General features: G+C 38.1%; 1 protein-coding gene, 1 non-coding gene and 1 pseudogene across 8 annotated transcripts; 2 read left to right on the forward strand and 1 right to left on the reverse strand.

Moving 5' to 3' along the window:
- Positions 1–81,216: 81,216 nt before the first annotated feature.
- Pclo (piccolo presynaptic cytomatrix protein) lies at positions 81,217–418,415 on the forward strand. Of its 7 annotated transcripts, none has more exons than XM_037203548.1 (26): positions 81,217–81,739; positions 87,451–88,954; positions 103,050–104,519; positions 228,667–229,398; positions 237,067–242,092; positions 242,450–244,467; positions 274,944–277,131; positions 281,610–281,785; positions 285,929–286,019; positions 316,363–316,488; positions 327,426–327,534; positions 328,049–328,116; positions 328,961–329,175; positions 336,669–336,719; positions 340,240–340,364; positions 342,588–342,614; positions 352,759–352,852; positions 354,093–354,164; positions 355,715–355,895; positions 357,349–357,543; positions 358,765–358,947; positions 373,687–373,828; positions 379,752–379,819; positions 411,546–411,680; positions 412,082–412,227; positions 413,865–418,415. In XM_037203548.1, the coding sequence occupies exons 1-26, from the start codon at positions 81,501–81,503 to the stop codon at positions 414,003–414,005; spliced, it is 15,522 nt and encodes a 5,173-aa protein (XP_037059443.1). In that variant the 5' UTR covers positions 81,217–81,500; the 3' UTR covers positions 414,006–418,415. The 7 variants fall into 7 exon arrangements, with proteins under 7 accessions (XP_037059443.1, XP_037059446.1, XP_037059445.1 ...); XM_037203551.1 differs by having other exon boundaries at positions 358,873–358,947; XM_037203550.1 differs by having other exon boundaries at positions 281,649–281,785.
- Positions 112,778–112,896, reverse strand: LOC114688363. Its single transcript, XR_003733777.1, has one exon. It is a non-coding gene; the product is annotated as a 5S ribosomal RNA (ribosomal RNA).
- LOC114687367 lies at positions 346,669–350,964 on the forward strand (annotated as a pseudogene).
- Positions 418,416–576,716: the final 158,301 nt, after the last annotated feature.

Consider the following 576,716-nt stretch of genomic DNA (forward strand, 5'->3'; position numbering starts at 1 on the left):
CCATTCCTTATCTCTCCAGGGTATGTTCATGGTCAATTGTTGTAGTTTCTCCACCCTGCTATAGTAAGAGACTAGAAACTTACTCTCACCACACTCCTTACAGATGGAGCGCTTAGAAGGTGAATAGGGGAACACAGTCATCAGGATGTATGCTCGTGATAGAATACTATTGAGTGCATAAGAGAAAGAGAGTATCAAAGTGCACAGACACACACGAATGATCTGCTTATTATCATGAGATGTCTTGTGCAGCCTGGGACTCTTGCAGCAGGAAGGACATCACCAAATGCACCCTCAACCTCCTGAACTGGGAGTGAAATTGATTTCTTTTCTTCATGAAGTTAACCTGCCTCAGTAACACATTTCACTGTATGTGTTAGGCAATTTTGTGTCACTTTAATAATACTTGCCATAAACAAGTTAAAAGAAGAAAGGTTCTATTTACCTCGGGTTTTGGTGCATAGCCAGTAGGCTTTACTGCTTTGGTCCTCAAGCAGAGGAGAATATTCGGATTATAAATTAACAGATTATACATTTGCTTTAAAGTCAACACATTTTCTTCTCTCCTCTATTGCTATAAATCCTTCTGAATGCACAGTATTTATATTAAATAAAATTTATCTTAAATGATAATAATATTGTTTAAATGCTGCATCACAACAGATTTAAGTTCAGCTCATGCTTAAATTCATGCCAGATCCCTTAATGACTCACCAGAGAGGTTAGGCAAAGAACAGGAAAGTACATTTGAGCACTTAAATAAGATCCTCTTTTCTCCTGGAGCACCAGCAACCCCGCCCTGCTCCAGAGACTCTCCCCACTAAGCTTGTACTCTGCCCTTTGCTCAATGAAAGTTAGTGGTGCCTGAGCAAGGGATGTTTGTTATGCAGAACACGACTTCCATCGTGTTTTCAGTTTAACAAAAATGTTTCATTTTTATACCAGGGTTTTTATTTCAGGATTTTTTTTTCCAGGGTAATATGCTTCAAAGACATTATTTCTTTAGAAATTAATTCTTGGGAGATTAAGTCAAACTTAGAAAATTGGTGTTCCAGCCTAGTACTTAGAAGACTTAAAAAAAAATCTCAATACTTATTTGAAAATGTTCCTGCTGCAAATGTCTCACTGCCCACTCCTACATTCTCTCTACTACTATCTCACTGTTTGCAGAGCTGTGGAAAGGATGCGTTTTTCTCCCCAGAATCTTCTCCTTTACTTTTCATGATAACGAAATGTGTCTTTGGAAATGGCATATTATCCTCTCCCACAGCCTGAGTGCGGCAGTCACAGGGCACTCACAGAGGAAGCTGGCCAGTCAGACTGGCCTTGATTACCATTATCCGCTACACGGTGATACAGACAGAAAAACCCACAGAGGAACTGAAATGAGCTATTCAAATACTGAAGGCAAGACTATGGTGACTGCTTGATTCACTCAGATTTTTAAATGTTCTAATATTCATAAGAATGTACACATCTAACAGGGCATGCTTCAGAAGCACGGTTGCCATTTACTGGATATCAGAAGTGATTATACTGCTTTTTTCATTTTATATGCATTTCATTGCATATAAAACATGCAAACACACAGAAAATGTTGTAAGAAATACCTATATGCCCACTACTAGATTTCACAATGAGCATTATGACAAAGTTATTTATCTATCCAGATGAATATAAGTATATGTGTACATCTATAACATGTGATATTATATATGCTAAACCACTTTAAAATAAGTAACAACCTTTTAAAAACTTTAGTATGCATTTCATAATAATAGACATAATTCCTAAGTAGGACATTAACAATAATTCCCTAGTATGCAATAATTTGGGTAGACTGTATTCTAAATTAAGAGAAAACAGGGGCTAATTGAGGGATCTAATTAGTTAGTTGTCAAACTCCACTTTCCAATAAACCATGCTCATCCTGTTTCTTCCATGTAGAAGGAGCTAGAATTCTTTTTTCCCCCTTTTATTGAAAATAGTTTTTTTTCCCTCACTCTATATCTTGATTATAGTTTCTTCTTCCTAATTTACTAACTCAACAGCTCCCCTCCCGCCTGGATCCACCCCTTTCTGTTTCTCATTAGGAAACAGACAGGCTTCTAAGGACAATAATAAAAAGTAAAATAAATTAAGATGAAACAAAGACTAACAGTTTGGAATAGGATGAAACAAAGAAAAAGAAGCAAAAGTCCAAGAAACAGATACAGAGACCCCTCGTTTACACACTCAGGATCCCATAGAAATACTAAATGGGAGACCATAATATACGTGCAGATGACCTGTAGGGTCAAAAGAGAGAAAAGGAAATAAAAGAAAATATATAAATGAAATAAAATAAAAAATAAAAAATAAGATTGGGAAAAAATAAAGCATGACAGGACATTATAAGAGAAGGATCCTCCAAAGATGCTATTGAGTTTGTTTTCTATCAACAATCTACTACTGGGCATGAGACGTACCCCTAAGACTGGTTTGTTTCTCAAGGGACACTTCACTGTAGGAAGCTAATATTCATTTGCAGGTGCAGATAGCTTCAGGGTTAGGGATGGGGACATGTGTCCACTTTTCCTTTCAGTTTTAGGTCCCTATGAGTTGCAGGACCACGCAGGCCCAGTGAATGCTGCCTCAGTCCCTGTGAGTTTATACACACATCAATCCTGTTGATTTAGAGGTCTTTGGTTTCTTGGTGTCCTCCATCACCTCTGGCTCTTACACTTTCTGCCTCCTCTTCTGCATGGTTCCCTGAACCCTGAGGGAAGGGATTTGATGGAGACATCTCTTTTTGCATTGTGTGTCCCAAGGTTTCTCAGTCTCTCCATATTGTCAGGTATCTGTATTTTTTTTCCAATTCCTGAAGGATGAAGCTTCTCTGGTGATGACCGACAAAGGTACTTATCTAAGAGAACAGCAAAATGTCATTAGGAGTTTTTTTTTCTAGGATTTTTGTTGATTTGCCTTTAGAATAGTGGTATTTGACTTCCCCTTAGGTCTCTGGGCTTTCTAGTCTCAGGTTCTTGACCACCCACCCAGTGTTGGGTATGAGTTCCATCTCTGAGTGGTCCATAAGTCAAATTGGATGTTGGTTGGCTCCTCCCACAAACCTTGTGGAACCATTGCACTAGCATATCTTGCAAGTACCATTCCATTGTAGATCAGAGGGTTGTGGCTATATTGATGTTTGTTTCTCTTTTTGTAGCATGCAGAGTGCCTTCCTGTTCCAAAGATGCTAGTACATAGGGGTTAAGGCTCTAGGCAGGTACTGGCTCAACTTCTTTATGTTCAATGAGATGTATAGGTGCTGTCTTCAGCAATGAAGCCTGGCCATCAGTTTGTGAAGAGCAACCTATAGTCTTGGCAGCAGTTCGAGTTGTTTGGGGGTTCCCATGGACTCCCCTTGGCCAACCACTCAATGAGAAGTAACCTAATCCTGGCACCAGAATCTTTATTTAGTGACAAGAGATGTCCAGTTGGGGCTTTGTTTCCCCATTATTTTGTGATTTTATTTACAGAGTCTTCATATATATATAAATTTTAGGAAGCTTCTTCTGTGCTAGGTTCGCATGTTGCCCCTCAAATGACCCTTAGGTGTTTCTACCAGTATTCTCTGGCTCTTCCCCCTCTTTCCTTCCAGAACCTATTGATCTTTCCATTCTATTAGCTCCCCAATCCATCCATAACTATCTATTCGATTTCCATTTCCTAGAAAGATCTATCTGTCCCCAAGTCCCAAGTCTCTTACTCTAAACTAACCTCCGTGGTTATAGCTTGGTTATCATTGACTGAACAGCTAATATACAAAACTAAGCAATATATATGTGTATCACATTTGTATTGCTGAATCTGGGTTAACTCACACTGGATGATTTTTTTTCTAGTTTCATCCATTTGCTTGCAAATTTCATGATGTCATTTTTTCAAAGAGCTGATTGTGCAAATGTACCACTGATAGGTGTGGCCCCTGGGGGTTCCAGGTAAAATGTGTTTCTAGGCATTGGGAGATGACCCTTAAGAAAGGTGATGGGCTTGGACAGGGCCTGAGAGTCCAAAGCAGGGAAGAAAGCAGGGTGTTCCACCAAGATCTATTTGTCTCCTGGGAATGAGACCAAGGAGTGAGCAGAGGCCAAAACATTTAGTCTGCTACAGAGCTGGAGATGAGACTCAAGGATCGGACATGGAGGAGACAAGGGAGGATGAAGATCTGAAGACTTCCTGCCTGTGTTGATGGCCTACTTGCTTCTTTGGCAGGCTTGGCTGTCAGGTTCTCAGAGCAAGCCTCCTGGAGTTGGAGGCAAGGATAACAGGAATAATGGGAAGAAGGTTGGAGGAGAAGATGTGTGTGATCAGCTGGGAATGGGGACATGAAGGAGGAGGAAGCCACAGCAAGTGGTCTGCTACAGAGACAGGGTGAGAATGGGGACTGATTTAGAGCAGAGGGAAAAGAGGTGGAGATCTGCAGTTTGTCTATCAGTTTCCCTGGCCTTGGTGGCCTGTGAGTTCCCAGGAGATGCCTGGTGGAGTTGAGGACAGGAGTAAAGCCATGAGTGAGGTGAAAGAAAGAACTGTGTAATCCACTGGAGATGGGGGCATGGAATAACGTAAGCCCACAGCAGGTGGTCGGCTACGAAGCTTCGGTTGAGGCGGAAAGGATTGGATTTGGAGGAGAGGAGATAGAAGTTCATGAAGATATGCTTTTAGTCTGGCTGGCTGGAGTCAGGACCTGGTATTCTTAATTCTTGTTTATTTTATTTTATTTTTTAAAGAAAGAAATTAAACAGGATGGGAGACATGCTGAGGTCTAAATATTTTTATAAAAATGTTTTAAAGTATTTTGTATGTACCATTAAGAATTTTAAAGCAATTATTCCAGGAAGAGTAGTTGAGAATAGAAATTAAATGCTAAACAGTTGTATATCCTTGAAAATGCAGCTCTCGGCGTGTCTCATCCAACCATTTAAAAACAGAAAGTGTTATGCTCTATGGAGGAGGGCCATTTTCTTACCACTATCCATAATGAAATGATGAACACTCACACAAAAGAAAATGGGCAGTCTATGGAGAAGAGATATATAAAATTTTATATTCATTTTCAATGCCTAAGTGATTGTCATTAAATTTAGTTTGCATCAATCAAATTGCTTATTATAGTTGTTATGACAGTAAAGTTGTTCAGGTACATTAATATATTAGAGTTCATGGTCATTACAGATACATTAGAAGACATTAGTGTAACAGCTGGATTGTAACAATAATTCTAGCAAGGCTGAGTTTTTCCTGAAAACATTTTACTTAAATAAGGAATTGCCAGGTACTGCTCTTTGGTCAAAACATTATATGAATTATTTTTTTTATAATTACAGGTCTATGAAATTTATAGGGACTTTATATCAGCTTTTCAGTGTTGCTTAAGAATAATAGAATTGATAAATTTCAGTTGATCTCAGTAAGACATCTTAAGGACTCTGAAATTAGGGATCTGTTTTCAAGTATTTACTTTCATTATTTTTAATTGTGTGTATTTGTCTTTGTGGGGTATGTACACATGAATGCAGTGCATTCAGATTCCAGAGGTAATGGATCCTCCAGGAGTTGAGGTTGAAGGTAGTTGTGAACTACCTGATGTGGATTCTAGAAACCAAACACAGGCTGAGTGCAAGACTAGTGTGTGCATTACAATGAGTTATTGTTCTACCCTCCACTGGGTCTTCTTATATAAAACAAAAGAAACTAAATGTACAAAAGGATATATGCAACCTCCCTGAAGCTTCGTTTGCATTCCATGGTTCTGAGGTTGTCTTGAAGATCCAAATAGTTCCTGCAATTTGGCCTAGAACATGGCCCACAGATAAATGTACAATAATAATAATAATAATAATAACAACAACAACAACAAAGTGACTCCCATATATGATATTGCTTCCAGAAACTTGAAGTTTAATTGAACTGGAAATGTTTAAGTTCTTAAAGTACTCTGGCAAAATCTGGTATTTGAATCAATATAACCATTGCTTCAGTTATTTCTTTGAAAGTGGTAGGTTAAATCTACAAAATAAGTGAACATGATGGAAAATGCATTCAGAGATGAGAAAATAAGTGATATGTATGATTGATTATTGACTCACACATTATTAATGAAAATTGGCCCAATTGCCAAGAAGAAAGGCAGTAATTTGTTCTTCGCAATGGGACATGTCATCTACGGCAGTCTAGCACATAGCTTGAAAGCAGATTGCATTTTCTGTTTGTGTCTCTGGTGGATATGAGGATAGTGACAAGATTTAATGATATATTCCAGAGTTGATGCTGCAATACTTCTGACTGAAATCAATCCTGATAATACTATCAATGAAACACCTAAACAATTGTGAATTATTTGACTATCCTATCATATTTAATCAAGTCACGGCTCTCATTTCACTTGCCACATGATGCAGTAATGAAGCATGATCTAATTAGTCTTATCAATAAAAACCAGGACTTACATATCGGGATAAAAGCTGAAAGATTAGAGAAGCAGAGCAGCAGCCACCCAAGACTTCATACCTCTCTGAATCCTCAGAATGAAAAGGGATGAGATCCTATCACCACCCTGCTTTATCACTTCCTGTCTGTACCTCACCTCATCACTTCCTGTCTCCTGTCTGTACCTTGTTGATCTGTATTCATTGGTCCAGTGTCAGCCTTTGCCACACGTTTTGCATACTCCAGGAGGCAGGGGTCTTCTGTTTGGATTATTCCTAGAAAAAAAAACATTGTTTCTAGGAATGCCCTGTCTATAGTCCCTTTTTAGGTGATCTTGTTTGCCACAATTAAAACACCTGACATTTTGGTTTTTCTTCAAGCCCCTGGAAATCACCTCTTCTATCCAATAATCATCATGGTTATGAGATTCAATATTTATTGTATCTTGGATCTATTCCTCTATATGTGCTGATCTTGCCCTTAAAGACCTAATTGCCCCTTTGCATTGTGAATTAGCATTTTCAAAAGCCAAAGATTCAACTATTATTTGTCTAGCTTCTGAATTTGGTATCATTCTATTTACAGCTAAAGTCAATCTTTGTAAAAAAAAAAAAAAATCAGTGAAGGTTTCTTTTGGGTCCTGTACTTCAGTAAATGACTCAGTTCTTTTTCTGACTTCTTCAGTTCTGTCCCAAGAATTCAAAGCTGCTGCATGGCATAGAGCCAGGGTATGGTCATCATATAGAGACTGTATTCGTACATTAGCATAATTTCCCTTCTCCATGAAGTTGGTCTTGGGAGATTTCCATACCTCTAGACCTACTTTGTTGTTCAATGGCTCTAGACTCATCTTTCCACCAGTTCCTCCACTATAATTGAGGACCAGGTTCCAATACTGCTGTAAACAAGTCCCTCCAGTCTTTTGGGACAATTCTGTTACTAGTTGACCATGAATTTAACATCTGCTTCACAAAAGGTGAATACATACTATATGAGACTATCACTTCCTTAAATCTCCTCAAATCTAGCATTTCTACAGGAGTCCAGTCAGCTCTTACATAGCCTTGGGGATACTTGTCATTTGGCAGTTGCTCCCACAAGATGACTGGATAAATTAAGGTTGGTTATTTGATAACCTTGGGCTGTCCCTTTCTAATTTTATAATGTAATGTATTTGGTTCGCCTTTAAATTCCTCTGTCTGTGTCTGAATATCTCACTAATCTGTTTTAATAAGTTTTTCCAAGACTTGCGTCTTGGCACTCATATCAACCAACATTATTAGGGATAAAACAAGAATTATCAAAATGGTAATTAACATTATGTCAATCCCAGTTAAGTTGTTGTTTATCCCTTCATTTAATTGTTCCATTTTTAAACCATCCATTGTGTAATAATACAGAAACCTAACTCCCTCCATTGAAATAGTGTTTCCCATTTTTTTAATGTGTTGGGGGGAGCTCTTTGGGGGGGGGCAGAGTTTCTCTGTGTAGCTTTGGAGCCTGTCCTGGAACTTATTCTGTAGTCCAGGTTGGCCTTGAACTCACAGAAATCTACCTGCCTTCTGAGTGCTGGGATTAAAGGCGTGCACCACTATCACCTGGCAAAGCTCTTTTTATAAAACAAAACAAAACAAAACAAAACAAACCTAATTCCCCCCTTTAAGAATTCCCAATTGTTTCACCAAATCTGCTGCTGATGACAGTGAAGATGAAGGTGCAGTGTGAGGATGACTGCTGCTGTGTAGAACAGCAGAAGCCCATGCTGTGTCAAGGCAGCTAACTAGTGTGGCAGTAGCTTGAGGAGGGGGTCCAGGGAAAGCCTACAACCCACCAGGAGAGGGAGCCCGCTGTCTGAAAAATGCACAAAAGGGTCCTAGGGAAGAAGCATGTGCAGTGGTCAGAGGCTACATCTGGCGACATCTGGCATGCCGGTGGCTGCAAAGCCACGGGCAAGTGCTTTTTCATGAATCATGCCCCAAAAGTTGGATGCCAGATGAAGCATGATCCTAATTCATCTCATCAATAAAAACCAGGACTTAGATATCGGGGTAAAAGCTGAAAGATCAGAGAAGCAGAATAGTAGCCACAGAGACTTCTTACCTCTTAAAATCCTCAGACCAAAAAGGGCTAAGATCCTGTCTTCGACCTACTTTATCATTTCCTTTCTCCACCCTGCCTCATCATAGTAACACATGAAGAAAGAATACATTCCACAGAATTATATCCCTTAGAGATTCTCAAAATAATGGAATAATAGGAAATTAGATGAGGGTTTGTAAATAATGGAAAAGCTATATTTGTTCTGATTACAACTTCAGTTGAAGAGACAAAATACATGTCTTGAAGCTGAAGGGATGTCTCAGAAGTTTAGAGCACTGGCTGCTCTTGCAGAAGACCCATCTTCAGTTCCCAGCACTCACATGGTGGCTCATAACTACATTCCCTGTTCCAGGAATTCAAAACCCTTCTTTGGCATATATGGGCACCAGACATGCAAATGGTACACAGACATGCATACTCATAAAATAACGTTAAAATAATACACGTCTCTATTAGATAAGTTACTATACTTTTGTGGTAGAATTATGCGACTGATTTTGGGAATAATGTGTAGAACTTCATACTCAACTTCCCTATTTCACCAGTTTACTTTGTTAATGACGTAGCCAATAAACCTTGGACTGAAGGTAACACTAGGAACACTAGGTAACACTAGGCTGGCATTAGTCAACAATAAAATTCAGTGTCTATAAAGTTGAACGTAAGAGCCAGAATTCCAGCAGAATTTGTGATATCACTCTCCCTTATCCATACATCGCCAAGTTGAGAGTGACTAAACCATTTGTCATGCACATATCTTTTTGACTCCCTGCAGTTGGAAATAGATCATGATGGCAGCAGTAGTACAGTGTATCTTTGTACTGGCAATACGAATAAACCAGATGGTTAGCCCAAAGGCACCTACTTCGAGTAAAATTTTTGAGTGAAATGATAAACTGAAGAATGTTATGACAGTTTCTGAAGGAGAAACAACCAACAATCAATAAATTATCTTTAAAGAGATTCTAATGCAAGCTCAGTAGGGGCTTAGAACAAGAAAATAAGCAGCTTATATGCTTAGCTTCAAAGTGCCTTGGGGTGAAGGATTTGCTTGCCAAAACCCATTCATTTAAAAACACAAGAAACTATGTGGATAAGAGGCAAACTAATAAGTAGTCACCAGGGTGATAGATGGCCTTTTAATGAGTGAACATAAAACATATGCTTATGAGTAAGGAAGTAGTATTATAATGCAACCATGCTTCTAATTAATCAAATCATAATCACTTTCAAAGAGTTGTCATGAACCAGCCAGTTAGGACATATATTCAGGTGAATTTGGATAATATTGATTAATAATAATGATATGAACATCATATCACTATGAATGGCAATCATGACTTCCTTATCATCAAACTGAGAAACTAATAAACTGCTAGTATGTGAATAGAGACACATAAGTGGAGAAAAATGGATCTTAAGGCATTCAAGAAGGAAAGTAATAAAATATATATAGTTATATTTCTGAAATAAGAAACCATGATATTTATTTATCATGAATTATTATGAGAAGTCCAGTTAGTACCCATAATACATCTACCTTGCTTCAATATATTTGGTCTTCATTTTCTCATTATTGTACAGAGATTAATGCCTAATGCAATACCACTTTTGGTGGAACAAACAACAACTAGCTATTTCAAAAGTAAGAACTTTAAAAGGATATAAGGAGCTGCCTTGTACTGTCTGTTTTTAATTATACTAAAGGGAAAAAAAACCATGCTTCCTGCATCAAATAAGGCACTGTGGTTTTATTTTATTTGTGCTGAAATGTGATATTTTATTTGAATGTTAATAAATAAACTTTGCCTGGAGATCAGAGGTCATAGTCAGCCAAAAACAGAAGTCAGGTGGTGGTAGCACATGCCCTTAATCTGATCACGAGGCAGGCAGAGTCTCTGTGTGTTCAAGGACACAGCCAAGCCTGATGACCCATGACTTTAATCCCAGTACCAACCATAGAAACCTGGAGGTCTGTGTAGACAGGCAGTGATGAGGAAGTGATGTGGCTGGGCTTAGAGCCAATGAGAAGGCAGAACAGGAAGGCAATAAAGGCTCAGGTTAGACAGGAAGAGGCTCTCTTGGGAAGCTGCAGTGAAGTGGTGAGCTAAATTTAGTTGGAGGCTATTACTCTGATCTCTATGGCTTGCACCTCTGTATTTGGCTCTGTGTTTCTTATTTAGTAAGACTGTTTAGAAATTTGTCTACAAGGCACCTTGACATAACCTTGATCTCAGAGGGTATTTTAAGATAGAAAGCCAACTAGAGTTGTATCACGATATTGACACATGAACCTCCAGTTAAAGCAAACACTAAAGTGATATGTCCTAGCCATCAAATAGAAACAGGGCTGTTAGATATATGAATCCAAGTGGTGCCTTGGAGGTACCATGAATAACCCATGGAATTTTCAGCAGAGATGTTCACGGTATATATCTATAAGAGATGAATGAATAGGGTAATTCTTAACTGGAAAACCCAGCCTGCTAGGGATCTCTTTAATAACTTTAGGATCATGACTATGTATTAACCTCTATTTCCACATAGTTCACCTTATGGCTATCACACAAATTTTAAGTGAGCCACTCCACTTTCTATAGCAGGTAATCAGCCTTGATGCCGGCCCATCTTCCCTGGGAATTAATATTTATTCAATGATGTAACTTGAAAAAAAGAATGTGGCTGTGTCATGAAGATCTTGAAATCTCAAAATAAAACAGACATTAGATACAGCTTTTCTAGTGATCCCATAACAAGATACTAGAGATCTGGTAGTTGAGCTAAAGAAGCTTATTTTCTCAATGTTTTGGAAGATATGACCCAAAGATTGAGGTGTATGGGGTTTGCTTTCTACTGAGATCTCTGTCCTTGGCCTGCAGATGTCATCTTCTTCCTGATTCTTCACAGGAACATTTCTTTTGCTTGTAAATCATATTGCTCTTATATGTTCAGTGTTGCAGTTCTTTTTTCCTTCCTTCCTTTCTTCCTTCCTTCCTTCCTTCCTTCCTTCCTTCCTTCCTTCCTTCCTTCCTGCTTTCCTTCCTTTTTCCTCACCCTCCTTTTTCTTTCTTTCTTTCTTTCTTTCTTTCTTTCTTTCTTTCTTTCTTTCTTTCTTTCTTTCTTCCTTCCTTCCTTCCTTCCTTCCTTCCTTCCTTCCTTCCTTCCTTTCTTTCTTTCTTTCTTTCTTTCTTTCTTTCTTTCTTTCTTTCTTTCTTTCTTTTCTCTCTCTCTTCCTCCCTCCCTCCCCGCTCTCTTTCTTTCTTTCTTTCTTTCTTTCTTTCTTTCTTTCTTTCTTTCTTTCTTTCTTTCTTTCTTTCTTTTTCTCTTTCTTTCTTCTCTTAAATAAAAATGGCTTGCCACAGGCAAGGATTTTATTTTTTATTTAAAAAATTAACTTAAAATATTTTTACAAACAATATACTTCAATCATATTCTTTCCCCTCCCTCAGCTTCTCACAGATCCTTCCCAAACTCATACCAAACTAACTTCATATTCTTTCTCTTGCTCTCTCAAAAAATAATAGAAGAAAAATGTCACAACAAGCAAACAAAAGCAATTGACAAAAAAAATTCACCCCTCCAAAAAAAATTGAGTGGTTTTTGTGTTAGATACTGCTCTTGAATATGGGGTATGTCCTAGAGCTTTGTTGATATATCCAGTGACATTCTTTTAGAGGAAATTGATATTCCTTTTTCCAGAATTATCAATCTCAGACAGCTTCTTGTTTAGGGGTGGGACTTTGTTTTGACTCCCTCTTCTCAGTGCTGGAGTTTTTTGTCCTGTTTGAACTTGTGCAGATTTTATGCATGCTGCCACAGATTATGTGAGTTCATGCTGTATTAATTCTGTTGTGTCTGGATGGTTCTGTGTCCTTAGAATTATCCGACACCTCTGGCTCTTAAAGTTTTTTGCCTTCTTTTCCAAATAGATGCCTGAGCCTTAAGGGGAGGATTTTAAGAATCAGCACTCCAAATTCTCTCACTCTTTGAATATTGCCCAGTTGTGGGTTTTTTAATTGTCATCTACTACATGAAGAAGCTTTTTGATTAGGATTGTGTGATGCATTGATCTATGGGTATAGCAATATGCAGTTGGAGTCATGTTATTGCTATGTTCCTTTAGCAGAATAATAGCAGTAACTTTTCCCCTAGGTCCATGCCTTATCTTACTTAGGATCTTTGCTACTTTAACAATGTCATGTATGGGCTCCATTTCATTGAATCAGCCTTCAATCCAATCAAGAAGTGGTTGGTTACACCCATAACATTTGTTCCACTCTGGCACCAGTATGTTGTGCAGTCAGGGAGCTGTTGTAGGTAACAGGATTTGTATCTGGGTGATAATAATGATTGCTTTTTTCCCTCAGTACTGTGTAAAATTCTTACCAGCACCATGAACTTGTCAGTAGAGTGGAGCTCCTAGTTGGGCACCAACTCTATTTCTCCATATTCAATAACACAGTGAGGTTAAGCTGATAGTCTTGGCAATAGCCTGTGATGTTTGGGGGGATTTAGGGATTCCTTTGGCCAATGACTCAACAAGATGTAATTCATTCCTGAAACTGGAGACTGTACTTGGCTGCATAAGATATGTACTTGAGGCACTGACTTCCTCGTTATGTAATAACTCCATTTTTGATTCCTTTCATACACACATATATTTTAGAAAATTTCAAAAGAAGTAGTTTCCGTATGACTTTTCAGAAAGCCTTTATTTAGTGTTAGTTGTTTTTGTTGTATTACCCCATTTACCCTGTCCGCCCATCTTCCTCACTCTTTAATTCTCCTAATTTTGTTTCCTTGTTGTCTCTATATAACACTATGTTTCATTTTCCCTTCTTAGATGATCATCACCTTTGCCTTGCTCCAGAACTAGCTAACCTCTGTGGCTATTCAGATTGTAGCACACATCCCATAAACTTAGAAGCTTAGATGCACATATAAAAGAAAACATTCAATACTTGTCTTTTGGGATCTGAGTTACCTGATTCGGGATAATTGTTTCCAGCTCCATTCATTTGTCTGTAAATTTCATTTTTTTAACAGCTGAACCATATTACATTATGTAAATGTACCACATTTTCACTATTCATTCACCAATTGATGAACATCTAGGGCATTTCCCATTTCTGGCTGTTATGAATAGAACACTAATAAACATGTATGAACAAGTATCTCTATAGTAAGGTGCAGTCTTCTGGGTATGTGACCAAGAGTGGTATAGTTAGATCTTGTGACAAATTGACTTTCAGCTTTTTGACGAACCTCTACACTAATTTCCAAAGTGGCCATACTGGTTTGCTCTCCTATCAGCAATGAATGTGTCCACTTTCTCCATATCCTCACTAGCATGTGCTGTTATTTGTTTTAATGATCTTAGCCATTCTGAATGGGGTAAGAAGAAATCTCAGTCATTTAATCCACATTTCCATGGTGGTAAGGATATAGGACATTTTAAGAATGTTTCTCAGTCATTTATGTTTCATGTTTCAAGAACTCTGTTTAATTCTATATCCCATTTTAATTATTTTTTCCTATGTTAATTTTTTTTACATTTTTTTGTATTCTAGATGTTAAGTTTCTATCAGAAATATAACTGTTAGACTTTTTCCTTATTCTATAGGCTGCTGCACTGCTCAAATGACGGTGTGTCCTTTGCTGACAAAAGTTTATATATTTATTAATTATTATTCTGAATGTCTGTGATATATGTGTCCTGTTCAGAAAGTCCTTTTCTGTGCCAATGAATTCAAACCTATTTTCTACTTTCTCTTCTATCAGGTTCAGAGTATCTTGTCCTCTGTCAAGGTCCTTGATCCATTTGGGTTGAGTTTCCTGGTTAAACCCACACAGAGGTCTTAAAATGCATCAGATACATTTTTCATGTTTTCAGGGAAGCATAAATATACATACAGGAAATGAGGCTCAGTCAACAAAAGACAAATGGGAGGTGCCAGAGAGATGGGACACATCAGAAAATATTTTAAGTTTGTTGAACATTTATTTAGAGAATTAAAAGAGAATACCTTCTCTCAGTGTTCAGATGTTTCATAGCCAGGTTTCATTATTTACATTAAATTCTCTGAGATATTAAACTCATCTCAATATGAGTTGAATTTCAAAGTCTGTTGTTTTCCTTAAAGTTATCTTACCACTGCAACATTGCTTAATAAACAGTTAAGCTTTCTCAGGAAAGCAGGAAATATTATTTATTTGTGGAACAAAGATGACAAATTATGGTATTTAATCATATTGAGGGACAATGAGGACTGTGAAAGAGAAGTGGTACAAGAATACGTGTATTTGTATACCAAATATGTCTTTATGTAATACTATGCATTTTTACACACAGACATTCTATGAAAAGAAGTAAACACTACTGCTTAAAGATTGTTCAACATGCTGTTTGTTTAATTAATATATTCATTTGAACAGAAAGGATGAACGTGTGTCAGAGGACAGGTGTTTGCAGATTGCCTTAGGAATGCCGCACTGCTGACTCCATGGTATTCATGTGAACAGCAGTGTTTGCTTCCAATGAAGGGCCTTAGAAACACTGAAAGCCTCTATTAGAAGGTAACGCATGGGTTTTATGTTTTATAATCTTTAGGATACAAGCAAATACTTTTGAGAAATACTCCAGTCCTATTGGCTACTATTGCAAAAGCGCTAAATTAGGTAATTTATATGTGACAGAAAAAGATTTCTTACAGTTTTGAAGGCTGAAAAATCCTTTAAAGATAAAGGTTCCCGCATATTTGATGCATGGTGTGGGCTGGATCTTTCTTTGTAGATGATGTATTCCTATGGTCTCCTGGCTTGGTAGGAAGCACAGACACCCACCCCTGCCTGTTTTAAAAGAGCTCTAATGGCATCCATGAGCACTCTACACTCACAAATTACCTCCTAATCACCCTACTTTTTACTTCTAATGGAGGATTATTTTTCAATATATAATTTGGGTGAAATAATCTTCATAATGTAGCAATATATACCTTTAAATATTTCAGGTATAATTTATTATCCTTGTTTTTTAAATTAAAGTTTGTTACTCTAATTTATTAAACAAGCTTGTTTTGTTCACTAAGTCTTTAAGGTATTACATATAAAGTTAGCCATAGGGTATCATTTTTAAAAAGTTTTTTTTTTTTTTTTTTTTTTTTTTTTTTTTTTTTTTTTTTTTTTTTTTTTTTGGTTTTTTCGAGACAGGGTTTCTCTGTGTAGCTTTGCGCCTTTCCTGGGACTCACTTGGTAGCCCAGGCTGGCCTCAAACTCACAGAGATCCGCCTGCCTCTGCCTCCCGAGTGCTGGGATTAAAGGCGTGCGCCACCACCGCCCGGCTTAAAAAGTATTTTTAAAACTAAATTTATTGATTTAATTTACAGCCCAGTCACAGCTTCTCCTCCTTGTTCTTCTCCAGTGGAGACACTGAGATCAATACTTAATAAATGGGGCCTCATGAAACTGAAGTTTCTGTAAGGCAAAAGACACTGTCAATAGGACAAGATGGCAGCCTATAGAATTGGAAAAGATCTTCACCAGATCCACATCCAACAGAGGGCTCATTTCCAAAATATATAAAGAAGTCAAGAAAGTAGATATTAACAAACCAAATGATCTAATTTAAAGATGGGGTACAGATCTAAACAGAATTCTCAATAAAAGAATCTCAAAGTACAGAGGAAATTTTACTAGAAAGGTTCATATTTAATAAAGTGCAAGCACTTCTATAAAAAGTTGTCAACACACACAGCTAGGAACCTCAGTAAAAAGAACCTTCACAGGATTGGAATCTTTTTTTTTTAATGTTATATTTTCTTTATTTTCAGTAAAGAAAAGATCTGTTATGGGTGAAGTTATATACTTCCTTTTATTCAACATCAAGAGTTATTTAAATGTCTATGATATTTTATAGACATATTTGTTGATTTACGCTCTTCCACATTTTCCTCTTTACTTTACACACTTTAAAATTCATTCAAGATGGTTCATGAAATCAATTCCTGGCAAATGGTAATCTAACATCCATATCTAACTTTTAAGCACTACTAATGCTGTATCCTTATTTGTTCAAATGGTAATTATTTTTCCAGCATAATTTTCATGTCAGTGATAAATTCATTAGAAAGTTGGTTTTAAAGTAGATTGATTAACTTTTCTTACACTCATAAATGTTTTCTAAGTTAATCTCTATTATTTCTTATTCCTTAAACTGCTTTTCTTCTTCTATTTTATTTCTTTTTCCCCCTTTTATTTTATTTTATAATACAATTCAGTTGTACATATCAGCCACGGATTCCCTTGTTCTCCCCCCTCCTGCCCCCCTCCCCTTCCCCCCAGCCCACCCCCCATTCCCACCTACCACCATACTACTATGTACTTTGTCACTTGCTCTCATTTTATGTTTATTTATTCAGACGAGTCACATGTTGGGAAGACAACTTGAGGTTGCCCAATTCATCAATAAAGTGGGGTACAGTACAAAAAGAAAGAAAAAAAGAAAGAAAGAAAATGGCATGGCAACAAGTTTCAGACATGGCAGCTAAAGCAGGAAGCTAAGAATTCACTTCCTGAGCCTGCAATATGTAGCAGAGAGTAGGACCTGGAAGTGGTGTGTGGATGTAACTCTCAGGCCCACCCCAGTGGCATATTTTTTCCCAGCAGGGCAGCATTTTTTAAATCTTCCCAAATGATACTACCTACTGAGTAGGGTTGATTTCTCTGACTTCAAGCATACTTGCTTGCTCTCTGTTACATGAACAGAGATTTCCTGATGAAGAAAATCTCTGTAAGTAAGCCTTTAAATGCCTCAACACTTGTGTTACAGGAATGAATGCTTACATGAGACAAATATTCATGAGTGAAAATTAAATGACTTCTTTTAATTTATCATCTTGATGTTAGGAAGTGGGGAAGAACATATTCAAGAGGAAAACCCTATTTATGTAAACAATTTGATAAAGACTTTAAACCTCACGGTTGTCTACAGTTTCAAGAAAGTCTTTTTCATCAGAGCCTGAAAAAAGTAAATTATTTACCGTGTTCAATCAAGTGTAATAGTAAAGTTAACCATTGTGTTTGTGGATTGTATTTTGAAAATTTGGGAATAGGTATTGAAGGTTGCTCCATGTGTGGCTAATCCATTTACTGAATTTTATTGGGTGGTTTTTATATTATTTCTGTGGCTTCTATTCATCTTCTATTGTATTTTTACCTGGTTTATAGGTATTTTTCTGCTTCAATGTATAGAATGGGTTGAATCTAAGTGGTCCATTGTTTATTTAAACATCAGGCAGTATGTAATCATACTTTTCAACTAAGGGTGTCTGTGAAAGGGTGGTGAGTTTTTGTCCCAGTTTTTGTATTCATATTTTTACAAATTTCTTTGAGATATTGTTTGTTATCCAGCTGGCTTAAATGTCAGTAATTAGTCAGAGATATATTTCAACTCTTGATTCTCCTATGTCAGCCTCTTGAGTACAAGTCCAAGGATAGAAGATATACCTGCAATGTGCGCTGTTTTGTGTATACATTTTAACAATGTTAATGTTAAAATGCTTAATAGAAGAGAATATAAGAAACAATAAATACCTCATGTGTGTATCCAACGCTGCATTTTCATCTCTCTGATAGAGATGTAATAAAGTAGGATAAATAGTAATCTACTGTATATCTCACAGCATTGCTTGATGTGATATGGATATACATACATTATTTGATGTTCCATGGTTCTTCCTGTACACAGTAGTTATCTATTTGGCACTTTATCTTGAAATACTGCCTTCTAGGTGAATTATCTAGAGATGCCAAATAATGTAACAGCAATGAGATTTACTTTAAAAAAATTCTGGTGTATGTGATGTGATGTGATTATGGGTTTTTAGGCCATGACATATATGTGGAGACCAGAAGACAACTTTGTGGGGTCTAATTTGGGCCATCTTTATATGGATATCAAGGTCATGTTCTAGCGCTGCATACCACAGACATTTCCCACTTAGCTGTCTTAATGATGTTCAAATAAGATTAGTTGAAACATTACAACAATAAAATATCTTTTCAGTATGTAAATATATTGATATCTTAAGATGGAGGAAAGCGGGACAATTTGAATAAAAAATTCTATTTGTAAATGAAAAAAAAAAAAGAATCTCAAATGGCCAAGAGACACTTAAAGAAATGTTCCACATCCTTAGCCATCAGGGAAATGCAAATCAAAATAACTCCGAGATTCCATCTCACACCTGTCAGAATGGCTAAGATCAAAACTGCAAGTGACAACTCATGCAGGAGAGGATGTGGAGCAAGGGGAACACTCCTCCATTGCTGATGGGAGTGCAAACTTGTACAGCCACTTTGGAAATCATTATGGTAGTTCCTCAGGAAGATGAGAATCAATCTACCTCAAGACCCAGCTATACCACTCTTGGGCATCTACCTAAAGGATGCTTAATCTTACCACAAGGACACTTGCTCAACTGCGTTCATAGCAGCATTATTGTAATAGCCAGAACCTGGCAATAATTCCTTATATTTAATTGTTTAGGCATTTTTATCATTCAGTTATTATTTAATCTAGATTACCTGTACTTTACTCACAAAACCCAGACTATACAGCAATTTGAAAATATCCATAAAAGATTGTATTCCAAACATTAACTGTTTCTAAAGGAGTCTAATATTTGGAATCTAAGTAAGAATATGTTAGGCATTGTTGATACCAGAAAAAGGATCAAGTTTCAACTCATGTCATAAAAATAAAAAACACAAGAGGCAATCTAGAAGTGGTAGTCCATGTCTGCAATCCAGTGCCCTGAAGGCCAAAGAAAGAGGATTTAAAGAAACACTGGATCCTATTGCATAGAATCTGAAATGTGAGAAATAGTGGAAACGCTGTGTATAAGTGAGTAAAGGAATAAGAAAAGTAAAACAAATATCTTTTAACGAGATAGAGAGAATGATCAGAATAGTTATTGTCAGGATGGTAGAGGACCATACAATGGGAAGAAGACACTTTCCAGGGACATGATATACATACATCCCAGAAAATGAAAGATGATAAAGAAAAGCTGTTTAACCAAGCAGTAGGAATAAAACCTACCAGTGGCCACCAGGCAAGAATTTTTTTGTAGAGGTTAAGGGAGGAATCAGGTTCAGAAGGAAGAGCAGGTGGATGGAGAAGAAATAAAAATGAACATATATTACTCTGTTGCAGGGTGAGTGAGGTTAGTGTGAATAGGGTAAGTCTTGCTGTTGTGACAGCTTTGACTCTGCTTCTCTAGCTGTCCCTGCTGTCAGTGAATGGAGTCCCACATGCTGAGTGTCCTGCAATGCACACAAATTCAGGTGGGTGAGTGTCTGTACAGAGCTCATGCTTTAGCATTTTCTTTAAATAGAATAACTGTGTTTTTAGATGAGTACCTCTGGGATTGTGTCTGCTCTTGAGGACTTTTTCACTAATAGAATTGATTAAATCAGCAAAACACAGTTATGGAGGGTTACACTAGCACATTAAAATAGATGCATGAAACAAAAATATATTTAGAAGTATTAGGCTGAAACAGATTTTTCCATAAAACATATATATTCTAACTTTTTCTGTCATTACTGTATTGTAAAAAAATTACTGTATTAAAAATAATTTTAAGAGGCTCTTATCCTTTAGATTATAAATAGATTTGAATATTATATATAAGTGTAATTACATAAAAGAATCCCTTGTGTTGACACGAGGGATTAGGGCTCAGCTCCAAATTGAAAAATCTAAACAACTGACCAGCAATACCAGGTTAAAGCATTATATGACCATCTGGCTCTCTCCTGAAATGATGAGCAGGAAAGGCTGTCTTTTATGCCCTGTTCTAGAGTTTAGATTCACATATACACTGTCATGTTTTCCAGTGAATCTCATGGTAAATATTTTCTGTGTAAAGCATTCAACTTTATGTACTGATGGAGTTCATATTAAAGTGTAAGAAATTAATAATTTGCAATTCACTTAGATTCCCAGACAAGTTTATTACGTGGCTTTCCCTACCAACTAGTCCCTTCTGGTCAGCTGAGACTTTAGAATGAAGTTCACTTGATTTTAACAGAGCTGGTGAGATGACTCGGCTATTAATGGGGCCTGGGGATCCACCTGACGGAAGAGAATCACTTTCTGAAAGTTACTTCTGACCTCCACTTGTGCATCATTTCTTCACACATGCATCCATGCACATGCATACACTAAGTAGATAAATTGAAATATAAAAAGTATTCCAAGGTTTTGAGCTATGTAGAGGGTTCAACATTTGTCATGTGAGCCCAGTGATCTGGGTTTGGACCCAGAATCCAAACAACAGACTTGTGTAACCCAGGGTGACTTCAGTGGGAGATGGGATGCCGAGACAAGAGAATCTCCTGAGCCAGGACCATCAAGCCTGGCACATGTTGCCGTTGTTAACTTCTAGAACCAGTTTCATACAAGGTAGTGGGTAAGTGTCTATATTGGAGGTTGTCCTTTTACCTCCATATCCGCATCTGGCAGGAGCATTCCTGCACTCAACACAAAAACATACAATTAAAAAGGGGGGCAGGCTTCAGGGTTTCTAGACACACACACATCAAAATGGTAGTACAAAGCTGCTAAGTTATTTTCACAAAATTACACTTAGCTCTTTTGTCAACATAAAACAGCAGAAAAGGAACTGCCATTCATTGTCATTTCCTTTAAAATATACCCCCCTTGTAATAACAATTGTGCTCTCTTAAAAGTAATGAGGATGTGTTAGACTGTAAGAGGAAAAAAATCCAAAAATACTATTTTTGATGACATTCTAGAAAACATTTATACTGTGAATACCTAGAATATTGTTATATTACTTCTAAGAATTTTGGGGATTAATCATAATCTGATTTTGTACCAAACAAATTTAGCAAGTTACCATGAAATATCCTCAACGATTTGGAAATATTGCAGTCATGCAATTATCTCACCTAGTATCCATTATATAATCTCTAGAGTCTCATAGTGGACTCAGTTCTCTCAAAGTGCCTAGATAGCAATCTAGTGAGTCATAACCAATTCTGGTCTCTATTCACACACACCAATCTATTTTCTGTGAATTTCCTATTTGTTCATTCCTTTATTCTTAAGAAACTCTGTAAAGTATTTGCCATTATTTTCCCCATTCTTACAAAACAGATGCTGAAAAGACCTGAAGGTTTTGCAAGTGTTCTTACCAAGAAAAAACAAATCAGTCATGCTCCAACTCTACAGAAGACTGGAAACAGCCCAATTATAGTATGAATATTCAAAATACAGCCCCCCCCCATTTTAGTGCAATTGGCTCACACCCATCAGAATTTACTGCCTGTTGATTTAAAATAATACAGTTATCAGCTCTTTCTCTTCAACCCAGAACCCCTGGGCTCTCCCTGAGTTCCTTGCCCCTGTGTTAGGACCTTCACATTGTCCTAAGGCAGTAAACTGGGGCAGTAAAGGGAAGGGCTGTTCAGTTTTCTTTATGGCCCCTGTCCTTTGCTGAGTGATGTACAACACTAAAGCCCATTTGTTTCTACAGCTCGTCTGTTTCTTATTTGTTTTAGGCAACAGGATTGATTCAGAGCACATACTTCTTTCTTTCTCTGAAACATATATTCTCTTCAGGTTTTAAAATAAAGATTTCAGTCTATATCCAGGCAGACAACCTCACTTGTAAGGATCTAACAGGACACATTTTCTCAACCAGTAATTGAAAGATAACAGAGCTGCTATGCAATGTCTCAAAATTAAGTTTATTGTTTATTATTTTGAAGTCAGTATCTCTAAGCATGGCAGATCTTGTAAAAATCCCGGCTGAAGTATGGAATTTGGGTACTGAAATACTTTTTAAAATTGTATTTATTCTTTGCGTCTTTTATATTATGCATCTCCATACCATTCATTTCTTCTACCCTTCGTATCCACCCTCTGCCCTGGCAAGCTCCGCCCCCCCCAAAAAAAATTAAGAGAAAAAAAAAGAGAAAGAAAAATCAATTCGTCGTGGAAGCTGTAGTATGACAGAGTGAGTCACTCAATAAACCCTTTTATCCATATATCTTTACTTGCAAGTGTTCACTACAGAGAGCCATTGATGTTTTTCGACGCCTCTGGTTTCTGCTACATTATCGATGCTGGGCCCTCCCTGGGACTCCTCTTGGTTATCCTGCTGTTACCCCGTGTTGTGGAGATCCTACAGCTTTGGGTCTGCAGGACCAGTCCCTTCATATGCTCCAGCAGATCACATTAATGGGTCAACACATAATCTTGGTTTTGGGCCTGGTGTCAGCTCGCCAGCTCTCTCTTGTCCTCACCACCAGGGTGAGCTCTCCTGCATTGTCCTGGAGAGTTCACCCCTTAAAGCAATGAGCAAGGGACAGAGCCCGTTCTCCTGCTTTTATGTCCTTAGGATCAGATCCCCTACACCTTCAGGGTCACCTCTACTGTGTTGACCAGGCTTGGTTTGTAGGGGCCACTCTCCTGAATACTGCAGCTAATGATGGCAAGACCAGCTCTCTCACCTGTCTCAGGGGTTGATGGGAAGGCAGGTGGTGTGGCATCTCTCTCCTGCCCATGTAGTCACATGACAGATGAGTGAGTATATGGGGGCAGCTCTCAGTGTTCGCAACCTCAAGACTAGTTCACCCACGATCTCCGCCAATGGGGTTGGCTCTATTGTGCTGCCCACTCAGGTGCAGGGCCTGCTTGAAATATTTTTAAAAGTTACATTGCCCCATATTATCTATGACTTTCACCCAGGCAAGACTTGGTTGATGAGCCTTCCTCAGAACCTGTATTTCGTAAAGAAATTCCGTATTTAATTTTAAGTTTAATTTAATTTAATTTAATTTAATTTAAGTTTAATTCTGATAAACTGAACTGTCAGAAGGGGGCGCTGTCACTATTGCAGGGTACATTCACTGATACGAGTTTCAGTGAATTGAATAAGCTTAAAAAGTTGTGGTAGCTTCTTATCGTCACAGGAATAGGAGACCAAATCTGTCCAAATCAAAACTGATTTTTGTCTTTTCTCCTCTTAAGAGTGCTCACTATCCTGATTTCTAGCACATTAGGTGGGTTTTTCTCCCTTTTTTTACACTTTATATTAACTGTTATTGGAGACTATACATTCATTTTTATTCTAGATTCTTTTTCTCAACATCAAAACACTTCTTTTTTCATCTCAAATGTAATTTTATTAATATATGTATATACAACACATAATTTGTATTGGTATATGGATCTATAAGCAACGGAGTATGCTTATGTTCCTTACTACATATTAAAAAACCACTTTCTAACATGCTTATACCAGTTCCTGTACCCATTAGATCCTCCTCAGCATTCCAGTTGTACCTCATCCTCACCACCACACCCCATTTATTGACCGAATCATGTTGTCAGGTCACATTGTACTTATTTTGCTTTGCCCTGACGTTTACTGTGTTTAGAGACCATTTCCCTGACAATTGATTTGGCAGTTCTGCTAATCTCTTGCATTCTTTTGCTTTGGGAACTAGGTCTGCTCCTTGTGCACAAGAAAGGTAAAAGCTTTCTCTATAAAATCTATCAGAACATATTTAAATATATTAGTATTGGTGATATCCCAAGAAAAATTCTCTTACTTCATTTTACAACGAATGCATAATTATCGATTAACAATTATCCTGCCACATAAAGCTTATAATTAGGTTTCTAAAGCCTGACTCTTGATTATAAGTAGGAATGAAAAATTGAGTACATATTTTAGGAAGTTAACATAATATACGAGCTCAATCATAAAATAAAAATGATTTGAAAGAGTAACTACTATTTCAAAGAAGAAACATTTCTTTTCATAACAATATAAAGTCTAATTATTAATCTAAGCTGCCTATGCTATACATATTAAGAGATTGTATGCTGTGTATGCATTTGATGATGGCTATACATATTGAATGTCCTTTGTATATAGTGAGTGCACGGTGGGAATGATGTAGCAGAAGTTAGAAAAACTACTTGTTTTGTCATTCAGTATAGAAACTCAGCATATACTACTCGATGTTGAAAAAAGAAAGAGAAAGAACCTACATGTACGTATGAGTAAGCATGAGAAGATGAAAATGGACAATGGAGAATTACAAATGGCTGCCAGTGAGAAGATAAAACAGTGCCAGGCAGGAAGAATGTGCTTTATGTTGAGAGTATATACCTCTTAAATCTTCACATGGATGTGTTTGGAAAACAAAATAAAATTCCTTAACTAGATGTTTGGTGTCTCAAGATAAAACAAAAAACACATGAATGGAGAGATTTGGCCACTTCAGTCTGTAGTTACACATGCTTTTCCCACAAAGTCTACCAAAACACCCTGACAAGAAAGTAACTGAAGGAAACAAAGAGGCAAGGAAATAAATGAATTCAATATTCTTTTTCTAAAAGACATGATCCCTGGAGTGAAGATACACTGATTTATAAGTGAATAATAATAAAAAATATCTCCTAAATTGAATTATTTATTCTCTCAGTATTGTATACCACATGCAGTCTGATGCAGATAGTTTTAGTTTCTTAAGTTACTTTGCTAGCCAGAACCTGGAAACAACCTAGATGCCCGTCAACTGAAGAAGGGATAAATAAAATGTGGTACATATATATAATGGAGTACTACTCAGCAGAGAAAAACAATGACATCATGAGGTTTGTAAGGCAAATGGATGGATCTAGAAAAAAATCGTCCTAAGTGAGGTAACCCAGACTCAGAAAGACAAACATGGTATGTACTCACTCATAAGTGGATACTAGATGTAAGGCAAAGGATAACCAGACTGCAACTCACGACTCCAGGGAGGCTACCTAGTAAAGAGGACCCTAAGAAAGACACAGGGATCGCCCAATGACAGAGAAATAGATGAGATCTATATGAGCAAACTGGGGGTGGGGGAGGGGGTAATGGAGGGCAAGGATGGGGGAAAGAGAGCTTAGAGGAGAGGGAGGTCCCAGCTGGATCAGGAGCAGATTGGGAAAATGGGGAAGGAGATACCATGATGAATGAAGACCCCAGGGGAATAGGAAGAAGCAGAGTGTTAGAGTGGTCCCCAGAAATCCACAATGATACCTCCACAATAGACTACTGGCAATGGTCAAGAGAGTGCCTGAGCTGACCTACTTTGGTGATCAGATGGCTGAACAACCTAACTGTCATGATAGAACTCTCATCCAGTGTCTGATGGAAGCAGATGCAGAGATCCATGGCCAAGACCCAGGTGGAGCTCCAGGAGTCCAGTTGACAAGAAAGAGGAGGGATTGTATGAGCAAGAGATGTTGAGACCATGGTTGGAGGAAGCACAGGGACAAATAGCCAAACTAGTGAAAGCACATGAACTGTGAACCAATGGCGGAAGAACCCCCATGGAACTGGACCAGGCCCTCTGGAGAGTGAGACAGTTGATTAGCTTAAACTGTTTGGGAGGCCCCCAGGCAGTGGGACCAGGACCTGTCCTTGGTGCATGGGCTGGCTTTTTGGAGCCTGGGGCCTATCCTGGGACACTTTGCTCAGCCTTGGTGTAGGGAGGAGGAGACTGGACCTGCCTCAGCTGAGTCTGCTAGGCTGGGCTGACTCCCCAGGGGAGACCTTGCCTTGGAGGAGGTAGAAATGGGGGGTGGATTGGGGGGTAGGCCTAAGGGTTGGGAGGAGGGAGGATGGGGGAATCTGTGGCTGATATGTGAAATTAAGTTAATTATAAAATAAAAATAGTATAAAAAAGAAATCTAGACAATATGGCCAACTATATAAGACAAGCATGTTATGGATATCGCTCTGTATGCTGTGAATGTGTTGCTCTGATTGGTTGATAAATAAAATGCTGATTGGCCAGTAGCCAGGAAGGAAGTATAGACAGGATAAGCAGATAAGGAGGATTCTGAGAAGAGCAAGGCTGAGTCAGGTGATGCAAGCCTGCTGACCAGGGAACAGCATGTAATGGCATACAGGTAAAGCCACGGAACACGTGGCAACATACAGATTAACAAAAATGAGCTGAGTTTAAGAGTAAGAGCTAGTCAGTCGTAAGACTGAGGCAATGGCCAAGCAGTTATAATTTTTTTTTTTTAAAAAGTGACTTTGCTCTAATGGAGGAATGAGGACTATGCACAGGGAGCACTAGAAAAACAAGCACACGTGAGTGAGGAGCACACAAGCCAATCCCAAGTGTGGGCTCGGCAGTCCATACGTTAGAGCACCTCCTGAAGATTAAGATATTCATCTTAAGTTAAATCTAATATTCATTTACATCATAGTAACTTTCCCAAATAGTAGACACATGTTCTTGTTTATGTTTGACTCAGTTTTAAAATTTAGAATTATTACTATGAGAAGAAAAGAGAAACTTGGAGAAGTTGGGTTAGCCATATTCATATTCCTTGAAACAACAATTAAGTTAGCTCAGTTTGCTCATGAACCCAATTCCCAGGTCAGTCCTTTCAACTATACATGCACTGGATAAAGTTAATAAACTCTAACAACATTTGTACCTGGTTCACAATCACAGCCTCTGATTTAGATGATCTGGTGCATGGCTTGTGCCACAGCAGTTTAAAAAAAAAATCACACTGAAAATTCAGATATGCAGCCAAAGTTCCAGAACAAAGATGTCAGCTATCTGTAAAGATGAATTCTGGGGTAGGGGGAAATCTCAAAATATAGCCTTTCCACAAAACAGCTAATAGCAGAATTCCAGACCCTATGTATACATAAAATACATATAATGTTTATATTTTCTACAACACAGTCTGAAAGAGACCCCTTATAAATATAATGTAGGATTACTGGGGATTAGGAATTGTATGTGATCTTAAGAATATCTTTCATATCTTTGAACTTTACAATAACAAAATATCAAACTGACAGAATCAGAGTTTGGCTTAGTCCACATATGTCAGGAATAACATTAAGAACCTGGCCATTCTCTGTCATCCAGTCTGCTAATGTAACACTTGAAGTTTTGCCTTTTTGTGGTGGCTACTATTTGGTTCAGTATATTCAGTTCCCTTCCAACCAGCCTTCAATTCCCACTGAACACTGGCTCCCTAAAATGTCTATTTATTTTGGGTACCACAATTAACCATTTTTTTTTCAGTATAATTTACTTGAACAATTTCAGTAAAATCTTTTTTTCTCACAGCTAACTAAAAGGCAGATTTCAAATATTTCTTAGAATATCTTTCTGTTCTGCTACCTCTTGTCAACATGAGCTCTTTATTTAGCTTTTAAACATCATGAAAAAGTCTCATACAACATTGCTAAGACTAATGGGTACAATGACCTCTAAAATTTAGCATCATTAAAAGTGTTTTGTTTCAAGTTGTTTGATTTCTTTTATCCCTACATCTATAAGATATCATAAAAGTAATGTATGTCCTCGCGTCTATTTTTCTACCTTTAGCCCCCAAAGTGTAATTCAAATGCTCTTTTTAAAGTACACTATGTACAAAAAACGATAAAATAGGTGTCATATTTCACTGGGCGTGTGTGGTTGTTCTGTTCTTCATTGGACAGTACCTGTTTATATGGATTCGTGCAGAACAGTGTTGGCCATTTCAATTGCTTTGCGCCACTGTGTTTTCTGACTGAGGTGGCCTTCTAGCCTTCCGATGAAGAACAGTTGATTTAAAAGATGTTTATAAACATGTGAACAATGCACTCTTGAATACTTGCAGAACTACTTAGACATTTTACTCAATGCTTAGTGACATCCATGTGTAGTTTTAATTTTCAATTCTCTAATTACTTTCTGTACATATTTACCATTTAGTATCTTCTGTGAAACCACTGCCTATACATTTTGATTCTTTTAAAAAATTAAGTTGTTTCTCTTATTTTCTTTCATTTCTTTATGGTTCTTTAAATATTTAAGATGCAAGCCCTTGTTAGATATAACTATTTACAATATTTTGATTGTTTTGATGATTTATGGTAAAGAAAGTTCTTAGTGGCTATTACATCAAGCTTACCAAGCTTCTCTTCTTAATTTTTTTTTTATTTTTTAGACCATATTATAATTATGTCCCTTTTCCCTCCCTTTTCTTCCTCTAAATTCTCCCATATACCCCTCCTTGCTCTCAAATTCATGGTCTCCTTTTTCATTAATTGTTGATATATACACGTATTTATTTTATTTTATTTTATTTTTTGGTTTTTTTTGAGACAGGGTTTCTCTGTGTAGCTTTGCGCCTTTCCTGGAACTCACTTGGTAGCCCAGGCTGGCCTCGAACTCACAGAGATCCACCTGCCTCTGCCTCCCGAGTGAGCCACCACCGCCCGGCCTATATACATGTATTTATATGTGTATTTATGTGCATACATGTATAATCCTAAATACAACCTGCTCAGTCTGTACCATGTTAGTTGTTTGCACATTTTTTGGACTGGAATAGATCTACAAAACACTCCTGCACTTAAGTCTCAGGAATATTGTAGAAGAAGGGCAGAGCACTGTAAGGGCCAGAGGTGCAGAGATTTTGCTGTGAGATTGTGTCAGAAGCCACACCCAAAGTCTCACCAGAATGACTGTGAACCAAACATGAACCCACAGACACGCCAAAGTAGTGAGCCCTCAACCCTACACAAAGTATGTCAATGCAGGAATGTTGAAAGACACAGTCTTCTCCAGGGAAGAGAACAGCAGCCAGTTATCCAATACCAACTGCTCAGCCTGGAAGGCTTCTCTGTTATGCTGGGTACTTTCTGCCTCTTAAAATATCTTCCTCCTCGCCTGCTCTTCCTCGTCTTCTTTTTCTTATTTCTAAGTAATGCAGAGAGAATCACTACTTTTTATCTTTTCAATGTCCCTCATATGTAAATTCTAGGATCCATATTTTTGGTATAGCATAAGGCTGGAGCCATGATTCATATTATTTTTATACAGATATGCAATTGATATAGAGCTTTTTACTGAAAATAACTCATTTTCTCCACCTATTCTCCAGGGTGACACTGCATGGAATCAGGGATCATTGAGACCTGCTTATTCTTGGCAATACTGCTCAGGAATGAACCTCCATGCACCATCATCCTCTGTCTTGACATTTAAATATGAATGGGAATCTGATTCCCGGTATAATTTTCAAATTGTATTTATTATAGAAATTAACTAATGCTATTGGAAATGTTTATGAGGGTCATCTGGTGGGTTATGTTGAGAAAGAGAGAGAGGGGTAGATTGAGCATTCATCGGATACTTTGGAGAGTTGTGGCTTCATAATTGCAACTAATAAATGCCATTAATGAAGCAACCCTTTAAAATTTTTATATAAAACCATACACTAAGCAATCTGTTCTAGAGATATTAACTTGGTTCACATAAGAAAAATGTTTAAAAATTAAAACAATAGCCAGAACCTGGAAACAACCTAGATGCCCGTCAACTGAAGAATGAATAAATAAAATGTGGTACATATACACAATGGAATACTACTCAGAAGAGAAAAACAATGACATCATGAGGTTTACAGGCAAATGGATGGATCTAGAAAAAATCATCCTGAGTGAGGTAACCCAGACTCAGAAAGACAAACATGGTATGTACTCACTCATAAGTGGATACTAGATGTAAGGCAAAGGATAACCAGACTGCAACTCACAACTCCAGGGAGGCTACCTAGTAAAGAGGACCCTAAGAAAGACACAGGGATCACCCAATGACAGATCACAATTGCTTTTAGTTATAATCAATTTGCCAATGTCAAAGTTACATGTGACGACTTTAAATAAGTCACTTTAACGGGTCAAAGTAAGTTTCTCTGTGGTGTTTTGTCACTATTTTAATATATTTGTAAAACTAAGCTACAAAGCGAAGAAAGTAAAGAAAATTCTATCCACACCTGCATAAATGTATTTGAAAATATATAGTTGGAGTCATTCTGGTTCAGAAAATGTGGCAGTAATAATATTGGTGTCACTTAGTAAAATGAGCATGCATAATACTTAAAATTAGGTGAATAAAATTAATAGGCCAATCATTTAAAAATTATTCTTAACTTTAATTTCCAATTACATTTTCTCTTGATGTAGATATTACTACAATATTAATAAATTCATATATGCAATATCACTATAGTCATATTTCTAGAAGGAAAGAATGATCATATAGAAATGATAAATTATACTTTTTCTAAATGTGATCAATTTCCATTCCATTTCATATCTATTTAATAGAACTTAGTGCATCTGCTATTTTTATGTGTACAGTTCAAGCCATACAGAGACAACTATACGTCCATCTACATTCCTTCCAGAGTTTCCTCCTCGTTCCAAGCTGGAGCTCCACGTCCATTGAGCAGTAAGTCCCCATTTGTCCCACCCTCACACTTGATCAACTCTACAGTACATTTATTTGCCTTTGTGGATTTGCCTTGTCTAGGCTTCTCATGTACGTTAAATTATGTGTACTTTATCTTTGGCTTATTTCTAATAGCATAATTTCAAATACCATCCATGATACAGCATGTCAGATTTTAATTTTCTTTTATGAGTTAAACAATATATTATTGTATGTTTATTATTGTTTCCTTATCCATTTACCAACCCATAGGTTTCTTCTATGTCCCACATATTTCAAATATCGCTGTTGCTATGAATACTAGAAAACAGGTTCTTGATTTGTTATCAAAGACCAGTTTTCATTATAATTATTAATGGATATTAAATGCACAAATTTAATAGATTTTACTGTGGCATTTTCATGCATACATACATACATCATGCATTGGTACTATCCATTCCCTCTTCTATGTCATGTTATCTGCACCACACTGACCAGTTATGAATGTTCTCATAACTTAAGCTAATTGCTCAGTTCTTCAGTGCAAGAATTAAATTCTACAGTACAAACTGCTTAGTTGGTTTAAAGAGATTTTATTTACAAGTAATCATATTTTTAAGTTGAGGTGAAGGAACACAGTGTCTCATAACAATGGCATTCTCACAACTGAAGTGCTAAGATGGGTGAACCCCCAGCTTTCAGTACGTTGTTGATTCTTAGAAGTCAGAACATCTTCGTAGCTTTCAATAAAACACACGCTGAAGTTAAGGACATTTATTAATTTTCTAATATTAAATGAGATAAATAACTTCAAAATAAAAATTTAAACACAAACAATTAAATATAAAGAATACAAATGATTAACCATACATCTCTCACACAAAGTTTTACAATATAGACCACCAGTATAGAACAATTCTTGAAATGAAATTAGGAAGCACTTGGCTGGAAAATTTTTGGATTTCTTGTCAGATTAATTTTGATCCTCAACAACTATGTTTTAGGGCTTAGGGAATTACTTATTCATAAATTATTTGCCTTTCAAGCAGTAGGACCTGAGTTCCATCCCAGAATCCATGATTTTTAATATAATACTTTTATTAATTCTTTGAGAACTTAATACAATGTATTTTATCCCCTCCTCCTCCTCCCCCTAACTCCTCCCAGACACACACTCAGATGTCATGGGTTTTGTTCATTTGTCTGTTTCACTTTTTAAACCTCCCTAGCTCCAGTTTGGGCTGCCTGTCTATTCATGTGTCAGATATCCAATGAGGCATGGTTGGCCTATCAGGAGTCACATCTTTAAAGAAAACTGACTTTCCCTACTAGCATGACAAGATGATGCCCTCGCTGAAGGAAACCTGAGTGACCAGTGGCAACTAAAAAAGAAAATTCCTATCATAACAAACAAAACACTATGATTGCAACACCCTTGTCCTTATTGCTTAATGCATTTTATTAATACTGGTTACTTTACCTCAATAAAGGGCATATCTAAAGCTTAAACCTTGTAAACATATAGAATTCTTAGAAAAAAAAATGAAGCAATTACACATGATAGCAATTATGTGACTAAGAATTAATTATCTTAGTCTGACCTGAGGACTATCCTTCATTAAAAAAACCCTGGATAGAACTGTGCTGACCTGAGAAAAGCCCATTGCCATCTATTCCATGGCTGAAGGTTGCATTACTATGAAATAATGTTTTAATTGGGGAAATATCTCTTTTTAACATAAAAATACTTATTGCCAATGCAAGATTTTTGAGGGAGGTTTAAAAAGATCCTCTCTCCCCTCCATGCTAGAATGCTGAATGGTTTGCTGGACCTGGTGATGTGAATTTGTCAGCCCAATATGAGAAGTAGAGATAGGTCCTCGTGTCCCACTGGTCAGCCAGTTTGACATATTCAATGAGCCTTCCATCCCAGGGAGAGACCCTGTCTCAAAAAGGTAGAGAGTAAACTGAGAAAGGTACCAGACATAAACTTCCGGCTCCCACACACCTGTATGTGCATTCAAGTGAATCCTCTGAAACACATCATGCAGGTGTTCATGCACCCACGCATACACATACGTTTATGCACACACACACACACACACAGAACAAGATTTACAAGATTTAAATGTTTCTCTCTTTTGTCAGCGTGTGGATTGAGGTGCTTAGGGATATTTTGTAGGATATCAAGGGTTCTGCTAATCACTAGTTCTCCTGATCTTATCACATAGTATATGAGAAGAATCAGAAAACAACTATTACTTTCTCACCTGCTTCAGAATAAGGGCTTCTTAAAAGTATGTCTTCCTAAAAAAGTAGGAAAATAGTCCACAGAGCAGGCAAGAGTCAGAGACACACCCATTTGTACTGTTAGGAATCCCACAAGAACACCAAGCTACACAACCGTAACATGATGCAGAGGACCTGATGTAGTCCCAGGCAGGCCCATGCTTGTGCCCACTGGGTTGCCTTGTTCAGCCTCAATATGCAGGTTTCTCTGTGTCTTATTGTGTCTTGTTTTGTCATGTTTGGTTGTCGTCTCTTGGAGGCCTGCTCTTTTCTGAAGGGAAATGGGGGAGAGAGGAGATGTGGGGGAGCTTGGAGGAATGGAGGGAGCAGAAACTGTGGTTGGGATATATTGTATGAGAGAAAAATCTTCAATTAAAAAACATATGGCTTCCTGAGCTCCATTCCTGACCACAAACTAGGGAAAAATAAGTGCTTTAAAAAGTTACTAGATGTCCCCGTTTATCCTTAAAAATTCTGAGGTATGAAATTATTGATTCAAAGAGTGACACTCACCTAATTTATACAAAAATATTTGAAATTAATTGATGACGTATGAACAGAGTATTAAATGTGTCTTTAAATCTCAAGAATTCTATACATGTAGACTATTGCTTGCCTTCTTTAGGTCTGTGTTGTTTAAAAGTACATGTCGTGGTCTAGAGTTTCCTAAGATGATGGTGCAGAACCCTTGATATCTTTGTTATTAGTATCAACTCTTCTGCATGACTTCAAAATCCTAAATTCAAAAATCTTGCATTGGCAATAAGTATTTTTATGTTAAAAAGAGATATTTCCCCAATTAAAACATTATTTCATAGTAATGCAACCTTCAGCCATGGAATAGATGGCAATGGGCTTTTCTCAGGTCAGCACAGTTCTATCCAGGGTTTTTTTAATGAAGGATAGTCCTCAGGTCAGACTAAGATAATTAATTCTTAGTCACATAATTGCTATCATGTGTAATTGCTTCATTTTTTTTTTCTAAGAATTCTATATGTTTACAAGGTTTAAGCTTTAGATATGCCCTTTATTGAGGTAAAGTAACCAGTATTAATAAAATGCATTAAGCAATAAGGACAAGGGTGTTGCAATCATAGTGTTTTGTTTGTTATGATAGGAATTTTCTTTTTTAGTTGCCACTGGTCACTCAGGTTTCCTTCAGCGAGGGCATCATCTTGTCATGCTAACAGGGTGTGCTTGTGGGCACAGCTGTGCTGCCAACCCCTCTGGAACTATCTTAGCTGAAGCTTCTCACTCAAGGAGACATAGTCCATCTCTGAACTCAAGACAACTTTGGAGGGTTATTCCAAATGCCCCTTATCAATATCATCGTGTATGCTACATTTTCAGGATCTGCTTGAGAACTCAAACTACACACACACACACACACACACACACACACACACACACACACACACTACATTAAGTATATATTGCATACAGCAATGTGTTCTTTAAATGTGTAAATTACTTAGACAATAAGGTCATAACATCTGATGAGACATTGCTTTGGTGGTTGATTTTTGGATGCAAGAATGTCATAAGAGAAACAAATGTTTGGGTTTGTCAGTGACAAAGTTAATTATAGGTCAAATCTTAAATAGTACCGTTACTTTTTAACTAACTAAAATGAAATTTCCTTTAAGAAAACATTACTTCTAATCTAAGGCAAAATGTTTATCTAGTTTTCTCCTTATGGGGAATTCTGCAAAATATATTTCAATATGAGATGGAAGGAGTATTTTGCCATGTGTCCCAGAAAGACTTTTAATTTTTTTAGGAAAATGGAGTTAGCACCTCCATTCTAGCCATCCTTTCTGTCTTGACACAGATGTGTTGTCTGGAGCAGAAGCAGCCACCAACCCCTACTAGAGGGCAGGAGAAGAACAAGGCTGAAGGTCGGGGGCCCTGTCCTGATACTGCTGTTACTAAAAGTCTTCCAGCACCATTCGAATTCCAGAATTCCTTTCATGCATAGAAAAATAAGTGGTTTGGTCCAAAATATAGGGTGATTGAATTAACACCTAGCTAAAGAACTGGCTTTCATGATTTCATGGTTTCATAATTTCTTTTAGAAAATGTGAAAAGTGATATTTTGTCATGAAATTAAAAAAAATCTAAATCATTTTCATTTTATTTTGTTATATTAAAGACATTAGAATATCAATTTTAAAATAAAGTGAATGAAGAAGAGGAGAGAACTAATCATTTAGCTTATTATAGATTTGGAATAACAAAAACGAAGGGTGGAGAGCAGGGGATCAGGAACCAGGGTTCTCACTTCTGCTTATCCTGCTCAGGCCCTGTAAATGTCTCTGGATCCTCTTGGGAGAAAACAATATGAGAAAGCTCTCAGAGTCTTAGAAATACCTATCCTCCTGGTCTTGTAAAAATTCCTCATTTGTTGGAGCCTAAACTGGTTAGAGAATAATTGGGTAATTAGATATGCCTTGCAAACAAATTAAAAACTTGTCTCCCAGATAATAAGTAAATATTTATCAGGAGGAGAATTTCACCTATGGCATTTTCTTAGGATTCCCGTGGTTTAAGGTTCCTTTTGACCAACAAGTCTAGTATCTGTTGATATATGAAATTCTGCTTTTGGGGCAATGTCATATCAGCCATATAAATATATGGGTACAAAGTGGAGGTATTTAATAGCCCTTAGTGTCCCCTGTTGTGTGAATTAGCTTCTCATTCCTTACTAAGGACATCAAGCATTAATCTGGGACACAGATGTGTAAAGCAAAGCTCCTAGAACCTGGAATCAGCTGTATTGAACCTCTTCCTTTTTCACCTGCTCCCCGTGACTGATATTCTTGATATTGTTAATAAGGTTTGTCACTGGGAAAGGCAAGCAGCTTGGGTCTAATTTGGATTTGACAATTTGATTTTTCATTTCAGTTCATATGTAAAACACTCAAAATCATCTCTATTATTCACAAGAAAAACACAAATGTGCTAAGACAGCAAAATACTAACAAAGATCTTACTTTAAAAAAGCAAGTCACCATGTTCAAAAAACTATACTCAGATCTATATTTTGAATTCTGTGTGATTTAATAATTCCAATAGAATAAAACCTATAAAAGAAGGATAATTTTAAAATATGTTCAGTGTCTATCAAATATATTGTTGCTTACACTTGTAGAAAGTGTCAAGGTTTGAGTAATAGGAGCTATGTAACCAAGGAACAGGAAGATCATGAGAGATGGTATAGAATTATCAAAAGCTTCTGAGCCTCCTGAAGAAATTTGTGAATAAGAGATCTCAAATATCCGTGTATTGACACCCTCCCCTAGGAAGTCCAATCCTACCTACAAATTCCTCCCAAAAAGTCCTGGAATGAATTGCTCTCTTTAGGATCTAGGCAGGCTACCACTCTGTCACCTAACATAGGCATGTTAGACCTTCTATGTCTCCATCACAAGTACATGTGTCGTAAGGCCACTTCTCCCAGACACCGTTGCACATGGCACTAAATCTGGAAGTGCCTTGAAGTCAGTCTTCAGAGCCCTGGACTTTCCTGTCAAAAAATGGACTATCAATTAGATGTATCTAGATTTTCTCTTGGTAAAACTTTGATTACGTCTTGCAAATCCCAGTGTATAATTCTTCAATTCCTGGTTTTTCTTTTATCACTGTCTTTAGTCTAATAGTTGCTAATGAGGAAAACAGCTGGATAATATTTTATTTTCCCTGTGTGTAACATCCTGCTGCTCTCTGGAAGATAAGGAGTCTCTGGATGAGACAACCTGTTTTCAGTGATTTGGAATAAGCTTATGTTCTACATTTCCAAGGCTTAAAACTGATATTTTTCAAAAAGTTAATTTACATGTGAAAATATGTACTTTTGGTATTGATAACTATTTTCATGTCAAAACCATGAAGAAATACATCCTCAAAACTCCAACCTGATTAATTACCTCCTTCCTCTGAGATGTGCCTATCTAGACCTTACATGAGAATGAACTTTATGTTTGTGACTTGAATTTAAGGTGCTACAAGAGAAGATAATCGAAGGCAATTAACATAGATAGATTCTGGTAAATGGAACCTGTTATCAGTGATTTAATATTTTCATTTTTCTCTGTGAACTACAGTAAAAAAAAAAAAAAAACTACCTCTGCTACTTTCATTTATTTTCTACCTTTCCACATATTTCTACTGCCTACTTCAATACATCAGTAGGAAATGGTTGTGGACAGCCATGGTAGATTGACAAGCCAGAGATTTAAATAATGCAAGAAATGCTGACCATAAAACCCATAACATAGATGCATGGGGAAAAGGATACATGGATAGAGCAAGTTAATGATAATATGTTTGTCCTCTTTTTGTCACAGAAATATCACTGCAAGTCACTGTTCTGTGAGGCCCCAAGATAAGGCAACTGGGCTCTCCAGGTAACCAGTCATTCCACTATGCTGGACAGGAAAGGTCCGTTCTTACCTCTTTGCTACTGGTAGATATTTGAGGCATGCTTACAGTGAACAACAGAAGAAAAAGGAGCAGTTATAAAGATTGCAGTATGATCCCAACTGATTAAAAGTGCTAAATCAAGCGTAAAATTTTGAAGAAAGCAACAAGCTATTTAGTAAAAATCTAATAGAAGGGATAGATTCTGGTAAATGGAACCTGTTATCAAGACCTTAAGAAGAAATAAAAAAACTAAGAGGCTGGGGAACATAGGAAGGAAAGGAGGAAAGAGAAGAACATAATGGGAGTTCAACCGAATAATCAAGAGCGTGTGGTACTGAAAAGAAAATCATGTACATGGAGATGGGATCATGCAGGGATTAGTAAACTCATCCTGGCCTCTACGAAAAAACTGGTAGAACTGTGGTTGTGGTTTGGTTGATAAGACCACTTCCTGTGCAAGCATGAGCATCTGAATGGAAATCCCAGCACCAACACAAAAATCTGGGCATGGCTTCCTCACTTGTAACAAGGCACTGCGGGCTGAGACAGGTAAATATCGTGCTAGTTAGAGAGTCAAGACATGAGCTTCTGGTTCAGTAAGAGACCACATCTTAGGGCAATAAAGAGGGAAGCAGTACAGAGAGACACTCAAGGTTCCCAGACTCTTAACGTGATGTGGACACGCACTCACCTTCATAATCGCATGCATGCATTGCACACAAATAGAGCCCTCATACACTGAGGAGGATTTTTCACTCAGAAAACCATGGAAGTCTGGAATGTGCGATCTAGATATTTATCACTCCTCCCACTGAGAAGGATGTTTCCCTGAAAACTAGATAACACCAGTGCAGGGAGACCTTCGCTGGCTACCTCACAGTGTATCCAGGAAACGCAGGATCTGCACAATTTATGAAAATTAACAGCATGAAATAAAAAGCTCAATGCAAACAATGAGAGCAAATGACATGGAAGAGAACAGATAATTTAGGGAACAATGAATAAAAATTCTAATGAGTGTCCTCAGAAGGAATGTGGAGGGCACTGAATCTGAAAACAGATCGGGCTTTCGAAAGAAGGGAGGAGCACAGAGCAACAGAGAAAATGGACTGCACAAAGAACAAGGTATTTTAACATTGATGAGGGAGCTGGATATTAGAATTTAAACCATAATAGATCAAGTAAATAATTTCAAAGGTAAGTCAGAACAGTGGCCCAGGAATTTATACACTAAGGTGCCTTTTCATCTGTTTCTTGGGAGAGTTTTAGATGACAGCAGAGAAAAGACAAGAGAGAGGGGGATGGAAGGGAGAAGGGAAATCAGACTCATTCTAGTGGATGGAGTAAGACAGCTGAGAAAGGACACAGATGCCCAGTGTGGCATTCCAGAAGAGGAAGAAAATCTACAACTTACCTCTAAATAGCTAAAACAACATAGGTAGACTCAGACATCTCCTCTTCCACAATGGGCATATAAAAAGTGAAGTGGGTTTTTTGTTTTTGTTTTTATTTTTATTCTAAGTGAAAGTGGGTGGGGATAACTTAAAATTCATTATCTCAGCAACTTTTTATTTAAATATGAAGAAGCATATTTAAGCATATTCTTAGATACTTGAGGATGCTGACAATGGACCATGTCTTGGCTTCCTTTAAAGATCTGCTCAAGTTGGTAATACTGTATGTCAACAACTGGGAAAACATGATTGCTAAGAAGCAATCATTAGGGAAGAGATAGTGGTTATTAAGGCAAATTATAGTTATCAAAAGAAATTATAGTTTCAAATTTAGGAGGGCACAAACTTTCTAAATGGAACAGAGACTGTTATCTGGAAGGGAAGCACCATTTCCACTGGGGATCAAAAGGCAGATAGTTTTCTCTGGACATGAAAGGTAGGTGGATGTCAAAAGGCCTCTAGGGAGATGATGGTATAGAGACCAGAGACTGTAACTCAAGTGATGTCATGGAAGGACAAACATACCAGTCATCCTTGAATCTCTGTTGGAAAAGCCTGAGAGATCAGAAACATTTAAAGACGAAGTCATAGAAATCAGCACTGCCATTAGAGTTAAAAAGAGTGCTGCATATTCGTGTCCTACCACCTTTTGTTCTGCTGGGGTTTTCCTGAGAAGGTCGGTCCTGCTGTGCAGTCAGGTTAATCTCAAAGTGGCAGCTGTCCTCCTGCCTCAGCCCACCTCCCACCCTGGATCATGGGGACACATCCTAATACTAAGCAAAGCAAAACTGAATATAGTCCCAAAGTTTAGCTGGTACTCTCTTTTTTATTTCTGAACATAAACCAATCCTTTTTTTTTGTGAGAAGAGAATATAATTATGCCAGCAAGTGTTCTTCTTCTGTATCCAATATTTTGTTCTTTCAAATAATTTACTATTTTATCTTTGACTACATTGATAGTAGATACGGAGTTTTCTTTGCATCCACCTTGCAATTTATATATTGCTATAGTTTATGGCATATATCCTAGTAATTAATAGTATATATTTTCTCTAAATAGTCATTCAAAGATAAATGAGTAGATGTGAAAAATATAAGGAGTTTTAATAAGACCTTTAGCTCTTACATGATATGTCAAATCTGATCTCACAACTGTCTCAGAATTTAATGCCACAACAAACATATCAAGCATTGATTAAAAAAATGCTAGTTTTGAAATTTATTTGACTACTTAAGTGAAATAGTTTCAAATTACACATAGTCCTCATCTTTAGGCAACAAAAAACAAACAAAAAATGGATGGAAAAATACCTTTTCTTCAGAAAAAAGTAACTTCTCTTTTTCTTCTGAGTATTAACTTTCTACACCAGCTTGAGTCCTTTGAGAAGCAGATGCTGAATCGGTAGAATTAGACCTACAAATGGTGTGTATGTGTGTGCACACGCGTGCATGCCCGTGCATGTGGGGGGGGGGAGGTGCCAGTGAGGACAAAGATGAGTGTAGAAGATACAGCAAGCTGTTGGGTAGATTTGTCAAGGTGAGGCCTCGCAGTGGACACCCAGGGAAAGCGAGAGGAAGAAGGGGAACGCTTGTGTAGCAATGGCAACAAACTGAAACATGGTTCCCGCACAGGCTTCACCAATCCCTGGACAAAGACAGCTCTTGACAAGAGTCCTGGAAAGGCAGCAGCGCCACCAGGCATGCTGTGCAGTCAGTTCAGGAACTGCTCTCTGGGAGTGCATGGCCCTCAGCCTCTAACAAAGGGGAGCTGTTGGCCAGCCCTGCTCCCTGTGAGGGAGTGCTGGTTGGGGTACATGCCTTCTTTCCTCTTCTCACTCATTGTTCTTTCTGTCCTGTTATTTTTGAAAACAGTAGTAAACAAGATATACTTTCACTTTTAGTCACTTGAATATCTAGAGTGTGTTCCGTCCTTTTGGTACAGAGTCAATTTATTTTATAATATAATAATACACCTATCTCAATGGTGTACTTAATAGAAGCAATGTTAAGAACTTTTGGTTCATTTAATTCTAGTAATTTGGTAGTCATTTTTAGGTTGTTAGGAAAATATGACTATTTTTTGTTTAATGTTTTTCTAGATCTTGCTTCTAACACTAGGGAAAAATTTGAAGGTATGCATTTGTTATACTATGGTTATTGGAGCAAATGGGATGGAATAGAATCAAGTTCCCTTAGTCCATATCATTACAAAGGTGCTAGTTCACCTAAACCTATCCCATGAAGCTAAGATAATTGTTTTACCACCATTATGTCCAAACTCTCTAACTAAGGTATTGCATGGTCCAGTTTTACTGAAGGTTTTAACAAGCTATATAACTGACAGAGTCAAGTTTATGGGGCTATAAGGAAGGCATGGTGTATAGAATAGCTGCAGGTTGTAATGGAGGCTTTAGTTTTATGTAAAAGGAAGAATGCTTCATAAAAGGATTTATTACATGAGAGTTATTGATGAAGGGCAGTGAAAAATCTTGACAGACTTCAGCAGAGAAGTCTATGAAGGTTAAAATACCCATTTAAACAGTTCATGGTGGATTGATTTTAACCAAGGAAAAAGAATAAAGAATTATTTCTTCGATGTTTTAGAAGTTAGCTTTGAAATTTTAGAAAAACTGCATAAAAATTTTGAAGCACTAAAATTTAAACACACCCAGAATGCTATGATTATTAGACCTTATAGTAAGTTACAGTAGAGAGATGATCATTGCTGGGCAGATTAAGAATTATACTGTACATATATAAAAGGATAAACACAGAGGAATCTAACAGTTCCTTCTTAGCAGTCCTTTCTTAATGTTTCAAGAAAGCCATTTCCATACATTGGGAATATTAAGTTTTCGAAAATACATCCCACAAGAACCTCATCAAAGGTCACTTGCACTTGCACTTGCACATATCAGCGTAGCCTTGATGTAAAATGTTCTCATTAAGAATGTTACATGAATGTCAGGATCTACTGTAGGAGCAAAGGGATTCGGCACAAGAAATCTGTCAAATAACTGAATTGAGTTAGGTTAATTTTACATTGCATGCATATCTGGTTTCATACATCCATACACAGCTCTCTTGGTCTTATTCTTCGCCATTTTATTTGCTACCTATGAGAAACAAATTTCCCATTCTGATCATTGAAAGGGACCATAAAGTAGTCATCTGTATGGACTGTAAATAAACTTGCTTAATGAAAATAGTTTAGACATGGTGGTACTTGCTAATAATTTCAGCGTAGGGGTGGGGCTAAGGGAGGAGGAGCCCAAGTTTGAGGCCAGTCTGAACTAGGAAAGGAGGTAATCAGTACTTGCTTCCCCAAAACAAGCCAAAGAAACAAACAAAAGAAATTTCAGGGAGGACTCATGAGCAGGAAGCCAAGGATACAGTCAGGATTTCGGAGTTGAAATGAGGAATCCGAATTTCATCATGCCTCTCTCTTCTTCCCATGCTTCTCTCTGTGACATCTGTTGTCTTTTGTTCTTCTTAGTACACAATATAAAGTGTTTCAATCACGTAATCATGTTGGTCACCTTCCCTCACTGTGAGGAAATGCCTGAGGTAATCAACTTAAAAGGAACAATGATTTTATTCACAGTTTCTAAGGTTTCTGCCCTTTATACCTTTGTGTTCTTGTGTGTGTGTGTGTGTGTGTGTGTGTGTGTGTGTGTGTGTGTGTAGCTTGTGGCTGCAGCACAGCAGGGTGTCATGTTAGGGAGCATTTTGGAAGGCAAAACAAAGTTTGGCTGGAAGAACCGGGGTCTTCATATATCCTTCAACCACTTGCCACTTATGACCTAGAATTCTTCCATTAAGGCTCTGCTTCCTGAAGGTTCTCCCAATTCCCAATTCGACATCACAACCAGTCCTTCTAACATATGAGTCCCAGCGGGAAATTAGAGTTTGGAACCATCACAGCTATGCTACAGATTATCTGATTGACCTCATACAAACATCCTTGCTTTGTTTCTACATCTGTCCATCAGTTTAAGGTTCGTGTCTTCTCATATGTGTATCTTTTCAGTTTCTTGTCAAAGTTTAAAGAGGTGATTATTCACCAGAGTGTTCAAATGCCAACAGCTTTGCGAATGAAGTTTAATAGTCAGCATATATGGCCCATTTGTCATCCATTTATCTGAAGACTTCAAGTGCTCCAAGAATCTCATCTAAGATTTGTGATGAGGACCTCAGTGGCTGGCCTCTGCAGTGGCCTTCTGAAGGGAGCATTTGTCACAGCAATTATGTAATTGAGGTGATGTGCTGGCTTCTGGACTGTGCTGAAGGTTTGCCACAGTAGGAAGGCAATTGTAGTCACTTGATTTAATTATAAACGCTTGGCTTTTTATTCTGGCTTGTTTTGAGAATCTGTTTGTGCATCCATATGCAACTGGCATAAAAATCTAAATTTAAAGCATGTACTTTTCAACTGTACCTTTTGAGACTTGTAGTCTTAGAACAGAGCAGCCGTGTCAATGATGTAGCAGCTTTAACAATGACACCTGATGTTCTTACAATTCTAGAGGTAGGAGGTCCAAGATCAACATCTTGGCATGGTTGGACTTTCTAAGAGCTTCGCGCCCTGGCCATCTTCTCCAAGTTATCTTCATATGACCTTTCCTGTGTGTTACTGTGTTTGGAGAGGAATAATTACTCCTTATGAGGGCTCATATTTGAAAAGGCCTCCAAGGTTTGTAACAAATCATGTTTAATTATACAAAGAACTGTACAGCTGCTTCATTTTCATTTCATTTTGATGGCTCTTATAGTGTGTTCCTTTCTCTCCCCCCCTCCTTCTCTCTCTCTCTCTCTCTCTCTCTCTCTCTCTCTCTCTCTCTCTCTCTCTCTCTCTCTCTCTCTCTCTCTCTGTGTGTGTCTGTGTGTGTGTGTGTGTGTGTGTGTGTGTGTGTGTAAAATCTTTAGGGAACTAGCAATTTACTCAAGTTTAAAATTTGAGATGGGAAGTGAAAATAGTAGATTCTGGGATTCATTTTAATTTTATATATTTCTAAGTATTTGAAAACCTATAACATGGTTCTAATTTTGTGAGTAGTGACACTAGTAATATACTATTTGTACCTGGTGAGGTTTCCTAGATTATTCAATGTGAGAATCCTAATTTACATCCAGCTTTCTAGGTATACTGTTTAGAAAAGATTTGGACACTTGGCATAATTGTAAAAATTTCTTCTAGTAAAGCTGGACCTTCAGCAATTACCTGAAGGGTGTCAGTAAACAAAGCTGATTATGGAGCCACACATTACTAGAGTCTGCACATATTTAACTAGCACACGAATCAGAAGCATTTGCCCTAGCCTATAACTCTTGTACAGTTGAGGTGGAAAAGTGATAGTAAGGGTCATTGTCGATTATACAATGAGTGTTAGGGGAAGCACATTACAAAGAGAGGTGCTAATGATGATGTAACACTAAAAACTGACACCTGCCTATTTCAGAAAGAAACTGCTCCAAATGCTAACAGTATTACACCACGATGTACATGCTGATATGAGTAGTTTACTGTACCACTAACTATGGTTTTCAGGAATATATGATTTATTTTGTGCCATAAGATTATGTACTATAGTGCTATTCACTAAGTTGTCCTATTATATTTGTATTGACCCTTTTGAGATAACAAGCTAATGTCTCCGATTATATCCAAACACAATTCTTTTTCTTACTTCTTACCTAATAATTATTATAATATTGAGGAGAAGTCTCATTTACAATCAGAATTCCATCAAGACCAGGAATTAGCTTCAGATTTGTTTATTATAATATTACCCAAAGATCATTCATCTCATTTAAAATATGAATGAAAATACATACTGTTCTCATCACGGTCTGGCTCACTGAGCTGTGTGTGAGTTTTGAGGCCAGGTGTTGCCTTTCTATATTTAATCACTGAATGGCGTTACTATTTTTTCCTGGTCATGAGCTGTATGTGAACCATGAGAAATCTTAAGGGCCGTGGTTTTGAATTCTCAAAGGAAACACTTATATAAGTGATTGCAATAGTTCATTTTATATCTGACAGTACCACTTACAGTTTTAAACTTAAAACTTACAATATTTATTTAGTGAATGGCTATTTTAAAATGGATGTTATCTCTAAAAGTAAAAGTTCTATTAGACATTCCTTCTGTTATAAAAACCAATAATCTTAAAGTTTCCTCCAAACAAAGAAACATCATTTTACAAAAACTGTTTATTAAAAGCAAACCTTCATGCTGCAGAAATAGGAATTATTTTCTAGTCACTATTGTAAAATCCCCATAAATAAATGTACCTCCTATTTATAGACACTTCCTATAATGATGTCAGTTAACACTACATTTATGCATCTTTCCAAACTCTTTTCAAATTTAGAAGTATTTCTAAAAACAAAATAATGATGTGACACCATTTTTATATTCTCTGATAACTTACTAAACACACACACACACACACACACACACACACACACACACCTGGTGACACTGCTTTTCCCTAGCACATTCTTAGTTATCTCATTTCTCTAATATTGCATTATATTGCATTCACTAGAGTTTCCTTGCTAGGCTTAATCAAGCTCCTGTTTATGACATCAGCATCAGTTACATTTCATTTGTTTAATCTTCACTGAAATCTGCACAGGCTTGGTTAATTTAAAAGTCAGTCAATAGATGAAATAGGTCCTGGTATACTGGTACCATACGAAATTCCAGGAAGAGCTATGGCAGTGGAATTTGGAGAAGGTGGTAGGAGGGACCAGTCAGCCTTGTCAGGGTCTCCAAACTGTAATGTTGTTTGCCGAGCATAATTTTGAGTTGGCAGATGTCATGATGGGGGTGGGGGGTGGGGGGGTGGCCAACCTCAAGTCTCAAATGAAGTTCTTTTATTAAAACAGTGAGGTGGTAATCTGATATACTAAACATTTGGCTGCATGGCTAATAATTTACAAGGTCTAATGCACAATAAAGAATCAGGGTTCTGTTCATAAACTAACAATTTCCTGAAAGTAACAACAGAGGATGATATTGAGACTAGAATTCCTTCTAAAAGAAGAGTCCTCAAGAAGATATGGTTTTGTGACATGACACCAACCTTGAATCTGATTTTCTCCCAAAGTTGCATAGGATTTTTAAGGGTTTATTAAAACTAAATGTAGTGACATGACTGTAACCACAGAACTAGGAAGGCAAAGATCAAGAAGTTTGTCCCTCTCAAAACATAAAAGTAAAATCAAATAAGCAATTAAATACTTCCTAAAACTATGAAAGCAATAAATTTGAAATTTATATAAATGTATATACATTTTTTATTTGTTGTTAATCAAAAAAAATATTTTTTAATGAAAGTCTGAAACGCAGTTATGTGTGGAATACTTTACTGGCTAAACGAGTATACATAGGAAAGTGTACATGGCTGAAAATTTATTTTTCAGGGTTGGAGACGTGACTTTGGAATTAAAAGCATCCACTGCCTGCTTTTCCAGACCACCTGTGATTCAGTGCCCAGCATCCGCAAGGCAGCTCATTACAGCCTGCAACTCCCTCCCAGAAGATCTAATGCCCTCTTGTGACCTCCATGGGCACCAGCATACACATGATGCACAGCCGTATGTGAGGGCAAAACACACAAACCCGGGCTGGAGAGATGGCTCAGGGGTTAAGAGCACTGGCTGCTCTTCCAGAGGTCCTGAGTTCAATTCCCAGCAACCACATGGTGGCTCACAACCATCTGTAATGAGATCTGGTGCCCTCTTCTGGCCTGCAGGGACATATGCAGGCAGAACACTGCATACATAATAAATAAATAAATCTTTAAAAAAAAAACCAAAACACTCAAACCCATACAATAAAACAAATGAATCTAAGTGTTTTAAAGTTATTTCATGTTTTTTAACTTAAGGATTTAGCGTTTCTAAATGTTTTGAATTGAAACCCATATGCATCACTTCTCCCTTCCCTGGTTTTCCTTCTAGCCTCTCCGAGCTACCCTTCCTCAAGTCTCTCCCACAACATCTCATCCTTACCCTCAAGGTGATAGCCTATTTTTCCTTGATTATATTTGCTAACTCTCTCCTAGAGTGGCTGCATAACCAAGATAGGAACACTTGCAATACTAATGGACATTCTAATGTGGCAGGGATAAATTTCACGGGTTCTTCTAGACAAAGAACTGCAGGCAAGTTTTAATTTGGAGTATTATTTTGTGCATGTAGATCAAAGTATATTTATTCCTAGGAATATTCATCTATTTAGTTGAACTCATATGTCACTATTAATCAATTTTGTCATTTATTAGTTAGTAAAGGAGCAATTTTATGGTTGGTTGAACAGGTGAATGATTTAATAGTAGATTATTCAAGGCATATCAATGTTATATTATTAGTAGATAAGCACACCTGAGACACTACTTCAGTAATGTAGTATATTACAAAACATGTTGCTGAATTTTAGCTATTCTGATTATTAAATTTTAGCCTATCCTGTTTTTTAACCAATTCCAAATAATTGACTTGAAAATATTAAATATCCATAAATTAATGATTATTTTAATTCGGGATGAAAATTTCCATTAAGTACTACCGTAATGTTGTAAATCAAGTAATGTTTGCCTCCTCTCAATAGAACAATAGCAAAGACATGGCAGGGAGCTAAGGGGCAAAGTTGTTAAACAATAGTAACTTTTTTAAAAGGGCGAGAATTTCCGATAGACTAACAAGTTTCATTCGTTCGTTTGTTTTGTGTTTTGATGACCTACCTTTTGAGGTATAGATGTGATTTTGTTTGAGCCATGTTCACTTTCACTCTAAGCTGATCTCACACTCACCATGTAACCAAATATGAGCCAGAATTTCCAACACCTCTGCAGCCATCACCAGAGTACGGGAGTTCCAGGTGTGTGTGACCCCCCCCCCCCCATTCCTAGTTGGTGTGTTACTGAAGATCCAGTTCCACCACAATTCTTAGAATGCTGACCAGGCAAGTACTGTACCAACTGAACCGACATCCCCAGTCAATATGTTATTTTTTATTATGGATATCTTTTTCAAGTCCACATCTGTGTTAACTGGAAAATTATTTTAAATGAGTCGTCCTCACAAAGTTTTGCCCCTTAGCTTTACTTTCTAGAAATTACCTCCAAAACTCTTACATTAACAAGGTGGTAGAAAATAATGTATGAAATACTATTTACTTATATATCAATTTTAATGAAGTTCAAGGAACTTATATCACATCTGAATCTTATATTTCATATAGTTTTATAAAGATTATCCTGAAAGGCAAGCATTAAAATATAATTTGAAAGTTATAATTTTGTGTACTATAATTGGTTTTTGAAAGCAGTTTCAAGAAATAACTGCTCTCTATGGAGATTACACACACACAAAGTAAAACTATAAGTGATAGCATAAGTTTTAAAAATAAATAAAAATAATATTCCTGAAGGTCTTGACAAAGCAGAAGATGAATTCTCACATCTAGCAACACTAAAACACTGATGCATGTTTTAATAAGATGTGTAAGATATTGCTTAGTTCAGGTATACTGGATTTTAGACAGTCATGATTTATAGGCTTGAAAGCAAAAAAATAAATGACATACAATTATTGTGTTTACAACTGGCATCTAATTAATGATTGCACTGCCTTACCACAACTATGCATATTAAAAAATAAAGTATAATTTCTTCAGTATATGCATGTTTTTATTTATGGCATATGAAGATGTTTAAAACTTTTTTGTAGCTAAAACATTGTATTCTTAATGCAAAGGCTCAGCAATCTTAGTTATGTGTGCAAGTTATGTACACTGTCCAGATTCTTTTTTTTTTTTTTTTTTTTTTTTTTTGGTTTTTCGAGACAGGGTTTCTCTGTGTAGCTTTGCGCCTTTCCTGGAGCTCACTTGGTAGCCCAGGCTGGCCTCGAACTCACAGAGATCCGCCTGGCTCTGCCTCCCGCGTGCTGGGATTAAAGGCATGTGCCACCACCGCCCGGCGACTGTCCAGATTCTTAAGGATACATCTATGGTTTTCTTTTCTCTGAAGATTTCTGAAAATATGTTAATACCCAAGATTGTGATATCAAATTTATATGGCAGAGCAATGTTATAAATGAGTTGAGAAATTATATGTAAAACGCCCACTCAGGCATTAGCAGACTATCAGCTAAATATATTCTATGCTACACATTTGTGCTGTAATGTTTCTTTGTGCTGCAAAGTAATTCTGTGCTAAACACTATTGCTGTAATAAAATACCTGTAAAAAACCAACTTAAATAAGTAAAGATTTATTTCGGTCCGTGGTTTCAAAGGTTTCAGTTCACAGCCAGTTAAATCCATTGCTACTAGGAGCAGGGCAAGGCAGAAATATCAAGCAGAAGGTGACCGTGCAATGAATCTGCTCAATTCATGGCAGCCAGCAAACAGAAAGACAAGGAAGAGAGGTTACAGGGAAAAGACATATGTCTTTCAAGATCTTCCTTCAGTGACATTCTTAAAACCATGCCCAACTCTCAACAGTCCATTTGGTTATGAGTTCATCTATGGCCCCAACCACTTGTCCTGATCCTGACAGCCAAACCTTTAACACATGAGCCATCAGGGATGTGTTTGGACTCAGAACACTACACCATTTCATTATGTCAGTGTCAATCAAAAGCTGAAACTGATTCCTGGGTTTAGCAATTTTTGAAACTATTTTTCAAATCTTTGATACATTTCAAATATCCTTTAAACCTGCCTGAAAAGTAAAATGTTCTATGTAGTATCAGTCAGAGCTGATATTTCAAAATTAGTTTATTTGATTAACAAAGCTAATGGTTGTGGAAAATATGTTCTCTGTTAATATTAGGTCTCTTTTATCTGACTCAGAAATCTAAATTTAATGAAAACAAGATAGCCTGTAAAACTCCATTTTATGATTCCAGACACTGTGGTCACTGTTGGCAGCTTAGCAATTGCCTGCACTTACCTGAAGCATATTATAGGAAAGGTTTTCAACATCCATTTAGCCATCCTTAAATTTATTATGACAGTAGGCAGCATGCACAGCTATACCCAGCCATGCCCTCCTTTTGCACATAAACAGGAGCTTAAAGGAATATAGTCACTAAAGACATGAGTACTAGAGATACACTCTCTAAAATGATATCTCAACTCCACTACCAAATGGACATGAGGTGGTGATGTAACTTAATTCTGTAATGTTTACATCTGTTCAAAGCTTAATGACAATGATGTGGTGAACAGAACAGTGCCTCGCCCACTGGAAATGCAGTAAGTGGATTAGCCATTAGACTGCTCAGCAGACAGTGCAGAGCAGAACTGGGCTGGCTACTTTGCTCTAAAGCACTAGAGCATACCACATTTCTCTTGTTGCTTTTCCCCTTCTTACTCCATTCTATGCCAGAATTCCCACAAGGAAAGTGTATCCTGTATTTAAGGGATGGATAGCTGAATGCAGAATTGGTCTCATCTTCTTAATACAAAAGGGTGAAAGGTCTCATGGTCACAAAACTTTTTAAAAAATCTTTTCTAAAGGTATACTCTGTGCCTACTTAGTAGAAAATCAATTTTAATATTTTTGGCTTATCAGTTTTTAATCATTGCTTCTAATTATAAATAAACACGTTACATAAAACGTGCAAAGCTCACACGAACAGCTCACATGCACACAGGTGCATGCGCGTGCACACACACACACACACACACACACACACACACACACACAGATGTAACATTATTAAATGAAAAGAGGAGGCCAAGTGACATGAATTTGAAAGAGAGACTGGGGTCCAGGTAAGGTGCATGTGCACATGAGGGGATGGAGGGAGGAAAGGGGAAAACTTTGTAATTGTATTTTAGTTAAAAAATAGATTTTAAAAAAGAATTTAAAAAATAGAAAGCTCTCAAGCTCTAAGCAAAGACTATGGCATGCAAATTAAAAAGCAGGTACCAAAATTCATAACATAAAATATGGTCTCTTAATCTACAGCTGTACTCAAATCAGTCTGAAAAGGAACTACAGGCAACTAATAAATCAAACTTTTAAAATAAAATTTACTTATAATTTATGGTTTAAAACATATAGCTATATCTATCTATTTCCATCTATCTATCTATCTATCTGTCTGTCTATCTATCTATCTATCTGACATATCTATCTACATATATTTATATCTACTCATGTACCTCAATAAACATGCCTATAATCTGATATTGCCTTTGCTCATTATTTTAAGGTACCTATATTCTTATTATTTATTAAAAGAATAATCAATATTTCTGATATAGCAATGTTAGAAGTTATAATTTTGTAAAATATTTGGTCTACATGTAATATATGTATAACCAACCAATCTATAATAATATGTTCTAATTTCATTCTTCAATTATAAAGAAATTTTACTTAGTCATTTTCTATTAGAGCATAAAATGTACTTCATAATTCATATTTATTATTAAGAGCAGTGCATTTATTTCTTGAAATAAGAATATTAAAGAGATTAATGTCAGCACATCACACAGGCCACAGTCTGACATAATGAGCAGCTTACACTGAATGTATACAAAGAAAAACATGTTAAAAACCTCCTAAATAAACCAGCTCAGTAAGTAAAATAAAACAGGATTGACTATGTGGGACATGGGAATTAAAGACACGTTTACTCTAAATTCAAAGGCTTTTAAAAAGCAAGTTTACTAATCCACATGTCTTATATAAAGAGATTTACTTATTAACTCTAAATCTAGTAAAATAGTGTTAGCCTTAGGTGTAGCTCAGTTTTATATATGTAAGACTCTAGGTTCCAGGCCCTTAGCAGGGAGGGAGGAGGGAGGGAGGGAGAGAGGGAGAGAGGGAGGAAGGGAGGGAGGTGGTGACATTACAAAAGGCTCTGCTATACTTATAATTTTTCATACCTAACTTTAGGAAGAATTATTAGGAAATATTACTCAGAAAGATTTTCTTAAAATTTCTAGTAAAATCTATTGCATGTACTAGCCAAGATAAACAAATGTGAAATTTTCACTAATTGTTTAAAATAATCAGAGAGATTTTTGTTATAAAAGTAAAAAATGTTAACTAGAAAAATCATAGAATCTGTAAAAATGTGAAACACTAATTTAAATAATTAGACTTTCAGAAACAGTTTTTGTCATAGAAGTTATATAATTAGATGATTTAAGATTTATTTTCATTTTTAATTCCTATTCATGTGATTGTGTATTCCTTAAAGTGCAAGGGCAGAAGAAGATGTTGGACCCTGAAATTGGGAGTCACGGGTAGTTCTGAGTCATCTGACGTGGGTGCTTGGAAATGGACAAATGTTCTAACTGCTAGGCCATCTATCCAGATCTGTAATTTGATGGTTTTAAAACATGTTTGAGTTATTAATATTATCTTCCGACAAATAAGATTCATTTCATTCTTTACTTTTGCCATAATCCAGATGTGTGGATTCTACTTTTGACAGTGTATTCTAACATAAAGACTGGTGAGACATTCCTGTGCTATTTCCAGTATAAAGGAAAAATTCTCTCTGTCAAAGGTCTGTGATTGATTCTCTAAGCTTTAGGCCCAAGGGGAAAATCAGTGCCCCATACCCCTACCCATTGCAGCCCCAGTTGAAGGGCAGCAGGTAGGACCACTGCCTCCACCGGACCCTGTAACCTATAAGCCTCATTCCACCCCCCCAGACTCACCTATCCTATGAGACCACAGCTGCTCCCTGAGACATAGACTCCGCCAGCTCCGACTGGACCAACAGCACTGATTGGACCAATAATGGATCCCCTGAGACACAGACAACATTTGCACCGATTGGAGGAAAAGATGGGTAGATGTCAATGCAAGAATACATTCAACAACATAAAGAGCAATATGGCACCACCAGAATCTAGTGGTTCTACATCAGCAAGACCTGAACATTCCAACATAGAAAAAGCAAAAGAAAATGACCTTAAAAATGACTTTAAGAAGATGATAGAGACCTTTAAAGGGAAAACAAAAAATTCCCTTAAAGAAATCAAGGGAAGGGCAAACAAAAAATTGGAAGAAATCAATAAATCCCTTCAAGAAAGCCAACAAAACCAAGAGAAAGCAACCAAACAGGTGAAGTTCAAGACCTGAAAACTGAAATAGTCAATAAAGAAGACACAAAAAAGCTGGGCGGTGGTGGCCCATGCCTTTAATCCCAGCATTCGGGAGGTAGAGGCAGGTGGATCTCTGTGAGTTTGAGGCCAGCCTTGGCTACAGAGTGAGATCCAGGACAGGCATCAAAACTACCACAAACTCAACCCTACAGAAAGCACTAGAAGGAAAAATCCAACCCAGGGAAGTTAGATGCACCCATGAAAACACAGGCAATAGATAATCCCACACCAACAAATCCCAAAGAAGGAAATACACATCACTACCACCAAAAAATAACAGGGATTAACAATTACTGGTCATTAATATCCCTTAATATCAATGGACTCAATTTGCCTATAAAAAGACACAGGCTAACAGAATGGATAAGAAAACAGAATCCACCCTTCTGCTGCATACAAGAAATACACATCAACTTCAAAGATAGACACTACCTCAGAGTAAAGGGCAGGAAAAAGTCTTTCCAGTCAAATGGATTTAAGAAGCAAGCTGGTGTAACTATCCTATTATCTAACAAAATAGACTTCAAACTAAAATCAATGAAAAGAGGTCTAGAAGGACATTACATATTCATCACAGGAAAAATCCATCAAGATGAAGTCTCAGTTCTGAACATTAGTGCCCCAAATACAAGGGCACCAAAATATGTAAAAGAAACATTACTAAAGCTTAAATCACACATCACACCCCACACACTAATAGTGAGAGACTTCAACTCCCCACTCTCACCAATGGACAGGTCTGTCAGACAGAAACTTAATGAGAAATAAGGGAATGAACAGATGTTATGACTCAAATGGATTTAATAGACATCTACAGAACATCCCACCCAAACACAACAGAATATACCTTCTTCTCAGCACCCCATGGAACCTTCTCTAAAATTGACCACATACTTGGTCACAAAGCAAATCTTACCAGATACAAAAAAATTGGAATAACCTCCTGTATTTTATCAGACAATCATGCCTTAAAGTTAAAATTCAACAACAACACAAGTTACAGAAAGCCTACAAACTCATGGAAACTGAATAATGCTCAACTGAATCACTGCTGGGTAAAGAAATTAATTAATTAATTAAAGACTTCCTAGAATCCAATGAAAATGAATGCACAACATACCCAAACTTATGGGACACTATGAAAACAGTGCTAATAGCAAAGTTCAATAGTAATAATGCCCACATAAATAAGTTGGAGAAATCTCACACTAGTGATTTAACAACACACCTGAAAGCTCTGGAAGAAAAAGAAACCAATATGCCCAGGAAATATACAATATACAATATATAACAGGAAATAATCAAATTGAGGGCTGAAATCAATATTAAGAAACAAAGAGAATAGTGCAAAGAATCAGTGAAAGAAAGAGTTGGTTCTTTGAGAAAATCAACAAACCCTTATTCATAGACAAATCCTTATGCAACTAACTAAAAAGGCAGAGAGAGAATATCCAATTTAGCAAAATCAGAAACGAAAAGGGCGACATAAGAACAGGCAACAAGAAAATCCAGAGAATCACCAGGTCATACTTCAAAAAACTGTACTCCACAAAATTGGAAAATCTAAAAGAAATGGACAATTTTCTGGACAGGTACCATATACCCAAATTAAATCAGACCAGATAAACAATTTAGATGGATCTATAACTCTGATGAAAATAGAAGGAATCATTAAAAGTCTCCCAACCAAAAAAGCCTAGGGCCAGATGGCTTCAGTACAGAATTCTATCAGAATTTCAAAGAAGAGTAATACCAAGACTCCTCAAAATGTTCCACACTATAGAAACAGAAGGAACATTGCCAAACTCTTTCTATGAGGCTGCAGTTACTCTGATACCCAAACCACACAGAGATGCAACAAAGAGAATTACAGACCAATCTCCCTCATGGACATTGATGCAAAAATACTCATTAAAATACTGGCAAACCGAATCCAAGAACACATCAAAAAAATCATCCATCATGATCAAGTAGGCTTAATCTCAGAGATGCACGAATGGTTCAACATACAAAAATCTGTCAATGTAATCCATCACATAAAAAAACTGAAAGAAAAAAAACACCTGATTATCTCATTAGATGCTGAAAAAAGCCTTTAACAAAATCAAATACCCCTTCATGATGAAGGTCCTCGAGAGATCTGGAATACAAGGAGCATACCTAAACATAATAAAGGCAATTTACAGCAATCTGACAACCAACATCAAATTAAATGGTAAGAAAATCAAAGTGATTCCACCAAAATCAGGAACAAGACAAGGCTGTCCACTCTCCACATATCTATTCAATACAGTACTCAAAGTTCTCAAAAGGAGATCAAGGGGGATATAAATTGGAAAGGAAGAAATCAAACTTTCGCTTTTCGGATGATATGATAGTCTACATATGTGTCCCCAAAAATTCTACCAGGGATCTCCTACAATAGATAAACACCTTCAGTAATGTGACAGGATACAAGATTAACTCAAAAAAATCAGTAGCCCTCCTATACACAAATGATTAACAGGCCGAGAAACAAATCAGATAAACATCACCTTTCATAATAGCCATAAATAACATAAAATACTTTGGGGTATCTCTAACCAAACAAGTGAAAGAGCTGTATGATAAGAACTTTAAGTCTTTGAAGAAGGAAATTAAAGAAGATATCAGAAAATGGAAAGATCTCCCATGCTCATGGATAGGTAGAACCAACATAATAAAAATGACAATGTTACTAAAAGCAATCTCCAGATTCAATGCAATTCCCATCAATAACCTAACACAATTCTTCACAGACCTCAAAAGAGCAATACTCAACTTCATATGGAAAAACAGAAAATCTAGGATGTCTAAAACAGTCCTTTACAATAAAGCAACTTCTGAAGGCATCACCATCCCTGACTTCAAGCTCTACAAAAACAGCTTGGTATTGACATAAAAAACTGACAGGTAGACCAATGGAATAGAATTGAAGATCCTGACATTAATCTGCACACCTATGAACACCTGATTTTGAAAAAGAAGCTAAAACTGTGCAATAGAAAAAAGAAAGCATCTTCAACAAATAGTGCTGGCATAACCGGATGTCAACATGTAGAAGATTGCAAATAGATTCATATCTATGGCCATGCACAAACTCAAATCCAAGTGGATCAAAGACCTCCACATGAATTCAGCTACAATGAACCTGATAAAGGAGAAAGTAGGAGGTAACCTAGAGAGTATTGGCACAGGACCACTTCCTAAATATAACACCAGTAACACAGACACTGATAGCAACAATTAACAAATGGGACCTCCTGAAACTGAGAAGCTTCTGTAAGGCAAAGTACACAGTAAAAAAGACAAAATGACAGTATATAGAATGAGAAAATGTTTTTACCAACCCCACATCTCACAGAAGGCTGATCTCCAAAATATATAAAAAACTCAAGAAACTAGAGAGCACAATACCAAACAATCCAATTAAAAAATGGGCTACAGATCTAAACAAAGAATTCTCAACAGAAGAATCCCAAACAGCCAAACGGCATTTAAGGAATTGGTCAACATCCTTAGTCATCAAGGAAATGCAAATCAAAATGACTGTGAGACACCATCTTACACTCATCAGAATAGCCAAGATCAAAAACACTGAGGAGAGCTTATGTTGGAGAGGATGTGGAGCAAGGTGAACACTCCTCCACTGTGGGTGGGAGCGCAAACTTGTACAGCCACTTTGGAAATCAGTATGGCAGTTTCTCAGAAAATTGGAAACCAATCTACCTCAAGACCCAGTGATAACACTCTTGGGCATATACCCAAGGGATACTCAATCATACCACAAGGACACTTACTCAACTATGTTCATATCAGCATTATTTGCAATAGCCAGAACCTGGAAACAACCTAGATGCCCCTCAACTGAAGAATGGATAAAGAAAATGTGGTACATATACACAATGGAGTGTTACTCAGCTGTAAAAAACAATAACATCATGAAATTTGCAGGCAAATGGATGGAACGAGAAATTATCTTCCTAAGTGAGGTAACCCAGACTCAGAAAGACAAACACAGTATGTACTCACTCATAATTGGATACTAGAGGTAAAGCAAAGGATAATCAGACTACAACCCACAGCTCCAGAGAAGCTAGGAAACAAGGAGAACCCTAAGAGGGTTGTACAGATCACCTTGGGAATGGGAAACAGAGGCAATCCCCATGAGTAAACTAGGGATGAGTATGGTGATATTTTAATTGTATTGAAATGTGATTTTATTTGTATGTTAATAAATAAAGTTGCTTGGGGGGGTCAGAGCAAATAGCAATCCATAGCAGAAACTGGGCAGTGGTGGTGCATGCCTTTAATCCCACCTCTTGGGAGGCAGAGCTAGGCAGATTTCTGTGTGTTCAAGGATGCAGCCAGCATGGAGACACACGCCTTTAATCTCAATGTCAACCATAGAAGACCTGGAGGTCTGTACAGACAGGCAGTGATGAGGAGGTCATGTGGTTGGGTTTACAACCAATGAGAAGGCAGAATAGAAAGTCTATAAAAAAGACAAACAGACAGGAAGTAGCTCTCTTGCTGAGGAAGATAGCAGTGACAGTGAAGGGTTTTTAGCTCTTAGCTGTCGCTCTGATCTCTTGGGCTTTCATCTTTGCATTGGCTCTGTGTTTCTTATTTAATAAGACGGCTACATCTACAGATGAGGGAAGGCAATAGAGGGGAGGGGATGGTGGATGAGAACACAAGGGAACAGGATGGTTGGTTGAGCTGGGGGAAGGATGGAGTGGGAGAACAATGAAAGAGATATCTTGATAGAGGGAGACATTATGGGGTAAGGAGGAAACATGGATTTAGGAAAATTCCCAGGAACTCACAAGGATGACCCCAGACTAGATGACTAGCAATAGTGGTGAGGGTGCCTGAACTGGCCTTTCCTGGTAATCAGATTGGCGAATACCCTAACTGTTATTATAGAGCCTTTGTCCAATAACTGATGGAAGTAGATGCAAAGATCTACAGCCAAGTATCATGCTGAGTTCCAGGAATCTAGTCGAAGAGATGGAAGAGGGATTATATGAGCTAGCGAAGTCAAGATCATGATGGGGAAATCTACAGAGACAACTGAACCAAGCTAAAAGTAAGTCACAAACTTTAGACTGACATCTGTGGAACCTGCATGGGACAGGACTAGACCCTCTGCATACAGGAGACAGTTATGTAGCTGGGTCCGTTTGAGGGGGTCCCTGGCAGTGTGATCAGAAGCTATCCCTGGTGTATGAGCTGGCTTTCTGGATCCGATTACCTATGATCAGACACCTTGCTCACCCTTGATGCAGCGGGGAGAGCTTACCCTGTTGGAGGAGAGGATGAGGCGGCAGGGGGGCAGGGAAGTGTCAGGTGGTGGTGCTGAGCTGTAGGAGGAATGAGAGGAGAATCTGTGGTTGGTGTGTAAAATAAATAAAAAAAAATTTAAAAAGAAGAAAGATTCACACATACTTTCACATCAAAACAAAACAAAACAACAAAATGTCTATGGTCTTCTATGTGGGACATATTGTATGATAATTTTAATGTTGTATAGAACCCAAAAAAAGGCATCAAAAATTGAATATATATTGAAAGGTGGCACTCCCCAGGAAAGTGCAACCAATTGGTCATGCACTCTCAAATGGTCAGGCCTGAAAACATACATACAAGTAACATTATACAGACTCAACAGGTTTTATTTGGGAATATATATGCATATAGAAATATATATATTTATGAAATAACAATTGATAAAAAAGAGGTCATATGTTTGAAGGAAAACAAGAAAGGTTGTATGGGAAGGCTGAGGGTAGAAAAAAGAAGGGATAAATACTATAACTAAAATATACTTTTTTTAATCTCAAAAATAAATAAAAAATTGTTTAAAAATACACTGAGTTGCCGGGCGGTGGTGGAGCACGCCTTTAATCCCAGCACTCGGGAGGCAGAGGCAGGCGGATCTCTGTGAGTTCGAGGCCAGCCTGGTCTTCAAAGCGAGTTCCAGGAAAGGCGCAAAGTTACACAGAGAAACCCTGTCTCGAAAAACCAAAAAAAAAAAAAAAAAAAAAAAAAAAAATACACTGAGTAGCTATACAGAAGACATGAACAAGCATGTCAACTTTGTTCCCGTCTCCTAAGACTCATTTTCTAACAGTGTACATTGAGATGTACTGACAGTTTGTTTAAAAGGTGGAGTAGTAATACAGCAATGATTAAGATTTCAGTGATTTTCCTCTCCAGGACACCATTTCTCCTAAGACTGTGATCACTGAGGTTTTTGAAACATCCCACATGTTCCCATCTGTTCTACATAGTCAACTTGGCACAAACTAGAGTCACCTGGGAAAAGGGGATCTCAGTTGAGGAACTGTGTCTAATAGGTTGGCCTGTGGCCATCTGTGGGTATTTTCTTGATTACAGAGGAACAGTTGTGGGACAGCCCACTGTGTGGGCTGTGCTGTTCCTGGGAAGAGGTTCCTTGGTTGTATAAGAAAGCAGATTGAACCACCATGGGGAGCAAGCAGAAAGCAGTGTTCCCCTTGTCCTCTGCTTCAGGTCCTGCCTGCTGGTTGCTGAGTTGAATTCCTGCCTTGGATTTCCTTGATGATGGGCTGGAACTTCCAAGATGATGTAAAGCTTGTCCTCTCCAGGTTGGTTATGATTATTGTTTTATAGTAGCAAGAAAAACGCAAACCAGGATACCATCTCATTCTCCTGGATTCCTCATATTCCTTTAGACAAACCACATACTTATCTGAGGGCTCATAGGACCACTGAAAGTTTATACCATAAAATAATAATAAATTTGTGATAACAATTAATAATAATAATAATAATAATAATAATAATAATATCTTCCTATGGTAAAAGAAAATAAAACAAATTGAAATGAAAAAAATAAGTTGAATAGGGAAGAATTGGTTGTAACATTTCATCATCTTTTCTTCAACGTTTAATTTCTAAAGGAATTCTCTGCCTTAGAAACTTAAAGAAATTTTCAGTCTCTCAAAAGGTTATATTTCTCAGACAAGACACCTTCTAAAGTCTGCTAGAAAATTATTTTTGGTATCTTGACTATAAGTCTATTTCCAAAAGAAGCTGGCTCTCTATTTTTTTTTTTCAGGGTAAATTGTCTACTTCTTCAAACCATTGGTCTGAAACTAGGCTTTATAAACTGAGATGGAAATCTAGCAATTTTTCAGAGAGGTAACACACAGCCCAAATTTTGTGCTGGGTAAAACTGAGTGAAGCAGAATATGTAATATACAGTAACTTTCACATAGCCTTCCTGAAGGAAGGATTCCAATTCCCCATCAAAAGTAAAAACCACTGAATGATAGGCTGCTTTATAACAATAAGTGAGACCACTCGGTGGCTTCCCTGACACTACCCCATTACAAACTTCATTCTCTGACTTTAGACATGGATTTCTTATTCTGAGTTCTGAAATGTGGGACTTTCAGTTTTATTAGAGAGAGCAGAATGCAGAAAGAACAAGAGTGGCATGCTCCTATATAGTTGGTTGTAAATGATCCTTAGATAGATATGAGAGGCACACACAGAACCCAGAAACAATTATTTCACTGTCTGCACCTGTACACTCATATCTTTAGAATGCTCTAGGGTGGGGTATTCTATACAATTCATTCTTTACAACTGCATTTTCCCAGTTCTAATATTTTTCATTATTTTTTGTGTTCTAGACATACTTTTAATTGCTTTGAATGAGTTACTTTGTCTAATTTTCCTAATAACTAGACAAGAAACTAAAACAACTAAAGTTCTGTTTAACACACAAGAGAGCTGAGTGAAAGCAGATGTATTCTATTGCTTACATTAAAAGAAGACTTGACTATGAAGAGTTATTAAGTTGAGACTGTTCAAGCCAATACAGATGCAAGATGCCCAAGTGCAGAATTGCACTGCAATTCCACTTCCAACATTCAAGCATTGACCAAGTACTTAGCTGTTCAGTATGTTTCAGGTGCTGCTCTACTTGTAGGTACAGTGTAACTTCAACCCCACACAAAACCTCCTTGCTCCTCGGACTGTTTCCATTTCCTTTTTGGCCTGAAATCATTAGTTTGGAATAGCATACACTGGTGAGCTGCATTAGCTCCTTCAGCCAAGCCCCAGCTCTGGTGTTGCCATGGTTTAGTTCTGCCTCCCTTCAAAGCTTATCTAATCTTATCAAAGTACTTCAGACATATTACATCAGGCTGACAAAAGGCAGTCTTCCTAATTGATAATACATTTTGTTTCCATAATTTTAATTAAGTTTTTATTTTGAACAGATTTGTATTAACAGAAAAGTGGAAAATATAGTTCAAGGAATTCCTAAATGCCTCATACCCAATATACCTTACTTTAATGTAGATGAACAGTCTTATTAAATAAGAAACACAGAGCCAAATTCAGAGTTAAAAGCCCAAGAGGTCAGAGCAGCAGTTAAGAGCTGATACTAAAAAACCTTTCTTACCCTTCACTGCCACTGTTGTCCATCCCCCTCAGAAAAAGAACTACTTTCTGTGTATCTGTCTTTTTATTGACTTTCTGTTCTGCCTTCTCATTGGTTGTGAACCCAACCACATGACCTCCTCATCACTGCTTGTCTATACAGACCTCCAGGTCTTCTATGGTTGGTATTGAGATTAAAGGCGTGTGTCTCCATGCTGGCTGTATCCTTGAACACACAGAGATCTGCCTGTCATGTGATTTGGATTAAAGATGTGCACCACCACCACCTGGCTTCTGCTATGGCTTGCTATTAGCTCTGACCCCCAGGCAAATTTATTTATTAACATACAAATAAAATCACATTACAATACAAATAAAATATCACCATACTTTAACATATGATATTAGAGTAATATTTGGCATAATTATAGAATCAATATTGGCATTTTCTTTATCATATTGATACCTTAACATGAAATCAATTTTTCTTCAGATTTTCTTTGCTTTCACTTATTTTTCCTGTCTGTGCCTAGATTCCTTCTGGTATGTGTTCCTTAATCTCTCTCTTTCTCTCTCTCTCTTCCTCTCTCTCTCCTCCATCCCACCTCTCCCCTCTCACACTCCCCAAGTCCCGAGGGTCTGGTATCTTGTAGATGCTCAATTGGGATTTCTCTGCTATTTCTTTTCATGACTTCATTGAGGTTTCTGGTCTCTGGGAGTAAGACCACCAAGGTCAAGTGTGTTCTCTCACAGAGCACATCAGAGCTATCAACATGAGTTACCAGTGCGGATTCTAACCTAACTGTGATCATCTTGTGAGATATGATAATGTATTTTCATTTTCATCCTTTTACTGCCTTCTATACTGCATGCTTTGGAAGGAAGTCAGGTAAATAGTTTACACTCAACGGTGGTGTGGATACTTACACTTTACCAGGTAAGCCATGTTTTTGTAATAATAGTAAACTTGAATTCTGCCTGAGATGTCTTCATTCATTCATTCATTCATTCATTCATTCATATTTCACTGAACTATATCAGGATAAATTGATAATACTATAATTCAGATTGTAATACAAGACTACTTTATTTACTTCATATTGTTTACCCTATGGCCTTCGGCAGCTCCGTCAGATGTGTCCCTTTAACATGCACTATCATTGACATGTTTAATTAATAATTGATTAACTTCAGATATGAGAGCCTAAAAGACTCTTAAAGACTCATCTCCTATGATCTCCCACACATGGAGAATCAACATTCCCCCAAACAACTCCTTAATTGAAGAATGGTAGAAAACCCCAAAAACTGGGTGCTAAATATTTTTGGTGCTATTGAGATGTTGCTCATATGTTCTACCTTCAGTGAGAAAAATTAAGTATTGACATATATACTAAACCATACATGTACATATAATTAAACGACTCTAAATGTTCACATTTCTACTTATGTTCAGTTTAACATGAGTTTACACTGGTGTCTCTGATTCTAATTTAGATCTGAGCACACGGGTTATTACAATTTTCTCCATTTGCTTGCCTATATATTTCAGGGTGTATACTTTCTGTCACACAAACATCATTGTCACTCACTGTCTTGCCAGAATACTATATGGAAGTGGGAAAGAAAAGATGAATAACATACTTCCAATCTTGGTTTTTTTTTACATTGTTCTTTCCTCAGCCTCCAACCAAAAAGAATTGTTTCTAGGTTCTGTGTGTGCCTATCAGATCTCGCCAAGGATCACTTGGAGTTGACACTGCTCTTGAATAAAACCCTAATCTCTTGCCTTGCCCCAACAGCCCTGAATAACTTGGTGTTTGCTTGCTTCCCTCTACTTTATCTCAAACTCCTTTCTTCATGACCTCCTTTCCAATCATATCATAATTCCCTGCTTTCTATCCTTTGTGCTCACTAAGCTGTTTGCTGTTTTATATTCTTGCTGTCTCAGAGCTTCTATATACAATACTTCCCATTGGGTCTTCACATGGTCATTATTAGGTCTCTGCTAAAACTGCTGTGAAGCCAACTTACTCTCTACTCAATCTGCCATCACTTTCTTGAGTTGCAGATCCCTTTTTTTATTTGTTAATTCTGGAATTTTTAAGATCTACATATTTATGGTTATCTGTATTTAATTATAATTATTCTCATTTCCAAAAAAATCAAGATTCACTAGGAGAAAAGATTACCATATACTTTACTACTACTTCTGTATTTTAGTCATTAGTATGAGTAATTTGGTTTAAAAAATCAGAGCTCTCATCTATTAACTTTGATTGTATACTAAAATCTTGTTTCTTCAGTGGAATTCTATATTCTTGTGTTTTTCCCATCTGTATTGGATGTTTAGTATTGTATTACTTGATTTCCTTATATACTATCAATAATAGTCCATATATATATATATATGTATATAGTTAACAAGGACTATATCTTTATTGAATTTGCTTTGCTGTTTATTTCCTTTGCTATAAAAAAGTATTCTAGTCACATTTATTAATTTGGTATGGGACATTGTACAATACATAGCATGATTAATTGACAGGAGGCATAAATTGTTACAGTATGTATAAAATTTGCAAAGATTACTGAGGTGGTTTGAAAAAAATGGAGGAAGTGTGTGACTGTGGAGACAGGTTTTGAGGTCTTTTTTTTCTCAAGCTTCCCTCCATGTAAGAGTCATTCAAGATGTACTAAGATTTTACCGGCAAGATATAGCACTCTCATATCCAGCACTACATCTACCTGCATGTTGCCATGCTCCCCTTCATGATCATAATAAGTTGAACCTCTGAAACTGTAAACAAATCATCCTCAATTAAATGTTTTCTTTATAAGAGTTGCCATGGTCATGGTGTCTCTTCACAGCAATAGTAAACCCTAACTAAGACAATGCCATATTTTATTAGCACATATTGTTTAATTTTATATATATATATATATATATATATATATATATATTTAATTTTATAAATAAAATACATTTGGAATCCAGATTCTATACAGGAAGAAACTGAGGAGTTGTCTAACCAAAAAATTAAATCAAACAAGATCGTCTACTCACTGAACTAAAAGAACATTTGCTGACAATGTTCTATACAGTCTGGATCTCAGAAGAAAAGGGCACTGAGAAAAAGCATGTAATTTCTGTACTGTTCTTGCCAAAAACTGCATACTCCAAATCTAATCATGAGAACACATCAGACAAGCTCAAATTGAAGAGTAATCTAAAAAACAGCTGACCAGCGGCCTTCAAAAGACACGAATAGCACTCTTTACAACACTCCTCCATTCACTGTCTGTGTTTGTTCCTAATCTTGCAAACTCATCATAATTATGAAGCCTGCAAAAGACAGAGGTTTCTGCCTCTCAAAATTTCCAATAAGAAAGAAAACAAAACAGTATGAATAAAATACAATTTTGTATTCATTAAATTGTAAACTTATTCAAACTTAAATTATTGGATAATTTGTAAAGTTGATTATTCAATATAAAGAAAAGATTCTGCAGATAATAGAGATCTTGCTTTAAATGACTGGAAATCCTTTAGATATCAGTAATCATGGTCTAGCTGCCAGGAAGTCAACCAAATTTATCTCTTCTCAAAGAACTCAAATCTTGGTTAAATTATTATGTATCTGTCAGCACTTAAACCAAACCTATGTTTTCAAAAATTGGTTTCTGCCTTCCAATTCATCATTAGGTGTGGGAGGCAAGAGGCATGGTTCTGGGAAGATTAGAGATTTCTCTTTGTTTTATAAATCTGAACAAGAAGTGTGACTATAACATTCTGGTTACACACGCACCAATATTGTTCCTTATACAGCTAGATGCATTAAAATACTTGAGTCAAAACCTAGGTATTCAAGCTTACTATTTATTTTTCTATCATTTCCTCTGCAACTTCTGACAGCTTCTAGTCCCTCCATTTCATTATCTCTCCAAGATTTCGGGTTTGGGGTTAGATTTGTATCTTAAAAATTGATTCGATTTAAGTTATATCTCTGTTTTATGCCAGTGAACAATTCAAATTGTGGGAAACTAGTTGATAAAAAAGAAATGAAGAGTACAGTCTGCTCGGCTTACAAGACATTACAGTCCTCAGAGCTTCAAGTTTTCTTCTTCCTTTTCTAATGCTATGGATTGTTTCTTGTAGAATATTATTTTAAGATGTGATACATTTGTTTATGCTGTGCAACATTTGTTTTAATGACTCAAAGATGTGCTGCATTCTTTTATGTTGCATTTGTTTAACTCTGTGAAGCTGTGTTACTTTGCCTGTCTAAAACATCTGATGCTCTAATAAAGAGCTGAATGGCCAATAGCAAGGCAGGAGAAAGAATAGTTGGGGCTGGCGGGCAGGGAGAATAAATAGAAGGAGAAATCTGGGATGAAAAGAAGCAAGAGCAAGAGAAAAGAAGGTAGAGGACATCATGGGCCAGCCACCCAGCTACACAGCCAGCCACAGAGGAAGAGTGAAAGTAAGATACACAGAAGTAAGAAAAGAAAAAAGCCCAGAGGCAAAAGGTAGATGGGATAATTTAAAGTTAAGAAAAGCTGGCAAGAAACAATCCAAGCTAAGGCCTTTATAATTAAGAATAAGCCTCCATATGTGATTTATTTGGGAGCTGGGTGGCAGTCCCCCCAAAAGAACAAAAGAGTAAAATACAACTTACAACAATTGTTTGTAAATGAAACTGTTACCTGAAGTTTTAGTCATCCTAGTGTCTTTGTTTCTTTCTCTTTTTTTTAAGGGAAAGAGGAATCAAAGAAGGGAAGAAGGCAAAGTATGAAGGTATGAAGGGAGAGAGAAAAACTAATAACACAAATCTTACACTATACATGCTTAAATTCAGTGGACATTAATTTCTTATAGAACTTGAGGACCCCACAGCCACACATGCTACCTTGGAAAAACACCTACTCTTAATTGTATTGGAATCCCAAGCTCCATGTTTTTGCTGTCATTCAAGATCTTATGTAACAGTGAGGGAGGTGTTTTGAAACTGGCCTTCTTGGAGTCATTCAGAGCATCACTGTTCTAGAGTGCATATAGCCATTCCTTGATTCTAGACTTTCCAGATCATGTCATAAAATACAATGTTCTTTGGAACACTATTCATCTGTTTTAATAACCTTATCATTGATATTTCTCTCTTGCTGCTTAAGGCAGTATTGTATGTTCAGTGCAACAAACAAATAAACAAAAAACCTAAGCCCCCACAACTTTAAGTGGTTATAAAAAGTTTCCTGTATATTTATCTTCTTGCTTAGAGCATTAGAACAGAGGACAACACAGTAATATAATCCTGTACATTTCTCTTCCCAGCATTATCTTGCCACAGCTGCTTCAAAAGATAAAAAGAGGGTAGAGATAGGCTTGGCCTTATCTAAGAAGTGTTGATATGTTCCTGGACAGGATGAAGAAAATTCTAGAATAACTTCCCCATAACTGGGTCGGGCAAAAATTGCTGCCATCATTATGTAGTTAGTACAATAAAGCACGTCATTTTAAGGGGATGTGGTAACATTTATGCATATTGAATGTAGTGTCCAAGAAAATTACTGTAGAATGTCCAATAGAGATGTGGGTACACAAAGAAACAAAGGATGGTTAGAGTATATTAATAGTGATATATCTGGCACCTAAGTCTATACAAAAAGTACTTTTTACTTCCAAAGGTATCATGGGTAATTCCTTCTGAAATTATCACATTACACTATAATTCAATTTCATCTATAATCTTATTTTCAATAGGTACTTTGTTAATCTGTCATTTATTCAGGAAAATACTCTTAAAGTCAGAAACTATTAGCTGAATATCTATTATGTGCTAGCCAGCCACTATTTTTGGCATTGAAATTAAGTAGTAAACAAACATCCACACAAAAGAAACCTTGTTCAAATGAAGTATCCATACTGGTTGATAATATAAGAAATGAGTTATATAAATGGTATATCAAATGTAGACAAGTCATGTAGAGAATGTAAAGTTGTAAGGGCGTAGGAAAGGACTAGCACTTTAAGGACACTTCTTAAGTAAGGTCTAAAAACATGACACTGGAGCAAGCTACTGAAGTACATATCTATGTGGATTTCTGCAGACCGACTTTCCTAGGCAGAAAGAATGAAATCTAAAGGTCCTGAGTTATAAGTATGGTTGGCATGCTTGAAGAGGAAATGAGCCCATGTGGCTGGACTGGTGTGACTGGAGGTGAGAATACTGGATCTCACTATGTAGACAAGGCTACCCTCAGACTTAGAGAGATCCTCCTGTCTCTGTCTCCTAAGTGCTAGAACTAAAGCTGTTGACCACTGTGCCTTCATGTTAACAACTAGAGGAATATGATGCCATTACTGTTAAGAAATATGTAGAAATGGACTGTTAGGAGTGTGTTGCCAGTGGAGCTCAGTACTGCTGAGTGTATTTATTTTGATAGAGCTCTGGAAAATCATATGGGCTGAAAATGTAAGTCTTGGTGGAGCAATCAATTCTGCTACAAAGAATAGAAACGTGCTATAGCTGCAGGAGAAAGGAGGTCAAAGAGGGTACTTCAAAAGCACATGGGGAATAGACTCATGCTTATCTGATGACAGGCAAGACACTCCAGACAGAGAAAATTTGTAGATATTGGACCTTCGATTTAAGCTTCTAGAGCTCATAACTAGCTTATCTGTCAGCAATTACAGTCTTTCCTATAAGAGACAATTTAGTGGAGTAAGAAAACATAGAATAGAACTGATTCATTTAGTAAGCATATTATTAAAAATTATCTGTAAAATTATTAATTCAATATTTTTGATAAAAGAAATAACATTTCAAGATAACACATGACATTTGATCAGTGGCAGTAGTAAACTGGGATGGTGTCATGGAGGAAATATAATTGAGAAAGCCCAGGAAGCCTGGGCAGGATTCCCATCCACTGCAGTTGGGTTGCAGATACAGTGCTGGGGAATAGCTTAGCATGGGCAGAGTCAAAGGTGATATGTAATAAATCCTGGAAGACAGATAAAATTTCATGCAATGAAGAAGGGAAAATCAATCACATAGGGAATGTCTGTGTTAGAGATCATGGATTACAGATCTGTTCTTTCAGAAAAGGAAGGTACCTCAAGTGACATAAATTTGCCTGGCTTAGGCAAGATGTATTTTCTAAGACAAGTTAAAATTTATAAGCTCTGAAGTTAATTAAAAGTTTCTTTTAATATATAATTTATGATCACATGAATCACACGTTTTTCTTTCAGAATGTATATATAAGATTTTTAAAATATCATTAACTTCTTTCAGAAATTAGTGAAACATGGAGAATTTTCCAAATGCAGAGATAGTAGCTTATAAGACAACATAGAACAATGTTAATTTTTGATCTCAAACAGATTTTTAGTAATAAGAACAGTTACATGGGAAGTGGGTTCATATGAGACATAGTTTTGAAATTGTTGCATAAGGAGATATTCTCTGCAGCCAAAAGAGAATATTCACTACAACACTGTGAAGAATCTAAGGAGGAAGGCTATTTTCCCTTTTACATTGCCATCAACATAGTGCTGCCTACATGGTTGTTAACTGCAACTCTGACACACGCAGGCAGAGAGAAGTTCAATCTGTCACTAATTATCATTCAGGCGTACAAACCAATGTGCCTCAAAGGAAAAATCAATAATAAGACTAAGTAGAGGTAGAAAGAGGAAACCATGGTTGAAATCTGTAATTGTGTTGTGTCTCCTCAATTTTCCAAAAATGTAGAGCAGTTGATATTGAAATTTGCAAGTCCCAGGTAGTTATCTTTTATTTGTAGGAAGACTTGAATCCTTGCTTGGTGAGACATGAAGACTGGAGAAGAGTCAAATACAAAGCTCCACAGCAGGTAGGAAGTGCAGAAAACTTACAGCATGAGACTACTGCCAGATGATAATCTTTGTGGTTATCTTTTCAATTTTTCAAGAAAATGAGAAAGCAAACTTTTTAATGAGGACTTTCCAAAGTACAGCAATGTCACAAACAAAATTGTGCAGGTGTTCTGAAGCACACATGGCGGGCATGTTGGCTTGTCATCTGTAATTACTCTTTTATAATTACTTTTATTTTGTTTTGAGATTATAATATAATTGCAGCATTTCTCCCTTTCTTTTCCTCTCTCCACACTCTACCATTATACCCTTCCTTGTTCTTTTTCAAATCCATGACTTCTTTTTCATTAATTGTTGTTACATGCAAATATGCATGTGTACATACATAGCTTTCGAAAAAGGAAATGGACCCCTTATCACCATATTATCCAGATCTATACCATAAAAGGAGTACTAAGATTTTCTAAGTTACCTTACCCAGATTCACTGTTCAAGAGCAATCTGCCCCCTTTGTTTACCTCAAGAATTTATTCAACCTTATATTTTTGTTTATTTTTAAATTTCATTTTGTTCCTGTTTTAATGTTAGCTCTACATACAATAATGTGTTAGGAACAAATTAGAGAACAGTATTATTGGAAGGTAAAGAGAAGTTGTGAGTGACTTTAACAGCACTGTTTCACACATAAAGATACATCAGAGTTCATCTAAGTAGTATAAATATTTTGAAACTTTCAAAATAGAACTAACTTGCATTCTACAGGCAACCTTGCTCAATTCCAGAAGACTATGTCAAATGCATGCAATGGAAGGAGCACAAGTCTCAGGTTCAAAAACTGAATTCCAATTACACCTCTAGCACAACCAAATGCATACACAGTCTAAATACACACCTTCTCTAAGTCCATAGCAGTAAGTAACTGAAAAAGCTAGATGCTATTGTTTCATTTCTTTATTGGGTCTGTGTGCACCAACAAGACTTGAAAGCATCTCAGAGCACCATCTTTCCTAAGTTTATACAGAGAATGCATCTTGATATCAAGGCCATGGCTCTAAAATCAGGTTCTACAACATCTACTTTTCTAGTAGTTCTTCCTCTCTTCTTTTACTGATTTAGTTCAGACTTACTTATTCTTATTCTTTCAAATTTTGATGTGATTAGGATTTAAGTTCTCCGTGAAAATACAGAGATTCCACTGTTCTGGGGGCATGCTTGAGAATGTAAATTTTCATAAGCTCTGAGGTGGTACAGATGTCAAAGGTCTTGCTGCCAAACATTGTCCGGAAAATCCATAAACAATTGCTCTAGTCTCTGGCTCAAGGATCAGTCGGGTTCTTCCGCATACTCACTGTCTTCTTCATTCCCTTCAGGTTCTAGTCCCATTCTTCCCTGAGATACTCCAAACATGAGCTAGATTTCACCAGTTGTCCTCAAGCAATGAAAATCTACTCACCACATACCACTTCTTCCCCAGAAATGGCAGATTTAGAGGACTAGGATGGCAGCACTTGCCTGTGGCCAATGGTTTGCCTTGCTTTGGGCCCTTCATGTGGAGGCACCAACACTTCAGGCCAATGCAGATTGAATCCATAAAGTTTGACATGCATTTTTACAAAAATATAGGTGAAAAAAAATGAAGTGACCGCCTTCTCATTCCCCTTTACCATGTAGCCCTTTGGTATTAGATCATTCTTGGTACATACTCACATTCGATCATTCGTCCTTCACAGATTCCAGGCTTTTTGTCATTCCCACTTCACCCAAGAAGGATGTAGGAAGAAAAATTCATTACAATAAATCAGTAAAGGTTCTAGCACAAAATCAGTAGTTTCCTGTATCTTGAGATTTGACCCAGTCTTAGCTCACTGTTTTGTTAGCTCTTTGATGTACTTTCATATTCTTGGAAGAAAAAAAAATTCTGATTTGTTTTCTCTGCAAGGTGAACTGGTCAAATCACTCTGGTTTGTATTCTCAAAATGAGTTTTAAATACAGAGGAATAACCAGAGAATTTTGTCATGTCACAAAAGTGACAGGGGGTGGGGAGGAGCAGACCTTGCTAAGGAGGACCCTTCCTCTGCTTGCCTCCAGTGTTCACGCTGTACTGTCTGCTCATGGATCTCTCTGGAGAGGTTGAGAGGGTTGTCTCTGACAAGCATAATATAGTGGGGGATGTAGGAGGGGTCCCCTTCCTTTAATAAAGGGGTTCTCATCTTCCTATGCTGTGACACTGTACTACAGCTCCTCACGTTGTGCTGACCCCAACCATGAAATTATTTTCATTGCTACTCCATAGTTGTAATTTTGCTATTCTTATGAATCATAATGTAAATATCTGTGTTTTCCAGTGGTCTCAGGTGACCGCCGTGAAACGGTCAATTGCTGTGGGATGGTCTGTATGTCAAATTACTCTGATTGGTCAATAAATAAAACACTGATTGGTCAGTGGCTAGGCAGGAAGTATAGGCGGGACTAACAGAGAGGAGAAAAGAAAGAACAGGAAGGTGGAAAGAGTCACTGCCAGCCGCCACCATGACAAGCAGCATGTGAAGATGCCGGTAAGCCATGAGCCATGTGGCAAGGTATAGATTTATAGAAATGGATTAATTTAAGATTTAAGAACTGGATACATAGAAGCCTGAGCCATTAGGCCAAACAGTTTAAACAATATAAGTCTCTATGTGTTTACTCGGGTGGGTCAAAGTGGCTGTGGGACTGGCGGGTGAGAGAGATTTGTCCTGACTGTGGACCAGGCGGGACTGGCAAAAACTCCAGCTACAGTTAATTGATCCCAAAGTGGGTGGCAACCCTCAGGTTGAGAGCCACTCACAGAAAGCCCTGTATCTCTTCTTCTGTGGTGTTCTCCCTACTGTTTAACTGGATGAAGGCACAAATTCCCTATCCCTTCATCTTTCCTCACCACTGCCTGTCTTTTTCTACCTCATGGGGTATGTATGAAGGAAGTCCTTGAGCCTTGTGGGGTAGGTATTCTCACCACCAGGACAATCATGTCTTTGGAGAGGTTTATGACCTTCCAGAACCCCTGCTTGTCTATCAAGCCCACTTCTCCCATCAAATACCACTTGAACTACCAAACTGTATCAACAGTCTTTGGAGACTCACTCCATTAACTCTGCATAATACATACTTTTGTATGTAATCTCTCTCAGCATGCTCAACTTTCCCAACTGCCCTGTATCTACATTTAAAATCCAGGCCTTCCCCTGTGTTAGCCATAATTCTGCCTACACTTTTTGCCTTTGCTCCCTAGTGCCCAGAGAGAAGTTCATGAACACATGACTGTTCTCTGGAGTCTACAACCAACCACGAGCATCCTCATATTCACATTGCTGTTGATGCTTTGGATATGCTCTCGGGCTGTGAGGGACCCAGCAACCAAATCTCTATATGTGGACAGAAAGTACAGTTGAGAAGTGGGAAATGAAGTCTGACTGGTTCAGGACCTCCAGAAACATAATGTGGATGCTGTGTAGGACAGCTCCATTCTCTCTGCTGGTCACCTCCAGTGCTTTCTGACAATGAAGCTTGGGAAGAACAGGAAGAGTACGGCACTGCATTGCACATACCATTTTGTCCCTCAGAGCCCAGACACAGGTAGGAAACTGAAAAGCATCACATGCAACTCCTTCTCAGACATTTTCATGTACTAGCTTATAGGGCTGGAGTCCTTCACATCTTCAGAGTAGTGAGAGCAGAGTTCTCTTTGGGCTGCTCATCATCCCCAAGGTGAACCGGCTCTTAATAAATCCTGGCACAATATGGTCTGCTGAGCATATAAGAGCTGGGCTAGGATGCCTGACAAGAGAACATCCACTGAGATATCTGTGGTCAGATTGGAGGGCCTCTGAACCTTCAAATCTCCTTGCTGGGGCTTTTCCAGATATGGACACATTTCTTTCCAGATGTCCTATTGCTGAACCACTTGGTTAACGTTATGGACGGAGAAAGATGCCTTCTTCATATTCCTTCCAATGCCAACCACAGAAGTGGTCTTGGTTCCTATTTTCCTGAAGGGGAATACTTCACACCCAGGCACAGGCAGAGGGAGCAAGGCCAGGCTGATCTCAGCAGGCAATCAGCAAAGTCCACGCTCTAATACGCCGTGGTAGGTGCACCAGCTAAGATGCAGCAGCACAGGCTGCTTCTCGCTTCTGGACTTTCCAATCTGGACCTCCCAGATCGCCTCCCTGTACACCCCTAGGACTGTGTGGGTGTACTCCCGTCCTCAAATAGATGGAGGCTTTTGAGAGAGTGTCCCTACCTACAATTTAGTGTGCTACAATTAGGTGCATTAGATGTAAGAACATACACATGGCATAACTACAAGTGAAGTTGAGTTCATTAGGAGCAAGGGCAATTGTATCTTGCACTTCCTCCCTACGGAGGGTCTTCAATATAACCTATTGAAACTAACTTTGAATTTTTGCCAGAGCTTTGCCCTTTCTTTAATCTGCTCAGCTTAGAAATCCCACACCTAGCTTCTGCAGTGTTCTTGACTTTGCCGTTTAACAGGTACATTCATCTTAACAAGTGATTTGCACCCCAGCGTTCTGAGGACATATTCCATTTGCACTGCCAGGTGGGTTGGTTTCACAGACACCAGATTTATGGTTTCTTGGAAAATGGCCATCTGAATGAGGTCTCATACCCAGTAGTTGAGTTACTATATGTTCAGTGGGTCATCCATGGAAAGACAATGCTCAGGAGGCTAGAAACAGTGTTGCTCCCCCTTTGACATTTGCGAAGGTCAGAATTGTTTTCATGGAAAATGACCAAGACCATTGTTCAGGGAACCTTGGTATTATGGCAGCCAGGCACCCACACACAGTATTGCCAAGATGGAATTTGGTGTGTCCCCGAGAAACTGAAAAGCAGTGGGTGGTACATTCTGTCTCTTTGGAACTGAGTGTGTGGACTCTGAAACTTTGCTTCCTACTAACACACAGAGGGGACAGCCCAGGACTTTGCATCCCCAGGCTTGCAGTCTCTAGGGTATGGCATCCTGTTATAGAGAGTTATGGATTGCTTTTCCCTGGAGTCCTGGCTAATCTTCTAAAGTCTAAACCCCTTTGAAATGGGTTTCCCTAGACACAATATACATTCTACAAGAACAGGGATACAGTCTTATTTTTTTAACCTTGCTGTAAATCTAACACTCTTATATTATAGGTGCTTGGTAAATGATGGAAGCTTATCCTGTTGAGAAAAGCTAGAAAATCACAATCAGCTGATAGTGTGCACAGGCAAGTGAGGGGTCCCATGGAGGCTCTTCAGCCACTGAGAATCAATTGTTCAGCTGGGAAAGATCTGTCCATACTCCAGGTACCAAAGGGTTCATCTTCGGTCAGGGCACATTTGAAAAGGGAAAGAAATATAAAGAACAACTAAAAAGTAAGCATATTATTATCTTCAAAAGAGGTTTTCCTCTGGGTAAAAATGTTTTAAATACCTCCTTGAATTTTTTATACTATCTATAATCAAAGTAGCCATGCTCTTTGCAAGGAATTGCAAGCAAATCAATAAAAGATAGGATAACAAATTTTGGGGTATCATTTAGTAGATTGATATTATTATTATTGTTTTTCTTTGAAGCACTGAAATTTTGAATCTGTTTACATGACATGAATGATGAGAAGAAAATGTGTGAAAAGTTAAATTTCTTTAGTGGCAAGAATAAATGCTTCAAAATTGTTCTGGACACTGATATGCTGATTGATTTCTGCAGCTTAACCATTTGTAAAAGTAGACAGTAGCAGCTACTGTAATAGTGTATGGCTGATGACTTTCAAGAGTTTGAGACCCCTGCAATGAAGACCACTAAAAACATGAAACTTTATTATTATGTTATGGACCATCTGATCATCATATGGGAGCAGTAACTTGAATGGAGAAAGACATGGCAAGCCTGAGGCAGAATTATATAATGTCATTTCTACCCTGAGCTTACTCATCAATAATTAAACTGACAAATCTAGAGCTCAGTTAAAATAAAATTAAACATTCCCTAAATGGCTCCTGAAATAGTGAACAATACAGTTCTTGTGCTATGACTGGATGTAAAGTGATCCATTCCTAATTGAAATAAAACTTGACAAACTGAAATGATAATTTCTTATTAAATCTCTATATGCCATTAAAATAGCAAGAAAAATTTTCATTACGTTTATTTACTGACTTTTTTTTGTAGAGAGGGCATCACTCTGTAGCCCAGGACAGCATGGGACTGCCTTTGCAAGCAGATCTATCTTTCAAAAAAAAAAAAAAGTCAAAGCATTTTATCTAAGGGAAAAAAAGTACAGCATTTTAGATACATACAGAAAGAAATTTAGTTAAGTATCTGGACCATCTGTGATCCAGTCCAGTTGACACACAAAATTAACTATCACAGTTCTACAAAAATTTTAGTGATGTAGAAAATATTTGCACGTCTATGGGAGGGATGAAACAGGGTTGAACATTGTACATTCAGTAGAAAAGGCTGTTAGGTACCATTGACACATCAGCACCTATAATGCTTCATACAGCCACCAGCTGAAGCACTGAAGACATTTCCCCTTTCCAAAATAAGTGGCACTAAATTCCCTACTTCCCATATTCATCTACTAATTTGATCTACAATCCACACCATTCCCCAGTCCAAATGGTCTCCTTTTTAATTCTGCAGAGAAATTTAAGTAAACCTACACTTGTATTTTCACAATATCTGACTTTCCACATATTGTGAGCCTTAATAACACCAAGCATTCCCTACATGGTGTCATCTCAGCTCCATTAGGTATCTTAACATGAATAGTAATGGGCTTCAATTGATTTATATCAAAGGGAACAGTATACAATATATAACAATTTATATTGCATTTGCAATTTCTCACAAGTATTTTTCAACCTCTGACCTCAAATGTCCTCCAGAGATATGAACAATGTTATCTAGATAGCTGTCGTACATAGGGTCTTGAGAATGTCATTCTCCTCCTTCAGCAGTTTCTAATATGTATGTGTAAGCATGCCCCAGAAAACTTTTTTTATTAAGAAAATTTTTCCAACCGGGCGGTGATGGCGCACGCCTTTAATCCCAGCACTCGGGAGGCAGAGCCAGGCGGATCTCTGTGAGTTCGAGGCCAGCCTGGGCTACCAAGTGAGTCCCAGGAAAGGCGCAAAGCTACACAGAGAAACCCTGTCTCGAAAAACCAAAAAAAAAAAAAAAAAAAAAGAAAAATTTTCCATTCATTTTACACACCAATCAAAGATCCCCCTCTTCCCTCCTCCCCCCCCCCGACACCCCCTTCCAACGCATCCCCACTCCTCCCCACAAGAAATCAAGGCCTCCCATGGAGAGGCACATCCAGTAGAGGCAAGTCCAAGCCCTTCCCTCTGCCTCAAGGCTGCATGAGGTGTCCCATGATAGGTAGAGAGGGCTCCAAAATGCTCGCTTAAGCACCAGGGATGGATTCTGATCCTACTGCCAGCCCCACCCCCCAAGCAGATCAGGCTACACAACTGTCTCATCTTGCAGAGCACCTAGCCCAGTCCCATGCAGGCTCCACAGCCATTGATCCAACTTTCATGAGTTCCCACTAGTTTGGTTTGGTGTCTCTGCAGGTTTCCCCATCATGATCTTGGTGCACTTGCTCACAGAATCCCTCTTCTCTCTCTCTCGACTGGATTCCTGGAACTTTTCCTGGTGTTTTGCTGTGGATCTCTGTATCTGCTTCCATCAGTCACTGGACAAAAGCTCTGTGATGACAGTTAGGGTATTCATCGGCCCAGAAAACTTCTTATGGGTAAGTTTTGCATGGTTTAATATAACTTTGTACTTGGTTATTGTTAGAGTTTAAACATATATTTTCATTGTGACTTTTCATGAAACAAACATGTAAGTATTCAAGATAATTGGACCTTTCTATTTTATAGTGTAGAAGAGTAGATCTAGGAGATTTGAACAAAAGCTCAATCTCAGTTTTACATTAAATGGAATTATAAATACAGTAAATAGTAATTATATGGAACATAGTGAAAAGTGAACTTTGAATAATCACATATAATCACAGCATGGAAATCTAGCATTATCAGTTATATAGTTTAACTGAAACCACAAAGCCATGTGACTTAATAGTACTTTTTTATATTAATCTTGTCGATATCATCATCATCATCATCATCACGATTCTTTTTGTGATGTTGTGTTTACTGCTTAGTCCTGTCATTTACATCCAGTTTATTGTAACCAGCAGGGGGCTCAGCTTAGTCATGGGACTTAGTGGCCTCAGTAGCCTTAGCTGTGATGCTAGAATTTAGGGAGTACACTTGTCTCCATGTAATCTTTTTTTTTTTTTTTTTTTTTTTTTTTTTGGTTTTTCGAGACAGGGTTTCTCTGTGTAGCTTTGCGCCTTTCCTGGAACTCACTTGGTAGCCCAGGCTGGCCTCGAACTCACAGAGATCCGCCTGGCTCTGCCTCCCGAGTGCTGGGATTAAAGGCGTGCGCCACCACCGCCCGGCTTGTCTCCATGTAATCTTAACACCTTGAGATATCAGGATACAGAGAAGGCAAAGCTGCTAGGTTGAATTCGGAATTACATAACATTCCCACGTAGGTTTATGGATGAAGGTTGGTTGTTTTCTGTCAAAACAAGAACAAAAATGGTTTTGGTTCTAGTAAATGTGGAAAAGAAACCTCCTTTGCCTCTTGATGGGCCATGTGGAAGTCCCACTATGAAGGTTATGGATTTGATGAGTCCTGACTCTCTTGAGACCAGTACTTTATGAGCCCAGCATACCTTGCAATACATCTTCAGTGCATCTTATAGTATACAAGTGTACCTCCCTGCCCTCCTCAACTACCCACCCTCCTCACCTGGCTCTCCTTATTTGTCCTTCCCTCACCCCCCTCAACTTTCCCTCCTAAATGTTCAAGCTACTATAATTTCACGTATTTCAAGGATTTAGTTCAGGTATTTCATATGTGGTAACAGGTGTGATTTATTTATTTATTTATTTATTTATTTATTTATTTATTTATTTATTTATTTTTTAGTGCGTTAGCATGAATAATAGTTGCCAGGACATGGGTGAACTGGGCTGTTTTTCAAGGTATCATTTCCCAGTTGCCTTTAATTGCTACCCATCATATTATCTATTACATTATAATCTATATAGGAAAGTGAGATAAGAAGTAAATGAAAAGACTTCATTCTCTGGAGCTACTATTTTAGGTGGATATAAGGCATGCATAAGTAAAGGATTTCAGAAATTGACTTGTTTCTTGATCGGTGTATCAGGCTGAATGAATTAGTTGTAAACTATTTTCTATTAAATACAGATTTATTAAAATGCCATTAGTGTGACTATATAATGAGCACAGGGTAACAGATATTTTAAGTAGGGCCTCACCAGCCTATTTACTAAATTGATAGTCCGCCCCTGAAAATTAAGAACTTTTGTGACATTCTACGCCACTTGAGTTCTGCCCATTCCACACTATCTGAGTTGTACTTCACATTTCTAGTAATTCACAGATAAGGAAAGCATTGACTCTGCTTTGGTGTTTCTGTTCACATCTAAGTTGGTAGAGTGTTTGCTTAGTAAGCATGAAGACCTGGATTTAGTATCCCAAGCCCCACATAAGAAGCAGGAGTTATTCAAGGCCATTCTTAGCTACATCACCAGTTCCAGGCCAGTCTGGGCTACATAAAAACCTGTCTCAAAAACAAAACAACACCCACAACTCATCTCCCAAGAACTATCAAATTAGCCTGAGGATTGAAAGAGAAAATAGCTATGCAAAACTCGGCATTAACAAGGTCCTGAAGACAAAGTCATTTTTGAAAGTCAACACTGAAAACATGTCCTCAGTGCTCTGGCTCTCTAGTCCCATTTAACAGTCCATTTATTTTCCCACCATGCAATTCATTTTCATTTTCTGATGGAGTCTGCTTCTGGGGGAAGGGTGAAAAGGAGAAAAAGAATGTACATTTTTCAAAAATGGGCCATATTTTACTCCAACCTTACAAAGTTACTAATTTTCTTAATCTTCATACAGATCATCACTGACTTTTTTCTTACTACTTGGCAGGTTCCTTTCCATCTGCAGCAGGAGTATATAAAAATTAATAGGGTATTTTCTCAGTGTAATCATTACTCTAAAGCTACAATTTGAAGTTGTGGTTTGTGGTTGTGCAAACATCAAATATTTTATTCCCACAAAGCCTAAGAAAACAGTTAACAAGTGAATCTCCCCTTTGCCCATTGGCTATAGATGTTACCAATTTCCACGCATTGTCCACTGTGGAACTCTTGCTGGTTCTGAAAAAGAAGTACTACAAGATCCAAGATTTTGTGTCTAATTATGTCCTTTGAAGTAAACTCCCTTTAAAAAGCATTAGCATATTCTATTTGCCTCTAGATGGGATTATCAGAACGTCTGATTGCCTAGGCTTAATTTGTTTGTGAGAACATCCTCTTTATCTCAAATGACTTTTGCAGTGTTGACTTTCAAGTCACATCCCCATATACTATCAGAGAACCAAAATTTGATCAGTTTCTAATGACACAACAAATAATGCAATTTCCTCTACTGAGTAGCCATCTTTAAATACAATAAATTTAGCCACGGATTGTTGCATCTGTGCCAATTTTTAGTTTTAAAAGAAGTGGAAGGCCCAGAGCCACTACATAGAGATGATTTTTGCCAAAACTTGGAAACTTATTTTCTGAGAGCCTATTCAAATCTGTTTAATAATTCAATTCTGTTTCTTAGCTTTTGCTCTCTTTAAGCTCAAAAATTGAGACACTGAATACACTTTATGAGAAAACATTATATGGGAAATTTGGAATTTCAGATCCAGCAATGGTGGGAATAATCTTTAAGGAAAGGAGTAGTAAGTGTGTGTGGTGGTGGTGGGGTTCTCAAAATGTAGGCATCTCTGTTGCTAAGCAGCTGTGTGATGAATGAGATTTACCTACTGGGCTTTTCTCTTCTCTTTACATTTGTAAAATAAAGCCACAATAAAGGGGGGTGAAGAGGGTTTGAAACCCTAATTTCCAAGTTTCCCACTACTGTAACAACATATTTAACAACCTGATGTTCTCTTGCTGGACAATTTCCCATAATTCTTTACGTTAGTGTAGTTCTCTGAGGAATCGGCGCAAGGCATAATCATTTAAATTCTTACCTATCTACTAATCCATCACTTTGGAAAGTCTAAATCTAATGATTTTGAAAGTTCTAGAAGGGCCATTTTATCTTATCCTGAGAAATTTGCCTCAAAAGTAGAATGATTCTTTCTCTTTCATCTTTAGCTACCTGAACCTTTCCTAGGAGCTTTAAAAATCCTTGGGGCGGAGGGGAGGGGGGGGTGCAAAAGCAATCCCCTCCCCACGCAACAAAACTACAAATCCCAGGAGGCAAAGCGGCAGTCATCGCCCCTCCCAATCCCCTCACCCTTAAATCGAGCTTGCGAAAACTCGGGTTGGGGCATCCTGCCACATGCCTGAAAGAAAGCGTCCGCGGTTGGTCCCGGCCTTGTACCGCCGCAGCCTCTGGTACCTTTAAGTCGCTGCCTGGGCGCCGACGCGCGACGCGACGCAGGGCGGGTGGGCGTGGCGGACATCACCTGTTCGGGGCGGCGCACGCGCAGTGCGGGCGCGGCGAGGGGGCGGGGCGCGGGGCGGGGCCGACGGCGCCGGGCTGGCCGAGCTCGGCTGCTTCTGGGCTGCTCCGGCGCTGAGGCGGCAACCGGGAGGCAGGGAGCGAGCGAGCGGCTCGCCTGGCGCTCGCAACATGGAGGAGCGGCCGGCCGCGGGCGTCGCCTGCGGACCCGACTGAGCCGGTGCCGACTCCGCGGGCAGCCGAGACGGCGCCGAGCCCCCAGGGCCAGGCAGCCTGCACGCTTCGGGGCGGACCCCGGCTGGCGGGGCTCCGGCGGCCGCGGGCTTCTGCACCGGGACGTGTCCCGCCGAGCCATGGGCAACGAGGCGAGCTTGGAAGGGGAAGGGCTCCCCGAAGGGCTGGCGGCGGCCGCAGGCGGGGCTGGCGGCTCGGGGAGCGCCCTGCACCCCGGGATCCCAGCCGGCATGGAGGCGGACCTGAGCCAGCTGAGCGAGGAGGAGAGGAGACAGATCGCTGCTGTCATGTCAAGGGCGCAGGGGCTGCCCAAGGGAAGCGTCCCCGCGGCCGCTGCGGAGTCGCCTTCCATGCACAGGCACGCACAGCATGATGGAGATGTCCAGGCATATATATACCGCTTCCCGTGCACGCATGTGTGTGTGCCTGCACGGTGGTACATATATGTCGCCTCCCTTCGTTTTATTCTCCCTAATGGGGTGGCGATAAGGCGATCATAAGCTTTGGATGGGCGGAATAAAAATGATGCAGTGTAGAGTTTCTGGTGGGATAGTCGAGGATTGCATTCTTGGAATTGTGATTTTAGGTTGTGATTTTTTTTATTTTATTTTTGGCCTTTTGCAACCTTTTCCCTCTAGAGTGGTGTGGAGAGACGCCCTACAGTGTTTTACTAATCTGGAAATCTTCCATTAATACATCACAGACGTGTTGAAAAATGGGTAGAGCTGGGTTACGTGTTTACCTGTACGCTTAAACCTCCTTAGTGTTCTGAGGTCTTTTTCTCTGAGAACGATGTGTAAATATTCCTGTAACAATACCCTTAACCCTCTGGAGGAGACTGGTCCTCCCTTCCCAACCTTTCCCCAGAGAACAGGAGCTGCCTAGGTAAAAGGCATAGAATAAATATACCTTTTCTATCCAGTGAGAGGCCCTAAGATATTCTGTGACATTAAACAGATGGTTTGGTCACAGCAGAGCAGGTGCTGTACATGTATTTCTGAATTAGCATATGCTAGTTTTTAAACCGTTGCTCTTTTTATGCAAAAATGACTTTTAGTTTATAGAACATATGAATTTGCGTTACCTTGAGATTAGGTTTCAATACACACTTAAAAACAAAATAAGTAAATGACAATTTGCACAGGCAATTATAAAAGCTAATCTGTAACATTAACATCCATTTCCTCTCCAGCTTTACATTTTCCCTTTTTCTAATGAATTAGTTGTTTTCTAATTAGAGTACCAAGAGGGTATAATCATGCTTTCTCTGCCTTTATTATTGTAAACAAACCCTTTAACACCCTTCAGCCGGAAAAATTTCTATCCATGGTCCTGAAATATCCTTTGTAATAACTGACGGGACTTACACAATCTTGACTTGAGATACTGAAAGTATGAAAGAGCTGAATATATAGTTATAAAATGATCTACCTCATAAACTTAAAAAAAATTTCATCTTAGCTGCTAGCGTACAAATCCAAGTGGGTACTTTTGCCAAATAGCATAATAAACGTATCATAGGAGCAGTTTAAATTTCTTAAGGGTAGTGATCTTGTTTTCATGTAATTCTGAAATGTTGGAAATTTGTCAGGTGAAAATCCCTATTTAATTTGAAAGAAACCACAGTAGCATGGAAATTAGCAACAAAATTTAATTTTTTCTTGTTTTAAAACTAGTAAATGTTTGGCCTTTTTCTTTTAATAATTTTACAAGAGGATTTGTTTCTCTCTGATTGATAAAATCCTGACTTTGAAAAGAAAAAACAATCCAGTCATGCATTTAGCGTGTCGTTTTAGGATAATAATGAGCTGTAGTGCTTTTCTTAGTCAGATCTGTAATTTTTCCAGAGGGGCACATGCAACAGGTCTGGCATGGTTGCAAATACAGCTGAGATCATTGGTGTTTGGATTTCCACCTTTGCTTCTGTACAACAGATGGCTGAAGAAAAGATCTGCCAATATAACTGTTACTTTATGTTGTGTGTGTGTGTGTTGCAGTATACTTTCAGAGTTTCTCATTAGCAACTGGACACTTTAGGATTATTATTAGGCAATTTCTGCTCTCAATTGCAATTGGTAAAGGTTTGTAAAAGATACGCACACATAATTTTTTGATTTTTGCAACACATTTACATTTTGTTAAAGTATTTCTATAAAGGGTACTTTTGAAAAAATATACATATATATGATATTGAGAGATTCACTTGACCTTGTCATTTAGACTTTCAGGATCATATTCCTTAAATATATGCTTTTATAAAGGTCCAAATTACTTCAGATTTTAAGAATTTAAGAGATATGCACTAGACGTGGCAGAATTTATTTCTCTTACCTTACTTTCGAGAAGTAAGGATTTTCATCCCCAAGACTCAAGTTCTTATCGTATTGATTTTTCTGTGACTCATAGTAAATTAATATGCATTTTTCAACACATGTGTGTCTTAGGTTCCTTGCCTCTAAAGAAGATAACAAGACCTGTCTTACCTGTGTCAGGAAATCATTTTGAGGATGACTCAAAAGTTCACAGGGATGTTTTTGCTGGATTTTTAATATTGAAGAGTGTGACAAATATAAAGCATGGTAATCTCAACGCTAGCAATAGAAAGTCTCGATTATAGCCACACACAAGCTGTGTTTGGAATTCCTCATTGTTAGAAATACTAATGTACAAATTTATATTCCTGTACATATGGGCAAGTGAGAGTGCTCCCACAGGCACCACATTAGGAGGCTGGAGGCCCGACTTCCTTACCTAGTCATATGACTTTGAATTAGTCTCTTAGCCTTTTAACTCCCATTTCCTACTAGTGTGAAAGTGAATAGATATTTCTTAGGCATTTTTATTTGTGATATGGAATATTTCATGTGACTCAGCACCATCAAATTAAGTGTCATTGACTGTTGTGTTACATTTAAAAACATTTCATCATTCCAGCTGCTTCACATTTTTATATTTGCATATGCCTGAAATATCATTTTCTCTGATACAGTTCTCTACTAACTTATGAAAGGAAAGTTCTCATCTGAGAAGAGTAATAGTAAAATGAAAAAGGATGTGGAATTAAACACAAATAACTTAAGCTAGAATCAGAATAAGGTTACAATCAAAATTCTTATTTTCATGTTGATTGATTGTAGACCTAGTGAAAGACAATTTTATTACTACTATTCATTTTATTCATGAACGTGTGATATGAGATGGCTTAGTGCAAAACTTTGTGATAGAAGATAAGAATTTCGAGTTGATTATTTCCTTTAGTGCTCCAGCCTCCCCCACTGAGTGGCCATCTGCTCCACTTTTTTTGTTTGTCTTTCTTTTAATATAGAACAATAGGTCAAGCCCAGGCTCTTAAGTGAACATGGGAAGTATCCATTTAAAATCTTAGAAGACCTTTAGAAGATTTGAAGTGAAATGAATTCAAGAAACTTTAATCTAGAGTGAAGTAAAAACCCGTTATATTCATTCATCAGTTTTTACGTTGTGAACCATTCATTTATTCATTGATTCATCAAACATTAATGCTTTTCTCCTAGTCGCCAGGTCTGATTCTAGAAATGAAAAGATAAGTGAAATGTGCTCTTCCAGCTCACAGTTCAGTGTATAAGCCACAGATTGCATTTAGCTTATCTTTTAGCAGAATGGTTGTTATGGCAAACACAGTTCACAAGATCACATTTACTCAGGCAGCTTTACATTTTTGCTTGGCGTTAAGTTGCCATCTTTGTGATTTTCTTTCTGGTTTTCGTTTTTTACTTGGATTCACATACTGATAACAATTAAAACAAAGTTAGAATTTGGGGACAATCTTTGGGGCTATGTAGGTCATTTCTGACAGCACAACGTAATATTTGTGGAATGTTTATGCAATTATAATGTATTACAATGTGTGGCACACTCAGCTTGTTTTAATTTTGGTGTTTTATGTTACCGCAAGTATTTGGTATTTGTGAAGTTCTTTTTTTTTTTTTTTCAGTTGCTATTACACCTACATTAGGTTAAGTGAAGAAACAGTATCACCAGACACAGATTAAGATAAGTTTAATAGTATTTTCAGGAAATGACAATTTAATAAAATCAGGAATAGATTTCTTTGGCCTTTGTTTAAAGATAACTTTCAAGAACCACATACAAAAGTGCAGTTTAGTGAAATTCCCAAATAATCACTTACAAGATAGGCACAAACTAGAATGAAGTCCTTTCAAGGGAGTTTTGCATTACATTAATTGAATGCAGAAACATTTCCCGAATAATGTCAACATCTATACAGTGTACCTTTGGAAATAACCTATTTTCAGTTATGTACAGTGGCTCTTCTGCCTTCTGAAGGGGGTTGGGGGGGACGGACAAGGTGCCCTGTGAAGACATTCTTATTATGTCCAAATGTAAATATGTAGCAATGATTTAAAAAAAATTATCACAGAGCTTTGGGAAATAACTCAGGAAATAGTGTGGGGTCTCTTTTAAAATGAAAGTGTTGGAAACATAGTAAAATATTTACATAAAAACCCCTTTCCTAGAGGAACCTACCCAAACTCTTCTATTATAGTTAGCATTAAAATTGCACAGTGCTGGCGTCAATTACAGCACCTTGCACACACCAGGAAGATACTGGACCAGTGAGCTGCTCTACCATATTTACTCATTTCATTACATCATTTTGCACGTATGTGCCAGTGAAAAAAATACTGTCTTTCTGACAATATTTGCTACCAGTAACATTTTTCCATTTCTTCTAACATTCTCTTAGATTGTGATTTACGCTGTAAGCATTAGGGAAGTTCTGAAGAAAATTATTAAATAGCACAAAGTTGAAAATATGTAGCTGTGCCCCTAACTAGCCAATTTTGCAAACTGAATAAAAGATGTTCAACTCTATTGTGACCATCTTACATTTCAGGTGCTCCCAAATCATTAATTCTTTTTCCTTGTTCTTTCAAAGAGAAATATATATTTTCCAATGTAAAATGATATAAATAAAACAAAACTACTTACCTGGTTTCCTCCACAGTTATGGTGTGAGATGCAATTAGTTGTCCTTCAAAATTTAACATACTTAAATGACTTTTAGCTAATATATATACGTCTATGAATGAAAGATCTATTTTAATTATTCAGCTCAAATCACTTAAAGTATCATATTTATAGAATGTTTTAAAAGAAATAATTGTCTTGTGAAGCTACTTGTCACACCTCTCTAGGAATGTCAGTGATAATAGATAAGATAAATAAATAATGTAACAAACACTGAATGAAGCTGGTACATATTTTCTTCCACTGAGGAAAGTAATAGTACTTTTAAAAAATGGGATCATAGCTAGCTTCATGCTGTTTGGCTATCAGGCTATATCTCACAATACTTTGAACCTCAACTATGGTATTGTATGAAAACTTCACAATTAATAATCAACTATTAGAAAAGACAAAGTGATATTGGTCTTACACAAGAAAATTTGTTTCTCAAACAAGTTTAGTAATTTATAAAGTTTAATAAGGAGAATGTTTGATGAGTGTTACTATTCTAGTAGAACAGAGCAAAACTGAGTGAAGTATTCGATTTCTCAGCATGCTTAAACTGTGTCATTTACCTCCATCACCACAAACTCACCTAAATGTCACAGTGTGACTTCTGTAACTAATATGAATTTTCAAAATTAAGTAAAAACAAAACTAGCAAGCTGTTATACTTTAAAATGAGGACTTTTACTTCTTAATTCTCTTAGTTTTTTCTTGACCATAATTTTTGATCAAAAAGGAAATAGAGATAGTTACATATGTATTACATTGATTTACTGCAGTTTTATTTTTTGAACCTATATGTTATATTCTAGTAAGTATATTTTTGTAAGTTTATATTGTTTAACCACATAATTTTTCATTACCAACAAGCTGCTTTTGCTACACTACCTTGTTGAAAAATTCTACCTATTCAAAAATAACAGACAAGGCAAGTTTTATGATCAATATAGGCTCCAACACAAATTGCGTCTATATATGTTTGAGTTACAAGAAAACAATAACTTTTAAATACTGATTTGATTTGAAGTAACTTCTACTATTTTTATTTTCCAGGAAACAAGAGTTGGATAGCAGTCAGCCTCCCAAGCAACCAGGAAAGCCACCGGACCCTGGGCGTCCCACTCAGCCTGGACTCAGTAAAAGTAGAACTACAGATACGTTCAGGTCGGAGCAGAAATTGCCTGGAAGGAGTCCGTCCACTATTAGCTTGAAAGAATCCAAGTCTAGAACTGATTTTAAGGAAGAATACAAGTCTAGTATAATGCCTGGTTTCCTCTCAGATGTTAACCCTCTAAGTGCTGTCTCCTCTGTGGTAAATAAATTCAACCCTTTTGATTTGATATCAGACTCTGAAGCATCCCAGGACGAAACTACACGGAAACAAAAAGTTGCTCAGAAGGACCAAGGAAAATCAGAAGGAGTCACAAAACCTCCTTTACAGCAGCCGTCACCCAAATCGGTTCCTAAACAGCAGGGGCCAGCGAAGGAAGTGATACAGCAGGACAGCCCTCCCAAGTCAGCATCCTCCCAACAACCAGAAAAAATAAAAACACAACCCCCAAGCACAGGAAAGCCTTCCCAGGCATCTTCCCAGCCTCCACCAACAGACCAGGCAAAGCTGCCTATTCAAAGAGATGCATCCAGGCCTCAGACTAAACCTTCAGACACAGGAAAGCCTTCCCAGCAGAGTCCAGCCAAAACACCAGCTCAGCAAGCAAGTCCTGGGAAATCTGGAGCCCAACAGCCTGGACCTGCAAAAGCAACAGTCCAGCAGCCAGGGCCAGCAAAGGCCCCAGCTCAACCAGCAGGGACAGGGAAGCCCCCAGCCCAACCTCCAGTGGCATCCAAGCCTCCAGCACAGCAAGCTGGAGTCGAGAAGACTTCATCTCAGCAGCCTGGGCCAAAGTCTCTCACTCAGACTCCTGGTCTTGGAAAGATTCCACCAGGGCCAGTAAAGTCTGCAGCCCAGCAGCAAGGGACAGCGAAACTCCCAGCTCAACAGCCTGGCCCACAGCCTCCGGCTAAGGTACCTGGGCCTACAAAGACTCCAGCTCAGCAATCTGGACCTGGAAAGATACCAGCTCAACAGCCAGGCCCAGCCAAGCCTTCACCTCAGCAGCCCACTCCAGCAAAGCCTCAGCCTCAGCAACCAGCTCCCACAAAGCCTCCACATCAACAGCCTACCCCAGCAAAGCCCCACCCTCAACAGCCCACTTCAGCAAAGCCCCAGCCTCAGCAGCCCGCTCCAGCAAAGCCCCAGCCTCAACAGCCCAGTCAAGCAAAGCCCCAGCCTCAACAGCCTGCTCCAGCGAAACCCCCAGCTCAACAGCCTATGAAAGCGACAAGCCAAACAGTAACTGGAAGGCCTGTGCAGCCACCACCAACTTCTGCAGCAGAGAGTCCAGGACAAGGTCTCTCTAAAACCATCTGCCCCCTTTGTAAGAGCACGGAACTTCTGTTGCATACTCCAGACAAGGCCAATTTTAACACATGCACTGAGTGTCAAACCACCGTCTGTAGCCTCTGTGGTTTTAACCCCAACCCCCACTTGACTGAGGTGAGTGCACTTAGTACAGTCCAAGACCGGTGGGCACAGGCACCGTCCATACATGGTGCCTGCTTTCGCACTTAGGACAGGGACTGCTGTCTCTCCCTCTCTCTCCCTCTCTCTCTGTCCTCTGTCCCTTTCTTTTCCCTATCAATTTAGTTTTGTAAAATATTCTCTTGAATGAAAGTCCTAACATAGTGCCACAGTCTCTGAAAATGTGGCATAATGAAACAAATATGAACTGAAGGAAAGGAAGTGAACTCCTAGACTCTCTGTGTTTAACATCTATGTTATTTGTTGGTTAGCACAAACTGATATTGTTTTCATTTTAAAATTGATGCTCCCACCTACCAATTTTGGTATTGTTGTGTGGTTTGTTTGTTTTAGGAGTTTTTTTTTTTCTTTTTGAGACAAGGTTTGCTATGCAGCCCAAGCTGACTTAGAATTCTTTATGTAGCTCAGATTGCTTCTAACTTGTGATCTTCCTTTCACAGCCTTCCAAATTTCGGGATCACAGGCATGCTCAGCCCCACACAGCTTGCATTTGATACTGTTAACTGAGGTCATATTTGCATTTAAGAAAGTGGATAATTATTTTCAAATTTTAAATATATTTTTTAATAGTAACTGGAATAATTTTCCATTTGTACATGCCCATCGTCATTGATGATGCTTCTCTACCCGATGAGGGTTTACCCACTTAATTAGCTGAGAGTCACTGATAACAACATGGATTAGTCCACAAAATGAAGTTAATATTATCTTTGTTATCATTGTTGATATGTGGGTTTTTCAGAAGATGTGTTGTTGTCAGTTACCTAGATAACCTGCTTAACCATCAAATCAAAAGTGACCAGGAGTGAGGCCAATGACTACAGGTTGTCTGCAATTAGTGTTAATAGAACAATTCTCAGGTAGTCACTGCATAATAGCTTAGCATGTAAAGGTCTGGAATAAAGTAGTATTTTAGTAGGTTGATATTAGGTATGTTCTAGAAGGAAGGGACTAAATATCACAGTGCAGTGGAAAAACTAGGAAGTTCAAGGAATTAAAAAAAAAAGTGAAAAAATGTTTATCTTTTTGGGTCTGGGTTTCCTCACTTGGGATGACTTTTTTCTAGTTCTATCCATTTACTTGCAAATTTCATGATGTCAGTTTTTTAATGGCTGAGCAATACTCCATTGTGTAAATATACCACATTTTCTTTTTTTTTTTTTTTTCCGCTTATAAGAGTTTATTAGAAATACAGGGATAGAGTGCGCAGGCCTGTGAGAGAGACACGTGCGTGGAGAAGAAGAGAGGAGAGAAGAGAACCGGGAATATGGCGCTCGGCTTTAAAAAACCACATTTTCTTTAACCATTCCACTGTTGAGGGTCATTTAGGTTGTTTCCAGTTTCTGGCTATTATGAATGGAGCAGCTGTTAACATGGTTGAACAAATGTCTCTGTGGTAGGATGAAGTGTCCTTTGAGTATGTGGCCAAGAGTGGTATAGCTGGATCATGAGGTAGATGGATTCCCATTTTTCTGAGAAACTGGCATACTGATTTCTATACAAGTTTGTAGTTCCAACAGCATTGGTTGTATGTTCCCATTACTCCACATCCTCTCCAGCATGAGCTGTTACTTGTTTTACTGGTCTTAGCCAATTGACAGGTTTAAGAAGAAATATCAAAGTAGTTTTGATTTGCATTTCACTGGTGGAAGAATATTGAACATTTTAGATATTTCTTAGTCATTTGAGTTTCCTCTTCTGAGAATCCTCTGTTTAGATCTGTACAAAGTTTTTAAATCATGTTATTTGTTTTCTTGATACTTAGTTTTTTGAATTACTTATATATTTTGGATATTAGCCCTCTATTGGATGTATAATAAATAAAATTAAAATCTTTTTCAATTCTGTAGGCTGTCATATTACCCTTTAATGATGTCCTTTGCCATACAGAAGCTTTTCAGTTTTATGAGGTTCCATTAATTAATTGTTATCTTCACCTGTGCTAATGATGTTGTGTTAGAAAGTCTTCTCCTGTGTCAACAAGTTCAAGGCTGTTCCCCACTTTCTGGTCTGTCAGGGTCAGTGTTTCTAGTGTTTATATTCAGGACTCTGATCCATTTGGATTTGAGTTTTGTGCAGGGTGATAGATATGGGTCTATTTGCATGCTGGCCTACTTGTATAAGCTTTAATTGGGAGAGAAAATAATATATAATAGAGAATATTGTGTTCTATAACCATTTAAATGAGTCACTTTTTACTTATAAAATTATAATTAATAAGAACATTTATAAGTGTTCTTATAAATGGACAGAATCATATTGTAATTGGTGTGTGTGTGTGTGTGTGTGTGTGTGTGTGTGTGTGTGTTTAACTTTTTAAAATTTTAGTAAAGTTGTATTTTGGCCTATACTATACTGTTTTGATAATGATACAAGGAAATAATTTGAAAGACAGATGGTTTATTCATTGAATATTTGCATTTATTACACTTCATTGGTAAGTCACAAAGCAAAGAATGCATTTGGAAATATACGAAGATTTATTGCTTATATACCCAGTATTTGGAAGACAGATCTTATTTAAATGTCTACCTCTTGGGAGGCATTCTGAAACACGGTTATGGGATAGAGATGAGACATGAATGCTGAATTTCACATGATTAAAATGTACTCCATTTATGTATGCATCTGTAAATATGATACATGCAGATAACAAGAGCCATGGAAGATAAAAGTGAACATGAACTTCTGAGTAGGAAGCACTCTTTTCTAGTGCGGAAGATTAAGGAAAGCTTCATGGAGAAAGTGTCTTTTCTATGGAAAGTATCAGTAGAAATACTTATTAAACAGAGAACATGCAACAGATTAGGATTTGAGTAAGACCTGGATATAGACCAACACAGAGCGTGTTTAGGATACTGAGAGTAATTATGGGAGTGCTGAGATGGCTCAGTATGTAAAGGCACTGAACACACTTGCTGTACAGGCCTGGTGCTGAGTTGGGTCCCTAGATCACACCGTGGAAGGAAGAAACCGATGACTCCTGAAAGTCTTCTTCTGATCTCCATATGTGCCCTGTAGTATCCCCGACACTCTTTTGTAATTCAGCTTATTCCTCTCTGTGGTGTGGAAGGCCTTTAAACTCCCTGCCCTCACCCAGGCTGTGGAGATGGGAGCCATTCCAAGCACATCCTAAGAAGCCCCTGGCTGCCAGCCTAGAGCTCTGGTGTGCAGAGGAGGTCATAGCTGTAGCTCTTCTTGCTGGTCCATTAATGGAATTAATCACTACAGCACAGGCTTTCTCTTTGAGTCTGCTTCCTGACACAAACTGAACATTTACTTTCTAATTATTGGCAAAGGATTTTTTTTTTGCTGTTGTTTTTGTGCATTTTCTTTATCACTATCAGTGAGTAGCCTCAGGCAGGACACATTTGTGGACAGATTTTTTTTTTAAGGTTTGTCTATAATGTTGGATCATTCTGTGAACTCTTCTGAAATGATACAGTATAAGAAAATGACTTGTCATTTCCAGAACACTGATAACAAACTAAACATTTGTGATGGAATTGAATTTGTTTATTTTATTTTTAGTAATTACTTTTGGTCAAAACTAGATGTTTAATTAAATTAAATAAAAGCATGGTTATTTTTCAAGGACAAAGCAGTAACAAAACCAAACCAGACTTTCATATATAGATTTGCATCTTATTAAACCTTATTAAAAAGATGACCCCAAACATGCTTCATATACTTTCGTTGGGGAAAGTGGTTTTCCTATTCTCTCTGTAGTGATAGTCCCATCACTACTTCTGATTTAAGAGAAACGTGTGTGTGTGTGTGTGTGTGTGTGTGTGTGTGCATCTGCGTATGTGCATGCGAGTGTGTGCATGTGTGCCTCTCTCTCTCTCTCTCTCTGTGTGTGTGTGTGTGTGCATCTGCGTATGTGCATGCGAGTGTGTGCATGTGTGCCTCTCTCTCTCTCTCTCTCTGTCTCTGTGTGTGTGTGCGCGCGCACGCTTGCTTGTGTGCAGTAGGGATTGTTTAGATAACCTGGTGAGAAAAGTGTAGAGAAGTATGGTAAACAAAAAGAGAAGAGAGAGGCTGGCACCTTTGGTGAAGGAAAGATAGGATAACATTTCTTGTGGTGGAATAGCTGAAAGATTTTTTACAAAAGAAGTTTTTCTTTTTCCTTTTTCCAATTACTTGCTGTTTTTAGTTATCACAGAATTTTTTTTTTTTTGGTACCTCCAATTCTAAGCAAAAATGGTACACAAGCCCCCTCCCTCCAACCACAAGAAAAGACTGAGTTTACAAGTGTTGACCACCTCCTCTGGGGTTACATATTTAATGTGAAAATGGACTGATAATATAAGTTGATAGGGTGAAGCACTGGATGAAATGGACATTGAAAGTAGTTGAAGAAGAGCTGAGGAAAAACTGTACAAAGTCATCTCAGAGGTCCCTTTGAATCAGCAAATATAAAGATATAGTGGGTTCATTCAGGTAACATAAATAACATAAAAAATTATGCGCCTTCTGAGAAAGACTCAAAAGGATACTTTGTTAATGATTACCACATTCAAATTTCAGTAGGTTGATTGAAGATAAAAATGGACTTGGTTAATGATCTGGAAAACAAAAGCCCATAATTGCCCCAGATTGCAGAATCAAAAAAAAAATCATCAAAGTTCTTCGACTATTTGCTTAGCATCCACTAAGTTTCATGGATGTTCTAGATTCTGGGCATCCAGGCATGAACAAAATAGGCTGGAGTCTTTATCTTATGGGTTGGTATTCTAGACTGCATCATAAATAGCTAAACCATATGGTGTGACAGATGGTAAAAGAATATAAAGGAGAGGAAATACAGGAGGGTTATATTATGTACAGGAGAGGGATGGGGTGAGTCCTGTGGTTCCTTCTCACTTTCAGTTGGAGGTGAGTGTTGTAGGGTTCCTGGGTGATTTGGGTTGTAAACGTCTTAATGAAGTAGATGAGATAGCTCAGTGGATAAATGTGTTGCCATCAAGCATGACAACTGGAATTTTATCTCCAGAACTCACATCATGAAGGAGTGAACCCACCCCAAAAGTTGTCTTCTGACCCCCATGCAGGAGCCATGGAGTGCATGTGCCCCCAAACGCAAATAAAGAAATGTTAAAAATTGCTAAGTAGTAATGTTAACTGAAGTTCTAATTAGTGAGTGTAGTTGAAGGTTAAGAAAAAGTAAAAATGAATCCAGTAATGTGTAATTCTGAGATCAAGTCATTCACGAAATTCCCACTCTAGAGTGATTTTTATCCCTAGACACCAATAAATGACACCAAGTTATCTCTTGATAAAATTCATTTTATATAGCAAGATAAAAATATGTAACATTGTAAATTTATAACCCAAACATTAAAATTAAAACACAGGAAGTTATAGCAATCACTACCACAAAATGTAAAAGCAAGAGCTAGTTCTTTGGTTCTAGAGTGCCAGCCTCAGTACTGGTGAAGGAGGCTTTGACTTTTAATGAAACATCTGTTGTACTTTTTAAAAAACTTATGGATTCATGTCTAAACTAAAATCAACACTGGAGTAATCTGAAGAGTCTACTTGATCAAAATTATTAGTTAAAAATGTGTGTTGTTTAAATGCCTCTTAAAAACTAGCCTTGGTAATTATGCTAGTCAGCTTTCTATGACTGTGATAACTACCTGGGTAGTTGGGAAGGGAGGGTTTTTATCTAGTCAGCTTTCTATGACTGTGATAACTACCTGGGTAGTTGAGAAGAGAGGGGTTTTATTTTAGGTCACAGTTTTGCAGTTTTAGCCTGTGATCAATGGCCTGTTGCTCTTGTGCCTGTAGGGAGGCAGCAAATCCTGGCAGGAACAGCTGAAGGAGGGAAGCTACTCATCTAATAGTTGGAGAGTAGAAGTTGGTAGGAAAAGGTGCCACTTCTGCTGTCTCCATCAATGGTATGGTCTTAGTGATTAGACCAGGAAGGCCCCTTTTGGAGTTATCATCACCTCTCAGTAGTTCCCATTGTGGGGACCAGCTTTCTAAACATGGGCCTCTGGGGGACATTATAGATGACAATTATAAGAACAATCTAACTGATAAAATTAGAAGAATTTGTAGTTCTGAATGGTATGAGAATTTGAAATAACATATTTATGATGCTGTCTAGTCAGTATAATTATTCATTACTTTCCATCAAGGCAATGTGTCCTTTAACTGGCACCATGTTCTGAAATCTTAAGATAAATAACATCTCATAATTCCAAGCATAAGATTTTTGGAAGATGATTCAGAAAAAGCTGAAAACTATGGGATTCTAGGTTTGGACATTGTGGGTTTGAATTCTTGTTTATCTACTTGCTGGTTGTTCGATTTCTTCAAGCTTCTGTCTTCTGAGTGGTTGGTTTCATTCTTTCATGGAGATAGGAGGCATAATTAAAAGTCACAGTAAGCTATAAAACTGGAATTGTTCTTAAATTGAAATTATAGCTACTTCTTATTGTTGTTATTAATTGATGTAACATTCAGAGGCCGTAGGGGTTAGTGCCATTAGTACTGGTTTCATTTGTGGCTTAAAAAAATGAGGGCCCCAGGCAGTGGTGGTGCAGGCCTTTAATCCCAGCACTCGGGAGGCAGAGCCAGGTGGATCTCTGTGAGTTTGAGGCTAGACTGGTCTACAGAGTGAGATCCAGGACAGACATGAAAACTACACAGAGAAACCCTGTCTCAAAAAACCAAAAAAAAAAAAAAAAAAAAAAAAAGACAAGAATTTAAGTTGTGTAGAGGTATACAATTGGCTAGCAACAGGTCCTGCAGGAACCCAAATATACTGATCCCCAAAGTCAACATCTGTCTATAGAAGATCACATTGTCTTTAACTTGATATTAGGCAGTGTCTAAATTTCTAAGTTACAGAAAGTATATGCATATGTTCATGTAAATTTTATTTTACATATTCTTAAGAGGTCAAAGAAATTGACTTCATTGGCCTTTTAGTTTCGGAAGAGCAACTAGTATAAAAAGAGTCTTAAGGAAGGAACCTGGTTTCTTATCTTCCTGATCACTCCTGCTGGAAGCCTTACCTTGACTTCAGTTTTGCTCTCTAGGAAATCTCTACCAGCATTTGCCAGTAGAGATTAGGTGGGTGACATCTGCTTCTGGTTAGGGGCAGCATCTGTAGTCTAGAAGGAGAGACAGTAATTTAGCAATTTAAGATCCAACTTTTTTGTAAAATAGAATATATATGGAGACAGAGAGAGAGAGAGAGAGAGAGAGAGAGATTCCCTATATATAAAACAAGTTACTATTGTGTTTTTTTCTAATAAATAGCATTCACTGTAAACTATTTCATAGAAATAAGTTATTTGTATTATTAATTCATCAGTTAGAAGTTTTCGTTCTATAGTTATAATAAATCATAGCAACACATTCAGTGCATGAAAAACAATTAATTGAGTTGACTAGTTTCTTCATATGTGAGCCTGACAATAGAAATAAATTCTCCGTTTGGATTGGCTGAAAAAGCTAAGCTTCCCTCCACATTACCTCTTGCCTCTTGTTCTGTTGGACTGACAGAGGAGGAAGGATTTCAAAACATTATCAGAAGAAAATGAATGATAATGAAAATTCAGATTAAATTTGTCTGAAACAAAGACAAAATAATGTAAGGCTGATGAAGCATGATTTGAAACCCACTTCCCTGATATGTTATCTGTGAAATATATTTATACACAGCTGTGCAGCATTTGAAATCATTTATAGGTTATAAGAGGTTTTCATTCAAAAACTTATGAGTCAAATTAGGGGACTCTGCATTTTCACATGAGGTTTAATATATTTTTTAGCATTTTTACCATTTTGTCAACTGTGTTTTTCCTTCCCAAGCTAATGCATACAAGGTGACTGCCTTAATTTCCCCGAGCTTCTGGTGGAGTTTAATGATCTGCAGCTCTTAGTACATGTTGAGTTCATACTTGGCTTTATGTTTTCAGCCCATGAGACTTTTGGTCTACTTCACTAGCATGGGGTGCGTTTCGGTAAAGGCACAGGAGCTCACAGTGGACAGACTCCCAAGCTCAGTTGGGAGAGCATGAGAGCGCCAACTTGGTGAAGAAACAGTCCATTTAGGTGTTATCATTTGCAGAAAGATTAGTTGTGATGACTCAAGAATAAAACCCCAACAAACTTTATTGTGCCAAGTCATGATGAAAGCATGATTGAAGAAAACCAGGCCAGCAGCTGATAGAAACACCAGCAGACATCCGTTCTGAGATTGTTCTTTTGATGTTCCATTATTTCATGTACATGAGCAGAGTCCATTATAAATTTTAGGTGGATTTTAGGTTTGTTTGTTTGTTTGTTTGTTTTAGTGAAAGTATGTTTGGTTTTTTTTAACCATTGTTGTTTTGAGAGGTGTTTATTCTATTTTGAACCTTAACACATTAACACATGTTTGAAATTCTCAAAGAATGAACAAGCTTTTATTCTGAAAAAAATTATTAAAAAATAATACTTTTAAATAGGAATGTGATTTTCTTCTAGATCTCTAAAAATCTACTTTTGACATTAACTAGGTTATCAAGTGGAGTATACTATTGTGGGACTGAAATCAAGAGCCATAATGTAATTTTTTTGACAATCAGTAGTTTGGCACAATTTTTAAAGTGGCATCCATTAATTAAAATTCTATATGTGATAGTCACAATTAAACCTCTTGAATGATCTAAATAAGACATTGATTATCCCCCAAAGCTATAGCTAGTGAAATTACACTTCTGTGTTTCTAAGATCTGATGTCAAGGGCTCAGCAGAAAGGAAGTGTGTAGATGGGGTTCAGGGAGATTTGTCAGGTGACTGTGTGTAGATGTGTATTCACATACACAGTGAAGCAGGAATGAGCAGAAAGGAAGTGTGTAGATGGGGTTCATCAGGGAGATTTGTCAGGTGACTGTGTGTAGATGTGTATTCACATACACAGTGAAGCAGGAATGAGCAGAAAGGAAGTGTGTAGATGGGGTTCATCAGGGAGATTTGTCAGGTGACTGTGTGTAGATGTGTATTCACATACATAGTGAAGCAGGAATGAGCAGAAAGGAAGTGTGTAGATGGAGTTTATCAGGGAGATTTGTCAGGTGACTGTGTGTAGATCTGTTTTCACATACACAGTGAAGCAAGAATGAGCAGAAAGGAAGTGTGTAGATGGGGTTCATCAGGGAGATTTGTTAGGTGACTGTGTGTAGATCTGTATTCACATACATGGTGAAGCAAGAATGAGCCGAAGCACTTTCTCACCTCCATCTTACCCACATTTGTGTGGCCTATTAAGTCAGGAGACTAAAGGAACGAACATTATTATGCTTTTCTTTTAACCTCTCATTCCAGAGGGCTAATCAAGTTATATTAGTTCATTAAATGTGTTTCCACATCTTGAATTTCATTTATGGATTTTCTATAGTCTGTCAGGAAGGTAAAGGATGACTTTTTTGTTCTTGTCTTGTATAATCTAGAATTTTAGGACAGGTCTCTATTTAATCATGTTATATACTTTTTAAAACTCACATATTGAAAGTAAGAGTACTTCAAGGGCATAGCAGTTGAAAGCTCCTCTATCACTACTATTCATTATTCTCTTTTCTTCTCCATTTTATCAAATGGATGTAGATGATTAAAATACAGTGTTGGGGAGGGGTACTGCTTGTGACAGGTGAACTGGGAAGTTGTTTATGACATCTCTGTGAAAGCAGGCAGAAGTTATGAGGACAAATGCATTCTTTTTAAAAAATTAGTTCTTTGGGAATTTCATACTATGCATATTTTTCATTTCACTGTCCTTAACTCTTTCCAGGTCCACTCCCCTTTCCTACCTACCACTTTGTTGTTGTTTGTCTTAGTTAGAGTTTCTATTGCTGTGATGAAATATCATGACCAAAAAACAATTTGAGGAAAAAAGGGTTCATTAGGCTTACACTTCCACATTGCTGTTCATTACTGAAGGAAGTCAGGACAGGAACGCAAACAGGGCAGGATCCTGGGGGCAGGAGCTGTTGCAGAGGCCATGGAGGGGTGCTGCCCACTGGCTTGCTCTCTGTGGCTTGCTCTGCCCATCTTCTTATAGAACTCAGGACCAGCAGCCCAGGGATGGCACCATCCACCATGAGCTGGGCCCTCCCCCACTGATCACTAATTGAGAAAATGCCTTACAGCTGGATCTTATTGAGGCATTTCCTCAACTGAGGCTCCTTCCTCTGATAACTCTAGCTTGTGCCAAGTTGACACACAAAACCAGCCAGTACACTGTTTTTACCTTTAATGCCTGATTTTTGATATCCATATATTCTTGAATGTGTGGCCATTAACTGGAATATCATTGACTTGCAAGGGGCTACACTCCTAAAGAAAACTGTCTCTCCCTTTACCAGCAGCTATCAGATGTCAGTAGCCAAGAGCTAGGGGAGAGATTTTGTGACTATCTCTCCATGTTGAGATTTAGTCTGTCTTAAATTTTCACAGGTCATGTGTATACTGCCACCACTACAATGAGTTCATATGGAGATGTGCCCCATCGTGCCCAGAAGACACCCTTTCTCTGTAGTCATCCATCAGCTTCTAGCTCTTGCCATCCTTTTGTCCTGCTTTTGCAGTGATCTCTGAGTCTTGGGGAAGAGTTTGTGATGTAGATGTTCCATTTAGGAATAGGCATTTCATAGTCTCTTCTTTTCTGTACTTTGGCCAGTGGTGGATCGCCAGGTTAATCCCCATCATTTGCAAATAGAAGCTTCTCAGATGAAGATGGAGAGATGTATTGATTTATGGGTATAATTATAAGCTAATAGAAATCTGTTTAATACTATGTCTGTTTCTAAGTATGGTAGCCATAGGTCTTCCCCAAGATCTATGACCTGTCTACCCACAGGCTCTTGACCCTGATAATGATGCCAGGTTTCATCTTGTGGAATGGAACATATATCCACTCAGAAAGTTGCTTGCTCCTGTGATGTTCATGCACCATGGGCATGTCTTTCCAGGTCAGTTATTACTGTAGCTCACAAGGATTACAACTGGCATCAGTGTTAGAGTTGGCTCACAATTTTCTCGGTAGTTATGTGAATACTGAGGCTGCCTGTGAGCTTTACCTTTTGTTCAGTGTATTAAAGGGCAAGATAGTTTGTACCTGTATGAGTGGGTATGTGTGTGAGTGTGTCTGTGAGTGGTGTGTGAGTGTGTGTGTGTGTGTGAAGACTTACATAAGACTCATTTAGATATTCATCACATAGGGCCAGTAGACTTAAATTAAAAGGAGGCTCTTTCTAAAAACATCCTAAGAGGATACAATGCTGTTTGTATTATCATACAGTGGGCAATGATTTGAACTCTCACTCTAGCAGTGAAGCAGAACGTAGAAGGATGAAGTGTCTCATGCATTATTTATGAAAGTGAGAAAAAAAGCATTAAAGGCACAAAAGATAGGACAGCAAAGTGTGCTTACAGAAAGGATGTGCTAAGAGAAGAGGATTCACTGTGAGTGACGACACACATGTCCTCACTCCCTTTCCCCAACTCCTTTCGATGTCTAAGGAGACATAAAATCATTGGCATTTATAAACTATAAGCAATCACATATTTTTGCCATATAAAAGGCATTCCATGAATTTATGCACATCAGACATTATATATGTTGTGGTATGACATTAATTTTAAAGTTGGCCAAAGATGCAGTTAAGGACTAAAGATGGGCATGAAGAACTTACAGTTTTACTCTTAAGTTCAAGTTTGTCTCCTCAAAATATTTTACAGGTGCAAACTTGAGACAGAAACTAGCAGGAAAGAAGGAGTCAACATAATGTTTTCAGATACTTCTTTTGAATATCTAAAAATTTTAATGTTACATTATGCTGTAACATGTCTTTTCTGACTTTTCACTGTATTGTAGCTCCCAGGAGGTATGGAACTTTGGATCTTTCCTTAAGAGACATGTGCAGTATTCAAAGTACTCAATAAACAGTTGAGTGAAGGAAAGAATGGTGACTAAAATTTACATCTATGTTGGCTATAACAACTGAAAAAAATAATAAAAGAGAATGATGATCATAAGAATTAGCCCTAGAAAATTGTAATATACATGTATTAGCTCAGATACACATCACATACAGAGCAGATATTTTGTAGGATAGTAGAAAATCAGATACACTGAACTTATAAACACTTGGGGATCTAATTATATGTTCTTTTGTTTGGCTATGTGAGTGTAAGTTAATTATGTCAGGATTTGGAAAAATACACAAGAAAAAGTAAATAGTGGGACACTTCTAATTGGCAATTTGGATAGTGGGAACCTGTTTATATACAGAGCTCTTTCTTCACCACGGAGGGGTTGGAATGGAGTGAAAGTCCCGTTATACCTTAGATTAATTTCACCAAAGCATTTACAGAAGCAGAAATCATTTGGTTACTCTGATTTCAAGCATTGTTTGTACAAAAGTTATGTACTCTTTGAAATGCTTCAAACACACGGAAAGCTAAAGACGTAGCGTGTGGCTGCTGCTGAGGATGCAGGTGCTTGCTGAGAGCTTGCCTAGCTCTGGGTTTACACTCCTGCACCTAATCCCGGCACTACGAACACAGAGTCAAGCAATCAGAGGTCCAAGTGCTCCTCAGCAGCACAGTGGGTCTGAGGCAGATTTGACCTACCCAAGACAATATTTTAAACAATGAAAATTAAAGGCAAAAATATAGTGAGCACAAAGGTGCCTGACACTTATATTGAAAACAAACTTAAGGAAAACTTAACTACTTACCATGAATATTTTTAATTTTTAATTTAATATTTAAAATGGAAATATGACATTTTAGAGTTATCCAGTCTTATGTTTGCTGTTCATAGGTTGAACGGTTTTATTTTGAACACACTTATAATCCCAGTGAACAGGAGACTGATGCAGGTGGATTACACAGCAGTACCTTGTCTCAAAAATAAATAAAAGCAAAGAAGAAAAAGTACTTTTATAAGTCTTAGGAAAGATTAATTAAATTTTGTTTCAAAAGACAATTGCTTGAAAATAAAGAATATGCTGTTTGTCAAGCTAACACTTTACTATTTTGTACTACCTGACATGTTTCTCATCGCTTATGGTCTGTATACTTCTTTCCCCCACCATGCTGTATTATGTACAGAGCTTTGTTTACAAACTGTTAGCACTGGTTACTCTGGATGGATAGGATTAGGTAATGATAGAACTCAAAATTCTAAATTTTCTGATAATATTTAAAATATTCTGTGATAAACATTTTTGAAATTATAGAAAATGTTACATAGGCACGCTTTTGAATTATCTTATAATTTGTTATATTAAACTCCACACTTGTTCCCAATCAATGACATATGAAATACGGGCACAATTGTGCATGTGTATACATATATACACATATCTCGCTCACCTATGTACCTTCCTCTTGCTCTTGCTCCCCTTCTATAGTTTAAACACATTCATTTGCATTATCTACTGCCTGAAACACTTACAAGGAATCAATATTTTCTTTGCTAAAGCATGCTATTTATGGTAGTTAGAGAGTTGTCCCTAAAATCTCTTTCTAACTAAGCTTGGTTAATTTTTATTTCCCCACGTGTGAATATTTGACTTGAGGTAGAAGCGATGTTCCTCTAACTTAAGAAATCAGCAATATTTCATAATTTGACAAGCCTACTCTGGGGTGTATAACTAAAACCAGCTGAGGACCCAACAGCAGAAAAATTCATATCATAACATATTAATGGAATCTAATGCACTAAAATTCATGTTCTTATTATGTATTACTTTCTATTTCTGGAACTAAGCTATCTGTGCAAATCATGGATGAAGAATAACAAAATTAGCCTTGGAGGCAGAATAAAATTATGTTCTTTTCCTATTTATTTTTCCTAAAATATAGCATGCTTTAGTCTCTGAGGTTCATTATCTCCTATAAAGTGAAATTTCGCATGTTTGATTGAAATAATGACTGAATTTGATTCTTGGAATAATGAGTTAAAAATGGCAGCCGGCATGCTTTTACAGCTTTTGTGTTTTACGGTGTTATCTTACTGATGGTGGTTATATGTCATTTCCAGATCAAAGAGTGGCTCTGTTTAAACTGTCAGATGCAGAGAGCTCTAGGAGGTGAACTGGCTTCAATCCCGTCCTCACCGCAGCCCAGTCCGAAGGCTGCCCCTGCACCTCCTGCAGCAGCAGCCAGCAGACAGCCTGTACCATCACAGCCGGCTTCCCCGAAGAAGGAACCTCCACCCAGACAGGACAGCCCCAAAGCACCTGTACCATCCCAGCCGGCTTCCCCGAAGAAGGAACCTCCACCCAGACAGGACAGCCCCAAAGCGCCTGAGCAGAAGAAGCCGCCGCCCCTGGTGAAGCAGCCAACCCTTCATGGACCTGCCCCAGCCACAGCCCCAAAGCCTCCAGTGGCAGAGGCCTTACCTGAGCCAGGCCCTCCCAAGGAGCCTTCCGCACCCCTACCTGAACAAGCCAAGGCCCCTGTTGTAGATGTTAAACCAAAGCAGCCCAAGATGGCAGAGCCACGCACAGATGTTCAATCTTCAGCAGCAGCAACAACAAAGCCTGATATGCTGAGTTCTCAGGCACAGTCACAGGCTCAAGCGCAAACAGCCCCTCCTTTGAAAACAGACTCTGCCAAACCCTCACAAAGCTTCCCACCTACAGGAGAAAAAATCACCCCATTTGATTCTAAAGCCATGCCTAGGCCTGCATCAGACTCAAAAATTATTTCACATCCTGGGCCCAGTTCCGAGAGCAAGGATCCAAAACATGTTGATCCAACTCAGAAGAAGGAAGAGCCTAAGAAAGCACAAACGAAGATGAGTCCTAAACCAGATGCCAAGCCAGTGCCAAAAGGGTCACCAACACCCTCTGGCCCACGACCTCCCACTGGCCAAGCTGCACCCCCATCTCAGCAGCCCCTAAAGCCTCAGGAGCAATCAAGGCGTTTCAGTTTGAATCTGGGTAGTATCACCGATGCCCCAAAATCACAACCCACGACTCCTCAAGAAACTGTGACTGGGAAACTGTTTGGGTTTGGAGCATCCATCTTTAGCCAAGCATCCAACTTAATCTCCACAGCAGGCCAGTCCGGACCTCATCCGCAGACTGGGCCAGTGGCCCCAACAAAACAAGCACCTACCCCATCACAGACTCCTGCTGTTCAGGGACCACCCAAGTCCACAGGTCAGCTCCCACCAGCACCTGCCAAGGCAACTCCTGTGAAGGAAACGAAAGCCCCAGCAGCTGAGAGCTTAGAATCGAAACCGGAGCAAGCTCCAGCAGTGAAGAGGATAGAGAAAGACAAGAAGGCCCCACCCAGTAAGGTCAGCAAACCTCTACCTGCTGAGCCTGAAAAGGCTGTACTCACGCACAAGCCGGACAAGACCAAACCCGAGCCAACCTGTCCTCTTTGCAAAACAGAGCTCAACATAGGCTCTCAGGACCCTCCCAACTTCAACACCTGCACAGAGTGCAAGAGTCAAGTGTGCAATCTCTGTGGATTTAACCCAACACCCCACTTGACTGAGGTAAGCAACATCTACATAACATATGGATGAGAATATTTATCAGTTTATCCTGAATATTTGCGACTGAAATTTCTGAGCAATAAAATATGTTTCCATTGAAAAAAGAAATGAATGTTGATGCTCAGAAGAGGTTAAAATTATTTCATCCACACATGAGTTCTTGTTCTTTGTGCTTTTATGGTTTATTACTTACACTAAAAGTAAGAGATGGACTGTACTAGAAAATTAAAATGACAGTGAGCCCAGTCTTTTATGAATTAAAGACCCAAGCTTGGAAGGCTCTTCGGTGTTCATATGGGAAGTCCACATAAAAGTTGGAATACATAGTTCTCATTTTCTATAACCCATCCCCTGTCTTTAATGTAGTTTATTGCTTAAGTTTATTTTACCTTCTGTACGACTCCAGATCTTGCTGTGTGGCCCAGGCTGGCATGGAACTCATGATCGTTGCTTCGGCCTCTGAGGTGCTGTCATGCTCTGGTCTTTAACACATTTTCAAATAGAACTTTAGTTGATTCCATTCATATGCAATATGAACAAAAACTGTTAAAAAATTTTGTGTAAGTTAAGGATATTGCCTGGTAAAATTAGTGGTTCACTTATGATATATTTAGATTTTCTCTGTCTGTTGGTGATGTCGTCTGTTGATATAGTAAAGTCCATTCTGGGAGCTGTGGAAGACAACTGTGTTTCTGTGACTAATGAGAAGACACTCTAATGAGATGATGTCAAGAACACTGTCTCCACAATGTAAATAACTAAATGTGGTTTGTGCTTTCTATCTGAGAATATAGCTGTAAAAGAGTGAATGGATAAGCATTAGTATGTGCTAAGGCTATTAGAATCTTTAAGAGGATATCAGGCACTCAGGGGTTAAAGGACCACTACTAGCTTAGATAAATAAAACAATGCCTTAATAAATATTTTGAAGATAAAAGTAACTGTCTGTAGACGGAAGGTTTCTCCAGTCCCACCTGGCCCACAGTCCCACAGCCGCTTATAAAGTAATTACTCAGAGGCTTACTTTAATTACCAATTGCATGGCATATGGCAGGCCTCTTGCTAGCTAGCTCTTATACATTAAATTAACCCATTTCTATTAATCTGTTTTTCCACGTGTTCCGTGGCTTCCCGGTCTGCTGGCATGCTGTTCCTTGGGTGGCAGGCTGGCATCCCTCTGCCTCTCTTTCTTTTCCTGTCTGTCTCCCTGGGATTTTCCCACCTGGCTTCATCCTGCCCTGCCATAGGCCAAACAGCTTTATTTATCAACCAATCAGAGCCACACATATTCACAGTGTTCAGAAAGACATCCCACAGCAGCTGTCCATCATATTTTCATTTTTAATTTTTCCTTTTTTACCTTTTATCTATTTATTTAATTATTTTGTATCCTGGCCACAGTTTCCCCTCCCTCCTCTCTTTCTTATCCCTTCCACAAACTTACCCACACCCATGCACTCCTCCTCCTCTCTTTCTCTTCAGAAAAGGGTAAGTCTCCAATGGATATCAACACGCCATGGTTAATCAAGTTGCAGTAAGACTAGGCACCACCTTTTATATTAAGGCTGGACTAGGCAATCTGGCAGGAGGAAAGGGCCCCAAAAGCAGAGAACAGAGTCAGAGACAGTCCCTGCTCCCACTGTTAGGTGACCCAGAAGAAGATCAAGCTATACAACTGTAACATATATACAGAGAGCCTAGGTCAGTCCCATGCAGGATCCCTGGTCATTGCTTCAGTTTCTCTGAGGTTCTATGAGCCCAGGTTAGTTGATTCTGTGGGTTTTCTTTTGATGTCCTTGACCCCTCTGGCTCCTACAATCTGTTCTTCCCCTCTTCTGCAGGTTTCCCTGAGCCCTGCCTGTGTGTGTGAATCTGTTCCTATCAGTTGCTGGATGAAGTCTCTCTGATGACAATTGGGTTAGACACCAATCTGTGTGTACAGCAGAATAGCGTTAGGCATCGTTATAGTGACAATTTTTTTCCTCCAGGCATGTTTGGTTCTATCCTAGGTCTCTGGGTCATCCAGCCTGTGGGTCTTGGTGCTACAGGCAGTGTCAGGGGTGGGCTTACTCTCCTGGCATGGATTTTAGGCTAGACTAGTCTGGTTGACCACTCCTTCAATCTCTAGGCCACCTTTACCCAGCACATTCCATAGACAGGACAGACTATAGATCAAAGGTTATGTAGCTGGGTTGGTCTCCCAATCCCTCCACTTGAAGTCTTGCCTGGTCACAGGAGATGGCCAGTTCAGGCTATGTATCTCCTATTTCTAGGAGTCTTAGCTTGGGTCACCTTGTAGATTCCTGGGGGAGTCCCTTGTGTTAGGTTTTTATCTGACCCTGAAATGCCCCCGTGTCCAGTTGTCTCTTTCAGTGCTTTCCCCCTCTAATCCAACCCCAGCCTGATCCCTGATCGCTCATCTTGTTTCCATCCCCATTTGCCCACAGTCCACTCATGAAATATCTTCTATTTCCCCTTCCCAGGGAGATCTGGGATTCCCCCATGAACCCTTCTTGTTAACTAGTCTCTCCGGGTCTGTGGATTGTAGCATATTTATCTTTTATTGTACAGCTATATCCACTTATGAGTAAGTACATACAATGTTTGTCTCTTTGGGTCTGGGTTATGCTACTCAGGATGAATTTTTCTAGTTCCATCCACTTGCCTTCAAATTTTATGATGTCACTGTTTTAACAGCTAAGTATTACTCCATTGTATAAATGTTCCATGTTTTCTTTTCTAATTCATTGGTTGAGAGACATCTAAATTGTTACCAGGTTCTGGCTATTACAAATAAATCTGCTATGAACATAGTTGAACAAGTGTCCTGGCGGCATGATTGAGCATCCTTTGGGTATGTGCCCAAGAGTAGTATTACTAGGTCTTGTGGTAGATTGGTTCCCAGTTTTTTTTGAGAAACTGCCACACTGACTTCCAAAATGGCTGTACACGTTTGCACCCCCAGCAATGGAGGAGTGTTCTCTTTGTTCCACAGACTCTCCAGCATTAGCTGTCACTTGTGTTTTTGATCTTAGCCATTATGACAGGTGTAAGATAGAATCTCAGAGTAGTTTTGATTTGCATTTCCCTGATGGCTAAGGATATTGAACATTTCTTTAAGTGTTTCTCAGCCATTTAAAATTCCTCTTTTGAGAATTCTTTGTTTAGATCTCTTAATTGGATTATTTGGTATATTGATGTCTAGTTTCTTGAATTCCTTATATATTTTAGAAATCAGCCCAATGTCAGATGTGGGGTTAGTGAAGATCTTTTCCCAGTCTGTAGGCTACCTATATGCCCTGTTGATGGTGTCCTTTGCCTTACAGTAGCTTTTCAGTTTCATGAGGTCCCATTTATTAATTGTTGATCTCAGTGTCTGTGCTATTGGTGTTCTGTTCAGGAAGATGTCTCCTGTGCCAATGAGTTCAAGGCTATTTCCCACTTTCTCTTCTATCAAGTTCAGTGTATCTGGATTTATGTTGAGGTCTTTGATCCATTTGGACTTGAGTTTTGTGCAGGGCCATAGATTATGTCTATCACTTTTATACAAATCAAAACTACTTAAGGACTCTTTCAGACCACTGTGTCTGATCTTGTGAGTCAGTCAGGCAGAGCTGAAGAGGCTTGGATGAGACATGTCAGAGAATCCTTAAGGTTTGTCTTATTATTTTGGAACTAATTTTTTAAAAATAAATTTTAATTAAAATAGAAGTACCTCACTTTCCCTTTTCCTCCCTCAGCACCTCCCACATCCAGGTACCCTCCCTTTAACTCTTTCTAGGCCCCAGGTAAATGGATAGACCTAGAAAGACTATCGAATTCTTTAAAGAACAGACGTAGGGAGTTTTCGTTGTTCACGTTGAAAACACAGGAGAGTGCCGTGACATTGCTCGCACTGTGTGAAAGCACCTTCCCTGCAGGATTCAGCAGATTTGCTTTCTCAGCTCTCATGAGCCTTCCTAACTAATGAACACTCATCTTTAAAGGCGGATACATATTGTCTCCTCAGCCCTTGGTGAGTGTTAACTCTTCTTATTGCCTGCAAATTAACTCCAGTGTAAATGTAAAACACAAAACACAATTTAATTTCTTCATAGTTTTAGAAGAGCATTTTGTTTGTGTGTGTGTGTGTGTGTGTGTGTGTGCGTGTGTGTGTGCATTCATCCTGAGTATAATTTTTTTCTTTTCCCAGTACAGCTGCATTCACTTAAGCTGTTAAAAAAATTGTACCCTTTAATGAGGAGCCTTATGGTGTCAACATAATGCGTTTATTGAAATAGCTGTAAAGCAAACAGCACTACTGAAAACAAAGCTGTAATTTCTATATTTTCTTAACACAAACATGTATGTAGTACAGTTATATGGCTTATAACACACATACAATGTTGCATATATATACATACATACACACAAATATTATTGTTTATGCATTTACTACATTTGACCTATCATGAGTATTAAAGTTCTGTCAGAGTTTGGAATAGTAAAATGAGAGTCCCTTGAGTACAGAGTCAGTAAATCTTCCTGTGGAGTCTCTGGTATTCTGTATGTTGGTGAATCATGCTTTGAAGGAAAGGAGATTACTTGAATAAATTACAGAATTAACCAGCATGTGTGGAACTTTAATTTTGGAAAATTTGATGTTATAAGTTATTCAAAATTTTTAGATAGTTTAAGTAAGGTCCCATTTTAAATATGGCCCAACAGGATATAAAATGTCTGTCTCTCTTCACATTATTGTGATCTGCAGTAATTTCCTTGAATTTAGAAGACCATGATTCAGGAGAGAAGAAAATTTGATATAGCAAAAATGACTTGACCATGACTATGGTAAAGATCATTCAGTTGGCATAAGGATTTACCTCTGCTATTGGTAAGGTCTATTGGCTAGTTTAATATTAAGGAAGTGAATGAAAGTTTATTTATCTTATGTTCAAATAGTTCATATTACTATTGTCTCTAAAACTTTGGAGGAATGAAAGATGGATTAGCTAAAAAGGATGGTGATACAATGTGTTTATTGTATGTAGGCTTTACAGATATACTCCTAGCACATATATAATGTTACATGTGTTCTATTTATCCTAATAGGCAGATTTATATGTGTCCAAATGAATCTTAATATTTAGGCTTAATTTACAACATGAGTCCACTGGTTCATACTAAATATCTTTCCTTGTTTTTTTTTTTTTAATTTGGGAAAGCATGTACTTCTAATTTTTATTTAGTCTCTGTTTTTTCACTCCGTTTGTGGTACATTTTTCTTGTGATTCAGTGTTACTGTACTATTAGTTCAGGAAGAATATTCTCAAGCTATTCACACTTATTCCTAAAATACAAAGAAATGATGTTACTTAAGATAGAGTCAATGTTTGCCATTTATTTTCTAGCATATATTAGTCTGCTCAGAGTCTCTGTTTCTCTTATCCTGATGACTGAGGCAGATGCTTTTTCCTAGAGGTGCCATACCGCAGCCTTCCTGCTGCACCTCTCTTTGCTCTTGTTCCTCTGATGGTGAAAAGAGAGCCACTGGAGTTTTGTGTTGGGAGCTACAGACAGTATCCCACCTCCCCACCACTTCCCCAAATCACAGCTGTCTCTAAGGTTGTTTCCTGACCCTCTTGCACATAGTTCCTCACTCTTCCTGGGGAGTGTCAAAGGCTTCTGGTGGGCCTTGGGTGAATCCAGTACCTAGCCTGAGCTTAACTGTTTAGCTGTGTGATGACCAGTTTGTATAAATGATGATATAATCAGTTAACTTTTAGTAGCAAAACACACTTCTTTTAGGCTTAATTTTTGTCCATATGGGCTGTGGCTTGTCTTGGATAAAGTTTTAAAAGTTGCAGTATACCTTTCCAAAAGAGCTGTAATTAACAAATCTGGAAAGATACTGAGAAAACAGCCTAGGTTGGCAATGGCTTTCCTTACTGAATTTTAATAATTCTCATTTAGTTCAAATGCAAAAGATACCAAAAGTACCCTTTTGTGGGTATTTATTTTTGTTGTTTTTGCCACTCTTTTCTGAAGTAACTTTTTACCATGAAAATAAGACAACATGAAATATATTTCTTCGTGCTGAATGAAGTCCTAGAGTCATAATTTTGCTTTCTTGGCAAGATGATTTTGCATGGCCTAAATGGTTTAGAAATAGCTAGCATATATTTGTCACTAGGCAACAAATGAGCCTTTTGAGCTGATTAAGACCCAATGGTGAGACTGCGATCCTTTCAGTTCCTTCTCTTTAGCTGAGGTGGCTTCTGCATTCTGCATCCCTTACAGCTGGCCTAGTGGAGATGAACCATGTTAGTTTAGCAATGCATAATCTTCCATTTATTTTAATGAACATTACTTAATACTGTAAAAAGCACATGCAGCACTAAAAAGTGTTTAAAAGAATGTCTATGTGTGCAAGCATGCACAAAAAATCTAAAGCTAAATGATCCCAGATCAGTTATGAATAAAGGGCTGTACTGATAACTCAGTTCCAGATGGGGGAACTCTGTAGTCTGAGCGGACCTTTCTGACCTTTGTGACATAGAGATCCCTTGTGTGACTTTTATAACAACAATGTTTATTATGTGGTTATAGATGTTAAGTTAGTCAATTTAGGATAAAATTGATTTCTCTCTTGAACAATATCTATTTAAAATAGTCAAATATCGATTTAAAATTAAGGAGCTTTGCTCAATTTTTAAGAAATCAATTTTTCCTACTAATCTTCATTTCTAGTGCATTTACTCTTCTAATCTGTATGTTAGCCCCATCTCAGTGAACATGGAGCACTTTCTCTGTCATTAAACACCTTTAGTGTTGCCTAAAGGAACAAACATGACTCAATTCTGTGGATTATATTTCATGAGATACATCATCCTTTTATTACAGATTTAGGATATTTTATTCTAAACAAGGGGAATTTTTGTATGTAAGTATTTATATTTTGAATATCTCTCAAGGATCCCTTGCGTGTAGTGAATCAGGAATGAGAATCACCTCGTACTCAGTTCTCTGGGAAGACATGAAAGCAGTTAGCGTCTCCACCACTCACGAATGAAATTGCTTTGGGTTTAATCCAGAACAACTTGTTATTTGACAATTTGTTAAAACGGCGTTCTTTTTTAATAGTTTCAACTACATACAAATAAAATAATGAATAATTATAAAAGAGAATGCAGAAATATGGCTCACAGTGAGTTCTTTCTCACTTAAACTCTCTGACCTTTGATGATCATTTGAAACAGTCGCCATTCATCTGGAAGTCTAAAAATGTTATTAATGGTTTGCCTTGGCTAGTATTTCTTTTCTCACTAGAATTTTTTATTTTTATACTTCAAATATAATGTGAGTGTAACTGCACTCCAATGAAAATGTTGTGTAGACAGTGTTTGTAATGAAACTGCTACCAACCATTTCCCTACCTTCATTACTCTCATGAAACAGATGTTTGACTACAAAAGACATTGTGCTACATACCTTTCTCCCTATAACATTATGTGATAATTTAAGCCCTATTTTGGGAATTAAAATGAGAATGAGAGACATACAGTTATTAAACAGAGATTTACTTTAGGAGCTAAGTCAATGTTGTCTTTACTATATTTGTTTAAATAATCTATGGACCTAGAGAACAAACACCACTTGCTCTCTCTTGCTCTTACATCAGTTGGTAATTGCTAGGATTTTTAACTCTGTCAGTTTTGTAAATAAGGGGATCTAGGAAACATTGTTTTCCATGGAACAATGTGGCTATGTTGTGCTTTGTTAATAAGGAATAACATAACAATAAACAATGTGATTTTGTTTATAAGGATGAAGTGGTTTTGTGGGCTCAGAAGCGTAGAAGCCAACATTACTATGTGTCATAGTCAGGGTTTTCATTGCTGCAATAAAACACCATGATGGAAAGCACATTGGAGAGGAGTTTGGCTTTCACTTTCACATTGCTGTTTACCACTGAAGGAAGTCCTGACAGGAGCTCCAACAGAGCAGGGCCCTGGAGGCAGGAGCAGATGCAGAGACCATGGAAGGGTGCTGCTTACTAGCTTGCTCCTCATGGCTTTCTTAGCCTGCTTTCTTCTAGAACCCAGGACCACCAGTACAGGGATGGTATCACTCACCATGGGGTGGGACCTCCACTGCCTATCACTGATTAAGACAATGCCCTACAGGCTTGCCTACAGGTCTCTCTTGTGGAGTCATTTCCTCAGCTGAGGCTCTCTCCTTTTTTTTTTTTTTTTTTTTTTTTTAATTAATTATTTTTAAGCCTACAGCACTCGGTATTCCCAGGCGGTCTCCCATCCAAGTACTAACCAGGCCCGACCCTGCTTAGCTTCCGAGATCAGACGAGATCGGGCGCGGTCAGGGTGGTATGGCCGTAGACTCTCCTTTCTAATGACTAGTTTGTATCAATCCAACATAAAACTATCCAGTGCACCATGGGATTTATCTTTCCAGGTAAGTATTGAGCACTGATATGTGAAAGCATTTGATAAGATGATAAAATGATGGCTCTTCTTTCACATCAACTGATTGTTAGAGTATAAAGTATATTTGTTCAAATTGCAAGAAATACGATACTCACGTCAGTGAAAATAGTGAATATCTTGTGTCCCCTAGTCGTTATATATATATGTGTGTATGTGTGTGTAATGTAGTTGCTATATGTTTCTTATAGAATCCAGGACCACTAGTCTAGGGATGGCACCACACACAGTGATCTGTACCAAAGGCTTGCCCAAAGGACAATCTAGTGGGCACATTTTTATCAAGTGAAGTTTGCTCTTCCAAACCCTAGCCTGTGACAAATTAACAAAACTAGGCAACACAAAGGGTAGTATGAACAATATAAAATGCCTCATTAGTTTTTCATCAAATATTGAATCAATATTTTATCTTATGTTTATGCTCTTATTTTACATTTCATGCTAATTATAGACTCTAACTTTGTCTTTTATTTAAACAATTAAAATATTATCCTAATATACATACAGGGAATGCTAAATGGCCTCAGTAGGTGTGTATATATATTTATAAATACATATATTTATATATATTTAATATTTATATATGTGTGTGTACATTTTTTCTTTCTCACTATAGACTCTGTTATCTTGAGTACCATTTACAATAATATTTAGTAATTTGGAAGTCTAAAAACATACAATATCCATATATGTATGTAAGTAACAGAAATAAAGAACTAGTCATGCATTTGAGAGGTGAAGGGGCAGGACCAGAGAGCAGTTGAAGGAGGTGAAGGGGGAGCTACAGTTATGTAGATACAGTATATGTATAAGAAGTTCTTAAAATTTAAATAAAAAAATAGTCTCCTGTCAAAGCTTTATCCTTAACTCACTGATCTGACTTGTCTTTTGGGTAGTAATCAGTATTTCTAAAAGATAGAAAGGCTGTGAGGTTTCTTTTACTCCTTATGAATTCATCCAAGTCCATTTACTGTTGTTTATTTTCTTCCGTAAATATTACTCTTAACATTGTCTTTGATTACTCAACTGTAGTTGTACATGCATATATTGTATCTGCTTTCATGTAGGATGTATTTGCCTCTGTGTGTGAGAAATGCACAAATATCTTGTACTTCTTGCAATCTACTTACCTTTTTTACCAGGAATCACTCTTTAGATTATACAAAGTGGCTGATTGTTACTGCATTCTCTGTTGAATGGATAGATTTCAGTGCTCTCATTGTTAAACAGACACACTATGAACTATGAACGTTGGACTGATCTGAAGATCAGGGTTCTTAGGTCTTGCTAATAATTAGTAACAGTAACCACACTCTGTGCTGTGGCCATAACAAACTTTAGGTTCCTGTGTTCTCTATTGACTCTTCCAAGTGTGTCTTTCAGAGATCTTGAGTTTGTTTGTGGACTTCAAGTGCATTTGGATGAAAGGTTTCAACTTTGAGGTCATTATTAAAAGATTTAGAAATAGATAATATTAGGACTACTGCATATTGAAGATACTTTTATTTTCTTGATGGTTAGTCATTTTACATTAAAAGCTTTATTAATTTAAATAATAAAAGTAATATTTTCTTTAATAAAGTAAGAAGTGATCTAGTATATATCTAAATATATTACTATTTTTGCATGTAAACTATATCAATGAGTTTTTCTTCTACTAATATTCTTTGTTTTTAAACTGCCTGTTTATATCCATGTTAGTTTTGGAAGATATTTGTGTATGGTTTTAGGTTTTGCATAGTCTGATTCTTTGTTAATACATCTTAAGATGATATTTTCCTTGCATATCATTTGTTATCAGTATTATTTATGAGATTTGAATTCACATATTCTTTTTTGTTTTTTATATAATTAGATCTTTTAAATATTTGTCAGCATTACACATTTTTATAAAAAGGGCTGGTTACATTTGTTTATAAAAATGGCCTTTGGTATTTCTTTCTAAACATCTATAGTTTTTTTTTTTTCTTAAAGATTTATTTATTTACTTATTACGTACACAGAAGAGGGCACCAGATCTCATTACAGATGGTTGTGAGCCACCATGTGGGTGCTGCGAATTGAACTCAGGACCTCTGGAAGAGCAGTCAGTGCTCTTAACCTCTGAGCCATCTCTCCAGGCCTATAGTTTTATTTATTCAAATACATAAATGTAGTTGATTTTTTTACTCTTTTGGACAGCCCACCACCCAGTTCCCAAATCAATAACACATGGAGGTTTATTTCTACTTATAAGCGCCCAGCCTTAGCCTGGCTTATTTCTAGCCAGCTTTCCTTAACTTAAATTATCCCATCTGCATTTTGCCTCTGGGCTTTTCCCATTCTCTTACTCTTGTAAATTTTACTCCTACTCCATAGCTGGCTGAGTGGCTGGGTGGCTGGCTTTTCTCCCAAATTTCTCCTTCTATTTATTCTCTCTTTCTGCCAGCCCCACCTACCCTTCCTCCTGCCTTGCTATTGGCCAGCTCTCTATTAGACCATCAGGTGTTTTAGACAGGCAAAGTAATGCAGCTTAACAGAGTTAAATAAATGCAACATGAAAGAATGCAACACACCTTAAAATGATATTCTACAACACATAAATGCTTGGCTCCAGATTATTTGCTTAACAACTCATTATTTTCATTCTTCTTTCATGGGGACACTTTATTCATATAATAGACTTCCATTAAATCAATTTGCTTTCTAAATCCTTTATTTTTTTTTTCTTATTGAAAGTAGTTTTTTGTACAATATTTTTGTTCATGTTTTTCCCATTTAAGAGTGATTTACAGTTTCAGCACCTTTTTTAAAAAATATAAAACCACTTTTGTATTTAAATATATTAAGTAGCATATAAATCTTGGCCAAAGAGTCTAGTTGTAGCTGAAAGTTTTCATGCATCCCACCTAGTTCACAGCCACTCAAACCCAAGTAAACACACAGAGGCTTATATTAATTAAAACTGCTCGGCCATTAGCTCAGGCCTACCACTGACTAGCTCTTACACTTAAGCTAGCCCATTTTTGTTCATCTATATGTTGCCACGTGTTTTGTGGCTTTACCTGTGTGTCATTACATGCTGCTCCCTAGACAGCAAGCTGGCATTTCCTCCCTCAGCCTTCCTCATCCCAGAATTTTCTCCTTGTCTGCTTATCATGCCTATACTTCCTGCCTGGCTACTGGCCAATCAGAGCAACACATTCACAGCATTACAAAGTGATATCACCCATCATCTAGTAATAGGGTATTTCCTGGGCTGCAATTTGACTTTGTATATCTTACAGCCAGTGGTCTTGGTCTTGGTTCAGAGAATATGAATGCTATTATCCGTGGTACAACAGGGCATAAGAATCATATCTGATCCTCTGCCCTGCCCACCCTATGAGAGTGTGCAACGCGGAGCTAGAATGATGGTATAAACATAGTGGGTTTGGTCAATGTGAGGAACACCATGGTTGTGGAATTTATTGCAAGTAACAAGCTAGCTTTCTCTTTTTACCATAGAGATAGATTTCTGCCTTTATAGATTCCTGCTGCAAACATAACCCTGAGAAATTGCCAGGATAATGAGAAGCCAGGGTTTTGCATTGCCTATGTACACTACAAAGTATATAGGACATTATTATGAACTTCTAGTATTACAAATTTCCTTTTCAAATGAAGATAAATACAGAACTGTAGTGTAAAAGACAGATAAAAGTGAAAGTTCATTGTTTTTTTATTGACATCAGTCATTTAGCTGAGAGCTGAGAGTGGGGTTCATAAACACTCTTATTCTTGGGTTTGACTCTTAACCAACTTCGTCAGCTTCCAATGTTAATGGTGAAAAATTAGGCCCATGGCAAATATGTGATATGCTGGTAGCTGTGGATAGTAGTCAACTTTGAGAGCTGTGTTGTTCCAATAGGGCAGCAAAGCAAGCGAGAGGAAGCAAGGAGCGGCCTGACATGGAACTGATTGCTCGTGAAAATAAACACAACCTCAGAGCTCCACCCATGGTGCCTATGTGACACTTAGAAAAAAAAAAAAACTTCATCTCTCTGTTGTATTCTTAAATAATACGAGAAAGTATCTTTTGGGGCAATAAGACATGCCATTTTAATTAACCAATCTAGGGAATCACAGAAAGAAGGGATTGTCATTTAAAGCTCTTCCAGCTTTTTTTTTTTTTAACTAATTCTCATATTAATAACTTAGTAGTTGTAGTTGATGGAAGTCATAGGCCAATGATGACTATAAAGGTTATCCTGTTTTTAGTTGAAAATAGATTTTTCCTACAATATAGTCTGATTATTGTTTCAACTCCCAGCACTTCCTCCCAGCTCCTCATCACTTCCCCACCTACCCCAATCCACACTCTTTCATTCTCTCATTAGAATACTAACAGACATCTAATATAATAAATAATGATAAGCAAACAAACCAGAATAGGGTAAAAGAAACATACAGGTCTTCTTTTGAAATTCTGGAATTATATTTATATTCATTTTGAGTATTTTCAACTATTTCAAATAACTTTTATGTTTTCCACCCATTTCCAGTTTACTGTCATAAGTTTACATGTGGAATGCCATTTTCAACTTATCATATCACACTTCCTTCATCACCCCAGAGTAGTACCGTTTTTTCTTTTGTGCTTGCTAAAAATAGGAGTGCTCTAACCAAATCACACTCCAAGGGAATGCTGAGGTAGAACTCTGTGAACAATATGCCTTGACACATCTAAACAGCAAGAGTTCCTTGCTTAGTAAGTAACTCCAAGTTAGTAAGGTTGGCCATTTCCTCAGTCTTTATGATGCTGGTCTATAATGTTGATTACCTGATACATATTTGTTTATTTCAGCCACATAAAAGAATATATGAGTATAAGAAAAATAATGCCCTTCTAAAAATACATTCATGCAAAATTGGTTATGTAACTATTGTGTAACACTTGAGTCCCGTATAATGGACTTACAATACTCTAAGGGAGCAGTGTCAACTGAGCCATGAAAAACAAGCAAATGACCGTGATTTTCATGGCTTTTTTCTTTTTTCTTCTTCTGAAAGAAATCCTCTATATCAAAATTTCACTCACTTATCAGACACAAAACCACCCAAAGCCACTGTTCTTTCTTGTGATAACCAAATGCAACGTACACATTTACTAACATTACAATTACACTAGATAGTATATTTGATGAATAAATCACCACCACTTTTATCTTTATGGAAAATGTACTTTATTGACTTGTAGTCTCATGAGATGTGAAAAAATGTGCTTCTAGATTAACGAAGTTTAAAAATGTTTCCAGTTTAATCCCATTTATGTACATGAATTGTACACATATAAGTAACTTACTGCTATCTGTAGTTTTACAACAAGAATATATTGTTAACCAAGTATATCACATTATAAAATTTTATTTGGCAGGATTCTAATTCTGGAAGACACTCATTGGAAGATGCTGAGGCACATGTATGTTTCTGATATGTTTGCCTTTATGGGAAAACAGATTTTCTTTAGTTACCACCCTATGTGCAGTAAAATCAAGCATGTTTCAAAACAGAAACAAAATAGATGAAGTGAAACGTCCTCATTAGCTAAGTAACATTGTTCCAGGTTATCAGTCTTGGTAGCAAGGACCTTTATCCCCTAAACTATCTAACAGGCCTGATTACAAGGATTCTTAAAGCATTAGTGAAATTCTTAGTACCAAAAGGCATCTGTCAACATTTATTTTTAAGGCATGAGATTAGAAAAAACATGATTTTTAGGGATATATTTTTTACATATGTAAAAATTGGAAATTATGTTTTAAAATTACTTGGCTAAAAGTTATCTTAATGCAGTCTACCCTGAATACCGTATTTAGTAGTAAAGCCCACCTCAGGATTTCTATAATGTAATCTTATCCCGATCTCTTTTCTTTTGTCATTAGCGCTTAATATAATTAAAAAAAAAAAAAAACCATGATGATTCATTTACAAACTTATTATGTTTTAAAACATCTTTTAGTATCAGCAGGATGCATGATTGTTAGATATTGTCTGTTCTGGGATATAATCACCCAGTAGATGCTAATATGTGCTTCTTAAAAGGAAGAATTAATCCTATATAGTCATTATAGATATTGTAGCTAAGTAATAAAATCATAATATTGATTGACCTCATATTTGGTTACATACAAATATTTCACCTACTTTCTAACCTAATTTTTCCCTAGCATTTTAAAAGACAAAAAGAAAAGGGATATATAGTATATATAAAAAAACTTTCTCTAAATAAATTCTTATTTTAAATTTGGGTGCATAGAGAATAATTGAACGTTTTGTTAGGACTGGGAGTTATATAATGCAGACTGTTTCAAGGAAGAGAATACAGACTTGGTGATGTTATAAGAACAAGGTGGTAGAGGTGTTGCAATGGCATGTGCAGTAGAAGATGCCTGAGCTTCAAAAGCAGCCTGGGAGCTTCATAGCCATACTTTGTACACATTCCTTAACCTTGTAGAACTGGCCAGCGAACCCATGTTTAAAGATAGTTTATGGCACTTGACAAAGCAAAATCACTGCTAACTTTGTTAGCCAAAGCTGCCAAGTCTAGAAGGCATATGGGATCAAGATCCACTTTTGTCTCTACAAACGAGAATTAAAATTAATCTTATCCTCAGTGAAGAGTCACTTTTGAGATGAGTTGGGATGGTTAACAAAGTAAGTTTTGGTGTTAAATGCCATGTTGGGGACATTTACTCTGACCTTGACAACTTATTTTAGATTACCTTATAATGCGGTAACAAAAGAAATGGGTCTTGAGTAAATAGAAATATAGTCATTGCTATGCTTCCTTACTCATGATGTCAGTTATGTTTCTATCTTTATTTATTTGACAATGAACTTTTATCTATGATTGTGTCATTAATATGAATGCATTCTTTACTTATGAAAAGAGGAAGCTATCTATAGTTTGAATTTGAAAAGAGATTAATGGGAAAAATTTTATCATGGAATGCTTAGAAAAGTCTTAGAAAACTGCCAACAAGTGATTACAAAGAAGAATACATTGAAATGAGAAATGGTGAATGGCTGAATTCATGTCTGATGTGATCTTACATTTGTTTTCTTTCCAGACATGTAAACAAGTCTTGTCAACACTCTTACCTCTACAAATTTCAGATTGAGGGTTTTGTTATTATACTGATGATTTTACTAAATCATACTCAAGAGTCAGAACTGTTTACTTTCAGTTCTTAAGATAAACAAGTGAACATTGCTTAATGAAAGAATTTTGTCAGTCTCACTGAAATGTAAACACACTGGATAGGTGTTATTTAAGTTATACATAAACAATCATGCCATTTGTATATTTTACAGTTTTAAATTTTATTCTTTGAGAATTTACACACATATTTATCTTGATCATAGCCACACCTCCAAATTCTCCTGGACCTCCTTCTGCCATGCCCCTCTCAACTTATTGATATATATATATATATATATACATATATATATATATATATATATATCCCTCTAAATCCACATTTGAAAACCCTGTTTGTATGGGTTTATACTGATTAACTGGAGTATAAGCAACCTACTAACTATACCTTGAAGAAATCTTACCCTCTCTCCCTCCACAGCCACTAGTTGCCAATAGTTTATCAATTAGATAGAGATGGGGCCTCCTGAGAGCCTCCTTCACCCATACTGGAATGTTGAATTTGTGCAGGTCTTCTGAAGACAAGAGAAACTGTGAGTTCCTGAGTGCAGTTGTGCTGTCATATCCAGAAGTCACTCTTTACTCTAGTCCTAGCAAACTCTGGCTCTTACAATCTTTCTGCCTTCTATGATGTTCCCAAGGCTGTTGGTCCAGTGAGATACACATGACTTATGAAAGGCTGATCCCTCCAAAGTTAATCATTTACTCTCTACAATTTGATCCATTGTGATTCTCTCTAATAACATCTGAAAAGATGAATGGTGAGTGTTGCACTAATGAATGGGTATAAGGATAAGTATTTAGAAGATAGTGAAATACACTATTAATTTAGCAAAATGATGAGGTTTTCCTCCAGGGTTAATGATGTCTCTAGCTATGAGTTCTTTGCTGAGTTTACAGCACCAGGCATGAATTCTCTCCTATAGAATGGACCTTAAATCCAATCAAATTGTTGGCTACTCCAAGACATCAGTGCCACTGTTGCCCCATTGAACATATCTCGCCAGGAAAGTTGTTATTGTAATCAATAGGATTTATAGCTGGGTAGGACCATAGATAGCCTTTCTCCTTCAACAGTCTGCACAGAGTCTTCAACACTATGAAGACTAGTCATCAGTGCAGCGGCTTCCATGTTAGGACCAGTTGTTCAGAGGGTGTCTATGAGATCACTACAAATAATATAAGTTATTGACATTTCTCTTGGGTGCTGCCATTACTTGAGGGTAAGATACTATTGCTGAACATACCATATACTCCTGTCACAGAACTTGAAGAAATCATTTGAACTTTAAAATGTAATATTAGTAATTTATTCTTAAAATATCAATATTTAATATAATTAAACAGAAATTGATTTTTTTCTGCAATTTTTGTTTTGTTTGTATGAAACAAATTTTCACCAATTAAACAGCTTCAAACAACATGGAGTCACTCATTATTTTGTAGATCATAAATCTAGCCTAGATTGGGAGGGTTCTCTGATTAGGGACTTCAGATAGGAATCAAAGTCTACTTTGCATCTGAACTCAGTAGCTTTGGTTGTAGGACTGAGTTACAGATTGGGGCTCCTGGAATTCTTTGCCTCATGATTCTTCTACCTCAGAGCCAATTAGGAAGCATTTTGCTCATATAAAATCCATCTAGTACTTTAATTATTGGACTTGAAGGACTTTAGATATCGATCTGATTATAGTGAATCTAATGAATAGATAACTGTTTTGATTTACACAAAAGTAAACTAATTAGTAACTTAATTATATTACATGATGTCCAATAATGTTTACAGTTCTATTCATATTCAATTGGAGAATTAAACAAAGTAAGTATATTTGACAGCAGAAATCTTGGGAATAAAGGGAATACACCCAAGCATTCTGTCGCTATAGCAGTGAAGTGGTTGATTTGTGAAGATAGAATGTGGGGAAATAACCACTTGGCTTTGTCACAAGGTATATCAGTCTTTTTTTCTGTTTCAACTAACCCAATACTATAGACTCTTGTATGTTAAAAAGAAAAGTCGTTTTCTTTGTTTACAGTTCTGGTCCAAATGCCAGGTGCTACATCACATGATGGCTTCTTGCACACTGAATGGTGAGGCAACAAAAGCTATTGTGTGCAGAGAGACAAGGGCTGATGCATGTGTTTGTATGTCTGACTCTGCCTGCTTGGCGGCACTACTGTTTAAACATGTGGGCTCCATCCTGATGTTTTTCCCCAATTCTATTCACCTACTCAAAATCCACCTCTAGATATTAGTGTTAATTAAGGTTTCCATTCTCTTAACACCTGAAAACTCAAACCTGAGCATATAGAAATAAATGTAATACTTGTAATTGATTGACATGTTAATATAAAATAGAATTAAGCAGTGACAAATACCCTAACAAGGAGAATTGAGCTATGGTATAAAGTTCTCTTTATGGCATTGGCTTTCTCCTATGCCCCTTTACTTAAGTCCAGTAACAGACTGCCCTCTTACTTGGACAGTAATGAGAAGACAATATGGCTTTATACTTCAATGCTTAACCTTATTTTGTAATATTTTTATTAATAATAAAATTAGCCACACTGTATTGCAAACTAGATTGCAGAACTACCTCTGATGAAGAGAAGAAGTTGACCAAGTTCATCAGTTGACTGAAGGTATGGGAGGGAAACAAATGAGGCTCCATGGCTTTCATCCTGCATATTGGGTCAGCAGTTATAAACTCAAGGAAGCTGTTTTCTTGAGAAAGTTGGGTGCATAGGGAGGTGGGATCTGGAAGGACTTGAGGAGGGTTGAAAAGACTGGAGAAATGTCCAATAAGGTAGAAGGTTGCTGATTAGGGGGGAGTCGTATTATTCAAACCTAGTTCTCAAAAGATATTTCAGGATAATTACTTGGTTTGGATGTTATCGGAATAGAAATGATGTAAAACTCAGGATATTATACTATGGAAGGAAAGAACACAAAAAAACTAAGACATTTTAACCTAAGAAATAGAATTTTTGTTATGAAAGATGTAGAAAAATAGTATATTAAGAGATGAGAGGTGAACCTTTGGCAAGGACATTTTTTTAAAAAAGTTAAGAAATGTTGAAGGAAAACAAGTAATTGAGTGCCAGCAAAAAGAGTGATAAAATGGTGTCTTTGTAACTGCATTTTATGTTAACTACAAATATTTTCTTGAAAATGTATATAAAGACCATCTGATTAATACTATTCTTTGAAAACCAAATATTCAACAGGTGAAAGGCTAGTTAGTTCTTAGCAACATTTCCTTTAGTAGGAAAAGTAGCCTTTAGGTAACGATGGAGAGCCACATTTCCTGAATTAGACATAGTTACACAAAGAAAGCGTGGAACCCTGTGACGTATATGATCAGTACTGATATTACGAAGTTCTCTCTGCTGTCAGGTAAAAAGCACTGCAAGGGCAGACATTGAGCTGCATCATCATCGACCTTATTCTACAGCCGAGAACTGAGCCCATAGGAGTGGCTGAGTTCTTGAGTTAATGTAGCACTCTGAATAGAAAATTTAGTTCCAGGAGTCTGTCTCCAGATTCGGAGGTTTTAACTCACCTTCAAAATTGCCACTCAAATTTTTGATGCTGTGTTCTACAACTTTTAAAATAATAATAGTACTGTTTGGAGAAGTTATATTTTATAATATAATGTTAAACAAAAATACTATTTTTGGAAGACTGTAAAGATCTTCTTAAAGTATTATTATCTATCTTTTCAGGAAAACTGGTCATTAGCAACATGCTTCGGTATCATTAGCTGTTCAGAATGTAGAGAGTTATTGTTAATATCAGGAGTAGCTATCATTTCTATAGGTGGCAAACATATCTTTGAAATGATCAGCCTTGGAGCCAACACACTTTAGTCATGCTAAGCCACATATCTATGAAGATCAATTACATTAATATGAAAGTTGTATAAGGGAGGATGAAAGGACTAGACCACAACAATGACATCAGAAGAGAAGAATCTGTTACTTGGGTACAGGATTTGACAACTGACAGTGGAGAACAGAAAATGTATTACTTGCCTAACTCCATCATATTTCTATGTAAATATTTTTCTCAACTAGCCTGCCCAAAAAGATAAATAGGGAAAGCATTTAGTTAAGAGAAATGGAAGCCAGGTTATGAAATTCACAAATGATCTGCATGAGGAAAACTAAATGTCAATAGAGTTACAGACACTAGGTTAATCCATATGCCAAGGTGCAGGGTTCAGTTCTGGTCGGTTTGGGATATAGATGTGAATATATGTGAGTTTGAGGGGTAGCTATGTGCTTATTTATTTATTTATTTATTTATTTATTTATTTATTTATTTATTTATATATTGCTTATAAACAATGGCCACTACTAATTCAGATTTGAAGGTTGAAATTTCCAAATGAAATAGTTTTGAAATCTTTAATCTACAAATAAGCAAAAAAAAAAAAAAAAAAAGAAAAAAAGAAGTTCTTTGCTTGGACTTCGTTGTCAAACTAGAGAAGAGATAGGCAAAAAAAAAATCTGCTCAGAACCAGGATTTCTAAATATTTTTGGTTCATGGGCACTTAGTTCTTGTTCAGTTTTTTTTTTTTTTCATACTGCACCAAGAAATAGCTCATCAATTTTCATTAAGTAGCTGAAGATGAAGTACAAAATAGTGCTATAGCAGGCCTCCAAGGGATATCAACTAAGCACAGCACAGCAAGTTACAGTAAGACTAGGCACCTACACTCATAGCAAGGCTGGATGAGGCAACCCAGCAGGAAGAAAAGAGTCCCAAGAGCAAGCAAAAGAGCCAGAGCCAGTCCCAACTTCCACTGTTAGGAGTCCCCAAGCTGCATAACCATATCATATATGCGGAGGACCTAGCTCAGAGCCATGCGGTCTTCATGATTGTGACTTCAGTGTCTGTGAGTCCCTATGAGCCCCACTTATTTGATTCTGTGGGCCATGTTCTTGTGGATTCCTCAACCCCTTTGCTCCTACAATCCTTTAAAAATGTTTTAAATAACGAAAAAATATTACTAAGAATTCACTAATCTTCAGAATTTGGGTGCCTTCACTAAACATATATAAATAGCTAATATGTTCTGCTTTCAACACAAATCTTTATTGATATGGGAATTAGCCTTTGTGTCTGTAGCATATGTTTTTATGCAGCAAATGCATTGAAAATTGAGAATATGCTGGGCAGTGGTGGCACACACCTTTAATCCCAGCACTTGAGAGGCAGAGGCAGATGGATCTCTGTGAGTTCAAGGCCAGCCTGATCTACAGATAGAGTTCCAGGACAGCCAGGAATACACACAGAGAAAAACCAAAAAAGAAAATCAAATCTTTAAAAGTATGTTTAAAGGTATTATTTTCTGTGTACTCTGTGAATGTAACTTAAACTTTTGTGAGTAATGCTTTGCTTTTAAATATGGATAGACTATGAACTCTTTAAACACAAAGAACTTTTTTGGGTCTATTGTATCCTACCTTGTTAAACTTATCCTTGGCATACATTCTGCATTTCTTTATGTTTGCACTTATTTTGGAAATTGGTGTTTAACAATGATGTTTTATTGCAAGATTTGTATGATAGTAGGATTAAGATCACAAAAACTCCAATTTTGAATTCTGCCTCTCACTGATCCGTTTGTTTACTCTCTATTCATTCAGCTGGCAGGTATTGTTGAGTTTTTCTGGACATTTTTCATATTGTTGAGAAGTCTGAATGCAATCATGAACACATAGGAACATTTTTCTAGGTTTTCATTTTGATCCATGACATAGCCTCACCTCTCTTTGATCTTAAAATAGTAGTTCAATAAAATACTAATAATGTACTGAGAAATGTAGAGGCACAGGTGTCCGTCCATCTGTTACACTAACTTGAAATTTAGTTCTGAATTTAGAAAAATATGTGGATGCATTTCAAGTTAATTAAACAAGGTCCTTTTGCTTGGTAATGAAAATACATATTTCAAGTGTTTGGTTCCTTCTGTAAGTAGGTGATATATATTTAGACCAGGTATTTATTTCATTTATGTGCCTCATTAATGATGTTATAACTGCAAGTTAAAGCTATAATAAGCAAACTCACTCAAAGTTTCCCTATTATTAATACTTTAGTGAAGAGTCTGGCTTGTGTAATTATACAAAAGTAAAATAAAGATAAAATAAGGTACATGTGTATTTTTGTTTTGTTTTGTTTTGTTTGTTTTTCGAGACAGGGTTTCTCTGTGTAGCTTTGCACCTTTCCTGGAACTCACTTGATAGCCCAGGCTGGCCTCGAACTCACAGAGATCCGCCTGCCTCTGCCTCCCGAGTGCTGGGATTAAAGGCGTGCAGCTACATGTGTATTTTTTAAGTAGCTAAAAAATTTAAATATATTAACCTTGCTTATTCCTTTTAATGGAGGCAAATGTGATTATTTTTTGTCTTCCTTTACTTTTCTAAAATTAACATTGTTCCAAGGCATTTCCAAATATTGTGATTTTTAAAAAAATATTTTAAACAACTCTATGTTTCTTTAAATATGTGATTGAGAAAGTGAATAATTATAAGTCAAAGGATTCTGAAAGTTCCACTTAATGTATAAAGCATTACACCATTTTATAAAATAATCTTGGGCCAAATGTCATAACCCCTTATAAGAGTCTTGGAAGAAGTCAGTGTTTTAATGTTGGTATTCCTGAAATTGTAATGATATGTGTAACTATCTTTGATTGACGTGAGATATCCTTTATTTATTTATTTATTTATTTATTTATTTATTTATTTATTTATTTATTTATTGTTTTTACATCCTGACCACAGTTTCCCTTCCCCTCTCTCCTCCCAGTCTCCCTCTACCCCCATTCATTCCCCCTCTTCTATTTCTCCTCAGAAAAGGGCAGGCCTCCTGTGGTTATCAACCAGCTGAGGTATCTCAAGTTGCAGTGAGACTAGGCACCTCCTCTCCTATTAAGGGTGGATTTGGCAATCTGGTAGGAGGAAAGGGTCCCTAAAGCAGACAACAGCCCCCTTCTCCCACTGCTAGGAGACCCACAATAGGTCCAAGCTACACAACTGAAACATCCATGCAGAGGGTCTAGGTCACTCCCATGCAGGCTCCCTGGTTGTCAGTTCAGTCTTTGTGAGCTCCTCTCAACACAAGTTAGTTAATCCTGTATGGTTTTTTTGTTGACCCCTCTGGCTCCTACAATAATCCTCCTTTCCCTCTTCCTTTTTAAAACACACTTGTAGTATTAGTACAATAAGCTGGTTTTGATTGCATAACAAGAATTGCAAGGAAGTTGACAGAAGTTTTCTTGTTTCTTGAAGTTGTTATGATTTGTTTTTTTTATTGAATTTTATAGGGCAGAATAATTTAAAATATTTTAATATTTTGGTAATCATTTTATTTCTGTTATATTTGGTAATGAGAAAAATCATTGAATGAAGTGGTGTCTACTATGGTTTGTTAAATTTAGAAACTAACATTTAATTGAAATTCATATTTTCAAAGGAAAAAAATTCAGGCGTCCTTTGCCATGTTAAACATAGGTGGATTAAGACAATGCACTCTCATAATTTTATATCTTATAAACTTTTAATAACAGTGAGTTGTATATATGTGATCTTTTTCTTTAAAACATACAAGAGGAAGATTTACTACCAGACTGAGAGGAAGGAGATGACTGCTAAAAGTATTTCCTTGAACAAATTTTATCGTGTGATCTTTTAATTCTGTGCACCAAGCACTTTATTCCTTCATTAAGTCATATGAATCCTATATGTCTCTCAGAAGAAATTTAGTTAAGAACAACAAAGTTGCTAATTTCAAACATAAGAGTTCCCAATATTTCTGTGATTAGTTATGTGAGAAATGAAAAACTGTGTTTCAAGTACATTCATTTGATCAGCCTGCCACTCTGGAACCCCCATGATTATACTGCCATGCGGCCTCAAACCTGGGACATAGGCTGGAAAAGAGGTAAATGAATCAATTTGATAGGAACAAGTGGAACTCCTCGAGGCCTCTGGTACACAAGATCATTTAGAGAGCTGTGAGGGGGACCAGCTGTGTGACTGCAGGAAGACAGCAAGGCAGCTCTGGGCGAAGAAATGGAGTCACCATGGCTCTGGCTAGTAGGTAATACAGATACTCCCTCAGAAAATGATCATTTCACTGGTTTTCAAATCCAAGTAACACAAATTTTCTTTTTTTCATTAATATAATTTCTCTTACATCACTCTATCTTTTTTCCAACCGTTTAATAACTGCTGGCCCCACCCAGGCCTGGATCAGTGGAGGACACAGACAGTGGCCTCCCAGACTTTTTGGTTTGGAAGGGGAGGTAAAAAAATGTATTCTAATCTGAGTGAATTCCTATCCATTGAATTGCAACTGTCAAACTTGAGAGTGGGATTCCTGCCTTGGAGCCCCCCACCCTTGGGAGTTTTTTTCACTTCACTTTATGAATCTCTATACTCTATGATTTAAAAAACTATGACTGATGTATATTCTGTTGTGAATAGGAGAATATATTTATCACCATTTAGTAGAAAATATTAATACAGAGTCTCATGTAAGTATACCTTGAGATTAATCCATGGATGAGGCAGTCACTCATGTTCCTTTTAGGAATGTTCTCTTGCTGCAAAAATTACTGAAGTCTGATTCTAACACTAGCTCATTTATATTATATTTATTGGAGAACATATATGTGATTCTATTACAAGTAACCTTTAGTAGCTCAACTTCTGTTTTGAATATATCTTAAAATTTATCTTCTCTGATGTATCTTTATCCCTCTATCTCAAGATACCATTAATGTTTGGCTCAGGCATGTGATTTGGCACCAAAAATGGAACTATGGTTATTCTGAAATTTTTTTTAATCCATGGAATTTGGGGGCCAAAGGAGACTGTCTATGACTGGTTTTAGAGACAATGAAAATGGAAGTTCAGGTTTTTCTCAGAAATATTCCCTCCCATAAATGTTAATAGTTATATTTAAAAAGTGATGTGGGAGTAGATGTCACTGGGAAAGAGTCGGGCTAGTTCGTGAGAAGCTGTATGCTGGACTCCTAGCACTGCCTTTCTTGGCCTTATAGCCAAGCCCAAAGATAAGATGCTCTACTGGAAAAAATAAGTTTAGCCTTTATAATAAACAATAATGGTAGTAAGCAGCATACATTGTGTGTATGTCTTTCTAGTAGAGTCCAAAAGAAGAAAGGATTTTTCAGTAACTTTTGAATCTGGCATCAAATTCTCAATAGAGTTTTGTCATTATTTCATTGTGTGTCTTCTCTGCACCTTACTGAGGTTTGATCTCACAGAACAAAGTTTTTCCTCAATGCCTCTGTCTCATTAGAATATTAACTGCACTAGAATAAGGATCTTGACATCTTTTGTTATTTCAATTCTGTGTAAAAGTGAGTAGACATTTTAAAAGAAGGACCACTTAAATCATGTTGTAATAACCCTAAGTGAAATGTATGTTTTTCTCCAAGGACTGTATTAGAAGCATAGGGTGTTGTAATCAAAAGCCATATTGTCCTTGATACTCCAGCACTCTGCAGGAACACAACCCAGCAAGCCACCCTTCATCCTTCCCCTGAGTTTAGCTGCCATTAACTTAAATGACCTTGTTTGCATACCCAGTGTTTTAATCACTGATGAAATGAATGTATTTTATCCTTTTTGTCACAGGAAAAACAAATATATGATATATATGTATATATATATATATATATACATATATATATAAATATTTTTATTAGGGAAATGAAAAAGCTTTGAAAGGTTAATTATAAAAATTTTGCTAATGATATTAGCTGTAGCATCTAAGAACAAAAAAAATGTTTAAACACCATGTAAAACACTTGTAGCCATCAACACTACAGTTAAGACAGTTCTCCATCGTTGTAGTAAAACCACTACATAATTGCTATTTAGCATTCACTGTTATAAATTGTAATACTTATCAATACACGTAGCTTCCATCTTTTACTCTGACACTTCCTCTTGCCGTCTGCCCTTCCACTGTTTACTCTGCCAGAGTGGAAACTATGAAGAGTATGCACGCTGGAAATTAAGGGGATCCTACATTTAGTTCAAGATTATATTAATTGAGCTCAAACTGTGAAAGCCATTTAATGATCTGCCAGTGTTCCATTAATTAGCTACACTGGTCCCAAGTGGCCCTACTCTCTAAATATCCAATTAGAAAAGCCATAGTTCCCTGGTTCTTCCCGAATCTGTTTTGCATCCTGGATATTGTTATTTTTTTTTCTCCTTGAGGCACCTTTTCTCATGGTAATAGTAAACTTTCTGCACAATTATTCCAGCCATCCATTTTGTAATAGTTTGCTTTGGTAAAGAATGAACCAAACCTTGAAATTGGAGTTGAAGTTAGAAAGGCATTTGTTCCCTAAAGCCATCCTGTGAAGACTGAGTTACAGTTAAAAAGGGAAACTGCACTTTGGGCCTGGCCTAAGCCTTGGAAGCATCTTAGTAGTCATATGCACTTTACTTTTGGTGTCCAGTGATAGAAGCGTAACAGTGTTGCTACTCCATTCTTTTTTGATTACTCTTCAGTGATATTTGGAGAGAAGGAAAAGGGAGCAGGGAAGAAAGAAAGAGAGAAAGAGGGTACCAGGGAGGGAGAGAGAAAGGAGAAGGATATTCCAAAATAGTTTGTAGGATAAATAAAATGTGTTTTGGAGTGCAATAATAATGATGGTTTTTCAATATTTCCTATGTTGAACAAGTTTCTTAGAGAGGAGAGTCACCAATGTATATTTGGGGTCGTGGCCTGTAAAGCACAACAATTAAAAAAATTCAGAGTAAGCATGTATAACCTGTATAAATATAAAGGTTTTCACATGGCACAAAACACCAAGTCTGTCTGCTTAGGTTCATTTGAGTTACCAATGGATTCTCCTACAGTTAAAGCAGTGCCATGTTATGCAAGTTGTAGGCCTGTCATGTGTGTCACATGAGCTGCCAGTTCTCCTTGTTCATCATTGAGGAAATACGTTGTCACAGTTAGTCATCTACATGCAGATACTCGTCCCAAATTCTCCAATGTTTGACATACTTTTGTTTCCTGAACTACATTTTGTCATTCACAGTGTTATTTCTCTCCCTGGAAAGATAAAGAAACTGTTAAGATGATAAGTAATTTGCACAGGGGTCCAAGTCCAATAACTGTGTAATGATTCGGGGCTGTGCTTTCAATCCCACTATTTTGCTGAAAAGCAGAAATGTCAGCTGAAGTACTTTAGTGAAGAAGGTGATTTTTGTTGGAAGTTTCTGCCAGATGTTTGAGAGAGAATTGAAAAACAGTTTTATGCAGTATTTTGCAAAACTAGAAGATGGGCATGATGTTACAAATCACATGTCATAAAAATCAGAGTCCCGCCAGGCGGTGGTGGCGCACGCCTTTAATCCCAGCACTTGGGAGGCAGAGTCAGGCGGATCTTTGTGAGTTCGAGGCCAGCCTGGTCTACAAAGCGAGATCCAGGAAAGGCGCAAAGCTACACAGAGAAACCCTGTCTCAAAAAACCAAAAAAAAATAAAAAATAAAAAAATAAAAATCAGAGTCCCAAACCAGGAAAAATCACAAGCTGGATCTAATCAAAATGAAAGAAAGACATGGGAATCTTTTTTTAAAAACAGCAACTAGAATTTAACAATATGTAAGGAGAATTATGTCCATTGTAAATTTGTTTCTTAGAAAGCGAAGTATGTAACTTCTGTATCATCCAGTAGTTGTACTTCTGGGCACTGAACTCCTAAAACTTTAGACTTATATTCATACAAATATATATTGTATATTTAGAGCAATGTTTTTCAACGCCCTCAAACTGGAAATGATGCAGATATCCCTCAACAGGAAATTTTTGTTTGACATCTGTTAGACAGTTGGTTTAACAAACTCTTGTACATCCATACCATGAGGCACTTAGAAGAAAACTGCTCCAGCTGGGACACACACAACAGTCCCCATAAATCTTCAGAGAATCATGCAGTGAGTAAAAGCCAGACTCTCAAGGTTGAATGCTGTCTGGTTCCATCTGTAAATCATACATGAAAAGACAAATCATGGAAAAAGGAAGGAAGATTAGTGGGTGTGAAGGCTTACAAAGGGAGGGCACAGAAGGAAGTGTGTATGTCTATGAAAATGAAAAGAGTCCTTGAAATCCTAGAAATGTCCTGGATTAATATCAGTAACCTGATTTGATATTGTACTACCATTTCTCCAGTGATTACCATTGATTGGAATTGGATAAAGGGTACATGGGACCTATCCATTTTATTTATTATAATTTGTTTGAGTCTACAATTTACACAGAATTTAAAATACCTAGGAAGTTACAAAAAGTTTAAAATGAGAATATCTCAGGTGTAATATATCGTTACCTCACCTCAAATATCCATTCCCTCCTTTAATCTTTGACTCATTTTATAAATGTTATAACATTTTGGTTTTTGAAAATATGAACTATATAATATTGATTTCTTTTTGGCATAAAGATGTCTTTTATATTTCAAATGAGTACATATATTCATACAAAGACAATCTTCTGATATATTTGCATGGTCAAGTACATTAATACCATTGGAATATCTCAAAATGTGAGATTGTTTTTTTCTTTTTTGTAAAGTTCTTGAGAATTTGTGCTATGTATTTTGATCATATTCACCCTTCTGTCCCTGATTTCTCCCAGATCTGCTCTCCTTCCATATCACCCAACTTTGTGGCCTGTTTGGGGGAGGTTGTTTTTGTTTAAGTTATCAATTACATTTTTTTGGATGTGTGGCTTTTGACTGGACCATAGTCAATCTACCAAGGGTCATACCTTAAAGAAAACTGAGGCTCCCTCTCACAGCATCTTCCAGGCCCCAGCAGCTCCACATTTAGAGACAGAACTTCATGCCTATTTACTCTTTGCAATCTAAGAGTTTTGCCGCACTTGAGCTTGTACAGGTCTTATTCATGATGTCACAACAAATAAAGATTCATTCGCACAACCTGCCCTGATGTGATCAGAAAACACCATTTTCTTACAGCCATCCATTACCTCTGGCTCTTACACCTCCCACCCCCCTTCACAATGGTCCTTGAGCTTTGTGGAGAAGGGGTATGATATAGGTGTCCCATTTATGGCTGGTAATTCTGCAGGAAGGATAATGATCAACACAGAGACCCACAGGCAGAGAATCAGAGACTGTGGGAAGCTCTGGACTTCCATAATTGGTTTCCCAAAAGAAGTTCTAGAGCCAAAAATGGTGATGCTGATGGATTTGTAACAAGTGTTTTGCGTTTGTTGCAGACGAGGTGATGAATGAGGAAAATCCCATTTGGAGCTTTTTCCACTCTTTTATGCTCACCCAATCAATATTCCTATTATCAGTGTTTGCTGAGCTTCATGAGCCTTTACTCTCAGTGTTTGTCTGTTCTCTGCCATTTTTAATCAGGGACCCCAGTTAAACTGTTCTGTGTTCAAGGGGTTCCAAGATGAGTGGAGAGTCACTCTGGACTGAAAAACTTTCAGTACCCAAATGAAAATTTTTCATTCAGATAATGAAGAGGAAGGGCAGATTTGTGAGAATACTCATAGGGCATGCTAAACAGGTCATGGTCACTCTGGATTTCTTATAACTAACTCAGCATGTTTAAATACTGCATCTCTTTCCTACACTGAGCTTTTTAACATCCAAGCTTTGTCATGCTTCCAAATATATGCAACACTCAATAGTCATTAAATTCAGGTATACAACAAGAAGATTTGCAATTAATCAGTGAGTAAGAAAACGAATTTGGGATTTAAGGAAATAGCAAGAGGAAAATTCTGTAAATAAGTACGTTGTTTGAGGTCTATTTTCTTCATTGAACCACATTTATTTAAACATGGTAAAGTTGAAAATTGCCATGAAACGTCAAATTTGAAAGGGCTTGGAAGTACAATTGATTAGTTTACTTGTACAGATGAAAGAATATGCCTACCATGATTGAAATTGTCTGGACTTGATTTTCAAAGTACAAAATTATTTGAACATTTATCTCAGGAAAATGTGTAGCCATCTGTATTGGTATGTGATGAAACCAACAGGAGGAAATGATGGAGCAGGTCCTCTTAAGATATTGCCTCACCTCGTACAGATTAGAGGCTGATGAGGGGGTGCTGATCTCACAACTCCTCAGTTCTGATTTCTAAGATTGCACTATTATCATACAACGATTCCCAGAACCAGGGATTCATTTCTCATAAGCACTTACAGAAGTGGCCCGATACTGGGGAAAAGCCCATTTACACCAGTTGGCTAGAGAAAGTAGGATTCTATTTGCCTTACCTGTCTTTACCTCATCAGTCCTTGATATACTTTGAAAGGAGTGATGTTTACCAATCTTATATTGAATAGCAACTTCTTTTCTCTCATCATTTTTCCTTTTATTGAAAATAGATTTTTTTCTCATATTATATTTCCTTATAATGGTCTTCCCTCTCTCTTTTCCTCCCAGTTCCTTTCCACCTCCCCATACATCCAGATACACCCCCATTCTGTTTCACATTAGAAAATAAAAACAGGTTTGTAAGGGATTATATTAAGATGAAATATAGTAAAATCAAACAAAAACTAATGCGTCTGAACAGGACAAAACAAACAACAGAAGGGAAAGAGCCCAAGGCTAGGCCCAAGAAACAGATATAGATTCAGAGACTAACAGTTCTCACTCTCACATAAAAACACAAAACTGGAAACCATAATATAAATGCAAAGGACCTGTAGGTTAAAAAATGAAATTAAAAAATACACAAATCAAATAAATTTAAATTAAATACTAAAAAAGATAAAATTGAAAAAATTTAAAAGCCTTGACATGACATTATGAGAGTAGGGCCCTCCAAAGATGCTCTGAGTTCATGTTCTGTGGCCACTTTTCTGCTAGGCATGCGGCCTACCCTTAAGATTAGTTTCTTTCACCAGTGAGACTACCTGAGAGAAAACTAAATTTTCCTTTGCAAGTGGATATCAGTTGATCATAGCTTCTGAGTTAGTGATGGAGCATGTGTGCACTTCTCATTTCAGCCTTAGGACCCTACCTGATGCAAAACCATGCAGCCCCTGTGCATGCTGCCTCAGTCTCTGTGAGTGCATACATTCATCAATCCTAATGATTTCAATGCCCTGTTTTCTTGATGTCCTCCATCACTTCTGGATCTAACACACTTTTTGCCTCCTCTTCTGCAAGATTCTCTGGGCCCTGAGGGAAGAGATTTAATGGAGACATCCCTTATAGTACTAAGTGTTCCAAAGTTTCTCATTGTCTGTAATTGTATTTATTTTTATTTTTACTCTTGTTTTCTAGAGTATCAGTATGTCTGCAGTCTGTCTGTCTGTCTTTCTGCCTGCCAGCCTACATACTATCATCTACCTACATAACTATCATCTATCCATCTGTCTGTCTATCATTTTTCTTTCTCTCTCTCTCTTTCTTTCTATCATCTATCTGTCTATCTATCATCTATCTATCTATCTATCTATCTATCTATCTATCTATCTATCTATCTATCTATCTATCATCATCATCTGTCTCCCTATCATCTATCATCTACCTCTCTCCTCTTACACTTAACAATTGTTAATGTTGAACCATATCCTCTCAGTGAGGTTTGTACATACTAGCACATTTCCATTTGGCATCAGATACAGGAGATTTGAAGGGTGAATTGGTGATTTTTTTTCTTCAGTTCTGGAAGTCCAGATACAGTCCAGGGCCTTGCACATGATAGGCAAGGCTACACAGCTTAGTCACAAGTTTTTCCTTATTTTAGACCCACAGGCATCATTCCAATAGGACACACAGACTTTATCTTTTTAGCTATCAGAAACATTTACTTCCAAATTAGACCCCCAGTTTATTCATATACATGGACAAAACTTAGAAAATACAATCTAATATCAGCCTACACAATAATAAACACCTGCAGAATTCCTCAGATTGAAAGATGGTTCCTATAGTGTGTCTCAGGCTCTGTGTTTCCCAGCGGTGATCATCAGAGAGAGATCGCTGCCTGGATTTTTCCATCAGCTGGGACGTCCTGTCTTATCTTTCACAGAGATGGTTCTTGCTTGTCCGTCTGCCCCTCTTCTCTTCACAGCTTGTCATCAGAGAGGTTGAGAATTATACTCACCCCATGTATATTCTTAAAAATAGTTTATTTCAAAGGCCTTTTTTGGTTAAACAGAAATCGGTGTGGAAGGGGTTTACTTTTACTGTCAGAATTTCAAGACTCTGTATAATAGTTTGGAATATTTTAGTTGTTTCTTAGTTTGATGTTAAAATCTAATTACACCTTTCCTCCCTTCAAGGTCTTCCATGGGCCTTTCCCCTCAATACTCTTTCGAATTCATGGTCTCTTCAATTTTTTTCTTTAGTAGTTATTGTGTCTGTATGTACACACACCAGTCTGTATAATGTATAATGTTATTTGTATGGTTCAGAGGCTGACGATTTGGGGGAATAGGGTCATCACTACTATTGATCAAAAACTTCTGAGAAGTGGATGAGTGAATTTCTGCTTTCTCTGCTTGCAATATCAGGGCACAGAGTTCATGCCACTTTAAAACTATTACCAATAGTAAACAGGTATCCTAATCTTCCATCTGCTTTTAATGGTGAGTCTGGCTGTTACAAAAGTGATTATATTTACCCATGAGTATATGGGATATATTTTTATCAACTTGGGAGTTAATGGGAGCAGAGGAGTAAAAGTTAACAAAGCTTAAGGAAACTTTAACTAGATTTATTTTGGATATACTATGCAATCATCAAGACTCCAACTGGATAATATCTAGTTTTTTATTTGATATAAATATAAATAGTCAAATATGCAGGAAGCTAACAATTCCCATCCACAGATAATGCTGTTTGTCTCTGATCTTTGCATAATATTTAATAAAGCCAGAGTCATATTTCAGTTTTTAAATATGAAGCCATATTTCATATTAATAAGGTATTTAAAAATTATAGTAGTTATATAATATTTATTATTTAGTTTTAATAACTTAAATATTGCAGTGTTATCTACTGAAGTTATTTTTAATATAATCTAGTAGAAACACTTATTTTTACTTTTAGCATTTTTTAGTATTGACCATATTAATCATTGGAGTTTAGTTTGTGCATAGATTGAAAAATGGAGTTCTAAAGTAGTTTGCAGAGTTGATTATCTCAGTGTTTCTTTCAAAATGACAGTTTTCTTTCATGGTGGTTTATGAGGGTCTATTATCATACATCAATACTGCATCAATCTTTTGGATATAGTTTTTAGATATGCTGTTCTTTGGAGAATTTGATCATTATTAACAGTTTTTTAAATACTGTAGTTTTCAATACTCTGTGGCTCAAAGAACAAGGATCTTAGAAAATTCTTTTTATACTTTTTTATATTCTATTTATAAAATGAATTCCAGAGAATTCCTTTTCATACCTGCTTTGTCTGAGTATCTTACTAGCTTCTTCCCCCTCTGGTTCCAAATATGTTGCATTTTCCTTAAATCTAAAAGCTAATTTAACAAAAGAAAGTCTTCATATGACTATATTGTTTTCACTTAAGTCTACCCATTTAACTTCTCCTTTGACATAAAGCAAAATTATTTTCATGAATGTTCTGTATATGATAAGTATAAAAATAAATGATATTCTTTCAAGTTAAAAATAAAATGATTTTTAATTGAGAATGGTATGGCTTTCCCATCAAAAATTTTAAGTGATCCTTGCCTCTCTGACTAGAATTGTTTAGTTGTTCATAATTTTTTTTTTTTGGTTTTTTCGAGACAGAGTTTCTTTGTGTAGCTTTTCCCCTTTCCTGGATCTCGCTCTGTTACAAGGCTAGGCTCGAACTCACAGAGATCCGCCTGACTCTGCCTCTCGAGTGCTGGGACTAAAGGCGTGCACCACCACCACCTGGCACTGTTCATAATATTTTTAAATAATTATGCACACACATATATTTAAATAACAATATAAGACATAGAAGAAACTTTTTGGAGAACATCCTCAGAAATTACTGAATCAAAGTAATTACCATCTTTTTCAATTCTTTTTGTCCTCTTCATATTTGAATAGAAACTATGGCTTTTACATCCCGTTTAATGGATAAGCATATATAATTAATAATTTGACAACCTTTATATAAAATCTTTACTTTGTTTACTTACCAGTCAGACTATATTCAATAAGGACATCATTCTAGGTTATCTGTGGTATTCAAAATAAATTTATTTTGATGAGTTTAATCTAATTCAAAGAAGCACTTGTTCAACATACAGACTATATTTGTGATTATTTTAATAGATCAAGAATGACAAAGAAACACTCATATTTTAATCAAGCCATGGCTGATTAAATATCAGTGTGTGTTCAGTTCTTTGGATTTTTGAACTTTCAATAATTATGTAAGACATAATGCCACAAGACACGTAATATCTTATTTAAACAATGTTTTAAAAACCATATCATATTGTAAGTGGTTCTATTTTTTAAAAGAAGTGGTTTACATAATATTGAATATAAAGGCATCACGTTTAAATTTCTCGTTTTCCCATACGTGGGTGTGGTCTGGGCATTTTCCGTTTTCATGTGGCTGGATAGGCATGTTGAAATGAGAAGGAAGTTGCTGGAGAGATGGCTTAGTGGTTAAGAGCACTGGCTGCACTTCGAGGGGTCCTGAGTTCAATTCCCAGCACCCACATGGTGGATCACAACCATCTGTAATGAGATCTGGTGCCCTCTTCTGGCTTGTAGACACACGTGCTAGCAGAACACTGTGTACATAACAAATAAATAAATCTTAAAAAAAAAAAAAAAAAAGAAAAGAAAAGAAAAGAAAGAAATGAGAAGGAAGTCCTTTGTAGTCACCAGGCCAGCTGTCTACTCTCAATCACTGAATTCACCTCGGTGAACACAGTGCTGATTTTCTGTATGAGGTCCATATGTGCTAATTTTAAAATCTATATTGTCCAATAGAGTAATTTGAGAACATTGACTTTTTATGAGTCCTGAATATGTAATCTAAGGTTATGTATTCATGTATGAGCATGCACTTGTGTATGTGTGTGTGTGTGTGTGTGTGTGTGTGTGTGTGTATACATATGTGTGTGGTTTAAGTTTAAGTTAGGAACAAAAAACTTGCAAAATTTTTTGGAAATTGGAAAATGTTGGAAATTTATCAGTGTTCTTCCTTTTTGTAACATTACTATTTTAAATAATGAGAGTGGAAATCAATATAATGAAAATAATTCAATACTTTAAGATATAGTTTTAATTATATCCAGGAAAATATTTAATGTAACTTGGCTAGCATTTATTTATTTATTTGTTTGTTTGTTTGTTTATTTTGGGTAGCATTTATTTTATCTCTATTAATGGTCAAATTAATTGGCATAAATATAAAATGAATGAAAAACTGAATAAGAAACCAGAGAGAACATTAAAATTACCTAATAAAATAGACTTTAAATTTAGCTTTTTTTGATTGCCAGTTTTGAGCCATCTGTATATTAATGAAATTTAGGGACATATAATCACTGCTTGACTCATTAAGCATAAAATATGTCCTCTTATCATCACATTTTCTTTAGCCTATATGCACTTTAAATAGGATGATATATGCCTGTTGAGAAACAGTCACACCAACATCAGAAAATATGTGTAAACATAGACTTTACAGTAAAATCCTAATCATAAGTCCTTCTGAAACAGCCAGTTGTTTTATACCCAAGCAGGTCCACATTTAGAGAAAAGTTTAAAATTTGAAATTGGAAGGAAGTGCTGAAAGGGGAGTTTTAAAAATGTCTCCTCAGTCTTCCTCTGTGGCTCCACCAGAACTATTTCTGCCCTTTGAATGGCAGGAAGGGACAATATGAGCTCTTATTCATCACCACTCCTATTTCTATTTTGGATGACCTGATTCAGAAATAATAAAAAAGTTTATCTTATTTTTTATGTCATACTGCAGTTTTCAAATTGATTCTAAGTTAGAATGGGCAAGTGGTTTACGATTGCAATTTTACTGCATTTGTTGATATTCTTATAATGTTACAACATTGAAAATAAAATTCAACTTTTAATGTATCATTGTATTTTAATGGTATCCCACAAGGTACAGTACTCCATTGCCAACATTATGTCAAATACTAATAAAAACTAATTTGGATTTGTATACAATCACTTTATATTTGTCATAAACTTTACCATGTCTACTTGATCTGAATTTAGAGAATTCTGATGAAGACATTTTATAAAAAATGCATTCTTTAGGCATCATTCATCTACATAATACTATTTTAGTCATTTTCATTGGTTTTAAGTTGGCTGTGTTTATAAGCTTGTTTCTTTATTTTCTGTTCCTAACTTAAAAATATCAAGTTCTACAACACAATTGCATTAACATTAATAGCAACAATACAAGAAGTATATTTTGAATGAATTATTTGACCCAATTAATATTACATAAATTTTAAGAAAAATACACTCTCGTTTTCCATTCAATATGTTTTTTTTTTTTTCCTGAGTATGTCTTCACAATTTCTGTTCAATAGTTAGGGCAGTTAATGTTGACATAGGCTATTTTGGGAGTAAGTAAGAGACGGCTCAATAGTCTCAAGCTAAAACTCTATCGGAAGATAACTCCTTAAAAGTAAGCCTTGAGTGCTTTTGGTGTCTAACAGATCTCTGAGCTCGGTGTCATTATTTTGATGTTTTAATAATGTATATTTGATGATTGTAGGATGACAATAATAGGTTCAGTTTCCATTTATGTGGTTATGTTTGGGAAATTAATGATTAATTTCTCCTCATAGCCATTATTAGGCAGCCTCAAGAGCTTGTAGCATAGGGCAAGGCCTCTCGTTCTTGTCCCCTGATTGCTGGAAATGGCTTGGCACAGACTGCTTTCAAGTTCAGCCTGACCCCATTGCCCTGCTTGCCTTTTCTGTCCTGCCCTCCATCAGTTGCTGAGATGAGCTGGTTCTTTCTTATTGTCTTTTTTTTTTAAGCGAATGCTTACATTACTAGATTTATTTGTAATTTGTATGCTTTTCTTTGGTGTATTTCATGATTTGATAACATCTCCTTTAGGTAAATCTTCCTTTAATCCATAGTTAACTTTCTATGGAAAATAATAATCCATTCATGGAAAAAAAATTTACTCAGCTGTGCTTAGATTGCAGGATAACATGAATCTGCTCACATGAGAAAACACAGGGAAGAGTTTCTCAAGGTCTTTTAATTTGGCTGGCTCCTTTTCTAGGCCCAATGGTCTTTATTAATAAGAGAACATGTGTATTCCTGAAACAGTTTTATATGTAGTTGATGTTACCAGTTATTGTCAATTTTATATTTGTAATAAGTCTGGCAGAAGCTGGTTCCAGTCTCAACATACTAATACTTTTTTAAATGTTGAAATTACTTTGAAAATTTCAACAATAGCAGAAGCAAAATTCAGTCCAGGATGGAATGAGAAGGTTGTTAGAGAGGAAAGCTGTAGACAATTCTGAAATCATGGTGACCTCTTTGCAACTGAATCTCATCATTACTGTCGAAGAGCCAGCCCTTTCTTTTTCCCTGGACTTGTTTCAATTACCCTGCCTGGAAAACAGAAGGGATGTCAGCAAAGCAGCAGTAGCCTAGAGAGTTGACAATAATCCTGAAACGTAGTGAGGCTCTTCAGCGTAATAGCAAGTCCCAGTTCCTTGCTACACTCAGTAGATCAGATTCTATAAAAAAGGCTTCCTCTGTGTGGAATGCAGTTCTGTTTTCATCTAGGAAGAAGACTATTAATGATGCTTAAATTCTTTTATACACCTGCATGGATAGCAACATTGAAAGGATTTTAAAAGTGGTATATTTTCAGATTGGTTTTTATCAGGATATATATCCAAAAGATAAAAACAATGCTCTAGAAAATCTTGAAATTAACTGTGTTGAATGAACATCCTTTATTATTCTATATGTATAGCTTCCTGTATGGTTAATAGACAGACTTGAGGGCTGAGTCCTGGCTATCTACTTACCCATAGAGGGCCTTGTACTCCACAGATAACTTCTGTTTATCTGCTTAACAGAAAACTTGAAAGATTGTAAGTTTCTGGGTGTTTTTGTTGAGCTGTCTTTATTGTTTGTTTGCTTTTTTCTTCTTGTAGCCAGAGGGGAATAACACTGATCAAAATTCAAACATTTTCTGTGAAACTTTCACAAGTAAATTTCTCAATTATGTACTCTTGGAACTGGATCAACTGCACAAAAGGAGGAATAAATCACAGGACATTAATGATGCTTTGGTATTCCAGTATGAACTGGTATAAAGACTTGCAGAATGTGTGGTCCTAAAAGGGTTAAGAAACCATTATGTTTAGAAAGGCATGGTAAGGTTTGAAGAGGCATATGGCTTTAGGGAGTCTCTAAAGACCGTTGCTTAACATCAGTTTTAACTCAGTTTGAATGTCTATTGTGAAAATTATGATTTTAATTCATTGAAAGTGATCTGAGTAAATGAAAAATATTTCCTATTTTTAAATCACTTGAAAGTCTCTTCTTTCATTGTCATGAATTGTCTTTATCTCTGCCTTTTATTTCCTTGTAAATTAGATAGTATATATCAAAGAAAAACTCTTGAGTAGATTACTTGTATTATCTCTGAGTTTGAGACCATCCTGTTCTACTGACTGAGTTCCAGGACAGCCAGGGCTACAAAAAGAGAACCTAAAAAAAAAAGGAAAGAAAACAAAAAGAAAAGAATTTCATTGTCGATAGTTAAGTTCCTTTGACTGGACTCTTGGAGCTCAGCCTGGTACTTGGCTATGGATCTCTGCATCTGCTTCCATCAGTTACTGGATGAAGGCTCTATGATGACAGTAGGGTATTCATCAATCTGATTACCAGGGTAGGTCAGCTCAGGCATGTTGTCCGTTATTGCTATTAGTCTAAGCTGGGGTCATCCTTGTGGATTCCTAGAAACTTCCCTAGCACAGCTTTCTCCCTATCCACATGATGTCTCTGTCAAGATATGTCTTTCCTTGCTCTTCAACTCTGTCCCTGTTCCAGCTCGACTGTCCCATTCCCTTATGTTCTCATCCCCCATGCCCTACCCTCTATTGACCCACACTTCCAGATTACTCAGGATGTCTCATTTATTTCCCCTTCCCAGGGCAATCCATGTGTCCCTCTTTGGGTCCTTCTTGTTAGCTAGTTACTCTGGAGCTGTGGGTTGTAGGCTGATTACCCTTTGCTTTACATCTAGTATCCACTTATGAGTGAGTACAGCCTTGATACAGGGGGTTGCGGGTGGACCTGCCTCAACTGATTGTAACAGGCTTTGCTGACTCCCCATGGGAGGCCTTACCTTTTCGGAGAAGGGAATTGGGGGTAGGTTTGGAGGAATGTTAGGGGGAGCAGGAGGAGAGATGAGAAGGGGATCTGGGGTTGGTATGTAAAATGAATAAAATTTTTCTTAATAAAGAAAAAAATTATAAAAAGTTCTTTTGGAGTCAGATATCTGTACCTTTGGAAAAATTCCTCATATGTATATATAATAACAACAAAAGCTCAAATAGGTTGTTACAGATTCAAATTACAAATTATACCTCACACATAAAACATTTTCAACAGATTGTGTTAATGATTTGAAGAGGAAGAATCTTCTCTTTAATACTGACCAAGATGTTTTGCTTTTATTTCATAGTTATACATACTCTCAGGTATTATGCAAATCCAACTTAGAGATCCTGTCATGAAATGAAATGAAAGACATATAAATAAACCCTGACATTTATCTTCTTCAACACAGATTTTTTTTTTGTCAAGGTATAATTGATCCCCCCTTGAACCTTTATTATGGATTTAGGTGCCTGTTGCCTTTTAGAGATGTTGACTGTTATATTTCAGAATATTTGTGTTTTACCCATAACTTAGTGAATTAATGAATGCAGACACTGATTTTTGTAGGGACAGACTTTCTGGAATCATGTACTGCATCCTGCTCCTGTGAGAACTCTGATATGGATACACTCATAGATATAATTGTGTCTTCTTAGAGTTTTGTTGAGACAGTAATCCAAAGTTGTCATATGAACGTCGTGAGTAAATGTTCGTATGTGACATGTCCTGAGATACATGTCTTGGTAACCATGAATCTGTACCAACTGGCACTTCATCCCCAACTGTCATTTTGATTCTGATGATGTAAATAAGGCAATGGAAAAGTCTGTTATATTTTCTTCACTGACAAATTCTATGTCTCCAGATGTTTAAAATGCATTGTCTTAGATCAAGATAACATGTGCCCTCAAAGATAAGATTGGGATAAATCATTTCTTACACATTCAAAATGAATCCTAAGTACAAGAGATCATCCATATGGTTACACGGGAATCCTGAGCAAACTTTGAAGTATACTTAGCTTTAAATCCAATGGCCTATTTGAGAAATCATTTAAAATAATACAGTCCAAAAATTAACTGCAAAAGAAAAAAATCAGCTAATTTTTCAACAAGAAAATAAATGTAACCAGCCAAGAAGGAATGCTGGATATTCTTTGTCTGGTTAAATTGAGTAGTTAGTTAACCAACATCCATATTGAACATGAATAAACTTGAATTATAAAGGACACTGCAGCTCAGCCAGAATATTGATGCCAAGCTTCTAAAACTTTATGCACAGAACTCAGTGATGTGGTTCCTCAGCATCTGATTTCCATGACGTGTGACATAAAGATTTTTTTGTTATTTTAGGATATTAATTTTTGTTAGGTTATTTTTGTGCATGATAATAGAAACAAATATGTTACCAATTCTTCTACATTCATGTACCAAATAATTTCTTTGGGAATAGAAAAGAGTTTGTGAAAATAAAATTTTGGACAATTGCAGTTTAGACACACTGGTATGTCTACCAAATCAGCAATTTCTGTTTGATAGCAGTAGTTAAAAGCAAAACATTCCTGAGTGTATGTTATTGCTCATAAAAACTATGTAGAATTAATTTTAAGATGATGTATCACATGGGGCTGAACTTAGGCACCTTGACTAAAGGAGTTATAAGAGCAGTGGAGTGGTTTGGGCCTGTCCATCCCCAGCCATGCCTCATCCCACCCCCTGCAATCCCTCATCATCACACACTTAGGAGCAATTCATTGCTTGAATATTGTCTATAAAGACTTGATCCTTTGGTCGTTTCTCTTTTCAAAAGTGTGCCCCCAAACACTTAGAGAATAGATGAATAACATGAGAATGGAGAACATTGTGGTGGAGGATGAAGATGACATTGAATTGGAAGAAACACTGATCTGGAAGCAGAGAGGCAGTGTGCTGGAGCAGCTTTCGAGCTTGTATCTGGAAGCTACAGCAGAGAGCAATCAGTCATGAGCATCAGGGTTGGGTGGCCTTGCTGGCGGAGCAAGTGGTGATTATATGGAGCTTAATGGCAGTCACGAAACAACAGCCTCAGCATCATGCCAGGGCCAAGCAGGCACAGTGTTCCCATTTCACCGGGAAGCATGTAGGGAACTCAGGAGAGATTCATGAGGACAGTGTTTCAGGAGTAGAGCTTCCTGTGGACTCTTATCTGGCTATTCTTATTAATGAATGCCCTTAGATAATCAAGATTGGGTTTGGGATTCTAAGATGTTGTTTGTTATCTACTGTCATTGTCAATCAATGTGTCTGGTATTTCAAAAAATGTATAAGGGATGTTTGTTACTGAAGCATTTTCCTCGTGAATATGATTTAGTTCACAGAAAATGAATGGTGCCCCTCTCTATGAGCAATGGTAAATATTAGACTACTTTTGTTTTCTAGAGTATCCAAACCTTAAGATAACAATGCCCCTCATCTTTTATATCTTCATCACGTACAGCCCTGGACTCGGCACACATTGGAAAGACTTCAAAGTTCCTTTATCCATACCACATTATTTTATGATCTAATCGTTCTGCATTTCAGTTTTCCATTTAGTTGGGATCCCTGGATTGTGACCCTCCTCTTTGGCTTGATTCTGCCCTCTCTTTAAGATTTCCATCATTATACTATTCTTGGGTGACTTGATATTTCCTTCCTGACAATGAAATTGATTTTCTATTTACCCCAGATCCATCATTCCAGATCATCTGTCTGTAGTGCATCCAGTTAGACTAGATACATTCCTGACATTACTGCCATTTATGCCTACTACCCTCTTTTTGTTTCACTAAAAATAATGAACAAATAGACACTGTTATTAGTGTGAGAATGAGACTTTCTCATGATTTCTATTCTTATGATTTATGTAGATTAATATTTTCAAGCTTGGAATTTTATAGTGATTTATATACAGTAATCAAATTTTCCATTATTTGTCACTCTCTCCCTTTGTTCCTTCATTCCTTTTTGCCTTCCTTCCTTTCTTTCTTGTTTGTTTATGTATGTTTATAGTCTATGTGTGTGTTTGTATATTCACATATATATGTCAGTGTGTATGCATACAAGTATGTGTGCATTTGGAGGTAGACATTGGTATCTACCTCCACTTTATTTATTTAGACAGGACCCTTTTCTAAAGCCAGAGTTCACTTATTAGCTACCCAGACTGGCCAATGGGCTTTAGAGTGCTGCTTGTCGCTGCCTTACATTGCTGGTGCTATAGATATATGCCCTCTCCCTCACTTTCCAGTGGACCCTGAGGATCCAAACACAGGTGTCTGTGTCAAAGGTAGTGTGCTGATAGAACTCAAGCTTTCTATATTATTTTCATGGAAATTTATCTTCAAACTGTGTAGATATATAGTATCTATATATGCACACATATTCTATATCAATCAGTGCAAATATATGGTACTAAGAGACATTTTCTCATTCATGTTGTGGCTTACAAAACTTGATTGCCCTTTTAACAAGAATAAATGTATGTAGATATTTTATTTGCTTTTGATCCATGGTGGTTTTCTGTTCCTATTAAGGTTAGCAGGAAGAGGAGCTGTTGTTTCTTTTGGAGAGAATAGTAACTTTACTCAAATGAGTACTGGGATTGTTCTCATTCGCTAAGGCTTTTTTTGTGTTGCTGATGTCATTATTCTCATGGTGCAATAACCAAGTAAGTCCCTCCATGCCTCTGTAGAGAAAATAATGTATCTTGTTAAGATGGTGAACTGTGGTCAGAATGACCAGGTTCAGTTTGGTAACATCACTTGCATATCAATTTGGTTATACAGTAAAACTCCTCCCACCCACTTCTTAGTTCATTTGACATGGGTAGTTGTGTTGAGGAATAAATGAATGGATCCACATAATTTTTTGAGGGGGGGAGGTTTGAGAGAGGATTTCTCTGTGTAGCTTTGTGCCTTTCCTGGAACTCACTCTGTAGCTCAGGCTGGCCTCAAACTTACAAAGATCTGCCTGGCTCTGCCTCCCAAGTGCTGAGATTAAGGCGTGCGCCACCACCGCCTGGCTTATCCACATAAATTCTTAGTACAGAACCTGACCTATTAAATATTTGGTCAATATTAGCATTTATATTGATACCTGTATTCATGTTAAGTTGATCACTATGAGTATATGGCATTTAAATTGTACAGTAAGTTACAGGGCTCTTATTTAGATCACAGATTAATGCTATACTCTTTTTTTTTTTTTTTGGTTTTTCGAGACAGGGTTTCTCTGTGTAGCTTTGCGCCTTTCCTAGAACTCACTTGGTAGCCCAGGCTGGCCTCGAACTCACAGAGATCCACCTGGCTCTGCCTCCTGAGTGCTGGGATTAAAGGCGTGCGCCACCACCGCCCAGCCAATGCTATACTCTTTTCTAGGTACATGTGAGAGAAGTACATTAGAATTGTTTACAGATTTTATCCTCAAGGGAGTTTAATACTTTTTGAGAAATTATTGTCTCTCTGTACTATTTTAATGGTTGAAAGTATTCTTTACTTTCCATTTTAATAGCAGAAAATTGGCACAAGATGCTGTCTCCTTTGAAGTTCACTTTCAGCAAATGAAGCACAAGAGCAAGGTGCCTACATAGTGCAACATGATTTCAAACAACACATAGTATTGTTCCAAGGTCATTCTGAGATTCAATTTGAGTTGTGAGACTGCTGACCATATATTTTTAATTGATAAGCTAATGAGTCTGATTTCAGAGTACCATAACTTTGGAAGATAAAATAATTAGAATTATAAAAACTAGGTGAGCCCTGGTTTTTACTTCTCTAATATGAGCTACATTATTGGAGTGTCTATACCTATACAATATAGACCTTCCTGCACTTAAGGAACTACACGTCTTCTCATCTAAGACCTGAATTACTTTTTTCCCTAGATTCTAATGTATAGAAGAATTTGAGCATCTAGCCTGAATTTTAATTTGTAGAAACTGGTTGGTTTCACTATATTCCTGTCTGTACCTAACATATTTCTTTTTTTTTTGGTTTTTTCGAGACAGGGTTTCTCCGCGTAGCTTTGCGCCTTTCCTGGAGCTCACTTGGTAGCCCAGGCTGGCCTCGAACTCACAGAGATCCGCCTGGCTCTGCCTCCCGAGTGCTGGGATTAAAGGCTTGCGCCACCACTGCCTGGCCACATATTTCTTCATTGTAGAGAATCAAAATAGAAATAAAGCTGTACCAATCTTCCTTAGGATTCTCCAAAATATCCACCAGTACTTTTCTTGTTTACTAGAAATTTGCAAATTTGCTATTGTGAATGCCCACTGACTGTTTTGACCCTTCATCCTTGGTACATACTTGAAATTCTGAGCTTTGAAAATGCACATCTTTTAACACCTGATCTGGTAAGTGCTGTGTAACCAAATCACAAACTCTCCACAAGCACACACAATGGAAGCAGTGTTGGGAATAACCTTACTGGTGTTTTAAGGTCCAAATGCATTCTTTATAAGTCTCCTTTATTTCTAAATATAATGAAAGGTCATCACTTTTTAAAAGCCTGCTTCTTATAAAGCCTGTGGTAGCCCTCTTCAAATAAAATTGATAGTAATTTTGACAGCATGTCACAGGTCATTAGGAATCTCATTCTAAATATCATCTCTCGTCACTTTCTGCTCCACACCCGCAGTGCCAGTGGGTAAGAAGATGTCCCATTTATTCTTCAGTGACTATAGCCCTCTAGGGTGTGAATTTATTTTGGGATTGCTCACAATATTAGGGAGAATAGAGTTTTAAAAAGTCACTCTTTTCATTGGCAAATCCGTGCTCTTTTCTGTGGTGATGACGTAATGTAGGTAAAGCTACATGCAAGACAATCATTTTCTAAAACATAAAGTGGAGAAAGGACAAAGATTTTTAATTTTCTAATTAATAGTTATTTTATCATGGTATCTAAATTGCACTTGAGAATATATTTACCTGTGAAGTTCCTTAATTGGTTGAACATAATTAAAGTCTCGATCTTGATGTTGCTTGTCATTGGTAATGCTTCGACCCCAGTGTACACTTGCCTTGCCAATTATTTGTATTAAAATTGTACTCATTTTTGAACCAATAGAACTTTGGTTTTATGCTGATGAGAGATTATGCACATTTAAATCGTGATGTCCCATCTTGGCTATTAGAGAGAATTTTGTTCATCTGCTTGAGTCCTGTGCTTCTGGCTTATCTCTTAGACTGATTCCTGAAGTCCTATCTTAGAACAAATTTTTTTTTTCATTTTTCTTTGGTATGTTTTATATATTCATTTATTTGTGTGTATTGGGGTTTGCCATCATGTCATAATTCATGCGTGGGGGATCAGAGGACAGCTTGGGCAATGGCTCTCTCCTTCCACTGTGCGGGTCCCGAGCTCTAACACAGGTCTTCGGGCTTAGCAGTAAGTACCTCTACCTGCCGAGCCATCTTACCTGCCCGAATTTTATTCTGTTTAAGTTTTTAGCAGTTTAAAGTCTGGCTTCTCTTTTTCCTTCTAATTTATTATTTAAATGGCTTTTGATACAGTGTTATAACATCAGAAAAACTACCATGAAAGAACAAGTATATTTGGCATTTATTATATTCATTCTTAAAAAGGAAAACATTATTTTCTAAGATCTTAGTTGATTTTCAGTATTGGGATGTATTATATATTAGTTAATTTTTCTTTCAATATTGTGGTAAAATACAAAGTGACTTAAAGGAAGGGAAGGCCTTGTTTTGGCTCACATGATGGAGATAGGCAGTCAGTCATAGGGAAGGCAGGGTAGCAGGAGCTTGATACAACTAGTCATATCATATCTACAGTTGGGGATCAGAGAGAGATGTAGGCTGGGGTGTAAGAGCTTTATCCTTTTTCCCTCTATATTTCCACTGACGCCTCAGACCATCGGATAATTGCACCTACATTCAGCATGGGTTTTCCCACCCAGTGTGAAAACTGAAAACTCCCTCACAGACACACCCAGAAGTGTGTCCACAGGGAGATTATTAATACAGTCACGTGACAATGCAGCTTACTTAAGAATTCCCCATGACAAGGGCACTGTTTCTGTGTGTTGTGTGAATAGCTCTTGGATTTGAACAAGTCCCACATTAAAGGCATTGCTCCTGTGCATTATGTCAGAGTAGTTCTCAGATTTGATTTGCTAGTCTTCCATTTTGTATTACAGAACTCCAAATGATTAATATTACTTATGGGAAACATTATACTCTTATCTTTGTAACTAGACCAAATTGTTTTGTAATTGCTTGAAAATATGTTATAGATCCTTTGAATCATATAAAATCTCATACTAAAAATTATAGTATAGTACTTAAAATCTCCCCATTAAAATCACTCTATTGTCCTCTAGATGATATCCACTAATATCCTTGTGCCTATGGTCATGGAGAACAGCTTTTCTATTCTTTGTGGATAATAAGGTAATATTCATTGTGTTGACTAGTTTTATGTCTAGTCAGTTGAAAAAATGTTGCACTAGACTGGTCTGTAGGCCAGCATGTGATGTATTTTCATTCATGGTGTAGGAGGGACCAGCCCATTGTAGGTGGTGCCACTTCTGGCCTGGGGGTCCTGGACTCTATAAAAAAAAAATCCCTTACTGAGCAAGACATAGGGAGCAATCCAGTAAGCAGCACTCCTACATAGACTGTTCATCAGCTCCTACCTCAAGGTTCCTGCCCTGTTTGAATTCTTGCCCTGACTTGCTTTGATGATGGATTGTGATGTAGAATTGTAAGCTGAAATGAACCCTTTCCTCTCAAGATGTTTGTGGTCATGGTGTTTTACCACAGCAAGAGAAGACCTAGCTGAGACAACCACCTATGTTCATAGATTCTGCAGTGAATTCTTTTGTATTTAACCATTTCTAAAATATGTATATTATGATATTGCTATGTCTTGACATTTCATTTTCTCTGGGGGATGCAAAATATGCTATGTTATATTTAATGAAATAAAATACCACAGCATTATTGCAACTTGAAGAATAATTATGTAGATTGAAAGGAAAAGAGTTGTTGAAAACACAAAATGACTTCATAGCTCTGGAATTAATTCACAAATTGCTGTGGATATTTAAATAGCTTTGAGATGTGGATCAATTCCCTGTTCTCTCTAGAACTCATAAATACTGCAATTTCTGTTTGTTTCAATGATTTTTCCAAAATAGTACCTGCCTTTCCTCTCCTCCTCCTTTCTTCCTGTGGCTCCTTTGAGCTATCCAAGAGCTTCGTCTTTCCTTCCTTTCCCCTTGCCTTTCCTTATTATTAACAACTGTTTATTGTGTATATATTATGGCTTAAAGAAAGAGTATTTGCCCTTGAACTCTCTGCTATCCTTGATGTCAAGTTACTTGCCTTTCATTTGCAAGCAGATGGTTAAAGGAGCCCTTCCATATCAGGATGGTCTGCAAAGGTCATTGGAAAGGAATCCTGGGAAGGGAAATGACTTGGCTATGCTTGAGCCACTGCTCAAAGCAGAAGGAATATGCAGATGAGAAATTATATGAAACCCCAAGCGTAAGAGGGAATGCTTGAAGGAGAAGAGAGTCTTCAGAAAATTTCAAATGGCAGAGTAACATATGTACATCTGTTATGTCAGTATACAACCTGAGGAAGTAGGAAGGCTAGATCACTAAGGGTTTCCTGAATCCTACTGGGGAAGAAGCTTTTCTAGAGGGTACTCTGAACTCAGTTTAAGGGGGAAAAAAGACTTATAAGGGGAATAATTACCTTATAAACTACTGAAGCTGTGGTGTGTAAAATGTCTGGAATGGAGACTACACTAAAGCCAGACACTTCAGTTTAGAAGATTGCATTGGAAATTACAGGAGAGGAAGTTAATTCAGAAAAACAAATGGATGAGAGGTTGGATTGAGATCTAATTCAATGTTAGGGTGGAAAAGTTTTGGCTGCCATTTACCTTCGTGAAGTGAAGTCCATAAAGGAAAGTAAAGATTTTTGGTTGCACACAGTGCAGGCGTATACACAACTCTGAAATACCCACTAAAATAGGAATGGAGACAGGACTTGTCAAAAACAGAGAAATAAAGATGAATTCACTTGGGGACATGCAGGATTTTCAGTTTCATCTTTATGCAAGTGAATGTTCAGCCAGCACCATTTTCTTTATGGGATTGAAATTGTGTCCCTCTGTTCCTACATTCCTGTTTGTTTTTTTTTTTTATTAATACATGGCTCTTGAGTTTCTCAAGAATACATCTTATCTATGTCTATAGTTGTATTATTATTTTATATTAATGTGTATTGCATTAAATTTTGAGTATTTTAATGTCTTTATATACTTAGAATAATTCATTCATGGATGTGGCATATAGTTTTCTTTTATTATTTTGTTAGATTTACCCTGCTGATATTTCATTGAGAACTTGAATTGTTTAGTCACTCTAGGGAAATTTAGGGGTCACTAGTATACAACTGATGAGGACTGTAAATGACTGAAAGTAAAGTATGCCATCTGAAGCTAAGGAATGGTTACATATACATTAATAATATCATGATATTGATGAAAGCTTATGCTGTTGAGCTAAAAAAGTAAGTAATTACTCTAAAATGTGGGCGCTGCTTATTTTCTGTTACGTTTATTATAGTTTTACAAGTGAGGATAGAGTGAAGTCCTAGCAAGGTATATCATATTCCTCAGCACTGGGTTTCACACCCGGATTGTCTCACTTCAGAGTCCATGCTTCAGCTATCACTTACCAGTAATGATTAGATTCCTCTGCAGTTGCCCAAGGAGAACCTCAACCTGGCCAAAGGCTGTGGGAAGGAGCATCTATATCTGTAGACCTCGGAGAGAGGGATTATTTTTAAAGAAATAGTAGCTTTGGAGGAAAAGTAAGAAAGATTTGGGGTTAGATTTTTGTGTCCCTTATTCATAATAAAGGGGGAATGCCTCAATTAATCTTAAATAATTAAGCTATGACAATTTCCTATTACACTGTAAGAGTATAGAGTGTCTTCCCATCATGCTCTGTTAAATGGGGGATTTAGTTTTCACACCTGAGAATTACCGTTAGTCATGTCCTCCCTGTGAAGAATGTTAGAGCTGGATGTGACTTTCTATATCCATGCTTTGTTCTAAGAAGTGAATTCAATGACTGTAGGAGAAATCAACCTGGTGAGACATTAACAGCAGGTGGCTAAGCCAGCTTGATGAACATGCAGATGGGTGCATTACTGTCATTTGGGATGACACTCAACCATGACTAAGCCAACTGTCCTGGTAGTTTGAATCTGCAGGGTGCTTTCCCAGTTGTGTAAAGTGTAAGGTGAGAACGATGTTGCCATAAAAACATAAGTAACCCACAGGTTAAATAATCATCTCAATGGACTTGGAATGGTTCTCTCAGCCATAATTTACATAATCAGAAAGATGTGAGATATTGCTCTTTAAACCATGGTTAGAGCAAAACTCCCTAGTTGGAAGATGTTGGAACTGTCGTAAGGACAGAGGAGAGTATGAGTCCATTCAGTACCCAAAGAATACTCTGCTGGGCAGCTTCTTAGTTGTTTGCATTGGAAGAATTCTATTTTCCCTTTAAAGAATACCAAGAACATTTATTTAAAATACACATTAGGTGTGGTGGTGCACACCTATAATCTAGCACTGGAGAAGTGGAGGTGAAGCAGAAAAAGTACTGTGTTTCCTTCATTCCTCCAAAGATTTGGGGGCTGACATAATGTGCAAACGATGACACAGTTAACCTGGGACATAGTGTCTGAGAATATAGTTCATTGGAGAAGTGCTTTGCCTGGCATGGACAAAATACCCAGTGTTCCCCTCCCACACAAACACACGTGTGTGTGTGTGTGTGTGTGTGTGTGTGTGTGTGTGTATGTGTGTGTATACATATATAATTAATCTTAAATATCTGCTACCATTATAAGGCTGAAGTATATTTTAATGTCAACGTAAGAGGTAAAACATTAAAATAAAAACACATTTGTCTTTATAAAGTAATAAAATGATACTGAAATGAAAAAAAAAAGAAAGAAAGAAAAAGCCCATAGTCACGAGCTGATTCAACAGGGATTTCTTCTTCCAGGTCATAAGAGAGTCCTCTTCTAGGGCACTGAGATGGTGATCTTGGTTGTCAAGTAGACTGCATTTTAGAATCAATTAAAAGGCAAGCTACTGGGAAATCCTGGGAGATTGTCTTAAGATATTTGAAATTTGAAGGCCTACTCTAAAGGGGAGCATCACCTGCCAGTGGCAGCCTAGACACAGGGAAATGGAAGAAGGCAGCTTTGCTTTGGGCTGCTTGCCTTCACTCTTACCAGCGAGACAATCCACCATGCTGCAGCTTCTTCCCTTCCCTGCTCTCAGAACCAGGCCTCACTAACCTTCAGATCTGGACTGGAGAGCCGTGGCTCTCCAGGAATCCTCCAATCCTTCATCCTTCACTGAAGGATGAGGCCAGCTAAGGGAGCCAGCCCAGTGGGAGGAACAGCTACTAGGTTCATGCCTTCTTCTCGGTGTTCAAATTGAGCCATTTTTGAACTACCCTGAAAACATTGTATAAGCCAATATAAACCGCCCTTTAATGTATGTCCATTCTATTTTTAAACAAGAGCCTTGGTTACCCTTGGCATTTCTTACAATTTGTACTTTACCTATTTCACAAACACTGGTCATTGAGAGGGCAGTTGTCTCATTTTCCTCACAAATTCTTATACTTGTTCGCATTGAGGATGCTCAAAATTTAAAGATGTAAGCTATAACATAATAATACATTGCCATCAGTTCATCTTTTGGTTTTCATGTGAGGAAAAAAAATTAAAAAAAGCAGGAAATTCTGATTTCAATTCTAGAACTGAAAAGAAAACTATTAACCTAAAATTTCCATCTTCAACTTTCTTTTGCTGCTTCTGTCAGACTTCTGTATATCAAGAAAAAGGAGCTGAAACTGTAAATTATCATCTGAAGTATGGGGGAGTCTCTGAGTGCAGGACTTCTGGTGTGGGGGCTGGAGATGAGAGCTGAGGGCAGTGCAATTGGAGCAGGAGAAAGAAAGCCTCTTCTCTTCACCCTGCCACCTGCACACTTTCGCAGGAAGTTGCTGGATAAGGCGTGACTGTGATCTTTAGCGGGTTTCATGCCTTCTTTGATTTTAAGAGAGCAATAACCACATATCCAGCATTCTTTTACTCTCTGAAACGTAAATTTCACTTGAAATAATGTCAATTCAAGCCAACTCACTCACTGTGTATACTAAAATAAAATTAAACTTACAATTGTGAAGGAAGAACCTGAAGTGGGCAGAGCGGCAGAGGGGGCGGCTGTTCCCAGTTTCCCCGCTGCTGTCACAGCTCCGAACCTTCATGCAGCTTCTGTGTTGCCGGGGATTGTGATTAGACATGCGAAGGAGCTCACCAGTAAATAGAGCTAAGTTAGTGTATGTCCTCTCTTTTAAAGATTTGTTTTTATTTTTGCTTACTGTTTTATGTCTGTGTGTTTGCCTGTGCATGTGTATGCTGTGAATGTGTGGGTGCACATTGGGACAAGAAGAGGGCATTGGATCCCCCTAGAGCTGGAGTTAACAGGCGGCTGTAACCTACCTCGCGTCGGTTCTGGGAACTGACCTCAGGTCCTGTGGAAAAGAAGCAAGTGCTCTAAACTGAACAGCCCCCAGCACCTACTTCTCTCACTTTTGAGGATACATAAAATTACTGTTAGAGACTACAAACCTAAAGTATTCAAAACACAGTCAATTTTAGGTTGCGGTTTTACAAAAACATTCAATGTATATTTACAAATGCAGTAAATGTGATCCACACGCTGTTTTTCGTTATTGTACAAGAATATGAAGAAGCTTGAAAATATGATACTCAATATATGTTTTTGTAACTGCATGACTATGGTAAATGACATTAAGAATAGTTATAAACTGTTTTGAAAATAATGATGACTACTTTCTCAATATCCTTGAAAAGCAACCATTCACATGTGCCAGTGCACATGCATTTGAGCCTAACGGTGTTCTAGTGCATTCCCTTCCTCCTTGAACTCTTTCCTGTTGGTGCTGAGAAAGCAAATGTCTTGAATCCTCAACAGGCCAATATCATCATTACTCAGAAATAGCTTCTTATAAATTTAGTAGTACCTGGTGCTAAGGGTATGAATTTAGTAGTGCCTAGTGATAAGAGTATGTCTAGTCCAATAATAGTTTTGTGTCTTTGTAAAATATAATTATGGAAATAAAATTAAAACTATTGTCAAAAGGTAGAGCTTTATATTGTAATAGTCTTGAATATTAAAATGGACGTTTGATGAAATGTAATGGACACTTTCATGCTCCTGTCTGCTCCATTTCTATATTCTACATCTTTAGAATGATTTCATACCTAGGCTAAAATTTTAAAAGAAAAATACTAAAATCAAGAATTATACAATTGATAGTTTTATTTTTTATGTTTGAAAATACAAGCCAATTTTGGCATAGAGACTTTAACAAACCATGGGGTATTGGAAAGAAGTAGAACACAAGATCTTTTGCAGTAGTTTTGTAGCCAAAAATTGCAAGCTTATTTCATTCATACACATTTTCACCTCAGTGATGAATTGACAAATAATACTGTTCTTGACTGGTAATCGATTATAGTTATAATGTGCAATGTGATGGTTTGATAACTGTTTATGCAATAGAATAATGAAATTGGAGCAAATAATTGTGTCTATGACAGGACTTGTCACAGACAGTAGAATGGTGATTGCCATGTGTGGTGTGTGGTGGCGGAAGTGGGCAATGTAGACATGGTTCAAGGGTTCAAAGCTTCAAGCAGGCAGTAATAATAAGCTGTAGTGAGCTCTTGTGCAGCAGAGTGACTCTAGTTAATAATGCTTTATGTACCCCACAGTGGCTAAAACAGCACAGTTTAAAATGGCCTTATTATGATTGTTCTTTAAAATTTTCAAGTGATGTGAGTAGGTTGAAGAAATGAGAATCCTAAGCAAATAAAAATACTTTTCAACTGACTGTGATTAGTGTAGCTTTATAAAAATTACACTCAAATACATTTACAAAATATATAAAAAGAGAAAGAATATAGCTCATAATGAACTATTGGCCTTCTTCATAGATACTATAGTCTCAATAGAGTTTATTTTTCAGAAGAAAAGTTAATGACTACCTCTAAGAGAATAAAATTTTAATATTAATAATTTACAGAATCAATAAATTACAGAGTTGACCAGTAGTTTACTTCATTGAAGAGCATGGTATTTCTCTGCCTGAGTGTGAGTAAAATATAGCTAAAGCCTCAAAACTAGTTTTAGTGGTTAAAGACATAGACATTTATTTGTAAATGTTGCAAAAAGCAACTAAAAATAAATAGAAATTTATTGAAAGCTCTTATGTCACAATTCATCTAACGTTATCTACTCTTTCACCCATGTCACAGTTTTCCAAGCACTCACAACCAAGGGTTGATAGTCATTTATGCATTTATTTGCTCAATTTATTTGTGTGTTTAGTGTGTAGGTAAACACATATGCACCTATGTGTGTGGAAGCCTATGGTAGATATTGGATGTCTTCCAGGGCCACTTTCCCCTGTTATATTTTAAGATTTATTTTTAATATCATTCATGTGTTTGTGTGTTTTTCTGTGTGAGTGTATGCTGCAGATTTGCCCATGCCTGTGGAGGCTAGAAGAGTGTGAGCCCGTGGGAGATGTGTGCTGCCTGACTTGAGTGCTGGCAACCACAGTAAGGTTCTTTGGAGAACAGCCAGTGCTCTCCACCACTGAGCTATCTCTCCAGCCTCTGTACATTTATCTTTGAAGTCGGAGTCCCTCCCTAAGTTTAAAGCTCACCAATTGGACAGGTAGTTGGTCAATGAGCTCCAGGAATCTGCCTGTCTCTGCTCCTTTCCACCCTCTCAAATGTACTGGTTGACATGCCCATCTTTCTCTGTGGATTTGGCAATGTAAACTAAGGTCTACGTGTTCCTGGGGCAAATATTTTATTGACAGCCATTTCCTAGCCCAAAGGTTGATTTTTTTTTTCTTTTTTAGAGATCATCTCCAAGGAGTTGTGTAGTACAACCAGAAAAAATGAGTTTTCCTTTCACTTAATTATAATTGATTTTTAGTTTTAATGACCATATGTGGGCAGTGAGTGCTGCATTAGATATTATAGCTCTTCATTAAACCAGTCAGAAGGCACCTATGAAACTATGAAACACCCATTCTATCAACCTTAACCCTATATACTGTTAAATACTTGCTATATCTTCTTGGCTCTGTTATGTTTTTCCTGATGGCAAAAAGGACATAACTTCCATAGTATACTTAATTTTTCCCTTATAAAGTCAATGTTTACAATTCTGGAAATTATTTTGAGTTATTTTTATTATTTTTAATTATGCATTTATGCCTGTGCCATGCATGGATATGTACATGTGAATGTATTTTCTATAAATTCTTGATAAAAGAAAATCCAAGTGGTTAAACAGAAAAAAAAAAAGTGCAATTTAACCACAGAAAGCCCCTGGAGTTCAGCTTCTCGCATAGCAGTCTTAGGAGCTCCAGGGATCAGTTAGTTGGTGAAGCTGACAGGAAAAAGAAATGAGACTTCTGTTTGAAAAACAAACATGTTAAAGTCTGCGGGAATGGCCCAGGGACATCCAGCAAATGAAGAATCATTTTTTAGCAGTCTGCTAAATCTCATAAGACTTGAAAGAGTCAGCACCATTTGAATCATGACCTTCTGACTGCCCTCCCTAATCTGTGGATGGAAACTGCACTCTGTAGTAGACAGCACAAAACACAGGGCTGCTTTTCCAGTCAGAGGGCTCTCCTTCTGGAAGAGGTAGGATCTCTGCTCCATCGTTTCTCAGCCTGCCTCCAGCTACTTATTACTAAATTTAAACTGGGTATCTTTGTTTCTGATAGGGGCAGCTGGATGTCTTGTCTCTGTTGTGGGACATAGCATTTGCCGTACATATAACCCACTAAGATTATTATCATATAGTCAGAGTTTTAGAGCACAGGGCCTTCCAGTCGAGCAGTCTTGATCGAGTGTCCCAATGTATCCCTGCAATGGGTAAGCTGCGCTGAAGGGCTAGAAAAGGGGTACTCAGTGTGTCCACACTAGAGAGGGAAGGGGAAAGGAAAAGGAAAACATGAAACACACTTCAAGATCCTAGGATTCATCTTCCAAGAGCTGTAGGAACTTCGGGGAATTAGGAAAAGAGAAGTACGGCAATAGTGAAAGATGACCACATAGGGAAATTATCATCACTGAGACTAGATCCCATAAAGAGATAGCTAACTGCAGAAAGGCTTGTTTCTCTCCTGGTTCCATGGGTTTTATCTCATCTAAGAGAACAGAGCAATAATGGGAAGCTGCTGGGGGCAGGGTAGGTCCCCCAAGAATATGGCCCCAGAGACTCACTTCCTTCACCAAGACCACATCTTTTGCAGCTCCGCCGCCACCTAGCAAAAGTTTATTCGTATTTTCAGTCCCTCACTGGATTGAACTATCCAGTGTGTCCTAGTTCTCATGATTTAACTGTCTCTGGAAGCACATACACACACACACACACACACACACACACACACACACACACACACACACACACACAAATGTGTGTTTTACTAATCTATAGGCACTTCTCAGCCCAATAAGTTGAAAATAAAGATTAAATATCACAAAGTGTTGCATAGTTAGTAGAGTGAATGATTTCGGTTAAACTATGATCTAGTTGAACATACAGGATCATCAGGCTGGACTTCCTGGAGATAAGAAATCTGCTCCCGTTAGTTTCAGACTTTCATTACTAGATTTTTATGCATCAGACCGATTATTCCTGGTATCTGTGGTGATTATAAGGAAGTATAAATAGCTCATGGGAAGTCAGAAGGAGAACAAGAAATAAGTTACAGGCAAGATAGAGAGTCCAGTTGTTGTCCTTCAGTGACCCGGATCAGAAGGGAATCCGGCAGAGGAAAGGCAAAGACCCGAAACTGCTGCCACCTCGAGAGACTGCTGTTACCCCAAGCTCAGCACCAGGGAAGGAGGCTTGTGATGCCACGAGCATTTGCATTGTCCCTTGGTTCAGCACCAGGCCATGGCTCAGAGGTTCTGTCTGGGAAAATGCTGGCCTGAGAGTGGCAAGTTGTGAATCCTTGCCTGCAAGGAGATGCCGTCAACAGCTGACGGAGAAGTTCTAGCCCAAGGGCCCATTTTCAAAAGTGGAAGTCATAATGAGAGGCAATTTAGGGATGATGGATAGATTCACTGGGGACAAGAACTGCGCTCTAGGTCAGCTGGTCTGCTGGAGAGAAACGAAAGAAAAGGACAGCTGGGAGGAGCACTCACAGAGTCAAAATACGTCAAATCCTCAAGTGGGGAACTATCTCGAGGAAGAAGCCCAAGTTAGAATAGATTAACTTGTAAGGAGTTTATGCTATGCCCAAGGCATTCTTGAGAACAGGAGAAGAATCAGATGCTGTAAGTGGAATTAAACAGCCAGTAAAATCCTGAGGGAAATAAAAAGGCCCAAACCTCTGTCATTCCAGGAGGATTCTCTGTCTACCCAGACAGTATTCGATGTGCCTCACTCTGAGACAGCAAATGAATAAGTTCAGTAAAATGAGTTTTTCAGTTACTAGATATGTCAATTAGGGTATGTTCCAAACAGATAAAATGATGCATACCTATCTAAATTGTCCAGTTCCCAATAACGAATTGTAAGAGTTGAAAAAAACAAACAAACAAACAAACAAAAACAAAAACTGGAAAGCAAGACTGCTAGTGTCAGGTAACATGATCTGTAAAGAAAGTCCTCAGAAATCCACTAAAAACTACTAGAAATAACAAATTCATCAATGCTCTGGAGTTATGGCCAATATAGAAATCCATTATATTTGTGGGCACTTAAGTGAATATTCAAAAAAGATATTAAAGTAATCCTATTTATAGTCCCATTAAAAACAACAAAATAGGACTTGGGATATAGGTCAATTGGTAGAGTGCTTGCCTGGCCCATCATAACTGGTTTAGGTGATCCATGCCTATAATCCTAGCACTCTGTTAGTAAAAGCAGGACAATTGGGATTTAAAGGTCATCTCCAGCATAGTATGTTCCAGGCCAGCCTGAGTTCCATGAGACCCAGTCTTAAAATAACAGGTTTTTTTTTTTTTTTTTTAAAAAAAAAACTCTTACTAATAAAATGGTGAAAGAAATGTCAAACTATTTCTGGGACAGTGAAACATTGTTGGAAGACATTAAACATCTAAATAAGTGGACAACAGTATGCATTAAGGGAAAAAATGCTTGTCTTATTAAAGTGGAAGCATTCCTAAAATTCTTCTGCAGGTTTAATGCAACACCTACCAGAATGCTATCTGATTCTTATAAAAATACATGAGATAATCCTAAAGTTCATATGAAATTACAAGTGACAAAAAAATCTAAAATAAATAGAAAAAGAACAAAATGAGAAGACTCCCATATCTTGATTTAAAACTCAGTACAAATCAACCATACTCAAGATAGTATGATAACATGTAGGCTAGACATAAAGATATCTAATCATATACTAGTGAATTAAACTCAGGCATCTGTAGTCCACTGATACTTGATAAGAGTGCCAGGACAATTCAACAGGGACATACTTTTTGAAAATTGTACTGAGACACATAATACCTACATGCAAGCAATGAAATTGGGATTTCACATCTTAGAACTGTACTCAAAATGGGCAAAAGCCTTGAGAATTAGAAGTTAAAAATAAAAAATAAAGTGGGTTTCTGAGGACTTTCTTTTCACAGATACTTAACATGATTAATTAGTGCTGTTTAAGTGGATATATTTCTGGTAGATGAATTCTGTGTCAGCAAAGATACTGCATAACACAGTAAAGACTCCTTCCTGTGCCTGTGAGTTCAGATGGCAGGAAGGTCACTCAGAATTTGGCAATAGTAGAGAAACAAATATTATTTGTCAGTAGTTATGCTCATTTTAAGACACAGTTTTCCTTTTTGAAAATGAACATTTGATATTGGATAATGACTGGTGTGCTCTTCCCTATGTAGACTGTTTCCACTCTTATCATTTGTTTCCTATAGTTCTTTGTGTGGGGTTGAGACCTCATAAGCTTTCCACCATTTACATCCATGTCACCATCTCTACTGGGGAATCTTTGGTTAGGTAGCCATGTTGGTATAGCTTATAATAGTTCTAGGAATGAGTTTCACAGAACATTTCCTGTACTTCCATCTCTTCTACAATAATCCCCAAGTCTTAGGTATGAGCATTGTATTGTAGATGTTTTAGAAGAAAGAATTTTATTTTCAGGTTAAAAACTGCAAAGTTATACTGAAATGTCCCATGGCAATCCATAAATATGTACAATTTTTGTGTTTCAATTTCAAGAAGTTTTAAAATTCTCACACTTAATTTATCATGATTTGCAACCTTAAATGATTAATACATATTAAAGCAAATTAGATACTGATAATATTCTGCTTTGACATAAAGATAAATGTTATGGATATGTTCATGGACACAGTACAAATGAATGTGAATTGTTGTGGTGCAGAGAACATTATATCATTATAAATAAAGAAATCACTGCTGTGTTATTAGCAATTGTTATTCTTAGAAAATATAAGCCCAGGGTTCTTGGTAATCCAGAAAGTTTTTTATAGGAAAGTTAGAGAGCTTTTCCTGTCTAGCAGCTCAAGTACTCAAAACCAATTCCAGTCTTTATGAACCCAAAGCAGAACACTGTGGGTCCAGTGAGGAGTAGGCTGAGAGATAACCTCTGTCAAGCTGTCGTGGTCTAAAAGCCAGCACATCAGCGCTACTCTTAAGAAAGTAAAACTGATGAATATTTCAGTTACAGTTATTTTCTTTCTTATTAAGAATTACCTTATTAAGTTTTAATGGATTTCAGCTAAACAGAGATGGAAAATCAACTTGCCTGTTCTACCACTTCAGGGAACAGGGGAAGTGCTTACTACTCATCCCACACCCTATGCCTCCCTTCATTTGGTATTTAGCTTGATATTCAGCCTAAGACCACACATTTTTTTTAATGTTCATGTTATATGTATCTTCCAGATAGGGATAGAAATAAAATTATTACACTGGTCATGAAAATAAAAATTAATCACATCAAACACTTAATGATGATAACAAGGGACGTTTCTGGGGCGTTTGACTTAGACTAAGAATATAGCACATATTAGTAACTTGAGAATATAGCACATATTAGTAATTTGATAAATGCAGATAAATAAAGCATTTCTGGCCTCAAGAGAAAACACATTCTGGTTCCAACGCATACTTTATAAACTGTCCATCTTCCTTCTTGATAATGGTTACTTGGTTTCGCTTTTTACAGTAAATCAAACTGAAAATATCACCTCTCCTATCACCTAATATCCTGCCTTTTGTACATTCAGCTAATATAACATTATTTCCAAAGATGTATAATGAAGTTTAGGATATTTAATAATGTTTCTTCATTATATCACTCATGATCCCTGGATATGCTGTATAATGAACTCTTAAAGGCTATGAACATCACAGTGCAAAAGATAATCTACAAATGGTACATATATATATAGTGTTAGGGTTCTAAGATTAAGAACCAGAAATATATGAAAGCACTTCTGAAAATATAAGATTCATGTGCAGATATAAAATGGACATGGATTAAACATTTTAACTAATGACAAAATCAATAGGTGCTGTGACTGTTTAAAGATAATACAATGTATTTATAAATATACAAAAACTGAAATGAATTAAAAAAATAGATATAAAACTAGGAATCAGTTCCTATAGCTTGATAATCAATATTAATCCATATTAAACAGTTTAAAGTTTTTGGCAGTTTTATTTTTATCTTAAGGTTGATTCTTAAAATCATGTCTTGAATGGTAAGCAAAGGTAGAGACTATCTATACTTTTAAAGTAGTTATTACATTAAAATTTCAAAACCACCTATAAAATTTCCTTATAATATTTAGGGAGAGTTGAGCATTTCTAGATTAGCTTAGATATTAGCCCTAAGTATTTCATGTCTAATAGTAAATCATACAGATTATATCAATATAGCATTAAAAGTTTTAGTTTAATAAATGACAGAGAAGTTTTAAAAAAAGTTCAGAGTGAAAAGGAAGTATCTTTCCAAATCAATGTAAACATATTATACTTTATTTAGTTGGGGTTAGAAGTTGATGAATCAGAATTTACATGTTTGTGTATAGTAGAAAACAACCTTGATTAAAATAAACTTCACCTGTAAAACATACAACAGTACAAAGCTAGAATATTAATTGTGGAACAATACAAAGTTAGAATATTAATTGTACAATCAATTATCTATACCACTACAGGCAAATTAATTATTGAGTATCTATGTGCCAACTTTATTCAAAATAGTGATAAGATCATCCTCCTATGGGTGTTAGAGGAGAAAATTAAACATGTGTACAAACAAGTTCTACAGTATCTTTAATAAGGTGTACTTCCTTACTTTTGGACCATTGAACTTCCTGAATGCTTCCTGATGTAAAAGCCTAATGTGTGACTCTGCCCCAGAAAGTTTCACAGCATGAAAGCCCTGATATTTTGGCTATATTTTAATAAGTCTGTAGATGAAAAGATTTTATAATTATCTATGTAAAAAAGTAATAAGAAATACAACTTCTCAGATTATTTTCTTGGAGTGCTACAATAGAATTCAAATGGAATATATATGTGACCAAACAAAATTGCAAGACAGCTAAGATTTGGGAAATATAATGATGATGATCATTACACAAATATTACAGACACTGTATTAGATGTCCATACACTGTGAAGAACTCTCTTACAAAACATATAATGCCTGTCTTAAACTTTTGTTGGTGGTGGTGGTGCTATACACATTGAAGTACAGCAATTCTTATGAAAAAGTCAACATAATGTCTCATACAAATAGGACCTGCAAAGCAAGGGAAAAGAAATATAGCCCATGGCTTCAAATTAATAGCAGCTAATTATTTATTGGTCATTGTTTATATTTCTCACTTTATGTTGGCACTTGGATGACATGCACATAAAGTTTCACAAAATTCTTTCTAGAATCCTGACTAGACTCCTCTCTCACCATGTACCAAATAAAATAAATGAATAAAGTAAAATAGAATTAAAATAATCAAATGCTCAAATATAAGACCTGAAGAATTGAAACTATTAGAGAAAAATAGGAAAAAACACTTTAGGTTCTAAGAACAGGCAAAGACTATCTTTTTGTTAAGACTCACTTTTGAATATTAATTCTGCTTCTGTGTATGTGTGTCTGTAGGTGAGTATGTCCACCTGAGTTCTGGTCCCTCAGAGATCTATAGGCCAGAAGCATTGGGAGTGCCTGGAACTAGAGCTTCTGAGCCACCTCATGTGGGTGCTGTGAATCAAATCCATGTCCTCCTCCAGAGCACAATGTGCTTTTAGCTGGTAAGCCATCTCTCCAGCTCCTTTTAAAAAAGGATTTGTGCTCCAAATCCTCTGAAATAAAACCAAGAATTAAATTAAAAGGTTTCTGCTAGTAAAATAAATAATAGTAAGCAAAGAGGCAGCCTATAGAATGAGAAGACAATCTCTGCTAGCTCTTAATACAGCAGCAGATTAATGGACAGAATATGTAAGAATTGAAAATAAGTGAATTCCACAGAACAAGCCATCCAACTAATAAGTGGGGAAATTATTTGGAGAGAAACTTGTGAAAAAACAAAAGATGTGAAGATGGCTAATAAATGTAAAAAGTGTATTTAGCAACTTTTGTCAGAACACAAGAGGAAATCAAAACTACACTGAGACTTCAGGTTAGAAGTGGAAGATGCCTCTCTGTCACCCAGTGTGATAAGAATAATAATATTCTTATGAGAATAAGAGAGAGCAGGTTATCCCTAAAAAGGAAAGAGGAGAAGAGCTTCAGAAATCTATAAAGGTTTTCATAAAAACCTGAAAAGTGTGATGGGAAAACACAGACAACATATGGACATTGATCCAAGCCAAACATAACCAGGCTTAGAGGCTTCTGAGCCATGGTGGGAGTAGAGGAATTCTCCAAGAGGTAATCCAGGAGGTTCTGATGAAAAGTGACTGGCAACCTAACAAGGCTCAGCCCTCAAGAATCTTTCACATGAGTTTTTGACAAAAGAATGTCCCTGAATAGAAGTTCAACATTGGATAGAAGCCTTGTTTTGTTACCCTTTGAATCGGAGGGAAGTGGATAGAAATGATTTCAAGAACCTGTTGTTTGAAACTATGCTACTATGTGATAATAAACTGAATTATCAAAAAAATATAATGACCAATAAATGCTTGAAAATATCTTCAATATCCATGCTTATCAGGAAAATATAAATTAAAATGGCTTTAATATTCAGACAGAATGTCTAGGGTGGAAACAACTACATCAGTTCTGTAAAGAAGGAGGGAAAAGAGCTACCCATATACATTGTTAGTCTGGATGCAAATGAGGACAGCCACTATGGAAGTCAATTCTTTTTAAATACTAACAGTAGAACTATTTTGTGACCCAGATATATCACTCCTGGCCATACACACAAAAGACTAAGTCCACTGACCACAGAGATATTTGCACATCCATGTTTACATTTTTCACAATAGCTACAAAGGGTAATCATTGTATAAGTCCATCAAGAGATGAGTGAAGAACGTGCACTTGTCTTCAAGGGAAGTTGATTCAGGAAAATGAAACAATAACATATGCAAGAAAATGAACACAGTGGACATCATGGTTTTATATTTAATAAGCTAGACTCAAAGGGCAAATATTTAATGTTTCTATAATATATGAGAGCCATATCTAATTATTTTGAAGACATGAAAGTTGTAGGAGGAGGGGCTGGAGAGATGGCTCAGTGGTTAAGAGCACAGACTGTTCTTCCAAAGGTTCTGAGTTCAATTCCCAGCAACTACATGGTGGCTCATAACCATCTGTAATGATATCTGGTGCCCTCTTTTGGCCTGCAGGGACACATGCAGACAGAACACTGTATACATAATAAATAAATATTTAAAAAAAAAAAAAAAAAAAAAAAAAGGCCGGGCAGTGGTGGCGTACGCCTTTAATCCCAGCACTCAGGAGGCAGAGCCAGGCGGATCTCTGTGAGTTCGAGGCCAGCCTGGGCTACCAAGTGAGCTCCAGGAAAGGTGCAAAGCTATGCAGAGAAACCCTGTCTCGAAAAAAAAAAAAAAGAAAAAAAAAGAAAGTTGTAGGAGGAGGATTGCTTGGGAAGTGAAGGAGGTAGAGGGTGGAGAGAAGGTGATGGGGGTCGAATGTGATCCAAGTGCATTATCTATGCCTAAGTAAATTCCATAATAAAACCCATGATTTTGTGCAATTATTAAGTGTTAACAAAATATTTGAATCATACAAAATTTATAATCTCTTTTGGAAGGCAAGAAACTCCATGAACTAGGTTTAAAAACTTTCTGAATGAATAAATACCGGGCCAAATAAGAGGCCAGCATGTTGGGAGAGATCTCCAATGAGATATTACCTGTCAAAACCAGTAGAAATACTTTTTCAGTTTCTAAGAATTTAGGAATATTCTTTGTGTTTGCATTAATGAGGAGAGGAGGATAATAAGTTCTCCCTATTAATGTGGCACTGTGTAAGGTTGTCTGCAGAAGCTGAAGCATAATGAATCAAACATTTTTTTTTGTAAGATCCTCAATCAAGAGCAGGATTTCCTGAAAGAAACAAATCTAAAGTAGAATGTAAAAGTCACAGGAAATAGAGAAGATGCTGTTCAAGGCTGTCAGGGGTGTGTGTGTGTGTGTGTGTGTGTGTGTGTGTGTGTGTGTGTGTGTGTTGGGGGGAGTTACTGCAAAGTCACAAAATTCACAGCACTTATCTACGCAGCAACTAGAGGAAAGTTGTGGTACAAGACTGACTATTGAGCCTCTGAGGCAAGGCTGTATCATTTACAGAGATAGGTACATCAGACGGCCTCTTCCAAAGCACAATAGACAGTCAGACTATACACTCCTTTTGTCCTCTGTCCTATTTAGAAAGAAAATGTTGTGCTATCCTAGAACTTCTCTGGCAGCCTCCCAAGAAAAGATATAATTTATGAAAATGGATATGGCTGTTCTCCATTTTTGAATTGTACTTTGCACCATAACAGCAATTGCAGAAGGGGACAAGTTCTGAACAAATATCTCTCACTAAGTGTTTTAACTGCACCAACTCTTTAAACTACTGCTGTGACTCAACACACTGTGCAGTTATGGTTTTCATAGCGAGGAAGATGTTGAAGCAGCTGACACTAATTTGACTCCTATTCTATGGCCTGTAAGTCACAGATGGGATTTGGTCTAGGCAACACTCACCCAAATCCATGAATTTTTTTGTGGTCTTTCACTGCTTCTCATGTTATCCTAACAGTACAAATTATACAAAATACATCTGACTTTGGTAGGAATAAATCAGAATTTTTAAACCCCCAACCATCCTTAGACCTTTCGAAGACTAAGTACCTGAACTTTATTATGTCTCAACCACACAGTTTTCACAATCAGAAAATAATCATGTCCTTCTTCATGTGATTTTTTTTACATTGACACCTTTACTTCCTTGTACTAAAATTTCCTCTCTTTCATTTCTCTACAGTAGCAATGAAACATAACACTTTGTATTGCTGGGGAAAGGGAGCATCTGTATTAAATAAACACATGTTTTGGCAATAAAAATGTCAATGAGTTATATTAACAAGATACTGTTTCCTTATACAAACAGATGGAATAGGCAATAATCTATAACAAATTGTTATTAGAATTTTTTATTAAAAACACTATGACAACCAAAAAATAACATTTTCCCTATAAATGTCCCACTTTGAAGCAGATAAATAATGTAGTCATTATCTCTCAGTAGGCACAGTAGTAAGACATATCATAGTATGCCGATGAATTAAAAATTAGTCTTCTTTTTTAGAGGTTTTTTTAATCTACCAAAATAAGATTTTTAGAAAAAATATTATAACTATTTTTTTCTCCTCTAAAGAACATATGCTTTTTGCCGGTCAAAAGCCAAAGATTAAAAAATAAGTCTTGTCTGAACACAATAGTTCTTGAAAGACTTTATCATTTTGAAATGTCACACATTCTTATGTCTGTTTCCTGAAGAAAGCAGAAATCTGGCAGCCTTTGAGCACGAGCTTGTTTTCCTGAAAGTGCCCAGCCTGGAGAGCAGAGCAAGCATGGGAAAGCAGGTGATGTTCTTCCCACTGGCTCACCAAGTTCCTCGTGTAAAAAGGGACAGAGCACAAGGTTGGACACCCACTGTCAGAGGCCCAACAACAGATGGGCTGACTCAGAATCTGTACTCATGCCAAATTCTGGAAATGTCAATATAAAATAAAACACACAGGCTGAGGAAAATGGAAAAATATGTGTGAAAATGGGAACATGGAATTAGAATCAAAGTCCATGGAGAAAAGATTAATAACCTGCTTTCAATTGTGAGTGGAGAAAATAGGTCATATATGAGGAGTTTAGTATAAATAATAAAGAAGGATTTTAGTTTTATTTCTTGATGGTTCTGGTTTTAGGTGACTGTCATATAGTAACTTTCTATAGCTGATTTAGAAATTGTATATCAATAAGCAATTATAGAGGACTGGATCAAACTGAAATATGTTGTTGGTCTTTATTTTAAACTTTAAAGGCAGGTTGCTGTTTAAATAATCTGTGTCATTGGGAAAGGAATCTGTTGAGGGGGCAGAAATAATGTGGCAAAGCTGGGTCTTTTATGGAGGGCCGCAAATGCCAGACTCATGAACAAATGTAGGAGTCATCCTTAAGAAACCAGGAAAAATGTCCCTGGGGCTGCAGTGGCTGGGGGAGAGGGGCAGGGAATGTGTCTCCTGGGCCTAGGGACTAGCTTTACTCGGCCATGATGCAGGGGGTGGGAGTATGGGGGGATGTGCTTGGTCTGGCCCCAACTTGGTATGCCAGCCTGTATTGACTGCTCAAGGGAGGCCTTACCCCCTAGGAGGAGGGGATGAGGGTGGGATGAGGGGGCGTGGGGGAGGGAGCAGGAGAAGGGGAAGGAGGGGAACAGGGGTTGGTATGTAAAATGAAAAATTAAAATTAAAAAAATTAAAGTGATAAGCTAAAACACAATCTCAAAATAAACAGACCAAAAAGAAAGGAGGATGAAGAGAAGGAGGAGGAGGAAGAGGAGGAGGAGGAGGAGGAGGAGGAGGAGGAGGAGGAGGAGGAGGAGGAGGAAATCAGAAAGCCACAGTGGTGTTCTGTTTAGTGAAGTATAGACTGTGTCAGGGAGAAAAATATATGGAAAGAAGTTACTCTCTGTGTCATTGAGGATATACTGATATAGAAAAGAAGTGGAGTCTGAGCACCGTCATACCTAGCTATTGAGTGACTGGCAAAGCCTACCTATCAACCTTCACCCCTGGCAGTACAAAGGAATCAATAGTCACTCTTCAGATAAAACCCAGTAAAGGGCAATACAGTTGACTTACTTAATGGCAAAGCTATGTCATGAATGACTGCCACTCACCAGAAAAATTATAACTATTTTAATCTTTATTAATAAACTTTATAAAACTAAAGGTCCACAGAAAAGGGCTCTCTATAAGCCTTAGGACCAGAAAGGTGACTAAGAATCAGAGAAAACATCTAAAATTATTTTAAAGGCTTAAAATAATTTGAAAATTATTTGGTATCTTACTGAAATGTCAAAGAAAGTGTACAGTGAATAGGAGGATATGGAAATGAAAGCATGTCTTCTGTGAGGCATTTGACATGGATGAGAAAAGAAACACCAGAAGCTACATTTGACAACACAATCATGTAGTTCTATCACAAAGTTATATCAGTACTGCAAAAGAGTAGCAAGCATATACTGTGTTAGTGTTGAGAACTTTACCAGGATACACTTGACTAGGACAAAGAAAGGAACGAGAAGTTGTGAAAGCAAATGACACTTGAAGAAAGAACTATGACTATTCCCCTGAGTGAAATTACAGTAACTAGAAAAGGAGGGATCATGAAAGACTTACTGGTCACTTTTTCCCTGAGCACAACCAGAACCAGATTATACAGACCACTTCTGATCCCAGATGTCAAGAAAAGTGCATCCACAACTGGAATTCTCAGGCTGGCTCTATGGCTCAGTGGAAGGAGATACCTGCTGCCAGCCTTGGCTAATTGAATTCATCCTTGGACCTGCTGTGGCCTACTATGGCATGTGTGCCTGCATGTGCATATGTGCACACACATACACAGACACACACACACAGAGACTAAATAAAATGAATATGCATGTTTATGTACAGGTGTACATATAGATATATAGGTATTGCAAAATTTCCTAAATGCCATTTAGAATTGTAGTATGTTGGCTATAAAGCTGTTTTTACTGACCTTCAAACATACTAGCAAGTGTGTGTGTGTGTGTGTGTGTGTGTGTGTGTGTGTGTGTGTGTGTGTACATGCACATGGCTTGGTGGTCATGTGGAAATCAGAGTACATGTTGGGGGAGTCCTTTCTGTCTACCACCATCTTGATCTTGGGATCAAAGTCAACATGTCAGCCCTGATGACAAGCTTCCTTACTCACTGAGTTATATTACCAACCCAAATTTTAAATTATTGTATATATTACAGCCTAAATTTGTCTTGTCTTTCCAAAGTTCCTTGTTTGAGATCTTCCCCCCAGTGTGTTAGAACTGAGAGGTGAGGTCTTTCTGGGAGTGATGAAGTGATGAGGAAGGAGTCCTTGTTAATGGGCTAAAAGCTGTTGTGGAACTGGTCTGAGTAGCCTGTGAGGAAGCATGATGGGTGCTGTTCATGAGAACTGGATTTTCATCAGACACTGACCTTCTCATCCATCATGTGGAATTTCCTACAGTCCAGACTGAGCATGGATTTCTGTTGTTTATAAATCATATAGTGTAAAGTATTTTCTTAGTTTAGACTTAAGAAATTAGACAGTATGTTAGATAGTAATCCAGATGCAAAGTGATTTGTACACAAGTACCTGAGAAATAAAGACAGTGTTAATAGAGATTTAATAAAATACCATAATCATGTTCTTTGGGCATCTACAGGCTTTTGTTAACAATTGCAAGCTATTGTCTGTCTTTTGGTTTTTCTTTTAAATTTTGTTTTGTCTTAGGCGTGAGGGGACAGGGAGTTAAGTGGGATGTGGATGCATGATGTGAAATCCACAAAGAATCAATAACTATGTTGGTGCATCCTATCTTCTATTAACATGAAAATGATTTAATATTTAAACAGTAAGCATAGTTTAAATTTAAACACAGTTTTTAGATTTGTAGACTAGGGGCTACACTAACCTCAGGGTTTATGCAATCTGTATTGTGTACTTTCTGTGAGAAACACATAAAGGCTTCTAAGTATCCAGCCTGAGGATCAGAAAGCATGAGCGTATGAGGGAAAGGCTCAGCCATCAATTTCCTGAGACCTTCTACAGATGAAGAAGGCTGAGGAAGCTACTTAGATCATGTTCTACTCCTGAACACATAGCTACTGTTCTCTGGTATGAGGTAAATATTGAGGGAAAGTATGTATATAAAATCCTCAAAATGTTTTTAACAACTGTTTTCACTAGCTAAATTTGACTAAACATTTACTATTGCAAAGCATGCAGACTTTTGAGCATGAGTAATTGATGGCGGAAAATCTGATAGCATGTGACAAAGTGATTTTTATAATACCTGCATCTACTCACTTTTTGATTTTTGTAGGTCACAACATAACCTCCTGTGTGCATGCATACAATTCAATATGTAATTGTTCTTACAAGTAAAATTTGTCAGAAAACATTGTGATAGTGAGAACAGTTCAGAAAGAATGCAAGTGAATGTTCAGTGCAGGTGGTAAAGACACTCATAGGATTCATTAACATATTCTACCAAGCTGCCCCATTTATCCACTCATACTTTCTCTAGAACCTGGTACACATTAACAAATAGGTGATGCCCTATGTGGGAAATAAAGAGTTATGAAATAAGGCATATATTTTAAATCTACAGCTGATAACTGAAAACTTAAAAGTGTGAAAATAATATGAGGCACTAAGTAGATGAACAGAAAAGCACCATGTCCTTTGAAGGTGGGTGACTGAAACTCAGCAGTATGTCTTCCCTTGACTAAGCCTGCCTAGGAAAATAAAGCTGTGAATATGTTGTACATGGGTACTTTGATTATAGAAGGCTCAGTTAGTTTTGTCTGATATAAAATTCAGTCAGTCTATAAGGGTAATACATGTGGGAGAAAAGAATTAATGATACTGAAAATGTAGAGAATGATAAGTTAGTTATCTTTTGGTTTTTCAATAAATCCTGAAATTCCAATAAGCAATCCTAGAAGTTTTGTTTTCAGGAAGGCATTCTTATGTCCAATAGAAAAGAATCTTAATGATTAATTCCTAGATTGATACCTCTTATAATAATCATCTTTGCTAACTGGCATTGCAGTAGTCACAATGTGAGATATCAAGGCCATCTGCAGAAAAAAAAGGCTCAGCTCAGCTTTAGGGGCCTCACAACTGAGGAGATGAGAGAGACATTTAAAATTCCAATATAATTTGATACGCTCAATAGTGAGCATCAACATGGGATGCTGTGTTTCTTGCAGAGAGATACCAATAACTAATCAATTGGTCTATAGTGGATATAACTTTGATATAATACTTTAAAACACACATAACAGGAGATATACAGACTGAACAGGTAGTAATTGTGTATTTAGCAATGTATGTGTGTAGGTTTGTATGTGTGAGTATGATTGTATGCATGCACGCAACAAGAATTATTGAAAAAAGAGGCCATGGATTTGAAGCATAATAAGGATGGGTATGAAAGGTTTTGAAGGGAGGAAAGGGAAGAGGGCAAAGACGCAATATATTTAATCTGAAACATTAAAAAAATTAATAATAAAGGACTTCATCAAAATAATAGGAAAATCAATGTCAGATATAACATAATGAAACAAGCAAATGTATGATAAGGGAGAAGAACCCTTGGGTAGTGTAAGAACTTTACTGTCTTCTGTAAGTAATTGTGCATCAGTCGGCCCTTGGCCTTTCAATTCTGTCTCTAGCCTTTTTGCTTGTGTGCAATTTACACTGAAATGCAAACTAATAGGAAAAATACATGAAACAAAATAAGGGTTAGGATGATGGATGTAGGTGAAGAAATAATCTCAGGACCATTAAAGTGCTGAGGAAATGTTAAAAATAGCTGTGTAATATATTTGTTAAGTTTCATTTGTTTTATGTGTGCATGTGTGCACCTAAGTATGTATGTGTACCATGTGTGTGTAGGTGCCTTTGAAGACCAGAGCGTGTTAGGTGTAGCATGAATCTTAAAAGTTCTTATTAATAAAATCAAACCTGAGGCCAGTTATTGGGGTCAATGCTGGTAGATCAGAGAGACAGAACAAGCCACAGCTATCTCACCTTGCCAATTCCTCAGCTGGTCCTGTTTCCTCAGAGGCCTCTGAGTCCTCATCCAGAATGAATCTCAGCTGAACTGTGTTGCTCCAAAGCCTGAAAACTTAACCAGCCAAATGCTTCTAGTTTCTGGTCCTCAAGCCTTATATACCTTTCTGCTTTCTACCACCACTCCCTGGGATTAAAGGCTTGCATTCTGGGATTAAAGTCGTGATGAGTCACCATGCCTGTCTGTATCCTTGAACGCATGGATTTCTGCCTCTGGAATGCTAGGATTAAAGGCATGTGCTACCACTGCCTATCCTTTATGTTTAATATTGTGGCTGCTCTGTCTCTGACCCCAGATAAGTTTATTAGCATGCACAATATTTGAAAGAATACAATACCACAGTTAGGTTCCCTAGGACTGGAGTTACAGATGGCTGTGAGCCAGCCAATGTGGATGCTGGGGACCAAAAGCATGTCTTCCTCAAGCACAGCAGGTACTCTAAACCTCTGAAACTCTAGCTTTGATATTTTAAAAATAAGAGTTCAACATGCCAATTATTAGTAAAATATAAAATCAATAAAGGCATGTTATTGTATGACCTCATGCTACTGCATAGTGAAAAAAGTTTCTTCTATATATTCAGAGGTTTGAGACCTGGACAGTCTCTTCATATCTGTATTTAAAAAAAACCCTGTTTAACTCACTGCATCCATTATTCATGAAGTGGTTTGGTGGGAAAATACTTGATCCTCAAGCATGAAAACCGTATTTCAGCTTCCCACAACCCACATAAACACATACTGCATACCTATAACCCCAACATTCCTAAAGTGAGCGTGAGGTGGAGGCAGGAGAATACCCAGAAGCTCACAAGCAATCTAGTCTGGCCTATACACTGGCAAATGAAAAGGAGACCCTACCTCGAAAAAGCTGGAAGGCATGCACCAACACAGGATTTCGTCCTTGACCACCACATATGTCTGTCCATGTAAACACAAACACATGCCCTGACACCATACACACAATAAATAAATTAATAAATAGAATAAAAAAACAGACCACACCTGTAACACAATCCTTTCAGTAATTTCCTTCACTCGTTTTATTATCAGGGCTACCATTGATATGTTTTGTTGGCTGCAAATCCTAAATTTTCTCAATGTATTTGACTAGTTACTTCCTTCATTTTATCTGTGAGACTTCAAGTTGTCTTAATAGGTTGCCTTTCTGACATCATTGTTTCTAAATATTCAAAAAAGGTAGCATCCTTTTCAGATATGCAGCAAAGCTAAGCTTCAATTTCTCTGCTCATGATGATTATATGATTTTATTATTAATCACTGCTATTCCTGATTCAATCCAGTATCTCTGTTTGTCATTTGACTTGCACTAGTCTCTTAAAGATCATCCTGACCTTGGACAAAGTCATTATCTCTGGAGACTTCATGTTCCATCAGGAGTACCTGGAGCTCTCTCCTCATTGACCATTCAATGAAAAAAACTCAAAGTTGCCTTCATTATCTCTCTTTATCTGACAAAACTCAATCTCTAATTCTTCCACTTTTGATCAAATTTGACATTAATATTTTCCAAAATGTTATTCCAGTTATCTTTTTTCTTTGTATTCTGAGCTCATCTATATTCTCCCAGATTCTAGATTAAACTTGTTTTTAGTTGATAGAATTTCCTGAAAGCCTGCTGATTGTTAATAACAATCAAACTTTTTATTGTATAGTCACCACCAGCCATAAAACACTAGCATTATTTTGAAAACTCTTATTGCTTTATGACATATCCATAGTACAGCTAAACCATGGAGTGTAACATGTAATGTGTCAAATGTCTGAGCCAGTAGACTATAAGAACAGCCAGCTTACTTCCTTATCCAAAAAATGGTCTCTATAGTACTACCTCATTTGTAGTTATTTCCTCCAAATCAGAAATTTTTTCCCTAGAGAGAAGGAGCAATGTTTTATTACTACAGAGATAAGTGCTTATCCATTCTAGGCATAATAGTCAGATTGGAAACAGCCTGCCCATCAGCTACTGAGTGGATAATGACTATGTGATACATGTACACAACAGAACATTATTTATCTGTTAAGGAAGATAAAATTTGTATGTAAATATATGGATCTAGAAATAATCATCCTGAGTGAGGTAATTCAGACCCTAAAAGGTAAATATCGCTTGTCTTCTCTTATGTGAGGATATTGACTTTTAGGCTTTTAATATGTGTGTTTCAATCAGAATAACCACAGAGCTTATTTAGCTATTAAAGTTGGGAACTCTTTCAGGAAAGAGGAAATAGAAACAGTGTTATAATAGGATATAATAATAAATAATAAATAAATAAAAAAGAAGTAGATTAGGATGATTAAATAGGGAGAGGATAGGGGTGTGGCAAAGGATGGAATGTGGACAGACTATGAACATTAAAGGTTGTTGGAAAAGCCATGAGGAACCCTATTACCAGAGATGCATCTTAATTTAAATGGAGACAACATATAATGAATAAGACAATACCTCAACTAGGCATCTGATGCCACCACGTGAAACTGCCAGTAGAAAGAATGGGTTGAATTTTGTTGAGTCAGTATCTGAATAGGTCCCATAGACCCCCCACACATCACAATATCACCAAAGCTATTGGCTACTTTTACAACCTGATGGCAAGGCCCTGTTGATGGACACAGCACTTACTATGTTATAGAACATAGAGAATTGAGCTTCTCTTCCAATAACTCAGATCCATGGTCCTGGAAGGTGTTCTGCAGGCCACCAGAGGAGGAAGATTACCATCAATATTAACCATCTGCAAACTCGGTGACCCACCAGGGACAGCCTGAAGGTATCCTGATACAAGAGTGGCACAAATGTTATGGGAGTAAACAAGCACTGATTGATTGAACTTAAGGCCAGCTCCACAAGATGGAACCCATGCCTGACATTGACAAAGTAGCCAACAAACCAAGGCTACATAGGTCATGGTCTCTAGGGGAAAACCTACCACAACTATTCTGATAAAAGGAACATAGCAATAAAATGACCCACAATGACATTGCTATAACCATGGATCACTGCATTTCTCAATCCTTATCAGAAAAACTTCTTCTTGAACTAGATTATAATTAAGACAGAGACCCGCAAGTGGACATTATGCAGACAGTGAGAGATGAAGCACTCATTTTTCAATGGGATGTCTTAATCAATACCCTCCCCTAAGGCTCAGGGATCTATGCAGAAGAAGAGACAGAAAAATCAGTGGTGGGTGACTTCAGGAAACAGTGTCTTCCAGACAGAATAGAACTGTTACACATGTGAATTCACGGAGACTGTAACAGCATGCATAAATCCTGCACAGGTTCAAATAAGACAAAAGCCCCAGTACCTAGAGGAGGGTGGCGGCATACAAAGTCTAACCGTGAAGTTATGTGTAATTGATACCTGTTGGGAAAAGGAAAATCAGTTTTCTCTAATAGAGTATCACTAGGCATATTTTTAATTTTTGTTTATTTGTTTTGATTTTTCCTTTTTGTGATGTACACCAGTGGTGTGTGTGTGTGTGTGTGTGTGTGTGTGTGTGTGTTGTGTGGTGGCTTGTTTGGGGAGGGAGGTGGGGAGAATCTGGGAGGACCTGAGTGTGGGGAAAAAATATAATCAAAATCTATTGTCTAAATTTTTAAAAATAAAAGGAGGAAGCTCAGTCCAGAAGGCATCTTGATCAGGTTATATATGCAATAAAAAATTTCTTTGGGAAAAGAGACTGATTCAGTATAATTACTTGTGGGAAAGAGAGCTCCAGGCATGCAGCTTTTATGAGTCATCACCTGTACTATGTTACAGCTTTTCAGTGATGCCGCTATCCAAGACTGAGCTGTGCTTTCATAAGAAAATACATTCCCTCGATCACCAACCTAATAGACATGGATAGTGGGATACTTTCTTTGGTCTGCCATTGGTATTCTACCTAGGATGAGTATATATTTATCCATGTTTACTCAAGAAAGTCATGTCCATTACTTAATATATTGCTATAAAAATTAAACAGAATGACACCTGGAAAGTTGAATATATAAAGGATTCCAAAACAATAATACCACTTTTCACTTTGATGATAATTATGAGGATGAGGATGAGGATGATGACTACATTTTCATGAGTAAAATGTTCAAGTTTTTCTTCATTGGTCCTATATATACACACATGCGCCTGCTCTTCTGTCTAAAATGACCTTCTATAACATACTGTTTTAGCTCAGTGTTCCCTTAACATTTCCCTGTAGGAAACTTTGGTTGATGAACTACCCTTCCAACCTAGTGTACACATTCTTCTTCAGGACACGTACTATGTTGTATTTTTTTTTTCTGAGACTATTTTGTCCTCTAATTTTCAATTTTTTTATTAGATACCTCTCCATGTTGTATTTTATATTTCTTCAATAATAAATCTGCTATATTGCTACTGGTCACTAAATATAGTGTCAATTTTTTCATCTCTTCATTTTTTATATGAATTTATATTTAATTCATTTCTAATCCTATATTTGAAATCAGTGTCACATTTATCTTTTTCTTATCTAATTTCAGTTGACATTGTTCAGCCTATCCAAGGACATGAGCAAAAATATTTGTTAGTTAATTTGAGTTAAAAGAACTGTAGATTGAGAATAAGACCAGTGAAAATAAGAAAGAAGTCTAAGTATCTTTTGTTCTCACCTGTGACAAAGGATGACATAAAATAAAATCAAAATATAAATAAAAAGAAGTCAGTTCTTCTATAGATTTCTTTGAACAGTACGAAGTTTGCTATAAAACACATCTCAGAACTTTTTATAGATAATTTCCCATGGTGAGTCAGGAGTTTTTAAACAAACAAACTACTAATAATCTCCTTAATCAAATGTGCTTTTTCCGAGTTTCTTACATATAAGATTTATTTGCCTCATTCTGCCCGCTCTAGATGGTGCTTGGGATAATTTTTCAGCACTGCCCACGTTGGTGATATAACTACACAAATGTCTTACTGTGCTGAATGAAGCAGTACCTGCTTTTGTTGATTTATATTCTAGTTATTTTGTGAGAACTATGTAAAATGTCTTGTTAAATTAATGATTCCAAACTTGCTTCACCTGTGCGCATCACAAACCTATAGCAAATGTATTATCACAGATGACTTTAAATAAAACCTTTGGCTCTTTTGTACCACTCTTGGCAGTATTACTTTGAGTAAGTGACATGTGACAGGCTTATACTGAGCATTATCCCCGTTCCAAGTTCAAAGCAGCTCTACAAATCCATCCCTACTTTTATCGCACTGTTTTACAGAGCAGAAAATTGAGTCACAAATAAGCTGGCTTCTTTCGGGCTACTTGGCTTCACTGAAGCCAGACTGTCATTTTTTTTAAGTGGAAATCTGTACAGTGTCTTAAATCCTTTGTCTTTATGTTTTCAAGACCATGCCTTTCTATACAAGGTACTAGATCCTTCAGGCCTGAGGTATTATCTTTACACCTTTCTGTCTTTCTGTCTAAGTATGCAAACATATATGGGGGACATCTCACGGGACCCCACCCCTAAATGAAGAGCTAGAGACAATTAGCAATTGCTGAGAGTGGGAGAATTAGTCTTCCCCAGGGGTGAGTCCCCTGATTGTTATCCAGTATCAATTAGTGAGCCCTTGAAAAATTCATGCAGGCAACACTGAAAAGAAACAGTGGGTTGTGTTTATATATTTATATGTTGAGTGTGTGTGTGTGTGTGTGTGTGTGTGTGTGTGTGTGTAAAAGAAGTGGAGGCCTTGCATTGAGGAGTGGCAGCTAACATGGCAGAGATAGGAAAAGGAAGAGGAAGGGGGGAAATGCTATAACTATATTTAAAATTATTGTCTGTGCTAGCCACCTACAAGGTCACCCCATAGTTTGGGGTTCAAACTGTAGGAAGAAAACCAGAGCCGGCCAGTGATGGCACAAACCTTTGATCCCATCCCTCGGAAGGCAGAGGCAGGCGGATCTCTGTGAGTTTGAGGCCAGCCTGGGCTACAGAGCAAGATCCAGGAAAGGCGCAAAGCTACACCAAGAAACACTGTCTCAAAAAAAGAAGAGAAATGAAACAGAGAGTGAGGAATTCTACAGAATCCCCAAGTCATACTGATGATCATTCTGAGACCACATGTTACAAACCGCAGACTCACCTGGACTGCTGCATCTCTGCAGACTGAATGCTGAGTCATCTTGAGTAAACTTTTTGTCACTGCTTATCTCTTACCCCTGAGTGGGTCTGACACATCCTTTTCCTTCTTTTATGGTACCATGAAAGTCCTTGTTCCCACATATGTTGTTATATCTATGGATAGCCTCAAATGCATAGGGGTCAGGGGTGACCTTAGAGTAGCAACCAGCTCTCTTAAATGCTCAAATAAATAGCCCTATTGTGTAACACTTTCAACCTGAACAGAGTATAATTAGTGTTCTAGAAGGGGGAAGGGTTTGGGATCTCAACTTCCATGGCCATGCCTTCAGGGTTTTACCCTTCTTACTGTGTTTACCCTCCAATCGCTTCCAACAAGTCCCCTAAGGCTGCCTAGCTGTAAGGAATCTTTTTCATAACCAACCAGCTTTATAGACTCTATCCTTTCAAAGTTACTTCCAGGCCTAGTATAGATGACAATAAGGTGTCAGAAAACTACTGGTTAAGCAGGAAAAAGAAACAAAGTAGCCAGACTTGGTATTCATCTCTAATGATCTTATACTGGCATAAATGAAGGAGAAAGAGGAAAAATATTTTGAGCAAAAGGTGTAGAAATAGAAATGGCCAAGAAACACTCCAAATTATTTGAGGACAGAATAAACACAGTTGACAAATACCTGAAACTGTGATCCAAACAGAGCAGGTTGCTAGGCCACAGAAAAGCTGATAAGCTGCTGCTGACGGGGCCTGGCTTCAAATGGGCTGTAAAAGCCGCCTGCTGTGCCATCAGTTTCTCAGTAGATTTAACAAGGGCCACCTGGCTTATGACCTCGTTAGCGAACCAAAGGATAGGATGCTATATGTCATAGTGTGTTTAGAACAGTGGTTGATTGAAATATTTGACAGATTCTTAACAGAATTCAATCATTACCGCACCTTGTGAGTTAGAGGACCTGATTTAATGGCATCAGAATACACCTGAACATGCTAGAGAGTTACACTTGCGCTCCCGTCAGGAACAGCACAAAGTGAAAGTGCAGACGCTTTTCAAACAATCTTTTACATCCATCAGATGCAACTACTAGCTTGTCATAGAATAAAGAACAAGAAAATCCTAAACTGGGTAGCCATTTAAAACTTGCTCAGCTTGGGCCAGGAAGACGGTTCAGTAGGGAAAGACACATGCTGCAAACCTGAAGCTCTCAGTTCAGTCTCCAGGAGTCCCGTGAGGGAAGGAGAGCCTTGTCTCCTGGAAGTTGTCCTCTGACTTCCACAAGCACACCATGGCATATGCATACATATATACTCACCCGCCAAAAAGAAGACGTAATTAAAAATTTGCTCAACTTACAATTTACTAGTATAGTTTTCTGAACTAGTTCCTAACATAGACTCTGTTTTATTCTTTGAGAATTTCATACAGTGTATTTTGATCAAATTTTTTCTACCCCCCCTGCTCCTCTCAGATCATTACCGCTTTCTACCCATCCAACTTCATATTTTTTTCTCTTTCTTAAAAAACAAACACAAAAACAAAAGAAAAAAGCCATTGAAAAACCTGGGGTCTGATTCATGTTGGCCAGCTACTCCTGAAAATAAGGCCTGCCTTGGCCTGCTGTTGACAAACCCTGAGTCACTCCGTTGAAAAGAACTGATTGTCCCTCTCACAACAGCTATCATCTGCAAATAGCTTCTGCTAAAGGTGGGACCTTGTGCCCTCTTCCTTCCTCCATGCTCGGAGATTGTCTTGCTCTAGCCCGTGCAGGCCTGTGTATGCTGCAGCAATCTCTCTGAGTTCATCTGTGCATCTATCTTTCTATATGGAAGTGCTGTTTCCTTAAAATGGTCCACCACCTCTAGCTCTTGCATCTTTCTGCCCCCCTCTTTTAGGTAGGTCCCTGAGCCTGGAGGGCTGCTTGTGATAAATTCACCCCATTCTGAGATGGGCACTCTTACTCTTGCCACGTTGTCCAGATGACAACATGTGTGTGTTAATTAGCATCTACTACAAGAAGCTTCTCTGATGACCTAGCAAGTGGGTCTCTGAACTGTGGGTAGGCTGCGTCATTAGGAGTCATTTTATTACAATATTCATTTAGCAAAATAAGAGCAGTGGGTTTCCCCCTGATTCTTGACCTCATCAATAATATCAGCTATGGGTTCTGCCTCATGGAGTAGACTTTAAATCCAGTTCTTCATTTTTTCAAATTTTTAAAAATTCTTTAAGAAATTCATACAAAGTGTTTTTCTCATATTCAGCCCCTCTTCTTCAGCTCCTCTCAGACCCATCCTGCTCTTCCCTAATTGCCCAATTTTATGTTCTCATTTTTTATAATAATTGTTTTATTTTGAGATTATAATGTAATTGCATAATTTGACTCATTTTCCCTGCCCAAACCCTTCCATATACACAGCCTGTTCTCTTTCAAATTCATGTCTTTTTCTTCAGTCATTTCATACTAATGTTAAATTGTTACTTGATGTCATATTTAACAATGTTAAATTGCTACTTTATGTCAAAATAGGATTTTTCAATATCTAATTTGCTTTACTCACGTGTTAATCATTTAAGGTTGTTAACCATAATAAATGAAGTGTGAGAGTTTTAAAACATTTTTAAATTGAAACACAAAATCTTTGCATGTTTATGAATTTCCATAGACATTTCAATACATCTATGATTTTTTAATGTAAAAATAAGATTTTTTAATGTAAAAATAAGATTCTTTCTCCTAAAGCATTTAACTTTTGTGATAAAATGTTGAAGACCCTTTCTTGCAGTTTTATAAAAATATTTTAAATGTTTTTTAATTATTTTCATTATATCTTTTATTTGAGATTATAATATAATTACATTTCCCTCTTCCTTTTCCTCCCTTTAAATGCTCCATATTCCCTTTTTGTTCTTTTTCAAACCCATACCCCCCTTTTTATTAGTTGTTCACACACACACACACACACACACACACACACATTCTTAAATACATAAGTACAACCTTCTCTTTCTGTATAATGCCACACGTGTGTATTTTCAGGTCTGACCATTTGGTATTAGATCACCAGCTGGTGGTGAGGACTATTTGTCTCCCTCTCCACATTCCTCAATTACCTGTAGTTTTTGGTGTACCCTTGAGGTCTGTGTCTTCCCCCCGTTCATGATAGCATGTCATTGATTGTTGTCCTGTTCAGCTTATGTTTAGGCAATCATGTTGATGTGTTGTTTCTGACATTGATACAAGACATAATTCAATAGCAAGATCCCTGTTCCTCCAGCTCTTAAGATCTTTCCACCTTCCTTCAGCAATGAACCCTAAGCCCTAGGTACAGGGTTATATTTTAGATGTATCCTTTGGGACTGAGCTCCACGACTCTGTATTTTGATTATTGTGGCTTCCTGTAATGGTCTCTGTCCATTGCAAAGTGATGTTTCCTTGATCAGGGGTGAAGATTATATTTTGGGGTTTAGGCCCCCAAACAGGATGTCTTTTCTAGCTTTTTGAAATATACAGCACACTGTTGCACCTGTTAACAACTTACTGTGAAATAAATAGCTCAGAACCTATTTCATCTAACCATAACAATGTACCCACTATTCTTACCCACTATTCTTTTCTCAAAGTCTAGGAGCTCAAGAGTTTTAGATTCCATGCATGAGTGAGATAATCTGCTATTTATCTTTCTATTCTTGGATTGTTTCACTTACAATAATGTCTCCTTTCTTCCATGTTACCGTAAATGTTGGGATGTTGTTCCTGGTGAGATTGAATAACATTCCATAGTGTAAATATGTCATAGTTTCTTTAGCTATTATCAGCTGATGAAAACTTCAGCTATCTTATTGCTTGACTCTTGGGAATAGTTCTGCAGTAGACATGAGACTGAAGGGGCCTCTTTGATATGCTGATTTAAATTTCTTTTGCATATATACCCAACAATGGGTTTTCTAAATTGTATGGCAGTTCCAGTTTTCTTTTTTTAAGAAGGCTCCATACTGTTTTCCATAATTTACTTTTGTTTACATATTTACTTTTCTTCCAACACCATAAAAATGCCCCTTTTCTCCACCTACTTTTCACACATAAGTATCTTTTATTATTGCTGTTTTTACTAGGCTGAGATAATAGCTCTTCTTTAAGTTCCATTTCCTCAGTGATTGGAAATATTATATATTCATTTACCTTTATATTCTCTTTATATACCTATAAAGTTTTCTCTGAAGAGATGCCTGTTTTGGTCAATTGCCAACCTTGAAATCATATTATTTGTGTAGGATTTTTTGTTTATTTGTTATTTTATAATGAGTTCATATGTATTAGATATTAACTTCTTACTGAGGCAGGTAAATATTTTTTCCTTCTCACTGGAGTGAGAAGGACTCTTTTGTCTTGGTTTTCCTGATAGCTGGATTTTTCAAATGTATTTATATCACACCATATTTTTTCTTTAATAAGTATCTCTTCCATCAATTTGCCCATTTATTTATTGGATTATTTGTTATTCTGGTGGTTTTTGAGCTCCCCATGTATTCCAGATATTAGTCTTCTGTCAGAGCAATAGCTGGCAAAGATTTTTCTTGTTCTTAATGTTTCTTCACTTGGGTTTTCCTTTGCTGTGTGTGTGGCCCTCTACACCTGATGCTGTCCAACTGGTCCTTTCTTGTTACTACGTGTTGAGCTTTTACACTCTTCAGGAGGACAGTGTCTGTACCTATATTAGGGAGTCGTTCTCCATTTCTTATTTGAATGTTGATGTCAGCCTTTAAAACAGGCTTTAGTTTTTGCCTTGGGATTTTGAATTATTTATTTTTTTTCTGATGAGCACCTTTCCTGTATTTTCTTGTCACTTGTATTAGTCAATTAGAATCTGATAAAATTAAAAAAAAAAACTCATAAACCCTTTGCTTTGTGAACTGAAGTAATAGTTTCTCCTGAGGGCAGGTCTAGTTAGAAGCCAGGCGATGGTGGTGCATGCCTTTAATCCCAGCACTCACTCGGGAGGCAGAGCCAGAGGGATCTCTGTGAGTTCAAGACCAGCCTGGTCTACAGAACGAGATCCAGGACAGGCACTAAAACTACACAGAGAAACCCTGTCTTGAAAAACCAAAAAAAAAAAAAAAGAACAGCATTCTTTCCCCCATTCTTCTGTTAGAAGTGTGAGAGCTGTATATTATGTTTTACTGTGTTTTCTTTCTCCTCAATATTACTGTGCAAAACTGATAGAAATGTTTGGGTGTTTTTATTTCTGGTCTAGTATGTCAATGACTTTAGAGTTGCCTCCTCAGAGGTTCCTACGATGAAAGTTGGGTCTTGAGCAAGCTCATCAAGTGATGTATACTATCTAAAGCCCTCTATTATCATATGTTTAGAATATGATAATATTTTTAAACATCATGTTAGTATTTCAATTAAATATTTTAACCAGTTGTTTTCTTTGGGGGTAAAAGGGGTTACTGGTGTAAGTAATTGGCCCAAATGAAATTTCTAACATGTAATAAAACTCAGGGCTTGCTTAAAAACTTCAAGGTCCTGTTTAATCTCTGATCTGCCTCAGGTTGCAAAACCAAACAGGTTAACTTAGAATATGTGAACTCACCACAGTAAAATATTCTGTAATTAAAATGGTTCATTGACTTCCTACAATCAGGTACTAGCTTCAATCATCAGTACTGAAAAAAAAAAAGAAAAGAAAAGAAAACCACCAAAAGCTTATTTTTATAGACTAGTATGGTGATTCAAGCTTATTAGAGCATCCTAGGGACTGAGGCAGGAGGATTGTCATGGCTACCCAGGTCTACAGAGTAACACCTTGTCTCAATAAATCAATAAATAAATAGTAAAATGTCTTTGCAGTAATGATGGATCTTTCATTTTATGTATATTTCTTTAGTGTATGTATGTGTTGGTACATGTGTGCACTTGGTAGATACAAATCATGAGAAGTATCCCTTATCTTGTGAGACAGCTTCTCCTACTTGGACCTAATCCCTATTGATTGGCTGGCTGGACTAGCTAGGTGTGCCTGTCTCCGCCTGTGCCAATGGAGGCACAGATGATCACACTGTATTTTTGATTGGGTGCTTGAGACCTGACTGAGTCATCATAACTGCACAGCAAGCACATTCCTGACCAAGCTACCTCTGAAGTCCCTCTTCCTTTTTTTAGACATTGAGATAGTAAGTCATATAGACTGCGCTAGATTCTAAATCTACTGGAGAGGTGAACTATGTTTTTGTTTTTATTTGGTGTGAATTTTATTTTAGTGCTAGTGTCACTTGCAATGTGCTGTGACTTTTATTTTATGACTCTTCATTGTAGATCTGATACTAAGCACACATCCTGATTGCCAGTTGTGATTAGCCCTAGTTGTATTTAATCATTTACATATTCCCCAAACATGCTGGGTGATATCAAGCTGAATGATCCATAATTATTTTTGAAGCAATTCCTTGGTAGAGTTTTTGAATTTATAAAACTAGAAGTGATACAAATATCAACATTCTATATAAATGTAAAAAAAATGAGAGCTCGGCATTTTTTATCTTAACAGTGCATCAGTCCTAAATAATAACTTCAAAATGTTGGACAGATAAGATGATCTATTATTATAAGACAATATACATTACTCTTTTAACATTTGGCTTTTAGCTCATCAAATAATAACTGTTAGCTTGACATTAATTATGGAGAGCAGCAGGCACACAGAGAGCAGACACACAGTTATGGAGCTGGAGAGAAATGCTTCCAGAGCAGGGCTGGGGCAGTTGGCACGGCATCCACCTCTCTGTGGCTCCTTATAGAACAAAGGCTAGAGAGGTCAAGAGAGAGGAGGGGGCAGAGCTAGATGTGACTCAGGAAGACTGTGAACTGGAAAGTACTTCTTCTTTAGTGACAGTTATCACTTTGAATATGTAAATGGAACTGTGTAGGGACTTTATTAAGATCCAGGTGTGAAAGCCTGCTTGAGCACCTGAAAATATGGTGAGGAGTTTCTCTTGAGCTGGTAATAGTGTTTGTTGTTGTTGTTATTGTTTTATTATATAAAACACAGTTTTCACAAGCATGCAAGATAATCTATAAAGAAGGTTAAAAATATCTATTAGAACAAGGTGGAAGCCTGCAATGATTGCTCCATGAAACTGATGAAGAAGGTGTTGGGAATAAGAGCACTACACATTTGCTTAGAGAAGTACTTCCCCAGGGAGAAGCAGCTGATGCCTACGGCAGTCTGATAGTAGCACAGTGTGGGTCATTGACATTTCATTCTCGAAATGAATTGTGTCTCCTTTGACTAAAGACCAAAATACAGTATGAATATTTAAAATGTTTAGAATGACTATATATATTCCCTATCCTAATATACACTGTTCAAATGTCTTTGTAAGTATCTCAAGTAAATATTTTATTTAAAAATATTATGTTGGAGACATCTCATTCAGGGCAGCATGTTTCAAGGTCTCTCACGCTCTGTGTAACATGTGGCTATGGATCTCTGTATGTGGATCTGGGGCTAGATGAGGAAGCTTCTCTGGTGATGGCGGGACAAGGCACTGGTTGATGAGTAGAGCAGAATAAATTAGGAGTCGTTTAATATGTTTTTGTTTTTGTTTATTTTTGTTTTTATTTTTTCTTTTTTAAGCACAGTTCCTGCAGGGATCTATACCTGGCCTTTCTGTACATATCATGGCTTCCAGTTTAGTATTTATATGGGGCTCCTGAGTGTGCGAACAAGTGTGACTCTGATTCCTGTGCCTTCTCTGGGGCTCTTTTCCTTCTGTTGGTTTGTCCTATCCAAATCCAATATGATAGTTTTTGTTTTATCATATTATATTTTATTTTGTAATATTTTAATATTATCTCTAAGAAACCTGTTCTTTTCTAATGAGAGACAGAAAGGATGTGGATCTGGATGAGTGTGGAGGTAGGAAAGAACCCGGAGGAGCTGATGGAGGGGAAACTGTAAGCATGTATTATGTGAGAAAGGAATCTATTTCCCATATAAAGAAATAAATATATAATTTATTATTTTATATTATATAGAATTAATAATTATTAAATATATAATTCCCAAATAAAAATAAAAAAGAAGTAATTTGACAAAAGTGATGATCCATACTGTATAAGAAATAAACTTTATAAAGGCATTTCAGTCGTTTTACTCAACAGATAAGAACAAAGTATTCAAACTACAAGCCCCAGAAATATTATGTTGGAAATAGTGATTGTCATAGGTCAGTTTTCCAAAACCCAAGTTCTTATTTTTGTTCTTTATGTTTATCAAGATGTGGGCTCAATGAAAAGGAATATCAAGACTTTGATAATATGCCTTATGAAAAAATTTAATTAATAAGCTGTAAACCAATCATGAGTAATTTATGCTGTTAAAGTATAAATCACTACTTAATATTAATTCAATATTTTATGCCTTATTTTTAAATTCCATCATTAAATATTTCTTGAGGTATTTAGTGTACATTATTGATAAAAATGCATATTAAAATACATGGCACTGGCTATTTTAGCAGATCAAACAACAGACAGACATACTACCATGTAGAGAAATGAATTTACCAGGGAAAATCTATGTCCAATTCAACTTTCATTTCCATTGAAAAGTATCAGTATTAGAAAATTATTCATAATGATTTTAATGAATGTCATTATTGTTCTTAAGTACTTCTTTAATTGTTGGATAAATCAAATAACTGATTAGTTTTCTAAAACTTGGGTAAATATTCCTTCTGAATTCTTATCAATTAATATCTGGTACTAAAAATAACAAGATGTTGATGACTATTACTTTTTAAAAACAGAAATAACTCATGCTCTTGATTACTTCCCTGTTTTTTTTATGGCTTTGGTGATTTTATTTGCCTTTTATACTATGATGAGTGTTTTAAATAATTTATCCATTTATAAAACAAAAGTAATTATATCAGTATTTAATGATATCTCTCAGAGTGCATAATTACATTTAGAGCTGTCTGGAGTGAAGGACAGGACAGTATATTTAATCAATGATAGCACCAGTCATGTAGTAGATGATACATTATTATACAAAATGAAGCCTTTGTTAAAGGCATGAAGAACAAGGTTTATTTGTGGTAGTTAAGGACTTCAATGTGCAGCCTTAAGTGTGAAAATGGTAGGTTCTATCCAGTATTTATCTGTAACAAAACTAAAGTTCTACTGTAAAATCCACACTTACACTGATTTGAGAAACGTCATCAGTCAATTTGTGGCTTATCCTATTCATAACTGTACAAGATTCCATAACTTTGTAAAGGGGTGGCCAGGGGACATACCTAACGATCAAATCGTGTGTCTACAAGGAAAATGCTAGAATATCCAACTTGCTTTTGAGTTTTGCTCCATTCATTTTAGTGAACGCTTCTCTCTCTTCCTGTGGTTCAGTCAGTGTCAGAGGCTGTAGGGCGAAACAGAAATACTTGTTGGTGTCATTCTAAGGCATATAAGAGCTCATAGAGCTAATTGTGGCCGAGGGAATCTACACTGCTCAGCAAGTACCCTGCGCCACTGAGACCACCTCTTTGAGGAAGAGTGCACACACCTATATATTGACACCTTCTCCTAGAAGTGTAATTTGAGGTCACTCTCTAACCATAACCCCCTTCAATTTCCTCATTATTTCAGTCTAGGAAATGTTCCTCTATGAAATAAAACTATTTCCTCCTAAATTTGAATTCTTTTCATCTGAGACACTGCCTGTTTAAGGCCACAAATACAGCAAACACAATTTTCTTAACAGGATTGGAGATCAGGCTACTCAATCTTTTGGCTGCAATATAATCTGTCCTTGTAATACTCAATTAAAAAAAAAGTCTAGTGGGGAATATAGAGAAAGAATAAGGGGAAATTGTACAAAAGCAAAGCATATATCCCCTGGTATTTCAAAAATGTGTCTCAGTTAACCAAGAATACAGATTTGAAGTCTATATTTAACAGAGATTTGAAGTCTGCATTTTTTTATTAACTAGTGAGTTCAGTAGATTTAAGTTCAAATTAAGAGACCAAACATTTGAATTCTATTTATTTAAATTTACTCATCATAAAAACATCTATATACTTGTCAAAATATTCCAGTTAAAATAACTGGGTTTTGCCTTTTTTCAGAGCACTGTGCTTTTACTTGAATAGTGATAATATATACTTTAAAAGCTAGAAGCAAAGCACATTGAAGGATTACAATATTTTTAAGTCCTGTAAAGTATGTTAATATATATTAACCGAGCTTATTTTTCTGTCTTTGAGTTAAGGGAAAATGGTAGAGCCTTTCTTTCTTTTTTTTTTTTTTAACTCATTGATTCTTTGTAGATTTCACATCATGCATCCTGATCACACTTATCTCCCCGTCCACTAGAATCTGCCCTCTGCCATTGCAACCTCCCCCCCAAAACAGAACCAAATTTAAAGGGAAAACCAAAAACCAAACCAAACAAACCAGAGAGAGAGAGAGTGAGACAGAGAGAGAGAGACAGAGACAGAAAGACAGAGGAGAATCTCAGAATCTCGTTGTGGGAACTATAGTGTGGCCCTTTGAGTCACACAGTTTACCCTTTAGTCCATTCATGTTTACTTGCAAGTGTTCATTGCCACCAGTCAGCCATCGGCCTGGCTGGAGGCCTCTGGTCTCTGCTATACCACTGGTAATGGGCTTTCACTGGGGCTCCTCTTGGGTATCCTGTTGCCCTGTGTCGTGGAGATCCTGCTGTGTTGGATTTGTCACTATCTGAGTGAGCTCTCAAGCACCGCCCAGGCTAGTTCACCCAATGTAGCCTGCAGTAAGGAGCAGAGCCAGTTCTGCTCTCCGGTCCTCACATCCGGGTCAGCCTCACCCACACCAAAACTACTGTTTGCCCAGGCAAGGTGCATGGCCCTCTCTCCCGATTGCTGCAGGGGACACATGGGGTGGGGGGGTCAGCTTTCCTGCTCTCATGTCCTCAGGACTGGCTCACCTGAGCACCATACAACAGATGTGCTGTCCAGATGGGGTGCAGAGCCTGCTCTCTTGTGTGCTGCAGCTGGTGAGGGTCAGGGCTAGTTCTTCCACTCTTGTAACACCTGGCTAGCTCTCTCACTTGCCACATGTGGTAATGGATGAGGCAGGGGAGGACCTCCTTCCCACTCATGCACCCCATGATGCACACCTGTGGTGAGGGGTGGAGCCATCGTTCCCGAGTGGGTGGGAACTCAAATGGGGACAGCTGGCCTGCTGCAGTACCCAGAGAGGGGCATGGCCAGCTCTCCCAGGGAGAGTGACAGGAAGGGCCGGCTCAGCACAGCATGGTTCCAATGACCACCTGTGCTAACATGGACCATGGACATCATCACAGACCCCAGCTGCAGTATGACCACAGACCCAGACATGGCCCTAGGCAGCAGCTAGGACCTAGACATCTCCATGGCCCCAGGTGGCAGCACCAGCCACCAAGATCAGTATGGCCCTGGCAGAGGCATGGTCCTCTGACATTAACCTGGTCTCAGGTGGCTGACCAGACCTCGGTCATCCACACAACCCTTGGTACTAACAGGAATCATGGACATCAACACAGACCCCAGCTGCTGTAGGGCCATGGACCCAGCCATGACCCTCAGCAGCAGCCCTGGCCAAGACGACACCATGGCCCCCAGACACCCTCCCTCATGTGCATCTGTGTGCTCTTTGATAGCAATGTGGACCACAGACATCAATACAGAAGATGGCTGTTAGAGAATCAGGGACCCAGACATGGTTCTAGGCAGCAGCCCAGGCCGAGGTCACCATAGTCTCAGGTGACAGAGCAAGCCGGGTAGAGCCTTTCTTAACTGGAGGCAGCTGCTCAGGAAGTTCAAGTGCATTTGTTTGCAGTCGGAGTACATTATTAGATTATTTTTACTTTATTAAAATATATCTCCTCTTTCTTTCCTCCAATTTCTCCAATTCCCCCACGCCCCTTCTCAAACTATTGGCCTTTAAAAAAGTTACCTGTGTATGTGTATATGCATATATGTAAATTCTACTTGCTGAGTCGAGTGAGTTAGTGTTGCTTGTGGTGTGTGTGTGTGTGTGTGTGTGTGTGTGTGTGTGTGTGTGTAAAATGTCTTTAGGGCTGAACACTTGGTACTGGAAAACCATTTAGGGAGCTCATCCCTAGGGAAATCAGTACTCCTTCTTCTCAGCAGCCATTCATTTCCTGGAGATCATCTAGTGGTGGGCTCCCAAAGATTTCCCCCATTTACATCAGAATGTCAACTGATGTTGTCACTGTTGATTGCTGAAGCTGTAGAGTTGAGACTTCACGGGTCCAGCTTCTCTGTCATATCTGGGAGACACAATCTCCAGTGTAGTTCTTTGTCCTCTGGCTCTTAACATTTCTCTCCCCGCTCCTACCGTATTTCCTGATTTGTAGGTGCAAAACTTGAGCTGAAAATATACTAATTGAGGCTGGGCTCCCCGTGATGAATTGTTCTCTGCATTTTAACTGTAATGTCTCCATCTGCTGCAAAAGTTAGCTTTGGATTTTTGTTTTTGTTTTTGTTTTGTTTTGTTTTGTTTTATAAGAAGCACGAGCTTTTGCTTTTCTGTGTGTGTAAGGATAAGTATTCAGAATCCACATAGGAATTACCCTGGTTTAGGAAAGTGACAGCAGTAGTTTCTCCCTTAAAATCCATGACATCACTAGGCACAGGTGATTGTCTCATTTTACAATACCAAGCATGATTTCCTTCCAGTTGAATGGGCCATAAGTTGTTGGTTATTGCCAAGATACTGGTGCCATTATTACCCCTGTATCTTGCTGTGCTGGCCATTATTGTGGTTCCTATGCACCAGAGCTGGGCAGAGCTATTCATTGCTTTCCTCTGTTGGAGGCTTGCATAGGACCTTGCAGCTTGTCTGATGGACCTTTTAGGACCATCTAAAAGCTGGTCCTCAGGGAGAAGGTATTGGGTGAGACCCTGCTATAATTCTCTCAGTACTGTGTCCAATGTGTGTGATGATTTAGCAATAGGAACTTACCTTCAACCTCTAGGACACAACCAAGGGCAATAGTAATGGCCTATTTTGTTTGGGGAGTCTCTTAGACTTCCTTGACAAACAACTCAAAAGCAGGCTCTCATCTTGGTACTGGGAGTTTGTTAGATAGCTATGGCACTTGCGGAAGGCATCATCATCCCAAGTGGCATAGTTTCATAACTTCACTTAAAATATATGTACACACACGTATTCTATAAAATTTTAGGTAAATATAAAATAGTATGATTCTCTATTTCCAACAGTCTTCGTATTATGTCTTCCTCCTTGATGCTCCTTCTGAGCCAGCCACCCCTCCCCCATTTTTCCTCTTTAATTCCTCACATCTCTGTAGCCTGCTAGTCTCCTCTCTAGCGATCCTTCCACACACCGTGGCTCCTTTTCACTACTACTTTGATGGGTTTTGTCCTGTTCTGTGAAGAGGTAAACTATTACTTCCTACTTTCACCAGAGAACAGCTAATAACCATCTGAGTGTGAATTATGAATTCAGCTCCTGAGAAGTAAATGTTCTAGAGAGAAAACTAGGACTCAGCTTACTCAGAATTGTAAATGGATTTGTGGTCTATCTATAGAAATACCTGAAGATTTCCACTAGTGAAAATTAAAAATATTGCAAATATCTCAAAGTTAAAGAAGCCTGAATAAATTTTATTATGTTTGTATCATAAAATGTCATTTTTTTTCATTTAGCAAAGAAAGTAAATTCTGTCATGTTCATGTTATAAGATTAAATAGAAGCAGAATGAAAAATTACATTAGTTCAAAATGAATATGTGACTGCCCTGCATAGATGACTGATAGTGGATGGAGTAAATAATTATTGAATTATCTCAGGTCTATTAAAAGATACATAAAATAGATTAGTATACGACCAAATGCCAAATTAGCATGATTGTTTTTCTCATCTTCCATTGTTTAATTCCAAATATTTATTCCTTACTACCTTTAAATATCAACTAATATCTATGCCTAATCTTATATAAAAGTTGTTAATAACTAAAAAATAACATTCAAACTTCTGAAAAACAAGAAATAAAACTAGAGGCCAGAATAACCTATATGTTAAATAATCTATATAATATTAAGGAAAGTTACATAAATGAAGTGTCTATATGCTTTCATTTTCTAGTTATAATTATCTAATGAGTTGGATTTTTAGAGAACTGGAAATATACTATATTCACGTTTGAAGTGTCTTTTCAAAATGCTAGCTCCCATTAGATGTAACGTGTCAGTGATTCCACGCTTGTCACACTGTCTACTGTACCTCTCACTGGCATTGCGTATTATGTCAGAATAACTACCTCTGTGAACGAGTATATAGGTGGAAAGTAATGTAATATTTTCATGTTTAATCCAGTCTTTAAATGTATAACATCTCTATGCTGATCATTGATTGGAATAGATTTAAATTTACTCATTTTAAAATATATCTCCACCGGGCGGTGGTGGCGCACGCCTTTAATCCCAGCACTCTGGAGGCAGAGGCAGGTGGATCTCTGTGAGTTCGAGGCCACCCTGGTCTACAGAGCAAGCTCAAGGAAAGGCGCAAAGCTACACAGAGAAACCCTGTCTTGAAAAACCAAAAAAAAAAAAAATCTCCATAATGGTATTACAATTTCTTTTCTCTGAAATTCCACGTTATTAAGATTTGAAATCAAATTTTATATATATATATACAAACTATGTATATATATTTGGTTGCATGATTTAGCACTGTCAAATATTGTCCCTCTTAAGTTTTTCCTGCTGTTAAAATACTTATTACTAGATAAAGGGGGTTATCTTTTATAAGATCAATGATCACTTATTCAAGCACTAATGTTTTAGCCTATGACAAAAAATGAGTAGACTAAATTCCCACACTAGATTCTTCACTGTTTTCTACACACACACACACACAGACACACACACACACACACACACACACAAAATTACTTTCTAGATGTCTGATTTATTGCCGCTTATTTTCTTAAATTAAAAATTTGGCAATTTTATATTGATGTAGTGTGTTTTGCTATTTTGACCTTATTATCTCCTCATGCCCCCTTTCTTGTTGCATGCTTCTTGCTATCTACTCTTCCTCCATCTACTCTTACGTCTTTTGGGGGACCCAGGAAGTTTGACTGTGTTTGCTCAGAGAAGCATTTCCGGTGAGCTAGTTAACAGTGAATGACCAGTTTATCGCCGGCTATAAACCTAAAGAAAATGTTCCCCACTGCCCCTGTAATCATCAACTGCCAAAAACTCTATGGGTGGGGCTCAAACCCCTTCCCACATAGATGAATGGTTTCAAAGGGCCTAATCCTATGCAGATCTTATGCAGACAGCAACTGCTGTGAACTCATGGGTACCACTGCCGTGCCATGTCTGGAATGCACCTCTCTACAACACGTTTCCTCCAGTTCTTATATTCATTCCACCTCCTCATCTGCAGTGTGTGCTGAGCCTTTGTACAGGGGTGGATTAGATGTTATCTTTCTGGTTGAATAGTAAACAGTTACTTACTCTCTGTCTTTGGCTAATTATAAGTCTCTGCAGTAGCAACTATCCACTTCAAAACAAGGTTCACTAATGAAGGCTGAGAGCAGCAGTGAGCTAGTGACATAGCCATTAATATTTAGAAGGTAGTCTGAAGGCCCATGTAGATTTCGCAAAGCAGCAGTTGTAGTTTCGCCCCTCCCCACACCCCACTAGGATCTTTTCACTCCCTTGCTATGGGCCTTTGACTAGGTTTATTGTAGGAGGCATGAGTTCTTCCCTGTGGACTGGATATCAAACAAAATCTAAATGTGGTTGGTTACTACCATAACAACCATACCACTATAGCACAATGGATACCCTTTGCCTTGTAGTGCAATTGTGTAGCACACAGGATCCATAGCTGAGCAAAATTATTCATACCTTCTTTCTCCCAACAGCTTGCATGGAGCTTTACAGCATTATGGAATCTAGCCAGCATGGAGAAAGATTTTAGCTTAATTCCAGCATGATTGCATTATTATTACAACAAAGCATGAAATTCCTTCAGTAGCAGAGTCTTACAAGCTATTTCTGGGGACCAAATAAGTGTAGTGTAAACTGCCATTTTTTTATGAACTTATTCTTTCTGTAGGCTCACAAAGACTCGATTAGTTCCATTATTTCAGTTTCAGAATTGATATGAATCTCTATTATTTTATAACTCGAATAACCAGTACTTACAAAAAAGAGTCTTTTTACTTTAAATTTTATTTATCTCAGAAACATTAGCTATTTTTCTATGTAAAATATAATTCTTAAGCCCCAGGTAAAATATTGACATTCTCTGATTCCCATCTATGGAAAATGATGGTTTAAAGTGAGCTGTGCATTATTGGCATTTGTTGTGATGTGTGCAAAGGTGAGTAATCAGATTATCTATCTATCTGTCTGTTTATCTATCTTTGTATCTATCTGTCTGTCTATCTATCATCTATCTATCTCTAACCTATAAAAACCTTTATTTTGGGATGTTTACTTGTAAGTGAATATGTGTATGTGTTTGTGTGTGTGTGTAATCAAGCTTTAAATAATAATTATTGTATCATTGAAGTATTGTTATGCCCTTGTAAATTTTCATTTCCCTCTATTAAATGTAAATTGTTCACTTAATTTAATTAGATTCATAGCTAAATCTAATAAATTTCCTTGATAATCAAAAATTATATTGTAATACTTTGGTATATTAGTTATCATTTAAATTATTTTTCTCTAAATTATTTTAAATTTAAAAACAAGTAATGCTTCATCAACTTACCCTATTTTATACTTAAATAAAATTGAACTTTCATACAGTGTAGTTTAAATTCCATTTCTAAAATGTTTATGTATAATTCATCTGATTGGATTTGTATAGAATCTTAGGCATTTCTGTTTATGAATAATTAATTTCAGGATTAGATCTTGATTAGACCTTTAATTGTAAATTCATGAGAAAACAAATGGGAAAGAGGAAAGATTTATTGATTCACAGTTCCAGAGATTTCATTCCATGTTTAGTTGACTTCATTTTTGTTGGCCTATGATGAGACAAAATATCATGCAGGTAAGAATGCATAAAAGGCAAAGGTACTCATCTTTTGAGGCCACAGAGTTGAAAAACTGACAGGAAATCACCAGAACAAATTGCATGTTTTCAGGACATACCTCCAAGGACACATGTCCTGGTTTCACCATCTGGCAATACTTCATTCATTTCATTAATTCCTGATACAGTCGTCCCTCATCATCTACCCACTTCCCCAAGTTCCCAAGCCTAAGCACTGTGTATATCAGGAACCAAGACTTAAGTATGTGAGTGTTTGGGAACACACTTCAAATATCAGATCTGCTGTTATATACTAACTGTGAAAAGTAAAAAACCAGGTAGACCATAGGAAGAAGCTTTTTTGTACATCAATAATTTCTATATAAAAAGTTTAGGAATTTCCTATGTGTCAGTTGAGGTCCACTGCTGAAATACAGCTCTTTCTTTAAAGAATCTGAAATGGTTTTTATTTTAGAACAAGTGTATTTGGACTTATAAAAATACCATGTCTTCTGAGTTATATAATTTTTCTAGTTTATTTTGGTATAATTTAAACATATATTTGAGAAGAAAACTGTTGCAAATCACATAAGAATGAAGCCATCTGCAAAGAGATTCATGTAAAGATTTTTATGAGTTTTGGTGAAATTGTAATGATAGCCTCAAAAAATAAACATAAACTGCTCTCTGATTCCAGTGATCTTTTCCAAATTGTTGTGGAGTTGTTACAACTTTCCCTCTGTGTCCTTCTAAATATAGCTGCAATCTGGCTCCTGATTTTATTAAGAAAAACTTAAGCTTAAGAAATGGTAGATTCTTAGTAATTATATTCAAATGTATATAAGGAACAATCACATTTGACTTAGCATCTATTTCATTTCTTTGGAAAGTAATGCTACATTTTTCCCTTTTCTAACTGTATTTATTACTTTTCTATTACTGTGATAACACAAAATGACCAAGGCAACTTATAAAAGAGCATTTAATTGGGTTAGAGTATATGATGGTGGAGTGGAAGACATGTCAGCAAGAACAGCTGAGCGTCCACATCTCAAACCACAAGCAGGAGAGAGAGAGCACACTGTTAATGCACCAGCTTTTGAAGCCACAAGGTCTGCCCCCAAGACCATACCTTGTTCAAGAAGGCCATACTTCTTAATTCTTCCTAACAAACTGGGCACCAAGCATTCCAACACATGAGATTATGGGAGCCATTCTCATTAAAACCACCACACTAACCTTACTAGACTGTATTCTGATACAAAATTTTACTTTTAGTTATGTTTAAGTACATGTGGGTATGTGCACATGGAGGCAAAGGCCCTGGAGCTGAAGTTACAGACAGGTGTAAGCATGTGACATGGGTGCTGGGAGCTGAACCTGTATTCTCTGGGATTGCAGCAAGTGCTACGACCCTGCAAGGCATAATTGCAGAAGAGTTTAATGGAAAGAAGATGAGAGAGAAGGGTAGATAAAAGAAGTGGGCAGGTGGGATGACTATCTAACACTAAAGACATTTTTAAAAAGTCATATGGAAACCAACTACTGTTGAAACTTTCCAAAATATATATATTTAAAAGTATTTAAATGGGTTTACACAATAATAGAGCAACTATGGCCCTCTAAACATCACAGGCTAACAAATCAAAGCCTAGTGCCAGGGTTGGGTTACTTCAGGAGTTATTAGCAAGTAAGGACCCATAGAGCTCTGGCATTATAGACTATTTCCAATGCTCTTGGTCTTAGCTCTTGGCTGCTGCTCGATCTCTGGGCTTTTAACTCTGCATTTGGCTCTGTGTTTCTTATTTAATAACACCGTTCAGAATTACATCTACATCTAGTGTATGAAATTTTCAAAGATTATAATGTAAAAGACACATAGAATAAAGAAAGAAAAGAAAAAAATTTCAAAGGATAAAAAAATGAGAAAAATAATCAAGTTAAAAACTGTAAAGTATTTACCTAAGAACACATGACAGCAGTAATGAAAAACAATTTTAGGTAGCTCATACTACAAGGTAATTTTAATAAGTTAAAAAGACAATTTTCCCTCATATCTTCCCTTTTCAAGGAAATTTTTTATATTTTTCTCTATTTTATCTAAATATTTCTGGTGCTTGGTAAATGTGAAGTTTTGGATTTATGTTGATCTATTGCCATATGAATTGACAATTTTAAACAAGTAAAGTATTTACTTTTCTTTAAATACCTTATGAATCAGCTTGAGACACCAGAGCAGAAAGTAGAATGAGACTCAGCTTTTTTTGTTCAGCATGTGCCCTTATTCCACTAATCAGCTTTCTCACGATGATACCAGGGCATGAGCCCAACCCTAGTTTGTCTAAATATTAAAACATATGGCTTTCCATAATTGACTGTGTGGAGTTAACTGCCCTCCAGGTGCTCATGTCATAACTCTGAAGCATCCTGGGTTTCCTTAAAGCTTGTCCAAAATAAACACCATGGCACTTTGCCTGAAGAATGTTTACTCCTTTGAAAATTTTGGCCCTCTTAAATGAGACAGAACATAGGAGCATGGGAATTATTGTCTGAGTGCCCTACCTTCACACTATAAAAATTGTTTTTTCTGATTTGAAATTTGGTGTACACTATCATCTTTTTATTTTTAATATTTTAAGAAATATAGTTGTGTGTGGCATCCATGTATGCTATCTCTCAGAATTTATTTATAATTTCTTATCATATTAGTTGAAACACTTTCAGCCTTTGTAGGGAAAGGGAAAGAGGGACAATAGATGTATCATTCTTTCAACTTTACTAATAGAAACTAGAACAGCTTCTGACTAGATTTTCTAAAGCACTTCAAGAATCTTTGTAAGTTGTTGCACATTACAAAAGTAAAAACAATCTTGAAATATTCCAGTGATTAGGTTCCTTGAACAGACTTAGAAGCCACAAGAAGCAGGTACAGAGCAGGACCCAGTGTGTCATGTTATCCCCAATACAGAGAAAAACACGGTTCTATTTAGACAAGTGGCAACAAGCTTTAGCATCAAGCTATGGAGAATACAGAACAGAGCATGCAACTGTAAGATCGTAGGATGGAGGCCAGTACATCAGTGTTCTCAAGGCTGGCGACAGCAGTGACAGTATCTCTGGAGCTATCTCATGAATTCTGTGCCTTGGTCCTTGGCTGCAACTCTGAGTTCATACTTGTTCTCTTAAAAATATAATCTGCATTTATATTTAAATCCAGAACTTAATATATGTTAATCAAGCATGAGGTATGCTTAGCCTGTTCTTTTATGAATGCATTTTCTGCCTTCCAAACATTAAAAAGAGCACACCCAACATTTGACATTAATTAAGAAGAATGGACAGTTTTGACATTAACATAAGAAAATTATGCTCTATTTCATAATAGTTAAAGAATAATTTTTAATAAGAGGTCAAAATTAAATGATTTAAACAAATATGTTCCTTCAGATCTTAATGTTTGGGAAGGAACATCTTGAGACTAAGCAATCTTTGTAAACAGAAGCAAAATTTTCACACCAAAAAAGGATCCTTTAAAATGTTTTAATACAGTATCAATTTTGAGGTTAATTTCCTCATTGAATTTTGTATATGTAATATAGCTATAACTATATACATTGATTATGAATATTATGAGATAATTGGTTGCACCTCAGAATTTTAAGGCAAGACCCTATTGCTGAAGACACCATGTATTTTGGACACCAGACTTGTAAGAATCAAGCTGGCGTTCACCTGGAAGTCTCCTCTCTTAGAACTAGGTCTCATAGTCTCAGAGGTGATATGTAAGCTGCAAGAACAGAACAATACCAAGAGAGAAAGATAAACCCAACGGTTCATTAGTGGCACTTACATTTCTGGGGTGATAGCCAACACCTTAGTTGTACTTAAGGCCCATTCAATAGGAGGCAGTTCATGCCTACTATCATAAACCTAGGCAGCTATTGTGACCAGTGGCATCATAGACCATAGAGGAGAACCTACTACTGCCTCTTTCCTAAGTCAATACAATCTAACTATATTCTGAATATTGATCCCTATACTCACAGGTAAGTATAGGTCTCATCTTTCATCAAAGTACCTTCTTTTTCCAACAGACACTAGATAATACAGTCTTACAGTTAGTTGGTCAAAATGTAGAGAATAAATGATCATGAGAAACCAGCCCTAAGTGGTACATCAACAACTCAGCCCTATACCTAAGACTCATGGAACATCATTGATAAAGGGGCTTAAAGTTTGTAAGAGCCACAGAACTAGGATACATGCTGTAAGATAGTGTCTAATAGACATGACAAGGATGCTGTACCATAAAACTCAACAATGTGGTTGCCTAAACCAGACATATATAATGGCCATACCAGTTGACATGCCGACAGGGATAAGGGGAATTTCACAAGACCCTACCTTACATGAAGAACTACCTATAATCACTGGCTGCTGAGAGAGGGAGAATCGGTTTTTGCCAGGGACAAGACCTCTGAAGGGTTACTCAATCCCATGTGGTCAGCCCTAAACACATGTGCATATGAGAATCATTAAATGGATTCAGTAAGGTGTGTGTGTGAGAGAGAGACAGTAGTGGTTATAGAAAGTCATGAATGTGAGAGGGAGAGAGAGAAGGAAGAGTTGGAGGAGACAAAGTAGGAGTGGAAATTATGGAAATATAGTATGTTCCTGTATGAAATTCTCAAAAAAAAATAAATAAAATATCATATAAATAGGGAGCAACTCACTTTTCATGTGTCTAAATCCCAACAGAATGGAAAATGAAGCTAAATACAACCAAATGATTCAGATTCTATGTTATTTCCCTAGTAGCTGCCAAAATATTTTCATGTTTACAAGTAGGCATATTCAGTCTGAGCTAATAGCATAGTTAGTCAATGTGGTTTTAGAATTGATGCAATGAAATTATCTTCACTGCTATACAGAAGCCAAATGGACATACAGATCAAATGTATTTCCAAAAAAAAAGTATTTAAAAAAATTAGCTTTCGCCGGGCGTTGGTGGTGCATGCCTTTAATCCAAGCACTTGGGAGGCAGAGACAGGCAGATCTCTGTGAGTTCGAGGCCAGCCTGGACTACCAAGTGAGCCAGGAAAGGCGCAAAGCTACACAGCGAAACCCTGTCTTGAAAAACAAAACAAAACAAAAAAAAAATTAGCTTTCATTCCCAATTTTCTGAGAAACTGTCATATTGATTTCCAAGGTGGGCTGTACAAGTTTGCACTCCCACCAGCAGTACAGGAGTGTTCCCCATACTTCACATCTTCTCCAACATAGGAGGCTATTGCCATTCTGACCAGTAGAAGATAGTATCTCAAAGTTGTTTTGATTTGCATTTCCCTCATGACTAAAAGGTGGTGAGCAATTCTTTAAATGTCTTTAGGCTATTTGAGATTCTTCTATTGAGAATTCTCTGTTTAGTGCTGTAGCTCACTTTTTAATTGGATTGTTCAGTATTTTGATGTCTAGTTTCTTGTATTCTTTATATATTTTAGAGATCAGCCCTCTGTCAGATGTGGGGTTGGAGAAGATCGTTTCCCATTCTGTAGACTATTGTTTTGACTTATTGACCATATCCTTTGCTCTACAAAAGCTTCTCAGTTTCAAGAGGTCCCATTTATTGATTATTGTTCTCAGTGTCTGTGCTGCTGATGTTATATTTAGGAAGTGATCTCCTGTGCCAATGAGTCCAAGACTACTTCCCACTTTCTCTTCTATCAGGTTCAGTGTATCTGGATTTATGTTGAGGTCTTTGATCCATTTGGACTTGAGTTTTGTGCATGGTGACAGATATGGATCTATTTGCATTCTTCTACATGTTAACATCGAGTTATGCCAGCACCATTTATTCAAGAGAGGGGGCCATTATGAAGTTAGGGAAAAAACTGGTGCTAGGGAAATTCCCAGGAATCCACAAGGATGACCCCAGCTAAGGCTCCTAACAATAGTGGAGAGGGTACCTGAACTGACCTTCCCCTGTAATCGGATTGGTGACTACCCTAATTGTCATCATAGAGCCTTCATCCAGTGACTGATGGAAGCAGATGCAGGGATCACAGCTAGGCACTGGGTGAGGCACCTGGAGTCCAGTAGAAGAAAGGGAGGAGGGATTGTATGAGCAGCGGGGGTGGGGGGATAGGGGATGGTCAAGATCATGATGGGGAAACCCACAGAGACAGCTGACCTGAGCTAGTAGGATCTCACAGACTCTAGACTGAGGCCTGGGGAACCTGCATGGAACCAAAACTAGGTCCTCTGAATGGGTGACAGTTGTGTGACCTGGTCTGTTTGTGGGGCCCCTGACAGTGGGACCAGGATTTATCCCTGGTGCATGAACTGGTTTTTTTTTTTTTTTTTTTCTAGCCCATTCTCTATGGTGGGATACCTTGCTCAGCCTTGATGCAGGAGAGAGGGCCTTGGGCCTGCATCAACTTGATGTGCCAGACTTTGTTGACCCCCCCATGGGAGGTCTTACCCTCTCTGAGGAGTGGATGGAGGTGGGATGTAGGAAGGTGGGAGGGGGAACGGGAAGAGGGGAGGGAGGAAAAACTGTGGTTGGTATGTAAAATGAAAACAAAACTTAAATAAATAAAAAGAAAAAAATAGCTTTAGATAATGTGCTTGACATCATTGTGTTCCCAAGACCTCATTCACATTGCCCAACATAATGATATGCTCCATATTTTCTTATTATAAAAAATTATATAATATAAATGTATATAAATATTCATATATATTTGTGATTAGGCTAATTTCATTAAAATCTCCAGATCTATGAAATTCATGCTAAGAACCTATTATATATTAAAGAAATATTAATATAAAATCCATACCAAGCCAATGTGAAAATATTTTTAAAATTTGCATACTGCCTAAATAAAATGATAAAACATGTCCAGATCCAGAGTACAAGTTCCCAATCGAAAAGTAAAAAATAATCATACCAAAATAAGATCACAGCCTGGCGAGACAAAGCTTAGATCCTATAGCTTCATTTCTGACATTTGAAACACACCATAGTGAAATGGCTCCCAAGGACTCCTCAACTCTGTGCCTTCACTTTCCCTCGATGTGGCCTCATACAGGCTGTATTTGCAAGCTGTGGTCACTTTCCTTTCCCAGGTACACCTGGCCAATGGCTTCACTAAGCTCTGGATGTATACTGCCGCTTTGGCTTCATTCTCAGTATTCCAATCCTTAACATGCCAAGCACTGCTTGCAGAGATGGTGACCCTGCACCATGTAGGGTGATCTCCTGAGTTCGCTGTTGACATCTCAGTGAGTCTCCACGACTCAAAAATTCTTACATTCTGTCGTCTACACAACATCGCATGCGCAATGCTTAGGCCAACCGCTAGTGTGACTCACACTTGTAGTCTCTTTGCTCCTTCCTACTTAATTCGTGGTAGATGAGCAGTTTGCAGCAGGACTTCACTCTGAAATAAAGTCTTTGAAACAAGTTTACACATTGGTATCTCTATGCAAGCAATGGGTAGAGGCTGGCTGATTCCTGGGAAGCCCCCTTGCATCTTTTCTAGGTATTGCCACGCATAGTTTGCCTTATTCTCATTGTTGCTATTCACTACTTCCCTCTTGATTTCATTTTTAAACGGATCCCTTTGCTGGAGTAACTGAACAGTTTTCAAGTATTCTTACTCTCCTCTTTGCTCTGATTCCCATGGAAATTTGTGTGAATGTAACCAGCAGTGCCTATGCTGGTCTCTGCATCCTATGATTTCTTAAAACTTTCCTGCCTGGTAAACGGCTCCTTCACTTTTAACCTCATCCTCCCACCATGCATCAGGGCGTGGAGAAAATCCCTCCTGTGGTTTTGAGAACAGTGGCCTCTAATGTAATTCCCAATAGAATGCACATTTCCATCTGAAGTTCGTTAGCATAGCTTTTTCTGCACACATTTCTCTCAGCATTCTGCTCTCAGCCCTCATCAGAGTCCCTCATTAAGTTCTGCTTACATACAGAATTCTCAGTTTTTGTCTCACTTTTGTTTCATAAGCTCTTCCAAATCTTCCCCAGATCTTTTCATAATTAAATTCTAAAAGCTTTCCACATCACCAGATATAATTCTAGCAATGATTTTTAGCATTTAAAATATTCTGAATTGGAATACCCTCATCAAACAAGTACTTCAGATAATCAATAACTTTCCTTACTCCCCAATGATAATTTTCCTAAACCTTTTTCCTCACAGTTAGTTGGAAGTTCAACCTCACTAAAAGTTGGCCTCAGTGTTTGCAGTAGGTGGTAAAATATGGCAAGTCCTGGTGGTCAGCAAAACCACTGCAACATGACCAGGAAGTAACAGCAAGAAAGGAAAAATCTAAGATTCAAAACACCCTGTTTGTTTGTAGATTCCCTCTGCCAAGTGTTTTCATTAAGTCTTCCCATGTACTCATTAATTTCTCCTGTTTTTTTTGTTTGTTTGTTTTGTTTTGTTTTACAGTTTGAAGAATACCCTAGTATCTTGTACAAAAGATCTGATGAAGATATGTTCTCCCAGTTTTGTCAGTGAATTTATTTATTTTCCTTTTATTCCCAGTACTAGGGATTGTACCTGTAGCTGGAAGGTTTCTCCGGTCCACCTAGCCCCACATCTCGCAGCAGCTCAGAGCCAAATAAAAACACAGAGGCTTATATTAATTACAAATTGCATGTCCATGGCCTATGGCTCAAGCTTCTTGCTAGCTAGGTCTTATAACTAAAGTCAGCCCATTTCTGTTCATCTCTATGTCACCATGTGTTCTATGGCATTACCTGTGTGCCATTACATGCTGCTCCCTGGAGGGTGGGATGGTGTCTCCCCAAACTCTGCCTTTCTCTTTCCTTTCTCTCTCCTTGGATTTCCCACCTGCCTCTAAGCCGCCTTGCCATAGGCCAAAGCAGCTTATTTATTAACCAATGGGAACAACATTTATTCACAGCATACAGAAAGACATCCTCCAGCATATACCTAGAACCTTATGTATGCTAGACAACATTGTACCATTAAACTGAGAAAGATAGAGAGAAACAGAGATAGATAGAGATGGAGGTGATAGATAGATAGATAGATAGATAGATAGATAGATAGATAGATAGATAGATAGATAGATAGATAGTGTTTCCCATGCTGTCTTTAGAGATTCCCATGCTTCAGGATACTGAGTAGCTGGGATTTACAGGCATATGCCACTACACCAAGCTGCTTCATATCTTTAAAGAAGCTTCCTAGGTATAGTGTTCTTGGTTGGGAATATGTTTGGTATTGTTTTCTTTAGTGCTTTTGACATTTTCATCCTCTTCTGGCTTTTAAGACGTCACTGAGAAGCATTTTGTCAAACCAATGTGGACACTCATATACATGCTCCCTTTCCCTTTACCAGCCTGAGAAATTGTAATCTTGCACTTTGAAAAGCTTGAAATAGACCTTGTTTAATCTGACTAGTTTTTTTTAACCTCACGTCCCCAGAGATTTGTATATTCTTGTTCTTGAATGTTTTCTGCCGTTCTCATATTGAATATACGTTCTTCCTCTTTAGTACCTTCAACTTCTGTTCAAGCCAAATGACCTGAATATCACTCTATTAGTGCATCCCAAAGTTCCCATTACCTTCTTCTTATTTTTATCTTCTCTTCTTTCTTTTACTACTGTGCACTTTCAAATATCTTGAGTTTGAGCTCATTGTTATATCCAATTCATATGTACTGGCAGTGATGCCTTTTGTTGTTTTTATAAATTTCCTTGAAGTATTTTGCAGCTCAGGAATTTCTGATATTTATTGCTTCCATCTCTGCTAATTATCTCTTAGAGTTTTCATTCTGAATTGGCTGTTTTCTTGAAGCTCCTTCAGTTTCCTTAAGTTTGGTGTTTTATATTCTTCATCTCAGAGTTCTCCCATACTGATTACCTTCTGGTCATTTTTTGTCACCTTATTTTGACTTTTTAGGTGATATCATGGTTTTGTGGAAACTCTTGATTTTTAGTATGAGGTATAGTCTAGACATAGGAGGATCAGATATTTCTTGCAATCTGCCTAATCTGGCTGTGTTTGTGCCCATGCCCCTCCCTCCTCACCATTCTAAGCAGCCTGCCTTATCTCTTGATATTGTAGTTACTTTCAGTATTATGACACTAGATCATGCCCTAAGTCTAGGCTTTCCCCCTGGCTTCTGGTTGCATTCTTTCAGCACTCAGGGTGATCTAAGCATAATCCATTTCATTGTTGTTCAAAATGAACCAGGAATATATACCTAGTACGAGTAATAACTCTCAGAATCATTGTCTTCTAACTGATATAAGGACAGAAATGTCATCCATAGTCTCATTCTGTGGTCAGGGACTGTGGGATTCTGCAAACTCTGGGCAGAATCACGTAGAGGTCTACATCCCCTGCAATACTGTGTCAGAGTCTAAGCTCATAAACCTAAAAAAGCACTGGGCACGGGCCCACACTCCTCTAGCCTGCCTACTGTCAAGGTGAACTAATGCTCCAAACCACTACAATAGCCACAGCTGATGCTGGCCAGAATAAAAGTCGGGTAAACATCTACTGGTATTGAAGTTGGGGTCTGTTACCATGTACTCAGTTTAGCAGCTGCCCTGTCCTGCTGGTGTCATCTAGGAACCTTGATCGGTTTGTTCTGCCAGTTAGATTTAAAAGGCAGGGAAAGTCTTGAGTGTCTTGGGTAGCATCGGAGGACTCCAGAACACCACAAACAGCAGCAGGCAGAATCACAGTTTAACGGGGCCTTTCTTAGCGGGGAGGAAGCACACCTATGCAGCAGACACACAGCAAACAAGCCGCTGAAAAGCAGGGGGCAGTGGAGGGCTGGGTGTGTGTGTGTGTGTGTGTGTGTGTGTGTGTGTGTGTGTGTGTGAGAGAGAGAGAGAGAGAGAGAGAGAGAGAGAGAGAGAGAGAGAGAGAGAGAGAGAGAGAGAGAACCAAAATAATCCGGTCTCTCCTCAAGGGTTGAGGTTTGTGAACTCTTTGAAGACTTTTCCTCCCAGAATTTGGGATTTGTCAAGCTGAGGAAAAGTAGGATGACTGATTGGCTCTCCATTGTTACATCACATGACTTGATCCATACTTACACTTGTTGACTCCATCAGGAAGTTGCCTGCTGGTGGGAGACAAAAGCCATCAAGGCCTGTTTTCTAAGGCTTTTGTCTCAAGTCAGAAGGCTAAGGAAGAAGTTGGCCGTGTTGGAAATTTGTCACATTTATTACCTAGCCATGGCCCCTCTTCCTGTCTGTCTTCCTGCCAGGGAGTCTGTCTAACTCCTCACAGCTCTCTAACAATTCTCATCAAATAAGACTGTTCAGTGCTGTGATGGCTAAGGATGAGGTAGAGATGGTGGAGGCAGGCCCGTGGTTGTCAAGGCTCAGGCTAAGGTAGATTACAAATCAAACACAATTTCAAGGATTTTCATATTTTCTTGGATATTCCAAATCCTGTTGCTGCTGCTAGTTTGGTGATAAAGACCAAAACACACACTAGGACACAACTCTTGTACTGATGCCAGAAAGGTCTAGAATGTCCAGCAGGGCAAGCCTCAATGTCAACATAGTTGTCCTGCCTAAGAGTGGATGGGAGAAAAAGTCCCATGACTCATGGTAAGCTAGTTAATACCTGGTTCTCCCAACCGCAAAGATCTGTACAGTCTTGGGTAAGAGCTGTGCTCCTAGACCATTCCAAGGACAGTAGTAATATCAGCTGAAACCCAAATCAGTAGGTATATAGCTAGTCCCAGGGCTGGTGGTCTATAGGTTCTCTTTGTCAGCAAGCTATATAGTGCTACAGAAGCAAGGTATCTCTAAGACAAAGCCATGTTTTGGATTTCATGGTCTGGCACTGTTGCTTAACTTTGATGGGACTGATACTGTATTCAAAATCAAAGATCTGGGCTTTATCCCTCTACCTTCTCCAAGTGGGAAACACCCACCTCCATGTTATACAGCTCACCGTTGGAGGTGTGAAGGTAGTCTTGAGTATGGATAATTAGTAGTTAGGTATAGAGATGGTTATCAAAAGATTTACTCAGCTGCCATTTTGTTCCACTGCTAAACTTTTGTTTTATAAACCCATACTTTTGTTATCATTAAAAAAATAATTTTAGGGGTTGAAGTGATGGCCCAGTGGTTAAAAGTATAGCTGCTTTTCCATAAGACCCAGGTTTGATTTTCAGTCATGGTGACTGACAGTATTTCCCTCCCCATGTTCACAGCATATGTATAGACTGACAGCTGTCTATAACTCCAGTAGCAGGAATCTGTGACCTCCCATGGCCTCTATGGGCAACAAGCATGCACATTTGGTATGTAGAAATATGTATAGGTAAAATATCCAGGTTCATAAAATTAAAAATTTTCAATATGGATACAATGTTTGTTATCTTTTTTAAAAGCTTTAGAGTTTGACAAAATGAACATAAAATCATGTTATGATTGATATTTTATTATATTATAAACAATTTTTCATATTCAATGTGAATAAATTTTAAAACTTATATTTCCACTTAAGGCCATGTTTTTAAAATAACAGTAAAAACACTTTCAAAATGCCTTACATTTATAAACTTCTTTACAAATTAACAAGTAACAAGTCAGCTAATTAGAGTGGCATTAATATTATTTTAATAATTTTACAGATGAGAAAATGAAAATACAAATGGATTAGCTATTAAAAGCCCCATATATAATACAGCTGTATTTTAATTATTACTTCATTAAAAGTTTTTATTTGACACATCATAGATATCACCACAAATATCAGTTTGGGAACATAAAAATTTACTATAAGCCCTAAAATTGTAACAAGGAAGTCATTTAAGAATCTGAATTCTGTAGATAGTGTCAATCGCACATGGCCATACTAAAAATGACCAAATTATTTAGTGTCTGAATTCACTGGCAACTGTGCATTGGAAAATTCTGTATAAATATGTATCTCAATGTTAAATTGCTAGTTCACTGTAATAACTTTCAAGATGTATTTAAAGATAAACATCAAATTTATATATTTCTTTCCTTTCAAAAATCAATAATGCTTTAATATTGAAATGTCTTAATATTTTAAATTGATGTTCAGAATAAAAATAGTATTGTAGGATGTAGCAGGAATCTTAAAAGTTCTTATTAATAAAATCAAGCCCGAGGCAAGTTATTGGGGTCCATGCTGGTAGATCAGAGAGACAGAACAAGCCACAGCTATCTCACCTTGCCAATTCCTCAGCTGGTCCTGTTTCCTCAGACTGGAAGCTTCTGTGTCCTCATCCCAATGGCTCTCACCTGAACTACTGCTCAAAAGCCTGAATGCTTAACCAGTCAAAATCTTAACCAGCCAAATGCTTAACCAGCCAAATGCTTCTAGTTTCTGGTCCTCACGCCTTATATATCTTTTTGCTTTCTACCACCACTCCCTGGGATTAAAGGTTGGCTTTCTGGGATTAAAGGCGTGTCACCATGCTTGGCTGTTTCCAATGTGGCCTTGAACTCACAGAGATCCAGAGGGATTTCTATCTCTGGAATGCTAGGATTAAAGGTGTGAGTGCCACCATTTTCTAGCCTTTGTATCTAGTGGCTGTCTGTTCTCTGACCCCAGATAAATTTATTAGAGTACACAATATTTTGGGGAACACAATACCACCACAGTAGGACATGAAAGAAAGCAAGAGCCTACCTAACATTTTAATTTAATTTAACTTTTAATTAATATGGAAAGTAATAGATTTCCTTATGCATTTTCATGCATACTTAGTTTTGATTGATTTGCATCCCAGAAACTCCTCTCCTCCCATCTCCCAGCTCCGCTGCCCCTGTTGTACGACTGCACCTTCAGTATTTCCCTTTCCATGTTCACAGCATATGTATTCCAACACCCTCACTAGGCCCTTCTTTAAAGCCTCGCATTTCCCCTTTTATGTGGCTCATTCTAGTTTCGACTGCCACATACTCTCACCACATAAATACACATATACAAAAAGCCACTACGATAAAAGCTTCATGAAATATATACATATATAAAAAGAGTTTGAGTAGAGTTACCCTGCAATGTAGTGACAGTATCCCTACTTGATAACACAAGCTAACAAATAAACATTGCAGGTTTAGAAATGGACTAACTCTTGGAGTTGTCCAATGAGATACCACCAAACACTACAAACTTTACAGTAATTCTCTGATGCTGAAGACATCACATACTTGTGTCATAGAGCATAGAGAAAACATTCGATATTGACCAGGAAGCATTATTACTACTGGTTAGCTTTCATATCTGCTAGAAGATGCTATGCATTCAATGAGAGGAGTAAAGCAATCATCAGTTTTACCCATTTGTGAACTCTATGAGGAGCTTGGCATGATATATCCACTGGAGCAATAGGAACATAAATGTTATGGGAGAACCAGTCACTTTTTGATTGGATTTAATGCCCACATCACAAGATAGAATCAGTACCTGATACCATTACTGGGTCCAAAGCCTGTGGCTCGATAACTCAGGGCACCAGGGCAGAACCTACTGTTATTATAATGAATGGACATAGTACTAACTGTCCCCTAAGTTCTTATCTCTCAGCCTTTGTTTAAGAAGTTTCTTTGTAGTAGACAGCAATTAACACACAGACTTACAACCAATAAAAGTGCAGAGATTAAAAAAAAAAAAGGACACTGCTGTAGATATTGCTCTGTATAAATAAAATGCTGATTGGCCAGTAGCCAGGCAGGAAGTATAGGTGGGACAAGCAGAGAAGAGAATTCTGGGAAGTGGAGGCTGAGGCAGAGAGACGCTGCCAGCCTCGGTGATGAGAAGCAACATGTCAAGATACCGGTAAGCCATGAAATACGTGGCAACTTATAGATTAATAGAAATGGGTTAATTTAAGATATAAGAACAGTTAGCAAGAAGCCTGCCATGGCCATACAGTTTGTAAGCAATATAAGTCTCTGTGTTTACTTGGTTGGGTCTGAGCAGCTGTGGGACTGGCGGGTGAGAGAGATTTGTCCTGACTGTGGGCCAGGCAGGAAAACTCTAGCTACAGGACACTATGCTTGGTTGGCATTAAATGGGGGTGAATTTTGGAGAAGATGGGTGAGGAAGAGTAAATATGATGAGAATACATCCCCCTTACTCCTCCCATTGTGGAAGAGAAAGCAGAAAGATCACGAGGGCCAGAAGTAGTGGATGATTACAGGCAAATAGTGTTTTCTGGACACAGTGAGGCAGCTGCACATATAAACTCACAGCACTTGAGATAGCGTGAACAAGACCTGTGCAAGTTCAAGTTAGACAAGAATCCTAGCATGATGGGAAAAGTGGGTACCAAACCTGTCCTTAACTAGGAGTTGTTAGCAATTGATAGCAAGAAGAAGAAGAAGAGTCAGTTTTCTCTAAGGATGGGGTTCCTGGTGGGTTACCAATGCTCTAGTGGATAGCTTCACATCAAAGAGCTTTGGGCAACAGAAATTGGGCTTGATTTATTTATAAAAGAAAGACAGAACACTGTGCTAGGTGAATTTAAATGGGGGTAAATTTAAGAGAAATTGGGGGAAGAAGAATGACTCTGATTAGAATACCTTTAGTGCAATTCTCCAGAATGAAAATATTTTTTAAATATAGAAAAGTGAAAAAAGAAAAAGTTAAAAACTAGAAGCTCAGCCTCACATGTAAATGAAAGTGTTCTGTCTATATTTCTAAGCCTGGGTTATCTCACAACATTCTTATTTTCTAGTTCCATCCACTTTTGTATAAATTTCATAATTTCATTTTTATAGCTTAATAGCATGTCATTATGTGGATATACCACATTTTCATCATCTATTCATATGTTGATAGATATCTAGGCTGATTCTGCTCCCTTGCTATTGTGAAGAAAGCAACAACAAATGATTATCTCTATGGTGGCATGTAGAGTCTGTTGAGAGTATGTCCAAGCGTGGGGAAGCTGGGTTTGGGGCATCTAATTCTAGTGTTGTGAGAAACTTGCACAGCGATTTGTGAGCGGCTTCATCAGTTTATACTCCCAGCAGCAGTGAGTAAGCACCCCTCTTTTCACATATTCACCCGTGTTCATGGTCATTTCATTCTGATGGCAGACATGCTGGCAGGTGAGATGGACTTTTCAACTAGTTTTGATTAGCATTTCCCAGGTTGCTAAATATTTTGAACCCTTATTAAAATACTAGTTTTGATTAGCATTTCTCAGGTTGCTAAATATTTTGAACTCTTATTAAAATACACATTGACATTTGTGGGTTTTTTCCTTTTGAGAACTACCTTTTCTGTTTATCATTCCATTTATTGATGGACAGATTTTTGTGTGTTTCTGTTTAATTTTTGTAATTCTATACATATTCTAGATAATAACCCAATATCTGAAGAATAGCTGACACAGATTTTTCTCCCAGTCTATAGGCTTTCTCTTTGTTGTACTAACAGTTTGTTTTCCTGCACAGAAGCTCTGAATCTATGTCGCCCCCTTAAATCTTGAGGTTATTTCCTGGGCTATTGTGGTTATTTAGAAAGTTTTTGCCCATGCCTGTGTCTTGAAGTATTTTCTGTATGTTTCCCTCTAACTGTCTAAGCACGTCAGGTTTTAAAATAAAGACTCACTCCATTCGAATTGAGGTAAATACTGGGTGTGGATCCTCCATGAAGAAGCCTTGACTGAGAACAGAATCCCATTATTGAGAACCCTGTTTCAGTCACGGTTCCTCTTTCATGAACCCTTTCCTCTGACCTCTCCACCTAGTTTGTTCACTTTTGTCCCACTGTGCCACCTCAGTTGTTACTTTCTGTGCAAAGTCAACCTTTCCTCGCAGGAGCTACAACTCTATTGTACTTTCTCAGTGTCTTCCGCTGTTATTATAAGCATTGTTTTCACATTCCCTACTAGACGATGAGGACGTTTACAGAGCAACTATAATTTTAATGTGTGTGTTAACATAGTCCCATGCAGTGTCTGGAGAAAGTGTAGTGGGATAATAAGTTAATTGAATGAATCATTCAGTGTTGTATTTTGATAGCTTCTTCAAGAGTGAAAGTTTTTCAGTAGTTTCTAGGTATGCCTTGATTATGTACAAAGTATAGAAAACAATGTATTTCCCATTTACAACTTACTTTGTTCTGCCATTTTAAAAACTAGAAAAGCAAGCTAGGACAGATTTTTAAAACATCATTGTATAGTAACTAATAAATATAACTTCATAGTAAGCCAATAAGAACAGTGTCATAAGAATTATACTAATGATATCTGAGGTTTATTCTTGGAATCCACATGCATATAAACTTTTACACACATGTACACATACACACACACACACACACACACACACACACACACACATGGGGTGGGGGGAGGGGAGACACACACACACACACACACAGAGAGAGAGAGAGAGAGAGAGAGAGAGAGAGAGAGAGAGAGAGAGAGAGAGAGAGAGAGAGAGAAATAGAGATGAGATTGTGAATTTAGAATTCTGAGATTCCTTTTGAATTGTGTTTGGGTACTGCCAGTTATCAAAATAAGGATAGAGCAATGTAGTATACATCATAAGTCACTTTACAAATTTAATCAAGACTAAGACAGTAGTCAGTTTTACAGTCTATTTGAGAAAAATAGAAGTAAGTATCACAGGAGAAGGGAAACAGTTTAAGTTTAAGAAGGAATTTATTAGCAGAACACTCAGCTCACATATCTAAAAAATGACATTAGGACTAGGCATGGTGGCACACGTCTTCAATTCCAGCCAGCACTCTGGAGGTAGAGGCAGGTGAATCTTTGAGTTTGAGATCAGCCTGACCTACATCATGAATTCTATGCCAGCTAGGCTACATAACGAGACCTTGTCAAAAGAAAAAAGAAGAAAGAAGAAAAAATAAGATATCTGCCAAATGTTTTGAGATCTTACTTAGCCTCATGGCAAGCAATGTTGCCTGTCCCGACCTGCAAAATTCTAATTTATCCTTCATTCAAGTATAAGTAAAACTGTGGGCTTTCCACCCACTTTTATTAATGATTCTGCATAATATGTTCTGCCGGTTTCTTCTGACTAAAATGAGATATTAAGTCTGCTCTCTGCTCTCTTCGTTTGTATGAAGGAATTGTAGGAATTTTGTCACTAATTCTGATTTCAATATCTTCGGTTTCCTTTAAAATATGACTCTAGAGATGCGTCCACATCTTTGCAGCCTGTCTGTTTCTTCCACCCGATACTTAACAAGATATAGTTTTAGTTTCCATGTGTCAATTTTTGCATTTGTATAATGAACATAATTATAGGAACTCCTAAGATGGAGTGAGAATTTAATGAGATAAAGAATATTCACAGGGTCCTTTAATCCAACAGATTCCACCCAGTCTTCTCTCTCTTGAATCTGTTCCTTCTCTATTTTTAAATCACCATATTCCTTGTAAATTGGGACAGATTTTTGTTGTTGTTTTAGCAGTGTTAATTCCACCATTCAGTTTCTGGTGCTGCTCTCTAGTCATTGACACAAGCTTGCAACTTTGAAAAGCAATGCCATCCCTTCAGGGGAAACTCGTCCTCTTCAATGAATTCAGCTAAAGGAGGAAGTTACATGCATATGAAACCAGCCGTCTTAAAAATAGGAGTTCTATTTTATTTCCGTTTTTTTTAGCCCAGCCCAATGTACATACTCAAGGCTCAGACAGCAGTGATGATTTTTTTTTAGCATACAGTGTTTATCAGATTCTTTCAAAATGAACATACAATAATGCCACCTTTGACTTTGCTGATCATTTGAGGTGGGGAGACTTCAGCTGACTCCCTCTATATAACATGTTTGCCCCCAACCCCTGGGACTTCAGAGCAACAGTATTTTTGCCCAAACTATTTCTGCAATAAATAGTCTTGACAGTAATACCGGCAAATGACATACAATCCATATGTTTCTGGCATGATTGCCCTGTCTGTGTCTTCTCTTCTTTCCAACTCATTCAGTGTCTTGCATCTTCATTTTGCAGGAAGTCCTTATTGGGTCTGTGGCTCAAGGATATTCATTATAAACTTATTCTTTATGCCCAAGATACATTTTATAGATCACTGGAAACCCTATGTGAAAAGCCCCACCACCCCCACCCCTACCCCGCCTTTCAGCCATCTCTTTTGGTACTCTCCTCCTCCACCCAACCCTCAACCCAATCCCTCGAGGTCCAATCCCTACCCATCCCCAGTCCATCCAGGAGATCTCTTCTATTTCCCCTTTCCAGGAAGATCCATGCATTCCCCCATTGGGCCATCCTTGTTACCAAGCCTATCTGGATCTGTGGATTGTAGCATGGTTATCTTTACGGCTAATATCCACTTATGAGTGAATACATACCATGTTTGTCATTCTGGGTCTAGATAACCTCACTCAGGATGACTTTTTTCCTAGTTCCATCCATTTGCCTTCAAATTTCCTAATGTCATTGTTTTTAACAGCTGATTAATGCTTCATTGTATAAATGTGCCACATTTTCTTTATTCAGTCTTTGACTGAGGGACATCTAGGTTGTTTCCAATTTCTGACTATTACAGATAAAACAGCTATGAACATAGCTGAACAAAGTATCCTTGTAGTATGGTTGAGCACCTTTGGGGATTATGCCCAAGAGTGGTATCGCTGGGGCTTGAGGTCAAGTCTTGAGGGGGCTTTTTGGGGTCAGGTAGAAACCTGATGCAAGGGAAACTCCCATAAATGATAACCTCCACAAGGATGACTCCAGAAATAGTAGCCCGAGCAGGCCATCTCTTGTCATCAGATTAGTGACTACCCCAAGTTTCATCAGAGAGCCTTCACTCAGTAACTGATGGAAACAAATGAAGAGACACACAGCCAAATATTAGGCAGAACCTGGGGAATCTTGCTGAAGAGAGAGAGGAAGGATTTCAGGAGCCAGGGGGGTCCAGGACATCACAAGAAAACCCACAGAAACAACTAGACTGGCTCATGTGAACTCAGAGTCTGAACCAACAACAGAACCTTCATGGGACCAACCTGGGCCCTCTGCATATGTGTGGCAGTTGTGTGGCTTGGTCTACTTGTGGGACTCCTGGTAATGGGAACAGGTGCTGTCTCTGATGCTTTGGCTTGCTCTTAGGAACCTGTTTCTCATGCTAGATTGCCTTGCCCAGCCTGGATACAAGATGGGGGACGGGGTGGGGGCGGTGCTTGGCCTTGCAGAAACATGATGTGTTGTACTTTGTTGATACCCACGGGGTGCCTTCCCCTTTCTGGGCAGAGACAGAGGAGGAGGAGATTGAGGGTGGGGTGCAAGGGGGTATAGGAAAGGAACAGGGAGAGGAAAAACTAAGAAAGAAAAAAGGAAAAGGAAAGAGAAAAAAAAGAAAAGCCTATATAGTGTTTTCTGAACGGGGGTAGGGGGGCAGATAATGATTACTGTACTGTTCCAACAGACAGAAGTACAGTTGGTGCTCAGTGGTGGGATGCAGTGTCCCTCTTCTAATCCCACCCTTGAGTAGGGCTGTGATGGGACCCCTGAGGCGGTCTGGCTAGCTAAATTCCCAAAATTGGTGAGCCCAATTTACCAAGTGAGCAGCTGAAGAAAATACCTGCCATCAACCTCTGACCTTTACACACATGCACAAGCCTGTACATGTGCACACATACACACATGTGGACAGACACTCATACACATACTACATAAACTATGATTAGCTCACTAGGCCAGAGTCCTCATGAAGGAAATCGGCCGTCTTATGACAGAGGCTTGAGGACCTTGCTTGACTCTCCATCCGCAGTCCATCACAGCTTGAGTACAGAAGGAATAGGAAGTATCACCCTCTGGAGTTCTGATGTCCCAGGCTCTAGGATTGAGGAAAATTTATTTCTAGGGTCCACTAGCTTACCAAGGTGTGGTATTTGTCATAGCAGCCCCTGTGGACTAATACTGTGTTTAAGAGTTTATATCAGTTGTCACATTGATAGGATCTAAGATTCGAGACAAGTCTCTGGGCATGTCTGTAAGGCATTTTAGAGATGAGGTGATGAATGTAGGCAGACTCCCTCTAAGTGTGGGCAGCCCCATTCCATGGATTAGTCCCAGACTAGATGAAAAGGACGCACAAGCATCCATCTCTGCTTCCAGACTGTGAACACAGTATGAGCAGCTGCCTTCTCAGGCCCCTAGGGCTATTTATGGACCTATTGTTCACAAATTTTGCATGTGTAGGAATATGCGTTTTATACTTCTAAAGAAAGACACAGCAACCTTGCTAGAGTCTACAGATGCGCAGCACTGCAGAATGTGCATACAGGATAGAGTGAAGGATGTGGGCGTGGCCGCTCACCAGCTTAGACCTAGGACCTTAGACCCGCAGCTTCTCCCATTCCCCATAGTCTAGTAGGTCTTCTTGTTGACCCCTACCCTTCACATTTATTTAGTCATGCTACTGTAACTTAGTAGAGCGTCTATTTCTTATTATCCAGTTTTACATGTACATGCTCATTTTGCATTGCGTTTATATATCATTTATTTTGTACATATGAACAAATGAGAAAGAGCACATTGTTCAGTTTTGTATTTTGTACCTGAGTTATTCTTTTTTTTTAGCAGCCATAAAATGTCCAGAAACATGAAGGTAACTATATACTCTACTTTAAAAATATGTAGTAATAAATGGACTTTAAACATATTTCTCATTCGTTTTTAGGAGAGGCAGATTAAGAATAAAAGTCACACAAATAAACCACATTTTGATTCATTTATTTTTGAAACAGTGTCATATGCAGCCCGTGTTAATCTTGAACTCATATGTAGCAGAAACAGGCCTTGAATTCTGGTCCACTTGCCGCCAACTTCTGTGTGCTGGGGTGGCAGACTTGCACCAGCATGCCTGGTTCATTTTGCATACTTGTAAATGCTAATCCCATGACAAGTATTTCTAACATCTTAATCTCATAGTCTGAATAACTGATTGTATAATCCAGAAATAAAGTATTCCTCAACTTTCAAGTCTATCCTTTTCTCTTTTACAATAATAAAATACTGCATTCATATGTAAAAGTGACAAGAGATTTTACTATGTCAAATTACATTTAAGAATACAAAGTCCTAAGATAAATAGAATATTACATAGCTAAGATAGTGTGAATTGCTGATAGGAATTACAAGTCTCAGAAAACATTGTTCCCAAACTTTTGGACCAGTTATTAAGTGAAAGGTGATTTCTAGGGCTGAAGAGATAGACGGCTCAGTGCTGAAGAGCACCTGCTGCTCTTCAGGAGAACCTGAGTTCAAGGCCCAGCACCCACATCAAATGGCTCACAATACTGGTAGTAACTCCAGCTCTAAGGATCCAATGACTTATTGACCTCTTCTGGCCTCCTTGGGCAACTGGACTCACATGTGCATATGGTGCATCACACACACACACACACACACACACACACACACACACACACACTCTATTTTAAAATCTTTTAAAGGTATGGTGTATAAATAGATTATTATAATTAATTATTTGCCTAAATAACATTCTAAATATTAAGAACATCAACAAGCCACCAAAAATGTTAACTCATTGCTTAACTATTTCATTGTTGAACCAAAAGTGACACAAGGCACAAAATGATGTTTTAATCGCAATTCCCTCAGTTTTAAGATAAGGCTATATAGTCTCTGGTTCAGTACTTCCATTGAAGGAAATTATGTCAGGTTCCAAACAAGTTCAATAGGTCCTCTAGTGAAAATTAATGCTAAATTCTATTTGCACAATTTCTCAGATACAAATATATGTATATAAATGCATATGAATGTTTTTTGATTATCATTTCATAACCATTTAAATCTATAGGTAAATCTTCAACCTGCTTCAAGTCTTATATTCATGCTTCAAAGAAGACACTTAGAACAGCAAATAGACAGTCCTGAATTCTGAGATTTTACTTGATATTATTGTTGCTATAGTTACAGCTGAAATCTTACATAAAGCAAATTACTTATTGATGGGAAATGCTGAGTAGCACTGCAGAGTCCTTTTCTGTTTCTTTTTTTATTGCTTTCATTTCCTAGTCCCTCTTAAGATTAATGGATTTTTGGACTGTTGTTTTGTTTTGAACAAGCTTTGATGATTTGATGTTAAAATAAATGCATTTTACTAACATGTTCTAGCTGACAATTGAATGTGTTTGAGTATGGTGTGGTAGTCATAGTTATTTTTATAAGCTTCTTATTTATCAGAATTTTCCCTATTTGGAGATGCATTTTTATATTCTAATAACTGATGCTAAAGCAGTAAATAAGAATGTGATTATTTTTATAATAAGGAGGCTTCTGGTTTTGTTATATTTAATAATAGCATAGATGAAAAATCTTTTATTATAGGTTGTTCCACTAAGTGATACTAACAAAGAGTATCCTCAAAATAAAACATTAAAATCTGCAAAATGTTTAAAAACCATTTGTCTTATTTAGGGTTCCTATTCCTGAGAAGAGACAGCATGACCACTGAAACCCTAATAAAGGAAAACATTTAATTGAGGTGGCTTACATTTTTGGAGGTTTAATTCATTATCATGGTGGGACATGGGAGCATGCAGGCAGACAAGGTAATGAAGAAGTAGCTGAGAGTCCTACATCTTGCAGGCAAGAAGAAGTGAACTAGAACACTGGGAGGTATCTTGAACATAGGAAGCCTCAAAACCTGCCCACACAATGACACACTTCCTCCAACGAGGCCACACGTTCTAATAGTACCACTCCCTTTTGGGCCATTTTCCTTCAAACTACTACATACCACTTCCTGGCCCCCAAAGGCTTGTAACCACATCATAGTGAAAAAAATGCATTCAAAAGTACCCATGGTACTTCAAAAGTGCCCATAACAGTGTCAAACTTGCAAAGTCCAAAGTCTCTTCTGAGACTCATGGCAATCTTTTAACTGTAATTCCCTTGTAAAAGCAAAAGCAAAAAGCAAATAGCATGCTTCCAACATATAATGGCACAAGATATACATTACCATTCCAAAATGTAGGAAAGAGAGCATAGTGAGGAAATACTGGAACAAAGCAAAACCAAAAACCAGCTGAGTAAATGCCAAACTAAGCAGTTCCATGTCTGATGTCAAAACACTCTTCAGACCTCCAACTCTGTTCAGCTTTGTTGACTGAAACACACTTCTTTTTCTTTGGCTGGTTCTATTCCCTTAAGTACCTCTCCTCAGCAGGTATTCCATGGCTCTGGCATCTCCAACATCTTGGGATCTCCAAGCCAATCCAGGCTTTAACTTCACAGCTTCAGCAATGGCCTCTCTAGGCCTCCATTCAGGGACACTCCTGACACATGCCTGGCCTCAGGGGCTTTCCTTAGTAAGAGGAAAATTCTATAGTCTCTTTCTTCTACTCTTAATTCTAAAGCCAGAACCACGTGGCCAAAACTGCCCAATTCTGCTGCTTACTGGGGCTGGAACTTGGCCCGTTTGTTCAGTTACATCTTTACTACCCTTTTGTTTTCCTTGTGAGACCTGGCTGGCCTCCCACTCAGAGATCCACCAGCTTCTGCTTTCCAAGTGCTAGGCTTGAAGGCTTGCACCAACACACCCGCTCTAAGCTTTTCTTTAATTCCTTTTCACAAGTTGGAAATACAGCTGGGTAGGATCTTGATCTGAGGTCAGCATTCTCTTTTTTTCCATTTCTTAATCTGTTTATCTCCTTGAACACAGAACTTAATTCCGTTCCACTCTCTGGTGCCCCTTTTCTCCTAAATCTGTACATTTTGTAGTTTTTCTTGCTCAGCTTGCTCTTTTTCATTTAATGGGCTTGCTTACATTTTCCTGAGGTTTAGTCCATTATCATGGTGGGATATGGCAGCATGAAGGCAGATATGGTGCTGGAGAAGTAGCTACATCTTGCAGGCAACAGGAAGTGCTCTAAGACAATAGAAGTTATCTTGATCATAAAAGACCTCAAAGCCCACCCCCACGGTGACATGCTTCTTCCAGCAAGGCCATACCTCCTAATAGTGTCACTCCCTTTGGGGACCATTTTCCTTCAAACCACCACACAAATTAACATGGCTTGAGACCCTCATAATTGTTGTTTGTATGTTCACAAGTGTCTCCATAAGCTTCTATAGTTAGTAAAGGTAAGATAGATTGTAAAGTCAGTATTGGAAATGTCTTTAGAAATATGATGTCGGTATAAAATATAAATTTTCTCCCATGTACCCACATTATTCCCTCTGAAATTTATGACCTCATTAGTTTAGTTGAATATATATATATATATATATATATGAGGATGAGGAGCATCTGTGAGGAGTTGGGGAAGGAGAAAAGAATAAGATCAAAATGCATTGTGGTTTTTTTGTATATACAAAGACAACTCTGCACCTAAAGTTCAGGGAATATCATGGAAGATGATGAAGAAAGATTTTAAAATCTAGATTTTAATATACAGTTTTACATATATATTATATATATATAATTAGTTGATTATATAATGTAAACAATAATAGATCCAGCCTATACTCCCAGGGTCCATGGAAGAATCTAACAACCAGTTAAGGATTCTAATCTGAGGAATATCAAATGAATCTAAGCACACTGAATTCTTTAGTCCATTCACCTCATTCTTCTAAGTCAATTCTATCTACACAGTTTCTTTTCTGCTCTCTTACTTCGCTCCTCTCAGTCCCTTCTGCTGTTCTCTCATCTCTATCTAGTTCTTTCCATCTCCATCCTCATCTTTGCTGTTCTCAATTTCCCAGTCTTCTGAGGGAACCAGTATATATGCACAAACAGTAATTCTTTGGCAAAGCAAGGCGAGGCTTGAGGTTTTCAGGGTAGCAGTGAGAGGTGGTAAGGATCCACAAATAAAACAATAAATGTCATCTTCCAATTACAACCCAAAAGGGGAGTGACTAAAGGGGAATTCTCTGGTAGGGTCAATTAAAGGCTAAGATCAATTAGGGAATCTGGGAATAGCACCTGACTGAGGAGGAATTAAGACTTAATTTGCACAAGAAAGAAGCTTGGTGCCTATCACCTACCTGGCCTTGAGGGCAATCTTCTTGTGTCAGTGGGAAGTAACTGTCTTAACTCAGTAACTAGCAAATGGCTAAAACAGTATCCCTGTGAGCAGTAAATCTCTTAAATTAGGGTCTTGTGTAAATAACCTGGGGTGAAGGTAAGGAGTTGAAGGTTTAATTGCTAGTGGTTCTTTTCTCTATCTGTGGGTGAGATGAGCTAATGTTTATCTGTGTGCAGTTTTGTCCTTGGAAAAAGGTGTCTTTGCTGAAACACTTTTGTCTGGAGACTGGCCCTGGCCAGATAGATGTTAATGAAAATTAAATTAAACAGTTATCCAATTACCCCAAATGTATAGGGAAAGTTGTGCCCAAGATTGAGATGCAGTCGTGAGATTACATGTATACATAACATGGAAATGCGCGGTAAATGGAGAGAATCATAGCTGTTATTGCACAAGAAGTTTACAACAAGAGACAACCAGTTCATTCAAAAGGCAGCAATTCCATAACACCTTGCATGATAGTTTCCTCTAACACAACCCTTAGTTCTGATAGGTTGACCTTCTGAACTCTAGTTGTCACTGCTGTATACTCTCATGGACTTTTGCTATCAGCAGCTCTCAATAATTATATATTAGGCATATATATTTTTATATGCCTAAATATACAAATACAACATATTCAGTTTGTTTAATGTCACTTATATGTATATAATGTCAGGGCTGACCACTTGGTATTGAATAATCAAATAGGAGGATCATCCTTAGGGAAGACTGTTTCTTCTTCCACTTTCAAACATTTAGTGGCCTGTAGTTCTTTGGTTATGAGTAGAGCCTTGTGAGGTTCCCGCTTTCATTTTGGCTTGTCTGTTGGTTTAGTACTTCTTCAGGCCTTGTTGAAGTATTATGGGTGAAGCTTTCCTCTCATTTCTAGGAGACAAAATTTTACAACAGATTTCCTGGTCTTTTGGATCTTAAAAATGTTTCTTCCTCATCTTCCATGATATTCTCTGAACCTTGGATGCAGAGTTGTCTTTGTATATACAAAAAACACAATACATTTTGATCTTATTCTTTTCCCTTTCCCAACTCCTCACAGATTCTCCTCAACTTCTCCTTGTACACAACTTCATGTACTTCTCTCTCTTTTAAAACAAGCAAACAAACAAACATAGAGTCCAATTTATACTGGCCAACTACTATTGAGGATGAGACCTGCCCCACAGTGTGGTCAGTATACCCGGTGTCACTTCATTGAAGCTGAATTTCCTTCTCCCTACATCTGTCCATCACAAACAGCTTCTTGGATAGGGGTAGGATTTTATGCTTACTTCCTCTCTTCTGTGCTGGGCAGGCCTTGTGAATGTTGCCATAGTGTATGTAAGTTCCAAGATGCATCTGCCCTGTTGTGTCTGGAAAATGCTGCTTCCTTGAGGTCATCCACCACTATGGCTCTTAAAATCTTTCCACACCCTCTTCTGCACAGATTTTTGAGCCCACACTTGAGTGTGATACAGACACCATGTATAGGGCTGGGCATCCCAAAGTCCCTTTTCTACACATTGTCCATTGGTGGGTTTCAATGTTAATTACTGTAAGAAGAAGCCTCTCTGATGACAATAGAGAACTACACTTATCTATAGGTATAGCAATATGCCATTAGGAGATAGTTTATTGTATGTTGTCTTAGCAGAATAATAATAGTAGAGTTTTCCCTAGTGCCCATGACTTAACTAGCCTTAGGATCTTGGCCTCACTGACACTGTCTGATATAGATGGAACCCAACTCTTGAGTGTGTCAGAAACCCACCCAGAGTGGTGGATTACCTCCGATAGCATTTGTTCTGTTCTTGCACCAGTATATCTTGCAGGCAGAGAGCTGCTGTAGGTTTCAGGGTGTGTAGCTGGGTATTAGCTCTGAGAGCTGCTCTACCATCTGTTCATGTGGGAGACGCTGGTGGTGTAGTCACCACTGCTTTGTAAGTTTACCACACTCTATACATTGGAGAAATGAAGTATTTTATTTGCCATAGTATACAATAAAGTTAAGCTTCTTACCTAAATTTCCAAAAGGTATGAAAGTACTGAGTATACCACCTCCCAAATACCAACGTGCTTCATTTTCTCAATACATTTCCTTTTTAATAAAAGCCACATGCTCTGTGGTACTTACCATATACTCAATATATAACAACTAAGTACAAGTAATTTCACAAGAAAATAATCAGAATTTTATAGTAGACAAAACTTCCCAATGGAATAAAACCTGTATTCCCCCTAGATTAAAAATCCCCAGCTTATTTACACTGGGACATGTCCTGATGAGAATGCTTTGTACACACCTGCATGTGATTTTTAGAATCCTTGTGAAAATACGGCACTGCGAGACTGCTATTTTTGTCTGTTTTTGTTTTTTTGAAATGTCAGGTTCAAAATATGAATAATGAAAATATCTTATGACGTGTTTCAATCCAGTAATGGTTTCTGAAACCATAGCACAGATCAAGGTTGGTGTTCTGTGGGTATTATTTTTGGGAACTGTTCAGCACAGAGCAATGGCTCTCTCTTTGACAATGATCAAGTCAGTTTCTTTCCCATGACTTGTGGATCTGGTTGTTACATAAAACTGTAGTTCACACCAAAGATGCTTTCATGGGAATTCAAGAAAGGATTGATATTGAGGGGTCATACACAGTAAAAGCAAAGGCACCCAAATACATCCTAATGTTTTAAGACAGGGCTTACTGAACTCAACAGGTGGCTTTCACCTTTGTACTTTAGATAAGAAACTAAGGATCTATAACTCCTTACAGATTACAAAATAGTCACATATTTAGTGCCATTGTTAACTTTTCTAAAAAATAGAAAGCAGGGGACAAAATGAAATTTTTTCTCTAATAGTATTCTACTACAGTAAGTGACTTTTCTGTAAGGAATTTAAACCAAGCACCTGGAGAAAGGAGCCAGTATAAAAAGCAATTTGAAATTGAATTTATCTGGAGACAATGCACCATAAGAAAGCAGGCAGTCTTATTCATAGACCCTGCCACCTTGCTTCTTGCATAATAAATACACATTAAATGGTAATAGCTAGGAAGAAGCAACATGCACAGCCTTTATCTCTTACAGTAAAATACGTATAATGGAGGGCAAAATACAAAGCACAAAGTCAAGGATGACGTCTGCCCTTAGCCTAGCATCTGCCTCCTGTGTGCTTGTTTTGCCTGCGTTCTTCTCAGAGAGTACTTTCCATGATTAGATTGCCAGAGCAGTGAACTGGCTTTTTCTCAGAATGGTGGGTCTTCTTTTCTTTCCTTGGTGCTCTGCTAAAATAGTCCCCTAGGAGGCGGTATATCTGAGTGCCACCTAAGGTGATCTGCTGAAGGGTGTTACAACTTATGCCTTGAGCAGCATGCACACAAGGAAACATTTCAGTCAGAAAATCAGAATGCGTTTAGGAAAAAGCAAGGCAAACATTTTGATCTATGACTCCACCCTGCTTAAGTGATGAATGCATGTAATTAGTATTAAAAATGGAATCATTTTATTAATTAGAAAGAAGATAGAGAATTAAACACAAGAGACTCTTGAAAACTCTATGCTACTCGGTGCAATTGTATTTGGTTGATACCAAGAGATAAAGAGTTGGTAAATTAAACTCAAATAACCTTTGCTTAATTTTAAATAAAATGAAAATTATTATAAAATGTAAATGTATTTGAGTAAATTTGTGGTGGAAATGCTAAGGTCCCCCCCCCTCCCCCGAGACAGGGTTTCTCTGTGTAGCTTTGAGCCTTTCCTGGAACTCACTCTGTAGCCAGGCTGGCCTCGGCCTCACAGAGAACCGCCTGCCTCTGCCTCCCGAGTGCTGGGATTAAAGGCAGGGGCCACCACTGCAGGGCGGAAATACTAAATTTTAAGATACTAGGCTTAAAACAGTTTTTCTTTCAAACTTACAGGTTTCTTTCCTCTGCAAACCCTTAAATGAGTATTTCTCTGGGTCCTCCTTAGGTTCCTTCTTCTATCACCTTCTCTTTTTCTTGGTAGTGGTGAACATAGAGATTAGTAGTCATCATAGATTTTTTTTGCCCACGTTTATATTTTAAATAGTCTTTTTACATTTTTTTCAATAATGTTTTTGTTTTTTGTTTTGTTTTGTTTGGTTTGGTTTGGTTTAGAAAACAATGACTTACCCTGTGCCTATCAACAATCAACAAAACAACCAGGCATTTTCAATTTTCATCTTGATTAATGCGCTAAGATAGTCTGCGATAACCCTAATATGTTCATTGCTGTTTGTTTTGCAGATTCAAGAATGGCTTTGCTTAAATTGCCAGACGCAGAGAGCAGTATCAGGACAACTTGGAGATATGGGCAAAATGCCACCTGTATCATCAGGATCCAAGGCATCCCCTGTGCCTGCCCCTGCGGAACCATCAACTCAGAAAACACCCGCAGGGGCCCATGTAAAAGGTAAAAAGAAGGAAACAGAAGTAAAAACTGAAACTGAAAAACTTATTCCAGAAAAAGAAACACCATCAATTGAGAAAACCCCTCCAACGGCCACCACAGATCAAAAACTAGAAGAGAGTAAACTAGACAAGGGCAAAGTTCCAACCCGGCAAGAGAAGAAACCACCCTCTGAAAAAGAGCAGCCGCCCATAGAAGATAAAACCGGAAAGAAGCCACCTGCAGAAGAAAAGTCCGCACCTGCAGAAGAAAAACCACCACTGGAAGGAAAGAAGCCAGCCCCCGAAGAAAAGAGATTACCCCCAGAGGAAAAGCCAGTGGCCGCGGAGGGGGAAGAGAAACGCGACATACTTGAAGCTCATGTAGACATTCCCGAAGAGCCCGCAGGAAGAGTGGCCGCAAAGACAGCGAAGAAAGAGGAGCAGCCGGAGGCCAGGACTGCAGATCTGCCACTGGACGCTCCTCAGACTCTGCCCAAGGCAGGAGAGAAGGAAAGCCCAGCAGTGAAGCCCCCACAGGTGGAAGGCGGTGCCAAGTCTGACCAAGGGGAGCCCAGCAAAGAAAAAACAGTAAGTATACTTCCTACCATCACAGTCTTGAATATGCAGGTCACAGGTTTACTTAGTGCCTGATGTGATCACGGAGAGAATGGATGTGAAAACCTTTAAACCATGAATTACGTTTCAGAGAACTCTATTTTTTTTTTTCACTCAAATGAAAAGCAATGGCATTTTGATACCTCAATGAAATTACATAAAGCATATAGATAAAATTCTCTAAATCATACAGAAAAATGAGAAGATTTTTTTATAGCTCCATGTTCTCTTTTTTAAATCCAGAATGGGTGTATAAGTCAGTTTTTCTCTTTTCCTAAAATAAAGTATCATTAAGGTTTTGTAAGAGGCAAGTAGTTGTTTGTGTTGTTTTGTTCTTTGTTGTTTTCCTTCTGATAGGTTTCTAAGCTGTGGTCAGCCAAAAATTTCTTGGTTAAAAAAAAAAGAGGCATGGTAAAAATCTAGAATGAATGGAAATTTATGTATTCATATTTAATTCTAGATTTTTCTCATGATTTAGTGTCATACATTTAATATGGGAGGATTAGTTATAATCTGCATATAGTATGGAATGATACATACTTTTCCTTTAGTGAGAAGTTTCATGAATGTTCCATTTTAAGTAATATTTGCATAAGTAATTCTGTAATTTTAAAGGCACTCTATTCTTTCAAAATATATTAATTTTAATTAAATCTAATTACATCATCCCTTCTCTCCTGTCTGTTCCCTCTAGCCCCTGCCAGCCCCCCTTACCCCTTTACTTCCTCTCAAAGTGATGGACTCTTTTGCTTTTATTCTTATTGTTATGTATATATTTGTGTGTATGTATATATACACAGGAGTTAAAATACAAGCTGCTTAGAGATCCACAAATATCTTATATCTAATTAAATGACCTAAATTCATAGAGGACACCAATGATTCACAGAAAAATGACCTATTGTATATCTATTAAAATTCCAAGTGGAAGTTACAGTTGCAACCTTGAATCAGTTTGTAGGGGTTTGCTATTTTGTGTTCACTTTGACACATGCCTGCTAACCGGTCTCCACCGACTTTCTTTCTCATTCTGATCATCTTTGTGCATTCTGCATTTGCCATTTTCAGGATTTCTCTTTGTCAGTTTCCATTTTTTTCCTTTGATTTTTCCTTCTTTTCTATCCAAAGAAGTCACAAGAATAACCTCTAAGTTCCCATGTACATATGTGTCTCTATTTTGGGTTTCAGAACTGTGTGCCCAAGTAGATAGTTTCCCTTTAAACGGCATTGCAGATTCAGGCTCAACATGTTTGACTATTGCTTGTTTTTCTTAAGAACCCACCACTCTATCTGGCTTTCTGTAATAGTAACACCATCATTTACTTGTCTCTTGTCTTCCAGGCACTAATCTGAGGCCAGATAGGTTTCTTTTTTTCTTGCCTCGGTCCTCCATGCCATTATTGATCATAAGGACATCCCTCTATCTAATGTTTCTCTGAGTTCCTGCGTTTGTTATCCTCCTAGTGGTTGTAGATGCAGATTCCATCAAGTTTTTCCTGACACTTTCCAATATTTTACTTACTCCATGTGGGATCTCAATTAACCATTGTTTTACCTTGGTGTGCTGCTAATCAAATGCCTGTAGCAATACAGGAAGTGTCAGCTCCCTCGTGATACACTTGTTTGCTCTTTGCATTGTAAGTTTTATCAATGCATGACCTTTGTGTGTGTTTGTTATTGTTTTGTCTGCCACTAACCTACCAAAGAAAGGGTTAGCTGAAACTGTGTAATATAAGCCATATTTCTTCTTTACCAAACAATTAGCTTGAAATTAACAATGAACAAATTAAGTGATTGCTTCACTATATTTTTTTCTTACAGTAGGACTTCCAATTTTCTTTTAGGATTTTGTAGACCATATGAACAATTAACAGGAAATTAAAGAACACCAATACTATCAGTCTATTTCCAAAATCAAAAATAAAACATTCAGTCTTGCATTTAAATGATATCATAAACATTCCGATATTTTGTTTTCCTGCCTTGAGTCATTTACATAGCAGTCAGGGTATCCACACCTGTAAGATGAATTGCTAAATGGTCTTATTAATAAAAACCCAGAGCCAGATTTTGGGTGAACACCGAGAGATCAGGCAATAGGACACGCCACAGCCAACCTCACCTCACCAATTCCTCAGCTTCCAAAGAGAGTAACCTCATGTATACCCACGCCTTTCTGTCCCTGCCATCTCACTTCCTCTCTCTGCCCAGCTACATCACTTCCTGTCTGTCTGTAGAGACCTCCAGACCTCTATGGTTAGTGCTGGGACTAAAGGCGTGTGCTGCCACACCTGCCTCTGTTCCCAGTGTGGCCTTGAACTCACACAGATCCAGATGGCTCTCTCCACCCTCCTGTGTGTTCCCTCTAGCCCCGTCTCCAGAATGCTGGGATAAAGGGCATGTGCTGCCATTGCTTGACTTCTATGTTTAATGTGGCTGGCTTTTTCCTCTGATCTCCAGATAAGCTTTATTAGGGTACACAATATATTGTGGAACACAATATATCACCACACACACCCACAGTGGATAGTCCTGCCTAAATAGCTTAGGTTGGCTTTTCACCTTCTGGTATCTGGCTGCAATATAACTTCCCTGCAACCCTTACCATTCTCTCCCGGTGAGAAATCAAAACCACAGAGGCTTCCATGTGTTTCTTATGCATAGATTGTTTCTCCCCGCTGAACTGTCTGGGCTTCTCTGTGTGTACCTGTGCAGCGCCTTCCCTGCAGATCCATCGCAGAAGTCCCACCTGAGCTGCTGTCCTTTGGAGCCCACCCCTCACCCAGGACTGAAAGTCAGCCTCTCCTGCTGCACAACTCCCTTATATTGATTCCTTTTTTTTTAATCGCCATTGAAAATTCCAAGCAATACTCCTCGTTCACCTCTTACCATGGTCTAGGCACTTTATAAAACCCATTTCCTACTATCTAACCTACACACATCTTGATAATATAAGCATTATGATGGTTGTTTTAAAAATAGAGAAATTAGATTTTATACTCCAAATACAAGTATACTTGGAGGGAAATAGCAAGGATATTAGTACAGTTCTGATTATAAAGCGTCTATTTACAGCCGCCACCTAGGAGGATTTTTCTCCTGGGACACTTCTGACATAAGGTCTTTCCTTATTAGCCATCTCCTTTTGCAACTTTTGGCACAATCTTTTGGGTAACTTTCACAGCTTGTCTATCTATACTACTTTACATTCTTTTATCAATTTGTCAGTTGTTTCAATATTGTGTTGTTTATATTTCATTGTTGCTAAATCATTGTTTCTTTATTCAAGTTTCCTGAATGTGTTTATTATATAAAATTAAAATGAATATATAATATATTGGAATGAATATATTTGAATATTATATATTTGAAAGTATACCTCTTTAAACTTTTTAGTTTTGTATTTTTAAGTCATGTTGCTATAAAATTCTGTCTTTTTACTTATTTATCCAAGCAGGAAACTTAGTTTTTATTTCATATGCCATACTGAAAAACTACAGTCCTCCAGACGGGAATTAAATTAACAGAGATTTTAATGTGGACTTTGGTATGTGTTTAAAATAACTGAAGGATTAATATTCAGTTTATCTATTGACATAAAATACAACATCTGCATTGTTTTGTGACTGCATAATCAGAGTGAAAAATAATCAAGTGTTCTAGTGAACTATTTTATCTTTTTCTTGGGCTGAGTTCTGTGGACTCAATCTTGATTGGAATGCTTTAGTTATTCATATTTGCAGTACATCTTAACATGAACTTTCTATAATGATCAAAGATAATCCCTGTGTTCTTTCAGTTCATTTAAAATAAAGTCCAGAAAAAATAACAAAGCACTTACTTTTATCTGTTTTTGCACATTTTTATATGAATCCTAGAACTCATTTTTTTCCTTTATTCAAAATTTTTTTATTCATTTTACATACCAACCACAGATCCCCTCTCTTTCCTCCTCCCACTCCCACCCAGCATTCCCCCCAATACCCCCATTCCCTCTTACAAAAAGATAAGGCCTCCCATGGGGAGTCAGCAAAGCCTGGTACATTCAACTGAGGCAGGACCAAGCCCCTCCACCCCTGAATCAAGGCTGAGCAAGGTGTCCCACCATAGGTAATGATGGGATCCAAAAGGCCAGCTCATGCACCAGGGATGGATCCTGATCCTACTGCCAGAGGTCCCTCAAACAGACCAAGCACTTATGCAGAGGGCCTAGTCCAGACCCATGGAGGCTCCACAGCTCTTGGTGTAAAGGTCATGAGTTCCCACTAGCTTGGTAGAACTCAATTCTTAACTCTTTCCATCTTAAGACACTTTTGTCTTCCTTCAATGTAAAGTGCTGCTGGCTTCAACGCTTGTGGAAAAGCACAAAGTGGACAAAGCATGTGCATTTGTGTGGATTTTCTCGCACTAGGTTCCCCACAAAGTACCCCACCAGCAGAAGAGTGTCAAGCGGGGCTAACTCATTACTGCCTTCTCTGTGACTCATCTACTGTCCAATCAGTGGTGATGGATGCTCACAGGAAAGGGGATGCTTCAATCCCTGCTGTCCGGTAGCACATTGAAAAGACTGAAGATTAGCCCTGAAATTCTGGAGTGATTTTTGTAATGGTTTTTCGAGACAGGATTTCTCTGTGTAGCTTTGCACCTTTCCTGGAACTCGCTTTGTAGACCAGGCTGGCCTCAAACTCACAGAGATCTGCCTGCCTCTGCCTCCCGAGTGCAATGCATAGATAAGCAAAACTCAAGTAACTAAAATTCTTTGCATGGAAAACATGCAATACAATATAGGCCAAAGTGATGGAATGTAATGATAACCATTAAAAACAGATAGAAAATGTTTTCTTTAGGGGAAATGAAAAATAACAATATGGCTGTTTCAAAGCTGTGCCTACAATGATACTGTTCTCACCGCTTGACTTCATCAAAGGTGACAAAATTTGTATGCAAAAGCAACCTAACTGAAATTTTATTCTTATTTCAGAATTTCAGAGGTTGTCCTAAATGGTATTTAATATTAAAAGTGAAACAGATAATTAATAAAAAATGTAAATTTCCTGATGATTCAAATAAAAAATGAATACATTTTATAAACCAGTAATATTTTATACACATATATGTGTGTGTTCTATATGTTATGCAAAAGTATGCTTGTTAAATTTCTATCTTTAAATATTATTTAACTAAATAGATTAATATCTTTCCTTAAATAAGTACACTCTTACAAATTTTTGAAGCACCCAAGAAAAGGTTTCCAATCTTTTAGTCTGGTATAATAAGAAATTGGTGAGAAAATGGTCCACATTATGTTCACATGAGTCCTTTGACTATATTCTAGTATGTGGTACTTCAAACATCCATTTTGAAGTTCAATAATTAGAGAAAAAAGATCCAGCTTATGGACTGTAATCTGCATCTAATTTCCCCTTGTTAATAAGTGTTATTAATGAAGCAGGGTCAAGGACCAGTTAACCACAAGACAGACAAATGGTTGCCAAGTCCTGATATGTGGAAATCCTTTTTAAATCAATTAATAACAGTTATAAAGATTAATTTGTAGGTGCCTTCAATCAGTGAAGCAAAGGACCTGATCATTGAGTTATCTGATGTTTCACAGCTAAACTATGTAGTTAACTAGGGCACATTATTCTGTGAGGGGATACACACCTAAATCTAGTTAGTGGGAGAAAATGAACATTATGAAGTTTTTCAGTGTGCCCTGGTGAACTTGACTCTTTCCTTAGAATCTTTCAGTGAGGTGCATTAAAAGTTATTAACTGATACTTCATCAGCCACTCCTAACATATTGTCTTAGATCCACAAGCCTATAGAATGAACATTTATACACTTGCTACTCTTTAATACAGAATAGAAACATCAGCAGAGCAGCAGCCCCACAAAACGTGGTGATTGAGACAGAGACATGTGGGATAGAGACAGGCCCAGAGGGGTGATCAGGTAGAGTATAGCACAGAGAAATACAGGAAGCATGGGCCCAGAGGGAAGCCATACACAGGCAGGTGTAGGGAAAATATTTTGATATTTTGTGTTAGCATTTCATGAGTTTATTTTTGCTTTTATTTGTTGCATTCTGTGTAGCTAGTCTTAATTTTATTTTTATAAAAATTTCAGGATAGACTTCAAAAATCTATATTTTCAAACTATCGTGTCTTTTTATTATGTTCAATGAATTGTTCCAAACAATAATACATACTTTACCTTCATATGTATGAAATTTTATCATGTTTTTGGGCTTTATGTAGGCAGAAATAAGGTATAAAGATAATGTTATCAAAATTAAATTATGAAAGATCATATTTTGATTGATTTTTCTTCACAACCATGGTGTTTACTGTGAGTGATGGGTAGATGGCATTAACTAAAGAAATCATGGAGACTACCTTGTTCTTTCAAAAACTGCTCTGTGTAATCAGGTGGGATGTGATGAGGTAGTGCTGTCAACTCAGGAAAGCCTTTTGTTGGTGGGCTGGTGTGATGTCCCAGTGGGTTTGTTTTTGTTTTCTGCCTGTTTGTTTATTTTCTAAAGAGAGTGAGAAAGAAAGGATATGTGGGTGAATGAGGAGGGAGGAGGGATCTGGGAGGATATCCTAGTAAAAGTTACTATTGCTGTGATGAAACGTCATGACCAATGAAACTTGGATAGGAAAGGGTTTGTTCCATTTTACACTTCTAAGTGACATTATCACTAAGGGAAGTCAGAGCAGAAACTCCAACTGGGCAGGAACCTGAAGGCAGGAGCTGATGCAGAAGCCTTGGAGTGGTACTACTTACTGGTTTGCTCCCCATGGCTTGCTCAGTCCAGGACCGCCAGCCCAGGGACGGCACCACCCACAATGGGCTGACCCTCCCCCATCAATTAAGAAAATGACTTACAGCTGCATCTTATGGAGGTAGCTTCTCAATTGAAGTTCCCTTCTTTCAGATAACTCTAGCTTGTGTCAAGTTGATATAAAGCTATTCATCACAGAGGAGTTGAAGGAGAGAAAACCATAATCAGAATATATTTATGAAAAACTTTTCAATTAAATAAAAGGAACACACACACACACACACACACACACACACACACACGAGCGAGACTGACTCTTTTAACAATTTAAACTTTGTCACAATGTAAATGCATTGATACAGATAATGTATTTGAAGAAAAGTGAAATTAAAATGTAAAGGGGCCTCATGGAATTAATGGAAGAAAATCAAGTAACATTGAGAATTAATATGTAATTTAAATTTAGGTTAAATGAAAACTAACCTAAGTTAGTGGTTATCAATTGTTGTCAATTTTGTCCTCATACAAACATTTATAAGACTATTATCATATGCCAGGGGGTAGTGGCACACACCTTTAATCCCAGCACTCAGGAGGCAGAGGCAGGTGAACCTCTGTGAGTTTGAGGCCATCCTGGTCTACAAAGCGAGATCCAGGACTGGCTGTAAAGCTGCACAGAGAAACCCTGTCTTGAAATAGGAAAAATAACAACAACAACAAAAAAAAACCCTATCATATAGCTGAATTTTTCCATAATTATTCCTCAATTATTAATGATTATTTAATAATAATGGCAAAGCTATGTGATTGGTTTGACTCTAATCCATTTCCCTGTGTCTTTCCTACTCTACTAGGAAAAGGAAGAGGACAAATCAGACACCTCCAGTTCTCAGCAGCCCAAGAGTCCACAAGGTCTGAGTGACACAGGATATTCTTCTGATGGGATATCGGGGTCTCTGGGTGAAATTCCAAGTCTTATACCAAGTGATGAAAAAGATTTGCTCAAAGGGCTCAAAAAGGACTCCTTCTCACAAGAAAGCAGTCCTTCCAGCCCCTCAGACTTAGCAAAATTGGAAAGTACAGTACTATCCATTTTGGAAGCTCAGGCAAGTACACTGGATGAAAAATCAGAAAAGAAAGCACAGCCCCAGAGGGTTTCTCCCGAGCAGTCTCAGGACCAGCAAAAAACTCAGATTCCATCTGAAACAGTGGATGTCACTATTTCAGAAGACGTCAAAGAGAGCCAAGAAAAGAAAGAAAGTTCAAAAAGGGACAGCCAGCAAGGCTTTCCTTCCAGGAAGGACCATAAAGAAAAGCCTGAGCTAGCTGATGACCTAAGTCCAAGAAGAGCATCCTATGACTCAGTGGAAGATAGCAGTGAGAGTGAAAACTCCCCCGTCGCACGTAGGAAGCGGAGGACTAGTGTTGGCTCATCAAGCAGCGATGAGTATAAACAGGAAGACAGTCAAGGTTCGGGGGAAGAGGAGGACTTCATTCGCAAACAGATCATAGAAATGAGTGCTGATGAGGATGCTTCTGGCTCTGAAGATGATGAGTTCATTCGGAGTCAGCTGAAAGAGATCAGCGGTGTTACTGAAAGCCAGAAGAGGGAAGAAGCAAAAGGGAAAGGGAGAAGTACAGCAGGAAAACACAGGAGACTGACTCGCAAGAGCAGTGCCAGCTTCGATGATGACGCAGGGAGACGTCATTCCTGGCATGACGAGGACGACGAAACATTTGATGAAAGTCCTGAACTCAAATTTCGAGAAACTAAAAGTCAGGAGAGTGAAGAAATTGTAGTTGCTGGAGGAGGAGGGTTACGTCGATTTAAGACGATCGAACTCAACAGTACAATAGCAGATAAATACTCTGCAGAATCCTCTCAGAAGAAAACAACTTTGTATTTTGATGAGGAGCCGGAATTAGAAATGGAAAGCCTGACAGACTCACCTGAGGACAGATCTAGAGGAGAGGGTTCCTCTAGTCTCCATGCATCCAGCTTCACTCCTGGCACATCCCCTACATCAGTATCATCACTCGATGAGGACAGTGACAGTAGCCCAAGTCACAAAAAAGGAGAGAGCAAGCAGCAGCGCAAAGCTCGCCACAGAACACATGGCCCTCTTTTACCTACCATTGAAGATTCTTCTGAGGAAGAAGAATTGAGAGAGGAAGAAGAACTGTTAAAAGAGCAAGAGAAGCAGCGAGAATTAGAACAGCAACAAAGGAAGAGTTCTAGTAAGAAATCAAAGAAAGACAAAGATGAACTTCGAGCTCAGAGAAGGAGAGAAAGACCAAAGACACCACCCAGTAATCTCTCTCCCATTGAGGATGCATCTCCCACAGAAGAACTGCGCCAGGCCGCAGAAATGGAGGAGCTCCACAGGTCCTCTTGTTCTGAATACTCACCTAGCATAGAATCAGACCCAGAGGGATTTGAAATAAGCCCTGAGAAAATAATAGAAGTTCAAAAAGTGTATAAATTGCCCACAGCTGTGTCTGTGTACTCGCCAACAGATGAGCAATCCACTGTGCAGAAGGAAGATGTCCAGAAGGGTCTGAAAAGTGCTGAGGAGATGTATGAAGAAATGATGCACAAAACCCACAAATATAAAGCTTTCCCAGCTGCAAATGAACGAGATGAAGTCTTTGAAAAAGAGCCATTGTATGGTGGCATGTTAATAGAGGACTACATTTATGAATCTTTAGTAGAGGACACATACAATGGATCAGTAGATGGCAGTCTGCTCACAAGGCAAGAAGAACAGAATGGATTTACACAGCAGAGAGGAAGAGAGCACAAAATAAGACTCCCAGAGCATATTTATGACGACCCTATGCAGAAAATCACAGACCTCCAAAAAGAGTTTTATGAGTTAGAAAGCTTACATTCTGTGGTGCCTCAAGAAGACATAGTTTCAAGCTCTTACATCATTCCAGAAAGCCACGAGATAGTGGATCTGGGAACCATGGTAACTTCTACCAGTGAAGAAAAGAAATTATTAGATGCTGACACTGCCTATGAAGAACTCATGAGGCGGCAACAGATGCAGATGACAGATGGATCCAGCCCCACACAGACCACCATTGGGGATGACATGGCCGAGTCCACTATGGACTTTGACAGGGTGCAAGATGCATCTTTGACATCCAGTATCCTTTCTGGAGCATCTCTGACAGACTCTACCAGCAGTGCAACTCTCTCTATCCCAGATGTTAAGATAACCCAACATTTTTCAACAGAAGAACTGGAGGATGAATATGTAACTGATTATACAAGAGAAATTCAAGAGATCATTGCCCACGAATCACTGATATTGACCTACTCCGAGCCTTCGGAAAGTGCTGCATCTGTCCCACCCTCTGACACACCTTCGCTCACATCATCTATTTCTTCAGTCTGCACCACAGATAGCTCCTCACCTGTTACTACCCTGGATAGCCTAACCACTGCTTACACAGAGCCAGCAGACGTAATAACGAAATTTGAAGACTCTGAGGAAATTTCTTCATCAACTTATTTTCAGGGCAGCATCATAGACTACCCAGAAGACATAAGTGTGTCTTTAGATCGGACCATCCCACCCGAAAGTAGAGCTAGTACAGATCATATTATGATTTCCTTCTCTAGTATAACACCATCGGTCACAGAATCTCTAAGTCCTAAAGCCGACAGGCCACAAGCAGACGCCGTGTCCACTGACTTATCTCTGTCTGAAAAGGATCCAATAAAAGGCAAGAAGGAAACTGGGGATGGAATTATTCTAGAAGTTTTGGATGCTTACAAAGATAAAAGGGAAGAGTCTGAGGTTGAACTAACAAAAATAAGCTTACCTGAAACTGACTTGGCCCAAACACCTTCTGTAACAGCCCCTCAAATGAAGGAACAAGCTGTATCTCCATATTCTGTATCTGGAAAGCTCTCTGGTCAGGAAAAGCCCACATATAGGTTACCATCAGCTGGTCTTCCCATTTCTACCCATCCATCTAAGTCTCGTCCGTTATTCCGAAGTTCTTCTTTGGACGTATCAGCCCAGCCACCTCCTCCTCCTCCCCCACCACCTCCTCCCCCTCCCCCACCACCTCCTCCCCCTCCTCCACCATTGCCCCCAGCAACTTCACCTAAGCCATCCACTTATCCTAAAAAGAAGCTGGCAGTGGCCCCTCCAGTGACTCCAACGACGATTGTAGTGGCCACAACGTCTCAGAGGAGTAACGGGGTACCTGTAACCAAAATCTGTACCGCTGCACCTCCTCCTGTCCCTCCTAAGCCCTCTTCAATCCCAACTGGACTTGTGTTTACACACAGGCCAGAGCCAAGCAAACCCCCGATTGCCCCTAAGCCAGCAGCTCCTCAGCTTCCGGTGACTACACAGAAAACATCAGATATATGCCCCAAACCAACAGGTCTATCTTTGACTTCAAGTATGTCCTTAAATTTAGTGACTTCCGCAGATTACAAACTGCCTTCCCCTACCTCTCCACTCTCCCCACACTCTAATAAATCCTCACCAAGATATTCTAAGTCTCTAATGGAGACTTACGTGGTTATTACATTGCCCTCTGAACCTGGGACTCCAACAGATTCTTCTGCTGCTCAAGCCATTACCAGTTGGCCCTTGGGATCACCCCCAAAAGATCTGGTTTCCCTTGAAACGGTGTTTTCTGTAGTTCCTCCTGTGACAGCTACAGAAATTCCAACTTCTTCACAGCCATCCCTGTATGCACCAGGAGCTTTGGAGACATATTCTGCTGCCCCTGTTGTAACTCCATCTCTATTTCAAGGAGCTCCAACTTCACTTACACAGTTTCTTTCAACAGAAGCTTCAAAAATGGAGGTTTCTGCAACCAGAAGTGCAGTCCCAAGTGTGGCTCCCAGAAGCGTTTCCATACCCATTCCTCCAGAGCCTCTTGCTCTGGACAGACATCAGTACAGGGAAAATGGAAAGTTGCAGCTTATTGGTGATGCCATTGATTTGCGTACAATACCAAAAACAGAAGCTAAAGCAACTGAAAAATGTATGGATCTTTCTGCTTCTGCAATGGATGGGAAAAGGCAGACCACAGCAAGTGAAGTTTACGGGCGACAAATTAGTGCCATCCAACCTTCCATCATAAATCTCAGTGCATCTCCCTCATTGGTAACTCCAGTCACCCTAGACTCTGAGACAGTGGCTGTTGTCACATGCACAGATACTACAGTTTACACAACAGGCACAGGAAGCCAAGTGAGTGCAGAGCATGTGATGACGTCACCACTCCAGCTTACTATGTCAAAACATACTGAGTCACCATACAGGATACCAAGTGGCCAGGCATTTCCTGTGATCAGAGATGAAGCGCCAATAAACTTATCCCTAGGTCCTTCAGCTCAGGCAGTGACTGCTACAAAGCCTGTCACTGTACCTCCTGTGGGTGTCACAAACGGCTGGGCTGACAGCACTACATCTCGGGGGATCACGGATGGGGAAGTGGTGGATCTCAGCACATCCAAGTCTCATAGGACTGTTGTTACAATGGACGAATCTACTTCAAGTGTGGTGACCAAAATCGTAGAAGATGATGAAAAACCCGTGGATTTGACTGCAGGGAGAAGAGCTGTGTGCTGTGACATGGTTTATAAGCTGCCTTTTGGAAGGAGCTGCACAGCACAGCAGCCTGCAACAACCCTTCCTGAAGACCGTTTCGGTTATAGGGATGACCACTACCAATATGATAGATCAGGTTATGGTTACAGAGGGATTGGTGGAATGAAGCCTTCCATGTCTGATACTAATTTAGCAGAAGCTGGACATTTTTTCTATAAAAGTAAAAATGCTTTTGATTATTCTGGAGGAGCTGATGCAGCAGTAGATCTAACTTCAGGGAGAGTATCTACAGGTCAGTATGATATAGTAATAGACCCTGCCTTGAAATGCCATTATGGTGTTATGCATCTCGTTTCAGGATGAAAACTGCCCCTCCTCTGGTTTTATTTACATTTTGGCTTCCCTTGGATGTTCTGGCAATATGTTTTAAAGTCCATGTGCATTTTTTTGTTCCTTCGTGGTTCTTGCTGTTGTCCTCGCCTGCATGTGCCTGCATGTTCAACATTGCTTTTCTTCCGCATCGCATTAGGTTAACCTGTGGATTTGCATGCAGTCCCATTCATTGCGCTCATCAAGATAAAAGGGCTTTCAGACCCAAACAGCATCATTCATTCTGAGAACTGGACTATAACTCTACCCTATATTTCAGGTGAGGTAATGGATTATTCAAGCAAGACTACAGGTCCCTACCCAGAAACACGCCAAGTCATTTCAGGAGTTGGGATTAGTACCCCACAGTATTCCACAGCAAGAATGACTCCACCTCCAGGACCCCAATATGGTGTGGGAAGTGTTTTGAGGTCATCTAATGGTGTTGTCTATTCTTCAGTAGCAACTCCAATCCCCTCCACATTTGCTATCACCACTCAACCTGGCTCCATTTTCAGCACCACGGTGAGGGATTTATCTGGTATTCACACAACAGATGCACTGACTTCATTATCAGCCCTGCATCAAAGCCAGCCAATGCCTCGATCATATTTCATAACAACAGGTGCATCAGAAACAGACATCGCAGTAACCAGTATTGACATCAATGCCAGTCTGCAAACTATTACTATGGAAACTCTTCCTGCTGCGACGATGGACTCAGCTCCTGCTTTAACCACAGCATCGGAAGTATTTTCTGAGGTGGGAGGAGAGGAAAGCACTCTTTTAATTGTCTCTGATGAAGATAAACAACAACAGCAACTTGACTTGGAGCGAGAGCTCCTGGAACTGGAGAAAATTAAGCAACAACGCTTTGCTGAGGAACTGGAGTGGGAACGTCAGGAGATTCAGAGGTTCCGAGAACAAGAAAAGATCATGGTTCAAAAGAAGCTGGAGGAGCTGCAGTCTATGAAACAGCACCTCCTATTTCAGCAAGAAGAAGAGCGGCAGGCCCAGTTCATGATGAGGCAGGAGACCCTAGCTCAGCAGCAGTTACAGCTTGAGCAGATCCAGCAGCTGCAACAACAGCTGCACCAGCAGCTGGAGGAGCAAAAACTTCGCCAGATCTACCAGTATAACTATGACCCCTCTGGAAATGCTTCTCCACAAACCACCACTGAACAGGCAATTTTGGAGGGTCAATATGCTGCTCCAGAGGGCAGTCAGTTTTGGGCCACTGAAGATGCCACCACTACCGCTTCTACTGTGGTGGCCATTGAAATACCACAGAGCCAAGGATGGTACACTGTTCAGTCTGATGGGGTGACTCAGTACATTGCCCCACCTGGCATCTTGAGCACTGTTTCAGAGATACCTCTGGCAGATGTTGTTGTAAAAGAGGAGAAACAACCCAAAAAGAGAAGTTCTGGAGCTAAAGTTCGGGGGCAGTATGATGAGATGGGGGAAAGCATGGCAGACGACCCACGGAATTTAAAAAAGATAGTGGACAGTGGTGTACAAACCGATGATGAAGAAACCGCTGATCGGAGTTACTCAAGTAGGAGGCGAAGAACTAAAAAGAGCGTTGATACCAGTGTCCAAACAGATGATGAAGATCAGGATGAATGGGATGTGCCTTCCAGGTCAAGGAGAAAAGCACGTCCGGGGAAATATGGAGACAGCACCACTGAGGGTGACAAGACCAAGCCCACGTCCAAAGTCTCCAGTGTAGCAGTTCAGACAGTTGCAGAGATATCTGTGCAAACTGAACCGGTGGGAACCATACGGACACCTTCCATACGAGCACGAGTGGATGCCAAGGTAGAAATAATTAAACACATTTCAGCACCTGAAAAGACTTATAAAGGGGGCAGTTTAGGATGTCAAACAGAAACAGATTCAGACACACAGAGCCCTCCATACCTGGGTGCCACCTCTCCACCCAAAGACAAGAAACGCCCGACACCTTTAGAGATTGGTTATTCATCATCTCACCTTCGGGCAGACACCACAGTGCAGCTGGCTCCTTCCCCACCCAAATCTCCAAAAGTCCTTTATTCACCCATCTCACCACTTTCACCAGGCAAAGCTTTAGAATCAGCCTTTGTACCTTATGAAAAGCCCCTCCCTGATGACCTAAGTCCACAGAAAGTACTACATCCAGATATGGCTAACGTTCCCCCAGCAAGTCCTAAGACAGCCAAGGTGATGCAGCGTTCTATGTCCGACCCCAAGCCTCTGAGTCCAACAGCAGACGAGAGTTCCAGGGCTCCTTTTCAGTGTCCCGAGGGCTTCACGGTAAGAGGGATTCGATTCAGTTAGAAGACAATGGATGAGTTGATGTTAATCATGTGTTTGCAGACTTGGAAGGTAACAAAACTAGCATGTAGAAAGTGAAATACTAAAATTGAGGGAAGATTATTGCATTATAAATGTGTGTGTCGGGGGTAGGGGGGAGGGCCATGTTCACTTAAAAATGCCAAAGACAAAAGCTGTTATGTGAGACTGAAGTTTTATTCTTAATATAAAAATCTCTAAATTGCAACCTGCTTTCAGTGTATTTAACTAATATTCCTTTCCCCGCATGGTGGAATAAACGTTGAATATAAACAAACAAGGCAAAGGATGAAGCATGAGCATGCATTTAGATCAGGAGTGCTAGGACTCAGGACTGAAGTGCTGGTCAATTGTGTGTGGTCAGTCTCTTCTTCCGGCCAGAGTATTGACCTCAGCTTAGCATAAGCTCGTTGTCCAAGATGCGCAGGATGCTCCTTTAGGCCCCCCAGTTCATCCATGCTTATTTTGTTTGGGACAGCTTTCTTAAACTAATCTCAGAGGAAACTCACTGCTACTGCTTATAAAAGCATAACTAATTTTTATGCTGGTTTCAATAGTAGAGGTTATTTTTGGATGTATAATTTTGCCTCAAGGAAAGAAATAGATAAATATGTTAGACATAAAGATGTAAATGGCAATGGGAAATGTTAATTACCCATAATAGCAGCCATATTCTAATTAATAAAATTAAATATATATGGTTTAAGTATCAGTTCAGTTTTGAACAAATCTTCTCAAATTAAAATTTTCCCATGTGCAGTAGTTTCTTAACTGTGGACCTTCAAACTCTGAAGCTTCTAAATACAATAGTCTGAAATACCACTATTTCCACTGATCCCCATGTGCTAAACAGTGGCTATGATCTATAAAATATAACATAATTTTAAGTACATACATCATTATATTATTTATTATATAACATACAATATAGGTGTTATAAAATATATTATATATTATATGATATAAAATATATATTCCTTAATCTGTAGTTATAAAGACATGGTGTTTATAATCATATTAATTAAAATTTCACATCTAAATTTTCCATATTTATAGTGAAATTTCATTATCATCCGTATTTCCTTCTCAAAGAGTATTTTGAAGTAAATATTATAAATACAAGTAAAACTGTCTTTATGTGGGTACAGAAAACAAAACTATGGTTAGATAGGCACTTGTGCATTGAGATTGCATTCAGTTTTCAGTTACTTCAAGATAGTTCTGCTTCTGGAATCTGTTTAATCTTTTGTGAAAGTGACATTTAAATAATTGCAGTGCATATTTATTTTTATGGCCTATAAATTCACATAAATAATAAAATGGGAGCATATTGTGTTTCGCACTTTGAAAGGAGTGTTCCGAGCTTCAGTCAATAGAAAGAGTAGCTTTGCCATTGATGATTGGTCATCTACTCATTGTTCCTTGAAACTTTTAATTCTGTTATGGCAGAGACTCAAGCTACTGGGATTTTTCTCACATTTCCCTTTGCATTTGCAAATGTACAAGGAAGAAAATAATGGGTGGCATGGGTATATTAAGTAAAATAACCAAGTGATAGCTAAGTCTGAAACATCCCAAGTTCATTGAACCTTAGAGCACAACTCCAACTTCTAGAATACCTGGTCAACTTCTACATATAACAAACATGGAAAAATTGTATAATGGTATTGATACTGATATTGGTAGGACCCACCAAAACAAACACAAGGTAACTTTTATAGTCTATAAAAGTCTGGACCAGCATCTCCTGCTTCCAATAGGTCAGGAAAGGTTCCAAGGAGGGGACTCTGGGACATGAAGGCTGAGCTTTCTGCTGGATCACAAAGATTTCTCTTTGTGATCACCTTTTGGTGAAGGTCATTCCAAATAGAGGGAAAAAAAGATTCAAGTGTCCAGATTAATAACCAGATGTACAGCTAAAGGGGATGAACAGGGTTTACATTCACTAAAACTGGCGTGGTGAGTGAGGGGTCAGCTACAGGGAATCAAATGGATCAAACTTCCTTTGTTGGTGAGAAGCTAGTTCAAGGTCACCATCCTTCTGTGTTCAGCCTCTGGACTCCTGTGTTCTGCTCTTTCCCAAAGTCAGTTCTCTAAGGAGCAACGAGGGTAGTTTCTGATTAAAATCTATATAAGCAAATACATTACCTGCTTCACAATTTAAACTCAATAGTAGAATCTTACAAAGTTCAATCAATACTAGGAATTTATTTTTTATTGAAGATTTTTTTCATGCAATATATTATTCTGGTCATGGTATCCCCCTCCCTCATCTCCTTTCCAATCTTCTCTACATACCCACCTACCCAACTCCATTCTCTCTCTCTCTCTCTCTCTCTCTCTCTCTCTCTCTCTCTCTCTCTCTCTCAAAAATATTAAGAAAAAGAAAAAGCATGAGGAACACATACACATTGAGAGACACACACAAAGAAAATAAAATCCATGAGAATATAAAATAAGAAAATACAATATATGAGCAAAAGACTAGTAAAGTAAAAAATGTCCAAAGAAGTATGAGAAAATGTTCTTCAAAAATAATATTGCATTGTTTTTATGCCATCTATCTACTGCTGGGCATGTGCCCTGCTCTTAGTTATGGTTTGTACACCCAGTGAGGCTCCATTGGAGAACACTAGTTGTTCCTTTGCAAACAGTGATCAGTTGGAGATAGCTTCTTGGTTAGAGATGGGAGCTTGTGTCCCCTTCACTCACCATTGTGACTCCCTGTAGCTTAGACCTGTGCAGACCCTGTGCATGTTGCCACAGTCTCTGCAAGTCATATGTGCATCAGTCCTGTTGTGTCTGGAAGACACTATTTCCTTGGTGTCCTGCATCCCCTTGGGCTTTTACAATCTTTCCACCTCATCTTCTGCAGAGTTCCCTGAGCCCTGAGGAGAGGTATTTGATAGAGACATCCCATTTAAGACTGAGTTTTCCAAAGTCTCTCACCATCTGCACATTTTCCAGTTGTGGGTCTTTATGTTACTTCCTATCTACTGCAGAAGGAAGTTTCTCTGTTCATGACTGAGTGAGACATTGATCTATAGGTATTGGTGAACATTGCTTGAAGTCAATTTATTGCTACATTCCTTTAACAAACAATAGTATGTGGTGTTCTGCTAGGTCCATGGCCTCCTATCTAGTGTCAGGTATGGGTTCCATCTCATTGAGTGGACCTTATAGCTACTTCCACAAGTTTGTGCATCATGCAGTTTATCATGCAGGCAGGTCATCACTCTAGACAGACCTCAGGGTTTATAGCTGGACTGATGTTCACCCTTCTCCCCTGGAAGTGTGCAAAGCACCTTCCAGTACTACAAACATTTGGCAATAGAGGTGAAGAAGGCTTCAAGTAGACACCAGGTTGACTTTTCCATGATCTATGAGATGTATAAGTGTTGTCTTCAGCAATAGGCCCTTCCCATCAACTTTTGGAGAGCAAGAAATAGCCTTGGCAACAGCCTGAGTAGTTTAGGGGTTTCAGATGGGCTTTTATGGCCAAAAACTTAATTAAATGAAACCAATTCCTTGCTCTAGAGGTATAGGTTAGTGGCAAAAGATGTCTAGTAGCCTTCTCTAGTAGTAGCCTTGTCTCCCCGTTCATTTGGTGACTACTCTGTTTAGATTTTATGTTTCTATTTTAAGAAGCTTCTGTTGTTTGTATGTTTCAATATGACCCCTCACAAATGGTCCTTAGTGTAAGTTTCCCTTCTCCATAGTTCCTTCCTATTTTAGTCACTGTCCTATTGCTGGGAAGAGACATCATGACCAAGGCAACCTGTATAAAAGAAAGCATTTAATTGGAGGACTGCTTACCATTTTAGAGGGGTCGCTCATGATTGCTATAGAAGGAAGCAGATGTGCATGGCACTGGAGTAGTAGCTGAGAGCTTTACAGTCTGAGCCACAGGCAGCAGGAAGAGACAAAGAAACACTGATCCTGACATGGGTGTTTGAAACATCAAAGCCCAACCCAGTGACACACTTCCTCCAGCAAGATCACACCTCCTAATACTTCCCAAACTGTTCCATCAATTGGGAGACCAAACATTTAAATACAAGAGCCTATGAGGCCATTCTCATTCAAACCACTACACTCCTTTATGCCTGACTTCCCTCCCCATCTCTATTTAATTCTCCTATTCTAATTCACCCCCCATCTTTCATAACTGTGTATTCTATTTCCCCTTCATTGAGAGAGCCTCCCCTTCACCCTAGTTACTATTCTATACCTAACCTCTGTGGTTATGTGGGTTGTATAGCATGTCTATTGAAGGCCAAAAGCTTACATCCACATATAAGAGAGTACATATCTCATTTTTCTTTTGGGGTCTATTTTACCTCACTCAGAACGATTTGTTGTAGCTCTATTTACCTGTGAAATTCATAATTTCATTTTTTAAACAACTGGATAATTCCATTGTGCAAATGGAATTATATCATTTTTTTAATTAAAAAAAATACCACATTTTAATTATCCATTCATCTGCTGATGGGCATCTAGGCAGTTTCTGGTTTCAGCTATTGTTAATAGAGAAGCAGTGAACATGAACGAGCAAGTGTCATTGTAGTAGGATGTAAATAGAGTCCTTTGAGTATATGACCAAGCATGTTATAGCTGGATCTTGAGGTAAATCTACTCCGAGCTTCCCGAGGCTCTTTATGCCACACTGATTTCCATAGTGGAAATACAAGCTTGCAATCCCACCAGCAATGCATGAGTGTTTCCCTTACCCCCACATTCTGACCAGCATAACCCATCATTTGTTCTACTGATCTTTGCCATGCTGACTGTGTAGTCAAATCTCAAGGCGGTTTTGATTTGTATTTCTTAAGAAGGACTTTATTCGATAAACTCTGCCTGTCTCATAGCATCCTCTGCTGTTCCTGCGTACTTCCCACTCCTTGCTCTGCTCAAACCACTGGTTTGCTGTTTTTGGATGTGCCCACATCATCTATCATCCCAATCAAGGTTCCACTTCTGGTTCTCCCAGATCTTTGTATAATTCACTCCTACTTGATGGGGCTTTGCTAAGATTATATTCAACAGAGGCCCTCCTGCCTAATTTTCTTATATATTCTTACAACCTTAAGTCTTACTTTCACCCCTAAATTTACACGTAATACATATGAAATATTATCCTTATTATCTAGTAGAATATACATAATACATATGACATAATATTCTTATCTAGTAGAATATAAACTCAGATTTTATTCATGGGTGAGGATTTTCTTTACTGAGTTCACAGTTTTATATAGTGCACAGAAAAATGCCTGACCAAAAAAATGTTTAATTTTAATTTCTTTGTTATCAAACTGCTTCCATTATTCCAGTTTGGAGGGCTTCACAAATTTTTAATGCCCACTAAAATAAAAGGCAAAAGTTAAGCCTGAAATAAACAAGCCAATATTCACCCAATCACTAAACTTGCCTAATTCAATGTTGTATTATTTCATTCTGTTTTATCCTGTTTGTTTTTCTGCCTCCTGGATGTGCAAAATTGGACTTTGTCAGAATTTATTTCAACCCACTTTGTAAAAATGTGTTTGTGGAGTATCTGTAAATGCAGGGCCATGAGGATTTCATAGCTGAGAGGAAACAAACTATGTTCCCTGTGTCCTTTCTCTTCCACAATGAGACTGATTTGCATCACTAACCCAGGTAATCCATAACTTCAGGACGGAATGTTAATTCAGCATGTCAGGAGAGAAGGTGACATTAGCCACTGCAAGAAAGCAATGTAAGTTCTAAGAACTTGCCTCCAGCAAGAAAGATCTGAATCCATTCAAAGATTCATACGTCCTGAAGAATAGAAATTCTTTAATGATTTCTCTGTTAAAAAAGATGGTGCATTTCAAAAAACTAATCATTCCTTAATAATAATGCATAATACTTTTTGCACTGAAATAGGCTATTGTTGAATATGTTACCACCATAGAAACACAACGTATTAAAACTGTTTGAGCCTATTCCCAGCCTTAACCAACAGAATCATTATTAAAATTATTTTTATCTAGAGGAAGCCAGGATCCTTTAGAAAAACAGATGCAAATTATGAGCTGACTATTACAAGAATATATTTTGCTTCACTGATTGCTGTTTTGATAGCTATTTTTAAATTTTTTGGAACCCTTCAGTGTCTGTTTCTCAGAGTAATTTCCATAGCCAAAAACTTAGAAATTTTGTTTTGTCAAAATTTTATTTTTGTATTCTTCCAAAGTAAGAATTTAAGAAATAATGACTAAGGGGGGCTTTGAAGAAAGATTTTTAACGTGGGTGATTGCCCTACCTTTTAAGAAAAATCAAAATAAAATCAAACTGATTTTGATGAAATCATATTTATAATTGCATTATGTAAGAAAATGTATTCACATGTTAAAGATGTTTATAAGTACTAGAAACATCTTTTCTAGTTCTGATCTTTCTTCATTTCTTATGTTGTTCATATATTTGTTGGGATTAAATTTTATGTTGTAAAATCCAACTACATTAAAATTTCAGTAGGCAGCAGTATATTAGTGTTTTTCAAAATATAATAGTAAAATGACTTAGAGTTATTAGTAGTTAGCAAAGTATTATCAAGTCTTAGGATAAAATCAACTAAGACAAATGAATGCATAAATACAAATGTCAGTTTATCGTTTGTTCAATAATATTGCAATTTATTATAATCAATATTGAAAGATTAATTCAAAACCAAATTCAGAATACTGAAGAAAAGGCCATGTTTTCTTATGTTCTCCAGCAATCCATATTTCAAAATATAAAAATTAGCATGCTTCTAAGAAACAGATTTCTATTCTTGCTAATTAGTGAAAGATCACTGCCAAAATGTAACAGTGGATATTTTACATACCAATTTAACAGAGACAAGGGGCCCTCCTTAACTGAGATCTGATTGTGATTAATGTAATTTACTGATGTACAGCATTACTTAACATTAATTAGTTTCCAAAGTATTTTATAATATGATTTTCTCAACAACTCATGTTAGTTTCTATTTGAACAATTAGTTGTGAGGCTGATTATCACCTCTTCAATAAAGCTACATACACACATCTTCCCAAATAAATGCATGTTTGTGTATCTATTTGTATTTCTAAAAATTACTAATTTTTAGGACTTAAAGGTGTATAGCACTAGCTATTATTAAGAATAATAAAATAACAATTAAACTGATAATAATATATAAATTTGGAAAAAATGGATATATTTCAAGACATAAGTCACAGTTAAAGAACAATGTTCCACTAATTTTCTGATATTTTCTTGTCATATTCAATATCATAACATACATTTATATCATGTATATATTGTTTTAATATGCATACATATAGAGAATATTCACACATATACCTGTGGCATTGTATAATGTTTCATGTACTGCTGCATAGTTAAATGTACAAATCACTTCATTTCTGTAGGTGCTAAATCTATTTTATTCAATACTTTCAAGGTAATCTGAAATCAAGATGTATGTCCTTTGAATTACTACACCAACCCAACATCAGTTTTACTGTTGTATGATTTTGTTACTGTTTAACAGGCTTTCTTTTTTATGATGTTCTGTGTCTGGGGTTATAATTAAGGTCTCAGTTAGGGAATGATGAGAATAAGTTTGTAAGCGACCCAGAGTCTTAAAGGAACTGGCTAATAAGTTGAAGTAGGTTAGTCCAAAGATAAATAGCAGAAGGGCTTTTATTTATTTAAATTTCATATTAAGAACAGGATGTGAAAGATTCAAATTAAACGGTTGATAAAAATAACAGTCTTACAATGTAGCCCTGGCTGTCCTGTGGAACTCATTATGTAGACCAGGCTGGCCTCAGGCTCACAGAGGTCCACCTGCCCCTGCCTCCAAAATGCTGGAATTAAAGGTGTATACCATCAAGCCAGGAAAATTCTTGAAAATAATATGAGAAATTATTAACCCTGATTATAGCCCCATAATTTAAGGACTTATTTGCTGTGAAAAATAAATGTCACATTTAATTACATATGGTGTCAAATAAAAGCTTAATATTGTGAATAACAGTAAAGAACACATACTGAATACAGGGTAATTCAAGTAGATTTGAGACTGAAGGTGATTACATTTGTTATTTCCATTCTTCTTCCCAATTGAAAGGCTAATTATTTAGTTATTATTTATTATTTGAAGGAATAGAAATTCTTTCTGATAATTTATTTTAACCACATGACTAAATCACTCTTTTAAAGTTGGATCAAAATTCCATTTAATTTCTGTTAGGTACTGAGTTTCTGCAGGACAAGGATAGGCCTGTCCCCATTGTTTTTCTAACAAAACTTGGCCCTAATTACAGGTTTGTGCTCTGTGCCTAGAGGCTACTAGGGTAGTTACTTCCTCCTTTGAGCCTTGACCTGAAAACACCTCTTAATGTGCTAATTAATAGTGTGAAGTTGTGAATATTTCTTAAACCACTCAGTGTGACAACTTACTTTCCTTTGCACCTGAAAAAATGTACACAAGTTTCTTCAGTGTGATATAGTCATCAGTGTCCAAAATTGTTCTAACAAAAATCATCCCAATATTGCATTCAGGAAAGTCATCTTTATTCAAAAGTTCAACCAGTTTTTCATGTATGGCAGGAATCACTTACCTATAACTACTTATAGAAATGCACAAAAGGCTCATATTTCATGGATTATCTATTGAAAGATGATTGACTTGCTCATTTCTATTTCTGTATAGAATTGGGAATTGAAAGCAAATTTAAGAACTTAAAATAACAGGAAAAAAAAGACATGATTTTACAAGCCTGTGAACTTTATCTTCTAATCTATGGAATGCTTGTTGACACTAACTGAATTAAAAGTACAAGCCCTAATCAATTGTAAATAGTATTGTCTCATAAGAAACCAAATGATCTCAAGACCATTTAAAATATGGTCTATCACCATTACTTAACAGCAGGACTTAAGTTTTAGGGGCACTGTTTCACATGATTTAAATTTATGAAGAACTATTTCATCAATTGCAATCATACATAGATTTCAAAAAATCTCTTGGAGCTGGTGAGATGGTTCACAGAATAGGGGTGCTTGTGGACGCACGTACTAGAAGAAGCAAACCAGTTCCCACAAATTGTCCACTGTGATGCATGTATTCATACACATCCACATACACAAGATAAATTAACAAGTACACAAGCAAACACAAACCCATGTCACATTTGTTTTGATGTTGTTTCAAGGTTATGTTCTTGGGCAAGGAATAACCAGCAAGATAGAAACACCAAATAATAGAGATCCCTGTGACTGTGGGCAGTGATTATAACAACCTGAACACAGAATGTCTTTCTCACTCTGTGTAAATCAGTGTCACTTTTAAAACTGTCCTCACAGTTCTCAACACTTTTGATATTCAGTGTTTGCATCATTCTTCATATTGCTAACAGCCTGATGCTTGGGAAACATTTTACAGTAGTCACAGATCTAATACTGCATGTTCAAAAAGACCTGAAAGAATACTTGATGTGAATGAAAGAATTGCATTTTACTGTCTATAAGACAGAGTTAATTGTATCTAGATGGAAGTGACAGTAGGTAGATATTTCATGAAGACACTGTAATCACAGCAGTGACTCTCTATGGAGAAGTGGTTTGTTCTGAGGCCTACTAAATCAATGGTAGGCCATGCTACAGTTAACACCCCTGAGTCGGAAAGAATTCTTGCAGGCAAAAAGTAAGAGATGCTTTTCAAATTTCATATTTGTATTTATGCCTTCATACAAGTTATTGTTTTAATTTTTAGAAATTTTATTAGTTTTATACCCTCTTTGGATTTCCCACACAGTGATTTAGCCCATTTTCTAGTAAACGAATATAGTTAGGTGGCATATAATATTTTTACCTTGAAGAGAGTAGCATTAGATACCAGTAAATGGTATTCAGTATCTCTAGGTGAGCAGCACCCTATAAAAGTTAAATTGTTTAGAAATGAGAAAATAGTAACTGTCTGCAACTTAAAGAGGCGGGGATTTAATTTGGCTCACATTTCCAGGGTACAGTCAGTCCATCATAGCAGGGAATGCATTCATATACACATAAATTAAAATATTTTTAAATCTTAAAATAAATAAAGTGAAACATTTTACTACATAGCCCTGGCTAGCCTGGAACTCACTATCTAGACCACACTGGCCTCATACTCCTACTAATCATCCCACTTCTGCCCCCTGGGTGAGGGGATCGCAGGCTAATTCTAATATCTAAAGGATATTAATCATTTCTGTATTGTTCCTTAATCCGTTATCCTACTCCAAATCTTCATGGTACTTTAAGAGAGCAACTCTTACTTTTGTTTGTACAAACTTTGCTTCATGGTTTTTTATGTGGCTTCCAAAGTCACAGTTCTTAAAACCCCACACCCTGAAAGCAGCCATGCCCTGTATATTCAAGGAGAGAAGAATAAGCTAGGGTGGGCTCCTTTACCAAGTAAGATACTATAGTCATGTGAGTAAAATGGGAGAGAGTGCTGCATTGTTTTAAGTTTATAGAACAAAGACCTTTCATTCCACTAGATTCCCATTCATACTGTAATATAGTCTTCAATGAATAAATGCTGGACTGTAAAATATGGAAGTAAAATTTGAGTGGCTTCGATTAATTACATGCACATGTGACAGTGCACCCCTAAATAGAACTGAAATAGAACCTGCTGGTGGCAACAATTGTAAAATTTATAAAATAGGAAAATTGTGTTTCTCATATGTACTTGCCATTGATTATGTAAAATATGCAGTGGAATGCTATTGCCAAAGTTAAAGTTTCCAAATGCATATCAAGCATAAACACTCATAGGAGAAACATTTGTTTAATATTCTTAAGACTGTAAGTACTTTGAATAGTCAAGGAATTGATCAACCTAGATATAGGGTTTTTATATTCCATTATACAAATAATTAAGCAAAATTTTAAGTTATGGCTGACAGAGATGATTATTTTACACACCAAAACAGATTCATATGGGGTGGGTTGCTTTTTTTTTTTTTTTAATGTGCTGGGACTCAAGCCCAGAGCCTTGCCTGTACTAGGCAGCATTCTACCACTAAGCTACACACCTCAGCTCAGAATGTGTCTTACAAGGAAAATCGTGTAATTCTGGTGCTGCTAGCCACTGCCAAGAATTTGAAAAAAACATTTAATTGCAATAAAGCATCAACAAAAAGTTCAGAAGTAGAAGGGTTTTAAAATGTACACAACTCTTGTTCATATATCAAGTATTAGAAAGTAAGAATATTTTCTAAGAACAGCTTTTTATAATTAATGTGAAATTCATAGTAAATTAACCATTTAAAAGTAAAGAATCTGGCTGTTTTTAGTACATTTATACTGTTGCACAGCCACCACCTCCTCTATGTATTTTAAAACACTTCATCCCATCAGAATAAACTCCTGCACCTATTCAGGGGTGACTTTCCACTCCCTCTCTCCTTCCCCTCCGGCAGCCAGCGGTGTTTTCTGTCCATGGAGATCCAGATCCTCTGGCTATACATATAAATAGGATCATATATATGTGACCTGTGTGCCTGGCTACTTTTACTTTAAGTAATATTTCCAACATTCATCACATTTTAGCATGTATCAGTAGTTTTTTTCCCTTTGTACTCTAGAAATCCATTGTACCATACACTCTCCAATTTGTTTATCTCTCCATCTGTTGGGGGACATATTGGTTATCTAAAATTATTCTGGTGTGTATATGAATGCATATGTATTTGTTAAAGTGCCTGCTTTTATTATTTGGATATGTTCTTAGGAGCACAAGTGATAAACCTTACAGTAATTTCACATTGCGCTTGAGTAATTATCAAACTCTTCCATAGCACTTAAACTTTTACATTCCTATCAGCAATGTGAAAGCATTACTATTTTTCTATCTGCATTCAAGCACTTAAACTCCTTTAATTAAAAAAATAGCAGCTGTCCTATTGAGTATAAACTAGTATCTAGTTGTGATTTTGATTTTCCAAGTAACTAACGATGTTGAACATTAGTTCAAATGTTTTTTGGCATTTGTATTCATATTCTCACTTGGAGAAAGTATTCAAGACTTTTGGCTAGTTTTTAATTTAATGATAATAGTTTGTAAAAAGCCATGCTTTAATATTAATGAATAAAGACAACTAACATAATAGTTAACCTCTAAAAATATCACTTAACTGAGGAATAAGGTGAATGTGTGTAGTTGTATTAATCTCAGCAAATAATGCTCTATTTCTCTTAACTAAGAAAAGGTACCTGCACATAAAATCCCTACTATTAAAGTTTACAAGTCTGAAAAGGAGCTGGTTTCAAGTTTCTAAGGAACAATTCACCCACCTAGAAAGAAGAACAGTACAGAGAGCAGGGGACATTTATTTAATTTGCAGCTCAATTTGGCAAATCCTGAAAATGTAGACTTCTCAATGCACCACTTGTACAAAACATTGTGTGTTTGTGCTTGGGAGTTTGTTGAAGCTCAATGATACGTCAACATTTAATGTGCACGAGAGCTTTTTGATCATATAGGGTTGTTTACTTATGTAGCAGGAATAATTTTAAAATGTGGACATAACTGTGGCCTTTCCTAAAGGTCAAGAAGCTGTGAACTCGGCCACGCTCCCAGGCCAATGAGAAAGACTGGAGCCTGGTCATGAAATGGGGAGATGACCTGAGACTTGCATTTCTCCCCAGTCCAGGCTGTTTGCTCCCTTGAATCCTGCTCTTCCTGAGAGTAACCAAAGCGAGAGCATTTGAAACATTTCTCTGAAAACTCTAACCTAGAAAATAAAAGAATCCTAGGACAAACTTAATACAGAAAAGTACTAAGGGTTCATCTAAAATCTTGACATACTATAAGAAAAATAACGTGTGTGTCCAAGGGTGAAACTCAGGTTTTCAGGTTGCTGGCTGATGCATTTCCCCAGAGTCCCAAACAGCAAGTATCATAATATCTAGTTTTGAAAAAGTAATTCCAATAGGAAAATCCTTCTTTGTTAAAAAAAAAAAAGGCATCAGAAAGCCTTAGATGATCCACTTTCTCCAATGAATTCCTATGCTACTTCCAAACTACTTTTTTCTTTTATTATTAATTATTATTATTATTATTATTATTATTATTATTATTATTATTAAGAAATTTTCTATTCATCTTACATGCCAACCACAGACCCCCTTCCTCCCTCCCCGTGTCCTCCACCCCTCAATCCCAGTCCACCCCTCCATTTCCACCTCTGCCAAGTCAAGGTCTTCCATGGGGCGTCGGCAGAGCCTGGCACGTCGGCAGAGCCTGGCACATTCAGGTTGAGGCAGGTCCAAGCCCCTCCCCCCTGCACCAAGGCTGCACAAGTTGTCACACCTTAGTCACTGGGCTCCAAAAAGACTGCTCATGCACCCGGAGCAGATCCCAATCTCTCTGCCTGGGAGCCTCCTAAACAGTTCAAGCTAAACAACTGTCTCGCTTATTCAGAGGGCTCAGTCCAGTTCCATGGGGGCTCCACAGCTATTGGTCCACAGTTCATGGGTTTCCACTAGTGTGGCTGGTCATCTCTGTACATTTTCCCATCATGATCTCGATGTCCCTGCCCACAGAATCCCTCCTGTCAATGACTGGACTCCTGGAACTTGGCCTGGTGCCCAGCCGTGGATCTCTGCACCTGCTTCTATCAGTTACAGGATGAAGGCTCTATGACTACAGTTAGGGTATTCACTAATCTGGTTACCAGAGTAGTCCAGTTCAGGCACCCTCTCGACTATTGCTATTAGTCTAAGGTGGGGTCATCCCTGTGGATTCCTGGCAACTTCCCTAGCACCCTGTTTCTTCCTATTCCCATGATATCTTCATTTATCATGGTATCTCTTTCCTAGCTCTCCAACTCTGTCCCTGTTCCAGCTCAAACTTCCCATTTCCTTATGTTCCTATCCCCCATTCCTTGCCCTCCATTACTCTCCTCACCCCCAGTTCACTCATGTAGATCTCATCTATTTCTCCTTCACTGGGCTATCTAATGTGCCCCTCTCAGGGTCCTGCTTGTTAGCTAGCTTATCTGGAGCTGTGGGCTGTAGTCTGGTTATCCTTTGCTTTACATCTAGTATCCACTTATGAGTGAGTACATACCATGTTTGTCCTTCTGAGTCTGGGTTACCTCACTCAGGATGACATTTTCTAGTTCTATCCATTTGCTTGAAAATTTCATGATATCATTGTTTTTTACTGCTGAGTAGTACTCCATTGTTTATATATGCTACATTTTCTTTATCCATTCTTCAGTTCAAGGGCATCTAGGTTTTTTCCATATTCTGGCTATTATGAATAACGCTGCTATGAACATAATTGAGCATGTGTCCTTGTCGTAAGGATTGAGCATTCCTTGGGTATATGCCCAACAGTGGTATAGCTGGGTCTTAAGGTTGATTCCCAATTTTCTGAGAAACCACCACACTGATTTCCAAAGTGGTTGTACGTTTGCATTCCCAACAAACAGTGGAGGAGTGTTTGCCTTGTTCCAAATCTACTCCAACATAAGGTGTCTTCAGTGTTTTTTATCATAACCATTCTGACAGGTGTAAGATGGTATCTCGGGGTCATTTTGATTTGCATTTCTCTGATGACTAAGGGTGTTGAACAATTCCTCAAATGCTTTTCAGCCATTTGAGATTCTTCTGTTGAGAAGTCTCTGTTTAGCTTTGCAGCCCATTTTTTAATTGGATTATTTGGTATTTTGATGTCCAGGTTTTTTTTTTAATTCTTTATATATTTTGGAGATCAGCCCTCTGTCAGATGTGGGGTTGGTGAAGATCTTTTCCCATTCTGTAGGCTGTCATTTTGTCTTATTGACCATATCCTTTGCCGTATAAAAGCTTCTCAGTTTCAGGAAGTCCCATTTATTAATTGTTGCTCTTAGTGCCTGTGCTACTGGTGTTATATTTAGGAATCGGTCTCCTGTGCAAGTGAGTTCAAGACTGCTTCCTGTTTTCTCTTCTATCAGGTTCAGTATAGCTGGATTTATGTTGAGGTCTTTGATCCACTTGAACTTGAGTTTTGTGCATGGTGACAGATATGGATCTATTTGCAATCTTCTACATGTTGACATCCAATTATGCCAGCACCATTTGTTGAAGATGCTTTCTTTTTTCCATGGTACAGTTTTGGCTTCTTTGTCAAAAATCAGGTGTTCATAGGTGTGTGGATTAGTGTCAGGATCTTCAATTTGATTCCACGGGTGCACATGTCAGTTTTTATGCCAGTACCCAGCTGTTTTTGTTATTATTGCTCTATAGCAGAGTTTGAGATCAGGGATCATGATACCTCCAGAGGTTGCTTTATTATACAGGATTCTTTTAGCTATCCTTGTTTTTTTCCCATATGAAGTTAAGTATTGTTCTTCCCAAGTCTGTGAAGAATTGTGTTGGGATTTTGATGGGGATTGCATTGAATCTGTAGAGTGCTTTTGGTAAGATTGCCATTTTTACTATTAATCCTACCTATCCATGGGCATGGGAGATCTTTCCATTTTCTGATATCTTCTTCAATTTCTTTCTTCAGAGACTTAAAGTTCCTATGTTACAGATCTTTCACTTGCTTAGTTAGAGTTATCCCAAGGTATTTTATATTATTTGTGGCTATTGTAAAGGGTGATGTTTTTCTGATTTCATTCTCAGCTCATCTATCATTTGTATATAGGAGGGCTACAAATATTTTTGAGTTAATCTTGTATCCTGCCATGTTACTGAAGGAGTTTATGAGCTGTAGGAGTTCCCTGGTAGAAATTTTTGGGGTCACTTATGTAGACTAACATATCATCTGCAAATAGTGAAATTTTCACTTCTTCCTTTCTAATTTGTATCCCCTTGATCTCCTTTTTCAGTATCTAATGAGATGATGATGTGGTTTTTTTCTTTTAGTTTATTTTTGTGATAGATTACATTGACAGATTTTCATATGTTGAACCATCCCTGCATCTCTGGGATGAAGCCTACTTGATCATGGTGGTTGATTTTTTTTTTTTTTTTTGGTGTGTTCTTGGATTCAGTTTGCCAGTATTTTATTGAGTATTTTTGCATCAATGTCCATGAGGGAGATTGATCTGTAATTCTCTTTGTTGCATCTTTGTGTGGTTTGAGTATCAAGTAGAAAAGAAATCATCCTACTGTCAATTCATAGGAGTAACTGTGCCCAATAAGTGGAAAGCACACTGCCAATAGACTGTGGAAGGGTCTCACAACTGCTTAAAGGGAGAATATGGTAGTACACAAGAAAATTACAGACAGAAATGATCAGTCATTTATAGGCAGTGGCTCACAAACCTTTCCTGATGAGGTGCCTCTATCAGAGAATTTTTATCTGGTGGGTCAGCCATATGAATATCAGTTGTCATCTATTGTGTAGCTAGAAGACTTCCTGTGTCCCAGCCTGATGGTGGTCAGGACAAATCTCTCACCCTCCAGTCGCATAGCTGCTCAGACCCAAGTCAACATACAGAGGCTTATATTATTTAAAAACTGTATAGCCATTAGCTCAAGCTTATTATTGACTAGCTCTTATGCTTTAAATTAACCCATAATTCTTATTTATGTTTAGCCATGTGGCTTGGTACCTTTTCTCAGCTCTGTCTTGCCATCTTGCCTCCTCTGTGTCTGGCTGGTGACTCCTGACTCAGCCTTCCTCTTCCCAGAATTCTCCTTGTCTGCTTATCCTGTCTATACTTCCTGCCTGGCTACTGGTCAATCAGCATTTCATTTATCAACCAAATCAGTGCAACACATTCACAGCATACAGAAAAACATCCCCAGCACTGTTACATATTTTTTGTGGCCTCCAACAATCTATCTTTGTATGTTCTACTTAAGACCCTGATTCTAGGAATGGTTTACTTTATAAATCTTCATTTTTCTTTATTCAAATTTTTTTTAGATGCAAGCACTGGGAACTTGAATAAATTGATAAACCTTCTTGGGCTTGATTGGAGATCATAGAATTTATCCTAAAAATTATAAATTGAAATGAGTCAACTAAGTAACATAGTAAGATATAACATGAAATTCTTAATATCACATACATATCTTACATCTAACCACTTACTACTGCTCTTTCAAAGGCAGATCATCTTTTGCTCCTGGACCATTTGATGAATTGTGGCATGTTCTCCTACCTTATCTGTTTTTCCACCCCATCCATTCTGCATTTCAAGCAGAACGTTTTCCATATGTAAGTGATATCATCCAGTCAGTATTCTCAAAGTAAGTAATATGAATAACTAACAGGAAGCCCCTGACTTTCAAGACATATCACATGGCATCCCATGTCTTTCTTTGTGCCCTGCAACTTGAGTTAGTCTACCGAACAACATTTTCAGCTGACTCTGCATTCCTGTATGTGTATAGCACCCCCATCAGTAATAGCTGTTTGTATAACCAAATGCATTTCAATATAATGTATACAAATATCAGAATATTATGAAAAATTTTGGGTCCTGGCCCCTATTTTTTTTTATTTTATTATTTTTTAATATAAAAAATAATGCCCATCTTTTTCCAGATTAGAATGTCTGAGTGGAACAAATAGCCACGGAGCTTAAAACCACTTTGTGAATGTCAGTAACACTCAAAGTTCTAGCTCCAATTCAAAGCCAGTTTTGCCCCATCTACTAGAAAATAAGTTAGTAGCAAAGTGAAGGCCGCTAAACTCTGGAAATTAGTGTGTGATTGCTTCTCACTGCGGACCAAGCATGAGGCAGTGCTTCACCCCAGACCAGACAGAGTCTGGCATTGCAGTTCCTGTGCGATTTCTCCACATCCCAAGGGAGAGTCCACCAGTGATCTCAATCTGATGTTTTAGTCACCCTGGTTATTCTATGGTGTCTTGTTTTTAGGGATGGCATAAAAAAGGCCAGTCCAACTCTGAGTTGTCATGATGCAGAAGTCACTCCAACTTTAGTGCAAAGGACTCAGGAAAGATAGGAGGCAGGGTTTATCTACAGAGGATAATCTCCCACTGACCTAAGAGTCAGACACACCTCTAAAATCCTGAGGCAGATTAAAAGTGTCAAAGGACTGGGCAGTGGTGACATACATCTTTAATCCCAGGACTTGGGAGGCAGAGGCAGGCAGATTTCTAAATTCAAAGCCAGCCTGGTCTACATAGCAAGTTCCAGGACAGCCAGTGCTACACAGAGAAAGGTGGCAAAAGTACACAACCATAGTTTAAAACAGCCCTATGCCTCTGTAATCTCCCGGTCCTAGACCCAGTTTAATCATGCTGTAAAAGCACTGGCAGAATGTTCCAGAAGACAGCTGAAACATTGGAAATGTTGGAAATAGGCTGCAGAGGAGAGCTCCTGAACTGGGCTCTAGTCCCCCTGAAGAATATCATACATATTCAAAACACCTCTGGAGGCCATTAAAACTCTAGGTAGCCAATGACAGGGAAGGCCCATCATCCATACCTTAGAACTGCCTGCTCTGGGCCTGGCCCCCATTTTGGGGGAGCTGTTGCCTTGCTTGCTGACCTTGATCAGATGTCCTCCCTATGCTAATTCCCTGCCGGATTCATTTCTCTAGTACTTCAGGAACTAAGAAAAGTGATTGCCAGTGCCTGCAAGCCAAACTCTTGGGTTGTCCTCATTTTCTGTGTTATTATTCCAACATCTGAAACAGTATTTCTTGTTTGTTTTCGCTATAGAAAGCTTCAATCTTCATCCCTTAATTTTTAGTCAGACCTCCTTTTTCTGTACTGTGTCATAACTACAAGTTCCATATGGTTTTTGTTTTTGACACCTGTTCTACCATAAGAACCTAGTATAATGCCTGTTTGCTCAGGGAAAACACTCTAAGAATTTTATAAGTAAAAAACTTTTTAAGGACCATTGTGTTGAAATTCCATCAAGTAAATGGTAAAAGGAACCAAAACATTTGTGAAATACCCTTAAATTTTAGATGAGGTAGAGAGTGCACAATCTAATAACCAATTTTAGGAAATGTACTATCTTAGCCAGAGACCAGTGTTAGAAATTTTCAAGTAGGAAACTATTTACCACAGAAGTCAAAGTTTATAGACTAAGTTTGGCCATTTGAATATTAGCTTCTAATTCTGTAGTGACGAGTTGAGTGTTCTGCTGTTGTTGTTGATGATTATTTTGTTAAACCACTACCTGGGAAATTCAGTTTCTATCAATGTTTCTTGAGTTAAATAGTTAATGCACTATTTATAATAGTAAAAATTTCCAAGGACATTCTCTGATAAATACTCATTACTGTATCATTGCTGTATATAGACTCTTCAGTCACTCTTTTGTTGATATGATTAATTTAAACTTTGTCTGGTTGCCTGATTGCCTCTCCTCTTCTCCTTACATACATGAACACTCCGTGGTCCACACGGTAGATCCAAGGACATGTATGTATCGATGTGCTTATGCCCTTTGTCCATGGGGTTTGCTGCCAAGAACTCTTCCTTATGGACCTTGGATTTCCTCTGAGTGTTTGGGATGACAGCACAAGTTGCCTCAGTTGCAATATGTGTATCAATCAACTGAGATCTATTTTATGCTCCCTGAGAAAAAAGTATGCACTTTCTTTCTAAAATGGGCTGTGTTAAATTATAGCCTGTAGTGAAACATTTCTATTCTTTTTTAAACTGCATTTTCTTAAACAAGCCATTCATCTTTATATAACCACAGAACATGACACCAAGTGGAGGTTTAGCAAATACTTGTCAGACAGGCAGACAGACTGGCAATTAGAATTCTTCTATCCCAACTATTTATTCACTTTATTTTAGACTCTTATGACTCCAACTCATTCATTAAGAGTAATTTCTTTGAACCTATCTTCATAAATTTAAGAGATATACATTACACTTTGAGAATAAAGTAGAAAGCTTAAAAGACAGAGATCAGCATACTAGAAAACTGAAATTAAAACACATTGATAATCACTTTTCAATGCTTTCCTCGAGTATTTGGCATTGGCTTCCTCTGAGCCGCTAAGCATAGCATTGATTTTATGCATCGTATGTAGCCACGTTGTCTTACTATGTGAATGCTATTTATCATATATCCCGGTGTTTACATGTGTGTCGTAGATTGCTTTCTTCTTTTAGATTTGAGGTTTATTTAAATCACATTGTACTTGAGCAACAGTGTTAAACAAACATAGACTGAGGATTATCTCTGTTATCTAGTATTGGTGTAATCTTGACCAAGTTGTGTAAGTCCCTGAAGTTACATATAACTGAAACATACAGTTAAAATTACTCCTTCTCGATATTCTGTTGGAGATTTTATAAGATATATATTAAGCTCTTAGTAACATTGAATACATAGTACTCTTTGATATAGTTTTGGTATTAATCTTTAGTTATTGCTCTCAAAACAATGCATTCTCCCTAGTTAACTAATATTATATAAACGTTTTGTCGCTTTGTTCTAGGCACTTTTATATCTTTGATAATTCCAATCCTTGCTTTCAAAACACAGAATTTTATATGTTGTCTGTCTACTCTTTCTCAGAATGGTAACCCCTAGACCATAACACAACCTGTGTTAATGACAAGCTGAAAAGTCACTGTATCCTCGGGCTTTGCTCCCATTTGTGTTTTGAGTCTAGTGTGACTACTCTGGGTAAACTGTGGACTCACTGAGGAAATGGGTGCCTCTGACTCTGCCTCCTCCTGACACTGGCACAGTGGATGGTATGCACAAGCAGTGACATTATGATCTTTCCATGTTGCTTCTAACGGCCCTGACTGCTCCACTTCAGAATTGTGTCGCATTGTCCGTGTTATGTGTAAAATAGCTGTTTTGTGTGACAATTCATTCTGTTGCATCATTTTCAACTATTTTAATTTACCCAATTTGTTTTTCTTTCTTTAAGCAGTTTCTTAAATGACTTATATTTTTCTGATTTTCCATTCAGAGTTTACAAATTTGTCCAGATCACACTGGGCTTAGTAATGTATGTACTTGGGAAAAGAGTCAGGACGATCAAGAGTTCTATGCAACTCTCAGCTAATTAGAAAATTAGCAGCTAGCCTGTGCTAAATGTGACCCTGTCTAAATGAAACAAAGCAAACAAAAGCAAGAAAACAAAAATACAAAAACAAAACAAAAATATAGTAAATTTCACTGATTGCATTAACCTTTTTAGACATGTTTTCTCATTGGCAGTGAATTTAATTGTCAAAGATATTATTTTGTTTATCATATATTTAGAGTAAATATAAGAAATATATTGAGCTTTAGTGTGTATCAATCACACCACCATTTAACATTATTTAAATGAGAAATAAAACCTGTATATATTATTCCACAATAATATTCTAAATTATAAATCTTTTTAATTGAAACCAACATACATTTATCCTGCCCATCCTGAGAGTCGTAAAAAAATACTACTTGAAATAACTAATTTTTTCACATAAGCTCTGTTTTCACAAAGGTAAATAAACAAATTTTGAATAAAACTCAAAGTTGAATAAAACTCAACTTTAATTGCCTTTTTTAAAGATTTGAAACATGTGTTTAGATTGACCTCCTTTTTTAGTATTCATATCACATAAACTAATGTTTTGTATTTAAGCATAAACATTATCCTCACTTCTTAAACTTGGGTTTGAAGGTACTAGTTACAATATGGTGTCTTACTGAATTTTGTCTGCCTTCCTATTCATAACAAAATCCCAAGAGTCTACTTTATGAAGAATAGAGGCTTATTCATATCATGTTTGTGAAACTTCAAGGGCATGGCAATGAACTCAGTTAGTTTGATAAGGAACCCATGCAAAAGGAAGAGATTACCTGGGCAGAGAAGACACTAGAGAGGCTGCCGTCCCACAACCCCTTCCAGTAATCTATCCCCAAAAGACCTAGGGACTTTCCATTAACCCCACCACACTAAGTTCCACACTCTCTCTTCATTGCCAAACTAAGGAGCAAGCCTCTCACACATGAGCCATTGTGACATGGTCATTTCATATGGTATGCACTTGAATGCAGATATAAGATGTGTAAACCCCAATATGATAGATATATGTAAGAGAATGGCAATATAAATTCTATTAATTGTTATCTATAAAGGTACAGTACTTTACCGAACAGGTAGTGAAATGGAAAGCATTTTTATTAAATAATATTTGAGAGAATATGGTGAGGAGGGAGAATTAAAAAGATGAATGGATTGTGATGGTTAATGTTAATGACCAGCTTGATAGTCTAGAATCACCAGAAGACAGCCTCGAAGCATGCTTGTGGGGATGATTCAAGCACCTCCTGCTTTGACTGCTGCACAATCATGGAGTATACTCTTGAATTATGAGTCATACCATTTCTCCCTTAACTTGCTTTTGTCCACATATTTTACCACAGCAGACAGAAAAACATTATAACAGTGTGTGACAGAGCCTTGAAATCCTGGCAGAATACTTCTGTTGATATGTGACTACCAGTAAAGAAACTTGGAGAATTAGGAAAAGTGTTGACTTACTGATAATTGTCCTCTCAGAGATGGCCTAAAGGAGGGAAACCTTCTAGAAAACAGTTCATGACCAGTGAAAAAATTATAAAACACTAGATGAGCCAAGTTCCCTTCAGTTTAAAAGCAGGAGCTTTTGCAAAGATTACTATAGAAAACATAAACACTGCTTGTCAGTAGAGGGATAACTAATATACTGATGCAAAAACAAATAATTATTTTATGTACAGTAAAGAATTAGTCTTGAAGATTGTATATGTGATAACAGCTTCATGCCATTTTGTTGCGGGTTATTTTTTGTTGCTTTAAATGGCAGTTAAAAACAGGCTGTAGATACTCCATCCTTATTTTCTTAAAGGTTTTATCATTGGTCATCATGATTTCAGAAGGATTTGACCTTCTACTCAAGCACTCATAGTAAAATACCATTTTAACATCAGTTATGGAATGTCAATGTTCTGTGGAACCCTGCTTATGGGTGTGATAATAGAACAAAGCAGTTGAGAAGAAAGTCATAGGAAAAAGAAACTTAATATGGCTGTTGGATTACACAAAATCCTTAGGAACAGCATCTATACTGTTTTCTTCATTATGATGAAGACATCTGAGTCAATAGAAGGGAAGAAGGGAGAGAGGGAGAGAAGGGAGAAACACAAATGTATGTGGATGCATCACCTTAATAAAAGTTCCAAGAGCACTTTAAAAAATACTTTATACAGATTTGGAGAAAGAAGAAATTCATCTCTTTGGGACTTTCCAGATAATATAAAGTAATAAATGTCACAAAGACTAGCGTCTCTCATACTCTGTCCAGTGAGGTAGAAACTCGTTTTCTGCTTGGCTGCTCAGCCCAAGAGCAACGACTTTCAGCAAGAAAACAAAGCAAACTGGGACATAAGGTGCAACAAGGGACAGCTTCAGGGTGACTGGCTGAATACTGAGTGCATCTTCAGTCTGTCCGAACGTAAACAACTTGTGAGACTTTGAAGTGTGTTCTAGTGCTTGGTTTTCACCCTTTTAATACTACCAGAGTACTATAATTTAGCTTCTCACACGTTATAAGTTATTATTATTTTACTTTTATCATTGCCCCCAGACTCTTTCAATTAAACTATCCTCTGGCCAATTTCAGTTCCATTTCCAAAGGATAAACTCTCCCTGTCAGCAGTACACATTCAAGATTTTATCAAGTATCTGATTTTTCCTATAATTTGAAGATATTCCCATTATCCTAGTACTGTTTTTCTAGTATTTTGACCATGGAATCAGTCACTCATATGGGCTACAGCACTGTAGTTGAAAAGATATGAAATACATATGTGTGTGTTAAATATATAATATATATATATATATATATATATATATATATATATATATCAGGAGTAAGACATATATATGAAGCAAGACACTGTACCCTGTTGCAGGGTGTATGGATTTGAGAATCTCAACAGTATTTAAGCATTTTTCTACATGTAGAATTTTAGTGTTTCCCTTCCATTAAACCCGTGGGAGTGGAGGACTGAGAGGAAGATAAAGGTTTTCTGTGAACGCTTAATTAATGGCATACAGTGGAGGACATGCTCTTGTCTGTTTTTATATTCGACTGCTATTTTGTCTCAAAACTGTTGAGTCTTGTTAGAGATGGAGAGCTGTGGATACAGGATAGCATCTTGGTGTTTCCATTGACATTTGAGTTAATTCTGCTTGCAATCAATTTAATTGGAAGGAAGTATAATATGTATTCATTTCCTTCTGTATATCCCTATGCTTACCTACAACTTCACCATCATTTCCTAACATATCAAAGCTAAATGAACATGGTGGCCCAGGCTTATGTTTTATATAGATACCTTGTTTGGAGGAGGCAAAATGCCACACATTTCCACTTTTTGACTAATGATTTAGAGACATGAGGATTTATAATTTTTTTTTGTATCCAGACCTGAGAAAAATAAGGTCAGAGATTAGAAGAATGTATTAATTATTTTTTAGCAAGATTACAAGAAAAAAAGGCTTATTCTCATATTCAAAATGAATAGAATTTCCAAATTTGGAAGACTAAAGTAGAAAGGAAGAAATGACCTCAGAGTGATTTCTGTTCTTCAGTTCTGTATATTTTCCAAAATAAAGGGTACAGATCACATCTTACTTATCATTACAATCTCAGTCTTTAGTATAATGAGCAACATTTAAGTGTTTACTGTCTGTTACAATGTTCCCAACTATTTTTTTTTTAATTCCCGTTAGATTTCAGATGCATTTTTGTTCTTTTTGTTTCTTATGTTATTTTTTAAGGCTGGGGCTTCCTGACTTTAAAATTAACTTTAGCTGTACAACTGATCTCACTCAGTAATTCCAACATTTAATTTTACAAACTAAATAAGTACAATATTAGGGTTTTAATGTGTATTTGTTACATAACTAATTATTCTTTTAAACTTAGTAATAGTCTTTAATGAAATATAGAATCTTTCAAGTTTTCAGTCAGAGTGAAGTTTCTTTCATATTATTTGTCATAGTTACTGCAGTAGTGGAAAGTTTCCAAGGAATTTTAAGAGGCATCTTGTTGCTGTAACAAATAGCCCTAGATCAGCCCATGTCAGTCTAATCACTGGTAAGGACCTCAATGGTCAACATCATAGCAAAACAAGATAAGAGGAGGAGAAAGATGAGGAGGAAGAAGAGGATTTCTTTTAAGCAGGCCTAAGAAGGCCTAAGCAGATGGGTGATCTTACATTGTAGCAGCCCACTCTTGGGAAAGATAATCGGAAGAGGTGAACTTATTTTACTTTCATGGGGCAAATTGATAATGAGGCAATATAATCTAGTACATTCTTGGTTTATTTTATCAAATTATTACTGTAACATAGACTTTTTTCTTGAGTAGTTTAACTTACCCATGTCTTTTCAAGGCACCATTCTAGGAACGGGTTTTTGTTGTTTGTTTGTTTTATTTTGTTTTTGAAATATGTTTTCCCACTCAGACTAAGGCAGTGTGAGATACATGCAAAGAGTAGCCCTTTCCACATTAGGAGATAGATTTAATCATAATAGAATAATGATATCTCCTTGAGAACATTTCCTAATATCTGTGAGTATTAGCTAAAGGCTGCTTGAGGAGATGATTGGTAATACACAACAACATTAATTTTTATATTATGTGTGGTAGATAAAGGCCATAGGTATAAATATGTGCAGAGAAACATCTGATCCCAATAGATTAGTAAGAAGGATAAGTAACATTGGCTAATTATATATGTGCATGTAATGTGTGTGCCAGACCATGAATAGCCATGATCTGCTTATGTACCAAATAGATCACATTACTATTTTTCATTCTTATGGCCAAAACGATTTTGGTGACGCTCTTGGGAAGACATTGAATGTCCTGCTGAAGCACTGGTAGATGATGTCTATGGCCTTTGTGTTATCTGCTCTGATAGCTGCATGGTCACTGAAGGGAATTAGACAAAGCCACACTGATTACTACCCAGTGGACAAATATCACAAGCCAGAGCCAGTGACTGAATACTGACACTCTGATGGTTCGCCCTGCATTTCATATGTTCCTGGGTGGGTAACTTAACCTTGATGTAATAACCGGGGTTACCTTTGCAGCCTGAAAGAGAATGACATAGAGGATTTGAGATTTAAATATAAACACAGGTTTCGAAGTTTTATATTGTAGTTCCCCATTCATTTATTTATTTTTCCAGTTTTCCTCTCCAAGCTTGTATCAAAAAGTCACTGGATCCGATTCTACTCATAGGACCTGTTGCATTACCAGCTGATACTGAAGCCAGATGATCCTTGCCATTTCCCTGAAAATTTGTACTTTATACATTTCCCTCCAATAGAATATATATATATATATATATATATATATATATATATATATATATATATATATATACCTGCTTAAAACTCATCCATTTTTGACCCTGAATTTGTTATATCTGTTATATTTTCCTTTCCCAAACTGATAATAAAACTTTATTTTGGGGCCCAATACTCTATATGATCTTTTAACTCACCTCCTGGCATGTTACATGGACCAACATAAAAGAGAGTATGTTTTCTCTAGAAAATTCTACCTTTACATTCTCAAAATGTCTTGTTTATCAGCAGTTTTGGTTGACTTGTAGTGTTTAACATAAATCCGCTCTGTCTTTTAAAAGAAAAAAAGCACTTCATAGAAATCTCTCCTCTTTAACAGAGAAAACAAACCTGCAAAGTCAAGACACAGTATAACTATCATGATAAATATTTATTTATATGTTTATAAAATGAGACATATATTGCCTTGTCTTTCAAATGATATAATGATAGTTCACCTTTACATCTCAGATATTGACACCAAGAGCTAGCCAAGAAAGTAGTAGTGCAACAGTGTAGTGTATGTGTGCGTGTGCGTGTGCGTGTGTGTGTGTAGGCTACAGGTCAACGTTGTATGTGTTCCCAGTTACTCTTCATCTTATTTGTTAAGCAAGCTCTCTTGCAGAACCTAGAGCTCACTGACCCAGCTAGAGTGGTTTGCCAGGAAACCCCACTGACCCGGGGGTTCACCTGTCTCTGTTTCCTCGATGCTTAGGTTATAAGCTCTTGCTCATGAGCAGCTTTTTATTTAGTTTCTCAGAGTTCAAGTTCAGATCCTCATGCTTTCATGGCAAGTACTGTACACAACAATGTTTCTCCTCTACCCTGTAATTTGATTTGTATTTATTTATTTATTTTTTTTTTTCCGAGACAGGGTTTCTCTGTGTAGCTTTGTGCCTTTCCTGGAACTCACTTGGTAGTCCAGGCTGGCCTCGAACTCACAGAGATCCGCCTGCCTCTGCCTCCTGAGTGCTGGGATTAAAGGCGTGCGCCACCACCGCCCGGCGATTTGTATTTATTTTTAACTGAAACAGAAACATAAAAACTGCACATGTAAGCATCTTGTGTAATGTGTAATGATCAAGTCATGCTAAACTCATGAAGTAATTTCTTCATACAATTTCCTAAAAAAAGCTTTCCAGTGTGTGATGTTTTTATAGGCAGAAGGTTTTTTGTCATTGTAGCTTTGGTTTGTGTTGTTCCCAAACTCACGATTCTTGTGCTTCAGTCTCCAAGATGCCAGGGCACCAAGCAGATGTCACCGTACTGGGCTTTGAGTAGTTCAAACTCCTCTGTCTCATCCCATCCTATAATTATGTATAGCAACTCTTGGAAGAGATTTTAAAACTGAGTTTTGTCATATATATAATTATTGAATAATTTTGTTCTGGCATTTATGACTTTAAACAATAGTTGTTGCATAAATTTAGCTTGTTCAACTTTTTGAAAAAAAAATGTTTCTTCTCTCTTCGAATACCATTCAGTGCCAAAACAAATACACACTCAACCATACACACTTAAATTTAAATCTCCATATTTAATGATTTTACAGTTTAGAGTCACTGCACATATGTGTATCTGCCAGAAATCTGTGAACCAGAGTAGTTGAAATAATCTATCTCATAAAATTGGCAAAAATACAAGGGGAAATTGTGTAATGTAGAAGGAAAAATCTCTAAAGGATCCTATTTCAGAGTTAGCTAAATGATGCAGAAAACTCAACAAGTTAGTAAAGTTGTAGGACTTACCTTGAAGGCCATTTTATTCCCCCCATGTCTTCCTTCATTCTTTATAATCTATGGCCTCTGGGCTTTTTTCAACCATCTACTGCTATGTTTTCCCCCACCCTAGAATGGCATCTCAGTGGGTGTTTCCCATAAGCCTGAACAGTCTTCTTTAGAGCAATGATTCATAACTGACATGCACCCCAAAACTGGTTTCTCAGATATTGATAATGTTATGAATTCATTTAAATTGAAGACCAAAAATTTAATAGACATTCCTACTTCTGATGAAAAACAAAACAGATGTCTTGACAGTGGGCCTCCATATTTTATGAAAGAAACCTAAACTTAACAGATAGGACTTATTCACTTAGCACAACGTTTCACTTCTCCTTCATTTCCTTCCATCACATCCTAAGCTGCTTCACTGACATAGTTTTGTGCCCTGAGTAGTATGGAGTCCATGACCTTGTTTATTTTCCAGATGACTTCTCATTTTCATCCCTGTGTAACTTTCCTACAAGACTTACTTTATGTTCTCCCAACAGTTTAAATGTAACCAGTGGCAACAATATTCTATAAAAACCATAACAGTGGTGAAAAGCTCAAGAAGTCCTTGGCAAGGCTATACTTAGAAATGACAATCAGTTCTTTTCAAATTGCACACTGAAGGTAGTTATATTCGAAGAAGATAATCCCATCTTTTGTTTAAGGAATGAAAAGTGAATAAACATTGACCTATCCATTGCTATTGTCTATCTACAAGGCAGAAAGGATGACTCATTCTGACAACTCCCTCTGACTCAGTATTGCAACACCAGTATGTAAGAAAAAAGTGTTCAAGAAAACAATTTTTTGTCCTTGTTAGACAGTATAACCTTCAGTGCTTACCTTCCCTAACCTAACACATTCAGAACATGACCTACTCTCTTTTCCAAGATCAAGGTTCTTGCTGTCTGACATATTAGAATATAGCAAGCCTGGACTTGGAACATTAGACTCAATTTTTGCTTACTTGAAGGAAAAGTATGCTTTTAGAAGTCTTTATGAATCTTTAAAGACACAACTTCTATCTCAATATTCCAGTAGATAAAAGAATGAGTACTGTGCTGACAATCATTACATTTATGTCAAGGTCAGCACATTGAGAGCTAACGTTTTCCCCAAAGGGATAAACAAATGAATGAGTGGACTTGATTGAAAAATGGGTGGTGGTGGGGAGAGGCTGGAGGGATGGGAGGAGGGAAGAGGTGGATCTGTGATTGTTATGCAAAATGAATAAAAAAATTCTTAATTTTAAAAAAAAAAACAAAAGATGAAATGATGTTTGAAAGCACCAAAAGTACAGGGGCCTAGACAAATACGACCTAGTTAATAAGGACTAATTTATAATCATTATGACAATAAATAAGGAAATGAGATTTTATTTCCAAAGCTCATAGAGACGTGTATCATCTATTCATGTCCTATGTATTTGATGACTGAAGGGTAGGTAGGAATTGCCTTTGGATTGCTGAAGAGAGAAAGGAAAATGGCATCTTCTAAAGAAATGGAAGAGAACATCGGAGACTATGCTCCAGCTTGAGCATGCTGCTGTTTAACACACAGACAGCTTTAAGAGCATCAGGGTATTGTAACTATACAATGGTCTTTCATGTCTCTAATTTTATAATTCTCAAGGCCTCCCCCTATCAGAAAACAAGTTTATGTCAAATTAGTGAAATAAAACAAAAAGTACTTCACTTGTTATTCTAAAAATTTATTGCTTTACCTGATTGAAACTAGCTCCAATAAACTTTTATTGCAGTCAATTATTTTTGCTTTTATAAAGTTGATTAAAAAAAAAAAACACTTGGAAGAAGGTAGAGTTGCTAAAGAATACCAAAATTTAAATGGCATGGGAATCCAAATAATTGTGGAAATATTGGCAATTGTGACATATGTACAAGGTGAAACAAAAAAGTAAGACATAAATCTCCAACAAATGTATATGGCATTTCAGATGAGCAACACAGTTACATCGAGCATACATTAAGTAAGCAATCTTATTTTTAATAACTTGAATTGAAAATAAGTGTGCAAAGAGTTCTTCTAAGAGCGAAACTAAAATGTGAGCTTGCATAAGAGTTTGCCCTGAGTTAAATACTCCCCTCAAATGTTACAGACATTATGATTATAAATTAATTTACAAAGAAAAAATTTCACTGATTTGTGATCAACCTTTGAAATACAGGTGAAATTTTGATTTTGCTATGCTATAATACTGCAGTGTAACACTCAAGTGGAATTTATATAGTTTGTTTTTGGCCTTTATGTTCTTATTTGATAGTAAAATACTATGTTTTGTTTACTTGATTGTAGACTAAAGGTTCCCAAACCACAACCGCTTCTGGGTCCCAGAAAAAAGTGAAGAGAACACTGCCAAATCCCCCTCCTGAGGAGGCATCCACCGGAACACAGCCGACCTACAGCACAATGGGCACTGCATCCAGGAGAAGAATATGCAGAACCAATACCATGGCTAGAGCCAAGATTCTCCAGGACATAGACCGAGAGCTTGACCTCGTGGAAAGGGAGTCTGCCAAGCTTAGAAAGAAGCAAGCAGAACTTGATGAAGAAGAAAAGGAGATCGATGCCAAGCTGCGGTATCTGGAAATGGGAATCAACAGGAGAAAAGAAGCATTACTGAAGGAGAGAGAAAAGAGAGAGCGTGCTTACCTGCAGGGGGTAGCGGAGGACCGCGATTATATGTCAGACAGTGAGGTCAGCAGCACCAGACCAAGCCGAATAGAAAGTCAGCATGGCATTGAGCGACCAAGGACAGCTCCTCAAACTGAATTCAGCCAGTTCATACCACCACAAACGCAAACCGAAGCTCAGCTGGTTCCTCCAACCAGTCCTTACACACAATACCAGTACTCATCGCCTGCTCTTCCCACCCAAGCACCCACCCCGTATACTCAACAATCTCATTTCCAACAGCAGACATTGTACCATCAGCAAGTCTCACCTTACCAGACTCAACCAACCTTCCAAGCGGTGGCAACCATGTCCTTCACACCTCAAGCTCAACCTACTCCGAGTCCACAAACATCGTACCAACTACCATCACAGATGATGGTGATACAACAGAAGCCTCGGCAAACAACACTGTATTTGGAACCTAAGATAACTTCCAACTATGAAGTGATTCGCAACCAACCCCTGATGATCGCTCCTGTTTCTTCTGATAATACGTATGCTGTCTCCCATCTTGGGAGCAAGTACAATAGTTTGGATTTGAGAATAGGTTTGGAGGAAAGAAGCAGCATGGTGAGCAGTCCAATATCAAGCATATCTGCAGACTCTTTCTATGCAGACATCGACCACCACACTTCAAGGAATTATGTCCTAATAGATGACATTGGAGAGATCACCAAAGGGACAGCAGCACTGAGCACAGCATTTAGTCTTCATGAAAAAGATCTATCCAAAACAGACCGTCTCCTTAGAACCACTGAGACACGGCGGTCTCAGGAAGTAACAGATTTCCTGGCACCTTTGCAGACTTCCTCAAGACTGCATAGCTATGTGAAAGCGGAGGAGGACCCGATGGAGGACCCGTATGAGTTAAAGCTTCTGAAACAGCAGATTAAGCAAGAATTCCGTAGAGGGACGGAGAGCCTAGATCACCTTGCTGGTCTTTCACATTATTACCATGCTGATACTGGCTATAGACACTTTCCCAAGTCTGAGAAGTATAGCATCAGTAGACTCACCCTTGAAAAGCAAGCAGCCAAACAATTACCAGCAGCCATACTTTACCAAAAGCAATCGAAGCACAAGAAATCATTAATTGACCCTAAAATGTCAAAGTTTTCACCTATTCAAGAAAGTAGAGATCTTGAACCTGATTATCCAAGTTATATGACTTCCAGCACTTCATCTATTGGTGGCATTTCTTCTAGGGCAAGGCTTCTTCAAGATGATATAACATTTGGCCTCAGAAAAAATATTACAGATCAACAAAAATTTATGGGCTCATCACTTGGGTCAGGATTAGGCACATTAGGAAATACCATCAGGTCAGCACTCCAGGATGAAGCAGATAAGCCATACAGTAGTGGGAGCAGGTCCAGACCTTCCTCTAGACCTTCCTCTGTCTATGGGCTTGATTTATCCATTAAGAGGGAATCTTCCAGCTCATCGCTAAGACTGAAAGCTCAAGAGGCTGAAGCTCTTGATGTCTCCTTTGGCCATTCATCATCTTCTTCCAGAACTAAGCCCACCAGCTTACCAATCAGCCAAAGTAGAGGAAGAATACCAATTGTGGCCCAAAATTCAGAAGAAGAAAGTCCACTCAGTCCTGTTGGCCAACCAATGGGAATGGCCAGGGCTGCAGCTGGACCTTTGCCCCCCATATCTGCAGACACAAGGGATCAGTTTGGATCAAGTCACTCATTGCCCGAAGTTCAGCAACACATGAGAGAAGAGTCACGGACACGGGGGTATGACCGTGACATAGCATTCATCATGGATGACTTCCAACATGCTATGTCTGACAGTGAAGGTAAATGGGGCCTCAAACTACCGTGTTACTCTCAAAACTCAAACTCGTACCTTTCTGCATGTTTGATTTTCTTTCTCCAAGGATGCAGTTCATCTTTCTTGGTGCAACTTGTGCATGTTTATTTCCGTTTTATTTCTTGTATGTATACTTCTTGTATGTAGATTCAGTGGCATGTTTCTCTTTGATTATTTTTAGTTTATTATTTTAGTCTGTTTCTTGATTGTTGGCTTGATTTGTTTTGTGTATCATTTTTAAACAAATATTACATAATTCTATCAATAAAATATGGTCATCCTTAAAATATATAATTGGGAAGATTTTCATTGTATGGTTCTTTCCACTTCAAAAATATATTTTGACATATTTAATAAATTTTACTAAAATCACTAAGGGTTAGAGCCATTCAGTAATAGTATTTGATTCTACATTGAATGGAGATGAGTGTTTGCTTCATCAGAGCTTGTTCTGTTGCGGAGAGCTTTTGCAACACCTTGACATTAGTATAATGTAGAATTTTATCATTCTCATTGAATAGATGTGTTTCATCCTCCTTTATTATGAAAATTATTACTGACAATTTTGTACATTTATTGTTATACATTAGAAAGTTTAACTCTAAGATATTAAAATAATTTTTCAGTATATATAAAACATTCTGTTCAAACTGAAGAAATACATGGACTGCTTTTGCAGGTGTAGCTGTCTGGAGTCTGGCCTCCTGATGTGCCCTGGAGTCTAGTCCTTCCTGCTGTACCCCTTTGCCATTTCCTTGCCTTTCCTTTTGGCCCCAAAGTGTCTTGCTACTTTCTTGGTTGAGCAAGTACATACTGTACTAAAGTTGCTTTAGAGTGGAAATTCTTATAGAAATATAAAGATTTTCAAAATTATTTTGTGAAGTCTATGATGTTAGATATATATTTTTATTTATTTTATTAAATTTTTTAGATAGATCCTATTCTGTAGCCCATGCAGGCGTGGAACTCATTATACAGGTCAGACTAGCTTCAGATTTATGGTGACCTGCCTATCTCAGGCCCATAAGTGCTTGTATCAAAGACATGAGCCACTGTACCCATCCTGTATATTGGTTTGTGTTTGAATATATGTGGGGCTGAAGCTCTGGAAATAAAACATGTCTAAACACATAAAAATATTATTTCATTAATCTGGATACTAAAAAAAAATACCAAACTGATGTGAATATCCTCCCATTTGTATTTAGCTTGCTCAGTTAAAAACTCACATTAAAATGTGTTTTCATAAAGAGCATTTTCTTTTTTTATTCTGTATGTAGACACAGATATGATTTTAGAAACTGAAATATAGACTGTTTGATGAACTGAAGAGGGAGGTCTGTGGGCCTGAGGTAAAAGAACCATTTATGTTCCTCATGAAGTTCTGATCACCAAGTTTCTTTCAAACCTGTTTTTTCTCATTACAGGTGATTGGTTGACCATTTTTATTGACAGTTTGTTATTTGAGTAAAACATTTCATTTGTGTATATCTGTACTAGGCTAATATTTTAATTAATCCACTTAGCTTACCTGGAATTATGACACTATGTGGAAACAGTTGTTCTTTTAGTCTAGTACATATTTGATACTCATTGTATACATGTAGAATGACTGTGAAAAGGAGTAAGAAGCCATTCAATGGCCATATCTGTAAAAATAAATCAAGAACTCTTGGAATTACAGAGCAACTCAATACCTAAAGGATATGTGCACAAAGGTGACAGTTACCTAGAAAGATTTTGACAAATGGGGTTATTCCTCAGAAATGTGTCTTTAACTTGGTGTTAGAGATGTAAATGTTTGTAACGAGTCCCAAATGGGGCATTTATTTGATTCCACACAAATTAAATTAACCAAGTCCTTTTTATTTTTAGAATTTTGTGTATAGCAGTAATCACTGACTGAATTCTTGTTTGATGCCAACATGATAAGATAGCACATACCCTACACAGTAGTAAGGCGAATAAAGATTGTACCCAACTGAAAAAACAATTGGAGGGAAATTTAAGAACTAAAATATATTTTAAAATGAAGTAGACAAAACTCATTCACTAATAAAGAATATCAATACAGAATTAGACACATGGCTATAACAAATTGAATTATGTTAGTAACTTTGTGATTGCATTGTACTGGATATCTTTAAAATACATGCACAATAAAATGCTACATATTTTCATTGCTTGTATTTTATACAAATACATGAAGTTTCCTAGTGATATAAAAGCAAAGAAAATTATTTGCATCAGCATAGAACATATATGTTACATTTTATAAAATTCATTTGTAATGTGGTTCCACTACAGCAGATCAAACACAAGCTATTAGGAATAGATAACCCTGCATACCTGGCACTTCATGAGGAAGACAGAGTCACTCAATCCAGGTGCCTTAGATTGACTGTGCATCCTATAAAAAAAAAGATGCATATCTTTTCCATTCAGTTACATATGGAAATAGTATTAGAAATAACAAAAATCAAAACAGGTCATCAGAATTAAAGATAAACTGACAAAATCCTGGATCAGGTTGAGGTTCTGTCATATTTGTAATATCTAAAACCTCCTAAAACACATTTAAACAGTTGCATTTGAAAGGCAATTAGAGAAGTTAAATATTCTAATGAAAGTCTATACTATTCAGAATAACCACATGTTGAAAACATGATGAATCATTACTTTCTTTTTTTAAAAAAAACTTAAAAATGAATGATAAATATATGTAATACCTATACAAAATTATTTTCACCTAAGGGAGATTAAATATAATCTACTAAGTTCACAGACTGATGACTCTCTTGTTTATTTTTTTATTTATCAAGTAGTTGTTATACTGAATAATTTTGTAAATTTATTCACTCAGCTTCAAATTAGTACTGTGGTTTATCAAAATAATTATCCAGTAGACTGTGAAAAAATATTGAATATCTATAAATTAGGTATAAGGACAAGTTATTTATCTAAAACTATCATAATTATGATATTTAACTTCTTTCTTTTGATGATGACAAATAACTCTATGCTTAACACAAAAATTTATTAAACACTATGCTCCAAATAAGATGGAGGAAAAAATTCCAAGAGGAGAAAATAACAAAAGAGATATTAATTTCCTCTTCAAGTAACTACTAGTCTAATAGGCAAATCGGTTAAGAGTATATGTAGCCACAATCCAAGCATCAGGCCTGAAATTGGTGAAACAGTGCTATGTTGTCCCTCAATCCATGTTTACATGGGAGAGGTTGTGTGACTGAGGGCCAGTGGTGTGCAAGGCTACAGATGTGCACCCGAGCAGTGGTGCACACACTGACTGTCTAACCCTACCATCCAATAAATACTGGAAAAGGCAGTCTCTGGAGAAATTCTTAAGGATAAAGTAGACACAAAAGCTACCTTAAACAAGATAGAGAGAAGAGCTCAATCTGTGACATTTTAGAAGCTGCCATTTCAAGAAAATAATATATTGAAATCATGATGTATCAGGTTGAGCAAGGGAACAGGTTCTTTCATTGCCATTTGAGAAACTACAATATATTGTTTCCGAAGGCTATTAACTGAGGTGGGGTAAGAACATAGCTAAGGAATGTAAAGAAGAAGCAATTTATGCTAAGTCCAGTATTAGCCATTCAGTAAAATGTAAGTTTTAGTCACTTTGCAATACCCTAAAGAAACCTGGAAAGTACTGATATAACTAGGTGAAATTTTTAAATTTGTATTTGAATGCTTTAAATGTGATTAAAATTGCAAAATATACTATCAAGTTTTATCATATTGGTAAGTTAATAAAAAGTAATTGTCAAATGTCTTATTTAGTGTTAAAATTCAGATAATTATAATTTTATTTATATTAAAGATTCTCACATACATACCAATTTTAGATATGTTTTTATTATTAAGCTATAATGATCTTGTAGTATATGTATTTCTAGCAATGAAATATAGGGTATCTTAGCATTAAATGCTTTTGTTTACTTATGATTGTCAAAGAAATGTTATACTTTCAAAAATATATATTCACTTGGTGTTAAAACCAGAAGCCATATGTGGCTGCTTGATTATACAAAAGTGGAAAGTTAAGAAACACAGCATGTGCACATAGTGCCTTTCCTGTTGACTTTCGGTCATACATGGTGGGTTGTAGGGTAAGGTTTCTAAGTGGGAACTGATGAACTTAAGTTGACCAAAATTATTCTTATATACTTTTATTGATTGATTGATTTGTCATCGAAATTTCATTTATACTGATTTAAAATGTAATTTTGTGTTGTTTTATTTTACTATGAGATGTTGTGCATTCATGTGCCTCTTTTTCTTTAGATTATTCTGTTGTATGAAAATCTGTAGATACTATTGGAAACGTTTCTAGCTCTGATGGGAGTTATGTCTGAAATGCATGCTATGGTCAATAAGCCCAATGCATGCTAATACTGCAGACCATTTGCTTCCCTCTATCACCTGTATTAGTTGCGGTTGCAATGTATGATGTTTCCTTGGTCTCCAAAGCCTATCACTTACGTCGGGAGGAAACGGATTGGTTTGATAAACCCAGGGAGTCTCGGTTGGAAAATGGCCATGGTCTGGACCGGAAACTGCCAGAAAGATTGGTTCACTCTAGACCCCTCAGTCAACATCAAGAGCAAGTAAGTGTGAAATTTTATAGTCTCTTGAACTTGTTAGCAAAAAGATTTGGTTCTAAAATAGATGAGTCTGTTAACCTAAATATTTGCCAATCAAGTTCAAGATTGTTTCCTTTCAGTAATTTAATGAAGAAAGTACTTTATTTTATTAATTTGATGGACATTTTGATGCTTCTACTGGACAATTTGAATGATTCATTCATGCAATAGATGATTATTGTATGGATAAACCATCTCTGGTACTGAATAAAAGGAAAATTCATGGGCTAATGAAGAGGTTGCAAGAACATTGTGCAGTATAGATATATGTGAGTAAACACTCCCTTTTCTTGTTTTTAACACACTCTTGTTTAGGGTTATATTGACTAAATGTTTACATACTTTTCTTTATTTTGTATTTTAACATAGATTGTATTGAATTTTATCTTCTTGTTGCTCTTAACATTGTATTTATAGTTATGTTTCAACTCTTATCATAAAGATTTAGCTTGGAATGTCCACAATAATGAAACAAATATAATTATTATTTATTGGCCATCTGGGTCTCTGTAGCTTAGTACTCCCTAAAAGCCTGGACAAAGTCAATGGAATGTTAAATATGTTAACAAAATCATAATAACACCTGCTATAGAAACCACAAGTCTAAAATTCCCCTTGCCATCAAATACTGTTCCCTGGATACTCAAGAGTTCTTCAATTAAATTATTACCTAATGTTATTTGAGAATATAGTGAGGTCATCTGTATCTATTCCTTTAAATTTTGAAAATTATGTTCTGTTCTACTTAGATGAAATATATGTATTGCAAATGACATTTTACTTTTAATTTTATGATATTGACATATACAAATCAGTAACTTTGACTGAGGACATAGTGCATCATATCTTAAATATGTAGTTACAGACTAGTGTAATGCAAAAACAAAGCAGGAAGGGTTTATTGAAGATTGTTTCATAAAATTCTGGCTAGTTCAAAAAACAGAAGCATAAAGATCCTTGTTAATGAATGTAACAATCATAATGTATTTTATTGCTAATAGAAGTCTTACATTTTCAAATGAACCTTTGCATTAATATCCACTGAATTATAAAATAATATGTAATGATCAAAAGGACAAACACATAAAATTATCAACTACTATAAAGTTAACAGCCATACAAGTACTCCCAATAGCCAAGACAGGGAATATAGCCTACCCCAGAAACTTGCATGCCCATTCTGAATCATAGCCTCTTTTCAACAAGTAACAGACATGTTGATTTTTATGCCAGTAATGTGTCTTACTTTATATGTTTTCTAAATGAATTCTATATAGAAGATAGCATATGCCTTAAATATATAGCATTACAAAGTTTAATTACATGTTAAGTTTATGCTTTCCTGTATTGATATTTAACCTCAAATACTGTTTTCTCCTTTAAATCAAGAACTTTATTTGGCCTATAGGCATTTTCGTTTTATTTACTTCCTTGTATATCTGATAATAAAAGGTAATACTTAGCTCTTGATACTAATAAATGAGGATGCTGTTACTTAAAACCTGAACAAGAAATTATTCTCATGATGTGCTCTGGGGGAAAGAGGATAAAATCCAATTGACTAATTCAAACATGAATTTGTCTTCTGTTAAAATTTATACACAAAGCACTACATGGATACAGGATTATTTCTGAAAAAAAGTATTAGATTTACAGTCATATTAACTACAAATTTAACAAAGCAGTATTTGTTTCCTTTCAAATGTTTGTACTTTTCAAGAGAAATCCAAATGATCTTTGTGAAATAAATAGACTATGTAATCTTATTTATTTTTAAGGTTTTTCTTTATAAAGAGGATCGATATCCTTTACATGATAGTTGCAAAAGTAAGTCACTATATATTGGCTATAACAATATTCCCCACTGTCAAGTAAAGTGCATGTCATCTGCAAACCCTATGAAGCTCCTGCCTTCGGTATATAAACCTCCTCTGAAGGGGCCATGCTCTTTCGTATATTTGTAGCTGAACATTGTTTTCTCTCTCTAGACTCTGGTTACTTTGCTAAGCATACTGGTCATTCAGATTATCATAAATAAGCCCCCTCATGCAATAGGACATCTTGCTACAAAACTGGAGAAAGTCTTTTTCCCTTATGCTCTGGTATAAACTGTGTCATGTCTTTGATCATGATCACATATAACATAGCAGCTCTCTGCCCTACACACCCTGATATGTAAGTGTGCAATGTCCAGTATAGTGTGGGGAAACAGGCCAACATCTGTTCCCTATATTAAGCATTTGTGCAAATCAAAGAGGATGAATGTGTAAATAAAGCTATGCTAATACAAATTTAATTACTTTATGAATATGTAGACTGGGCCCATGAAAATATTTGTGGTTAGGAAAGAACACTGCATTTTCTGGTATACATGCAGGTGACAATCTTGTTGATGTAGAATCATTAGAAGACCATTAACAGCAGAGTCTAGCACCTTGGTGCATCACTTAACTTCCTGGTGTCCCTTGGTATGCTCTTGATAATATTGATTTGATACAAAACAAACAAACCAACAAACAAACAAAAATCAGATGGCTTATAAGTCTATTTTCCAGAAGGCTCTGTCGGTATTTGCCTTGAATTGTGATTCTGCTGTCTATTGGCTCATTCATACCAATCATAACTATAAAAGTTTAATATTCTAGTAAGTGAACTCATGATGCTGGTTGCAAAGTCTTAAAAATTGTAGAATTGTGTGGAGACACTCTAAGGAAACAGTCATGGAAATGAAGATATTCAGTATCCTAACATCACAGATATTGATTAAAATGTGATAACAATTTACTGCTAAAAACTCTAATGAACACATTAGGAAGCTTGCCTATTCTTGCAAAATGCAGTCTATGCATTATGATTATATCTACAGTAGAATCTAGAAATCAGAAACCCTAAATGCAAAATAGTGTTGTCTTAGTTTATTTTGACCAATTGAGTAAATGACTTAAATTGTCATTAAATATACATGATGTCATAAAATCATTGGAATAAGAGTGAGATGGTGTACACCAATTTTAAGGAATAATATCAACAATAGGATACCCAGGAAGAGACCTAGTAGGACCCAGCACCAATAGTGTAGTAGTTTCCAGAGGCCTCAAACCAGACCAATGACTTTTTGCAATGAAAATTGGCAAATAAATATATGTGGACAAAGGAGTTTATGGCAAGACTCACTATGTCACAATGCAGCTTCTATGATGAGATTTTTAATTTTTTTCTTTTATCTTTTTTTCCTTTTTTGTTAAATTTTGTCTTGTTTTATGAGGGGTGCAGAGGCTGAGGGTTGATGCAAAGTAACTGGGAAATGAATTGGATCAAGATACATGATGTAAAAGACACATAGAATAAATTAACAAACAAAAACAACCTACCCCCCCCCCAAAAAAAAACCAAAGTCCACTAGTGTGATAGTGTGGGAGCCACACACACAAGAGTAGCTTTAGTGTTGCTCCTTCTGCTTTAGAAATAAGAAATATCTCCATCAGCAACATAACCTTTGAATATAAAGACAGAATCAGGGAGCATTTGCATGAACAAAGTCTTTATTCATTTAGACAGAACTATTCTGAACTAGAATCTAGTAGATGTCCTCAGTGGAATTTCACAATAAAATTCAAGCACCTTAAATCTAGCACCGACCTAGTCAGGGTGATGGAGATGTGACGAGAGGGGATATTCTGAGATTTCTCCTCTAATTCCACATAATTACTTAAAGTTAAGAATGCCTTTCCATTTCCTAACTTTCCAGTGCAAAATCAAGGGCTGGATTTTCTCAATATATTCATTGTTATCAATAATGAGTACATATCACTGTAGTCAGAAACATCCTTAAATACCAGATATACATGCACATTGATTTCCCAAATAAGACAAGTCAGTCTTCAAGAGTGATTGATTATAAATGAAGCATCATAATGAACTCAGAAACTGATTTAATCATTATGCAGTATGAGTGTAAATTCTTCAATTGCCATCACTCAAGAATCTTCTGGTATATTTTCATTGATGTAATTGGTGTGCTTTGAATTGAGCAAGTGTAGTTCTGCATAATGTATTTCAAGGGTTTTTATTACTTATTTTTTTTACCGAATCCCTTCTATGTCCTAGATTCTGCAGATGAATGGCAAGACAATGCACTACATCTTTCCTCATGCAAGGATAAAAATAACCAGAGACTCTAAGGACCACACAGTTTCAGGTAAAGCAAACTGAACTATCTGATCATTTCTAATTCTAATGTCATATTGACATATGTATTTGGATTGCAGTTTAAATGACTCGTTGAATTTTAGAAAACAACCATTTATATCTATTTTAGCACATGTCCCAAAATAGCAGGCTATTCATTTGAACACAAAAAACATTAATGACATGATTTTTGCATGAAGAGTCACTAAGTGATACAGATCCTCTCTTCATTTTCCGTATTTTTAACAGTGCATGATTTGGCAATGCTCATAATTACTATTTCAGGAAATATTATGGTCACCACATTACAGTGTGGTTTGCTCTCTTGAATACTATGATTGCTGAGTATAGAGGCTTGGAGATTTCAGGATTAGAGTCTTCTGTATTTATCCGAGGTGAACACTGACAATCATGCTGAGCTTTAGGATTACTTGTGTCTATTTATAGATCAAAGCTGATAATAGGCTTTCTAAGCTTCTTATTTTGGAATAACTTCGGGCTTCAAGAAAATGGTCCAGAGTGCTGTATTGCCCATTCTTTGACCAGTTTTCCTAATGTTGACAGAAATCTAGCATAAATCAACCCAAGAAAATCAACATGGATATAAATTAAAACAGCTGTGAGTTTTACCCAAAATTTGAGATTCTCCACTAATCACTTATTTTATCTACTGCCTCAAGATACAATCTAGACCTCACACTGTATTTCATTGTCATGGTTTCTACATCTCTTCTAGCATAAATATTTTTGTATTTCTTTGTATTTCCTAGACCTAAAATGCTTAAAAATTATGAAACATTCATATTACAAATAATATTTCCATTATGTGAAGTATGAGATAAAATAAATTTTTCAAGTTGATGAAATATGCCCTAGGTATTTCTTGTATTCTTCCTCAATTACTGCACACTATCTGTGTTTCACATTCACTCAATACAAACAGAAAATACTGGTAATATTTTAAAGACATTGTTGTGCTCTCTGTACAGAGGTAGATCTAACATGGTGCACACACTTCTTTCATTTTGTTTGTTTTCATGGTGACTCAGGAAGGCTCTTGTCTCCTCAGCTGCAATTGTATTGCAGACTTTGACACTTGATTGTGCAATGAGGAATGGTCTGCTCTCTGTTTCCACAGAATACTTGTCACTTCAAAGTCTAGCATTGTTTTCCTGTTAAGATGGGTATTTTTCTTGTACCAAAGAAAGATATTTTAACTTTATGTATATATTGCTGTTCAGGTTAAAAATACAAGGGAAATATTTAAATCCTAAGTGCTCTGTTTTCCCTCACTTCATTCTTATAAAATGCATTCTATAGTTGTAGTATATATTTATATTTGATTTTCATTTTTTAGAAAAATTTTACATATTGAGTCCAATTAGTGCTTTAAGAGGTATTTATAGAAGTTATTTTTTGTTGAAAATTATTTCAGTTGCTTCCAGAAGATAAATCAAAATTGCATAATGTTTTCTGGTTATGCTAATATTATTTTTATGGGATAAATAATAGAAATCTTGAAGCGTTTTCCATAAATGAACAGGTTATACATCAATGTATCTGTCTACTTATGTCATTATTTCTATTTCATATCAAATGATTCCTCTCAGCCTTGTCTTCTCTAACTTATTATTGTCTTACTTAAACTACAGAAAGTCTAAACTATAAGAATGGTAGTAATAAATCCTATTAATTTACTGTTATAAATATTCTATGCTAAAACTAAACTTATTTCCTTCATTTTTTCATAATGAAGAAAAGAATTATTATTTTTGGAAACTAATTTTTCAAATAAATGCATGTTATCACTATCCAAGTTTCCTTTTCTTTTTTATTTTCCTAAAATAATATAAAATTTTCTATTTTTATTCACACTTTAATAATTACTACTAAATGTATAGTTTAGTTTATCCTCAAGGAACACAGTTTCATGAACAATTAAATATCTTGAAATAATCTGTAATGTTTTCAGTAAATCCTTAGGAATCTAGATTATTTTAAATCTATAAACCTGTGAATCAGGAGCCACATGTGATAGTCTTTGTACAGTGCCTAAAGGTAGACAAACCTTCAAAGAGAAAGCTCAACCTTAGGACATGTCCTTGTGTGCTGACAAGATCAAGCTAGCTATGATTTACTTATAAGGTTGTTGATAATAATTAAATTCTAATTATTTAGTAAATAATATTATGAATACCATTTTGTATTATTTTTAATTCAGGAAAACTTCTTGATAGCTAAAACTATCTACTTACTATGTATAACATGATATTTTGAAATAAATATATATACATGCATGTATATGTGTGTTTGTATGTGTGTATTTGTGTGTGTGTGTGTGCGTTATTTAATGATTAAAGGAAGCTCTTACCCATGTTATTTTGTTTGTGTGGGAATGTTTTGCATTTATTCTATGAGCATTTTCAAAAATATAATATGTTCTTATTATCTTTAGTTGTGATTGAGTATATCTTCTTGAGATGCATACTAAAATATTTACAAATAATGGTAGCATATCTAAAATTTGCTTAAAAACTAACTAGGTATGGAGAAAAGTACACAGGTAGATGAAACAAAATTGGCCATGATTTTGTGATCATGGAAGCTAGAACACTAACTGTATTGTGATGAAATATTTGTTATAGTCTGGTCATTTCCTGTACATTTAAAATTTTCCTGAGTAAGTTTTTCCATCCCTACTTGTTTCTCATGTTCAGGGAAAAATAATGTGAATGGTAGCTTCCATAGTAATGAAACGCTATACAAACTCATAGATAACATCTGAACCCAAGGATAGGAGCAACAAAGTGAAGAATAAAATGTAGCATGCCCATTCTCCTACTTATAGCAGAAAACATTTTGCTTACATAAATTCCTTTAAAGTAGATATACTGTGTGTCTCTGACAATATCTTATCAGACATATATAGCTAAAAGAGAAGCATAAAGAGAAAATAGGTTAATAGCATTCCCCTTGTCAATCATCTCAAGATATGGATAGTGGAGTCTTATGGTCCCATGCTGTTTTCATAGATCCACCAACTCAAACTGCTCTAAGAGTGATGCTAACATGAGTTTTGCCTTTATCCTTCTCATTCTTTGAGAATATCCAGGTTTTTTTGGAGGCTATCTACTGTGTGACATCAGGAGAGATTGCATATAAAAATAAACATGAGAATTCAGCTCTCTTTGGTTATGTCTCAAAGAGACAGATTTGAATAATGGGAACAAGTGGCACCATTCTCTCTTCTTTAGTAAAATCATTTTATTAAGCATATGTAATGTATTTAAAGCAGAGTAGTTTTAGTATTTCAAATGAGTTAAATATTTAATTCTGTTTTGATAATAGAGAAAATACAAAGAGTTATAATATGTGCTAACAAAGGCTCTTTGAAGCTGCCAGGAATAGTGGACATGATGAATGGCTTTTGAAACCAAATCTTGAGGACTTACACTGTAAATATTTACAGAGGTAGTTAAAAATCAATATAAATACAGGAGATAGGCCTTTTGTCCTTGTTTTTTAAATTTTCATACCATAGAATCTCCTTTCCAAATACTTTTATACCTCATAGTGCATTAAGTTGTATGTTTGTGTGATAATATCTGTCATTCCTTATTATGTTTTGTTGTGTGATTAGAAGAAATGCACGAAAGCCCCGGCTCTCACTTTCCTCATGATTTAGTAAGATGTTCAAATTATAATCAATTATTACAAAAATATTAGAGGAGCTTAGATAAAAGCTAAGAGATTTATAAAACTTTAATACTTACACCCATTTTATTATATGAATAAAACATATACATGCAAACGTGTTTCTGTATCATTATTCATAATTTTGTAAAGTATACAAAGAGAAATATGTGAAAATAAAATTCTAACTATTAAAAAGTAGTTCCTTAACTTTTGAACATATGAATTTCCAAACATAGAGAAATTTTCAACAATTGTACAGTGGTTTTGAAAGTCTTTGTTCACTAGACAAAGACTGTGAAATGGAATGGAGACAGTAACTAATGCACTTTGGAGTAATAAAGGACCTGGGCTGTGATTCAGTGTTAACATTCATTTAAATTTTGAAAATATCTTTTTTATTTGGGAAATAAGATGAGTTTGATGCCTTCTAGGTAACTGCAAGTAAACCTAATGCAAATCCCTGCAATTTCCACAAATGCAGCAAATGCTACCTTTAGCTACAAAGAAACAAAGTAAGGAAAAAAGAAAAAAATGCAATGTTCAGGAAATGAGTCTCTCTGTCTCTGTCTCTGTCTCTGTCTCTGTCTCTCTCTCTCTCTCTCTCTCTCTCTCTCTCTCTCTCTCTCTCTCTTAATTTGGAACTCCATCTTATGGTTTCAGAGAAGCAATTTGAAATAAACCAAAGAAATTCTGATTCTTAAAAAAGTCATTTACTGTGTACAGTTCCATAGTAGACTGGCTGCATCTGCTAAGATATAAAGACTAATTGGTCACTTCCTAGCAAAGAACATGGAAAACGTTTAACTTTGAAAGATAGCAGAGTCTTTGGAAATAGTATCTCAATTTTAACTCATTAGTCACTGTCTTTTTTTTAATAAACAGTAGATATATTCTAGTGAATTCCTTTGCATCTGAGTTGAAATTTCCAGTGTGTATTTCATTATTAGTATTAGTGTTAATCATCATCATAATTAGCATTATTATTTCATCAATGTATAATTTTAATATTATAAATACCCATTGTTAATGTTCAGGTCAGTAGTTTTAATAAACTTCCAGGATTGTATGACCTTTACCACAGTTCTGTTTTAAAATTATCCACCATCATAAGCTTTCCTAGAAATTGCTAATCTAAACTTATGTCTGTTGCCCAGTCATAAGAAAGTCCACATTATTGTCTGACTCTGCCAGTTTACCTCTTAAAAGCATTACATGTAAACAGAATCAAATAATATCTATTTTGGTATCTGGAGTTTCAATTTTCAAAGTTTTAGATTGGTCTATGTTACCACATGCATCAATTATATGTTTCTCTTCGTTGCTAAGTATATTCCATTCTTTTAATATTCTACTTTTCATTTAATTTATTGGATATTTTCTAGGTTTTAAAAATATTTAAATATAAATTTTAGTATGTTTCTATGTTATTTCTATTTTATAGTTTCCTGGATGTTTCACGTCTGTCCTGTACAGTTTCTGTTCACCTTTTTTTCTTTTTTATTTATTCTTCTCTCTATACTATGTCCCCACTGAAGTCTCCCCTCCTCCTTCTTCTCTGAGCCCTGCCCCCACCTCCCCTCTCTCCTAGAACCACTACTCCTCCATTTGTCTTTAGGACAGGGCAAGCCTCCCAGGGTATCAACAAAACATGGCATAATAAGCGAGTTGCAATAAGACTAGGCAATACTTTCATATCAAGGCTGGACAAGGCAACCCAGCAAGAAGAAAAGGGTCCCAAGAGCAGACAAAAGAATCAGAGACAGCCCTGCTCCCATTGTTAGGAATCCCACAAGAGCACCAAATAACTCAGCCTTAACATACATGCAGAGGACCTAGGTCAGACTCATGAAGGATCCCTGGTTATCAGTTCAGTCTCTGTGATCCCCCATGAGCCCAGGTTAGTTAATTCTGTGGGCTCTGTTCTTGTGATATCTTTCTCCTCTGTTTCCTACAGTCTGTCCTCATCTTTTTTTTTAATGTATTTTTTTAACATTTATTTATTTATTATGTATACAGAAAAGGTGCCAGATCTCATTACAGATGGTTGTGAGCCACCATGTGGGTGCTGAGAATTGAACTCAGGACCTCTGGAAGAGTAGTCAGTGCTCCTAACCTCTGAGCCATCTCTCCAGCCTCTGTCCTCCCCTTCTTATGCCGGATTCCCTGAGCTCTGCCTAATGTTTGGTTGTGTGTCTCTGCATCTGCTCCCATCAGTGTTGGATGAAGCCTCTCTGATGACAATGATGCTAGGCTCTGCTTTACAAGTGTAGCAGAATGTCATTAAGAATCATTTCATTGACTTTTTTTTTTTTTTTTTGCCAGTCCGGTTTGGTGAAATGCCCCCCAATCCAGTTGTCTCTGCCAAGTACTTTCTCCCCCAACCAACCTGATTCTTCCTGTTCCCATTCTCATTCCATCCTTGAAAGGTATTGTTTCTCCTCCCCAGGGAAACCTATGCATCCCCATTGTGCCCTCCTTGTTACTTAGTCTCTCTGAGTCTGTGGGTTGTAGAATAATTATCTTTTATTTTACAGCTAATATCCACTTATAAGTGAGTACATGCGATGTTTGTCTTTCTGAGTCTAGAGTACCTCAATCAGGATGTTTTCCATCCATTTGTCTTCAAATTTCATGATGTCATTGTTTTTAACAGCTGAGTGATACTCTATTGTGTAAATGGACTACATTTTCTTTATCCATTCTTCAGTTGAGGGACATTTAGATTGTTTCTGGCTATTATACATAAAGTTGCTATGATCATAGCAGAAAAAGTGTCCTTGTGGTAGGATGGATTGTCATTTGGGTATATGCAGAGGAGTGATATAGCTGGGTCTTGGAATAGATTGACTCCCAATTTTCTGAGAAACTACTATATTGATTTCCAAAGAGGCTATACAAGTTTACACTTCCACCAATAATGGAGGAGTGTTCCCCTTGTTCCATATCTTTACAAGCATGAGCAGTCACTTGTGTTTTTTATCTTAGTCATTCTGACAAGTGTAGGATGGAATCTCAGAGTCATTTTGATTTGCATTTCCCTGATGACTAAGGATATTGAGGATTTCTCTAAGTGTTTCTTAGCTATTTGAGATTCTTCTGTTAAGAATTCTCTCTTTGGATCTGCACATCATTTTTAATTGAAATGTTTGGTTTGTTGATGTCTAGTTTCTTGAGTTCTTTACATATTTTGTTTATTAGCCTTCTGTCAGATGTGGAGTTGGTGAAAATCTTTTCCCATTCTGTGGACTACCAATTTGTCTTGTTGACAGTCCTTTAATTTTCAGAAGCTTTTCAGTTTCATGAGTTCCCATTTATTAATTATAGATCTCAGTGTCTACACTATTGGTGTTCTGTTCAGGAAGTTTTCTCAGGTGCCAATGAATTCAAGGATATTTCCTCCTTTCTATTCTATTAGGTTTGCAACATCTGGTTTATGTTGAGGTCTTTGATGCACTTGGATGTGAGTTTCATGCAGGGTGATAGATATGAATCTACTTGCATTCTTCTACATACTGACATCCAGGTAGACCAGTACCATTAGTTGAAGATGCTTTTTTTTTTTTCATTGTATAATCCTGGCTTCTTTATCAAAAATCAAGTGTCCATAGGTGTGTGGATTTACACCTGGGTCTTCCATTTGATTCCATTGATCAACCTGTCTGTTTTTATACCAATACCATATGGTTTATATTACTATGTTATGCCCTGGGCACAAGGCTCCCAAAGAGACCACCAGAGACACGAACTCCCCGAAATGCTTTACAAGGTTTATTGAAGCAGTTCAAGACGTGTGGCAGGGACCTCCTCACGCCATCCAACACAGTAGAGGTTGAAGGAGGTGCCCGCCCCTCTGCAAGCTCAGTTTATAAAGGCAAAAACCACAAGGTTACATCATTTAGGGGTGCTAGTACCAGTACAATTCTGATTGGCTCAAGTTTTAGGGGCTTTCCAGAATTCCTGTGTTATCTTACTTTATAGTTTTAATTGGTTATTTGTCAAACTTTATAGTCTACTTCCTGTATTGGGTTATTCTGTGGTTAATCAGTTGCTACCAAATAGTCCTTCAAACATCCTGACTTTGTACTTTTGACCATCTCCAGCATTGGGGCATTCTATGGTTAATCAGTTGTTACCAGATGGCTCTTCAAACATCCTGACTTTGTCCTGGGACCTATGTCAACAGCTCTGAGAATTTTGAAACTCAGGCCTGTTTCAAGCTGGGGTGAGGAGCTTGCTTGAAATGCAAGTGCTTTGGTTCTTCAACTATAGCTCTGTAGTAGAGCTTAAAATCAGGTGTGGTGTTATCTCTGGGAATTCTTTTATTGCAAATGATTTTTTTAAGCTATCCTGGGTTTTTTCTTTTTCCATATGAAGTTAAGAATTGTCCTTTCAAGAGCTGTAAAGAAGTGTGTTGGAATTTGATGGGAATTTGGTTTAATCTGTAGATTGCTTATGTTAGGATGGCCATTTTTTACTATGTTAATCCTACCAATGCATGAGCATGGGATATCTTTGCATCTTTTGATATATTATTCAATTTCTTTCTTCATAGATTTGAAGTTCTTGCCATACAGGTCTGTTACTTGCTTGGTTAGAGTTACCTGAAGACGTTTTATATTATTTGTGGCTCTTCTGAATGGTGTTGTTTCTCTGATTTCTTTCTCAGCCCCTTTGCTCTTTGTCCATAGGAGGGCTACCAATTTCTTTGAGTTAATCTTGAATAAAGCCACTTCACTGAAGGTATTTATCAGCTATAGGAGTTTCCTGGTAGAATTTTTAGGGTCACTTATATATACTATCATATCACCTGCAAATAGAGATAATTTGACTTCCTCCTTTCCAATTTGTATCACCTTGATCTCCTTTAGTTGTATTATTGCTCTAGCTAGAAATTTAAGTACTCTAGTGAATAGATATGGAAAGAATGGATAACCTTGTCTTATTTCAGATTTTGGTAGAATTGCTTTGAGTTTCTCTCCATTTAATTTGATGTTGGCTATAGGCTTGTTATAAATTGCCTCAATTATGTTTAGGTATGTTCTTTGTATCCCTGATATCTCCAAGACTTTTACATGAAGGGGGAGTTGGATTTTTTTAAAGGATTTTTCAGCATCTATTGAGATGACCATGTGTATTTCTTTTTCTTTCAGTCTGTTTCTATGGTAGATTACACTCACAGATTTTCATATATGGAACCATCCCTGACTCTCTGGGATGAAGCCTACTTGATCATGGTGGATGATCTTTTTGATGTATTCTTGGATTCAGTTTGAGAGTACTTTATTGAGTGTTTTTGGATCTATGTTCGTGAGGGAAATTGGTCTGTAATTCTCTTTTTGTTGAGCTTTTGTGTGGTTGGTGTATCAGGGTGACTGTGGCCTCATAAAATGAATTCATCAATGTTCCTTCTGTTTCTATTTTGTGGAATAATTAGAGGATTATTGGTATTAGCACTTCTTTGAAAGTCTTGTAGAATTCTGCCCCAAAACTATCTGGCCCTGGGCTTTTTTTTTTAAACAGACTTTTAATGGCTGCTTCTATTTCCTTGGGGGTTATAGGTCTATTTAAAGTGTTTATCTGATCTTTATTTAATTTTAGTATGTGGTATTTATCCAGAAAAATTGTCAGTTTCTTGTAGATTTTCCAATTTTGTGGAGCACAGGTTTTTGAAGTCTGACCTGATTCTTTGGATTTCCTCACTATCATGTTATGTCCTCCATTTCATTTTGGATTTTGTTAATTTAGACATCTCTTGTCTTTTGATTTGTTTGGATAAGGGTTTACCTGTCTTGTTGATTTTCTCAAAGAACCAACTCTTTGTTTCTTTGATTCTCTGTATTGTTCTCTTTGTTTCTATTTTATTGATTTCAACCCTGAGTTTGGTTATTTCCTGCCTTCTACTCCTCCTGGGTGAGTTTGGTTCTTCTTGTTCTAGAGCTCTCAGGTGTGCTGTAAAGTCGCTTATGTGTGATTTCTCCAAATTCTTTATGTAGGCACTTAGTGCTATGAACCTTCTGTTGGTACTTCTTTCAAAGTGTCCCGAAAGTTTGGGTATGTTGTACATTAATTGTCATTGAATTCTTGGAAGTCTTTCATTTCATTCTTTATTTCTGCCTTGACCCAGTAGTCATTTAGTAGCGAGTTGATCCGTTCCCATGAGTTTGTAGGCTTTCTGTTGTTTCTGTTGTTGTTGAAGTCCAGCTTTAATCCATGGTACTCTGATATGATACAGGGTATTCTTCAATTTTCTTGTACCTGTTGTTGAGACTTGCTTTATGACAATTTTGTAGATAATTTTATGAGGTGCTGAAAAAAAAGGTATGTTCTTTTGTGTTTGGGTGAAACATTCTGTAGATACCTGTTAGGTCCATTTGATTCATAATGTCTCTTAGTTCCATTATTTCTCTGTTTAGTTTCTGTCTGGATGACCTAGTTGTTGGTGAGGGAGGGGTGTTGAAGTCTCCCACTATTAATGCATGAGGTTTGACATGTGGACTTAAGCTTTAGTGATTTTTTTTTTGTACAAATGTCATTGTCCTTGCATTTGGAGCACAGTTGCTAAGAATTAAGATGTCATCTTGGTAGATCCTCTTCTTTTTAAACCCTTTACTCTGAGGTAATATTTATCTTTGATGTCAAGGTATCTTTCTTGTATGCAGCAGATGAATGGATCTTGTTTTTGCATCCATTCTGTTAGCCTGTGTCTTTTTATTGGAGAATTGAGTCCATTGGTATTGAGAGATATTAATGAACCATGACTGTTCATTCCTACTATTTTGTTGGGGTGTGTGTGTGTGTGTGTGTGTGTGTGTTTCTCTTCTTTGGGTTTTGTTGGTGTGAAATTATTGACTGTATTTTCATGGGTACAGTTAGACTCCTTGGGATGGAATCGTCCATCTAGTGCCATCTGTAGGGCTGAATTTGTGGATAGATATTGTTTAAATTTGACTTTCTCATGAAATAATATGTTTTCTCCAATCTCTGTTTACTGAAAGTTCTACTAGATATAGTGGTCTGTGTTGGCATCTGTAATCTCCTAGAGTCTGTAAGACTTCTGTCAAGCCCTTTGGCTTTTAAAATCTCCATTGAGAAGTCCAGTGTAATTCTGATAGGTCTGCCTTTATGTTACTTGGCCCTTGCAGGTTTTAATATTCTTTCTTTTCTGTATGTTTAGTGTTTTGATTATTATACAGTGAGGGGACTTTCTTTTCTGGTCCAATCTATTTGTTGTTCTGTAAATTTCTTGCATCTTCATAGGCATGTTCTTCTTAAGGTTAGATAATTTTTCTTCTATGATTTTGTTAAAAATATTTCTGGGCCTTTGAACTCAGATTCTTCTCCTTTCCGTATTCCTATTATTATTAGGTTTGGTCTTTTCATAGTATCCCAGATTTTCTGTTTTTTTTTTTTCTGCCAGGATTTTTAGATTTAACATTTTCTTTGACAGATGTGTCATTTTCTCCTATTGTATCTTCAACACTTGAGATTCTTTCTTACATCCCTTGTATTCTGTTGGTAATGCTTGTGTCTGTAATTCCTGTTCACTTACCTAGATTTTGTATCTCCAGGATTCCCTCAGTTTGTGTTTTTTTTTTTTTTTTATTGCTTCTATTTTCATTTTCAGGTACTGAACAGTTTTATTCATTTCCTTTACCTGATTATGATTTTTCTTGTCTTTCTTGTCTTATTTTAAGGGATTTATTCGTTTCTTCCCATTGTTTGTTAGTGTTTTCCTGGATTTCTTTAAGGGATTTCTTCATTTCTTCTTTAAGAACCACAATTATCTTAATAAAGTTAATTTTAAGGTTATTTTCTTGTGCTTCAGCTGTGTTGGAATAGTCAGGGGTTGCTGTAGTCAGTTAGCTGGGCTCTGGTGGTGCCACATTGCCCTGGAGATTGTTGATTGTGTTCTCACACTGGCATCTAGACATCTGGTTTGGGATGATTATAGGTCTAGGTGCTGATTTCTGAATTTGTATATGTTGGATGTATGTTTTGTTCCTTGTTTCTGTTTTCTCTTTGGTCACCTGGTCTTTGTTGTCTGTATTTTTGGTGGACTGCATGACCTCTGGTCCAACAGGGAGTCTCTGTCAGAGCTGCAGGTTGGATTCTGGCAGCTAACATAGCCTTTGGTTCACCAGAGGTCTCTGTTCTTCTGACTGGCATGACCTGCACCTGAGCATCATGTATCTGCTCACGTAGGGGAAGGGACACAGTCTCTGTACAATTTCTTATGAAACTGCCTATCTAACCATTTCTCATATTGAGCTTGTCTTTCTATATTCCCTCAAGCAATATCTAAGGCTTCCCCTTGGCATTGCCATTACTGACAGTTGCCATAGGACTCTAGCTTTGATTTACTGTTCCTCCTGATATAAGCTTGAGTATCTTTTTGTATGTTCCAAAGCAGCATATAGAGTCCCTGGTGAAATGCTCATCTAAACAGAGTCCCTGGTGAGGTGACTATCCACACAGAGTCCCTGGTGAGGTGACTACCCACACATTCCCTGGTAAGGTGACTGACTACCCAGAGTCCCTGGTAAGGTGACTATCCATCCACACAGAGTCCCTGGTGACTGACTATCCACACAGAGTTCCTGGTGAGGTGACTATCCACACTGAGTCCCTGGTGACTGACTACCCACACAGAGTCCCTGGTGACTGACTACCCAGAGTCCCTGGTGAGGTGACTACCCAAACCTTCTGCTGGCTTTTTTTTTTTTTTTTTTTTTTGCGTTGTTGGCCATAGAAGTTGTAAACACTTGTGTATGTTATAGCTAATAGATCTTTGTAGTGTATGTCATCTTCTTGCATTTATTTCTGGTATGTTTTTTGTCATTCTATGTTGTATTTTTTATTTTTCAGATTATAATTTATTACATTCTCTCTTCCCTTTCCTCCCTTCAAACTCTTTCATATGTTCTTCTCCACCCTAATTCAATTTCATGGCCTCTCTTTTTACTATTTGTTACTGCATTCCTACATGCATTTGTGTATACATATTGTGCATATATGTGTATGAGTGTGTGTATTCCTAAATTTTGAAAATTGTGGCAGTTACTATAGAAATCAGTTTTGAGACTTCTCAAAAAGCTAAAACGAAATCTCCCATTTGGCACAGCTGTACCACTCATTGGCATATGTCTAAAGGACTTGACATCCTACCACAGATGCTTGCTCAGCCATGTTCATTGCCACTATATTCCCAATAGCTAGAAAAATGGAAGCAACCTAACTGCCCTTCAACTAATAAATGTACAGTGAAAATGCAGTCCGTGCACAACAGAACTCTGTTCAGCTGTGCATAAAATCATTAAATGTGCAGCTTAGTGAGCTGGACTAGCAATTATGTCCCCTGCACTAACGCAATCTTGTATTAAGTTTTAAAATCTGGTAGTATATCATTCCTCAAACTTTAGTTTTCAAAAATGTTTGAGTAATTCTATTGCCTTTGAATTTTGACTAGGTTTTGAATCAGCTTTCCGGGACTGGGATGGGGATTGTGCTAAAAGTAAAGGTCTCACATAAAACTTCTGCCTTAGAAATACTGAATTTTCCAGTCCATAAATATGTAACCTCTCATTTATTAGATTCCTCTCATTTTTCTCACCAAAATTTTTATTTCCAAGGTGTAAAAATAGCATTTATCCTACTAACTGTGTTCAAAATTTTTGCTCAGTTTGATCTTATTTTAAAAAATTTTCTTAATTGGGATTTTGAATTATCTGTAGACATTATATAGAAATAGTTATTTGTATATTAACCTTTAGCTTATAGCCTCACAGATTTGATCTTCTTAGAATTTTTTATTTAATACTCATGATTTTTTACATGCAAAATTATGTCATGTGCCAACAAAATATTTCCTATTTCCATCCCAGTTGAATGCTCTGTGTTTCTTTGATAGCACTAGGTACAATTTTCTGTACAATCCTGAATACAGGATCCAGGGATGACATCTTTGTCCTGCCCTGACTTTTAGAGAAAATATCTACTCTTTCACAATGACAGTGTTATGAAGTACAAGCATCTTCCTGTTTCCACCTTGGCATTTTTTGTTTCTTTGTTTTTCTATTGTTTAGTTTTGTGTTGTTTGAGAGAGGGTCTTATGTAGCCAAGGCTTGCTTGAGCTCACTGGGTAGTTGGAGGATGGTCTCCTGTCTCCAGTGTGCTAGGATTATAGGAACATACCATACCTATATGAATCAAACCTGACTATTTCTACCTTAGTTTATGGTTTTTATTATGAATATATTCAGCATTCTGCACAAACTATTGACTACATGTAGCAAGGTCATCATGTGTTCTTTGTTGTCAATAAGACACATATTAATTGATTTCTTGATTACAATCTACATGGCATTTGTAAAATAGTTTCCATTTGTTATAATGTGTGAATATTTTATGTTTCATGATTTAGCTTGTATGTTATGTATTTTTGTGTCATGTTCCAAGGTTAGTCTATGCTTATATTTTCATATGATATCGTTGAATAGCCTTGTATTATAGTTTCTAAGAGTTCTATCTGAATAACCAATGATGGGTCACAAGTTCACCTTGAGTGACTCTCACCTACCTCTAAGGCTTTGAAGTCTCATTGCTGAATTGGAATATAAATTGGGGAGAAATTTCAAAGCTCAAGTAAGTTTTAAATTATCTAGTTTCTTACCTGAATTATGTATCTTGGTTTTCTTCTTCAGACTAAATATTCTTGGTGGCTTAGGCTCTTCCTGGTCTATGCTGCCTATAGACCAAGATACCATTTACCCAGAAGTATGGAGAGAGTTAATTAACTGATTATGATTCACCTAGTTATCAGTGAGTGGCCCAACCTAATACCTGGAGAATCTTCAGATTTCCTGCTTGTTCCATTCCATAGCAGCCAAGCCCTTTGTCTTTATAGTTCTTTCTGCTCTGTTAAAGTCATATGACAGCTGAACTTGGTAGAAAAGTAGTCTAGAATGGCACAATAGAGTTTGTCTGTTCTTCCTCAGAGGCCAGTAGTTCCTCTAGAATATATACTTCTCTCATTGTTGTATGATTTACTCAACTTCCAAATGTTGAAATGGCTAATAATTTATAAAGTTTTGTTCAGTTATATAGTTCACTCATTGAAAGAGGATTTTATTTTTATAAACGCTCTATATAATTTTTCAGGATTTAAATAGTTTTCTTTTTATGATTTGTAGTTCCACTTTTTATTTTCTATCAAATATAAAGGACAAATGCATAAAATCATTATAAGTTGGTATCATTGGACAAACAATATATGCAGCTATAATTTGTGATATTGAGCTATAATAGAGATATAGAACTTTATGGGATAGACTTTTCACATGAAATTGAAGATAAATTGGTATCACTTGATATTTGACAGTTTTAATAGTAGGTTCAAATATAAAACTCTCATGGTAACCTCAAAGAAATATCAATAGAATAGAGATAAGTGGAAATAAAAATAAAACAAATTATATCAATGCAAAAAATAAAATAAACATGAAATACAGTAAAAATACAGGAAGCAATAGTAAAACCTATAAAGTGTGCAGAAAACAAATTACAAAGTAGCTATATGAGTCTTTAATGGGTAAGTAGATTAAATTTACCAATCAAACACCATGCATTAGCAAAAAGTATTTGTAAAAATATTCAACAATGTGCTATCTACAATGTATTTAGATTAGATCCAAAGACCTAAATAAGTTGAAAATAAAAGGACTGAAGAAGATATTTCATTCATGTAGTAACCAAAAGATGGCAAAAGTAATTAATAATAGATAACACAAAGACAAAAGCTGTAATGAAATATATATATATATATTGAAAAAGTGAGAGAATTCATTAAGAATATGTAATGATTATAAATGTTTGTACTAAACATCAAAGCCCTTAAATATATGAAGTAATCATTGTCAAATTTAATATAGTTATAGTTGAAAACTTCAATGTTTCACTTTCAATGTCAAAATGACTAGAGATATGATCACCAATAAAATAGAAGAAATGAACAGCATTTAGACTTAAAAGACTTACAGGCTCTTTTCAAACCAAAAGGAAAGCATACATCTTTTTCTTTCTCAGATTAACATGGAGGATTCTGCAAAATGGAGCAGAAAGTCGGCGAGCAAACAAGCCATTAATTGATATACTAGTAAAAATACCATATTACCTTGGGATTTTAAGTCACCTACACAATTGTTTTTGATTGTACAGTGTTATGGTAGTTAAATTACTATATTTAAGTAAAACAAAAAAGATTAATCTATAGAAATTTGTCCTGATGCAATATTCTCATAAGCAATAGTATATAAGTGTTGCATTAAAATACTTTTTGTATGCCTAAAAAGAAAGCTGAACTCCTAGCAAATGTCCCTGTACAGCAGAATGAATCATGAGGTAACAGAATAGTAATACTAGGTTCTGGATCAAACTTACTCACAGAAACAGTAGAGTTCTGAGAATCTCAGAAATCTGGAGGAAAGAGTCACAGTGCTCTATTGCTTCAATGAGTCCAGTAAGTTCCTAAGGAATATAATGCAATTCTTAGAATCCTAAGCAAAGCTAATGTGAGAACAGCACAGAGATTCTAAACTCACCCTGCAGCATAATTCCTTCCTTTCCTCCCTTTCTTTAAAACTTTTATGAAATATTTAATGATTCCTCTAATAATAAAAATTGTATAAAGTTAATACTGTGTAGAGAAACAAAGAGAATATGAATATAGACAGATTATTGTCACCTTGACTTCTTGATTAGTTCATGCTCATGTTAACTATTTTATGGCCATGAGGTGAATTTTAAAGAATGTCCTAAACTGAGGTGTAAATTATAAATCTATATGACTGAAAATATCATTTATTTTATGTCTTGAAATCCCACTTAATGTTGCATTAAAATAAATTTATTATTAGGATCTTTTAGACCCACTTTTTACTTCTGCTCAGCCTTCTGTGGCTTAGACCACTGAGATACAGAGTAGGTGGTGTAAGCATTACAGCTTAGATGGAAAAGTATCCTGGCAGTCAGGGGCCAAGGAATACCACAAAGTCACACCACACAACAAACCTCACACAAGAGATTTATTGGGAGGGAAAGAAAATAGGAGTATGGCTGCTTCTGCTCTGACAAGAAACAGTAGAGAACTGAACAGAGGGCAGGGCTTCTACAGAGTGTCTTTACGAGGAGATTGGAACTTTCAGGTGAAGCTTTCCAGAGTGGAGACTGGTGGGATTTCAAGTCCAGAGATGGGGCTTTTTACTCTGTATGGTGCAGTGCGGGAAGGTTCCAGCAGTTAGGGCAGTTAGAGTGATCTAACTGAGTGGGTGGAGCCTGGCAGTTGGAGGTCCTCAGGGGAGGAGAAAGCCATTTGTGTAGCTAGGGGGCTTAAAGGTTGTAATATCTGACAAGTGCCAAAGCATGAGTAAAACTCATTGCTTCCATATGCTTTATAGCATAATAGTATGGTCTGACACTTCTGCTGTGATAGGAAACCCTACAAACACAGTTTTATGCCCCATTGAATAATAATAGATATCAAACACATTAAAAAAATTTAACATATAATCAATATAATTAAAATATTTTCCAGACTATTAAACATACTTGAATTGACAACAAGAAAGTAAAGATATATATAAGAAGAAGCAACCCATGTGTCAATCCCTACATGAATACATAAGTAGGTGATGTGATTATGCACTACACAAAGATAATAGCCATCTTTATTTATATATACACTGTGAAGTGTCAACAAAGTTGCCTAACATACATCTCAGAATGTCTCCTTTGTTCTGTAAGGCAGGACTGTACATCCATAGAATGGATATTACTTACCATATAAAAGGAATGAAGAACTAATTCACACTGAAATTAGTTTTGGAACCATTATACTAAGTGAAAGAAGGCGTGGCCCAGAGTCCATATGTTGTATGATTCTGTGCATAGGAAAGGATAGAATAAGACATTTATAGGACAAAAAAATAGATGTGTAGGGCAAGCCTGGAAGGCTGTGGAGTAGGTGAGTGATAAAAAGCAGGTATGTAATTTCTTTTTAAAAAGATAAAAATGTGTTCTCAAATTGACTATGGCTGAACATACATTATTACATACATTATTAACTAACCACCATTTATTTGTAAACTATAAAAGGATAAGATCAGCAATACCTGACTATATCTCTATGAAGCTGTTAGAAACATCTATGTTGTTATGATCTTCTTTCACAAGAGAACACATATTTGATATTCCTGTCTTTGCTGTTGACCACAGAGTGTATCAATCCCAAATTGATGTTTCTTATCATCTTACTTACTTCCCATTACTCAGACACTTCGTGGTCATTGATAGGGGAATCTGTAAAGAAATGTGGATGAGATAAATATCTCCTGCTTTATGCTGCATGCCACCTTTGCATACATATTAAACGGATGTATCAGTAAGCTGGCACATCACTGTGGAAGTCTCAGAATGTGTGCTTTTTTAATTTTCTTCTATTGAAAGTAGATGTTTTTCATACAATGTTCTTATTACAGTTTCCTCTTCAACTCTTCCCAGATCCTCGCCACCTCTTCTCCCAGCTGAATCCCCACAAGCATAAAAAGAATAATAACTAAAATAAAATAAAAACCAGAGTAGGACAAAACAAGCAAAGAGAAGAAAAAGTGTCAAAGAAAAAGCATAAGAAACACATAGAGACACAGAGACACTTGTTCACATACACAGAAACCCCACAAAACTGGAAAACATGATGTGTACTCAAACAACCAGGAAAGTTTTGAAAAAAACAAATGCCCTGACAAAGCATTATGAGGAAAGATCCTCCAAAGATGCCACCGAGTTTGTTTTGTGTAGACATCTACTGCTGGGCATGGAGCCTTCAGAGTGGTTTGTGTACACAGTGTTTCAACAGAACAGTAATATTTGCTTTTCCCCTGTATCTCTGGCCTACTAGTCTCAGGTACTTGGCCACCCAAGCAGTCTTGGAGATGGGGATCATCTCATGGGGAGGATATATAATCCAGTCAGATATTGGCTCGTTTTTCCCAAAGGCTTTGTGCCACTGTTGTGCTAGTTCATCTTGCAGGTAGATCATCATTGTAGATGAACGGGTTTGTTTCTAGGTCAGTGCTTACTTTCCTCCTTTGGTAGTGTGTAGCACACCTTCCAATACCATGAACACTAATCAACAGGGGTGAAAGCATTAGTCTTATAGGCGTTGTCTTCACCGTGGGGCTTCGCCATCAGTTTATGGAGAGCTTTGACAGTAGCCTGGGTTGATTGGCATTTCCCCTGAAGCCCCTTTGGCCAATAGTTGGGTAACTTCATTACTTGATGAAAGATGTCTAGTTGGGATACACCTATTATTTGGCAATTTCATTAAGATCAACTTCATATATGTATATATTTTAGGAAGCTTCTGCTGTATTAGATTTCCATATGACCCCTTAAATGACCCTTAGTTTAACTGTACCACCCAGACCCCCAACTTTCTTACCCTTCCACATTTGATCCTCCTTGTTCTAGTCCTACCCACCTTGACCAGTATTGTCTTCCCTCTTCCTAAGAATATCCATTCCTTCCACCTATCCCTTTACTCTGTGCCTTACCTCTGTGGCTATAGGATTATAGGATTATAGCCTGCTTATCAAAGACCTAACAGCCAACATCCACGTATAAGTTAATACACAACTTATTTGTCTTTTAAGGTCTGGGTTACCTTACTTGGGATAGTATCTTGTAGCTCTATCCATTTACCTGAAAATTATACAATTTCATTGTTTAATGGCTGAATAGTATTGTTATTGTACCACATTCTCCTTTCCCATTCATCCATTGAAAGACATCTTGGCTGTCTCCAGTTCCTGGATATTTTGAAAAAGGCATAAATGAATGTGGTTGTGCAAACATTTCTATAGTAGGGTGCAGTATCCTTTGGGTCTACGGAATGCTAAGCAAGCTTCCAGGCTTTACTCCTTTGAGAAGAGATCTTGAGGTAGATCTATTCCTAGCTTCTACAGAACTGCCATGCCAACTTCCACAGTGGCTGTACAAGTTTGCATTTCCACCATCAGTGGATGAGTGTTCTCCTTACTCCATACATAAGCTGTCATGTGTTTAATTGATCTTGTCCATTTTTACTGGTGTAAGATAAAAGCACCCTTTGTTTAATGCACACTAAAAGAGTTTCTCTGTTTGTAAGGAAAATTAAAAAATTACAAGTATGAGTGATTTAGAGATTTATATTCAGAATCTAGATAAAAAAGCCTAAAAAGAATTCTATGGTATTTTTTCCCTGTTTTCTAAAGATATAATATTATAATCAATAGATTAATTAAAGATCCTATCACTGGGGCTGGAGAGATGGCTCAGAGGTTAAGAGCACTGGCTGTTCTTCCAGAGGTCCTGAGTTCAATTCCCAGCATCCACACGGTGGCTCACAACCATCTGTAATGAGATCTGGTGCCCTCTTCTGGCTTGAAGGGATATATGCAAGCAGAACACTGTATACATAATAAATAAATAAATCCTTAAAAAAAAAGATCCTATCATCAACAAACTTCTTATGTTCTACTTCTAAATAATAAAAAACACTAAAAATTATTTAATCACTTTCTGTATCAGTCAAATCTTAGTATAGGGTTAACAAATTGATACACTATAAAGACTGTGGTTCTGCCTTGATTCCAAATAGTCAAAACTCCGAAGCAGATCTCTGCTGCCAAGGAGTTGATACTTGAAATAAAACATGCAACATTGACTACGTGAATATTAATATTTGTGTTAAAGTATTTCTGAATATCTAAATATGTGTTATGAACTATGACTACATACATTTTTTGCTCTATATTTCATTTCCTTAAATTTTTTTACTAATCAAATATGGAAACCACATTTTATTCCATTTTTTATGAAGATTGTAGTTTCACTGTCTCCTTGGCTATAGATCTCAAAGTCAAAATGCTCATCTAGATCTCAACTTATCATTTCTAAATGTCTGAAATCATATATATCCAACCTTCTTATGCATACAGGTGTATGCATGCATATGTTTATACACTTAGATACTATAATTTCCTTACTATAGATGGCAATGGTGTAAAGTATAAAGCTAAAAGAGAACCATCTTTATTCTATAATTCATGTTTTCATTCCTTTCTATTTTTGAATACACATGGACATACATACTAAAAGTTGAAAATACACTGTAATTCAGTTGATATGTGCATTTAATACTCTGAAAATTACCTAGTAAGGGCATTGGTATCTCATATGTTTTTATGAACATAAATTCCATGACTAGTTATGATGTATAGATATTTAATAGTTTACCCTAGCCATTCCTTTTAAAATATTTTAATTTATTCTTTAAAAATATCTTCCATAGATTTAATAGATTTCAAACATAACCACTTCCACCCCGCCTTTGAATTCCCCTCAGATTCCTTCTATATTAATTACTTTTCTCATGATGTGATAAAATGCCATGAACCAAAGCAACATACAGAAAGACAAGTTTATTTTGGTTTATGGTTCCAGTAGAAGAGTCCATAAGGGCTGGAAAGGCATGGCAATGACATGTCAAAGCAGGAAGCTGGCTCATCGCATTTTATCTCACAGGAAACCCAGAGAGGGAACTAGAAGTGGAGCAAGACTACAAGATCTCAAAACCATCTCTGAGTGATGTACATTCTTCTAAAACTATATCCTAACAGGTCCACAACCTGCCCAAGCAGTGTCTTAAGTGTTCACATACATGAGCATCTTTCATTCTAACCACTTCAGCTCCAGTACATAACCCCTTCCCCCTTCACATCTTTTTTTTAAACCTACTGTATCTAATTAGTGCTGTCCATATGCCCTGGTGTATGCAGCCATCCTCGGGAGCATGGAACCTATCAATGGACATACCCCAAAAACCAATGGACTTCTCCTCTAACAGCCATCAGTTTCCCATAGCTCCTTGAGTGAAGGTAGGGCTTCAGCAAGCCCCTCGCCTATCCATGCCAGAACTTAGACTGGCTTGATCTTGTTCAGGTCTTGTGCATGCTGCCTCAGCTGTTAGGAGTTCACACGTGCAGTGGCTTGGTGATGTTCAGAATGCATAGCTTGACTGCACTCTTCCCTAATTCTCTGGGTCTTTGATTCTCCTTTTCCTTCCACAATGATCCCTGAGTCTTGAGACAGGAGCAGTTGCAGTGTACGTGTTCTGTTTAGAGGTACACACTCTTTATTCTCAACTATTTGACCAGTTATGATTCTCTGCATTAATCACTGCCCACTTCAAAAAAAAAGTTTGGTGACCAAGATTGAGAACAGTGTACCTTAAAATTTCTTCTGCTCAAGAAATTAGTATTTTACCTTTTAAATTAGCCTCACGTAAACTTTCAGGAGATGGGCAGAGTGCATCCAGATTCTTCTTCACTGCTGATAGGGTCTTGATCTCCACAGCACTCAACAGCTTTCCAACCCAAGTTCCAAATTTTCCCACAGTACTGTTTAATTATATAAAAGCCACATGGTCAAATTCATCACAACAGTACCCCACCTCAGCTCCAAGTTCCTGTGTCTATTTTTGTTATTTTGCAGTGATAAAACATCCAAACCACAAGCAACTTAGGTAAAGACTGTGGTTACTTAGGTGAGAACTGGTATAATTCCAGTGTGGTTGTACCCAATGTGACAGGGTGGGCATGGCACCTGTCAAAGAAGGCAGGGTGACAAGAACAGAACACTGACTGGTCACGTTTTCATCACCCACAGAATGCAGAGGAATAGCATGAGGACACTTTTAGTCAGCATTATAAAAATAGTCTGGACACCTGAGCTTTATTTATATACTAATGTGAGTCAGCATCATTAGAACTCTTTCTGAATCAGTCTCTCAACTCATCCCTCCAAAAATGTGGCTCCTGGAAAAATTCATCACCAGGCCTTGATGCATGCACCATTTAAACTTATAGATTTTCAAACCAAATCACCTAACTAGTAATCCAGATACTATTCATTTAATAAACCTATAAGAATTTCATATTTGTATTAGAATGCTAAAACCTATTGTTGCAACAATATTTATTTCCATTCTGACAATATTTCACAAAGACATAAACATGTCATAAAAATGTTTGCAACAGTTGAAAAATATAAATTATACTGACAACATCATAATCATTTCCAACTAACCCATTCCAAATTTATTTGTGCAACATAATGCATGGGCTGCCTAAGCTGTGAATATTTCTTTTCAGCCTTCACTGAAAGAGTCTGGCTCTCAATTGTTTGTTGTTGTTTTCATATCTTAGCAATTTATCCTTTTAATGAATCTGATGGCAATTTCTCCTTTCACCCTTAACATCTGAGCGGGGGGGAAAGGAGGGTGTGTTGCCATCAGAATGATGAAGAATCCATGTATTCATTATTTGAGACGGTGAGTATTTACTACTCTTATTGTTCCAGAACCCCAACAGCTACAGAAGTCAAAAGATTATTATTCATGGCCATTTTCTTTTTAATTGTTGTGCTCTAACATTGATTACTCACTACCTTCTCAGTACTACAAAATTAATAATCTGCAAGTTTTGATAACAAGGTAATATTAGCACAGAAAAATAAAAATACAACTTTTATTCTCATATTAATTTGTTATTATGGCTTAACAAATTAATATTTGAAGCAATACATATTCACTGTGCCAAAATTTTCATGGTTTAAATGGGGAGCCTAGTCATGACCTTGCAAATCTACAATCTATGCACTAATCAAGCTTTGTTCCTCTCTAAATATGGGATGCCTCTCCCAAGGCAGCAGGTTGTAAAAGTTAGTTCCTCGAGGTTGTAGGTCTGAATTCTAGTTCTTCCTGATGGCTGTCATCAGGGACCACTCTTATCATCTAGAACTCTTTCTCAGACCCATGCGAAGTGTCCCTCACTCAAGGCCTCTCATACAAACAGCTTACATTGGAAGTCCAGCAGGACTGTTATTTAGGTTGGCTAAGATGCCATTTCTTTTAATATGTGGTAACCACAGTACTGGCTGCACATCACTTTTGCTAAATCCTATTAATAAGAAAGTCATGAATTCTACCTACGCCAAAAAGGAGATTGTGACTCAATGGTAATTATGATAAAATAAGTCTGTCACAACACATAAATTATCCTAAAGCACTTGATGCTCAATTTGGGATTGGAATAGTACTATATTTCTTCCTTATATTTTCTATAAGTAAAACTGGTGTTTATTATGGAAGCACACTCTAGCTTCAAACTAATGTAACTAGTTTAGTTCGAGTGACACTGTTAAATTACAAAAGCATCTCAGAAGAAAAAAAAAAATGTCTTCCCAAGACTAATGAATGACTTCAGCCCACTAGTCCTGATTACTCAATAATACTGATACTTGTCCCCAGTAGATTTAGTATAATTCAATATCTACAAAATATGTACTAATTGACTCTACCTACTGACAGCACATTCAATTGCTTTGGACTCTTTTGTTGTGCCCAGATCGTAACCCCCAGAGAGACCACCAAGGATGAGCATACCAGAATGCAAAAGCAAGGTTTATCTGTTACAAGTCATGACAGGGAACTCATCTCAAGGCATCTCAAGTGAGGCAGAGAAGAGTTACTCTTTCTTGGGGAAGTTAGTTTTTATAGGCAAAACCCATAAAATTTCTTAGAGGGGAGTGGGTTAGTACGGGTCCATCCTTGATTGGTCCAGTTTTTCCCGGGCCTGGACTTTATCTTATTCTAGCTTATCTGTTTGCCCTGTCAGGAGTTTTACAACTCCTCTCCGGGGTCTGGTCATGTTATCTCCAGAGAGGGGCATCTCGTGTTTAATTGGTTACCATCAGACATCCTGACTCTGTTCTTTTGTTCCTGGGGCTGGCGCCATCATTTCCTGGGGACTTGAAACTGGCCTGGGTCTATCTATATTGAGATATCTTTGTCTAAGGTCCCCTTTTTGAGACAATAGAGTGAGGGTCTTGTTGTGCCTAGATCACTTCCCCAAAGCCACCACTGGAGACTTTAGGTACAGAATGCAAAAGTGAGGTGTTTTCTAAGTTTACAAGCCTCCAGGGAGGCTCTTCCAAATCTCTCACTCACAGCAGGGAGGTTGGAAGGAGCGCTCCCCCTTTCTTTGTGAGGCTAGTTCTTAAAGGCACAGACCATATAATTTATTTTAACCGCCCCCCCTTTTTTAGTCCTTTGGTCGAATATCCTGACTCTGTGTTTTCCAAAGTCCCTGTAGCAGATACAGCCACCAGGGGAAAAGGAGTCTAAGTTCTTATCTACACTTAGGAATCCTGGTTTAAGCTTCTCTTTGTCTGTAGGGGATAGAGTGTGTGTGTGTGTGGGGGGGGGGGGTTACTGAGGTATCACACTTTATTCCTAGTAAGTACAAGAGGACTACTTCAATTGTTTTTATGAAAGTATTAGTGAACTGTTTCAGATTAGTGTTGATGTTTATAATTTTGCAATTGCTTTAGATAAGAAACAACAGAAAAACAGAAATGTTGTGTCATTTCATAAAGAAAGAATGTGCTCATAATTATGTCAGTCCTGGAAAACTTTTTAATGGGAATTATTTCTTCAGAGTAAAATTACTTCAACAGCATATGGATTGCCCAGAGTCCGGGGAAGACACCACATCTGGTGTGGAATATCTGCTGGGGCGGGGGAAAATAAATCTATGTACACTATGCTCTTATGTCTGTTAACTTTATTCCTCTAAGACAAAAGCCTGTCTATACACCTACAGCTCCATCAGGAATTCAGGGCAGGAATAAATTTAGATACACCAAGCTCTTTGTCCATCTACTATATTTCTCTGGGATGAAATCCTGTCTACATAGCTTCAGTTCCATTCTGACACTCAGTTTCTCATTGTCCTCTTTTACTGCCCTCTCATAATCCTGCTAACGACTAAGCTCTTATGCTTCCAGCCTCATTTTCACCCTCTGTTTCTTTGCCCTCCATCTCTGCTTGCTCTCTACTCCTGGCTCTGATGAACTTTATAAGAGTTCTGCCTTACCATCTACCAAACCTCTGTGTTTTTCTCTTCTCCCTAGTCACACAGTTCTGTCTGCCTCTATAGAAAATCCCCTGTTCCTCCTGCCTCTTCAGGAATGTTGCTCCACCCTACCTTCCACCTTGATATGTAAAAACATCTTTTGTTCTCAGTCAATTGCTCTGGAGAGCAACTAAGCCTCAAGGCAATGGGATGGTCTAAACTTCATTAGCACAAGAAACAAAGCTATGTGTCTCCAGCCAGCTTGTCTCCCAAGCTCAGCAGGGGAGTTAGTTACCTAGAAGTTCAGCGGGTCTGAGGAACTGAACTGTTTGCCAAATGGTCTGCAAGAATTTCATAGCAGAAGACAGCTGAAATATAAAAGCTGGATAACACCAATTATTCATAATAAATGGCTTGCCTTTTGACAGACCCATGGCCAGTCAAAATATAGCTTTAATACACAGTTGGACTCCTTATAACATATTCTTGTGGCTTGCTACAACAGCATACTCATGATATGTCATTTAAAAACTTGTTCAACAAAGCCAAAGTACAAATGTCCTCTGCTGTACATTCTGATATTTTTTTTTAATGTGCCATGTCAATAGTTGTTTCAGATATATAGCAGGAAATTGGATTTATCTCATTCTGTGTGTTATGAATGGGGATATCCTTTTAAACCTTTTGAGTCCCATATAACATTTTCATTAACATGATAAATGTATATAATAAGAAAAGACAAGTATGAAGTAAAGTTTAAAAATAGAAAAGAAATACTGTCTTCATATCTTTGAAAAAAGAAACATGTTTTCATAGCTAGAAAAATAAGATAGATCAATAGATAGATAGATAGATAGATAGATACATACATACATACATACATACATACATACATACACACACACACGTACATATTTAAAATTTTGGTGGAGGGCAGCATCCTAAGGCAGTATGCCTGTATAAGAAAAAGCAAATGGGAATACCTGAGATTAAAACTAGCCTCTTCAGTTTTCAGGTGGACTGGCTTTGTGTGTTTCACGTTCTTGCTTTCAGGAAGGTATCATCTATGGACTGTAGTTAAGGAATCACTATGCATTTTAGGAAGGTTTCTCTTATACCAAGCAGAATTATTTTTAATTAAAGAAAAATCATGAACTATTCTTTCATTCCTCATATTTCAATATTCATGTACAAACTGCAACATTTTCCTTTTCACTATGCATTACTATTGATTTTGGTATAATTTAGTTTGCTTTTCTAAGTACTTACATTTATAGTTTAAAACAGAAATTCATAAATGAAAACTACAAAAACAAATGTTCATTCCTTTAAGAGTACAATTAATATTTAACATACATAAAAGATGATGTAATTGACCTAATATAAACAGTATACAGAGACATTTACTCTGTCCTTCACACTTCGCAAGCATTAATATTTGTGCTGATATCTGATTTTTCTTTCTCAAACTAAAGACAAACTCTGTGTAATACATTTATATTCTTTAGGTTTTTATGGACAAATTTAATATGTTAGAATAATTATTCATGTTATAACATTTAAATCATACAAATTCCCTTGATCCTTAGATGCATCATGGAGTAAAGCCCGTACTTTAATTTTGCCCAAACTAAATGCTCTAAAATCTCTTAATATTTTCATGTATTATTTTAAATGGCACAAAAGCCTTCTTTGTGGCATTTAAAGAATTTAATGTAACATATTGATAAACATATACATTTAAATCTTCAAACTGTGAACTCACATGGGAATATAGTTTTCCCTAAATATGATCACTTTTACGCATAAGTTATTTTAAAAGTGATTTCATCAACCTAATATCTCAGTATATGTATCAAATACTTATAATATGTATAGAGACATAGAACAATCAATCCGTTTCTGTTGTAATTCTAGGCACATTAATAATAATGCCTTTTCTTACTGCTTTGCTAGCTTAATCATTGAGCTTTCCCTGACACACTTTAAATGTGTTGTGAATTGTAATTGACCCTGTAAGACTTGCTCTACTTAAAATTCTAACTTCTTTCTTTTCTTTTTTTGTTAAAGCTATTATATTCTTCATATTAATTGTTGTTTCATATGTTTCTTTCCCCTGTCACACTGTGAAATCAAGTCCTGGGTATTTCCTGACCTCCTACTAAGAGAGTGTTAATCAGTGCTTCTACATAACTAAATAGAACGGCAAAGGAGATTGTTTGGGGTTTTTCCTTAAAAAAATGTCAAAAGTTATATAAACATGGAACCAGTCAAATGGCTCAAATGGTAAATGTATTTGCCACCAAGCCTGATAACATGAATTCAGTCCCAGAACCTATGGTAGAAGGAGAAAACCATCTCCCACAAGTCATCATGAGACCTCCACATGATTATCATGGCTTACACACACACACACACACACACACACACACACACACACACACACACACACAGACACAACTTGCACACAGAAACACCCACCCCTATTATGCATGTCTACACACTAAAAAAAAAAAAAAAAAAAGCTATAAATTGCTAATATAAATAAATATTACATATTATGGGCCCTTTAATTCCGGTCATTTTAGTTCAAAACTACTGTATTTTTCCATTCAACGACTTACATTGACATCGTACTTTATATACTTGAAAAGGGATATTTTAGTTTTATGGAAATATAACACACAATGTCCAAAGATCCAAATTTATTTTTCAAAAAACATATAAATTGAATTAGCTTTCATGATATACATGTTAGTGTAAAAACAATCTAGTTTTCCTTCCCAAGACTTTTTACTTTCCTACTTTATGTTACTATACAAACTTTTAATATTTTATGAAACTTTTAGTAATTTCTAAAACATTCTTAGTACATTGGTAAACATGGGCTAGATTAGTTGATTAAAGACTGGCTAATACTATTTTATCTATTATATGATTGACAAGTATCTATAGTGTTATTGTAGATTCTATCCTGATGACTTCATAAAGTCTAAATTCCAATGACTCACCAGGTTGGACCCAGATTTTCTTGAGTGTTGTTATTTACCAGATTTATTTCAATTAATGCAATTATGTTAAATTTGTTGCATAAAATAATTACTAAAAACAGTCATGCTGAGCCATGAACCTTGGGACAGAAAAATCTCTAAATGTGGAACTAGAAGGAGTTAATATCTTGCTTCACCATGAATCCTTAATGACAGGACATTTAGAAGCAGGTTATTAATTTTGATTATTCTGACTTAAATAAGGGATGGAAGGCAGAGGAGAAATGGAGAGAACAAAAAGAGAGAAAAGAGGAAACGAGAAAAAGGTGGAGTGATGGAGGAAAACTGGGGGAAGTAAGGGAGAGACAGGAAAGAAAGAAAGAGGGACAGGGGCATGAAGGAAACAAGGAAAGGAAGGAAATGAGGCAGAAGGAAGTTCATCTATTTTATCACATGATTGCAAGGGTGTCTTATACTAAAGTATATCTTTGCTTTAGAAGTGACAGAAAGGGCCGGGCGGTGGTGGTGCATGCCTTTAATCCCAGCACTTGGGAAGCAGAGGCAGGCGGATCTCTTTGAGTTTGAGGCCAGCCTGGGCTACAGAGTAAGTTCCGGGAATATGCGCAAAGCTACACAGAGAAACCCTGTCTCAATAAATAAATAAATAAATAAATAAATAAATAAATAAATAAATAAATAAATAAATAAAAAGAAGTGACAGAAAGATCCCATGATTTAGTACAGTTAGTTGTATAACCTTGGACTGTGCAGATACTGGCCAAAGCATTATTTTTGAAGAATAAAGTGAGAAAGGAGCAGGATTTTGAGACTGAAAAGCTTTAAAAATTGTACTTCCAATATCAAATGTAATAAAATTCACTTAAATTAATAGGTAATTGTGTCTTCGTTAGACATTAAGAGTTCTGCTTTCTTGTATTACATTTTGCCACAAAGCCTTTAAAATTTGTCACAGAAATATACCTAGTACTACAAGTACTCACTTATTTTTAGCTTATTTAGAAACACCACACCAAATTAGGTTGCAACAGTTCATGTGCATCAGAATTGTTTGTCATAATTATTGATGGGTAATTATAGAACAATCTGGTTATGGAGTAAAGAACCAGGACTAAGTTACTCATAATCTGAAACAACATTCTTGTGCCACAAGCAGTACACAGTGGGGAGTTAAAGTTGGAAGTGAAGAATAACAGGTTATGGTCTTATTACCATGTAAAGTCGTATTGGGATTGTATTTGTCTGGTTTACAATAACCATGGTTACATTTCTGGGAGTAAATTGTTCATAGTTTCATAGTTGAATTATTTACTTTGAAGTTTTTCTGAACATATTCTTTTGTAATTTTTAATATATATATGGTTTAATTTGGGAGCATTTACTATTTGAATGAATATAACTAACTTGGAGAAAGTGTTCAATGATAATCTAATCACTGTAGATTATACTTAAGTCCCAATAACCTTATGTATTATTACCTATTTTTGAATCAGAATAATGTAATTTTGTTATTGAAGTCTAGTTTCTACTCTTAGTGTTGGACTGGGCTTCTGGGTATTTAATCCACTTTTTGTGTAACCTACTTCTAATAAGTGTTTACTTCTCGAATTATTACTAACAGTTTGCTAATTTTTAAATATAGGTAACGGGCTAGGAATTAGAATTGTTGGTGGTAAAGAAATCCCTGGACATAGTGGAGAAATTGGAGCCTATATTGCTAAGATTCTTCCTGGTGGAAGTGCGGAACACACAGGGAAACTTGTAGAAGGTAAGGATTAGAAACTCTGTGGTAAAACACAATGAATATACTCATGTTACATGTGTTTTACTTGTATGAAAATTAATGTGCAAATTTGTTTACATTTTGTATCACAAAATCTTGTAATTAATGGTGATGAAATTGTAGCATAGCAATGTTATAATGTATTATGATGTAATAGGAAATGTATTCACAATAACATTTACTTCCACTCACATGGCTCTTTTGGTAGTTTATTAGCTACTGGTATACTTTATTTAAAAACCCAATTAGTCAACATTTTTACTGATGGGTACTTTTTAAAACCTTTAATAATCTAGTTTAAAATTTTATTATCAAAAAGAAAAATCATACTGAAAGCAGCTATGAAAATGTAAAACAAAATTCAGTGGAAGCTAAGGTCAGGTCTCCAGCTACAGATGGCTCACAAGCCAAATCCATCTGCCTCCTCTTCTTGTCAACAGCGTGTTTTGGAACATAGCCAGGATTACTAGCTTAGACAGAAACAGGCATGCTTTCCTGCTGCAATAGCAGGGACAGAGATTCCATGGCCAGTGACATCCAAAATTCGCTGTACTTCAGAAATTTGCCAACATTTGTATGTGGTACTGTTTACTTTTAGATACTAGTCACCTCACTGTGGACATTTTAAAATAACATGTATTTCATCATCTTTACACAGTAAATTTATAGATGGGTTCTCAAAATACATTATGATGATAATTTTATTTTTCTATGAGATAATGTAACCTTTCTGAATACAAATTCTATAGCATATACATGCAATGCTCATGAGCTATATATACATTTATGTAGCTATATATACATATAGCTCATGAGATTCAGTGATATTGTTTATAGTGAGCATTTGTTTATCACAAAAATATTTATAACCTCTCTACTTCATTCTAAATAAAGTATTTTTTGGAAAAAGTGTTTTAGTTTCACTTCTTGATTTAAATGTTGCCTGCTATTGCTTGCAGTCTTTAACTACTATTATTCCCAGATTGTGGCCCCAAAGAGACCACTGAAGACCTTGGATGTCCAGAATGCAACAGCAAGGTTTATTCTGTAGATACAAGTTTAGACAGGGAACTCATTCCTACACGCAATACAGTGAGGCAGGGAAGAGTTGCTCTTTCTTTGTGTGGCTAGCTTTTTAAAGGCAAAAACCACAAGCCCTTCAGGGAGGTTGGGAGGGGGTTGCATGGGTGCAACTCGGATTGGTTTATTTTTATATCTGTTCTCTTTTAATTGGGTGAGGGTATGTAACCTTTGAATTTACTGGTTGGTGGTTACAATTTTCACTTTGGGGGCAGTCCAGCACAAGTCCCAGGCTTTGTCCTTGAGCTGCCATGGGGGCTAGCTGGCCAAGCATGTACTGACTGTGGGGGCTGGCTCAGTGGTCCAGGCTCTGTCCTTGACTCATGCACAGAACTCTAACTTGGTGAGGGGTCCCAGACAGTTAACATCTGGCTGAACTTTGAGTAGTCAGAGTACGTGCAGAAAGGGAGCTACTGCAAGGACTATGTCTTTTGTTTATGGCCCTCACAGAAACTGCTTGCTCAAGACTCAGGAAACTGAATTTGAGGCCTGATCTCTGAGATAAGACTGAGCAGCCTGTTATGGCATCTGCTTGGTCCTTTCACTACTTTAAAATTGATTCACTGTCATTTCAGTGAAATGTGTTGGAACATACACACACAGGCCTTGCCTATTTTGATAAGTTATTATTATAGAATTTACACACACTATACACAGGATTTATTCATCAAGTTTGTGCTTGGGCCGTTGGTACAGCTTATTGAAGCAGCCTGTGTACATCTCTTCCCACTTCAAATTCAGATCCACAACATGGTCGTGGTAGTTTAATGTGGAAAGAGCCAAATGCTATACATTCACTCTCTCTTTTGATTGATTATTTCTTTTATTATTTCTTTTAGAATGCCTTCATTTTATTCTCTCTCTCTCTCTCTCTCTCTCTCTCTCTCTCTCTCTCTCTCTATGTGTCTGTGTGCATTTCCGTATTTTGTTTGTCAATAGTCAATACCTATATGTCTAATTCATACATGGTATCTTGCACTTCAGCATTAACTTCTCAGAGAATACACTATACACCAGGTCTCAAAGACTTTCGGAGCAGTTGTGGTGCAGCTTTGACTTTTATTCTTTGTATGAAGTATTACTCAAATGCCAAACATATAACACTAGAGGTTCTGTTCTCATTTAATGTTAAAAAATTATTACATCTTTGAAACCTATTTATTCAAGGCAATGAGGGTAATTTTCACAGTGTTTTAGATTTCTTTTCCAAGGAAACAGTTTATGTGTGAATAAATGGGTCAATAGGTAGTAGATGACTTATTTCATTTATGTATATTTGTTCATATAATTGAATTTCTTTGCTTAATGTGTTCAATATAAACTTAAGGATTGCTCATCTCTTTTAGATTTTGGCTCTCTGTATTTCTACATATCAAAGTGTATACCATAAGCCTTTATAGAATTGATATTGTCTTTCAGATGTGATATGAGTGGCAACTTGTTCACAATATATATTTTAGGTCTAATGCTGTCCAGTGTTTGTCCACCTCTCCTGTGAAAGGCTTCTCAGGAACATCTTGGTACTATCATTTGGGATCTTTATACCTAGATCAATGATAATAAATCTTTTCATGTCACAATGTCAATATCACCTTTATACAAATTTTATCCAGCTATTTTACTTGAGGAAGCTTAGTCAATAGCATTCCAGCTTTACAAAGATAAATAATTCATAGCTTGTCTCTATAGTTTCTGCTTAAATTTCAAATTTTTCCATTTCCAGAATTCCCTCCATTTTGCTTTCATTATAGTTTCTATTTCTATTTTCTTGTCTTGAGCAATTTGTGTTGTCTTTTTTTTTTTTTTTTTTTTTTTAAATTTGGTTTGGTTTTGTCTCTTTCAACTGTTTGTTTGTATTATCTTGGCTCTCTTTAGGGGATTTATTCATTTCGTCTTTAAGAATTCCTATCATCTTCATGTAGTTGGTTTTGAGGTCTTTTTCTTGTGCTTCAGCTATCTTGGAATATTCAGGGCCTGGTGTGGTAGAATAGCTTCACTGTGGTGGAGACATAATGCTGTTACTGATTGTGTTCTTACACTGGTGTCTAGGCATCTGGGTTTGGGATGAGCATAGGACTTGGTGCTGATTTCTGATTTTGTGTTTGTTGGGTGGGTGTTTTGTTCCTTAGTTTCTATTTCCTCTCTGGGTTCTCAGAGAGTGTGATGGCTGTGTGCTGCCTGTTAACCTGGACTGCTCTGCTGGTGTGTTCACAGGGAATGCCTGCTGGAACTGGAGGCTGTTTTTCTGCCAGACGTGCCTGCTTGAGTTAGGGGCTAGAATACAGTGCTGAAGAGGTTAGGAGGGGAAGATCTGTGGGATCCTCAGGAGATTTGGGCACAGTGAAGGAAGATACAGCTGGAGATCTCTTGCAGAGATTGGGATGAGACCGAGAGACTGGCTCTGGAGTAACAGAGCCATCCTTTCATTTTTGATTGAGTGACTTTATAAGCATATACCAAGCAAAAAGTAAAAGAATAAATGGCAAGCAGCAGACAGATAGAAGTACATCATCAAACTGGGCATTCAAAGCATCCAGTAGAGAGAATTAGCGAAAGAAAATTGAGAGAACAAAAAAGGGTAAAATCATCAAATCTGGAGGCTTACAAATACCCAACAGAAACATTGTGAGGGAGCCACTTGAATTCAGAAAGCTGGAGAGTCCCATGAGGTCTCATGCAGAGTACCAGGCAGAGCAGAATGTTCCCTCTGGTGAGGCTTCCAAGTAAAAAAACAAATAGCTGCAGATAAAGATTAAAACATCAAATGAGATGCTCACATCTAGCAGAAACCATCTAGAAAAGCTGAGCTGAGTTCCCATTTGATTTTTCTGTCCCTGGATGAGATTCCCAGAGCTGGACTTCCAGTTTCCCTTTCCCACAGCAGGCACTTCTGTATCACATGACAAACAGCAGGAACATCTGCTGAAAATGCTTTAGCTTCTTGCTGTTTCAAGAACACAAGGATTTTACTCTTGAGTGTTTTTGTCCCAGTTGGAGTTGGGGAGCAACCCCTCCTCAGTTGAAGGGCATCAAAAGACACTTTTACAAAACTTGTTGGAGTCTGAAAGCGGGGGTGAGGCTCAGCCCTGCTTCAAGAGCCAGCTTCTCAGTGAGCTCAAACAACACATGGCAGGCAGTTTATCAATATAATATACATAACGAACAATACTAAACAAGCCAAATACGTCTTAATTTCTTCTCAAAAACTATCTCTACTATATTACTTCCTTAGGCTGATACACATGTACATAAACTTAAATATCAATTAAGCAAATTAGGACATACTTTACATTATATATAATTTATTTATTGGTGAAGAAATTTAAGATTTACTCAGCAAATTTCAAGGACATAGTAGAGTAATACCAACTACGCTCACTGTGAATGCTAGTTGCCCAAAATCATTTTTCCTGTAACTGAAATATTCAATACATTGACCATCATCTCCTATTTCCCCCAGTCTTAGTCTCCTATCAATTCCCATTCTCCTTCTGCTTTTAAGAATTATAAGAATACTAGAATCTTCCATTTAATGCTAAATATTGATTATGATATTTCTTACCAAAACTTCCTTTTTAATTACAGTTCTCCTCTTAACTCATTTATGTAGGACTTTAAAATCATATCTCAGAATTGTTCTCAACAGTCTGTGCATTTAATCTACAAAATAATATTATGAAATAAAATTTATATTGTCTTTTTGAGGATGCTCAGTGGAGATGATGATGTTGCCACCTGTTCATAGCACTTATGTTTATTAGGAAACAATTTTCCTGAAATAAAGTGATGATATTCTGTGTTAAAATCCCTTATCTGAGTAACAGAATGCATTTACATGACATTAAGAAGAAATAGTTAAGAATATATGAATTTAAAAAAAAAAAGACATAACAACAATTAGAACCATTAATGGTTCAACCTGGACACTTCAAGCGGAAGGGGTAACCATCTGGGTGTTTCATGACTTCTTTACCTTTCTTTGTTCATTCGGTTAACTAGTCATCTCTGCATAATTCCCACACTTTTTTATTTGCTCTGTTTGTTTTAACTAGATGTCATTCTTCAGATGTGATAGGTTTGTTTTTTTGTTTTGTTTTTTTTTTTTATTTTTCGAGACAGGGTTTCTCTGTGTAGCTTTGGAGCCTTTTCTGGATCTCGCTCTGTAGGCCAGGCTGATCTCAAACTCACAGAGATCCATCTGCCTCTGCTTCCCATGTGCTAGGATTAAAGTGTGCCACCACTGCCCGGCCCAAAATTTTTTTATTTTTTATCTATTTATTTATTTATTTATTTATTTATTTATTTATTTTTCGAGACAGGGTTTCTCTGTGTAGCTTTGCGCTTTTCCTGGAACTCACTTGGTAGACCAGGCTGGCCTCGAACTCACAGAGATCTTCCTGCCTCTGCCTCCCGAGTGCTGGGATTAAAGGCGTGCGCCACCACTGCCTGGCACGAAATTTTTTTATATCTGACCTAAAATCTACTTAAAATGAGATAGTGACATTATGCAAATTACTATTTCCTGAGGATCCATCAGATTATGCTAACATGCCCATTATCTTCTGCTGATCATTTGGTCACTTTCTGATTTATCTTACTCTAGTAATACACAGTGTTCTAAGACACTAGATTATAGTAATAAATTGGCTTTGGCATGTGTATCAGTCCTTCCAAGAAATACTGGACCATAATAGTGCATTGTTTAAGTAATTATTGTGAACCAAAAGAAAAATTCTACCAGACAATCTCAAGGCTGGGACACAAATCATACCAAATTTTATCCCCTTATCTTCTCTGGTTGTGAAAGCATGGATTTGCAATATTCATACTAAAGTACAAAAAAAAAAATACATTACTTTGTTTCTACAAATCAATTGTAATCAGTTCCAATTGTCTCTTCAACTGCTGGTAGGAAATTTCATTGCTTTTATTAATTGGTGTTTTTTTTATGTTTTATATTTTTTTATTTAAAAAAAATTTCTTTCCTTTTACATACCAATCCCTATTCCACTTCCCTCCCCTTCTCCCATTCCGCTCCCACATACCCCCATCCTACCCTCATCACCTCCTCATAGAGGGTAAGGCCTCCCTTGGGTAGTCAACACAGGCAGGCATACCAAGTTGGGGCCGGACCTAGCCCCTCCTCCTTGCATCAAGGCTGAGTAAGGCATAGCACCATAATTGGTGTTTTTTGTCATATATTCAGTTTAAAAAAATCCAGTTAGGGATTGTACATTCTAGAACATTGAAAATATTCTACTATACTGAGAATGCCCTATCAAATCCAGAGCACTTCTTCCAGGATAGGTGACTTCCTTACTGTGCCCTTGTATTGACAAGATTTCTGGATACAATGGAAGCCATAGAACTTAAGGACATCTTGTAGCATTTTTTTTGAGGTAGTGCCATCTTCCATGGACCACACAAGCAAACAAAATGATAGTTCCTAATGCTTTTGAAAAACTCAACCACAATATTTGCTAAAACTGATTCCCTCCTTTAAGTTCATGAATCTTTCCTGTGTGGTTTACTGTCCATCAGATAATAGGATTGTATCCTATCAGCATTGTATAATAACAGCATGCTCAGACAAGGGTGATACTTGCTCTTCTCTAGCAGAGGGACAGAGAAGAGATGAGGAACTCCATCAACCTTGTTCCTTTCATTGCTTATCCTAAAATCACATAGCACATATCAGGTTCCTGTTTATTCACTAACATCTTCAGTTTTTAAATGTCTGCAAATTTAATTTAATTAATATAATTTAATTAATATAATATTGTATAAGTAATAATCTCTAAATTATCTTGCTTTATTATAATTAAAATGACATCATAAATAATTTGTGTATTTTGTGCCAAGTTTACAGATTTGAATATCTGTTGTATTCAGTAGAGCTAAATGTAGTGTTAGTAAGCATAAACTGAAAGTATTTTCCTATTTACTAATACTAGCATTGACCTAGGAGATTGTTGAAGATTATATTTGTATACAGCCAGTAACTGTGTTATTTTATGCAAATAATTTAAGCTCTTCTGTGTCTTTGTTTATAATAGATTAAACTAGAGCATCTGAAGGGATTTACTCATTTTATAACACTAGTCTAAAACCCTATACTGGTTTCTAATTGATAATATATTCCATTTACCTAATCCTTCAATAGATTTTTTAAATTAATCTTAAGTACCATACTACTGGATTTCATTACAGCACTTGTGTACATATGTGTCATTATGCTCTGTTCTAATCCACCCCTCTACCACTATTCCCACCCCAGTGCCCTACGTGCCTTTCTTCCTGGTCCCTTCCTTCCCCAAACTGTCTTTCCTTCTGTTTCATGTCACATTACCCTGTCCTTTCCATTAATCCTTTCTTAAGATGTCTCACTCCCCTGAGGGCCCCGGTGATTTACTGATTTTGTAAGTCTGAACAGCAAATTGTCACTGTTGCGCATTTGGAAAAAATTAAGACTTTGTCTTCGTTTTTATACCAGTAGCTGGTGTACTAGACACTGTCTATGGATATCATTGTAGTGTCATCTGTGAAGTCTCTATTTGACAGATCATTCAAAATATATCTTGATATAACTTAAATACGTGAAAATATTAATGTTTGCTTCTAATTCTAAGTAGTAAGCATGATTTACATACATAGTATTTTCTTGGAAATTTTCTAGAATCTAGTAAAAGATGTACTTTACGATTGAAAATACATCAGAATCATTAAATGCTAAAATAATACTCTATAGAATACCTACAAATGTAAGCTTTTCCAAAAAGTTTTGCGCATATTAGTTAGTTAACATAAATTGGCTTGTAGAGTCCCACAGCTGACAAGTGTAACATATCTTTGAGTGTGGTAGTACAGTACTTCCTGCTTTAATTTTCTCAAGTTGGATATCTGTGTTTGGGAGTTTTGGGACTTCCAAATGTATTTAAATCTCCACCACTTCTGTGAACAGTGCCTTTGATATTTAATAGAGGTTGCTTTGAGTCTGCAGGAGAATTTGGAAACATCAACATTTTTTTAACATCATTGATCCTTGAAGACTGTGGCCATTTATATTTCCATTTCTTTGAATCCTCATCAATGGCTTTCATAACTGCTTTATACTTTTTATTCTAAAGATCTTTCACATAATTGAATAAATTTATTTCTAGCTACTTTATTCTTTAAATTTTATAACACTATAAAAGCATTTACTTTCCTGATTTCTATTTCAGTTGATACACTGTCTTTATAGCAATGCTACTGAGTGTTGTATGTTGACCTTGTATCTTGCAACTGTACTAAATTTATTGGTCTTACATCATTATTTGGTAATGTATTTGTGCTTCTGTAGTTGTAAGATTATGTGTGCAAGCAGTGAGAGTTTGACTGCTACCCCCGAGTCCCAGTGCCTTTCCTGTCTTTTTCTTGCATGACTGCCTGAACTAGCATTTAAAGACTTTCACTGAGTAAAGATGCTGGGCATGCACATCCTTGTTCTATTCCAGATCATAAAGAGAATTGTTCAGTCTTTCCCAGTCATTATAATACTAATCATTGGCTTATTGTAAATATATTAAATTGTGATGACATATATTTCTTCTATACCAAGGCTATCCTTAATTTTATGAAGTCTATTAAAATAGTATAAAATGTTCTTTATGTATCCACTGGGATGATTCTATGGTTATTATCCTTCATTTTGTTTGTGTGATGAATCAAATACATTGGTTTGAAATCACATGATATTTAACTCATAGTTCTAAATATATTTTATAAAATGAATACAAGTTGTATGTCATTTTTTTTCAAGAAGTGAGGAACATTAGAATGGGAAGTATTAGATAACTATGCTGAAAGTAGTGACCCTTTTCATTGTATAACAGCATGGGTACCACACCAAGACAAAGGACATGGCAAAATATTTTTAACTTTTGCCACAGCGCTAACATGAAAAAAGATGAGTGAAAAAGACGTGCCCGGGCGGTGGTGGCGCACGCCTTTAATCCCAGCACTCGGGAGGCAGAGCCAGGCGGATCTCTGTGAGTTCGAGGCCAGCCTGGGCTACCAAGTGAGTTCCAGGAAAGGCGCAAAGCTACACAGAGAAACCCTGTCTTGAAAAAAAACCAAAAAAAAAAAAAAAAGAAAAAAGAAAAAGACGTGTAGATGTCTGTCCTGGGACAAAGCAGAGCTCAGTGTTAGAAGCAGCACATACATGTAGTGGCAAGAATACGGGCAGCCATGTTACTGGCAATAGAAAATGTGTTTTCCTTTGTTATAACGAGAGACATTCTTTATTTCACTAGATAATTAAGTTTTGTCAGTGTTCCCTTTGTTCTAAAATGTGAAAACCTGAACAGGTCAACATGATAGAAAAACGGATCTCTGATTATTTCCATGGAATATGATTCTGTAGAAATGTAAAGGGTAATAATATCTGAATTATTATGGCACTAATTTTTCAATTCAGAATAAATGTAGGTTTTTCTCCTAGCTCTAAAGATGTTTTGTTTTTTGCTTTCCCTGTGCTGAGTTATTCTTAGAGTCAACGTCTTTTATGTAATGTTCTTATTTTCTGTGTACAACAGCTGGGATTGTTGAAATAAACCTAAGACCCATCTGAAGATAAAGTTTTCTTGGAGTAAGTTATAGAAAAGTCTTTCTCTGTGTTACTGTGAGCCTTTTGATGGACTTTTTCTGTTACTCCACTCTAGTATAAAGGCATTTCCTTCACTTAATTGCAACTGGTATCATGCCTCCCAATGTATATTATGCCATTAAAATTAAAGACACAACCGTACAATATTTACAATTTCCCACTGAACCAGTGATGAAGTAAGCAATAGGGAATTACAGAGTGTGAAGTATATTAAAGATATAATTGATCAATAATTACCATTTTTCATATATAATATATTATATATAATATATAATAAATAATGTATAACATATAATGGCATACAGACATTTTTCTAGGTTAAAGCTGATAACATTCAGAAATATTTGGGTACCTTATTGGATGATTTTCAGCTATGTATATCTGTCTCATATAGCTATATTTTATGGCCATGTGAATCATGTCAAATATGTGCTCTTCAGTTATTTTGACAACTCACAAAATGAGCTAAAAACACTGGATATAAAATGTTTAAATATTAAGTATATTACTATTTCCTTTTTGCATAAAATTGTCTTTTCAGAAATATTGCATAAATGAAATGCCTTGATCAGGCAAGAAGAGTACATAATTTATTAGATTCAGTGAAAAATGAAAAAGGTGATTTTCAAGATGACAGCAGAGCATGGGGCTGTTCTGAATACAGAGCCTGTACTATTATTGCACAGGGCACAGCCCCACAAAGCTGACCTTTCTACAGCATTCTTGCTGTTCTCTTCAGAAACATCTGCCATGCAATGAAATGGAAGACATAAAGCACAGTCTGACTTATCTGGGCAAAAATCAAGAGCAGAGCTTTATCAGGAAATCCTAGTGACTTTTTACCACTCCATTCCAGAAAGGAATAGGGAAGTCAATATCTAAAGCTAATGGTTGCAATTACTTGTTTGTTTATTCAATATGGTTTTCTTTATAGAAGTGTGAACAGAATGCATGTGTTTGGTAAGAACTGATCAGTTTTTTAAAACAAAGTTTGCATGTTGTTTTACACAAATATTATACATTCAGGTAAGTTTATATCCGAATACATGATGTTCTGGAGAACATTGAGCTGATGTTCTCTGAAATGGTGTGCTGATTTGGCTTTTAAAAACGCAGGAAGTCTTTTGGGCCCTATGAACTAAGACTGAAGATAGATAGCACACGTTTGATTTTATACTCAAATTTGTCTTTTTAGGGATGCAAGTGTTGGAATGGAATGGGATCCCCTTAACTTCTAAAACATATGAAGAAGTTCAGAGCATCATTAACCAGCAAAGTGGGGAAGCAGAAATATGTGTAAGACTGTGAGTTTTTCCCCATCTTTCTGTTTCCATTTTTTGGCTCTTCATGTCTCTTTTGATTTAAAATTGTTAAGGTGGAACCTTTGCCAGTCAGCAAGAGTTTCAGCATAAGAAAACAAAGTGAATACGAGGTTGCTGGCCTTCTTGTGCTCTGCATCAAAGGCTAGGGTGCAGCCCAGACTGCAGCCACTGTTTCTCTTGTGTCACAGCCTCCCTTCCTGCTTTTAAAATCCGCTCCCTTTGAAAGAAGGCCAGAACCCAATGTGCGTCATATTTTGAAGTGACTTGCATTTAATCCATAAAGATTTCACCTTAAATGATCATTTTTATCAGCTTTGACTTTTAACAACATGGCTAATATGTACTGGGTTAGCAGGTGAGCATGCCTGGGAGCCGCTTTACATCATAAACCACTTCTCATTGACCTCCTGAAAAGAAAATCAAGGCAGATGGGAAAAGGTACCTTTGGCTTCAGGCTTCCTTAATGTCTTTCTTAATAATCTATCTTAATTTTTAGGGACCTCAATATGTTGTCAGATTCTGAAAATCCCCAGCACCTGGAACTTCATGAGCCACCGAAAGCTGGTAGGTGACAGCAGTCTGACTTCACCCATGGGTGAAGAGGAAAACACAGGAGTAGCCTGTTTGACATAGTACAGAGAGAATTATAGATTTCTATATAGAGGTGTGTGATTCTGAATGACATGAAAAGTGTTTTAGTTACATTATTAGCATCTTGGGAAATATATTGCATCTTTAACTGTTTGAGTAGGCAAGAAAACGATATTAAATATGTACTATATGAGTTCATGGTTTAAATTTGTTAAATGTGAATTCATCCTGTAAAGGCAATCCATGGAGCTATTTCTTTTTAATAATAATAATGTAGTTTTCAGTTACCACTTTTTTTTTTCAGCACAACTTGGCCTTTGTTATTATCAATACAGTGACATTAGGAAGTCTAGGTTACTGAAATAAAGAGGCCAGGTCCAACAGAGAATGGAGTGTACACACACACACACACACACACACACACACACACACACACATTCTGTGAGATTTCTTCCATAAATAACAAAATATGGAACATTTAGAAGAAAGAAAATATGTATCCATAAAAATTCTTGGGGGATAAAATAGGGTATTTTGTCATTCCCAGAGTTCACTCAATAAAATATTCAAAGTATTTTTTCTGAAAATGTAATAGAACTTCAGATTCTCATTGTAATTCATCATTATAACACTATCTGGGCCTTCTAGATTTCCTGAAAAATAGATACATAAATTTTTTATAGAGTACATTTGATTTTAAATTTTTAACTTAATCTTTAAATAATGTGGTGTCATTACCTAGAACTCCAGCAAGTGTCGCTGACACAATATGGCCGACATATGGACCCAAGACGTAAAGCCTTTTGTTTTGTTCTAGTGGACAAGGCAAAATCCCCAGGGGTGGATCCCAAGCAGTTGGCGGCTGAGCTGCAGAAGGTCTCACTCCAGCAGTCTCCACTGGTCATGTCGTCAGTCGTGGAGAAAGGATCTCATGCTCACTCAGGTCCCACATCAGCAGGATCCAGTTCTGTTCCCAGCCCTGGGCAGCCAGGATCACCCTCCGTGAGCAAAAAGAAGCATGGCAGCAGCAAGGTGAGACGCCCGTGTCACGGCAAGGGGCCACTTCCGGCTCTTTAATCTTGTGAGGGGTCATGTCCTAAGGATCTACTGAAACAGATATCTCCCTCTTCTGACTGGGCCAGATAGAAAGTCACATCTTAAGACACTTCCGTTTTTTAGAAAGACAGCTTTGAACAATGTGGTACTACTACTTCATGATTTTGATGTGCAGCAGGTGGGCATTGTTCCACAAATCTTAGTTTCCTTCCACATAGAACATTAGCTTTATGACCTTTTGAAAACAAAAGATACAGATTCTGCTAGATTTTTCTCAGTAAGAAGTACAAAGAGATTGAAATAATTTAGGTCAAAAAGAAAGAAAAACAGCAGCGGCACAGGACCACCCTTCGGAATGTCATTCCGTTCTAACTCAGGGGTTGCTCTGCATGTGCATGTCTTTACTGGAAACACTTCCAGTTCTCTTTCCTTAAAGTTGCTGGGGACCATGCACTAGTGCTTCCACCTTGAAAAGCAGGCAGCAATGCAGTGTCACTTTTCTGACATGTCACTCTCCTATTTCAGAGGCATTCCTGCTACCCGAATGTCCACTGTGCCATCTCTCCTAGGGCCCAGTGCTACTCATTTTAAAAGAACCTAGAAAGAACATTGGTTTCCTTTCTTAGAAATTATGGATGGCATGATGCTGTTGTGTCTGTCCTGATGTCCTTGTAATCAGTGTTGCATTATGAACCTTCCACTCCGGCTTATGCTCCACAGCCACTGTCCATGACCATCCAGTTTCAGGGGTCATGCTCTACCAGAGTACAAAGATGGAAAAATCCCCTCCCTCTCATTGCAAGGAGACCAGTAGTTCTAAATCGTGTTCCCACTTCACCAGATTTGGCACAGCACCATATGGGAATGTGTTAGAATTGCATTTTTTACACAGACTTGACTATTTCAAAAACTGTGAATTGAGCTCAGGAACCTAGGTTTTGTAATGTCTCCAGCTGTTCGTGGTGCTCCTTAAAGTTTGAGAACCGCTGGTGTAATTACAGATGAAAAGATGCTCAGCCAACTTCAGCGCGGATCAGTAGAGTGAGGACATCTAGGAGAGTGGTGGTTATGAACCAATTTAGGTGAAAGGAAGAAAGGAGTCAGCATTCCAAGAGAGAACACAGAGTGAAAAGAGTTTCAGACAGAAAATTGCATGTCTGGAGGATAGCTGTTCACAGGTACTTTAGGGGTGAATATCGTACAGAAGCAGATGGTTGCAATTGAAAGGCATGAAGGGTTGTGCTGAGCCTTTCCTCTACAGTCTGTAGGAAATGCAGAGCTGGTGATGGGCATAAGGTAAGATACTAACAAGACACGTCCCCCATGAAGTCTTCGTGTGTTAGTCTTTCTGACATTAGAAATCTTTCTTTCTGTGTTCTTTTCCCTCCTTCCGTCCTTTCTTGCTTCCTTCTTCTCTCCTCCCTTCCTCCCCCTCCTCCTCCTTCACTCCCCGCGTCCCAGCCTGCCTGCTTGCCTGCTATCCTCTCTTCTTCTTTCCAAAGCTTCTTTCTGGGTCTCTAAAGACATTTATAAATTGACTGTGGTGGTCAGGCTCTTCCTTTATTTCCTATGTTGGCTGCAGGCACTGTAAAACCTAACTATTTTTGTTATAGTTAGTGACTTGCACAGAACAGTAACAAACAATCAAAATGTCAGTGATCACCTGTGAACCTCTGTTCTTGTTGTGGGTATGAATTTACAAATTCGCCTTACTATAATATGTTAGCGTTGGGGACCATGGTTTAGAAGTTGGAAACTCTTGATGCAGGACAGCATTAGGAAAGTGGTATGGGCAGCTGGTATGACATATACCCATTCTTTTTTTTTTTTTTTTTTTTTTTTTTTTTTTGGTTTTTCGAGACAGGGTTTCTCTGTGTAGCTTTGCTCCTTTCCTGGGACTCACTTGGTAGTCCAGGCTAGCCTCGAACTCACAGAGATCCGCCTGGCTCTGCCTCCCGAGTGCTGGGATTAAAGGCGTGCGCCACCACCGCCCGGCTCATATACCCATTCTTTAATTTGCAAATAATTTGGGTCTGTGTAGCTTTGTGATATTTGACTGAAATATATAGTTCTAGTGTTCCATTGTCCAAAGAATAACTGTTAATCACATGGAGCTGGTCTCAGTTGACATCTGTATGAATTGCAGGCCAAATTCCAGTAACTTTGTGTGAAAAAAAGACTGAAGTAACACAATGTTTATTTTGCTAACATGGTGAAGTGACGATATTTATGATGAATATAAATATTATATTTCTTGTTTGATTTTAGTGTGATTACTAGGAATTTTTAATTACTTCTGTGACTCATAAATATACTCCATTGGTTAGTTCTAGTACAGAGATTGCTCATCTCTTAGCAGTGACACTAATCAAATCTGCTTATTTTGGACATATATGTAATGTGTGTGTGTGTGTGTGTGTGTGTGTGTGTGTGTGTGTGTTTAAGTGAAAATGTGAAGGTTTACCTTAGAGACAGGATCTACTACCTATTAGTCTTTTGTTTCTTTCTTTGACTTATTTTTAGCAGGTACCATTTGCTAAATAATATATTTGTAAATAGCTGACATTTTGAATTATCATTTGTTTCCTGTCTCCTACGCTAAAACATAGAGTTTTCTGAAGCTTTCATACCCTAATGCCAGGCACCAGCAAAGCTAGACATGCCATATGTTCTTACGATAATATACAGAATTAGGGTTTTAAATATTTTTATTTCTGTAGGCATAAAACTAACTAAATTAAATATTAAATTACTTTAAATATACTCATGCACTATATATAACATAAAATACCCTAATAATATAAAATTCCAATTGAATTGCACAAGATAATATACTAAATCTAAATTAAATTATAATTAATATCAGTATATATTTAGATGTTTACATCTATTAAACATTTTTATTAGATGATTTTGATTAAAATATTTACATGTATTTGTAGAGTATTTTGTGAGTTGTATCCTTATTTTCTTACAATATATTTTGACTGTTTTATTTATTTATTTTGTTCAGGTAGCAGTAGGCATATGCATGCCATAGCACATGTGTGGAAGTCAGAGTTTTTTATTCAGACATGAAGTCCCTGCTTGTCAGGCTGGGCTGCAAGCCCTTTTACACACGGCCATCATACTGGCACCTTTGCAATCTTTTTATTCTAGTATATCCTGGGATGATCTTCTCAGGGTAATAAGCATATTCATCACATGTGATTATTACTGTTCATTCTTCTAAATGTTTCAGGTAAATACTCCATTATTGCTAATCAATAGAACTCTGGATCTTATTGTCATCTAACTTCCTCCTTCTCTTCCCTCTACCTTCTCTGTGATAAATCACCACTCCATTCTCTATTCTGGGAAAAATTGAGTTTAGATTCCACATGTGTGAGTAAGTCATGTAATACTTGTCTTTCTGAACTTGGATTATTTTTTTTTTTTAGTTAATAGATCCTACAAACAATAGGATTTTACATTTTTTGATATCTCAATAGTATGCCGTTAGGTATACGTCACATTTTCTTTTTCATATTATATTTTTATTTATTAATTAAATTTTTTCATTTATTTTACACCTGATCTCAGTTTCCCCTTATTCCTCTCTTCCCACACACACTCACCACCTCCCCTCTACACCTCCTCCCCACATCCTTTCTCCTCTGTCTCCATTGAGAAAGGATAAGGCCTCCAATGGGTGTCAACAAGCATCAAGTTGAGGCAGGACCAAGATCCTCCCACAGGAGAAACCTGATGCCAGGGAAACTCCCAGGAATCCACAAAGATGACCCAGCCTAGACTCCTAACAATAATGGGGAGATGACCTTAACTGGTCATCTTCTGTAATCAGATTGGTGACTACCCTGATTGTCATCAGAGAGCTTTTACCAGTAACTAATGGAAGTAGATGCAGAGATCCACAGCCAAGCACTGGGCCAAGGCCAGGAATCCTCCTTAAGAAAGGGGGGAGGAGGCCGGGCGGTGGTGGCACCCGCCTTTAATCCCAGCACTCGGGAGGCAGAGCCAGGCGGATCTCTGTGAGTTTGAGGCCAGCCTGGGCTACCAAGTGAGTCCCAGGAAAGGCGCAAAGCTACACAGAGAAACCCTGTCTCGAAAAACCAAAAAAGAAAAAAAAAAGAAAGAAAGAAAGGGGGGAGGAATTGTATGACAGCTAGGAAGTCACATTTTCTTTATTCTTATTCATCAGTTGATGAACTGATGCTTCTGTTACTTGGCCAGTGTTAATACTGCTGAAATAGATGTGGGCAGGCAAAGACCTCTTCAAATCTTCCTTAGATGTGTGGCCAGGAGTTGATTTCTGGAGCCTATTCTTTTTTTAGGATATATCGTGCTAAATTTTAAATGGCTGTGCTAATTTTCAGTCCCACCAACTGTGCTCAATGGCTCTTTTCCACCTCGGCCTTCCCAGTACTTTTCATCATAGTCTTTTTAATATAACCATTCCTTTGAGAATGTATGTAGGGTTGATCTCCATGGTTGGGCTGATTTGTACTTCCTGGACAGGGGGATGGGATATGTTGGGAATTTTTTTTTAATAGACCTGACCAGTTGATATAACTTCTTTTTTGACAAATACCTCTTTAGGATTATGGTCCATCTTTTATAATTATTTGTTTTGTGGTATTAAATTTTTGAAGTTCCTTATATAGTGAGAAAATTAATTGTTTGTTGGATATATTTTTCTGATGTTCTCTGTTCAGAGGGGTGTGTTTGTTTCTCTTCTTAGCGAGGCAGAAGATGGAAGTCCTATTTAATTGCACTTGTCAGTTGTAGATTTTACTGTCTGTTAACTTGGGGTCACAGAAAAAGTCTTTCCCCAGGCCACTGTTGAGCGTTCCTCCCACATTTAAGTGATTATGTGTAAATAATTGCTGGAACATTAACAATATTTTGGATGGTGGCTTTTGAATAATGTATATCATCTATGAATTCTACTTATTTTAATAAAATTAAAAATTATATAATGATACACAGAATTGTTTTATATATTTTAAAACCATTTAATAGTTATTCTTGAAAGGATATACTTTATTAGAACATTAGTTAATAATTTTTACATGATGCTTATGTAAAATACAACAAAATTTTAATCTCCTTGATTTAACAATAAAAACCCACAAGCAAATATATAAACTATTTTAATTTATCATTTTGCTTTATCTACTTAAATGTACAGTTTTGTCTTGAAAGGTTTTAGCACTGGAATTCTAACCTGTCTTTGTTTTTAATCTTTAAAATATGGTCTTCTAGATCATGGTGTAAATAATTTAACTGAAGTACATGTTAGTTTTATATGTTCTTATGCAATAGGAATTTGCTGTCATGATACCATCAAAACTCTAGTAGGACTTGGTAAAAAGAAGTCTCACACATTTGAAATTTAGTTAGTTATTTGAAGAACATGTATTTGGACCTATTGTGGGAGAAGTAAAAAAAATAAGTAAATGAACTTGTGAAATAGAATGCAATATTTAATATATGACAGAATAAGATATAATTATGGGGAAAGAGATGATAAAATTCAAAACCAGCTGTGGTAAGTTTCTCATGCCAATAATAGGCTATTCATGAAATAATTAGGGCTAAATAATTTAAGAATTATCTATATCCTAAATCCTAGTAGTTTTTTTTTTTTAAACCTTCATGTAAAATTAAAAACACTGTTTCTATTCTCTTCTTAGTAACTGCAGTTACATGTCTCTGGGACCTGTGCACCTGAAAAGCAATGCACAACTTCTCAAACTTATTACACAGTAATACTCCATTACCTGCTCCATAGTCCCAACCCGTTGGTTTTCTTGAAGTAGTTGTTTTAATACAACAGTTAATAAAACTAACTTCAAAGCACATTACTCATTTAAAAGGACAACCGGGGTCTGTAAACTCAAACTACTGTAATTTTTACACTGTCCAATATGGATATGCCATTTACCCCCTGCCCCCAAATTTAAAAGTTCCTGTCATCTTCATAGCAGAACCCAAGAGAGCGTAAATAAAACAAGCTTATTTTCCTCCCGAATCTGGTCCATTTTTTAATGTATCAAGGATACTTGAGAAAACCCAAGCTGTTTTTTCAGTGTATAAACACGTCTAGGCATGTGCATGGAACCCTTTTCACTGTTTAGTTTTCTTGGTTTATTAATTTAAAATAGAATACATACTAAATAAATCTGATTATTTGGTAGCAAGCCTTAATCGTTTGAAGGCCAACAGAGTTTCAGTGTTAATAGTGGGCATAGGCTATGAGTGAGCTGAGCTACTACAAGATATGGAGTTGACTACCTGTGACCCCTTGACCACACCAGTGGTTCCATTAAGTTTATTCTTTGGTTACAATAGTTGACATAGTGTTACCTTTTTTTAGTATGCTCATTATGAGATAAAATTATATTTAAAAAGTAGCTAAACAAGTATATGAAGATACTATAATGGATATTTTAGTTTTTCCATTCAATTACTAAAAGAAAACCAGTTTCCCATGCAAATAAGTAAATAGGCTTTAATGTGTAAGGTAATTTTCATTCTATATTGATGCCATACTACATAATGTTCTATCATAGACTTGGGGGCAGAGATATCATCTCTATTTATGTAGAGAAATATAAAGGAAATGTAACAAGTTCATAAACAACCATTTATTCAGCAGCATATATTAGTTTACAAACTCACTTCTTTTAATTAATTAAAATTATTATTTATTTATTTTATTGTTTGTTTATTTATTTATTTATTTATTTATTTATTTATTTATTTATTATTTTGAGAAAGAGTTTCCATATGTAACATTGACTGGCTAGGAACTTCACTATTTAGACCTGGCTGGCTTTGAATTCACAGTGGTCCACCAACCTCTGCCTCCTGACTGCTGGGATTAAGGTGTGTAAGGTATATGCCACTGCATCTGACCCATAGATTACTTTCTGAACTGCTTTGACAGCTCCATTTGCCTAAGGACTTACGAAGAAATTGAAAACTTATCTGAATTTTAACTCAAAATGACCTGTTCATAGGAAAACATTTCTTGGGTGCTTCCCTGTGCAGTGAGCTAGAAGAAGAGGAGCATGGGACATGACTTTGACTGCAGCTTCTACGCTCCCAGGCAGTCTTACATAAATGCTGTTTCCTTACTAAATAGCTCTTTAAAACCTCTAAATACCTAGGCAAAATGCCTTGAACAAAAAGTATTCATTTTGTAAGTAATTGAGAGTACTAATGATATAAAATCATGACTTCAATACAGGTTTTACAAAATGAAAAATAGATTTATGTATCCATAAACTTAAATAAATATGAGAATAAGTAGATGCTATAATTTGGAAGCAACCAAATGGATAAAATGTATTTTGTAGGCAGTGTGCTATAACCAACTGAAGTTAATTTCAAAAGACAGTTAAGATGAGAACACCTATGAATACTTTATTTATTAATGTAATATGTGGTCTTTATTATTACAGCCAACTGATGCAACAAAGGTTGCCTCTCATCCAATTACAGGAGAAATTCAGGTATGAAAAAACTTTTAATATCATCATTCTATCATCTTTTCTGTTTTTATCCTTTATCTATTTGAATTTCTAAGTCTGTTTGGATCTTTCACTTTCTATAACATATACAAAACTGTATAGGAAACACAATGTTACAGCATATAGCATGTCCGTGTGTGTGTGTGTGTGTGTGTGTGTGTGTGTTTGTGTGTGTGTAGAAACTAATCATAGCGCTGAAACTCCAGACTGTAAAATCCTCAGTCAGTAGATACTGAGCTTCAGCTACTGTGTACTTGTTGGGCATTTCACACCCAACTTCTCCTTCCAAATACCTGAAGGCCTGTCTTCAAGCTTCATGAGTCCAATGATAGCTCTTGTTAAATCATTGGTTTCTAATTAATTGATAAACAACCATCATAGGGGAGCTTTTTCATATTGTAAGTCATAATAACTTTGTCATTCATAAGGTAAATATTTTAACTGGAAAATAGAATAAAAAGTATAAAAATTTTTACTTTAGTACTGCATATAATTTTACATTTGCATATTATACTATCACAGTTTAGATATTAGTATGAGTCACAGTAACATGTTTTTAAAACTTGGCTTTACGCAGTATCAAAAATTAATTCTAGGTAGATGAGATGAGTGCAGAGTCTTGGAAACATGAACATTATATTTATTAGAAATCCAGACAAGCCTGTGAGCTTTTGGATAAACTGGGCAATAACTGTTCTCAGTTTCAAGTAAATTGAGATGAAGTAGGTAAGTTTTTATAAAGAGTCACATAGAAATTAGCACAGTACAAATTAGCTATCAGAGGACAGCAAGGTCCCAATAAGGAAAAGCAGGTGTGTCTCCAACATGGTGTAAAGGAAATTCTCACAAAGACTTCACAGGGTAGCAGAAATGTGGAGGGGGAAATGTGTTCCTGGAAGCAGTAATACACAGAAAGGTGTTGCACTCAGAGTCGAGCAATGACGGAATCAGCTTTGAGAGGCTGACCTCTTCAGAAAGAACCTTGGATGAAAGCAGAGGTGAATTCTCCCTCACATAATATAGTATTACATGTTTTAGAGAGATGGGCAGAGTGGGGGGAAGCATAATAAAAAGCTGTGTATCAATAGCCTACAGAAATATTACAAGAACAAGGGTACACAGACTGGGGAGTGATTGCACACACAGGAAAAAGCTAACGCGAAGCTGTGAGAATGCAGAGGGGCGTCCCAGAGCGCCTCAGGACAGAACCGGGGAACTGCGCATGCCCTGCTGTGCATTCCTGACCTTGGTGTCCCAGTGCCAGTGCCAATCTTTTCACCAGACCTTCCTTCTGTCCCTCCACAGGCAACACCAGGAGGACTCCAGCTTTTGATTCTTACTAGTTTTCTCCTACATTAACTTCTTACTTTAGACAGATGTTTGCTGTTTCTGTTGGGTTTGATGTTCCCTTGTTTCTTCTCCTGCATCCGATCCTTCAGCAGTAAGACATAATTCTGAAGTTGAGATTTACCTGACACAAATGCCTTTTAGCAGTTAACCGTGGTTCTCAACTTTCTTGAGACCCTTCAATACAGTTCCTCACATGTGGTGACCCCCAACCATAAAATTATTTTTGTTGATACTTCATAACTGTAAATTTGCTGTAATGAACCCTAGTGTAAACATTTTTCAAGGTAGAGGTTTGCCAAAGAGGTCATACCCCACAGGTTGAGAACGTCTGTAGCTAGAGTTTTCCTGCCTGGCCCGCAGTCAAGACAAATCTCTGTCACCCGCCAGTCCCACAGCCGCTCAGACCCAACCAAGTAAACACAGAGACTTATATTGGTTACAAACTGTATGGCCATGGCAGACTTCTTGCTAACTGTTCTTATAGCTTAAATTAATCCATTTCCATAAATCTATACCTTGCCACGGCTCGTGGCTTACCGGAGTCTTCACATGCTTCTTGTCATGGTGGTGGCTGGCAGTGACTCCTTCCACCTTCCTGTTCTTTCTTTTCTCCTCTCTGTTAGTCCCGCCAATACTTCCTGCCTGGCTACTGGCCAATCAGTGTTTTATTTATTGACCAATCAGAGTAATTTGACATACAGAACATCCCACAGCAAACCTCTGAGTTAGAATATCCTGAAAGCTGGTGTTTCAATTATTTCCCCTTGTGTGGCAAAGCCTTATTCCCATGGCACACACAGAATTGTAACCATAAAGATGTGGGTGCTAGAGCCCCTGTGTATGAGCATGGCCCAGGTCTCCCATGCTCACATTGGTCTGACCCCTGATCTCCTTGGAGGTCTTTAGGAATGAATGAGGAAAATTTTGAAAAGTAGACTCTCAAGGTGGCCTTCAGGTTTCCATGTCAGTGAAAAATAGATGAAGTTCAGTGTCTACTGAAAATGAACTTCAGGGAAAGCTAAATGTGAATTATTAACCTCTGTGTTCCTGTGTCCTGTCATAGCATGCAGTTCCAAAATCCCTGTCTTTGTTTTCCCCTTAGGACAGATGACTTTGTCGATTCACACATTTTTCATGGTTGTCAGAGATACCTAGGGTTTTCCCTGTGGAATCATGCAATTAAAGACTTGCTTTCTATTGAAAAACATACACAAATCAAAATTGTGCCAAAATGATAGTTGTATATTAATTGTGAAACTTTAAAGTCAAGATTTGATCCAGTATAAACACTATGTATATGTTTTCTATGAAGTATTTTTACACATAAGTTCACACTTTAAATACAGTTCTTTTCATTTCTACTACTTGGAAAACTTAAAGGAAATTAAGACTTAATCTAAATAATTACAAAAGAATCCTTCAATGGTAAAAGAGAAAACTATTAAGCTCAATCATTTTAGATTATGACAGTTCCTCAAATAATTATCTGATTTATAAATCTTGTTCTTTGATGGCAATGTATCTAATAAGCATCTTAAAGATATGATTCATCTTTCTTCTTCAACTTTTAAAGCAAAAGAGTAAGTTAATATCATCCCAGTCTCCTACTTTATAAGTAGTTATTCAGAAAGAAATACTACAGGCTCAATCTCAGAGAACTTAGGAAAAAATGAAATCTATTCTTTTTTTTAATTTTTTTATCTCAATATTAATAGAATCTTCTCCACATAAGCTTCCTTTTCACCATTCACTGATGAAATGTAAATGCCATTTTACATACATTTACAAATAATTTTCAAAACCCTAGTAATTGCAATAATGAATATAAGTGGGGCATATTATTTTGCTATGAATAAATTTTCATTATGAAAATATAACAAAAATTTACCGTATTGTTTTCCTTCTAAAAGAACTTTAAGTAGGCCAAGACTCTTCTCTGTGCAGAGTCTTGGAAACATGAACATTATATTTATTAGAAATCCAGACATGCCTGTGAGTTTTTGGATAAACTGGGCACTAACTGTTTAGTTTCAAGTAAAATTGAGATGAAGTAGGTAACTTCTTATAAAGCGTTGAAAGAACTAGTAAAGTATGAAATGATATTGTTTCACATGTTTTTTTTTTTTCATGGAATTATTTCTACATCCTAAAGCTTCAAATCAACTATGATCTTGGAAATCTTATAATACATATTCTTCAAGCAAGAAATCTTGTCCCTAGAGACAACAATGGCTACTCTGACCCTTTTGTTAAGGTGTACCTACTTCCGGGGCGAGGGTAAGTAAAGAGGCATTGTCTTCTGAGTATCAGGGCCCACAGTCTAAACAATCCTAAGAGCATCTTCCACTCTTCAATTTCCAAGCCTAACATGGACTGTTCCTCTTACCCTGTCCTTGTCTGCTTTTGCTGTCATATTTATTTCTAATTAGTAGACACGGTTGAATTAAAATTTTAAACAAAGTCTGAGAGAGCAGTAGTCAGAATAAAGTCCGTCTCCCTGGGAGTAAGCAGTGTTTTGATTGTGGGAACCACTCTTGTGCTGTGTGGTCAGATTAATTCTAAAAGCATTTAAGAAATTGTGGTGGATTTCAAGGAGTAACTTACATTGAATCTTTTCTGGGATCTGCACATTGATGATATAAAGTAAGTGCTGTGGGCTTGGGGTCTAACTCCATGACAAGGTATGTGTTTAACATACCTGAGTACTTCAGTCCTTAGCACCAAATAAAAATACTAAGTAAAAGACGTGCTCTTTGATGATTCTTAAAATTAATCACATAATTGATGTTAATAGCAATGTTCTAGTATATGAACAAGTACTTGAGAATGGTTTAGAACAGAGATTTGACCTCCACAAATCATTGTACCTTATCTAAGATATTTATAATAGCCAAGGTAATGTTGTGGAACCATGAACAGTCAACAAATGGAGATGTATTGAAAAACTTCCTCAGCTGATGGCAACATTGGTTTCATTTCTCTTGAATTTGGAGTAAATGTTTGAGTATTGATTTTTGCTTGGAAATGTTTAAGTATAGTACAGAAGCAGAGGGAGCAGTCTGGTTGCTGACTATCCTTTATTTTCGAAAGCTTTTGCTTACTAGCCAGTTAGATTTTACACTTACTCTTATACACTTTCTACATCCAGATCATTTTGAAAAAAATCCCAGCAGTTAACTGTTTTTGTGAATATTTTAGTATATATCTTTAAATAATAACTCATTTAAAATTCACAAATAATTTATTTGTTTCATCAATAATATCTTTCATAATATTTTTAGTTGGCTTGAGGACCTCACTGATGTTTTTAGAACACACTACCATCAACTACAAATGCTTTTAAGTACATGTCAAACATTCTGCAGAACTACATTACATGCTGCAAAGCCTCAACAGACTTAAAAGCATCCCAACTGCACAAGTGTGTGTTCTGCCCCTGACTGGTTTGTCTGAAAAGGAGCCATAGTAGAGTTACACAGGTGCTGCTGTGAATCTGCTGTTTTCTTCCGGAGTCACCGCAGGCAGATCCCTCATTCTTTGATACTCACTTTCCTTGTCAATATTAAGAGAGCACAATCATAATTTTTAATTTGTCAATGAAAAGAAATCAGATAATGCAGAGAGAATAAATCACAAACAGTATACCTGCTCTGATTCCATACACCTACCCCAAGAATTCCTTTTAGAAAGTTAGAATTGTTGGTTTGGTTTGTCTAATATTATTTTCTTAAGGATTTGTGAAATCCTCAGTAGTTTTTATGAACAATCAATAAAATAGCCACATAACCCAGGAAAGAGAATCTTTTATTTTAATTAATTATCGAGTTTATATAGTTGTGTATACAAGTTGGCCCCATCTCTTAAGGGGAGTTTGACAAAAATAACAAACAATAAAAACTTTGATTTTGTTCATGAGAATTTTTGTGTTCTTTAAAGAAATTAGGAAGTTATGTGAAATTACTCCGAGGGATTTGTCTCTAAGTATTTTAAGTGGAGGGAAAGTACTGTCACTCATTTTCCTTCTTCGCTGACGGTGGCCCTTGGGGTCATTTTTTATACTACACAAGAACACTAATATTTATGCATGGCATGACTTAGGTGGAAATCAGGACAGCTCTGTAATACTTAGCTGGGAAGCATAACAAGTAGAGTGAAATAGACAAAAAATACACACCCAGTACTACTACCAGTCCCCCAGTTCTTCCAGCCATCCCTCACGAAGTGGGATTCAGCTCCAGTGTGGCTAACCTGTTCAATTCCTAGTCTGTCGTTAAGGTATCACTAGTTGCTGAGTGGCCGAGTAATTGGGATTGCTAGACATGTGAGAGCTGTTTCACTGTAGTTCTAGGTTATCATCTGTCTCAAGCCAGTTTCATGCTGTGCATTGCTTCTGTGATTGCTATTCTCATGCTCCTGTCTATTTCTGCTCCTAACTTTTTTCTTCCTGTCTTTCCCTCTTTCCTGCTGTACCCTTTCCTCTGGCTTCTGGAATCAATGCAGTCAAGTCATGGTTGTCCAGAATGCAAGGTAGAGTTGATTCTCCTTCAGTGTCAACTACGCTGTTATGCCTAAAGTCATATTCTGTGTGTTTTTAAGTACGAATACCAACACTTCTTAGCCAGTACTACTGCTACTACTACTTGGCTGTAACTATTATTTTTCTACCAGGGGTTGTCTGTTGAATTAGGCCTACAGCAAACAGTCTGACCAATGTGCAACAGGACATAGAAAATTAGAAATTATTCAAAGGAAGGATAAGGAAATTTTACCCTAAAATTAAAAATAACTACAATTTTCACTTGTATTCTGTGTACTGAATCTCATTTAGCTCCTTATGTGATAATCTCAGCTTAGGTTCTCCTGACTTCCTATCACAAATGAAGATATTGCAAGTGTTTTTAAGTGAATTTATGGACTAGTCCTATATATGAATCTCATTTTAAATATAATGCGAGTCTGATCTGTTCTTCCCTTGCTTGATACTGAAATGTTTCCATAATTTATGTTTTCTGTATCACAAAATCATTAGAAGGCAAAATCAGCTGACACGAATATATGAGTAACTCCACAAACACTTGTCTTTGGTTCTAGTAGTAGGGAGCTCTTCTGATTTGTTGCTGTATCACTATCTTACCAACCAAGACTACCTCTCACGACAGAGCTCAAAGAATTTTTTTTGCACATCACCCACTGCATTATCAATTAAATGTGTTATTTCATAGAAGAGACTCATATACCATCTGTATTAATAGGATGATAAGGATTTTAGCCTCAGCTATAATATTAATGTTACAGCATTTGTTTGTCTGTGTTATTAAAATATGACAGTTTATTAATCCTGGAAAGCTGTGACCCAAAAGAGACTGTTTCTGATTTTTAAAGATGTAAATATTTATCTTCAACCCTAGCATTAGCAGCCTAGAAACAGAGACACTGTGGTGGCTTTCTTGTGGTGGCTAGTTCTCTGACTGTGGATACAATCTGAGTTTCTTCAGCTGAGATATAAAATTAGTTGTGTTTCAAAGAGATTGTGTCAATTTAGAGCTCACATTATCATTTTCTCTATTCGTAATCTCCTAGCCTGTTATCTTAGAAAGCTCAGAAAGCGTTATCAGGTGGTGATTGTTTGCATTTAATTTATAGGAGAATTTGTTTGGAAACTGTTTGTAACAAATGGAATATTTTGATTATCACTTGGAAGGTTAAAAAGCCAAGGTGTTGTCCTTATATCATTTTCATCATATCTTTGAGAACTGTCAGTGTAAGAGGGAATTGCAATGACCGTGGAAAGCACTGACTGGAGACCTTAAGAACCTGGCTTTGAATTTCAGCATTGTCATAGAAGCCATGAGTTGTCATATGAGGAGCCAGAGCTCCTCCTGTGCTCCCTCCTATAACTAGGAAGAATAACTTCCTCTGTGTGTATGTGTGTGTGTGTGAGTGCACACACATGTGTGTGAATATTCTTAGTGTGTCACATTATAATCTTCATCATTGGCAATTGCTATTATTACTTCTGGTACTATGTATAATAAATTTCTAGTAGTCAAGGACAGTTAAATAAGAGAGAGGCAATATGTGTAGCAACTCAATTATACAAAAGAATTTTACAGTAATATCAAGAAAGCCAAAAAAACCCTTTCTTCCATAAAAAATGATAATGTATTAAAAATAATAAAATGAGGGGTGAGAGTTTACTCAGCAATAAAAGCACTGGCTGCTCTTCCACAGGACCAGATTTCAATTCCCAGCACACATGTGGCAGCTCACAACTTTCTCTAACACCAGTGCCAGGGGAAGCAACATCCTCTTCCAGCGTCTGTGGACACTAGAGACACAGCTGCTACACAGATATAAATGCAGACTAAACACTCACACACATAAAAAATAAATTAATTAAAAAATAACAAAACAATAACAGTCCTATTACCCTAAAAACCTACACTGGTCCAGCTTTATCATTTCCTTTCATTTAGTTTTCTACAATTTTACCTAAAAATACTCATATGCTCCGAAAGGATTGAGGTCAGGTGGGACTAAGATGAGAGAATGCCAAGGAAAGTCAGCATATGACCTATGACTTTGATATAGTTCCTTGGATAACTACAAAGTGAAAATATGCATAACTGAAGTATCTCTCACTTTTTTCTCAGCATCCTGCTGAACAAAGTGTGGTTTTTCTCATTAATGAGACTTTGTTATGATTTTAACAATTTTTTACTATCATTATAACTGGAGCTGCAGTTACTCGAGAGACTTTCTTTAAACATGCTTGTTAGCATGTGAGTTTTGCCATTTGGAACAAATATTGCAATGTGATGTCCAAACCTGACTTCAATGTAATAAATTTAAAGGAAAACAAAGGCATAAAGTCATATTTTAAGATGAAGTGCTGACGAGTGGTGGTAATGCACGCCATTAATCCCAGGACCCCCAAAGGCAGAGGCAGTCAAATCTCTGTGAGTTCAAGTCCACCTGGTCTACAGAGTGAGTTCCAGGACAGCTAGGGCTGTTACACAAACAAACAAAACAAAACAAACAAACAAACAAAAGATGAAGTGCCATGTTCCATTTTTGTTTGATGAACTGGCTTTTATATTTTCCCATATTTATAAATTTTTAATTATTAAACATGGCCTAATTATCATAATGTTTTATCATTAATGTACTCTACCCTCCCGGACAAGAAAGGCAAAGAAGAATACCCCTTTTCCCCCTCAGACTGAAAATATGTTCTCACTCAAAATCCCCAGTTTAGCTATCCATGTTTGACTCACAAATGCAGAGATTTTGGCATAGCTTTTAAAGTTGTGGTAATTTGTCAATTGTATAAAGTGTCAACACAGCATTATGAGAACCAGAGAGTAATGGCTGTAAACTAGTGTTCGAAAGGAATGGCTTTCATGTGGTGCTGACATTGAGGGAAGATGCCCCACCACGCCCCTGTGGCAGGTGGGAGAGCTCACCTGTACCTCACCAGCTGTAGCACGAGGGGGAGCAGGGCCGCACCTCACCTAGACAGCCCAGTGGAGCTGACCCTGCTGAGAAGGATGTGGGCGAGCTGGCCTTGGAACATGAGCATGGGAGATCTGGCCCAGCCCCTCATCTGCTATGTGGTGCTGTGAACAAGGGGGAGATGTTCTCCCCTCCCCCACCTATCACCACCTGTGGCATGTGGGAGAGCTGGCCCTGAGGTCAAGAGAACCAGTGAGCTGGCCCAGCATCTCACCAGCTGCAATACTCAGGAAAGCAGGCCCTGCACCTCACCTGGGCAACTCAGAGGTGCCGACCCTGCTCTTGGGGGTGCGGGTGAGCCTGCCCTGAGGTTGTGAGAGTGTGAGAGCTGGCCCTGCACCCCTTGTCTGCCATGTGGTCATGGGGGAGAGAAAAAGATGCCCTCCCCCTCACTCTTTGTCACCTGCTGCAGATGAGAGAGTTGATTCTGCCCCTCACCAGATACAGAATTACGGAGAGTGGGCCCTGTACCTCACTTGGGCAAAACAGTAGAGTTGACCCCGAGGATATGAGAGCAGGAGAATTAGCCCCACACCTTGCTGCTTACTACATTGGATGAGCTAGCTGGGGCATTACTGGAGAGCTCGCTCTGTCATTGAGGATGAAGGAGACCTGGTGGGGTGACCAGCCCAGCAAACACCCATAACCAGAAGCAGAGCTATGAGTTGGTCCATCCCATCATCCACCCCATCTATGGTCTACTAGAGCATGTGAAGGGGCTGGTCCTGCAGACTCAAAGTTACAGGATCTCCATGACATAGATAAACAGCAGAATATTGAAGAGGAGCCACAGTGAGGGCTCAGTATCAATGATGTAGCAAAAGCAAAAACCAGAGACCTCAAGCCAGACCAATGACTCAATGTAATGAATACTTTCCAGTAAAAATATATGGACAAAAAGACTGTGTGACTCACTGTGTCACACTACAGCTTCCATGATGAGATTTTTCTTTTCCTTTTCTTTTAAATGTTATCTTGTGCCTAGTGGTAGTTTCACATGCCTTTAATCCCAGCACTCAGGAGGCAGAGGCAGGCAGATCTCTGTGAGTTCAAAGCCAACCTAGGCTACAGAGTGAGATCCAGCAAAGGTTCCAAAGCTACACAGAGAAACCCTGTATCAAAAAAAAAAAAAATGTTATCTTGTTTTATCCTGGATAGAGGGACAGTTGCACAGGTAGAGGGCAGATAGGAAGGGACTGGGAGGTGAGTGGGATCTAGATGTATGATGTGAAATCCACAAAGAATCAATAAAAAGTTAAATTTGAAAAAAAAAAAAAAAGGAATGGCTTTATTTGCCCAGCTATGCAGTTCAGGAAATGCTAGACAGACAGACAGACAGATAGACAGATAAAATTATGGAGGAAGATTTCAAGTTCAAGGCCAGCATGGAGTACATGATGTCATGCTGCCTATAGACTAATTAATAAATTGAAGGAAGGAACGAGGAAAGCAGAAAAACTAGAAGAGAAAGGATCTGCTAGAGGACTTCTTTGGTTTCTAAAACGAGGCAATCAAAGCTGTGGAAAGGTCACAAGACCTGCACAAGATCAGACCAGCCATAGACCAGCATGGGGGAAGGGCAGTTAAGGAATTCTCACCCCCAGCTGAGAAGCTATTGCTGCTGGGCAAGGGAAAGTCAGCACTTTTGGTTTTTTTTGGGGGGGGGCGTGCAGAGAGGGTATGATGGGGCAGGGCAGAAGCCCTTGAGAGGCTACCCATGCTCCAACAGACAGCCCTACATCCATGTACATTACAGGCAACACTGAATGAACTCTGTGACTTTGCATATAAATTTGGGAAAGAAAAGTGGGAAGGGGAGGAGTTGGAGAGGAAAGAGATCTGATTTGATCAAAACACACTATATACATATTTGAAATTCTCAAATAATAAAAAAAATTATTATTTTAAAGTTGTAGAAAGTATTCTGTAGTAAAGCTTCCTATTAGCCTGTATTGTTGGTTGTGGCAAGCAGAGGTACTTATTACTTTAGCAGCCAAGACTCCAAACTATGACATGCCTCTTACCAGAATTCAAATGAAGACTGGGTGTGATGTTCCAATGCTCTGAAACCCAGGGCATAAATACTGACAGGCAAAGCATGTTTTGCTATACCTCTGTACCAAGAGGATATTTTCACTAAAAAAAAGTTAATTGGGTTCACAGGCTAAGTATACAAAACAAGATGAATACCCTAGAAAAGATATCCCCAGACAGAGAAACAAAAAGGAGCAGTGAGGTGTATTCCTTTCTCCCGGAGCCAAAAACATCATTATTCAAGATGATGGTCGAGGTCAAGAGAAAGAAACTGAAGGTCAGATAATGAAGGACATAAACACAGGTGCTGCAGAAGAAGCAAAGAGCAGACCAAGGACTGAACTGAAGAGGCTGCAGACTCACATGCCAATAGTGAACCTATCTCATGATAAAGACAAGAAGACACGGTCCAAAGGTAAGTCCTCTAAGACACAAGTCTGAGGAACACATGGCAAAGAACAATCTTCTGATCAAAAAGGGAGCATCTAAGTTCATCTAAAAATGGTGAAGACAGACATAGCACACAGAAAGGAAATCATCATGAGGCAGAAGCCACTCAACATCTAGATCTCATGAAAGTCTCCATCGAAGTAATAAAGGAAGAAGTCTTGGTCCAAGAATAGGGATCAAAGAAGTCTCAGTCCAGGATTAGAGATAAGGAAAAGTCAAGATCTAGAAGCAGGGATAGAAAATGATCGATCAGAACACATTCAATCAAGATCCAGACACAAGCTCAACACTAGAACAAGGAGCCGAAGTTGAGCTAGAAGAGATTGGGAAGCCAAGAATAGTAGCTGAAGCCTAAACCAACACCTAGTCCATCTCCTTCATAGGCAGAAAGCCAGCAATGGACACCTAGGAAGCTTTAGTTCAGAGACTGGAAATAGAAAAGAAATTGCAAGAACAACAACACAAGCCTATGATTGGAAACAAAACAACAAGAAACGGCTTCAAGAGTTGCAGTTCAAGAAACTGGGGGTTCTGTTCTCAGTGTTGCTGTGCTGTTGTGGTTGGGAACCCAAATGACCCCTCAGATAGCTACAAAAGCTCAAAGGCCCTGCAAGCCAACCCCCAGGCAGAGACATGCATAGCTGTGCCCTGCCTGGCAGGGCGACTGTAACCAAGAGCTGTTTACTGAGCAAGAGGAAGAAAGGAAAAGGCTGTGGCCACAAAGAAGGCAACTCAGACTGCCAGAGTGTGAGAAAACGGAGTTCTGGAAACAAGGACCGGAATGTCAAAAGTAGAAATTTAGGAGCATTAAGCGTGATGAAGCTGGCTGGCTATAGCTCAGTTTATAAAGAAAGCTACAAGACATTGAAGCCAAAATAAGTTTTTCAAAATCTCAATACTCAGTACAAAATGGTAAGATCACAAATGCATACACAAAGAGAAATGGGTTTGAACTTCACATTGTCAATGCACAGAATGGATACAGTTTGAAAAGGATCAGCTTGGGACTTTACAGACTTATATTGTTATAAGGTCTTTGTTCACCAAACAGCTAGCATTCTAGCCTGGATGGGTATTGCATTGATTTTAATTTATTGAAAAATATGATTTTGCTTATAAATAGCAGATAAGTGATACTGGTGTTGGTGTTTGTAAACTAGGTTAAACTCACTTCCATTGAACTTGACAGAACTATAAAAAGACAATATTTGTTAGCTCACGAACTCTACTTTTTGAATATATAAAAGCTTGAGGTGGCACAATATCTCATACATAAACTTCTTATGTTTGATGTCCTGTGTGCTTTTGCACTTAAGCTTGTAAGTTATTTTTATCTATTGATACATGGAAGAAGTGTTATGTGGATGCTCTGCAGAAGAGCTGGCCATTGATAATTAAAATGGTTTTCTCAAAAAAAAAATCTGTGGAAAGGAAGTTGAGTCTGGACAGAATTAGAGAATCAAATTCAATAAAACAAAGATACTCTATTGATATAATGCTTTAATCTGTGCCATCTTAGATTACTTCTGACTCCTTGAAAAGATAAATGCCTGTAATATTTATCCCTGAGTCTCACATACCCTATGAGATTCAGAATATCTCTAGACAAATCTAAAAGTGTTCTAATATCTTTTGTTGTGAAAGTGTGTGTATACATATTTATAACTTATGTTATATGTAAATTGAGGTGGAGGAACGTTATGTTAAGACAAAGTAAAAAACTTCAGCTAATAAAGCCTGTTAAGAAAACATGACTAAGTGATACTTTTGGATGGGTTTAATAAGTTAATTTCATATAACATATTGAGTAAAGAATAAGGATTTTGTTATACTTAATTCCTAATCCTACCACATAACACCCATGTAGCCTTACTAGCACATCTTCCCCTAAGGCTTAGAATTTAAGCTTCAGACAATCTTACCTATTAAATAAGATAATAAATAGAACCTGTTTTGTAAGGAAGCCTTAAAGATTAAATGGGTTAACACAAAAAAGCAGTTAGAGCTCAGGAAGCAGTCAGAACTTAATGTAGTTTTATTTCAATGTGACTGTTTTACAAAATGCTTTTCAAGTATGAATAAAATATATGATCATAAGGTAACACCATTACAGTTGTACTGGTATGCAATGATTTTTCTATCTGTAAAAGTGACAAGAATTACTAAATGTGGATGTGAAACTTTTATTATTTATTCATATTGTATGGATTAAGAAGCCATGGGGATTAATAAATCCTTTGGATGAATCCTTTCAGTTTAAGGCATAGCTATATTTTAATGAAAGAACATGCTTATAGTTGACTTCATGCCTGTCTTAAAATTATGTAGATTCACTATTTTAGAACTTTAAAAATTAATATTACTGGGGATCATCAAATTTTGGACTTTATCATTACTGTGGTGTTCCCATAATTCTACCATCTTGATAACTAAGTCTGAGCCACATAGAAATTTAAAATTCTATTACTTTGTGCCTTGCTTAAGTACACCTGCCTAGAAGGACAATTATGAATCCAAACTATTGAGCAAAGTCGGCTGTTTACCTCAAGGTGTTCAGATTAATTGTTCCCATAACTAAACAACAAACATAGTATAGAAGAACATACCCTGCCAAGAACTTTCCATTTTTTGGAACTGGAACCTTTCAAGTTTACTGAAAATTATACCTTAACTAATACCTATGTGCTTATTATCTAATTTTATCAACAACACTTTGCTATACTTGCTTCTGATGTTTTTATAATAGTAGATACATTACAGGTACATTTGGAGCCTTTAAAACTACTTCCTTGTCAACCTAGAACATTTACTTAATTGAATTTAATATTTATACTTCCTAAGTTTTCCTATGATATTAATATAGATATCATATATACAAATGTACCCAGTTATTTATACAATTATTTAATGATTTTAAATTCACATAATGATAACTTAACATTGAAATGCTTATCTTTCTGCAAAACTTTAAATAAAAATATTTTCAAGTATTTGATTTAATTCATCCTGTTGCTTAATGGTTCACTGATTGAATATATAAGTACATATTTATTCACTTATTAACTTTAGTAGAAATAACATTGTAGTAAATAGTTTTGAATAAATTCCTTTTGTACAAGTGAGAAAATTCTCTGGGGTAGAAGCAGAATTAGTAGAATCGAAATATCCTGTATATATATATATATATATATATATATATATATATATATAATAACTTAAACTTCACTAGATAGTGACAAAATTATAGACAAAATATATATACAAACTTATAATTTCATGAGAATTCTGTTTGTTAAAATCATTGTGTAAGCATTTCTTCTAAAGCATCTGTAATTTATCTTTATTGACAAACATTAAATCCTATTCTTATTTTTGTATACTCAAATGGGACAGTTAGAAGTGAGAAGGGCCTGGATTCAGTTTGTCATGGCTAACATGAGGTTTGGTGAGACACAAAACCCACAGCTCAAATTTCACCGCATATTACAGTACAGCCTTCAAAAATCAGTGTTCAAGCCTTATCCCAGAATAATTACTTTGTATTCTCCTGGAGTGCAAGGGGTATGGAGTCTTGACTGTCTTTAAGGAAAGGTAGCCAGTAAATTTAGACAAGTATCCAAGACTTCCTAGTAAATAGATGACACCTATCAGAAAAAAATATTATTTCATCAGTGAGATGTGAACTAAGATGGAAAATCCAGAAAAGGTGACGTTAAGGAAAGGCCTTGCCTGTGGGGTCACCATCTGTTAATCACAGATAGCAGTTGCCTAGTTCCAGCTCCAGCCACCAGTTCATGCCAGCTGTATACTTAATTCCAATAGATTTTCAGTCTCAGTTTGGTGAATGTATATATACAATATGAGCTTCTAATGATTGCTTAGAGATGATAGAAGAATTGGGGATTCATTGAAATGCCCCAAGTTACAATGAATGAAGGAAGATTTTAATTTAGTTTCAATTTTAACGTAAACTAGTGGCATAAGACATTCAAATTTGCTTCATAACCATGGTAAATATCATACTTCAAAAGGAGTTTCAAATACCCTTTTGGGAAAGTTTTTGAAATTTCATCTAATATAAGAGCCATTTGTCTTTATTTTTCTGTAAAGGCAATCTTCTTTACCTTTCTTTCTTTTTAAAAAACAAAAGAAAACAGGGTCTAATGGAACCCAAATTGGGTCCAAAGTAACTATGTAGCTGAGGAAGCTGAATTCCGCTTCCACCCGCAAATGCTGGTGTCACACTCTTGTGCCACAACGCCCTTCTCTTGATATCATTACTTTTTAGGCGTGGTTGGGGGGGAGACAATTTAGCTTTGCTGACGATATTAGGTGTAAAACTATCAGAAAGTTGGACTATATTACTATTTATGAAGCACAAAGATATTAACATTATTATATAGTTAATGTAAGTCTCTCCCACATTTAGGAAAAAGTAAAATTTGTAAAGTATAGTCCAAAGTCATGCAGGAATTTCTTTAAAAACATACTCAGTAATGCAAGCAAAACTCAAGATACCCAATATATTTTCAAAATGTCATTGTGTGTTCAACTTGAAGTTGAGTTTCAAGATGTAGTGGCCACACAGTGGTATGAGGCACATGCTGCATGTCCTTCAGTGTGACCAAGTCAGTTAAATGTCACACTAACTCTTTTCTCTCTTCCAATTCAGTGCTGAGCACAAGAGAAGAACTAAATATATCCAGAAAAGTCTTAATCCTGAATGGAATCAGACAGTAATTTATAAAAGTATTTCCATGGAGCAGGTATGTAATTATTATTTTATAAATGACAGATGTAGGCTGATGTAAGTGTAGTGATGGCAACATTATGGAAGAGTCACGGCCTCTATCAAGGTTTTCCACACACAGTAAGAGTCCATTAAAGACGCGAAAGAAATACATTTAGTGATAATAAATGAGGAAAGTTCAAAGGTAAGGTAAAAACAAATGCTCATATTTTAACAAAGCAGTCAAAACATAAACAAATAATTTAGTGAAATGAGGCTTTTAAAATATTTTTAAATGAAACATTTTCAATAGACTGGGTCAGATTTGCACATTGGGAGGAAATATTTTCAACTGGCTGTATTTTTTTTAGAAGGAACATACAAAAATAAGATGAAATGCATAAAAAGTGTTATTTATTCTACCCAACTATGATGTAGGAATTCATTTCTGTAAATTGAAGCTTCCCAAGAGGAGAAAATTAAAATTTGTGAAGAAAGTGTAATGGTGACTACCATAAAACATCAAAACCAAAAATAAGTGTTTGGAGACAAAATCATATTAGTGCATATTTTTTAATTTAAAAGAATGTGGATTCCATAGCTGCCATAAATAACAGGAGATAAATATCCCTTTAATGCCAGCACTTGGGAAGCAGAGGCAGGCAGATCTCTGTGACTTCAAAGCCAGTCTATTCTACAGAACGAGTTCCAGGATAGCCAGGGCTATACAGAGAAGCCCTGTCTCAAAAAACAAATTAAACAAGAAAAAGAGCAAAAAGAAAGAAACAGAAAAGTCATAAGATAATTTACAGGAAACAATCTTTCAAAATGAGGTTCTGGTTTGCTCTCTGGAAGTTGAATATGAATATAAAGTTATAAATTAATATTAATCTGAGTTCTTTAAAAAGTTAAATTCTACAGAAGTAAAAATGCTTCATTTTTGGCAATGATTGAGATGAAGAAAAATGTAAATGCTTTAGATTCATGGCTTTCATATATTTAGCGAGTATAGACTGCTTTTTGTTAAGTGAGTAGTAAGAATGACATGAAGTGAATGTAACTAGTTTATTCACAAAATAATGAGGTCTCCTATAATCAAACACTAGATTGAATTACAAATTAATCATTACAATTTCACACAACATTTAATGTAGAATCTTAAGTAAAATACCAAGTACTTTCATAAAATGAAAAGAATTCAAGGTGAGAATCATCTATGAATATACTGAAATGCATGTTGGAGATATGGGGTTGATGACCGCTGTATCCGAATGCAGCTCATGAAGAAGACATTGGAGGTGACAGTTTGGGATTATGATAGATTCTCTTCCAACGACTTCCTTGGGGAGGTAAGTCTTTCATTTCCTTTTTTTATTCGGTCCCCATATGTCACAAATTAAAGCATGATGAAAAATATTTTTTTTTGCGTTTACACAATAGTGGTTCCTGACCAACATCTTTTGGTGGGTAAGTTAATTTCTTGAGTTACTTTTTGAATAGGTAAATAGAAACTCGAGAAGTGATTTTCAGTCTACCATTTGATGTACTTTTTAATTTGGTTAAGATTAAGTAGTTTTTTTAGCAGGAAAATAAAAAAATCACAATGTGATTACAAATGAGATCTAAGATAACAAAATAATTAAAAACTAAGCTGGATTTTTTTTTAAAGACAATACCAGTTTCTTGAGTTGCTCTTCCTTACATATAGAGATGTAACATTTCACATTTCTATTGATGATTAAATATCATGCTAAAGGTTTTCAAATGCCTTAAAAGTTAAAACTAGATGCAAGAGAAGACTCTTGAAGTAATTATATAAATGTGTTAGAAACCACATAGGTCTCAGAACAGAATCTGGGAGAGTGAATGGACCTTTGGGTGTTTTCATCAATAAGATCAAAAACCATGACATTTATTTGGTGCTTTTACATTATATGTGTGTACATACTATATGTATATGATTTCCAGGAAACCTAAAGCTTACAAAATGTGACACTTTCTTGCTCGGAACTGTGTGTGCTGCATGTGTTGTCTCTAGAATGAGGGCTTGTTTGAGTCTACAGATACGATCCCGCTCTTTCCCATCAAATCTGCACTACCAAAGCCTGGCATTCAGAGTCCTTCCTAGTTCAGTCACTATACTAGTGTTGATTGTGTGCAAAATTATTCTAGAATAATAGGTTTTAAATTATAAATAATAATTTATAAAAATATAAATAGGTTATATTTGGTTTACTGTCATATTTCAAAATATTGACTTACTGAAGTCCTTCTGATTTACTCTTGTTTATATGAACCTAAATCATATATCTACATTATTTATTATTTATGGACTCTAAGATGCCAATGACTGTAAAAAACACAATATGTGTGTGTGTCCCATTACAAAAGGAAGAATGCTAGATAAGCCGTGACCTAATGCTTTCTCATCATCACCTAATAGTCACATCTCTACTTAAAACATTAAAATGTGCTTTAAATGGAAGAAATAAGCTGGTAATTGCAAGTTACTCATTCTTTTCCTTCTTTTATTTTGCCCATCTTCTGATCAAAATCATACATTTCTTCTGAAGTAAAAATAATTTGATAGAACAACCCAAAACAACTTTTGTATTTTATAAAAATGATGACTTATGACTATGATCGTTTCATATTACCCAAGTAAATTAGGGAATAGTCGAAGAAATTATATAGTTAAGTTTAATCCCGCATGTATTAAGCATATCAATATCTTGGCTGAGGAAAAATTAGTAAATACACAAAGAAAGGTAAGAAAGGTGACATCACCATCCTTAAGGCTGTGTTACCTGTTATCCTTAGTAAGTGTTAGGTCATGGAAAACCAACAAACCAGTTGTAGCTCAATCCATGTACTTTACTGCTTCCTTGTCCTTTTCCAGGTATTGATTGATCTATCTAGCACATCTTACCTGGACAACACTCCTCGGTGGTACCCGCTGAAAGAACAGACCGAGAGCATTGACCATGGCAAGTCTCACTCCAGTCAAAACAGCCAGCAGTCCCCAAAGCCCTCTGTCATCAAAAGCAGAAGCCATGGCATCTTCCCTGACCCATCCAAGGGTAGGAGACATTTCAAGTCGAACACAGTTGTTTGTCTGTTTATTCAGTCAGTACCTTCTTGAATTTGAGTGCCTCTGTGTTTAATATACATGGTAAAGTTTAGTTCCATTGGGAGAATTAATGTGCTATCGTGAGAAGTGCTCTGTGAATTAGGAAGAACGGCCTTTCAGCACATATCAAGCCATACTGAGGTGTTGGCTTTGCCATCCGCATTTCCTCGTTTTGTAAAAATGAGATTGGACTACATAAGCTAATTATATTTCTGGAAATCCATCCTAATAGGCTTTTAGAAAATTCACTGAGCTACTTCATAAAACAATATAAAATTCCTTCTAGTATGTTGACTAAAAACATAACCATCATTACCATTAGGTATATTCGTTTAAACTGTTTGTATCTTGAATTCTCATAGTCAGTCTACAAAGAAAATTTTACATTCTGTTTTTACTTTTTACGTATGAAAAGCATTTTCCCATTTCATCAAAACAAATGGCAATTCAGATTCCTCAAGTCTTTCCTAGATGTTGGATTCTGATTAATTTTTAATTTAAGTAAATGTTATTATACATAGGGTTTAGCAATAGGCACAGCATTTTTAATGGGATGAATTTTTCCTTTATTTTTTTAACAATTATTCTATAACATATATATATATATATCATCAATCTATATAGGAGGAACATGTGGTGACTGGATACATTAATTATTTATAAGTATTAAAGACAATTAGTGAGCACTTCTTCCTTCTGAGAGTGCTTTTGTGTACATCAGAAGGGGACAGACTGAAAATGTTCTAGATGATGAGAAGCCCAGGTCACATCCAATAGGCCACTGAGTTAATATAACTGAGAACCACTGACAACAGAGACTTTAGAAGATGATTTATGCATTTTTTTAGATTGGTTTTGGATTCTATATATCCGTTTCAACTTTTCCATGCTCAACCTTCTGGAAGATGATTAGCATAAAAATCTCATTCTTCTCTCACTCTGCTCTAGTTCTCTGCATCCATACATTCTGTTTCCTAAGACAATGAATCGACAAACGCTCTATTCCAGTATGTGCTAATCTGCTCATCTGACATTTCACTGTGGTTTTACTTAAGCGTGTAGTGCAGCTGAATAAACCCACCGTCTTTTACCAGCCTCTACAAGAATGAGCAGAGCTGCTGGGGAAGGACCAAGCTGAGGCAGGCATCTATTACCTGAGGCTGCTTACAACTCATTCTTGATGAATAAGTTACTTCTCCAGGCTGGGCTCGCTTTTCTTCCTTCTCTGAATTGCTTTCAAATCTTCAATCACATTATTGTATGGTTTGAAGTTGCATAAATGACCCATGAAAGATAGCATTAATGTAAATCTTAGACCATTTCAAATTATGTGTAGACTAGGCTTTGACAGCAGGGGGAGCTGGGGAGCAACTTTAACTCATTTTTTATCCTTTCATAACCAGACATGCAAGTTCCCACCATTGAGAAATCCCACAGTAGTCCTGGTAGCTCAAAATCATCATCAGAAGGCCATCTCCGATCTCATGGACCATCACGCAGTCAAAGCAAAACCAGTGTCACTCAAACCCACCTGGAAGATGCAGGGGCTGCCATAGCTGCGGCCGAAGCCGCCGTGCAACAACTCCGCATTCAACCAAGTAAAAGACGCAAATAAATTCCTCAGCATGGCAGCTTAATGTTCATCTGTTGCCTCTCTCTCCTGCTGTCTTTCCCTGTTTGCTTTCTGTTTTTTGGCATCCCCTGCTCACTCTGTTCTCTGTCCTTTTGTCTGTGTAAGAACAGTATCAATACATAAATATGCTCTTCCGCCTTTCGTTTTTCTTTTTCTTTTGATTTACATAGACAAATAAAACTGGCTGTTTCTCCTTTGTTCCCACCATCCATCCAACCTGGCTCATAGTATTTGGTAATCATGTCTGTGAGTTTGCAGGCACAGCAGTGTTGTGTGTGTGTTTGTGTACACTTCCTTCTCCTTTAGAATACATGAACTACAAGCACAAGCGACTGTCAGTTTCCTAGCATTATTCCCACAAGAGCAAGCACAGGACACACACACACACACACACACACACACACACACACACACACACACACGCACACTTAAGTTAGGTTAGCAGTGAGATACTTGGGCCTGAAAACACTCAACATTTAAGCAGATGCTTAGTGAGACCAATAGTCAAATTCCAGAACCTAGGTAAAAAGCCAGTTGAAGCAATGTTTAAAAACAGGATGCATGGGAAAAGAAGCTAAAGTATGAACCTCAAAGTCTCCTGAGGAATCTGCAGAAATTCATGTTCTCAAAAATACATATTTTTCCTATGCATATAAGCTTAAGTGATGAGGCAATGTAATCTCATTAAGGGGCACAATCTGGTCCATTCTGTTGGATCACACTTTGTACAGAATAACAGAATTTACAGATTATTTTTTTTCCTAATCAGTGTACTGTTTTAAAATCAAGAAGTGCCATGTCTAATAGTTAGTCCGTTAAAGTCTAGCCATTCACTCATCTTTAATTGATGAGTTTTCACTTGTTTTTTTTTTTTTTTTTTTTTTTCTGATACAATTCTATAAAAGTCTGAGTGCAGATGTTTCCTGGCTATAGATACACTGTCCCTTCCAAGCAGCATCAGCCAGGGCATGGAAGTAGCTTCTTCTTTTCCTCCTCTCTCTGGTCATCATTTCTAAGGAAACAGCCAGTTTTAATCCCCTTCAGTGCTGTGCATGTGGTGTCGTTTTGGCATTTGAAAACACGGTTTCAGCAGAACAAAAGCACACTTCTGTTTGCATGACTAACATCGAAGCTGGTTCCATCTGAGGATACACTCTGGGTTTCCATTTCACCCACACTGCCACAGCAGCACATAAAAGCGGTCAGTGTAATCATGCCAGGAAGCAGCACAGACACAGCATAGCAGGCGTCCTCCCCATGCAAAGAACTCAGTCTGATACTCTGCCTCCACCAGCCAATGGCAACCAAGACCAAAGCCAGCTAGCCCTCAGGAAGGTGATGTCCGATGGACCAGTCAAACCAGAAGGAGGTGAGCAGAAAGGCCCTGTCAAAGCACACAGCCAGACTGTCCCCCAAATTTAAAGCTCTCATCCTTGATTTTTAGGAATTGTCTAATGAAATATGTTTATCCCTTTTTAATGTGCTTTTGTGGGCATGGCATTTTAGGATTTCATCATCACCATGTAAGTCCCAAGATCAGTCTCATAATATATTGACTACAGTGATTTGTATTTTTCTATGCACTGGGCGTCTTTTGACTTTTGTTGGAAAATAGTTTAACAGTATTCATATTGCAGAATGGAATGCATGCAACTAACCTAATCTGTTCAAGCATGACTATAAAATATGTTGCATTGTGATAAAAGTTTACATTGCTCACAATTCAAGTTAGCATACCAGTTGGAATGTAGATACAGTTTTTGTTGCGTATATTTGACGTGTAACTTTTGGAAATGCTTGGAGGAAAGCAGAGGAAAAATTGTTAATGCACTCATTCACCACGGCACAGAGGAAGTTCTCTCCTGAGCCTACAAGCAGACATCTGTGCGTGTTTCCTTAGCTGTTAAGTGTACCAGCTGTGTTGGGCATGTGAATATCCAAGTGCCTGTGTAATAAATAAAGTATCTTTATTTCATTCATAAACTACTGGGTTCTGAGCCATTGTTATGTGATGCAGCATAAAATGAGTGTGTCGGTTTGGTTTTTATATTTTCTCCTTTAATTCCTTTCAGTAGGATTTGGTCACTGATACATGCTAGTTAGAGCTATGATGACAGAAACATTTGGGAGCATAACAAAGTTTCACACTGGAAACAACCTAAGCCGGAAGGAAAAGCCTTACAAAATAAAAGCAGAGCTCACGTGGAAACCTAAATGATTGATGGAGTTGACTAGTGGGCACCGCTTTCACTTTCCCTGAAGTCCTCCCCTTGTCTGGTCTAGTTGACAGTCTTCTCAGATGTCTGCAGAGAGGAAGGAACATCCCATGAGTCCCTGCTCTGAATAGGCAGCTAACTTTGATGTCTCAGCTATAGTAAGAAAGGAGAGAACTGATAACTGTGGCTATATTGACTCCAACGTTTGGAGTTTTCACACAACTAAGAGTCACTGCAATCAAACTAGTACTGCTTTAATTTTTTTCTCCAATTTAATTCAAAATCACATCTAAAAATGATTTATCTAAAAATTAGTATTTTTCTTAAATAATTTCCACTCCTGAAATACTCAGTTTTACATATCTTCCATAAGTCAAAATTATACCTTTCGTCCTCCTATAGCATTTCTGTTTATTCTTAGACAATTCAAAACATATGATGTGCTCCACTCACACATACCAGATATGTGAGGGCAATGGATGCTTGAGGTGACAGACAGGCAATCCACTGAGGGCCCCTTTAGATGTCCAGTTGGCTAAGGCAGCAGATGCCTAAAAACAACACTGAATATATGTTTTCCAGCTCATTTAAAGACTGGCACCAGAGTGCAATCTCCTTTTCCTTGTTTGTCTTCATAGAATATTCTGAACATACTGAAAACACTACTCCTTCCCAGGCAGAGTGCCACATGCTTTTAATCCCAACACTCAGAGGCAGATCTTGTGAGTTCTAGGGCACCCAGGACTACCTAGTGAGACCCTATTTCCCCACAGAAGATGAAGAAAAACAAACAAAAAATTCTACTTCTTAGCTTTTATTCTTTCAAATTACTTGAGTTGATCTCTTGTTACTCATTGTCCTACTTGAGATACTGCATTGGCTCTAAATGTCACGATAACCATATTTCTGCCTTATTTTTAATGTTTTGATTTAGTTATTATTATTTAATTGTAAGATTTTAATCATAGACTTGTTCTTAAAATTTATATGAAAATAATTTACTTCATTTTCTTTGCATAATGCTTAAATATATATTTACATTTAAAGAGCTATAATTGAATTAGAAGTCACTCTTTATTGATTTCAAATCAGAAGGAAAACTAAGTAACAGCATTTTTATTTATTTTGTCCTAATAAATGAAAAATTTCATTTTCTAATATATATATGTCCCTGTTTCTATAAGTGTTATAATATAATACAAGTAAACAATAATTCTTCTCAGTCTTTATCATAAACATGCTGTAAATTTGAGTATGATTTATTTGGTCTAGAGACTAAACTGACCAGGATTGTGAATATAAAAACAAACTAGCAAGACCCTGTTCACTCCTTCACTTTCTGCAAAAGTAGTGGCAATATTTTTATGTGTTCAAATAAAATTTTATCATTTCAATCCTTACAATGTAGTTCATATGATCCCATTTGAATTCTGAAAACAACAGTCTATTTAGATAGTTCTTACCATGGTACAAAGTGTTATGTCATCCGTTTCTCATTTTATCACAGGAAGTGAATGAGGTAACCATTCAACTCTTCTCCCCTGTCCTACAGGTGAATAATCAGGTGTCGGGGGGAGGGGGTGCTAAACACACAGCTCGAAGGTTGCCGAGTTGTCCCTATAACCCTTGTTTATGGCTTTGAACTCTTGAATTCTAAATTTAATAGTGCCTTTGGAATCAAACTCTCTTATTTTAAACAATTGTGATTTACTTTGTTATTGCTAAACATCTTATAAACTATTAGAAGTAGCTAGAACTGGTAGCTAGAACAAATTTGATATTCTCAGCATCTACATGATGCTGCTTCCACTGCCTAAAGCACAGAGGCAGCAGGCAGGTCTCCAGAGGAAGCTATGTGTGCACCTGTAGGTATCTCAATCAAAGGTGACAAAATTGTCCCTAAAGACCTTTGCAAATATTTTTATAGGTTTCTCAGAAGATTTATGCTTAACATAATATATGGGTCAAGCAAGAGTTATGGAATAAGCCAATGGAAATTTTTCTCTCCCATTGGAGTTTAGTTGCAGACAAGGAAATATGAAAGGAAGAATTAGACTGATTATGCTAAATCAGCCTGATTCCAAATATTGCATTTGTAATAAGAAACCTTACCAAGTACAAGTGTTTTGTTTGTTTGTTTGTTTTCTTCCAGTTTCCTTGGTTGAACACAGGTTCTACTATTCATAGCAACCAGGAAAGAAAGTTTACAAAGCAGTTTGGGCTACTTTTATTTTTACCATTTTTTTTAAATATAGATTTTTTTGAGGGAAGTTCCTGCAGAGAAGCCTTATAATCCAGGCTAGCCTGAGACTCACGATGGCCCAGGCTGGAGTATAAAAACCACACCAAGCTCTTTATTATACAGTTTTGAAGATCATGCCCAAACTCAAACAAGCATCAATAGTCTTGAAATCTGAACAGTTAACTTACTTGACAACTAACTACTGATTTTAAGTGCAATTTACAACTTCCAAAAAATTTTTGTTTAACATTAAGATCTGAAGTATGCTTTTTAGGTTTGGAATTAGATAATATAGGGTAAGTGGACATGTCCTCCTCCTGAGCAGCAAAGTAAGAGTGATTTGGACTGATTGAAGAGGTGACGTGAGAAGACACAGTCTTACATAAGAGATAGAGTTGAAAGTTTCTTGGTGTGGCCCAATTTTGTGAAGAAAGCCCGAAGCTATTTCCACACATGGCTGCTGGAGATACCATGGTCAATAAACCTCACTGGGGGGGGGGGGGTGGTCCATGTCGTGTGTTGCCTTGGCAAACTCTTACCAAGCCATCACTCTGTGTGAGTTGCTTTCTTGGAGAAGTGGTAGTGGGTGGCTGGTTGGGAGAGTTTGGAGTCTGGGAGAGAAGAGAATTGTTGGTTTCAATATTAGTAGCTAACCAATGACTCATTTTTTTTTCTGAACCAAGTAGACAATCAGTTTTGTCAGAAGGGATTTAATGTGCTCTACTCTGAAAAGGACAGAGCCCTAAGCAAAGTAAAGTGGAAAACCAGACAAATCAAATGGTCGTTTGGGGACTGGAGTTGTCTTAATATGGGTGTAAATGGTTATTAAACACAAATTTTACATTCTTCAATTCAATGTATTTGTACAAAAATAAAAAGTCATATTTAAAAAATAAAACTCTTGGAAGTTTGAAATTAGAGGAAAATTGACACTACAATCATGTGAACAGAGTACATACCTCCCCCACCCTCCCCCAAAAAAGTCTGAGAAAGTCAATATTCAAACTGTTCAAATTTTTCAGCTTTCAACAGTACCTGTTTTGTGGGGTGGGGTCATTCTTTGTCTGTGAAAACCAAATGCTTTTTGAGAGTTTCTATGTCTTCTTAGAATGATTTTGTGTATTTTCAAATATTTGGTAAGCATTTAAATTCATTGCCAGAAATTTCCTCTATGCATGCAGAATCACAGACTGACCATAAGATAGTCTTACTGATGATCTTTCCTTCCTGAAGGTGAACACAATACCCCATCAGTGGGTATTTTTGTTCTTTTCTAGTCATAGTTATGGGTCGCCAGCATACCATTCACACAATTTGATTTTGTCAACCCTGGGAATTTTATTCATTTAAATTCATAGGACTAGCAACATCCACTGGCCTTAAGTATAAAATACCAAAACATGTTTTCAATGTTGTTACACCTTAGAACACTGACTAACTCTGGAGCTAAATAATAAAGATGAAATTATTGATCCATGATCTAAGAAGTTCTGGTTTTAACAGACAAAGACTCATTAAATACTACTTAGGTCTATGGCAACCAATAACCAAATTTAATTTTAAAATATACTTCACCATGGACTTGAAAAAAAATTGCTTTCAAGCCATTGATCAACATAGCACAGGAGACAGCATCTGAGAAAATAAATCAGGCAAATAAATGAAGGAAAGAATCATGGGACTCAGAAAGTATAATCCAAACAGAACAGGGGCAATAGCCAAGGTAAGGCGTGAGTCCAGGGCCAAAGAGCTTTCTCATCTGGGAGGAGAATCTGTGGAACCGCCAAGGCAGAGGGAAACGATTGCCAGAGACACTATTGGACAACTTAACAATATTTCCTCAATTCTGTATCAAACAACCCATGATTTACTTGATAATTTTACTACTTTTATCTACACATATTATACACATAATCTAAAACCATATTTTACCCTTTTTCCATTGGGCTAGGTGAGAGGGGGTGTAGGTATGAAACAGAATAAAGGGAATCTTCATGTACATTGGACCATACTTGTCAAAATATTTATTTTATCTTATTATAATTTTATATTTTACATAATTCAATGCCAAGAAACAATAAAAATGCTTCAGAAGATAACAACAGGAATACAGAATTTAATTGAGATGTTGAGTTTGTTAAATGTGTCAAGAGAAGTAATATAGATGTGATCATGTAGCTTCACATTCATATGAATTCATACACACATTTTTCAGTGTGACCAAGTATAATGAAAATACACCTAATAACTTGGTAGTACTTTGGCCAAAAAATAAGTAAATAATATTCTTACAAATGGCAAAAGGCAGAAAATGTTAAACAAAGTACCTGATAAAGGCCACAGGCATGGATGCCTTTCTTAAAAATACAAGAAGGTACAAGAAAAGTTTATTTGTTCTTTAAAAGAACATAACATCAACATCTGCTTTTCCTAAATTGAACTCAATTTCAAAACTACCCACTTTCTAGTTCTGTAGATCACTATTTTCACTTGATAAGTAGAAAATAGACATTTCTATAACTCATTGGCTCAAATTTCCTTCAATATAGGTAAATATATTACCTATACATTCTTAATTTTTAATTCTTTTAATGTGTTCTTGTTAATGATATTACTTAAAGTAAATAAATATTGGGTTGATATCACCCAACTGTTAATTTATAAGAATATTTAAAAGGCTTCATATAGAGTCTTTGATAATAATTTGTTATTTACTATAAATAATATTAGTTATTATTATAAATGAATTAGTTATCATTTAATTTACTCTAAGTTTTTGTGTACCATAAAATAGTTGTTTTTATTGTTCTTTGTTTAAAGCAAGGAGAAGAGTCAGGTTTTTGTGTTAAATATACTTTCTAATTCAGACCATAACACTAGTTGCTAGAGTCATACCATTCTGAATGAAGGAAGTTCTGAAGAAACGAAATGTAAAAGAAAGGTTTCATTAAATGATTAATGTATATGATTGTGCCAGGTGATTGATGATTGTCAAGAAAGCTTTTGTTAAATGGTATCAATTTGCATTCACAATTCCTTCTCATTTTATCACTGTGTTCTCACTGATGTGACCACTCACCAAGAAAGTCCCAGAAATCCTTCTTAGCACTCTTAAGTCAGACATTCATATCACAAGTATTAGTTCTCAATTTTCATTGTTTCTCAAGTCTACAGTGAAGTTCACAATGGCTCCATAGCATAACATATTTTCCTGATAATAATGTCCTTTCAAGTTTTTATAATTGTGACTCTGGTATATATCATATATTTAACCTATATAAATTCTCCTGGGTTATTAAATACTTTTATGCTCATGTATATATTGTGTTTCGGACAAAATCTCCCTACATTCCTTTTCCTACAACTCCTGCCATAACTCTCCACCACTTTCTCTCCCAAATTCATATGCTCTCTGTGTACTTTAAACGGATTGAGTACAGTTAGGGCTGCTTGTACATGCACGGATGTAGGACCAGCTCCTAGAGCATTGTAGACTTGGGGGCCACATCTCTGAAAAAATATAACTCTCCCTCTTGCAACAACCAAAAATTGGCTTTTCAACAGGGGTGGGACTTCATGAGTCTCTCCCTTGTAAATTATTAATTTGTAAGATATAGAAAGAACCATGAGACCAAAGTGTATAAGATCAACCAAGCAAGTTTTTATACACAGTTGTATTTTTTTACAATATCCAAAGACAGGAGAATAGCAAGGCCTTCATCTCAAGACCTACTTACTCTTTTGTCTCCAAGTTTCTTCATTATCTCCACTACATTTCAGGACATCTTCTTTTATATTTCATTTAATACTAATTTATAAGTATTAAGGGTTTCAAAAACATTTTTTCAATTTCTATATAAAATTTAATTTTTCCCTGGGCATCAGTTGGATTAACTTATGACTATATATCCATATTCATTGCTCCTTCCTCCTGAACTCTGACTGGTCAGTTGCCTACCAGCTCTTATCATGCCATCCCAAGCCCAGGATGAAGTGATAATGTATTATAACAGTAGAATAAACTGTATTTCTGTTCCTGTCTTGCAAGATAGCTGTATCATCTTTATTGCTCATCTCACATATTAAAAATATTTGTTTTAGCATAAAATAGGGGAAATGAACATTATCACCTTGATTCAAATTTGAAGAGAAATGGAAGAACATGAGCTTATGGTGAACCTGGGCTACAAAGTGAGTTCTGGGCCACCCTGCCCTACAGAGTGAGACACTCTTTCAGAAAAAAAGACAACAACAACAACAACAACAACAAAAGGAGTGAAAATAAATGTTGAAAGTTTCCTACCATCTCATGAAGAAGGAGCAGAATTTTTCCATATCCATTGTTACTCATATTCATAAATATATTTGTTTAAGTGTGTTACATTTCAGAACATCTTCAAGTTGTAGTGATACTACAGCAAACAAAATAGGCAGACATCTCTGTCTTAAGACTCTCCCGTGACAGTTAGCAGTATTTATTAAATAACTAATTCATCAGTATGTGGGAAGGGTTGTGAAGTAGGAGAAACTACATTTTCTCTAACCTCATCTGAAATGGAGGTTAATTTTGTAATCAGTGACTTGAGTTTATGTGCAACCAAACTTCATCATCTTTAGAAATATCTGGAAATAAAATTGTTTTTGTTATTTCTTTGAGAATTTTGTATAATGTATTTCGATTGTATTCGCCCCTCCCACATCTTTTCTCAGACCCTCGACCCCATCTACCCGACTTTTTGTCCTGTTTTTTACCCCATCAAGATCCATTTGTGCTGCACAAACATTCATGGATGTGTGCCCTTCCACTGGAATATGATTAGCTTAGCAGGGCTACACTCTTAAAGAAAACTGACCCTCTTTTTCTCAGAAGATAACGATTGCCAATAGCTCCATAAAGATGTGTGAGACTTCATGCCCAAGCCCCCTCTCTGTGCTGGAATTTGGTCTGGCTTGTAATACGCAGGTTCTGTGCATGCTGCCACACTGCTGGGAGTCCATATGTAGAGCTGCTCTACCTTTCCAGAAGATACTGTTTCCCTGTAGTCATCCACTGACTCCAGCTGTTACATTCTTTATGCCCTCTCTCAGGCAAGGGTTATTGAGCCTTGGGAGGTGAGAGGGAGGGATATTTGTTCCACCAAGGGCTGATCATGCTTCAGTCTCTGACTCTGTACCTTGGCCTGTTGTGGGTCTTCATGTTAATCACCATCTACTATGACTAAAATTTTCTTTGATGAGGGTTGAGAAACCCATTAATCTATATGTATAAATTACTATGAGTCAGTTTAATGCTATGCCCATTTAGCAAGATATACTAGTAGGTAATTGTACTGGCCCAACTCTGAGTCTCTATCATTCTCTTTGCATTCCATTGGAACCAACTACAAGAGGACAGTGATTGACAATGATCTTTTTGAAAATTAAAAAAAAAAAAATAGGCTAAATCTCCTGGTTCTACACATGTATTTATCAAATATTTTCCAAGATTCCTCTTAACAACTACTGAATAAATTTAAACAATATGAAAAACAATACTAAATGTTTGCTGTAGTATTATCCACATAAGCCTATTTGCTAGTATTAATTTATTGCTTCTACTGGAAATTTACTCCTTTACTTCCTTTGAGTTGAAATTATACATTGCAGATTGGTGGTATGGTAAAATGCTCCCCCAGCATGTATGAAGGTGTGGTTCAATTTGTAGAACAACATAAAATCCAAAACAGGCTAGTGGCCAAAACTATTATCACAGCATTTGGATATTACTCTTGGCACATTGTTAGCTCAGCTTGAGATACATAAGACCCTTTCTCATATATAAATAAATAAATGATAAAAATAAATTTCATAGAGCAACCATTTGGATTTCATTTAAGGATAACCTCTTGGTTATTAAAATATTTATTATGGCTGTTTCTAAAAGTACTTTCAGTTAGTTGGAATACTATCAAGTACTTTCTTTTCCTGGATAATTTTTTTCCTTTCTGGTTATCAGTTAGAAATACATGTTGGACAATGTAATACAAAGATATTGTCAGCAAAACACAAAAAAAGATAATATTTTTCCTTCAAACACAAATCAGTTTAGTACTGAAAAAAGTAAGAGTTACTCATGAAACTCTTTAATATTACCTCATCTAAATATGATCCTCAGCATCAGTCTCTTATAGATAAAAATCTTTATTGAGTTAGAGTATTAGTGAAAAATCAAAACTTCCCTTGATCTACTGTGGTTCATTCTATTTACTTGAATATAGCTGAATTATAATTAGGTTTATTCTAGATAAATGAATTGACTTTCTTAATTTTATTGAAGGTATCTTAAAGCTATCTTAATCAAACTTTAATCCATGATTCAATATGAAATTTTAGTGTTAATTTAAAAATGTTTAGGTTTTTCTCTCCCCAAATCAGTTCTGAATTAAATGTTTCTCAGAAAAAGAAGACATGCTTAAAAGTGAAATTATAATATACTGGCAAATACTATAGTGTATGAGCCATTATGTATAACTTATATACTGAAAGCTCCTCCCCGTATTGTTAGTAAATTAACTTCACTCTCATTTGTAATGTTAAATACACCCTCACTCTGTACCCCAAAGGGAACATGGATTCTATTTCTACAGTGCCCAAGCAAATGATTAATGAGTATAAGAAATATCTGCCAGTTACTACAGTATTAGATAAAAACAGAACAAATTGATGCTTGAAACGTCTTGATAATTTCATTCATGAAACCAACATGTACGGAAAGGGGGAACATATGAACATGATAAAGAGTGTTACCAAGTTTCCTGTACGATATCAAAGGAGATTGATTTCTATCTGCATTTCCATTTCTAGAAAAAACTCTGTGAACATGGAATAACTTAAGTGTCTCCATGTTTTACAAGGAAAATGATAGCAGAACTTCATGGATCATGGTTTGCATAACATAGGAATGTACATTAGTCATTTGTATATGAAACACTTATAATGACTGTTATATAGTCAACCAGTAATTTGTTATGTAAAGATGTTTCAATGACGTCCTTACTTCAATTGTTCAACTCCAAGATTTACAGGTGATTAAGTTAGGTGTCGCAGATATTTATTTTCATTGCAAAAACTTATGGAGCTTGTGAACACTCCTGCAAACATCAGTGTGGAAGCTTTCTGTGCTGTTTTCCATCTCAGAAACTGGAAAAAAAAAATGTTTCCAAACTTGATAACAAATACACTGAAGTTGATTTAGGAAAGATTTAGCTGCTGAAATATTACAAAATGCAACATCTCTCTTTAAATTAATAATCCTGACCTGTAATGGAAAATACGCACAAATGTGATCAGACAAATTTTAAGGGAAAACATACTGAATAATGCTAGTCGTATTTGAACTTAAAAGCTGACATTTTCAATTCCACATTCATAGAGCATTTTAGAAAAGGAGATGAAACTGAAAATTCCTTCAGGAGAGTTAAGTACAAAAATTAGCAGCGGCAGTAATGTGAGAGGAAGGAAGGTTAAAAATAGGAAGGGAGGAAGGAGGGAGGGAGGGAAGGAGGGGAGGACAGAGGGAATGAGAGAGGGAGGGAGACAGGGAGGCAGGGGATGGAGGAAAGGAAGGAAGAAATGGTCCCTAAAGTTAACACACACCCCAAAAGATCTTAGAACACATGGTCTCAGATAAATAGTTCTGATCTATCATACTCCTCTAAAAACAAAATAATAACTGATTAATTTCTTGTCATTTCAAACATTCCTAAAATCAAACAGACTATGTCTATAAAGATAGGATTTAGTGTTGGATAAATCAATTTATTCAGGAACTCTCTCCACACTGCCAGGTAAGGCATTATTCTGAAAATACTTAGAAATCGGTCTTTACTGCTCCAGCCGTAAGACTAGTGATGCACTGTCCCAAACAGCAAGGCTGAGTCTATACTAAGCACTGGATTCTAGTGTAAGCGAAGCCCTTGAGTTTTTTATTTGTTTGTTTGAGACAACTATTGGCAGTTTTAAATTCTCTCATTAGCTGTATGGCATAATCAGTACTAATCTTTACCGGATTAGTTTTCTGATGGGGAAATGGTGGGTCTAGAGTAGATGACCTTTAGACTTCTTCGCCGGCTTTTAAAGGCCAGGGTTCCACACCTGCATTCAGTTCTACAATTTGGTGAGCTCTCTGAAAGTAGTGCTGCCATCCTGTGGTAGCTAGGATGATAGCTTTGCTTCGTCATGTCTACTGGAGGGGGCAGGGCATCCCACTAGAGAACACTAGGTGAAGACAGATGTGCAAAGGGACAGTGCCATAGTTAAGGAGGATTAGCAACCAAGAAGGCATCTAGCTATGACAAAGAGAAATTTTAAACAGTTTGTGTTGCCTCCAAGAAGGTCAAACTTTTACTGAAAGGACTCCTCAGTAACCGAGTATCGAGAAGGAACGGACTTTCTAAGATGTTGCCCTATGCACATCGGCAAGCGTTCCCATCATATGTGCATCGTTCAGCCTTTCCTGCAGTGGGCAACTTTGTGATTAGCATTTCAAAATGAAAGCAGATATCTAAAAATTATTCCAAAAAATATGTTTGGTATTTTTTAAAAACTTCAGTTCACTTGTGAAATGATCATTTTACTATGCAATACACAGTTGCATACATTCATGTACAGTATTATATGAATTCTGAAACTCTGCTTCAAGGAGTTGGGAGGGGAAACAGGTAGACTATTAAAGCTGTATTTCAAAGATCATAAGATCATGGAAGACCAAGCTTTTAATGTTTGTACGTTATTTCACTCAAAATGCAGGAAAAAAAGAGATACTAGATTTAAATCACATTCAAAGTTCTTTGCCTGTATACCAGGAAATGAACAACTTCTAGCTTTTGTGAACGTGATTGCTCCACACAACATTACTACACATAGTATTTTCTTTCATCATTACAATGTAAATATTCATATGCTATATATGATCTGTTATTAACTTTTTGTTATATATAAATCTATATCTTTCAGTATTTAGTATATTAGCACTAAATGCCTTGAATTAAACCAATTTTTGAGGGCATTGGGATTAAACGCCTAGTCAACTGATTACATTTTTCCATATGTTATAGCAGATAAAAATTGCCATTACTTATTCTAATAAGCTACAAAAAAAATGATTTCAGCAGGTTTCTTTAGTTTAAAAAAAAGGAAAGGAAAATCTTCCATATCAGGTGTCACTTTTTTATGAGAGATGTATATATTTCCTTTAAAAGACAATATGGAAAAATATGAAATACTGCCTGCTAAATCATTATGGCATTCTTGGTGTTTGGTTTAGGGATCGAATCACTGGCATTGCTATTCATTCATTAATGCATTTGTTAATTCATCAAATACTAATTGATCATTGTTCGAGGTCAGATATCGAGGGACTGCTAGCAATGTGGCAATAATGTGACAAATACCATTCAAATTAGAAAGTCACCATCTCCATAAATGATATATTGATCCTGCATACTGGATCCTCCAGAATTAAGACCTGTTCTGATGGGAAGCAAATGGGAAATGCATGAAGCCCATGACAACCTGGTTGACATCCACAAATAAATTAGTATAGACATATGTCTTATAAGGTAGCAATTCGGATATGCAGTGTGCTTGCTCTTAGATAAAAATTGTTTTAACTTGGTAAGATTAAGTTGTTTTAAATTATTGTCTATTAACTGCCATTGAAAACAGTACAATGAGATTGGCTTTGTTTTTTTCTCTCTTTTTTTGGGGGGGTTAATGAAAATGTTTTTCTTTCAATGTTGTACTGTCCACCATTAAAAATCTAGTGAGTTGTTTTATTTAATGTCAATTTAAAGTATGATAACTTTCATTTGTCTGAATTAATAGAATAATCTGAATCATTATGAAGTTTATTTATGAAGTTTAATTCGTGTATACACATTCATAAAGTAATATTCTAGTCATGTTGCATTTATATTTTAAATTATGCACTTAAAAATATTTTCTTTAACAGTAAATATGCAATCTGGGTTTCTTCTACATAAACTGAATAAAATATTTAGCAAATATTAGAACTATTATTTTATACAAATCTAGATCTATATAGGTAACTAGTATTTTATTGGTGGCTATCACTCAGACCTTTTAAGTAGCAGGTTTTAACTTATAAGCATATAGATAAGATATATAAACTGACTAATATAAAAAAAAATCCTTTCTTGTTTCCTGTTCTGAGGAAGGAATTCTACCATCATTGGAACAGATATGAAATTATTTGGTAGCTTGTAAGGACATCTTACTGCTGTAATGGAAAAGGAAGATGTAGAGGAAAAGCTAAATTCTTTACAAGACCTGACACTAGCTACCCTACCAGCCTTGTTTCCTGTAGTTTCTTTGAGTTTTCTCTTTATTTAGCTATATTGGTTATAAGTCCTCCAGACTAAGAATCAACTGTTTATAGACTTCTTAAGAAATACATAGGTCTCTCAATACGAAGTGATTATCAACCCTTCACCCGGTAGCAAGAACACATTCAACTCCGGGCCTCGTGGTACAACAGTGGTATGCATGTTGAGGAAAAGGATGCTGAGTAGTCTTGTAGCTTGGAACACCTCTACACTTAGAATCAGATAAATTCATTGTCAAAGACCAGGTGAGCTCTAAGACGCTGGTCAACAGCCATAGACTGTAAATTCCAAGAAAGAAGTGGGGGCCTCGGGAATTAACCCGATGGGAAGGCCAGCAACCCATCGGGCTCCTGTTTTATGTCGTTCCTAATCTCAGGCTTTAAAAGGTCGTCATTATGAGGGCGTTGTTTCTGCACACAACAGCTCAGCTTTAGGGGTCTACAGAGTGAGCATAGATCAGGAAGACGATAGGTCAATCAATCTGGCAAGGGATGCATATCAGGACCTTCAAGTAATTGCTAAATAACTTCTACCTCGCAGAGTTTGCGCAAGCACGGTCTTTCTCTTCTTCCGACTTTGCATATGGCAAACCCCGCCCCATCTCCTTCAATCTGGAGCTCTGCCAGACGTCAGTGCTATGCTCCTCCATAATATATAGCACAAACATATGTGTATATGTTTCTATGGGTATGTGGACTCGTATATTCAAGATTGAAACTCATGAAAACTCTGTAACATCAGTTACAAAATGCCTAAGAAAAAACTTTAAATTTAAAAACAAAAACACCTGGAGAGCTGGTAGAGCCACGTGTAAAGTATCTATTCTGTCATGCATTTCCCTTCTAATGAGACTATCCGGTTACTGACTATTAACATGGAATGTAATTGTGCAATTTCTTTTATTCTGTTAAAATATTTTCTCTGTGAAGTCTCCCAAACCCTGTCTTGTTTGCCACAGCACTATCGTAATGCTGCACAGATAAAAAAGAGTGGAAGAATGGCATACTACTTAACTGAGTCTAAAAATAGGAATGTGTTTCCCGGTACATTTTTTTTCATGTGTATTAAAACATGAAGGAATTCTATGCTGCCAATGTGCGTTACCGGCTAAAGAAATGAAAAGGACGGGCAGGTTGAGGAAGAGGGAACACTTTGTTCCTGCCGGTCCTTTCTATGAATTTTATGCACATGTGTGATTTTACATTTGGAGATAAAAGTGAACCTCACTTGTTGACTCTGGTGTTGGCTCTCCCCACGTCATGCAGCAAAGCCCGCCAATCACCGGCCTGCAGAGAGCTCCGTGTCCACCGGCTCCTCGGGCAGCAGCGTTGGCAGTGGGTATAGCGTGGACAGTGAAGGAAGCGGCAGCGTGGCAGGGGAGACTAATCTACTTCCCATTCCAAGGATGTAAGTGCTTCTTTTATAAAAACAAAACTGCAATTTTAACAGCATCGTGAGTAATCCGTTCTTAACATTTCACAGGAGAAAAACAAAGTAATTATCCAGTTCTGAATCACTGTCCTTGGGCATCTGAACTGCTGATGCCTACATAAGAATCAGGTGTTCAGGGACGACTGGATTCTTTCAATTAATTCTAAATATGAATGCAAATGACTAGCTTGATGACTTCACCTGCACTGCCTGAATTTAACATAAAAGCTGTTAGAATAATAACGCAGAGAAGCCTTCATCACACGATGACCAGACATCAACCTTCATATTTGACAATAACTCAGATTAGGTTTTTTTTTTTTTAATCAGGAGAGATTTCACATTTGAAGAATTCATAGCATCTTTGAAACAGATGGCAAATTGGGATAATCGTTAAGACTTTTCAACTCTAAACCTCTCTGCAGTTAAAATGGAAGATTTTGAAGTGTTTTCGTGATTTCTAAACTTGCTCCAGAAACATTCCTTCTCTGGGAATACAGCTCATTCATACGATGTTAAGCCTCACGACAGTAATTTTGCAAGTCAGATGAAAAACTAAAGCAGATTGTGATAGAATGGATTTAGATCGATTGTAGATTATGTCTGTTCCAGTTTCAAAATCTAAACTTGTAGACCTTCCATTTTCCTTTCCATGAACTAATCTTGTGGGATTGAAAACACTGCCAGGGTATGCAGACATGTGAGCAGGCCATGTATGCTTTCATAAGGACCTTGAACGACACAGTTTTTAATGTTAAAAAGGAGGCTATGTCACGACACATGAAAAGCATATCAAAATGACCTTTCCTGGCCGAGCTGTATTGGACACGGCCGTCCTTTGCTGCTTTGTGCTGCAGGGCGCACGGGAGCTGCTGTGACAGGGGGCACCTCAGGACTCTGGCCAGGACAGCTAAAGGTCTTTTCATTTTCTCCAGCAGTGTGAAGTCTTCTCGGGCAGCGGAATAATGATTTTCTTACAAAATATTACAGAAATACCCCCTTTGAGCCCTACAGTAATTCTATAGTTAGTGATTCATCTCAAGAAGGTAAAATAATAGGGAAAACAAATTTTAATTGAGAATAATGCATTGATTTTATAGCTTCCAAGTGACATTTTTCCTCCTTAAAGGAACTCTTATTCTATTCCCAGCTCATCTGAGAGATTTTTCTTATATGACTTTATCTTTGAACTTTAGTCTATGGGTTCAAAAAGAGTGGTTGTACTTCATCAGTTCTGTTTATTGGAGATCATTCGTAAAAAGAACCTGATCTCATTAATATCTCACTTCTGATAATCTTGCTGGAAAAAATAACAGGAATTTAAGAGAATTCATTATATTTCTCTCTAGGCTGTGAATATCATAGGAATTTATGAAGACTGTATTACAAATAATCTAACACTCTTCTAGTCTGTCTGGATCTCTCAGACTATATAATTTAGCACTGAGGTTGAAGTCAAAAATTCCAGAGATTAAATTATCTTACTTCCTCAGCATCTGTCTTACTGCCTGAGGTAAAAAGATGATCATATTCCCATTTTCTTTCTTTTTTAATGTTCTTTCCTCATTGAACAAATGTCTCTCAAAATCGTGTACGTAGAAGACAATCATTTCACCACTGGACACAAAGAAAAGTCTCCCATATGTGAGACACATGGTTTGTTCCTTCTCTCAGTGTCTCTCTGTGTCTCCCACAGTGTTATCTGACCTAGAACAAGTGTTCAAGAACTATAGAGTGGTTGACTTGGACGTTTAAGGTACAGCATATGCCATCTGAATGCTCTGCATTGGAGACAATTTGTGGAGAACTCGGGAAAATTGCCTGCTTCACACAACTCACAGCTGCACAACATTTAGTTTCCCTATTCCAGTGTGCTCCAAGATTTCATGCATTCTTCAGGTGTACTTACTGCACATTTTGATACTTCTTAAAAATTAAACTCAGTTTTCACAGGAAATAAAGACTATTTTCAGGCATGATCTTTAAAAAATAAAATTGATGACTCAGGTCTGATTTTTTATTAATTAAACTAATAAAATTATAACAATTTTCATAAACTTGACATAATGTAAGTATAGTCATTTTCAATACTCTGATCGGCTGTTCTGGCAGTACTGAAGTGATGCTCATCCTTAGCTGGGTTTTGCCTAGGAACAAGACACATTTTGGTTCATTCTCCCAGCATACATACTGCAGCTAAGCCCTTAGCATTAGTTTATTTAACCTAACTAATTTCATCTTAATGAAACAATTACACAAATTGAAAGTCAGCAGGAAATATAGCCCAGTGGTGGAGCAATTGCCTAGAATATGAACAAGCCTGGGGTCAGTCTTCAGTACAACAGAATTAAATAAATGGAAATGAAATTCTGTATTCTGCTTAAGCAGACTGCGAATTCATATAGAGACAATCTACATAAACATCTAGATCGCTCACAGATATACAAACATGAACATATACATACATACAAATGTTGGGAATTATATAATCTGCATGCACATGGTCCTTACATAATCATTAAATAGAATTCTGTGCTTAAATATTTGACCTAAAATTGTTACAATGGAACAATATAGTGACTTTGAAGATAAAATGATTTCTAAATTTACATGTTTCCTTTTATTACATACAGAAACGTTTCAGACTCATCTGGAATACAGTGACAAGAGGATTTTTTAAAGGCAGTTTTTTAACAGAAATAATTAGACTCTTATGATACAAGAGTAGTTACAATTTTAGTAGATCCAGGAAATCAGCAACGTTTTGTGGAAATAAGAATAAATATTTGTTAATAAATATTTCTGTATCAGAATTACAATCTAGAAGTTTTCGTATCGAGGCACTCTTCAATTCATGCTCTCATTTAGCATGTTTAAGGTTCATGTGTGTGTGTGTGTTGTTTTTTGTTGTTATTGTTGTTTTAAGACAAGGTCTCACTATGTAGCTTTGGCTGTCCTGGAACTCTCAATGTATATTAGGATGGCCTCAAACTCACAGAGATCCACCTGCCTCTGTCTCCCAAGTTCTGGGACTAAAGGCGTGAGTCACCACACATTTGAGTATTATTCCACCATGTTGTGATGGAATGCAAGTGCATTTAAAGGCAATTCCAAAATCCACTGATGTCATGAGAACTTTTCTCCATCTGAAGCAACAAAAGGTAGCCTACAGCCTTTTGGATGGTATCCAGCCAGCATTCTACTCTCACAGTTTTAAAGTACTTTAAAGTGTTTTTCCAGTTGCCTTGACCAAAGCCTTGAGGCAGACACTAGAAATGTGACAGATTTTTTGGTTAAATTCAGTTACTAAATGTATTGTCTAATTATTAATACTATATACTTATTTGACTATCTATAGTTACTCAGGCACTGGGCTCAATCTTCATAGGAGTTTTCCACTGTCCTCAAATAAACAAATACATACATACATACATACATACATACATACATACATACACGTCCTTTGGTTTAGGTTCCACATGACAAGAGACAGCAGAACCATAAGAAAAGAGCAGGCAGTGTGATATGAAAGTGGTTTGTTTAAAACACGTGAAAACGCAGGAAGGACCTAAAAATTCATGAAGTAGAATTAAAAGTCTATGTTATTAAAATATTTTAAGGTATAGTTTTTTTTTTATTTTCTAAATGACACAAATGTGTATCTGTTGGACTAAATATATACACTATGCAATGCTCAAGAAAAGATTTCCTCAAACATTTCTCAACTCTTCACGGTGAAGACAAACAGAGTGCTTTTAAGGTTTTTTGGAATGCCTTATTGTTAGGTCCAGTCAGTTTACAGTAAAGTATCATACTAGAACTTGTTTATCTGTAACTAACAACCCATTAAGCAGCCTTCCCTGTGTCTTCCCCCTCCTTATTCTCCCAGCATCTGGTAACAACATTCTCATGTCTGTGCAATGGAAATTTTTAGATTCTAAATATGAGTGAAGTCTTACAATATTTGTCTTTCAGTGCTTGCTTTATTTCACTTAACTCAGTGTAGTCTAGCTCCACCCTTGTTGTTCCAAATAACTGGATACCATTCTTTCTATAATTAATAGTGCCTTCTGCTGCCCATCTAACATTGTCTTTTTAAGCATTCATCAGAGAGATATTCACTGACCCATTTGGTGGATTTGACACTGATTTTATTAATATTGTGGCAGAGCTTCAATAAACATTGAAGTACAGATATCTATAACATATTGATTATATTCCTGTTATATGTATATTTCCCTGTAGGACTGTGAGATCACATGGTAGTAGTTTGACTTTTAACCTTTATTAAGTGTAAAAGTCTTTATTTCAGTGTTAGCTTGTAGCTAGAGTTTTCCTTGTCCTGCCTGGCCCACATCAGGACAGATCTCTCTCACCTGCCAGTCTCACAGCCGCTTAGACCCAACTGAGTAAAGACACAGAGACTTATATTGCATACAAACTGTATGGCTGCAGCAGGCTTCTTGTTATCTAGTTCTTATATCTTAAATCAACCTATTTCTGTTAGTCTATAAGTTGCCAAGTGGCTCGTGGCTTACCAGTACCTTACATCTCGCTTGTCATGGTGGCAGCTAGCAGCATCTCCCTGCCTCAGCTTTCCACCTCCCAGAATTCTCCTCTCTCCTTGTCCTGCCTATACTTCCTGCCTGGCTACTGGCCAATCAGCACTTTATTTATGCAGAGCGCTATCCACAGCATTAGCTTTTTTTTTTCTTGTACTGTATTCTTGGTTTCTTCTTGTATACAATGCATTGTGATCATATTCCTCTCTCTCCATACCTTTTCTCATAGCCTCATATATGTTGTTTCCCTTCTTCTCAATTTGTTTCCTCCCAGTCCCCACCACTTTCATTTCCAATCATATGTATACAAGTCAGGCAGGTATTCACAATACAATACAATATGTTTGTGACAGCAAAAGCCATTTCATACCCAGAGGATAGCATTTTATAGTATTCCTTCTCGTCCTCTGGCTCACTCAGTCTTTTTGCCTTCCTTGAAGTGGGTGAAACAGATGTTACATTTAGGGTTAGCAGTCATTGTCATCAGTACTTCGAGGGGTTATGAGTCTCTGCATTGACCATGACACACTGCTAAAATTTACTTTTCAGTTTTGATGAAGGTCATACCGTTCCCCATAATGGCTATACTGATTGAAATTCCCAAAGTAGTGTGTAAGTTTGCCTCCTTGCCTCACTCATGGCAGTTTGTTTGATATGTCGAAACATTTCTCCTAGTGTAATGCAATGTCTCCCTGCTGCTTTGATTTGTTACCTCCTGATTAGTGGTGTTGAATTTTTTCATATACCTATTGGCCACTTGTTATCATCTAAGAAATACCTATTTAAGTTACGAAATTATTTCTATGTGTTACTTAATTCATTATTTACTTTCTCATTAAAGAACCTATAACACTTCATTATTATAAAGATATAGCTCCTTGAAAAAAAGCTCCTTTGGGAAAAATTAAAAGCAAGGATAAATGTTTGAGGATGTGGGTATGTTTGACTAGATTTAGCTACTGTGTATATATACATATATTGAAGAACCATGTAGTCTCTGTTAATGTGAGTATTTTTTAAGTTGTTTGTGTGTTGAAAGATTTTTTTTAAATAGGGGAAAAATCTAAGAATTTCATGAGTTTATTTTTTTATAAATGAGTTTAAAAATAAAATGTGTTGATTTCTGTGATAATATGTTTAGACTGGCTAGGAATAATAATGAAGTCCCCATTCTAAAATTAATGTGACATAGCATAATTAACTGCTTGCATATTTGCCATTTAAATCATCCACAGTTGACTCTGAATATGTAATGTTAGTTTCTTGCTCCAAAACAAACCCCTTTTGTATTAGAGGGATCATAACTAAAGATGTTGTTTTTTTTTTCTTTGAAACAGAGGGAAGATGGGGCAGAATGGACAAGATGTTGTGAAACAGCCAGGAATGGGAGCAACAGACACAGAAGGTGAGTGACATTTACATCATTGAACTACACCAGAATCTACGTGCTCCATTATAAACTAATCTGTGACAAATGGCAAAAGCCCCAGGTGGTAAATCATCATCTAGTGAGTAAGAATAACTTTGTGCTTATTAACCACTGTCAATTTCCTTAATTGTATTCAATATTGAGTACCTTGGGGGACAAAATCTTTAAAGAGGATCACGAGGATAATGGAAAGGTACAGCCAGCTGCATTTTACAAAGATTCCATAAACATGCATTGGTGAAAATGCCTTCAACAAATGATACTGGAAAGTAATATTCACATGAAAAAGAATGAAGCTAGATCTTTGTCTCACACCTCGTTCAAAAACAGACTCAAAGTATATCAAAACCTATAATGTGAGACCGGAAGTTCTGCCGTGTTGAGGCCCAGGTCTAGGTAAGGACTTCTAATGAAAAGGACCCCAAAGCCAGGAAATAATGTTAAGAATTGACAATGAGATTGCATGAAATTTAAAAGTTTCTGTATATCATAAAGGATCAAAAATCTGCCAAATTAATCTCCATAACATACAAAATTTAAAAACTTAATACAAAAAACTAAATACCCAAACCCAAAGTAACTTAATAAATCAATAAATATGATCATGAAAAGAACATTTGATCCTCAACTGATAATGTAAAAATTATAAACATATAAAAATATTCAGCATCTTTAGCCATCAGAGAAATGCAAATAAAAATTACATTGTGTTTCCTATTACCACGTCAGGATGGCTACTATCAAGAAAACAAACAACAGCAAATGTTGGAAACAGGACAGGAGTAGAAAACAGGACAGTAGAAAATGCTTGTACATTGCTGGTGACAATATAAATTAGTCAAGGTACTATGAAATCAGTATGGAGGTTCTGGAAAATTAAAACTATCATATAATCTAGTTATACCACACCCTACATACAAATGGGTCTAAGTCAACATATCACAGGGTTCATGTTTAAAGAAACACTATTCAAAATAACCAAGTTAAAGAATTAACCTGGGTATCTACCAGTAGATTAATATATGAATAAATGTGGTGTACATACACAATAGCATTGTTTTCAACCACAAAGAAGAACTAAATCATGACCCTTCCTGGAAAATAGATGCAGCTGGAGATTTACACATTGAGCATAGCAAACCAGATGCTTAAAACAAATATCACATTTTCTCTCATTCGTGAATTATAGATTTTCACAGATATAATCACACATACAAAAAAACCTCACAGGACATTAAAGCAGCTAATGGGAAACTGTAGCAAGGTAAGTGACTAGAGCCAAAGGGGAAGAGGAGGAGAAAGAGAGCTAGAGGGGTAAATGTGGTCAAAATTCAGGATATACCTAGAAATATCCTTCTAGACTTGAAACTTACTTTGAATAATTTGACAACAATGTAAAACTTTTAAAAGTATGCTTTCTTGAAATATCAAGAAATTGGGTTCTTTTTAGGTTTGTTTATTTCATCTTCTGTGTATGAGTGTTTCGCCTGCATGTGGTATGCGCACCATGTGCATGCCTGGTGCTCAAGGAGGTCAGAAGAGGTTACTGGTTCCTCTGGAACTGGAGATGTTCAGGGTGGTGAGCCACCATGTGTGATGGGAATCTAACCCAGGTCCTCTGCAGAAGCAACAAGTACTTTTCATCACTGAGCCAACTCTCCAGCCCCAAGAGATGTGTGTTTCAATGTCATACAAATAGAAAGATGAATCCTGACCTATTTAAATCATGACATTTGTTATTTATTTTATTTTTATTACTTTTCTTGTTTTTGAGATTATAAGTAAATTACATTTCTATCCATTTTTTTGCTTTATATACACTTTTGTCTTACATTTGTTTATTTATGTATTTATTTATTGTGGGGCCACAAATATTAGGCATATAAGGAAGTGAAAGGGAACCTGTAGGAGTCACTTTTCTCCTTTCCCCGGGTCGGAGTCTGAACTCAGCTCATCAGACTTGGCAGAAAGACCCTTTTTCTGCTGAGCCATTTCACCCATCCACACTCCAGAGAAATTCTTAACTCTATGAAGCTCAGAAGAAATGAATGCTGTAAGAATAATTTTATTAAAAATTTACTGAGCAAACTTATAAAGTCAAATTTGAAAATAATTGTAATGAACAAATAATGAATTACTTCAAATTACAAAAAACTGACTTCAACAAGGATGTATCTAAAAGCTAAATAACTTCATATTTTATAGTTTTGTGATGAAGTCTAATATCTATTATACTTCATAAATTGTTCATCTCAAATATTTTTACTCTTCTAAATATTTCATAGCACTCAAAGTACATTTTTAATATATTACTTCATTTAATTCTTTAAATTACCTCTAAAATAAATAGCATATATTGGAATTATATTAAAGGATATCAAGTCACAATATAAACAAGGTTATAAGTAAATTGATCCTAAGAAATGACACCAAACATCGTTCTATTAAAAAAAGAGAGAGAGAGCATGATTTGGGGACTATAGATATAGCTCAGAGGTTACGAGCACTGGCTGTTCTTCCAGGGGGCCTGAGTTCAATTCCCAGCAACCACAGGTGGCTCACAACCATCTATGAGATCTGGTGCCCTTTTCTGGTGTGCAGAACTCTATGTGCATAATAAATATTTGAAAAAAAAATCTTATTTGAAAAAACTAGAGGACATGAGTGGACTTGGCTTCACTTCTAAACTATTGTGGGATATGAGAAGTGATTTCCCTGCCTTCAGAAACCTCATCTGGTAAATGCTGAGAGTAAATGAGTTTCCTCAGGGTCTTAGAAGATGCCATATTTTCGTGGTTCTTAGCAAGATATCTTTGACTCATTCAAAATCTCTAGGTCTTCTACCTGTTGTCTTGTTCCTCAAAGTCCTCTCCACTCCCTGGTCCTGTCACACACACACACACACACACACACACACACACACACACACACACACACGTGCATGCAGCATGCAAGTGCGCACATGCACAGAGGGGCAGCATGAGGGAGGGAGAGTAAGTGAGCGCACAATTCTCTTATATATTCTCATTCATATATATATATGTACATATATTACTTCCCAATCTATTACCCAAGTGACCTAGAATACAAGCTCATTGGAGATCACATTCAGTTAGGCATTTATATCCCAGCAGGAAAAACGAAAATACTCAATGTGTCTAAAGTAGAAAATGCATGCAGCTGTTTACAGCTCTCGGTGTGGCATGAACCTGGGAGACCAGGGCCTAAAAATGAGGTAGATAAAGTCTCAAGCAATAGTTAACTTTACTCAGAGCATCAGACAATTTCTACTGAAGGTTAAGCAGAGTCACCTAAGTACAGTGTTCAGTCACAAAGACAGCCACACGTGGTAAAAACATGTTTTTCTATAGAAGCACATGAATGGCCACAACTGAAGTAAATTCATTCCCACCCATAACACCAGGGAGGAGCTGGAAACATATTCCAAGAACAATTCTGTGTTTTGAAGAAACTAAGGTCACAAGACTCTTGTCTTGTTTTCTTGGAGTTTTCTCACAAGCACTCACAATTCCCTCGCATGACTCCATTCTTGGATGCTGTTCTGACATACAGCTATATAAATTAATATATGACTATTATGTAAGTATATGTGAATATAAGTCAATGGCTTCTAATTTCCTCATGTATATTCAAGTATAAAAAGAATTCAAGTATAAAAAGCACAGTTCATGTATAATTTAAGACCTTTAATCTCACCTTTCTTTTAACCATCATGCTTATAAGCAAACTGAACCTGTGTTAATGTTAGCAGCTGTGAATGGAGATGCGGCACACGCCTCACTGCACACTGCACACAGCACACTCCGCACATTACACTCTACACAGCACACTCCACACTACTGCACATGCTGCACTGCACACTCCGCACAGCACACTCTGCACTGCACACTCCGCACAGCACACTTCACACTGCACACTCTACATAGCACACTCCACACTGCTGCACACTCCACACTGCACACTTCACACTGCACACCCCACACTGCACACTTCACACTGCACACCCCACACTGCACACTCCACACTGCACTCTATGCACTGCGCACTGTACACTCCACACTGCACACTTTGCACTTCACTCCACGCACTGCACACTCCACACCTCACACTCCGCACAGCACACTCCACACCGCACAGTCCACACTGCACACCCCACACTGCACACCCCACACTGCACACTCCACACTGTACACTTCACACTGCACACCCCACACTGCACACCCCACACTGCACACTCCACACTGCACAGTCCGCACTGCATACCCCACACTGCACACTCCACACCACACACTCTGCACTGCGCTTCCCATACTGCAACCCACACTGCACACTCCACACCTCACACTCCGCACCGCACACTCCGCACTGCACACTCCACACCGCACAGTCCACACTGCACACCCCACACTGCACACTCCACACTGCACAGTCCGCACTGCACAGTCCGCACTGAACAGTCCGCACTGTACTCCCCGTACTGCAACCCACACGGCACACTCTGCACTGCACATCCCACACTGCACACTCCACACTGCACACTTCACACTGCACACCCCACACTGCACACTCCACACTGCACACTTCACACTGCACACCCCACACTGCACACTTCACACTGCACAGTCTGCACTGAGCTCCCCGTACTGCAACCCACACTGCACACTCTGCACTGCACACCCACACTGCACACTCTGCACCTCACTCCCCACACTGCACTCCACGCTGCATACTCTGCATACTCTGCACTGCACACTCTGCACTGTGCACTCCTCACTCCTCACAATTATGGCATGTCTGTGATTAAATGTCTTAAGAAATGCTCTGAGAATGTGTTTTCCATGATAAAAAAATATGATGAAAATAATACCAAAATACACACTTTGGGTATTGTATCCTTGGAAATCCATACTGCATCTGCAGAAGTAAAGATGGGGACATTGTTCTATGAATAGAACTTGCAGAGAGGGCTTTGAAAAACGGCTGAGGCATACACATGTGTTCATGTGAAGTGAAAGATTTAAATTGGAAGAAAAGTCTGAGGAAAAAGAGGTGGAAAGAATGTGTGAGAGTTTAAATTGTCAACTTGACAGATTCTGTTCTAGACTCACTTGGGAGATTTTCCCTCTGGACACGTTTGTGGGGGCTTGTGGTGATTATGTTCGTTAGTGTGGGATGGCCCGTCCTAACTATGAGTGGGACCACTCCCTGAGCAAGTGACCTTGAGCTGTAGAAAGTGGAGGAAGCAAGCTGAGCACTAGCATTGTCACTGTCATCTGCTGAGGTCATGACGACGTGACCTGTTGCTTCAGGCTCTCACTACTTTGTTTTCCTGCCATGAGACTGTGAGCTGGGAATTAATACAAACTCTTCCTTTCTTAAATAGTTTTAAAAATCACTTCATGTGTTTTGCTTGTCTGCATATCTGTGCACTATGTGCATGCCTCATGCCTGAGGAGTTCAGAAGAATCCCTTGGAACTGGAGTTACAGACAGACAGTTGAGAACTGTCATGTGGGTACTGGGAACAGAACAGGCATCCTCTGGAATGCCAGCTGGGCTCTTAGCCACTGAGCCATGACAGCAGCCCCTACCCTCCGTCTCTTAAGTAGCTCTGGTCAGAGTAGCTGTCATTCACTGAAGCTGGAGCAAAGGGTGCTAGGGCAAACAAAACAGGGCAAGCGGGAATTTATAGAATGAAAAGTCTTGTATATGATTTCAATGCTCTCTGAACAACGAGAATGGCCAAAATGAAAATGATTAAATGCTAGTGGATTTTTAAAGTATCAACAATCAAAATTGTGACTATTGCTATGCATGGAGATAGCCCTCTCAATTCAGGTCTTTTTTGAGTCCTATCTACCAGATAAAAGGAACATCTCAGTGGTACTACGTAATAGGCTGCACATTCTTGCAACTCACATAAAGAGAACCTGAGGGTCAGCAGGCTAAGTGACTGCCAGCCCAGATGTGTCTGAGTCTGAGGCCTGGGCACATCATGAGCACACGTCACTGGATCACCAGAGGTAGCAGGAAGTTTAGTTATTGAGGATTACTGACCACAGTGGAAAGTGTAGAGCAAGGCACTGCGGTCCCTAAGTGACTGACAAAGTAGTGTGCAAAGGAAAGGTCAAGCTCAATGCCTTAAAAGGGACATTTAAGTCCATGGCATTCCTTCATAAATTTTAATGCAAAAATAAAGTTAAAATCATGTATAACTTTAGAATTATTTGTGTTTAAATCTTTGTACATTCCTCACCTATATAGGTAACATTAAGTACATAATTATTTGTATTGTCTTCTAGTTCTTTTGTTTTGTTTTTCGAGACAAGGTTTCTCTGTGTAGATTTGAAGCCTGTTCTGGATCCCACTCTGTAGACCAGGCTGGCTTCAAACTCACAGAGATCTACCTGGCTCTGCCTCCCAAGTGCTGGGATTAAAGGTGTGTGCCGCCACTGCCCAGCTTGTCTTCTAGTTCTTTTGTGACACAAAATATAATATTTAATTACTGAAATAAATTTATCTTTTCTATGTGAAAGTCAAGTTTCCTGGAAACACTGCTTGAATGAACATTCATTTTTCCAACTACTATGAAATAATAATTACATCCGAGTAAGAATTCTGAAGTAGATTTGTGTCATGGGTTATTTTGTTGATTTTTTCTGCTTGTATTTGACAGTGCCATATTTATTAAATTCTTTAAACCTAATGATATACACACACATACACAAATGACCTTCAAACACACACTGGTCCCCATCCTCATGTACAACTGTGAGGCGTCAGAAGAAAGTAAAGGAACATAAATGTTGAAATAACAGAAATCTAAAGACTATAGCGTGCAATAGATACAAAGAACTTCCCAACAGGGCTGGAGACAAGGCTCAGCACTTAAGAGCTGGCTGCTCTTCCAGAGGTCCTGAGTTCAATTCCCAGCAACAACATGGTGGCTCACAACCACCTATAATGGGATCTGATGACCTTTTCTGTCATGCAGACATTTGTGCAAATAGAACACTAATATACATAAATAAAAAAAATCTTAAAAAAAAACTCCCCAACAAAACCTGGATTAAAATAAGGAGACTATATCTCTAATTATTAGAAAGTTTTAAACTTCATTTTGTGGTCTCAGAGATTATTCACTCAGTAAGAAAATACCAGCCCTAGAGAAGCTGAGAAATCCATCCACCCATCCATCCATTGGGGCACCAAAGACTTGTTTAAAGTGGGGTGGGTCTTCAAAGAAGCAAATTAGTGCACACAGCAGCCAAGATCTAACAGAGTGCTCACCTATGGCTCTGTTCTCGGTTTATGGGGACCATAAGAGCAGTGTGCCCATCTACCTATCTGAGGCTCAAAACCAGGGTGAACAATATCCGGTGTGTACAACTGACCCTCAGCTGAGTCTAGGCACTTCTTGGAAGACTTAGGTAGAAATACCTGAGCTGGGAGTGATTGAGGATAGTTCTCCCTTTGAATGAAAATTTTCACTATGTCATCTCTAGCACAATACGAAATATACAATTGTTCCAGTTACTTTTCCATTGCTTTGATGAAACATTGATACAAACGAACTTGTGGGAGAAAGGGTTTGGTTTAGCTTACAAATTATAGTTTATCATGGAATGAAGCCGCAGCAGGAATTCAGAGCAGGAGCCTGGAGACAGACACTGAAGCAAGACCAGGGAAGACCACTGCTGCCTGGCTTGCTCCCACTAGCTCGTTCAGCATAAGGGATGGGACTGTCCATTGCTGGCTGGGCCCCCTCATCAATCAACAATCGAGAAGATGCCCCACAGACATGTCCACAGACAAACATGGTGGAGGCAATTTCTCATTTGAGATTCACTCTTCTGGGTTTGTGTCAAATTGACAAACTCTAACACTCACAAAAACGTGCATTGCATATGCATATAAGTAGATAAATAAGTAATGTCATGCACTGCAAAGAAAAGCAAAAGCTGTGGGAATTAGAATATCTTCTTTTGTCTCATTGAAAAGTTTGTATCATTCACATTTTATGTACAAATAGAGCAAGCTAGGCCATGAACGGGTAATAAGTGCGATGTTGGGAGAACAGGGAGAAGAGGAACTGGTTGAAGAAATGATGTGCCTGCCCAAACAACAAACAGAGATAGTTGTAGATGTAACCAACCATCTTATTAAATAAGAAACACAGAACCAATGCAAAGAAGAAAGCCAAGAGATCAGAGCTAAGAGCCTTACCCATCTACTGCAGCTAGCCTCTTCAGCAAAAGAGAGACCTACTTCCTGTGTGTTTGTCTTTATATAGACTTTCTGTTCTGCCTTCTCATTGGTTATAAACCAAACCACATGACCGCCTCATCTTCTGTACAGACCGCCTGTCTGTACAGACCTCCAGGTCTTCTATGGTTGGAGTTGAGATTAAATGCATGTGTCTCCAATGCTGGCTGTATCCCTGAACACACGGAGACCTACCTAGCTCTGCCTACCAAGTGCTGGGATTAAAGGCGTGCACCACCACTGCCCAGCTTTCACTATGGCTCAAATAGCTCTGACCCCCGAGCAACTTTATTTATTAACATACAAATAAAATCACATTTCAATACAAATAAAATATCACCATAGCTTGTGTTGGTGAAAACTTCGGTAATAATTAAAGATAGGTACGTAGACATCTACGGAATTAAAAATAGCTTCGCTGCCGGGAGGAGTCACAAAGTTCCCTATAGAGAAGTAGTTGTAATTGATAGTCACTGGGAGAAAGAGTTTTCTTTTCTTCTCTTCTTCTTATGCTGCTTCTTCTCATGCTTCTTCTTCTCATGCCTCTTCTTCTCATGCTGCTGCTTCTTCTTCTTCCTCTTCCTCTTCCTCTTCCTCTTCCTCTTCCTCTTCCTCTTCTTCTTCTTCTTCTTCTGCTGCTGCTGCTGCTGCCGCCACCGCTGGGGTTGGAATGAATAAAATTATCAAAAAGAAACCTATATGGGAAAAAAGCAACAATGAAAAAGTAATTAATAATTTCAGTGAAAAACATATAAATTAAGAAGCTCATGGAATTTTCTCACTATCTCAGCAATGGGGAAAAAAGTAAAGTTACTATAAATGCTAAATTAATTAAGGTTATTATAAAAATATCACAAGAATAAGGAAGTACAGGAAGACTTTATTCTTCTAGTGAAATAAATTTTCTTTAAAAATCAGTGCATTATAAGGTAAATATGCATATATATTATACAAAATTCTTTTGCAAAATGTAGAAAAAATAAAACATGTTGATGGGTTTTCTCTGCAATTTTTTTACACATTTTTCTTCACAGTTTTACTAAACATTAGACAAAATGAACTATTGAGATATGAGGTTTGATCTTTTTAAAGAAATCATACACATTAAGTGATATGTGAGGAGATATAAGGATCAATAAGAACTTTGTGAGTGAGGAAAAAGACAGTCATATTATATATAACTTTTCAATATTTTCCTGAATCGTGTGGCTATCCAAATCTTTAAAATTCTTTAGTGGTAGTTATTGCAACAAAGTACTGTATTTTTCTTTGTTTTGCTTTTTGAGACAAGGGCTCACTATATAGCCTTGGCTGGCCTGGAATTTGTTTTATAGATCAAGCTGGCCTTGAACTCAAGGAGTTGAACTCACCCGTCTGCCTCCAGTCCTGGAAAAGGCATACACTGCCATCCCTGGACTAATTACGCACTTTCTTTAGCATGCTCACTAAAGACCTCTGACCACCAGTGTGGTATGGAGTATTTCACTTGTAAGAAACCTGTCTTCAGATGATGAGATCTCCAGAAATGATGAGCCTATGTGCCACCAACTATCAAGTTACTTATTTTCACTCCAAAGCAAAAGGTCTTTATAAATATGAAGCACAAAAAAAAATCAGAATTTTGGAAAATGCTGAAGTTTATTAAAGTAAATTTCCTCTCTGAACATTCAGTTTACTACTTTCTCTGGTTTAAATGTATTTTTAGTTTTATTACCCAGCAAGTCTTGGAAAATTACAGTTTTCTATAAAGGAAAATGTTTTATATATGAGTAAAAAAAATTAGAACTGCAAAAGAATCAACCAGAATATTTTCATCAACCCAGTGTCAAAGCCTCACAAAACTGATTTACAGATAAGAATGTCATATGAATATTAGATAACGCACCCTGAAAAATGGCACAGTGCTGGTTTGCTTTATGTTGGTGATTCTCCAAGGTAACCAATACATTGTATTGTTTGCTTTGTGACATTGAGAACTGGGGGAAGAAGGAGACCATACTGTTTAACTCTTTTATTGTAAAACAAACTGTTGTCTATCCAGGTCATTGCATTTGAGGATTCCACGGATGCAGATAGAAACTGTTACCACCTGAAGCAGATGTTTACTTATGCAGGGAAGAGCACCCCTGTGTGGCTTACTCTGAAGCCCAGACAACTCTTGCTGATGCTATGGATGGAGTACTGCTCTGGCCGAGTTCTGCCTTACAGGGTTTATCAGGGCATTGCTGCAGTTGAAATGTGTTCTTTCTGCGATTTACTATTTTGAAAAAGGATGTACACCTTAGTAACAATAACAAAACTAACACAGATGCCACTTATGGCCAAGTGTTCTGCTAGGGTCTCTTTTTAAAAATAATGACTCCCCAATTATAGTATATCATTTGCTAGGGTCCATCAAGATACTAACACAAAATACTCAGTTGATCAGTATTTTTAATCAAATTTGAACCTAGAAAGCAAAACTTAGATAAACTAAAGTCAGAACCAAGCATAGTGACAGTTGTAACCCTAACATGAATATTTACCCACAAATAATGAGAATTTTAAAACAATACACTCTGCACATACCCATCAAACCCAGGCTCTTGAGTATTTATGTTTCTCATATTTGCTAATGCATAGCTTTTGAAAGGGTAACCACATAAGCCTTGAGTAAAAAGGATATGACCTCATTTATAATTGCCTTAAAAAGTAATTTTTAAGTCTTCACTTTTGTGATTTGAACTTTTTTGGCTGAGCACAGTAAGAGGCGACCAATGCTGAGTTCCTTCCACAGACGTTTGTGAATAATTAGAATTAAATTCTCTTAGAGGTGAATGCACATTGAGTATTAAGCTATTCTGTTTTTAGCTTGGATTATGAAATTTTCCTGGAAGAGAAATAATTTTCCAGATAGTTTTAGGAATAAAAGCATATGTAGTGTAACTGGAATAATGCTAGCTAGGGTTTCAGTAGGGAGAAACTTCCTGATCAAAGCTTAAGTAACATGAAATAGCATTGACAAAGATGAGCATCACCACATCTCTATGGAATTTTTTTCATTGTTTTATTCTGGGGAAATAGTGGGATACAGGGCTCAAAATGGAGTCACAATTCAGATCATTAATAAAATAGTGAAGGCCATCAGGAAGACTTTTGACCCACACTGTAGTTAGGCAGTTGAAAAAAGAAGGGACATTCCACAACTTTGCTGCAGTAAAGGATGGATTACAAGAAGTCATTTCTGCATCAAGGGATTCATTAGAAAGCTAGTCAATGGCTCACACAAGAAATGGTTAGCAGTGGGGGGCAGGTAGAGGTGGAGATAGAAAAAAAGGAACAGTTATGGAAGGTATCTATTAAGACACCTACTTTTGGAGAGACATGATTCAGAATGAGAATTCGAACCCCAGAGCTCTGAAGCTTGGCACTGCACAGGTGAAATGAGGCTGTACTGACAGTTAGCAAGTGATTGGTAATTATCAGGAGTATGATTCATGAAGATGAGAGTCAGAAAAGACGTTAACAACGAAGGGTGATGTGGGAAATGAAAGGAAGAGGAGCTGAAGGAAGGTGAAGTGCAAACCCATGCTTCATGGGATTGTAAAGGAAGAAATTGGCTGTGCATGGGAAGCCATCTGGCACACATTTCAGAATGCATTTTAAAACGTGAATTAAAAGAGTAAGATGGAGTTTAAACTAAATACAATCCTTTTATTTTACTCTCTTAACTTTGTCTGTCTATATAGTGACACTGATCTGCTATTCTATACATAGAAAGTTTGATGAATCCAGTCCTTCCATGTGCTGATGGGAGGTGTGGGGGTGAACGGTGTGAGGAGAATTCTAGATAAGGAGAAAAAACCTCAGACAGACAATTTGGGGTGAGTTTTGCATCTAAGGTGCCATTCAAAGAGAACAAACATTCAGAATGTGACCATAATGTATTTAGACCACAATGTATTTAGACTAAATTGAATAACAATTCTATATTTGGAAATATCTTACACATATATAACAATAGATGCACTTTACAAAGATTTTTTGGGAACTTCAGAGGATTTCTTCAAATTGGAAGAAATGGAATTAATCAAAACAATCTCCTATGAAAGTTAACAAATATAATATTTTGCACTTTTACAAAATTTCTTTCATTGATTAATGTTTTATTAGTCCAGAGAATCAAGCGTTGGAAGTTGAGCAGTTTCAATCCATTGGGAGTCTTAGGTAGCTAAAGTGACTATATCTTCTTTTTGTTTGTTACCTGTGGTGAGTGAGGCAGGGGCATGCTTACTCTGGCTTCTAAGTGCTTTAATCTGGGAGTCAGTAGCTCAAATTTATCTCTATGGCTGCCACAGGTGAAAGAACGGGACAGTTTTTCCATAATGTACTTCATGCCAAATGTTTTCTCTCAATTTCTTTAACTTTCAATTTTCTGATAGATTGAATTCATTTCCTTTTAATTAACAGCTAAGTGGCTGAGCCAGAAGTTAAATCCATTTGCTCAATTTAGTTGATTTTGAGATGGGTGTGATTTTTCTCAGCCAATTTTCAGTTTATTTTAAATATTTCTCAGTGATGTGATCTGGGTAAAGTAGATGTGAGCTGTGGCTTAGGGATATTTTGGAGTCCTGGGTGTGATCTATTTTCAGGATGTGTTTTTCTTGTGACTTTGCGAGCATGGTTTAGCAGTCCCTGGGTGATATTTTTGTATTTTATACCTAAAGCTTTAAGTTTATTATCCTAACTATTTACATATAATTCAAGAAGATATTCATGAAAATTATTGTGCTTAAGATTAAGGCAACTGATTAAAATACAATGAATTGCTTTAAAATCTGTTTTCGAAAGTTACATATTTATTGAGCAGGGAGTGATCAGTTTCCCTTCTAGATAGAATATTATCTAGAATTCAATCTAAGTTGAATTGTGACCATGACATGAAGGCATGGTAGCAGAAATACACAGTATTGTTACATGAAGAAAGAGAAATTGTTTGATTTATGAAGAAGCATTCTTTAGCTGAGTGTGATGACACATACCTGTCATCTCAGGACTTGAAAGGTAGAGGCAGAGTGAGCAAGGTTCAAGACCAAGGTGCTGAGAAATGGCTTAGAAAGTAAGAGTTCAAGGTCTAGTAAGTGTGTGGCCAGACTGGGATATTTCAGATTGATTCTCAAAGCTGAATGAAGAAAAGGTGTTTGCTAACGTAAAGACAACATTTATTTTTTTAATTTGAAATATGCAAATTTATTGTGTACGAAAATGTTTACATTTTATCTTGTGGTTAGTTTTATTACAAGATAGAGGTGAGGACTCAGTCTTAACATGTTAACTCCTAATTTTATATTTTAAACCAGAAAGTGTGTCTGGGCCTCTAAGCCTGTCATGGCAGCTGTGGTCAAGCTGTCCGTCCCCCACCCCACCGCCCCCCCCCACACACACACAGTGCCATGTAAACCAGACCACTTATGATCTCATCACTTGGGAGGACCACAAAAGGATGATCATAAATTTAAGGTCACCTTTTGCTACATAGTGATTTACAGTGTTGTGCCCAGATCGTGACCCCCAGAGAGACCACCAAAGACGAGCATGCCAGAATGCAAAAGCAAGGTTTAATTCTGGATATCCAAAAGAAATACAAGCCTAGGCAGGGTCTTCGTCCAATACATCCAATGCAGTGGAGGCTGGAGGAAGTGCCCACCTATCTGCAAGCTCAGCTTTTAAAGGGAAAAATCACAAGGTTACATCATTTAGGGGTGCTAGTACAGGTACAATTCTGATTGGCTCGCTTCTAGGGACTCTAGAAATTACTTCTAAGGGAGTGGTTGCCCACCACCATTTCTCATTGGCTGCCCTCAGGTGGGGGCATTTCTGTGGTCAGTTACCCTGGAAACCAGGGAGAGGACATTCCATAGTGAGGCTGGCATTACCTCGTGATTACCTTGTGACTCTGTACATTTACACTTCCTGGTTTCTGGAATCTGAGCTGACTGGTTTCAGTAACTAATGGCCTATTCCCCAAAGGAGAAATCTTAGGCCTTAGTTTTAGGGTGAAAGCATTTTGGTCTCATTTCTAAGATGGCTCATTTTGGTCTCACAACAGCTTAACCCCTGCAACCTGAGACCTTAAAAAAAAATCTGTCAAATTACTGTCTCTCTTTTCAAAAGTACTACTTATTATTTGATTATTTACTAGTGTTTTGATTATTTAAAAAAATACCTTTTGTGCTGCTTAAGTGTTTTGTTGCCTTGACAAATACCTGATAGAAATAGTTTGAAAATAAGAAAGATGTGTTTGGCCCCTGGCTTCAGAGGTTTCGGTACCTAGTGAGCAGGAGCCATGTTTCGGGACATGATGTGACAGCTGGCTATGTCTGAGTAACTGGGGGCGCTTACTTTGACATGTGCGAAATAATAGAAAGTGCTAGTAGCCGAGTCAAGGGGAAACCAAGACAAAGAAACTTCATTACTCCCTCCTGTTCTCATGGTGTTCTGTATCCCCCACCTCCCAGGCTGCTTGGGAGGCTGCTTGTGCTTGTCAAAGATGCATGGGAGCAATCATGTGTGCAGCATCTGGCCTGAACATTTAAGTAGATATGATACTTACAGAGGCTTTTTTTCCTTCAGGCATAGCAGTCAGCAAAGGAAGAGGTAATGAGGTTTGTGACTCTAAAGAATGAACTCACCAAGTCCTAAGGGACTGGCCCTTTGGTGAGGCAAGAGGAGCCACGCTCCAGTGTGCAAGCAGAGGGATAAATCCGGAAATGTAGGCAGACTGAAGAAGACATCGCGATTCCAAAGGGCCTTCTCCAATAGAATTGGGAGACTCCTAAGTCACCAACTTGCTTTGTACTAGGTGACCTCATAGGATAAGCATCAACCCAGTAGGCATCTACTGACACATTCTAATAGGAGATTAAAGGAATATAATGACAAAAAGGAAGGGAAGATCAGAGGAACTATACATGACAAAACCCCACCTCTCCAGCAGCCCAGGGTACTAAAACACAAAGAGAAGCTGTGGTCAGGGCCCAGCAGGAGCTGTAGCATGGAGGAGGGGGCTCCAGACAGAACTGGAAAGACAGAGCCACTGGAAACTATACCCTACAGGCAGGATTGGGTGAGAAAAGGAAATAAATGCTTGAACCTCTCCCCAAACGGTCAGATCTCCTGTTGGTACCAGTTATGTATGAAGTTATAGCAGCTTTCTTGGCGTGCGTGGGTTAAGACTGCAGAGTTGGAACCCAGCATGTTGACATGCCTGCAGATCCAAAATCCAGAAGGCTGAGGCAGGATGACTGTGAGTTTGAAGCCAGTTTGGATCACACAGGGGGATCCTGTCTCAAATAAGAAAAGAAGGGAAGGGAGGGGAAGTGGAAGCAGGATAGAGAAAAGAAGGGAGTTAGAGAGGAAAACAGCCAGTGGGAAGCAAAGAGAAGGAGGTGAAAAGAAAATATTTGGGGTGCTACTGTAATTTGCTCTTTTATATAAAATGGCAGTTAAGGAAAAGAGGACCTAATAGCTGGACAGAACATTTAAGACAGTGCCTTCGAGAACAGCACAAGAAAATTGTCATGTATACTGCTGCAAACAGAAACAGCAAAGCCATCCAAAAACTGCAAGGACGACCAGACTTACCATGTTTTAAAAGTAATATAATTAACCCTAGGAACAGAGAGAGAAATCCCATAAATAGCTACAAGAGCTAGTGTACTTGGCTCCCACTGGCTGCCCTTCATGTTCACTGGGGGATTAGCAGGCTGCCAGGTCACAACACTCCAGGGAGGAGCTGGACATTCTGCAGTCTTTGGAAGCTTTACTCTTAGGGCCAAACTATTTTCCTCACAGGAGCTCTTAGATCTGCAGAATTGTACTATTGTCTGGTTTAGTTCTCCAAATGTGGCACATGGTGATGCTAACTCTAGTGTCTGGTTCAGTTCTCCAAATGTGGCACATGGTGATGCTAACTCTAGTGTCTGGTTTAGTTCTCCAAATGTGGCACATGGTGAAGCTAACTCTCTAGTGTCTGGTTTAGTTCTCCAAATGTGGCACATGGTGATGCTAACTCTCTAGTGTCTGGTTTAGTTCTCCAAATGTGGCACATGGTGAAGCTAACTCTAGTGTCTGGTTCAGTTCTCCAAATGTGGCACATGGTGATGCTAACTCTAGTGTCTGGTTCAGTTCTCCAAATGTGGCACATGGTGATGCTAACTCTAGTGTCTGGTTTAGTTCTCCAAATGTAGCACATGGTGATGCCAACTCTCTGCAATTGACCCACCATTTCCTGGGCATGTAGCTTTGCAATGAAAGGTCAGTACCACTGGGTGAGATGGCATCCAGGGACAGCCTAGGACAGCAAGCTGGCTTTGACCTGTTTATCGGTCTTCCCTCTTCTCTGGAAAAGGACTTCCGCTAACATGCCTATCATAAAAGATTTCCTTTTTAGCATTTTATTTCCTTTATTATATTATACATTTTTAGTTAAAATATAATCACATCACTCTTCCCTTTCCTTTCCTTTCTCCTGATCCTTCCAAGTTCCCTGAGTCTATATATGTTGTTTGTGTTAATACAGTTTCAGAGCTGACCATGTTATGCCCAATTTGTCGGGGTCCCCAAAAGACCACCATGGAGACCGAATTCTGTATGTAAAAGCAAAAAGCCTTCATTTTGAGCTCCGAGCTTGGCCTCTCTGTCCAACACATTGGTGAGAGTAGAGAGCCCCAAGCCTGGGTGGGGTGGAGTTTTTATACCAGCGGTTGGGGTGAGGGAATTTCCAGGCTTCAGAACTCTGATTGGCTGACATTTGTCTAGGGGTTTAGGTGTGTGCTGGGAATGTTTGGAATGTCAGGTATTTCCCCTTACATGCTGGCTCCCCCTGGGTGGGATCAGTTTATGGTTTTTCCTGGGTCTGAGTGATGCCTGCCAGTAAGCCTGTCACAGCAGCTGTGTCTGAGTCCCTAAGCCTGTCATGGCAGCTATGTGGTCAAGCTGTTTGGGGCCCCCACAACCACTTTAGGGGACTCAACCCTGGAATATGCTAACTCTCTCTTCTCTCAATGGTCATGTTACCTGTAGTTCTTTGTTCAGAGGCATTATCAGGTGAGATTCCCCACCCCACCCCGCTTCCATATTAGCATGCCTATAGATATTGTTATTGTTCAGATCTGTGGTAGACTGTTGTTGTGTGACAGACGTTTCCTAGGGAGATGAAACTCAAGTGTCTACTCAGCCCAGATCTACAGCAGACTGAAGTGTGGATCCGCCACAGTCCACCTTGGTGACCAGTGAGATTTATTGGGGTTGCTTACAGGGCCATGAGTGAGGGGCTACTACAGCAGGAGCAGAAATGACTCAAGGACAGCTGCATCACCAAGCTCACCCCAGAACGGGTGGTAGATCCCCAAAGCTGGAGCAGACTGCCAATAGTGCAGGTAGCTCAGGTTCAGAGTGTCCTTTCTAGGTAGCTAGTTGGTCTGAACCTCTTCCCTACAGCTCGGCTGGCCTGTGTTCTGTTGTCTATGCAGCTCAGCTCGGCTGGCCTTTGTTCTGTCGTCTATGCAGCTCAGCTGGCCTTTGTTCTGTCGTCTATGCAGCTCAGCTGACCTTTGTTCTGTCTATGCAGCTCAGCTGGCCTTTGTTCTGTTGTCTATGCAGCTCAGCTGGCCTTTGTTCTGTTGTCTATGCAGCTCAGCTGGCCTGTGTTCTGTCGTCTATGCAACTCGGCTGGCCTTTGTTCTGTCTATGCAGCTCAGCTGGCCTCCTCCTCTTCCAAGCTGCTTGCCTGGTCTTCAGATCTCCCAGGTACCTGGGCTTGACTTAGCGTTTCCTTTGGAGCTTGGCTTGTCTGAAAGTGACTCTCAGCAGTCATTATTACTAATACACTCTTGGGAAGGGAGGTCATGAGTGATTCTGATTAGTGTCAGGGACTTCCTGAAGCATTTGAATTGTTTACTTCTTAACTACCTTAAGGAGCTTCCTTAAAACATGAAATGTTTCTCCTTCCCTTGGAGCCTTGTTATTTTACATCCTTGTAAACATCTCACCATAAAATCTCCTGCTGTCTTACCTTTCTCTTATATCCTTTGTCTTAACAAGTTTCCCTCCAAGGTAAAGGAAGGCTTTAACCTTGGAGAAAACTGGTACACACCAACTGTTTCACAGAAGACTTCCTGCTTACTGGCTTTTAGAATCTTTGTACCCCCTTTTCTGTGATATTCCATGAACCACAGAGGCATGCACTGTGAAGTAGATGGTCCATTGGAAGGAACATGGCTATCTATGGGCTCCCAATGACATGTTACTTACCATGTCTGGTTGTAATTTTCTGTGATGGTCTCCATTTATTGTAAAGATAAGCCTCTCTGGTGAGGGGAGGTAGCTACACTTACCTGTAGATAAGATTTAGAATACAGTAAATAATTATGCTGATCTAACAAAGTGGCACTGGTAAATTCTCTTGTAAGATCCATGGCCTCACCAGCCCTGGGAATTTCCTAGGAATCTAGTACCAGGCACAGTTTTTCTCCTGGTGAGTGGGCCTTGAGTCCAATCAGATGGCCGTTGGTTACCACTAACATGTGAGTGCTACTTGCTACACCTTCATGGATACCTTGCCATGCTCATCATTGTTATGGTTCATAGGCATCACAGCTGAGTAGGACTAATAATTGCTTCCCTCCTTCAGCAGCTTGTGTAGTATTTTCTGATATGAAGGAAGCTAGACTATGTAGAAAGGAGGCTTTCAGGTTAGCTATAACTCAAATAATCTGAGTCCTGTGTCCTAAATAAGTGGTGTCTTCAGAAATAGAGTCTTACTTGCAACTTTGAGAGGCAGCAAGGAGCCAACAGCCAGCTTAGGGAGTCACTTGGAGTACCCTGACCAACCATTCTAAAGGAGATTTCTCATGCCTGGTACTAGGGTGTTTGTTAGTCTGTGGTTTTTGTGGGGAATACAGTCAACCCTAGTGACATAACTTCCTTTACGAGATATATAATTTATGTAAGCCTTCTGTTATTTTACATCCTTGTAAACATCTCACCCTAAAATCTCCTGCTGTCTTGCTTTTCTCTTATATCTTTTGTCTTAACAAAAAGCCTTCAGTATATATATATAATGTAAATATAAAATAATAAGAGTCCTTGGAGCATTATCAACAGCCTTAGTATTATTTGACCCTCCCCTCTGCCTCTGCTTTATATTGCCTTTCCTTCCTTTGGTTGGAATCCTCTTCCTCATTCTGCCTATCTTGCTTCGCGTCAGCTGCATCCTGCTATTTCCCTCCCAGATCTCCCACCCATGAGCTTTCTTTCTCTCCTAGGCACTGTTTTCTTCAGGCTTTGAGGAATGATTTCAAAATTTTAAATATTTAAAAAGTTATGTACATTTAGGTTTTAAATTTCTCTTGTGAAAATGATCTGTTTTTTCTTGTGTCATACAAGACAATAGCAGATTTCCAATTAAATTTTTTTACAAAGAGGTCTTGGCTATTTTTAGTCACAGTAAAAAAGAATGCTGAGAAGCATGTGTCAGAAGGGCGACTTAATAACCATCAGAAACATGGGTGAAAATCAATCAGCAAAGCCTGCTTTTCCTCCCTAAATTAAGTTCTTTTGGGCTTTATCTTAGAAAGAAAGACTTCTTAGCATAGGATGCAGAGAGAATATGCAGGCTTGTCCTACTTTCCCAAAACTCTGAAATCTGAGCAGGCCAGAGTAATGCTTGCTTATTGTATGATGCATTTATCTTCTTGATTCTGGGTTATTGCAAATACAAGCCCTAATAACGGCTTACACAACTCCTTTCTCTTAGAAAAACATTAGTGAAAATATGGCAAAATGCCTACTTTCTCAGCTCTCATTCAGACTTCAAACAAGAAAATGTCTTAGGATCCACTTCATACCTTGAATAGTAGTGGCTCAAATATGCACAGCCATGAAAAGAAAAGCACACTAAAGCAATGACTAATCTTCCATAGGCTTGGAAGGAATTCCAAAATACCTCTCACTTGTGGCCTCAACATAGTTTAAAGAAAGAAGCTCGGATTTGAATTAGACCACCTAATTTTTGAATTAGAAAGCTAAGTCACTTTCTTTTGATCAAAGTGGAAATGATAATTACTTTTTGAGTCTCCAGTAACAATTAGAGAGGTTATACAACTAGTCTAATTATTCTAGGTGTTTTCTCTCTGATGTAAAAGGACAAGGATTAAGGGTAAACAGTCTGTACCCTGTAAAGTCTATGGACTATGAACAAACAAGGCACAGTGCTGTCTGAAAGTGGAGCTTGGCTTGTTTGAAGGTGACTCTCAGCAGCCATTACTATTAATACACTCTTGGGAAGGGAGGTCACAAGTGATCCTGGTCAGCGTCAGGGACTTCCTGAAGCTGTCTGAACTGTTTACTTCCTGCCTTGAGGAGCTTCCTTAAAGAATGAAGCATGAGTGATGCTGAGACAGTATACAATACCATTGCAGTAAAGGGGTACTTTATGAAAAGAAATTAATTCTTGTAAAGAAAATGGCTACAAATTTATTCCATGACTTCTCTATTCCTAATATTTCTAGGTCAATAGTTACACAAAGCTTGAGCTCCCGGTTCACACATATATGCACATACTAGTGTTCCCCCTAAATTCCAAATTCCTTATCTAATCAGGACAAGAATGACTATCACATAAGCTATGACCACAAATTAACAAATAAATCTAGGCCAACTTTTTGGAAATACATAATAATCTACTTTATGATTTTTGCAATTCATTCAGTCTAACATGTACACTGTCCATTTTTTTTTTTTTTTAAACAAGGCGATCAACATCTACACAGATATTAGGGTATTTTACAAATAATAAGACAGGAATTTACATGTGTTATTTAATGATTTCATAGGTATTCATCATTACTAGTAACATTTTATTTATGTGGTCACCTAGGAATGTAAACTGTGAAAGAATAGATTAAATTCCTTGGTACAGTGTGAGGATGAAGATGTTTTTGTTCTTGAATTCATTGTTAACACTCTAAGAAGTTTGCTATGTCACATCTCTTTGCAGTTTACAAATTCTATCTTATGAATTCTCTAACTCAGACATCAGTGGCATAGCCATTGGTCAATAACAAAAGCTCTTTGTTTTTGACACATTTTTATATATTGTTTGAATATATGTGAGAGGGGGCCACGTGCCTACCACGATGCTCACGAAGGGCTCAGAGGACAACTTTCAAGTGTCTTTTTTCTTTTTTCACTCTGGGTCACTGGAATCAAACTCAGGTCCTCAGGCTTGGCAGCAGACAGCTTTATCCACTGAGCCACCTCACCAGCCCTGTGCTCCAGTAAATAATCTCTCACCCAAGATCTCTTGAGAAACCTTAATAAATTTCAAAGATAATAAGTAATGAATATGATAAAAATATATGTGTATGAAAATGCTGTAATACTCACTATTCATATATGTGAATCCAAGCAAGGTTTATTTTAAAATAATTATTTTACTCGTTTTTGTGGTATTTATTAGTGGAAGTGCTGGCGCCAGCAGTCATCTCTTGGTTATAAAGATAGAAAGGGAGTTAGAAACGGTTCCTTATTGCTGTTTTCACTATATAATCAAGCTGTCTCAGCAAGAAGCAACCCCACGAGACCTTAACAAGAGAGTATTTCAGATAGAATTAAATCAGCTAATTTCATTCTGCTTCCCTTTTTAAACAAACAAACAAAAACTAAGTAGGATAAGCCTTCAAAAGCATTTAATTTTTTGTATTTTGTCCTCTACAAATAAACTGTCCCACATAGATAAGATAGTTTGTCAAGAAATAAATCTAAAAACTTAACAGTGGCTTTAATATAGCCTCCAGTGGTAAATAAAACAAGGTCGTGAATTCAATACAAGTAAGACTGCCTCGCTTATTTTAAAATCTGGCTTTTCTTGCTACTGGTGTAAAGAAAAGGTAAGTGCTGATTAGAGATAATTGTTGAGTACCATAGTGTAAAAGACTTTGAGCTTTTTTTAAAGGATGCAATTGCAATTTTGTCCTGGCAAGTGAAATTATTATAGCCTTCAGGGTAGCATAACACACCTGGCTGGAAATAACAGAGGAGGGTGGCTGAGCCGAGCCAGTAGTCAGCTTAATTTCCTCTCTGAGAGGCTTAGTAAGGTAGAAAAGGACTTCTTTCCTTTAATATATATAATGTTCCAGTTTAAAGTGTTGACATGAGTCTCTCAAGACACCGTTTCCTCATTTTGCTTTCTCTATTCTGAGTAAATGCGCAAACAACCTCATGGCGAACACAGGGTTATAAGTTGTCAGTTGATCCCAGATCTGATATTCCACTGCCTCAGTAGTACTGGGAAATAAACACTAGTGTGTAAAGTGTTGCACCTCATTCCACATATCAAAACACTACATATCACCCCACAAATGCAGACAATTATTTGTGTCAATCAAAAGTAAAATTTGTGCCGGTCTTGGTAACACATACCTGTTACCCCAGAACCAGAGCGGAATACTCGGGAGGAAAAGGAATGCAAGGCTGGCCTCAGCTGCAGTGAGCTCATGACCAGCAGAGTCTACGAGAAGCCCTGTTTCAATCACAGATACACAATATAATACAGTACAGTACAGTACAGTGTAGTATAGTACAGTACAGCATAGTGTAGTACAGCACAGTACAGTACAGTATAGCATAGTGTAGTACAGTACAGTATCATGTAGTATAGTGTAGTATAATACAGTATCGTGTAGTATAGTACAGTACAGTGTAGTACAGTACAGTACAGTGTGGTATAGTACAGTACAGCATAGTGTAGTACAGTACATATAATTTTTTAAGGTAATGAATGATGAGAAATGTAAATAACGAAAGCTTGTTAAGTTTCATTCCAGGAATAGTGCCAATATTTTATTTGGATAATAATGACATTTACAAAAAAAAAATCACACACACACACACACACATATATATATATATATAATTGGTACAGAGGAAACAATGAAAGTAAATGCACTAATATATGAGGGAATTTATATCACTACTGACAAATATTAGAACATGAGTAAAACTTCCATAACAATGCTTTTAGGGAATATATAATATTACTTAGAACAGAAGATATTTAGTAAGTGGAGGCCCAGAACTGGGCATCTTAAGAACTGAAAATCTTAATTTTATAAATATGAAGAGTAATGTTACATACTTTTACATTACATGTGAGTACTGATAAGCCAAAGAAGACTCTGGTCCTGCTCCATGAGACATTGTCGAGTGAAGTATAGGTCAGCTCCCAGTTCCCTGTGTACATGGGGGATGACTCTAACTCATCCATCCTTCTCTCCTACCTTTCAAGTTCTGATATCACGGCACCTGCCACCACAGCAGGCTCACACCATGGCTAATGTGGTGCATGCCACCTCACTATGATAGAAGGTAAAATTTCCTACTTAAAAAAATCCACCTCAATTCTAATAAGTATAAAAAGACTAATTCAGTCTAATAAGAGTTTCTTGGCTTTGGTTTAAGTAATGAGGGGTAGGTGGTAGGCTCTAAGGTGCCAGATTGTCAGAATGTACCCAAATCTGTAAAATCAATTCAGACTTCATTAGCTGTCACCAGTGACCCGCCTCACTCACAAGTGGTACTTACTAATACACTTTTTTTTTTCCATTTTATGGTCTCTCCATTTAAAAAAGTTGCTTTATTCTTTCCTTCATTTCTTTTCTACATCAGTCACTTCCTGTTGATTAAAATACTCCCCATGACAGCTTTGCCTAAAAGGATCTTGCACTGGAAAAAGTTGCTGAGGTTGCTGACGCAAAACCAAATACATGAAGTTTAGTTAAGCATTAGATATTTAGAGATTCCAGAAGTGTACTTTCAAAGGGCCATTTGGTCAGGAACTAGAGAGATGGCTCAGCAGTTAAGAGTAGTATTGCCCTTGTGAGGTCTCAAATTTGGTTTCCAGTGCTCAAGTCACAATAGCCTGTAACTCCAACTCCAGGCATCCTCTTCCCTCTTCTGGACTCCAGGGGCAACTGTACTCACATGTACACATTCCTACACACAGACTCATATGCACACATGTACCTAAAAAGGATCAAAAATAAATCTTTAAAGATAAATACTTTCTCAGTCAATATGTGAAAGAATGAACGGCAGTTGTTGGTTGGCGGAAGAGTCACGGCCACGGCAGAACCCAATATTAGTTTTTAGAACTTGAATGGAGGGAAAGTGGGGGAGGAGCCAGGCCTGTCAGGGGAGGGAGTGGGGCAGAGCAGACAGAAAAGAGGGGTGGGGGTCTGCGTCTGACTTTTTAAGGCGGAGATTGCGTGACCACGTGGTGGTATGCAGTCTCCCACGCCCCCTGATGATGTAAGACGTTAGACCGGGAAGAGTGAGAAGAGGATCCTAACAATGTGCACTTAATTATGTAGCTGCATAGTTGGTCATCATTTTCACAGAGCATCATATATTAGTGTCTCGGAAATTTTTCTTTTGTATTTTTTGAGGCAGTCTTGGAATTCACTATGTAGCTTGCGTTGGCCTTGCACATAGATCTCCACTGCCTCTCCCTCCTCAGGACTGGGATTAAGGGTGTGTGCCGCCATGCCTGGCTGTTCTGGAAGATTTTCCTCATCGTTTTCTTATTTAGTCCATACCCCACATCTCTGACCCAATGTGCACATGTGGACAATAACTTCAAGAGAACATTTTCCATAGTTGAAGCCATGTAAAAGCTTTCTGCTTGAACCGACGGTGGTGGTGCACGCCTTTAATCCCAGCACTCGGGAGGCAGAGCCAGGCGGATCTCTGTGAGTTCCAGGCCAACCTGGGCTACAGAGTGAGCTCCAGAAAAGGCCCAAAGCTACACAGAGAAGCCCTGTCTTGAAAAAACAAAAAAACAAAAAAACAAAAAAAAAAAAAAAAGAAAAAAGCTTTCTGCTTGAATCTTTTCTGCTTAATAAAGTCTAGTACATGGCAAAAGTAAACCACAAAATTACTTCTGAAATCCTTCCATTTTAATACTCTTATAATAAAACACTTTGAAGGGAAGATGACCACAAATGAGTCAATGTTGTGAAAATCTTACCAGTGCAAGGTGTTTGTGAAAGTCAGAGCCCTAGTCTTACACCAGAAGATCCACATTACTGTCCTGGTTAAGCCATTGCATAATTTTGCAAGTTTCTTAAAACCCATAAAATACACAAACCAGCATTTTCAACGAAATGGTGCTAATACCTACTGTATTTTCTTTTGGTGTGAGATAATGATTGTTAATTTTAGTGGTTTATATTTCCCTAAAATACAAGTTAGATGTTTCAGTCTCTATACAAATGCGGGTATGTAGATATGATAAATACACATTTTTCAAATATGTGTGTAACTTCTTTTGAGGGAAGAAGTGGGAAGATCACTGCATATTTTAATGAAAAGAACACTTCAGGAGGCGCTAAAGAAAAAAAAGCTGTTGACAATTATACTGCTTGAAACATGTTAGTTAGCTAAGGAAATAGGACCTAGTTTTGCTAAAATCAAATTAAATTATTCATTCTCTTTATAAAAATATTAATTTCAATGAAAAGAATATGTCAATGTAAAATAAATGAATGAATTAATTTCAATAAATATTTTATACATTAATTTATTTTTTAAATTTCACAGGTTAAGAAACTAAATATTAAGAGATTAACTATATATCCATTTTAATACTGTAGTTTGTACCCCACATCTCTGACCCAATGTGCACATGTGGACAATTTCAATTTTAAATTCTATTGTTGTCTTTAAAGCATGCAGAAATGTTTTCTATCCATCTTCTTCCATTATACAATTGGTTGTCTGTGTTTTAATCCTCTAATTTTCTTCCTTCTCTCCTTCCCTCCCTCTGTCTTCCCCTCCTGCTTCCCTTCCTCCCTCCCTCCTTTTTTCACTTGTTACTTTCTTTCTTCTCCTTGTGTTATTCTCTCAAGTGGTCTTTTAACCTATTAAATATTTACAGTCTTAATTATTTCACAATGACTGTTTCTTTTATACAGCAATGCACTCTTTCCCAGTACTTATTCTTTTCCTGTCCATTCTTTAATTATATTTTTCTATCTGTGAAGTGCAATTCAATGAGCTCTATCAACATATGAATGCATCAATATTTCCAGAATTATGAGATACTGTATTAGTGTTCTTTGGCTGTGAAGAGACACCATGACCATGGCAACTCTTATAAAAGAAAGCATTTCACTGGGGTTTGCTTACAATTCCAGAGGTTTAGTCCATTATACTAATGATGTTGAGACTGGCAGTGTAGGCAGCCATGGTGCTGGAGAAGGAATTGAGAGTTCTACATTCAGAGCAGCAGGCAGCAGGAAGAAAGAAAGACACTAGACCTGGCTTCAGTATTTGAAGCCTCAAAATCCACCCCAGTGACATATTTCCTCCATAAGACCAACCTACCGAAACAAGGCCACACCGCCTAATAATGGCACTCCTGGTGACCAAGCATTCAAATCTATGAGCCTATGGGAGCCATTGCTATTCAAACCACCACAAATACTTTGTGTAGTATTACCTTAATACTTTTCCCTTAGTTTTGTTTCCAGATGTTTCTTATCTATTAATACTTTCAAAGTGAGATTATCAGTACAACTTCTATTTTTCATTTTCACTTCCAATATTATTTGGTCATTTTATTTTAAAACATATACTTTATAACTCTCTACCTCTATTCCCCACTACTCTTTCTTTCTGACAGGGTCTCATGTATGCCAAGTTGGCTTGAACTCACTGTGTAGCTGAGGCTGGCTTTGAACTCTTGAGCCTCTTGCCTGTACCTCCCAAATGCAGGGATTAAAAGCATGTGCCATGATTTCTGCTTTATTCTCTTTCTTTCTAAGTGTTAAGTTTGTGCTACATTGCAGAATAAATTTATTTCTTTTTTGAATAACATTATTATTATTAGTTTCATAAATTGACACATTACAATTATACATATCTGTGGGCTACCACATGATGATTCAATTTGTGTGTGCTTTATGTGTCATTAAAATCAGGTTAATCAGACTATTACCTTAAATATTTACCATTTCATTGTATAGAAAATATTCATTTTTTTTACCTAGCTTTAAAATATTGTTCTTTTATTACAATCAAAGAAGCATGAGTTTTAAGACATCAAGACACAGACATTGTTTGAAAATTTCTCTACTGCTATTTGCCCCTTATTTCAAAATATTATCACACATCCTCTATGTATGTAATGCCCTGGGACTCAAAGTTTCACCCAGTTCTGGAGCCAGTGCCCACCCTGTGAAGACAGCAGACACACAGATTTCTTTTCATCTTCACATGAAAGTCGGCTTCAGAAGACAAAATCACTCAAAAAACTGCTTTAAGATGACTTCAGTAAACATGTACTTTTCTCTCTTCAGTTAGAAATACTAAAGAGCAAGGGGAAAAAAAAATCTTTAAACAGAGTGAAACTTATCAAATGCTTCATAAATATCACACGGAGAAGGATGTGAGGTTAAACTTCCCAGAAGGAAGCAGACAGTCTGATGACTTGGGAACTTTAATTAACAAGTTTTTCATTTACCTTTCTCCCAAGTGAGAAGGTAGGAGGCGACAGATAATTGGTTATTGGAGTTTGGGCCTAGAAAAGGGAGGGGACTTGGACATCCCAGGGGGAAAGGCTTCAGTGACTTTAATTCTATCACTTGTGTCCACTTCTGTTGGCCTCACAAAGTGAGTGACTACTTACTCTTTAGTGAGAAGTCTCTTTCCGAGGGAGGGGTTAAGGGAGGGGGTGTGGGGAAAACAAAGGATCATGGGAGGTGAATATAATCCAGTTACACTATAGGCATGTATGAAAAATGTTGCAATAAAGCCAAATATTTTGTAGAGTTCACATATACTGATAATAATTTAAAAAAGAGAATTCCCCTCCCTTTACCTTAGGAATGGTTTGATAAATGGAGGACACTTCTCTGTCTTTCTATGGCTTTGGAGACAGGGATCTAGTCACGTGATAATCAGTCTGCCCAACTATTTGAGATTCAGTCAAAGTGTTCAATCCAGCAAACACAGGGATGTCTTCATCCTCTGAAGAGATCCTGTAAGCTTTGTGAATTCCTCGGACAAGACGTTGGAGACTCAACAGCGGGGCACCATGCCTGTTTCTTCTGACTGCTCAGACTCAGAGAAGCCCATGGTGATGAACCGAGGCTGCCAATTCAAAGTTTTAGCAAGGCTTTCCTGGACTGGGTGTGAGCTCACTGCTCATCCTCTCAGGGCGGAGGTCTGCGGTCCTCTTGTGCTGACCAGCTCTCTCCTGTCCTTGCAAACTTCTGCAGTGTGTGACGTGGTCAGGGACACTGATGAACTGGCCTTTTCTGGCATCTGTCTTTCTGTCTCTGAAGAACTGGGTTTAGGTTCTTTGATAGGAGACTGACTATAGCATTTTCCTTGCTTGGATGCTAATGCTTAATACTTTACTAAGGATTTTTATTTTTCTAATTTCTCTGGTGTTAAAGAATATTAAATTGTCCTCTTTTTTAATTTTTACTTTGGACTTTTTTCCCTTACTTTCCCAAGAAAGGCCCTTTAAAAGATCAAAGGAACTGGAATGGGTTTTTCATTCTTTTAAAAATGTTTCGGTAGTATTTTGTTTGTTGTTGTTGTCGTCGTTGTTTGTTTGTTTGTTTTCAATGCGCCCTGACTGCAGTTTGCCTTCCTCCACTGCTCCTTGGCCCCCTCCGTTCCCCCACTGCCCCTCTCCCCCAGATCCACTGCTCCTTGGCCGCGTCCCCCAGATCCACTCCTCCCCATTTTCCCTTCAGACAAAAGCAGGCCTCCCGGGGATAAAACTGAACACGTCATAGCAAGATATAGTAAGACTAGGCACCCCCCCCCTTTTTTTTTTTATACATATTCACTTATTGAGGCAGGGGAATGCCACAGTGTGCATGCAGAGGTCAGAAGGGAGCTTGTAGGAGTCTTAGTCCTCTCTGTGATGTCTGGGGATTGAACACACGTCGTCAGGCTTGGTGGCAAGCTCATTCCCATTTTAAATGTCCAAAGAACATCCCAGGCATGATGTGTCATGCTGACATCACAGCGCTTCAGAGGCTGAGGCCGAAGGCTCCCAAGTTCTGGGCCAGGCTGAGCTATATTGGGAGACAGGTTTCAGAAATAAGTTAATGAACCAGAACTGAATTCTGGCTCACTCAAGTTCAAGTAAATATATTGGATGAGATTTATGGTTTTTTTTTTTTTTTTTTTTTTTTTTTTTTTTTTTTTTTTGTCTGCAATAAATTGTGAACAAAATGTAAGCCAAACAGTATTAGAATATACTCATGACACTAAAATGTTTATAGCACATAATTTTAAAATGTCATACTTAAGGCCCACATACCATAGTCTAATTCACTATTGCCTTTTTATTGTGCTAATATTTGTTAAAGTTCCAGAATTTTGATATGTTAATGTTATCTATGAATCTGTTTAATTCTCTGCCTCACAAATTTTTATTTTTATCTTCTATTATTTCTTTCTTGGTTCTGTCTAGCTTTTTTGTTTGTTTTGTTTCATTTTTTATTTTTTTCTAGCTTTTGGAGTTAGAAATTGAATCACTTTTTGACCTTCTTAGTGATATCATTATTGAAGTAATTTCACAGTTTTCTGATTATTATTTTATATTAAATTGGAACTTTAGGAGTGTCCATTTTCCTCTGATCTTACTTTGCCCATAACCTTCAAGAAACTGCATCTAGTTAAGTCTTAGTATCGTATCAAAATTATCGACAATTGTTCAAAATGGATATCAAAATATACTTTCTATTTCCAATCCTGAATGAACTTCACACACTTCTGTGAAATAGTATGTCACCGTGGATTTCATGTAGAATTTATGAGGTTACATTTGTTGTTAAGCCAAGCATTTTGAAAAATTGAAAAGTACATAAAACAAATATTCCTCATTTACTTATATTTTCATTCATACTGAATGAATGATTATTTAAAATGTCTAAGTTTATACTTTATATTTAAATTAGAATTTTAAAACTCTAAATGTTGACAGATATAATCCACATAAAAAGGCCCTTCTGATTTTTTAAAGTATAAATGTTTGAGAATACATTGTTGGCAACTGTATTTAAAGACTGTTAATAGATGCCTGTGCTCTGAATATGTAGATAAAGCTGTTAACATGGCCCCAATGAACAGAACCTCGCAGTCCCTCAGGCCGGGATTTCCCATTTGATATTCCTGTTTGCTAACGTGTTGTTCCTTAGTCCAGAAGGATTCCTTTTCCCTTGCATCTCAGTTCCTCCTCATCCCACTCCCAGCTCCAGCTCTTTTCCAAGATGAGGTCCGGTGTCACATTCTCTGTGAAACCATGTCACAATATGCTTCAGAACTTTTCTTCCTAGGCATTTGTTCATCCATAGAAATATCTAATTAAAATATCTCCCCCCAATAGCTGAAAAATCCTGTGAGCCTGGATGAATGAATATTTAAAATATCTAAGTTTATATTTTGTTTTAAGTACAGCTGCCAACAATGTGTTCCCAAATATTTGTTTTCAGGCTATATTTTACTGTTAAAAAATCAAGAGTCTTCATTATGTGGATTATATCTATCAACATCTGAAATGTAGCATTCTCATTTAAAAATAAACATGCATTCATGCTTCAGGATTCTCTACATACTGTATTCATTCTGTTAGCAGGATGCTCAGCCCAAAGTAGAATAGTGAATGAATTATGATTTGGTGAATGAGTCCATGAATTAATAAAGAAATGGGTGGATTAATAACAGATTCGATGTGACATGAAATGTTCCTCCAATTAAAAAAAAAAAAGATAAAACACCAGAAGAAACTAAAATGAATCTAGTTTAGATCACTTTCACTTTTGCCTTATGTCATTTTACCATTGCACATCACTACTGTCTCTGTTTTACGAAGGAAACAGGAAATGGAAGCTCTACCATGAGAGTTGGTTACCCCACCATGTATTCTAGAACAAGCCTGGTGATACACAACCGTTGGCAAACAACATACCACATTTTAAACCTTTTTAGTTCCCTGTATATTGTATTAGAATTTTGTAATTTCTGTGTTTATCTTTCTTCCTACAAGGTTATCTATTACTTCTTCAAGCCTAAGCCTCTACAGCTGAGTAATACATCTCCTTACAATTTCTTTTATCTCCCTGGTTACCAGCCTACCATCATATTTAGCATGCTTTGTTACAAGTATCTGAATGATGTGATCCCATGAAGCCATTTACTCCTTAAGGGTTTCGACGGTGCCTTATGTTCATAACATACAATAAGGTGTTTAGCACTTGATAAAATATCCAGTAAGTGAACATATGAAAGTGATTAAGTTAAATATTTAATAAGTAGCGACTGTCACTCAACTTGTTTTTGTTAAATTCTTCTAGCAAAAACTCAAGTAATGGGAGAAATCAAGCTAGCACTGAAAAAGGAAATGAAAACAGATGGTGAACAAGTAATAGTTGAAATTCTCCAGTGCAGAAATATCACCTACAAATTTAAGTCTCCGGATCATTTACCAGGTATCCAGTCTCATAATAAAAATCAATGAATGATATCTGCTAGTTGACTAGGACTATGTCTCAAATATTCTGAGAAATTCTACCTTAATCTTTACCTGTGCATGAAATACATTAGAAAAAAATGTGAAAAAAGAATTTAATTCCCACTTTAAGGATAAAATCATTTTCCTAGTCTTCAGCTAGACTTTCCAGCATATAAATTGGAGTGCTACAATTAATAAACAACAGTAAAACTAACAAATTTCTAAGAAAATTGTGTACTTGCAATCACTGTATGCTTTCTACAACAAATTGTATACAATTCACTGTGCTTGTATAGAATATAGGGAGAACATCATCATGCATCAGAAAACACTGTGATTGATTGATGGACATTTAACGGGCTTACTTCTTATTTTCAGATTTATATGTGAAAGTATATGTGATAAACATCTCTACTCAAAAAAAGGTTATCAAGAAGAAAACAAGGGTATGCAGACATGATCGAGAGCCTTCCTTCAATGAAACTTTTAGATTCAGCCTTAGTCCTGCAGGCCATTCTCTTCAGGTAACTGCATCATATATTACTGATGAACTTTTTCATCCATATTATATTTGTTGTTCATTCAATTACTCAGTGTTTATATATTGATCATTTACTGTATAGTAGTTAATCATTAGAAGTATCACCCCAGGAGCCCTTTGACCCCTCAGCCCATTCACTCCATCCAATCATCCACTAATTCTCTACTCTGTTTTGCTACTTTAGGTGGATTTCTCTTGCTCCCATGGTCACACTCACTAATGCTTTTTGGCTCGTTCCTTTTGTTATTTACAGAATGTTGGTAATTCACCTAGTCGGCTTCTCACTGAGGTCTCACCTCTTTCATTCACCACACTGCAGCCAGAGTTTTCTTTACTAAACACTGGTTGGTTCCCCTTCAAGCTGCTCAGTAAAACACCATTTTCCTGAATCATTTAAAGTCCTCTGAAACGAGCTCTAGCTATATTGACTCAGTCTTAGTTCCATGTCACTTTTCCATTCATCAGTACTCCAGACACATCTGAGTCTCTTTAAATTAGCTCAGCCTTGAGTTCTTTGCTCATGTTTTCCTCTCCTTCAAAGCTTCCTTCTCATGTATCACCATATTCCATCTTTCAATATAGATTTTTACTGAGATCCCTAAGTATAATTCATAACACAATATTCACAAATTATTTTAATTATTATGCTGCTAAACAAAGTTTCTCCTATACAGTAATTTGTGTGCTTCCCTGCCACTATTTCACTACAGCAAGACCTAATTTTCATTAGCTTTTTCCCTGCAGTCTAGCTTAATGATTTTCACACAGCATGCCTTTAGTAGACAAGATGGGGAAGGGAAATGTGGATAGAGGGGAGTAGATGGAGATATATGAAGCCATTTCATGATACCATCACTTAATGTCTTGCAATGGAGATAAACATATCCAAGTCCGGGGGCTGGGTGGATAGATAACTCAATGGGAAAAGTATGTGCTGCTCTTCCAGAAGACCCGAGTTTCACCACCCAGCACCCATGTCAGCTGGCTCCCAGCTGCCTGCAGCTGCAGCTTCAGGAACTCTGACACTCTCTTCTGGACTCTGCCAGACACACGCACATAAATTAAGTTCTTTAATATATATATATATATATATATATATATATATATATATGAAACAAAGTTAAGCTTCACTGACAGAATTGGCTAGTATGAAGGTAGGAAGGAATAAACAATTAAAGACAAAGCTCTAAAGCCTCTGAAAAGAGGAGAGCTGTGAGGAAGAAGCATGAGGAGTGTTTCTGAAATGGACTTGATACGATCTTAGGGACTCTAGTGATAAGGAAATTATGTAAAACCCCAAGTCAAAAACCACAAGTGATAGTTATATCTGAAATTACAGATTTTAAATAGGAAATTTTGCCTCAATTTAAGCATATCTAATTAAAATAAGCTTTTCCTCTCTCTATCATACTTGCCTATCTTTCACAGTGTGTGATTTGGGAGTATAATAAAATTTAAGGGGGGATAATAGATATGTTGATCTGGACTATTTTGTATTTATAGATATTTTAATATTTCTCTTTTCTTTCAAGTACTTGTACTACATCCTCACATGTCCCTCTCTTTCTTGTTAATTTTTTTGTGCATAACTATATGTATAATTCTGACTTTGTTTTCTAGATTTTACTTTTCTCCAATGGAGGGAAGTTTATGAAGAAGACTTTGATTGGAGAAGCCTGTATCTGGCTTGACAAAGTAGACCTGAGAAAAAGACTAGTCAACTGGCACAAACTTTTGGTCAGTCCTACTCAAACACATTGAAGATGTGTCTGCTCAGGGTTACAGAGCCTCAGATCGAGACTGTAGCTGAACAGTCCTGTGCTGAGCTACATTTTCAGGAGCCAACATGGGATAAGAAACAAGAAGCAAAGAGACCACATTGGTGTGGAATACAAAATGACTCAAAAAAGTTCATGTATTGAAAGCAAACCGATGAAAATTGGCCCGAGACACTGGATTTCTCAAAACTGTGAAGAGAAACTGTGAAAGGAGATTTGACTTTTTAAGGTAGAAGTCTTGGAGCAGGCTGCGTGAGAGCAGATGGAAAAGGCACAAAGATTTTTATGGTGGTCGCGGCAGAGTGGAAGCAGTTGTTTATACACATAGAAACTTTGTTGGAAAGGACAGGTAGAGTGAATCTTGGTTTGAAAAGCTCAAAACTCCTTGTCTTATATTCTCGTAAAACTTTCTGCTTTGGGATTCTGACATAAGATTCATCCATGAGTTTTCTACAGGACCAGAAGGTGACTGTGTTTGTGAGGAAAAGTAAGCAAGATTTATGAACAATGGATTTTAGATTGAACTGTGCATGTTTTCCCTGTGTCTACATTAGAAAGCTATACAGCAGTAGGTCTGAATTCTATGTGGTAAAAGCACATCTGTTTTGGGGTAAGTGGAAACAGTGAAGAGTGAAGATAATAGTAGGTTAAAATTCAATTGTATTTATCTAGAAATAAAACAAAACCTAGTGACTGGTTATTAAAGAAGAATGCTGACCCACAAAATATGTACCTAGGTTGGAAACATTAAAATCTCTATAATGCACCATGAAGTCAAGGCATCCTCAACCGTATGCATCAAGGCATCTAGATTAATTGGTGTGTCCTATGAAGAGGGTTGTTTATTCATTGAAGAATTGCCATGACGTGCATCATTTTACATATTTCCTTTCTCTTGGATAGTGGATTGTCAGAGACATGACATTATTGTTCTAGCAAACAAACCATATTTATCTTATGACACTGATTAAACTGTTGTCACTTTCTGATTTTCTGTGGTTTTTCTCTAAACTCAGTGATAATGAACACCCTGACCTCAACCTCAAGTCTTTACTCCTCCTCAGCTTTCTTGTTGGTGATAATATCATCGTTAGAAAGCTAATGTTGGGAGAGGGTTGGAAAAGTCAATGTTTGAAATTAAAATATATTTGATCTATGTTAATAATATAGACCCAAACAACCAATGTGTGAATCATTAAAATAAAGCATTCTCTCCTTGTTAATCACCAGTGTCAATAAAGAAAGCAACACAGAATTGTGGGAAATGCATTCAGTGGGCTCTGAAGTCCTGGCTTCTGGTCCTGATTTTGCTATTGACCTTGCACTCATATCACCACAAAAATGCAGATTAAATTCACTTTGCCCCTAAAATGGTGTTTTCTTATCCTTCTTCACAGGATACCAGGATGCTTAAGTAAAGAAATCTATGAAATAAGAAAGCACATTTCCAAATATTGCTTTATATACAAACTGAGAGATAATTATTGCGTAGCTTTTTAGTTCTCAAATTTTATATCTGAGAAACAACTTCTAACCAATGATAAGCATCAGCATGGATAAAAACAGTAAATTGTTCCCAAACTAATTTTTATTAAAATATAAACTTCCATTTAACCTGAAAAAGATAGAACATTAAATGTAAGTTATTTGTCATACAAAGTTTACTGAAGTCCATGGCTCTTACTCCATTGCCGAACTCTACCCAAAATAAACGAAATTGCTTTGCAGAGTATTTGAGTCTAAAAATTGTTACTTTATTTAATGTGAGGTTTAAGTGGGATTACAGGAAATCATCTCAAAAATATTGGTTGGATATTGAATTTTCTCATTTTTAGGAAAAAAACATTACATTTGAAAGTAATGTAAAACCCTAGAAGTAAAAAATTCTCGTATATGCCAGATTGTATAACTAACACTCATTTTAAAAAATACAAGTTCTCTTTTCTTTGTCCTAAAATACCAACTCTCCCTTCCTCTGTTCTCTTCTCCCCTCAATGCAGTACCATTTATGACTGATAGTCTTTTAAAGTGAACATGGAGATGGGAATTTTCAAACATAGGACACTGCTAACATTTTATTTTTAGAGACTGCTACATCTGTGGTGGTTGCCATGGATATTTCCAGCAGATACTCCACTTGAGGAAGCCTATAATCAGTCACAACTCGGGAGGAAAGGGGTCTAAGAGGATTTTGAGACATCAAAGGATCTGCCATTTGCTGTTCACAGGCGACTCTGGTTCATCTCCTACCTGGGCCTACAGTCGCTGCTACTCCAAGGGTTCGTGAAAGGCTATGTAGCCAGGTAGCTTCCTCCATTCTAGTTACAACTACACGGTCAGAGGGACCAGCAGAGCAAGGTCATCAGGCGTAGCTATTAAGCCTGAAATAATGGGAGTCTTTCTGATGCAGCCACCCCTCAGTTCCAAGGAACTAGCAATAGAGCTAGACCAATCAGATCAGTCGAGAGGGTCAAGGACAGAGCTTCTTCTCATGCACCAGCATTCCCCTTGCAAAAGAAAAAGAACCTGCGGTGCGCCAGGTTCATAGCTGACCAAGCTACTAGGTTGCTACAGGAATTGCTCTATGCAACACCAATTCTTAAATGAATGCACTCCTGAGGGACACCGATTGCCCTTCTCACAGCGAAACTATTTCTTTTTTAATTGCAAATAGGGCTCTTAGTGTTTTTTTACTTTTTTGTAAATAACACATGATTTTCCATTTTTTTATTTTATGTTATGTTATTGGAATTAGCTTTTCTATCTTAATAGTAACAAAGTTTATAATCTCCAATCACTAGGTTATTAATCTTCGCGCAGCACCTCGAGAAGCATTTTGTTTTCCTTTCTAGTCCATTGAGTCGTCAAAAATGGAAGTTGCTTGTTGGTTTAAAAATTAGTAGTAAGGAATCTTTCATCTGGAGAAGAAAAAGCACAGAGTGAATTTTTATGAAAGACGGAGAATCGTAGAATCATTGTTACAGATGCAGATAACACTAGTAGCAAGAAGTTGGTGTTTTTCTCTGATTTTACTTAATATCAAGAAAAATTGTGGTGACTCTGAACTCATCTGATTACCATATCTGTTTAAAAGAATGATATTCAACATTAAAAGGTAATTGCCCTTGACCCTTAATATTGTCCATATTTTAGTAATTCATGATAGTTAACTATACATTGTGTGCATATCTAGGAGGTTGATTTGGGGAATCACAACACTCGAATGATTGTACCCTGGGAATATTATAGCTGGTAACCAGCTGACACTGATTCTCATTGTAGAGTGGCTGTTTGGTGTTGGTGATAGTCGTAGAGACAATAGTGGTGGCAGTGATGTCCAGTAAAATAGATTATTTATTACTATATTGTGCCCAATTTGTTAGAAATGATTTAATCAATGCTTCATTTCATTAAAATACCATAAAGATGTTTATAGTATTTTTTTACTTTATTATTTAAATCATAACTAACAATATTTTTAAAAACTTATTTTAACTGCTATAATGTCAAATAGTCCAAAATTAGCCAACTACAGCTACATGTGTTTATAAATATATGTATGACAGAAGAGACTTTCCCTCCCTTTGAGTTTGAAATGAAAGTGAAAGCTCGATAAATAATCGGGAGCTTTTCCCTTAATAGTTATTTGCCTTTAGTATAACACAAGAATGAATGAGTGAAACTTACATTCTCATTGAATATGACATATTGATGTTTTCTGTATGTCTCATGTGGCTATTATTAAAGGTATACATTAAACAGAAAGCATTAATCAAGTTCTTTATCTGCTAGGTAGACTGAGAGCATTTTCTGAATCCATTCCCCTGTATATAACTCAACGTTCGGTAACCCAGCAGCTGTTGAACTAACTTCATCCTTTGGAAGTCAGCATGTGACTGATTCTCATTCGACTGTGTCTGTGTCTATGTTCAGTGATGTGCTCAGGTGCTCCCATACTGATTAATGTGTGTGCTAATATCTTAACAACACATCTGTTTAAAAAAGGTGTTTCTTGTCTAAGAAAAGTTTAAAACCTAATAAAATTTATTTCCAATAACACATGAAGTACTTGGAGATGTGTCTCGTTTCTCTGACCATATCTTGCATGCTTTCTTGGTGATTTGCTAATCTTTTTATTATTTTTTTGTTTACTTAACACTCTGAAAAATTTAATGAACAAATGCAAATTCTTGGGTTATTGATTGTGTAAACTGACCTGAAAATATGAGAATTGTGTAGAACAAATGCTTGTAAATTTGTCTTGTGTTCTACTCTCTGTAAAAACATGTCTTGGTTTTGTGACTATACACAAGTTGTATCTTGGTAACTTATGAAAACTGTGCTGTATAAAGGCTGTTATATCAGCCTTACTAATAAATATTGAAAATATCAACTTGGGCATCTTGTGTTTTTCAACGAATTTTTCAGCCCAGACAGGAGTATATTTATACATTGTTATGTGGAGGCAAAGCTTGAAACTGCTCCCTTACAAAAACCATAAAGAGTAAAGAAAAGGCAAGACAGTGAATATAGATACTAGCTTTTGTATGAAGAGGGTTAAAACAAAAGGATTCCTTTTGATGTCATATTATTTCATTGATGAAATAGGCATGAAGTCACCTACTCAGAAAGCAATGGGAGCTAGTGCAGGTTAACTATCAGGAGAAAGACTTAAAGTAGTTCTCAAGGAGAGTGGGAGAGTAAATAAACTAAAAGACAAAGAAGCTGGAACATTCCTTAGCCTGAACTCTGAATTTACATGTGCAAGCAGAGAAAGGACATGATAAATTCTAATTAGGGCAGATACATTAAACAACACCAACAGGCACCATGAATACGCCATGCAGAATGAGATGATTTATACCTGGTGAGGATGTGTTAAAAAGAGAAGTCAGGGAAGTTAAACGCAATGAACCTGGGATAAATGCATTACACAGTGAAAGGAGGGAACAGACTGTGTAAGTCTGGAAAACTTCCCACATCTGTGCAGCGAACCCAGCTCAGACACTGACTAGAGTTTACTCACTGAACTAACAGAGTAAGAATCACAGCTGAGGGAAGAGTGTTAGCTGTAAAAGCAGTAAAAGCCATGGATGTCCAAGCTAATGTCTCAAAAAACCTTCACAGTGGCGGAAGCTGGAAAGAGAAGTCCACACCGGATTAGAATCCGATCAAATAAACTCCAAAATCTCAGGTCTGGTGGAATAATCGTATTACAGTAAAATAACCAATGTGCTTCAGCAGGGTCTACATTTGGTTTTATTTCATTTATCAATTAAAAAATTGTTGCAAATAAAATTTGTGCGGATATCTTTAAGAATTCCAATGCTTTGTATTTTCAAAAATCAAAAAATTCTCATTTTTTCAGTTTTACTTACTGAATATAAATATAAATTTTTCATTTACTCAGAATTGTACCTGAACATTTGAACATTAACAATCACAACAGTAATAACTGACTATTAACAAAATTGACCAACTTCCTTTCATTTTCTGTGCCATTCTTCCCTGGGTCTGGAAAGCCCAGGGTGATAGGATGAATTCCTGTTTTCAGTGGGGAGTGTCTATGCTAGAGACAGGCTTTATTCTGTTACACTGGGGAACTTAATTCTTTGCTAAACAGGAAAACTGAGGAAACTGTTAATGTCAACTAACAGAGTCTTTGAATGGTTTGAGAACTTCCTTAAAAGGGCCTAGTCCTGTCTGCTGTGGGCGTTCAAAAGAAAGCCACACACCATTGGGTTCCTTCCTTACACGGGAGCTAGGGTTTGCTGACAGAATAAACTCTGGCTGCCTCCAGCACTGAACACAGTTACCCTCCTCAGACCCTGCTGGCTCTTACTCCCACTTCCACAACAGCCTCTTAATGGCTTTGCTGTCTTTTTGCTCTCAAAGCCATCCTCCGCACAGCCCTCTCGTCTGCCAGCGTATGGGAAGCACACCGTCCCTGTCATGCTCAGCTTACAGCTATTCGGTAATTTCCTTGCCAACTACAGCAGTAGATGTGGCACGGAGCTTGGCCTCAGCTCTCCTCTCTCATTGTCCTGTTGGGATCCGGGCTGTTGACGCCACCTCTTGTGAGCACTATGTGCTTCTCTTGGCTTCTCTTCTGCAGCGGCTATGAAAATGTGGTTTGACCCTCATCTCTTCGTGATTCTCTCACAACTTGGAAGTTTTTAGTCCTGTGATATTGTGGTCAGTTTTTTGTTTTTGTTTGTTTTCTATAAAATGCCCTATGTCTCCTACGTCAATCTCACCTCACATAATCTTTTTCTTTTACCCATCTGCCCAGAGGCCTTCCCTGAGTCCCTCCAATATCATCTCATTTTCTGCATCATGGCATACATCCTATAACCCAGATATTCTTTCTGGGTCTTTCTACCCTCTGTGGTGATATTTTATTTGTGCTGAAATGTGGTGGTATCTTATTTGTATGTTAATAAATAAAGTTTGTCTGGAGATCAGAGGTCATAGTCAGCGGTAAACAAAAGTCAGGGGGTGTTAGCACACGCCCTTAATCCAATCACATGGCAGACAGAGTCTGTGAGGTCAAGGACACAGCCAACCATGGTGACATTCGCCTTTAATCCCAGTACCAACCATAGAGACCTGGAGGTCTATATAGACAGCCAGTGATGATGAAGTCTTGTGGCTGGGCTTAAAGCCAATGAGAAGGCAGAACAGCAAGGCAATTAAGGTGCAGGTTAGATAGGAAGAAGCTGGTTCGGTTCTCTTGGGAAGTGATGGTGGTGTGGTGAGCTAAAGTTAGTTTGGTGGCTGTCACTATTGTTCTGATCTCTACAGCTTGTACCCCTGTATTTGGCTCTGTGTGTCTTATTTAATAAGACTGTTTAGAAATTCATCTACAACCCTCAGTTATCACAACCAATCAGAACCCTGAGCTTGGTTTATCGAATAGGCTTATAGTCAAAAAGTACTCTGTTTCTCATTCTCACACTTATCACACATTTTTTTCATTTTTTTTTTTGTGATTTATTGACTAGTACAAGATTACAAACTTCACAAGTACAAAAATCCATGTATGTTTTCATAATCATTATTACACCCTTACATTACTGTGAATAATATAGAATAAGTATTCAATGAGTACTGTTTGAAGTAGAGAATTTTTGTGTCTCAGAGACTTTAACCCTAGAAGAAAAACAAATACTCTCTATAAAGTTAGGATGCCCTAACTTTTCCTAAAGTAAAGTAACTTAAAATAGATGTTTTTATTAAAACGAACCAAGCACATACAATGCAAAATAAAGATCCATTAATAGAAAAGAAGAGACGAAGGAATTCAAAAGAAGAAACAAAAAGGAAGACTTAAAAGATTTGAGGAGGTAAAGAAAACACTTCTCTGCCCTCTCAGCAACACTGTAGTTCTGATATCTCTATGCCCAAATGTAGGTTTTGTGATTTGGAGGAAGACATCTGGACTTCGGCTTCTGTCCTTACACGAAGAGCAAGGCATTTCCTAAAGTTTGACTCTTTGCAGACTGGGGCATTGGTGCCATCTTCCCTGGTGTTTAGAGTTCAAAGAAGTTCTCCATAGGCATACCTGGGTTGTTAAATCAACTTGAGGCTTTGAGGAGGAAAGAGCTAGAGGCTAGAAGTAGTGTTTCTAAAGCTTAGTCCAGCTGAAGAAAATGATAAAGCAGTAAGTATTTCTGTCAATGAATTTAATATAAAATCATAATTACATCTTACATGGTAAAATCATTCATAAATTATTTCAGTAGAATTAGAAGATGGATTGGGAAGAAAAATTATTCTCAGATAATTTTAATGTATTATAATTGTAATATCATTGTGAAACTAATCAAAATACTTGAAGGAATCCAAATGCATAGAAAATCAGCACGAATGCTGATTAGGTAATACCCCAGAAATAGTGTGAAGTTTAGAACCTGAAATAGAAACAACCCTGAAAATGAGTGGTTGTCACTGAACTCACCAAAAGCACTAAAATCTCAAGTGAGGTCCTAGAATCAGGGTAAGAGAGAAATTGACAAAATATTTGATCTTGTTTTAAGAAGTTAAATGACAATTATTGTAGCAGGAATCTTGGAGAGTTCTTATTATAAAATCAAACCTGGAGCCAGGTATTGGGATGAATGCTGGATGGTCAGAGACACAGAACAAGCCACAGCTAACTTCTCAGCTGGTCTTGTTTCCTCAGACTGGAAGCCTCTGTGTCCTCATATCCGAATGGCTCTCAGCTGAACTGTGCTGCTCAAAACCTAAAAGCTTAACCAGCCAAATGCTTAACCAGGCCAAATGCCTAACCAGGCCAAATGCATCTAGTTCCTGGTCTTCATGCCTTATATACCTTTCTGTTTTTGCCATCACTCCCTGGGATTAAAGGCTCGCTTTCTGGGATGAAAGGTGTGTGTCACCATGCCTGGCTGTTTCCAATGTGGCCTTGAACTCACAGAGATCCAGAGGGATTTCTACCTCTGGAATGCTAGGATTAAAAGTGTGAGTGCCACCATTTTCTAGCCTCTGTATCTAGTGACTGTTCTGTCTCTGACCCCAGGTAAGTTTACTAGGGTGCACAATATTTTTGGGGAACACAATACCACCACAAATCATAAAGAAAAGAAAAGAGGGAGAAAAAGAAAGAGAGAGAGGGAAAAAGGGAGATAGAAATGGAGGGAAGAAAATGAGAGAGAAATGGAAGGAAGGAAAGAGAGAGTGGGCAGGAGAAGGTGAGGAAGGCAGGGAGAGAGGAAGAAGCAAGGAAGGGAGGGAGAGAAAAGAAGGAAAGGGAGGGAGGGTGGGAGGAAGAGATAGAAAGAGAGAGAGAGAGAGAAAGAAAGAGAAAGGAAGGAAGGAAGGAAGGAAGGAGGGAGGGAGGAAGGAAGAGAAAGAAAGAGAGAGAGAGAAAGAAAGAGAAAGGAAGGAAGGAAGAAAGAAAGAAAGGAAGGAAGGAAGGAAGGAGGGAGGGAGGGAGGGAAGGAGGGAGGGAGGGAGGGAGGGATCGAGCAGGGTGGAACACATTCGCTAATACATTCTAAAAGATTCAAGTGTCTGGTTTGTGAGCAAATAGCTGGGCCAATTTAGTAATTAGGGATTTTTCATCCATCATTTTTCACTATTACCACCATTTTATCATTAAAAAAATACAGGTGTTGTTCGAGAGCATCAGTCACCATGAAGATAAATTAAGGAAGTTTCAGGGTCAATCAAAGCACAGACCAAGAGACTGGCAAGACAGCTCAGCCAGTAAATGTGTTTGTTGGCATGCCTGTTGAGTGCGTTCAAGCTACAGAACCCATGTAAACATGTAAATGTGTTTGCTGGCATGCCTGTTGACTGAGTTCAATCCATAGAACCCATGTAAACAGAGTAAAAAGGGGTAAACCTATTAATCCATCCAGCCGGTGACTAAGGACGGTTTCCGATATTTTAAGAAATTAAATACGGAGTGAAGGGGCAGGGATAAAAACCTTGTAAATTTTGAGAATGCCACAACTAAACATGAGGTAGTTTCATTTGCAAGCAAAGACAGACCATACTGGAGCATAATCTAGTCTTGGCTCGTGCTCAAATAACCCCAGAAATATGGCGGGACCACAACCTGCGTGTCTGTCTGCCGGAACTGGCAGGTCAGTGACAGGGCGTCTAGCGTCATCTGACCACATTACTCTGTGTACGTCACTGTTCATGGCTGCCCCACAGTGAGTGCTTCCTGTTAGACCTTTGCAGTTGCTGAACATTCCCCCAATCTGAACCCTCCCCAGTCTCCTTCCTGTCTAATACCTTGTTTCTCATCATTTCATTTCCTCCTTCTTGGCCTTCTGCCTGCTCTTAGCATTAACAAATGTCCAGAAATGAGCACGAGTTTCCCCCTAAATCCACAGCTCCTTTCACAGGCTGGGTGACCGGGTTCTTTCCTTTAAAACTTCACTCATCAGGATGTGGTGACATATTATTTGTGCTGAAATGTGATTTTATTTGTATGTTAATAAATAAAGTTTGCCTGGATATCAGAGGTCACTAGCAAACCAGGAACAGAAGTCAGGTGGTGGTAGCCCACACCCTTAATCTAATCACATGGCAGGCAGAGTCTCTGTGTGGTCAAGGACACAGCCAAGCATGGTGACACATGCCTTTAATCCCAGTACCAACCATAGAGACCTGGAGGTCTGTATAGACAGCCAGTGATGAGGAAGTCATGTGGCTGGGCTTACAGCCAATGATAAGGCAGAACAAGAAAGCAATAAAACACAAGAGACACAGGAAGAAGGTCTCTCTCTCAGGGGAAGGACAGCAGCAAGTGGTAAGATAAGGTGGTCTTGGCTCTTCGCTAGTGCTCGGATCTCTTGGGCTTTTACCTCTATGTTTGGCTCTGTGTTTCTTATTTAATAAGACCATTTAGAATTTTGTCTACATCAGGAAGATTTCGGTTATCTTTGCTAACAACTCCTTTCAATGTGAAATCACATCATGAGTCCACGTAACTATAATTGAGCTTGGAATTTGGTTTCTTCCTTCAACCTGCCAAAGGAATCCACTTGAGAAGAAGACATTAGGGGTCTGAACCACCTGTGTCTTCCCAAGTGCTGGGCTACAAGTAGGTGTACCCCTGACAGGCTTGGACTTGACCTGAAGTGTACCACTTAGAATTTGTGATCAACTTCTAACTTTATGACATTGAGAGTTTAAGAGAACTCAGTTTATTATGGGCCATTCCAAGCACAACCTCACTCTGTGAGTCATGATTGAGTATTCCATCTGTGCATGGTCTCATGCCAGGAGGTCATTCGTAAATGGAGCATCATTCTCTACTACAGGTGTCATGGTCTTGTTTCAAAGTCCCAATAGCATGTACAGTGATTCACTCACTGGAATTCACCTTTCATTATGCCTAAAACGGAACTTACATTCCATCTTCTGTCACTACTGCCATTTACAGTTTAGAGCCTGGCAGATTAAGGAGCCAAACAACAGAGTTGTCTGGACCTTTGCAGGAAACCCCTGCAGAGCTGTTTTCTACCCTGGATCTCAGGCAGAACCTGCCTCATTCTGTACATTTGATCTGAAGTCCAGCCATTGTCTTCATTGTGTATTTCAACAAGAACCTCAACAGCTCTACCAGGAATTCTCCTTCCTTCCTTGAGACAGGGCTTGGAAAATGTATCAATATATCTTATTTGTCAGTAAATATCTCAGTACTTCTAATCAATAGACCCCTAAAATCTTGGCTGAAATTACAGTTCTCTGAAGTGTGTGTTTCAAATTGCACAAAACTACTAGCCAGCTGGATGTTTTGTTTTCCACATCAGCAAATATCATTGAGTATTAATAATAAATCAACACAATAGTCTCTATTGTTTTGCCCCAAATCCTGTAACAATTTATTATCAACTCCCTATAGATGGCAATTATCCATAACCCTGAGAAAAAACAAAAACCACCCACCACACCTACTGGGAAAGTGGGTGTTCTGTTCTTGGAATCACTTCCTGCTGGCTGCAGGGGATAGGGGGTTGGTATTTCTATGGGACCCGGTAAGAACTGAAACAAAGATTAAGTCTTAGGAGAACTAGCTGCAACATTTGTAGCCAGTCTCTGAGTAATGGCAAAAGCTTATCTAAAGTTCTGGCTGGAAGATGCAAAAGGTGGACCATCTCAGCTAGCCACCTTGGAATTGTCCTGAGCAATTTGCAGTCCAAAGATGACCTTTGGGTACTGTTTATTGGCTCAAAGGCATTGATACAATCCAGGTATAATCGTTGTTGTGGGGCTCCATCATCCACTTGGAACCTTCAGAGACCACTATTAGAAAAATGTATTGTTCACTGTGGAAAAGTTAAATATAATATCAAAATGGAAAGTTTAAATTTTAAGATACTAATATACTCAAAGAAAAGTTCTAAAGTGTCACAATAAATTTGAAGGGAAAGAAATTTGTGACAATAATAGACCCTAGATTTTGGTTTTCTTTTGTCCCATACAAGGTGACTCTTCTAATAAGAGACAGAGACAACATGGTTGGAGAGAGCCACACTCCAACTCCAAAGCCAGCTTTAGTTTTTAATTGAGTTGCAACTACAAACATTTTGAGAAGTAAAAATTTTACCATGTAGAAAGTAATCATACCATTAGGCCAGATTATTCCTTTGCTTGGTAGTTTTTTCTGGACAATTCTCCTTTCTTCTTTAGATGTCTATCTATCCAAAGTTCCTTGACATCTTCAAGATGGATATTCTTATTCTCCTGTAAAGACAAAAACAAAACCCTGCCCCAACCCTAATTTGGTGAGTTTTTCCTTTTGACATATTGAATCACCTCATGGATTGATGAAAAATCATCTCTTCTGTTCAAGAGGTCTCTCCTGTTCAAATTGAATCCTATTTAATTTTGATGGAATCAATAGCTTTTCTTCTCCTGTGGAAAAAAAGTAAAATCCCTTCCCCAATGTAACACTTATCCTGGTTTCCATTCTGAGGTCAACAAATCTTTAAAGTATACAGGCTGATTTAATTCAGTAGTTTTTTTCTACCATCCAATGTCTCTCCACAGCTGTTGTTCCTTCCTCATTAGCATTTAGAAAATTTAAAGTTAATAAGGCATTATGTAATCTATCTCTGGGGGTCTTATCTCCCCATTTCTGTTTATTTAGCATTTCTTTTAAAGTGCGATTAGATCGTTCTATAATCACTTCCCTGTTGAATTGTGTGGTAAGCCTGTAATATGTGTTATGTTGTAATACGTGAGAAACTGTTTCATTTTACTAGAGACATAAGCTGGAGTATTGTCAGTCTTAATTTGTACAGGTATTTCCACGATGACTTCTAATAGATGTGTAATTACAGAATTAACCTTTTCAGAACTCAAAGTAGCTGCCCATTGAAATCCTGAATATGTATCTATGCTATAGTGTACATATTTTAATTTTTCAAATTGTGCAAAATGAAACACATTCATTTGCCAAATCTCATTTCTTTGAGTACCCTTAGGGTTACTTGCTACAGGTAATGGAGTATGATTATACAAGAAACAAGTAGGATTTTTTTTTTATAATTTCCTTGGCTTGTTGCCAAGTGATGAAAGAAATCATTTTTCAAACCTTTGCTATTGACATGGTGTTTTTATGAAATTCTGAGGCCTCCAGCATATTTCCTACCATCAACTGATCAATTTCATCATTACCTTGTACTAGAGGGCCTAGCACACCTGTATGGGATCTGATATGTGTCATAGATGGGATGATTTCTATTTCTGACTTTTCCCTATAATCATATAAATAACAAAGTTAATTCTGATATATCAGGAATAATTTCAGCAGTTTCAATGAGTAAAACTACTCTTTCTGCATACTGGGAGTCAGTGACTACATTAAGATATTATATAAAATCCACTAATATCATAAGAATAGCATATGATTCTGACTTCTGGACAGAATCATAAGGGCTTTGAGCCACTTTACTTAAATTCCCTGTTTTGTAACCTACCGTTCCTGATTTATTGTATCAGTATAGAATGTAGGGGCTCCAGATATTGGTGTTCCCTATATCTAGGATGACCCAAATGGTTCTTTTTATGAATTGAAGTCTCTTACTTTTCAGATATCTGTTTTTAATTTCTCCTAAAAAAATTACTGCAAGCTCTTTGCAAATGTTCATTTTCTGCCTATAAAGAGGAAATTTCAGGATTAGTAAATAGTACTACATTTTCTGTTGGATCCATTCCTGTCAATTGATGAAGTCTTAATTTTCCTTTTAGAATCAACTCAGAAACTTTATCAACATAGGTCTTTAATTTCTTACTCTGTTTGTGTGGTAAAAATATCCATTCTAAGATATTATCTTCCCTCTGCATTAAAATCCCTGTAGAGGGATGCATAGAGGGTAAAATAATAATCAAGCTTTGGATCCAAATTTCCACCCAGACAGATTTGTCAGTCAGCTATTTTAAGGGTAGGGCTGTTGGTACTTCTGAGAGAGTGACAGTTGTGCCTAATTTTGTACAGCCTGGATGATCAGTGACTGTTCTTTTTAATAACTTTTAGTATTCTTCCCAGAAACAAATGTTGCTTTGTGATTTGTTTCTGAGATTGGAGGAATGTTAATCTGGGTATTCCATTGCTGTAACCAGCATGGCCTCATAACTGTATTTCTATATTAGCCACATATGGCTTCAGTTTTCCCCTCTGTCCTTTTGCCCTATACATTCAACCCATATTGTGCTTTGTTTTACCTGAGATAAAGTTCCAATCCCTAAAAACTGAACATCTACCTCCTGAAGAGGCCAATTTGGATGCCATGATTCTGGTGCAATTATAGTTACATCTGCTCCTGCTGTGTCCAAAAGACCTTCAATTACAATGTCATTTCTTTTACCCTTAGCTTTGATCTTTGATCATTTACGGAAGTCTGCCAAAATATTCATTTAATGGTTTCTCCTGGAATTTTTGTTTTCTCTTCTAAAGCTGTTCTATCATCCAGAGCAGTCTGATTTTTCATAATAGACATTAGGTGCTTTAATTGCTCTGGGGAGGAGTTTCCCCCACTGTGACAGAGAATTACTGAACCAAATTTGACATGGGGGGCTGCAAAAAGCCCCCAAGGGGTTTCCCAATGGCAAAGAATTACCCTGTCTGTCCCTTGTTGATCTGCATTCATTGGCCTTTGCCACATCTTCTGCATAATCCAGAAGGCTGGGGCCTTCAATTTGTGTCATCCCTAGAAGAAACATTGTTTCTAGGAATGCTCTGTCTACAATTTCTTCTGAGATGACCTTGTTTGCCACAATGAAAACATTTGACATTTTGATTTCTTTTTAAGCCTTTGGGAATCATCTCTCCTACCTAAGCCTCATCATAGTTAAGAGACTCAATATTGACTATGTGTTGGATCCATTCTTCTATGTGTGCTGATTTGATCTTTAAAAGCCAAATTATCTGGCACGACTGTTAGGGTGTTTGGCCATTCCATCACCAGAGCAGGTCAGCTCCGGTCGTCTCTCCAGCATTGCCAGCAGTCTTTTGTGAGGGTATCTTTGTGGATCTCCGTGGGCCTCCCTAGCACTCCGTTTCTTCCCCTTCTCATGTGGTCTTCATTTACCATGGCTCCTATTCCTTGTTCTGCCCCCCTGTTCCTGATCCAGCTGGGATCTCCCACTCTCACAGGCTCTCTTTCCCTCGACCCTCACCCTTCATTACTCCCACTCATGTCCAGGCTGTTCATGTAGATCTCAGCCATGTCTCCGTCATTGGGCGATCCCTGTGTCTTTCTTGGGGTCCTGTTTTCCAGGTAGCCTCCCTGGTGATGTGAGTAGCAGTCAGTCCAGTCATCCTTGTTCCACATCTAGTATCCTCCTATGAGTGAGTACATACCATATTTGTCTTTCTGAGCCTGGATTACCTCACTCAGGATGATTTTTTCTAGATCCATCCATTTGCCTGCAAACCTCGTGATGTCATTGTTTTTCTCTGCTGAGTAGTATTCCATTGTGTATATGTGCCACAATTTATTTATCCATTCTTCAGGTGAAGGGCATCTAGGTTGTTTCCAGGTTCTGGCAATTACAAACAATGCTGATATGAACATAACTGAGCAAGTGCGCTTGTGGTATGATTGAGCATTTCTTGGGTATATGTGCTGTGGATATTGTTCTATATAAATAAAACACTGATGGCCAGTGACCAGACAGGAAGTATAGGCGGGACAAGGAGAGAGGAGAACTGGGGAAACAGGAAGAAGGAAGAGGAGAGACACTGTAGCCACCGCCAGGACAAGCAGCATGTAAAGACGCCGGTAAGCCACCAGCCACGTGGCAAGGTATAGATTTATAGAAATGGGTTAATTTAAGATAAAAGAACAGTTAGCAAGAAGCCTGCCATGGCCATACAGTTTATAAAAAATATAAGTGTCTGAGTGATTATTTTATACGTGGATTGTGGGACTTCGGGGCTTGGTGGAGCCCTCCAGCAACATATATGCCCAAGAGTGGTATAGCTGAATATTGGGGGAGATTGATTACTAATTTTCTAAGAAAGCACCATATTGATTTCCAAAGTGGTTGTACAATTTTGCATTCCCACCAGCAGTGGAGGAGAGTTCCCCTAGTTCCACATCCTCTCCAGCATAAAGTGTCTTCAGAGTTTTTGATCTTAGCCATTCTGACAGGTGTAAGGTGGTATCTCAGAGTTGTTTTGATTTGCATTTCCCTGATGATTAGGAATGTTGAGCAATTCCTTAAATGTCTTTCAGCCATTTGAGTTTCCTCTATTGAGAATTTTCTTTTTAGTTCTATAGTCCATTTCTTAATTGGACTGTTGGTCGTTTTGATGTCTAATTTCTTGAGTTCCTTATATATTTTGGATATCAGTCCTCTGTCAGATGTGGGGTTGGTGAAGATCTTTTCCCATTCTGTAGGCTGTCGCTTTGCCTTGTTGACTGTATCCTTTGCTCTACAAAAGCTTCTCAGTTTCAAGAGGTCCCATTGATTGATTGTTTGTCTCAGTGTCTGCGCTACTGGTGTTATATTTAGGAAGTGATCTCCTATGCCAATGTGTTCAAGACTACTTCCTACTTTCTCTTCTAGCAGGTTCAGAGTAGCTGGATTTATGTTGAGGTCCTTGATCCACTTGGACTTAAGTTTTGTGCACGGTGACAGATATGGATCTATTTGCAGCCTTCTACACGTTGATATCCAGTTATGCCAGCACCATTTGTTGAAGATGCTTTCTTTTTTCCATTGTACACTTTTGGCTTCCTTGTCAAAAATTATATGTTCATAGGTGTGCAGATTAATGTCAGGGTCTTCAATTCAATTCCATTGGTCCACATGTCGGTTTTTATGCCAATACCAAGCTGTTTTTATTACTGTAACTCTATAGTAGAGCTTGAAGTCAGGGATCATGATGCCTCCAGAGGTTGTTTTATTGTACAGGATTCTTTTGACTATCCTGGTTTTTTTTTGTTTGTTTGTTTGTTTGTTTGTTTTTTTTGTTTTTGTTTTTCCATATGAAGTTGAGTATTATTCTTTCCAGGTCTGTGAAGAATTGTGTTGGTATTTTGATGGGGATTGCATTGAATCTGTAGATTGCTTTTGGTAAATAGTTGTGCCAGAAACCCCATCCAATGACTGAGGGATCTGGATGCAGAGATCCACAGCTGGGCCCCGGGGGGAGCTCCAGGAGTCTGATTAGCGAGAAAGAGGAGGGTTTATACAATCAAGAATTGTTGAAACCAAGGTTGGATGAAGCACAGGGACAGATAGCCAAGTGAATGGGGACACATGAACTGTGAACCAAAGGCTGAGGGGCCCCCAACTGGATCAGGCCCTCTGAATAGGTGAGACAGTTGATTGGCTTCATCTGTTGGGAGGCATCTGGGCAGTGGTACCAGGTCCTGTGCTCATTGCATGAGTTGGCTGGTTGAAACCTGGGGCTTATTTGGGGACGCTTGCCTCAGTCTAGGAGGAGGGGACTAGACCTGCCTGGACTGAGTCTACCAGGTTGATCTCAGTCCTCGGGGGAGGCTTTGCCCTGGAGGAGGTAGGAATGGGGGGTGGGCTGGGGGGAAGGGGAGGGGGGCAGGATGGGGAGAATGGGGGAATCCGTGGCTGATATGTAGAGCTGAATGGTACTGTAAAGTAAAATAAAAGGAAAAAAATCCCCCCCAAAAAAAGCCCAATTATTTTTTTGCATTGTAAAGTAGCATTTTCAAAAGCCAAAGATTGAATTTTACTCATCTAACTTCTGGATCTGATACCATTCTATTTCAGTAAAGGGTTCTTTTGGGCCTTTTATAACTTTAGTATAGGGCTAGGTCCTCTTTCCTGATTCTTGAATCTTGTCCCAAGCATTTAAGGCTGCTGTATGGTATAGGACTATTTATATCAGCACAATGGCCCTCACAAGGTGTTTGAACTTGGGAAATCGTAGAACCTCTAGCTTTACCTTGCTGTTAAAAGGCCTTAGCCTTTTCTCTCAGCCAGCTATTCCATTCTAGCTGAAGACCATATTCTAATACTGCTGTGATTAATTGTTTCCAGTCATTTGGAGTGATTTTGTCCCAAGAGGACCATGTATTCAACATCTACCGCACATAAGCTGAATGTATGCCATAGGAAACTGTTGTTTCCATAATATTCTTTAAGTCTAACATTTGCATAAGATCTCATTTATTCTGTATATCCTTGGGGACACGTGGCCTTTCATAAACAAGAATAGTTTAAGTCATGGTTGGCATTTTAACAACCTTAGGCCGCTCTTCTCTAATTCCATAAGGTAATGGTGAGGTTGGTTCTCCTCTGAATTCTTCTGTCTGGGTCTGAATGCTTTTATTATCAGTTCTAATACATTTTTCTAAGACTTAGAATTTATGAGTAGTTGCCTTTTGTAGGGCTTTTATCTTTTATCTCTTGTAGTAAGCTGTTCTAAAGCTCACCTATTATCAGTCATCTTTTTGTTCTCTTCATTGATAAATACTTCTGAGGCCTTTATCTCACCAGTCATGGCTGTCATATCTTCCTTAGTAACTATTTGCAAGACTTGCATACCCTGTTCCAGGCCTGTATCTTTACAGTCAATCTCTCATTACCATGTTCCAGGCCTGTGTCTTTACAGTCAGTCTCACATTTCCATGTTCCAGGGCTGTATTTTTTCAATCAATCTCTCATTTTTGGCACTGTTATCAAATCATTTTTTAAGAATAAGACATGAATTGCCAGGCTAATAACAATTATGATGAAATTGTATTGATCCCAGCTAGGTTGCTTATCTCTTCAGTATTTTTCTAGCATCCTGTTCATAGTAGCAGTGAATAGGGTTCTAATTCCCGGCATTGTGATATTTGCAGCCATTTAGCTGGGAAAGACTTTAAGATTGTCCTTTCCCTTTATTCTTTTACCCCCTTCTTATTTTATTTATTTATTTGTTTGTTTGCTTGTTTCTCTATTTATTTATTCATTTATCTATCATCTATCTATCATCCATCTATCCATCCATCCATCATCCATCATCCATCCACCTATCTAATCTATCTTTCTATCTATCTCTCTTTCTATCTCTATATCTATCTATCATCTATCTATCTATCTATCTATCTATCTATCTATCTATCTATCTATCTATCTATCTATCTATCTATTTAATCAGTTTATCTTTTTTGTTTTTTTGTTTTTTGAGGGGGGGGGTATCATCAGTTTATCTTTTAAGAATTGTCAGTTAACTTACTGCAGGTCAGATCCTCAAATAATTGTTGTAGATGTAATATTGCTGATTGACCAGCAGGTGGAGCAGATGCGGCACCACTGCAGCTCAGGCTCGGCACGCCTAAACCACAGTAGACTGTTCCAGCGGTTATTCCCACCCCCAAAATTGGTTTTAGAGAGTAGCTGTAAACTGAAGTAGACTCTAGTCTCCTGGCTGCCTGCACTGGAGTTGGGAGGTTAGCAGCGCACAGCCAACGTGCACTGGGCAGCAGAACCAGAGCCTGCTCAGCGCCTGTGAGCACCCGCTGGAGAGCTCACAGTTCAAGAGGGAGCTCCTTGGAGACTGGAGACCAGCGCAGGTTCAGGTGGCTAGCTAGGCAGGGTGGAGAGCTCACAGTTCAAGAGGGAGCTCCTCGGAGACTGGAGACCAGCGCAGGTTCAGGTGGCGAGCTGGGCAGGGCCTGAAGGACCAGAACCTACCCGCTGGCTGCAGCCCTGCCCAACTGGGAGTGGTCCTGCGTTTTCTGGCTACAAGTGCTGGCTCATTAGCTGGCGGAGAGCACCGGTGTGAGGGGCGGGGAACACAAAGACCGAGAGGCCAGGCCAGCAAGGGGGAGAGGGTACCGGGGTGGTGGGATGCCCACCGGAAGCGGGCCGCAGAGACAGGCTGCAAGTATGCTTGCAGCGGACCCGCACGCCCTGCACGCCCTCCTTCGAAGGCAGGCTGTGAGTTGGCGTCTGTTGGTGGTCGTCCAGACTCCATGTTAAAGGACGCATGATAATGAGGGAATGATGTCTAGGATTAATCAGGATTTGTCAACAGGTAATATCAGTACAGTACACTCACAACACGGAATGAAGCTGCCTGGCACCGCTGATTCAGCTGCTGCCGCCTTTTCCCCAAGGGAGATGGGGCCAGACTGCCAATCATGTTTCTAGTGGCTTGCTGCCCGCTGTGCAGTGCAAGGAAGAGCTGGCATCCGAGGAGAGCCTTGGCTTTTTACTGGGTCATGTCTCTCCGGAGAAGACCACACTCATCGGGCCAAGCTGCCCTTTAAAATTGGCTAATGGGCCATCGTCAATAATTCCCACAATTATGTGGCCACAGGGGATTTTCTTTTCTAATTTAATTTATGTGGTGTTCTGTAAACTTCTTGTACCTTTACAGGCATGTCCTTCTTAGGTTGGGAAAATTTTCTTCTATTATTTTGTTAAATACATTCTCTGGGTTTTTGAGCTGTGATTCTTCTTTCCTCTATTCCTATTATTCTTATGATTGTTTTTTTCATAGTGTCTTATATTTCCTGGGTATTTTGTATTAGGGATTTTTTTAGATTTAACATTTTTTGGACTGATAAATCTATTTCCTCTATCATGTCTTCAACACCTGAGATTCTCTCTTCCATCTCTTGTATTCTGTTGGTGATGCTTGCAACTGTAGTTCCTGTTTGCTTACCCAGGTTTTCCATTTCCAGGATTCCCTCCATTTGTGTTTTCTTTATTGCTTCTGTTTCCATTTTCAGGTCTTGAACAGTTTCCTTCACCTGTTTGTTTTTTCTTGGCTTTCTTGGCATTCTTTTAGGAATTTATTGATTTCCTTCAATTTTTTGTTGGTCTTTTCCTCGATTTCTTTAAGGAATCTTTTTCATTTCTCCTTTAAGGACCTTTATCATCTTCAAAAGTCATTTTTAAGGTCATTTTCTCTTGCTTCAGCTGCATTGGAATGTTCAGGACTTGCCATCATAGGATAGCTGGGCTCTGGTGATGCCATATTGCCCTCTCTGTAATTGGTTGTGTTCTTACACTGGCATTTGAGCATCTGGATTTGGGATGATTATAGATCTAGTTGTTGATACCTGTGTTCGTCTTTGTTGGATGGGTGTTTTGTTCATTGGTTTCTCTTTCTTCTCTGGTCTTCTGGCCTAAATGGTGAAGGGTTCTGGTGATTAGCATGTCTTCAGGTCCAGTAGGTTATCTCCTTTGGGGTTTGGGGGGCCTAGGGTCTCTAGATCTGGCCTGGCCTCTGGTAAACTTGAATCTTCTTATGAAGTTGTAGACCAGGGTATTCAGCCCAGGGAAGGGGATATAGTCTGGGGTTGTTGGGCAGGCTTAAAGGGGTTAAGTGAGTAGTGGATGATGTCTTACCTTGAGTCCCTGGGACCAGCCTGGCTTTCAGTGCAGTTGCTGGGGCTGGGGTCCCTAGATCTAGCCTGCCTCTGGTAAAAAGGAAGTCTTCTTTCTAAGTTGTAGACCAGGATGTGGAGCCAAGGGATTGGGGCTGCAGTCTGGGGTTGTTGGGCAGGTTATAAGGAGTGTTAGTGGGTGGGCAGTGGCACTTGCCTGGTGTCCCTAGGTCCAGCCTGGCCTCCTGTAAAACTGCCGGGTCTAGTGTGGAGACCAGGGTAGGGGGTATAGTCTGGGGTTGTTGGACAGGCTTAAAGGTGAAAGACCCGGACCAAAGGCCCAGACACAGTTCCCCCAGAAACCCAAAAGAGCCAAGGAAAGAGATATCTTAAAATAAACAGAACTGAGTCAGTTCCCCCTTCCTGGAGAGGGTGAAGTCAGGTGTTTTCAAAAGAACAAAGTCAGAATGTCTGGTGGTGAACGATTAATAACATGACCAGACCCATGAGATGGGTTGTAAAACTCCTGACAGGGCAAACAGATAAGGTGAAATAAGACAAAGTCCAGGCCCGGGAAAAACTGGACCAATCAAGGATGGACCCGTACTAAACCCCTCCCCTCTAAGGAATTTTGTGGGTTTTGCCTATAAAAACTAACTTCCCCAAGAAAGAGAAGTTCTCCTCCCTGCCTCACAGTGTCAGGCGTGGTGGACGAGGGTTCCCTAATAGCTTGAACTACGTACATGCACCAAATAAACCTTGCTATTGCATTCTGGACATCTTCGGTCTCTGGTGGTCTCTTTGCGGGGGGGGGGGGGGGGTCCTAATCTGGGCAGAACAAAGGCATTAAGTGGGTGTAGACCAGGGTATTATACTCTACACTTAATAGAGTTCTATTGCTCTAAATATGCCTGACTAGGCCTGCTCCCAGGAATATCTGCTTTTCCACTGTTGGGCCCCATAGGCCCAGGCGTGAGGCCCAGTGTAACTTCCCGAGCCCAGTGACCTGTCTTCCGCATATGAGTGACTCAGCTCTGTTGCAGTAACGCCCGCGTTACCGATACCCGTTCACCATGTCTGAGCGAGGGGCTGTGGATTAGAAAATAGAGACTAGAGACAGCGAGTTATTCGCCATGGCTGAAATGCCAAATGCCGAATGCTGTTTATTGAAAGAGGGAGGAAACCTTAAATACAGGCTTACAGCACAATGGAGGATTCCTGGAGGGCAGAAGTTCGCTAGGGAATGTTCTACATTCTTGCATCTAAGCTGTTTACACCAAATGCAGGATACAGGAACAAAGAACCTCCGGTGATCTCTTCAGTGATCGTTAGGTGAGAAGGAAACCGAAACTAGCAGGGAATCTGAATAGGGAGGACATCTGGTCAAGGTTGGCAAACAAGGTCACTCACATTAGGGGCCGGGGCCCACACAGTTCAACCTGAACTAGAATCACCTCTGCCCAGTAGCTGCTGAGATGGCATCATCTCATTGGCCTGCTATCCTCACCCCCAACCTATATAAGTCCACTCCTGATGCAAAAAATCGAGTTCTGGCTTTGACAAGACTCCCGGCCCAGCACTTGTCTCTCTGGTGGAAAGGGGAGGTCTGGTCTGTAGACACTCACCATCCCGCTCAGCCCCAGGGAGAGATCGGCTGGACCAGTCCTGCCTTTGCCCTACCTGTCGGTCAGACCAACATTCCACTGTAAGACAGGGCTCATCTATAAACTTGCACAGGGGCCTTCATATTGAACTTCAGCTATTTTTACTTGTCCTCAATTTATTGGCCCTATCTCTACAAGTAATCAATTCAACAAAGTGATAAAGTCAGCCCTGCTGTCCTATAGGCATTCTTTACTCTATGTCATTTAAAGGCTTTACTTATAACAGACACAAGGATGTTCTTCTCCTTGAAGACCATTCTAAAATTTCCATTCCAGAATCATCAACAGTTGTTCTGGTTTCTCAAGCAGCTACTGTGGTGATATATTTGTAATCTAAGAAATAAAGTTTGTCTGAAGATCAGAGGACAGAGCAGCCACAGAGGTCAGGCAGTGATGGCACACACCTTTAATCTTAGCACTGGCAGAGGCAGAGATCCATCTGGATCTCTGTGAATTCAAGGCCACACTGAGATACATGAGATTAATCCAGTCTAAAAGAGAAACAGTCAGGCAGTGGTGGTACACACCTTTAACTCCAGCATTTGGGATCACACACCTTTAATCCCAGCACTAGGAAGGTTGAGACAGGAAGTGATACAGCTGGGTAGAGAAAGGAATATAAGATAGGAGGAGACAGAATTCACTCTCTTGCAGAGGCTCTGTCAGGCTGAGGAGTTGGTGAAGTTAGAGGTGGTAGCTGTGGCTGGCTCTGTCTTCTGAACTTTCAGCTTTCACCCTGATATCTGGCTCCGGGTTTTTATTAAGACCATTTAGCATTCGTGCAACCAGGTACTCTTCATGCCCCACATTTCCCAGGGTAACTTGCCAACTAGATAGTGAGTGATCTAGTCCCTAAACACCATTTACCTCTTTGGCCTCCCACCACTCTATTATGAGTGGAGCTCTGGTTCTCCAAGAAGTGGACAGCATGATATGCAAGCAGTTACTAGGTCTGCTGCTTCTGGAGGATAAAGCAGAAGGAAGTATGGGGGGGGGGGTAAGATAGACAGTTGAGAGGATGAGAGCAGAACTGGAAAGGGAGCCTTGGGCCACAGAAATGTTGCTCAGCTGAGGGGAAGCACAGAGGCACTGGTCTGTTCCAGGCACTGTTCAGCCATTTGCTGGTAGCAGCTGTGAGCCACAGGGTGAAGGTGTCCCCAACCACAGCAGTACCTGCTCCACAACAGGCTTTCATGAAGAGGCATGGGGGCGCTTCTGCCCAGCTGCACATCAAGCTTTGTGCAAAACCCAGTATCAAATAGGAAAATGTGTGCTAGAGAAATTGATTGGAATTAAAATTCAAGACTGTAGGGCACATGTGGGTCCCACACAAGTGGGAATTAGGGGTGTGTGTTTGATCCAGTCCACCCCATTCTGGAGAGTGTTGAGCACTGTTTTTTGTTGTTTTTCATAAGTATAATTTTAGTTTACTCTAAGAATCTATTTCTTGGATTAAATGAAATATTGTATGCTTAAAGTTGGCCCTTTTAAAATTAAAGAAAACACTACAAAACATTGATAAGAGGAATAAAACAAAAGTACTGACCCAGAGCCAAGTTAGCTTGAGCATAAACAAGCAGAGACCTTTTTCACTAAATTATTGAGGTTAGCTTGATATTCTTTAATGTGTAAAAACAGAAAATAAATAGCTTAGCCTGCTGTAGCATGCTTTGGATTCCTGGTTTTATTATCATCTTTTAATGATGGTGCAGCCTCCTTTTAGCTGTGCTTGAAATGCCTCCTTTAGTGCAGACTTCAAAGGAATGCCCAGAGCTGCTGCCTCTGCCGTTGTTCAGGGTTCTCTGGAAGTGGGATGTGAAAGTGTGTCTCCTCCCAAGGAAGAATAAAAACTGAGACCCAGATACATTTATATATGAGACTGAGATTAAAATTGCTTTGTTTGTATCAGTGCTTACCTGAATCATGGCTGGCCTGATTTTGCCTGCTATTGATCTGTTTTGTATATTGTGTCCAGTTCTTTCCTGTTTGTACAGTGTTCTTCTTTGTCATCATCGTTGTTGACAACGGCCAGGTGTCACATTTACAAGTCCATTGCCTTTGGTATGTTAAACATTACCCAGTTCAGGACAGTATTTGCAACTGCCTTCTCACAAGCTAGTCAGGACTAAGAACCAAAGAGACATTAAAGCTGAAAGGTCAAAATCATAGCATACAGAAACATGTTTTCAGGAATGTTATGGCCAAAGGCTGGGTGGGGTCTTGGGTCAGAAGATAAAGGAGCAGGGGAGGAGCTTGTAGAAATTTTTCTGCCATTTATCTGCCATGAACTTTAACCTGATCTGGATATAGAAAGCAGTGATGCTCATTCAGAAAACGTTTATGGGAGCTGTTCTGAATCAGGTAGGTAGAGCCGTCCTGAGGATACAGTCAATAGACCCCTGCATTTTCAGCAGCCTCTGTAGGACCTGGGTACTCTTTACTTCAGGAGCATTATAAGACATTCACCTCAGAAGCCAAGGTCATTATTGCTCAATAGTGTTCCAGGAGCTGGGAACTCTAAGCAAGCTGTGGGTGCTTCTCTACAAAGTCACTCTGCCTCTCTGTTAAATTGGCAAGAAAAATGGAGTGCTTGGGTTTTTTATTTGTTTGTTTGTGTGTGTGTATGTGTGTGTGTGTGTGTGTGTGTGTGTGTGTGTGTGTGTGTTTCCTTGAGATCCAGACTCGATAAGGAATTACATTTAGATAAAGGAAGATATATTTCCAATAATATGAATAAAAGTGCAATTATTCTAACCATCTTTTAGTAAGTATTCTAAATTATGTTATTTAATAATCTCTCTTTAGAAACTTTGTTTCTTGTTTCTCAAGTCTCAGTTTTTTTTTGTTTTGTTTTGTTTTTTTAATGATGTAAAACATGGATTCTGTTATATCAGCATGAACTACTACATGGATCCAGTCACTGCAAAACAAACAAACAAAAAAAGCTGATGTTTCAGATGACTTGGAATTCCTGACCTGACTTGCTTTCTCATGTGTGTACATGGCCAGGGCACCCCAGCTCCAGTAGCTGGGAGCTGTGCCCCCTGACAGAGCCCTGTGAGTTCTGTTTAGTAGAGGTGCGTGAGTGTCCAAGCTCACCAAGAACTCTTCAGTGAGGGTCCTGCTAACAGAGAAGGTGCCCTGAGTGCATGCTCTTAAGTTCCTCTGAGAAGAGAACCTTTATGTTGGTCTATTTATGTTTTTTTTTTCTTTTTCCTTAAACAACTAGAGAGGCAAAGTCAAACTGCATGACAACTTTGGGTTCTCTATTATCTGTGTTCACCATTTCATATATTCATAATGAAAATAAACATACATTTAAAGTATTTTGAATTTTACTTGTACAGATGACTAGCCTATACAATCTTTAACTGTGACCTGCCTGTAAGATATACTGATAAAAAAAAAAAGTGATACCAATGTTATGTTAGTAACCAAGCACTTTTTAATTGAAAATAAAGCCCACTTAACGAGATATCTGACAATGATAAAGTGGCCAAGAACCTGAGACTAGATATGTCATGGGACCTAGAGGGAAAGCCTACACTAGTATGCTACTGAAGGAACTCAGCAATAAAAGAGCTCCTAAGGGCTGTACCCTCAGATCAGTGCCTCACTCAGCCCTCTTAAAGAACCTTCTGCTGGCAATAGATGAGCATTAACAGAGCACCAAAACTGGACAATGTGCAGAGAAGGAGAGATTTCAGAGCACTCAGTCCTAAATGAGCTATCGTTATGAAACCCTTCCCCTCAAGGCTCAGAGATCAATATGGGAAAAGAGCCAAAAGACCAGAGTCAGGCGTATAGATGACTCAAAGGAGACAATGTCTTTCAGACACAACAGGACACAACACATATGACCTCACTGAGACTGTGACAGCACACCTGAGACCTACACATGTTCAAACCAGGCAAAACCCCAGCACTGAGAAGAGGAAGTAGAAAAATGTCCCACCTTTAACCAAGAAGCTGTTTGCAACTGATGCCTCCTGGGAAAGGGAAAATCAGTTCTCTCCAATGGAGTGTGTCACTGTGTAAATCAATCACACTCTAAGGGAGAGCCTACACCACGGAGTAGCTAGCCATCCCCAAACAGATTCCATGTTTTTTTTTATTATTGTATTTATTTATTTATTATATTATATTTTATCATTTTTTTCTGTTTTAGTGTTTTATGTCTGATTGTTTTTGTTTTGTTTTGATTTGATTTTTGCTATTTGGTTGTTTGGAAGCTTGGGGACATTAGAAGAGGGACATGAAGTTGGGTGGGTAGGGAGGTAGAGTGGATCTGGGAAGAGCTGAGGAAGGAAAAGAATATCATCAAAATATATTGTATGAAAAATAATTTTTAAAAATACAACTCTAATAAAATGTTAAGATGTAAATTTAATGTAAATTAAACTAAGATGTAAATTTCACTTAATCCTAAACAGAGTCCAAATGAGACAATTTAAAAAATCATGGTAAGTAAGAAAAAAACAAAACAAAAGACACGAAGTTGAATCCAACTGCCATTGCTGGTGTTCATAAAGGTGGCTTAACACTAGTCCATGTCCAGATGTCCAGGGCTGATCCAATTGTTTACAGATGTAGAAATACGCCATCATTACCAGGTCATCCCTTGTTGACACAGCAGTGCCTGTGGGGCAGGAAGGGGCATAGAGATAAACCCCTCCAGACTGGACAGGGAGTGACCGTACCACCAGGGTGTAGCAATAACTGTTTTGTTTTAGCTGTATATTTTTGTGTGCGCATGAATGCATGCCACGTGTGGGGTGACCATGGAGGCAGAAGAGAACATCGGATTCCCAGGAGCTGGTATTACAGGCAGTTCTGAGCCATCCAACATGCATGCTGGGAACTGAACTCTGGTCCTCTGGAAGAGTATTAAATGCTCTTAACTATTAAAAACTCTTCCCAACCCTCAATACTGAGATTATAAACATAGGTGCCCATGCAGCTTTTTCCATGGCTGTTGGGAACTCAAACTCAGGTCTCCATGCTTTTCTACCAAGCCCATTACTGATGGAGCCATCTCCCCATTCCCAAAGCAATGGTTTTTAACTGATTAACAGATAGGTTGTATCTGGGAACTTACTTCCCAAAATGTCTTAGAAGTTTCATAAACAGTCAAATTTATTTCCAACTGGCCATAAAACAAAAACAAAATCAAAAAGCAACAACAACAATAAAGCCTTTACCAGGCATTTTTCTCTTGGGCCATTAACCAGCTCCCAAATCATGACACAGAGACTTATTATTAGTTTTGAAGATTCAGCCTAGCTTAGGCACACTTCTGGCTCTTTTAACTTAAATTAACCTGTTTCTCTTTATCTACCTTTTGCCTCAGGCTTATTCCCTTTCTCACTTCTCTATATCTTGTTTTCACTGCTTCTCTTGTCTGCTGCCAGTGTCTGTCTGACTTCTTGTCCCTGGCACGGCCTTCACTCTCTCCTCCTTCTTCTCTCCTCCTTCTCGACTCTCTCGAGCCTAGATCTCTCCTTCTATTTATTCTCTCTGCATGCCAGCCCCTCCTATCCTTTCTCTGCCTACCTAGTGGCCATTTAGTTTTTTATTAGACCAATCAGGTGTCTTAGGCAGGCAAGGTGAAATAGATGCAACACATCTTTACATAATTAAACACACATCCTTACATCATTACCCAAATATAGCACAAACAAAAGTAACACCCCTTTACATAATTAAACCAATATTCCACACCAAAAACCTAAGTCAAATAACTGGTTCTCTGAAGAAAACAGAGTCAATGCAATACAACATGCCCATCATGCCAATTCTACTGTGTTGGATAAGACTGTAGACTACCTTGTCATTTCCTCCTGTGCCTTGAGTATTTATGGTTTTATCAAAAAATGAGGAGGAGAGGCAGGAGAAGGAGGAGGAAAGTTTGTGTGAAAAGTTATGGCACTCCACATTTGCTGAGCTGAGCTTTCTCAATGAAGTGGAAGACCAGAGAGAGGGCAGGGTAGTAGAGATCTCTATGGGTAACAGGAATAGAACAACAGCTTTTAAAACAATTACCCAGAAGTGTGGAGGAAAGATCTGAAGCCAAATGACACCTGGCTGTGATTCCGTTTCCCAAGTATGAATAAGATCTATGACATTTTGCAAGATCAATCTAAGAGAGTAACAATCGAACCAGAAACCACCCCTACACTCACCTGCCACCCACAGAAGAGGGAAAACCAGAACTAACCAGGAGGTTATGTAGCCCTGAGCACTTTGCTTAATGTCCTCTACAGAACAGGGGAGCACCCTGTTTACAGTCCTCTACAGAACAGGGGAGAAGTGCTCTATCTTTTTTTTTTTTTTTTTTTTTTAAGTGATGAAAGCAAACTTCTCAAGCAGATCTTCAGTTGCTTTTCAAGTTTGATGACGTTGAAGACTTTGGCCTCCATCCAGCCCTACCCAGGCGTCAGGTGATTTGAGGCCTGGCTGTGACTACCTACGTTTTAAAGGATAGTACTGAACCTCTGCAGGAAGAAGAGAAAATTAAACAGGAAGAGCAATGGCTAATCGCACTGACCAAACAGCAGAGATGAAGAACCTTGATTGCTTTTTGCTGGAGACACAGCTATGCCTTCTGGGAGAATCTTCAGGTGACTACAGTGATGGTGTATGTGGATCTGTTGTTAATGTGAAAGCTAAAGGTGGTAAGAGCAATATGAACTCCCTAACATGAGAACAGGGAAGTGGTCACACACATGGTTAGTACTTCCTCACAGACAACAACTGGTTGAGTGCCAAGCAGACACAGCTATGGAGAATGTCTCACCACTGACACAGCATCGCTGGCTTAGAAGACACCTTCTAAGTATTCTCAGAGGAGTCTGCATCAAGCAATCAAGATTTGGAAGCTGAACCGAATGCTCCTCAGAGCAGACTGGACTGCATTTAAATTTGATTCCATCTGTGTGTTGCTAAGTTATAAGAGCGGTCTCTCTGACTTTTGTTGTGCCTCTGGGTTCATTCTTTTTTTTTTTTTTTTAAGTGTCCACTATTGCAGCAAGAGAAGTGCAGGAGACCGTCACCAGAATCTACAGACACGTTCCTGACCCACCTGTAAAGCTGGTTAGAATGACAGTACAAACACAGTGTCCTCCAGTATTTGCACGAGAACTTGCACTTCTGTTACCGTAACAGGAAAAAGATGTGTTCCCGAGCACACAGGAGCATGTTTTGAAGGGTGAGCATAGAGCGAGAGCAGTTTTCCAGCAACCTTCTGGTTCCTTTCACAGCATCGTCTTTGCTGTTCCTTGCTGACAGCTGACAGCCTTGACTTTTTTTCCCACTTGATAACATTAGGGATTCTGATTTCACTTGTTTTGCTTTTTTTTTTCTTCATGTAACAGTGACACAGGATCCAAGAACATGACAGAAAGGTAGAATAAACATTTATTTTGTGTATTCTTTGGCAATTTGGGCGAGGGTGGTTTTGAAATTGCAAAGCTTTCTAAGTATTTATGCATCTTGCTCAAGTTGATGACCTATATTTGTGATTCTCTAAACACAATTGTGAATTGTAAAAACTATATATATATAATTCTACCCCTAACTGGGATTAGGAAGCCTACCATGGTCTCTTTGTGCTGTGTTATAGACTTTTGTAGTACTTGGGTTATTTATCTTGGGTTGGAAATGACTCAAGTAGGAAAGGCCTCCTGTTCATATTAGACAGCACACGTACATAAAGTGTATACAGTGGGTTGACTTTTAGACAACCAGATTTGTCCTTCTCAAAAAACAGTGGCAGCCGGGTGGTGGTGGTGGTGGTGGTGGTGGTGGTGGTGGTGGTGGTGGTGCCCACCTTTAATCCCAGCACTCGGGAGGCAAGGCCAGGTGGATCTCTGTGAGTTCAAGGCCAGCCTGGGCTACAGAGTGAGTTTCAAGATATAGGCTCCAAAATTACACAGAGAAACCCTGTCTCGAAAAACAAACAAACAAACAAATAAATAAATAAAAACAGTGGTAAAATATCCTTTTATTTACTTTGTTGAGTCAGAAGGTTGTAAGAAATAATAGTTGCTACAGTAGGTACTAAGCAAAACAGAAAGGTACTTTGGAAGTCCAGTCGTCATGGAGTTTATTTAAATTAAGGAAAAGGTCATGTTTTCTGGCAATACATACTTGGTTCTTTAAATAACAATTGTGACAAACAGCAGAAATAATTAGAGAACACTGTATTTGTGATCCATACAAAATGCCAGCAGCTTGGGTTGTACATTATTAAGGAAACATCTCATTTTTTGAAATATCATAATAGCCAATACATAGAGTAATCCCTTTATGTGGGCATAGGAATGCAGTTTGGAAAAGGAAAAAAAAACACACTGGAATTACTCCATTTCCTTAAAATCACTGAGCAAGCTAAGTAACTTTGAACTATCGTACTGATTTCATGCAACAGTACCTTGACTTAAATCCAAGAGCCCATTTTTTTCCTCTGCTTTTGGTAAACAACTGCATGGTAAACATAGATGACGTTCCCTCTGGATTTTACCTGAAAGTGGCCTTTTTGATATTTTATTTAAAAGAGGGCAGGTTTGGCACCTTTATACTGATGTCATCAATGTTAATATTATTTGGGATCTCTGGAAGATTCATATTCTTTACAGCTGCTACATTATGGGCTGGAGCTCCTGCTAAGGCAGCCTGAGATTTCTCTAGTTTATGTTGTATATTGATTTGTGTAACAATCTTATTTAATCTCATTTAAGGATCAGAATGATAACATAAGGAAAGTATAGTGTTGGGAACATAAGCATTAAGAATTTTATTTACAAATGCCTATAAAGATACAAGAAGGGTACAGAAAACCAAATAGACTGGGTCAAAAAAAAAAGTCCCCTTGCTGCATAATAATCAAACGACTAAACATACAGAATAAAGAAAAATTATTAAGAGCTGCAAAGGAAAAAGACCAAGTAACATATAAAGGCAGACCCATAAGAATAACACCTGACTTCTTAAGGAAGACTCTAAAAGTCAGAAGGTCCTGGAGAGACATTATGCAGACACTAAGAGACCATGGGTGCCAATCCAGACTATTATACCCAGCAAAACTCTCAATCAACATAGACAGAGTAAACAAAATATTCCATGAAAAAACCAGATTTAAACAATATCTCTCCACAAATCCAGCCCTACAGAAAGCACTTGAAGGAAAAATTCAACCTGAGGAAGTTAGATACACCCATGAAAACACAGGCAATAGGTAATCCTACACAAACAAATACCAAAGAAGGGAAACATACAACACTACCACCAAAAAATAACAGGAATTAACTATCACTGGTCATTAATATCCATTAATATCAATGGTCTCAGTTCAGCTATAAAAAGACACAGGCTAACAGAATGGATATGAAAACAAGATCCATCCATTTACTGCATACAAGAAACACACCTCAACTACAAAGACAGACACTACCTCAGAATAAAAGGCTGGGAAAAGACTTTCCAATCAAATGGATTTAAGAAGCAAGCTGGTATAGCTATCCTAATATCTAATAAAAAAGACTTCAAACTAAAATCAATTGAAAGAGATTGAGAAGGACATTACATATTTATCACAGGGGAAATCTGACAAGATGAAGTCTCAGTTCTGAACATTTATGCCCCAAATACAAGGGCACCCACATTTGTAAAACAAACATTACTAAAGCTTAAATCACACATCAAACCCCATACACTAGTAGTGGGAGACTTCAACACCCCACTCTCACTAATGGAGAGGCCTGTCACACAGAAACTTAACAGAGAAATAAGGGAACTAACAGACATTATGGCTCAAATGGACTTAATAGATATCTACAGAATATTCAACCCTAACACAAAAGAATATACCTTCTTTTCAGCACCCCATGGAACCTTCTCCAAAATTGACCACATACTTGGTCACAAAGCAAATCTCAACAGATACAAAAAAAATTGAAATAACCTCCTGTATCTTATCAGACCACCATGGCTTAAAGTTAGATTTCAACAACAACAAAAATTACAGAAAGCCTACAATCTCATGGAAACTCAATAACGCCCAATTGAATCACCAATGGGTCAAGGAAGAAATAAAGAAAGAAATTAAAGATTTCCTAGAATTCAATGAAAATGAATGTACAACATACCCAAACTTATGAGACACTATGAAAGTAGTGCTAAGAGAAAAATTAATAGCTCTAAATGCTCACATAAAGAAGTTGGAGAAATCTCATTCTAGTGACTTAACAGCACACCTGAAAGCTCTAGAACAAGAATCAAAGTCACCCAGGAGGAATAGACGCCAGGAAATAATCAGATTGAGGACTGAAAGCAATAAAATAGAAACAAAGAGAACAATACAAAGAATCAACGAAACAAAGAATTGGTTCTTTGAGAAAATCAACAAAATAGACAAGCCCCTATCCAAATTAACCAAAAATCAGAGAGAGAGAGAGAGAGAGAGAGAGAGAGAGAGAGAGAGAGAGAGAGAGAGAATCCAAATTAACAAAATCAGAAATGAAAAGGGAGACATAACAACAGACAACAAGGAAATCCAGAGAATCATCAGGTCATACTTCAAAAACCTGTACTCCACAAAATTGGAAAATCTGAAAGAAATGGATGATTTTCTGGATAGGTACCCTGTACCAAAGTTAAATCAAGACCAGATAAACTATTTAAATAGTAACCCCTAAGGAAATAGAAATGGTCATTAAAAGTCTCCCAACCAAAAAAAAAAAAAAAAAAAAAAAAAAAAGCCCAGGACCAGGAGGTTTCAGTGCAGAATTCTACCAGATTTTCAAAGAAGAACTAATACCAATACTCTTCAAATTGTTCCACACAATAGAAACAGAAGGTACATGACTAAATTCTTTTTATGAGGCTACAGTTACTTTGATACCCAAACCACACAAACATGCAACAAAGAAAGAATTACAGACCAATTTCCCCCATGAACATTGATTCAGAAATACTCAATAAAATACTCGCTAACGAAATTCAGGAACACATCAAAAAAAATTATCCATCATGATCAAGTAGGCTTCATCCCAGGGATGCAAGGATGGTTCAACATATGAAAATCTATCAATGTAATACACCATATACACAAACTGAAAGAAAAAAACCACATGGTCATCTCATTGAATGCTGAAAAAGCCTTTGACAAAAATATAACACCCCTTCATGATAAAGGTTCTAGAGAGATCAGGAACACAAGGAACATACCTAAACATAATAAAGACAATAACAGCAAGCCTATAGCCAACATCAAATTAAATGGAGAGAAACTCAAAGCAATTCCACTAAAATCAGGAATAAGACAAGGCTGTCCACTCTCCTCATACTTATTCAACATAGTACTTGAAGTTCTAGCTAGAACAATAAGACAACAAAAGGAGATCAAGGTGATACAAGTTGGAAAGGAAGAAAACTTTCACTATTTGCAGATGATAAGATAGTATACATCAGTGACCCCAAAAATTCTACCAGGGAAACCCTACAGCTGATAAACTCCTTCAGTAATGTGACAGGATACAAGATTAACTAAAAAAAAAAAATCAGTAGCCCTCTTATATACAAATGACAAATGGGCTGAGAAAGAAATCAGAGATACATCACCCTTTACAGTAGCCACAAATAATATAAAATACCTTGGCTTGGGGTAACTCTAACTAAGCAAGTGAAAGGCCTGTATGATAAAAACTTCAAGTCTCTGAAGAAAGAAATTGAAGAAGATATCAGAAAATGGAAAGATTTCCCATGCTTATGGATAGGTAGAATTAACATAGCAAAAATGGCAATCTTACCAACAGCAATCTACAGATTCAATGCAATCCCCATCAAAATCCCAACACAATTCTTCACAGACTTGGAAAGAAAAATACTTACCTTTATATGGAAAAACAAAAAAACCTAGGATAGCTAAAAGAATCCTGTATAATAAAGCAACCACTGGAGGCATCATGATCCCTGACCTCAAGCTCTACTATAGAGCTATAGTAATAAAAACAGCTTGGTACTGGCATAAAAACTGACACGTGGACCAATGAAATTGAATTGAAGTTCCTGACATTAATCCATACAGCTATGAACATACAATTTTCGACAAAGAAGTCAAAACTGTGCCATGAAAAAAAGAAAGCATCTTCAGCAAATTGTGCTAGCATAACTGGATGTCAACATGCAGAAGATTACAAATAGATCCAAATCTGTCACCATGCACAAAACTCAAGTCCAAGTGGATCAAAGACCTCAACATAAATCCAGTTACACTGAACTTGATAGAAGAGAAAGTAGGAAGTAGTCTGGAATGAATTGGCACAGGAGTCTAGTTCCTAAATATAACACCAGTAGCACAGACATTGAGAGTGACAATTAATAAATGGGACCTACTGAAACTGAGAAGCTTTTGTAGAGCCAAGGACTCAGTCAATAAGACAAAACAACAGCCTACAGTATGGGAAAAGATCTTTACAAACCCCACATCTGACAGGGGGCTGATCTCTAAAATATATAAAGAACTCAAAATCTAGACTTCAAAATATCGAACAATTCAATTAAAAAATGGGCTAAAGAGCTTAACAGAGAATTCTCAACAGAAGAATCTCAAATGGATAAAAGACATTTAAGGAATTGCTCAACATCCTTAGTTATCAGGGGAATGCAAATCAAAACAACTCTGAGATACCATCTTACACCTGTCAGAATGGCTAAGATCAAAAACACTGAAGACAGCTTATGTGGGAGAGGATATGGAGCAAGCAGAACATTCCTCTGCTGTTGGTGGGAATGCAAACTTGTACAGCCACTTTGGAAATAAGTATGGCGGTTTCTTAGAAAATTAGGAATAAGTCTTCAAGACTGAGCTATACTATTCTTGGGCATGTACCCAAGGAATGCTCAATCTTACCACAAGGACACATGCTCAACTATGTTCATATCAGCATTATTCATAATAGCCAGAACCTGGAAACAACCTAGATGCCCCTCAACTGAAGAATGGATGAAGAAAATGTGGCACATATACACAATGGAATACTACACAGCAGTAAAAAACAATGATATCATGAAATTTACAGGCAAATGGATAGAACTAGAAAATATCATCCTGAGTGAGGTAACCCAGACTCAGAAGGACAAACATAGTATGTACTCACTCATAAGTGGATACTAGATGTGAGGAGAGGGATGGCCAGACTGCAACCCACAGCTCCAGAGAGGCTAGCTAACAGGGAAAGACCCTAGGAGGGACACATGGATGGCCCAGTGAAGGAGAAGTGGATGAGAGCTACATGAGTGGACTGGGTGTTGGGGGGTGGCAGAGGGTGAGGAGTGGGGCATGAGAACATGGGGGAATGGGAGGGTCAAGCTGGAATAGGGACAGTGGGGGAGGGCAGGGAGGGAGATACCATGATAGATGAGGACATCATGGGAATAGGAAGAGGCAGGGTGCTGGGAAGGCTCTCAGGAATCCACAAGGTTGACCCTACCTTGGAGTACTGGCAGTGGTCCAGAGGGTGCCTGGACTGGTCTACTCTGGTGACTGGTCTAGTGAATAACCTAAGTGTTATCATAGAGCCTTTGTCCAGTGACAGATGGAGGCAGATGCAGAGATTCACAGCCAGGCACCAGGCTTAGCTCTGGGATCCAATTGATGAGAGAGAGGAGGGATTGGGCAGGCGAGGGATGTTGAGATCATGATGGGAGGACATGCAGAGATGACCGGCCACACTAGTGTAAGCCCATGAACTGTGGACTGGTGGCTGTGGAGCCCCCATGAGACTAGACTAGGCCCTCTGGATATGGAAGACGGTTGTTTGGCTCCAACTGTTGGGGAGGGGAGGGGCACCCAGGCAGGGAGATCCGTATCTGTCCCTGGTCTATGGGCAGGGTTCTGGGAATCCAGTACCTGTGGTGTGATACCTTGTGCAGCCTTGGTGCAGTGGGAAGGGGCTTGGACCTACCTAAGCTCAGTGTGCTGGGCTCTGCTGACTCCCCATGGGAGACCTTGATTTGAGGGATGTGGAGATGTGGGGTGGCTTGGGAAAGAGGGTTGGGGGTGGGAGGAGGGAGGAAGTGGGATCTGTGGGTAGTATGTAGAGTGAGTAGAACTTTTCTTAATAAAGAAAAATGAAAAAAAAAAAAAGAATTTTATTTACTATCTGAACAAAACAGAGTAAATAATATTTAGAGGTACTGGTCCCTTCTTGCAGTATGAGTATCTATAAATTTGAAAGTTTGATCTACTCTTTTCTTGTACCATTTTAAAGCAAACTTGAAGATATTTTGTCTGCAACACACAAGTATATATCTCAGATCCTGTGAAATGAGGTATGTTGTAGACTAAAGGATACCCTAAAATATGGGTAGTAGAATGAAGATCATTGGTTGAGAGATAAGAATTGTCTTTAAGTGGTTATTATAAAGTCAACCTTTTTATATAAACTTAATAAACATTCTTACAAAATAAACTTGTAACTAATTGAAAAAGAAGAAAGAAACTTTGCTGGCCTTCTGTCATAATTGCTTTTTAGGTTTTTCTCATTAATGTCAACTAGACATTCTGAGAAATAAACTTGGGAAACACTTTCTGGTTGTATTTAAATGGTACTTAACAGTTTACAGAGAAGGATGAAAGAGAAAGAGCCTAGAGGATGCTCATGAGAGATTGGCTCATTACTGGCCAGTGATGCTTAGCAGTCTCAGAAATAGTTTCTCATCCCTGATCATGTAACTATGATTCTGTATTCTATGCAATCCCTATTTCTTTCTTTTTTCTTTATCCTATAAGCTCACCTCACTGAACAGCTTATTTCCAATGTACAAACTGAGAAATATACACAAGTGTCTTGGTGCATTATATGGAAAATGTTTTAACAATCTTTGATAATAAAAAAATAAATACTTTTGTCCAGACATGCTACTGCTTGTTTGTAATCCCAGCACTCAGGACATTGAATCAAGAAGATTATAAGTTTGAGGCCAGCCTGAGCAACATGGTGAGACCTGTCTCAAAGGAAATAAATATGAAAATAAATATATACAAACATACAGAAACATTTTGAAGCTTCATATCATAGTATTAAACAACACTATAACCAGGAATTTTTAATGTTCATATTATACTTAATCTTTGTGAGTTTTATTTTTCAAAGATACATTTTTAAATGAGAAAATTGTTGCAAATTATATTATATGAAAGACTATCAGAGGTCTCAAAGTTCAAAGAATGATGTTTTAGCAAATACCCCACCCCATATTCAGGGATGATCTCCTTCTAATTGATGGCATGGTGAAATACATTAAAGACACCATTACTGATGCACATGTTAATAGAGTGATAATTGAACACCTGTGAGGTGGGAATTAAATTGGGAATGTCAAAGTGTGTTCCAAAGAGTTTCATTAAAGGCAAAAAGAAGTGTGCTATGGAACTTGCTATTCGTTCATTATTTTATATGAATTTTTATGGATTTTTAAAATTAATTTAGCTGGTCAGTGCTATCAGACAAGTCAATAAGTGATAAAAATTACATTGAACTTTTGAAATGTAAAAAGACAAATAGTTCAATACACCATTAACAACAAATATCAATATGCTTCACATTAATGACATACTGGAGAATGCACTGAACCATGCAGTTGGCCTGGCCTAGCTGAGAGGCATGCATCATAGATTTCTCAGGTTAGAGTCCATGCTCCTGGGATATAATGTACCTTCCAGTTCCTGACAGACTGATGCACCCGCTCAGGCAGTAAAATGTTCAGGCCACTGGGTGTTTTTCTGTATGTTCCCTCAGAAGTAAAGGAAGCATGGAAGGATGTTGGGACATTCAGTCTTGGACATTAATCTTGTGTACCCTGTATAGCCTGCAAATGTCATTGAATCCTGGCAACTCCAACTGTATTGCTCCTGCAGTTGCCATTATATTCTGTTTCTGAAAAAGATATTAAAAGTCTGATTGCTCTCAATAAAATTGCCACAGCTTAAGTTTACCTGTGGACCCTCCAACCACCCTGGTTTAATTCCTCATGGCCATATCAGGTGACCTTGGCCAGGTAAGGGAGCATGGGCTTACAGGATAAAACATTTGATTTTGAACATTAATTCTGAACAATGAAATTGAAATTGTGTTCATGAAATATGTGTGAATTCTAAAATAACTATGCCGTCATTTTGATAAATGTTATTGCTGTTGTGTTTGTTGTTTGTGTGACCCTTTGCAATAACCACACAACTTGTGCTCTAGCTCCCTTTCTGCACTAAGAGGATTTGAGAGTCTCAAGTTAGAATTATTATGTTAAATTTTATTTGTCCAGACATGCTACTGCTTGTTTGTAATCACAGCACTCAGGACATTGAATCAAGAAGATTATAAGTTTGAGGCCAGCCTGAGCAACATGGTGAGACCTGTCTCAAAGGAAATAAATAAGAAAATTAATATATACATACATACAGAAACATTTTGAAGCCTCATCTCATAGTATTAACCAACACTATAACCAGGAATTTTTAATGTTCATATCATACTAAATCTTTATGAGGTTTACTTTTCAAAGATGCATTTTTATGCAAATACAAATACTTTGGTAAATTTCATGATGGCAGTAACAGTTTTAGGGATTTCCAACCGGACATACGACAGGAAAGGTCAATCGAGTTCAAATGATGGCATTAACTGAACTTTAAGAATAGAAAGTAAAGCTAAGTGTTTAAAAAGTCAGTAACTTGGAGTTCTGAGTAGGATCATTTAAATCCAGTCACCAGGAGTCTGTGTGCAGCAGACTGTCCTGGGGATGGCGTAGAGACCGCACATCTGTCCTGGGGACGCCGTAGAGACCGCACATCAGTCCTGGGGACGCCATAGAGACCGCACATCTGTCCTGGGGATGGTGTAGAGACCGCACATCTGTCCTGGGGATGCAGAAGCGGCTCCGTGCAGTATTTCAGGTGTTGCTATCAGATATATCTATGTGACATTTTACAGATTAAAGCTTGGTAAAATCAAAATATATCCTCCCACTATTTCACAGCAGAAAAAAACAGTTGGTACGTGTTGAACACAAAGCTATTTCCCCTCTTAATAGGAAATAAGCATTGATATATTGATTCATATGCACACACATATTATCTCCAAAATTCAAAGTGGTTAATTTGCTTTACTATCATGTAAAAACAATCTCATTGTGGTCAAATTACTGAAAAAGCACAAAGGCAAAAAAACAAAAAAACACACATTTGCCACGTTCAAAAAATACACATTGTCTCATTGGTTCTGTTATTTGATTATAAAGTTAAATACTATAAGGACTCAGACGCCTAGAACTGTACTGAATCAAACAGAAGCAAATCTAACCCCTACCTCAGCCCCTGAACAGGACATTTTGAGCCCACTCAACCCAAAAAATGATAAAGGAAATGTCCCTGTTCTTAACTGGTTAGACTAGGAAGAGATGCACATAAATTGGAAGAATCCCTGGGAAAGACTGACTCAGAACGGACTTCTTGGGTCATAATCTGGGAGCTTTGGAAGCAGAGAAGCTCTTTGGGAAAGTTGGTTCAGGTACCGACCGACATGGTTTCTTCATAACAATTCCTTACAATGCAGGCCCTTGCAGTTCATGGTTCATATCTAGTGTTAGGATATGGCGTGCAGGAGGCCCTGGTGGGTGGAGCCAGCATGCCCCACAGTGGGTGAGAGACAGAGACGCCTTCAGACAGCACTCGGTAAAGAGTTTTATTTGGTAGGAGAGAAAGAGAGAGATGTACACCTCATGGGATTAGAGAGACAGAGAAGCTGGAAGAAATTTTCTTTTTAAAGGGGACTTTATGTCAGGACACAGGGCAGGTCCCCAAGGGGTCCTGAATGCCAGCATTCCTCCATTTTGATTACTATAAAAAGGTGAGTTATGGATAGCAAGTGGGGGAACAAGGGTACTGAATTCTTGAGACTGCTTCCTGCTGATTTGGGGGTGAAGTGGGAGGGGCAGGTTGGGAGTCCGGTCATGCATGGTGGGAGGTGGGAGTGAAGAAGCATTCAATTGGCTGTCATTGTGGAGATCTCCGGAGTCTGTTCTTTGAGGGAGCTGAGAAGGCAGGTTGCTAGGAGGAAAAAAATAGAATGTTACCATTGGCCTCATGAGCGGTGCTAGCCATGGGAAGAGTGATAACTGCCAGAAAGGATGGGAGAGAGAATTGCCCAAGTTGTACAGAAGAGGCAAGGGTGAATGAGTGAGACACAAGAGCTGATAAGCCCTTTATTGGGACATCTTGGGAAACCAGGTTCTGGTTGTCAGGTAGGTGCCCATCTGAGCCTGGAGAGGTGGTACCAGCAGTGAATTGAGGGATGACGTGTTCTTCAGGAGTTCAGGAGCCATCACATCTGCTGTTTCTCTGGAGGTGGGGGTGCGTCCATCCCAGTTGGTGTCCTTCCTTGGTGGTTGGCATCCTCAGAGCTGGTGCAGGGGTTTTGGTTTTTGCAAAGGTTTGTTTATGTGAAGACAGGAAAGCTGTCTCGCTTCTCTTCACTTACTTATCCTACTCAGATCTGATGATGTTTGCCAGTTTTAATATCTCTCTCCCCCAACACCAAGGTTTCTGTGGACTTTATTGGTCCCAGCTTTTAGAGACAGGCTAGCATTAGAGAGAATATGGAAGCCTCCCTCCTCCTCCTTCACTCACTCAACCACTTCCATTCAGTAAATTTCCCCTGGTTAGAGATTTAAAGATGTGTTTCATTGGGCTGAAACCAGGCCCTAAAAAATGTTCGTACTTATTAACCCAAAGTCACAGCCTTTTGCTATGACACCAAGATATAAATCTGTTCCAGTTGTTTTACACGCTTACAGGTTCCTGTATAGGACCACCCCTTCTGCCAGACTTGTGCCAAGACCAACCCTCAGGGGCTCTTCAGATACATTGAGAAGGCAGCTGAAGCAGAGCCTGGTGGCCAGATGGCATCAGGGATCTGAGAAGGATAAATTTTACCTGAGTTAGCGATTGGAAGTGACAGAGATCTGCTGGCCACCTCGACAGCCACCCCAGGGTCCTCCATGGTCATTGAGGGCAGAGGTCTCAGGGCAACAACATCAGTCTTTGGCTGCCAGGCCTCAGAAGATCCAACAGTTATGGGGTAGGGATTTGCCGGAAGGACCAGCCTACCTTGTCTAGGTATAAGTGAGGCAATGGGTCCCCAGAGTCCTGTTGTCCATGGTCTGAAGAAGGCCCTGGCAGCAGTCCAGGTTCTTCCATCCCCATCTCAGTGGCTGTTGCTGCCACTCTGGAGCAAGTTCTGGGTGGAGGTCCTTCTGTGCCCAGCCATCTTCTTTGGAGGGAATAAAAGTACTGCCAGGAGACAGCATGTCTCTCAATCATGAAAAGCTTTTCAATTAAACATTTTAAATGCCATATTCTGAAGATCTCTGAAGTATTTGAGGGCTGTCCAGATATATCTGAATAGACAAACTTTGTTTCTAGGTGCTTGTTTTAAATTTAACCCTGAAAACATATGCAGAGGACTAAGTAAAGCTTGTCCCTGTAATTAATTACATCAGTACTTAGCATGACCACAATTAAAGCACTTGATGATTTATGACTGACTATTTACCTGTGTTCTCTAACAGTCTACAATAAGTAGCCTTAAAACATGATTTTGAATTGAAGCTCCTCTAGCATCAAACATGGGTTCAAAAAGAAGACAAAACAAAACAGCCATAACCCTGAATGATTTATACAGACACAAAGATTTCTTAAGGTCATATAATACCTCTTTCATTCTGCATAAAGAAGGTCAAGTGTCTTATCCTATTGCAGAACCATTTTAGTTAATAAATCTATTAATTGACAATATTGGGTCCAATTTCCTGGTATATCAGTGGGCATTAGGTAACCATTTTGTTCCCCATGCCAGAGGGTTTACCTTTAACTTAGCCTTTTAGCCTGTTTTGAGAGTGAGGAGCACAGAATGACGTATTCTCTTCTGTAACTGCTTCAAGGTGAAATGGTCAGAGCCCAATGAGGCCGAGAGGCTAGTCAAAGCTGAAGAGGGAATTTAGGCAATGGGGCATTAACCAGAACCATCTGATTTGATCCAGCTGGAAACAAGGAGCATTCATATCAGCTGGCTTTGTCCACATCAGCTTTCAGTGAGTCCATGGCTATAGATGTAACTAACCGTCTTATTAAATAAGAAACACAGAAACAATGTAAAGGAGAAAGCCGAGAGGTCAGAGCTCAGAGCTAAAATCTCACCCTTCCGCCTGCGGTGTCCCAGCTTCCCGAAAGAGACCTACTTCCTGTCTGTTCGTTTTTTTATAGTATGTTGTTCTGCCTTCTCATTGGTTGTAAACCCAAACCCATGACTGCCTCGTCACTGTCTGAATGTACAGCCCCCTAGGTCTTAAAGGCATATGTCTCCAATGCTGGCTATATCCCTGAACACACAGAGATCTATGGGATTAAAGGCGTGTGCCACCACCGCCACACTCTTGCTATGGCTCTAATAGCTCTGACCCCTGGACAACTTTATTTATTAACATACAATCAAAATAATATTTCAGTACAATTAGATTACCACCACATTTCCCCTTTTCTATTTTAATAAAAAGAAAAAAAAGCAAAAGGTTATAACTAACAAAAGAAAAACTATATACAAAAGTACAATAGCTATATACAATATATACAAGTAATAAATACCTAAACAGGTATTTGACAAATCAGAGAAAATAATTCCATTATCTATCCTATTTTGGTAAATCTAAGATGTATCTAATACACTTTCTATCCTAATTAATTTTCAACTATAACTAACTAATCTTCAACCATAAATAACTAATCTTCAACTCCCTCAGAGACCCAAGAAGGGAATAATATTAGCTAACAAAAATAGAAACAGGAAGTGCATGCAAGCAACTTCCAAAAAAATTTTGTGAGTTGACAGAAACAGCCAGAGCCTGGGCAGTCACCTGAGGTTTCTCCGCAGTGTTGGGGCATCATCTTCAGCCTATAGGCTTAGTGTATCTGACAGACTCATTTGTGATGTAGGATGTACACAAGGTCAACAGTTCAACCTCAAAAAACCTTGTCTTTTTCTTTTCTTTCTTTCTTTTTTTTCTTTTTTCTTTTTTTTTTTTAAAACAAGAACCTTAAATCTAATCTCCTTTGCTTAGCCTTTTTCCTAAACCTTGACAATAACTTGTAACCAACCCCCCTAAATACTGAAAATTATCCCAGGCGCAAAACCCATTAAAAAGACCAAAAAACCACCCGCCCCACACCACCTCTTTGGGAATGTGGGTGTCGTATTCTTAAAATTGCTTCCTGCTGGGTATGGGCGAAGTTTTCTTTATCCTGAAAGAAAAATTTTAGGTTAATTGTCAAATTCTAGGAAAGGTAACTATATCCTTCATTATCCAGTCTGTGTATAATGCCAAAGTTCAGGGTTTATCTCAAGTCCTTATTCAAGTAGTCTTTGAGACTGGATCATCTCAGCTAGTCATCTCAAAATTGCTCTGAGCACCTTGTAGTTCAAAGCTGATCTGTGGATGATGTTTGTCAGCTTAATGATATTATTATTGTCCACGTGGAATTGTTGTTGTTGTGGGGCCCCATCTTCTTCCTGGAGACATCAGTTGATGTTAGGCCTGGCCATGATTTCCTGCAGAAAACTAATAAGAGACTCGAACACAAAAACATATATATGCAGCTAGCCTTTTTTCTAGAATTAGTTAGTACTCTATATGACCATCCATATTTTAACAAAGTTTAAAATGTATAAATATCTATATATATATTAATCTTGTAAATTTTGATATAAAATTTATACTTTAAGAAAAGTTTAAAGAATCAGAATAGAATCAAAAGAGTTGAGATTAGTTAATAGAATAGTCCCTTAATGAATTTGGCTTTTGTCCTGTACCATAGCAGAAGATGGCTCTTTTATTCTGGCATGATACAGGGAGTTTGCATTTTCCTTTTAACAACATGCTTGAGTTTAAAGAAGGAGAGAGCCATTCTCCAACTCCAAAGTCAGCTTTAAATTTTAATTGAACTGGGACTATTAGAAAACCAATAGTGTTAAATCTTTAGAGAAAAGCAGAAACAAACATTTAGGAAGACATAAAAATTTTTTAGATAATATATACCCATACATCGTTTCATTCTGTTTCTTGGGATAGATGATTTGTCCCTTTTCTTCAGTTGTCTCATTTGTCCAGTGTTCTTCAGATTCCTTAACCTTCATTTTCCTAAAAGACAAAAACAAAAACCTTTCCCCAAGACTAATTTTGGGGATGTTCCTTTTTGGCAAGTTATTATCTGATTAAATGAAAAGGCATGTGTTACTGGTACAAGTTAGTTTAAATTGGATGTTCATGCTGGTTGATGAACTATTACCTCCTCTAATTAAGAGGTCTCTCTTGTTCAAATCGAACCTTTATCAATTTTGATGGTACCCACAGCTTATCTTCTCCTGTAGAAACAAAAGCAAAACCTCGTCCCCAATGTAATACATACCCTGGTTTCCATTCTGAGGTCAGCACATCCTTAAAGTATATAGGCTGATTTAATTCTGTAGTTTTTTCTATTATCCAATGTCTCTCTGCAGCTGTTGTTCCTTCCTCATTTGCATTCAGAAAATTCAAAGTTAGTAGAGCATTATGCAGTCTACTTCTGGGGTTTTTGTTACCCATTTCTGTTTATTTAGCATATCCTTTAGAGTTCTGTTTGATCTTTCTATAACTGCTTGACCTGTAGGATTATGTGGTATGCCTGTAATATGCTTTATATTGTAATAAGCAAAAAACTGTTTCATTTTAACAGAGACATATGATGGAGCATTGTCAGTTTTGATTTGTGCAGGTATACCCATGATGGCCATAACTTCTAGCAAATGAGTGATTACAGAATCAGCTTTTTCAGAACTCAAAGCAGTTGCCCATTGAAATCCTGAATAAGTATCGATAGTGTGGTGTACATATTTCAGTTTTCCAAATTCTGCAAAGTGAAACACGTCCATCTGCCAGATTTCATTTCTCTGAGTACCCTTTGGGTTACATCCTGCTGGTAATGGCATTTGATTGTAGAAGGAACAAGTAGGACATTTCTTTACTATTTCTTTGGCTTGTTGCCAGGTTATGGAAAAATCCTTTTTTAAACCTTTACTATTGACATGATGTTTTTTATGAAATTCTGAGGCCTCCAGCACATTTCCTGTCAATAATTTATCAATCTCATCATTGCCTTGTGCTAGAGGGCCTGGCAGACCAGTATGGGATCGAATGTGAGTTATATATAAAGGATGATTCCTTTTCCTGATTATATCTTGTAATTGAATAAATAGTGAAGTTAATTCTGAAGCATCAGGGATAAATTCTGCAGTCTCAATATGTAACACCACTCTTTTAGCATACTGAGAGTCAGTTACTATGTTGAGAGGTTCTGAAAAATCCATTAATACCAACAGAATAGCATACAATTCTGATTTTTGAACTGAATTATACGGACTTTGAACCACTTTACTTAAATTTTCTGATTTGTAACCTGCCTTTCCTTCTTTGTTGGCATCTGTATAAAATGTACAAACGCCAGATATGGGTTTTTGCTGTACAATTCGAGGCAAGATCCAATCAGCTCTCTTTATAAGATCAAGTCTATTGCTTTTGGGATATTTGCTGTTAATTTTTCCCAAAAAATTACTGCAGGCTCTTTGCCAAGGTTCACTTTCTGTCCATAATTTTTCAATGTCCTCCTTAGTTAATGGTACAACAATTTCTGCTGGGTCTATGCCTGCTAATTGACGAAGTCTCAATTTTCCTTTGTAAATCAAGTCAGAGATTTTTTCCACATAAGTTTTTAATTTTTTATTTGGTTTATTTGGTAAAAATATCCATTCCAATATAATATCTTCCCTCTGCATTAATATTCCAGTAGGAGAACGCCTAGAAGGTAAAATAACCAAAATGCAATCCAGCTTTGGATCAATACGATCCACGTGTCCTTCATGCACTTTCTTTTCTACCAAGGCTAATTCTTTCTCAGCTTCAGGTGATAATTCTCTTGGACTATTTAAGTCCTTGTCACCTTCTAAGGTTTTGAACAAATTAGTCAGTTCATCATTTTTTACCCCAACAATAGTTCGTAGATGAGAAATATCTCCAAATAATCTTTGAAAGTCATTAAGAGTCTGTAGTCTATCTCTCCGAATTTGCACCTTTTGGGGTCTAATTTTTTGTAGCTCTATTTTATATCCTAAATAATTAATAGAATCTCCTCTTTGTATCTTTTCAGGAGCAATTTGTAATCCCCAGCAAGGTAAAATTTTCTTTACTTCTTCAAACATTATTTCTAAAGTATCTGCATTTGAGTCAGCTAGTAAAATATCGTCCATATAATGATAAATTATAGATTTAGGAAATTTTTTATGTATCACTTCCAATGGCTATTGTACAAAATATTGGCACAGAGTTGGGCTATTCAACATTCCCTGAGGGAGGACCCTCCATTGAAATCTTTTAACCGGTTGAGAATTATTATAATAGGCACTGTAAAAGCAAATCTTTCTTTGTCTTTTTCTTGTAAGGGTATTGAAAAGAAACAGTCTTTTAAATCAATAACTATGAGAGGCCATCCTTTTGGTAACAGAGTAGGCAAAGGCATCCCAGATTGTAGAGAGCCCATTGGCTGAATTACTTTGTTAATTGCTCTAAGGTCTGTTACCATTCTCCATTTACCAGATTTCTTTTTAATAACAAATACAGGAGAATTCCAAGGGCTGGTTGATTCTTCAATATGCTGAGCATTTAACTGTTCTTCTACCAGCTCTTCTAAAGCCTGGAGTTTCTCTGTTGTTAAAGGCCATTGTTGGACCCATACAGGCTTGTCTGTTAACCATTTTAAAGGTAGAGCTGTTGGTGTCTTTGGAAGATCATCAGTTATTGTGCCCTGTTCTTGTATAATATGGATGGCTGGTGACCACTCATTAGAACAATATCTTCTAATATTTCTCTCAGTAACATGTGTTAGTTTATGATTTGTTTCTGAGATTGGAGGGATGTTAATCTGAGTATTCCATTGTTGCAACAGGTCTCGACCCCACAGGTTCATAGTTATGTTAGCCACATATGGTTTTAATTTTCCTCTCTGTCCTTCTGGACCTATACATTCGAGCCATCTTGCACTCTGTTTCACCTGAGATAATGTCCCAATTCCTAACAGTTGAACGTTTACCTCCTGAAGAGGCCAAGTTGGATGCCAAAATTCTGGTGCAATTATGGTAACGTCCACACCTGTGTCTACCAGACCAGACAACAAAACACCATTTATTTTTATTGTTAATTTTGGTCTTTGTTCATTAATAGAAGTTTGCCAAAAAATTTTCTTTATGTTTTCTCCTGAATTTTCTATTCTCTCTGTTTCATCATCCTGACCAGCATGATTTATTCCAATAGGCATTTGGTTATTTAATCGCTCTCCAGAGCAGGCATTTCCTCTATGGCTGCAGGAAAGGTTTGAACTGGATTTGCACTGGGGGCCTGCGCGAGGCCCCTCTGGGAGTTTCCCGAAGACTGAGGCAAAGGATTACCATGTCTGTCCTTTGTTGATCTACATTCGTTGGTCCAGTGTTTTCCCTTACCACACCTTCTGCATACTCCAGAAGGAAGGGGCATTCTGCTGCCATTGTTCCTTGAAGAAACATTGTTTCTGGGAATGACCTGTCTACAGTCCCTTTTCAAATGTCCTTGCTTTCCACATCCAAAACATCTAACGCTCCTCAAACCTTTTGAAATTACTTCTCCTACCCATGTATCATCATGCTCATCAGTTTCAACATTAATTGTTTCTCTAATCCAATCTTCCATAGGTGCAGATCTTGCCTTAATGGCCTGATTATTCTTTTGCATGCTGCATTCGCATTCTCAAAGGCCAAAGATTCAATTATTGCCTTACCAGCTTCTGAATCCGAGACCATTCTCTTTACTGCTGAAGCCAGTCTTTGTAAGAAATCTGTAAAAGACTCTTTTGGGCCTTGCATCACCTTTGTAAATGACTCAGATTTTTTTCCTGGTTCCTCAACTCTGTCCCATGCATTCAAGGCTGCCGTTCGACATAAAATTAGGGTTTGGACATCATATAAACATTGCATTTGTGCTGAAGCATATTGGCCTTCTCCAATAAGCTGATCCTGGCAAACTTGTATTCCTTTATCTCTCCATTGTTTTTCTATGTTTTTAGCCTCCTCCTTAAACCAAGTCAGAAATTGAAGTCTCTGGCTGGGTTCCAGAACACCTTGTGCAAGGTCCCGCCAGTCCTGTGGTAGTATCCTATTATATGTTGACCAAGAGTTTAACATTTGCTTTACATATGGGGAATGCATGCCATAAGATACTATTGCCTCCTTAAACCTTTTTAAATCCAACATTTCAATTGGAGCCCAATTATTTTGTGTAGCCATTTGATCAGGCATCTGCTGTACGGTTACAGGATAGATTAAGGGTGACTGTGTGAAAACAGGCTTTCTTTCTGCAACCTTATGATCCCGACTTGAAACAACTTCACTGTTAATTTCTTCTGTCTGAATTTTTACAGGTTTAACAAGTTCTTCTAAAGCTGTTATCCTGGCACTTAAATTGACTATCTTTTTAAATATTAAAATGTGGATTATTATAGTGATAAGCTGCATAATTCCACCAATACTAATATTATATAGATGTTCCATTTCAGACTGCCTAAAATTTTGAACAAAAACCAATTTTCTTCCAATGTACACATAAAACCCATTTGTTTTTTAATGTGGAAAAAATTCTCTTTTAGATAGTTTCCTTTAAAACATCTGATATGTTATGACTTACCAAATCTGCATAGAACAGTAGAAATCCGAGGGGATTTTCAAAGCAGCCACCTAGTGTCCCAGGTGTAAATCCAGAGAGAGAGAGAGAGAAAGAGAGACAGAGAGAGAGAGAGAGAGAGAGAGAGAGAGAGAGAGAGAGAGAGGGAGAGGGAGAGAGAGAGAGAGACAGGAAAGAGAGAACGCACAAGAAAGCGTAGCCGGCTAAAGCTTAAATCCAGCCACGTGTTCCCTCTTGTGCCGAGTCAAGGCTTGGGTCTGGCTTCCTTAAGCTCCGACCACGTGTGTTGGCTTTACAGGCAGGGCCCTGTTCGGCAGGGCAGGTCTGAGTTGTTTGTAGCACCGGCTTTAAGCAAGCTGCTCACAGACCTAGGCCCGGGCTAGAAGCTGCCACCCGGACTAGGAAGCCGGCAGCTCAGACTAGGAAGCCGGCAGCTCGGACTAGGAAGCCGGTAGCTCGGACTAGGATGCCGGCAGCTCGGACTAGGACGCCGGCTGCTTCCTGCCGCTTCCTGCCGCTTCCTCCGCCGCCTGCCGCCGCCTGCCGCCCTTGCGGGAAAGCGGACCTGCCGTCAAGCCAAGCGGTTTTTAATGGATTCTTGTCACGTTGGGCGCCAGATATAGATGTAACTAACTGTCTTATTAAATAAGAAACACAGAAACAATGTAAAGGAGAAAGCCGAGAGGTCAGAGCTCAGAGCTAAAATCTCACCCTTCCGCCTGCGGTGTCCCAGCTTCCCGAAAGAGACCTACTTCCTGTCTGTTCGTTTTTTTATAGTATGTTGTTCTGCCTTCTCATTGGTTGTAAACCCAAACCCATGACTGCCTCGTCACTGTCTGAATGTACAGCCCCCTAGGTCTTAAAGGCATATGTCTCCAATGCTGGCTATATCCCTGAACACACAGAGATCTATGGGATTAAAGGCGTGTGCCACCACCGCCACACTCTTGCTATGGCTCTAATAGCTCTGACCCCTGGACAACTTTATTTATTAACATACAATCAAAATAATATTTCAGTACAATTAGATTACCACCACACATGGCTCACAGGTTGAAGTCAGTAGCCCATGCCTGGATGTGTCAGTCAGCCAAATGGAAGCCTGCTGAAACATGTTGACTAGAGACAAGAGTTAAAATTTATGAACTTATTTGGAACCTATAGACTCATGGTCTTAGTAATTGGAAAAGGGAGACCAGGAGAGAGAAAAATATCATCCTCAGGAATAGACAGGTGAGGAAAACTCGTTTATCTGGTGTTCTTTTGACCTCTGTGAAGTGGATCTAAGTTTTTTGATTTCTTTCAATCCTTTGAAGCTTACATGAATTCTTATTTTATAAAAGGACATAAAAGTTTTAGATATATTATATTACCAATCGGTATTGAAATCCATATTGTAGAGAAGCAGACAATGGGTAGCTGCAAAACAGCAGAAGTAGACTCATACCCTTGAGTTCTAGCAGAATTACAGATTTGTGTTAAAAGTTATGCACATTTTTTTTTGTTTAGAGAGAGCCAAATACAGATTGGACAGAGATGTCTTTGGCCCGATGAGTTTAAGTATATTTAGAAGACAACCAAGAAAAATTTAAAATCTTGAGCTTGTAGCCCAAATAGTATCAGAATTCTATTAATGTTAAAATCTGAACTTTTAGAATCTTAACAATATCATAGAAGGGCAAAGTAATTTAAGCATTTAAATCATTTATTTATGTCAAGAAACCTAGCAGCTTTAGAAAAAGTAAGGCTTGATTTGTTTTTAATATGTAAAATGAGCTGTCAAGTTGGCCATATCAGCAGCATGTGGCCTGGAGGGGAGGAGATAGGTCTCCAGGCTCCGCCCACACACGCCGAAGAGCGGCAGCAGAGGAATGCCAGACTGTGACTGGAGGCTCGATTCCTCGGCCCTGTGAAATAATGTGAGATGCGAAGCAGAGCTATCCTGACCGCCCCCCCCCTCCCCGTACTAATGTGTAGTGTGCAGGAGAGCTCTCCTGACGCCCACTCCCCATACAGACTACCTGAGCATTGGGAGTCCCACCCATGCTTGAGCCATGGACAGGAAGTGACTTTTTGCTGCCCTTAGTAAAGATGGTGGTGAGGTCATATGACCTGTTCCTCTTTGATCTTAGCCAAGATGGCACCTGCCTGACCACATGATGGCCCCCTGGTACCTGACCACATGTTCATGTTTTTTTTTTAAAGACATAAACAACATATATGGGACACATAAATTCAAGCATTCAAATATCAGTCAGAAACACATTCATGTGACACCTCAATCTTACATTTCCATTAGCACATATGAAACAAACTGTTTTTAACAGAACAACAGACAAAACGCCAGGAAACTGTCAGCTGATCAACTTAAAGAGCCAGAGATGAGAGCATACAGCATAAAGAATGAGCTGTAGTACTGCAGACTGAGAGGCAGCAGGTTGGGAGAAATCCTAGAAGAAGCAGAAGATAAGGGAGGTATCCTGGGTCTCCTGATTGGTAGTAGTGGGGTGAGGGCTATGTTCCATGCAGCTCACCCCAACACTATGAGTGCCAGCAGCAGCCACAGGTGGGAAGGAGGAAGGGAGGAAGGGACGGGAGTGTATAGCCCAAGAATCCTTGGATCTGACTAATTCCCAGTAAGTGAGTCAGAGGACGCAGACTGCTGAGCAATTCACAGAGCAGGGGCCAGAAGGATGCTGAGGTCTGAGACGGTACAGACAGTTGCAATGTTTCATCAAACAGAGAACAGGGGCCAGAGGGTAGCTAAGTCCAAGGGACACATGGTTGCCAGTACCAGAATTTGAACAACGCTAAGAGGCGAGAGACCACAGTTGAGAACAGACCAATCCTCATTCATGGGAGTGAGGCTTACTGATTATGTTGGTGTTGGGTGAAGTGAGTGTTGAAGGTTCCAGGGCTCCTAGTGTGTCTCAGACTGCCACAGGCAGGAGAAATGCTCCAGGAGAGCCTCTGCCGAGTCACGGCACCAATGTTCTGATATGGCACGTGGGAGGCCCTAGCAGGTGGAGCCAAAGTGCCCTACAGCGGGTAAGAGACAGAGAGCCCATGCAGACAGTGCTCAATGAAGAGTCTTATTTGGTGGGGGAAGAGAAATGGGAGTGGAAAGGAGATGTTGTGCCCAGATCGTGACCCCCAGAGAGACCACCAAAGATGAGCATGCCAGAATGCAAAAGCAAGGTTTAATTCTGGATATCCAAAAGCAATACAAGCCTAGGCAGGGTCTTTGTCCAATACATCCAATGCAGTGGAGGCTGGAGGAAGTGCCCGCCTGTCTGCAAGCTCAGTTTTTAAAGGCAAAGGCCACAAGGTTACATTATTTAGGGGTGCTAGTACGGGTACAATTCTGATTGGCTCGCTTCTAGGGGCTTTCTAGAAATCATGGCTTAATCTTACTTCTAAGGGAGTGGTTACCCGCCACCATTTCTCATTGGTTGCCCTCGGGTGGGGACACTTCTGTGGTCAGTTACCCTGGAAACCAGGGAGAGGACATTCCATAGTACTGCAGGCATTACCTCCTGACTACCTTGTGACTCTGTACTTTTACACTTCCTGGTTTCTGGAATCTGAACTGACTTGTTTCAGTAACTAATGGCCTATTCCTAAAATAAAAGGAATCTTAGGCCTTAATTTTAGGGTGAAAGCATTTTGGTCTTATTTCTAAGATGGCTCATTTTGGTCTCACAGGAGAGAGATAGGAAGAGAGGGAGAGAGAAAGAGAGAGGTGGGGAGGGGGAATTTTCTTTTTAAAGGAGACTTTGTGTCTGGACACAGGGTGGGTCCCTGGGGGTAGGCCAGAATGCCAACATCTAGCACAGTATCTCTTTCTATAAATGAGGATTTTATTACACCATAATCCTGGTCATTTGTTTCTATCCTGTCTGTGATGGCTTCTTTGCACAGAGTTGTGTGGCAGTCACAGAGACCTGACATTTACTCTGGTCTTTTACTAGAACAGTCTATGGAGCCCCCCCCCACAGTTAGTGTGCTAAGTGCTACCCTACCTATCTAAAGGATTTTAGCGCCAACTCCCAAGAATAACCTCAGATTCGCTCAACAGCCAATGCTTGCTTGGAGGTGGTTCCTTCACTCTGGACAAGCAAACAGTTTGTTTTTAGCAGATACCTAGAAAAGTTCATTGGAAAGAGTGGATAGGGAGGAAAGGGGAAATGCTTGCTTTGTTCTCTTTATATTTTCATTTTATTGATACCATTCTTCCTTTAATCTTCATAAATGTTTTCTTATATGCAGTGTTGGTTGCTCCCCTTATTACACAATAAATAATCTTCAAAATTTCCTGTCAAAAATGCGTAGTTGGGTGAGAGCCTATTAAGAATATTTAAACTAAACATACAAATAATTGCTTTTAAAGAAAAGTCTGTACTTGAGAGGAATCTGGATTCTGAATATGAAGAGGGAGAAGATAAAGAGTTAATGGGAGGGTCAGGCATGATGACACACACCTCTAATCACAGCACTCAGGAAGCAGGGGTGGGCAGATCTCTGAGAGTTCTGTCTACAGAGTGAATTCCAGGACAGCCAGGGCCACACAGAGAAACCCTGTTGGAAAAAAAAAAAGGAGGGAAGGAGGGAGGGAGGGAGGGAGGGAGGGAGGGAGGGAGGGAGGGAAGGAAGGAAGGAAGGAAGGAAGGAAGGGAAGAAGGAAGGAAGGGAAAAAGGAAGGAAGGAAAGAAGGAAAAAGAAGGAAGGAAAAGAGAAAAAGAGAAAAGGGAAATTAAACTCTCTAAAACACACTATAAAAACCCTAGGTATAAAATAGCCACCATTTCTGAATGACAAGGTGAGATAAAAAGCAGACCATCTTTCAAGTTTGCAGAATGTTTTCTGCTGCTCGGAAGCTGTTGAAGTCTTGTTCCAACAGAGGAACCTCTGAAATCCAGACGCAGATGGGCGTCACTGGAGTTCACAGGGTCCACATGTCAGTAGTTGCTGAAGTACGGAGGACAAAACGCTAAGAGGATATTTACCAAACACAAGTTTGTATCAGATAAAGCGTTTTTTCCTCATACAGCTTAAAAGTGGACTTTCCCTTTTCGTTGTTCAAGGATAGTATGGAACCAGATGGTTGTCTCGAGAGTGGAAGCCTCCTCCTGGCCTGGGGGGACCCTGAAGTCTATTTGGAAGGATGAAGACGATTTCAGAAGTCATTATGATTGTCTTCGTCTAGCAAAGCATTTTCTTCACCTCTTCTTGAGTGAAGACAAATCTATTTGCCACTTGCTGGTCTGGAGATTCCTGTTGACACCAAGGTACTTTGTTGTCACAGCTGCCCTGCAGCCATTCTGCCACAAGGTGGTGCTATAACTCTTTGGAAGTTAAAAACTCCAACAACTGGCTGTTTTACTTGGACTGATTTTTTTAAATACAATATGTAAATACGGTATGCTTTTATTTCACAATGTAACCTCTGTGCAGATCTAACAACTGTAGGGACTTTTCTATCGAACATAAATTATGAGACCTGAAATCACTCAGAGACGGAGGACGTAGCAAGCAACATTGCTAAGATTGTGTGTGACTGTGTGCCTGGGGCTGTCCTGAGTGATTCACCTGCGTGTGCTGGGTGCGGACAGACCCATTGGCACCTCACATAGAGATTTAGGAAAATAAGGCAGCCTCTGGCAAAATGAGAACATTATCTGTGACCTGAGTTCACAAAGACGGTAATAAAGCTAGGTTGTAGTCCAGGGCTCCTGGCTGCCACAGCACTTAATCATGGTAATATCCAAGCAGGTTGATGCCACATGAACAATACAGAATCCAGGACCTAAGGGTCCAGTTCAGTGACAGAGTAATTGCCTCGCATGCCTGAGGCCCTGGGTTTTATCTCAGCAAAAAGGGGAGAAGAAAAGACAAAACCATTGAAAAAGTAAAGGCATTTTCTAGAAATGGATACAGGCTCAATTGAGAAGATATTTATAAACTGGCGTTTCAACGGGACGATCATCATAAAAACTGTCAACAAACGTGGACAGAGGCAAGATTTAAAGAGGAGAAGTTTAGACAGTGCCAGGCCGTTTTTGTTACTGTATTGGGTATTGTGAGGCTGTCTCCTTGCTGTACTCAATGACCGGACACAGTTTCACCCATTGAGACTGCTTCCTTGAACACCTCCCAGCATTTTAAGAGGTTTTTCTCAATTCCTTACTTTTGATGACAGATGGAAGTTGTGCGGGGAGATGGTTCACCAGTCCGTTTTCCACACGGTCACGAGGACTGGAATTCAGTCCCCAGAACCCACACAAAAGCCTGACAGTAGCCCTTCTTCCTGTCGTCCTGATGCTGGGACAGGAGGGCCCTTGGAGCTGACTGCTCACACAGTCTAGCCAATAGCAAGCTCCGAGTTCCAGAGAGAAAGCCTATCCCAAACATAAGGGAGTCACCAGGCATAGTGGCACCCGCCCTTAATCTCAGCACTCGGCAGGCAGTCAGAGGCAGGCGGATCTTAGATCTTTATGATTTGGAGGTCAGTCTGGTTTACATGGATAGTTCCAAGTCAGCCAGAGCTACTTAATGAGACCCCGTCGATGATGATGATGGTGATAGTAATATTTCAAAAGTGATTAAGGGAGACACCAACTTCAAACTCTAGCCCCTTATTCACACACACACACACACACACACACACACACACACACACACGCCAGCAATCTCTCCTTGACCGTTGCCAGCTGTTTCCTATGTTACTGTTTGACTAGCCTTACTTTGGCGGGTTAACATTACAGAATTTTCAGTGCCACTGTGATTTCTACTTCTTTCTTACCAATTTGGAAAATGATATTTGTTTTAAAAGAATGGAAAACAGTGTAAAATTTTTTGCTTGTTATGCCAAAGATGGCCACTAGGCGTCACCATAAACCAAATTTCTGAGTCACAAGGGGAAAAATGTATAGGATAGTTAGATACAACTTTAGCTGAAAATTTTGCACGAAGAAATAAATACTAAAGTAGGACTGAAGCTTGTTTTTATGTGTTTTTCATTCACTTGAGTGGTACTTTTAGTATTCTATCTAATGAAAGTGTTTTCCAAAACTGAGTTTTTTAATTAGTTATTCTATTTGTCATTTGTAATTGCAAATGAGATCCATTAATCACAGAATAATACACTTAATATAAAAACACCTGTCTTAGTTACTCTTTTATTGCCATGGTAACACACCATGGCTAAGGCTTACATTTTAAAGTACATAGTGGTGAAGCTGAGGAACAGCTGAGAACTCACATCTTGATCCCCAACCACCAAGAGGCAGAGAGAGAAGAATGGTGAGTTTTTTCAAACCTCAAAGCCCATCCCCCAGTGACACACCTCCTCCTTGAAGTCCACATCCCCTAATCCTTCCCAAACAGTTCCACCAACTGGGGACCAAGTGTTCAAACATATGGGCCGGTGTGTGGTTTCTCGTTCAAACCACCACAGCTACCTACTGTTGCCATCACTGTGGAACATAACAAATGGCAAACTACTTCTCATAATCATTTCGATGTTTGTATTCATTAGAGTGGTCTCTGTGAAGAGAAATCTGATCAGCTGAGCTGCTGTGGATTCTGGAAAGGAGTTAGTTGAATGAGGAGCCTGCCTGACTCCATTGTGAAGGTGGGAGTCATTATGCTGTATTGTTAAAAGTAAGTTTCTATTTACTGAGTTGCTTTCTGTTTCCTGGAACCTGACCCTCCCAACCCATGACCTTGAGAATATCCTTACTCTCCCTGGCCCTCCCTGACCTTTCCCTAATTACATTTTTATGAGGTTTTTTTTTCTTCTGTGTTTCCTTATTGCCCCATTGTCTCTGTAAAACTACTTGTAATTTTACTCCTTAAAAAGAGCCCAAGAGATGGATTCAGGGCTGCCCTCTTTAACCTGACTTAGGAGGCAGTTGCTGGCCAGCTCTTGGGTGCACCCCAATAAAAGTCAAGCTTGCTCAAATTTGGCTCAAATTGTGATAGCAATCTTATTCTCACCATTGGGATTAACATTTTCTGGAGAGTCCCAGTGAGATTCAGACCACCCACCCAAATTCTGACTGGGGACTGGGGGGCTGCCTCAAGATGCACGTGCCTTGAGACATTCCAAGGCTCCAAGGCTATCTTGAGTTTGTCTGGGTGAACTTTTGTGCTGAGAAAAGCACCAAGCATTTGCGGAGGTCTCCTGGTGAGTCCTGGTTCTGTTTTGTGGGACCCCTATCTGAGATGTGGAAGGGGTTTGACTGAAGCCCCACATTCTCCTGTCCAGGGGAAAAAGTGAGACATCGCACCTCCCACCTGAGGTTCCTGGTCTGGTTTTATGTCCTGTTTGTCTTTCTTTGTACAAGGGGAAGTGCTGTGGGATGGTCTGTATGTCAAATTGCTCTGACTGGTCATAAATAAAACACTGATTGGCCAGTGGCCAGGCAGGAAGTAGGTGGGACAAGGAGAGGAGAATTCTGTGAAGTGGAAGGCTGAGTGAAGGAGTCACTGCCAGCCGCCACCAGTACAAGCAGCATATGAAGATGCCGGTAAGCCACAAGCCATGTGGCAAGGTATAGATTTATGGAAATGGATTAATTTAAGATATAAGAACAGTTAGCAAGAAGCCTGCCACGGCCATACAGTTTGTAAGCAATATAAGTGTCTGTGTTTACTTGGTTGGGTCTGAGCGGCTGTGGGACTGGTGGGTGACAAAGATTTGTCCTGACTGTGGGCAAGGCAGGAAAACTCTAGCTACATTTTGTCTTACCTTTGGCTTCATTTTTCCTTTCCTCTTTCTGCTGTTTGTACTTTCTGTGTTAGTTGGCTTATTTTGAACTTGGAGCAACTGAACTAATGGACAGTATGGGAAATAAGACTAAAGAAGTCTCACAGCCCTCTATCCTGTGCTCTAAAGAATTGTGATAAACTTTCACTCCGTTAGTGAAGGATTATGGTTAAGAGTCACCACCGGACATTCTGTGAAACTGAATGGCCTGTATTCAGGGTTGGCTGGTCCTCCCAGGGCACTTTTGATGCTCAGATAGCCTGGGCAGTGGTTAATGTCACCCTTGGTGAACCTCACCACCCACATCCGATTGGGCACATCTTGCCTTGGACTGAAGCAACTTCCAATCCACCTCCCTGGATGAGGGTCTGTGTGGTCCACAATGGGCAAGGTGGACAAGCCCTGGTTGTTGGCAGATGGACCCTTTGAGGTCCCTAGCAGAGACCAATGAGGCCCCTCTGAAGAGCGTTCTATAGGACTCAAGGAGGAGGAGCCCCTTCTCCCTCCATATATCATCTCTACCCTCTTCTCCCTCCTCACCTCAGCCTCTACCTTTGCCATCCCAGTCCCCACCACCAAGGCCTCACTCTGCCCCCATCTACACCTACCCCTAGCCCATCAGGTTCTTCCCTACCTCCCTCTGTCTTTTCCCCTCCCCACACCCACCAGGGCGTCCCGTGTGGTCCTCCCAACTTCCCTGATTCTGGCTTTGGGGTGTCACCTCCTTGAGTCCTTGCTCTCCTATGATTGTTCCCGGACAATTGTGCCCCTTTCTCCACCACAGACCTCTACAATCAGAAGAACCAGAACCCCCCTTTCAGCATTAGCCCTGATTCCTTAATTTCTCTAATTGATTCTATCTTTTTCAATCATCTTACCACATGGGGCAACTGTCCGCAGATTCTCTGTACCCTCTTCACTACTGAAGAAAAGAAACGGATTCTCAAGAAAGCATCTGAAGCAGCGTCAATGGCTGATGACCAGAGGGCAGAGGTGATTGACCGTGCTCTTGCAAGAAGGAGACCCCAACAGGACCACAACACAGGAGGAGGTAGGAGGTCACTCAGTAAATGCCACCAGGTTCTGCTAGAAGGATGAACCCGGCAGTCCGAAAGCGAAAGCTCACTCACCTCTCTAAGGTAACAGATGTGAAACGGGGCCCGGGTGAAGCACCTTCCAGCTTTCCTGGGGCGTCTCCTGGATGCTTATCAGTTATACACACCCATAGACCCAGAGGACCTGGGAAACCTCAAGGTCATTAACCTGTCTTTGTTACTCAGTCGGCCCCTGACACACATAGAAAGACACAAAAGATGGATGGTTTTCAGGAAAGAACAGGTCAGAACTATTAGAGACAGCCCAGAAAGTGTTTGAGGGCAGAGACAGCAAAGATCTTCTGATAAGGAAGATGGGGTGTACCACCATGGCTGCCCTCCAAGTCCCACCACTCTCAACTCTGCCCATGCACACTGTGTTAGAAAGAGGAGAGCTTTACCAAAGGACCAACGCACCTACGGCGAAGAGATTGGTTGTTGGAAAAATGAACGAACGTCCACACCGGAACAGGGAGCCCCCCCCCCCACACACACACCCAAGCCAATCCTAGCTGTGGAGGATTAGGGAAGCTGAGGATCCTTTGAACTAGGCCCCCAGGAGCCTATGGTAACCTTCACCATAGGGGGCCAACCTGTAAAATTTCTGGTGGACACAGGGGCTACTCATTTGATATCACAGGAGACCCTGGTACCCCTCGCCAAGCAAATGATGGAAGTACAGGTCTTAAGAGGGGGTGTGAAAGAATACAATGGACCACTGACTGGACTATTAACCTAGGACAAGGAACTGTGACTCATTCTTCTATTGTTATTCCTGAATGTCCCTACCCTTTACAGGGGTGGGACCCCGTGAACAAGCTCCAGGCAGCAATATCATTCTCAGGAGACTCTCCTAAGTTGCATTGGGAGGTCCTGCCTTAGCTTTAGATATAACCTGCCCAATAAGTGAAGAATATCTGCTCCTCCAAAATCCAACCTATTCCCTGGAAGGGGAATGGAAAAAGTTTGCTGGTCCAGGAAATTCCTACAATTTTGGCAGAGGACAATCCTCCTGGCTTGGCAAAACATGTGCCACCCATCATAATGCAACTAACATCTGGGGCAAAACCCATTTGGTTCAAGCAGTACCCCAACATTTCAGATGCCAGGGAAGAGATTAAAATTCTCATCAGTTGCCTCCTTGAAGCAGGAATACTTATTCCTTGCCAGTCAGCCTGGAATACCCCCTCATTCCCTGTCCAAAAGCCTGGAACTTGAGGCTATGCAAGACTTGAGGGAAGTGAACAAGAGGATAGAATCTGTTTATCCAATTGTTCCAAATCCCTATACTTTGCTCAGTTTATTACCACCAGAGCATAAAGTTTACACTGTGTTGGATTAAAAGATACATCCTTCTCCATTCTGCATCTGAAGTTAAATCAGTCCATCTTCACATTTGAATGGGCTGACCCTGAACTGGGACTATCAGGACAACGAACCTGGACTAGACTTCCTCAAGGGTTCAAATCTCTCCAGCCATCTTTGCTGAAGCACTCACCCAGGATTGAAGTCTCTTCTGTAGTAAGTACCCTGAGGTAACCTTGCTTCAATATGTACAAGATTAGTTGGCTGATAAAGATGAGGAGGACTGTTTGAGAGACACCAGAGACCTTTTGGGATCTCTAGCCCAGTTAGGCTATAGATTTTCTAAAAAGAAAGCTCAAATTTGCTTACCTCAGCTCACTTTCTTGGGATATGAGAAGGAAAAAGATTGTTGTCCCAGGCCCGCATAGCTGCCATACTGCAAATCCCAACTCCAACCACAAAGAAACAAGTTAGGAATCCAACAGTTCTGGGAGCTGTTGGATATTGCCATCTTTGGATACCTGGGTTTGCTGAAATTGCCAAACCCTTGTACTCTACTACAGCCAGGGGCAGCATCCCTGTGGAATGGAATTAGAAACACAAACAGGCCTTTAAGAACTTAAAGGAGGCCCTGGTACAGGCCACCACAGTAACTTTTCCTGATACTTCCAACCCTTTCTTGTTTATGTCCATGAAAGAAAGGGCATTGCCAAAGGACTCCTGATTCAGACCCTGGGTCCCCGCCAAAGCCTGAGAGCTTACATCTCAGAGACTGGATCCTGTAGCCTCTGGATGGTCTCCTTGTTTAAGAGCCATCAGTCACTGCAATTCTTATAAAAGGAGCTGAGAAGCTCACGTTGGGACACATCCTGACTGTAAAAGCTCCACACACTGTGGAAGCCTTGCTGAGAGATGCCACCAACCAGTGGAAGTCCACTGCCTGTCTGACCCAGTACCAAGGTAAGGACAGACTGATTTTTGATGAATCTTTGGCCATTAATCCCACCACCCTGGTCCTGAATGAAGACCCTGAGGAGCCCATTCATGACTGCCTAGAGATGCTGGACATCATTCAAGGTATGTGACCTGACCTGACAGACATTTCTCTCAGTACCAGAGAGGCAGATCTCTATACAGATGGCAGCAGTTTCATTCAAGAAGGAACCAGGTATGTGGGGGCAATGGTGGTTACAGGCCAGAAGGAGGTCATTTGGGTACAAGCCTTTTTCCCAGGGGAACATCTGCTCAGAGAGCAGAAATAATTGCTCTGACACAGACTTTAAGATGAGCTGAGGGAAAAAAAAGGTTAACATCTACACAGACAGCCAATATGCTTGTGCCATGGCTCATGTTCATGGACAGATAGATAAATAGAGGGGCTTACTTATCTCAGAGGGAAAAACTATTAAAAATAAATGTGAAATTGTCTGGAGGCCATCTGGCTACCAGTTGAACTGGCCATTATTCACTGGCCAGGATATCAAAAAGAAAAAAAATAAAAAGCCCCCAAACTCAAGGTAACAACCATGCAGATCAAGTTACCAAAGAGGCTGCTCTCTTTAACCAACTTAGAAGGTAGTTTCTTGGGTGCACACAATGAAAAATCAAGCTTGCTTCAAATTTGGCTTAAACTGTGGTAGTGGTCTTATTCTTGTTTTGGGGATTAACATTTTCTGGAGGCCCCAGCGAAATGGAATGTGTGACCACTGGTGAGGTTTTTAGTGTGAAGGGGCACTGACCTACATCTAATGTCTTTGGCCTTCCTAATTAGAAAGCTGTCTGAACTACACCTTGACAGACTCTGCCTGCTCATTCAAGTGGGAGGGGGCGTGCTCCCCACAACTCTTCCCTTCATTTCCCTTCCTCCCACATTTCTTTTCTGTTGCTGGAGGGCTTCTCTCCAGGTTCCCCAAGCCCCGCAGTCCCACAATCCACATATAAAATAATCACTCAGATGCTTATATCACTTATAAACTGTATGGCCGTGGCAGGCTTCTTGCTAACTGTTCTTTTATCTTAAATTAACCCATTTTTATAAATCTATACCTTGCCACGTGGCTGGTGGCTTACCAGAGTCTTTACATGCTGCTTGTCCTGGTGGTGGCTGCAGTATCTCCCCCCTCAGCCTTCTGCTTCCCGGAATTCTCCTCTCTCCTTGTCCCACCTACTTCCTGCCTGGCAACCTACTTCCTGTCTGGTCACTGGCCATCAGTGTTTTATTTTTATAGAGCAATATCCACAGCACTTTTCTTTTCCTTTTTTACATATTACTGATTACTTTATAATACATGAATCATTTAATGATTGTGTTTAGTGTGTGGAACTGCCTGCTAGAGTGTGAGTTCATGACACTTCGCTTCCATTGCCTGAGAAAACCCAAGCACTTGGAGAAGGTTCACACACAACAAATAAAATATTCACTCACATCTATTGACTTTATTGATCCCAAATTGCTTTATTTAAGCTCACAATTTGATGGTATAGGCCACTTTGTCAGGGAAGGCATGGAGACAGGAATGTGAGACACCAAGTTATATTATAGCCACTATCAGAAAGCAAAGAGCAATAAATGCTGGAATGCAGCTCCTGTTATCCTTTGTATTAACTCTGGGCCCCTCACACATGTCTTGGTTCTGCCCACATTCAGGAAGGGTCCTCCCACCTTGTTTTACCCAATCTAGAAACTCCATCACAAACATGCCCAGAGCTCAACTCCTAGATAATTCTAGGCCCTGTCTAGGAGGCATGTAGTATTAGTCGTCACAAAAGACACTGTAAAATTAGTGCTTTTGTTAGGTAATTCTGGGCCAGTTTGAAAGACACTGCTTTGTTTTCAGGGCTCCCTTCCAGGAGAAGAAGACAGCTCTAGGTTTGATTATTGCTTTACGTGCCGGGACAACACAATACATAATACAACTTAGCTTAAGACTCTCCATGCTTGCTGGATGGCGGTGGCAGACACCTTTAATCCCAGCATCTTCAAGGCAGAGGGAAAAGGATCTCTGTGAGTTCAAGGCCAGCCTGGTCTACAGAGTGAGTTTCAGGACAGCCAGGGCTACACAGAGAAACTCTATCTCAAAAAAACCACACCAAACTAAATGAAACAAAAGGCTCCCCACCCTTATTGATCATTTCTGTGGATCAATACTTTGGACACGGTTTTGTTGGATCTTGTCCCTCAGGGATCTCTAGATGCAATCAATGTATCCACTGTGGCTGGTGTCAGCCCCCACTGCGGAAGGGTGTGTGTTTCTATGCTCTGCTTACTGGAGGACCCTAGTCTTTGTATGGTATCTCACCAGGAGCCTCAGTTCCTCATCAGCTACTGGCAGGAGGCCACCCTCAGTTCCTTGCCATGAGGACTGCCATATTTCAGGTCACTTGATCAAGATAGAAAAGAAGACAATTGATAAAGAAAATGTGCTGGCTGTAAAAGTTAACAGTCCTTTGTGCTATAACATGAGAGTGAAACCTTACCGTTTTGCCATACATCACCGGTTAAGAGCAAGTCAGAGATCCTGCCTACATTCAAGAGAAAGGAATTTCAGGTAGGGATGACAGCTAGAGAGTGGCATAAATTGATTCATCATGAAGTAGGTATGCTAATTAGATGCTAATGAGCTCATGCCCACAAAGCTGAAGAATAAAGCACAGGCAACACCATGAACAGAGGGGGAATCATTTCTTGGTTTTGATGCCATGGTGGTTTGAATAAGAATGTCCCCCATAGACTCATATGTTTGAATGCTTAGTCATCAGGGAGGGGCACTAGTTAGAAGAATTAGGAAGTGTGGCCTCATTGGAGGAAGTGTGTCACTGGGGGTGGGCTTTAAGGGGTCAGAAAACCAAGCCAGGCTCTCTTCCTGCTGCCTGTAAATCTGGATGTAGACCTCTCAACTACTTCTGCCTGAATGCCACATGCTTCCCACAATGATGATAATGGACTAAACCTCTGAAACTGTGAACCCCCAATGGAAAGCTTTATTTATAAGAGTTACAGTGCATGGTGTCTCTTCACAGCAATAGAACAGTTACTAAAGCTTGAGGCTCTGGCTGTGTTAGAACATGACAATAGCGTGCCCCTTCCTTCTTTAGTCATAGGCTGTCATGCTTTCAGATGTTTTATGTCATCTCTGGCATAGCCCAACATTCTGGTCCTGCAAAATCGTTTGTAATTAACAGGAAGCCAATACATGAGGTCAAAGATCACAAGACCAAGGTCTGCTGCCCATTCCGAAGCAACTTGTAGCTGGAGGATGCTCTTTTCCTTTCTCGTAAGAAATGAGTCAGAGCACAGAAGAGGAGGAACAAATCTTGGGAACCAAAGGAGAAAAGATTCTACTGAACAAGTTAGCAGTTATTATGCATAATTTATAAAAGTTGCCATTAATAAATATCACTTATTTAATAATGCAAATATACATCATATTAGGTTATTTTTTCTTTGATTTTTCTGGAGCTCTGGGTTGAAAGATAATGAAAGGCATTTATAACTGAAGAGCTTCCCATCGCTACTAAACTGAGTTTTACTGCCCAAAATGTTTATAGTAGAAATCACAACCAAGTATTTTTTAAAATTAGCCAAATGACTGCCAAACATGTATGTGGATTTACAAAAAATAAAAATAAAAGTATGTGAATGTCATCAATATCCTAACCATACATGCCAACACTGTAGGTTTGGGATTTGGATCATATCTTCTGTTTTAGACTCTGAATTATATTAATCTTTCTATGCTGCTAACAATAATAATAATAATAATAATAATTTCTAACCTCTAAATATGCCCATTCATCAAACTGTTTTCTTCAATCCTCTTTTGAATCTACACAATAACATAGTTAGGACTCTTGGGCAAAGCTCTCCCTGGATGTCCGTCTGTCTCAAATCCCTGTTACTTGTGGTTCAAGGTTTAGGAGATGTATTCTTAGCATTTCAATATTGTTCATGGAATTACCATTTTCTCACTCACAGTACCAAGTAAGAACTGTTTTGCTAGACCCAATCATAGCTACCTCAAAGCATTTTTGCTTTAATCATTGATTTACTGATCTTTCCCTCTGCTAAGAAAAGTGTGGAAAAAATATGTTAATAAAAAGTATAGGGAGCCATAATTTTGGATTAAGCTCATGCACTGGAGCTAAAAAAAACAGAATAAAAATCAAATCAGAGTTATTAATATTTCATTCACAAAATTAAGACTAAGTTGTTCTCTGACCTTCCTAAAGTCAGGAAAATGAGACTTCAAAACAGATCAATCCTTATGAGATGAAGTTGTTCCCACTGGTTTAATTTTGCATTCTTTAATTCTTATAGAGACAATCTAAAAGATAGGAGAGATGAGGCATTAGCCCATCAGCTTCGATTTATTTGTGTATTTGCTACTTTTATTTTTATTTGCTGTGGACAAAGTACCTGGTAAGAGACCTTAAGGAAGAAAGGCTCACCAATTTTCCATACTAGTCAGTTTTCTCAGTACTGTGACTGGATGTCTGACAAAAGGCAACTTAAGGGTGGAGGAGTTGATTTTGTTTCGAAGTTTGAGGCAGTTCAATCTATCACTGTCGGCACAGCTCGATGGCACCAGGGTGACGTGACTGATCACAGTGTCCTCAGTCAAGGATGAGATGAATGCTAACACACAGCTACTTCCTCCTCTTCCTTTTTTTCATTCAAGAAGCCAGCTCTTGGAATGGTGCTTCCCACATTCTATGGCACACTCAGCCTTTGTCAAACCACTCTGGAAATTCCCTCTCAAGCATCCGTAGGAGAATCTCCCAAGTGATTCCAACCCAGTCAAGAAGACAATGAAAACTCCCCATTACAATTTGTTCAGCTTGGGGACTTCTTTGTTTTGAGGTAGGGTCTTGTTATCCTGCCCATGCTGACCTTGAATTCAACAACTTCTTGTCCCACCCTCTGGGTGCTAAGATCACAGGTACACACCATTATGTAATCCTTGTTTTTCTGTAGTTCTAGCCTCCTCTACTCGCCCTGAACGAATGGGGCTCCAGTAACGGACCTAATTAATTCCAATTTGGCCTTTCTCTGACTCTGTTTTGCCTCTTTAAAAATTTGTCTTCTCCAAAATAATTCCCTTATGAATTTACCTTGGATTCTAGGAATGTCAGGACTGCTTGTTAAACATCTTTATAGCAGGGAATTAAGCCTGGAAGGACAAATAACCACATAATGAGCTCGCATACCCAAGTGGGAACAATTAACCCCTGCTGGAAACAGAGGCTGCCCCTGGCATAGAGGGAACACATTATAGACATTTTGTTCCTCCCAAGCTTACCAGCAGTAGAGCTTTCTCGAGAATCTGGTTGAGCACCCGAACTGTGGTCATGATTGACCAGACCACCAGCTTCACTTTAAAACGGGAGCTCTATCAGCTGGGCAAACCCCCAGCTCCACAGCCCTTCCATGCTGCCTTCCTTTCGCTGACATATGTTTCCTAGATTATACCAACTTGGCACACACACTACCTGTACCTGGGAGGATGGAATCTCACTTAAGGAATTGTGAAGCATGATCCTAATTAGTCAGATATCGAGGGTGAAAGCTGAAAGATCAGAGGAGTCAACCATTAGAGAGACTTCTTACCTCTAGAAAACCTCAGACTGAATGGGAGGGCTGAGATCCTGTCTCCACCCGCCTTATATTCCTGTCTCCACCTCCCTAGTGCTAGGATTAAAGGAGTATGCCACTACCACCCAAGCTAAGTTTCTCTTTCAGACTGGTCCAATCTTGTGTAGCCTAGGGTGGCCTTGAACTCCTGATCTTCCTGCTTCCTCCTCTCAAGTGCTGGGATTAAAGATGTGTGCCACCATTGCCTGGCCTTTATGGTTAACTAGTGGCTAGCTCTGCCTTCTGATCTCCAGGCAAGCTTCATTTGTCAGAACAAACAAAATATCACACAACAGAATTGGCTCCATTAGGTTGGTTTACGACCATTTGTGGCCATTTTCTTGATTAACATTAATGGGAAAGGACCCAACCCAAGGGACAGCCCACAGGGGCACTTCCATCTATGGGCAGGTGGGCCTGGGATGTAATAGTAATAATAATAATAAACTGTGTGAGGAAGGGAGACGAGGCAATCTAGTTAAGTGGTCTCCACTTCAGTTCCTGCCCTGAGCTCCAGTCCTGGCTACCCTCCATGATGGACCTGTAAACCAAATAAACCTCCTCCAATGTGCTTTTGGTCAGTGTCTTACCAGAACTAGAGAGACAAACTGCCACACTAGGAACTTTTGGGGGTCTACTGAGCTCCCTGAAAGCCCTGGATCCTAAAGTCACTGAGCTCCTTCTTCCTAATTAAGCTGCCCCGAATAACCATTTCCCGCTGCTCGCCTTTAACTGTCCTGCTGGGAGGGTGGCCAGGTTCAGTCCGCTGGGACACCCAGTGCTGGAGGTTCAGCCACAACATTATAGCAACAGCTTTACAGAGAAAGATAATTTTGAAATCATTAACTTGTTCCTTTTCTATTTTGTTTCGTTGGTTCGGTTTTGTTTGAGACAAGGTCTCACGTTATAACTCAAGCTGGATTTCACTGCATCGCCAAAGCCGGCCTCAGCCTGACAGTCATCACCACACTGCAGCCTTCCAGCTGCTGGGATTACAGGTGTGAATGAATCCATGCCTGGGCGCCAGTCTGCTGCGGCTGCTGCGGCGGCTGCTGCGGCTGCTGCTGCGTTTCAGTTTTCTTCACCCTTCCTCTTTCTATAAAGCCGACCTCCCTTTCCTGCGAGAGAAAACTGATTTTGCTTTATGAAATAAAGCTTACCCAATTCAGAAGTATAAAATGAAAGCAACTAAGATCTTTAAACTGAACTTGGCTGTAATTATAATATTTTTGATCCTTGACAAATACAAGTGAAGGGATTGCCATGCTTTCTTTAAGTGTTTTTATTGAACATGCTCAGCTGTAGTGAGGCCCTAGAAAGTGGACTCCCCACAGAAAACAGCGTATGGCGAGTGAAAATGGTCCCCCAAAGGGCATCATCTCAGGCACCAGAGGAAAAACACACCTCCCATTTCCTGGAAATTGGGGCCACAGCTGACACTGGAGTCTATATTTCTTATCTTTTATCTTTTTATGCAGTGTGAAACTAGTCTGGACCAGGTGGAATATGGTTGAGAATTTCTTTTTCTCCAGTTATGGCTAAAACTACAAATAAATGCTTTTGTCTATTTCAAATTACACCATGCTGTTTCTTAATGAAAGTGAGCATTTGGATGAGATGCCAAACGGTGAGGGGGTCTGGTAAGAGCGTGCTGGGCCATGGAGAGCTGCCGGAGAGCTGCCGGAGGTCCCTGTAGAGACGACCCTCCCAGGGCTTCTGCTCCAGTGTTGCTTCTGCTCCAGCCCACCAACATGGACAGAAACAGAGGAGACTGTCGTTCTTGCCCAGGAAGCCCTGCGTTCTTTCAGACGCATCCTCCCCTTTCTTTAGACAGCACCCGTGGCTCTTTGCCACCTTTGACAAAATGGAAAACCGACTATTTTGGAGTCTGGAGAGTCAGAGTCGAAGCTTGTCTCCCTGGTGAACTCCTGCTGGCAGTGGACAGCAGGCTTTGTTTTTCCTTTGTTTTCCTGTTCTTTGTGGCTTTTAGCCCATTTGTGGCTTGTTTTCTGGGGTTGTCCTCTGAACAAAAAATGGGGCTCCTTTCCAACTCTTTGACAAGGCAATTAAGATGCTTTGTGCTTTGTTTTTGATCTGGGCGAATGTTAAGAGTCAGAGAGAAACAGATGCACTTGGAGATCTGTGCTGTGGTTTGCATGGGAACCAAAAGCACTAATTCCATTCTGAGGTTCCGTAGAAGAGTTTTCATTAAACTTGGTAAGAGATGACTTTCCTGAGTCACTCAGTATGGCACATATGACTGCATGTGCATAAAGTGTCACATATGACCGCGTGTGCATAAAGTGGCACATATGACTGAGTGTGCATAAAATGCATTCTGAATCAATGCAGCTGCTCTCCTTGCAGTAACTGGCTAATGCACCCATGAACACACTGTCTCTGCCTTTTGAGCTCATGTTCTTTTCTGGTGAATTCACATTTTACCTCTGTGATGCATATATAATTGCTAGCATACATACATACATATGCACACATATATACATACACACACATATACATACACACGTACATAAACACATACACACACATACACACGTATACATACACATACATACATATACACACATACATACACACACATATACACACACATACACACACATACATACACAGACACACACACAGACATGCACACGAGCACGCGCGCACGCGCACAGTTGGTTTGTCAGTTTAGTTTGGGTTTTCTGTTTTTGTTTTTTGTTATGTTGGTTCTGAAAGTCACTCAGTCTAGTCCTGGCTGTCCTGGAACTCACTCTGTAGCCCAGGCTGGCCTCGAACTCACCGAGGTCCACCTGCCTCTGTCTTCCCAGTGCTGGGACTAAAGGCTACAGTGCCAAGTCCAGCAGTTCGGTTTGTTTGATTAAAGCGTTTGGATGTTTGTCTAGTTTTATCCTCTCTGTTCAGATAGAAAAAAAAGATAGCCAATTACTCAAATTTACTCAGAGAATTATTTTATAGTCCGTCATTGCTGGAGAGCAGATATAAAAAAATCAAATTGCTTAGAACTGAAGGAAGATAAAAAGTTAAAGAAACTTTTTAAAAATTTTACTTTTAAAAATGGGTTGGTCGTGTATAAGACTTGTAAATCTTAACGTTAAGCAACATAAGTAGCCGTGGCTTGTTTCAATTTGTCTTAAATTTAACTTGGATTTAATCACGAGACTACAGATCTGGGAAATTTGTATTAGCGTGTTGTTTTTCCTTATAACTAAAGCTTCCACATCAGTAGACCTCTGACGAGTAAGAACATTTAAACTGGATGAGCTGAAGATGTGTTCAACATTGCTAGCAGACATCTTGTTTGTGTTAATGTAATTTTCTGGGCCTCGAGTACAGCAATTCTGGGAATTTCTTTGGCACAGAAGTGACTTAGGTATTGACATTACTCATCTGGTGTTTTAGACTTCACAGAGAATCTAAAAGTGACTTGAAAAGTAAGGGAAAACAAAGGGAATGAAGTCAGTTTGTAGATGTGTGTGCACAATAGAACAGCGAAACTACTCACCAGTGAGTTAATGTATGAAACAGCTCCTCAATATGAACTCAAGTAACCAGGCTTTTTAAAGCCTATGAAAAGACAATACGCTTGAGTCAGTTAAGTGTCCTCCAAAAACTGTTAACAACAAAAACTCCCTTAGGTTGACCATCAAGAGATATATGATGTTTCAATAAGTTTGAGAAAAACCAATCTAGTGGAAAATAAGTACTGGAAATAAGGACTTGACTTAAGGCACACTCTTATATAATATAGGCCAATGATTTAGAGGAAATAAGCTTTAAGCAATAAAGCTTTGAGCTGATTAAAGGTCATATTTGTCTATCAATTTAATTCTGTAATTCATAAAAGGGCAACTCCTTTCATATTTCAGGTATGAATCAGTCACTATCTATTGTAGGTGGTAGTCAGCCTTAGTGATTTATCTTTCTGGCTGTCTGGAAAGACCCATTGATAAAGGCTGTTTTGAGTGGTGTTAATAACTGCAGCCGCCTACTTGTCAATGAGAAAAGCTTAGTCTTCTGCCCTAGTGGCCATCAGTTTCAAGGAAGACTCACAAGTCTTTCCTTCTCTGACATGGGCCAGCTGAGCTTTCCCTGACTGTGCCTTACTTATGTTCATAGAAACATGGTATTTCAGATATTTCAAATGTTTTTGCAGTTAAGGTTAACAAGATTTTGAACTAAAAACCTCAGGCCATTCATACTCCAGATATGGTACATTTTTAATGACTATGTAGTTGAGTGCGTACATCTGAATGGTGTCCCTAATGTGACTGAATTGTGGATATGAACATACAAAACCAGAGTTAATCCACAAAACCTTAGATAGCCACAAATGAGACTATACATTAACTGAAGACAAACTGGATTCTTTTTGTTGTTGTTGTTTGTGTTTATTTATTCTTTGTGTCTTTTACATCATGGGTCTCCATCCTATTCATTTCCCCATCCCTACATATCCACCCTCTGCCCTTGCAACCTCTCCTCAAAATACAATTTAAGAAAAGAGGGCAGGGGACAATCTCATTATGAAAGCTGTAGTGTGACACAGTGAGTCCTGAAGTAAACCCTTTAGTATCCAGATATCTTTACTTGCAAGTGTTCATTGAAGAGAGTCATTGGTCTGGTTTGAGGCCTCTGGTTTCTGCCACACTATCGATGCTGGATCCTCACTGGAACTCCTCTTGGATATCCTGCTGTTGTCCCATGTTGTGGAAATCTTGTAGCTTTGGGTCTGCAGGACTGGTCCCTTCATTTGCTCCAGCAGATCACACATTGGATGGATGTTGGGGCAGGCCAACACATAACCCTGGTTCAGGTCCTTGGGAGTTCCAGGATTGGTCAGCCCACCAGCTCTCTCTTGTCCTCACCACTAGGGTGAGCTCTCCTGCATTGTCCTGGAGAGTTCACTCCTTGCAGAGATGAGCAAGGGGAGAGGCCAGTTCTCCTGCTTTCATGTCCTTAGGATCAGATCCCCAACATCTACACCTTCAGGGTCAGATCTATTGCATCGCTCAGGAATGGCGTAGGGGCCACTTTCCTGAGTGCTGCAGTTCATGAAGGGAAAGACCATTTCTCATGCCTGCCCATGCCACCACATGACAGATGAGTAACGGTAACAGCTCTCCCATGCTCACAACTATGGGGCCGGCTCACCCACACCTCTGCCAACAGGATTGGCTCTATTGTGCTGCCCAGGTGAGGTGCAAGGCCTGTTTTCCCCCGAGTGTTGCAGCTGGTGGGGGACAGGGGCAGCTCCACCGCCCTTATGACCTCAAGGCCAGCTCTCCCATCTGCCTCAGGCATTGGTGGGTGAGCTTCTATCCCCTGCCCATTCTGCCACAGGACAGATGAGTAATGGGGACAACTCTCCTATGCTCACAGCTGACAAACTGGATTCTAATGATACAATATCAGAAGCTTTAAAGTCAAGAAATATAATTTTAATTTTTTGTTTTGTTTCCTAATAAAGAAAGGATTGATAATTGTGAGACAAAGCATAGGTGGGCAAGGTGACACAGACTTGTGATCTGGGTTTAGGAGGCAGAGGCAGAGGATCAGAAAGTTAAGGCCAGCTTGGGTTACAGGACAGGCATCTTAAGAGAAGAAGAAAGAAGGAAGGAAGGAAAGAAGGAATGGAGGAAGGAAGGAAGGGAGGGAGGGAGGGAGGAAAGAAGGAAAAAAAGAAAGGAAGAAAAAAACCAAAAGTACTGGTAGCCTATGTATGGTTACTGATTTAATGTATGCCATTCTATGATGGTCTAAAGAATGCTTATGCTATGAATGAATATCTAAATGAGTTATAAACCATTACAGGAGACTGACAAAAGATGAGTGTCGTGTTATATGTAATTAAATTGACTATAATGCCAAAATTTATTTATAGAGTTTTCTATAATCAAAATTTAAACACAGACATAAAAACAGAATCTAGTTCTTTATGTTTCTAATAACTAAGATTTCTTTTATTGAAAATAATTTTTAATACAATGTATTCTGATCATGGTTTCCCCTCCCTCATTTCTTCTCAGATCCTGGACATCTTCCCATCCATCCAACTCTACACCTTCTTTTTTTTTAATTTCATTTTACATTTATTTTATGTGCATTGGTGTTTTGCCTGTGCGGATGTCTGTGTGAGGGTCCCATGAAACTGCAGTTACAGACAGTTGTGAGCTGCCATGTGAGTGCTGGGGATTGAACCCGGGTCCTCTGGAAGAGCAGTCAGTGCTCTTAACCACTAAGCCATCTCTCCAGCCCCCACACCTTCTTTCTTAGAAAACAAATAGTCAAACAAACAAACAAACCAGAATAAAATAAAACAAGCAAGAAAAAAAATCTAAAAAATGAGAAACATATACAACCACACACACACACACACACACACACACACACACCCCACAGAAACACAAAATTAGAAACCATAATATATAAGAAAAAGACCAATAAGGTAAAAAAAATTAAATGCCCAAATAAATCATTATGAGACCAAGAAAATTTTTGAAAATACCTAGTTTCCTCTGTGTTGGCCATCTACTGTTGAGCATAGAGGCTGCCCTTCATTGTGGTATATATACCCTGTGAGACTCCGTTAAAGAAAACTAACTTTTTCTTTGTAAGTAGTTGACACTTGGAGATAGCTTCTGGGTTGGAGATAGGGGCTGGAGTCCACGTCCCCCTCTTAGAGGTGGGACTCCATCTGGATTAGAATCTGGGAGGCCCTGTACATGCTGTCATGGTCTCAGAGTTCATACATGTATCAGTCCTGCTGTGTTTGGAAGGCAATGTTTCCTTGGTTTCACCCATCTCTACTGGTTCTTACATGCTTTCAGCTTCCTCTTCTACATCACTCCCTGAGCCTTGAGGAAAGGGATTTGATGAAGATATCTCATTTAGGACTGAGTATTACAAGGTCTCTCTCACTCTCAGCACATTGTCCAATTGTGGGTCTCTTGATTAGTTCCCATCACCTGCAGAGGGGAGATTCTCTGATGATTGTTGAACATGACATTGATCTATGAATATAGCAGAATAATGTTGAGTCATTTCATTTTACTGCATTCCTTTAGCAGAACAGTAGTATTTGGTTTTCCTCTAGGTCTATGCAGTCTCAGGTTCTCGGCCACCCAAGCACTGTCAGATATTGTTTCCCTCTCCTGGAGTGGACCTTGGTTGGTTACCTCCCACAACTTTCACACCATCATTGAGCTGGCCTATCATGCGGTAGGCCGTCAATGCAGACTGCAGCATTTGTAGCTGGGTTGTGGCTACCTTTCTGCTCTGGCAGCATTCAGGGTACCTACAGTACCATGAACACTGGTCAGCAGGGGTTAGTTAGACATACACATGACTTCTCCGTGTTCAATGAGATATGTAGATATTGTCTTTAGCAATATGACCTTACCATCTAGAATAACAATATTTCTTAAAATATTCATCTGATCTTAGTAAAATTTATAAAATAACTTGCATTAGAAATAAAGCTTTTATATATCAAGATAATATACCATGCCTTCTCCTATTGGGGTGTTGCAGAATATTCCTGTACACTGTGTGAAGATTTGTCAGTGTGATTGGTTTAATAAAGAGCTGAATGGCCAACAGCCAGGCAGGAAGAGATTAAGTGGGACTTCTGGGAACAGAGAGGTCTCTGGGAAGAAGAAAGGCATACAGGAGGAGAGATAAAAGTCACGAGCAATGAGGCAACATGTAGATGAATAGAAATCGATTAATTAAAGTTATAAGAGCTAGTTAGAAACAAGCCTAAGCTATAAGCTGAGCTTTCATAATTAATAATAAGTCTCCAAGTCATTTTTATGAGCTGGCGGCCCAAAGAAAAATCAGGCAACATTGGGGTTTAGGTGGCTAAGGGATGTAACAAAATTAAAGTTTTGTTTTTTTTTTAAGAAATGAATTACAGTTTGATATATAACTATGTAAATGAGTTACTACTCTTTGTAACTGTATATTTTATAGATACAATTTGTATATATGTAGATATTATAAATTTTATAACATTTAAAAGCCTGATAGTCCTGATATAATACTATCATGATTGTTGCTTTGACAAGTTGTAAAAAATAACTGAAGCTGAGATGCTAAGTTACTAACATCTTTCCATACATCCTGGCAGTCACTTAAGCTAACAGAACTACAATTTATAAATCAGTAAGGGCTCATTGGGTCTATTCATCCTCATTTCAAAGCAAATTTAAAACCAGTATTTTAATGTAAGCTGTATAAAACAATATCAACTTTAAGCTTTTCTCAATTGTACTGTTCATAAATGCCTGAAAGCTAAGTCATATCCTAAAACACATTCAAAATGTGATTGTTGATATATGTTCTTAGCTCCTGGTTGGCAAATAAGCAGTAGTTCTTAGCATCTGTATTCTGTTATTGCAGGCTTGCAGTCTGAGCCTAAAGAATTCTAGAGATTCTGTCTCTAGAAAGAGAACAAACACAAATGCCATTTATTAAATGTTCTTCTTTATACTGTGTAAAATTAAAATCTCAGAGCTGTTAACTTGTAAGGAAAAATAACTAAGAACTATGACACTTGATTTTTAAATCTCTTCAATGTACAATAATGTATTATCTTCTTAAATAGACATCTGATGGGAAGCTATTTGCCTAATTTTCAGTGGATATTATTATTTACTCTGTGTGTGTGTGTGTGTGTGTGTGTGTGTGTGTGTGTGTAGAAGGCACAGAACACATGAGGTCAGAGAACAACTTGTGGGAACTAGTTTTCCCCTCCCACCATTTGGGTCTCAGCACCCAGTCAAGCTATTAGTTGCCCCACCTTCAGGGCTTTAACGGGTTCTCGACCACCCTAAGGAGGGAATGTAGGGACAGGAGATACAAAGGAAAAGACACCAAGTTTAGATTTTGATCAAGGTGTCAACTTTATTTTTCTTTCACAAAGGTTTATATAGTTCCCCAGGGTGGGGAGAGCAAGAAGCTGTCATCTGCATAAGGTGGGGCAAGCTAACAGGATGTTTGTATAGGATGCTTACAGGGTGAGAGGGTCAAGGGCTCTGACTCAATGTCCTGTTGCTAGGCAAACTGACTGTAAGCTGATCTAGTTCCCTGTCTTATTGGGGGTCAGTATTTTTTTTTTTACTAACTAGAGATTCTGTCCTTGTCCCTGACAATTGGTCTTGGCGGCAGGCACCTTTATCCACTGAGCCATCACATCAGCTCCAGAGAATTGTTTTTTTTTTTTTTTCTTTTTGATAATAGATTTTTCTTTCATGCAATACATCCTGACTAGTTTCCCCTCCTTCCACTGTTCCCAGCCACCACCACCCACCTCTCCTCCCCTCCAGGTCCACTCCTTCATTTCCTCTTCAGGAAAGATCAGGCCTCCAAGATAATACAGCCAAACAGGACAAAACAAAATACAATAAGGCAAGGTGAAAGCTCTCATTCCTATTGAGGCTGGACAAGGCAACCCAACAGGAGGAAAAGAGTCTCAAGAGCAGACAAAAGAGTCAGAGCCACACCTGCTCCCACTGTAAGTCCCACAGAAACACCACACTAACTGCTATAACATATACACAGAGGACCCGGTGCAGACCCATGCAGGGCACGTGCTTGCTGTTTCAGTCTCTGGGAGCCCATGTGAGTGAGCCTTGCTTAGCTGATTCAGTGGGCTGTGTCCTGTTGGTGTTCTCCATCCCCGCTGACTCCTTTGATTTTCCCTCCTCATCTTCCTCAAGGTTCTCTAATCCCCAAATGGAGGGGCCCAGTGGAGTCGTACAATTTAGACTCTACGCAAAATATCTGGATGTGGGTCTCTGCATCTGCTCCCATCTGCTGCTGGAGATGACTGCATACAGCTCTGATCTATGAGTATAACAGAATAACATTAGGAATCATTTCACTGACTTTTTTCCCTTACCTGTTCTGTTTCATTCTACATCAGGTCTCTGGGCCACCCATTCTCCAGTTCCAAGCCATTCAGGCAGTGTAGGGTCTGGGCTTCCTCTAGTGGTGTGGGCCTCAAGTTAAACCAAACATCGGCTGGCCACTCCTACAAGTTCTGCCCCACCATTGCCCTGGCACATCTTGCAGGCTGAGTATTCTTTTTTCTTTTTCTTTTTTAATTTATTCATCCTGACCATGGTTCCCCCTCCCTCCACTCCTCTCAGTCCCTCCCCTCCGTGGCCCCTCTCCCCCAGATCCACTTCTCTTCCTTTCCCTTCAGAAAAGGGCAGGTATCCCAAGGATATAACTGAACATGGCATAAAAAGATGCAGTAAGATTAGGCACATATATCATATCAAGGTTGGATGAGGCAACCCAGCAGGAGAGAAAGGGTCTCAAAAGCAGGCAACAGAGTCAGAGACAGCCCCCCTTCCCACTGTTAGGAGTCCCACAAGAACACTAAGCTACATAACTGTAACACAGATGCAGAGGACGAGCTCAGACCATACAAGCTGCCTGATTGCCAATTCAGTCTCTGTGAACTCCTATGAGCCCAGTTTAGTTGATGTTGGGAGACGTTTTCTTGTGGTATTGCTGACTCCTTGACTCCTACAATCCTTTCTTCTCTTCTGCAGGATTCCCTGAGCTCCGCCTAGTGTTTGGCTGTGGGTCTCTAGCATCTGTTCCCATCAGTTGCTGCATGAAGCCTCTCTGATAGTGAATATGCTAGGCTCTGGTCTACAAGTATAGCAGAATACCATTAAGAATCATTTCATTAGGGATCATTTCATTGACTTCTTTATTTATCTATTGCTGATTGTGTTTGGTGCTATCCTTGGTCTCGAGGCTATCCAGACTCTGGTTCCTGACCCTCCAGACAGTGTTTGGTATGGACTCCCTCTGTGGCATGGGTCTCAAGCTGGAACAGTCATTGGTCGGCCACTCCCACAATTTCTGTGCCACATTTACCCCAGCACATCTTGCAAGAACGACGAATTGTAGGTTGGAGGTTCTGTGGTTGAGTCGGTGTCCTGAACCTCCCATTGGAAGCCTTGCCTGCTTACAGAAGATGGCCAGTTTAGGCTCCACATCCCCCATTACTAGGAGATTTCTCTAGGATCACCCTTGTGGATTCCTGGGAGTTTCCATTGTACTAGATTTCTACCTCACCTCTGAAATTCCCCCCAATTCCAGTGATCTCTCCCAGTACTTTCTCCCTTCACACCCTCTACATAATCCATCCTGTTCCCACCCCCACCTGCCGCCAGTTTATTCAGGGAATCTATTCTATTTCCTTTTTTAGGGAAATCCATGTGTCACCTGCCTGGGCCCTCCTTGTTACTTAATCTCTCTGGGTCTGTAAATTGTAGCATGATTATCCTTTATGTGGTATGTGGTGTGGGAGCCCGTTCTCAGGTTCCTCATGCCTTTACTCAGCAGGTCCGCATAGAGGATGATCAGGACCATGGGCCTGAGTGCAGGTGTCAGAGATGGTCTGTACTTGGCTGTGCTGGGGGAGGAGGTCTTTTGCTCCACTCCTTGGCGTTTTTATAAAAACCCTGGGGCAGAGACAGTCGGGGGCCATTGGAAAAGGTTCCAGGCCCTCTCGAGGCTATTCTTTATTTTCTGTTTATCTTCACAAGATTCTCCACAATAAATCCTCCTATCTAATATTTCCTGCTGCTCACACTCAAGAAAACTCTGGGGAACTGTGGGGGTGGTGAGTAAACGCCCCACAATGTGGTTCCCTTTACATTTACAAATTGGAGAATTACTCAGCTGTTAAAAAAAATAACATCATATAAATTTGCAGGTAAATGGATGGAACTAGAAAAAAATATCATCCCAAGTGAGATAATCAAGACACAAAAGGACAAATGGTATGGACTCACTTATATGCAGGCTGAGTATTTGTAAATGCAATCTTCTTCGAGAACTAAGCTTGTTTTTCAGACAAATTGCTTTTAATCTTGTTACTATGGTAGGTGAAAAGTCTATGTGTGCAAGGTTTGCTCTAAGATGTTTGCTACCAGCTTCTGTAACCTGTGAAGTCCAGGTAAACTTAGCCTAAGGCAGCAGCACTTTACAAACCTCTCTTCCTCACTTCGATTACATTTACGTGCCCTTCCCCCATGCATGTGCTCAAACTGACCATGAGACACGATACAACAAAGTACAGACTAATAATCAACGAGGGACTGGGGAAAATGTTGTTAGGAATCAGAGACAAAGTCATTAAGATGACAATGTCCTACAAGTCAGAACGGAGGGGAGCAGAGTCCTTACACACATTGCCAGTTGTTCCACTAGGTGGCGACCTTAGATGCAGTCCAATCTTGCCTCCTGCTGCCTTTTGCTCATAAATTTGATGTCAGTCAGGTGTAGGCACTTGGCTCTCATTTTTATACGCAGAGTGCGCTCTGGGTAGAATCTATTCGAGAGTCCACTCACTAACTCAACTATTGAGCGCTCACCAGATGACACAAGGTCCATGTCCTTCGAGGCTAAAGAATACAAAGCAGAAGAAGTGTAATGGGGTGCTAGGACTCGGGGAACGGCAGGCTGAGTGGTAATGGCCCACCCCAAAGGCAAGGGACCTGGGTGCCAGACAAACAGTGTCTCCCGGTTCAACTAAGTTGTGCACACAGCTAAATCTACATTTTTTCATCTTTTTTTATATGTGGACCGTTGCTATAGGCAAGGTGGAGACAGGTTGAAATTTTCTGTCTTGAGCTTTGACCAAAACAGTAAATAAATTACTTTTGTATGTATTGTGCCATTTTCTCTTATTAATGCTGAGTATTTGGATCCAGTACCCGGTATGATCAGGGCTTCTGCTAACACATGAAGGAATATGTAATTCCTAGGAATATGTGATTTGGTTTAACTTTCTATTTTTTTTAACTGAATTAGATAATTTGCAATTCTGTCAGGAAAAAATATTACTGGAAAATATAAATTATTCTTATACTAATTGTTGGTTAAATCGGCAGGCGCTGCTTGTGGCTGGCAGCTGCCCACGGCGGCCACGCTGGCGGAGGAGAGTGCTGATTGGAAGAATCACAGCCATGGTTACCTTTTTAGAGCTTTATTGGGAGTGGGAGAGGGAGAGAGAGGGAGAGAGAGGGAGAGAGAGGGAGAGGGAGAGAGAGAGAGAGAGAGAGAGAGAGAGAGAGAGAGAGAGAGAGAGAGAAAAGAAGAAGAAGAAGGAGGAGGAGGAGGAGGAGGAGGAGGAGGAGGAGGAGGAGGAGAAGAAGAAGAAGAAGAAGAAGAAGAAGAAGAAGAAGAAGAAGAAGAAGAAGAAGAAGAAGAAGAAGAAGAAGAAGAAGAAAAGGAGGTCCAGACGGAAGGGACAGGAAGGAAAGAGAGAGACGCACAGAGGGCCCACCCGCTTTTTAGGCTGGGCTGCCGTGGAAAGCTGATGATGTAATTAAGGACAGAATTTTTACACCAATTTTATTTCCTTGAATGGAATTAAGAAGACTATATCTAAATTAGCAACTGTGTTACCGACACTAATCTTTTCTGTTCTGTCTACCTGAGTATAATCTTGAGCCTAGAAATCCTATTGTTAATAAACAGGCTAATAAGAGAAAAAGAGAATTTTAATTCAGCATATGTGGAAGGGAATCCCCAGAGAGATAATATTCTGAAATAGTTAACCTGACTTTGAAGTTTATATACTGATTTAGATTAGAAAAAACGAAAACCAGTGTACTTGGATTTGGGAACAAGTTGTGAAATTTTAAGAAAGGAAGAAATGTGCAGAAAATCAGGCTTGTCCTCTTATATAGACAAGACTCCTGAGCTAAAGAGATGCGTCAGTGGCTCGAGGACGCTGCTGTCAAGCTGAGGACCCACAGCGTAAAAGGAGAAAACAGACTCTCTTAGGTTGTCCTCTGACCTCCACATGCACACAAAAATAATTATGTAATTTTAAAGCATTTAAAAAAAAAGTTTCTTAGGTGATAAGACCTATTGCTGATATGAACCAAATTTACAGGTGGAAACGCTCCATGAGAAAAATTTACAGTCTGGTTAGGGATTAGGGGAAGGGAAAGCAAGTTTTTCATCCACAATCCATAGGTCAAAGAATTAAGTTTCCAGAAAAAAGAAAGAAAGAAAGAAAGAAAGAAAGAAAGAAAGAAAGAAAGAAAGAAAGAAAGAAAGAAAGCCACAGTGTGTGGTGGGTATTCAGTCTGCCCATAGCCTTAGGGCGTGGCCTCTGGAGGGTTATGTAACTGCTTAAAGTCTGAGGAGGGGCAGTGGCTCTCTCTTGTGGTGGTCAGGGACCGGACTCCTGGTTCTGCTCACCCCCGGGCAGAACAGAGGACCACCGTGACTGTTTACTTTGTTCTGTATCCATGAATGCATTTTCTCCCCGTTTTATATTTTAATAAACACTTGATACACTTTTAACAGACTCTTGTGGCTTCACTTACAACAGCCAATGATTCTACAAGACCAGTTGGTGGACTCGAGCCTCCATGGCTGTGAAGAGTTGAAACGCTGAGGGTTCAAAGCCAAATGATCTTGAGCTGTCTGAGCCCTCTAGTACTCACCTATTGCTCACGTCTGTGTTTCCTATAACATCCTTGGAACTACTATGAATGTCTTCACATAACTTCTGAGACCTATAGCAGAGTTTCCCCACTTCACTGCAAACAGCCTTCTGGATGTTGCCACTGATGTATGTTAAAATCCTCATGAAACTGTTACCAAAAGGAACATGGGATTTGCTGTAATCTGAATCCATCTTCCTGATGCATGGTCATGGACATTTGTCTCCAGAATAAACTATCACTTATTCTCTTTGAGGTGCTGTGTTTTGCACTGACAGATTTTAGCCCCTGAATGTGGGACACCATGGTTGATCCTCACTACCACTCATCTGTGTGGGAACCATATACCAGTTAGGGTTCCTGACACTCAGTCACCATCACTGTTTCCTCAGAAGAATGGCGACTTCTTTCTAGGTCTTGGACCATCCTTAGCATGGCCATGGATTTATTCTGAACTGGTTGTTTAAATTCTATTTGTTTGTTTGTTTGAGAGCATTTCATTAGATAGCTCATTTAATTTCATGTATATTTTAGTGAATTTGCAAATATTACCGAGAGTAAAGGGGATCAAACAGCTTTGACTGGAGGAATTTACAATAGAAGAAAACAAAAACATAACTGAGAACATGGGAGCTCTAGAAGAAGCCTTGGAAGATAAAATGCACACTTTACAGAGTCACTAAAGAGGATCAGACAACCTTAGAGGTATTTACAACTGAAGAGAACAAAGAACTGACTGACAGTATGCTGCCTCTAGAACAGCTTACTTCTCAGAAGGCAATTGCTGGTAAATTCCAAAGCTTAGAAAAATTTATTAGAACTGAAAATAAAAACATTCAGACACAGACAGAAGAATTCCAAGGAGAACCAACCTCACCATTACCTTATAGAATTACAGAAGAGTAGCCTAAGGTTGTTACTACACCATCCATGATTTATCCTGTTACCATTTATGAAAGGCAACCAAGTAACAAATACCCCCAAGGATTTACAGAATATAAATGGGATCCTATTACAATTGTTAGACTTAATATTAAGAAAGCAATAGTTTCCTATGGTATGCATTCAGCATACATGAGGCAGATATTGAATACATGGTCCACTCAGAACAAAATTACCCTAAAGGATTGGAAACAATGAGTCACAGCAGTACTGGAATATGGTCCTCAGCTAGAATGGAGCAGCTGGTTGAAAGAAGCTAAGGCCATTGAACAGCAAGGTAAGGCTACAGGTTTTGAGATTTCCCAAGATCAAATAATTGGTGAAGGCAGTTACACTGATATAAATAGTCAGGCTACAGATAATGAACACACCTTCTCCCTGTGCCATACAGCAACCTTAAATACTTGGGACAAGATTCAAAAGTCTAGAAAGAGGACCAAGCCTTACACTAAGGTTATACAAGACTCAAAAGAACCCTTCACTGAATTTTTGCAAATATTGACTTCAGCTGTAAATAGAATGATATTAGACCCAGAGACTAAAGGAGTACTGATTCAATCTTTGGCTTTTGAAAATGCTAATTTACTATGCAAAATGGTAATTGGGCCACTAAAAGTCAGATCAGCACCCATAGAAGAGTGGATCCAAAACATAGTCAATATTGAGTCTTTTGGCTATGATAAAGCTGGGGTAGGAGAGGTTATTTCCAAAGGCATAAGGAGAAGTCAAAATGTTGAATGTTTTAATTGTGGTAAACAAGGTCATCTCAGAAAAATTGCAGGCAGGGTATTCCTAGAAACAATGTTTCCTCTAGGGATAACTCAAACAGAAGGCCCCAACCTTCTGCAATATGCAGAAGATGGGGCAAAGGCTGACCAGTGAATGCAGAACAAGGGACAAGCAAGGCAATCCTTTACCATCAGAAAACACCTTGGGAAAAACTTCTCCCCAGAGCAATTAAAGGACCTAGAACCTATGGAAAAAAAAAAAAACCCTGCTCTGGATGACACAACAGCTTTAAAATATGAAACAAAAGTTCCAGGAAAAACCATAAAATGAATATTTTGGCAGACTTAAATAAATGATCAAAGACAAAGGCTGAGGGGTATGAATAAATGGCATTATAGTTGAAGGTCTTCTGGACATAGGTGCAAATGTAACCGTAATTACACCAGAATCATGGCACCAAAATTGACCTCTTCAGGAGGTAGATGTTCAGTTTTTAGGGACTGGAATCTTATCTCAGGTAAAACAAAGCACAACATGGGTTGAGTGTATAGGGCCAGAAGGGCAGAAAGGAAATTTGAAGCAATATGTGACTAATATAACAATGAATTTATGGGATTGTGACTTATTACAGCAATAGAATACCCAGATTAACTTTCCTCCAATCTCAGAAACAAATTGTAAACCTACACGAGTTTCTGGGAAAGATATTAGAAGGTATTATAAAGAACAGTTACCAACCACTCAGGCTGTCCAAAAACAGAGCACAACTGTTGATCTTTCAGAAGTACCAATAGCCCTACCTTTAAAATGGTTAAGTAAAAAACTTATCTGGGTAGAACAATGATTTTTGACATCAGAAAACTTACAGGCATTAGAACAGCTGGCACAGTAGCTGTTAAATGCTCAACATATTGAAGAATCAGCCAGCCCTTATAATTCTCCTGTATTTGTTTATCAAAAAGAAATCTGTAAAATAGAGACTGCTGACAGATCCGAGAGCCACAAATGAAAAAAGTAATTTAGCCAATCGGCTCTCTATGGCCTGGAATTCCCTTGCCCTCTCTTGTACCTAAAGGATGACCTATTATAATTATTGATTTAAAAGACTTTTTCTTCACTATACTTCTATATCAAACATGGTTCAGTCACTCCCTGTCTAAAACAGACAGGAAAAAATTTGCCTTCACAGTTCCTACTTAAAAATAACTCTCAGCCTGTTAAAAGATATCAATGGAAGGTTCTCCCACAAGAGATGCTGAATAGCCCACCCTGTGCCAATAGTTTGTAGGATAGCCACTGGAAGTAATTCATATACAGTTTTCTCAATCTATAATTCACCATTAAATGGATGATATTTTATTAGCTGATTCAAATGTAGACACTTCATAAAAATGTTTGAAGAAATAAAGATTTGCCTTGGTGGGGGTTACAAATTGCTCCTGAAAAAAGTACAAAGAGGAGAGTCTATTAATTATTTAGGGTATAAAATAGGTTTACAAAAAATTAGACCCCAAAAGGTACAAATTTAGGAGGGATCAATTGCGGACTCTTAATGACTTTCAACGATTGCTGGGAGACATTACCTATATATGGCACACTATTGTATAACAACTCCAGAATTGAGTAATTTGATTCAAACCTTAAAAGGTGACAAAGACTTAAATAGTCTCAGAGAATTGTCAACTGAAGCTGAGAGAGAATTAGCTTTGATAGAAAAGAAATTACAGGATGTACGTGTGGGTCATTTGTATCTAGAGCTTGACTGCATTCTGGTTATATTATCTGCTACATATTCCCCTACAGAGATTTTCTTTTCTTTCTTCTTCTTTTTCTTTCTTCTTCTTTTTCTTTCTTTCTTTCTTTCTTTCTTTCTTTCTTTCTTTCTTTCTTTCTTTCTTTCTTTCTTTCCTTCCATCCTTCCTTTCTTTCCTTCCTTCCTTCCATCCTTTCTTCCTTCCTCTCTTTCTTTCTTTCTTTCTTTCTTTCTTTCTTTCTTTCTTTCTTTCTTGTTTTGTTTTTTTCAAGATAAGGTTTCCCAGTGTAGTTTTGGAGCCTGTCCTGGATCTTGCTCTGTAGACCAGGCTGGTCTTGAATTCACAGAGATCTGCCTGGCTCTGCTTTCTGAGTGCTGAGATTAAAGGCATGTGCCACTGCTGCCCAGCCTCCCTACAGAGATTTTAATGCAGAAAGAAGGTAATATCTTAGAATGGAAATGTATGTCACACAAACAAAGTAAAAAACTCGAGACATATGTGGAGAAGGTTTCTGAGTTGATTCTTTTTTTTCCTTTTATTTTATTTTACAATACCATTCAGTTCTACATATCAGCCATGGATTCCCTTGTTCTCCCCCTCCTGCCCCCCTCCCCTTACCCCCAGCCCACCTCCCATTCCCACCTCCTCCAGGGCAAAGCCTCCCCCGAGGACTGAGATCAACCTGGTAGACTCAGTCCAGGCAGGTCCAGTAGCCTCCTCCCAGACTGAGCCAAGCGTCCCTGCATAAGCCCCAGGTTTCAGACAGCCAGCTCATGCACTGAGCACAGGACCCGGTCCCACTGTCTGGATGCCTCCCAAACAGATCAAGCCAATCAACTGTCTCACCTATTCAGAGGGCCTGATCCGGTTGGGGGCCCCTCAGCCTTTGGTTCATAGTTCATATGTTTCCATTCGTTTGGCTATTTGTCCCTGTGCTTTATCCAACCTTGGTTTCAACAGTTCTCGCTCACATAAACCCTCCTCTTTCTCGCTAATTAGACTTCCGGAGCTCCACCCGGGGCCTAGCCGTGGATCTCTGCATCCAGATCCCTCAGTCACTGGATGGGGTTTCTGGCACGACTATTAGGGTGTTTGGCCATCCCATCACCAGAGTAAGTCAGTCCCAGCTGTCTCTTGACCATTGCCAGCAGTCTATTGTGGGGGTATCTTTGTACATTTCTGTGGGCCTCTCTAGCACTTTGTTTCTTCCTTTTCTCATGTGGTCTTCATTTACCATGGTCTCCTATTCCTTGTTCTCCCTCTCTGTTCTTGATCCAGCTGGGATCTCCCACTCCCACAGGCTCTCTTTCCCTCGACCCTCGCCCTTCATTACTCCCACTCATGTCCAGGTTGTTCATGTAGATCTCAGCCATTTCTCTGTCATTGGATGATCCCCGTGTCTTTCTTGGGGTCCTGTTCTCCAGGTAGCCTCCCTGGTGATGTGAGTAGCAGTCCAGTCATCCTTGTTTCACATCTAGTATCCTCCTATGAGTGAGTACATACCATATTTGTCTTTCTGAGTCTGGGTTACCTCACTCAGGATGATTTTTTCCTAGATCCATCCACTTGCCTACAAACCTCGTGATGTCATTGTTTTTCTCTGCTGAGTAGTATTCCATTGTGTATATGTGCCACAATTTATTTATCCATTCTTCAGCTGAAGGGCATCTAGGCTGTTTCCAGGTTTTGGCTATTACAAACAATGCTGATATGAACATAGCTGAGCAAGTGCCCTTGTGGTATGATTGAACATTTCTTGGGTATATGCCCAAGAGTGGTATAGCTGGATCTTGGGGGAGATTGATTCCTAATTTTCTAAGAAAGCACCATATTGATTTCCAAAGTGGTTGTACAAGCTTGCATTCCCACCAGCAGTGGAGGAGAGTTCCTCTAGTTCCACATCCTCTCCAGCATAAGGTGTCTTCAGTGTTTTTGATCTTAGCCATTCTGACAGGTGTAGGGTGGTATTCTCAGAGTTGTTTTAATTTGCATTTCCCTGATGATTAGGGATGTTGAGCAATTCCTTAAATGTCTTTTAGCCATTTGAGTTTCCTCTGTTGAGAATTCTCTGTTTAGTTCTATAGCCCATTTCTTAATTGGACTGTTGGTCGTTTTGATGTTTAATTTCTTGAGTTCCTTATATATTCTGGATATCAGTTCTCTGTTAGATGTGGGGTTGGTGAAGACCTTTTCCCATTCTGTAGGCTGTTGCTTTGCCTTGTTGACTGTATCCTTTGCTCTACAAAAGCTTCTCAGTTTCAAGAGGTCCCATTGATTGATTGTTTCTCTCAGTGTCTGTGCTACTGGTGTTATATTTAGGAAGTGATCTCCTATGCCAATGCGTTCAAGACTACTTCCTACTTTCTCTTCTAGCAGGTAGTAGCTGGATTTATGTTGAGGTCCTTGATCCACTTATAAGATTTTTTTCAATTGACAGGAATGGACCCAGCAGAAATTGTAGTACCTTTTACTATGACTAAAATTTCCTCTTTGTGGACAGAAAATGAACTTGGCAAAGAGCTTGAAGTAATTTTTGGGAGAGATTAACAACAGCTATCCCCAAAGCAAGAGATGTAATTCATAAAAAGAACCAGTTGGGTTCTTCCTCACATTGTATGGGGAACACCAATATCTGGAGGCCCTACACTCTATACTGATGCAAATGAATCAAGAAAGGCAAGTTACAAATTAGGAAATCTAAGTAAAGTGGCTCAAAACCCTTATGATTCTGTCCAAAAGTCAGAATTATATGCTGTTCTCATGGTATTGATGTATTTTACAAAACCTGTCAATATAGTTACTGACTTTCAATATGCAGAAATAGTTGTTCTATACATTGAAACCACTGAGCTTATTCCTGATGAATCAGAATTAACTTCACTATTTATGCATTTACAGGAAACAATCAGGAATAGGAATCATCTTATGTATACAACACATATCAGATCCCATTATAGGTCTGCCAGGACCTCTAGCACAAGGTAATGATGAAATTGATCAGTTGCTGGTAGGAAATATGCTGGAGTCCTCAGAATTTCATAAAAAAAAAAAACCAGCATGTCAATAGCAATGGTTAGAAAAGAGATTTTTCAGTCACATAGCAACAAGCCAAGCAAATTGTATGGAAATGTCCTATTTGTTCCTTATATAAACAAATTCCATTACCTGCAGGGAGCTACCCTAAAGATACTCAAAGAAATGAGATTTGGCAAATGGATATGCTTCATTTTGCAGAGTTTGGAAAATTAAAATATGTACACCATATCATAAATACATATTCAGGATTTCAATGGACATTCGTTTTGAGTTTTGAAAAGGCTGATCATGTAGTTATACGTCTATTAGAAGTCATGGCCATCATGGGAATACCTGTATAAATTAAGACTGACAATGCTCCAGCATGTTTTCAGTAAAATGAAACAGTTTTTTTGCATATTATAATATAAAGCATATTACAGGTATACCACACAATCCAACAGGGAAGTAGTTATAGAGCGATCTAATCACACCTTAAAAGAAATGCTAAATAAACAGAAAGGGGGAGCTAAAACCCCCAGAGATAGATTGCATAATGTCTTATTAACCTTAAAATTTCTAAATTCTAATAAGGAAGGAACAACAGCTGTGGAGAGGCATTGAACAATAGAAAAAAACTGAGTTAAATCAGCTTATGTACTTTGAAGGTGTGTTGACCTCAGAATGGAAACCAGGTTATATGTTACATTGGGGGAAGGGGTTTTGCTTTTGTTTCCACAGGAGAAGAAAAGCTGTAGCTACCATCAAAATTAGTAAAGATTTAATTCAAACAATAGAGACCTCTTGATTAGAAGAAATGATTGTTCATCAACTGATATGGTGATTCAACATCTCAAAGGAAAAACCCACCAAATTAGGGTCGGGGCAAGGTTCTGTTTTTGTCTTTGCAGGAGAATAAAAATACCCATTTTAAGGACGTCAAGGACCTTTGGACAAATAGACATCTAAAGAAGGAGGGAGAACTGTCTGGAAAAATTTACTAAGAAAAGAAACAATCTGGCATGATGGTATAGTTACTTCTACAGGGTAAATCTCTTTATCTCTTGATATATTTATTGTCCCAACTCAATTAAAAACTAAAGCTGGCTTTGGAGTTGGAGTTTGGCTCTCTCCTTTTCTAAACCCAAGCATGTTGTTAAAAGAAAGTTCATAGTCTGTGTCTCTTATCAGAAGGGCCACCTGTTATGGAACAGAAGAAAACCAAATTCTAGGGACAATTGTTACAAAGCTCCATCCCTTGAATCTAATTTGACTCTTTAAAAGGGTATTACTATCTTAAAAATTAAAATTAAAATTTTGATATTAATGATGTTTAAGTGTTTCACAGTGGACGATGACTTTCCTAACAGTGATCTCTGAACTTTCCAAGAGGAAGTTGGGGCCCCACCACAACGATTCTACCTGGATCACTATAATGCTATTAAGCTAATGAATGCCATCCAAAAAATCAGTTTTGGTTTACAAACTGCTAGGGACAATTCCAAGGTGGATGGCTGAGATGGTCCACCCTCTTGTACCATTCCAGACAGAACTTCAGTTAAGGTTGACCCATCACTCAGTGACTGGATACAACTGTTGCAGCTACTCCTCCTGAGACTTAACCATTGTTTTAGTTTTCACAGTGTCCCCTAGAGATATCATCACCCCCAGACAGCAGGAAGAAATTCTAGGAACATGATGCCTACTTTCCTAATAGGTGGGGTGGGTGGTTTGGGGTTTTTTCTCAGGGTTGTGAATAATTGTCATCTTTAGGTGTAGCAGGAATCTTAAAAAGTTCTTATTAATATCATCAAACCTGAGGCCAGGTATTGGGGTGAATGCTGAAAGATCAGAGAAGCAGAACAAGCCACAGCCACCTCACCTTGCCAATTCCTCAGCTGATCCTGTTTCCTCAGACTGGAAGCCTCATCCAAATAGATCTCGGCTGAACTGCTTCTCAAAAACCTGAAAACTTAACCAGCCAAAAGCTTCTGGTTTCTGGTCCTCATGCCTTATATACCTTTCTGCTTTCTGCCATCACTTCCTGGGATTAAAGGCAAGAGTCACCATGCCTGGCTGTTTCCAGTGTGGCTTTGAATTCACAGAGATCCAGGTGGATCTCTGCCTCCCAAGTGATAGGATTAAAGGTGTGAGTGCCACCATTTTCTGGCCTCTATGTCTGTCTAGTGGCTGTTCTATTCTCTGACCCCAGATAAGTTTATTAGGGTGCACAGTGTTTTGGGAAACACAATATCACCACATTTAGGGGTTGGTAATAAGTTGTTATTGGGTTGAGGGTGGAACAATAGAGATGAAACAAAAGTGATCTCATTTGGAATAGAGAAAAGGGGAGTAGGAATGGTAGGAATAAAAGGTAGATTATAAGTTTTAAATAATTTACATTGGTATGGATTCTTATATATTGATACAAATTCAGTTATTTTTGTTATACTGTACATATGTCTCTATTTCCATCTGAAATATTGATACAAATTCAAAATAATATTTGTTACATTGTATATATGTTCTTTCTTCTGTTTAAGCTATTTTTGTATATTGATACAATTGTAAAATACTTTTTGTCATATTGTATATACGTTTCTACTACTGTTTGGGTATTTTTGTATGTTGGTACAAATTAAGGTTATTTTGTCATATTGCATTTACATTTCTACATCTGGTTAAGATATTTTTGTATATCATTTACATTTCTACCTCTGGTTAAGATATTTTTGTATATTGTCATAATGGTGAGGTTGTTGTCCTTATATTGTACAATTGTTTATCTTTTTGCATAAGGTATTACCTCTACAGCTTGTGTATTTATATAATGTGGAGCTTTAGTCCTTAAAGAACATAGGTTAATAAGAATAACAGGTTAATAGTCACCCATGTTTGTCAAACTCATAGTAGTGTTAGTTAAGGTTTCTAGGCATACAGAGATATGCTCTAAATAGATAGATGATATTCAAACACTTCAAAGACTTACAGGAAATGGCATTTAAAATGTTTTAATAACTTAGAATTCCTTGGACGTGAGACATGTCTGCTCTTGGCAGCACTGGTCCACTCACGAGAGGATGTTGGGCATCAAAGACACGCCATATGGAGTTTGTTTTCATTTTGGCAAAACTGGCCTGTTGGGCAAAATCTGACCTTGTCTTGACTACTGACAGTAAGCATGTTATCTAATCTGGACAAGCAGGACACCAAGAAAAGTGACTGTTGAACTTTGCCAAGACAAGGTAGGACAGTCCTTCAGATTTTCATGCCCCTGAAAAAGGTCTGTCAAATATTTAGGCCTATAAGCCAAAGTTGGATGGCCCAACATTGCAGAGAAACCTTGGGTGACTGTCTAGGCAGCCAGCTGTTTCTGTCATTCCTTGAAATTTTGGAAGTCACTTGCTTGCACTTCCTGCTTACTTAGATAATATTATTTTCCTTCTCAGGTCTTTGACAGGGTTGATGACTAGATATTTACAGTTACTATTCCTCTCAAATCTTAGCTAAGGACACACAAAGTATGAAACATAGACTCTTCAAGAAGGGACAATTATTGGAGTAATCTCTATAAAAATTGCCTATTACTATGGTCTGGATGTCCAGGATGTATTTCCTTCTTGATCATTGTTCCTGTATGTAGTTTCATTCCTTGTTAAAATTATTACCTGTTCCTTTCTCTAGACAATACTTGATAATTGTTCTTATTGTATATAGTTTTTTTTATTACATTAGGATTAGAACCTTCCTTTTTATTTTAGAGAAAAAGGGGAAAATGTGGGAATTTGGCCATTTGGTCTAATGACCAATGGAATGGAGCAGGTTGGATCAATGAGTATGGTTTCCTCTGAGGGTATATGAGGATTTAAGAATCGAGGGGGAGGTTTGCACGGCCTCCTGGACTGTAGAAGGCTTCCAGGCACCAAGGCTTGGTGACCTGCTCCAGACTTTCCATATCCCTTTCTGGTGGATGAAGAGGAAGTAGCACTGCTTCATTCTGTTTTCATGATTGTGTTATATTAACTTCATCTTTTAATAAATAAGTCCTGATCCAAGACTTCTGTGGACTGCCCTTTCAAGTTTCCAGAACATTCAACTTTAAAGCACTTGGTTTATTCTTCTTTGTTTTCAGAGTGATCATTAATCAGCATCCAGCCACTCATACACTATCTAATTCTGTGAGTTCCCATGACCTCCACTACTCTTTGCAACCTTGCTGCATTTACTTTTTGAATTAAGTAAGTAACTGATCGCAAACATCCTTAAGTTGAGTCCAACATGGTGGAAGTGTTGGAGAAACACGTTGTGATGTACCATAAGCCCATAGGGAGACCAAACAAAGTACTGGTTTCTTGGTTGGGTTGGGGGGAATTAATTTGTGGCTCAGCTGGGAAAAACAGATAAGATGTGATTGATCACCTAACGTCTTGAATGCACCCATGTTCCTGTAAACAAGCGAACAAGCTTGCAGCACAGCAGAGTCCGCCAGGGTGGGACCTGAGGGAGTTACTGCCATAAAGCCACACAGAAGTCTGACCCAAAACACACGGCCCCTGGCTAGAACAGAGAAGCTCATGACCATAAGCAAAGTGGTAAAAAGAGTGTAAAGAAGAAGAAATATTTGGAGAAAACTGTCCTTTGGCAAGTGAACTGGCCTTGTGCTGCTGTGTTAATTTAATCCAAAACTCTTTGCATAATTGGATACACCCAGCCACAATGATAGCAATGTTCTCACAGGGGAACATTTGATAGCCCTAAATTGGTTTTTTCCTTGTTGATATTGCTTTCTATTGCTTATTCATTTTTTTCTTTGCAAAGTAAGCTAGAAATCCTTGTCAATGGAATTAAAGGTCATGAATGGGCACCCTACTTTACTTGGTATCAAAATAAACATGATAAAATTAGTAATTTTTAAAAATCTAATCAGTTTCAGAAACTACATATAAGTTTTTTTAAAGATGTTTAAAATGAATAAGAGGGAATAGGGAGATGGCTCAGTGTGTAAGAACATTTTTCCTGCAAGCAAAAGGCCCTGAGTTCAATCCCAAGCACCACATGAAAAGCTGGCTATAGCTGTGTGTGCCTGTAACCCCAACATTAGGTGGAATCAAAGAGCTCACAAGCCACCCACCCTGGCTGATATGATGACCCCTCACCCAGTAAAAAGACCCTGTCTCTAGGCCATAAGGCAGAACAATGGAGACTACTTTGGCTTTGCATGTGCACACATGGACACACACACTTGCATATTCATATATATGCAACACAAACACACACAACATATTGCACCCACCCACCTTCATCCACATACATTGAATAATAAATAAAATTTTAGAGGTTGTGTCAGAACTAAAGGCAAGTTCTGAGTGATCTAATTTTCTCAGCATTCACTCCCCCGCCCCGTTTTTTTCCTCACCTTGTCTTGTCTTCCTTTCTTTGGGGGCCCACAGAGACCCCAGCTTGTGGTTTGTTTTCACATTAACTCAAGGTCAGAGAGTAGAGCTTGATTCCCCCCCCCACCCCGCCCCCAAAGGCTGCATAATAGGATGTTTTGGCCAAAGGCGTGGTTACCAGGTGTCTTATACTTCAAGGCCTAATTACAGGATACTTTGCCATAAGGCGTGGTCACCAGATGTCTTGAGTACTAAGGAGGTGTTTACACTTGACTGTAATTTGTACCTTGAACTGTGATGTCCTTGAAAGGGGGAGGCTTTTTGCCCCCTTGTTTTTGGGTATATAAAGACTGAGTAATAAACTCAGGGTCTGTGGTATTGACCCAGGACCTCCCATAGCTATCCTGTGTCTCTGTCTTTTTCTTCATCTAAGTCTATATTTCATAGCTATCATTCCCCAGTTCCACACTGCCCCCTTCAGAACCATTCAACAGGCTGAGCAGATGACACCTTTCTCCAAGGAAGACAAAGCAGAAGACTGGCGTAGTCTCTCCTAAGGCACAGGGAGAGATGATCTGTTGTCTACACTCTTGCCAAAAGCTGCTCAAGCCTTTGCTTGTGGTGTTTCCTTGAGCATATCAGGGTCTCTGGGGTTGGAAAATACACCGATACCCTATTGACCAATAAAGCAGGAAGGCTGTTAAAGCTTCCGTGTTCAGTGGCATGTCCCTCCGCTGTTTAGATCTTCAACTGGTAAAGGTAATAATCAAGTCTACCTGACACCCTTCAACTTTTCATCCTTCTGCTTTAACTGGGCCTTCCTTACATTTCAGAAATAGAGAAATGTAAATTTTCCATTTTGTTTTTACAAAGAAGTATAGTCAGATTTAAAGTAATTATATATGTTAGTGGTCACTGATTTAATGTAATTTTTTTCTGTATACATGTCATTTCAAGTGAAAAATATCATGAGCCAATAGTGAATCTGCCCCTTAAAATTCTTGAGAATAATTAAATATGAGAATCTTCTGCCACGTCACTTTACATTGTAAACCAGTTCCATGCTGACATGACTCTTCTTGACATGCCTACATTAAGAGTTGTGTGTATTGGACATGAACATATTTTAGGGTGAGGTTAGGGATAGGTGAGGGATCCTACTCATGCTTTGGCCAGAACTCTAGTTTGCAGCTGGATATGGGAGTTACACCATAGTTTGCCCCCCTCCTAGGTGCCATCATAGGTAAGGTGTGCAGTGTGAGTTTTCTGTCCCCACCTGGGGCTTCCTAAGAGGTCAGACTTAGTCTAGAACCAGGCCCTACAGCCACTCTCCATCAAGTCTTGTTTCCCTAGGCAACAATTTCTTATTTATACATAATGCCCAGCGTCAATGGAACAGACCATCTTCGTTCCTAACCACCCACGTGTCTTTTTCCTCTCACTTTTCATCTTTTTTTTTAACCTCTCCCTAAGAACATACGCTGCCCTAACATAGGCTGAGTGAGGTAACACAGCCTAGAAAGACAAACCTTGTCCTTTGTAGATCCTCCATAGAAAATTTCAAAGTTGTGTATTTTCCTTTGCATGATGATAAAGGCCAGAAGGATAGGCATGGGCCTGTAGGGGAAGTAAAAGAGGCCCTGAGTAGTGAGGGTCGTAGAAGACATGGGACATAAAAGTGGACTTGTAAATACTGCAGTTGGTGCAAACAGAGGAACCAAAACCAGTAATACAGAAAAGCCACGTGGAAGTCTGCTATTTTATAAGCTTCTTAGAAAATATAATGTAAGAAAAGAGAATTTGAATAGAAGCACCTCCATGGGGAAAAATGTTTAAAAAATAATAAACTGTTACTAGTTTGGAACATGGAGTCTGGAGCCAGATCTGGTTCTCTGGTCCACAGTCACTCGTATCTGGCTCTAGAATAAGCTCCCTCCCTTCAAGGTGGCAGCTGGCTCTACGCATCCATAGGGTGGGGCGTGTTCTATTCAAGCATCCTTTCAACCATATAGTACATCCTCGTTTTGTCTCTGAGCAACTTTTACCACCTTCAGCTTCTATCATTGATTAAATTTTCTCTTTGGCATTTACTTTATGTTCACATGACAGTTACATAGTTACATTTTGAAAATTACCTAGCCACTATTCTCTTAGAGTTTGTCTCTCAATCCTACATTCATAGTGTTGAGACAAGAAGAAGGTCTCAAGGAATGTTTATTGAGTGAACTGAATATTGCAAAGAAGAAGAAGAAGAGGAAGAAGAAGAAGAAGAAGAAGAAGAAGAAGAAGAAGAAGAAGAAGAAGAAGAAGAAGAAGAAGAAGAAGAAGGAGAAGAAGAAGAAACTAGATGTAGAGCATGAGCCTGCTTAAATTTGAACAATTTTAGTGTTATCCGAAACTCAACTGAAGACTCAGGTTTAGTGTTTCTAGTCCAAGGACGTTTCTAATGAAACAAGACAGCTTGAAGCCCATATATGGGGACAGATATTCAAATACTACGGTTACCACATGCTTGGAACAAATATTTTGTTACCTGAAATAAACTGAAAAATGGTATAACTGCTTTAAACTTTATTATAATATTCAATCACTTTTATGGACATCAAAAATTATGTATAATAGTAATGTGAAGGAGGTAGTTAACATAACAATACCACCCATCGCATATTTAGTGAACAGTTTTATTACTGTAATACCCTGATATTAAATTTTCAATAAGAAGTTGTAATAAATATGAATTATGTTGAGCAAAAAAGAACACAGCAGGTCAAAATACTCCCATCCTTATGAATCAAAATATTTATAGCATGATTTCAAAAGTATGCATTTTTAGAACAAGAGAGAATATCACATGATCTGGCATTAACCTCCATTTTCTTTCTGAAGATAAGCATAAGAATGTGCCCAAGCAGCTGGAGAGAGCCCAGTGGTTGGGAGCACTCGCTGCTCTTCCAGAGGACCTGGGTTCTATTCCCACCCCTGACATGGCAGCTCACACCTATCTGTAACCAGATCCAGTGGAGCTGATGCCTCAACATGGACCAGGCATGCATGTGGTCACAGATATACTTTCAGGCAAAATACCATGTGGTGTTTATGTGGGTGTTAACATAAAAAAAATTTAAGAAAAAGTAAAAAATTAAATATTTCACCAAAACAATGCTTTCATTTTGATTATGGAAAAGGGATTTTTGTTTTGTTTTGTTTTGTTTTTCGAGACAGGGTTTCTCTGTGTAGCTTTGCGCCTTTCCTGGAACTCACTTGGTAGCCCAGGCTGGCCTAGAACTCACAGAGATCCGCCTGCCTCTGCCTCCCGAGTGCTGGGATTAAAGGCGTGCGCCACCATCGCCCGGCGGAAAAGGGATTTTTAATAAAATAAAATAAAAACAGAGTGAGAAACTTAGTAACTGTCAGGAAAGAGCTTCGGGAGTGAGTATCAATTGAAATTGTTTTCAATTTCTGAAAATAAACAAAAATACATGAGAGTCATCACAACTGCAAATAGAATACTGTGGGCTAATGGGTTAGTGTGTTATCTCTGGAGTCTCTTCGATAAAAGTCATCTTGTCTTTGTCACTTGCCTACCCCATTTATGCCATGTGACACCTGGCAGCAACCCAGGGCTGCAGACCTGCAGAAGACCTACCTACCCTAGATGTTGTCAGGATCTGAGCTTTGTCCTCCTCGCTGCCCAGTGGAAAATTCAGGAGACAGCTCCAGGGGAAGAAAGCAGATCCACTGAAGCCAGTCCCTGAGGGAGGCAAGACTTGGGTGTTTCAAAGCTGTTTTCAGGGTGGAAGGGTGAAGAGCCTTGCTGGGACACCAGGGTTTACAAGGAGACGATGGGTGGGAGAGCCCGGTGATGAGCAGGGTATTTCTCTAGTCTCCCTTTTTCTTTGGAAGATACCCAGAGGCCAGAGGCCAGGTTCCTTTTGGGGCAAATGTTGCCTTTATGCAAGTCATTTTATGTGAGCTGAGTTTGGAAGAGGTTTCACAGACACTGTCTTGAGACTTTAGAATACTGGACGAAAGGGGTGGGTGTTAACAGATCAGGGAGCAGAGCAGCAGGGAAAGGCTGAGGTGACAGGTCCTGAGCTGCCATGCTGCCTGGCAGAGCAGACCCAAGGGGAAGATGGCAGCCAGGGAAGCTCTGCTGTCTTCCTGACCCCATACTCTCTGGATGGCTTTCTCACTCTGCACACAGCCTGGAGACGCCAGAAGATGCTCAAACACACATCTCCCCTTCTGCTCCAAGGTCAGCAGTAGACTCCTCAGCCTCCAGGACCTCCAGCTGAATTAACCTTTGGTGTTTTATTCACTCCGTGCCCTGTCATCTTCGGCTACAGGCAATATAATAGGCAAACAGGGCGAGGAAACTGAGTCTTTCCAGTGTTATTTTCAATAAGTAATCAGGACCCAAGTCAGATATTCAAACCATGAATCCTTGATCAAAGCTCATCAATCTACTTTCAGATATCTTATGGAAAATTCTTCACTTTATAACAGTTATTCTTATATCAGTTTTAATAAAACATCAAAATAATAGTGAATTTGATAGAATTCTGTAACTAAGAAACAATTAGCATGAGGATAAATCATGTTCTAATTTACATATGCATAATACTACTTAAAAATTTAACCCCCCCCAAAAATAATTCAAACCCCTTGAGTGATTCATATTATTTTTTGCTAAGAATAAAAATTATAATCAAGAGAAATAAAAAATGTATTCAGAAACTCTTTGATGTGTGTGTGTTTATTAGATCTCTATTCAAGGGATTGTTGCAAAACATGAGACGTGTATTTAAATTTGAAAGACAAGACTTATTTTCAGAGGGGAGATTTGTATCATGAAAAATTCATAAAATTATCATATACGTGAATGTCCTATTATAAAGATTATTAATTCACTTGGAACGTTAGACAATGATTAATGTTTTCCATGGAGAATTTGAGACAATGTAGGTTGGAACTGTAACGATACTGTTTGTCTGGGAATTATTCCTGAGCCTTCTTACAGTACTTGCATCTTTTTGTTAGTGTGTTCAATGACTCCATGACGTTTGTTCACAAATCTTTGAGAATCACAGAATAAATAACAACAGTCCCAATAAAACTATGATAAACGATGTTTATTTATTGGGCCAAAACTCATCTTCCATGGTGCTGTTAGATGCTTATTTCATTAACAAAAGGTCAAAAGGAAATTGTGTTTGGAATATGAGCAGAAGATCTCCAAGAGGGCAGGAAAATAGGAATGTTCATGAGCTCAGCCATAGTTTGAAGGAATATTGAAGTGTAGCTGAACAAATAAATAATAATGCAAAAGCCAAACAAACAAACAAATATATGCAGAAAAGCTTTTGAGACCTTTGTGCCTATGTTTATGTGAATATTTTAAAGTTTATGTCTTATGGCTTTGAAAATAGCCACCTTTCTGGAAGAGATTCTGACAGTCTATCGAAGTTTTATCTCATCACAGTATTGCTGCATTCCATTTTCACACATAAGGTAACACACCAGCTTCTTGTAATCATCCCAGAATTTCCTGATATGTTCCATATCAGTGGGACAGACACTATCATTAAAATTAAGTACTGCTAACCAGAATTCATCCTCACAAAAATATTATCACCAAGAACTTGTGGACTCTTCCATATCTTCTATTCTCTTACAATTACCAAACCTTTCTGAGCCTCAGTGTCCCCCACATGCAAATGGGCTTATTTCAGACCAGAAGAAATGATTGAACCGATTACTAAATTGAGATCATGTCTTTAAATATGCATTGGAAAATATAATATGCCGTGTAACGTAAGTTGTATATCTAGCCTAAATTTTGTAAATTCTGTCCATTCTATAAATTTAACTACTTGAGTTAGAAATACAGACACTAAGTAATTATCCCAGGCTCTAGTTTTACTTGCATTGCTTTGACAATTAAGGCCCTATTAGCAGTTATTAGGGATCAAAAAAGTACATTTAACATAAAAGGCTGACATTCAGATCAGTGGGTGTAAATACAGATCTGGGAATTTTGGCAGCGACAGGGGCAGAGACACAGCTTCTCCCCAGGCTGTCACTGGAAGTGGTTTGAGTTCTTTGCAGTGCTCTTCACCTAGGCAAAGCCAGGATTCCTGGTTTCAATACCGAAAATAATTTCAACGTGAGCCGATATGAAGCAGAGTTGGAGTTTATTAAACACAGACAGGAAAGTGCTGAGGAAAGTGTAAAGCACCGGCGCATGCACGTGGGCTTCGCCAAGATGAGCTGAACTAGACATGAGAACTGGCAAATAGACTTTGGTGGCCCTCAAGTTACACTGTGCAGAGTGTATAGCGTACAACAAGGTTTAAGGGCTAGAGAGTTTTCAGTTGTAAACAAACTGGTAAAGCATGTTTATGAGGGGTAGTGTGTGGATTTAGGAATCAGAGGGGAGCACGAGAAACTCAACCTTTTCCGTGATGTTGGCCTCAGTTGTCTCTGTGACGGCCGTGGCTTTATCAGCGGTGCCTGAGCTCTGCCTTCGTCAGCAGGAAGGACAAGTGCATCCTGGGATGAACGGCCCCTAACCCTTCCTGTGCTCCTCTTCCCGCGTTGTCATAATTCTCCTGCTTTTTCTTCCCGCCTAAGAAATGGAAATATTTTACACAAGAAATCTGAATAGGACTTCATCTGGTAATATTAATTTTCATGAAATTTATTTATTAAAGAAAAAGTCAGGTTTAGTCTGCGTGGAAGCCTACAAAAAAACAGATAATAAACACAATACACAGTGTTCCTGCTAACTCTTCTAGGAAGAAGTTCCAAAGGAAAATAAAAATGACATCACTGATCTCTGCAGTTGGCAGATCCTCTTAAAGGAACTCATGAAATCAAGAGGCTTCAGTTGGCTCCAATTTGGTAGTGTGATCCCAAGAACTCTAGATGAAAAAGCAAGAGGATTACAAGTCTGAGCCCAACCCAGACATCGTAATGGACTTTGTTACAAAATAAAGGCACTTTTAAAGTATATGTGTACAACACAGAGAAAAACAAGCAAACAAAACAGCAAGCTAGCTGAGTGGTGGACACTTACTGTTAAAACATCAAAATAGATCCTGAGTTTGGAGCCAATACTCGCTAAATGACAGCAATTATGTCTCATACAGAGATTGTAATGGCCCACTTATCAACTCATTTCTTATTATAAATAATATAGTAGAGAGGCAGAGATCTGAATTTCATTATGATCAATCAACTTCCAAGAGTAACCACCTGGTAAAAGATAAAGGGAAGTCCACATGGAGGGAAGGTTGTTAATAACAGATCAGAAAATGGAGCTGGTCTCCATTAGGGAATTTTAACAAGCATGACCCAGAATTCCCAAACTGCTAGTGGTAAAATACAGTACCCTTAAGACCCTCAGCTATGGCCCAGAACTCCTAGATCCAAGCCTTTGACCAGAAATGAACTTTGATCAACCAGGACTGCCCTTGTTTGCATGGCAGAGATGATGTTATTAGAAATGACAGACACAGTGGCTCCCGCTAACTTCTATGAATTCACACTGACCATTCGGATTATACTCCGCATCATAAAACTGCATGCCATCAACTGCACACAAAGAAACTGACCCTAACCAAATGGCATTTCTCCAAGCTGGAGACTCCACCTCATCATCCCTCCTTTGGATACAAACAGTATGCCAGTTGCTGCCCAAACAGCTAACCTGGAGTTGGCTTAAGAGGTTAGTTATTCTTCCTATTTATGTCAAAATGGTGATATCAAAGCCTGCCAAAATACTTCCTGCTACCATATACTGTCCTAGCCACTACTGTTAGATGAACCTAGGTTTAGTAACAAGGCATTTCTGAAGTATATGCTGAAGGATACAATGCGAAATTTGTGCAGAAAGAGAATATAGCAGATACACATAATGATATGATATGCAGACATCATCTTTATGCTGATGGTTAAATATTTCAAGATCTATCAGGAAGTTGGCTAACTGTTCTCTGAACTCTGATCTTTAGTATCTTAGTATGACTATACTGGATACAACTTAATGCAGAATTTATCTGACTCCTGAGTAACCTGGCTGTGATCTAAATGCTTCAAACACAGCGCTAAATATAATACCTAAGTGATAACTCCATTCTGTCTCAAAGTTATTATTCAGGCATTGAAATGCTACTTTGTAGATTAACCAACTTATTTTACAATGGATAAAAAGATGTCAAGAAACTTGGGCCACTTCTACATGTATATATGAAGCTAAGAGTTTGGGCTAAATCTACACAGCACAATGAAAATAGTCTGTTGCTGGGAGGGAAGATGTGGATTACTAATATTTGAAATGGTTGTTTACTTTGAGGGCTGTTGAACTTGTTACCACTCAATTTAATCTCGTTAAGTTAAGCCATCCCGTACATCACAAAAGCTCTTTTTGCTCCACAGCTCAAGGCTAGCTAAGTGCAGCAAGTACTTAGCATTCCCTTAAGACTCAGTGGCTCCTGTACCGCTTTTATTGGATCATTTATATACTATTATTGCAATGATTAATTGCCCCTCACTTCCTTTTGGTTCAGTTAAGAATGTTTGCCCAGCTGTTCAAATATTTTATAAGCTGCACAAGAGCGTAGGCTCATGAATTACTCTTTGCAAAGCCAGTGCTTATCACAACCAGCTAAGTCAAATATTCAAATATACTTAACTATTTTACAAGTGGAAATCTGTTAAAGCAACGCCCAGAGAATAACCACAAGTCTTACCACAGTCTTTAAACTGCTCCATGACAGAACTGCTGGCTTCCGGCTGGAGTGGCAGGATAATGAGGCAGAGCTGCCTTCCTCAGCACGTGGACAAAAGCCTAGGATGACGGAGTGCAGCAGAAAATGCAATGCACATCCTCGAATCACAGCTGCATCACATCTGTAAAGTACAGACCTCTGACTCAGCAAGCTCATGAAATCCCACCATCAAAATCATGTTTGTCAGAAAAATCTTGCAACTTTTGATTTTAAGTAGCCATGACATATAATTAGATTCCATTCCATAAACATTTGTGGAAATTCTTGAGAAAAGTCGATGTATTTTCAAAGGGTGGTGGTCGTTTGCCAGCTCAGCCAACGTTCTGCCTGCAGTAACTGGCAGAATTTCCAGTCTCCCACAATCCAGGGACCTGCCTTTGTCACGCTCTCCCCCATGTATCGCTTTTCCATAATCCTTACCTAGTCTAGCACATCCCTGCTTCAATCCTATTGTCCACTTTTTCTAGTCTTCCATGCTCTTGTTTTCCATTCTCTCTTTCCTCTGCTATTAGATAACAAGCTTGATTCCTGCTTCATTGACGGGAACTCTTACTTTTCCTGTGAACCTATAAGCATGTCTTCATCTAGACCTACTGCTCCCTTCTTACTCCTTATTACATCTAAGCTCTTGTTCGTCCACGCAAGCTCAGTTGCTCCACCCGTGTTCAGGGCCTCATTTTCCACAGTAATTCGCCTCTGCTCAAAGTGGCAGCCGTCCCTCTGAAAGTCATCTCTCTTGAAGTCTAGGTGCTCTTCTTATGCATTTCTACTTGCTCCCCATCTGGTTTCCTTATGTGTGTGGAGAGAATTCCTTTCCTCTCTAGATTGGATTATTTGAGCTACTTGAATTTGTGAATTGAAGTCATCAGTTCTGGAAAATTCTCAGCAAGTGTAATTTTAAATATTGTCTCATTCTATTCTTCCTAGAATCCTGAATGAATGCATACTGTACTTTCTCAGTTACTTTTCAGTCGCTGTGATAGAGGCAATGACGAAGACAACTTGTAGGAAGAAGTGTTTAATTGGCTTATGGTCTCCAAGGTTAGAGTCAGGGATGGCTGAGCTCCGGCATGGCGGCAGGAAGAGTGGAGAGCTCACATCTTGATCTGAAAGCAGGAAGACTGAGAATACACTGGGAATGACAAGAGTCTTTCCAAACCTCAGAGCCCACCCCCAGTGACACTCCTTCTCCAATGAGGAGGCCACACCTCCTGATTCTTCCAGACTGTGAACTGAGGGCCAAGTACCAAACCCGTGAGCCTCTGCGAGCCATTCTCATTCAAACCACGCCCAGACTTTAATCACTGTTTTCACTCTCCTCTCTGTGCTGCCCTTGTTCATTTGTTTCTTCTTATTTCTCTCTGATTGTTCATTATTATTTGCCTGTGAACATGTGAGTACAGGCATGCATGTGCCGTGATGTGATGTCAAGAACTACTTGTGAGAGCTGCTTTTCTCCTTCCACAGAATTGCTGTAGAGGACTGAGCTCTGGTCGTTGCGCTTGGTGGTATAAGTCACCTTGCCACCCCTGGACTACTCTCCGGGTGTTTTATTTTGACACTCAGTCTAATTTACTAATTCTTTCTTTATCTACGTCTAGTTTGCTACTATATAATTATAATGGATTGGTTTTTTTTTTTTTTTTGGTTTGTTTATTTGTTTGTTTTGTTTTTCGAGACAGGGTTTCTCTGTGTAGCTTTGCGCCTTTCCTGGGACTCACTTGGTAGCCCAGGCTGGCCTCGAACTCATAGAGATCTGCCTGGCTCTGCCTCCCGAGTGCTGGGATTAAAGGCGTGCGCCGCCGCCGCCGCCGCCGCCGCCGCCGCCGCCGCCGCCGCCGCCGCCGCCGCCACCACCACCCGGCCCAGATTGTTTTAAACTAGTTGTGTCAAGTTAAAAAAAAATGGAGAAAGCCTGATTCAGGATATTAATATTATATGGGGGGGGGTCACTATTAAATTAGTCACAGGTAGATTGACACCAAAATTTCTCTCTCTCTCTCTCTCTCTCTCTCTCTCTCTCTCTCTCTCTCTCTCTCTCTCTCAGTGTGTGTGTGTGTGTGTGTGTGTGTGTGTGTGTATGTGTGCATTCATGTGGAAGCCAGAGGGTCAAGGTCTGGTGGTGTTCTTCAGTAACTCCGAACTTTCTTTTCTTTGAGACAGGATCTCATACTGAACCTGAAGCCTACTGATTAGTTAGACTACCTGTTCAGAAAGTCCCAGAGATCCTCCTGTCTCCACTCTCCCAAGCCCAGGACCACAGATGTGAGCTGTAGCACCAGGTATCTGTTTGTTCATTTGCTTTGATGTGAGTGTTGGAGACAGAAACTCACACACTGGGGTGGCAGGAATTATTCCGAGCAAGCCTTCACCATAACCCTGACACCTAAAGCTTACAATTAGGCTGCAAATATACCCACTAAGTATTTACCTTTCTACCTCCCACTTTCCCCTCATCCCCCAACCCATGTGAACTCACTTTTGGAGGGAGCCATCCAATCCTGTATACAGATTCCTATATTCTTCTTAATTTTTCGTGTTCTTCTACCATGTTTTTTTTTTTTTCAGAAAACTGCTTAACCTTTGGCACCAAACAGTCATAACTAGTAAATAATGTGTAACACAGCATCCAGCCCATGCCCTCCCTTGTGGTTTTAATTGTAAGTATAGCTACTATTCTGTAAAACCTCAGAGAACATTCTTTAGACTGCTTGGATCTTTGTTTTCTCCGATTACAGTCTTAACTTTGAGTCAATATAATCTTCAGTGTTCTATACTAAGTTGATTTTATTCTCAGACGACGGTTTATTTTTATTCTTGTGATTATTTTGGTTAATTTTCAATCTGTTCCATGTCGTTTTGCTCATTGTCCTCTTCCCGCAGATATCTTGGAATCGGTCACTTCTGCAGATATGTTTGACGTACTCGTCTCGCGGTTGACTCTCCCGACTGCACTGTTAGGCACTTGCAGAGCTGTTTCTACGATTGCTTTCGCCCTTTGTTCCTTTTCCCTCCTGGGATCTATCTGTGTTCTGGTTCTACTTTCTTACGTTTTTTAAAAAAATAATCATTTATTTAGTATGTATGTCTGGTGTTGGGGGGTTGCTGCATGCCATGGTGTGTGCTTGCAGTGGGAGGTGACACCTTGGGGAAGTCGTTTCTCTCCTCACCCCACGTGGGCTTGGTGGATTGAACTCAGGTTGTTGGGCTTGGTAACAAGGACCTTTGCTTGCTGAGCCATCATCTTTCCAGTCCTTTCTTGGATTTTGCTTATATTGGACCTAAAAGGTTACATAAATAAGTCAGTGGGGAGCTACTCTGTGGTAATAAGGTACTTCTCTCGTTTGCTTGTGCTGTGTCTGTGAGGTCACGATAATTTCAACCAGAATCAAGATGCACTTCTGTGCTAGCTGCTCTACAGTTGGTTTGTTGTTATCTCTAAGGCTCCATGTTTCAGAGATGTTCTATTCTTAGACTTGCACTATCTATTGCGTTTGCCATGAGCCCTCGGGATATATTTGAAAATGACCTTGAGTGACCTCCGCTACTCCGCATGACCTTAGGTGATCTATCTTTACTCCACATGACCTTACATGATCCCCCCAATCCAATGCTTGCTTTGTATTGTTAAGCCGTATGGAATAGTTTAATTTTTTAAGACTATAGATCAAACTATTTTTATTTAATTTACATCACAAATTCACTTCCATTAAGGAGAAGAATCACAATGTAGTTCTTTTAAAAATTAAGCAGTGGATAAATATCCTAAATTCTACTGACAATGCATATCCTGATAAGTGTACTTCATACTTTAGAATCCATTTATTAATTCTAAGTGGACATCTGTCTGCATTTCTATTTTTTGGAAGAAAAAACAATAAACGATGATGGTAACATTGTAAAAGTGTTGGAATGGGAAATATTGCCTACACCTCCAAGGCAAATAACTCCTGGGATTATTTTAATACTACTTGAATCATAAGTTTAAAAATCATAGAGAAAAGTTAAGCACTAATATTAAAAGATACAATTCTTTTAAATAATTTAGATTCTTGATGTAATTTAACAGCCAGTAACCAACCATAGAAGGCGCCTTTCAACTTTACTTGATGGCAACTTAAGTAAATCCCCAGAGAGCAGAAAGATGGAGAAAGGAAAAGTTAGTGTCTTTACAAAGATCAAAGCTGATCAGTAAGGATTCCCGATGCATGCAGCTGCACCAGTGATCACTGCTTAATCAGTCGCCTCCTTTGAGGACCTTGGGCCTATTTCATCTGCACAAAGACAGTAGAAAATTGAAGTTAAAATTAAGACAAGATAAGTCCTGTTTCTGATACATGCTTCCAAGAACTCAAGAGGCCACAGCATAATCACTAAAATCCATGCTCCCACGTTCCCCGGGGACTTGCCTTTGTGAATGTAGGTGTGGTGTTCTCCTTCAGATGCAGTGTTTATCAGAGTCATGTCCACAGTCCTGACTTTAGGTTGGTCACTGGTCACTTGCCACCTCAATAGTCCAACTAGAAGGCAGATGGGAAGAAATGGTGTAAAACAGAAAATGAATCGCTTTTGGCATGGCCATGCTGGGAGGACAGCAGAAAAGTGACTTGTGGTGTTGAGGGTAGATCCAGGACTATATACAATGACAGAGGGAAGTCCAAGCGGTAATAGAATGCAGTCAGTCAGGTATGGTCTAGTTCTGTGGTGTCTTGCTGGTGCCCTGTCTCCTGTCAGTGGCATCTCCTGGGGTAGGTGAGAGACTATGCATAGTGTCAGTTCTCAGAACTTGAGGGAGATGAAAGACATAATGCAGATCTCTGTGAGTTCGAGGCCAGCCTGGTCTCCAAAGCGAGTTCCAGGAAAGGCGCAAAGCTACACAGAGAAACCCTGTCTTGAAAAACCAAAAAAAAAAAAAAAAAAAAAAAGACATAACCAACAGCTGGTTAGAAGGACAAAATAGAAAGAGCAAAGGGGAGGGTCGGGTCCTGGGGGGACATACAAGGGGGGGCGGCCCGCAGGGTGGTTTCAATGGACCTTCACACAGAGTTGCTCACACCCAGTTTCTATGTCAACATGGCTTCACTGGAGATGGGTTTGCCTCAGTTTATTCTGACGAAACTAGAAGAAATGTGATGTTCTTTCAGAAAAGGAAACTGTTTCTCGAATCTTAAATCAGTCTTATAATAAAAGACCTGGTACCAGATATTGGTACCAGAAGATGAGAGAGGCAAAGGAACAAGTCATTGCTACATCTCACCTCACCAGTTCCACAAATCCTCTGACTGAAATCCTCTGAGTCCTCACCAGAAAAGCTCCAGCCTCAGCTGAAAGGGACGCTTCTGCCCAAAAGCCTTTAGTTCCTGTCTCCTTACACCTTATACACCTTTCTCCACCCAGCCATCACTTCCTGGGATTAAAGATGTGTGCCACCACTGCCTGGCTCTATTTTCTCTCCTAAACTGAGTCAATGTCATGTAGTTTAGGGTGGCTTTGAACTCACAGAGATCCAGATGAATCTCTGTCTCCCAAGTGCTAGGATTAAAGGTGTGTGCCACTACTTCCTGGCTTCTATGTTTAATCTAGTGGCTTGTTCTATTCTCTGATCTTCAGGCAAATTTTATTAGGCTACACAATATATCACCACAGGAAACATCTCAATAAACTTACCATGTAAATAACCATTCCTTCTAGAACATTCAGTTGGATATTGAGGCATATGGTAGATTTGCTTTTATTAAAACAGTCTAGATTATACTGGAAGAGAAACAGGAATCTCTTATTCAGACTACTAGGCTAAGGCACAATTTCAGCAGAAATGCATTTCTTTAGTCCAAGACACACCCACTATTTTAGGAACAGTAAGAAAAAATTAATAGTAGCTGGGTTATATATGAAGTCATTTATCCTTTTTTTGGGGGGGGGGATGGTATCTGAATATCATTCATCCTACTACCTAGCAGCAAAAACTTATTCCGCCAAGTTTAGAAGGATTATTTTTTAAAACACAAGAGGAAATCTGAAACTCAGTAATTTTTAGGCCAAGTTTAAGTAATACCTAATAACTCACTGGGACTAAAAAGGAAAAAAGCCTGTTAAAGCCACCTAGATCTTTAAGGAAGATGGGAATGTCCCTATGATGACCCTAGAGAACTTAGAGGAGTGCCTCTCAGTTTAATGAGGATGCAAATAATGTGAAGATCTCTTTATCTTGCACATTCTTAGCCAAATCTTGGTCATGGCCTGGGATTTTGCATTTCCAGCAAATTTCCAAACTTTGTGTTTGTCTTTGGTCCCTGCTTTATACTTTTGTTAGGAGAGGCCCCAAGAAATGTCTGCAGGGCTTACTCTAGAGACTGTGATGTCCATGAGTAATGCAAAAGTGGTAGCAGGAAGGGTAATTCTTCATCTTCCATTAACTGGCCAGGCTTTATCCTGGTTTACTAAAGCCCTATGGTGATGATGTGTATAATCCAGGCATTCAAAAGGCTCAGCTGCGGGTAGGAAGATCACAAATTCAAGGGCAGCCTGAGCTGCGTAGTGAGACCCTCTCTCTAAATGCCATCAATCAATCAATCAATAAATAAATAAATATAAAGTAAGAATTTTTAAGAAGTCTTTTGTAAAGACCTTTGGTGTCTCCAGTAGGGAGAAAAGATAGAAACTCAGGGCCAATATGAGCTACACAAAGAGTTCCTGGCCATTCTTAGTTACACACAAAAGAGAAAATAAATACAATGAAAGAAAAGAAAATGCAAGCTTTTATCAGCAAGAACCCAAAATTTCTGCATTATATAGCATAGGTATATACTCTATCTAGAATAGGTATATTTAATGCTCTTCTCTATGTGTGTAAACATTTGAGTTTATTTATTTATGATTTATTTGTATGTGTATGGGGGTGTGTGCACATGAATACAATGCCTGTGGAGCCCAGAAGAGAATGTGGGATGTTCACTGTAAACTATTCTAAATTGTACTAGGAACTTAACTTGGATTTTCTAGAAGAACAAACAGCAAGCGCTTTTAACTGCTGAGCTATTTCTCTAGCCCCTTGTCCTAGTTAGGGTGTTTATTGCTGTGAAGAGATACTGTACCATGGCAACTCTTATAAGGAAAACATTTCATTGGAGCTGGCTGACAATTCAGAGGGTTAGTCTATTTTTTTCTTAAAGATTTATTTATTTACTATATATACAGTGTAATATTTGCATGTATCCTTGCAGGCCAGAAGAGTGCACCAGATCTCATTACAGATGGTTGTGAACCACCATGTGGTTTCTGGGAATTGAACACAGGACCTCTGGAATAACAGCCAGTGTTCTTAACCACTGAGCCATCTGTCCAGGCCAGGGTTAATCCATTATTGTCATGGCAGGACATGCTGACATGTAGGCAGACATGGTACTGGAGAAGGAGCCGAGAGTTCTATATCTTGATCAGCAGGCAAGGAGTCTGTGTCTACACTGAGAATAGCTTACACATATGAGACCTCAAAGCCCACCTCCACAGTGACACACTTTCTCCAACAATGCCACACCTCCTAATAGTGCCACTCCCTATAAGCTTATGGGGGCCAATTATATTCAGACTACCATACCCCTGAATACATTTTTAAATCCTTTAGCCTCACAGTAGTTTTTGTACAGAAATATGATCCTAGTTGCAAACTCTATCAAATTGAGTGTGATGGTTAAGTTTAATTAACAACTTGACACATCCTAGAACCAAAGATTCAATAATGGATTGTCTATGTTAAGTTGCTTTTCAGACAAGTCCTTATAGGACTATCTTAATTAACTTACTTAATATGGGAAGGCCTAGCCCACTATGGGTGGTACCATTCCCTAGGTAAGTAACTGTGAATCGTAGAGTGGAGAAATCAATATATCAAGCAAGTGGCATGCCAGTATCTATTTCATTCTGCACTTGAATGTGAATGTGACGTGACAAGGGACTTCAGGCTCCTGACGCCACTGTAACGGTCCTATTGTGACGATTGTGAACTGGAATTGTACGATGATAAACCCTCTTCTTCCCTAAGCTGCATTTTTCCTGGGTATTTTGTTACAGCAACAGGAATTCAACAGGAACACTAAGAAAAACTGGTCCCCATTATCGTCACGACTTTGTCCTTTGTTGATCTTTTCCATACAGCATTCAGAGTCTTTCTCCTGTGTGGTCCCCTCATCTCCACAGAGGCCTGAGCCTAAAGTTGTGAGTAAGTGCTTAACAAAGAACCATGAAGAAACCAAACACATCTTGTTCCCCTGGAGCAGAATATAAATTCTTCCCTGATGGAAATCACAGTTTTCAGTTTCAAAGTACTTTGTGAGTTCATAAAAGGGCTTTCCTAGCATGCCAATATTAGAGCCATTGAGAAAGCATTATCAGAAGTAGTTATTTAATGTTTAACATATAAGTTTTAATGTCTTAAAGAGTTTTCTTTTTTATCATTCTGATATATTTAGCTAAAAGTCCTTTATAAATTAAAACATGCATTTAATTATGATCTTTCAATGAAGGTTATTCAGAGAGTACAGATAAAATCAAAGCTAACTGTAATAAAGTCGTACCCATAAGTTAGAATCAAAGCTAAAACATTACTTTCCTGTACAAAACAAGTATTATATTTCTGATTGAACTTGAATTTCCTTAAACTGGAGCAAAAACATCACTATATCATTGAATTTATATCCACTTGAGTCACTTAATAGACAATGAGACAGCCTGCCTTCATCTTAGGTTTGAAAGCCACCTTATAGTAAAGACAAACTAGGTTCATTCCTATTTATGATTAAATTTGTTTCTTAAGGACTGGGCCATTTTCCACCTGTAACCTTAACTATAAATGGTTTTGTACTGCCTTTTCCAAAAAATGACAACCATGTTTGAAAAGGTTATTATGACCACCTTGCTAGGAATACCTTGTTATGACTACCTTGTTATGACCATTTTGCAATAATTTATTCTGATTTTGTGACTCTGCCTATTTGCCTACTGAATCCCCTGTTTATAAACTCCTATTTCTGAACTATAAAAACCTGTAACTTACCCATGTCCAGTGGTGATCACTTTAACCCCATCTTTAGGGAGAGATAGCCCATGTACATGAATAAAAAAGCTTGTGTTAATTAATTTGGCCATGATTATTTTGGTTGGTGGTCATTCTCTTTGATTCTGTGCAATTAGCCAAAACTTTGGAAAAAACATGGGTTGTTAAACAAAAATCCCAGTGTTAGGTATGGGATAACTTCTATCTAGTTGTTGACTAGGAGGGCCTTAGAGTTATGATCATTGCCTTTGGTTTCCCACCAGACCTGGATGGTAAGAACCTGTTGATGAAGACACCACATGCTTTGGTTGCTAAACTCAGAGAAATAATAGTAGAACTGAATTGGAAGACTCCTTTTCATGGCTAACTTTCTTCCTTTCTTTCTTTCTTTCTTTCTTTCTTTCTTTCTTTCTTTCTTTCTTTCTTTCTTTCTTTCTTTTTAATTTAAAGATTTATTTATTTATTATGTATACAGCATGTATGACTGCAGGCCAGAAGAGGGCACTAGATCTCATTACAGATGGTTGTGAGCCACCATGTGGTTGCTGGGAATTGAACTCAGGACCTCTGGAAGAATAGTCAGTGCTCTTAATCTCTGAGCTATCTCTCATGGCTAACTTTCATAGTGATGGAAAACTTTTTATGCAGTCAGCTGAAGGGGAAAGCTTCATTATTGGCAGTTTTGAATTTTTCATGCTATAATAACAACTTGTCAAGTAAGATGTGCCTACTAGTGCAATAGAGGCTTGGTTGCTAGGGAGGCATCCCATTGTCAGGAACATTCATTTTCCTCCCACCTGAGGCTCAGGGATCATCATGGAAGATAGAAAATAAAAGATGGAAGAGCTGTGTCATAGTGAGGAGGGTCTTGTTATGCTGTCTAATGGGGAGTTGTGATTGCCTGCTTAGGATCTCGTATTAATTTCTTTTTTATTGCTGTAAAATCCATGGAAAAAGCAACTTAATGAAGGCAAGGTTTATTTTAACTTGTTCCAGGTATGGTCAGTCATAATAGGGAAGTCTAGGGAGCAGTCCCTTGAAGCAGTTGACCACTATCTGAAGCAAAGAGGGCTGAAAGAATGCATGTTGCTACTCACTTCCCTGTCCCCAGTTATACAATCCACAATTCTAGTAATGAAATAGTATTGCCCACCACGAGTGGGTCTTCAAATACGGAAAAATATAATAAACATTATCTACCACAACATATGTCTAGAGGGAGGTCCATCTTCCAAGTATTTCTAGAAGTTTACAATAGTAGACATCACAGACTCACACAAGACTGAGCCTGTAGGTGCTCAGTCATTTTTCGGGGAGAAATTCATGGAGCCTTGTCCCACCTAGGAGAGATATTATAAGTTGAGATGTGATGAGGGAGAAGTCATTGTCCTCATGGTGAGTTACTCATGCTATAGTTGATAGTGCCTACTCCATCCATGCCCATACAAGTAGCCCTGGTTAAATCTAGTAGGTAATAAAGCAAAAACAAACAAACAAAATCCCAAAAGACATGAAAGTGGGATGGGGACTATTTTAGTTAGTTTTCTATTACTGTGATAAGACACCACAATCAAGGGAGCTCAAAGAAGGTTAATTTTGGAGCTTACAGTTCCAGAAGGTTAGAGTCCATCACCATCATGGTGGAGAACATGTCAGCAGGCAGGCAGGCACAGCATTGAAACAGTAGCTGATAGTGACACACCTCCTCCAGCAAGGCCACACCTCCTAATTCTTCCCAAACAGTTCCACCAACTGGGCATCAAGTATTCAAATATATGAGACTATGGGGGCCATTATCAGCACAGGAACTTGGTTAGAGGAGAGGTAAAGTACAGGTAGGGGAGGCATGAGAGACAGTGGTGGGGTGAGTCTGGCCAGATTAATTATACAGTGTATGAAGTTGTCAAAGGATCAGTTATGAGATGGGACACACCACCTACTGTGGTGGAGCAACTCAAAGAATAAATTAATAAAAAGAAGAAAAATATGACAGAAACAACCATACAAAATGTAGCTAATTTTTAAAATAATTTTTGAATTAATATTTGTTTTCCAGTTGCCAGTTATAGAAAAAGTGTGGTGAGGCAAATGTTATTAAATATATTTTTATGGTTTTTAATATTTCTTAATATATATTTCTTAATTACTCTCACTACAGAGAGATGAAATTTTTTCATAATGGCTACATTGTATTTTGCTTATATTAACCATCTGTGAAAGTATATTTGAAATTACTTAAATAATGTTTCATTAAAATGACATTTTATACTTAAGTTGGACAATTAAGATTTTTCCACCTGTCTTTTGATTTTTGTATTTTCACTAATCCTAGGAACAATTCTTTCAACTGTGTGTGTGTGCGTTGTTTTTTCTCACCCTTCTACTATATTACTAGGTTCATTGTTCCCATAAAACCTTGCTTACGAATTATATTAAATACAGACTTGTGTTTAACCACTGTACCTAGAGACGTTCTTCTAATTCTGCCCATGCATTTGAAGGGAAGAAAAGTTAACTTTATTATAGTGTCATTTCTGTTTCAAGGACAGACTGCTACAAAAGATACATAGAACTTTCCCCTTTTATTCTAATTACCCTTTTTAATGATGCTTAATGTTGACACACACAGTGCAGCCATAAAACACCCTACATCGAGGAGACAGCTGTTAATGTCTGCTTCAAAGTGTGCAGTTCAGGGACTGTGCTCAGTGCAGACAGGAATTTATTTTTCTGTCTCTAAGGGGTTTTCAGTGCAGCAGTATTCAGAGGAAGTGCATTTATGATTTTGCTGAGTTTAACCTCAAAGACATTTTCTGTTTTATCCTTTATTTTTCTAGGCAGCCTTCAAGCAACAAATTTCCATGAAAAAACTAGTGTGCTGACTCTTAATTAAAAATTCACACCCCAAACGAGTTGGGGTTTGATTTAAATGTATAATTGATGCACAAACTAAATGAAAATAAGAGATGTGGGCTATAGGATCAAGTGATTGCATCATTAGGAGAGACACTGATTTAATCATGACAATGTACAGATGGGTCTCCACCCTGATACCTCCTAGAACTACAGGCCAGTAGATTTTCTTGCTAATAAATAGCTCCTCTTATGTTGATTTTTTAAAAACATTTGTTTATGTGTGTGTGTGTGCACATGATTCTAAGTGCCCACAGAGGCCGGTAGGAAGCACCAGACCTCGTGTACTTTGAGTTACAGGCAATTGTAGGCTACTTAATGTGGGTGCTGGGAACCAAACTCCTCCAATGTTCTGCAACAGCAGCAAGTGCAGTAAGCCATTGAGCCATTTCTCCAGCCCCCTCTTATATTTTTACAGGCATCTGAAACAAAAGGTAGCCCACCCCAAACTCACTCTCATCTCCTCCTTTTGTGTTTTCTGTTGTGTTGATGGGGACATTCATCTAGCTCCCCAGACTTGAAACCCTACCTTCTCCTGCTTCCTCTCTCTCCTTCAGAACACTCTGCCTTTGCAGGAGTGATTCTATTAGGCTGTAGTATTCTGAGTTTCTTTTACTACAGCTTGAACAATGGTAACTTCCATAGATTTTGTTTTACATTAAAGGAATAATACAATAGCATCTGCAGTTTGGTACAATTATTCCCCACTTTTGGTTAAATACATTGTAATTGTTCTTTTGACCATGTCATCTATGAGCTTTAACTCAATTACTGAATGAAAGTGTGTTCATTTCACTGGTTTTCTAAAATAAAACAGAAAGAAAGAAAGAAAGAAAGAAAGAAAGAAAGAAAGAAAGAAAGAAAGAAAGAAAGAAAGAAAGAAAGAAAGAAAGAAAGAAAGAAAGGAAGAAAGAAAGAAAGAAAGGGAGAGAGAGAGAGAGAGAGGGAGGGAGGGAGGGAGGGAGGGAGAGGGAGGGAGGGGAGAGAGAGAGAGAGAGAGAGAGAGAGAGAGAGAGAGAGAGAGAGAAAGAAAGAAAGAAAGAAAGAAAGAAAGAAAGAAAGAAAGAAAGAAAGAGAGAAAGAAAGAAAGAGAGAAAGACAGGAAATGTCACATGACAAGGCTAAGTCTGAGAAATTTGCAAGCTGGCTGATAGTGCTGAGGTGACTTGGAATTGAAAATGGTTGAAGTATTTACACCCAAGACATCAGAAAAGGCTATAAATTATTTTTTTCTTTTTTCAGAGCACTGGTTTTAAACATTTATCAGCTTAGACTGACACCATTAGTCAAGCATTCCACGTGTATCCTGTTTCCAAGGAAAATAGCTATCTCAATCCCCAAATCAAAGTGCCTCAAGTATTTGGCTACGATATCCTTTGCCCAGAAAATGCTCATAGATTTATGAAAGAAGCCCTGCATCCTCTGCCCTTTGGAGAAAATAGGAATATAAATCCTGTCTGTCTAGAATACAAATAGAGTAAAAAGGCTGCCCTGTATTCCCAGTCTCGTCTGTCATCAAAGATAAAATCCCAACTAAATCTTCTCAGAAATCTGAATAGAATATTTATAACATTCAATATTATTGGTTGTAGTCAGCAGTTTGAGTTTCAAATGAAAAAAAAAAAAAGATTTTAATCTAAGGAAAAACAAGCATGGCCTCTCAAGGGATACACATTGAAACCTCCGAGAAGATTTTGAATTATCTTGGCAAATGTGGGATTCAGAAAATATTAGCTGTTAATCTCTTACAAACTGACTGTCAGATGATAATTATATCTCCATCTTCTGGTAGTAATTCTGATGGAAACACTTAGATACAGTTCTGCTAACTTTATGTTTGATAGGGAGAATTTTGATGAATAAAAAATAAATATAATGGAAGTATATTAATGTTATTGGTGAAACCATTAATATTACCTTTGTGTGTGTAGAAACCTCAAAGTAACTTTTGAATGGATAGTAGGAGTTGGATTATTTTTTTTTCTCATGTTAGACTTTCCACAGTATGTGAATTGGTAGTTTGGTAGAGCATCGCCAATGAAAATACATAAATTCTGTTAACAGCTAACTAACCATTTATTCTCATACAATAAGAGAAATTATTTGAGCCCATTAGTTTAAAGGGAGTGAATATCACTAGCCTGCGGTGAGTTATTTGTGAAGATAGCTACTATGTACTGTGCACTCCGTAAGCACCACTGAGGTGAGACACAGGCAGAGACATCACCTGAGAGAGAGAGAGACATTTCCGTTGCCATGGAACATTTCCTCGTGTGCTTGGAAATCAGTTCTCCAAACTCTGTCCCCGTGACCACTTATCTGCATTTTGCTTTTACAGATTTTTTTTCTTTCTTTCTTTCTTTCTTTTTTTTTTTTTTTTTTGGCTTTTGCTAAAGTACACAATGTATATGCTTTTCATCCGGCTTCGGTGATTGAGATTCACTGGCTAATGTGCCTGGTGACAAGAGTCCTCTCTGTTGATAAGCACCGTTCTGTTTCCTTCTGAGGTTACTGTGAACACAAGTCTCTAGTTAAACATATGCTTGTGATTCTCTTGAGTAAATGGAAATGTGTGTCACTGCCCAGTGCTGTGTTAAGTGTATGTTTAACTTTGTAAAACGCTGCCAAGTTATCTCCCAGAACAGCTGTTTAATGTTTTACTCTTATAAACAATATGTAAGGTTTCCAGTCGCTTTCTTTTGGTTCTCACCAATACTTCATTGTCTATATTTTTGACACTCAATTCTATGCTAATATTTCTTTATGGCTTTAATATGCACTTCTCTGATGAACAACGATGTTGAACATCTTATTAGAATTATTATTAATGCTATATGTTTTCCCCTTTGTCCTTAAAATTTCTTCTACATGTATATATCAAGGGTTAGTGGTGAAGCCACCTTCAGATGCAAGTAAAACTCAATGACTTGTTTTGATTAAGTAAGTACTTCACTGGGCTAAATTAATGCTGGACAACTAAGCTTTTGGCAATGAAGAAACCAAAAGACATATAGATGTCCAGTAATAGGAGTGTACAGAGCTTTTGTTTAATTACAGAACTGATACCAAAAGGCACCTAGTTCTAAACCTGAAACATGCCACAGCTCCAAGTTTTGAGTTTCTCTGGAACGTGTGGCTTCCATTTGAGTTAGAACTTTCTTTAGAAAGATTTATTTTCTCATCTTCCTTCCTTCCTTCCTTCCTTCCTTCCTTCCTTCCTTCCTTCCTTCCTTCCTTCCTATCTTCCTTCCTTCCTTCTTTCTTTCATGACAAGTTCTCATGTTGTAGAATATTAGTTAAAGATGTGTTACATTTGTTTATTTTTTTAATGATGCAAACATGTGTTACATTCTTTTATGTTGCATTTGTTTAACTCTGTGAAGCTGTGTTACTGTGCCTGTCTAAAACATCTGATTGGGCTAATAAAAAGCAGAACAGCCAATAGCCAGGCAGGAGAAAAGATAGGTGGGGCTGGCAGGTGGAGAAAATAAATCTTGGGAGAGAGATATCAAGGGGAGAGAGAGAGAGAGAGAGAGAGAGAGAGAGAGAGAGAGAGAGAGAGAGAGAGAAGGCCACCCAGACACACAACCAGACACAAAATAAGAAGGAAAGAAAAGATATACAGAAATAAAGGTAAAAGCCCAGAGGCACAAGGTAGATGGGATAATCAAAGTTAAGAAAAGCTGGCAAGAAACAAGCCAAGCTAAGGCTGGGCATTAATAAGTAAGAATAAGACTCTGTGTGATTTATTTGGGAGGTGGGTGGCAGGTCCCCCAAAGAGCAAAAGAGCCAAAGAATAAAAACCAACCAACTATACATGTACACCAGGTGGGCATAAAACTTCCTGTATGACTGTGATAACCTTGAACTTCTGATCCTCTAGCCTCTACCATCTGAGGGCTAGGATCACAGATGGGTGCTAACAGGAATACACACACACACACACACACACACACACACACACACACACACGTACAGTACATATAATAAAGCAAAATAGACCATCAACTTGAGAGTGTGGGTGGCATAGGAGGGCCTGGAAAGAGGAAAGGGAAGAGTCAAGGGAATTCTATTTCAATTAAAAACATTGACAAATAAACAAAGACGAAGAAAACACTTTCTCTCGTGCTAGAGAAAGGAGACCCTGGACTCCTGTGTCAACAGCAGCGCTCAGCTTGGTGGGATAAGTGTGCCTGTGGATGAAAGAACTTTTGAAGGAAGGGTTGGGAGGAGAAGAAACTCCTATAGAATGCTGCTGCTGCTTGCTCAGTCTGGGATTGTGCTGATAAAAGTAGGGGCCGGATTTGAGCTCAAGAAGAGAGTAATCTCAGTGAGTGAAAGCTATAGAACAGGGAGGAATCTAGTCTTCCCGAACATGGGAAAAAAGACTCCAAGAAAGCACAGAACTGCACACCTGCATGGACCTGTAAAACTTCCTACTATTTTCCAGTGGTCTAGGTTTAGGGCAGTTAGAGAAAGGGCATTGCATGACTATCAGTACTGTCCACTGTTTGGGAACTATTGCTAGAGCAGACATTGCTGAGGTGATTAGAAAGCCCAAGGGGGCGTACCATGCTCTGTTCTGCAGACGGAAGACAGTAGAGCCACCAGCGTGAGCCTACACTGCCCTCCATATTTTCGTATGGGGTTTCATTTTGTGACAAACATTTCACTCTCAGAAAGGCCAGAGATACAGTGACTCAAGTGAGGTTTTAGCATTTTGTTGAAATCTTGTCTTGATATTTTATTGACTGTAAAAATGCACTTTATTATTCACTTTATGATAAAACTCATGATTAGTCTTGATAAGGTCGTCAATATAGTTTTAGGTACAGCTCCTGAAAAACCATATTCTGTTTGACAAAACATTGATAAGTTCATGAAAATAACACAACAATAAGCAAATCAACCATCAAAATATAATTAGGTAAAATGACAAGTAATTTGAGAACATGACTTTTATACAAAATAAAAGTCAGAAAATCAATGTTTCAATGAATTAACCATAATTTTCTCTCCTATATCCCTATACCTAGTATATCCCAAAACATGAATTTTTATCAGTCTGCTGAGCTTCCCTTACATGAGAAACTAAGACAACATCAAAAAAACAAAAACAAAAAATCAACTACAGGGAGATAAAGGAAGCCCTTATGAAAATCATCACACCTCCTGTGAGCACAGTGGGAAATCTGACTCCTCCTCTGTCCTGCTGTTTACTTTCTCTGGGTAAACTTTCTCACTTCATAGACAGTAAAAATTAAATCCTCATACATAAAAATACATAGCACAAACATGGGAGTATTTAGCAACCTTATGTGAATTTGTTGCAACTTTGTTTTTTGGACGAGTTAATTTGCTCTGCATACGTGCCCCCCCCCCCCAGCCATGGCTTTTGAGACTAGAAAATAAGGATAATCCTTAACTTTCTACAAGTCACTGAATCAACATCTTATTGTTTTCTGTTGTTCTGAAGTGCTCTGAGGGAGAGCACCTCTCCTGCTCTCATGATGTAGCTGGTGCTCACACTCACTCCTCACTCACCTCTCCTGCTCACTCCTCACTCACCTCTCCTGCTCACTCCTCACTCACCTCTCCTGCTCACTCCTCACTCACCTCTCCTGCTCACTCCTCACTCACCTCTCCTGTTCACTCCTCACTCACCTCTCCTGTTCACTCCTCACTCACTTCTCCTGTTCTCATTGAAAGACCCTAACCCTTCAGGCTTACACCCCCCCAAGCCCCAGGAAATAAGGAACTAAAAAGAAAACTAGTTCCAAGGGCCACATGACTCAGCCATCATTCAATCTGTGACAATGTAACAATGTAAAAAGATTTCTGTTAAGAGATGTGCTCAACTGTGACTGGGATAGTTGCAGGTGTTCCAGGAAGGACCACTGTGACCTTTGTGTAAACTCCACTCCCTCCCTGATACCCCCCCTTGAGGTTTCAGGAAGAAAGTACCTGTTGACGTAACTGTACCCCCTCTGTGATCACTCTGTAACCAGACCATGATCTTGTGAAACGAAACTGTATGGGAATTGTAATCTTGTGGGTTTTTCCTTTATAAGCCCTTATGGGGCTGCAGTAAGATGCGACTCTTGCTCTCAGGACAAGAGTTTGCCCATCTGTACAGATGCTTAAATAAAATTCTCATGCTGTGGCATCAACTGGACTGGAGTCTGGGTTCTTGGGGTGCCCACTTGAGACCCTAAACTTTGGGATCCAACACTCATGATGTAGCTGGTGCTCACACTCACTCCTCACTCACTTCTCCTGTTCACTCCTCACTCACCTCTCCTGTTCTCATGATGTAGCGGTGCTCACACTCACTCATCAATCCAGGTCCCTTTTTTTTCTCCATTGACAAAACTTTTGCCACCTGCAAGTCTCTTAAATATCATTTTTGTTTCATTCATTTAAGGACGGGTCTCACTGTATAGTCCAAGCTAGCCTCAAATTGATGATCCTCTTGCCTCAGCCTCCTTAATGCTGGGATTACAGGTGGGTACTCACATAACAGCTAACATATCACCTTTATATTACACGTACTTTTGTTCTTTCCAATCTACAGGTGTTTCCTAACATTTCAGAACATCTCTGTGTGTATATAAATCACATGGGTTGTTTCCTGAATGTGTTTATACTTTTCTTTCCTCCACTAATGATTGAGAAATTCCGGAACAATAGTTTGTCTTTGCCTCACACTTGCCCCAACCTGGAACTTAAAGTATCTGCTCATTAAATGAAAAATTTGGAAAAATCAGTCAACCAACTTATAGCTTTTAGAGAAACACTTTTTATTTACTGGGTGTTTGCATTGTGAAATCCTTTCCCCTGAGTACTATAATTCTCATAACATTCCCCTAACACTTCTACACTGTTGAGTCAAGTATCATGCCTCAGCATACAGTTACACATACGAAGATGAGAAGCCTAACTACAGACTAATGAACCTCATACCGTGTTCTCATTCTAGTGATAAATATAGAAGTTGCTCATGGATGTATACCACACATCTGTATAAAATCACAGCTGTAATTCTCCATATGCAAAACTGTGAATTATTCTATCTTGTCTTTTCTATGTGCATTTGTCTCTAAGGAATAGACTTGCTTTGATGTACTAATGAAAAACCGCCTAGTCTCAATATAATAGTTAATTACATTTTAGTAATTTGCAGTGATTGATTGCTTTCTATATTAAATTAAATTTTTTGTGTGTAGGTACACAGTTTTCCCAAAAGCTTTGTAAGATTCTTGGCATCAAGATCTATAGCAAGCTTTCTTGTCAGACTGTCTTGGACTGCCAGTCCACAAATAATGACATGGAGACTTATTATTAATTATGAAAGCTTGGCCTTAGCTTAGGCTTTTTTCCAAATAGCTCTTATAACTTAATTAACGTGTTTTTATTTATGTTCTGTTGTGTGGCTCAGGTACCTCCCCTCTACTGTACTGTGTGTCTGACTTGTTTCACATCTCCCTAGCATTCTGTCTTTCTTCTTCCCAGAGTTCTCTCCCCAGAAGTTCCACCTATACTCTCCTGCTTAGCTATTGGTTGTTCAGCTTTTTATTACACCAATCACAGCAACATATTTTCACACAGTGTGCAAATATCCCTAAACATTTCTTCCTTTTTGTGCAATTAAAAGAGTTTTAACCTTAACACAGTAAAACTATATACAATAAGAAAAAATTATCAAGTAAGGATTACATTCACAATGTTCAGTCCATATGTATTTGGCAAATTCAGAGAAATAACTGTATCATCTATCCTATCTTAGTGAGTCCAAAGTTTTATGCCTGAATCATTTTCTATTATAACATGTATTATCATCTTAAAAATATCTTTTTAGTCCTTAAAACATTATCTTAGACAAACTACTTAAGCTTTTATGTCTCTCAACCTTATATACTTTGCATCTTTTTGTGAGATTTTTTTATTTCTGAATTTGGTAACAAGGAAAACTGTAACTATACTACCTATTCTTCAACCCCACTAGAGGCCCAAGAAGGATATATTACCTGAGTAAAAAGGAAGTGTAGAGCAAGCAACTTTTAAAACTATAAAAATGCCAGGAACAGCTTTCAGCGACTTATTTATCTATGTCTCCTGACTTCAAACTGACTACATTTCTCCTAAACATGACTAAATTTTATTTGCCACTTACAATTTATAATTACTACCAAAAACTGTCATTGTTCCAAAGTCTTTCTTTATTTGCCATTCCTTAAACTTTAGAATAAATGATACAAAAGATTCTAAAAGAACTAAGCTCTTTTGACAAGCCCTGCAATCTCTTTGGAATTTCATACCCAGGTCATGGAGCTTAATAAAAGCAACTACTCATCCTTGACATGCTTAAGACCACAGAGAAATGCAAAGAAAAACTTGCATGGCCTTCAATTTGACAGCATCGATGTATCTTAAGGTTATACTTTATAACTTCAATTTCTGTTTTCAAGCACAACAAAGAAAGTGAAATCATGCATGAAAACTTCTTGTATAACCAAAATAGTTGATCAAGGGACTTCGGAAGAAAATGTTAACTCTTGGAAGCAATTCCTGTTATTAAAAGGCACTTTCCCACTCTGAACTAAGTGTCATTATCATTCCCATCCTTGAGCACTATTCTATGTCTTTCAATAGTTTCTAGTTCAAAAATACCTATAAAGTTGTTTTTGAATATACTCATTATTTTGTGAGTTCATTGAATATGAATAACAAATATTAGCTGTCTACTATATTTACTACCACAAGGATATTGTCTTCAAGAAGTTCACAGTGGATGCACCAATAGCAAGGAAAAAACCATGATGATGTCTACAAGGTATTGTTACAGGAAAATTATGTTCATAGTTGATTGCTTTGGGCCTAGTTGCAGAGAACAAAGTGTGTAGTAGCTAAATTTAGTGACAAGAGGCTTATTGTGGTCTCACTGGATAATCTAGAAAGCTCAAGACACAGTTCTCAAAGATATACCACAAAACCAAGCCACTAAAGGAACAGTGTCTCAGTATCCAGTGGAGATTGTGCCATAGGGCCACTGGCTAAACCAGTGTGCTACTAGGCCATGGCAGAGAAATGTGGGGTATTTTAAAGAGGGTAAGGAAAAAGAAGAGTACACATTGCAAAGGAATGTTCAGTTTTAAATAGATTTGGAGAAGGTTCAGTTTTGTTCTTTGGAGCTTGAGCAATTCACGATGAATACATTATAGACCAAATGTCTATGTCTTCCCAAAGTTTGTATTGGAAACCCCACTCCACAGTGTGATAGGGGTAGGAGGTAAGGGCTTTGGGGGGACACTTAGGTGAGATGAGGAGGAGATGACTGGGATCAGTGCCCTCAGAAAAGCAGTGAGAGTGAGACTGACTCCTCTCTCTGCTCAGCCATGTGAAGATAGAATATGGGTGGCATACTGTCACCTGGAAGAGAGCCCTCACCAGATGGTGACACTCTGGTCTCAGTCTTTCTGTCTCCAGAATACGACAAACTTCTCTTGTTTGAACTCTACCTTGTCTAGAGTACTTTGTCATAGGAGCCTAGGCTGATGAGACAGCAGACAGAAGTGAGTCATGGCTCCAAGGTGGGCGCCGGGGGATATATGACTTCCAGATCTGAAAGAAGTTACTTTCAAGATAGGAGCTGGAGTACTCTGAGGTTGAAGGTTAGGGTAAAGCTGAGAACCTGGTGAAGTTTGCTCTACTGGAAATGACCAGAGTGGAAAGGGAAAGACAGGGGAAGGGACAGCAGGGGAGGGAAGCAGACTTATGCCAGAAACACTTTTACAGATCTGTGGCAAAGAGAAAAATCCAGCCAGGCTGATTGTGAACTCCAGGCAACAGCAGGAGACTTAACACCGACTAAATGAAGTTTTTAAAAAGTAAAAAGTGGAAGACAATGGCAGCATCTTGAGCAACACAGAGTGTAAGTGTGACAGGAAGCAAGACTGTCATTTGTTTTAGTGTTGGCAAATCATGTGCACTGTGATGGGCACTGTCCCTGGGGAGCAGTAACAACAGAAAATAGACGGTAATGGATTGGGATGTGAGTGGTAGGCAATAAATCAGGGTTAGGTTGTAAAAATGTCTCCTTCCAAATGTTTACCCTTTAAAGTAAGAAGTAACACACTCTGAAAGCCACAAAAAAAAAGAGCAAGGCAGGGAAGCTTTACTTTTTTTCTTTATTTTATAAGAGGAGGAAATGAGGCCATTCACATATCAGAGAACTATCTCAGAGAGAGGTAAAAGCAAAAGAAAGAAGAGGACCAAGGAGAGCTTCTTCATTATTTAAAGTGAGTGCCCTTAGAGGTAGTGGGAGGGAGGATAAGAAAGGCCTCATGGAGAAACTTAGTTGTGAGAGTGAAGAGTGGGGATGCTCATACTATAAAACCTGAGCTCTCTACGCAGTGGATGTCAAGGACAGCACCGTGACAGTGGCCGGCGGCCACTGAGGAGCACAGCACAGTGGGGACCGGACCGTCTGCACAATGCTCCCCTCCTTCTGGAGGGCCTCTCAACAATCCACAGAGGAGCCCTGCTTATTACGCAGCTGTGAGCACAAGAGGTCAGGTTTGACTGGTCTAAGGCTCTCTATCTCAGACGACCCTTCACAACTCCTTTTATTCCTCTGCTCTGCTGTCTCTGGGAACAAGCATTAGAGATGAGTTCTGGGCCAGTACCAGGAAATGAAAGGGCAAGTTATTTGTATTTGATATTGGGAACTTTTCTGATGATGTGAGTTTACCCTCTGAGGCTTTCATAGGTTACAGCACACAATTAAATTGGTCTTCTCCAAAATCCTGGCAATAAAGTAACTCATATGTAGGATGAACAAACCCAGTGATGCACTTATGGCATAAACTAATACAACAGGAAAATTAATAAATTAATAAAATATACTACAGATTATTTCCATAAATAGAATTGAGCTTCTTGTCACACACAGAAATAACTGAGAAGATAAAGGGTTGATCTAGAGGGGGTATAATGAAAGGAAGAGAAGAAGAAGAAGAAGAGAGAGAGAGAAGAGGGAGGGGAGGGGGAGGGGCAATATTAGCTCAGCACCTAGGAAGCCATCAGTAGACTGGAGCGATTTTTCTCCAACGTTTTACATCACTTAAATCTATTCAATTTCCCTTTTAAAATGTTTGAAGACAGAATTGGTCACATGGATTAAACAGAGGTAGATTTGTGATGCACTATGAAGAATATATTTTGAGAATTTCCATATTCAAGCTTCCAATTTGAGATTGAATCACCCACTCGATTTATTGCTTTAAAAATATTGTCTATTTGGCACTATGCTCACTGACAAACAAGGTATTTCTCCTCATAGTTTGTGGGGTGCACATACATTCAAAGAAGAACGTAAAACTTACGATTCCTTATTAACATACATGTACAATATCATAAATACTAAAAAATCGTGGTTGAGAGCAGAAACACGACAGAATCCAGGAAACTGAGATATATTTGTGCTCAAGCTGTCAGGCGGCTGCTTCCATGCTAGGTTAGCATTTTGTTCATTCCTTGTCTACCTTATGCTACCACTCTGCTTCAAACTACACCACTAGAGACAGTTTCCATGTGAAGAGTGTTACATATACACACATACACATGTGCATGCATGAACACAGGTGCACACACACGAGTGTGTATACATGTTTTTGTATCTATATTTATATTTAAGATGTTGATTTCTTTCTCAAAAATAGAGAAAAAGACAAAGTATTTCTAAATCTTAGCACTCATTTTACTTTTGTGAAAAATACTAAGAATGATATATTATGTCATGTTAGAAAATTTATAATGCCCAGAAAATATTAAATGTCTCCATCTGTTCCCTTCACCCTGGGTATTAATCTGTGTCATGGAATATTATTTAAAGTATGTCATATTTTTTCTACTGCTTTTGTTAACAATGCAAAAATGTGTTACATTTGTTTGACTAAATAAAATTAACCTGTGAGCAGGAGGCTGAGTCAGCAAGTAGCTGATAGGAAGTGGTTGGGATGAACCATGTATAGCAAGGCTTCTTAAGTGGGGACAGGATTCTTTTTCTTTTTCTTTCTTTCTTTCTTTTTTTCTTTTTGGTTTTTTGAGACAGGGTTTCTCTGTGTAGTTTTGGTGCCTGTCCTGGATCTTGCTCTGCAGACCAGGCTGGCTTCGAACTCACAGAGATCCAGAGATCCGTCTGGCTCTGCCTCCCGAGTGCTGGGATTAAAGACCTGCACCACCACTGCCCGGCTGGGTTTCTTTTTCTTTCTGGAAGTCGCAAGAAGGTAAGCCACTTGCTATTCAACCGCTCTGAGAGAGCAGAATTTCACCTCAACCTTTGAATCCTGAGTTCTTTAGAAGGATAGAGATCTAGATAAAGTTTTCCTTAATAGCTGTGAAAGAGTTGGTGCCTGAGGGGACAGAATTTCCTCAGGCTGTGGCCCTAAAGGCCAAACCTCTGCTGGTAGCTGCTGGAGCTGCAGTCAGCTGATTAGGACAGCAGATGCTTACAGGGGAAGTCACTGTAAATAATAAAAACCAGTCAACGACAAACCTGTATTTTAAAATACTTACTTTAATAGTTTCTTATGATGTCTTCCTCTCACTGAAATATATTTATCCACATCTATGTAACTAGTTTTGAATTTGTTTCTTCAACAGAGATTTTTTAAATTTAAGATATACTTTAATGGACACACTTTCTTTTAGATAATGGTAATTGTATTTTGTAATGCGGAGCGGGGTGGTGTGTGTGCTTTGCATCCTGTTCCTTTGGCTTAAGTGCTATCGCACTACCAGTTCCCAGGGGTTTTGAGGCATGAAGTAGATATGTTCTCTTCTGTAGGAAGTCACTGTGGCAGATCCACGGGCTGGTTCTTGTCAAGTGTTTAGCCATTTCCAACTTTGTATTATTCACTGTGGGACGTTCTTGTGAGTTTGAGGGGAATGTGCTTTTTTAGTCCAAGCATTTTTATTATATCTTCCCTTGGTTCCTCTTCATTTGATAACAATGTGTAGTTTATAAGGGTGATGGGGCCTCCAATATATTCTTCATGATCTCCAGGTCTAAGCTGAAACACTTTATCTGAAGTCCTTGATTTGGTAAATTCATGACAAATCCAATCTGTACCAATGAGTGATTCCACATCTTTTGTCACAGTCTGTAGTTTGCTTGAAGGCCCATGAACTACAGAGGGCAAAACCCTTCCCCTAAGTGTAACAGTCCTTCCCTTTAGGACCTTTATACGTGGCAAAGCCAGTAAATATTACCTCCATCCATGACCAGGGTTACCTAACACCAGTAGTGACAGAAGTTGACAGCATGTGAGCCAGAGCTGCATGATGAGAGCTGGTCTCAGGTAAGCATCCTAAAAAGAGGTCATAGCAAACTATTCTGCATCTTTTCGTTTTCCATTAAAATAGCATTAGATTTTAAAGTTCATCTCATATGCACACAGATTTGTATATCATTTATCATTATCACTGTGTACCATTTTGGGGCAGTCTGTCATTATATGTACTAAAATGTATTACTCTAGTGCCTTCAAATAAACAGTTTGGTTGTTTTCAGCATTTACTCTTAACAAACATTTCTGTAGTGCGCATGCCTTTATATACATCTGACAATGTACTTTGTGAGTACATTGATAGAGTAAATTTGCAGCAGTAGCTACAGGATATAAGAATTTTCAGTCTTCGTGGATATTGCAAAACTGTCTTCTTGAAAGGATGAAGAAATTTATACTATCAACATAGTATAAGAGAACTCATTTATCCACACCAAGGCCAGCACTAGGAAAATCAAACTATGCTAATTTTTGACAGTTTAATAGGAAAGAAATAAATTTATTTTTCATGATTTGCATTTCTACAATCATAACAGAGTGAACACTGTTTCCAAGCAACTTTATTGTCCTTTGAAGGTTTTGAGAAATGTCTCATACTTTTAAGAAATTAGTTTATTCATCTTTTCTTGGCCAATTTACGTGTGCTGTTTATAAATTAAGAAAAATCACCATTTTGCTATATGCATAAAACTCCATTCCAGTTGCTACTGCTGCAAAGACCTATATGTTAAGAGCATGTTCCTCCCCTGTGGTGCTGCTGAGCAGTGATAGAAACTTTTAAGAGATGGGCCTAGTTGCAAGTATTGGTCTTTAGGAGTGATGAAAAAATTTCCCCCTTTCTTGACCATTGCATGCCAGCCATGAGGTGAACAGTTTCTTTACTTCATGCTCATACCATGTTGCATTTGCCTCTCCATAGGCACAAAACAATTGGTCTACCATTGGCTCAAACTGTTACAAGCAAGGGTATATAGGACATCCGATGAGATCACAGGATTTTTATGTCCTGTAATAAAGAATTGAATTAGAGAGAAGTGACATGGATAATGATAGAAATAGGGACAATTTATCCAGAAAAAAGAAAAGTTTCATGAGAATAGAAGTGGACTGGAGAGCTGGGAATTGTCCAAGGCATGAAAGCTCTGAGCCATTGGAGATCCTCTTTAGGCTGTCTATACAGACCCTGTATTCTTCTGAATTTGGAGATTATGGGCTTCCCCCCTCCCCCAACATGCTGCTCTGCTACATGTAGTCCATGGGTAGAAGATATTGCAGTCTAGGTCTGCCACTGTGTTTGTTTGTTTGGTTGGTTTTATAATATTTTTATTTATTTTTTGAGAATTTTATGCATGTATACAATGTGTTTTGATCATACCCACCTTCCACTTCTCCCCTCCAATTTTCCCAGATTCCCCTTAACAATCCTCTTCCAATATTATGGTTTCCCCCTCTTTTTATAATTATTTTTATTATTTTTTATTATTTTATTATTATTATTTTATTATTTTTATGATCTATGCATATTGGGGTGGAACCATCCACTGGAACATAGCTACTCCACCATGCCCAGCTGCCATCAAATGTCAACCTGCTCAGCTGGAATTCTGATCAATTACCACTGTTTTCTTCTTTTTTAGGTTAGTGGTGATGCCTCTAGACTCTAGAGACTAGGACCTCCCTCTCTGCCCTATTCTCCTGCTCAAAACTTTCAAGAAATACATAACTCATTGTGTTTGTCTAGGGTACATTTTTTTTCTTCACCATAATGGAAAGCTCAATAATGCATTCTTTCTACTCCCAAATTATGACATACCACAGTTATCACCAACCAATCTCCCATAGGTTATTTGGCAAATCCAAAAATGTTTTTTGTTTGATTGTCCTGACTTGTCAACAACAAAAATAACTTAATAAGAAAAGTTCTAGCTCATAACTTTGCCTTGAAATACTATATTTACTTATTTATTGATTGATTGATATGATTCCCCAAAGTTAAAGAAAGGGAAACAATATGTGGCATTCATTGTGAGCCTTTATTTGCTGTCTTCCTGAGTCAGTCAATTCACTCCAAATCATAGTATTTTTATGCAGTTATTTGGCAGTACTATCTAGTTTTGCAGATGAAAGTTTCAAAGAAGCCAAGTATGCTCTGCGAAGCCAAGTTCTTGACAAGGGACAGAACTGATGTTTAAACCTTTATGTATATGTCCCTAATGGTTGGGCTTTCTCGACAATTCTGCAGTTGCAACATTCCATGTTACATGGAAGAAATTGCTTCACAAATTGAAAGACAAACAATACTGGGGTCATTCCCCAGCATGCAGCAACTCATACATATCTTGACTTCGGCAGAGTGCTAAATATGATAAAATAGGTAACGATAGCAGGTATGGGATTCTTAAGTCTCATTAGATGATGGAAGGCTAGAAGGTGGGCTTATTTAGGTTGGTGTATGAGATATATAAAGGAATCAGAAGAAAAGAAACTGAGACACAAACGGGTCAAATGGTGGCATTTGGGTCACACAGCTCAAGAGTTTGTAGAGTGTTGATAGTTTAGGTAGAAGAAAAGTTGTCCTACTTACAATTCCTTTTTGATATGACTAGAGCAAGGATCACCCGGTGCTTTCTGCAGGAAAATTACATCAGCTTCTTCTTTTTACTTTCTTTCTTTAAAGGAAAAAATCATTTTTTCTGGGAAAGTAGCAAGTCTTATTTGTTTATGTATTTTCTCTGGTTATTTTTGTGCTGCAATGGAAAGGTGGAAATACTTTGCATGGCTCACAAAGTCTAAAAACAAATCTATCCTTTAAAGAAAAAGCTTGCCAAGCCTTATAAAATGGTATTTTTCAAAACATCACTATAATTGACCTGTACAAACAGATCAATTTCACTTATAAGAACAAAATGCCACGTAAGGCTTTCCAGCATTGATTCAGTATCGATTATTTGATTCTCCAAACTCTATTACCATTTGTCTCAGGCTGTATTCTATTACTACCACAGAATTACACATAGTGCATGAATTATAAATAATAGAGTGTTTTATCTCATAGATCTAGGGGACAAGAGGTTCAAGACTGAAGGAATCCACCTGGTATGGATACTCTTGTGGTAGTGGGCTTCATGTGACTGGACTGGGTCAGTGAGCATACAAACACAGATTTGCCTTCCTAGGAAGTCATTGATCAGCCAATGACACTTCATACAATCCTAACTGCTTTTTGAAGGCCCCATTTTGACTTATTAACATTATATGGATTTAAGGATTAATTTCCCAATACTTGGAGTTCAGGGAAAGGCAGTCATACCATGGAGTCATCTGAAAGTGCTTAAAACATTTTCTATTAAAAGTTGAATGTATTTAACCTTGCAACCTAACGATAAGCCTCCAATTATTTGATATGATTTGAAAAAGTAAATAAGGGATGGGACTTTGGCTCAGCTAGTAGACTTCTTGCCTAGCACATACCAAGTCCTGGTTTGATCTACAGTACTATGTACTGGGCATGGAAATAAGCCATGCCCATAACCCCAGACTTAGGAGATGAAGGCAGAAGGATCAGTTCAAGATAATCTTTGGCTACATAATGAGATTAAGGAGAGTTGGGAACACATGAGACACTGTCTAAAATTAACAATGAATATAAATCTAAAACAAAAAATTGTAAATAAAAAACTAGAATGTAAATTGATCCTAGATGTGAGCTAGAAAACACCTTGGAGAACATTCTTTTAAACTTTGCAGCAATATGAAGTATCTGAAAAATAATCCATAAGATATAACATGGAAACAGAGAAAGAATCTGGTGCAATGAGGAAGTAACTCTGCCTAACATATGCAAATTAGGTTCTTCTTCTACTCCAAAGTGGTAGAATGAACATTAATATTACTGATTGTTTACTTGAATTCTCGTTATTAGAACACTTGAGTTATTAGCTAATTAATACAAAGTGAGCTTGTGAAGCTGAGAGAATTCCCTTACAGTGCATGGAAATGCATTTTGCATCCAAGAGCCCACTGAGCTTGGATTGACGTCCACAGCCTCAGCTTCTGGACTGGTAATTACAGCCCATTGTCCTCAGAGCCTCCCCTCCACATGTCACTTCTTGCCAATGACATTATCTTTCTAACACAGCAGAGGGCACTGGTGATTTCTAGAAAAATGGTGAATAACTTTTAGAGGTACACAAAAACGTGGTATAAGAACTTATGATTTCATTCTAATGAAGGCAGATATTCTATTATCTTTTACTTTACAAATAAAATCATATTTAAAGGTGTCCTAAACATTGTATTAGACCAGGGTTTCTCAATCTTGACACGGTTGGCATTTTGGGTTGCAAAATTCCTGGTTGTGATAGAATCATCCTGGGCGAGTAGGATGTTTAGAACACACTGGCCTCCATCCATTAGATGGGAGGAACAAGCAACCCATTCTCTCAATCCTCCAAGTGATGATGACTGGAAATGTCTTCTACTTTACTTCATGATTATTGCAGGACACAACTCAGGTGGTTCCTTCAGCCTGAGACTGTGAATAAGAACAGGTGAAGAAGACCACAACTGACGTGTAACATACGTGTATTTTTGTTTGTTTGTTTGTTTTTCGAGACAGGGTTTCTCTGTGTAGCTTTGTGCCTTTCCTGGATCTCGCTTTGTAGACCAGGCTGGCCTCGAACTCACAAAGATTCGCCTGCCTCTGCCTCCCGAGTGCTGGGATTGAAGGCGTGTGCCACCACCGCCCGGCTCGTGTATTTTTTAAATTAGAAATAGATTATTTTTCTCATACAATATATCCTGATTATTGTTTCTCCTCCATCTACCCCTCCCAGTTTCTCCCCACTTCCCCTCTCCTCCAGATCACTCCTTTTCTGGTTTTCATTAAAAAAAAAAAAAAAAAAAAAAAAAAAAAAAAACCTCTAAGGTATAACAACCAGACATGACAAAATAAAATATAATAAGATGAAGCAAAAAGTATTGTATCAAATTTAGACATGTCAATCCGTAGCAGGAAGCGTCCCAAAGGAGGACACAAGAGTAATGACCCACTCTTTCTCACCGTGAGGAGTCCCATAAAAATACTGAGCTCGCCGGGCGGTGGTGGCGCACGCCTTCAATCCCAGCACACCGGAGGCAGAGACAGGCGGATCTCTGTGAGTTCGAGGCCAGCCTGGTCTACAAAGCGAGTTCCAGGAAAGGCACAAAGCTACACAGAGAAACCCTGTCTCGAAAAACAAAAAAAATACCGAGCTAATAGCTCTAATATATATGTAGAGGGCCTGGTGCAGACCCATGTCAGCCCTGTGCTTGGTGCTTCAGTCTCCGTGCCTTGCTTAGTTGATTCAGAGGACTGTGTTCTCTTGTGTCCTCCATCCCCTCTGACTCTTACGATCTTTCCACTTCCTCTTCAGCAGGATTGCTTGCGCTCCGAGGGAAGGGATTTGATGGAGACCTCCAATTCAGACTCTCTTTCTGATCAATATCTGGCTATGGCAGCTGTTCCCATCTGCTGCTGGAGGACGCCTCTCTGATGATGACTGGATAAGGCACTGATCTATGAGTATAGCAGATTATCATTAGGAGTCACTTTATTGGTTTGTTGTTGCTATTTTATTGTTTTGTTTTTGTTTTCATCTTTAGACCTATTGTGCTTGGTTTTGGGCTACATATCTACCTAGTCTCTGCTTCTTGGACATATAAGCAGTGTCAGGTATGGGTTACGTCTTGTGACGTGGGCCTTAAGTCAAATCAGACATTGATTGGCGAATCCTCCAAGTTCTGTGTCACGATTGCCCCAGCACATTTTGCAGACAGGACAGATTATCGGCCAAAGGTTTTGTGGCTGGGCTTGTCCATGTGTCTCTTTTGGTAGCCAGAAGACTGCCTTCCAGTGCCAAAGAGACTAGAACATAGGGGTAGAGGCTGTAGGTAGACACCAGCCTAATTTCTTCATGTTCAACCAGCTGTGTGGATGTTGTCCTCAGCAGCACAGCCCCATTGTTAGTTCGCAGATAGCAGCCTTTGGTCTTAGCATCAGCCTGGGTTGTTTGAGGAGTTCCATGGGACCCCTTGGCCAACAATTCAGTTGAATGCAACCCAGTCCTGCCTCTGGAAGCCTTGCCTGGCTACAAGAGATGGCCAGTTGACACTCCGTATTCCCCCATTACTAGGAGTCCCCATTAGGATTACATTCATAGATTTCAGGAAGTTTCTACTGCCTAGGTTTCCACCCCCCTGCAAAACACCCCCCCAAATTCCAGCATTATCTTCCCACACACTCTCCTCAGCAATATCTCCCCCAGTCTGCCAATAAAATCTATTCTTTTTTTCCCTCCTAGGGAGATCCATGTGTCCCCCAGACCGTTCTGCTTTAACTAAGCTCTCTGAGTCTATGGGCTGTAGCTTAGTTATCATTTTCTTAATGGGTAATATCCACTTATAAGAGAATACACATCATATTTGTCTTTCTTGGTCTGTGTTACCTCATTCAGAGTGATTTTTTCTAGTTCCATCCATTTGCTTGCAAATTTTATGATGTCATTTTTTAAATAGCTGAATAATACCACATTATGTAAATGTTCCACATTTTCTTTATCTCTTCTTCTGTTGTGGGACATCTATGTTGTTTCCAGTTTCTGGCAATATGAATAAAGCCTCAAAGAATATGTTTGAGCAAGAGTCCTTGTGGCAGGATGGAGTGTCTTTTGGGTGTATGTCCAAGAGTGGTATAGCTGGGTCTTGAGGTAGATCAATTCCCAGCTTTCTGAGGAACCACCATATTTATTTCCATAGTGGCTGTACAAGTTTGCATTACCAGCAGAAATGAAAGAGTGTTCCCCTTGTTTCTCATCCTCTCCAGCATGAGCTGTCACTCCTGTTACTGATCTTTGCCATTCTGACAGGTCTAAGATGGAATCCCAAAGTAATTTTGATTTGTGTTTCTCTGATGGTTAAGAATATTGGACCTTTCTATAAGTGTTTCTTGCCATTTGAGATTCCACTATTGAGAATTCTCTGTTTATATCTGTACTCCATTTCTTAATTGGGTTATTTGTTGTTGTTGAGTTTTTTGATATTTAATTTCTTGGTGTTCTTCATATATTTTGGATACTGGTCCTCTTATCAGATGTAGAGTTGGTAAAAATCTTTTCCCATTCTGTAGGCTGCCATTTTGTCCTTTTGATGGTGCCCTTTGCCTTACATAAGCTTTTCAGTTTCAGGAGGCCTCATCTATTAATTATTGATCTTATTGCCTGCTCTAGCAGTGTTCTGTTCAGAAAGTCAGTCTCCTGTGCCAAGGTGTTCAAGGCTATTCCCTACTTCTTCTTCTATTAGTTTCAGTGTATCTGATTTTATGTTGAGGTCTTTGAACTACTTGGACTTGAGTTTTGTGTAGCATGCTAAATGTAGATCTATTTGCACTGTTCTATATGCAGACATCCAGTTGAAGATGCTGTCCTTTTTCCAGTGTGTATTTCTGGCTTCTTTATAAAAACTATGGTATCCATATATGTGTGGATTTATGCCTGGGACTTCAATTTGATTCCATTGATCAACTTGTCTACTTTTCTGCAAATACCATTTGGTCTTTATTGCTAAACCACTGTAGTACAACTTGAAGTCAGGAGTGGTGGGACCTGCAGCAGTTCTGTCGTTGTTCAGGACTGTTTCCACTATCCTGCTGTTGTTTTTGTTTGTTTATTTTTCCATATGAAGTTGGGATTTGTCCTTTCAAGCTCTGTAAAAAACTGGATTGCAAATTTGGTGAGGATTGCACTGAATCTGTAGATTGTTTTTGGTAGGATGGGCATCTTTACTGTGTTAATTCTACTAATCCATGAGCATGGGAGATCTTCCCATCTTCTGATGCCTTCTTTTCTTCAAAGACTTCAAAGATGTTTTTATCATACAGGTCTTTCACTTGCTTTGTTAGAGCTACTCCAAGATATTTTATGTTATTTGTGGCCATTGTGAAGGGTGTTGTTTCCCTGATTTTGTTCTCAGTCCATTTGTCCTTTGTATATAGGAGGGCTACTGATTGTGTGTGTGTGTGTGTGTGTGTGTGTGTGTGTGTGTGTATCCTTTTAGCCACTTCCCTGAAGGTGTTTATTGGCTGCAGTGGTCCTCTGGTGGAAAATTTAGAGTCACTTATGTATACTATCATATCATTTGCAAATAGCAATATTTTGACTTCTTCCTTTCCAATTTGTATCCCCTTTATCTCATTTGGTTGTCTGACTGCTCTAGCTAGAACTTCAAGTACTATACTGAATAAATATGGAGAGAGAGGACAGCCTTGTCTTGTTCTTAATATTAGTGGGATTGCTTTGAGTTTCTCTCCATTTAATTAATGCTGGCTAAAGTCTTTCTGTAAATTACTTTTATTATGTTTAGCTATGACCCTTATATCCCCAATCTCTCCAGGAATTTCATCATGAGGCAATGTTGGATTTTATCAAAGGCTTTTTCTGAATCTAAGGAGATGATCTTGCTTATTTGATTTTTCTTTCAGCTTGTTTATGTGGTAGATTACATTGAGAGATTTGCACATATGGAGTCATCCCTGATTCCCTGGGATGAAGCCTACTTGATCATGATTGACGATCTTTCTGATGTGCCCTTGGATTTGGTTTGCAAGTATTTTGTGTTCATAAGGGAAAATGATCTGTAATTCGGTTTCTTTGCTGAGTCTCTGTGCGGCTTGGGTGTCAGAGTAGCCGAGGCCTCATAAAGAAGTGAGGCAGCTGTGGGAGGGTCGCTTCAAGCTTTACAGCAGGCGTGGAAAAATGGATTGGGTTAAGGTAAAAATGAAATCAGCTAAGTTCAATTTCAGTAACCAGTGCTGGGCCAAGACTTCTAGAGTCGGACCCAGATCATTTTACTTTAGCCATATTTAAATGCAGCACGGTTTTGGAAAAAGTATTCAGACAACAATTAACTCTGCCCTGTGCATACAACAAAGCTTAAGACATGTTTATTTTGAAGCTTGTTAAAAGCACATATGGAGGGTCTGGAGAAACGGCGGATCCCTGGTTGAGAGCACTGACTGCTTGCTCTTCCTGCGGTCCCAGGCTCATTTCCCAGCACCCACAGGATAGTTCACTGCTGTCTGTGACTCCTGTTCCAGGGGATTTAACACCTTCTCATAGACATACAAGCAGACAAGTCACCAATGTACCTAAGGTAAAAACAAATAAATCATTTTTTTATGGGTTTTGAGACGGGGTTTCTCTAGGCTCATCTGTGTGTACCGGCTCTTTTTGCTCTACAAGCAATGCTTCTTCTGTTTCTGTTTTGTGGAGTAATTTGAGGAGTACTGGCATTAACCCTTCTTTGAAAGTCTGGTAGAATTCTATGGTAAAACCATCTGGGCCTAGGATTTTTTGGTTGGGAGACTTTTAATAACTGCATCTATTTTCCTAGGGGTTATAGGTCTATTTAAGTTGTTTATCTGATCTTGATTTAACTTTGGCAAGTGGTATCTATTGAGAAAACTGTCCATTTCTCTTTGATTTTCCAATTTGGTGAAGTAAAGTTTTTTTTAAGTATGTCTTCATGATTCTCTGGATTTCCTGAGTGTCTGCTGTTATGTTCCTCTTTTCATTTCTGATTTTGTTTATTTGGATATTCTCTCTCTGTCTTTTGGTAAGTTTAGATAAGAGTTTATCTATCTTGTTGATTTTCCCAAAGAACCAACTCTTTGTTTAATTGATTCTTTGTGTTTTTCTCTTTGTTTCTATTTTATTGATTTAAGCCCTGAGTTTGATTATTTCTTGTGGTCTACTCCTCTTGTGTGTGCTTACTTCTTTTTGTTGTAGAACTTTCTAGCGTGCTGTTAATTTGATAGTGTGAGATAATGGTTTTTCATATAGGCACTTAGTGCTATGAACTTTCCTTTTAGCAAAGCTTTCATTGTGTCCCATAAGTTTGGGTATGTTGCATATTGATTTTCATTGAATTCTAGAAAGTCTTTTATCTCGTTATTTATTTCTATCTTGATCTAGTAGTTATTCAGTAGGAAGTCGTTCAGTTTCCATGAGTCTGTAAGTTTTCTGCTGTTTCTGTTGTTGTTGATGTTTAGCTTTAATCTGTAGTCAGATAGGATGCAGGGAGTTATTTCAATTTTCTTATATCTGTTGAGACATGCTTTGTGTCCCAGCATGTGGTCAGTTTTGGAGAAAGCTCCATGAAGTACAGAGTAGAACGTATATTCTTTGGTGTTTGGGTGAAATGTTTTGTAAATATCTGCCAGTTCTAGTATTTCTCTGTTTTGGTTTTGTCTGGATGATCTGTCCATTGGTGAGAGTGGGATATTGAAGTCACACTATCGTTGTGTGAAGGTCAATATGTTTTAAGCTGTAGTAGTGTTTCTTTCACAAATGTGGGTACCCTTGTGTATGGGGCATTGATGTGAAGAACTGAAATGTTGCCAGGCAGTGGTGGTGCAGGCCTTTAATCCCAGCACCCGGGTGGCTGAGGTGGGTGGATCTCTGTGAGTTTAAGGCTAGCCTGGTCTACAGAGCTAGTTCCAGAGCAGCTAGGGCTGTTACACAGAGAAACCTTGTCTCAAAAAAACAAAAAGAAAACAAAAAAGACTTGAAATGACATCTTGGTGGAGTTTTCCTTTGATGAATATGTAGTGTCCTTTCCTATCTCTTTTGAGATGAAGTCTATTTTGTTAGATCGTAAAATGATTATATCAACTTGCTCCTTAGGTCCATTTTCTTGAAACATATTTTTCTAACTTTTTACACTGAGGTGATGTCTATCTTTGATGTTGAGATGAGTTTCTTGGTTGCAGCAAGCAGAATGGATCCTGTTTCCACATCCATTTTGTTAGTATGTGTTTTTATTGGGGAATTGAGACCATTGATAATGAGAGAGATTAATGATCAATGATTGTTGATTCCTGCTATTTTGGTGTTGTCCTCTTTGGTGGTGGTGGTGGTGGTGGTGGTGGTGGTGGTAGTGGTGGTGGGGTTGGTGGTGGTGGTGTGTGTTTCCCTTCTTTTGGTTTTGTTGGAGTGAAATTATTTATTTTCTGTGTTTTCATGGGTGCAGTTAACCTTAGATTATAGTTGTCCTTTTAGCATCTCCTATTTGGCTGGATTTGTAATTAAATATTATTTAAATTTGAGTTTATCATGAAATATCCTATTTTTTCCATCTATGGTGAATTAAAGTTTTGCATAATAGTCTCCACTGGCATCTGTGGTCTCTTCAAGTCTGTTGCACATCTGTCCAGAGTCTGGCTTTTAGAGTCTCCACTGAGAAGTCAGGTGTAATTCTAATAGGTCTGTCTTTATATGTTACTTGGCCTTTTTTCCTTACAGCTTTTAATATTATTTCTTTGGTCTGTTTGTTTAGTGTTCTAATTATTATGTGCTGAGTGGACTTTCTTTTCTAGTCTAATCAACTTGTTGTTCTGTATGATTTTTGTACCTTTAGAGGAATCTCTTTTTTAGTTTAAGAAAATTTTCTTCTACAATTTTGTTGAAAATATTTTCTGGGCCCTTGAGCTTAATTTCTCCTCCTTTCACTATACCTATTATTTTTAGGTTTGGTCTTTTCATAATGTCCAGATGTCCTGAAAGTTTTGTGTCAGTATTTTAGATTTGACAGTTTCTTTGACCAATGTATTTATTTCTTCTATCGTATTTTCAACACCTAATGTTCTCTCCTCCATCTCTTTTATTCTGTTGGTGAAGCTTGCTTGTGTAGTTCCTGTTCAAATTCCTAAATTCTTCATTTCCAGAATTCTCTCAGTTTGTTTTTTCTTTATTGATTCTGTTTCCAGTTTCAAGTCTTGAACAGTTTTTCCTTATACTGCTTGTTTGTGTTTTCCTGGATTTCTTTAAGGAATTTATTCATTTCCTCTTTAAGGCCTCTGTCATATTGATACAAGTCCTTTGAAGGTCTTTTCCTTGTGCTTCAGCTCTGTTGAAAAAATCAGGACCTGCTACAGCAGGATAGCTGCACTCTAGTGGAGACACACTGCCCTGGCTTCTGTTGATTGTGGATTTATACTGATATCTAGGCATTTGGGTTTGGGATGATTATAGACCTAAGTGCTGAGTTCTGGATTTGTCTTTGTTGAGTGGGTGTTTTGTTTCTTGGTTTCTGTTTCCTCTCCACATTTTTAGAGAGTGTGATGGCTGTGTGCTGCCTGTTTTCTTGGCCTGCTAAGCTTGTATGGTCACAGGAAATCCATGCTGCTGTTGGAGGATGGGGTACTGGGATGATTTGGGGAGGAAAGGTTGAAGGAGAAAGTCTTCATGATCCACTGGGGATGGGGTCAGAGAGGAAAGGAAGACCCCAGCAGGTTTCCTGCTACAGAGCTGGGAATGAGCCCGGGGGTAGGGGGTGGGGGGTGTTAACATGACTGAAGCTCAAAAGCAGTAGGAAAGGTGTGGGTCTGCCTTCAGCCTACTTGTTGCCCCGGGGAAGCAGCCCTGGGCTTTGCAGGAGATGCCTGCTGGGGTTGAGATTTGGGACAGCACAGCAAGGAGGAGGAAAGAGGTCAGGAGGGTGAGGTCTGTGGGATCCACAGATGTGGACAGAGGGGAAGAAGGTTAGAGAGGCTGTTCTATTTCAGTGCTGGGGATAAGACTGGGGGATTGGAGCTGGGGGAACGGAGAAAGAAGAGGAGAACTCCCAGCTGCCTATTTTGTTTTCTGGCAGTTATGGCCTGTGGTTTAGCAGGAGGTGCCTGCTGGATTTGGGTACTGGGATACAGTGATGAGTGGGAGGAGGGAGGTTAGGAGGGGGTGGTCCATAGGAGATGTGCACAGGGCAGAAGGCAGGCTGCAGCTGGTATTCTGTTGCAGTGATAGAGAGGAGAGTGAGGAACTGGGTCTGGAGAACAGAGGGATTTGCACGTATTTTGATTGTCTGAAACCACGTGCCTCCAAGTTTGGCTTCCGTTCTTCTAACTGCAGCCTCAGTTTGGTAAAATTAATTAATGGCGTTCATAATTATGATTGCTTTTTGGTGCTGAGGACCAAAGCTAGGGCCTCGTACATATAGGATAATAAATAACCATTGATCTATGTTCCCAGTCCAAGTTTCTTACACTTGTGCACTTACCATATGCCAGATTTTATATTATGCATAGGAGATCAGCCAAACTTTTTTCCATGCTGTTTTAGAGTATATATACTAGTTACAAGGATGGAAAAATGATCATTAATTCATATAATACAATGCTACAGGGGTCTTCCAAGGTAAGGAAAATGGATGGAGCCCCTGAATTGTAGCATGACAAATGACCACTCGTGTCTTAGCTATAGTTTCTATTGCTGTGAAGAGAGACCCAGAACAAGGCGACTCATTAAAAAAAAAAAAAAAAAAAAAAAAAGCATTTAATTGTGGCTTTGCTTACAGTGTCAGAGGGTTAGTCCATTATCATCGTGGTGGGGAGCATGGTGCCACACAGGCAGGTGTGGTGCTGGAACAATAGCTGAGATTGTATAACCTGATCCACAGGCAGTATACACACACACACACACACACACACACACACACACACACACACACACACACACATGGAGACAGACAGACAGATAGATAGATAGATAGATAGATAGATAGATAGATAGATAGACAGATAGACAGATAGAGACTGGTCTGGAATAGGCTTTTGAAACCTTATTTTTTTGAAAGCCCACCTCTCTTGGTCATGGTGTTTCCTCACAAAATAAAACAGTGCATTTTGTAACTGTAACAGGGAGCGGTGCACTGCTGTGGCAGGAGAAATTTGGAAGACTTTGGGACATTTGGTGAGAAAAGCAGTTAGCGCAGTTAGTGGGACTTAATGAGTCACCACAGTATAAGAATGGAAGACAGTGTGCTGAAGGCAAAGTTGACAAGTGAGGGCCAAGCTCAAGAGGTTTCTAAGGGGAGGAACATTAGCAGCTGCCTGGAGACCATCCTTGTGATGTTTTGGCAAAGAATGTGGCTGTGTCTGTCCTTGTCCAAAAAATCTGCCTAAGGCTAAATTGAAGAGCTTTAGAAAAATGGCATTGGCAGAAGATATTTCAAGACAGCGTACTATTGACAGATGTTACCAGATGTTCCTCTGTTGCAGATCTTCAATGAAAAGGAGCAAGCAGAGCGATAAAAAACAAAAACAAAAAAAAGAGTATAGTTTGAGGAGAAAGATAGCACCAGGAAATGTAACACTAGGTAAAACAAAAATCAAAAAGCAGGTCATATACTTCCAACATACGGTGGCACAGAATATACATCACCATTCCAAAAGAGAAGAAGGGGGCATATTGAAAATATACTGAAGCAAAACAAGACCAAAAATAAGCAGGGCAAACTCCAAACTCTATATCTCCATATCTGATGTCACAGAGCTCTTTGGATCTATCTCCAGCTCCCTTCAGCCTTGTTGACTGCAACATATTTCTCCCTGTCATGATGCTTATGGAAACTGAAACTGTAAGCAAGCCCCCAATTAAATACTTTTCCTTGTTAGAGTTTCTCTGATCATGATGTGTCTTCACAGCAATAGAGCAGTGAGTAAGATAGAATTTTGTACCAGGAGTAGGGTATTGCTGTGACATGTTTGATCAGGTTGTTTGGTAGCCAAAGGTGATGAATTATGGAACAGAAGAAATTCTAATTTTCTTGAATTATGAACAGTGTCCTAGTTTTACCTGTATGATTATTATTTTAAAAAAATACAAATCAACAAAAAATGAAAAAATATTAGCAAAAGCCTGAAACAACTACTTACATCATGTTCACAGTCAACACTAGAGAACAATGATTTCTTTATTTTTATACAGTTCAGGACTCAAACCTTGAGAACAGTGCCACCCACTTTGGTCTGGGTCTTCTCAAGTTAGTTAAGGCAATTAAGACAATTCCCCACAAACATACCTACTGGTCAATATGGCCTAAGAAGTTTCTCACTGAGACTCTCTTCCCATGGTTTTTAGCTTTTGTCAAGTTAACAAAACTATCATATCAGGGATAGAATAGATATTGTAAGGACACAAGAAAGGACATGTCATAAATAATTGAAATGACTTGTGGGTTATTTATAAGTCCATTAGGCCTGTGTTTTCAAATTTGAGATTCATATTCTTAGATAATTCGTTTCTTGATTAGCAGAGTGACAATGTCCTAAATTATCTATTTTGTCACTGCCTTTATTGCTTATATAATAATAATGCCTTTATGGCATTCCTGAAATGTACATGTATATCTGAATATTATTTTTTGCAGAACAGATTCAATTAATGTATCTTATTCCAACCAGATAATGTTCTACCCTTCATTTTTAAAAACTGTAATGACATCTTATTATTTTAATTTTTGAAATTTTAATTAAAATATAATTACATCATTTCCATCCTTCTAACTCTTCTCTTAAATTCCCTCTCCATGTACCCTCAACTTCACTCCCTTTCAAATGTATGACCTCTTTATTATTAAATTATTACATGTATACATAAATTCATAAATATACAAAAATAACCTGCTTCATTCATTTAGTGTTGCTTGTGGTGTATGACTTCAGGTATGTATATGACAATTTGGCATTAGATAACCAATCATGGCCCTTATCTCTTGGGAATACTATTTTTCTAGCTCTTAGCATTATTTAGTTTCATGTAATTCTTCATTCAGGGATGCAGCTCCATGAGATTTTCCTCTCCCCTGTTAGCATGTCTATTGGTATTATTCAAATGTTCAAGTCTTCTTTGGACAGCCATATTGTTGGGGTATTGCAGATATAGCTTTTCTTTTATTTCTCGGAGACACTCTTCCAGAAGACTTCCTAGGTCCCTGGCTCTTAACCATCTCCCCCCCCCCACTTCTGTGATGGTTCCTGAGCTTTAGGTGCAGGAGCTGTGTTGTAGATGTATCTTTTAGGGCAGGGCGGTTACTCAGTTCATCTCTGCATTTTGAACAGCTGTGGTTTTCTGTAATGATATTTGTCTTCTGCAAAAAGAACAATCTCTCATGAGGAGTGGAAGTATTCTTATCTGTGGGAATAAGGCTAAGTTTTAGAATGCAGTTAAGAATTATGTTAGTCTAGTAAAGTGGCGGATTCTCCTCTTAGATCCAATAGCCCTGGATAGTTGTCTCGGGTTCCAGAACCAGGCATGACTTCCTTTCTGTTGAGCTTGTTATAAGTCCAATTAGACAGCTGCTGATTACTGCCAAGATATGAGGGCCACTATTGCACCTTTGGGGATGTATTGCCATGCTGGTCTGTAATTCAGCTATTAAAACTGTGTAGGAGTTTCTTCACTGTTTCCCTCCCCGGGCAGTTCGCATAGCATCTTCTGGTACCAAGGCAACCAGACCTCAGGGAGGAGGCTCACAAGTGAGGTACAGCTGGAATTTTTGGAGTTCTATGTATGACGTGTAGGGCAGCTTCAGCAATAGAGACTTACCTTCCACTTTGGGGTGGGGGGCAACCAAGAGCAACAGCATAATTTCATTTATGAACATAGTATATGTCTGTGTGTAGACAGATATGTACATAATCTAGGCAAATATAACATAATATGATTCCTTAAGCCTTTTCCTAACAGCCTTAGTTTCATTTTCCTCCTCCCTCCCACTCCCTCTGTATGGACCTGGCACAGTTAGAGCCCCTTCTCCATTTTCCCATTTTCCCTTTGTTTTACCTGGATCCTCCTCACCCTCCCTTGTCTTCCTCCTGCTTCCTGTCTCCTTATCCCTTAAAAGTCCTTCCGCTGCTTTTATGTCACATCCATCTACACAGGCAAGCTTGTGAGTGCGTACATATTTAAATTGAGGCTGTGCATTTGAGAAAAACGTGGTATTTGTATGTCTCCCCCCCCATTATCTTTTTTATTTTCACACCTCCAGTGGCTTTATTTTTATTACTATATTCTGGTATAAACTGTCTTATTAATTGTACTTGTCATATAACCGCACCTGATTACAACGGGCACCTAAGAGATGAGCCATGATTTGTAACTTTCTTAGCTTCACTCTCTTGTGTATGAGCCATGGGTCACACATGAGCATTTAGATGTAAATGTCACTCACTGAAATATTCTAGCAGGCTACATGTGCCCAGCAGCGATCACACTGGATGAGACAGCAGGTACAAAGGAATGAAATATGTCCCTTGAGTGGTTCCAAATCCAATCAATTGACTCTTAAGATTAGCCATATAGGTGTCTTTCATGTAAGCTATCGGGTGTTTCTGCTCTCTTAGATACTTGGAAACACTGCCTCCCTCACGTGTGTGCTCTTTTCAACAGAGCATCCTGAGGAAGGAAGACCCACCATGAATCTGGACACCATCATCCAATAGCTGGAGTCCTAGACTGAATAAAAAGGGAAAGGGGAAAGCCAGAGGAGGACCAAGGTCTACCTCTGTCTTCTTCTTGACTACAGAGACAATGTGACTAGCTAGCTACCTCTGCGACCACTATGCCTTCCAGACAGGTGAGCCTCCAAACTGTTAGCCAAAATAAACAAACACATTCACTGAGATGTTTTTGTCATAGCAACAAGAAAAGTGACATATTTTCTTGCATAAGGGTCTTTGAAAAAATGTCATTTTAAAAAGAAATTAATTCATTATTCTGCAACCTACATACTTTATCTCTTAATGAATTAGTGTATTTTGTATTTAGAATATGAAATCTCACAAATTATAAGTAAATTAAAAAACAGCAACTCATGTGAATTTGTCTAGAATTCAATGGAGTCACATAGAAACCCGCATCCCCCATTGCTCTAAAATGCAACTAAAGGTACTAATAAACAAGGCAGCAAGTTTTCAGAGATTTAATGCCACTTCCTGTGCCAGCCTTTTTATAAAATATTAATAAGGACATTTGTGGTAATAAGTGTTAATACATTTTCTTGAATGTGTAAGCTCTGGTAGATGATTCTTTATAGTGACATTCAGGAATATCAAGGGCTTATTAAAGCAATATATTAATTTGGGAGAAGCTAAAAATAATACTCAAATTCATATCTATAGTTGTTAATAGTTTCCTACTATTTCTTAGAATTGGGTGTGGGTAGTGTGTTATAATGGAAATAAGAGCAGGAGCTATAATCCTAGATCTAGAAAATACCTGAATATTGCAATCTTGATGATGATATTGCAGAAGCAAGAAGTGTGTGCCTGCCATACATGACAGGAAGCACACTAATTCATCTCCAGTTACTCAGTGAGCATAGTTTGAAACTCAGTCTCACTCAATTTGTGGTATTAAAATGATGATAATCGATGGTATAATAACAACCAACTTTAATTTGCATGCTTTCCAACCCCTTCCAAAATTCTTATTTGAATATATTATTTATGTGCTATTTCATGTCCTACTAAAAAATGAAAGCATAATTTTGAAATTTATTTTTAAGCCCATCTGTAAATCATTTAAATGTTGACATCTGCCTAGTAGTTATGATTTTACACAAACATTAATTAAATTTGCCTTCTGCAAGGTTGAAGATTTTGTACGATAACCCTACTTATGATTATAATAATGTGTAATTTCTTGTAGAGGTTATATAATAAAAGGAGAGAGGTACTCTGTAGAATGCCCGAGTAAGATACAAAATTTCAAGCCAGTGAATCCCATAAAGTTTCAAAGTCATGCTATGAATATTTTCATAAGATTTCTGCTTTATATAGCATGACTCATATATTCAGCAATTTCTTAGGGAAAACGTTTCTTATGCAAACGTATGTATCATGAATTTTGAACTAAGAAAAGTCAAAGACAAAACAATGAATGGTACATGTGTACCCTGTGGGTTTTAGTACTCTACCTCCAACATTTTAAACTGCGGAGAGATGCAGGGATATACGATGTAGGAGGGATTGTCTGATGATCCCAAGGCAAACAACAGGACCTTCTCTCATGGTGTACTTTGCATGCACAAAGGAAGACAAAAGGATCCAAAAAGGAATCTCAAGAGACAATCTTAATAAGTTTTAATGAATTTTTCGGTTATTTACTCCTCATGTAGCTAAAAGTACAAATTTAACCATTTCTTTGGTCTTAATTACTTTATGAAGATTTTTTATATCAAATGAAGCACATATTAAATAAATGGTATTTTGTAATTTGTAAGGTCACAATTTAAGGGGTAGAGGAAAGTGGATCCCTGAAGCCTATTGCCCACCTAGTTTAACCAAATCCACAAGCTCCAGGTTCAGTGGAAGACTCTGTCTCAAAAAAAAAAAAAAAAAAAAAAAAAAAAAAAAAAAGCAATCAAGAAAAGATACCCAGTGTCAATCTCTGGTTTTCATGCCACACATGTATACATATATCCTCAAGTGCACACACACACACACACACACACACACACACACTTCCGGAACAATAAAACGTGTTTACCCAGGGATGTAAGAAGATGCATCTTGCCACACCCTTCCTTACTCCTATGCGCTGCACATGCAGTCTGCTCCAGGATCATCACGATGTTTCTGTGAAGCCTCAGGGCAGTGACGGCTTTCCCACCGCCGCCTGTTAGCAGTGCCGACCCCAGGCCTGCGGAAAGCAGAAGCGGTAGGACCGCACTTGCCAGTTTGGGCTAAAGCAACCGTGCAGGTGACTTAGAAGAAGGACTGGGATGAGAATGTGCGGCTAAAACAACACCTGTGATGAGCAAGTGCAACCACTACTGCAGCGACACAGACGTTAGCAAATCCAGGAGCAGTGGCCAGCCGTCTGGGGTGACGATAAGCCTATGGGCCTTATTTTGTGTCGGGCACTGAGATGGATAAGCATTGCTGTGGGAGAGGAGTTGGGAGCATCAGTGTGGAGCCAAGCTCCTGTGGCTTGAATCTTACCTTTGCGGTTCAAAACCTCAGTGGCTGAAAACAAAGTTTTTAAAATTTGGTGCATTTCAGTTTCTTCACCAGAAAAACACATCTTAGTTGTTCCAGGATTAGTGGATTAACATTTGTAAGGCATTTACAACAATGCTGGACAATCAAAACCTTAAAAGCACTGACTATTTTTAGAACTATTAGTATATAATGTGTAGTTTTATATTGTATTATTAAAACTCCTTAATGCAACTATACTTTCCATTGCCTCTATTCTATACATTAAGTAATGAGTTAAGAAGTTTAAATTGATAAATGAATCAAGATCCTTTCAGTATCAAAACACAATTCAACAAAAATTTTTTTTAATACTGATTAGTGTATCTGAAAATTTCCAATGTAGATTTCAAATTGCTATTTTATGCAATTTTATGTCCTGCCTCCTGGGGACAACCATGTCTCCAGCCTCCTGGGGACAACCTTGTCTTTCAGCTCTACCACACCTGTTCTTCTAACTGTTAGCTGAAGAAAAAAAATGAAAAAAAAAAAAAAAAAAAAAAAAAAAAAAAAAAAAAAAAACCTCTTTCTTTCCTGAGTTATAGCACAACAATTTCTGGCTCTCTTTCAGGAACCTAACTTGCATGATGTATCTGTATGTACCCCAGTCACTTTCATCCTCTGATGAACATATGGATTAGCCTTGATCAAATTACAATCTCTCTAATTGAGGGAGGAAGTCAGATACCTTGATCAATACTTTCTTTTCCCAAAGAGAAGAAAATAAAATCATAGTCCTGCAATAGAAATCAGGCATAACGGTGAGAATAAAAATGGCAGATGGTATTTGGACTTGTGGTTTCAGAGCACAAGCATGATGGATACGCTTGGTTCATGGTGGTTGGGAACGTACGCTTGATACTTCTCACACCTGGTGGGTCCGGAAGCAGAAGCTGGAACCAGAGCATCCAAAGGTGATCTCCATGTACCTGCTTTCCCTGCTAGGTTCACCTCTGAATGTTTTCCCATCTTTCCAAAATAGCATTGCCAGTTGGAGACCAAACATTCAGAACATGGATCAGTAGAGGACATTTCAGATCCAAACCACAGCACCTCTATCAATGACAAAAACAGATTTCAAAAGGAGATCAGACTGATGGGGAGTTTGATGTTTAGATATGTTTTCCCTTGTGCTCTCCTAAATGCTACTTTTTAAATTATCCACTATGAACAGTTTGCTTAACCCCAGGTCTGCAAAGCTGTAAAAGAGACACTTCTGTCCACATTTAAAGTTGGAGGCTGATGCAAAGAGAAAGTAACAGTGCAGTGACTATGGTACTCAGACAGATTTGGGACTCAGCAGTAGCAATTAGAAGCACCTTCTTACCCCACACTTCCCAAGTGTAGGATCATCACCTTTCCTTTGTCAAGTACCAGGGAAGACAACATGTTCACAGAAATTTCTCTCTCAGAGGAAAGAGAGGCTGTCCTCAGCCATTCTAATGTAGACAAAAGAACAACTGATGTTAATGCTACATTTTAGGAATGTTACTGTGATAAACCACAACAGAAAACAATGAAAATAAGTGCCATGTAAGGAAAATTAAATGTCTACAATGATACATTTGAGTAGTTTCAGAACAGGATGCCAGAATCTTGAAATATACATTTGTTTCTTCCAACATTTTTGTCAATGATTCAGAAAATCATTAACTTTCCTTTGACACCAATGGTGGAAATTTTCTTTTAATGTAGAAATGACACATTGAGTGAAACCAGCTCTAGCTGGATAAACGAGAAGGCTGACTGCAAAGCCACACCGATCACTAAGCAGAACTCTGCATTTAACATTCATGTGCTTGCCTTGACAGGTGGGGTGAACAGACTACACGATGCAGATTTCCATCCAAGTAAGTTCTATGCATTTATAATGTAAAATAAACACGAGATGACTGTCACCGACACCCTAGTTACACTGGAGCTAATGTGAAGCTTCAGCTTTACAGTTAAGTTCCAGGTGCAAGGACAGGAAGAGAAATGATTCAGCTGTTTTTGGAGGATTAGCTGTTTGTGAGGTGAAAAGCTATAAATTCTAAGACGGCTGCTTATTAAACTATTAAACATGGATGTGTTTAACTGTTGTTATAGACCAAAAAGTTCTCCCGGAACGGCAGTTCCTGAGCTCCTAGGCATCCACCTAGTGATGGTCTTACTTTGAGCAATCTGTCACAGGCATCTGCTGAGCAAACTTTCTGACTAAAAAAAGCATTCAGAACTCAGCTGACTGTGCAAAGAAAAGTGTAAGAAGGAAAACTTGAATGTGCTCTGGCATAACTTCTACTTTATTAAAAACAATAGCACATATCTTTTTTCCTTAATATTGAGCTACCAAGAAAAATGAGGCAGAACTGTCTGAAACCTCTAGAAAGGAGCTAATGATTTTCATAGTACAATTGGTTTCACTGTTTAACATTTTATACATGGGTTGTGAGTACTTATATACCCACTCCTGCTAAGGGATGTCTTTCTGTATGCTGTGAATATGTATGGCTCCCATTGGATAATAAATAAAGCTGCAATGGTCTATGGCAGAGCAGGATAAGGTTAGACGGTATATTCAAATTGAAGAAGAGAGGAAGAAGGGTGGAGTTAAGGAGATGCCAGCCTGCTGTCGAAGGAGCAACAAGATGCCAGCAGACTGGTACTGCCACAGCTACACAGCAACATATAGATTAATAGAAATGGGTTGAGTTAAGTTATAAGAGCTAGCTAGCAAGAAGCTTGACCCATAGGCCATATAGTTTGTAAATAATAAAAGCCTTTGTGTGTTTACTTGGGACCGAACAGCTACGGACTGGGCGGGACACAGGAAAACTTCCAGTTACACACTCCCATTTCGTATGTTGAATCCCCAGTCACCAGAGTGACTATCCTCAGTGTAAGGAAGTAACTAAGAAGAAATGAGGTCATACAGATGGGCCCTTGAACTAATAGGGCTAGCACTCTAATGAAATCCACCAGCAAGCTGAGCTGGTGAGCCCTTGAGCTTTCTGGCATGCAGAGCTCTGAGATGGGAAGAAGGGAAGACAGTGAAGTTGTGTTTGAGCCTTCGTTTCCCTTTCTGTGAGGTCTACTAAGAAGACTCTCCTGTGATAGGTTTCAGTTTGACCCACGTTTTCCACAATCCTCCTGTGCATGTCCAATACCATTTATTCTTTTCTCATCTTTGCTCATAGCTCCCAGGTCACAGATGTCTCCCTGTACTTTGCCCATACATTTGAGAGTAATCCACTGCTGCTTCTTTGGTTCTCTCTGGGTTAGGTTACTCTGACATGCATGGATTCTGCTTTCTGCCCTTACGCCAGTCTTTCAGACACATTTCAAAAGGCAAAGCTGATGCTCTAGCTCTCCAAACTTAAATTTCTCCTCCAAGAAGAGCTACAGTCTTTTCATTTGGTTCCTAAGATCATTTGTACATGAAGCTATGCAGACACTCATGTCTATCATTTTCCTAAATAAACTCTGTCCTTGTCATACTGAACGACTCTCAGGCCCCATAGCAGTGTTCTCCAGATCCTGTTTCATCTCTACAGATTCATATCTGAAGTAATCTAATTCCTGTGTGTGAATATTTATAATTCTATTTACAAAAAATATGATCCAATTACATGCTTCATGCAATAACTGATTTTTCACCAAGAATCCCTGTAGATATTTCTTAAAAAGCAAGTCAAACTGGTACATTTGATATTAGTTGTCAGAAAGATATGGTTTATTTCTGAGATGGGCCATGTGTTGTATATGCTAAGGTATATGTCCTCAAGGAAGTAGTTCTAGAAGAAATGGAAAGCATTCAAAGTGGGTCATGTTTATAAAATGTGTTATAAAATGTGTCCTTTAGATGAAATGTCCATCTTCTTCTTGGGAACAAGTCCTTTCATTATCCAAAGACAAGCATCAGTGATGGGTAGGGTGGGGAGGGGGGTATTTCCCAACCTACCTGAGGCAGGCAGGTTTTACAATCCTCTAGCAAATTTGTTTCAGTCATTTTCCTTCTCTGTGACAAAATACTCAAGGCTGTGTGCTTTATAAAGCAGACTGTTTATTAAGCTCCTAACTCTGGTAGATAGAGCATCACACTGGCATCGTGAGAAGGCCCTGCCTATGTCACAACATGGTAGAGAACTGGGAAGGAGTCAAGCCAAGCACAAAAAGGGTCAACAGCCTAGGAGACTCTGCCTGTAATAACCCACTAACATGAGAAGTGACACACTCCACGAGACCAGCACTAATTCATTTATGAGGATGGTGCCTTTGCAACATAATTTCATTCCACTTGACATCATTTCTTAAAGGTTCCCACCAACTCTGCCACACTGGGTACTAAGTTCCTGGTGCATGACCCTCTGGAGGAGACAATCAAACCAGGCCCAGTGAATACATCTGCTGCAGTACGTATGCCTAATGGTTATCTGGCAAACCTTGCCAGGCCTACTAGACTGTGAACTTCTTAGAGATACACATTCATTTTCAATCTTGGTGTCTTCTTGATTCAGAGTCCATCATATAGTATGCTCATTGAATAAGTGCCAGGTTGTCATTACTCTAGAGATCTCACATGTCTCTCTGTTTAGGTTTCTATTGCTGTGGCAAAACACCATGGCCATAAACAACTTGGAGAGGAAAGGGTTTATTTCAGCTTACAACTCCAGTGCTTCAACAAGTCAGGCAGAAATTCAAACAGAACAGGAGCTGATAAATAGGCCATGGAGGAGTGCTTACTAAGCTTGCTTTCTTATAAACTCTAGGACCACTTACCTAGGTGGTCTGGGTCCTACCACATCAATCACCAATTAAGGAAAGGCTCTACAGAGTTGCCCTCAAGCAAATCTTAAGGAGGCAGTTTCTCAATTGGGAGTCCTTTCCATATGATCCTAGCTTGTGTCAAGTTAACATAAAACTACTAGGACGTGAGAGATGAACCAGCTGTGATATCTTTAATTCTATTTATTTATTGCTTCAAATAGCTTAGGAGATGCATCTGGCCAAGCAGATGTCTTTTTTCTCTCTCAATTACTTATTCCAAATACATCATTCCTAAAGTGTTAATTTAGTGAAAAAGCTAATCTGAACAAAGAAATTTGAATGTTTACACTAAAAATTAAATTTCATAATCAACAGGTATTATCTTTATACCATTTGATATCAAATTAAAATATTTATTTTGCATTTTTCTTAGGAGACATTTAATCAGTTTTAAAAGTCATGGAAATTTATTTTAATATTCACACCTTTCAACTATATTCAGTACTTGAGACCTATTGCATAACTGTAACTAAGTGAAATAACAAAATATTCAATTCACTCAGTTAAAAACCAGGTAATAAAAATATGGATAAAATGGGCAATTTACATCTGATAATCTAAGTACAGTCCACACTAAATCTAGGATCCTATTATTTTCTTTCACTTAATGTATTATCTGTGCATAACTCAAATGCAACATTTTATTAGGGTTTATGATTGTCACTCTGCCAAGTTTAATAAACAAACATAATAAACTAAAGGGGATGCTTCCATTTTCCTTTCTGAACAGATGAAGATTTGAAATAAAGTTTTCCACCTTCTGTTAAGCTTTCAGGGAGGCATCTGTGCCTCTATAACTAAGCAGCAAAGAGGCTAAACTACATATTTTCATCTGCAAAGTTCAATCTGCATTTCTCCACTGTCTTGTTTTCTGTGAGTCCAGGCGGCCTTGACAACTGCACTCTCGGGATAGAGTAGCAAAGCAGAAGCATCAGATGTCAGTTTTCTCTACTGTGACAATATGTAAGCCTCCAAAATGTGGTACACAGTTACAGTCTAAGGTCAGTTGTTCTCTAACCTCCATTCTGGCCAACATCATAGCCTGTACTTCAGGCTCCTTCTCTGAAATGAAGCTTTCATCCTCTGTCCCAGTAAATTAGTAAGCTTTTGGCAGTAAGAGAGAAAGAGAGAGACAGAGACAGAGAGAGACAGAATGACAGAGACAAAAATAGACAGGAAGGCAGAGACAGAGAGACAGAGAGAGATTATAACAAGATACCCCAACGAAGTAGGTATGATAGCCAGTGATAGCCTTCTTCCAAATATACCTCACCTCCTCCAGTTTCCATCACTTCCCAATGATGTCATAAAATTATGAATCTACAAATGCATTAAACCATTTATTATACCAGAGTCTTAATGATCTAATCACCTCTTAATAACTGGCTTTGTAAGATATGAACTAGGTGGCTCATGCCTACAATCCCAGCATAACCACTTAAGAAGTATTGTGAGTTTGAGGCCAGCCTGGGCTATGTACTCAGTTCCAGACCAGCCAGGGATACAGAGTAACTCTGTCTCAAAAGACTAAGAACAAACACAATAAAGCCCCAATGGCTGATGAGTTTGAACAGAAACATGACCCACTTTGAATGCTTTGCATTTCTTTTCGAACTTCTTCCTTGCGGACATATACCTTAGCATATACAACACATGTCCCATCTCAGAAATAAACCATATCTTCCTGACAACTAATATCAAATGCACCAGTTTGACTTGCTTTTTAAGAAATATCTACAGGGATTCTTGGTGAAAAATCAGTTATTGCATGAAGCATGTAATTGGATCATATTTTTGTAAATAGAATTATAAATGTTCACACACAGGAATTAGATTACTTCAGATATGAATCTGTAGAGTATTTTGGAGCTTCAATCAATTTAAAACACTGTTAGGAATATAAATTTGTAAGCCAGGTGGAAGTGGTGCATGCCTTTAATCCCAGCACTCAGAAGTCAGAGGCAGGCAGATCTCTGAGTTCGAGGCCAGCCTGGTCTGTACAATGAGTTCTAGGACAGCCAGGGCGCCACAGGCAACACCTGGAAACCCGAGAAATAGATCAAAAATTCTGACTAGTCAAAATACTCTATACATTCACAACTTCAGTATTTTCAATTTTAGGATTAGTGTTTATTATGGCATATTAAGGACTCTCCTCTAGATTTGTGTATGTTTTCATATCTCGTTAAATAGAACTCAAAAAAAAAGTCACATTTTTGCCATAATCCAGACAGTGCCTTGGGCTTCCATTCATTACTAGTTTTCTGTATTTGTATCCATCTGTTTTTATCTGGGCTTGCAAATGATTTCTTTTCTTTCATAAAAGGTATGCCTTGGATTATATAGTATTAGTTGGTTTCCTTATCTGATATTTTACCTCTACTGATTCTAACCTTCGCTTATTTTGATTCTGTTTCTATATTTTTATTTTACTTCTCAAGTTAACAGTTTATTGATTTAATATTTTTGTATATAACTTTCCTTCAAGTGCTATGTTGCTCTGCAGCTTGTGGATTTAAAGATGAAGAGTTTTCTACATCCATTAACAAACTACCTTCCCAAGAGCTGAGGGAGCCAGTTGGGAGTTCATGGTGAGTCTCTTAGCAGTGTTGTTCAAGGCACAAGGAAGAGGGCAGGCAGGAAGGAAACCTGGGAAACGGAGACAAGTCTCTATTCATGTTTTATAGTTTTTAACTTTTAGTGTGTAGCAAGCATTGTTGTCAGCCGCCAGCTCACAAATAACAACGCAGAGACTTCTTATTAATTGTGAAATCTGAGTCTTAGTTTAAGTTTGTCCCACTAGCTCTTGTAACTTAAATTAACCCATTTATATTAATCTATGTTTTGCCTCATGGCTTTTACTTTCTTTCATTCTGTATGTCAGACTCTGTGGGGTTCCCCTGACCTCACTGAAGAATTAGGCCCACCGCCCTCAGCAGACCTTGACTGAGGAGGGGTAGTGTGCCAGTGGCCATCACCCAGCCTCCCAGTACCTGGAGACAATCAGATGCAGTGGGGAGCCGTGTCAGGCAGGAACTCATTTATTAAGCATCAGCACACCCTTTACAAAGCACCAAACCACAAACCAGATTTCCTTCTACCAATCACAACAAAGGTCACGTATCCACGAGCCTCTCCGGGCATGGCTCAGCATGATGATCACGAGGAGGCCATGCACCTATGTCACCTCTCCTGATTCAAGAACCAATCATAGTTTTTGTTAAACAAGTTAGCCCCCCCCCCCCCCAGCTCACTTCCTCTCAGCATCACCTTTGGCTTTTGCAGCCCAACATGTGCTCAGCTTACCCACACAACTCCCTCCAGGTCTCATTGGCATCTGACAGGAGCCTAGATTCATTTGTATATACATACATATAAAGCAAAATATGATTATATTCACCTTATGTTATTTGCTTTGCTCTAGAAATATTGGTGTACTTGCACATGGAATGCTGCTCCAGTCCCCTCCAGGATGTGAGTTTAGGTAGTCATCAGTGTTCTAAGTTTAAAACATCCAACGTTTAATAGATGACGAAATACAGGTTGCCTAAAGGATTTCATATGAGAAATACCTAACCTGATTCTAATTTCATGTGTTTATATCTAAAAATTTCCCCACCATAACAAATATCTAAAATTTTCAATAGAAATCAGTGAGTATGGTATTTCACAAGTCATCTTCAGTATTAATAAGAGTCTACATTAACACTAGTTAGTCTATGGGTTTTATAGTCAAGGTAAGACATTTCCTGGATTTTTGCAAAATTCTTTATTCATCAACTTCTCTTAAAATAGTTTGTTTTTACTGTGCCCACGGGGGAGCTGTCCCTATTACCCATCTGTCCTCTGGCGACAGGGACAAGGGGGGAAGTGTCCCTCAACCCCCCACTCCACCCATCAAGGCCAGAGGCAGGTAGGAGAGATGGTCCTGTGGTCGTGAGGGTGGGAAAGTTGTCCCTGACCCCATCGGCTGCAACGCCCAGAAGAGCAGGCCCCGTACCTCACCAGGGCAGCACAATAGAGGCAGGCCAGGTGTGGGAGAACCAGGCCCGAAACTGTGACCATGGGAGAGTTGTCCCCATTTCCCATCTGGCAGACCAACCCTACAGCTGCCCACGCCCAGACTCAGGGTTATGACTTGATCTGCCCCACATCCACTCTATCTGCAGTCTGTTGGAGTACATGAAGGGACCTGACCCACAGACCCAAAGTTAGAGCATCTCCACAAACCAGGACAGCAGCTGAGTGTCTAGGAAGAGCCCTAGTGGGCCCCCCCCCCGCCCCCGCATCGAATGTGTAGAGGAGACCAGGGGCCTTGAACCAGACCGATGACTTTTCAAAAAGCATTTACAAGTAGAGATGTATGGAGAAAGGGATATACGGCATGACTCGTTGGGTCGCACTACAACTCCCATGATGAGATTTTTAATCCCTCCCCTTTTTTTCTCAATTTTATTTTCTTCATTTTTTCTCTTGAATTTTGTTTTATTTGGGTGGGGTGCAGCAACGTAGGGCAGATGCCAAGGGACAGGAAATGAATGGGATCAAGATACATGATGTGAAAAACACATAGAATAAGTACACTGTATTAAGAATAGTTTGTCTTTTTGGTTGTGAGCCCAGCCTTTAATGGCTGAGCCATCCCTCCTGCCGGGAGTGATGACACACACCTTTAAATTCCCAGCACTCTGTGAGTTCAAGGCTAGGATGGCCAGGAAAGCCAGGGCTGTGACACAGAGAAACCCTGTCTCAAAAACAACAACAGAAAATTTGTTTTTAAATAATCACAGCATAAATAATTACTTTTATCAAAATTACTAAATGTATTCAGTATAGCAATATATTTTTAATATTTTATAGGTTTTATCTTTTCATAAAAGTTTTGTTGTGAAAACTCGTTGCAGCTTAGGTTGTACAATAGAATTTCCCAACAAACACAATGAAAAGAACTTCCTAGCACCCATGTTTTCTACAGAATCACCTCCTGTGAGTGAGAGCTTAAAAAGGTTCATCGACAACACTTCGACTTTGTTTTGTGTTCTCAGAAGGATTCAATGCTCCAGGTGTATCCAAATATGCTGTCATCTCTACTGTTGCATATCATACTCCAAACTTGTGAAATTAGTTTGGTTATTTGCACTTGGTATTAATTAATTAAAGCTGCTTTGCATAGGCCCATTGTGGACACAGACACATCAGGAATAGTTATCAACAATGAATGCTTGATGAGAAGGGAAGAGAAACAGGAGCCACATAGCAATGTTTCTAGTGGCTCTAAGAAGGCTAGGAAACGCCAAAGTCACCGAGTCAGTAGGTCTCTTTCCAGGCCTGTCCATTGGCACTCATGAGGGGGCGGGGGAAAAGCTTTGCATCCGATAGAGCTTTTATTATTTAGTAGAGAACTGCACTACAGCAACTTGGGCACAATGGGAGGTACACAGCGCTTTAAGATAAAGCACACAATAGAACAAAATTACTTTCTCAGAGAATGAATGAAAGCAGATTTAAGAAAAATACAGAAAGTCATTATATTTAGACCTCTGATGTTCGCAGAAATACTCTACTTAGCCAACTGTAGAAAATATATAAATTAAAAGGACAGGAATTGGAAAGAAAACTGGTAGTTATAGAAAAAAGGCAGAAAATAGTTGGAAAATTTGTGATAAAGGGTATTTAGGAGTGTCGCGTTGGAGATGCTTGGCTCTTTCCATGGCCATATTCTGAATGGAGACTGACTCATTATCTCTGCCTTCCAGCTTTGTTGCAGACTCCAAAACAATTTTTATGGATTTATATTTCTTAATAAAAAATAACTTCACAAATGTCAAGTATTATCTTCAATCGGGTCCAAGATAGATGTATAGACTTAACTGTGTTGCATAATTATCCTAACTTCTCAATCACAATGTTCTAAAAGTGATCATTGAATAAAATGAATAGAATGCTGATGGTAGCTATTTTTAAATGGATGTGATAATGGTAAAGCATTTCAGAAAGAAAGAAAATTATACAGAATAAAAGTATTTTAATCTGACATCACAAAAGGAAGCTTGGCAGTTTTCTAAAGCGGATGAGATTGTTAATCATTTGCATTTTTAACTTGAGTGTAGGCATCTTTCTTTTCCTGCTCCATCAATGGCTCATTTGACATTATCCCTTAACTCAGATGCTGTCTTAGCACCTTTGTCTCATTTTGTCACATGAGCTCAGGGTAACAATCTGCACTTCATTGGCTTTGCCATAATAGAACCCAAGAAGAAAACATTTGGATTATAATTTCTCAGATAATAGGGATAGGCTAGTAACAATTTCAGTTTTCTCACAGTTAAGAAAGAATGAACACAGAAAATTAGTTTGAGCTTTTCCATAGCAAACAGATTGCAAACTACTTGAAAGTAAAGAGTTTCTCTTCAACTTTAAATTCCTAGTGTCAACTAGTGTATGGCAAGATGAGCATTCAGTAAATACTGTTGAATACAGGCATGAAAGGAATCACAAGAGAAGAGAGAGTTTGTTATTGGTTAATGAACAACCAAAAAATTGAAACTCACAAGTTTTAAACAAAAAACATCATTTAACTGAATAAGTTAATGTCTTCCTCCAATCCACTCATATAATAAATACCATATAAGAACATGCATAAATCAGTGTGTTCAAACACTAAAGTAAATTGAGCTAGATTTTGAGAACAAAAATTCATCCTTAAAACAAAATTATCCTGTCTTATTTTTTTCTGAGACTCTATCCAAAATAAATCCATTTTGTAAATAAACAAAGTCTTTCTGTATAGCCTTCCCTGGCCTGGAACTTATTGTGTAGACCAGGCCTCAAATTCATAGAGCTCCATGCCCAGGAACAGAATGCAATTCTTTAAACTGAGATATTTTTGTAAAACAGCTTTTGTCACTTTGTCATTTTAAAAATTACTAAAACAAATTGTCACTTTAGTTTGAAATGCTGAAGCAAATTACTATGCCCTTTTTGTGAATCCTTGGATATTAATAAGTATGTTTAGCAAGATATAAACACAGGATGATTACATAAAATACCATGCAAACTTTTGAAATAACAAATAATCATACAATGTATTGAGACATGCATATTGTGTAAACATAAGAAAAAAGACTGGAAAGAAAATGGCCCAAATTCAAACGTGGTATGTGATGTTCTTACTATGGACAATTTAACAAATTATCTTCTAATTTTCTCTACTAATTACATTAATAATTCATGTCAATTACTTTTGCATGACTTTTATCACGCATTTACTCATTAATGAGTAAATAATTCTAAGGGTTGCTTATGTGTTAAACAATCTGCTAAGCACTGTGAGTATAGACCTGAATATAAAAACTGATTCATAACAGTAATAATCAAATACAATCTTTTGAGAAAATTTTTTCCATATTTCAGCCTGATATCTAGCCTCATCTTTCCAGTCATATACCATCACCAGTGAGACTTCTGCCAGGAAGGTAACTAAAATATTAAGGGTAACATATTTTATCTGTGGAGAATAACGTTTCCATTAAATTATGAAAAAAATATATATATATATTCTCAATGCTTTCATTTTGTGGTGGTCTCTGAGCATACCATCTTGACTTCTCATCCTATGAGGCATTGGAAGTTTTCTCTATTCTGTACCTTTCTCCTTTTAATCAACTATCTCAGGTCCCTGCAACTATATCCCTCACGGCCACTGCCGATGACAGTGGCAGACGCTGCTGAAGGAAACATCATGAGGAAGAGCAGCGTCCACAAGCCTTCCATGGGCCATACAGCAACTCCATTGAACTTGGCAGGTTACTGGGTCAACAACTCAACAGAAAGGGGGGGGGATCAGGAGACTACTGGATGAGACTGGTTTTCTGCCTCTCAAAATAAAACCCTGCATAAATTTCCTAACTGCTCCTTTATCAATGATAATAAGTAATCTATTCCTTCACCTGTACCTACACCATCAGTTTACTGGGATGATTAACTGACAACATTAATCAATTGTACTTCAAACAAGTTGACTTAAGTAAGGATAAGTGCCCTTGTGTGGTTCATGTTTATCACTATAGCCCTGATTGTATAATAGAGTTTATAATTTCAAATAACAGATTGTTAAAGAGGTGAACTAATTGGGGAAGTAAGGAGAAATTATCACAACTATTCTTAATTTTCAAAAGGAAGTCCAAATTCAAAGTTGACTTAGGTGGCTTGAGAGGATTTTCTTCATGATTTATAATTTTTTATTTAAAATAAGTTTTGCTCTTCTCCAATGAATGAAGCTTTAATTCAGGAACTTTGTTGATGCTTCTGAAAGCATTTGCTCTATTATTGAGCTTCACACCCCACCCATAACTAAGCAACTTTGAATTTCAGTGTATGGGAAGGAATTGAATTCTCCAAGAAAACCACTTCAGAAGTTTGTTCCCTTTGACATCTAGTAAAAGAGCCCAGCTCCACAGACAAGGGATGAAGAAATGATAGAGGATGGTTACTAACATTTATCATTGCTTAAAGTCTGCATTTAGAATGCTGAGGGATTTAGATATGTCAGTAAATCTCCATGGGAAAAAAAGCAATTTCAGTATGGCACATCTAATATTTATAGCATATGAGTTGGCACAAAAGTTCTCCTGTGAAATAATTTGCAAAACTATTGATTGATTCATGTATCCCTGACATAAATTTTTTACCCTAGTAAATGTAACATTGTTTTCTTTATAACTTTAACTAGATGGACAAAAAGATTAATCAAGTGTGCATGTGTCTGAATATGTGTATGTATTTGTTCCTCCAATTAATGTTCTTTTCTTATAATTAATTTCAGAAAATGTATTTCAAAAGAAATGCAGAGATATGGAATTATCCAGAATCCACCACAATGCCATCTTCTTATATACTTCCTTCCCCAAACATGCATCATCTACATACCGTAATTTACTTCAATCGAAGAGGCTAATGATTACCGGTTCCTAACTAGCGATGGGGCTCAGGATAACTACTGTGGCATGTGATAAAGCAGAAGAAGCAGAAAGACTCACTCTTCCCTTTCCCAGACTTTCTCTGGAGCAGCTCATAAATCCTAAGAAGGATTGTCTATCCTTCCTGGGGACGAGTGACAATGACCCATGCAAGGGAGATCCCTTTTCCTTCCCCAGGGAAAAGACCACGGGATACAGGAAAGAATCTGCAGAAAGATGGTGTACAGTGTTCTGCAGTTTATTCCCATTGGTCACTACTCTCTTCCTCCAATGATAGTTTCCCATGACTGTTCATTCTTGTCAAATCAGCTATAACTTATGGACATTTTTACTGTTTCTTCAGATTTTTGTTTTCTTATTAAGATTCTTGTATCACAAAAAGTAAGTAAATATGTATACTTTTCTCTTGTTGATCTATTATTAGTCTGGGTAAGGAAAAGGAATTTTTTCTTATTTTCAACTAATTATTTATAAACAGTTTGTGCTCTGGGTGTGTTAGTTGCTTTTTCAATAGTTAAAGACTGAAAATATAAAATTCATACAAAGACAAGAAAAGAGCTGGGAATAGCAAATTTATAAAGTTTCTCTCAGCTAGCTTGAGTTCTTCATTTATTCAAGAAGCAGTGTACCTGGATCCATGCAGCCTTTATTTGAACATTTTAACTCCATATCCTTTGTAAAGTGTGCCTTGTAAATATTGTAAATGCCACTAACAGGAGGAATATCTGAAGAAATAGTTCAGTAAGTGCCAACTTACATGATGACTGCATTTTACCTTTGGAAAGAAAAACAGAGACAAGGTCACTGCAAAATGATGGACACTTTCAATACTCAGCCTACTTAGACTGCAGACCAAATTCAGTATACTTGATTTACAAGTCTCATATACAATTACTTATATTTGGAAAATATTGCCTACCAACCAATCCAGATAGATCTTTAATCTGTGAACCTACAATACAATGTAGCACTGCAGTGCAGCTAGCTGTGTTGTTTCAG

Source organism: Peromyscus leucopus, chromosome 3, assembly GCF_004664715.2.
Source record: "Peromyscus leucopus breed LL Stock chromosome 3, UCI_PerLeu_2.1, whole genome shotgun sequence".
NCBI lineage: Eukaryota > Metazoa > Chordata > Mammalia > Rodentia > Cricetidae > Peromyscus > Peromyscus leucopus.

Coding starts and splice junctions, on each gene's coding strand:
- Pclo (XM_037203548.1), top strand. CDS start 81,501: ATGGGCAACGAGGCGAGCTTGGAAGGGGAAGGGCTCCCCGAAGGGCTG. Junction 244,468..274,943: donor AGTGTCCCGAGGGCTTCACG/GTAAGAGGGATT, acceptor ACTTGATTGTAG/ACTAAAGGTTCCCAAACCAC. Junction 357,544..358,764: donor ACAACTCCGCATTCAACCAA/GTAAAAGACGCA, acceptor ACACTGCCACAG/CAGCACATAAAAGCGGTCAG.